Genomic DNA, 576,716 nt, shown 5'->3' with positions numbered 1-576,716 from the left:
TGTCATAGTCATGTGTTCCAAGAACTGTTACACTTTTATCTGTCCATTATGACAGTATTTTGAGAGAAAGAACCGAGCGAGGTATCGCAGTGGCTAACACACTGGACTCGCATTCGGGAGGACGATGGTTCAAACCCGCGTTCGGCCATCCTGATTTAGGTTTTCAGTGATTTCTCTAAATCGTTTCAGGAAAATGCTGCGACACGGCCAACTTCATTCTCCATCCTTCCATAATTCGATGGGAACGATGAACTCGCTGTTTGGTCCTCTCAGGCAAATCAACCATCCAATCAACCAATCGTCGCCAAAAAATTTCATTATCCAGTTATTCCTCAGAGAAATGTCCATAACATTTGTTTATCTCATTTCTATGTTGAAGTAGTTGATATTTCTATTTTATTTCTGGGCTTCCTGAAATGCCTGTATCTGTCTCTCGAGTATTCTGGTCATCCTCTTCCATGACAAAATTTCCTTACTTCTAGATTTATTTCGGATTTGAGAAGGATGGGAAAGGAAATTGGCCACGCCCTTTCAAAGGAACCATCCCGTCATTTACATTCTGCGATTTAGGGAAATCACGGATAGTGCGGAGTACGGAGATTCGAATGCGAGTGCAGTGTCTTACCCACTGCGCCATGTCATTCGCTGGTAGTGCAGGATCGTTATCTTCTGTTCTCGTGGAACTCATGTTTGACTACGGATTTCCGCTTCCTGATTTACGGATTTATTTTTCAATGATTTGCATTGTGCGGCAAACATTTTACATGCCAGATTCGTATTTTCAGCCTTATAGTTGTAGATGTGATGATTTTAGTGATTTCGTCCTCACTCCTACTAGCAACTTTGTTTCAATAGTGGCCATCTTAACTTTCTAATGTATTAGGGCAAGCAGATCTGGTAATGGTTTCTACTGACTCTCATATTCTACTTAAGTAGTGCGAACAACAAATCGTATGCAAAGTACTACTCCAGTGAGGATTCATAGTGGGGAGAAATGGTTACACGACACTAAACTGAGGGATAATTAATATTACTACAGATGTGAAAACATAGTGATGTGCATCTTGTTATTTGAACAGCGGTTCCACTCATTAGTCAAGAATTTTATTCATATAATTAGAGACCACTTGTATTGATGTAAATGTCAATTTGTTTGTATGCAGGTATATATCTGTGCTGTTGATTGAATTGATAAGAAGAATCAGCGTTTAAGTACTTGTGTAACAGTGTACTTGTCAGCTTTTTGTCCATTGTTTGTTTTATAGCTGCGCCTCTCACCTCGTTCTGCTTTACAACTAGACTTCTTTTCAATGTCCTTGTTTAATGTGTCCACAGACCACTGGGGATCTGTACATCATCACTGATCAGGAGTTGCATTTAGAAATAGTAATACATCGCTCCTAAGCTGGACTTCCGTTCACAAGAGTTTGAACAAATATGTTCAAATACATGATTTTAGGCCATGTTAGCTAATGATAAAATAGCTTGTAGTATTTCATGGAGGAAGGATTTTCGAATGCCTTTTTCGTCCTCGTGGAGGAATTTTTGATAACGCTAACACGAAGCTAAAAGACTTAATTCGATGACTTCTGTAATTAAGTGAACCTAAACGATAACAGTTGCAACTTTCGTAAATATAAAGCGATTGAAACTAAAGTTAAGTCTTTACGACGATAGTGCTTCCTAAAACTATCACGTGCAAGAAAGCGGCGTTAAAATCTTGGTTCATGACGAAATATAAAACTGTATATGATGTGTTGAATCGTAATTCAACGAGTAACACTTCTCGTCTAGACTCAAGTAGATTGTCCAATGGGCGGCGAAAGTCGTACCACTCAATATTCTACTACGAATTCAAGCCGTTCATGATACGCTCAAGACACAACTTTTATGATACCAGCTGTTTGTGAGATAAAACCCAGCACAGAATTCTTAGTGAATGACGGAATCATATAACGTGATGACAAGTATAAGTAACATCATTGTTTCTTCGGACCCAGTCAGTACTCAATTGTCCACTGCATTAATCAGTTTTCCTAGTTCCTGCGCACACACATAATGTGCCATCTGTATTGCAGAAATAGCAAACTAGCTGGTTACATAAGTCTTTCTATATGTCCCACTGACGAGCATGTGTCTCTGATATAGAATTTCCGAACCTTAGCAGCCCTCTTAATCATATGATTTCCAGTACCATTCTTTCAAGTTTTTCTATCTATCAACGACAACAGTAGACATCTCCATTTCCTTTTATAACAGGTTACGTAGAGACTTAATTTAGTTTTTCCCTCTCCGTTTTCCTGATCTTACCTATACACTCTATTATTAACTCACTGAATTTAACCTGGCACACTATATATCCATAACATAGCGTTTTTTAAGTTTTACTTTTTATTTTTTTTTAGTTATTTCACTGAGAAATAAAACGACGACGTAGTGACAGAACAGGAAGTGGAACTCTGACGACTCACAATGTATATTCACATACGCCAATGCACCGTTTAACATTATATCTTCCACAAACATTGCTGTTAGTTGATGTCATGGACCGTGCGAGAGCTTTGGAGGAAGGGAAAGATAAGTCTCCCTTGTAAGCTTCAGCCCTTCTGCTCTGCCATACCTTAGCTTCCCAGAGTTTCGGAGCCTCACCTGGCGTTACTCGGGCCACGAAATCCCGGTAAGGGAATCGATGGGCCGCCGCACAAGCCTCGTAAATATTTCCACCCGGCGAACCCACGAGCGCTCGCTGGGGAAATACGCGCCTCGCCGCACTAGCCCGCACTCTGCGGGGCCGCACTGCCTGCGCGTCGGCGCTGCTCGTACCGTATCGCAGCGGCCTGCTGCAGTTCGCAGCGACGGCAAGCCTGCTCCGGGGGTTCGACACCTACAAGTGCCATTGTGTGTGTGTGTGCGTGTGTGTACGCGCGCGTGTCGTTCGATATCTGTCTTCCTCTTTCGCAGTGTAGTGGGATCCGTCTTTTTGGCTCTTTGTCTTCACATGTTGCTATCTTGTGCGTGATCAGGATGGGGACCTAGTATCTAGAGATTCATCTAAAGGGTATCACAAACTAAAGAGCCAAAGAAACTGCTACATCTACCTAGTATCGTGTAGGGCACCCGCGAGCACGCGGATGTGTCGCAACGCGACGTTGCATGGACTCCACTACGTCTGAAGTAGTGCTGGAGGGATCTGATACCGCGAATCCTGCAGGGCTATGTATAAATCGGCAAGAGTATGAGGGGTGGAGATTTCTTCTGAACAGCACGTTGCAAGGCATCCCAGATATGCTCAATAATGTTCATGTCTGGGGAGTTTGGTGGCCAGCGGAAGGGTTTAAGCTCAGAAGAATGTTCCTGGAGCCACTCTGTAGCAATTCTGGACGTATGGCGTGTCACGTTGTCTTGTTGGAATTGACCAAGTTCGTCGGAGTGCACAATGGACATGAATGGACAGGTGATAAGACAGGATGCTTCCGTACATGTCAGCTGTAAGAGTCGCGTCTAGACGTATCAGGGGTCCCATATCACCCCAACTGCACACGCCCCACTCCGTTACAAAGCCTCCACCAGCTTGAACAATCCCGTGCTGACATGCAGGGTCCATGGACTCATGAAGTTGTCTCCATATCCATACACGTCCATCCGCTCGATACAATTTGAAACGAGACTCTTCCGACCAGGCAACATGTTTCCAATCAGTCCAATGTCGGTGTTGATGGGTCCAGGAGAGGCGTAAAGCCTTGTGTCGTGCAATCATCATGGGCACACGAGTGTGCCTTAGGCTTCGAAAGCGCATATCGACGATGTTTCCTTAATGATTCGCACTTGGTCATGGTCCAGCCCTGAAATCTGCAGCAATTTGAGGAAGGGTTGCACTTCTGTCACTTCGAACGATTCTCTTCAGTCGTCGTTGGTCCCGTTCTTGCAGAATCTTTTTCCGGCCGCAGCGATGTCGGAGATTTGATGTTTTACCGTATTCCTGATACTGGAACCGCAAGACCGCTACGGTCGCAGGTTCGAATCCTGCCTTGGGCATGGATGTTTGTGATGTCCTTAGGTTAGTTAGGTTTAACTAGTTCTAAGTTCTAGGGGACTAATGACCTCAGCAGTTGAGTCCCATAGTGCTCAGAGCCATTTGAACCATTTATTCCCGATATTCACTGTACAGTCATGGAATGGTTGTACGGGAAAATCCCCACTTCATCGCTACCTCAGAGATGGTGTGTCATCGGTCGTACGCTGACTATAACTCCACGTTCAAACTCACTTAAATCGTGATAACCTGCCATCGTAGCAGCAGCAAATGATTTAATAACAGCGCCAGACACTTGTCTTGTACGGCGTTGCTGACCACAGTGCCGTCTACGTCTGTTTACGTACGTCTGTATTTGAATAAGCATTCCTATGCCAGTTTCTTTGGCGCTTCATTGTATAAAGTTGACCTTCTACGCAAACAAGCGTTTTTCTATTGTTTCTTGATATGTCGAAGTTCATTATTTATTTGTTACAAATTTAAATACCTGTTACCTGATACTTTAAACAGGTCGTACATATTACTGTTTTCGTATGTCGTCTTTTTTGTAATTTTTTTGTTTTTATCTGCAACATTTGACAAAGAATAACATTTTTTTTAAATAACACTAATTTGAGGTTGAAATATAAAGATTTTGTTGTTTTAAGAAGAATATAAAAATAGGATTGGACAGACGAGACATCTGTTAGGGCCATCACCGATTGTGACTGGTGGTGAGAACCTCTAAATGGTTTCTTCGAGTTGTTGACCGCCAGTCATAACAAAATAGTTTATGATTTGTAGTAGAGAATGGTACTCCTAATCGTATGCGTTAACGTCAGTTACTCATCAGTGCACTACATTGGATGCTTTCTTTGCTAGATTGCCATAATCTTACAATACATTTACGCTAGTATTCGCTATCGTTAACTATTACTTGACCAGTATGTATAATTTGTCAGTTCATTTTGGCATGCTATATCTGAGTCACAATTGTGTCTTATTTGCTGTTATATCTCATCTTCCTCCTCCTTTTCAGTGTCACTTTCTTCGCTGTCAATTTGAGTGTCACTGTTGGTGTTACGTTGCATCTACACATGTCTGTTATGTCAGGTCCGCAGGTACTCATCACGTATTACTTTCAAAACACTGTTTGCTAATACATTAAAATGTGCCTATTGTTCTTCGTCTCTTATTGCTGTGTATATGTTGTTGTTGTTGTGGTCTTCAGTCCTGAGACTGGTTTGATGCAGCTCTCCATGCTACTCTATCCTGTGCAAGCTTTTTCATCTCCCAGTACCTACTGCAACCTACATCCTTCTGAATCTGCTTAGTGTATTCATCTCTTGGTCTCCCTCTACGATTTTTACCCTCCACGCTGCCCTCCAATACCAAATTGGTGATCCCTTGATGCCTCAGTACATGTCCTACCAACCGATCCCTTCTTCTGGTCAAGTTGTGCCACAAACTTCTCTTCTCCCCAATCCTATTCAATACTTCCTCATTAGTTATGTGATCTACCCATCTAATCTTCAGCATTCTTCTGTAGCACCACATTTCAAAAGCTTCTATTCTCTTCTTGTCCAAACTATTTATCGTCAATGTTTCACTTCCATACATGGCTACACTCCATGCGAATACTTTCAGAAATGACTTCCTGACACTCAAATCAATACTGGATGTTAACAAATTCCTCTTCTTCAGAAACGCTTTCCTTGCCATTGCCAGCCTACCTTTTATATCCTCTCTACTTCGACCATCATCAGTTATTTTGCTCCCCAAATAGCAAAACTCCTTTACTACTTTAAGTGCCTCATTTCCTAATCTAATTCCCTCAGCATCACCCGACTTAATTAGACTACATTCCATTATCCTTGTTTTGCTTTTGTTGATGTTCATCTTATATCCTCCTTTCAAGACACTGTCCATTCCATTCAACTGCTCTTCCAAGTCCTTTGCTGTCTCTGACAGAATTACAATGTCATCGGCGAACCTCAAAGTTTTTATTTCTTCTCCATGAATTTTAATACCTACTCCGAATTTTTCTTTTGTTTCCTTTACTGCTTGCTCAATATACAGATTGAACAACATCGGGGAGAGGCTACAACCCTGTCTTACTCCCTTCCCAACCACTGCTTCCCTTTCATGTCCCTCGACTCTTATAACTGCCATCTGGTTTCTGTACAAATTGTAAATAGCCTTTCGCTCCCTGTATTTTACCCCTGCCACCTTTAGAATTTGAAAGAGAGTATTCCAGTCAACATTGTCAAAAGCTTTCTCTAAGTCTACAAATGCTAGAAACGTAGGTTTGCCTTTCCTTAATCTTTCTTCTAAGATAAGTCGTAAGGTCAGTATTGCCTCACGTGTTCCAGTGTTTCTACGGAATCCAAACTGATCTTCCCCGAGGTTGGCTTCTACTAGTTTTTCCATTCGTCTGTAAAGAATTCGTGTTAGTATTTTGCAGCTGTGACTTATTAAGCTGATAGTTCGGTAATTTTCACATCTGTCAACACCTGCTTTCTTTGGGATTGGAATTATTATATTCTTCTTGAAGTCTGAGGGTATTTCGCCTGTTTCATACATCTTGCTCAGCAGATGGTAGAGTTTTGTCAGGACTGGCTCTCCCACTGCCGTCAGTAGTTCCAATGGAATATTGTCTACTCCGGGGGCCTTGTTTCGACTCAGGTCTTTCAGTGCTCTGTCAAACTCTTCACGCAGTATCATATCTCCCATTTCATCTTCATCTACATCCTCTTCCATTTCCATAATATTGTCCTCAAGTACATCGCCCTTGTATAGACCCTCTATATACTCCTTCCACCTTTCTGCTTTCCCTTCTTTGCTTAGAACTGGGTTTCCATCTGAGCTCTTGATATTCATACAAGTCGTTCTCTTATCTCCAAAGGTCTCTTTAATTTTCCTGTAGGCGGTATCTATCTTACCCCTAGTGAGATAGGCCTCTACATCCTTACATTTGTCCTCTAGCCATCCCTGCTTAGCCATTTTGCACTTCATGTCGATCTCATTTTTGAGACGTTTGTATTCCTTTTTGCCTGTTTCATTTACTGCATTTTTATATTTTCTCCTTTCATCAATTAAATTCAATATTTCTTCTGTTACCCAAGGATTTCTACTAGCCCTCATCTTTTTACCTACTTGATCCTCTGCTGCCTTCACTACTTCATCCCTCAAAGCTACCCATTCTTCTTCTACTGTATTTATTTCCCCCATTCCTGTCAATTGCTCCCTTATGCTCTCCCTGAATCTCTGTACAACCTCTGGTTCTTTTAGTTTATCCAGGTCCCATCTCCTTAAATTCCCACCTTTTTGCAGTTTCTTCAGTTTTAATCTACAGGTCATAACCAATAGATTGTGGTCAGAGTCCACATCTGCCCCTGGAAATGTCTTACAATTTAAAACCTGGTTCCTAAATCTCTGTCTTACCATTATATAATCTATCTGATACCTTTTAGTATCTCCAGGGTTCTTCCATGTATACAACCTTCTTTCATGATTCTTAAACCAAGTGTTAGTTATGATTATGTTGTGCTCTGTGCAAAATTCTACCAGGCGGCTTCCTCTTTCATTTCTGTCCCCCAATCCATATTCACCTACTATGTTTCCTTCTCTCCCTTTTCCTACACTCGAATTCCAGTCACCCATGACTATTAAATTTTCATCTCCCTTCACTATCTGAATAATTTCTTTTATTTCATCATACATTTCTTCAATTTCTTCGTCATCTGCAGAGCTAGTTGGCATATAAACTTGAACTACTGTAGTAGGTGTGGGCTTCGTATCTATCTTGGCCACAATAATGCGTTCACTATGCTGTTTGTAGTAGCTTACCCGCATTCCTATTTTCCTATTCATTATTAAACCTACTCCTGCATTACCCCTATTTGATTTTGTGTTTATAACCCTGTAGTCACCTGACCAGAAGTCTTGTTCCTCCTGCCACCGAACTTCACTAATTCCCACTATATCTAACTTCAACCTATCCATTTCCCTTCTTAAATTTTCTAACCTACCTGTCCGATTAAGGGATCTGACATTCCACGCTCCGATCCGTAGAACGCCAGTTTTCTTTCTCCTGATAACGACATCCTCTTGAGTAGTCCCCGCCCGGAGATCCGAATGGGGGACTATTTTACCTCCGGAATATTTTACCCAAGAGGACGCCATCATCATGTAATCATACAGTAAAGCTGCATGCCCTCGGGAAAAATTACTGCTGTAGTTTCCCCTTGCTTTCAGCCGTTCGCAGTACCAGCACAGCAAGGCCGTTTTGGTTATTGTTACAAGGCCACATCAGTCAATCATCCAGACTGTTGCCCTTGCAACTACTGAAAAGGCTGCTGCCCCTCTTCAGGAACCACACGTTTGTCTGGCCTCTCAACAGATACCCCTCCGTTGTGGTTGCACCTACGGTACGGCTATCTGTATCGCTGAGGCACGCAAGCCTCCCCACCAACGGCAAGGTCCATGGTTCATGGGGGGGGGGGCTGTGTATATATGTATGTCTATTTCACTCTAGTCCAAACGCAGGGTATGTCTGTTCTTCGTGTATTGCCCGCAGAAGAAGACAGTGTATTCTGGGGACCTTAGGTGTGTGTCTCAGAGTCACGCGGTTGAAGGGCGTCGGATTAGGTCCATGTCCAGTTAAGAAATGTATCGTAACGCGGCTGGGATCGATATGTTTCATTCTCAGCCGCTTCCTTACGTCGGGGAGGAAGTCTTACGGTCTTCGTGCCTCATCACTAACACCTCACTCACCTTGAAAAGTGTCCAAACGCAAACTTTCAAGGTAATATGTCGTCTGTATCGGTACAGCAGATATTGTGTGTACCTTATCTAGTTTTTCCTATATTTAACCAGCACTTTGCAGCTCTGTATTTCATGGTGACATCTTCGTGGCATATTCCGAGTACCACACCCACTGCAACCACCGAGGTGGTGCCAAGAGCTCCAGATAGTCCAAGTAGGACACTTCTCTGCCTTCATATGACTGATGCTTTGCTGGTGACCAGGTGCAGTCCGTGTGCCAAAATGCTAACTGTGTAGCTGAGTACTGATTCGAAGAGTCCACTGTGGTACACCTATATGGCTGGTAGAGGTAGTCTGTATTGTTTTGAATTTAGCCTCAACAATTTACTTAGTCTTGTTTGTGCTTCGTCTGTTGTTACCGTCGTGTGTTCGTGGAAATTTAATTTCTCTTTTATGCGTACCACAAGTGCCTTCATCTTCTCAACGATGGGTGCCACTCTATGCCGTCTGCTGATTTCATCGTTTGTTACATGATCACGAAGTGTCAGGCCAGATGTCCACCGAAACATTTTGGTTTCCCTTACAGCAAGTCGTTGGTCTTCTCCTTTTGCTGCGGGTCACCATCCTACAGGGCAGGGATGACGAGCGGGAGCCTTCTGCCCGTGATCGGTTTCATTCAGGCTCGCGGAAAGGGTTAGTACGGGAGAGAGCGAGGTGCACGCATTGTATTCCACCCACGAAGCATTTTCCCGTATTTCCGGCCACGCTCGTCTCACCCCGAGTTTGCAGCTCATGCCGCAATGGAAATTTTGGTTACTCCATGTATGTGCAATGCCATTTCCCCGCCGCTAGATTTGAAGAACATTTGAATGAACGGCCTGTGGTGCAAAATTGCCAAGATACTCCTAATTGTTTGTCGACCGGGACTACCCATCTAAGGACCTACTTCGTTTTCCTATTCCTTCACATATTAACGATAGTAAACAACGCTTGTCCGTTGTCGACGTATTAGAACGCTGCAGCTGTTCAAATCTTCGGTAATTTACAATGAGTTATCTGCAACCACATGTTTTTATAAGCGTCCTGTTTTCCATTATAGCATTTCAAGAAGCCTGGTACCCCATCTTCGGATGTTTAAATTTACTTGCATATCGTGAACATTGCTTCTTTAATAACGACGCTGCAGAATTTTGGGATGGATGTTTCTAAGGCTACTGTTGTAGAACGTAGTAAATAAAGAAACAAGATTCACAACCCTTAAATAAATGTAAACACCTGGAGATGTGGCGAACATAAAATGAATGTAATCTTAAAAACGTGCATTTTGAGGCACAATTTGTTGACGTGATGTGTCGGGAAAGGAGTGTCATTGATATTTGTGAGTGATTCCGTCAAAATTAACGTCACGGATGCCATGGTTTTTATTTGATAGGAGTGCTGTTTGCGCGTCACGTTACAAGGGAGCCCCTAGCTTCAGCAAGTATGTGAATCAGGCCCGCGGGTCACCAAAGGTGGCCCATGCCTGCTGTAGCGTATAGGGTCACATGGAGAGATTGCAGTGTCGTCCGTGATCTTATCACAAAGCATACGTATGAAAACAGCCCCACCCACCCTCATCTCGAAGGCAGCTCGCATCTGCCACATGGGGACGCGTCCTCTGGGGATTACAGTTTACCCAGAGGATTCCAGTAAAAGCAAAGGTCGAAATCAAATGTTATAACTGACATAAATACATATTCCTCCCGAACAGGCCATGAAGGCCCAACGGTACCGACCGGCCGCCGTATCATCCTCAGCCCACAGGCGTCACTGAATGCGAATATGGAGGGGCATGCGGTCAGCACACCTCTCTCCCGGCCGTATGTCAGTTTCCGAGACCGGAGCCGCTATTTCTCAATCAAGTAGCTCCTCAGTTTGCCTCACAAGGGCTGAGTGCACTCCGCATGCCAACAGCGCTCGACAGACCGGTGGGTCACCCATCCAAGTGCTTGCCCAGTCCGACGGCGATTAACTTCAGTGATCTGACGGGAACCATGTTACTACTGCGGCAAGGCCGTTGGTTATAACTGACACGAAATGCCAAAAAACGCATTTAGGTATTGAAGCTGCCTCTACGGTCATATTGAAGATTGGCCTAAAAACTTTCCACATTCTAGCTTGGCACCAGTTTGTGTATGTTAAATTTGCAAATATTAGAGAGAAAAATCCACGAAGTTCTTAGGTCAGAAGTAAGATATGACGGAATACCGCTACTCAGTAGCCAGGCGTAGTTCAGGTATGGAACAGGCCCGGCAAAACGGCTCTCCGTTAGAGCGGGCGCTCGCCTTCCTTTGCCCCGTGGGCAGCGGCTCATGGGGCTGATGTGGGAGGAGGAAGATGGAAATTGACGCTGCAGGCAGACACTGCCAGAGCAAAGCAGTCACCTTATCAGACGTCACGCAGTTTCCTGACGATAGCACTTACGTTAAATTAGATTTACGTTCTGCCTTAGGAATACTATGAGTGTCCACGCACTTGTCCAAAAAAGAAAAAGTGGAGGGGCCACATTGTTCATTGTTGAATAGGAACTGCTTTACTTTTCGTATCGCTTGAAGGCAATTCAAAGTGCTTAATACTCGTACGTGGCAGCACTATTGTAAGCTGGAAAAACATTTATTGGAACGTCATTACACCAGCCACAGACACGATTGAGGCACTTGTGTTGTGACGAACACCAGCGAATGCTCTCTGAACTGAAGGCGTCCGCAGCTCGTGGTCGTGCGGTAGCGTGCTCGCTTCCCACGCCCGGGTTCCCGGTTTCGATTCCCGGCGGGGTCGGGGATTTTCTCTGCCTCGTGATGACTGGGTGTTGTGTGATGTCCTTAGGTTAGTTAGGTATAAGTAGTTCTAAGTTCTAGGGGACTGATGACCATAGATGTTAAGTCCCATAGTGCTCAGAGCCATTTGAACCATTTGAACTGAAGGTGGCCATTATGGAAAAAAGTTGAGTTAAGTACAGGTAGAACAGTGACAAAATCTTTTATCGTTGACATTACCAATCACATGAATTCATTAAGTATCTTAATGCAAGAAGGGAATCATTTGGTAACTGTTTGGGCAGACGACATAGTTATTAGCAAACGAAAATGAATCCTGTGTAAAAATAATGGAACATTTCCCATAACTCAGAGCGAAAATTTGTGAACCAGACATGACTGAATACGTTTCAACAAGTGAATCATTTCTGATACGTGTTACAAACCGGACACAATGGGTAGGACCAGGCCCCTTTGCTTTTTTCTTTATGACTCGTTTATTACATCAGAAAAATACACATTTTAAGACAAAATTTATCTACATGAAATATTGCTCCCAGTAAAGGTTAACATAAGCAGTGACAAAACTTAGTTGTCTTAAGGGTTTCTGCTGCAAACAAATTTTAAGGAGACAATGTAAGGTTTATATCAATTTAACTCAAACATGTAGCTAGTGATTGAAACACGACACCGACACTTCAACAATTTCGGTAACAAATAAATAGCGTGAATTTGTACACACAGGAACCAATTAATCGACAGCCCGTTCATTGAATAAGTAGTAGGCCATTTGGATCGAATTAGCAACACCCCGCAACTACGGGAGTTAATACCAACAGTCTTTAAATGTCTTGCTCCCCATTAAATAAACAAACTTACAGTAATTAAATAAATAACAAATCAAATACACTACGCTCCACTCAAACTCTTCAGTGGATGCCAAGCCAAAATGAAGATTCCATTAACTGGCTAGCATTGAAGTCACACTAAAGCTCATCTCTGTGTTCCCAGACACACATGGGGCAAACTCATACAAGACAAAATTTTGAAGGCAGCACATCCGTAAAACCGGTAGTGGAGCTAACTCGTGCCACTGAAAATTAAGGTACTAGACCGGGGCACAAGGTGGTATACAATGAGGTTGCCTTAGTGCTATACTGCGCTCCAAAATATTAATTCAAATGGCCAGTTCAAAATTAAGTACACATAAACCACCATTAATTAACGAGGAGTGCACCAGGTCGCTCGAAGGGATGACAACACTTAATTGAAAAGACAAATGCCGGAAGCGGCAGTAACATCACACACCTTCTCCGAGTTTTAACCAGGAGTCACTTCCCGCTATACAAGTAAACATTTAACCAAGCACAAGGAAGGATCCCCAAAGAGAAAATTTAAATAAAACCCCCAAAAGATTATAAAGGACAGGGAACCCCAACTATTTAAATTTAAAAGAATTAGCTCTCCCCAAAGTCAGTGTAAAAGCGAAGGCCACACTTACGAGGCCACCAAAATTGGTTACAAAAGGTCTTGTACATTTGCTCCTTTTCTTTAAAGAAACACAAGGCTGCTTAACTTCTGCTGGCTTCTGCTGGACGTCCGGTATGGCTCGTGAAGGATACACCAGGCAGCAACCCAAGCTAGGCGGTCGGAAGACACGGCGAGCAAAATCAGGAGAGCAGACAGGCAGGCAGCCAACACATATCCTCCATGCTGAAACGGCAGACCGCGTACAACCAACTCCACATACACGTGGTTGCTTCCACCTCGTACCTCGCGGCGTCTCAGCAGGTAACCCGAGCAAACGTCAACTCCACTCGCCCCGCGAAAACAACAAGGCAAGCAAAGATAAAAAACATCGAAGGATCGATAATGGACATCCAAGAGACTGGCACGCCAGTAACGAGCGCCACGGCTCAATTTCATTGAGAGTTCTGAAAGACATTCCAAGAATTTTGATAATTTGTGGTAAGTTTCTATGGGGCAAAACTGCTGAGGTCATCGGTCCCTAGGCTTACACACTACTTACTCTAACTTAAAGTAACTTACGCTAGGGACAAAACAAACATTCATGCTCTAGGGAGGACTCGAACCTTCGAAGGGGCCGAGCCGCGCGAGCCGAGGCAAGGCGCCCTAAAGCGCGCGGCTACCCCGCGCGGCTGCATTCCAAGACATTGCGCCACTGAAGACTGATTTCGATTTATTTGTCCAACCGTTCTCGCTGTTGACTGCTGATGTACCTCATTACTTCCATCGTGAACTGATAGACGTACGGTGTCGCAACGACCTGTTGTCCCGTCAACGAATTTAGTAGACTTTTATAAAATGTTGCCGCCAGGGCAGTGTACTTGACTGCGCAGACAAGTTTCTAAAGTTACTTCAATTTTTGGTTCAACATATATTTGCAAACGTTTTTTAACTGTTATGAAATGGACAGTCCCGCGAACGTTCGTGTGTAACAAATTTTGAACTGCTTAACTCCATGAGTTTGTACCACGAGGCACAGTCCCAGATAAGACTGAAATACACTGCAAGAAAAAAAAAATAGTACACTTGGAAATGCGATGATTATTTTGACCCAATGACGGCATTGCCACCTGGGGGATAATAGGTGCATTGATAGTTGTCCGCCGACTGATAGCGTAATGACGTATCTACCAGAGCCCCATCTGTATCTACCCTTTAATAGGAAATGCTCACAGCCAAACAGCTCAGTAGGATGCAAACGTGTGAAGCAAGCGCTTCATGCCACGGAGATGCACTTGTGCTTCCTACAGCCAATTGAGAGAGTTTTGAAGGAAAGAGTGACCTTCCGAGTAGCTGGGTGGTCCTTTGGGAGAGTTGGCGCACAAGTTGAACATGCTGCATCAGTTGTGCAACCATGCTGGTATCAGTCGTCACGCGAACATTCACACACCAGAAGACAAGATTCTGGACGTCCACACAGCACAGACGCCCTCCAGGATCGTCGTATTGTAAGGGCAGCGGCGGCAGATCGTACAGCTACCACAGCACAGATCAGAGGGCTTTTGAGTCAACACGTGTCAAAATAAACAGTTGCGAACCGGTTGTTATCCGTGGGACCACGGGCACGCTCACTTCTAGCTTGTCTTCCAGTCACGCCACAGCATCGACGTGCACGCCTCGACTGGTGCCGTCAGAGGATCACCTGCGAGATGGAATGCTGCGCGGGATTAGCCGAGCGGTCCACGGCGCGGCAGTCATGGACTGTGCGGCTGGTCCCGGCGGAGGTGCGAATCCTCCCTCCGGCATGGGTGTGTGTGTTTGTCCTGATGATAATTTAGGTTAAGTAGTGTGTAAGCTTAGGGACTTATGACCTTAGCAGTTAAGTCCCATAAGATTTCACACACATTTGAACATTTTGAAGATGGAATGGCACGCCGTGGGCTTCAGCGATGAAAGCAGATCGTGCCTGCGCGCTAGTGATGGTCGTTTGCGCGTTTGACGTAGACCTAATGAGTACTGCCTCCTAAAGTGCATTCGTCCTAGACACACTGCCCCACCACAGCTCTTATTGGTCGAGAGTGGGATTAGCTGCAACTCTCGTTCACTTTTGGTGTTTCTGGAGGGGACGTTATCCGGCACTCGGTAGGTGCAGAATGTTGTTAGACCCGTTACTGCAACAATGTGTTGTTCCAACAGGATTATGCTCGCCCCACACTTCCCGTGAAACTCAACATCACGTGCAGCAAGTTCCCTGGTCAGGATGATCTCCGGATTTATCTCCAATCGAGCACTTGTGGGGTATGATGGACGAGACGTGACTCGTGCGGATTGTCAGATAACAACTCTCAGAAGTACGTGAAAAGCCTCATCAAGCATGCACCATTGTCTGAATGCCAAAGGCAGCACCTGCATTTCCGACTGTGGAGGTTACAGCACGTATTAATGTGGGTGTTTCAGCATGTGTCGATACCTAATACCTCAGAACCACTTGTGCTGTTGATCTGTAAATGTAATAATTTCATTTACTTCATATGCACTTTTGCAACATCAAATCTGAGTGGATTGGAAAACTCTAAAATGGTGTACTAATTATTTTTCGGACAGCGTATGTACAAATTTATAAAAAGCATAACTTAATATTAAATGCCTATATGTAAAACTTTTTGTTGTTCTCATCACTGTATTAGTACTACATAACGCACTTAGTAAAGTAAGTAATAATAGTTTCCGCTTCGCAGGAAAATAAAAAAAACTGCAAATAAATATATGTAATAAAATCCTGCATGTGCAGTACACGCCCCTTAGAAACGGCCGCACTGTATTGCAAACACGTCTTCCTAAGTTTCGCGAGTGTGTAGCCTTCCGCATATAGCCCTCACATTCTCGCACCTGTTCGGAACTGCAGAAAGGGGTAGGGGGCGGGGGGGGGGGGGGGCGAGCAGGGGCGCTGAGTGCAAGGTACAGTCGATTATGGATTTTGGTATGATGTACAGAGTAATGCGGTGATGATTATAGCGGTAGAAGTTAAAAAAAAAAACTAATCTAGAGAAGATGGCATACTGTGTAGTGACATGAGAGGTCCTAGTGAACGATGCCTGTACTGCAGTAGACTGCAGTCTGTGTTTACAAGTTGAAGTACTAACGTCTATGAGCGTAACAAAATGAAGTTGTACCCTGTGACGGAACTTGCTGACATCATTTCGTATATGGAAACGGTAATGGAACAAGCAGAAAAGTGGAAACATTGCATAGGACCAAATATCTGAGTGGAAGACGTCCGGCTTACACCTTGTTTCCAAGACTGTTTCAACGACTGAGTGGAATGCGACAATTTAGGGCCACATTACAACGACCGAGAGGACAACGAACAAGACGGACATAGAAGACGCAGAGCTTGCTCGAGTGCGTGAGGTGTCTGCAATCAGCATTCGATCAGTTACACGTGAGACGAACGTTTCGCAAGGGTACTGCGTGATGTGTATTAAGGGAAATGGAGCTACAACCCCACCAGCCGCAGAAAGCGCATGCTTTGACTCCTACTGACTTCGAACCTCGTATCGCGTTCAGCCAATACTTCTTGCAGCGCCTTGCAGTCGATCCTTGCTTTCCTGCGTATTTACTTTTCGTGGATGAAGTCTCTTTCACCATTGACAGAATGCTAAATGCTCACAAAAGTCATGTTTGTACCGATGAGAATCTCCAAGCCAAGGCTGTGAAGAGTCATCAACGCTGATTACCAGCCAACGTGTGGGGCAGGAATAGTCAATGATTACTTGCTAGGGCCGTTTCTTCTACCTCCCCGCTTAAATGCACCAGTACACACAATGTTTATGAGACACGCACTACCCAGAATGCTGAAACATGCGCCACTTGTTATTCTACAAAGTATGTGGTTTCAACGTGATCTAGCCTCACCTCGCTTTGGACTGGAAGTTCGTGAACACAGGAGCCCAGATTTCCAGAAATGTGGATGACAGAGGAGGTCTTATTTTTTGGCCAGCACGTTCGCCTGATCTCGCCACTTTTTTTTTCTTATGGGGCCTTGTGAACATGTTTTGTGCACAGGACGCCCGGCGAGACTGAAGAGGATCTCCTGGCAAGTATTTTCGCTGCCTGCGACACTGTTCAAACGATAACTGGGATAATAAGAGGGCGTGGTGAAAAGTACAGCCTCCGGATTTCGTATGTGAAAAAACTCAAATCTTTTTTAATGAAACAACGTTCTACATGTTTATTCTTCATATATAAATATTTACGATCATCTGACGCTAGAGGACTCCGAATTGTTGGGTGTAACATGGCGGTGTGTAACATAATTATATCGGTGTGTAAGAAATGCATGCTATAATCGAGTTTCGTATTTCAAGAGCTCGGCCACACATGCAGCACACATTCCTACAGCATGACAATGGCAGACCACACATGAGCACCGCAACATCTGCAGCAATCCGACGCCTTGGGTTTATTGTCATCGATCATCCTCCATACAGTCCTGACTTGGCCCCATACGATTTTCATCTGTTTACAAATCTGAGAGAACACCTTCCATCACTCCACTTTGATAGTGATGAAGAGGTGCAAGCAGGTTGTGGCTCCACCAAAGTCAAACTTTCTACAGTAACGGTATCAACAAAGTTGTCTCCCGGTGGAAGAAATGTATTCGGTACCAGGATAGGTAGAAATGAAGAATAGACGTGTGTGATGTTAGTAACGTTTATTTAATTTAAAAAGCTTTGAGTCTTCTCATGAAAAATTCTGAGGCATTACTTTTCAGCCCACCCTTATAGAAAGAGTACAACTCAGCTTAATACGAAGATGCCTTGCCGGCACTGACGTTGCTGTACGCCATTTTGAACAACTGTTGTAAATGTAGCAGTCTGTTACTCTTTTACAGGTGCGTGGAATTACACCACTGGCCAATAAAATTGCTACACCACGAAGATGACGTGCTACAGACGTGAAATTTAACCGACAGAAAGAAGATGCTGTGACATGCAAATGATTAGCTTTTCAGAGAATTCACACAAGGTTGGCGCCGGTGGCGACACCTACAACGTGCTGGAATGAGGAAAGTTTCCAACCGATTTCTCATACACAAACAGCACTTGACCGGCGTTGCCAGGTGAAACGTTGTTGTGATGCTTCGTGTGAGGAGGAGAAATGCGTACCATCACGTTTACGACTTTGATAAAGGTCGGATTGTAGCCTATCGCGACTGCGGTTTATCGTATCGCGACATTGCTGCTCGCGTCGGTCGAGATCCAATGACTGTTAGCGGAATATGAAATCGGTGGGTTCAGGAGGGTAATACGGAACGCCGTGCTGGATCCCAACGGCTCGTATCACTAGCAGTCGAGATGACAGGTGTCTTATCCGCATGGCTGTAACGGATCGTGCAGCCACGCCTCGATCCCTGAGTCAACAGATGGGGACGTTTGCAAGACAATAACCATCTGCACGAACAGTTCGACGACGTTTGCAGCAGCATGGACTATCAGCTCGGAGACCATGGCTGCGATTACCCTTGTCGCTGCATCACAGACAGGAGCGCCTACGATGGTGTACTCAACGACGAACGTGGGCGCACGAATGGCAAAACATCATTTTTTCGGATGAATCCAGGTTCTGTTTACAGCATCATGATGGTCGCATCCGTGTTTGGCGACATCGCGGTGAATGCACATTGGAAGCGTGTAATCGTAACCGTCATACTGGCATAACACCCGGCGTGATGGTATGGGGTGCCGTTGGTTACACGTCTCGGTCACCTCTTGTTCCAACTGACGGCACTGTGAAAAGTGGACGTTACATTTCAGATGTGTTACGTCCCAAAGCTCTACGCTTCATTCGATCCCTGCGAAACACTGCTTTTCAGCAAGATAATGCAGGACCACATGTTGCAGGTCCTGTACGGGCCTTTCTGGATACAGAAAATGTTCGACTGCTGCCCTGGCCAGCACATTCTCCAGATCTCTCATCAATTGAAAACGTCTGGCAAATGGTGGCCGAGCAACTTGTTCGTCACAATACGCCAGTCACTACTCTTGATGACCTGTGGTATCGTGTTGAAGCTGCATGGGCAACTGTACCTGTTCACGCCATCCAAGCTCTGTTTGACTCAACGCCCAGGCGTATCAAGGCCGTTATTACGGCCAGAGGTGGTTGTTCTGGGTACTGATTTCTCAGGATCTATGCACCCAAATTGCGTGAAAATGTAATCACATGTCAGTTCTAGTATAATATATTTGTCCAATGAATACCCGTTTATCATCTGCATTTCTTCTTGGTGTAGCAATTTTAATGGCCAGTAGTATACTTTATTACTGTACCATAGTCTTTAGATTTTCGGTTTCCCTGACATCAAATTGCGTGAATGGTTACTATTCGATTAACAGAGAAACTATCCGAGGGTACTGGGGAACATTCAGCGCGAATTGTATACTTCGTGATCAGTATTGGGAAGTCGAGGCTCTTAGTTCGAGCGCCGCGCGAGGGTAAGGCGAATTAGAACAGATTTTCGCTAGTAACCTTCGACTCCGTCGTTCCTATACTTGGGTACTTTACCTGAATTGATACATTTACCCTTCTCCATCTCCTTGAAAGGTAGTAGCATCAGGACGGAATCACACTGTATAATATAAAACATATATTATTTTTATATTCCATAAATTATTAATTGGAAATAAACGAAAACGTCCTCTAATTAAGTGTATGCAACACATTCCTTTCCAAGTTATGTGTTTTTATTATACGAGGGTTGCCCAAAAATTAATGCCCCGCATATTTTCTTCAACAATTCTTTATTAAACATAATGAGAATTACCCGAAGGAATTGTGTTTCATCTACACACCCTATTTTTCCACATAATCTCTATCGTCTTCCTCCAGCGTGAAACAAGGGTATGTATGCCCTCTGGGTACTAGTCCTTGTCCTGGTGGCGGAACCAGGGCTTCACTGTGTGAATCACATCCTCATCGTGCTCAAAATGTCTTCCACGAATGGCATTCTTTAATGGCCTAAGCAAGTTGAAGTCCGAGGGGGCCAGATCAGGTGTGTCAGGTGTGACAGCCGTGGATGGTCTCCCCAATTGCTGCAAATCGTGGAGCTCCGCCGCACAGCCTTCTGATGACATCGCACTCTGTGTCCAGCAACTAACTATACTTCTGTCGACAGTAGTTGCTCCATAGACTTTGTAAAAGCGTTTGTGAATATTCTCCACAGTTTCTTTCTCTGTATTGAGAAATTCACATTGCTTGTATCGTACATCGCCAACAGAAGCCACTTTGAAACTGTCCTTCAGCTACGCTATCTATCGGAAACGACGGAAACTTGGCGCGCTGAATTTGGAGACTTCAATAATAGATACGTAACGTTTTGCACTCGTAGCATTCTTTTCGGCTGGGAAAAGAAATGCGGTACATTACTTTTTGGGCAACTTTCGTAATTGTACTTTCCATTTCCTTGCTGTAAGCAAAACAAACCCATTGACTATATCACTGAAGTCAAACCTAGCAGATACGTCGCATTCAATCGATAAAAGAGCGAAGTTTGACAGTCTGCTTCAGATATACTCGATTTTAAGTGATTTTTATCATCTTTAATTTGCTAAAACTGCGTTGGCAAGGTACTGTAGTCATTGAAATTGTCATGAATATCATTATATCTACATTTGATGTTTGGATAAGCATCTCGTAACCCATAACATGAAATAAAACTTCAAAATATCCAATGCGAAGCTTCGTCAGTCCTCTTCATTAGGAATGTTGGAATTTGAAAGTCACAGTTTAGTTTATTAGCGCAGCCGTATCGACAATTCCGCTGTATTTGACACAAAAATCTACTGTATATTTTTCAAGATAACATACAAGGCTTACATTTCCTGACAGGAAATTGAAGTGAGGAAATGTGTTATGCGTGAGATATGTTTCCCATTTCACTTTCTAGTCTACCAAATACGAGTAGTTTGAAGCATTCTAGTTTAAACAGTTTCACTACGCATCTCAGTTGGCAGAAATCGGCAAAAATCAGAAGCTTTCGGTCAGAGAGTACATTTAGTTCTACACCCTCTCGATCACCGCACTTAGAGAGCAGCTTCCCTGCGTGAGACTGCTACTTCCTGCGCTGTCTTGCTAAGGCTTGCAGCTCGCGGCGGTCCAGCCTGTTGCTCCAGATGTAGGGGGTGGTGGGGGGTGGAGGCTGAGGTTGAGGGCGCTGCCCCTCGACGGGGTGCTTCAGGGCTCGCCGCCAATTAGCATGCGCCGTTACGGAGGCTGCCTGGACGGCTGGCTGGCTGCGCGGGGCAACGGCCTACCAGGCGCCAGTAGCGACCACTAGGAACCGAGCGCACGGTAGGACTCTGCCTAGGAATCGCTGTGGGCTGTTTAGTTTATTACAAATAATGACTTCTAATTCTCCAAAAACTACATGAATATCCTTCTGTGAGCCTAACCCTTGTAGCGGATGTCGCTGATATGTTCGTCAACTGCCAGCCCGTTCTCACTGATTACGACGGATGTATCCGTCGACATCTTTCTGTGGGTTGGAGTTACGCGAATGGCGAGTTTTATGGTGGCAGTGTTGTAAACTGTAGGACCAGAGCCCTGGAATAGCGATATGCACATATACAGATGATGGTAGTATCGTGTACACATGATATTAAAGAGCAGTTCATTGGCGGAGATGTAAGTTGTACTCAGGTGATTGGAGTGGAAAGGTTTCCGACGCGACTATGGCCGGAGGAGGGGAATTAACAGATTTTGCACACGTAATGGTGGTTGGGGCTAAACGCATTGGACATTCTATTTCGGAATCGTCAGGCAACTCAGTATTCCGAGATCCACAGTGTCAAGAGTGTGCTGAGAATACCAGATTTCAGACGTTACCTTTGACCACGGACATTGCAGTGGCCGACGGCTTCACTTAACGACCGAGGGCCGAGGCGTTTGTGTAGATTTGTCAGCGCTAGCAAACAACATTGCGTGACATATCCGCAGAAATCAATGTGAAACGTACGACAAACGCATCCGTTAGGACAGTGAGGTGAAATTGTCGTTAGTGGGATTTGTCAACAAACGACCGACGCGAGCGGCCTTGGTAACAGAACGATATCGCCTGCAGGCCTCTCCTGAGCTCGTGACCGTGTCGTTTGGATGCTAGGCGACTGGAAAGCATGATCTGGTCAGAAGTGTCCCGATTTCAGTTGGTAAGAGCTGATGTTAGGGTTCGAGTGTGCGATGGATCCGAATTGTCTACAAAGCACTGTGCAAGCTGCTAGTAGCTTCATAATGATGTTGCTTTTGTTTACATGGAATGAACTTGATCCTCTGGTTCAGTTGAACCTACCATTGGCTGGAAATGGTTACTATCGGCTTCTTGGAGACCATTTGTCGTCATTCATGGACTTTATGTTCCCAAACTAGGATGCCCTTTGTCACCGGCCTATTACTGTTTGCCAATGCTTTTAAGAAAATTTTGGACAGTTCGATCGAATGATTTGACCACCCAGATCGTGCGACAGAATCCCATCGAAGATTTATGGGGCAAAATCGAGAAGTCAGTTCATGTCCAACATCCTGCATTGGCAACACACTCGCAGTTATGGACGGCTGCAGAGGCAGCATGGTTCAGTATTTCTGCAGGGGACTTGCAAAGACTTGTTGTGTCCATGCTACGTCGAACTGCTGCACTACGCAGGTCAAAAAGAGGTCCGACACGATATGATGAGGTATCCCATAACTTAAGCCGCCTCAGTGTACATCAGAAACGGGGTAATAATGACTCCCAAAGAATTAATGATTCTGTGTGCAGGTTTTACGATTCTGTGCATTCGGTTGTCATCGATTCGAGAGTTCTACATAGTCAATATTCGCAGTTGCGAATCTTTAGCTAATTAAAGAAAACTATATCGTGCCTTTTGAAACTAACATCTGGCACCCCCTACGCCGTTGAGACTTATCTATGTTTCGGTAACTCCAACAACTATCAATAGCTGCCGCCATTATTGCTTTTCTTACAGGAAATGAGACTAATTGCGATGCATGTTCTCTTTGCTTCAAGCTGTAAACAAAATCACTTCTCTTACATTAGCATAGTCAATTATGATGCTCTCCGAAGAGTAACCAGTAGAAAAGAGCGACTCACTCTCTAACAGTTAAGTTAATACTCTTTTGTTACTATTTACAAAACTTTCTGATGCTATTAAAAAGTCATTGCACTTGCGGACGTAAAGTAGGAAAAATGTCTTACGTTTACCTCTTAAAATCACACAATACATGATACATTATAATGTCTCAAAATTTGCGGGTGAAAACGAGTTGCAGCACAGCTAAAAACTACCAAAACGGCCGATTTTGCCACCTCCTTCAACTACTAAGAGTAATTATGAAGTCATAGCCACCGAGTGTCAATTTGATCTTTATTATGTCTCCCTGGGAACAGAGAGAATCCAAATCAGACGACATGTTTCGAAATGTCAGCACTTATTAGGAGCAAAGCTCCTCGTTCTGGTCCACACGGTACAGTCGGGACCGACAGACCACCGTGTCGTCGTCTGCCAATGGTGTCCAATGTAAATGATTTTTTGACTTCGAATCGATTTTTATCAATCAAGCAGCTCCTGAGTAGCTCTCACTAGGCTGAGTACATTCCGTCCCAGTCCTCCCTCAACCGAAAATCACTAATAGTACCAGGAATGCAACCCGTGTTCTTCATACACCAGTCAGACACGCTGATTACTGAGCTGCAGAGGCAGGCGTATTTTCTAAGAAGCTACAGTCGTTGGCAGAACGGATTATCCCTCCACTCTACATCTGCTGTTAGTCTTTAACATTTACTTCTATTAAATTCCTATATTGTCTCAGAAGAAACGTTATTGTTATGCCTGTGTTTTTATTTGGCCTTTGCTACCCCTCCTCCATCATCCTCTACCAACGGTACGACCGTTAGCTGACCTCGCTGCTCATGTAGATCCATCTGGTCCAATATACTGCCCCAGTAGAATGATCATTTGCGGTGTCTTTTATTTGGAACCGCTAGGCCCACACGCAGAGTCCAAGTGGCTAGCTTCCTTAATGTACTCGATAACTGGACGCGAGTATTACATAGCTACACCACGAGAATTTATGGTACCATGAACGGGAATCTATGTGGCTGCATGCGTTGATGTGTTGCTGTTACGAAGGCAACATACATTCATTAGAATAATTGAAGAGAGATGTTCTAGACAGATCTCGTTCCACTGTACGATAGTGCCCGATCACCTATTTGAGAATCACCTCAGTATCGTCTCCAGTGACTCAGCTGTATTTGCCACTAAGTGATTCCCATTTTTCCTGGATAGGAAGTAGATACGCAGACAGCGTTTCACCTCAGATGAGGAATTGCTGAGCCCCATGACAACTGCATCTATAGAATTCTGGTTTTATTATAAGCCCTATCAGAAGAAGGAAAAAATAACACTCTTTCAGATTTACTAATTAAAAAAATTTCCCGAATCCTAGTACGGTGGTCGTGATGGCACGTTTCCTTTGAACATATCGCACCCTGCTTATTGAATAAGAAGCGTTGCCTCACAGCAAATGGCAATATTAATGACTTGAAAAAGAGAATCTTTTGATATCCCAGCCAGGCAGCGGTACGGAACTCGCAGCTGTTGTCGTACCGCGAGAGTGTGGACGCCGCCTTTTAAGTGGCGCTGCCGCCGCACCTCGCGGGCGACGCCACAGCCTGTGGCCTGCTGATAAAGAGGCTGACTCTGCAAATTACATGCCACACAGCGCAGCACACCACGTACACTGCACACGTCGAGTAAATTATATGTATTACTACCGTTACACTCATAAACAGATACCCTAACACGCACTAAACTTTCATGTTTCCTCTTCTTTTTCTTCTTTCCCCAAGTTTTTACGCCATGCGGTGTCTCCCGCATCCATGTTCCCATCTCCTATCTTGGCAGTCTTCTTCTTGCATGGCTCTATCCTGTATCCCACGCCTCACACCATTCTTCCAGTGTAGACGGGGTCCTTCCTTCTTTCTGTGTCTTAGAGGTTCCACATGTTAGACAATCTTTACCCGGGCATTCTTCTGTGCTATCCATATCTTATTTGGCGTTTGTTTCTGTTGTGTACACAATAAATTTTGTAAGTCGTGTATGTTCCAGTAACACTTCATTTCTTATTTTCTCTGTTCTTGTTACTTCACGTCTTCTCAAATTTTCTGGCGTAAAGGGTATTTCAAAATGAATATACGGGTTTTAAGGCTTGGTAGCATTTTATTACATTCAACTTACAGTTATAAATAATACATCAAATGAAAGAGAAATTCAGACAGATTGGTTTGTATACTCCTGCGTAAAGGGAAGAGTGTGGAACGACCAAGGATGAATGAAAAACATCATAAACGAATGAGAGTCTATCACGCGTAGTCCCAAGAAATCAGTTCATTCTCGTCGTTCCCAGTTGTTACAAGCTATAAAGCCTACAGACTACGGTTTACGTGGCAACTTCGCAATCGAAATTTTGCTGCATGAGACGCAGATTTTCTGGATCGTGTCGTTTTCAGTGGTGAATCGACATTTCACCTAAACGGAAATGTGGACATACATAATGTGTGTATCTGGGGGTCAGCAAATCCTCACAAGATGAGTCAGTTGCAACGAGACTCCTCTCGACGTTTTCGGTGAAGCAACTGTAACTGGTGTTTCTCATCTTGATGCTCTAGAACTCTTTCCTCAACTGGAAGAAGCTGAACCGCAGAATTTTATTTGGCAGCAAAATGGTGCGCCATCTCACTGGCATAACTCAGCACGCGACGTTGTACCCGACCGCTGGATAGACCGCAAGACACTGGATGACAGAGCCCGTTTTATATAACCTTCATGTTCATACACGTTCTGACCCTATGCCTTTGGGGGTTCATAAACGATGATGTGTATATGTCTCCATTATCAGCTGATATATCCGACTTCAGAAAGAGCATCGTTGCAACAATTGCTATAGACACAGAGATCAAGGTTTTGGAAGTACTCGCCTATCCACTCGATGTGTGACGATGGTGCTCACATTGAGCGCTTTTAAGAGAAACCGTTATAGTTGCTCTTTCACTTGATTTGTTATTTATAATTGTGAGTTAAATACAATAAATGTTAAAAAGCCTTAAAACTCGTATATTCATTTTGAAACACCCTGTATTTATTCTCCAAATAATGGAGCGTAGCGGCTTAATTGCCACCTTTTCCTTTTCTGTGCTTTAATTCCTCCTTGCCTCCACTCTTGTCGAAAATAACTGTCACTAAATATGTAATTGATTAACTACACTATATTACTAATCCAGCATCCATGACAAGATCCCTTCCTACACCTCCGACAACGAAGTTCTCAATCTTTGGGAAGTTTGTTTTTCATACCACACTACTTACATTCTTCTTTAAACTTTCTTAATATGTAATATAAATCCTATTATTCCGAGGCGAAAGTACTTGATCGCCGGCGAAATTTAGGGAGGAGGTCATCACCTATTCTAATTTCCATGTTTTCCACTTCCCTTTCCGAGTTTTCAGCCCTTCTTTCAAAAACATTTTAAAGAAGGTAGGCATTTGGTAAAATCTTTGTCTCAGTCTTTTGCTAACCTTAAAGTGTTAGCAAGTTCCCAGCTTTAACACACCATGTATTTTCTGAATACAACTTCAGAACGATTTGTACATAATATTTATGTATGTTCCAGTTATTCACTGTTTCTCACATGCTAGAATTTGGCACACTGTCATAGGCCTTATGCAAGCCTGCTTAATCCATGCATGAAACACACTTATAGTTCCTCTGGTTCGAATTGTTGAAGAGATAAAATTATTTCCAATCATCCGCTTCCATGAAAGGGCTTTCCCTTGTTTACAAAACACACGATGTAACTAGACGTTTCCTCAAAAATACTCCCAAACTGGGACTCAGTCTGGTGCATTACCAGCTTGCCTAGTAATGATTGAAAACAACTGCCCTCTTCAGTAGGTCCGCTCGCCTTCGGGATACAGAATGAAAATTACAAAAGAAGAAACTTAGTGTCTTTCTTTGACGGTGTTGGTTTATTGGACCTCCGTTATGCACTACTCCTAGTTTTCACTGGTCAACATTACAGTTGTTCCCTTGTAACTCTAGTGCTGGAGTTTTTCAAGCGTGTCTTTCAACGTTCCTTAACCAGAGCTGTTTTGGTATATGACGACTGAGCTTCTCTAGCTGAAAATTCTAACCGATACTACCCTCTCCTCCAATCTCTATCACGGTACTGGTGTTAGTGCAAAAATGAGACATTTTCGTTGAGATCGGTGATACCTTGCACAAGGATGTAGAGAATTAAAAGATGATTGGAAATGGAATTAATGGAAACGAAAAAGTAAAAGGGAAATAGATGCTCATTATAAATATATTACTGACTGGGTACTCATTCTTGGTGACACTGAATTAAACACTTCCTTGAGGCAATAAAGGTAACATTTATGTTCCCTCCAATTTATACTCAAGATAAAGACAAAGACAAAGATACATTGAGCTACAAATGGATGTCAAACGCTTCAAGTCTGACCCAGTGACATGATTAGACCTATAGCAAAGGCGACGTTAACTGACACTAAAGAACTTGACTGTGAGGAGATAGCGTATTGTTCTCATAGAACATAGGAATGATGTGGACATAATAAAATGATAGTAATTTATACGCCAGGAAGTGGAAGGCACTAGGCCACAAAATATAAAATTATTTCACAATATTTATTCGCTTCAGACAGGCATACATTGTAAACAAATTAGTTAAAACTTAACAACTGGACTTCAAACAATTTAGAGCTAGTCAGTATGAGCTTAAGGAAGAACAAAATCAATGTTTAATATAGAAGAGATTTCATGACAGTAATTTCAAAATTGTTGTTGTTGTTGTTGTGGTCTTCAGTCCTGAGACTGGTTTGATGCAGCTCTCCATGCTACTCTATCCTGTGCAAGCTTCTTCATCTCCCAGTACCTACTGCAACCTACATCCTTCTGAATCTGCTTGGTGTATTCATCTCTTGGTCTCCCTCTACAATTTTTACCCTCCTCGCTGCCCTCCAATACTAAATTGGTGATCCCTTGATGCCTCAGAACATGTCCTACCAATCGATCCCTTCTTCTAGTCAAGTTGTGCCACAAACTTCTCTTCTCCACAATCCTATTCAACACCTCCTCATTAGTTACGTGATCTACCCATCTAATCTTCAGCATTTTTCTGTAGCACCACATTTCGAAAGCTTCTATTCTCTTCTTGTCCAAACAAGTTATCGTCAATGTTTCACTTCCATACATGGCTACACTCCATACAAATACTTTCAGAAACGACTTCCTGACACTTAAATCTATACTCGATGTTAACAAATTTCTCTTCTTCAGAAACGCTTTCCTTCCCATCGCCAGTCTACATTTTATATCCTCTCTACTTCGACCATCATCAGTTATTTTGCTCCCCAAATAGCAAAACTCCTTTACTACTTTAAGTGTCTCATTTCCTAATCTAATACCCTCAGCATCACCCGTCTTAATTCGACTACATTCCATTATCCTCGTTTTGCCTTTGTTGATGTTCATCTTATACCCTCCTTTCAAGACACTATACATTACGTTCAACTGTTCTTCCAAGTCCTTTGCTGTCTCTGACATAATTTCAAAATTATGCTTTTATAATTTTTACAGTTAACAAGCTAAGAAAATTTCAGTCCATTAAAGAATAATCTCCTCTTCTGAAGTAAGCGCGCTGATCCAGTTGCGTGGTACTTAATTTCAAAACGGTTTCTCAAACATTATCAAATGATTCACAAATTACGAAAGCAACCCACACTAGCAGTCCAAATTACTACAATATAAGAAGAAGCATTAAAAACATGCAATATGTATCATTACATAAAACGGAACACACTCAGTTGATGCAGATACTTACCAGCAACGAAAATGAAATCGTTACCGAAACCAGTTGCAACCTCCATCTTACACTCAAGCTCGATTTACAAGCGCTATGCACACTTACAGCATTACTCGGCAAACAATTGGACATGAAACTATTCTGTGCATTAAAAGGTACATAATACAATGATTCAAGTTATTTAATATAACTTCACATACGTCAATTAGCAGTGACACACTTGGCCTACAACCGTTAAAAAACTCATGAGTTAATGAAGTACACCTTAAAAAAGCTTACATAAACTAAGATGATTACCCTCAGCCCACTAGGTACCGAAAACCAATCGGGAACATTTTAATGGTTGCCGTTACTCCCAGAGTTTGAATTTAACTGGCAAAGCTGCACTTGGTGTTACAGAGCACACCTTTTTAAAGCAACAACAATTTTCACTTAATTTTATTTTTAATTCCCTCAGAGCCCAGAAAGGAGCATTACGAGAGAATGGGTCCTTAGCGAGTCACTCACAACTAATTGTATTTTAATAAAATTTAGGCTGATCAGATTCAATAGGATTCCAATGTGCTGGTGAAATTCGTATAATTTCTTCCGTGAAAATAAATGCATGCTGAGCATCCGCGTGTATGTCTTTTCGTAACTCGAGGCCAAGGGTTTGAGGCTAGGTCGGAAGCGAATTTCCGTCGACTGACCACGCACCACCCACAGGGAACGATTACGGCTAAATGCAACACTGCATCACTGTAGCGATGGCCACCACTCATGCGAACTCCAGCTAAAGCAATCGCCTCATCTCGCATGTGGGCTAAACAATCGTTACCGAAAAACAAGTACCAAGAATACGGATCCAGTGATAGCTGGCGCAGGCGTGTCTGGCGTTAAGTTCACCTCTCCGCCTCTTCGAATGTCCCTGTCGGGACGCAACGAAATCCGTCACTATGTCTCTGGCACACTTGCAATGTATTGATACGAGCAGGTACACAACTCACTTACCCTTTAGAGTACAGAAGTAAAATTGAGGATTAAATTAAATTATGACCTAATGATTAATGAAAGACTGCCTTCACCTACAGTTTTTACTCCCTACATGTCCCTCAAGTACCATGTAAGTCATTCTTTGATGTCCTACACATTCCATACCGTCCTGTGTCTTCTATTTGTTAAAGATTTCCACACGTCTCTCCTTTCGCCGATTACAACTTACTTCATTTCTTAATCAGTCGACTTCATTTTCTACATCCTCCGCAGCATCACACCCAAAATGCTTCGATTTTATTTTTTCCGGTTTTTCCACGGTTCACGGTTCAGTTCCACACAATTTATATTTTGAGAAATTTCTTTCTCAACTTAAGATCTATGTATATCCTAGTAGACTTCTTTTTACGTGTGCGTGTCTGACTTTTATGTCCGCCTTAGTCTGTCAGCGAAGGTAGCAGAATTCCTTCACTTCGTCTACTTAGTGATCCTCAGTTCTGAAGTTAAGAGTGTTGTCGTTTCTGCTTCTCCTGAATACTTTCGTCTTTCATCGTTTCACTCACGATCTATAGTAGGTGCTCATTAGCCTGTTCATCCCATTCAACAGCTATGGAAATTCCTCCCCATCTGCGTTGAGGGTAGCAAAGATATCAGCGAATCCGATCATTGATATTGTTTCACAGTAAGTTTTAACCCCGCTCCTGAACCTTTCTTTTATTTGCGTCCTTACTTCGTGGATTTATAGGTTTAAAAGTAGCGGAGAAAGACTACATGCCTGTCTTGCACACAATTTAATTCGAGCCTTCTTTCTTCCATATTTATTTATGCATCTTCGTTCTTGCACATATTGAATATTATCCAACGTTCCCAATTTTTACACCTATTTGCCTGAGAATTCCAACATTTTGCACCACTTTACATTGTCGAACGCTTTTTATAGCTCGACAGATTCTATGAATATGTTCTGATTTTTCTATCTTGCTTCCCTTATCAAGTACAATGTCAGAAATTCCAATCTGGTACCTTTACCTTCCGTAAAGACTGAATAGCCATCATCTGTCTAATCTTCAATTTATTTTATCTTATTTATGTGCATTATTTTTATCAGCAGCTGGGATGCATGGGCTCGGTGGGTTCAGCAGGGCCCTTCTGAACGTCATATCAGGAATTACACAGCCCCTCGCATAGCGGGAGCACGTGTTCTCTCGGAGTGCAGGATCGTGCATTTACGTCACGTACATTGTGTTACGGAATGGGCCTATTTGCAGCTAGACAAATACACACATAAAAAAAAAAAAAGATTTGCGTCACCTCGTTTCCCATACTTCCGGAACCTGTACAGAAAATTGGAATAGAGATCAAGATAAACATCATTTCCCCCCTTTTTATTGCTCATGGAAACCACACATTGCATGTTGTACCACCATACAGCGAGACCTTCAGAGGTGGTGGTCCAGACTGCCGTACACACCGGTAGCTCTAATACGCAGCAGCACGTCATTTTGCATTGATGCATGCCTTTATTAATTGTGGCATATCATCCGCAGGTTCGTCAAGGCATTGTTGGTCCAGATTGTCCCACTACTCAACGGTGATTCGGCGTAGACCCCTCAGAGTGGTTGGTGGGTGAAGTCGTACCGCGCTGCATGGTGTCGTGGTTGCAAAGATGGACTTCGCCATGGAGGCCGGGAGTGAAGTTGCGGATCATGCAACCTGCTGCGCACAGTTTGAGTCGTAATACGAATGCCTGTGGCTGTACGAAAAGCATTATACAACATGGTGGCGTTGTTGACAGGGTTCCTCCGAACCATAATCCGTAGGTAGCGGTCATCCTCTGTAGTCCCTTGGGCGGCCTGAGCGAGGCCTGTCATCGACAGTTCCTGTCTCTCTGTATCTTCTCAATGTCCGAACAACATCACTTTGGTTCACTCTGAGACGCCTGGATGCTTCCCTTGTTGAGAGCCCTTCCTGGCACAAAGTAAGAATGCGGACGCGATCGAACTTCGGTATTGACCGAATTAGAGATAACACGAGTCGTGTACCTCCTTCCTGGTGGAATAACTGGAACTGATCCGCTCACGGACCTCCTCCGTCTAATAGGCGCTGCTCATGCATGGTTGTTTACATCTTTGGGCGGGTTTAGTGACATCTATGAACAGTCAAAGGGACTGTGTCTGTGATGCAGTATCCACAGTCAACGTCTATCTTCAGGAGTTCTGGGATCTGGGGTGATGCAAAATTATCTTTGATGTCTGTATCATACGTACACTGGGCCATCGTCTGAAGAACCATAGTGACCAGTGTTTGGTATTCTCCTCACGCACCAGCAGACAGGAGGGAGAGCTCCTACAGCGGTGAACCCACCGACGTCATTGAACACAACTGTGGCCCCTCGTCGTCTTTTCGTGATTGTCCAGGATCCGCATACTGATGCATATCTGGAGTCTGCGAAAAGAGCCCCGCAAATCACATAAAAGAGTATTCTCTGTTATTCTTTCCATGCTATATATGGGCAACAAGTGAAATTCCATTTAAACTTATTCGAGTTCCAATTTTAATTGGGGCCAGTGTATAGTCCAGAGTATTATGTCAAGAGCTCATCTCTTATTTATTGTTATGAAAAAGGAAAACGAAAGAGAGAACAGTGGGTGTAACATTGTTAGACCACAACTTGTGTAGGTTGTCATTGTGGACAAGCTCTACACAGGCGACCTTCAAATATTGAAGTGTATCGGAGCTGCCTGTTCATTAATATTTATCTAGCGTTGGGAATCAGTTGTTGCTGGAGTGAGCGGCTGTTTGTCCAGCAGACGCTGGCAGGGTGGGCGGCACGTGGAGAGGCGGCCGCGGCCGCTCAGGAAACACGGCGCTGGCGGCACGCGACGCCGCGTCTGCACGCGAGGCCAGCCCATGAGGGGGGCCGGGCAAGGGCTCTGAATAAGGCAGGCCGGGCCGGGCTAGTAGGCTGGGGTAGCGCTGCTATTCTCGTAGCGCGCCCTCACGTGATGCGCTGCAGCCTTCTGCGAATGCGTAAGGAGCTGCCGCGGGTGATCCCTCAAAGGCTGCGAAATAGCATCGCGCGTCAGAGACATTATACAGGGCATTTCAAAAAGAATATACGTATTTCGAATGCATATATTTATTAAACTTTTAAGACATACGAATATGAAGTTTGAAAGACATATTTACGAACCTCTCAAGTTCAGAATACAGATGTTCAATATGTCCTCCATCAGCGACATGAACAATATCACATCGATACTCAAATTCTTCCCATACTCGGGCAAACACGTCCTTCGTCATTGATGTTAAGACAGTACGGATCCGGTTCTTCACCTCTTCCAGGTTCTGTGGGAGTGATGGTACATGAAGGTTGTCTTTAACGAAACCCCACGGGAAGAAGTCAGAGGGTGTCAAATCCGGTGACCGTGGAACCCAGCTGAGACATGCTAGGTCGCCAGCTGCTTGACGACCAACCCACGGTTCGGTAGAGTTTCATTCAGATATTCACGCACTTGGCGACTCCAGTGAGGGGTGCCCTGACTTGTTGAAAAATGAAGTTGTCTTCGGTAGTCTCGGAAACAAACATTTTTGTAACATAGCGAGATACAGCTGACCGTTAACAGTGTTTCCATCAAAGAAGAACGGGCTGTAAACAGATGATCGGGAATCGCACAAAACACATTGACTTTGGGCGAATCTCGTACATGTTCAATGGCTGCATGTGGGCTCTGTAGGCCTCAAATTTGAACATTATTTTTATTTACCTGACCACTAATATGGAAAGTCGCTTCATCACTGAACACGATGCGTTGTACGAAAGTGTTACCATTGTCAATAGCATCAAGAATCTCGTTACAAAATGCCACACTTTTGCGTTTTTCATCAGGACGCACAGCTTGTGACAGCTGTAACTTTTACGGCTTCATAACCAACCAACGTCTCAAGACACGCCAAATTGTTGTTATAGGAGGTTGTAACTCCCGACTGGCACGACGAGTTCATTTTGAAGTACTACATGGAAAGCAGTTTGAATTAGTGCAACATTTTCTTCAGCAACTCAAGGGCGGCCAGGACTCTTTCCTGTATTTAGAAACTGTCGATACCATATGCAAATGTTCCACCCATTCAGAGGATCAATTTGGTACCTCAACCTGAAACGTCTTTGCATGTAATCACGAAATTGCACTTCGCAAACTCGAGAACACAAAATGATTTCTGCTACGGAGTAGCCAATTTAAACATATGACGGTTACCAAGCAAAACAGAAGACAACTGACATCTAGTGGCTATTAGTATAAATTAGACTATGTATTCGTTTCTCCAATAGCCGAGCCGAGGCGCAGCGACCGGTAGTTTGTACAAAATAACACTTTTTAATACGTATATTCTTTTTGAAACACCCTGTATTTCTATGGAATACATGTCTCTCCCAGTATCTGGTTTCCTTTCTATTAAATCCTAGATTACTGAAGTCTCGAAAAATTTACGATTACCGTTGGTACCCCTTTGCAGCACCCGCTAATCTAGCACACATGAGCAACGCGTGTCCTTGAGAACCTCGGCAACTATTGTTGTTAACTATGGCTGAACTATTTATTGTCTGACTCCAGCGATTTATTAACACTGGTGCTCTTGTCATAAATATTACTACTGTTTGGTAATGGTATACGTGTTTTCTGATAGTCGGCATATATGGTTTATCGCTTAGAATTTGTCTTAGTCTGGCATCTTAGCTGAAGTATCAAGGAGTCATAGTTAGAAGAGTGTTAGCTTATATTACAACTGACACTCTGCAGTGGCAATCTCCTCTTTTGCTACAAAAATTAGAACAATATGGATGATGTTGAGCTTTATTTTGACGCTAACGTAATGGGTGATTTGCTTAGAAGCTGATAAAGAGACAGACGATGGAGAACTGAGTGGAGAGAAAGGTTTTCTTGAAGATAGTGTTCTGTGCACAGGTGATAGCGAAGCAAACCCAGACTTTGAAGCAGCAAATGACGAAAACGAGGAACTGGAAGAAGAATCTCTGAGCCACGTGTTACTTGGATTGCATTAAGAGTGTATAAAACAAAAGGCTACTCGTTTTGTCTGTAAAATGCTCTTGGAGTGACTAACTGGATAAAAGACGAACTTTGACGGTTGTCATGGGAAATCCACACCGAAAAAATGCAAAGAGCACAATACAAAATTTGATTTATTTTCTAACAACATTTTGAGCAGTAAAATTGTCATTACACGGTATAGAACAGGACTTTAGTACTTATTTTGCACGGAACCTACGGCTGCAGATCTAATAATTGTAGTTAACTAGTGAATAATCTTTAAATTATGACGTCCTTTGAATAAATTCCGGGTTCCCGGGTTCGATTCCCGGCGGGGTCAGGGATTTTCTCTGCCTCGTTATGGCTGGGTGTTGTGTGATGTCCTTAGGTTAGTTAGGTTTAAGTAGTTCTAAGTTCTAGGGGACTGATGACCATAGATGTTAAGTCCCATAGTGCTCAGAGCCATTTGAACCATTTTTGAATAAATTTTGCAGTGGTAAATTTTACGATGATTTAGTAACAGTATAACATTTTCCCCCATTTAGAGCTCTAGGTTTAAGAGGGAGGCTGTAGAGCGTTAAAGAAACCTCTTCACCAACTTCGTAAAGCGTTATTCAAAGAAAAATTACCGTGAGGACTCGGTTGGAGGTACCTGTTATCGCCATTCCATGCTAACGATTTGTATGTACATCTGTACTCCGCAAACCACCTAGGGAGTGTGGTGGAGAGTACTTCGTGTACCAGTATCACTTCCCGCTTTTCTTGTTCCAATCGCAAATGGTTCGCAGGAAGAACGACTGCTGATATCCTCCAATATGATTAGAAGACTTTCCTATCACTGCGGATACCGATATTGGCATCTTGCTGAAGTGAACTAGCTTTAAACTTTGAAAAAAAAAAACATTTAATCCGTTTCTGTACACTAAAAAATAACCAATCCTTAAGGGCCTAGTGGACTTTGTCGATTTGTTCAAATACTTAGATCTAGTTACTACTGCCATAAAAATGAAAGCTGACTTTAGAGTCCAAGGAAACAGTAAGTTAACGTATTTCGCATATTTTCAATCACTGACGTCGGAAAGGATAAAGATGTGCTTGTATAACACGGCCCAGAATAGAATCGTGGTCTAGGGGGCCGGCGCGGTAGCTCAGCGTGTTCCGTCAGAGGGTTAGCTGCCCTCTGTAATAAAAAACTGAGTAACTGGATAAACGACGAACTTTGACGGTTGTCGTGGGACATCCACACCGAAAAAATGCAAAGAACAATAATGAACAAAAAGAGATTTTTTTTTTAAAAAAAGGGGGATGGCGTCTTTGATTCATAGACAAAACGCCCTCGGCTCCGAGTTCGAAACCCTCGACCGAAGACTTCCAGCATAAGAAGTCACCCTCATTCTGCCAATGCCCTTGTAAAAGACGGCGGAGGAGCGGACAGAGGTTCAGGACACTCTCTTGTCCTTGGAGTCGGAAACTGCCCCTGAAGGTGGAAGAGTCAGCAATGATCAACGGCACGAAGATGCAGAAAGCAATGGAAACCACTGCATTAAAGACACACAACGTGTGTCCACGGGACATGTGACCTCTAATTGAAAAAGTGTCATGATGATCTCTCCATTGGCAAAAGATTCCGGAATAGTCCCCCATTCGGATCTCCGTGGGGGACTGCCAAGGGGGAGATGACCATTGAATATCCACCGAAAGGATAACGTTCTACGAGTTGGGGCGTGGACTGTCAGGAGTTTGAATGTGGCAGGGAAGCTAGAATATGTAAAAAGGGGAATGCAAAGACTCAATCAAGATATAGTAGGGCTCAGTGAAGTGAAATGGAAGGAAGACCAGGATTTCTGGTCAATGAGTATAGTTTAATATCAACAGCAGCAGAAAATGGTATAACGGGAGTAGGATTAGTGACGAGTAGGAAGGTAAGGCAGAGAATGTGTTATTGTGAACAGCTCAGTGATAGGGTTATTATTATCAGAATCAACAGCAAACCAACTACGAGAACGATAGGTCAGGTATATATGCCGACGTCGCAAGCAGAAGATGAAGAGGGAGAGAAAGTATATGAGGACACTGAAAGGGTAATATAATACGCAAAGGGAGATGAAATTCTAATAGTCATAGGGGACTGGAATGCAGTTGTAGGGGAAGAAGTAGAAGAAACGTTTACAGGAAAATATGGGATTGGGATAAGAAATGAGAGAGGAGAAAGACTAATTGAGTTCTGTAATAAATTTCAGCTAGTTATAGCGAATACTCTGTTCGAGAATCACTAGAGGAGGAAGTATACTTGGAAAAGGCCGGGTGACACGGAAAGATTTCAGTTAGATTACATCGTGGTCAGACAGAGATCCCGAAATCAAATTCTGGAATGTAAGGCGTACCCACGGGCAGATACAGACTCGGATCACAATGTAGTAATGATGGAGAGTAGGCAGAGGTTTAAGAGATTAGTCAGGAAGAATCAATACGCAAAGAAGCGGGATACAGTAGTATTAAGAAATGAGGAGATTCTTTCGAAGTAGATACAGCAATGAAAACTAGTCCAGTAGGCAGCACAGTTGACGAGAAATGGACATTTCTAAGAAGGGCAATCAGAGAAGTTGGAAAGAAAAACATAGGTACAAAGAAGGTAACTGAGAAGAAACCATGGGTAGCAGAAGAAATACTTCAGCTGATCGACGAAAGAAGGAAGTAGAAAAATGTTCAGGGAAACTGAGGAACACAAAAATACAAGTCACTGAGGTATGAAACAAATAGGAAGTACAGGGAAGCTAAGACGGAATGCCTCACGAAAAATTGAAGAAATCGAAAATTAAATGATTGTGGGAAGGACTGGCTCAGTATATAGGAAAGTCAATTTAACCTTCGGTGAAATTAAAAGCAAGGGTGGTAACATTAAGAGTACAATATGAATTCCACTGTTAAATGCAGAGGAAATTTAGGTGGACTGATAAGGTGAGGAATAAGGAGGTTCTCGCAGAATCGGAGAAGAAAATATGTGGAAAAGACTGACAGGGAGAAGGGACAGCATGATAAGACCTGTTAAGACATCAGGGAATGAATTTCCATGGTACTAGATGGAGCTATAGAGGGCAAAAACTGTAGAGGAAGACAGAGATTGGAATACATCCAGCAGATAATTGAGGACGTAGGTGGCAAGTGCTACTCTGAGATGATGAGATAGTTACAGGAGAGAAATTCGTGACATGCCGCATCAAACCAGTCAGAAGACTGATGAGTCAAAAAAAGAAAGAAAACACAAACGGCGGTAGCTTCATAAATGCACGTTAGCCAGTCCCGTTTCGAATCCTTGTGGCGGCTTAGCGACCATTGGTCTGGTATACCGACCAGATTAATGTTTTTCCGTCACCGTTTAGGCAAATGCCGGGCTGCAGTCTAGAGTCTCATAAAATACGATGCACAAACAGCTGAAATCACACTATTCACTAATTGTTGGCATGCACGGCTTCCCTCCTTAGGGTTAACTGTGACGCCGGGATGGCGCCAGTTTAAGCAGTTGGTAGTATTAAGTGCCTAACCATGGAACATTTATTCACGAATAAAATTTATTGTTAACATTAAATTTTAATTTCAGACTAACAGAGGTACTTATAAATAGTAAAAATTATCTGCGCTACCTGAATCGACCTCTTGCACAGAAATAGGGTGAAATGCACAGCTAAGAAACTATTTAACAAAATATAACTTGTGTCAAACACTAACTGCACATGGTGTTTCGGACATGTAGCAAAGTTACCGTTTTAGGAAACGGTAAGTTGATCTTTTTAACACAAATAGAATTATCAATCGTACATTGCTCGAAGCTGCTGAAAAATAGAGAAAACGAACTTAATTTCAGAATTTCAAATAGGGACACGGAAAAAATCAGCTGTAGTTGAAAAATTCTCTTAAAGCTGAACATTCAAATTTTTTGCTATTACTGGTGAACATTCAAATTTTTTTCTTGTATTACTCCGACTCGATGATGTCACCAAATTCGCCACGCTGCCTTAATCAACCTCATTCAGTGGGAACTGTTGTCACCTGAGAGATGACATGTATTTCTTCAGTTCTAGTGCCGTTACTCAAGTCCAAAAAGAGGCGTTTTGGCGGAACATAGTTAAATGTTTGGGTGGTGCTCTTCAGACTGTTTGTCATTCGTTCAGTAATAGCAAGATCTATCGAAGAGGCATGTGTGATCGTTACGGTACCAGGAGAATATCCCCAGAGTTACTTACAAACAGAGAGGACTTGCGCAGAGAGACTGCATGACCGTCTTCTCTGGATATACGATTTTACGCGACTGGAGTAAGAGATTCGCAGCAATGGAGAGGTGCAACCAATTCACAGTCGTAGCAAACAAGTCAGAAGACGTGTCAGAAACAAAGAGAAATGCAAATATTGTTGCTTCTGTGCGGTAAACGTAGCATGGGATTGTGGGGTGATCAGAGATACCATCTGTAGAACCACGCATAGTAGTTGTTTTTATATATATATCATATTCATGTTCTTCAGGTATTAGGTACACACATGACTTATAGACTATAATCGCCTTCTAGAGCTGATTTCTGAAATAAAAAAATGTATTCCACTTCGGTCACACAACGCACTCATGAAGTCATTTTTAAACCTGCGACATAGGTATCCACAATGCTCAGTGTTGCTAAGGGAAGAAAAACTCATTGCTTTTGCAACAAGGCAAGCTGCACATCAGGAGCATAAATAAAAGGGGCATTCAAAAAGAAACGAGCCGGAGTTTGGAATGCGCAAACCGATGACAGGAGGATAATATCGTGACGTGTGTAAATAGGTGTGGTTCCGACCAGAACGTGGAAGTTCAGAGCCCGTCACTAGAGAACACGCGTGCACGTCAAGTGACTATACAGAGCTAGCAGCAGCATGCATCAACCGTCTAACGCTGCCAGTCGCATTGCAAACAGTGATATGGATGCGTCGAAAGAAGAGCAAAGAGGTGTTGTTCGTTTTCTGTCAGCGGAAGGAATAGGGGGAACAGACATTCATCGACGAATGTCACAAGTGTACGGCGAACACTGCATGTCCCTTGCAAGGATCAAGGCGTGGCAGAAGCGCTTCAGGGAAGGACGGGTGTCATTAGCCGATGATGCATGGTCTGGAGCACAACACTGCATTACCGATGACATTGTCCAGCTGGTGGATGCACTCATTACCCAGGACCGCCGAGTGACAGTGAAAGCCACAGCCGCCGTGGTCGGATTGAGCGTCGGAAGTGTTCACACCATCATGAAGGAAAGTCTGTGCCCAATGGGTTCCCCAAAGTCTTCAACAACACCAGGAAGCATGTCGAATGGCCCACTGTCTTGCTCATCTGCAGCGCTATGCTTGGGAAGGGAATGCATTCCTGGCACGAGTGGTGGCTGGAGATGAGTCATAGTGACATCACTTCGAACCAGAATCAAAACGACAAAGTCTCCAGTGGAAGCATCCAGGGTCACCACCATCAAAAACAGCCAAGGCCATCCACAAGAGTGCAGGAAATGTTATGCTGACGTTCTTCTTTGATCAAGATGGCCCCCTTCTGATTCACTTCCTACAGCACGGGACAACAGTGAATGCCCAGAGTTACTCGCAAACCTTGACCACTCTTCACCAAGTGATCAAAACGACCAGACAATCTCACCCCTGGGGTCATTCTGCTACACGACAATGCAAAGCCCCTTACGGGCAACACAGTCGCGGTGCTCCTGCAGAAATTCAAAAGGGGAGGTTCTCGGCCACCCTCCACAAAGTCCGGACCTCTCTCCCTGTGATTAAGCCATGTTTGGTCCCATTCAAAAGGCTCTGAGGGGCAAACGATTCACCTCGGACAGCGATGTCCAGCTGTAGGTGCGGAACTGGTTATCACTGTAGCCCCAGGAATTTTCTGAGACAGCCGTTCACCGCCTTGTGTCACAGTCGGACAAGCGTCTCAACAGCCAGGATCAATACTTCTAACATACAGGTACTGGTTTCTGTAATTATGCCTCCAGCTCGTTTCCTTTTGAACGTCCCTCGTAATTCGTGTGGACTCATCAACGATAAATTCATCGGACCTTACTTGTGCTATGAACAATTAAACAGCGAGCTGTAGTCTGAATTTCTCGAACATTCACTGCCAGAGGTTCCAGAAGATAGCCGCTCTGTATGGCCGAGCGGTTCTAGGCGCTTCAGTCCGGAACTGCGCGACTGCTACCGTCGCAGGTTCGAATCCTGCCTCGGGCATGGATATGTGTGATGTCCTTAGGTTAGTTAGGTTTAAGTAGTTCTGAGTCTAGGGGACTGATGACCTCAGATGTTAAATCCCATAGTTCTGAGAGCCATTTTTTCTAGAAGGTACTTCGCAAGCTACACTGTTGTTTATGTCGTTGCAGCATGATCAGTATCGAACACATTTTACCTGATTGATGAAGATTACTTTAAATCAAAATTTTGCTGCGCTATGCATTAGCACAAGAGAGTCAGTGACTGGGTCACCATGGTCTCCATATTATACTCCTAGTCATTAATTCGTCTGGGGGCGTAGGCATTACATTGTGTATCAATAAAGTGCCGGTATAAAAGTCAGAATTCATGATGCATGACTGTCGCTTCCACATTCGAAAATACGTCGGGTGGTAGAGGATGGAATGGGAGGCAAACATGGAATTTTTTATGACTTTTCGAATTGTAACTGATGCAGAAACAAAAGAAAATACTTTTCCCTCATTGCAGCCGGCCGGAGTGGCCGAGCGGTTCTAGGCGCTACAGTCTGGAACCGCGCGACCGCTACGGTGGCAGGTTCGAATCCTGCCTCGGGCATGGATGTGTGTGATGTCCGTAGCTTAGTTAGGTTTAAGTCCCATAGTGTTCAGAGCCATTTGAACAATTTGAACCTCATTGCATTGGAAGACAAAGCAGTTATTCTACTTTTGTTTTTCTTTTCTTAAGTGTAATTTAAATGGCCAGTCACAGAAAGCATTAACGTACTTTTTAGATAATACATGATCACTTTTGAGATCTCTTTTCAAAGGCATTAATTTTTTTTCCAATTTCCGATTTTGAAATTATAAAGTTCAGTTCGTATTCTCCATTATTCAGCAGCTTTCTGGCAATTTAAGTTTCGCCATTCTATTCGCCCTTATTGCTTTGCGTAAAACACATTTACATGAGGGAGATCGGACACAGATCCTGAGAAAAAAGCGCCTATACATAGGTCTGAAGCGCCATATACGGTGTGCTTCAGGTAAGGTGGCGTCCTACAAATTAATAAGCAAAACGACTATTTATGTAGACAAATAAACATAATGAATGTCACTCTCACAGCAGAGTTATGAATATAGTTTATTTCGCTATATGCCAGAGAGTTACAGCAATAAGTTATAATTTTTTGAATAGAATACTTTTTTCCCTCATGTAACTATGGACAATTTAAAGCAAACTTCTATCAGTTTTTGTTAGGGAGTCTAGAAAAGTTAAAAGTTTCAGGTGTGTATGTAACATGCCTCCCTACAGGAACCATGGACGTTGCCGCTAGGAGGGAGGCTTGAGGTACCTCAGCGATACAGATAGCAGTACCGTAGGTGCAACCACAACGGAGGGGTGTCTGTTGAGAGGCCAACCAAATTTGTGGTTCCTGAAGAGGTGAAGAAGGCTTTTCAGTAGTTGCAGGGGCAACAGTCTGGATGATTGACTGTTCCGGCCTTGTAACATTAACCAAACTGCGAAAGCCTGAAAGCAAGGGGAAACTACGGCCGTAATTCTTCCCGAGGGCATGCAGCTTTACCGTATGGTTAAATGACGATGGCGTCCTCTTGGGTAAAATGTTCCGGAGGTAAAACAGTCACCCATTCGGATCTCCGGGAGGGGACTACGCAGGAGGGCGTCATTATCAGGAGAAAGAAAACTGACGTTCTACGGATCGGAAGGTGGAATGTCAGAACCCTTAATCGGGTAGGTAGGTTAGCAAATTTAAAAAGGGAAATCGATAGGTTAAAGTTAGATTCGGTGGGAATTAGTGAAGTTCGGTGGCAGCAGGAACAAGACTTCTGGTCAGGTGGAATAGGGTTATAAACACAAAATCAAATAGGGGTACTGCAGGAGTAGGTTAAGTAATGAATAAAAAATGGGAGAGCGGGTAAGCTACTACGAACAGCGTAGTGAACGTATTATTGTATCTAAGATAGACTCGAAGCCCACGCCTACCACAGTAGTGCAATTTTATATGCCAAATAGCTCCGCAGACGACGAACAGGTTGAAGAAATGAATGATGAGATAAAAGAAATTATTCAGGTAGTAAAGGGTGACGAAAATTTAATAGTCAGGGGGAACTGGAACTCGATAGCAGGAAAAGGGAGAGAAGGAAAAGTTGTAGATGAATATGGAATGAGAGTAAGGAATGAAAGAGGAAGCCGCCTCGTAGAATACTGCACAGAGCTTAACTTAATCATAACTAACACTTGGTTTAAAAATAATAAAAGAAGGTTGTATACGTGGAAGAGGCCTGGAGACACTGGAAGGTTTCAGATAGATTATATAATTGTAATACAGATTTAGGAACCGGGTTTTAAATTGTAAGACATCTACAGGGACAGAAATGGACTCTGACTACAATCTATTGGTTATGAACTGTAGATTAAATCAGGTATGCTGAGTGGATTATATTAGGTTGGGTTGTTTTTGGGAAGGAAACCAGACAGCGAGGTCATCGGTCTGATTAGATTAGGAAATGATAAACTTAGAGTAGTGAAAGAGTTTTGCTATTTGTGAAGTAAAATAACTGATGATGGTCGAAGTAGGGAGGATCTAAAATGTAGACTGGAAATGACAAGAAAAGCGTTTATGAAGAAGAGAAATTTTTTACCGTAGAGTATAGATTTAAGTGTCAAAAAGTCATTTCTGAAAGTATTTGTGTGGAGTGTAGCCATGTATGGAAGTGAAACATGAACGATAACTAGTTTAGACAAGAAGAGAATAGAAGCTTTCGAAATGTGGTGCTACAGAAGAATGCTGAAGATTAGATGGGTAGATCACGTAACTAATGAGGAGGTACTGAACAGAATTGGGGAGAAGAGGAATTTGTGGCACAACTTGGCTAGAAGAAGGGATCGGTTGGTAGGACATATTCTGAGGCATCAAGGAATCACCAGGTTAGTATTGGAGGGCAACGTGGAGTGTGAAAAATATGGAGGGAAACCAAGACATGAATACACTAAGCAGATTCAGAAGGATGTAGCTTGCAGTAGTTACTTGGAGATGAAGAAGCTTGTGCAGGATAGAGTAGCATGGAGGGCCGCATCAAATCAGTCTCTGGACTGAAGACCACAACAACAACACATGTAACATGCTGCACGTAATTGGCTGCTTTCAGAGGGATTTTCTGGTGACGCTATGTTAATTTTTAGAGTGATGTTAAAAGGAGTGCCCATTTTCCTGAATGTGCAACTCAGTCAGCGCGCCTACTAAACGATCTGCGGATGAGATGCGAGGCTGTTGATATCACGGAGCGACAAGCTTCCTCGATGAGCCTTTTTTTTTTTTTATTTTTTTTTTTTTTGAGGTCATTTGTTTTTGTGGATTATGGTATATTGTATGTTGTGGTCCTGGATGTCCTGTGTGTTGTATTCACGGAGTGCACTTGGTGACAAACAAATAAACGTGGCAGGAAGAGAGGACAACGCTGATTAGCAAGAAGTCGGAACGGTTTAACGACAGAAACTTTATAAGACTTAACTGAAGTAATAGCAATGTAGATCATTAATGTAGATCTTTAATCATTAGCATAGTCCTTGATCGAGTGAATGATGGTTGACACCACTAGTACACTGTCCAATTGGGTTCTTCTTAGGTGGGCCCTGAGAGACTCGCTGAGTCACCGTCCTAAGGTACTATTTTGAGGTACCACTAGCTGTTGAGTGGAGCTATGTGTCTGCTTATATCCATCTTGGATGTCCACGTAGAAACGCCTCTGTGATCTGAGGTGGATACGTAACATAGTCCTCGTCAATGCACCCTCTCTGGAGTCTCACCTTGTTTCCGTCTGAACCGAAGGCGCTCTTCTATGTAGGCTGTCCAGTGCCCTTGGGAGGACACACACATAGCACTGTGCCACTGCCTATAGCAGGTGAACAGTACTGTAAGTCTAAATACCTCTTTTGGTCACACGATTCTTATCATTTCGTGTCTGGTGTACATAAATAATAGCATGTGGAGCCTGGATGAGAGGGTGTGGATGTGCGTATGTACTGAGAGGACGTAAAGTTAGTCGCTTATACATCAGTTAGCAGCTGTCTTAAAACTGACATCTGGTAGTACTGCGAATATTAGGTGCCAGTTGTTCAAAATGCTTGATTTATTTAATACAAAATTATTCAGGACTATCTTATCCCATAATCGAGTTCTATAAAATCAGAAAACAAAGCATTACTACATATTCTGGCACACAAGTAAATCTGTATACATTGACGGAAAAAAACGAAACATCGAGAAGGAGTATGACATAACGGAAGTTGGTGGGCGTGTTTATACGTCTGAAAGATGATGTCTAGTCAAACTTCACACCAGTCGCATAGGAGCGGCGCTTGTAGCACCACTGTGAGGATGCGAATCAGGTTTACTTTAACTGAGCGTTAGTTACCTTTGAGATTGGACGTAATAAGTTGATGTTTGTCAAGAATGCCTTTAAGGCGACAAAGACACCATACCATCACGTCACTGAGTTTTATTGGGTTGTGTAATACGGCTACGAGAAGCTGGAAGTTCCTTCTGTGATACTGCAGAAAGATCAGGCAGGAGTGTAGACACTGAACATGATTGCTTGCAGCGGTGGTCACGAGAATGTATGGACGCAAGAAGACTGGGCTACGAAAGTCCATGTTGCACTACCGGGAGAGAACATCATCGCGTTGGGCGTATAGCTCTGGCACATCGTACTGCATCCGTAGCAAAAGTCCGAGCAGCAATTGTCACCACAGTGACACAAAAAACTGTTACAAATCGGTTAGCTCCTAACTAGACGACCTGTTCGTGCATTCCACTAAACCCAAACCACCGCCATTTGCGACTTCAGTGGTATCAAGCGTGAGCTCATTGGAGGGCTGGGTGGAAGTCTATTGTGTTTTCATGAAAACTGGTTCTGCCTCGATGCCATTGCATTGATGATGTTGGTTAGAAGGTCAGTTGACGGCTTGGAACTATCCTGTCTGTGTTCTAGACACACGGGCCCAACACCTGAGTTATAGCCCGGAGTGCGATTTCTCATGACAGCAGGAGAACTCTCGTGGTTATCCCACGCACCCTGACCGAAAATTTGTATCTCAATCTGGCGATTCGACCTGTTGTGCTGTCATCCATGAACAGAATTGCAAGGTGTTTTCCAACAGGATAACACTGGCCCACATATGGCTGTTGTAACCCAACATACTGTACCGAAGGTCGACATGTTGCCTTGGTGTGCTCGGTCACCAGATTTGTCTCCACTAGAGTACATATGGGGTATATATGGGGTATATGAGGTAGAGTACATAGGGGGTATCATCCACAAACAGCATTCACTGTCCCTGCACTGGCCGACGAAGTGGAACAGGCATGGAACTCCCTCTCACAATGCTGACAACCGGCATCTGTACAACACATTCATGCATGTTTGCATGCTTGCATTTCACATTCTGGCAGGTACACCAGTTATTAATGTACAAGCATTTCACATTTGCAATTGCCTCTCTCACACTTACATTAATCTGTGATCTTGCAATGTTAATCACTTAAATATGTTACCTAGACAAATGTATCCCAGAAAGTTCATTAATATACATAAATTATTTTTTGATGTTGCGATTTTTTCCATCACTTCATATTGACTGTAGCATTAACATTGTACTTGGAGACTCAAAATATTGTGTGTTAAATAAGTCACACACTTACGAAAATTGGTGTGTACTGCTCGTGAGATAGTTGTATGATGACTTCACAACAAAATTGTTCAAATGGCTCTGAGCACTACGGGACTTAACTTCTGAGGTCATCGGTGCCCTAGAACTTAGAACTACTTAAAGTTAACTAACCTAAGGACATCACACACATCCATCCCCGAGGCAGGATTCGAACCTGTGACGGTAGCGGTCACGCGGTTCCAGACTGTAGGGCCTTCACAACAGATAATCACATCTGTTAGACGTTTTATCTAAGCAAGGACTGAGTTAAACATAGAAAATGTTTTAAATAATATAAACAACGACATTCTGACAGGGATTGTGGGTTGATCTCTTGGGTTTGTAAATTAGACCGGACAGTTTTATTTATTTATAAACTAATATTGAAACATGTAAAATGTAAATCATTAACAAACAACATTTTTAAATATCAAGAGCGAGGAGGGTATGATATTTTCTCTCTCTCTCACCCTCCCTGTGTGTGTGTGTGTGTGTTTAACATTCACGGTAAAGCCTAACATAAACTGTTCGCTGTTCGTGATCATTTATCAGGTAGAACTTAGTGATACTATACCATGGTCTTCGTGTCACTTTTTTTTTTGACTGTAGCTTTAAGGTAAGTGTGGATCTCCCGCTCGCTATTTCGGGGCGATCCCCTTGAGGCACTGCCGTGTTCTGGGAACCCGTAACGAGCTTACCCAGCTGATCCCACAAAGGTAGTGCCTCATCACAGGGCGCTCCTTCGAGGAGGCAGAGATGCCTATTAGCTTCAAAGACAGCATTTGCTCTTTAAAATGACACGCTGCCGTTTTTACTCTCTTCTCTCGTCAGTGTAGAGGCAAGTTAACCAAGAAGGTCTAACCACATCTTCGTCTGTACACATGGTACACGGTGGAAACTTAAACATGTTAAACATACGGAAGAAGTAGATGCCTCTTACGTGTTTTTGTTAAAATTGTCTTGATCGCAAACACTAGTTACATAGTCGGCCGGTCCCGACTGTTAAGTTGTCATCCTCAAAAATAAAAAACCTTTATGTCTTCAACTGATATAGAAGAGGGTAGATAGAATGCAGACAGGTAGTGTTACATATAAAATGAAAGACTGTTTACCTGTTATTTATTCAGCTTGTCGCAGAGTACCGTGACTCACAAATAGCCACGTAACTGCAACTGCCTTTCGTGCTTCCACGTTAGGCTTGTAATAACAAGATAAACTATATAAGTAGAGGGCGTAGGAATATATAAGTTAGAAGAACCGGATGAATATAAAACAGATGCGGAAATAAAATGGGGGTAGAATTCTGGATCTAGTCACATAAAACTCATTATCTGAAATTAGAGAAAGATGTGGTAAGTAAAAATCTTGGAACAGAAATAGTCGTGTAACATGCTTATCAAAATGCAATTTAGGAACGGTGGGGGCTATTAAGCAAAAAGCATAAGCAAGTACTAGTAAAAACAGTTATTAAAAATGTAAAATATGCGATCGTGAATAGGTCCATCACAATGAAGTACTGGAGTCTGCAGTGGGCTTTGTGTTGCTGATAAGGTTTTCATTTAGGTACATGCTCGGACGAGCTGGTGTGACGCTATCGACCGCCTGCTACAGATTATGTTTTCTTTATCAATAATGTTTTATCTCTGTGATCCGTGTAACTGTACAGACAAGTTATGTAATGGCATCCGGGGTACATTTGTTTGCCATCATGCAATGTCCCATTCCGTTTCAGAGGGCACATTTTTAAAATGATGCACTACGACATGCGTGGATGCAGTAGCTCTGGTGAGGTGGCTGTTTGTCAGTCACGGTGGGTGAGAGTAGCTGGCTAATGGAGTACCCGTAGGGTGCGAATCATGGTTGCACGTAGATCCTTCCTTCATATAACATAAAGCGCTATGGTTATACACAGTATCCCATTTATCCTCGTCACAACAAAAAACTTTTTGCTTAGCAACAAAATTAAAAAATGTATTAAATGATTGTTGCATAGCTACTAGGAGGACATAAACCAGCATGACTGCCATTCTTGTAGCTTTGTTTTTGGCTAAGACATGAAAGGGTTCAGTATCTCAATCGGTAAAACTAGGACGCTTATAAGACCCGTCTGTCTGTCCGACCTTTTTCTTCAGGAACGCGTAGACGTTGCAATTTATGTCACATACTAAGATCTGTGGTCCCTTGGAGGTGTGAACATCTTAAGCTTCTAAGTCCATGCAAGCATAGCATACAAGCATCTGTCACGTAGTTAGATGCAAACTCACTCATCGGAACATACAGACCACTCCCTGTTGATGACTTCCATGGTACTAGAGGGAGCTGTAGAGGGCAAAAACTGTAGGCGAAGACAGATACTGCAATACATTCAGCAAGTAATTGAGGACGTAGGTTGCTAGCTGTTCACAGGGTCCCAGGTTTGATTCCCGACGGGGTCAGGGATTTTTCGTGCCTCGAGATGACTGGGTGTTGTGTCGTCTGCATCATGATCATTCATCCCCATTACGTTCGGAGGAAGGCAATGGCAAACCACCTCCACTAGGACCTTGCCTAGTACGGCGGTGCGGGTCTCCCGCATCGTCCCCTACGCTCCTCGGAGTATGGAACCTCATCATCATCACATATATAAAATTAAGTTCTCTGCTCGTTTCTTTTTCTATTTCCGGGCTAGTCTCAGAATCTACTGTACATTTTCTGATACGGCCTTGGAATGACCAGGCGTTTTGGAATCACCAGGGTCAATACCTTACAGATTTCGCTAAGGCCAGAAACCGTCAAGAATCTCGAATCCCGGAGCTCTGAATCGAGACTGATACTCGCACTTGGCCAATTTTTATAAATAGTACTCTGTATTTTTTATTCGGTAAACAAAAAGAAACAAGGGAAATCCACATCAGTCCATCAGTCAACCTGAGTAGCATTGCGTCTAACTTCAACCACGATGAGAGAAAAGGGATGATGATGCAGTTTTTCATCAAGGACAGCCTTGACTGCACACAGAATATCGTTTAGAAGTACTACTATACTCTACTACACTTACTCGCAGTGTAAATGCGAAAACATTATTGAGATTATTGTCTTGCTAACTGACATTCTTCGTTGGCGTACTCTGTACTCACACAAACCTTTATCTAAGGAGTGTGACTGAATGATCGGTACGCATTTTCCCAGTGTTTCCCTTTGTTTACTTCCAAAAGAAAAAGAAACTTCTTTGGCACTCATTGACCTCACAGTAGTGTATTACAGTGTGACTGGATGGATTAGCGTATAAGCTAAATCAAACCATTGCATGTTCAACGAGAGCAGCACTAATGGAAAACATGCTTAAAACAGCTCTTTTACAGTTAACACCGAGCGAGGTGGCGCAGTGGTTAGACACTGGACTCGCATTCGGAAGGACGACGGTTCAATCCCGCGTCCGGCCATCCTGATTTAGGTTTTCCGTGATTTCCCTAAATCGCTCCAGGCAAATGCCGGAATGGTTCCTTTCAAAGGGCACGGCCGACTTCCTTCCCCGTCCTTCCCTAATCCGGTGAGACCGATGACCTCGCTGTCTGGTCTCCTTCCCCAAAACAACCAACCAACCAGTTAACAGCGGATAAACTACACGTAAATTCTGTACTGTAAAGATATGTTACTCACAGAGTTCGGATCCGGCCCAGCTTTTATTTAACTTGTCCACCAGCGACATAGACACCACCAATTCTGTGAAGTATAGCTACGCCGACGACACTGCGATAGCAACTCAAAGCAATGCTTTCCAAGGAGGGTAGCAAACACTTACTAATGGTCAAGAAAAACTCGACCAGTATTAAGTAAAGTGGAGACTCTGCCAGAAACCTTGTAAATCAGAAGTCAGGTCATTCCACCCGTCCAACAAAATGATAAACAGATGTAACCTTGCACATCCAAAAATTACGGGATGTACGACGCTCCAAATATTTTGCTGTGAGTCTTGACAGATTTAGGAAACACCTAGAACCAGCAGGACAGAAGTTAAAATTGAGAAATAACACATTAAGAAATCTGGTTGTTGCTAACTGAGGATTTAATGCAAACACCTGAAGATCCACAGCATAAGCGGTTGTGTCCCTGTCCCCGAATACAGTTTTTCTGTTTTGAATAGAAGTGACCATGTCAACGGAATCGATATCCATCTAGATGATGGGGTAACGATCGTGATACGAACTCTTCAATTAACACTAGCACAATGGCTGTCAGTACCCTCCAAATCTCCGACGACAGACTTAGCAGCTCATGAAACTAAAGCACATTTTGAAGTTTGTTTCCCCTCAGTTGTTTTTCACAGTTAGTCAATTTATTATGCCTTGCAAGTTCGACCAGTTTCACCCTTACAGGCCATTTTCAAGAGCAGCACATATCGATATGTTGTATAATTAACTTGTTAATAAACGGCGATAAATCTGATCTGAAAGCTAGCACATGACGTGCAAGCGTCAGAATTGAAACCAGAAAGTTTACTGCATGCAACAACAGTCGTCTTTATAATTAATGCCACTTTACAGAACACTATACGTGATCGCTTTCGTCCTCTAACACCACTTTCGTATTCCGCGACTGCGGAACATCGGTACAAACAGTGAAGCACATTTTGCACGACGGCCAAAAAAGAAAATTCATGGGTACCTGGAAAGAAATCTTAGACGCAACATTTTCACCAAGTAACTGGTTGTAGTCTATAGATATCCAACTATGTTGGAAATATGGGTATCTCAACTTCTTTTAGCTACTACCGGTTCTCCAGCTTTGAGTATTATCTATACGTAGATATATACAGGCCGCACTTTAGTAAAACAGACTACAGGGACGGATTCCTAACTGTAAATGGAGGCAGAAAGATCCTACGAACATGTGTCCGGAAATGAACTACGTACGTGCAACGACAACAAATGGTCCCGAAACAGAATATAGAGCTGCATCGCATCCACGTCACGACAGAAGTTCAAAGTGGCCTCCATGGGAAAGCAGGTGATAGGGTAGTAACGGCTGTCATGGAGAGGACACATAATCGTACTTTGGATTACACGATGTTGGCGGAACACTTGTCTGTACTTGCTTGTACTAGTGTTTGTCTCAGTATTTTGTAGAACCCGGTCCTCCAAATCTGACGTACGCAATCCGCCGCCTCCCTGCACATTCGTCTGTCAGAAAGAACCCATGATCATACAAACGCCCTAAAAGGGCTTGAAATGTTGTCTGATGTGGTTGTTGCCTGTGAGGGTACTTGTTTTCGAACAGCTGTGCTGCCTCTCATTGGTTTGCGTCTGCTTGGCCGTTCACAAACACCATCTCGGCTTGTTTCCGACGTGATTAACAGGCCATTCTGCTGCTTTCAGTACTCTGCGTCAATCACACAGCCTGAAACATTCAAGGAACACATGGCACGTGGTCAGAGGAACTGTCGTCATTCGTCAGTGCCATCTACCATGGCAACAACGCATTTCCGGATACATGTTCATAGGACCACTTTTCCTCCATTTCCAGCCAGTAATCAGCCCCTGCAGTTTGTCGGTTTTATTAATGTTCATCCTGCATACAGGATGTCTCTTCTAAGGTGGTAAGACTTTTTTTCTGGTGCTTGAGCAGACATATGCAATTTAATTTTCGCACTGTGTAGCTGGAGACAAACCAAACAAACAGTCAGCTATGGGACAACCAGTGTGGACGGAAAGCGTTGGTTTGTTTTCCTTAACAAACAAAATTAATTTTCAAACGGTACTTTACGTGCCCATTTGATAGTGCTGCCCCAGATTAATATAGGATGATACTTTTTTATCTATTTTTGTTAATAAGGACAGTAGAACTAAGTACAGCCAGCACTCCCACAAGGACAACACTACCCTGGCCCGTGCTGACTGCTACGGCCAAGCATGCTAGATTGCTGTTATATTCCTTCGTGTTTTACTGGCCCCGTTAACACTTATCGCCCGCATCTCGTGGTCGTGCGGTAGCGTTCTCGCTTCCCACGATTTCCGGCGGGGTCAGGGATTTTCTCTGCCTCGTGATGGCTGGGTGTTGTGTGCCGTCCTTAGGTTAGTTAGGTTTAAGTAGTTCTAAGTTCTAGGGGACTGATGACCATAGATGTTAAGTCCCATAGTGCTCAGAGCCATTTTTTAACACATATCCGGCAAACGAATATCTGGCTAGACTGGTTTCGGAGCGCTCTATCGGCTGGACATGTATAAATCCGATTGACAAGTAGTTTTTCTCATGAGAAACAAACTGAAGTTTCCTGTTAACACTGGGCGCCACCTGAAAGACGTGACGATCAGGAATTGTTTGGGCTGACTACAGCAAAAAATGGTTCAAATGGCTCTGACCACTATGGGACTCAACTGCTGAAGTCATTAGTCCCATAGAACTTAGAACTAGTTAAACCTAACTAACCTAAGGACATCACAAACATCCATGCCCGAGGCAGGATTCGAACCTGCGACCGTAGCGGTCTTGCGGTTCCAGACTGCAGTGCCTTTAACCGCACGGCCACTTCGGCCGGCTGACTACAGCTACACAATATAAAAACGAAATTACAAATATCTGCCCAAACACCAAGGAAAGTGCACCTGATAGCACTTAGGAGAGGCACCAGGTTTTTAAAGAAGTATTTGCTTGTACTGATTGATATCATCTTCTCTTCTATCAACTAACTGTGTGTACTTGTGAAATATAAATCTGCACTGTGTGCTAGTACAGGAGATTGAAAGCAAATTTTGTGTTACGCTTTTAATAAAGTCATGTCTACGTGAATTGTAGGCCTACAGTGTGATACGTTTTTGATCAGGTCTCGAGGAGAGGAAGCGGAGTACCGAAAAAAGGTATAGGGTGCTGTGCATTTTCAACTTCTCACGGCTTAATGAACCATTAAATTTCGGGCTTGCAGCAACGCAAATAAAATTTCCTCCACTGTTATTTCAGCCGCATATCGTCCGGCCATCGTCAGAGTGAGTCACAAGACTGACGACAAGACGCCAAGCGCGGTACTGCACATGCGGGTCACAGATGCTGGTCGGCGGCAGATAAATACGCTTTCACATGCGCCGCCTGTGGCGAAGGCGTACAGACATTCGATTCGCTTGTCAATGTACGATTCGGCGGCGGTGACACCATGACGACTTCTCTGTAGTTTAATTACCCCAAGAGCCGGATTCCATGCTTTGTCCAAATTAAAACCATTATCTCTGTTTATTAAATTATTAGCTAATCTAATCTCTATAGCTTCCTTGAAGACAGATTCCCAAAAAGAAGAGGTGGTTGTTAAAATCTTCACATCACTGTAATTCATGGAATGCCCTGTATCAATACAATGTTCGGCCACAGCTTGTAAGGGGTCCGTAGGCCCTTACTATAAGTTTGCGACGGCACAGGTCGACAGGACAAACAATCGATAGTGTGCGTTGGGTTGCGAGAGCGAGTGTTGAGACAGTAGAGTGTGGTACGCGCTGCGGGCCGAGCCGGGTGGAGTTCTGTTGCTGGAATGCAAGACCGTACCGACAAAGGGAGTTGCCATCGCCGTGGTTTAACCCCTTTGTGTTAGAAATATAGGGGAAAGTGAAAAGTATAATTACTAGTGTGATTCAGTGATATTTTTGTGCCGATATTAGTAATTACGCGTCTACCACGCCGGCATTATTTGGATTGCAGTGTTGGATTATAGTGTTGGATTACATTGAGTGAAATTGCGTGTGACGATAATGATTAACGAAAGGGCCTGTGCTGAGATTAGTCATTATTAATTCTGTACGACGAAGGCAGTGGCTGTCTCCTTACTTTTGTGTTTTGGTGATGAATATAGGTCGTTGATTAATGAAGCTGTGTTGTTGTTCTTCTTGCCACCAGACATTTTATTATTACAGCATTCGAGAAGGACAAAATGGAATGTAACAACTCCTTAGCAGTCCAATCCGATTGCCAGCCCCATTAGGTACACGGTCACGTTAGTTATTATCTATTTGGGCTGCTATCAGATCCCGATCGAGCGGGATAAGTCAGTAGATTAAACCGGAGTGTTACAAGCTGACTTGTCTGACTGTAATAAGCGTGTGTATCTTCGATGCTCCACACACCTCTCACAAACTGTGCGCGTTGTTTGACCTACGCACGACTTCTCACAATTTCCGCAAGGAATCTGATACACACCCGCTTTACGAAGCTGTAAATCGTCCTTCACAGAGAAATTTTATTTGCGCGGCTGCATGCCCGAAATTTAATGAACTTTAGAGTTCTGCTTAAAAAGACGTACCGCTTTGTATATCTTTGTATCAATACAATGTTCGGCCACAGCTTGTAAGGGGTCCGTAGGCCCTTACTATAAGTTTGCGACAGCACAGGTCGACAGGACAAACAATCGATAGTGTGCGTCGGGTTGCGAGAGCGAGTGTTGAGACAGTAGAGTGTGGTACGCGCTGTGTTGATTAATGTTCTCCTGGTAGCTAAACAACTTTTGCCTGAGGTATTTATTTTGCTTCTGGGCAAATTGTTATTTCCGGTGGTCAAGATAAATAGAACACCCTGTATACAGGGTGTTCAACAACTCCTGTTATAGGGTTCTAGTAGTTATAGAGGACACTGGGCTCAAGTTCTGACAGGAGCAACTCATGTCCCGAAACGGATCATTTGGATATAAAAGCAAGGCGGAAGCTCTTTTCCTAGCCGCAGAATAAAAACATGCAGCGTTCCTTTGTCAGTTAATTGTTCGAGCTTCAAACACAAGCGAATTATTCTCATCTACCTCTGTGCGTAATAGTTTACTTCGTAAATTTCTTGCGTGTTTTTGGGTGCTTAGTTGGCACAGTTTCTCGTTTTAATAACTGCCTAGTGAAGAGTTCTTTATGGACAGAGACTGTGAGCTCCTTGTCTCACAGCTCCAAGCTTTGCCGAGGCAGCTTGAGGCTGTTCCCCATGGGTATCACGGAGGGACTTTGGATGTGGAATCATAGGAACGTCCAGTACGTGCCACATGTACCCAGAGGTTGCCCCCCCTCCTCCACCCCCCCCCCCCCCCCCGCCGCCCCTCGCACCCAACCATGGTCGAATGGGAGGTCTTTCCAAAGTATAACAAGCAGCGGAATACTCCCTGGGAGGTCAATCGTCAGTCTTCCCTATTTCGTCTGACAAACAGGTTTTAAACCCTATCTTTGGCTAACAAGTATCCCGAGATAGATGCATTCGCTTGCCCTCTTTCCGGGGGAATCTTCTCAGTCATCAAACTCCGGGCAAACACAGAGGGTGGAATTATCGTTTGTCGGGTTCTCCAATGTTGGGCGCGTAGTGGGGCACCTTAGAGATATGGCTGTCAAGGAGACGAAAACATCTAGTATGCAATCTGTTTTCATAATGGAGGGAGTCATCACAGATGGGGAATGGGTTCTTCCAGATGCCATGAAGAACACAGTTTGCAGCCAACTTCCGATGATGGCTAATGTCTGTACTAATGATGTGTATCACTTTGGATCAGAAACGACTCTCTCTGGCGGCTATCTGAAGTGATAGAGACTGCCAGTCTTGTTTGCGAGATGAAAGCAAAGCTCACCATTTGCAGCATAGTCGACATGACCGACTGCGGACCTCGGGTGCAGATCTGAGAGGCGGGTCTGAATCAGAGGGTCAGACGGTTCTACGATCGTGTAGGCTGCAGATTCCTTTACTTGCGCCTTAAGGTGGTGGGGTATCGAGTTCCGCTTAAAAGGTCAGGGTACCGTTGAACGCAGGAGGCGGATACTCGGATAGCGGCGGCTATGTGGAGTGGACGGTGGTTTCTTAATTTAGAGGGTGTTGGAAAACAGCAAAAAGGGCTTTAGTTTCAAAGAGAGCATGTGAAAATTAGGACAACGGTAGTCTAGAAAGCGTGGGTATTATAGTAGTAAATTGTCGTGGCTACATTGGGTAAGAACCAAAGCTCTCAGCATTAATAGAAACCACAGAAACTTAAATTTCCGTAGAGACTGAAAGCTCGCTAAAGCCTACATTCAGTCGAAATTCTTGCAAAGAACATAAGGGTGTGTAGTTAGGATTGATTAAATGCGGTTGGTGGCGGCGTGATTGCTGCTGTTACTTTGTCTTTCGAAACTGAAGTAGATAGTTCCCAGGAGTTAGTATGGTAGAGGTTTTACTTGACAACCGAAACAAATTAATAATTTGTCCATTTCACCGAGCCCCTGACTGATGAAACGTTCGAATAAAACTTGAGCATCACTCAAACAGATACGCCTCCCGTATAGTTATATGTTGATCGTGACTCCAATTTGCCCTCGATGTCTTGGGGAAAATACATGTTCAAAGCCGGTAATAGGTGTAAAACATCGTCCAAAATTGCACTAAATGCATTATCTAATAGTTATTTTGAGCAATTATCTCAGGAGACCATTCGATGCGTAAAAGGTTGAGGAAACTATTCTGACCTCTTAGCAAAAACTCATTGCAAGCAACTGGGAAACATCATGAAAGATACAGGAATTAATGAATACAATGAAACTGAGCACAGTAACATCCAAATCCACCAAAAATAAACGAAAAATATATCCGTCTAAAAAAAGCAGATAAAAGTTCGCTTGACGTCTTTCTAAGACATAGCCTCCATTCCTTCTGGTCTATGTAAGTAGTGACCAGATGTAGCTTGTATCCAAAAAAAAAGTGTCGGCAGAAATTTCGATATATATACTAAATAAATTATTACGAGACGGAACAATGGTACACAATGGTACACGAAACAGATCGGAAGCGGTTAGAGGCTCCATGTCACGGATTGCTCGGGCCCTCCCGGCGGAGGTTCGAGTCCTCCCTCGGGCTTGGGTGTGTGTGTTGTCCTTAGCATAAGTTAGTTTAAGGTAGTTTAAACTAGTGTGTAAGTCTAGGGACCCATGACCTCGGCAGTTTGGCCCCTCAGGAAATCACACAAATTTGAACATTTTCGAACAGATCGGAACGCTGTTGCAGAAGCAGAGACATAAGCAAACCAAATAGAAAACAACGGAAAATCCCTAAGAATGACGCAAGTTTCCAGAATCTCGAAGTTTAGCGCAAATCTCCGTGCTAAATGCTTGTGACAGTTTCCACAGCAAAAAGAGAAAACCCAAAGAGATTATCGTGGAATGTAAAGTACACCTGCGGCAAGATGCAATCAATACCTTCACTGTGCAATAGCGATAGTGATGTTACTGATGACAGTGCGGCTAAAACGAAGTTACTAAATACAGTTTTTTTCGATATTCTTTCACCGAAGAAGATGAAGTAAATATACGATAATTCATACTAAAAACTGCTGCCAACAAGAGTAACTTAAATGTAGAAATCCTTGGTGTAGCGAAGCAGCTCAAATTACTTTACAAACTTAAGTCTCCCGGGCCAGAGTGTGTACGAAATAGATTCCTTTCAGAATACGCTGATTTAATAGCTCCATGCCCAGCAATCATGTACAACCGCTCGCTCGACGAAAGATGCTCGCCTAAAGACTGGAAAGGAAGTAGGAGTAATCAAAAATGGTTCAAATGGCTCTGAGCACTATGGGATTCAACTGCTGAGGTCATTAGTCCCCTAGAACTTAGAACTAGTTAAACCTAAATAACCTAAGGACATCAAACACATCCATGCCCGAGGCAGGATTCGAACCTGCGACCGTAGCGGTCTCGCGGTTCCAGACTACAGCGCCTAGAACCGCACGGCTACTTCGGCCGGCAGGAGTAATCCGCTGACTTACAGACCAATATCACTGACTTCAATCTGCAGTAGGATTTTCGAACATACCGGTTGATTAAAAAGTCAGTATAAATTTGAAAACTGAATAAATCACGGAATAATGTAGATAGAGAGGTAAAAATTGACACACATGCTTGTAATGACATGGGGTTTTATTAGAACAAAAAAAATACAAACGTTCAAAAAATGTCCGACAGATGGCGCGCTTCATCTGATCGGAATAGCAATAATTAGCATAACAAAGTAAGACAAAGCAAAATTGATGTTCTTCATAGGAAATGCTCAATATGTCCACCATCATTCCTCAAAAATAGCTGTAGTCGAGGAAAAATGTTGTGAACAGCACTGTAAGGCATATCCGGAGTTATGGTGAGGCATTGGCGTCGGATGTTGTGTTTCAGCATCCCTAGAGATGTCGGTCGATCACGATATACTTGCGACTTCAGGTAACCCCAAAAGCCAGTAATCGCACGGACTGAGGTCTGGGGACCTGGGAGGCCAAGCATGACGAAAGTGGTGACTGAGCACACGATCATCACCAAACGACGCGCGCAAGAGATCTTTCACGTGTCTAGCAATATGGGGTGGAGCGCCATCCTGCATATACATCGTACGTTCCAGCAGGTGTTTATCAGCCAGGCTGGGGATGATGCGATTCTGTAACATATCGGCGTACCTCTCACCCGTCACGGTAGCAGTTTTGCTGTCCAGCGCCATCAGTCGGACATTTTGTGAACTTTGTTTTTTTTTTGTTCTAATAAAACCCCATGTCATTCCAAGCATGTGTGTCAATTTTTACCTCTCTATCTACATTATTCCGTGGTTTATAAAGTTTTCAAATTTGTACTGACTTTTTGATCACCCTGTATATTGTGTTCTAACGTTATGAATTACCTCTAAGAAAACGATTCAGTGACACACAGTCAGCACGGATTCAGAAAGTAACGTTCTTGCACTATGCAGTTAGCTCTTTATTCTCACGAAGCACTGAGTGCTATCGGCAGGGGATCTCAAATTGACTCCATTTTTCTAGATATCGAGACGATTTTTGACACTGTTGCTAATAAGCGGCTTCTAATCAAATTACATGCCTATGGAGCACCGTCCCAGTGGTGCGACTGGTTCTAGATGTCTAAAAAGTGATACTTGTAACTATGGCTTGACCATTGAACATGTCTTCATTTGAATTTTTTAGGTGAGCGTAAATTTCTGTTTCTTCTCAGAGTCTATAAAGTATCCTTTATTCATTATAAGAGGAATTATTTTATTGGTTCTGATGTCATGCGCCTTTATTAAAATGCTATTTTTAGCCTCTTACATATACAACATGGAAATTGCAATGCGTCGAAACATAAATCTCTATCAACCCAAAGAATACTTACAATGGAATGAATTATATAGACTTGAGACGACAATGTTATCATAGCATAATCAGACAAGCAACATTTTAAGTTTACCAGACTTGTACTTATATGTTTCGTATATTTCTCCTCCATTGTAAGTTTTATAGCCTGCCTGTATATAAACACATGTAAGCGTTGCTTTTTATTTCTCTTCAATAATATACATGCATATGTGTGACAGTTTCGGATTCTCTTGAGAAGGGCTTAACAAATAGAAGGTTGTGGATTTAGTTGAGTTCTGCAGAGCAACTAGAGCGGCCTTTTCATTAATTAAACAAACAGTTGCGGAGCATATTGGGAAACTAATAACTGACGGAGAGTTATCGAGTAAAACGGAAGCGGTATATAGCGTTCCCTGATGTACTATTATAGGCTGTCTGCTGTTCCTCATCTATATAATCGAGCTAGGAGACAGTCTGGGCAGCCTCCTTGGATTGTCTGCAGGTGATGTTTTCATTTACCGTCTAGTAAAATCATCAGAAGATCGAAATCGATTACAGAATTAGTTAGACAAGACTTCTTTACGGTGCGTAGAGTGGCAACTGACCCCAAAAAACGAAAAGTGTAAGGTCATCAACATAAGAACTAAAAGTAACGCGTTAAATTTTGGTTACGAGATAAGTCACATAAATCTAGAGACTATTAATTCAATCAAATATCTTGGGATAACAATTACAGTCAACTCAGATTGTGCCAATCGCATAACGTAATGGGGAAGGTGAACCAAGGATTGCGTTTCATTGCTAGGATACTTAGAAGATACAATAAAAGCCAGTAAAGAGCCCGCCTGCACTTCCCATTGTCCATCTTCTACTAGACTATTGCTGTGCGGTATGGGATTCTTACCAGACGGAACTGACGGAGGATACCGGAAAAGTTCAAAGAAGGGCAGCTCGTTTTGTATTATCGCGAAATAGGGGAGAGTGTACCACGAATATGATAAACGACCTGGAATGGTAATTATAAAAAGAAGGGGGATTTCCGTTGCGACGAGATCTTGTCACGAAATTTCAATGTCCAATATTCTCCTCCGAAATATAAAATATTTTGTTGGCACCCACTCACATAGAGAGGAATGATCATTGTAATAAAAGAACAGAAATTTGAGCTCGCACGAAAGACTTAATTTTTCATTTTTCCCCGACACATGGAATGAATTTGGTTTGATGAACCCTCTGTCAGGCATTTAAGTGTGAATTGCAGGGTACTTACGTAGATGCAGATGTAAGTAAGTTTGGAGATCGGGATCACTTTCAGATCTCCCGCTTCACGTACGCACGCAAACTGAGAAGTGGGCGCCGTTGTCGGTCCCAGTTGCGATTGTTACATCGCATACAGTTTCATACGAGTAAAATAACGGTTATGAGAAAGTCGTAGGTTCGCAACTACAGGTATAAGGGTTGACTGTGGTGCTCCTCGGGCAGGCCATTCTCTCGACTTAGAGGAGGACGTCCTTCGTCACTTAGAAGAGAACCCGACGACGAGTACTCGAAACACCACCACTGCTATGGGATACTATAAAACACAGAGTTTTTTTTATCTCTGCTATGTGCATACCGTGAAGCAGGAATTTGAAAGTGACGCGAACTTCGTTATCCAATCTGCTAAGTACCCTCTACAACCCTTTCACTTTCCTTTTTTCGGAGCGAATGACATTAATGTATGATTGTTTCAATTAAAATCATAGTCAAAAGTAACAGTGTGAAAGCAATATTTCCCACTGTTTCGTTTTCTAACGTGTGAAGGCTACTGCGTATGCCGGAGGTGGGACCTCTATGTCCCAGTGGGAACGAAATAAATGAACATCATTTATTATCATTTGTGACATATGACATCAAAAAAGCACTTGGATCGCATTTATGATAACAGACGTTTGAAATTTGGGTAGATAACTCTGAATGACAAGCTCGTTATCGTTACACGCTAATTACAGTCTCTTGTGTCAGTCATATCAATTCTCTTACTTGTTGTATGGTATGAAACAGTTTTGCACAAAGCAATTTGACACAGGGTGCATAGGAGTAACATGCAGGAAATACGCACTGCTTTTACGATAACCTAATCTTTCATAATGGTAATGAAACAGCTAAATGGATAGATTTAAATAAATGTGAAGAGGAAGTCCAATCGAAATAGTTAGTGGCATGAGTGAAACACTTGTAAGCGGAGTGTGCTCTGTTTGGAAATTTCCAGGCAGAAAATCAGACGAAGATACGTCTCTATTAAATCTCGACTCGAACCCGGAGCATTGCATTCCACGGACAGTGCTGTTGATTACGAACTGTCCGGGTGTGACTCACAGGTTCAGTTCCACATTCCGAAGTCCAGATAACCTCTCATGTTGATCTTGCTGTACAGGTAGTCGTGGAAGAGAGGATACTAAGGAAGGAAATCACATAAGTGGAGAATTGGTAGAACTGAAGCTATGAGAGTGGCTTCTGCGTCATCTACATCTACGTACATAATCCGCGAGGCACCGTGCTGTGCTGTGGAGGGTACACCGTACTACTACTGACCAGTTCCTGTCCTGTTCCAATAGAAAATAGAGCGAGGGAAAAATGATTGTCTATATGCCTCCGTGCGAGCCATAATTTCACTTATCTACGTCGTCATTACGAGAAATGTACCTTGGCGGTAGCAGATTCAATTCGGCAGTTAGCTTCAGAAAATTTTTTCAATAATGTTCCTCGAAAAGAACGTCGCTTTCCCTCCGGTGGTTCCTGTTTGTGTTCCTGAAGCATCTTAATATCTGCATGTTGTTTGAACATACTGGTAAATCAAGCATCCCCCCACTAAACTGCTTAAAAAAAAAAGTTCATATGTGTGTGAAATCTTATGGGACTTAACTGCTAAGGTCATCAGTTCCTAAGCTTACACACTACTTTACCTAAATTATCCTAAGGACAAACACACACAACCACGCCCGAGGGAGGACTCGAACCTCTGCCGGGATCAGCCGCACAGTCCATGACTGCTAGACTGCTTCGATGTCTTCCATTAATCCGACCTGGTGATGATTGCAAATACACGAGCAGTTGTCAAGGACGAGTCAAACTACACTCCTGGAAATGGAAAAAAGAACACATTGATACCGGTGTGTCAGACCCACCATACTTGCTCCGGACACTGCGAGAGGGCTGTACAAGCAATGATCACACGCACGGCACAGCGGACACACCAGGAACCGCGGTGTTGGCCGTCGAATGGCGTTAGCTGCGCAGCATTTGTGCACCGCCGTCGTCAGTGTCAGCCAGTTTGCCGTGGCATACGGAGCTCCATCGCAGTCTTTAACACTGGTAGCATGCCGCGACAGCGTGGACGTGAACCGTATGTGCAGTTGACGGACTTTGAGCGAGGGCGTGTAGTGGGCATGCGGGAGGCCGGGTGGACGTACCGCCGAATTGCTCAACACGTGGGGCTTGAGGTCTCCACAGTACATCGATGTTGTCGCCAGTGGTCGGCGGAAGGTGCACGTGCCCGTCGACCTGGGACCGGACCGCAGCGACGCACGGATGCACGCCAAGACCGTAGGATCCTACGCAGTGCCGTAGGGGACCGCACCGCCACTTCCCAGCACATTAGGGACACTGTTGCTCCTGGGGTATCGGCGAGGACCATTCGCAACCGTCTCCATGAAGCTGGGCTACGGTCCCGCACACCGTTAGGCCGTCTTCCGCTCACGCCCCAACATCGTGCAGCCCGCCTCCAGTGGTGTCGCGACAGGCGTGAATGGGGGGACGAATGGAGACGTGTCGTCTTCAGCGATGAGAGTCGCTTCTGCCTTGGTGCCAATGATGGTCGTATGCGTGTTTGGCGCCATGCAGGTGAGCGCCACAATCAGGACTGCATACGACCGAGGCACACAGGGCCAACACCCGGCATCATGGTGTGGGGAGCGATCTCCTACACTGGCTGTACACCACTGGTGATCGTCGAGGGGACACTGAATAGTGCACGGTACATCCAAACCGTCATCGAACCCATCGTTCTATCATTCCTAGACCGGCAAGGGAACTTGCTGTTCCAACAGGACAATGCACGTCCGCATGTATCCCGTGCCACCCAACGTGCTCTAGAAGGTGTAAGTCAACTACCCTGGCCACCAAGATCTCCGGATCTGTCCCCCATTGAGCATGTTTGGGACTGGATGAAGCGTCGTCTCACGCGGTCTGCACGTCCAGCACGAACGCTGGTCCAACTGAGGCGCCAGGTGGAAATGGCATGGCAAGCCGTTCCACAGGACTACATCCAGCATCTCTACGATCGTCTCCATGGGAGAATAGCAGCCTGCATTGCTGCGAAAGGTGGATATACACTGTACTAGTGCCGACATTGTGCATGCTCTGTTGCCTGTGTCTATGTGCCTGTGGTTCTGTCAGTGTGATCATGTGATGTATCTGACCTCAGGAATGTGTCAATAAAGTTTCCCCTTCCTGGGACAATGAATTCACGGTGTTCTTATTTCAATTTCCAGGAGTGTAGTATACTACAGGTGGTTTTCTTTACAGCGGAACCACACTTTCCTAAAATTCTGGCAACCAGCCCACTATTAATGCTGTATTCTAACGTTACAGGTTTGTTTTTCTGCTCATCTGCCGTAACTTACATTTTACTCATTTGGAGCTAGCTCCCATTCATCACACCAACTAGAAATTTTGTCTAAATCGTCTTGTCTCCTCCTACAGTCACTCAACGACGACACCTTTCCATACTTGGCGGCATCATCACCAAGCACAGCTGCTCACCCTATTCGCCAGATCATTTATGTACATACAAAACAACAGCTATCCTATCACACTCCCCTGTGGCGCTCCTAACGATAACCTTGACACTCACGAACATTCACCGCCGAGGACAGCGTACTGGGTTCTGTTATTTAAGAAGTCTTCGAGTCATTCACGTACCTGGGAACCTATTCCTTATGGGCGCACTTTCGTTAACAGTCTGCAGCGGGGCACTGAGTCAAACGCTTTTTGGAAATATAGAAATGTGGAATCTGCGTGTTCCTCTTCATCCGTAGTTCGCCAGATATCATGTGAGAGAAGCGCAAGCTGAGTTACGTACGAGCGATGCTTTGTAAATCCCTGATAGTCAGTGGGCAGAAACTTTTCCCTCTCAAGGAAATGTATTATATTAGAAATGAGAAAATGTTCAAGAATCCTGCAGCAAACCCATGTTAAGGATACTGATTTGTAATTTTCTTGGTCCTTTCTCTTACCCTTTTCTTACCTGTCGCTTGCGACTACGCACTGGTCGAGAGGTTCGCGACGTAAAGTACGCTTTATAAAACTGAATTGGAATTCCATCGGAGGCTGGTGACTTATTTATTTTCAACAGTTACAGTTGTTTCCCTATACCAGGGCTATTACTACGTCATCCATACTGGAATCTGTGCGATGGTCGAACCATGGTATGTGTGTGCAATTCTTGTACTTGAACGATTTCTTAAACTGAAAACTTAAAACTTCGGGTTTGCTTTTGCTATCTTCTACGGTCACACCGGTCTGGTCAACGAGTGACTCGATAGAAGCCTTATACCCGCTTAGCCATTTCACATATGACCAGAATTTTCTAGAGTGCTCGGCAAGATCTTTTGCTAAGATGTGACAGTGGTAGTTGTTGTACGCTTCGCACATGGATCTTTTTACAGACGAGCGAATCTCTACCCGCTTTTATCTGTCATTTGCGCGTTCTCTTTTGAATCGATAATGCAGCAGTCTTTGCTTCCTTGGCATTTCCCGAACTTCTCTGTTAAACTGCGGTGGTTCTTTTCCGTCCTTAATACACTTACACGACACAGCTTCGCGACAGCACGATTAACAGTGCGTCTAAACTTGTTTCCTCTACGTCCATCATACTGGAACTAAATGAACTAAATTCATTTACTAATAACTCGTTATCTCTCTTTCTAGCGGAAATAATTTTCTAGTCTTCTTGAATGATGTACTAATTTTAGCAACCACAGTCATTATGATGGCATCATGGGCACTAATACCATTCTCTATAGTGACGCCTTCGATAACGTTAGGCCTGTAACTACATCTAAAGTATTTGCATTGTGTACAGGCTAACTAGCTGCTCAAGACAGTTTTCGAAAAACGTGTTCAGAGCACTTCGCAATACTGTCTGTGTATACCCCCTGCAGTGAATCCATAGACATCTCAGTCTTTATTCGTAGGTTAAAATCACCTCCCACTTTTATTGCTCATCTGGATATTTCCGCACTACAGGCCATAAACTTTCATTGAATGACTCTAAAATTTCACAGCGGAATAGGCTCGTAAGTGTAAACATCCAACAAATAACCTGATTTCAGCTAGACTTGTTATATACGACCGGATATCTTGACTGTCACAATCGAATTCCACCTCAATAGTGACAATATTTTTGCCAAGACACAAAAGAATTACAGACAGTGGCTGCGAATGGACATTTATTTAAATCAAGGTGGAAGGTTGAAGATTTGTCCGGACCGGAATTCGAACCCTGGTCTCCTGCTTGCTAGACAGATGCGCTGACCACTGTCCTACCCGGATACGACGGACATCGGAACTGCACGCACTACCCTAGCACGCTTCCCATGTGACCCAAATACTCAACGTATACACTCACTACGAATGTAGTGCCCCTTGCCAGTTATTCTCATTACTAGCGGCATTTCGCAAAATCCCGAAATCATTGGCCGTCTCGCCTTAATTTTATGTGTGTGTGTGTGTGTGTGTGTGTGTGTGTGTGTGTGTGTGGTGTTTGTTCTTTTTCCTTGAGAGGGAAAGGTTTCTGCCCACTCACTAGCAGGGATTTACAAAGCATCGCTCAGCTTGCGCTTCTCTAAAAATGTTCAAATGTGTGTGAAATCTTATGGGACTTAACTGCTAAGGTCATCAGTCCCTAAGCTTACACATTACTTAACCTAAATTATCCTACGGACAAACACACACACCCATGCCCGAGGGAGGACTCGAACCTCCGCCGGGACCAGCCGCACAGTCCATGACTGCAGCGCTGAGACCGCTCGGCTAATCCCGCGCGGCTGCGCTTCTCTCACATGATATCTAGCGATATGTATCGAAAAGAATCATTCGATCTGATAGCAATAAACAAGTAGAATGAATTTTGTTTTTTAATGAACGGGAAATTCAAAAAGTTTTTTCATAACTTTTCATAGGTGTTCAATGTGCCGCGCTTGAGATGAATTTGCAAATGCGATACTCAAATTGTTCCCACACTGCAGCGAGCATGTCTTGAGTTACAGCTTCCGCAGTTTGCTGTTATGCGATGTCTCAGTTCATTCATTGTTGTTTGTAACGGAGGCATATGAAGAGTCTTTTATAAGCTCCCACACAAAACAGATGCCAGAGTGTCGGTGACCCATCCTTTTGGCAAATGAAGTTGTTCGAATCAGTCTTCAGCAGTGGAAAAAGAAGGTTCTCAAGCATATCGAGATATGTGCTTACCGTAACAGCGTTCTTCGCCAAGAAAAATGGACCATACACCTTTTCCCGTGAAACTGCACAAAACACATTAAATTGTGGAGAGTCCATCTCATGTTGTACAATTTCATCTTTTGACACAGTATGACGGTTAACCTTACCATTTAAATGAAATGTTGCCTTGTCACTAAACACTAAGCTTGGAAGAAAACTGTCATCTTACATCTTGCTAAGAACTAAATTACAGAACACACAGAACTTCACGAAGAGCTTGCAGTAGCTTGATTCTGTGTGGTTGCATATGTAAACGTCTTAGCAACACACGCCAGACGGACGTAAGGGGCTCGTCGAGCTGTCGAGATGCACGGCGTACGGATTTCTGCGGACTCCTTGTGAAACTGTGGCGGATGCGTTCTACATCTGTGTCAGACACTCGGGGACAGCCCGGAAATTTGGCTTTTCACAAACAATCTGTTACTCGGAAGTGTTCATGTCATCGTCTAATGTTCTGTGCTGTAGGAGGATCTACACAACCCCTAATACCAAAGCCACGCTGAACAGACACGATTGACCCGCACTGCGCAAAACATGGAACTGAAAACTCTTTCTGTCGTCCCGAAACCATTGGTACTAGAACTGGAGCGGGCGCACACTGCTGCTACCTAGTGGGAACCATGTAAGTCTCTATAGTTTGCTCTTCCCAAGAGTTCGTTGTGCACACACATATCTCAAATAACATAGTAGTTATGATTTTTTTTTTAAATTGGACGATTCTTTCCTGTACACCCTGCATAACATTTATGTCAACTGAAATAAACATTCCCCCTCCTAAGGCGTCAAATCTGTCTTTGCGATACACGTTCCATGACTCGCTATATCATAGGCAAAATATCTCGTTCCTGGAAAGCTTAGCCGCTATCAGCAGTGCCAGCGAAAACAAATGTTCCGGGCCCTAGTCCCGGTCCGGCGTGCAGTCTTAACTGAGACACACGCTCGCCCAGTTCCCGCCGTTGAGGGACGCCCTTCTGCCGCGCCCGGGCTGCCCGCAGCTGCGTCCGCCACCGGCGCCCCTTCAGCAGCGCGGAACATGCGGGAAGCGGCCGGGTGTCGCCGCGCTTTGGCGCGTTCGCCACCCCCTCAGCCTCCGCCGCCGCCGCCGCCGCCAGTATTGAGTTTCCGGGGGCAGCGGGCTAGGCGGGCTCCTATTGATTGTGCGGCTGCGCCCGGCACGCCGCCGCCTCCCGTCGCGGCTTTTCGTTAATTGAGTCCTGCCGCGCTGCGCTGGGCCGCTTCTCCGACGAGGAATCTTTGTCGCCGCCGGCCCGCCGCTACGGTTCGCAGTGTGGTGGCTGACAGCGTAGCGCGCGCTGCCGCTATCAGGCAGGGGCCCTCCTGCACCGCTTAATTGCTTTCGTCGTCAACTCTTATCTGTGCTCACTTTCGAAGACAAAAGCCACACGTAATGTTAACAACAATAATCAAAGATCAAACCATTCCTAATTTGTTACGTACTCATAAATACTAATAATTTTTGTAAAGATGTTAGGAACATTATTTATTGTATATCGTATTTTAATGAAAATAGTCAGTCGTGGTCGCTAATGATGTGACCGGTTTCAGTCTTAATAAACCATCTTCACAATTTGAGAACACAGATGTCCATACAGACAACATTAAAGAGAAAAATGACCTTCGTAACCTAGTCTTAAAATTACAAGTGGCTCATAAAAGAGTTCAGTATGCAGCAACAAAAATTTTTTAATCATTTGCCCAATAACACAAAAGTCTGACAGCTAATAAACGAAGTTTTAAATCTAACTTAAATTAATTTTCCCGAATAACTCCTCCTACACCCTTGACGTATTTCTACTTAAAAACTAGTAACCAGTATATACAGTGAAGTATAGGCATGCATATTAAAATACAGAGATATGTCGGTCGGCAACGCCTATATAAGGCAACAAGTGTCTGGCACAGTTGTCAGATCGGTTACTGCTGCTACAATGGCAGGTTATCGAGATTTAAGTGGGTGTAGACGTGGTGTAACAGTCGGTGCATGAGTGATGGGACAAAGCATCTCCGAGATAGCGATGAAGTGGGGTTTTCCCCTACGAGCATTTCGCGAGTGTACCGTGAATAGCAGGAATCCTGTAAAACGTCAAATTTCCGATATCGCTGCGGCCGGAGAAAGATCTTGCCAGAACGGGACCAACGACGACTAGAGAGAATAGTTCAACGTGACAGAAGTGGAACCCTTCCGTAAATTGGTGCAGATTTCAATGCTGGGTCATCAACAAGTGTCAGCGTGCGAACCATTCAAGGAAACATCGTCGATATGGGCTTTCGGAGTCGAAGGCCCAGTGGTGTTCCCTTGATGACTGCACGACACAAATCTTTACGCCTCGCCTGCGTCCGTCAACACCGACATTGGACTGTTGCTGACTGGAAAAATGTTGGCTGCTCAGACGAGTCTCGTTTCAAATTGTATCTAGCAGATGAACATGTGCGGGTGTGGGGGCAACCTCATGAATCCATGGACCCTGCATGTCAGCAGGGGACTGTGCAAGCTGGCGGAGGCTCTGTACTGGTGTGGTGGTGTGGGGCGTGTGTAGTTGGTGTGATATGGGACCCCCTATACGTTTAGATACGACTCTGACAGGTGGCACGTACGTGAGCATCCTGTCTGGTCACCTGCATCAATTCATGTCCATTGTGCATTCCGATGGACGTGAGCAATTCCAACAGGACAATGCGATATATTACACGTCCAGAATTGCTACACAATGGCTCCAGGAACAATCTTCTGAGTTTAAACACTTCCGCTGGCCACTAAACTCCCAAGACATGAACATTATTGAGCATATCTGGGACGCCCTGCAACATGCTGTTCAGACGAGATCTGCACCCCCTGGTACTCTGACGGGTTTATGGACAGCCCTGCAGAATTCATGGTTTAAGTTCCCTCTAGCATTACTTCAGACATTAGTAGAGTCTATACCAAGTCGTGTTTCGGCACTTCTGCGTGCTCGCGGGGGCAATACATGATATTAAACGGGTGTACCATTTGTTTGGCTCTTCAATGTGTATGTAACTGGTAGCCTACATACAGTAACTACCAGAATATACTTTCGTGTTATTGGGAAAATGATTAAAAACTTTTGTTGCTACATACTGAGTTCCTTTCAGAGCCACTGGCAGCTTTAACAATCAGTTTCAGAGGCCTTTTTTCCCTCTAGTATTGTAGGTATGGACGTCACTGTTCTCAAATTGTGATATATTACTTAGGAGGAATTTCACTAGCGTATATATGTATTGTGAAGGCGCAGTTGAAAAGGGTCTGAGCACTATGGGACTTAACTTCTGAGGTCATCAGTCCCCTAGAACTTAGAACTACTTAAACCTAACTAACTTAAGGACATCACACACATCCATGCCCGAGGCAGGATTCGAACCTGCGACCGTAGTGGTTGCGCTGTTCCAGACCGTAGTGCCGAGAACCGCTCGGCCACCCCGGCCGTCGCAGTTGAACTACCTAAATCCTTGGAGAGGTACGTACAAGACGTATGTGGGTAAATGCCACATGGTTCCCTTACTGCCGGCTTTTTGAGTGTTGGGAGGCACCAGTCGTCAGCTGCGCAAGGCCCTTTTCCCGATTTGGCATTTCAGTTCGACAGTGCCTTTAATATTTTGATGATGACATCTGTTTCGTGTACTAAATTTAAAGGACAAAACACTGAAAACAGCTATGTTGTGTCACTTCGCAGAAATATTCGCTTGTGCAGTTCATGGTTTCCTTTGAGAGAATCTCAGATAAACTGATGTGCAAAACATAAGGACGAAAGTAATATTTACTTGATGATAAGTAACATAGCTCCACGAAAGTTGGACCATAGATAGAACTGCAAGAGTACAGTGCAGAAGATAATTGAAAGAATTACGGTATGAGACGAACAGTAATAACACTTCTTCAGAGATAATAATTACACTTAGGTCACCGCGATCTATTATGGTTCCCTGGACAATAAAGAAAGCGAGACGTCGTTGTTAATGGAGGTGTGATCATCACAGGCAGCAGTGCATGCTCCGAAAGCGCTCCAATGCTGATCACAAGGTTGGTAAGGAGTTTATTTGGTGGGGCGTTGCATTTCCCCACCAGCGGGTTTGGCAACTTCTGGGCAGTCGCTGATGCACGAGGACGAGCTGCAATACATCTCCCCAACGCATCCCACGCGTGGAGGATGGCAACTAAGTCGTGGGAACGTGTACGCCAATCTACTGGCTGAATACTCTCTCGTTCCAAGAACTCCTGCCCCTTAGATGAACTCAAGGCCGAGTGCACCCCTGGAAGTCGCACATGGGGAAGGATTACTGCTTGACAAGAACGTGTACCGTAGTCAAAGGTTTGGAGGCCAGTATGCCCATCCAACATTATGCTTTCCCACACCACAACATCTGAGTCACCAAAATAATCATATTCTACAATGTTCCTATGTGAATTACGTGTTATCGCTTCTCGCCATATGAGGGTGCGTCCAGAATTATCGTACTTCGTTCATTCATATGGATATTAATGCGTGCTTGCATTGAACTTTACAGATGGAGAAGCACTTTCAACGAGAGTATGTGCGGCGCATGCACTGCCCCTCCGTTCCACCGACTTAAATCCCATCGGATGCGTGTGATATGCTTTCACGAGATGTATTTCAGCACGTCCACATGCACCAGTGACCATGCAGTAGTTGCCAATCGCGCTGTTGGAAGAATGGAACGCCGTACCACAAAAACTCCTTACCAACATTGCGACCAGCATGGGAACACATTGTTGATCGTATATTGCCTATCCGAGGTGATCACACACCCGATTAAGAAACATTTCACGCCGTTTGTTGTGTCTACGGGACCATCATAATCAATCGCAGTGACTTCAGTGGAATTATTGTCTTTCAATAGAAGTTCATTTCTTGTCGCCTCATTGTATATTTCTTTCAGTTACCTGCTGTTCTACATTGTAGCGGTTTTTTTTATACCGAAGGTCCAAGTTTCATCGAACTATGTTATTTGGCAGTGACACATAATGTGAATACTACTTTCGTCCAGAAGTTTCTCACATCACTATGTTATTGTATCACAGATCCTGCTGGTAAGTGGAACCCATCCTCTGTAACTGAGAGATTCAGAATTTAGTGTTAAGTAAAAAGAAAAACCAATTTCAAAATGCAGTAAAATCTCTTCAGATGTTCCACAGTGGTCGACAATTGGTCTGCTCTTGTTGTTGTTACACGCAGATGAGTTCCTTTTGTATAGGTAAGAGCGAAAATTAGTTATTTCCTGATGATGGAAATATTATAATTAGTCTTACTAGGCCAAGATTAGATCAGATTGGATTCAGTTTTCGTTCCATAGATCCAAAAATGAGATGCTTCTCGTAGATGTGGAACAAGTCGGTATAACATAAAAATATAAAACATGTGATACAATACTTAGTACCTTGATCATTTGTCAGGAGATGGTCAGAATAGGTGAATACATTACTGTGAACTGAAACTGCTAATATTTACAGAATTCCACAAAATTATGTACTTTTAATGAATTTATGATACACAAAATACCTAATCTTGACTATTGTGACCAAGTGCTGTCAAAAGTGAAATTTAACAGACTTTTTACTTAGTCTGGTCTAACAGTCCCTGTTAAGATGTTCATGTAGAAAGTAGAAGGAGTTGTCTATCAAAAAGTATTTCACTTTATGTCTAAACCGTTCTTTATCTGAAACCAAGTTTTTAATGGTTGCTGGAAATTTATGGAAAATATGTGTTCATGAATGTTGGACCCTTTTTAGACCAACGTAAGTGATTTTAGTTCTTTATGCAGATTGTTCTTATGCCTAGTATTGATGCTATGTATTGAGCTATTGGTTGGAAATGAGCTATATTACTTGCAACAAATATCATTAAGGAATAAATACACTGAAAAGCAGTGGTTAGAATACGAAGTTCCTTGAACAGGTTTCTACATGATGCTCTTGCATTTACACCGCAAATGATTCTTACTACACGCTTTTACACGCTACAAACTTTTGCTCTGTTTGATGAGTTACACTAGAATATGATCCCGTTTGGCATAACAGAATCAAAGTAAGAAAACTACGCAAGTTTTTTTTTATATTTATATCTCCTGCATCCGACATCATTCTCACTGCAAATACGTACTTCTTTAGGCGCATTGAGCAATTTTGTGGTATGCCCTTGCCAACTGAATTTATTATTGAGATGTAATCCCAGAAAATTAATTCTGTCAGCTTCTTCGATCTGCATGTCTTCATATGTTATGCATGTGCTGAAATGAAATCTCTTACAGGTTCTGAACTAGATATAGTGCGTCTTTTCAAAGTTTAATGACAGAGAATCACTTATTAACGTCAGTGAAAATTTGATTAGCAGGTATTTCTAAATCTGTACTTGACTTCTTACTTATTGCAATGTTTGTATCATCTTCAAACCAAACAAACTTAGCATCTGACTATGTAACAGACGAGAGTTCATTAATGTACACAATAAAAAGGAGCAAACTCAAGATGGAACCTTGAGGAACACAACATGGAATCAGTTTCCAATCAGATGAAGACTGACTGATTACTGCATACTGTCGGCCGAAGTGGCCGTGCGGTTAAAGGCGCTGCAGTCTGGAACCGCAACACCGCTACGGTCGCAGGTTCGAATCCTGCCTCGGGCATGGATGTTTGTGATGTCCTTAGGTTGGTTAGGTTTAACTAGTTCTAAGTTCTAGGGGACTAATGACCTCAGCAGTTGAGTTCCATAGTGCTCAGAGCCATTTTTTTCACTGCATACTTATTTTACGACACCCTTTGTTTCCTGTTAGTTAGATAAGACTCAGATCATTTCATAGCATTGCCAGTGACACCATAATATTTTATTTTAATTGAGAGAATGCTGTGGTTCATACAGTCAAAGGCTTTTGACAGGTGACAGAAAATGCCAATATCCTCTGATTTATTATCTAATGAATTAAGAACGTTCTTACTGTAATTGTAAATAGCTTTCTCTATATGAGAACCATAAAGAAACCCACACTGCGACTTCGAAAATATATTATTTGCAGTCAGATGCTTAAGGGGACGCTTGATCACGACCTTTTAAAATATTTTTGAAAAAGTTGGTAAAAGTGAATCTGGGAGATAGTTTGATAGTATCTATTTATCCCCCTTCTTGTAAAGAGGCTTAACTTCAGCATATTTTAGCCAGTCTGGAAGTGTTCCGCTGTTAACAGATTATATACACTAATAACTTAACATAGAACTCAATTCGTATGAGCACTCTTTCATTAACTTCGTTGACATGTTATCATACCCACTAGAATACTTAGATTTTAAGGATTTTATGATGGATGCTACTTGTTCCGGAGACGTTAATGTAGTTTTCAAAAATGGTTCAAATGGCTCTGAGCACTATGGGACTCAACTGCTGTGGTCATCAGTCCCCTAGAACTTAGAACTACTTAAACCTAACTAACCTAAGGACATCACACACAGCCATGCCCGAGGCAGGATTCGAACCTGCGACCGTAGCAGTCGCACGGTTCCGGACTGCGCGCCTAGAACCGCGAGACCACCGCGGCCGGCAGTTTTCATTTTACCCCATTTTTAAATACTAGTCTCAGATATTCCATTGCACTGTTCACCGAAACAGATAAACCCAAGCTGCCAGTAACAGAAATAAAGTAATTGTTTAAGAGGTTTGCAACACTACATGCACTTGTCACCAATATCTCATTTATTTTTAGAGCTATCTGTTCCTCTTCCTTTTTGGCCCAACCTGTCCATGTCATCACTATATCCCACACATTTTTTATTCTGTTGCCTGAGGTAATCATCTTTTTTTTTATAATAACGCTGCTTCAATTTCTGGATTACTTGCCCCAATATTTTGCAGTATTCTAAACCTTAGAAGCTGTATGTAACAATTCCTTAAAAATTGAAATGGACTCTCACTGAGCTTATATAAAGATATTACATGCATTTCTCTATTGCATTCCTGACCACACTATTAGAAATAATGCATGTTCATGAATCAGTGTATGAAATACAGTGGTTTCTTAAAGTCTTGTGTGTTGAAACTAATAATAATCTGGTCTGAAAGTCGTACGTTAAACCTTTAATCTCTGTAGATTTTTGGAGACAAGAGTTTAGCGTCGTGTCTCTTAGCATGAATATAACTTTGCAAGAAGAGTCAACAGCTGAATCTGAACAACGGGTAGTGTCCTATCAGATTTGTTTGAGATGAATAATTCTGAATGCTTACTATTCCAAATATGACAAGAAATATTGAGTTTGGTTGAAGCAGCAGAGCACTTTTTGGCTGACAGGTCTCTCCTGAGTTCTAACACTCAGGTGTACCAACCTTAACGCATGTGTCACATCTCTTCTTAGCGAAAACTGAGTACAGTTAGGTAACTGTTTTGGATCATTGTATATGAATGTCCGAATGTCTAACTAGCATCTCTTTGCGTTGATAACGAAGAACAGTGCAAGAGGGCGAAATTTGTCCCCAATATATAAAGTATCCCTGCAAAATGGCTCCGACAGGCAAGTTGTAAGTACTCATCCTATGGACAGTGACACTCGCTTTTGGTGATATAGTGCAGAATGGTTTATAATTAATCCTACGACTGACTTTGTTCAGCAACTCTCCGTCACCGAAAGTGCACGCTTTCCATTCAGATGCTGTCAGAAGCCAACACACTAGTCGGCGATAGGGATTTGCGCTGCGAACGGTTGCTACTGAAAATGGTTTGGAGTACAGTTTTAGAGACATTCACTCGAGTTTGATCAATACCTTCGACTAAAGATTAAGGATATTTTACTAAAATTTGTAGCTTATACACACATCAAAAAAAGTTTTTCATCACTTCGTTTCCGAGAGTTCCGGAAACTGTACAGAAAATTGGAATAGAGATCGACATAAACATCATTTCTGCCCCTTTTATTGCTCATGAAACGAGACCTTCAGTGGTGGTGATCCAGATTGCTGTACACACCGATACCTCAAATACCCAATGCCACGTGATCTTGCATTGATGTATGCCTGTATTCGTCGAGGCATACTATCGACATGTTCAGCAAGGCACTGTTGGTACAGATTGTTGGACGGTCACGTCGTTCATAAACAGCCCTTTTCAGTGTATCCCAGGCATTTTCGATAGGAATCATGTCTGGAGAACATGTTGACCACTCTAATCGAGCGATGTCGTTATCCTGAAGGAAGTCATTCACAATATGTGCACGATGGGGGTGCGAATTGTCGTCCATGAAGACGAATGCCTCGCTAATATGCTGCCGATGTGGTTGCACTATCAGTCCGAGGATGGAATTTACGTATTGTACAGCCGTTACGGCGCCTTCCATGACCACCAGCGGCGTACGTCGTCCCCACATAAAGCCATCCCAAAACAGCAGAGAACCTCCACCTTGCTGCACTCGCTGGATGGTGTTTCTAAGGCTTTCATCCTGACTGGGTTGCTTTCAAACACGTCTCCGACGATTGTCTGGTTGAAGTCATATGCGACACTCATCGATGAAGAGAACGTGATGTCAATCCTGAGCGATCCATTCGGCATGTTGTTGGATCCATCTGTACCGCACTGCATGGTGTCGTGGTGCAAAGATGGACGTCGCTATGGACGTCGGGAGTGAAGTTGCACATCATGCAGCCTATTGCGCATAGTTTGAGTCATGACACGATGTCTTGTGGCTGCACGAAAAGCATAATTTAACATGGTGGCGCTGTTTTCCTATTTCCTCTGAGCCATAATCCGTAGGTGGCGGTCATCCACTGCAGTAGTATCCGTTGGGTGGCCTGTGCTACGCATGTCATTGACAGTTTCTCTCTCTCTCTCTCTCTCTCTCTCTCTCTCTATCTCCTCCACGTCCGAACAACATCGCTTTGATTCATTACGAGACGCTTGGACACTTCCCTTGTTGAGAGCTTTTCCTGGCACCAAGTAACAACGCGATCGAACCGCGGTATTGACCGTCTAGGCGTAATTGAACTACAGACGACACGACCGTGTACTTATTTCCTGGTGGAATGAATGAAACTGATTCACTGTCGGACCCCTTCCGTCTAATAGGCGCTGTTCATGCATGGTTGTTTACATCTTTGGGCGGGGTTAGTGACATCTCTGAACAGTCAAAGGGACTATGTCTGTGATACAATATCCATAGTCAACGTCTGTCTTCAGGAGTTCTGGGAACCGGGTTGATAAAAAACTTTTTTTGATGTGTAGTGATATGTTGGTTGACTCTTTTAGGAATGTGTGGTCTCAGAATTTTAACAGTGACTATAGCTTTATGCAGAGCGCCTCTGTTGCAGCGTCTGCCACTGGAGTTGAGAAGCACCTCCATGACACTTTCACGCTTATTAAATGAATCTGTAACGAAAAGTGCTGCTCCTCTTTCATTTTTCTTTTGGCTATCAATCCTATCTCGTATGAATCACAAACTGACGAGCAATGTTCATGTACCGGTCGAAAGAGTGTTCTGTGAGCTATCACCTTTGTTGATGGACTACATTTTCTGCAGATTGTTCCAATGAATCTCAGTCTGGCATACGATTCAGTTGCGATTAATATTATCTGGTCGTTCCACTTCAAATCCTTCAGTACGCATACGTCAGGATATGTTCGGAAGTAAGTGCTTCCAGTGATATTGTAATCGTACAATAAAGGGTTGTTCTTTTTATGTCTTCCTAATGCATTACATTTTTTTTCGATTTGTGTTGTCAGTTGCCACTGCCTGCACTAAGAGTCGATCATATGCAGGTCTTTGAGCATTTCGGTACAATTTTCTAGCGTTGCGATTTTTCTGTGTAGAACAACATCATATAACAAAAGCCTCACTGAACTTCCGAAGATATCTGCTAGGTTATTTACATATACTGTGAAAAGTAATGGTTGTATAACACTCACTTGGAGCTAGCCCGAATTTACTTTTAGGTCTGAAGACTTCTCTCCGTTCAGAATGCCATGCTGTGTTTCGGTTGCTAGAAACTCTTCAGTCCAGTCACACAGATGGTCTGACATTCCGTACGCTTGTATTTTGTTCACTAGGTGGCAGTGAGAAACTGCATCGAACGCCTTCTGATACAAGGAACGCGGCATCTACCTAGGCACCTGTATCTACTGCTTTCTTTGTCTCGTGGAAGAAGAGAGCGAGCTGGGTTTCACACGATCGCTGTTTATGGAAACAATGTTGATTCTTACAAAGGAGACTTTCGGGCTCCAAAGATGTCATAATAATCGAGCATAAAAGTGTTGCAAATTCTACAACAGACCGATCTCAGAGACATACGCCTATAGTTCTGTGCGTCTCTTCGACGACCCTTGTGGAAAATCGGGATGACTTCTGCTTTCTTTTCTATCATTAGAAACGCTTCGCTCCCATAGAGGCCTACGGTACTCTGTTGCTAGAAGAGGGACAAGACTTCTTGAGATATTCTGTGAAACCGGTAGGTAGACTTTAACTTTTGAGTTCGTTGAACATTTATCGGAGAGCCCTCCTTTACGCTAGTTTTAGTTTCGTTTAGTTTTATTTGTGCCAAACAACGTGAAACGTAATGGTTCCAGAGACCCTTCCAAATCTTAGAAATCTGTGACGAATATATGGAGACTAAAGCGACGAATGAAGCTTGGTACCAAGGTGGGGATTCGAACCCGGATCTTTTGCTCACTAGGCAGAGGCGTTGCAGCGTGTAATTGTACAAAGGCAGTGTGCTAGGATGACGTAGTGGTTAGCGCATCTGCCTAGTGAGGAAGAGACTCAGAATTCTGGCTTTGGCACAAATTTTCATTCGTCGCTTTAGTCTGTATATTGCACAAATCTGTCTCTTGTCGCTCTTGTTAAACAGACTATGTTCATACCTTACTTCGTGTTGCAATTTACAGTCATATTCAGTGATGTAACGGATTTCCTGTTCCAAGCTGTGTCCAAAAGTTCGTTGTCTTAAGCAGGTCTAAACTGTTATGTTATCTTCACGAGTCGTGTGATTAACCGCTCTGTGTAAATTTCAGATAAGGCACTTACAACAATTTCACTCGATTTTCTGTCCGTACTATCCTCCAAATTACTTGAGTATCCCAGTCTATAACTGGTAAATTAAAATCTCTGCCTAAGACTATAACACGACCAGGAAATTTACGAAATATACTCCAAGCTTCCTCAAATGTTCGGCCTCACTGCTGCTGAGGCAGGCGTTCATGAACGTATCCGATGACCATGTTTGAACTACCTTTAAGTATTATCTACACCCAGATTATTTCACATTCAGAATCTATACTGAACTCACTAGATATTATGGTATTTTTTATTGCTATAAACGCGCCTCCATCATCAGCGTTCAACCTACCTTTGCAATATTCGTTCCAATAGGAGTTTACAATTTCACTGCTTTTTAACATCTGGTTTCAGACAGCTTTATGTCCCGATTACTGCGTGGGAATAGTTACCGTTTATAAGTGAGACTAGTTCTGGAACGTTTCCGTAGACGATATTGCAGTTAACTGATACAATACTTACATTTCCTTTTTTCTATATTTATGACGAATGCTATCCCGTCTGGAATCAAAATGCTTCTCGTCGGACTTGTGCCCGACAAACGTAATCTGCCATCCTGGAAGCCACTTCCTGCGTGTAGTAAGGGTGTGATTTGATAGGGGAGTCCTACCTTTCCACCCGAAAGCAGACATCGAAGAATTTGCATCCAAGATCGTCGCAGAATCATAGGGAATAATCTTGAAATTTTCTATAATGCGGCTAAGTGCCCATTGATGAACATCTTGGAGGAAATGGAAGTTTAAAGTCCCATGAAAAGAAGAGCAGGTAAATTACTTAGTGATCAGACAGAGCGGAGGGAAAAGTAATTCCTAGAACTGTCAACTTCAACATTTGGCTGAACTTGCGTTGTATTATCTGTGTCCACCCCCTTATGCCTGTGACATCCTACTCCCTTTTCCTCCACTCTTCTGTCCCTTCCTTCTTGCGCCACAGCTCCCCCCCCCCCCCCCCCCCACTCGTATATAACCTATACAGTGTGCAAATGTATGATATTTATTAGAAACATGCACCAAAATAGCTGCTTATAATTACTAACCTGTATTCATGAGAGACTGTTTCGGCATTTATCGCATTGTTAAGTACCCGCGAATACAATGTTGGTGAGAACGTGTATAATGTGAATGTCATTTGTATTAAAGTGACTGTATTGTACTCACGTCTAGATTGACGTGACTTCCATATTACACCGTTAGCGAACTGTCTCATAATTGTGACCGTTTTGATAAGATGGTAAATAACGTAAATACACTGAAATTAAACCTTAATTAGGGTATGAAATAGGTTGACAGTTCCACACTTACGACACTATATGTATACAAAGATTATGCAGATGAACCGCGATATATTTTGTTAATCTTTGTAAACATATAGCATCGTGAGAGTGGAACGGTCGTACTGCTGACGTACCGTAATTAACGTTTAATTTCAATATATTTACGTCATTTATCGTCTTATCAAAGCAGTGACTTATAAGACAATTCACTAACGACGTGATGTGGGCGTCGCATAAATCTAGGCGTGGGTACAATACAGTCACTTTAATGTAAATGTCACTCATATTTATACACGTTCTCACTGAAACTGCATTCGCAGGTACTTGACAATGACGATAAATGCCGAATAGTCTCTCGTGAATACAGGTTAGTTATTATAAGCAGCTAGTTTGGTGGATCTTTCTAATAATCATGTTATTATGAGACATGTATTATGCTGCTGGACGTAAAGAAGAAAAACTATATGGCATTTAGTTTAATACACCCCACTAGTTATCATGTTTTAAACAGTTAAACGTAAGAAATGTACCTTAAGTTAGGGGCCTGGAGAAGGCGAGTTGCAGGGCCACCGGAGAGTTCCCACCTACGCGTGGACACTGCTTAGACAAATATGAAACTGGAGATGCGGCCAAAGATCATCAGCTGACGGTTGCAAAGTAATAATTTACCACCGTATTTCAATGTTCCCTCTGGACGCTTGTTTTCTTCTCAATAAAAATTAAGACGTATTTTTATTATTACGGCTATTATTACGACGACATTCCCTTAATTTAAAGACACATGGTGAGATCGATATTTTATAATGATATAAATTGTGTATAACGGTAAAACGTAAATTTGGTTTAACACGCTTGTGATTTTACTTTTAATCTTTTATTACAATGGGGACTATTTTGTTACATAAGTTGTCATTTTCAGATCTTATGCTATTTTTATATCCCTTTTACAGTGTTTATATCCCTTTTTCAAGAGGTAAAAAATTGATAATAATGATAAATAAAATATACATTTGAAGTACTCTTATCACTGCTGACTGCAATGTATATCTGTTTAAAGCTGTTATTTTAGTACGGTACACACTTGCTTCAGAAGCGAGCATGACGACTACGTGGCAGGTGTAAAGGGCTACCTATATATTTTAAGGTTCACTTTATACCATAAGTTTGCTGTCATAGAGGATAACATTTTAGTACATTACCCTTGCTCTACTGTTCTAACTGTGGTTCAAATGGCTCTAAGAACTATGGGACTTAACATCTGAGGTCATCAGTCCCCTAGACTTAGAACGACTAAAACCTAACTAACCTAAGGACATAACACACATCCATGCCCGAGGTAGGATTCGAGCCTGCGAGCGTAGCAGCAGCGCGGTTCCGGACTGCAGCGCCTGAACCACTAGGCCACAAAGGCCGGCTTCTAACTGTGTATTCGAATCATAGGATGGGCTGAGGATGTTACAGTGTATCGAAACCGGCAGCCAGTAGGAAAAATAAATAAACTATGCCTGAAGACACGAACACATACTTTTTCAGGACTGTATTGGTCGCTGTTCCACCGACAATACGTCGGTTATATCTAAAGTGAGTTAATGTTGCATTGTCATCAGTTCCGATTTACGTTTAAAATTTCAAGTCACTAGCTCATCGGGAAGTTAGTTTAAAATCAGTTGCAAAATTTGTGCCGAGCAAGCCTAATAAAAACATGTTAAAAAAGAAAATTCCATGCTTAATACAACGTGAAGACCATAGCCTACCAATGAATCTGTATAGAAATATTATAAATGTTGCTTTGTTAAAGACGCAGTTCGTTCAAGTATTTAGCACTGTATACCCCGTATAACATATCAAAATGAGCATTTTTCTGAGGCAGTCATCACAGATATGAAAGTAATTTTTCTCTCAAACGTTGAAAATACCGAAGCAACACATTTCAGAAACGATAAACTAGCAGGCGGTTGTATTTTGCTTCGTGCTGAATACATGTACTTAACGTTATATTTGTCGAAACATTAAATGGGAACCTATACTTGCTGTTTCTCAGCGTAAAAACAATCGCCTCTCTGCGCACTATTAGGTGACAGAACCGTTTCAATACTTTCAAGGTGTGTCGAAATACTTGCTATCTAAAGTTTACTCGCCTTATACGTGGAGGCTATAATAGCTTGTGAGTACAGAGGTGTTATAAAATTTGAAGAGTAAATATCGATTAGCTCATGAATGGGACATATACTGCTGTCGATCTTTTTAAAGATTAGTTTTATACGTTCTTGCACGGGAATAAATGACAACGGAGCTCACAATACAAGTCGTGTCATATCAGTCTTTCATCCATGCAAAATATTGTGGTACGTTAGCGTGAAATCGTAGTAAGGCAGACAGAAATGCATCGTGTACTGAAATGTAATTTTTAAAAACAACCTCTCAGTTCCTCTTTCCGTCTATGGACCAGAATACGCCGTTAAAAGTGAGACTGAGTCAGATACCTGTATGCAATGGACGGCATGCGAGTTTAATCGTAGCGCGCTGAAATATCCTCGATGAAACACACCGAGCTGAGCTTTCCGTGCGCTCTGCCGAGTCGCCGCTGGTACAGACGGTAAAACACACAATCACACAATGGCGTGCGGTCTCGCGTGGCGTGTCGGCATTTGGAAAGTTCTGCGCAGCGGATACGCCAACTTGGTGTGCCGCGAACGCGACAGAGTCATTTCGTGCTGTCACTGCTGGCTTACGGCGTGTAGCAGGCACTCCGAGCCTGGAGCTGAAACGGAACGTACAGGGCTTCACAAGGCAATGCGAACAAACTGTGAACGAGTCATTTCCCGGGATTCGTTTCCTACTCAACTATAACGTGCTGGCATTGCATTTTTTTCTCTGTAAATGATCTCATCCGCCATTTTGTCTACGAACAATGTCGTGATAATATATCGTCATAACGGATCTTGTGGACTTTCAAGAAAATATTATCGGTATCTGCTTCACACCCTCTTGCTTCTATGATCGTATCCGTGAATATATAATATTACAGGTTGAGTCTTCAGAGTTCTAAACGGAAACTCGTCTGTAGAACACAGTACCTAAAAGAAAGTAAGTACTAGCAGATATAGGCAGCCGTTGAACACGTTTGTTACCACCAACAAGAAGACTGTTACCACGAAAGTAGCAGCTCATCTTAGAATACATGCAGAGAACAGAGTCCTCAATTACTAACCGACGGGAACCATACAAACAAAAACATTCAAGTATTTTTTGATACTTGTCTAGAAATCTCAGTCTGCCAGGGAGTGCGATTAGTGTCCACCGACACATCCATGTTGTTCATCACCTTAAGCATGAACAAAGGAAAGAGAGAGATCAAGAGAGAGAGACAGAGACGAAATCATATACGCTGTAAATCATGCACTGTACGAGGTGTGGCTAGAAAAAAAACCGGACTAGTACTGGTGAAACAATAAAACGAATGCAATAAGGCTGAAAGTCGCGTGGCCTGTCACGTGACTCTCGCTCCGCCTACTGCTCGAGTTTCATCTGCCTCCTGCACTCAGTCTGCCTGTGGCGTCTGTTTTAAGTAGTTGACGTTTTGTCTGTGCGTCGGAAAATGTTGAGTGTACAGAAAGAACAGCGTGTTAACATCAAATTTTGTTTCAAACTAGGAAAATCTGCAAGTGAAACGTTTGTAATGTTACAACAAGTGTACGGCGATGATTGTTTATCGCGAACACAAGTGTTTGAGTGGTTTAAACGATTTAAAGATGGCCGCGAAGACACCAGTGATGACACTCGCACTGGCAGACCATTGTCAGCCAAAACTGATGCAAACATTGAAAAAATCGGTAAACTTGTTCGACAAGATCGCCGTTTAACAATCAGAGCAGTGTCTGAGTTAACAGGAGTTGACAAGGAAACTGTTAGGCAGATTCTTCGTGAAAGTTTCAACATGAACAAAGTGTGTTCAAAAATGGTTCCAAAGTGGCTCACAATTGAACAGAAGGAACGCCGAAGAATGATTTGTTCTGACATCCTGGAAAACATTGAAAGTGATCCCACCTTCTTACAAAATGTTATTACTTGCGATGTATCGTGGTTTTTTACTTACGATCCCGAAACTAAACGCCAATCGATGCATTGGAAAACTCCTGGTTCTCCACGACAAAAAAAAGCACGAATGTCAAAATCGAAATTCAAGGCAATGATGATTGTTTTTTTTTTACATCAAAGGGATTGTGCACATTGATTGGGTACCAGAGGGACAAACAGTGAATCAGCATTACTACATTAGCGTCCTGGCTACCCTACGTGAGCGAGTACGGAGAAAACGGAACGATTTGTGGAGAAAAAAGTCATGGATCCTTCACCAAGACAATGCCCCAGCTCACAGTGCGTTGTCAGTGAAGACGTTTTTGGCAAAACACAACATTCCCATCTTAGATCATCCACCCTACTCACCTGATTTGGCCCCCTGTGACTTTTTTCTTTTCCCTAAAGTCAAGTCAGCTTTGAAAGGAACTAGATTTGAGACTGTTGAAGCAGTAAAAGAAAAAGCGACGGAAGTAATGTATGGACTTACCGAAAATGATCTGCAGCATTGCTATGAACAGTGGAAAAATCGTATGGAGCGGTGTAGAGACCGAGGAGGAGAGTACATTAAAGGAGATAACATGAAATTGTAAATAATTGTAAATAAATGATTTTTTCCAGCATCAGTCCGGTTTTTTTCTAGCCGCACCTCGTATAGCTCTGCAACTCTGTTATGTGGGAAACGAAACTTGACTGTCTTAAGTCACTTTTCGACGTCAATAACAAATTCTGTTTCTGTAGCAGATAGTACAGTTATTTTATGCTCGCGCTACTAATTTGCGCATCATTTTTATAGTGCATGGCCAATCGCGAAAGAAGGTTACCATGTACTGTTTCGTTGACTTGTTAATGTTATTACCTCATAAAGGAATTGTTATTGCCGGCCGGGGTGGCCAAGCGGTTCTAGGCGCTACAGCTACGGTCGCAGGTTCGAATCCTGCCTCGGTCATGGATGTGTGTGATGTCCTTAGGTTAGTTAGGTTTAAGTAGTTCTAAGTTCTAGGGGACTGATGACCATAGATGTTAAGTCCCATAGTGCTCAGAGCCATTTTGTGATGCATTATCAACAGTTTCCTTATCGTGTCATAAGTATTAATACAATTACAAACAAGTTTTTCTCTCACTCTCCTGCCCCATTCACTCGCAGGTACACTGCGTCGCTCCCGTAGCAATTTTTCGTAATTTACTAAAAAAGTTTCCTTTATTTTATTGTATTGTGGCGCTTGACGTCAAATTAATTACTTTTGGCGGGCCAGGCAGCAAGAGCCGGTTACAACAAAAATTGGTGTCAACCTTTAGATAGGATCGGAGATTTGTGATTGCTGGTAGTTAGGGAATATATCGGAAGAGACAGAAAGCATTCAAGCATCGACTGCATAGGGACAAGCTCAAACTTCTGGAATTTTGAATAGACGTAATCAACGGAAACCAGAAAGATAGTTATCGCTATGCCGAGCTTCTACATGTTTCTCTCCAACCGCGCGTGTGGAGACAGTGTTTAACGTCCCGTCGACAACGAGGTCATTAGAGGCGGAGCACAAGCTCGTATTAGGGAAGGACGGAGATCGAAATCAGCCGTGCGCTGTCAAAGGAACCATCTCGGAATTTGGGAGAAACGACTTAGAGAAATCGCGGAAAACCTAAATCAGAACAGTCACACGAGGCTTTCACCCGTCGTTCCCCCGGTGCGAATCCAGTGTGCTAGCCACTGCACCACCCCCCTCGGTCACGCGTGTCTGTACGTGATTTTAATGTCCGTTGTCGTCTGGATATAGTTCTACTCACAGTCCCGCCGAAACGCAGCTTGTGCAACAGATTTGCAGTAATAGACTCAGTTGAAACCAGCTCTGTTTTAACAATATCAACAACGTAGAACGTTTTGTTGAAAGATAATTTCTGTTTTATACGCTTGACCACCGCCGAAAGCCTACAAGATGAGAACAGACTATACAGAGCGCACCACACGATCGTGAAGTACGGTAACCTGTCTGGTCTACTAGAGTCGCTGACGCGTCCCGTGATCGTTACGCTTTGTAGGCATGCCGGTCCACCCTACTTGAGAGACAGTCGGCACTCGGCACTCGACACTTGACTGTCGGTACGAGAGATATTCAAGCGGCGGCGATCAAAGATAGGTCGTAGCGGCTGCTACAAGCGGCGCCTGCGCGCGCCCATTTGTGTGTTTACGGGCACGAGAGCTGGCTGCCGGCGACAGGTATCAGGTATCACGTGGCGGGATGGCACGAGTGGGGCATTCAGGCCTCTCAGCGCGGCTCATCGCAAGCTGGGGCCTACTCCTGTGCGGCCATCCGACACTTCTGTCTTCCGGTCGCGCGGCCTGCTCACTGCTACGCTCGGGCACTAGACTGGAAGCTTCTCGTGGGCAAGTAACCCACTCACGATAAAGACGCTCCTACAGATGGCAGTCGCTGTTGCCAAAGTATTCAAACAGTATCCGTATCGTCAATGCAGCTAATAAAAACTAGCTTAGTGGGAAAAAATGGATGATCGCTTTATACAGGTTTACAATGAAATGAACACCCTTAGCTGCTTACAGGCGTTGACATACGTCAACGGGGACAGATGAAAATGTGTGCCCTGACAGGGACTCGAACCCGGGATCTCCTGCCTACATGGGAGACGCTCTATCCATCTGAGCCACCGAAGACACAGAGGATAGCGCGACTGCCTCCCGCGAAACCCACATTGTCACCGTATTGTCCCGCACTACATTCGTAGTTAAGACTCACCGGCCACTTGACCATCTTCTTCTTCTGTGCGAATGCACAAACAGTGCCCGAACTCTTACGGGAATCGGCAACGCGCCGCGAGTAATGAGTACAATGTATGTCAACGCCTGTAAGCAGCTAAGGGTGTTCATTTCATTGTCATTTCATTGTAACGAGCTACTTGGTCACCGATGGTATCTGTTCTTTCGGACATGTCCGAAAGAACAGATACCACCTTAGTAAATTTATATAGTTTTGTTCATGAAATAGCACAATTTTGGAAGACTGTAACACTAGGTGAAAATAATCGTGATCGTGTTTTTGTGTTCTCGACAGACTCTTTCAAAACAATAACGTTAACACGTGTGTGCAAAGTTCTCAGCCTAGAATTCTTTCCATTTCAAAGGGAATATGCACATATTTTTCGACACACTCAGTTTTAGGTCGAGGTACTTGGTAGTACCTTTTACCAGCGAGTGGTTTCCATTCTAGAGAAGACCGTCTGAGAGGTTTGGGACGTACAACTTGTTGTCACAATCTCTTCATTAGATGCAAAAGATTTTCTGTCACAAATATCTCCAGATATAGTAATGTGTGGAAGATAAAATAGGAGATAACATTAGTACACATGTAACACTACTGTTCCGCTTGTTATACCGGCATGCAGTTTACCTACCGACAACAAGGTTTATTTCTGTCACAAGGCAGCCACGTATAACACTACTGCGGCAGTAAATTTGCCAAGTATGGCCTATACTTGCAGTAAATGTAACCCTCTGAGAGGAGTTTGGAATTTGACCGAGTTTTCCTAACGGAAAATTGGTATCGAACCTTAATTTCGTAATAATAGCTGTTGGTAGTTAGCAGAAAGAAAATATTTTTGCAAAAGATAACAGTAACTGATTACTGTTAAATGAAATTTTTATACGGTCGCCAGCCTAATTAGGCATAATAATGTAAAAGCATTATTTATAAAGAACCTATTTTTACTTATTTCATTAATTACTGTTCAATGAAGTGGAAAATTTACACAGTGAGTAGCAGCAGTCGTCACTTCACCAGTAAAGCAGTCACAAGATTTGCAATTGAGCCCTTTCTCTTGTTTAATTTAATCATTACTTTTGCCTTTAACTAATAAAGTCTAACCTTGCTCCTTACAACCCACACAAGCACATGATAATAGTGAAGCAGAATTAATACACACATTTACTATACAAAAGCAATAAGGGGACACAGTATACAAACATTCTACATTTACTCCTCAGTAATCACTTTAAGATTCATTAACCAGAAACCTACTAATCTGATTTATTCTTTTTATTATGATGAAAAAGAAATGTGGTCCCACAGAGTATCCCTTTCATTGTAACAACAAAACTATACACACTTTCAAAATTAAGGTAAAATAGGATTACTCTCTTATTTGAGACCATTAATTTTGTACTATTTTAACACTCTTTACCCTAAACAAAATCTCTACAAAATCAGAGATAATCTCCAGTAAAATTTTACTTGAAACAACCTCAAGACAAAGTGCTTTATCATACCACTTGTAAAGCAAGTAGTTTTGAAAACAAACCTGAATTCATTCACAGCAACAATTCATGTTGGTTATGGAACCGGTTGTAATTAATAAGGCCTGACACTCGTCTCCGGTCCCTGTTGTTTGGGATATGTTTACGACGCGGTTCTTATGAAGTGTTACGTCGTTGCAACTGATACACCATTCATTGTAGACACGTCCAAACACGACAGCTCGTCTTTGCCATTCTGTCATGTCACCACGTTGAACTATCTGTGATGTGCTGATTCCATACAAGTCACTGTACTTACTCACCACTTTACTGACATGCCCAGTGTCAGTGACGGAGGGCCACATGGTTGGCTGCTGCCAGCTATGCACCAACTACAGCACTGCAAAGCGATTAGTACGCTCTTTCGGGGCGGTGACAAATATTTTGTCCGGTGAGCTTGCAAATACAGTAACAAGTTCCAATGACAAACAGTCATAACAGTGTTCATAGAATACTCTGTCGGTACTTACACGAACACAGACACATCAAAACTTGAATACACACTGTCAATGTGCCACAATAATGTTTTATTTTTAATTAACAAGCAACAGCATTTATTTAACATATACAGGAAAGTAACTTCTGCAGAAACAATAATACCAGTTCCCGACATTCCATAACACAGAAACATACAGCCTTCCACTCCATGGTGCACCGTCCACTATTTATACCACAAAGTGAGCCATATTTCGAATATGAACTGAACATAAAGAAATAGCATACAGTAATGGTTATAGTTCTATCCTAACTGACAACATGTTCCGTAGAAAGAAGAAACTGAGAATAAAAGCACTTTTCTACCCTCGTCAGATAGCACTAAACCACACTAATAACAAAAGGGCCTACTTTCTATACGAGGGTAAAACGTAACAGTTTCTCGGCAGGGTACTAATATCCAGGAAATATACCGCAGCTTTTTACACTAGGAACACTGTCGCTCACATTCCGTTCAGCAGTAAGGATTAGATAACGTTCTTAGAACAGAGTGGAATTTATAGGATTTCCTACAATCCGTGTGGCTGATTATATGTTCGTCTGGCTGACGGGGCTATAACTACTTCACTGATTGGGCATCAGAGGAACTGGAGACTGAAAAAAAAAAAGATTCCACCTTTGCTGAATATGAATGAATGTCGTTCTTATGATACTGTAATATTCTCCATAGAGGAACTAAAGGCAGAAAGTAAACATTACTCAAAATTCTGGCCGTCAACAAACAACAATCAAAGAATTCCGACCTGGTTCTTAGTGGCCAAACACTGTTCCGCAACTCATCCTTACTACAGTAGCAGCATCCGGTTAATATTTCTCTCAGCGTTAGGTAATATGTTTGTTATAATTGTTCCACATCCACATTCCATAGACTTCTTTCTTCAGTCCCATCCCCCACGTGCTCTTTTGTTCAGCCTGTTCATCACATTCACCAGTTTGTCCATGCAACATGATAGTCTGTGCCATTAGTCACTTGTCCGACATGAACATTCCTATATTTTTAATCTCTGAATATACTGTGATATAAGACTTACTTGTTCAGAGATTATATGCATATGACATTATGCCTGTGCTTTTGTATCGATGTAGTCGTCAAATGTCGCACACCTTTGAAAAACATCTATGAACTGTCGACTACCCGCTTGTATTAAGTTAGCTGTCGATGGACTAGAGAGTCAAAAACCGGTTCATAACTATTAAATGAATTTTTTTGTGGAAGATTAATGCGACATATTCAAGTTCTAATAGTATTTATACTGAGTGATAAAAGTTTCTTTGCCACATTTCAGGACTGTGAGAGGAGATAAACATGTATACTTTTATGAAAGTCTGCAGGCTTTCGTGGCCATTGTGAATGAAAACAAATCTTCTGGGTTGTTAGGCCGCGTCATATCTTTTCTATACCATCGACGTTTCGATCCCTCTGCTAGTTTCTGAGGAGTAGTTTGTAGACTGATGTATGCTACTCTTGCGATATCAGAGGAGGTTCTTATTGCACGAATCCAGACTGCGACAGAAAAATACTGAGCGCCCAGCTTCAATACAGCCATCTGCGTAAGTCGCTTCTCTAGTGACTCGATGTTGACGAGACGTTCAACCCTCGCCCCCTTTACATTGATGGTGCACACACTGCAGTGAAGTTGGAGGTCAAAATTTTAAACCTATTTCGTAACTTACTGCACCGCATGACCGCTGTTGTTGGATGTGGAATATCATCCATCACCACATCCATGAGCAAGTCTGTAACGTTGACGCTCCACAGTGCCCAAATCACTAATCTTATCTGTGCAATCTTACCACGAGGAGGGTAGTCAGACGGATATGCGGTGTCAGTTCGTAAACTGTGTGTGGGCTGTTGCTCATGTACCTAAGGATTCTAACACTGCCTTTAATGTTCATACATTCCGTCGCGAGATTTGTTGTTGACGCTATTTATGCATTCATAAGAAACTCCAACATTACTTCCGTGCGATGGAAAAATTATTTCGACCTGATAATGATGTCTTAAGTATTGTACAGGGAGCTATGCCTTATTCAGTATATTTAATTTTCAACAAACATCCTACAAAAGAGAAAAAAATTGAACAACAAATCTTAAAATCCAAGTTGAAAGATTTCTCTGTGATATACTTCTGTTCTGTCCACGGGTTTCCTGCAGCAGTTGTAAATTTTTCTTGTGTTGTTCATTCGTATAGTCGCAACTGTAACGGACTTTTCAAGACAGTATGAATGAAAAACGCTTAAAATACTTGCCACCATGTTTCTGTTTTCGATATAAATCTTTTTTCGGCAGCTGTTCAATAATAAGAACATATTGTTTTTGTTCTTTTTCTCTCATTTAGCAATATGTAACCACTTGGAGAGTAACAGATACAATAACAGACGAAGATTCGGTGCACCGACGTTGGAAACCGCTAAGGACAAGGCCTATATAATAGCGTTTCTGCAAAGAATTAAACTCACGCCACTTAACACAAAATTTATGAGTACGGACATTAATTATAAGAACGTCTTACAAGGCAGCTTATGGCGTACCTTAGTGGTAAGGAATGGAACGTCTTCTACATAAAGGGAAAAAGCCTTCCAGGAGAAAGAGTATTAGAAAAGCGACTGAATGGAGCATATGAAAGGATCGGCTTGTCGATATTGGCCCAGTTCAGATCTGAGGGAAGCGGAACAAAGTGGGAGAAAAATGTTATTGGTGTTCTCCTCAAGCTCTTGGCTCCACAGATTCTCACATAAAACGCAGAGCTGCCTACTTTTCAGCTAGCTGCCTGATATACGGATCCTGACGTTCTTACATTCTTCGAATACATAAGTACTTTTATGACGTGCGCGAAGGTAAAACTGTTTGCAAGCTTTTCACCTGTATGTTTCATACTTCGAAAGACGCTAATGAAAAACTGATTAATTTATAATACTGCGGAAAAGGCATGATACAAACAAATCCTAAGCTCTTACTTTCTGAAATTCTCTTGCTAACGACTAATAGAAAATAGGTCACAACAATTCATAAATCGGAAAGACAATGCCAGCATACCTATCTTGTGCGAGGACGAAGCAGTTAATGATTCATCAGAGTGGCACTGAATTTTTAATAATCACTTCTGATCAGTAGTCGGCAGGTTAAATCAAAATTTTATTGGCACACGTAAATAAACTGAACTCTTTACAGTTGGTGTTCCGAGACACTACAAATGGTTCAAAAGGCTCTGAGTACTATGGGACTTAACATCTGAGGTCATCAGTCCCCTAGAACTTAGATCTACGTAAACCTAACTAACCTAAGGACATCACACACATCCATGCCCGCGGCAGGATTCGAACCTGCGACCATAGCGGTCGCGCGGTTCCAGACTGAAGCGCTTAGAACCGCTCGGCCACTGCGGCCGGAGAGACACAGGTACAGGAAGTAAGCAAAGATGAAACTGAATTATTGTATGATTACAGAGTAAGTCTCTCAAGGGGACAGGTGTTTTCTATGGTTTAACAAAGGAATTTGTGCAGGCCATGTATTTTGCAGATGATAAAACATCATGAGAACAGGGAAAAACCTCAACATTGGTTCACCACATATTTGGAAACGAAGAAGCGGAAGGTTATCTTCAGTGACAGATAGGAAGGAGAGGTGAATCTGCCTTCGGTCATACAGAGCGAAGATTCCCACAGGGTTCTGTTCTGTGTCGATAGTTTTCTTGATGTACAGTCTAAGATACAAAAGAAAGACAGAAAAAAATGACATGCCACGAAGGAATTGTGCGGATGGAACGGAAATCGAGGGATGTGATGTACGTGTACAGACAACCAAACGATTAATATTCCAAAAAATTGAATGATTTATGCAAGAGAAAGAGATTCACAAATTGAACAAGTTAATAACACGTTGATTCACCTCTGGATCCGGCTCTTACGCAAGCAGTTATTCGTCTTGGTATTCATTGACAGAATTGTTAGATGTCCTCCTTAGGGACAGCGTGCCAAAGTCAGTCCGATTGGCACGTTGGCTCGACAAAATCCCGAAGTGGTTGGAGAGCGCTGTCCATGATGCTTCCAAACGCTCTCAGTTTTGGAGGGATCCACCGACCTTGCTGGCCAAGGTAGCGTTTGGCAAGCACGAAGACAAGCAGTAGAAACTCTCGCCGTGTGTGGGTGGGCATTATCTTGTCGAAATGTAAGCCCAGGATGGCTTGCCATGAAGAGCAACAGAACGGAGGGTAGAATATCGTAGACATATCGCTGTGCTGCATGGGTGCCGCACATGAGAACGGGAAGGGTCCTGTTATGAAATGAAATGGTACCTCAGACACTCACTCGCGGCTATCTGGCCGTATGGCGGGCGACAATCAGGTTGGTATCCCACAATTGTCTGTGGCGTTTTCTTACAGGTCTTCACTGGCCATCGGGGCTGAGTTCGAAGTGGGACTCGTCACTGAAGATAATTCTACAGCAGACAGCCAGATTGCAGACTGAAAGTAAAAAATGGTTCAAATGGCTCTGGGCACTATGGGACTTAACATTGAGGTCATCAGTCCCCTAGAACTTAGAACTACTTAAACCTAACTAACCTAAGGACATCACACACATCCATGCCCGAGGCCTAGAACGGCTCGGCCACCGCGGCCGGCGACTGAAAGTACCCGACATCAATACGGACAAGGTTGTTGGTAAACAGAGGTCAATGGTGGTTGGCACAAGAGGCGCCGTGAGCTGTGAATCGCCTGTTAATGATTCTTGTGGTCACTGAAGTATCAGTTTCATGTCGGATCAATGGTAATGATGAATCTGGGGTTCGGAGTGCCTCACGTTCTGTAGTCTCTCTAGGTCGACCGCTTGCTTGTTGACGCTATGTTCGGCTATGGTTCACCCATTCCTGCCAACATCGTCGAATAGTGGAACCTAACGTATTAAAATGTCGAGCGATTGTCTGATTACTCCAACCGGCTTCTTGTAGGCCCACTACGCATCTCTCTCAAATACTGATATTTGCAAATATTGTTAACACACCTGTCTGCGAGGCACAGTTACTGTCCACCTGGGTACACGAAATGAAATTCGCAAAGACTTTATGCTCTGGTATCGACATGCCCCTTGTTTACTATCTTTGTCAGCTGCGAGCTGAAATTGCGCTGCAGTGTCACGCATTCATCCATCACGCGCCAAAGCTTACAGTTTCCCATTTTCCGCCAGTACCTGTATGAATATCAGTTTGTGACCAGTTTGCATAATTACTTCGTGGTGCATGTTTCTTTTGTGTCAGAGCGTATACCAGTGGTCTTCCAGTAAGATGACTCAACATTTTCTCTCTTTCCGTGTGATGTATATGTTACTGAGAAAGAAGTGGAAGGTAATATAAATGATGTAGCTAATGTGAGAGTCAGTATCAGAAGTATGTGGCTTTCTGAGAACAAACTGCAACAAACTGCAATGCATACAGTTTTCGAAGTGGAACGTTTCTAAAAGCAATGTTTTATTATCGAAGTGAGGCTTGGCGTCTTGTATCGCTCCTGTCTAGAGCCTGTGTATCGGGAGAATGACTCATGCGTGCACTGTGACAGATGGTCTGCAGCGGGTTCAGTCGAGTGCGTAGTTCTAATCTTCATCTGACCGAGGACAGAAGATACATTCAACAAATAGGTCAAAATAATGTTTTTGTTAATTGTTCTGTTTATTTCTTGAAGGAATTTTTATGTTTATTTATGTTTGAACAGTTTTGTACATACTTTTAGTAGTGTGAATGATGCGTGAATGTCCGCAGCTCGTGGTCGTGCGGTAGCGTTCTCGCTTCCCACGCCCGGGTTCCCGGGTTCGATTCCCGGCGGGGTCAGGGATTTTCTCTGCCTCGTGATGACTGGGTGTTGTGAGACGTCCTTAGGTTAGTTAGGTTAAAGTAGTTCTAAGTTCTAGGGGACTGATGACCATAGATGTTAATTCCCATAGTGCTCAGAGCCATTTGAACCATTTTGATGCGTGAATGTGGTCTAAAGTAAACATGTAGATCATTGTTCTACTTATGAACATTGTACGACGGGGAATTTTGTATCATAATATGTTGAATAAGTTTATGGTAAAAGGAGAGCTAATTCGAGTGCAAATGAAATAAGTTAATAACGTAAAGTATAAAAAAAATATCAGAATGATGAATTTTTATTCGACAAATAGAACAATTCGAAAGTGTGTTATTTGTTGATTGTTTAGTCATGAAAAGCGCGGACTAGCCTTTCTCTATTGGCCTTAAAGAAAACTGGCCAATCAGAACGGAGTATTCTTCTCGCGGATTCTTTCTTGGAGATATAGAATGCTTACAGCAGTCTGAAGAGTCGGAGCCCAGCCATTCAATGGTACGGTCGCGTGTAGTATGAGCTCCGAAGGAAGTTCTAATTTGCCGGTTTTAGCTGTCCTACATGGCTCGAAAGTGCTTTGAAGTCAAGACATATTTATTCCGGTGTTTTTTTTTAGAAAGTACGGATTAATTTTGTTTATGAGAGAATATAGTAATCCCGCGTGGCATATTGAGCAGATCGGTGACTAAAAGCGTGAGTGCATTAGACAGCGATTAATGTAATAGTGTGGCGAGCATTTTCATTTAAGAACAATTCGTGCTTAGTAGCTATTCAGATTTCGTGAAATATATTAATATTATTTTGCTAACGTGAATGAAAGGCTTTTTGCGTGACTGTGTTAGGATTAGCACGGGCTTGGCAGTTAACGTGTAATTCTCAACTTCAGAATATACCGAAGTTTGGCCAGTATTTCCACCTTTTACTGAAAAGTATGATCTTTTCCAATTCTTAGAATAGTTATGTTGTATGCAGCCTGGTGTGAGTTGCAGTACGGTAGATTTCTGCTCGGCTTTCCTACAGGCGATCTGCTACAACGAGTTCACAGGGAGGTGCAGCTAAAAAGGAGGAAAGGAACCGCGCCGCCACAGAAGGTAGAGAGACAGTAAATTAAAATCTACCATTTAAAATTTTTAAGCCTATGGGCACACTGAAAGCTTTCTTTTGAAGTATGAAATTCAAGGTCCTGTGCAGAAACTAAATGCTGCTATCCTCACTACATGAATGACCCCTACTAACTCTGACACAAAGACGAAGGCTTGTTTGCTTAGTTTCACTCTATTATCTCGCCTGAAGACTCTGAGCACCCACCAAGAATATTCCCAGCCCAGAAAAGAGCGATCGGTCTGATATGCTGTTTCACGTCGCGGATTTCGGGTAGGCTGTTGTTCTGGTGTCCTAGACTTTTAAACCTGCTGTCCCTGGCCATAAATTCCGCCATGAGATAAGTTATTGACAACGTTGCCTCATTCTCAAGAACCTGCAGCATCCACTGAGTGAACAGTAGACGGAAAAACGACACGCACCTGATAACAGTTCGTTAAGCATTGTACAGAATGGTGTGGACTGTTAAAAAAGTTTCACTTTCCATAGGGTCCCACCAGAACTGAAAAAATGGAGTGATAAACCCGAAGTGTTCATCTACATCTACATCTACATCTATACTCCGCGAGCCACCTTACGGTGTGTGGCGGAGGGTACTTATTGTACCACTATCTGATCCCCCCTTCCCTGTTCCATTCACGAATTGTGCGTGGAAAGAACGACTGCTTGTAAGTCTCCGTATTTGCTCTAATTTCTCGGATCTTTTCGTTGTGATCATTACGCGAGATATATTGTTCAGCATCTCCGTAACGCTCTCGCGCTGACTAAATATCCCCATGACGAATCGCGCTGCTTTTCGCTGGATCATGTCTATCTCTTCTATTAATCCAACCTGGTAAGGGTCCCATACTGATGAGCAATACTCAAGAATCGGACGAACAAGCGTTTTGTAAGCTACTTCTTTCGTCGATGAGTCACATTTTCTTAGAATTCTTCCTATGAATCTCAACCTGGCGCCTGCTTTTCCCACTATTTGTTTTATGTGATCATTCCACTTCAGATCGCTCCGGATAGTAACTCCTAAGTATTTTACGGTCGTTACCGCTTCCAATGATTTACCACCTATGGCATAATCGTACTGGAATGGATTTCTGCCCCTAAATCCAAAGTGAAAAGTTTCTTTCTGGCACACTCCTATTCTATACAGGAGTTTATTGCGCTATCTGAGAAAGTTTCTCTGTAACGTGTTATTTATTCTTATAGTCTCTCAAATTTTTGTCTTCTTTTATTAACACTTTTGTTCATAAATTTTCTAATAATCATTTTGCAAACTACGCACTTACTCATTCCGTGACACAGTAGCTTTGTTTCGCATGAATCTACGGAACCTGACAGATAAATAAAGACAAATACAGACGTTGCTAAGGAATAAGTAACTTGCTCGCCTGAAGCTTAATGCTGTATATAGAATTATTGCATTACAGCATCATAACAAACTCTCTGTTAATTGCAGAGAAAACGTTGTCGGAGACCCTCTGCGTTTCATTCTGCGCATGGTGCGGGCGGATACAGAGGCGGTCACACACTGAATGGCGGTGTGCGGCCTGGCCGTTTCTGTTTGTTGCCACTGCACTGCCCCATAAACTCAGTACTCTACGAGTCCGCACCGCGCGGCGGCTCATGCTGCGTGACGAGAACCAGGGAGAACTCCAGGACCGTGAATTGTGGCTAAACTGCGGAGTTAAGCCCGTTACAGCTCCGTTGTGTGTGACCATCCTGCAGCAGATGTCAGCGTGCCTCTGCCGTCCTGCATGTGAATAAACGGAGGGATCGGGCTAGGGTTGACGGTATGTTATGAACATATCTTTAGCGAGGGCAGGTTGTCGGGTCCAGCGAATTAGCAAATACGAGACTGAGGGGCTTACCACGATGCTTGCAGATAGGTCCAAAGATAAAAAAGGTTTGTAAATTAACATATTATAATCGATACAGAAGTTCTGTTCAGAACTCAGGGTATGTAACACATAAATTGCTCTCCATACGTCATGTTTCTCCAGCTTTTGTTACGATTTGGTTGTAAGGAAGACAGAAGAAATGTCCCATCGACAACGAGGTTATTAGGGTCTCAGCATAAGCTCGGATCTGGGAGGCTAGCGAAGAAATCTGCCGTATCCATTTCGAAGGAACCATTCCGGCATTTGCTTTACGCAATTGATGGCAACAATGGGAATCTTAAATATGGACGACGGGACCGTAATCTGAACCGTTGTCCTCCGAATGAGAGCCCGCTGTGGTCTTGAGAGGACTTATCATCCATTGTAAAATTAAGTGCTGTAAAAACAAACTAGAAAACGTGTGATACGTAGCGTATCGTCGTAAGCTCCTATTGGCATGTATATTTTTCGGGTACTTGTTTTTCCTTGTTGTTAGCAATATCTTCCTCGTGTTACATAATGCTTTGAATCCCAGAAGATATGATATTCCTTTCTCTTGCACATTTATCAACGACATCGTCGTAAGCTCCTATTGGCATGTATATTTTTCGGGTACTTGTTTTTCCTTGTTGTTAGCAATATCTTCCTCGTGTTACATAATGCTTTGAATCCCAGAAGATATGATATTCCTTTCTCTTGCACATTTATCAACGACACATTCCTGTTTACTCCATCGAAAGCATGCTCACAGTCCCTAAAGATACTGAGCTAAAAGAGTAATTTCAATAATGAACGACCCAAACTAAAAACCATACACTCTTCTCTCCTATTTTCTTCCATTATTGGTCTAAATCTTGTTATGAACATTCTCATACACTTGTATGCAGCTGTCAACCTTATTGTATATAGTTCTCACCGCTGATGAGAACTTTTAAAAAAAGTAGTCTGTAGCACATGAGTAAAAAATTATTTATTAGTGGTATTACTTTATTTAGAATATGCACCAATAAATCATAGGTTCTTAAACGAACATTAAATGTGTCCTATGGTCCCGGCGGAAGTTCGAGTCCTCCCTCGGGCATGGGTGTGTGTGTTTGTCCTTAAGATAATTTAGGTCAAGTAGTGTGTAAGCTTAGGGACTGATGACCTTAGCAGTTAAGTCCCATAAGATTTCACACACATTTGAACATTTGAATGTGTCTTAAAAGCTCTGGCTTTACACCGCCCAAGCTACTTCATTTACAGTTTATCAGTTTACTAAGTCTCAGTTCGTAAAATGTCATTATGTCAACGAAATAGTTACTGTAATTTTTATTGACATTTTCTTCTAATGTGTGCTATGATCTTGCATCTAATTTTAGTAATGAAACAGATGATTAAATGAGTAAATAGGGAGGTAATCACAAAATTCTTGAACAAAGTATACGTAAGGTACAAGTTACGATATTTCTAGTGGTGGACACAAAAGTTTCATCGATCCAAAAGAAAAAAAAAAAAAAACAGTGAAGGTGGGAATGCGATATGGTGAAAAATTCTCAAATTTTGACACTACTGCAGTTAACGTTAATTAGAGTGATGGTGTCGTAGCGGCCCCTTATTATTAGAGGGGCCCCATAACCGACACGCAAGATGGGTTGCCGATCCCCTTTCAGGAGCGGGCAGAGAAACATCACCAGCGGACAGAAACAATAACAGACTTTCCAAATAAACATGGAACTACTTCACCAGACAACATGTGACAGTGTTCCACCACTCGGAGTTCATATGGCTCATGTAGCACTCCGCCAACCTGGCTTTATAAGCACGTCTAGACTGTCAGACCGGCTGTGTTTAGCAACTGCTAGGAAGAGATCCGCCGAGTACTTACGTTGGCTGTAGCATTGTATTCACTAGCCGTAACATTGTAGTAGTATGTTGTATTATGTAGTCTCGATTTTGGTCAGTATATTCTTCCGTTGTCTTGTTTCCTTATCTGGTTTGCCACCACAAGAGTTGTGAGGTTCTTTTCTGTCTGTTCTTGCGTTTAACACTTACTGTACGCCAAGAAGGCGTTTTTCTTTAATTATAAAAAAGTGCGTTCAAATTGACTGTTAGTTCTATTCTACCGACCGCAGGACACTACATATGGCATGTTCCGCCTTAAGTACCTATGATATGAAGTAGCTGTTGCGGTCTTCAGTCCGACATTTGGTATGGCACAGCTCCCCACTATAACCTTTCTCTGTGTTAATAAAGCAATCTATATCCATGTGACCCTACTAACTGTTGTCAAACCTTCATCTCTCTCTATAGTTTTCTTGAAGATTATTGGAAGGGCATTTGTGATTTTCCATCTGTTCCATCGGATGAGAACTCGGGGATAATATAGGCTTTACCATATTACACAAGTACAACTAAAACACAGGGTGGCAGGAAAGACTGGTTCAACCTTCCCGAGAGAATAAAAAAAATATTTTCGAGTTAACGTCGACGTAGCCTGGGAGGCAAAGATAAACATAGAGATTACCGAGTGAGGTGGCGCAGTGGTTAGTGCACTGTAATCGGATTCGGGTGGAAGATAGTTCAAACACCCGCCTGGCTATCCTGATAAAAGGTTTTCTGTGATTTCCGTAAATCGCTTCAGGAAAATGCATTGAGGGTTCCTTTGAAAGGGCACCGCCGACTTCATTTCCTAGTTGATGGGACTGATGACATCACTGTCTGGTTCCCTCCCCCAAACCAACCAACCAACAAACAGAGCAAACCCTTGTTTAATTTGATAGCGAAAGTGCAGTGAGTCCAGTCCGAGGAGCCTAGTTTAGTACCGGAGAATACTGTTCATTTTTCCGGTCCAGCAGTATAGTAACAGTCTTTTTCGACGTCTATTTAATTCGCTTTCGATGACATTAAGATGAACTTACGGTTTGGTCATGTGGCTGATCAAACTTAGAAGTTTGGTATAAATTATTTCCAAAAATAATTTAAAGCACATTTATCTTCGAGAGGTCACCCATCATTGTGCAAGTGGAGTGATTTCAGTTCCGGGACCCTATATTAGCGTAAAAGTATACTGATCATTTTTTTCAGCCCAGAAGTACATCAAATATAAGTTTAGCAATTTTATGATAAACTGCCAGATATGCTGTTTAATTACCTTTATGGCCAGACCGGCGTTTCCCAACCGCCATGAAGCGACGCACTGGTGTGCCGCGAATACATGTTAGGTTTGTCGCGAGATGTTTATATTCTAACCTCCCGCAGATGAAACATCTAGATCATAAAAATTATCGGCCAATTCCTTCTTGAAGTAGCCCAATTTGTAAGAAATCGTCCAGCATTATACATGATTATAAGTATAACAACAAAAAATGTATTGTATTCCCTACATGTGTTTCCTTTTGTGCATGTGGGGAAAAAATTATATGTAGAAGTGTCGTGAAAGTTTGAAACATAATTTGGTGCTCCCCAAACGAAAAAAAGGTTGAGAAATGCGGATCCAGATGACCAAAAATTAAAAAACAATTAATCTGTCAGGAACTTCTGAGCTGAAATGGCTCAAATGGCTCTGAGCACTATGGGACTTAATATCTGTGGTCATCAGTCCCCTAGAACTTAGAACTACTTAAACCTAACTAACCTAAGGACATCACACACATCCATGCCCGAGGCAGGTTTCGAACCTGCGACCGTAGCAGCCGCGCGGTTCCGGACTGCGCGCCTAGAACCGCTAGACCACCGCGGCCGGCTTCTGAGCTGAGAGACAGCGTCATTCTTCACATCGTATCTGTAGCAACGTTTCTGTCCTCCAGTTAGGAGTCTTCTTCTTGAATGTCCTTCTCGGGAACCTGAACCATTTTTGTAAACAAGACACAATGAGCGAGACACGAACGTTTTCTAGAACAAAATGTGAACAAATATGAGGCATAATCATTGAGCAAATGTTAGATTGTATAAGACGATTGCGGAATTCTACAGGTATAAAAAACATTGTTAATAATTTTAGAGGTAATTGCAGTCACTATTGGCAACGTGTTTCTGAGATGCAGTAACCTTAAAAAATTCTATACGGGTCTTATAGATATCAAACAAGGAGTAGGTTAGATTGACATAAAATCTCAAGTAATAATACAAAACCAGTTTTCCGACTATTAGTAGCAAAATCTGTGGGAAATGTGTGTTGTTGAGGTTTGGTTTGCTCTTATTCGTAATATAAATAGTTGAATACACTTTTAGTCAACCTGATCTCCGTATACAGAGCATTGGGCACGTTATTGTTGCAGGAGCGGCTGCTGCTGTCGGTGCTGCCGGAGCACGTGGCTGTGAAGATGCGGCAGGACCTGGGCTCCGCCAAGGACAGTCAGTTCAAGAAGATCTACATGAGCCGGCACGAGAACGTCAGGTGAGAACTCTTACATTTCTGAAAATTAATATTTCACTTCTCGGTTAGATATAAAGTAATATCTGTTAGGGGTTCAACGTTTTTATGGAAATATTACCACAAGACCACAAAATGCATGATTAACGAAAACCTAGGACCCCGGCTACAAGAATTGCTTTTTGGTGAATTATTCTGAAAAGATTAGGCGTAGACAGTTGTGAACAGCATAAAAAATTGATTAATGGAAGCAGCAGGCTCCAAGCTTGCTCCCAAACTGACAACAGTTTGGGAATGAGGTATATGACTTGTTTTAATTTTTTTGTCGTGAGTCTTCTGACTGGACTGAATTCGTCTCCTGCGTCAGTCTCTTCACCTCATAGTGTCACCTACTTACACACAACGGCCTTAACTATTTGTTGGACGCATTGCAATCTTTCTCCCTCAACAGCTACTTCAAGCATCTTATAAATTATTCCCTGATTTCTTAACACGTCCAGTCACCTCCCCTTTATGTCCGAAAGCATGTTTTCACGGCGACAAATGCCAATAAAAGTTTCTCTAGCTTGGAGCCGCATCTGGTTGTTAAATAACCAAGTGCTTTCGGCCGACCGCTCCTCGGCCATTGTCAAGTGGTGACTGTCGTATGATTGCTGCTGCTGTCCTTACGTACCCTAGCTGCCATCCACCTGTGACGTCACTGCACAGCGCCATATGCGGCAATGTTTTCGTTGCGCAGCCGCCGCACCCGCTTAAACCTTCTGATAGCCGTGTGACCCGCTGTGCTAATCTACAGGCCATAGACTTTATTGAGAGTTGTTGCAAATTATCTTGATTGCTTCTTCTTTAACGTTGTCCAAGACACAATTTATTTATTTAATACTATATGTATCATCGAATGTAAATCGATGTTCGTTTTCCGCAGCATATTCTGCTAACGCTGATTTCCATGACACTTTAGGCGGCGACACCTTTCGTGTTCAATATGGTGCTGTTAAATATCTTGCCCATTTTCTCCACTATAAAAGCCTCCACGCCACCGTGATAATTTATACATCCCTGGCGATCTGAACCATACATAATTTTTCACCGGCCTCTTGTATTCTCGAAGTTGTGCTGAAGACCTGAAGACAGAATGAGTTTTGTGCCTGTTTAGGAGCAAGCTAATCTTTTCTGTTACTGAGCTACGGAACAGCAAAAACGTAAGTTTCTTTGTGTCCTCCCCAGGAGCCTTCACTTTAAGTTATTCGCAAAAATGGCGTGCGAAATTTGTAGATAGCAGGAGACGTTTCTCTTGAATACTTTCCGTAAGTTGGTCACTTCCTTCGGCGGGGTCTCAACCTCTGAAACGGCTTCCGCTCGATGTACCAGTCTTCAGAACAGGACGTTTCTGCGATGGGTGTTGGTAGCTGGTAGCGCGCAGGTACCAGTCCGTTTTGGTGAATTTCCGGTAAACACTGTGTCTGAGACACCCCTTTTGTTTGTTGGCGGACGAAGACGTCAAACAATGACAAGGCACCGTCCGTCTCTACATCTATGGTGAACTAGTCGTCGTTAATGATACTGATGTGGTCCAAGAACTCTCCCAGCTTTCGCATCCCTGAGGCCAGACGTCGACGTAGTGATAAAAGCAACTACACATAACACGAGCCGTGTCAAATTCGATGTCTTTAAAATACTCTATAAACAGACTGGCTAGGACTGGAGCTAAGGGACGTAATTAATGCGTAATTAAATCCACAGAATCGTCATCAAACAACAAATGTATGTATTCTTTGATTGTATCTTGTGCGAATGATGATACGACGTCAAAAATGACAACCGTATCTCTATCTTCAAGGCGCAGACGTTTAATTTGGCTGATGCAGTCGGCCGTGTTCCTAATTTGGTGCAGGCAGTGACTAATGTTCGGAGTAAGGAGGCTGGGCAGGTGTTCTGCAAGGCCGTAAGAGAGCGATCCGTTGATGGTCACGATGGGCGGTAGGCGTGTTTCCTTCTTATGCACTTAAGGCAGACCATAAAACGTAGGTGGTCGAGCTGCCTGAGGGAGGGGATTCTTAATGACACTCTCTTCCAGCTATGAATGCTTGAAGTTTTCCAACGTTTTCCTTATTTCTCTGGATGTTGGGTCCCACGAAAAAACTGTTACGTCTGCTCCTCCAGCTTGAACCGGAACTTAACGCCATGTTCAGTTACGACGGCTATGTTGCCTTCATCGCCTGGCGGTACAGTGATGAGTGCAGGAAGCAACTGCGTCCAGCTGTCATGTTTGACCCTAGCGAATTGGATTTAGAAACAATGAATTTCTTCTGCAGTTTCACTGGGGACTTGTGAACTGATTGCTCTACACCACCTGTTATGTCACTGAAAGGGATGCTTCGTGGCGATGTTGCGAAGTTATGAGCGGCAGGGTACCAGCATCGATGTTTCTCGCCGCCAAGTCGATAACGGTACGTTCTGTCGTTTCATGTTCTGTCCGATTTTGTTGTTGTCAAAGCGGCTGAGTTTAACTTTCTGCTTATCCATGGTTTTCTTCTGTGATGGTATCTGCTGTGCTACTGTGGCTGAGTCGATCCAAAGCAACTCCGTCAGCTAAAGGTGGACTTTCATAATGTCACGGCCTTTTGTATCCAGTTGCTATCGGGTGTAATGTAGTCTTTCAGATAGCAGGGAAAAGTAGACAAGGTGAAATATACTGCTGGCGGCAGCAGTGCCAATATAGTGGCTAACGATGGAAAATCGTGGAATCGTCATTTCATCAATGTAGTATAACAGGAAGGCTAGAGAACTTATTATGCTAGACTTCTAAACGCGCGATTCCCATTGAGTTAAACGCTGCGCCACGTTTCGTCACCGTAGGGTTATGTTATGGGGGAATCCATGGAATCCCGGCAATGTACAATTGTAAAATTTTCTCGCGCTACCAACTGTGTCAATTTTTTAAATACACAAGAGATTTCGACTTTCGGCAAGACATCTGTTATTAAACGAACAAATGGTTTCTGGGATGCTCATATAGACCGAGTCTGCAGCTTATCTAAGCTTGTCACACGGTCATCGGAAGGTTGAAGCGGGTGCGGCGATTGCACAACAAAAACATTACACGTGTACATAAATAATTCGGGTGAAAGGAATGGAGTAGAAACTGTGTGATAACGGATAGAAAGGAAATAATGGCTTCCAGCAGCGCAGGGCAGTGCAGCAATGCAACGAAGAAAGCTGAAAATCTGTGCCGAACCGGGACTCGAAACCCGGATGCTCTGCTTCTCTAGAACGAGATTTCTTTTCCGAAGGGGCAGGAGTCCAGGAGTCGAAATCCAAGGCCTGGCCACTATGCCTCCCGCTTCCCACTCCCGAAGCACTCCCTCCAATAATTTTCTTTTTGGATGGAGCAAGAAAGCGGGTTAAACGAAGCATCCTTATTTGTGCCATGGTGCCCCCCCCCCCCCCCCTATTCTAAGGGTAAAGGAAGTAACTAAACAACAAAAAACAAAATTAAAACAGACATAGAGCGTAACGGCCACCCTTCTGGTGGAACCAACATTAGACACTACACCCACTGGTACCATCGATCAGCATTTCCATTGATCCTTCCAACCCACCATTGGAGCCGGGAACATTGTAACAAAGAAAACATTCAAATGGTTCTTCCACTTTTTCCAGTTCATTTCGTAACACTGACATGCCCATGAGGTTAACTTCCCATACCTGACACACGCAACTGTGGGGAGGGTCCAAGAAGACACTACCCAGATAATTAGCAAAGTATTGGTGGTAGCGCGGATAACGTCGTAGACTTCTGAATCTTTCCAATAGGAGGGAAAGTGTGTGTCACCATGCCGGTAAAGATTCAATATGGCCAGACACTTGATCCATATCACTGCAGTCATCTTAGTACATGGATAAAACGACATATCGGATAAGAAAGGGTATCGGAGTCACTGCTGTAGGAGTCGTTCGTTCCATGAGAGCTAACATGTCTCGTGAACCTCCACATCTCCACATTCCAGACGCTGTTCATCTGCATCAGGTAGATGATTTTCAGAACATAATGGAGAATCTGCCATATGTACGGAATGGAGTCTCTAGCGATTCATACTGTATATTTGTGGTTGACCACCTAATACCTGGTCGTTCTGGCGTCGGAATCGAGGAGAGCGGCTTGTGCTGAACGTCAGACCATTGGGCAAGTAACTGAGAGTAGACGGATTTCAGTTGGATTTCGGGGATGGGCTCGCATCATCTGGCAATAAACATCACAAGCCCTTTGCAGCTGCTCTCTCGGCAGGTCAGCATTGACATAACTGAAGTCCACAAAAAACTCCTTAAGGTAAGGCAGTGTTGGTGAAATATGCGCCACTGCAATTGGTGGTTCATGAGAGGTGGGGGTCAGTTCTTCATTCAAAGTTCCTGTGAAGCTGCGCTGGTGATGATTCCACATCTTCATCATCGTGACGACTTATAAAGCAGCTGATCTAACCCAAACACTGACAATTAGGAGACTGCTGTTTTCGGTAGGGAGGGAGAGCGTATTGTATCCCACTTTGATGATCATCCCATAAATGGCGAAGTGACCAAAGACTGCCTGTAAACTGCGTGCTATCGTCTTTGGCATTTGAAAGACGGTAGCCAGATGTGGTACTCTGGATGCCTGTTAGATGTTTACATAAGCCCACCATTGGACCAAGTTCAAAGATTGCAACAAGTTGACACAGACATCCATACGTATGCCTTGTAGCAGACAAATATAGGTAAAATGTGCCATCTGACGACTGTCATACTTAAAGATAATCCCCAGCCATTTTATTGTATCTTAGAATGAGTATGGGGCAAAGCTTCCTTCTAGGAGGCTGATCCAGACTTTCCCAACTTCAAGTAGCTTCTGGCTGTGGCACCGTATTAGGCAATCCAGTCCAGTGATCTTTGGACTTCATCTGCTGTATGCACTAAAAACACCTGATAGTCCGCATATGCACAGCACACGAAGGATAGGTACCTCAGCGTAAGTCCCTGCAGCCGGTATCGTAGTCCATGTAACAGTGATTCAAAGGCAGCTGTACACATAACCACAAACAGGGGCAACTTTGCCTCACAGAGCAAGCAATAGTGATCTTGCCCGCTCTACGTCCATTGATCATAACTTGTGAAGTATCACACAGAAGGTATGTGACAGTATTTATGAAGGACCAGGGGAAGGCCAACTGCTGTGGCATCTTCTCAAGATAGTCTTGACATACCCTACTGAAAGCGTGGTCAAAGTCAACACACACGGAAAGCCTCCACAGGCTACACACCTCCGTCAGTGCGATGACATCACGATAATAAATGAACACCGTATGGATGTAGCTGTTACCACTGAGGCATTTCTGGTCTGCAGGGACGTCTTGGGGCAGGATACTCCGAATGCAAGTAGCCAGAACTCTCGCAAAGAGTTTGAAATCGCTGTTGAGCAGCGTAAGAGGCTGGTAAAACTACCCTCCTGGCAAATAGCTATGGTACAAATATAAGGATGCTGTCAACAAAGGCAGAGTTCATCAATTCCCGATGCATTGTAACTCATAAGGGTATCATAACATCATGGAACATATAAACAAAAAACCTTATCAGGAGACCACCTGGGCTCAGCTATTTGTTGGGCGCCCCTTTGCGGAGGTCGTTGGTTACGTCTTCCGCCGTTAGCGAGTCAGTGAGGTTCTCTAACTCGTCTCCATCGAGGGTCTGGTGCAGCAAGTGGAGGACTTCATCCATCTCCACAGTATCATGGCCTTCTGTGACGTAGAACCGCCAGTAATGATCCAAGAAGACGTTGGTGATATCCTTTTGCGTCGTCAGGCGCTGGTCACCTGGGATATCCTGTATGGGGACCAATGCTCTTCGACATCTGTGACATCCATGGATAACGTGATGCATGGACCCTCGATACTGTCTTGACTACGCAAGTGCACAAGACGATGTCGTGTAAGCGTAGTGAATTTTGCTTGTAATCACTGAACCTCAGCCTCACATCCTGGTGATGGTGGTTGGGCAGATATCTTCCAGAGTAGCATAAAATGATATTCCATGATGTGCTGCTGTCAACGCATATCCTCTCTACCGGAATTCATCACCACACGCTGCAGTGCAGGTTTTGCGCAATCGAGTCACCACTGGATCGTGAAAGGAAGCGTCGGATGCTACCTCTCACAGTTCTTCCAGATCTCTACTATGCCCCGCCGACACTCCAGATCCTGGAGTAGTGTTACATTCATATTTCATGAGCTTCTGGTCTGTCACACCCTCTGTCGTGGGAGGCAGATCGTTCAGAAGAAGGTATCATGATCCGTAAAGGCTGTCGGCCATGTCTCAGCATCAAGTCTCTCCATCGAAGTCTCCATGAGATGTAGACTCTGTTAACTTGTCGAGGCGACTCGCCAATCGTCCGGTAACTTATGTGTATTCCTGCCAGGTAACGACAGGGCAAAGGTCTTGCACCTCGCGTTACAGTTCTTTGTACATGCTGAAGTATGGCATTGATCCTGTGGTGACAGGGTACAACTGAAGTCGACCTCTAGGATGATATGATTGTAGCGTCCCTCGAATAAGAGCCTGACTTCCTGCGCATAAAATTTCGAACGGTCTCTCCCCTTGTCCTTACTGGAAGCTGGAGGGACCGTACACATTCTCAGTCCTGATGCCCTGATAGCAAGTCCTCATGCTGATAGGAGATATGTTGTCACACCATCAAAAACGATGCCTTCCTTCACAAAAAGGGCCGTACTGCAGCCATTATCAGTTCAAGGCACGTTGTAAACTTCGTACCCATAAGTAGCGGGAACTGGTTCCGGCGCACTTCCTGGAGGAGTGCGTTGTCGAGTTCTGCCGCCCGCAACATGTCACGAGAGATCTGCATGTTAGCCTGGGAACTGAGGGTATCGAAGTTTATAGTGCTAATCTGGTAGGCCTGGCACGGGATGGCGATATTTTTGACGACCGTTGGTAGGGGTGGAGGCAAACTAGCTGAAGGCCATGCCGTCAGCGTGTCCCCTCCTAAGTCCACTGGTGTCACGACCCCAATACGGTCGGTCCACGCACTCAGGCTTGTGCTGTTATCATCCCTCGGAATTAACGGGACGGCTGATGCTTGCAGCCCATCTGTGACAGTGTAAGATACTTAGTCAATCCGCTGTCCATCATCCACAGGCATGGCACTGTGAGAAGTCTCCTTCGATTCCCCTGTGGAACGAATCCCGTCGTGGGAACCGACGGTCATACCTTCCTGCTTTGTGTTCTGTAGACGTCGTCCTGCAGGTGTTGGATGAAGCCAGTAGATGTTTTCCTTTTCTGTCTGTTTCGAGTCCTTTGTTGTCAGGCATGAGTGTCGGTATCCGACAACTTCTGCGGATCGTTTCCATCAGGAACAAAAGCGTCAGTTCTCACCACCAAATCTGCGATGGCCAACTCCTCCTGCGTAGCGGTTCCTCCTTCGAATTGCAAGATTTATGCCAGGCGGCTCTCTGGCAGTGGAGAATGTCCATCTGCAGTGTCCTGCCGCCACATCACAGGCTGCTCGGGGTCGACTGAAGTCGACGCTTCTATCTCCAGTCGATGAACAGATTGAAGAAAATTAAGGGTCTCCAAGTATGTCGACGGGAGCACCGTCAGATCGGGCGTCATCTCCTACTGCTCCGTCGGCAGCTGCTTAGTGTGACATTGCATACAGACTGAGATACCTCTTTTGCCCGCATTCCGAACAGGTCTTTGGCTGACCGTCGTAAATTACGATGACACGGCATCCGCCGATGTTCACGTAGGACGAGACGTATTTAGTAAGGTCCATGCGCACCTGGTGCACCCAGTTCAGAACTGGCTACGTGGTACGGTGTACCAATTTTTGCACCATATGGGTTTCAACGCCGCGACCACCAGCTCTACTGGTACCTCATATGGCAACGATAACTGTCGGAGGAAGTAAGTTGCACGGCTGTAAAGAACAACACCACCACGGCCGCGCGCTAACGCGGTAGGAACGTAAACTGGACGCCCGAGCTGCTGTCATTCCGAAGGCTGACTGTCGACTCGGCTATCCGAGCACACTTTCCGTCAGACCCAAATTTCCAACTTCTCGCTCGCTGCACCACGACGACCCCCGCTCATTAATCCCGTACTCGCATTTTTCTGATTCCAACGGGAGTCCGGACAGAACAGACACCACTCTTACCTGTTACCATATACGGCACTGGAGTGAGCAACAGTGACGTCACAGGTGGCAGGACGGCAGCAGTAGTTACACGGCAGTCGACAGTGGCCAAGGAGCACTCAGCCAGAAGCTCGTGGGTGTTTAGCCACTTTACGGTTTCCAGTTAAATACTGCTGCCACCGGTCTAATTCTACTCTTATGAAGACATTTCCCACACAGGATCTAAATTCCTCGGAATGTGGCTGAAAAATTCTGCGAATAGGCTGATACCAGAATGTCAACCTGTGTTAAAAATGCTTGCATTCACTCGGACATCAAGAGGCGTGTCAGGATTTGCTACGTGGCGTCCGACACAGTAAGCTGATGCAGATTTATCTCCTTTGACAAACCGGATGTGCTGAGTACGAGAACTCATACTTCAACTGTTTCTTACAAGTCGTGAAAAATCCCAACGGAGAAGCTTGCAATATTGATATAATTGGATAATTTTTTATTTCGTTCGACTTACCTGCATTGACACAAATTTTTTCTGCAGTGCTTACCGGTTTCGGGCTGACCCGTCCGTAACAGTTGATAATGAGGTGTGCCGTTTGTGAATGGACGTGTCACCCCGAAACCTATAACCAATGCAGCAAAATTTCGTATCAGTGTAACAGAGATGGACGAAATAAAAAAATTAACTAATTTCTTTAGTAGTGAACACTTGCGGATGTACCATCCCGTGACAAGATACCTCGAATAAGCAAATATTGACGCAAAAGTACGAAAATGAAACGCTGAGCTCAATCTGCGTTTATGAGTCGTCCAAACACATTCGAAACGGAAAGGAATTAATGGTGCACTGCATTGTGGTTTACCATCAACAAACACGACGACAGACAGCATGCAGGGAAGAGGTTAGCGGCGACAGAGCGCGACTTTGAGCTACAGTCTTTCCAATCAAGAAGCCGAGCTTTTATCGAGCATCTTCTCAGTAGCTATAGAAATATTGTCAACAAAATTTAAGTTTCCGAAGCACATCAGAGTTAATTCCAATGGAGCATAGAATAGTGGCTAGAGTTTTAGGTCTATCTCGCTCTCATCCTCTACCTTGAACCTCATCCGCTTCGCATCTATAGGTATTCTTTCACTTTATACCCAGAAGTCACATCAAAATATTGGTTTAGCGGTGTGTCGCGAAGCAGAAGCTCGAATATAGCTCAATTCCTTATACATGAAGCAAAAACGCAGCACATTATGCGATTATAATTTTTTACCGACATTCCACTATCCCATCGAAATTCCTTATAGCCTATTCACAATCACCATTACCGAAATGGTGTCGGAATATGACAATTATTCGAATACCAAAACCGCTTTCGCGAATTTCTTATTCTAATATTCAGAGATTGACCTCTAATTGCATTTGTATTGACTGAATGATTACGAGCTACATTCAGACTTTGACCTCTATTTGCTTGTGGACTGACTGGACGCTGTGCTCTAAGGAAAGCGGAAATCGATGTGAAGGTGTTTTGGCTTGTTCACATGGCTACGGACTTAACGTCTTGATTCTGACAACGATAAACTATCTTACTTTGACAGCACTTTCACCAAACGTCGATGAGTAAGCTATGCTGTAGAAGCGTTGTCGGTCGATATCGCATCAGTTGTGAAATTCAAGGTGACCAAGTGCACACGATGGACACTCGGCAAGGCGTCCACCATCCCCCCCTCTCTCTCTCGCTCGTCTGTGTGTGTGTGTCTGTGTGTGTGTGTGTGTGTGTTTGTGTGTGTGTGTGTGTGTGTGTGTGTGTGTGTGTGTGTGTGTGTGTGTGTGAGAGAGAGAGAGAGAGAGAGAGAGAGAGAGAGAGAGAGAGAGAGAGAGAGAGAGTCTCTGATAACTGTATTTTCAACCAGTGATGGCGGTCACCTTATTCTTCTCATCATACCCTCCTTTGTTATTTGTAATTCGTTGATCCACATGCTAAATAAAATAACTTTTGCCAACTGTATTTCTTGAATTGCTCTGGTTCACAGCGGTCATGTCCCCTAACTGTGATTTACTTCACCAGTCTGAATTATCACTAAAAGATTTGCAGATCTTTCGTCAAGAGATTGCTTTACTTACCTTCCCCGTAAGCATGACAGTCTGTCTCACTGGTACCAATATTGTAAGAGGACACAAAAACGACTTATACTCCATCGAAATAACTAAAATGAGTCATAATAACGTACTCGGTCTTGATCGCAAGATATTTCATTCTTGGTAACCGGTTTCAACCTTTGAAGGTCGTCTTCAGACCATCAGGCGTCTCTTTTAGCGACTTGCGGAGGCGGCGAGCGGAGCCCAATATCTGCCAGAAGGCACATTCGTTGGCTGCTCGATGCAGACACTTACAGGTGTGAAGATGATCTTCAAAGATTGAGACCGATTACCACGAATAAAATATTATCCAATCTAGGTTGATTATTTTATTACAATACAATTTAGATCGCTGATTTCCAAGCCATGTTATCAAAAATCATTAATATGAGTCAATTTACACGCACATTTATTATTAAAAAGAGTATATTCTACGGTTCAGTTACAGAAACCTAATGAGAACTTAGTTCCTCGCGAACGACATTCTTGGATGCAGCTGACGTCCGTGTTCTCACGGTTTTTGCTCCGTCTACCGCCTCCAGCCGCCGTCACGGCGCTTACGGCGTTAAGGATTATAGACCGAAAGCAGTCTCTAACTATAGTAAATATCTGTTGCAATCGAGACTGTTTTACTGAATTGTAATATTTTACACCGATCGCTGTTAAATGTCCAGTGAAAGAATGTTTCCGAAAATTTTAAATTAGTGGATGAACATCTCTCTTGTCTTGGCACATCACGTTTTAGTGAGGGCTCGAGGATTCGATGATTTTTATGTCCAATATTCTGATCTCTAGACGACATCATACAAAACTCAGAGAATATGCGTATATGGTAGCAAAGATTATTTCGATATTTCTGATAGTGGGACGCCACTAGCGCAACAGATTCCGCTGGAAAGCATACGGCGCAAACATTCCTCTGTAGCCTCTCCTCATCGAGCACCTGGCGTCGTGTCCTCGATGGAAGGATATGACAGCGTCAAAACATAGCGCAGTTTAAGGAAGAAGCGTTAAACGTCTACATTTGGCTGTGAAACACAACGTTGTAAACAACAAGCAAAATTATTTAACCTCCTGTTCAATCTACACATAAAGAAGCAATGATGGAAATAAAAGAAAGTTTTAAGAATGGGATTAAAAGTCTGGATGAAAGGAAATCAATAAAAGATTCTATTATGTCGTTGCTGTCCTCAGTAAAAATGGAAAAGCATTACAGGATCTGTTGAAGGGAACGAACAGTCGAAGGAATACAGAACCTGGATTGAGAGTAAACCAGAAAAGACCAAAATAATGAGAATTAACAGAAAGGAGAATAGCAAGACACTAATCATAAAAACTGGGGATCACATAGCAAAGTTAAGCAATGCTGCTACCTTGGAAGTAAAATTACTCATGATGGACGAAGCAAGGACAATGTAAAGAGCAGACCAGTAAAGGAAAAGAGGGCGTTCCTGGACGACAGAAATCTACTGTTATCAAACATAGGCTTTAATTTGAGGAAGATACACACATCAAAAAAAGTTTTGCATCACCCCGGTTCCCACAACTTCTCAAGATAGACGTTGACTGTGTATACTGTATCACAGACACAGTCCCTTTGACAGTTCAGAGATGTCACTAAACCCGCCCAAAGGTGTAAACAACCATGCATGAGCAGCGCCTATTACACGGAGGGGGTCCGACAGCCGATCAGTTCCAGTCATTCCACCAGGAAGGAGGTACACGGCTCCTGTTGTCTGTAGTTCAACCATGCCTAGACGGTCAATACCGCGGTTCGATCGCGTGCGAATTGTTACTTTGTGCCAGGAAGAGCTCTCAACAAGGGAAGTGTCCAGGCTTCTCGGAGTGAACCAAAGCGATGTTGTTCGGACATCGAAGAGATACAGAGAGACGGGAACTATCGATGACATGCCTCGCTCAGGCCGCCTAAGGACTAGTACCGCAGTAGATGACCGCTACCTACAGGTTATTGCTCGGAGGAACCCTGACAGCAATGCCACTACATTATATAATGCTTTTCGTGCATCCACAGGACGTCGTGTTACGACTCAAACTGTGCGCATAGGCTGCATGATGCCCAACTTCACTCCCGACGTCCATCGCGAGGTCCATCTTTGCAGCCACGACACCATGCAGCGCGGTACAGATGGACCGCTCAGGATTGGCATCACGTTCTCTTCACCAATGAGTGTCGCCTATACCTTCAACCAGACAATCATCGGAGACGTGTTTGGAGGCAACCCGGTCAGGCTGAACGCCTTAGACACACTGTCCACAGAGTGCAGCAAGGTGGATGTTCCCTGCTGTTTTGGGGTGGCATTATGTGGGGCCGACGTACGCCGCTGGTGGTCATGGAAGGCGCCGTAACGGCTGTACAATACATGAATGCCATCATTCGACCGATAATGCAACCATATCGGCAACATATTGGAGAGGCATTCGTCTTCATGGACAATTCACGCCCCTATAGTGCACATCTTGTCAATGGCTTCCTTCAGGATAACTACATCGCTCGACCAGAGTGACAAGCATCTTCTCCAGACAAGAACCCTATCGAACATGGCTGGGATAGATTGAAAACGGCTGCTTTTGGACGACGTGACCCACCAACCACTCTGAGGGATATACGCCGAATCGTCGTTGAGGAGTGGGACAATCTGGACCAACAGTGCCTTGATTAACTTTTGGATAGTATGCCTGCATCAGTGCAAGAGGACGCGCTACCGGGTGTCAGAGGTACCGGTGTTTACAGCAGTCTGGACCACCACCTCTGAGAGTCCCGCTGTATGGTGGTACACAATCCAATGTGTGGCTTTCATGAGCAATAAAAAGGGCGGAAATGATGTTTATGTTGATCTCTATTCCAATTTTCTGTACTTGTTTCGGAACTCTCGGATCCGAGGTAATGCAGAACTTTTTCTGCTGTGCGTATTTAAGAGAATACACGTGTGTAGCACGACATTGCATGACAGCGAATAATTTTGAAAACAGGGAAAACCGGAGCAGATGAGAATCAAAGTGTCTGAGATGTGGTGCTACAGAAGACTGTTGGAAATCAGGCGTACTGATGAGGTAAAGAATGAGGAGGTTCCATGCAGAAATGGGGAAGAAAGGAACATGTGGAAAACATTTGCTAGATGAAGGAACTTAATTATAAGACATGGGTTACATCAGGTAGTAACATCCATGGTCCTATTGGGAGCTGTAGAGGGTAAAAACTTTAAGGGAAAACACAGATTTGAATATGTCCAATAAATAATTCAGGCAGGTGGAAAGAGCAATTCTGAGATGAATGGGAGAATAGGAATCCATGACCGTCCGCATCAAATCAGACAAATGACAAAGGAGAACTATCAACATTGCAGCGGGTCAGCAATCGTGAATAATTCAATAACTATAAAGAATCCGCCTCGATTGCAAATAGAAACCGGATGTTGACCTAGGTTTCGGTGCGGATAACCACGCTTTCTTCGGAACACACTAAAACTACAAACTGCCTAAAGAGGCATGGTCCAACATCAATACAGAACGCCCAAAAGGGAAAAAGACTCTCATAAAATGTAAAATAAACGGTACGTGTGTGCCATGTCAATAGCTGTGCTTAGCTCAAACGTCATAAGCGTGCTTCCTCACCCCAGCCGACGTTCGGTGGGCCGCGGGCTCTCACGTAAACTGAGGTGGCGCCGGCAGCTAGGCTGTGAGAATGTCGGAAAGGAACGCACATGCGCAAATTGAGAAATCGTCTTCTTCCATGTGATTGGCATAAAATGTGTTACGAAATTGATCCGATGACCGGGTCGAAGGCGCAGGAAGTTAATACATGTATAATGTCCTAGCTCGAGGACGATTTTATAAAACTATAGAACGTGGATAGGCTGAAACTATATATATGTGGGATAGCAAATTCCACGTATGGTCAAAACGCATGCACGCAGGACAGACAAAATACCATCAGCTAGAAGCAGGCTAAAAATAGGTGGGGGATGAATAACCCATTTTTCAATTATTTGGGGTCGTTGATAGTATTTGATGACTACGCTTGGATACGCGTGTAAAGTTACTATATTAAATTCTAAGCGCTATTGACCAGAAAAGGGTCAAATTAGTGTGACAGGCTTAATGTAATTGCGTGAAAGGACGTGCAATGTCGCCTTCGTTGCCCTTAATATCTAATGACAGAGGTCATTTTCAATAGTGCTATAGGATATGTACCAAAATAGTGTAAAAAGAACATAAAGCTAAACTAGTTTCTTAAAATGAGGTACTTGAGGTACTGAACCATGAAACGTAAACAAGTGAGGACTGTGAACGCATATAGCGTGGAACAGACAAACTACTTTTATGTTCTCGTACGTCTCTTCACGCAAATACACATAACGTTGCATACCATTCTGGTAACACCTGATAGCACTAATCATTTTGGCCTCTGTCGGTCAACAGATAATAAGGGTGATGGAAGCGACGTTGTACGTCCTTTCACGCATGTATATTAAATCCGTTACATTATTTGACCTTTCACGTCAACAGCTATTACAACATAAAGGTAGTTTGTCTTACTGCTAAAATCGCTTAAGATAATCGGCTTCTGAAATAAACGTAAAAATCGAGCAAAGATTTAAGAATTTTGAACTCCTTAGTTTCATGGTACATGCTAAATGAAATAGGCAAATCCACCGCCGCTTTTCTTGAAAAGTGGTAAGTATTGGAATATTATTCAATATCATCAATATTGTTCTATTGACTCTAACTGTTTTTTGAAACTCTGCTCAAAAATCATGTTGTGACCGGGGAGCATACCATTGTTTGGGCATTACGAATAGTAGTGCTAAAGGGTGAAAACTGAGGTTGAAAAACGTTATTTTTCGTGTTAATTTGTCGTTTTCAAGGTCTACAAGCAGGTAAAGTCATCAAATGTGTGAATTGTCATGTTTTTAAATTTCCTCTTTATATGATGTCGCAAGTTTGTTGTGGCTTGTCATGTTTTTAATCTTTTAAAACGGTGATACCGCACTTCGTAAAATACTTCCAGACTAGGGATGGTACCATTCTGTAACACAGCTGATGTCCTACGGTGACAGCGAGAAACTACCATAATTACAGATCAGATGGGAGAAGTCTTGCACACTGCACGTACAAGCATACCACCTCATAAGCCACGCCACATCTTAAAAGGTACACTATTATCCAGCAACGATTCGAGTGCCACGTGTCTGTTGCTCGTTTCTGTCGCCATTGTTATTAGAATAGCACTGATCTCTTTCCCCGTTTTCTATTATAATACAAGATTTAAGAGTAATGGAAATTTTACTAAAAAATTACTCGATTTAAAAAAAAAAAAGATTTGTTTAAAAACGAAAAATTTTAGTACTGCTGCTATGACTAATCGATAATTTGGTTTTTTTACCCGGTTATTAGTAAAGAAAGCAAAACCTGTTATAGCTGAGGCCAAAAACAATACCGAAAAGTACCGGTTACTCAGAACTATTGTAACGGCATCGGTTTTAACCGGTCGGTTTTTACCATCCCTATGTGGTACTGCACCTCCTACAGCTTAAAGCACAATTACCAGCAGTCTCAAGATTTTCGTATTTTTTTTTTTAAGGGGAAATCCGTAAGTGGTGCGCCTTCAGCGAATATTTGTGCATATTCCGCGAAAGTCTACTCGCCGTGCTATCCGAAAATTAACAATTACCTTTGTATGTTTCGAGTGTTGTACCGTTACGTTTATGATTTAAGCGATACATGATAAAATTGCTACAGGCCCTTCATGATGGTAACAAAGGACAACGTGTAGACTTTTTTGAAGTCATTCTACGCATGGAGATGAAACATAAAGATTTTGTTTCATTTTTGGTTTTCAGTGATGAGGCTACGTTCCATTCCAGAGGAAAAAGGAAGCGTCACGAGATAGGGTATGAGGTACAAAGCAGCGACGTGTCACAGTCGAGCACGAGAGACACTCGAAAACTTTGTGTTTTGCGCTGTTTCGCAATAAAAAGTTGACCGCCCGTTTCTCTTTGCTGAAACGATGCGTATCTGAATACGTCGGACATATATTTTCTTTCAACACATGCAGAGCATGCCAATAATTTCATTCTCTAAGAGAGCAGAACACCGCCGAACTGGCACCTGCGTGTAAGAGGGTCTCTTAACGACGAATTGCCTCAAGGCTGAATCAGGTTCCTGTCTTCTTGTCTTCACTCTTGAGAAAGCAGATGTAACTCTTACAAACACCCCTTAGTTAGTACCCCAACTTGGTGTTCACTGCGAACTGTGTGTATGGCATTTGTTGTACTCGTATATGTTGATGCTCCACACGCTGTCACACAACTTTCTTAATAAGAGATGGAGATGAAACTGACCTCCCCCCCCCCCCCCCCCGCCCCGTTCCCCGTCCCCGAATGAGACACACAAAAGACACTGTTGCAGAACGAAAAAAAGATGCCCAATTTAAATGAACGCAAAACCTCCAAGATTGGCGAAGTTTTCCACAATGTTATACTTCAGTGCGAGATGCTTTTAATACTTTCTACAACGAAACTCTGTCTCTAAATCTGGCAGAAAATCCAAAAAGAAACTGGTCGTATGTGAACTACACCAGCGGAAAGACACAACAGCGATCGTAGCGTTACCGATGTGTGCCACTAAAACATAGTTACTATATTCGGTTTTCCAAAATTTCTTCACCAAAGAAGACGGAATAAATATTGTAGAATATGAATCAAGAACTGTTGCCGAGATGGGTAACTTAGAAGCACTGTACATGTCTTTGGAGTAGCGAAGCAACTTAATCAGTAAAAGCAAGTCTTCCGGTGCCGACTGTTTAACAACTCCGTTCCTCTCACAGTATGCTGACAAAATAGTTCCATACTTAACAACCACATACTAACGCTCGCCCGACGAAAGATACGGCCTAAAGATTGTAAGGTTACACAGGCCACACCAAGACTCAGGAGAGGAAATAGGAGCAATCCTAAGAATTACAAACTCATATATCTAACATGTATTTGCAGTATGATTTTGTAAAGCTTATATTGTGTTCGAACATTATGAAGTGCCTCGAAGAAAACCATCTTTTGTCACACAAAAAAGGGTTAAGGAAATACCGTTTTTGTGAAACACAGTTCATCCTTTATTACCACGAAGTAATGAACGCTATCGACAACGGATCTTAAATTGATTCCATATTTCTAGAATTCAAAAAGGCTTTCGATACAGTTCCTCGCAAGTGGCTTCTAATCATATTGCGTACCTATGGAGCTTCGTCTCATTAGACTCACTAGACTCTTAGGAGTTACAAAGAAAAGACCTCAACATATGCCTAGCTGAAGTCTGAACTTTGATAAGAAATCCAGTAGATTTCGAGGATGCATGACGTTTGTCATTATGATCTCGTATTTAGGAAACTCCTCAGTTACCAAGAAGTGCACAATCAGTGCAGTTTTTGGTGAAACATTAACCTGGAATTGAAAAAGAAACGGGTAAGAAGACTGTTTAGCCTTGCAAGATGGAAAGAACAATGCGGAAAATATCAGGAGGCTCTTGCAAATACAACTTTGCGATGAAGCAAGCATCCTGGAAGGGATTATGTGAGGAAGTGTAAGGTACAGCTACTTGCGCCATTTACGAAATCCCTACCAAAATACCAATTAATCCAGGAGTTACTCTAAGAAAGGAGGATGGTGAGTATGTAAGAACAGAAAATGAGGTACTAGATGTGCTCCTCAAGACTCACTTCCCTCAGTGAACTTTGACCGATAACATAGACCAAGATACAATCCTTGAGAGGGACTGGTTTACAGATAATGAAAGGGGAAACTGAGAATCTGCCAGAGAACGGGATGATTTCACAAAAATTCGGTGGGCAGTGGGAACATGTCAACTATTCGTATCACCAAGCCAAGATGGAGTCTCTCCAGCTCAGCTGCAACAGGCAGGAGAGAATTTAGACTCCTATGCAGGCTGTTTGGAATTAGCCTAGCAGCAGGAAATATTCCTTATGCTTGGACAACATTGAGGTTTGTTTTCATTCCGAAACCAGGGATAACTGATAATACCAAGCCAAGGATATGAGACGAATCAGTTTGTCGTCCTTTCTTTTGAAGACATTAGAAAAACTGGTCAATGTTCACCTTAGGGAGAGGAGGCTACATGTAAATCAACACACATACCAACCAGGCAAACCATGCGGAACAGCTCTTCATCAACTAGTTGGGAAGCTTGAAAAAGCATTACTTTCATGAAATTGGTATCTACATTTTCCTGCATATCAAGAGATTTTAAGCAAAACGACCTTCGAATTTATGGTTAGAACTGCAAAAGAGTATGTCATTAAGACCATGTTGAGCAGAAGAAAGGTAGAAGACACCATAATGAATGGAAAAATGGCGATCAACACCCCGCCAAAGGGATGGTCCTAAGGAGGGATTTTGCCTCCACTACTGTGGAACCTAGTGATCAACAACTCATTGAAGATCTAAATATAAGAGGCTACTTATGCCAAGGACATGCAGGACACTTACGCACAATAATACCTGTCAAATTTGCTAGTACTGTTAGTACAAGGACACAACGTGCAACGAGGACTGTGCAAAATGTGCAGGAAATAGGATCTAAGAATAAGCCTAAAGCATCATTTACAAGGAAGCATATCGAGCCAACTTACTGGAATCTTAACCTTCTCTATAAATCTCTACCTGTAGATGGGGTAGTGAACTATCTAGTCGATGCGAATCTATCATAGGCCTAACACATAAGGAATGTATGTACTCTTAAGAGCACTACAATAGACTTTGGAAAAATTTGAGGTCTAAAGACCGAGAGTATCTACTATGTATACACCACTGTAATAAGACCTGTGATAATTTATGGGGCTACAGTATGGCGGTACAAAGCAGAACAGAAGGTGGCTGCTAAGGAACTTGGCAAGGTGCAGAGAGCAGCCTACTTAGTCATAACAGACGGTATTGGCAACACACTCACTTCAGGGGTGGAGAATATGCTGGGCGCGCCACCATTACACGTGTGGCCTAAAATGGAGGCAGCGGCAGCGGCATACAGGTTAATAACTGGTTATAATTGGGTACCTTTACGATATCCTGAATCTCTGTAGGGAATGTGGAAGATAGAGGAATGGTCGGCGAAAGTCCGGCTAACTATAGAATAACTAGCAGCTGCTTCAGTAAACTGCAACAATTGGAAAACGGGAGCAGTGAAAGAACGAGCCACGACCCGTGCAGGAGACATCTTCAGGTTTACTGATGGGTAGGAAACAGGCTATCCCACTGGGGCCGTGGTATGCGGGGTACAGCCTAGAATAGAGACCGAGATTTCCCTGGGGAAGCTGGCCACGGTATTCCAGGCGGACATATCCGTTATCGGTGTGTGCGCGGAGGAGAATTTGCGTAGACGCCTCAAGGATCGTACATCTAGAATTATTTAGACAGCCAAGCATATCTGAAACCACTATTAACCTCTGAACCGAGAAGAAAGATCATTCCAGAAAGCTACAAAGCTATTGTGAGACTAGGGGCGCCTGGTCACTCAGGAATCTGTGACAGTGAATAAGCTGATAGGCTGGCCAGAACAGGTGTAACGACTCCATTTACTGGATGCGAACCGGTTCTAACCGTCACTGAGATGATAGTTAGATCAAAAATACGAAACTAGTTCGGAAGGCAGCATGTAGAGTAATTAACAACGATCCAAAAACAAAATATGGCAAGCTAATCATGCCACAGCCATGGTTTCAGATAAGTTCTGCAATCCTGGGCTTGAACAGCAAACAGACTAGACTCATGGTGGGACTAGTGACAAGTCATGAGATCATTAAGGAACACTTCCACACGATGTGTATAGATAAAGAAGGCTAAACAGTCTTCTTACCCGTTTCCTTTTCGATTCCAGGTTAATGTTTCATCAAACTGCACTGATTGTGCACTTCTTGGTAACTGAGGAGTTTCCTAAATACGAGATCATAATGACAAACGTCATGCATCCTCGAAATCTACTGGATTTCTTATCAAAGTTCTGACTTCAGCTAGACATATGTTGAGGTCTTTTCTTTGTAACTCCTAAGAGTCTAGTGAGTCATGGTCTGTTTAACACCAGTTTTCAACCTCAAACTTAATATACATAGTAAGAATGGTTCCAATGCCACATGCCATTCTTTGACATAGCTGCCCAGCAGAATGGAATCCAAAATAATGTCAGTTCGTGCCCCCATCGAGGATCTCTGATCTCTGGCTTGCTTTCAAGCAAAGTTCGTGGAGGTGTTGACCTCAGCTGCTGGTCTCGCTGCTTCCCCACGCCACATTGTGGCCATTGGCATCACAAACAACCAACAGCTGTTCATTCTGTTGTGAGCAGCCGTCAACCTCTATCCTCACTTCCTGGAAAGAAAAAATTCCTGAAATATTTGGCATAAAATAACTTACCTGTAGTTCCTCCCAGGCCTCAGACGCCCCCTTTATACGACATAGTTTTATATAGCATTTTCTTGGATAAGAACATTTCCACCTCCTGCCTTCCCAGAAGATGACTCAGGGAAGAAGTTGCCCGTTCACAATGTTTCAGTCAACATAGTGGAACCCTCCCCACCTCCACCTATGGAGTGGAAGGTTAATTACTCAGAAGGGTCTCCCAGCATCCTCGAGGCTCCGTTAATGTCACATCTTCCCAGGTGCCATGAATTCTTCAGCACGAATAACATTACCCCTTGGGATCTGTATCTGGGGAAATGGGGTAGGACTAAGAAAGAGATTGGATGTGGTAGAGATATGGAACATTTTTCGTGTGGTTCATGCACTGAGGGCTGTCCGGCGTCAGAGACCCTGCAGTCTTATTTTCCCGTCATGTTCGCTTCCAATATGACAGTCGCTTGTGAGAACTCTAATTACAATCTTAGGTTCTGTTCCCGAATTGCCTTTAGGGAGTTTTTGCTGACTTCCACCACAAAGGTTTGGCCATCTGGTAAAACATTTCAGCTCATTACCCTTCAACCTTCTGTTGGGACATTCTGGTTCTACAACACTGTTTTTTCAAGCAGTGTCCGTGGAGGCGTACCTTCCAGAAAATTTTTCAAATTGTTACGTTTGAGTCTTGAAGACCCCACCTGTTGTCTTGACCTGCAGCTTTTCCTCCTCCCACAGAAATATCTTGAGCACCATCTCCTTAAACCAATCTACTGTTCCCATCAACTCATAGACAAATAAGAGAAAACCTTCTACAAATTGACCCTCCTGAGTTTCGGTCCTGGAACTAAGTCCCCTCACACAGTCTTCCTAAGGAGAGTGATCTGAGCAAGCCTTGTATCCTACTAGGTGATGTTGGGCGATGGATATCACTGTTGGATAACCGCCATCCTGAAAAGCAATATTGCAGTGCTATAGGCCTATTTCCCTACTACCTGCCCCAACTGTTTCCAGATGGGATTATCCAGATAGGGATTATTCGACTCCTCCTTGTTGTCTTGGTTCATACCTTCGAGTTAAATGGGTTCTGTTTAACCACTTCACCCTGAGACAGCCATTTTTTGAGGGTCTTAAGTTGAAGAACTTTTAGATCCCTCCATTTTTGTTTAGGAAGCCTTCCTTTTGTTTCTGTTCTTTGAGAAGGTATCTCCTCTGAACCACAGACAAGGGTTTACTCTTGACCTGATCCAACTTCTCCGTGACGATTTCTGCTTCCTGGACGTGTGTCTCCTGATACAGTTGCGGAAGCGTGTTTCATTGGTTCCAAACCTGATGAATGGATGTTTAAGGTTTTAACATGGTCCTCATGTCCTACTTTTTCTTGTTCTTTGTTCTCTATTTTGATCCCACGAGAACTGGGGATATATTCAGTCGACAACAGGGAACTTCCATACGCGATGCAGGGCCAATTACTCAGACAGGTGAGAAATTGGGTAGGACTATAAGAGTGTAAATGGGATCTTGTGAGGCACGCTTCACGTGGTTCGTCTGCTGAGGCCTGCCCAGCATGGGAGACCCCACCAGTAGCTGCGATACCGCAGGCATAGCCCTTAGCTTCTTTCGAATAAGCAAGCCTCCCCATCCGCACGTACAATGCTATGTCTCGCACTGATTTTAATTTCTCCAAACATAGCTCTGACCATGCTGAACCTGTTTTTCCAGAGACCCTTTCCTTTTCGAGTTCTTCACACTTTCCTTGTGGTTATTTCGTTTTAGTTGCCCAGCACTTCCTATTTATTTCATTCTTAGGTGATTTACATTGTTGTATTTCTGTCTTTGATCGAATATGTTTGGACTTCCTTCTTTCGTAGTTACCTTCTTTGTACCTAGTTTGCGTCTCCAGGTTCTATGATTGGGTTTTTTAAAGATGTGCATTCCTCTTAAATTCAACCGCCTTATTGTTCAAGTATTCGGTACTTCCGTATGTCCTACCATTTTCGTACTGATTTTCGCTTCGAATCGCATAACACACATGAAGTACTACCAGGAGTGCTTCTTTCGCCTCGTCGTAAGAACAGAGATGGCATCCTGCGCTCTCTGTACTTTGCAGACAATGTTTTTTTTCGGAGTATTCAAAGGTCTCTCTTTCTCAAAAGGTTTTTTCTGAGGTAGTCATTTAACTGCATCACGAAACTAGCTTTCACCAATTCGGACCACAGCGCTTTCGCCGAAAATAAGAGATTGACGATGTATTCCTCTATACTCGAATACCTTCTCAGACACTGTTTATATCGAAGTACGTTTCAGTACGTATAAAGGGTAGTTTTGCCGTGAGGAACTGTTGTGCACATTCGCCGTTCGTGTAATATGCATCCGCCTAGGCCGAAATGAAATTTCGCGGCCTCCACAGCGGGTTATTGCAGCTTGTGCGCTGACGCAATTACATTCCCATATCGCACATTTCCCGAATGTCTCGGATTCCAGAAAAACCGATTTAGCGATTAATAAAGCCGAGTAGCAGCAGAAAATTTAACCATCAGGCTCTGTGCTCCGCAAATTCACACAACTGCGTTCCAGATGCAGCGTGACGTGCCGTACAATTGAAGTTACAACGCCTTTGTTTTGCAGCTGTTGCTACATTTGTGCTTTCACTCTGCAGCCTTCGTTTTTCGAAAGTGAGTAGTATGATACGTTAAGTGCCACAGGTTCGATTATTCTGGTATAATACTGCAGTACAAACAATTACACAGGGTGTATCATAAGTGATAATAAAATATGACAGAGTATAAGTATACAACAACAGAGGAAAAAATATTTTAATAAATAGGGGTTGTGGTAATTCGAATGTCTGGTTACAAAATCCTCGGCCAATCAATACTTGAATATTGCTAGTCAGTCTGAGTTCCTTACGAGACAGGTTTGATACAGGAAATAGATAAGATCCAGAGAAGAGCAATGCGTTACATTATAGCTTCACTTAGCAAGTGCGAAAGCGTCACGAAGATGCTCAGTCAACTCAATTAGCAGATGCTACAAGAGAGGGTTTCTGGAGCACAGTGTGGGTTAGCGTTAATATTCCGAGACCGTACGTTCCTATAAGAAGCAACCAATATCTTGCGTCCTCCTGCTTATATGTCACGAATAGACAGTAAAGGTAACATTAGAAAGGACAGAACTTATAATGATGCTTAACATCTGTCGGTCTTCCTGTGTACGATTCGCGACTGGAATAGGTGAGGACGGATGTGACTGTGATACGCAAAGTATCCTCTACCATAAGGTGGCTAGCGGGTATAGATGTACAAAATGTACGAGCCGCCATTGTTTCCTGTATGAAGCAGTTTCCTAGTTATAAGGGTCGATCAAGAAGTTCCCTTTGAGGCGTTGCTGCAGGGAATATGGAAGGAATAGAAGCACCAATATGTTGGCAAGGGATTAATGATGCATGAGTGGCTTCCCAAAGCGCGTGTGGTAGATGCGGAAACGTGAACTATGGCGACGTTATTACCAAATGCGTCCAAACTGGACCAACGTGCTGTTATTCTTTTCGGTAGATATCGGTCGAAAGTTAAGAATGTGTGTGGGGCAGCATGTCTGTCGAAAACCATCATGCTGATTCATGAAAACGCACGTTTCCATACCGCTTATGTCAAAACGCAGAAGCTACGTCATCTCAAGAGGGAGACACTCAGACACTAGCCCCATCGCTTTGATCTCTCGCCATGCGATTATCACGCCTTCGGTATATTAAAAAATGCCTTGAATGGTCGACGATTCCCGTCGGACGACGATGAGAAGTAGGCAGTTACGTGCTTCTTCAAGCTGCAGAACAGTGTTTTACCAAACGAGAATCTTCAGTCTAGTGCGTCGGTGGGACGATTGAGTCATTGCTCACAGCGCATTTGCTTGAATAGCATGCCGAACCGAACGGGAACTTTTTGTTCACTCCTTATAGTATAAATGTACCTTAAATTTAAAATTTCGGTTAAGTCATCTTACTGGATTCAAATTTTACTCAAGGCTAGTGGTAGGCAAATGCAGTCCATCCATGAAGGATCACAGGTACCTTTTGCTGCTGATGTAAGTCCACATCTAACGCACCAATGTCGCTCAAAACGGTCTCAGAGGTAACTTGACCTCATGTTCTACATTCTTCTACTCGGAGTTATTACAAAAGAGAAGTGTGCTGCAATGCAGTTGACATGGCTGAAGAACTGGAGCAGTGAGTAGCACAGCCTCGAGGAGATTTGCGATATGACCGGCGCATCTGAAACTTGACTTTCTTTTGGCGTATAAATAGTTCAACAAAATGTTCGACATCCGTTGGTATTTATTCGGGTGCATGTAACGTCATTTCCAATGCACAGATGCAAGGAGATTGCGCTGTGCTAAGAGATTTAAAATCTCATCATGTGGGGCTGCGACGACCAATAATTGTAATACGGCATATGTATAAAGACAACATATCCGACATAAAGAACAAGCGCTACAACACAACCAAAGTTGACCAACTTCAGAAGTTAGAGATATTGAACATTAATTACCAACGGACGGGTAAGTAGCATTAATTTTGTTTCTCTGTTCTTCTCTCACGCAGAGACGGAACTTAAGCAAAAACCTCCACCTCTACTAGTTAATTTAATCTCAACTGCTTTTTAATAATATCATCCCACTATCTGGAAGTGCATGACAGAATCTTAGTGTTCTTTTTCTCCACAGGGTAGCCGGTGCCTAGGCAATGCTCTGCAGTAGCAGATTTGCTCGGCCTTCATAAGCGCTTGTGCTCTATGCACCCTTTCTCTACCATCCTGATAGTCTGACCATTATGTGACATGCCACAGCGCATGGTATACGGTCAGTAATAGCCTTACGCAAACCATGATTATCCTTTTCAGACCTTAATAGGGCCGTATCGAAGACAATGCTCGAAAAAATTCATCAAGCCATGTTTCCGCAAAATACGAACAATCTTGAAATTCTACTTGTGTGAAACAGAAAGGCCGTAGATTTATGTGCCACCCTGTTATTTTCATTACGCCCTACTCACGGTTGGTCTGTAGTGCAACGCGCGTCTTGTCTGTGTTCACTATAACAGCTGTGGTGAAAGAAACTTTGAGTTGTCCTAACTCATCTGGCATCTTTCATGCCGTTCCAGACGGTAACTACTATCAACCTGAACACAAAGATTATTCAGAAATGATTTCCTACAAACGGCAAGACCCAACGTGCCATCAACCTTCCCTTTTGAACAACAAGAACCAAAAAGAAGAATAGCAAGCTGGTTTCAGTGCCGCAGTCTTCAGGACACGTTCCTCGAAATATTCCATAAGTAAACCGGCAACAACAAGTTGCCGGAAGGTTCCCCATAGCAACTCCATCTTCCTGTTCATAAAATTGGTGATTAATGAAAAGTAAATGGAAGCTAACACATGTCGAAATAGATTAGTTAACTAAACAACTAACTTAACCTCAATTAACCGTAACGAATCGGACAGCGGTACGTGAATGATTAAGGGGACACATCAAAATGTGGTAAAATATCAGTCATTCAAACGCAGTCTCTCTAATCATAGTAAGAAATCCGCCGGGTTACTAATGTGTTGTACATATCGACCTACTTACTAGTGAGCTCATCGGAACAGCATGGTGTTTTGCTGCATGATATATAGGAACATCAATACTATTGACCATAGGCCTAAGAAGAACCCCTTCTTTGTGTACCTTCGGAAGCCCATATTATCTAGGAAGGACAGCACAATAAAAATTAAGACTCTTGACGGTCTCCTGCGGCAAGGAACATATCTACAAAAGATTTTTCTGGTCAAAATTCTTTGTCAGATCAGCACTCGGTCGGGGAAGTATGAAAGAATTCGTAAATTACTGCAGAGACAAGTACAGTATTGGACCTATACGCGAGGACGACACAGGGAACACCGTTAACAGGCAAGAGTGTACAGTAAACTGGAAGATGTAACGTACAGAGTCAGTGTTCTAGTTCTCACTGAGAATGGCTAATGGTGAAATTTGAGCTTCATTACATGAGGCTTTTTAGATTAAATTTACATTTACAATACCTCCCGCCGGAGGTTCGAGTCCTCCCTTGGGCGTGGGCGTGCGTGTTGTTCTTAGCATAATTTAGTTTAAGTTAGTTTAAGTAGTGTGTAAGACTAGGGACCGATGACCTCAGCAGTTTGGTCCCTTAGGATCTCATACATTTTTGCATTTACAATAGAGCTAGCTTGGAGCCTGCTGCTTCCATTAATCGAATTTTTATGTTTTTCAGAATTGTCAACACCTAATCTTTTCACAATAATTAGGGCAGTTGAAGAATGGTCTTTTCAAAAATGTACTTCTCACCAAATAGTAATTCTTGTAGTCGGAGTCCTAGGTTTCGTTAATCATGCATTTTGTGGTCTTGTGATGATATTTCCATAGAAACGTTGAACCCGTTTATCTTTATATCTAACCGAGAAGTGAAAAATTAATTTTCAAAAATTTAACTTTAAAATCTTTTTAATATAATGAAATATTTTCTTAAGAATTTTCATCCCCTTGAGGGCTGAATTTCCAAAACCAGTGAAAGTCGTATTTTTTACTTATAACAGAGAAGCCGAATACAAATTTTCATAGATTTAGCTTTGAAAATGTTTTCATAATGAAATAATTTCATAAAACTTTACGTCTTCTATTTCCTTTCGGGGGTTGAATCTCCGAAACAATGACCACGTACTTTTTTATTTCTAACCAAGAAGTCAAATACCACTTTTCTTAGATGTAGCTTTAAAAATACTTTAGCAGTTTCTCAATAAAGATTTGTTTTCCAAAAATTTCACCATTTTACCCCCATAGAGGCTAAATTTCCAAAAATGCTGAAACTCGAATTTATTTCTGATCGTTAAACCAAATACCATTTTTCGTTGGGCTACCTTCACAATTGCCTTAATAGCGACATATTTTCGAAAAAAACTTTTCATTCTCTATTTCACCTCTTCTTAAACCACGGTTACAGCATAAGATCAATAACCTTTCCTAATTTCAAGTTTCTGTCGTTAGCGGTTTAGTCTGGTGATGATGAGTCATTCACTTTGGACATTACCTTTTATATTTACAGACTGTACTAGCTAGGATAATAGGGCGGCTGGAACCACATATTCGATGTTATTTCATAAACATCTAGTTTGCGAACTCATACTCCTTGTAGATTTTTGTTTATATTTGAATTTTATTTGTGTCAAAAAAAAAAAAATGGTTCAAATGGCTCTGAGCACTATGGGACTTAACATCTATGGTCATCAGTCCCCTAGAACTTAGAACTACTTAAACCTAACTAACCTAAGGACATCACACACATCCATGCCCGAGGCAGGATTCGAACCTGCGACCGTAGCAGTCGCGCGGCTCCGGAATGAGCGCCTAGGACCGCTAGACCATATTTGTGTCAGTTTTCCCTGTTAACGACGACAGTCCTTGTATGTTTGCACAAAATTAAATTAATAATCACATGAAACTGCCCTAGGGGTGATCTTCTGCGTAGACATGGATTTCCAAAGGTAGTGATGGATACATAATTGCTCTTCATTTTTCACGCCTACATCGAGATCAGCGTATCAACATCGAAACAACAATAAAGCGAGGACGATGATCCGAACAACTAATGACAAGCGAAGTATAAAGAATGGTAATAGTGTGCATGTTTTTAACAGAATATTGCAATCAGCAGAGTTGCTCTGTTTTATATTCACAAAGGACTGGAAGCAACTGCCGTAATAGTGAAGGTAACTAAACGACTTCAGAATACCCCATCACTAGTTGACAGGAATATAGCTGTGTTTTACAATTTGCTAAATATAAGGTGGCTATCTCACGGTGGCGCTATTGACTTACGAGGTGTGTTAAAAAAAAGACAGAAATTTGCTTATAGCATCTTTATTGCTCATTGTACTACATTTTAAGCATTTTTCCCCTCTAACTTGTCTCCTCCACTGGTAGCGCACCGTTCTCAATATTTCCTCCACTTCTGGACAGCTTCCTGGAATGCACTTTCTGAGATCGTGCGCAGGTCTTTGTCGCATTGCCATGAATCTCCACTATGCTTCCAACGTGGTTTTAAGTTTAGGAAACAGATCCAGAGAATAGGATCAATGAAGTTCAACGGGAGCCTAATGTTTTGCCAGATAGTTGCGGACAAGGAGGGACTAGTGAGCTGGCGTACTGCTGTGCTTTGTATAATTAGGGATCACAAGGTAGATGAAGCTCAGAATTTCGGCTACCTAGGTAGCAAAATAATTCTTTACAGACGGAGCAAGAAGGACATAAAAAGCAGACTAGCACTGGAAAAAAGGCGTTCCTCGCCTAGAGAAGTCTACTAGTATCAAACATAGGTCTTAATTTGAGAAAGAAAATTCTGAGAATGTACATTTGGAACACAGAATTGTAAGGCGGTGAGTCATGGACTGTGGGAAAATCGGGACAGAAGAGAATTAAAGAATTTGAGATGTGGTTCTACAGAAGAATGTTGAAAATTACATAGACTCATAAAGTAAGGAATGAGGAGGTTCTCCGGAGTATCAGCGAGGAAAGGAATATATGGAAAACACGGATAAGAAGAAGGGACAAGATGATACGGCATCTCTTAAGACATCATGGATTAACTTCCATGGTACTAACGGGAAATGTAAAGCGTAACGCTGTAGAGAAAAATAGACACTGGAATACATCTAGCAAATAATTGTGGATGTAGGTTGGAAGTGCTACTCAGAGATGGAAAGGTTGACACAGGAGAGTAATTCGTGGTGGGCCGCATCCAGTCAGAAACTAATGATTCATAAAAAATTGTCAATGGTGGATACACACGTCAGGCACTCAACAGTAACCACTGAAGTTTGGCTGTTCCAAATAGACAAGGACGTATTACCGCAAGGTTAGGGTTCTTTCATACTCACACTTTCCATTCTTCCCAGTCCTTCTTAGCTGCAAGATGTAGATTATGTGACTATTATAGTAACAGTAATCGTAATACAAATTTCTCCTAGATGATATGTAATTTGGGGTCTTCGAGCATAGCAACTTCTTCACAGATGACGGTAGCATAACGTATAGAACCTCTGCCATTATATATTTATTGATCACTGTGGGCCGTTGAAGAACCGTAAGATCTTATCTGGCGGAAATGCCTGCTAAGCCGTTCTCTGAAACCTTTAGCCTCGAGTGCGCATATATTTCGTGGATATTTAGAATACATAGAATATATTAGTTGGTGTGGCATAAACGTTTCTGTCAATAAGAGCATTCTCATACGATCATTAGACGTGACAAGTTTTTAATTCTGAGTATTACGATCACAAGGTTTGCCATTAAATTCCCAATATTAGTTTAAATATTTTTATCTGATTAAATCCAGTATTAAGTTAAAATGTAGACGATGTGAATCAGCAGAGTGGGTCAGTTAAATATACAATCATATTGCCAACAAATCAAAAATAATTCATGAATTTATTAAAATAAAACCAACAGACTATTTATAGAGTCAGCGCAATGGCATTAGCAGCACTTTCTTGCAGGCAGCATTTCGAAATAGCTATTTGCGCTTGCCAGCCTATTGTGCAGAGACGCGTCATTTCATGAGACCTAAGTTTCTCTACTAAACTGTTCGTTGTTTATGGTACGCGGCTCACTAACTTATAAGCCCTCAATTTACAAGAACTTACGGCTCACTTCTTCTACGCTATTTTGGCGCTATTTTGACTACATTCATGGAACAAAGTAAAATAGTAATATGTGTCTAACAAATGAAATTATTTTGTAATATCTGTTTTAAGAAAGAGGAAAGGTTCGGGCTGAAAGTAAACACTAGTACAAGAAACTCCATTCTTCTGCCAACGCAGAAAAAAAGTATATTGCATTAACGTTCATGCCGTATCGCACAACGGCTATAAAATGCAGTAATGACATTTCTAAAATAGTCAGAATATTTCGTTGTGTTAACGACGTCATAGAGACGAAAGATACTGCTCGTCTGCTCTGGACTTTACTAACTCTTTAAACTGTCCAGCTAGAGCAGCGGAGGGATCGGCGTGGCGGTGAAGTTGCTCACTTGTAGGTTAACGTACTGATTCAAATCCTGTGCGGCAAAGAGTTATAAGTAGAAAGTTCCTTGATACCAAAACATTAATTTAATGCATTATTTGCGAAGATAGAAAAATGACCCCCAAAAATAACATTCAGATTATATCGGATTATGTCTGTTTACAAAGATCGCTGCAGCTCTTCAAAAGAGCTGTTGATACGCAGTCGGTTTTGAAGTACGGTAACTTCTTACTTGTGTCATTCTGCGGAAACTTCACCAAATTGGAGCGCACTTGGGACTGAAGTGCTCAATCGATTGCACGGGGAAAATTTTGTCCTCCATAATTCTGAGCTGTTTACTCGTTGTACGTCCGCACCGCGAAAGACAAACGCCATCTGTAGGGAACAGGTTCACACCGCGATCGAAATTTGAACCATCTTCAGCTGCGGTGAAATAATTAAGACGAAACAGGCGTAGCTGCACGTCACCAAATTACGCAACATATGTTTCAAGTTATCATAGTTATCAAAGGTATATAGATGATGGTGGTTAGGGAGCTTTTGGAGGATTGTGGTACGAAAAATTGGTTCATAAAAGGGCTATAGGTAGTAGCACACTTTCTACGTTTGAAGCCACTAAGCAGTGGCTTCTACAGCAGTAGGACCGGCGAGGCATTGGGCACCCTTTAGCGGGTTGCCTGTCTGTGTGAACGGATTTAATCGCGTATACTGGATGTACTGATACAATGGCTGAGCGCTGACCAGAGTGTCAGACCCAAGGATTGACCACTCATCGTCCCAAGATTTCGCCCCTGACTTCGAACTAGGAATAGCCTTGGTGTTTCAAATCTTTGGCATCAACGTTAGAGAAATTCTAGAGAATCCTAAACCGAGTAGAGACAGGGAAGACCCCTTAGGAATCCTGACAGATCAGAAAGAGAATATCTGCAGAAGAGCAGCGCATTTAGTCACAGGTTCGCTTAGTGAGATGGGGAGCATCACGAGGATGTTCATCTTGTCTCAGACGCAGATACGGTAAGAGGGAAGTTGTGTATCACGATGTACCAGCCTCCGAAAATTGAGAGCATACATCCACGAACTAAACAATATATTTCTTCTTCCTACGTATAACACGAGAGAAGATCATGGAGATAAAAGTACAGAGAGATTCGAGCTCAATAGAAGTCTTACCAACAGTCGTTCTTCCTGCTCCGCATTCGCGGCTGGAACAGAGAAGGGGGATGTGAAAATGTTCAAATGTGTGGGAATGGTCAAGGAACCAAACTGCTGAGGTCATTGGTCCCTAGACTTAAGGATTACTTAAACTAATACTAAGAACAACACCCTCCGGTGGGAGGGGTCACGCAATCCGGGAGGGAGGGGGGGGGGGGCGTGACAGTGATACACTAAGTACCCTCCACACACCCTAGATGTAGTTGCAGACATTAAAGGTCAGAAATTATTATTAAGTTTTTATTGATGTAAAGAAATTACACTTTACAGCAACAACTAAAGCTTTTGGAATCCGTTCTCAACCATTACGCCATTGTTTGAAGATTTTGTTTGTGATACAGGTGTAATTTTTGCTCCATCAGTACCCTCCAAACTGTATTCTCGGAAGCGTGCGTTTCTCAGACAAGCTGACAGTTGGTCAAATTTCTTGAGGGTATTTTATCGCGTAATTGGATAAACGACATTAAAATGTAAACTATTAACCCGATGTTTCGGCCGTATTGCAATCGCCTTCCGTAGAGCAAGACAGGTTTTGCAGTAGGAAAGGTACCCCTATTTATTGCAGGCGATCCTTGTCAGTATGTCATATTTGTGGAACTCCATTCGTCCTCACTTATAATAGGGTACTCAAGGCGGGAGGGAGAGGGTGGGAAGTAGGTTATTTGTGGACTATTCGGCATTTCGATGATTGGTGACCGTCAGCAAATCAACACTTGGATTCAGTAGGGCATGTTTCCTTACTGCTGTGCTGTTCCTCTATAGCTGCTGAAGCTGCCGCGTCTGTGCCCGGTGAGGCTTCTGCTCCGCTAACGCTCGCAGTCTGTCGGACTAGGATAGCCGTCAGCCATGACACCGCCAGTTTGTAGCCACCCCCTCTGTTTTAAGTTGTCAGGCCACGTAACAATTTCAATCGCCTCTCGTATTTTTATTAAACATTAAACTCCTCCAGCTGTACTTCAGCTTTCATATTTATTTGGCTACTAGTTTCGACGCTGCGTCAACGCCATCCTCAGGCCCGTACACTTTGATGATATCAATTGTGTGTGGATGAGTACTTGAAGCCCGTTCACGCGGAGCACGTATTGGCCTCACCGCGTCCTTCTAGTACTCAGCCACACACAACTGATATCATCAAAGTGTACGGGCCTGAGGATGGCGTTGACGCAGCGTCGAAACTTATAGCCAAATAAATATGAAAGCTGAAGTACAGCTGGAAGAGTTTCATTTTTAACAAAAATTTTCCAGCAGATGTCCCACCATCATCCAATTTAAATATGGATGTACGAAGATCTCGTATTTTGCGTTGGCGCCGCAACTCTTCCTCCTGGAATAAGAGTCGTGGACGCACCAACCCAAAACACCAGAGGGTACTGAAGCTATTAAGTAGCCTGACAATATTAATAGAGAGGACGGCTGCAAATTTGCGGGGTCCTGGCTGCCGGCTATCACACTCAGACGGACTGCGAGCCGTCGCTGGTGGTAGCCGCACTGAGCACGGTCGTGGCACCTGAACAAAGAGCTACAGAGAAACTGTCTGTGTGTTTCCGCACACACCAGGAAGAAAAAAAGCCCAATAGAAGCCATTCACTGTTTTGCAGACTGTCACCAGTCATCGACGAGAAGGATAGTCCTCGAATAGCCACCCATCTGTCCCTCCCTCTCGAAGTGACTGGTCTGTAATGTTCTAGGATACATAGAGTTCCACACATATGATGTGTTAACACCGATTGCTTACAATAAATACAGACACCCTTCCTCCTGTAAAACCAGTCTTTCCCCGAGCAAGAACGTTGAAAACGACCGAAACGTCAGTTTAATAGTGTGTATTTTAAAGCATTTTATACGACGACATGGTGAAACACTCTGAAGAATTTTTATCATCTTATCATCTAAGCAGATGCCTACGTAGTTAAGTTGATAGCTGCTAATTGATTTCCTGAAATTGATTGTGATCACGATTATCTTTTGAGATACTTGGCCGATCTTCTGTGGCTTGAACAACCCATTTCCTAAAAAGTTCCTAACTGTGGCGATAAATTTCTTTTAATTATGATGAAAACCGTTCTGAAATTTTTCTCTGTACGTTCTTTGGGTTTTTGTAGTGCTACATCTTCCTGCGACGAACATTAAACGCATGTGTGCAAGTCCCTGAAATGACTAATATTCTGTATTCAGTCATATGCCGTAAACAGTGGTATACTCTGGGCTCCTCACGGTCGACAGGTATTTCTGTAGTGTTCCGTACCTCTATCGTTAAGAATGGAACCTTATAGGATTGCTTTATTATCCTCTATCTGTTTGTCTATCAGAGCGATTGTTGAAAATCAATTTTCTTAGGACGTGTCAAGTTGAAATTTGTGTCACACACTGAGGCCTACGGTCCCTTGGAGGGGTAAAAAATTGTAGCAATCAAACGATACGGTTATTTATGTCACATATTTTGATACTCGCAGACTCACTCAATAAAGCTTATAGGGTAATTCCCGTTGACCTATAATCATGAAATTTGGGAAGAAGTTAGGTTTTACAGTACAAGTAAAGGAAAAAATCTCGAAAGTATGCAAATATGTCGTACAAATTTTTTGCCCGTCTGTCCTTCAGTTAAGACCCCTTTTTCTCAACAACTGTAGACGTATCAAGTTACAATTTATCTTGCGCACTAAGTAATAAATAAAAACTTCTAACTCAAAGGACTCAAAACATACGGTCATTTATCCATACAAAAATGTATAGGGTACTTCCTGCTGCCCTGGAATCAAGAAAATTGGAAAGAAGAAACGTTTCACATTAGAAGAGAAGAGAAAAGTCTGAAAATTGTTAATTTGTAATTATATTAGTCGATAAAAATATTTTTTTGACATTTCTTATCCGACTCCTAAAATTAAAATTGAAATATTCTCGAACGTCTTGAAATTTTTAGGACCCATGTCTTGCCATTATCAGCGTCGATAACAGGCAAAAATCGTCGAATTCCGGGATGGATGAATTGTCTCTATACATAATTTTCTACGGAACACTCAGAACGCGATTCTTGCTCGCATCTGGCTATTTCTATAAGATAGCGTCACCAACATTCACTTGTGTAGCTGACAGTCCTTTGTTATGGGAGGTAAGAGATTTCAAAACACGTGCCCTTCATACATGTCTTGTTCAAGACTACGTTCTGCCTGAAAAATTCGTTTTGGATCGATGTTTGCTTATCTCAAAGCACCCAAGTTAGTAGCCTCTACAGTTTGTATACGTAATTACTGCACGCAAACTTCTGCACACTTCGCTGAGATGGGTTGGTACGTGTATTTTACACATGATAAAGAGCTAATACTCACAGCGTCAGAGACGGGCGGGAACCTTAGCTCCTAATTGTCTCCGAGAACACCTGCACTAACGTTTACTTTTCATCTACTACTATTGTTCGCCTGTACCGTCACCTATCTGCTGACACCCTGGGAATGACCTCCTCCCATTTCATGGCCCCTTTGCCCGGCAGATACCGGCAGCAAAAACATTTCGCGCGGTGTCGCAAAACCTGGTGGAGGATCGCGCCGCGAGCGTCACCGTTCCCAGAATTCCGCGTTTATTGGGGCTGCTGTCCAGCGCGGAATATGACGCGGAATGCGGGCAGCCAGCGCCGGGGGCCGCCGAGCCGCCGTGTCGCAGCAATCGATTTCATTTGCATACAGACGGACTCGTTAGTCAGCTCACGCGTTTGGACAGCAGAGCAAACATCATCCGAGTCCTACAAACTTGCACACTCGGGGGTGCAGTCCGTGCATTGCCCCGTAACGGCTCATTTCTGGTTACTGCCAAACCCAGTATAATTTCTTTCATGTCGGTTGGTAACTAACATTTGAAACTTTCATAGCCATTTTTCATAATATAATCCATTATTTAAGATATGACATCTGCCACATTATATAGAAGTTATAATTTTCTTATTTACGCATTTGTAGACTTAGAGAAAGCTTTTGACAATGTTGACTGGAATACTCTCTTTCAAATTCTAAAGGTGGCAGGGGTAAAATACAGGGAGCGAAAGACTATTTACAATTTGTACAGAAACCTGATGGCAGTTATAAGAGTCGAGGGGCACGAAAGGAAAGCAGTGGTTGAGAAGGGAGTGAGACAAGTGTCAGGAAGTCGTTTCCGAAAGTATTTGTATGGAGTGTAGGCATGTATGGAAGTGAAACATGGACGATAAATAGTCTGGACAAAAAGAGAATAGAAGCTTTCGAAATGTGGTGCTACAGAAGAATGCTGAAGATTAGATGGATAGATCACATAACTAATGAGGAGGTATTGAACAGAATTGGGGAGAAGAGGAGTTTGTGGCACAACTTGACAAGAAGAAGGGACCGGTCGGTAGGACATGTTCTGAGGTATCAAGGGATCACAAATTTAGCATTGGAGGGCAGCGTGGAGGGTAAAAATCGTAGAGGGAGACCAAGAGATGAATAGACAAAGCAGATTCAGAAGGATTTAGGTCGCAGTAAGTACTGGGAGATGAAGAAGCTTGCACAGGATAGAGTAGAATGAGGGAGAGCTGCATCAAACTAGTCTCAGGACTGAAGACCACAACAACAACATATTATAATGACTGTTTGATACAGTTCGCTAATAACAAAAAATATAGATGTGATTGTGACTGAAAAGTGATTTAAAATTTTTCACAGATTTCCAACAGCACTACAAACGTGAAAACGTATGACTGTTGATTCATAGTCTGAGTGTAAATTTATCAAATGCAACCTATTTCGCTCTTTTCCGAGCTTCTTGTAATTTTTGGGAAAACGTTTTCGGTGTAGATATGTCTAATCGGACTATTAATATTCCTTTAAAAAACTTATTCTTTTTCAATAAAGTACGGAGTGTACTGTACTAAGGATAGAAGGGTAATGATATTTTGATTTCCTGATCATTTACTCACATCTTATACATTTTAAGGGAATTCATCATGCTAAAGATGTTGCTCCTAATTCATGCTGTATTATAATGCACCTTTCATTATAAACTATTTATAATCTCTCTCTCTGTTAAAATCTTCTCACGGGGTCAAGTATAACGAGCCTGTTGCTGGATTTTTAATGTGTTTATCTTTTTCTTTTTTTAACTTTTGTTACTTTTTAAGTATTTATCAGCGCAAAGCAGTTTTTATGTCCATTAATATGATATAACCTGACTGCTATGCGATATTCTTGAAAGAATCTGCTACATGTAAGTTTTAATCTGGATCATTAAAATTCACAAGCTCTTATTTGGAAACAGTGTTCAGCTACACATGAATTAATCTTATTTACAGCGCTCCTATATCTTCCTCCATCGTCACTCTTACGTTCACCACTTTCACCTCCCTTTTCTTTTGTGACGCTACTGACTGCTCTGGCGTCCACTCTCCAACGGTTTAGCATCCTGAAGTCACATGCGATTCTTTTCACCGACTTGAATTACAGGCCTTCACATAATTTGCGACGAGTGCAGTATTTTTTCAAACAATTTCCTTTAATTACAAGTGCTTTTTCTGATCAGATTTCTTCATAAAAATAGCACTGGATTCAAGGAGGATTATTTACCCACGCAATTATTTTATATACTCATCAGTTAACCAAAAACATGAAGCGACGTCGATAGGTTCCGAAGACATGGTCATGCTACATCACGTATCATAGGGAATAAAGTGAAATTTGTGGGCTCTAGTAAGATTCCCTAGCAACAGCAAAACAACGCACCTTTAGAAGGGCTCAGGAATGTTTATGATTTCACAGTTCTGCAAAATTTGATTTGCCTCTCGTATTTGTTACAAACTAGAGGAAGAAATAATGCTACGCTTGGTTCATTACTAATAATCTCATGCTTCCTCTTCTGTGTACTCATTATTTTGTGAGAAATATAATACTGACATAACTTAAGGGAGGGCAGTGGTGCTTTTACTACCAACTACATAAAAGGAAAGGAAAATTTTGTTTTAATGTCCATAAATGATGAAGCCACTAGGAGCAGAGCATGAACTGATATTGAGAATGAATCAGCTGGGCGTTTTTAGAGAATCAGTTTTTAAATCATCTTGAGCGATTTAGGAAAATCGTAGGAAGCGTAAATACATGTAAGTGGATTCAGACTTCAACTGCTATCATCCCGAATAATAATTCACTGTCTTTCTCTTGATAGTGTGTGTACAGATGATCTGCTGATGCTGACAAACTGCTACTGCGTGTGTGACGTGGTAGCTTTAGCTTTTCCGGGTGGCAGTTCTCGTATGTGTGAACACAGTGGCGAAACTGAGCCAGGAGTTAATGACTTGATGTTCACCGATAACGGTTCCGCACACTAAAAACCAAAGACTTCAGCGATTTTCCACATAGACTAGCACGTAAATGTCCCACATAATGAATATTGCTGTTTCTCCTCTACTTATGCCGGTCGGGGTGGCCGAGCGGTTCTAGGCGGTACAGTCTGGAACTGAGCGACCGCTACAGTCGCAGGTTCGAATCCTGCCTCGGGCATGGGTGTGTGTGATGTTCTTAGGTTAGTTAGGTTTAAGTAGTTCTAAGTTCTAGGGGACTGATGACCTCAGAAGTAAAGTCCCATAGTGCTCAGAGCCATTTGAACCATTTCCCCTACTTATAATCAACTGACCAACTCAAATTCTTTGTGTTGCCCCCTGAGTTATTTTTGAACCAACATAACATTGATCTAGCACAGTGCTCTTTTCCTCATTGTGCTGGATTGTAAATTTGTTCCCTCTCCTAATATTTGTGGAGCACAACACTTTTTAATAGACTATATTTATGATTCATAGTATCCACTCAATGAAGTTAGATAAATCACTTGCCAAAATCTGCGCAAAAGAAACGAATTATTAACTACGCTATAATGCTGCCAAGTGAAACTCCCTATCGCACCATCCTCAGATTTGGTGGTAAGATGCCCTAATGGAGAGCCCGTCAAAAACTGAAAACACTTTAAGCATGTAAACAGGGAGAAGGTGTACTGAACTGTGAAAAAAAAGCAAAATAAAAATAGTGAACGGTCCAAGCTTAGCAAGTGCAATATCGAGGAAAAGTGAAGACTTGCGGCGTCGTGGTGAAGTGTAAGTGCAATTTCGAGGAAAACTTCAGTTCGGCGGTGGCGTGGTTAAGTGTTCAAGCAGTGGTCAAGGTGCTGGACTGAAAATTAGACGAGCCGTGCTCAGTACTCCCTTGTGACATTTATTTTTATTTCTTTTTTGGAACATCAAGAACTGTCCGTCCGTTCATTGAAATGTTTGTTCTCTTTCTGTAGTCTTGGCAGTTGACATGCTGTACTTTGTTTATACAATACGGGTAATGTGTTAAGAATACTTAACCGTCGCAATAAAACGTGATGAATAGTGAGAGAACGCGAGATACCACATAGACCTCTCACAGAAATGAAACCAACAAATAAATGGGTGTGAACTACGAGGTGGTTGTTGTAGCGGTCTTCAGTCCAGAGACGGGTTTGATGCAGTTCTCCACGCTACTCTATCTTATGCAAGCCACTTCATCTCCGAGTATTCACTCTTGGTCTGCCTCTACGATTTTTAGCCTCCACGCTTCTCTCCAATGTTAAGTAGGTGAAACCTTGGTGCGTCAGTATGTGTCCTACCAACCGATCCCTTCTTCTAGTCAAATTGTGCCACAAATTCCTTTTCTCCCCAATTCTTTTCAGTACCCCCCACCCCCATTAGATACGTGATCTACCCATATAATTTTCATCATTCTTCTGCAGCACCACATTTAGAAAGCGTTTATCCGCTTCTTGTCTAACCTATTTGTCGTCCATGTTTCACTTCCATACATGGCTACATTCCATACAAATACTTTCAGAAAGGACTTCCTTACACTTAAATTTATACTCGATGTTAACAAAATTCTGTTCTTCAGAAACGCTTTCCTTGACCTAGCCAGTCTACATTTTATATTCTCTCGGCCATCATCACTTGTTTTGCTTCCCAAATAGTAAAATTCATCTACTACTTTAAGTGCCTCATTTTGTAATCTAATCCCCTCAGCATCAATTGATCTAATTAGACTACATTCCATTATCCTCGTCTTGCTTTTTTTGATGTTCATCTTATGTCCTCTTTTTCAAGACACCTCCATTTCATTTAACTGATCTTCGAGGTCCTTTTCTGTCTCTGACAGAATTGCAATGTCATCGGCAAGGGTCAAAAAAATTTTTTTTTCTTCTTCATGGATTTTAATTCCTACTCCAAATTTTTCTTTTGTTTCCTTTACTGCTTGCTCCATACATAGATTGAATAACGTCGGGGAGAGGCTACAACCCTGCCTCATATTCTCAATCGCTGCTTTCCTTTCGTGCCCCTCGACTCTTACAACTGCCATCTGGTTTCTGTACAAATTTTAAATAACCTTTCGCTCCCTGTATTTTACCCATGCCGCCTTCAGAATTTGAAAGAGAGAACTATGTTACAAGAAAGAGTTAAACAGTCAAAACTTCTAAAATTGAACACTATTTCAAAAACGTTAAAAACAGATGTTTTGAAAGAGAAGCTGTGTGATTTTGAAACTGGTTCGTTCATTTGTTGCAGCGTATGTGACAAACTATGATGTTTTCGTGGGAGTGATCACAAAATCAACTATGATTATAGGTCCCTACCTTACACCACGCTGTTGCAAACGGACGTTACTGCACAACACAGACACAAATTTGAATACAGCGAACAGCGAGGAAAAAAAATTGGGACCACGGAGGTTTGAAGACTGCTCGCCCACTGGGCTGTTGATCACCGTGACCACTTTCCGACCACTCCGTTCTTCTTTTACACTGCTCTATATTGCACTTTCTGGCTTTGGGCGGTTATCTGTTTCTATTTTTTCCGCAGTTCGGTACACCATCTTCCTGTTTTCATGCTTCATCTGTGCCCAGTTTTTTACGGGCTGTCTACTGGGTGGTCTTACCACTAAGTCTGAGAAGGTACGATGGGGAGTTTCCCTTGTGAGTGTTGTGTGCTAGGGGCCCAAAGGATCCACGTGGTAGGGCAAAGACAAGTGGGTTGCCTGCGTAGCAGACGTATGTGCCGGGACTGCACGATATTTCCTGTCCGGCGTGCAGAAAGTAAAGTAGCGAGTGAGCTGGAATTCAGCCAAAGAGCGAGTGAATCCACTTCCGGGCCGACGTTACGCCAGCTAGTATGACGAACGTATAACACTCCCCGTCTGCTAACTACTGTACCATAACCTCAATGCCAGAAGCAGGTTGTAACATAAAACAATTTTGTAAAAGTAACTATGGCACAAAGCAACAGAGCAGTGTTACCCTCTGAGAGGAATTTTGTTAAGTTGACCGTATTGTTCCTAATGGAAGTGGCTTATCGGAAATGAAAGTCAGAATTACGTTAATATTGGAATAGTGACAAACAAAATTTTGCCTAGCTATACTGTTTATAGAATAAGGGAAACGGTCGCCAGCCTAATTAGGCAAGAGAAAGATTAACATTCTCGTTTATGAAAGTAGGTATAAGTAACTATAATGGACAACACAACAGACACAACCTAGACTTAGCAACACGCGAGTGCAATGAACTCTAACACACATATGTTTTAAGATTGAAGCTAACAGTTAGAACAGCAGGAACTATTTTCAAAATTATAACAGGTACAGAAAAACACTCACTTTCAGGGTTTACACAAACTGAGTGGTCTTTATACTGTTAATATGCACACAAGAGAGACAAACACTTGGCATACATGAGAATGTAACGTTTCACAATTGCAGCTTTCTCACTTTTACTACAACGAAATACAATGTTGACAAAACTGCAAGGAACTGACTCTCCTTTTTAGAATTTACTACAGACAACAACGTGATCATTTACTTTATAAGACTCAGCCTAAAGTTTGAAGTTGGTAACAGCACTTTAAATAACAGCTTCAATAGGAAAATTATTATTGGACAAATAACCTTTGCTTTAACTCACTCTGTTACCACATTAGCTTTAACTATCTTTCTAATAAGTTCAAGAGGCATTATTTAACCAAACTCTAGGCTTCAACGTACTTTCAGTAAGGACACTCGGTAATCACTTTACTTCAAACGGAGAGGACCCTGAGAGGTGTTATGATGAGGAGTAAAATCAAGGTAAGTAAATAAATTCCGATATGGATTACCTTATATTTCAGCACACTAACACATCCATTAGGCTGATCCTTCACTGTACATCAATATAGTATTACGTTACAGTGATTGCGCAATGTGGTGGCAACTGCATGTTGGTAGGTGGAATTACAGGTAGAATTGCCGGACTTTATCGTATCTTCATGGCGATGATTCATACAAATTCCAGAATAGATCCAGCTATTTATCCACCCATCCGAGGCATTGGAAAGAAGCAGTAAAAGCCTCTCTCTGAATCAGCATGATATGCACCTTTACATTGACAGTGCACAGACTGGTAACTCCTTTCCGACTGGTGGCTCGTCTCCGACTGACTATCAGTTCCACCTTTTCCACCTAGGCCAACCACAATTTGCGCGCGCTACGCATTTCCGTTCCAGAGGGGAACCACTACACCATTTACATACAAACTAACTAAGAACCCTAAGTGAGGATCAGCAATTTACATAACAGCAACCAAATACATTAAATAAAACAGAACATTTTCACATATTGACACTTCTACAAAAAATTATTCACACAAAATTACAATTACATACAAAAGTTCTGTTCCCTCCAAATGGGACAAAGAATACAAATTGCAGATACACTACTTTGCATAGAATCAAATCACGACATCAAAGGTTTGACAAAGAAAAGAATACACAATTTTATGCTATCGATTTGAACACATTCACAGGCGATCAACAATGTAACATTAAATAAAGCAAAATGAATCCATACAGCATAAGAGCTGTGGTGTTACAAACGCCACCACCCATCTCCAGTGACTGCTAGCCCTCAACAATCATCGCTTAGCGAATTGACAGACAACTTCTTCAAAGCGTAGCCTAACCAGATTAGGACTTTGATACAAATTGATTGTTGGTTAAATATTGTACCTAATGTCAGTGGTCTTCAGAAGAGAGATAAGTACAGTGTCTTCTTTTCTCGGTAATAAACACTGTGAACTTCCACTCAGAACTATATAATATATTTTAGCACGCTCAGTACAGCACTTGACACATACACTGATAATGTAAAATATTATGACTACTGCTCATTATGTGACTAAATCCCTCTTGGTGGTGTTTTGGACACGTGACATGGTGTGTATGATCTATAACCTCAACCAAGGCGAATGGAGTATCATTCTAGCCACTATACGAGTCACATATGGTTAAATCCGCTGATACAAGAGGCATTGACACAGAGCAAGTTGTAACGGCCTGGCGTCTTAGACCGCACATTTTGGTGCAAGCACTTCTCTCGCGAACATTTGTGGAACGTCGAAAGAGGGAGAAACCACGAGTAAGTGACGAATTGTTGGGCTAGGACACTTCGTCACAGGACGTCAACGCGCGGCCACTCTGTAATGCACTCTGTAAATACTGGTAGTAGTTCCTGCGCTAAAGTGATATATTTTCGTTTGAGTTCCTTCTCGTTATTTAACGAATTGATATTAACAAGCGAGGCTATCAGTTATGATTAAAACAGATTTGGAGATCTCAGTGCCACGATAAACCGATAAAACGCAGCTCTGTCTGCAGTTTCAGAGTCACACTAATGACAACTTTGTGAGCATGTGTGCATAGTAAACACTGGTAAGAGCCAAAAACGTGACTGTCAATAGTAGTGTTTGTTGTGTCGGTATCTGGGCCGACACCGTGAAGTTGAGATGGCTGAAAAGGCAAGCTAGACTAACGCAGACGGGCGTGAAGTACTGGAACAGGATACGTAATTAATGTTAGGAAGAAAAGTACGGAGCAGGTTTAGTACTTAACTTTACTCAATCATGGTGGTACATCGATCTTGACGATACACAGGAGACTTTAAGTACAATCACTGTATGGCTAATGGCGCCTTGCTAGTTCGTAGCCATTAACTTAGCTGATGGCTATTCTGTCTCTCGGCTAATGAGAGAGAAAGGCTTCGTACATCTGGTCGGTAGCTAGGTTCTCGTACAACTGGGGCGAGTGCTCTCTCGTATCACGAGACCTGCCTTGGTGGTGGCGCTAGGTCTGCGATTACACAGTGGCGACACGCGGGTCCGACATGTACTAAATGGACCGCGGCCGATTTAAGCTACCACCTAGCAAGTGTGGTGTCTGGCGGTGACACCACATTCCTCCCCCGCAAATCGGCGAACGGTCGTGTGATAAGGCTTCCGCCCGCCGTGGGGAGGACCACATGTTGACGTATGCGATGAGGTGGGGAGCCTAACAACAGGCGAGGCTGTGCCACCCGCACCCGGCCATTCGGTCCGAGGGGAGCTAGGAAACGCCTGAAAAACTAGTCCAGGGTGCACGTCAACATGCGGTGTATGCGCCCGTAAAGAGACAGGAGGGACCGAAGGATCAACCTCCATTGCGTCGGGGTAGCCGACGCGCGATGACGTCATGTGGTCCGGAGCGGGCGGGAGTTCCATGGCGGAGGACAGCTGGTCACGGGAAGCGATCGGCGGCGCGTGACCCTGGGAGGCGCTTGGCGGCTGCAACGAAGCGTCGAATGCGGGCGGCGCCGGCGGGAGAACAAGCGGCGGCGGCGGCGGCGGCGGCGGCGGCGGCGGTGGCGGCTGCTGCTGCGGCGGCGGCGGCGCGTCGCCATGGGGCAAAATGGAAGGCATCGTCGGTAACACCTGGGGATGAGGCGAGCCAGTAGATGGGTCCCCAGGGCGCTGACCGGACGGCACCGTCGCTGAAAGCAGACGGGGAGCGGCAGAACCCGAGCGACGACAGAGGCGCAGCTGATTGAGATGCCGACGCACCTCACCAGAGGCCCCCAAAACCAAATACATCGCGCGGCCGAGGCAGCGAAGAATGCGCCCTGCGAGCCAACGCCGTGAACCTCGATAGTTGCGATAAAATACAACGTCGCCTGGAGCAAAAGCAGGAGTCTGCCGCTGCACAGGAACCTGATGCGGCGGATGCAGCAAAGACATCAAGGTGCGATGAGGACGACCGTGGAGCAACTCAGCCGGCGAGCGACCATCTCGGGGCTGAGAGCGATACGAAGACAAAAAGAGCAACAATGCGTCCTCCCGAGAATGCGACTCTTTCAATTTCAACATCTGCGACTTGAAAGTCCGGACCAATCGTTCAGCGGCACCGTTGGACTGAGGCGAAAACGGCGCGGATGTCAGATGTTGAATACCATTGGCCTGGCAGAATGACTGAAATTCTGCGGACATGAATTGTGGGCCATTGTCGGAAACAATAGACTGCGGAAGACCTTCAATGCAAAAGATAGCAGACAACGCTTGGATGGTGGCGGAGGACGTCGTGGAAGACATCCGGACAACAAAAGGAAAATTACTGAAGGCGTCGACCAGAACCAACCATCGAGCATTCCAGAATGGACCAGCAAAATCAATGTGCAAGCGTTGCCAAGGGGAAGTGGCTTTTGGCCACGCAAAGACTTTCCGCGGCGGTGCGGACTGTTGTTCGGCACACGCCGGGCACGAAGAACACATATTCGTAATCGCAGCATCGATTCCGAACCAAGTACAGTGCTGACGAGCAAGTTGTTTCGTTCGCACTATACCCCAATGTCCTTGGTGAAGAAGCCGTAAAACAGAGGACTGTAACGAACGTGGGACCACGACTCTGGACTGATCATTATCAGAACGCAACAACAAAACACCACGTCGAACAAAAAGTCTCTCCTTGTGAGCAAAAAATCGGCGAACCAACGGATCCTCGATCGGAGACTTTGACAAAGGCCATTGCGTAGCAACAAAACGTAAAACAGTAGCAAGGACAGGGTCAGCAGCTGTGGCTGTAGCGACACGACGAAAATCAATCGGAAACGATTCGACCACTTCATCGGTTTCCGAATCAATGAACATGCAAGCAAGTTCGGAAGAATCGAATGCTTTATCCTCAGCAACAGGCAAACGGGACAACGCATCGGCGTTTCCGTGCTTAGCAGTGGACCAATACAAGATATCGTAGCGGTACTGCGAGAGGAAAATAGACCAGCGAATGAATTTCTGCGCTGTACGTGGAGGTACAGGCTTGGTCGGATGAAAAAGCGATGTCAAAGGTTTGTGGTCTGTGATGATGGTAAAGTGACGACCATACAAGAAATCATGGAACTTAGTAACACCAAACACGAGAGCCAAAGCTTCTTTTTCTATCTGTGAATAATTTCTTTGCGCAGACGAGAGCAATTTGGACGCAAAGGCAATAGGGCGATCATGCGAGCCAACTTTGTGCGCAAGCACAGCACCGATCCCGAAATCCGATGCATCTACCATCAACAAAAGGGGTTTCTGGGGATCGAATGGCGTAAGGCAAGTATTAGAAAGCAACGCCGATGTCAACTGGCGAAAGGCGCGTTCGCATTCCGTCGTCCAGAGAAACGGAACACCTGTACGGCGTAAGCGATGAAGCGGAGCTGAAATGAAAGAGGCATTGCGCACATTCACTCACACCTTGTGATTCTACATTGTGCAATGTTCTTGCGACCTCCTGACGCAATGCGTGGGGAACATTGCGCGCTCTGAAAAATTTCGGTTGCGCGTTTCCTTCCAGTTCCAAATGTGCTTCATAGTTTTTAGCGCAACCTAAGCCCGGTGCAAAAATGTCTGCAAATTCTTCACATACACTAGAAACACTGTCTGAAGGCACAGTTTGATTCACTGATAGCACCTGATTTACAATAGACATGTTAAACAACTGAAACAATTCTAGACCAAACAAGTTCACTGCAGAAGAAGAACGAAGAACGTAAAATGACACAAGTTTTGTTTGTCCCTTGTATGTTGCAAGAAGGCTGCACTGTCCTAACACAGGAATTGTCTGTCCGGAATATGTAGTTAGCTTAACATTTGCGGAACGCAACGGAGGTTTGCCCAGTTGTTTGTACGTGTCATGATTGAGCAATGAAACTGCAGCTCCGGTATCGAGCTGGAATGGTATCACTTTGCCTTCAAAGTCTAAGTCCACAAAAAGTTTATTGCCCTGCTGACGACAAAAGCGACTGTTTTGTGCAATTTGAATAGACATCGGTACAGAATCACTTGCTAATTGACGTGATTTCCGGCGACGTCGACGCACAGTTTTTGTGGGACGATCACAGTCACTGTTAGAGAAAGTGTCACTGGACGAAGCGGAATTAACGACATGAATGTCCATAGGCGAAGGTCCACGAGCCTGAGTGTCCTTGGTTCGATTCCGGCGCGAAGCAAAGGGCCTGGAATGATTGTCATTGTCTGATCTGAGCCTTTTCTGGCAAACACTTTGAACATGTCCTTTCTTATTGCAGAAAAAGCAAATAGTTTGGCGTGACGGGCAATGTTCACGCGAATGTCTAGTAGCACACCGCGGGCATGATTTCACTACATTTGTGTGCTGGCGCGGCACACGTGGCTTAGCGCGCGGCGGCAGCTGTGCGGACGTGCGCGAGGCCCGGTTACCGGGCCGCGCAGCGCGTCCAGCGGGCCGGTTAATGTTACACACGGCTGGCGAAGTTTCAAAAGATTCCTGAGCACAGTCAAGTGTGTCCTGTCTATCCAATATGTCGATCACTTGTTGAAGGGAGGGATTAACTAGTTTCAAAATTTGCTCCCGTATGCGAACATCAGAAACGTTCTGTGCAATTGCATCACGCACCATTGTATCTGAATAAGAAAGACCACAGTCACATTCAAAGGCACAGTCCCTAGTAAGTCCTTGCAATGTTGCTACCCACTCCCTATTAGTTTGACCGGCCGTACGTTTTGTACGAAAGAACGTATACCGTTTTGCAACCACATTAACTGTTTCTTTGAAATAGGCATCTAATGCAGACAAAATTTCCTCGTAGGACAGAGTTGCTACGTCGCGTCGGGGAAACAATTTCACTATCACACGGTATGTGGACACACCGACACAAGAAAGCAAATACGGCTGCCGCTCTTTACCTTGAATTCTGTAGGCTGCTAGATGAAAGTTGAACTGGCGAGACCACTCGTGCCAGGTCTCATCGGCTGCCACGTATGGTCGAAAGGGAGGTGCAACAGCGTTTAGTGGCAGCGGTAGCGAAGAAGCGGCGGCGGCCGCATCGGTTTGAATGGTACGTTGACCCTGGACGAGCTGTCCAAGGGCATCCAGTAACGCCTGCGTCTGCTGATTCTGCAAGCGATAAAATTCGGACAGTACATCTGGAGAATGTGGCGAAGCCATGACACAATTAAATGTAAGCAATCAGAAAGAACTCTTTTCCCTCGTCGCCAATGTTGTGTCGGTATCTGGGCCGACACCGTGAAGTTGAGATGGCTGAAAAGGCAAGCTAGACTAACGCAGACGGGCGTGAAGTACTGGAACAGGATACGTAATTAATGTTAGGAAGAAAAGTACGGAGCAGGTTTAGTACTTAACTTTACTCAATCATGGTGGTACATCGATCTTGACGATACACAGGAGACTTTAAGTACAATCACTGTATGGCTAATGGCGCCTTGCTAGTTCGTAGCCATTAACTTAGCTGATGGCTATTCTGTCTCTCGGCTAATGAGAGAGAAAGGCTTCGTACATCTGGTCGGTAGCTAGGTTCTCGTACAACTGGGGCGAGTGCTCTCTCGTATCACGAGACCTGCCTTGGTGGTGGCGCTAGGTCTGCGATTACACAGTGGCGACACGCGGGTCCGACATGTACTAAATGGACCGCGGCCGATTTAAGCTACCACCTAGCAAGTGTGGTGTCTGGCGGTGACACCACAGTGTTCATGGCAGGAAAATGCTTTTCACGGACGATTTGCACAAATCCGAGGACGATGTGGATAACTAAGACTCACAAGGAAACAGTTCAACCCGAAACATTGGAACATGCCCGGATTTTTTTTATACCGGAATAACACAACAAATGAAACACTGTCACAACTTTAGCCGCTAAGATATACTGCAAGTTTTTTTAATGATGAAAATTGCAAAAATCATATCTCGTCAAGTGGTTGGTGAAATGTACACCCCTACCCCTGAAGCTGCAGCAGACAGCGAATGTGCAACATAGCTGATGCATAGCATTACTTGACGGCGCAGAGGAAACAGATAACACCGCACAACGCGATCGTAATTTGTAAAGCGAATTCAGTTTCCGTTGATAGTGTCTCTGACACAGTGTTTACAGCTCGAATCTGCAGTTCATTCAACATGTATAATAACTGGCAGTTCCCTTTGCGATTTCACTGATAAGAATCGAGATAAAACGGAATTATTTTCTTCGTCCTCTTTTTCCTACATGCTTTGTGAAACCCCAGTTCGTGTAAGCACCTTTACTTCTCGTACGCTGTCTAAGCTCACAGAACCTTTTTTGAGCGTGGTTAAGCCAGCTAAGATTGCAAACCTCAACTAGAAGAAATATGGTCATCACTAGTATTGCTCTTCCTAGATTTTCTAGAGCGAACTGGAATTCGTCAGCTAAGCTGACTGTTGATTGAATACTTAATACAATTTAGTGAAGTTAATTATTCTTCATTCTCCAAGAAAGATCAATTATTGAACTTAAGAAACATGAAATACAGAATAAATGGGACTGATGATACTTAATAAATAAGCGGGATGATTTATTTCTAAGTTCACACGTAAATGGGGAGTACATACACGGTTTACACGCTGGTGCCTGCTCACTGCTATCGTGAAGGGCGACTAACATTTATTAAAGTCCAATAGGCATAAAGAAACGGAAATTAGGACACGTTCACATACTTTCATACAACAGGACAATTACTACAATTTAATACATAATCATGAGCACAAGTCATGGTGGCTCTTGTCTCAGTAAGTCTGCGCGCCTAGGAAAGTGGCACAAGGACATAAAATTGGGTGCGATCAGTTAATCATGAGGAAAGCACTTTAGTTAAATCAAATCGTCCCCCGAATTAATGAACGGTATCACGCTCTCATACGCTACAGAACACGAGGGAAACACGTAAAGCGTTCCACGGGTGAGGGAAGATAATACCCGTACAAGAATTCATTCACACCACACTCACACCTAATCAAGGTAACTACTAATACATCAATCCCGCCTAAAGCCAACTAATCCTTTCTGCCACTCTGCCTCGTAATGGTAAGTTTCGTTCGGTGGGGTAGCTCTAAAGTAATTCTTCTTGAGGTACGAATCTCTACTATTCGAGGTTTGAATAATAAATCTTAAGTTGATCTGAAGTGACTTAAATATTCCTCTATGGATTTACATTATGCTTAATCGCTCCTAACACAGTAGTCTAAGCAGTATAACATAAGTACCAGCCTCAGGACTGACAACGACGACTGCCCACGTTCCCGTTCTGGCCCAAAACCGACGCTACCCCCACCCAATGCCGGAACCAGTCAGAGGCACAGCTTCCTCCATCAACCTTACAATAACACCTGAAGCTCTATCCAGAACGGAGAGACTGAGAGACTATGCCGCGCGGGATTAGCCGAGCGGTTTTGGGCGCTGCAGTCGTGGACTTTGCGGCTGATCCGGCGGAAGTTCGAGTCCTCCCTCGGGCATGGGTGTGTGCGTTTGTCCTTAGTATAATTTAGGTTAAGTAGTGTGTAAGATTAGGGACTGATGACCTTAGCAGTTAAGTCCTATAAGATTTCATACACATTTGAACATTTTTTTGAGAAACTGTAAGTTGACCATCTTGCACCAGAGCAGAAGACAATGAATTTTCCGTCTGTTCTGGGCAGACGACTCTGTATCCACAACCTCTACTAATTACGACTACCAATAACTTCAAAACACACAATAAACTAATCATTCATTCGCAAGCCGTATATACGCACTAACATTCAAAGAGGAGGGAACATATATATATACAGAATTTAATTATGACATGAAATTTCAACTTGATCATTGGGTAACGTTCACAAACGGCAACATACATTGGCGTTAAACATGTACAATCTCATCTAATGCGTCCTGCTCAGCCTACTCGAGAAAGTGCGAAAACATTCAGTGAAATAAGACATGGCAGGTGTCCGTGACACACTGTCAGTGGCAATAGCTTTTGTCGTTTCAACTTCCTAATAGCATCTGTTTTGTGCGGTTCCAGAGTTGTACAGTAATGTGGAATCCAACTAATGTTTTCAAAATTGCGAAGATGACATATGAAGAACATGGTATACACCCGAAATCAGTTACTTCTCTTGTGCTATTTAGTAGGTAATTTTTTGGACAGTCATTCGAATGTCAATATTTCGCTGGAAATTGTGTAAACGTTACAAGAAACAGGAAATAACTCTTACAATTCCATGCATTTTGGTTGAAATGATGATTACTGTGCTAATTAAAGTCCAGAAAAATACAGTACCTTCCTAGTCCAAAGAAAACATTACAGTATTAGATCTCAGTGACAAAAAAGGCTGTAAATTGTTTGGTTGAATGAGGAGGGAGAAAATGCTTATATTTATGTTTTATGCGAAGCCGGTTTCAATTTGGAAAATCTGTACTTGAATTGTATAAATGAGAGAAAGAATCAGACATTCTACGAAATAAGTGTCAAAATTAAACACACAAAAGTGTGAAAAAACTATTCTAATGATTTATAACTGCTTGTGAGAGTAAATGAACCATTACCGAGAGAGATTTACGAGACCGGGTCCTCTGAAATGCAAGTGAGATGAGCATTTGATTTCCATGCATCCTCGACCTACTTAAACAGATCCAGTGAATTATACGCTAAAGGAAGTCGCAAAGTTACGACATTTACTTCAAGTAAAAAGGACTTGTCATTAATTGGTAGTATAGAGGAATTTGCACCTGATGTTAAAGGAATCTTTTTGTTATCCCTAAAATGCTGTGTATAAATCCAATAAGTCAATTTATAAGCAAAAACTGCGTGCAAAACGCACTATATCATTTAGAGTTAAAAATGACAAAGTAGCTTTGCAGTCGACAAATGCTGTGATACATTCGTATACAACAATGCCACAGATAAGTATCTGTAGATTACTGTTTCCGCAGCTTTATATTTTTCTTCGGGAATCTCAACTCAAATTAAGGCCAAAAATTTAAGAAGCGATTGTTTGGTTGCAAAAATCTTGCAACCGGTATAACAAAATCTGCAAAAACGGGAGAGAATAAGTGTTAATATCACATCCGAACGTTTTCTTACCAATTGGAGAGAATAATTCATTGCTTTTGGAGGACACTTGTCCAGGACAGAACAACATCTCTGTCTGTAGGAGGACGCCGAAAAACCTGTTAATATAATTCGGATACCTTTCCTCCGGGAGCTAAAACTGTGATTTAGCCTCTCGATAATCAACAGTGTGAAGCATTTTCCAGATAATTGTCGGACAGTATAACACATGACATGCCTTCGTCAATTCAGATTTATCAACCGAACAGTAATGTTAAACCTCCGATATTTTTGCATCGTCAGTTTGCATCATCACCTTTTACGAAGTTGATCAAGTATGCATGGTACGCAGCAGAATTTGCAGAACAACAGTCCCGACCATTTCTCCCTCTATCCGTATTTAGTCTGAATATAACTAGAAATTATTGCTAAGTGCCTGATGTATGGAAAATGTTAATTTTCGTTATCCAATAAACACTTCGCATTTTTGTGACGACTACAGAGAATAAACAAGAAACTGTTTCATTGTTAGTAAAATATACATTACTGAAAAATTATCATAAAAACTGTGCTACAGTAATTGTCATAAAATGTTTCATGTCAACAGATTAAAGTACCGATTGACTGAAGTTGTCTGTACTGTAACGTCATACGCTGTCTTGATGTTCGTTCCTCTACGAGACACTTGCCTAACAATTACATCGAAACAGATTTGTTGTAAATATAAACTGCAAGTTATTCCCAAAGTTAATGATCTGATTCATTTCTGGTATAGCTTAAATGCACAAAATTCACATGTGTGTACTTTGGACTTCGCGCTATAGGTCACGGGTGCGTCTGCTTATTCGCCGATTCGCGCGATAGGCAGGAAGGGCTGTACAAACCACTGTTACAAGCTTCTCTTCGTACGGCAAAAATGAGCAATTTTCATATATTTTAAATGACATTTGCAGTGCACCTTAGCAGCTAAAAATTTCCAAGTGAATTTTTTTTCGGTGGATCCTTCCCGCACGACAAATTTCAGGGTAAGTTTCGACGTGTCGGACTGGAGCATTTCCTAGTCACATAGAAAGAGTCTGACTACGTTCCTGAACGCAAATGCTCTTCAAAACTTGTTGCACGTATAGTAAATCGGAATAATTACTTAAGCAAGTAAATACTGTTAAGTTGCGTCCCTTATCATCATTTACGTATATTTTACGCGGCAATATGATGGCAGTTATGTTAAGCATCATCCTTAACACTCTCTACGTCCTGAGAGTGAGGCGACAATGAAATTAGATTTATGTTGTCCATTAATTTTAGCGAAAATTGCTAAAATTGGTAATGGAAATCTTATTATCATAACCTGAAACGATTCGGACCTTCTAAATTTGTGTTTCTGAGAGGTTTCACAGTAATGTTTCATTATCTCACCCTACAATTAAACTGTGATAAGTCAATGCTAGTTCGTGTTAAGTGCACTCAGTCTGAAAGTACACAACTTTAAGTACGTATTGATGTGCTTTTAAAAAAAAAATGTTGAATAAAATTTACGAATTAAAAATATGCCGTTACTTTAGAAATATTTGAAATAATGGCTAACCTGAATAAAAAAATTACAATGGATGTAATTCACAAATGTTATTTATCAAATTTTATTGCCCCTTTACTGCGAATTTTCTCAAAACCAACAACTTTTTTCTTAGCATTTTTTACAGCTGTCTCTATTTCAGGTGTTGTTGTTGTTGTTGTAGTCTTCAGTCTAGAGACTGGTTTGATGCAGCTCTCCATGCTACTCTATCCTGTGCAAGGCTTCTTCATCTCTGAGTAACTACTGCGACCTACATCCTTCTGAAACTGCTTAGTGTATTGATCTCTTGGTCTACCTCTACTATTTTTACCCTCTACGATTCCCTCCAACAATAAATTTGTGAACCCTTGATGCCTCAGAATGTGTCCACCCAACAGGCCCCTTCTTTTAATCGGGTTGCGCCACAATCTCCTCTTCTCCCCAATTCTATTCAGTACCACCTCATTACTTACGTGACTACCCATATAATTTTCAGCATTCTTCTGTAGCACCACATTCGAAAGCTTTTATTCTCTTCTTGTCTAAACTATTTATCGTCCATGTTTCACTCCCCTCCACACAAATATTTTCAGAAAAACCTTCCTGACAAATCTATACTAGATGTTAACAAACTTCTCTTCTTCAGAAGCGCTTTCCTTGCCACAACCAGTCTACATTTTATATCCTCTCTACTTCGACCATCATGAGTTATTTTGCTCCACATATAGAAAAACTCATCTACTACTTTAAGTGTCTCATTTCATAATCTAATTCCCTCAGCAACACCTGACTTAATTCGACAACATTCCATTATCCTCGTTTTGCTTTTGTTGATCATCTTGTAGTCTCCTTTCAAGATGTTGTTCATTCCGTTCAACTGATCTTCCAGGTCCTTTGCTGTCTCTGACAGATTTACAGTGCCATCGGCAAAGCTCCATGGATTTTAATTCCTGCTCCAAATTTTTCTTTTGTTTCCTTTATTGATTGCTCAATATACAGATTGAATAACGTCGGGGATAGGCTACCACCCTGTCTCACTCCCTTCTCAACCACTTCTTCCCTTTCATACCCCTCTGTTCTTACAACTGCCATCTGGCTTCTCTATCAACTGTAAATAACTTCAGAATTATAAAGAGAGTATTCCAGTCAACATTGTCAAAATCTTTCTCCAAGTCTACAAATGCTAGAAACGTAGATTTGCCTTTCCTTAGTTATCTTCTAAGATAAGTCGTAGGGTCAGTATTTCCTGGCTTGTTCCAACATTTCAACGGAATATAAACTGATCTTCCCCGAGTTCGGCTTCTACCAGTTTTTCCATTCGTATGTAAAGTATTCGTGTTAGTATTCTGCAGCCCTGACTTTTTAAACTGATAACTCGGTAACTTTCACACCAGTCGACACATGATTTCTTTGGGAGTGGAATTATTATACTCTTCTTGAAGTCTGAGGGTATTTTGCCTGTCTCATACATCTTGTTCACTAGATGGTAGAGTTTCGTCATGGTTGGCTCTCCCAAGGCTATCAGTAGCTCTAATGGAATGTTGTCTATTCCCAGGGCCTTTTTTAAAAAAAAATACGTCTTTTAGTGCTCTGTCAGATTCTTCGCGCAGTATCATACCTCCCATTTTATCTACATCGGGGGAGCTCTTCCATTTCCATAATATTGCCTTTGTATAGACCCTCTATATACTCCTTTCACCTTTCTGTTTTCCCGTCTTTGCGTAGGGCTGATTTTCCATCTGAGCTTTTGATACTCATGCAGGTGGTTCTCTTTTCTCTCAAGGTCTCTTTAATTTTCCTGTAGGCAGTGTCTAATCTACCACTTGTGATTTGCACCTCTACATCCTTACATTTGTCATCTAGCCATCCGTGCTTAGTCATTTTGCACTTTCTGTCAATCTCATTTTTAAGACGTTTGTATTCCTTTATGCCTGCTTCATTTACTGCATTTTTGTATTTTCTCGTTTCATCAATTATTTCATTACCTCCTCCGTTATCCAAGGATTTCTATTAGCCCTCGTCTTTTTACCTACATGATCCTCTGTGGCCTTCACTATTTCGTCTCTCAAAGCTGTCCATTATTCTTCTATTGTATTTCTCTCCACTGTATTTGTCAACCGTTCCCTAATGCTCTCTATGAAACTATCGACAACATTCTTAGCTAACAATAAGAGTTTAGAATGCAAAACAAAAATACGATCTCTACTTTATAGGAACCGATGGTCTTACAGTACACGATCACTAAAGCCCACAATAAGCAAAGGAATTTAAGCAGACGGCGAGGTGAGTTTCACTTTCTGCTAACTAAACCGTATGTAAGAAGGGCCCAGAAGTTGTATTATAACTCAGATTTACTCAGATATCGTAGTGTAGCTCTAATTTGCCATGTATTTTACGTTTGCTTGACTGTTAACGCTCGCAAGTTACGCTCTGCGCGAAATTCTAGCAGGCGGCTTCCTCTTTTGTTCCTTACCCCCAGTCCATATTCACCAACTACTTTTCCTTCTCTTCCTTTCCCTAATATCGAATTCCAGTTCCTCATGACTATTTAATTTTCATTTCCCTTAACTATCTGAATAATTTCTTTAATCGCATCATACATTTCTTCAATCTCTCCATCATTTGAGAAGCCAGTTGGCATATGAACTTGTACTACTGTGGTAGGCGTGGGCTTCGTGTCTATCTTGGCTACAATAATACGTTCACTATGCTGTTCGTAGTAGCTTATTCCGCTCTTGTAATTTTTAATCCTTATTAAACCTGCTCCTGCATTACCCCTTTTTGATTTTTTATTTATAACCTTGTATTCAGCTGAGCAGAACTCTTGTTCCTCCTGCCACTGAACTTCATTAATTCCCACTATATCTAGCTATCACTTCAGGTATAGAATACTACATTCAACAAAGACGTGTAGATTTAATAATTATGTCGCATTTTGGGCGAAACTGCACAAAGAAGAAGCAAAGGAACATTAGGATGTAATGTGGCATACCTCAGGCAGACGCAGACAATCGGACTAAACAAAGATGGGGAGGTAGATCTCTTGTGTCCAAGAATGCAGCTCAGCATCCGTTCGAACTGACTCAGTGAACCACAGGAAACCGTAACCTGTATGACCCTTCGCACCATGAAACTTCTGTATTCTCGAATACGACTACAGTGTCTCCAAACCGCTCATAGGTAAAGGGGAGATCTGACGAACAATTTACTCCTCGTTAATCTATCAACAAACACACAACACAAACACACACACACGCACAAACGCATAAATTTTATTAGACACAAAATGTAGGCTGAAACTACACCGACATGAAGCGTCATTTACACTTGACTATGCTCCTGAGATTTGGCAGAGCGTAAGGACTCTACAGCGTTTGTATGCAGTGTGTAGGGCCCATAAGCCAGTCATCTGTTTTAGGTGAAAGGGGGTAGACCGAACTTCTAAAATACTCTCCTCTGGCTAGACACAGTCGATATTAAGGTTTTCTCTTCGAAAATCACTCTGTCAATTTGCTGTTGTGGGTAGTACAAAGATACAGCACACCTGGTTAGTAGACCCTGTTAGTTCGGTTAAATCCCTTCGTTCCAGGGCCGGCGAACTCATTAATACCACGCCTAGCGCCGCAAGGAAGCATCAGTTAAAATATTGTCTCTAACTGTTTTGTAGTCTCTTATATTACTGGTACACTGCAAAGAAATGTTATGTAAGGTCAGATACAGGAGCAGACAAAAGTCGAATACTAACAGATTTCGTTTCATTTTGCAGCATCCTGTACGCTGACATCGTCGGCTTCACCGCCATCTCCTCCACCTATTCCGCGACAGAGCTGGTGAAAATACTCAACGAGTTGTTTGCACGCTTCGACCGGCTTTCGGAGGTGAGTAGCAAGCACTAACACCGTCTCTTTAAATGATTTCTGGAAATGTGAATAATAAACATTTTCGGAAACAATTTACAGTATTTTCTCACAGTGAAAAATCCTACAATTGAACTCTGGTTATACGTAGTTGAGCCACATCAATGGAGAACTGCACACCTCATTAATGTGATACATATGACATTGGAGAGTTGGGGGTATAGAAGGACTTATTACTATTCCCACTGCTCCTGCATGTAAAAGACGCAGTTATCTGATTTTCTGGAAGCAATGAGTATTTACCTTTAATTCGAAGACATTACGGAGAGTTGTCGTGCGTGGAGTGTGACGCAGTGGTTAGCTTCGCCACCTGCAGTCCTGCATGTCGCCAGTTCAATTCTGACCACGAACAGATATTTTTTAGTAGTACTTCCCCTTTCTAGTAGGTTCATGAAATAAATTCTCGAATATTCAATATATGTACAAATACTATCTGGAATATTATATATATATATATATATATATATATATATATATATATATATATATATATATATATATAGTTGCACGTTCCGTCAAGGAAGTCAGTTTTGATCTGGCTGTACGTTTCTTTTCGTAATAAACGTGCTTTCTGTGCAAAGTGTTGTATTTCATTGACGACACTGCTTTAGGATTTGGACTCGATCGTGGTCTTGACAAGATAACATCGCAGTCGCTCCAATTAGGCTACATAAAAGCCGGCTGTATAATAGCGTCACCTACACAGGCAGGAACCAGAATACAAGCAGTACATCTTTCCAAAGCTCCATATATTCAGGAGACCAATGGATTCCAAGCTAGCAGTAAGTCAGCTGCACACTAAGCCGCCTCCAGTTTTTCCCCAGGCCGCCGTTCAGGACCCGACGAAGTGGCTGAGGGGGTTCGACAGAGTCACGAAAGACAACAATTGGGATATTATGTATATTTTACTTGGACGGCACACCCCCAGCAATGGTTGAAATACAACGAAGAAAAGCTCAATAGCTGCGACAAATCCAAGGCAACATTGACAAAAACATTTGGTGACGATCAACAAGTGAATCTGAATAAGACAGAATCCGATAAAATATCACATTTGACGAAAGCCGTCGCACAAGGTACGTTTGGTGAAGGGTCTCACAACAACAGAAGAATGCATTAAGTGGTGGAAAGGAGTTGGCTGTACTTGTGGAAGATCACATGACCTCGCCAGTCTCATACACCAGGCTGTAAGACAGCACAATGTCAGTCGTATCTTGTATCTTCGGCATGTAAACATATTCTGAAACATAATTGGTCAATAAGACCATAAACATATATTTCCGATGATGATGTCTCAAAGGCAGGGGAGCTTTGTTTTAACATTTTAGCTTGCACTTGAGAATAGCTATTAAGGCGAAATCATGATTACGTGAAATAAATACAGTCAAACTGGAATTTCTTTTAAAATTCTACATGACTGTGGTCCTCCAAGAAGCAAAAATCAGTAGTAGAGAATGTTAAGGGTTTATGGACCCTCGACACTTGTCTCAACCAGAAGTAATACATGCCATGAAGAATGGACTCGGCCAACTCGGACTTAAATCGCAACCGTCAAGCGACAACCGAGCATCCGACCGACGTAGGTACCACCAACTCTCAATTATGGAGCCCCGCAGAAGAGAATGGAGGACAATATTCTTATCTGTTTTCACTGTGAACACACTGCGAACGTTGTCCGCTACTGCAGAGAAAAAAGAAGAGTATTCGGCGACTATTATGCAGCACGATCTAAGCCATCACAACACCCCTAATCATACCAGTCAAATATAGACGATTTAGTAACTATTGCTCTTTGGTATATGCTAAAATATCTACATGACATTCGATTATTGTTGGGTGCAAATATATTTCTTAAAATTAAAAGCAAAACAATGAAGTAACACAAACTGTACCAGGAAAAATATATAGAGTTTATGAAAAACTTTGCTTTAAGTAAATACAGACATATTCTTGGTCTTGTAATTACTATAACGACACTCCTGGTGAATTTAATCCTGAAACAGGCAATTACGATGTTGGAGATCTATGGTAACGAAAATAAGATGTTATATCTGATACATACAATGATACTGCAGTGCACCATAAGCAGGTCATTCAGATTTACCTTAGATGTTCCATTATGTTTATCCATAATGATAAGCGCAGCTGTCATAACCACCCCCTTGCTAGAGGCAATAGAGGCAGGTGTACATATGACTTCTCGTGCCACTTGCGACACTCTGGGATGAGTTGTTGCTCCTAACCGCCACCACTCTATGGATGACTGTACCACATCTGGATTTCACATCAAAAGATACATGGAACTTTTCTTGACACTTTCCTGCTCCTCTGCCTAAGATGCAAAGACACACTCTTTAAAGGTTTTGAAGTCGTCGATGTTGAGAATGCAGCTTTACTGTATGATTAAATGATGATGGCGTCCTCTCGGGTAAAATATTCCGGAGGTAAAATAGTCCCCCATTTGGATCTCCGGGCGGGGACTACTCAAGAGGATGTCGTTATCAGGAGAAAGAAAACTGGCGTTCTACGGATCGGAGCGTGGAATGTCAGATCCCTTAATCGGGCAGGTAGGTTAGAAAATTTAAAAAGGGAAATGGATAGGTTGAAGTTAGATATAGTGGGAATTAGTGAAGTTCGGTGGCAGGAGGAACAAGACTTCTGGTCAGGTGACTACAGGGTTATAAACACAAAATCAAATAGGGGTAATGCAGGAGTAGGTTTAATAATGAATAGGTAAATAGGAATGCGGGTAAGCTACTACAAACAGCATAGTGAACGCATTATTGTGGCCAAGATAGATACGAAGCCCACACCTACTACAGTAGTACAAGTTTATATGCCAACTGGCTCTGCAGATGACGAAGAAATTGAAGAAATGTATGATGAAATAAAAGAAATTATTCAGATTGTGAAGGGAGACGAAAATTTAATAGTCATGGGTGACTGGAATTCGAGTGTAGGAAAAGGGAGAGAAGGAAACATAGTAGGTGAATATGGATTGGGGCTAAGAAATGAAAGAGGAAGCCGCCTGGTAGAATTTTGCACAGAGCACAACATAATCATAACTAACACTTGGTTTAAGAATCATGAAAGAAGGTTGTATACATGGAAGAACCCTGGAGATACTAAAAGGTATCAGATAGATTATATAATGGTAAGACAGAGATTTAGGAACCAGGTTTTAAATTGTAAGACATTTCCAGGGGCAGATGTGGACTCTGACCACAATCTATTGGTTATGACCTGTAGATTAAAACTGAAGAAACTGCAAAAAGGTGGGAATTTAAGGAGATGGGACCTGGATAAACTGAAAGAACCAAAGGTTGTACAGAGTTTCAGGGAGATCATAAGGGAACAATTGACAGGAATGGGGGAAAGAAATACAGTAGAAGAAGAATGGGTAGCTTTGAGGGATGAAGTAGCGAAGGCAGCACAGGATCAAGTAGGTAAAAAGACGAGGGCTAGTAGAAATCCTTGGGTAACAGAAGAAATATTGAATTTAATTGATGAAAGGAGAAAATATAAAAATGCAGTAAATGAAGCAGGCAAAAAGGAATACAAACGTCTCAAAAATGTGATCGACAGGAAGTGCAAAATGGCTAAGCAGGGATGGCTAGAGGACAAATGTAAGGATGTAGAGGCCTATCTCACTAGGGGTAAGATAGATACTGCCTACAGGAAAATTAAAGAGACCTTTGGAGATAAGAGAACGAATTGTATGAATATCAAGAGCTCAGATGGAAACCCAGTTCTAAGCAAAGAAGGGAAAGCGGAAAGGTGGAAGGAGTATATAGAGCGTCTATACAAGGGCGATGTACTTGAGGACAATATTATGGAAATGGAAGAGCATGTACATGAAGATGAAATGGGAGATGTGATACTGCGTGAAGAGTTTGACAGAGCACTGAAAGACCTGAGTCGAAACAAGGCTCCCGGAGTAGACAACATTCCATTGGAACTACTGACGGCCTTGGGAGAGCCAGTCCTGACAAAACTCTACCATCTGGTGAGCAAGATGTATGAAACAGGCGAAATACCCTCAGACGTCAAGAAGAATATAATAATTCCAATCCCAAAGAAAGCAGGTATTGACAGATGTGAAAATTACCGAACTATCAGTTTAATAAGTCACAGCTGCAAAATACTAACACGAATTCTTTACAGACGAATGGAAAAACTAGTAGAAGCCAACCTCGGGGAAGATCAGTATGGATTCCGTAGAAACACTGGAACACGTGAGGCAATACTGACCTTACGACTTATCTTAGAAGAAAGATTAAGGAAAGGCAAACCTACGTTTCTAGCATTTGTAGACATAGAGAAAGCTTTTGACAATGTTGACTGGAATACTCTCTTTCAAATTCTAAAGGTGGCAGGGGTAAAATACAGGGAGCGAAAAGCTATTTACAATTTTTACAGAAACCAGATGGCAGTTATAAGAGTCGAGGGACATGAAAGGGAAGCAGTGGTTGGGAAGGGAGTAAGACAGGGTTGTAGCCTCTCCCCGATGTTGTTCAATCTGTATATTGAGCAAGCAGTAAAGGAAACAAAAGGAAAATTCGGAGTAGGTATTAAAATTCATGGAGAAGAAATAAAAACTTTGAGGTTCGCCGATGACATTGTAATTCTGTCAGAGACAGCAAAGGACTTGGAAGAGCAGTTGAATGGAATGGACAGTGTCTTGAAAGGAGGATATAAGATAAACATCAACAAAAGCAAAACAAGGATAATGGAATGTAGTCTAATTAAGTCGCGTGATGCTGAGGGAATTAGATTAGGAAATGAGGCACTTAAAGTAGTAAAGGAGTTTTGCTATTTGGGGAGCAAAATAACTGATGATGGTCGAAGTAGAGAAGATATAAAATGTAGGCTGGCAATGGCAAGGAAAGCGTTTCTGAAGAAGAGAAATTTGTTAACATCCAGTATTGATATAAGTGTCAGGAAGTCATTTCTGAAAGTATTCGTATGGAGTGTAGCCATGTATGGAAGTGAAACATGGACGATAAATAGTTTGGACAAGAAGAGAATAGAAGCTTTCGAAATGTGGTGCTACAGATGAATGCTGAAGATTAGATGGGTAGATCACATAACTAATGAGGAAGTATTGAATAGGATTGGGGAGAAAACAAGTTTGTGGCACAACTTGACCAGAAGAAGGAATCGGTTGGTAGGACATGTTCTGTGGCATCAAAAAATGGCTCTGAGAACTATGGGACTCAACTGCTGTGGTCATAAGTCCCCTAGAACTTACAACTACTTAAACCTAACTAACCTAAGGACAGCACACAACACCCAGCCATCACGAGGCAGAGAAAATCCCTGACCCCGCCGGGAATCGAACCCGGGAACCCGGGCGTGGGAAGCGAGAACGCTACCGCACGACCACGAGATGCGGGCTCTGAGGCATCAAGGGATCATCAATTTAGTATTGGAGGGCAGCGTGGAGGGTAAAAATCGTAGAGGGAGACCAAGAGATGAATACACTAAGCAGATTCAGAAGTATGTAGGTTGCAGTAGGTACTGGGAGATGAAAAAGCTTGCACAGGATAGAGTAGCATGGAGAGCTGCATCAAACCAGTCTCAGGACTGAAGACCACAACAACAACAACGATGTTGAGGCTTTGTACGACACTCTGCAGATAGTACAGCATGCCGGTATGGAGAACAAATACATTATATTGCGTGCCTGCCAAAAAATTTGGTACACTGTTCGCACGGATTTGCGTCTTTACATTACTATAGGACTAAACATTGAGGCCGTCAGTACTTGTAATATATTTTCTCAGCAAAGCTGCATAACATCGAGTTTACCTTGAACTGGATCACATCTGGAACGTTTTGCGGCATAAACTTCCTCTATCTGTTATCAAGCGTTGCTTTAGATGAGGCACCTGTCGTACTAGAAATAATACAAGCAAATGCACTGGCTTCATTTCCATTTTCTCGCTTAAGGGATTTCAAGCGCTTGCTTTCAGCAGTTCCTTTAAAATACTGTGCCACACCGTATGCTTTAAATACCATCTCTTATCCAGTTCTAAGTGCTTAAAATAATTAACCAAAATCAGAATTTTATTTTTGTCAGCACAATGTTTCTGTACATGGTACACCAGCGGCACAAGCAACTGCGGCGTCGGACTATTGTCAACTTCCCTAGCCTCAGTAGCGTCTTGGAATACTTCGAGAAACTGAATTAATTTGTCAGATACTTGATAATATCGTTTCATAAACAAGTTTATTTTCCCAAATTCACGAAACCTTCAGAAATTTGTTGATAGGCATGAAGACGAGTCTCACTGTGCTGCTTTACGGTAAACTGCAACCAACAATATTTCACATGGGCACACCTTTTTAAGTAAGTTAAAGCGTTTCTTGTCGATTTCAACGACGCTTTAACCTTAGGACAATATCCCTGCAATTACACACATCAAAAAAAGTTCCGAGCGTTCCAGAACCTGTACAGAAAAATGGAACGGATGCCAACATAATCATCACTTCCACCCTTTTTATTGCCCATGAAAACCACACATTGCATGTTGTACCATCATACAGCGAGACCTTCAGAGGTGGTGGTCGAGATTGCTGTACACACCGGTACCTCTAATACCACGTCCTCTTGCGTTAATGCATGCCTGTTTTCATCGTGGCATACTGTCCACAAGTTTATTAAGGCACTGTTGGTCCAGATTGTCCCACTCCTCAAAGGCGATTCGGCCTGGTTGGTTCAAATGGCTCTGAGCACTATGCGACTTAACTTCCGAGATCGCCTAGCACTTAGAACTACTTAAACCTAACTAACCTAAGGACATCACACACATCCATTCCCGAGGCAGGATTCGAACCTGCGACCGTAGCGGTCACTCGGCTCCAAACTGTAGCGCGTAGAACCGTACGGCCACTCCGGCCGGCGATTCTGCCTGGGTTTAGTGACATCTCTGAAGACTCAAAGGGACTGTGTCTGTGATACAATATCCACAGTCAACGTCTGTCTTCAGGAGTTCTGGGAACCAGGGTGATGCTAAACTTTTTTGCTGTGCTTATTTATCCTCAACAGTGTGGCGAAGTACTGTACTAATGGGAGTGATTGTTGTGCGGAAGGAACACTAGTTCTGTTCTCGAGTGCTTTTTTACATTTGTCGCCTTATCTGTAACGAACGTAACCTGCCGCAAATGGCTTGTAAATATCTCTAACTTGGTCGTGTTATAGTTTCAGTTTTCTGCTACATATTTGTAGCACTTTTATCCACATCAGATGGGAAATCTGCAGAAAACTGGACCCTATTTTTCCACTGGAACTCTCGCCGAGATTTAGTGCATAGGAAAAGTCAAATAAGAGGGGCGCGTCTTTCCACTTGTAAGTTGTACGCGCACGCACCATCTTCCATATCTTGCATCACTTGGGGGACCATAGCCAAAATGCAATCGTCTGCTATTTCATTTTCATTGCGTAAAATTGCTGATGGGTGAAGAAGCACCTTTCTTGAACTTGCAGTGTGGTACTATGCTCCTGTTTCTGGCAGTATTGTGCAAGATGTAGAAAGCGTTCTCCTGCAACTATGTTAAACGGCCGCAGATCTCCTGCACCCATAGTTTCACACTTCTCCATGACTATGGATTCAGCTGAAGCCGGAAGATAGCCACTACTTTGCAGATATTCAAGTGTTCCAACAGCATTCTGGTACTGTCACCCAGGAAATTTAATATCTCACGACAGCCTCTATATTCTGCAAAACTAACAATTTTTTATTCTCTTCAACGTGTGTAAAATGTTACCATACCATGCTATCACCTGTTTCCTTCAGACGAGTGTAGGTTTCCTCTTCCAGTTTCAGGGAAAAGTTCTTTTCTCTCCACCACACGTTCTAATTCTTGGACGTTGGGAGGACCTTTGCCGTTCGATACGTATTTCTGACAATATTATTATTATTATTATTATTATTATTATTATACGATTACCTAAACGGTATCAAGAAAACCAAAACAGTTGCGAGTTGCTTACACTCTTGTCATTTCAGTGTTTTGCACTGAACTGTCTGCATAGGGCTGCATTAGCCGGCTACACACGAGAGGATGTTAGTGACTGGCCTCAGTTAGTTCCGACACCTGCAGTCTACTCCTGTGTATTAATGGAGACACGACCTGGAGGCCGTTAGCTGTAGTTCCCGAAACAACAGATACGTCCTCATTAGTGGGTGCACATAAAGCGGATTTCGCAGTGACGGACCAGGCCACCTTCAGAACGCCCTTGAGTTTTCCTAGGGTGTCCACGTGACACCAAATTCTTGTTGCTTCCAGTACATTGAAGAAGTAGGCAACTAACCACATCGGGTAACTTATTAAATTGTAACGCAAAAGATCATGTTTGTGGGAAATAACGCTGGAAGATTACAAGAAGGAGTATATAAAAAGTAGGTTGTAGGAAGAGATTGTTGAAAAATTTCTAGACAATATTCCTACTGTGGACCAAAGTGTAATAAGAACTCAGCTACAAAATTTGACATCATGTTTCACAAAAGAGCTCAGAAATGTGGATGCTTTAGAAAGAAGTGGAAAAAGAGAAGGATTATACGTGGAAACCAATAAAGAGTTGCTGTACTATGTTCATTATTGCGTTAACCATTACTGTGTTACATCCATTATTATTCAGCGTGATTTATTTTTCTTTGTAAAGGATCAAGAACGCCCTATTCCTAGCGTACCAAACCTTCTCGATTCTCAAAACTGCAGACGATTCAGAAAGCAAGTCCACACGTGTGTGGCCAGTCATTTCCGCCTTTCCAGTGCTGTCTGTTTCCCTGTTGCACCGAGTCCTGTAACATCCGTGCTCGGCCGGATACCCGAACCAGTCGCCGTCTTTGACCGCGCATCGCGGCTGCGCATTTTATCCCAGGTACAGGTGAGCTCGACTGCCCGCGGTGCGTGAGGCAGAGCGGAGCGGCCGGCCGCAGGCGTGCTGGGACAGGTAAATGCGGCGTGATGCACGGCTCTGGTTAATAAGACGTTGACAGATTTGCTCTTGGTGTACGTTGAAGTGTAACAGACAAGTTAGGGTACAATATTGCCCGCCGTTCTGCATGTGACACAGCGTAGCAAAACGGTACATCTGTCTGCTCGTCGGCCACGAGGCCGAAACAACACTGAAGAGGCAAAAAAACCCGATACACCTGCGTAATATCGTGTAGGACCCTCGCAAGCATGTAGAAGTGCCCGAAACACGACGTGGCATAGAGTCGACTAATGTCTGAAGTAATGCTGGATGGAATTAAAACCATGAATCTTGCAGGGCTATCCGTAAATCCGCAAGAGTACGAGGGGGTGGAGGTCTATTCTGAATAACACGTTGCAAGACATCCCAGATATGCTCAATAATGTTCATGTCTGGGGAGTTTGGTGGCCAGCGAAAGCGTTTAAACTCAGAAGAGTGTCCCTTGAGCCACTGTGTAGTAAGTTTGGACGTGTGGGGCGTCGCATTGTCCTCCTGCAATCGCTGACGTCCGTCGGAACCCACAATGGACATGAATGGATGCAGGTGATCAGACAGAATACGTGTCACCTATCAGAGTCGTTGGTCTTGCTCTTGCAGGATCTTTTTCCGGCCGCATCGATGTCAGAGATTTGATGTTTTACCGGATTCCTGATATTCACGGCACACTCTTGAAACGGTCTTACGGGAGAAACCCCATTTAATCGCTACCTCGGAGATGCTGTGTCCCATCGCTGGTGCGCCAACTGTAACACCACGTCCCGACTCACTTAAATCTTGATAACCTGCCATTGTAGCAACAGTAACCGAACTAACAACTGTGCCAGACACTTGTTGTCTTATATAGGTGTTGCCGAGTTCAGCGCCGTTTTCTGCCTGTTTACATATCTCTGCATTTGAATACGCACGCCAATACCAGTTATTTTGGTGCTTTGGTGTGTAACGGATGCACTGCCACCGTTTCATTTGGTCTATACTCAAGATGACTACGTGAAACATATCACCAAGGCAGCTGGCAGGTGACTCCCATACCAACCCTAAATTCCCAGGAGAGAGATCGAGAGCGCTATAATGCCAACCACCGGCCAGTGAGATTCAGCCAGGGAGACTTTGCACGTATTTTTACACTGTACTACGGAAAAGTTTCTACACCTCTACTTTTGGCTGTACCGTATCGTTCTTCGCTTGTCGGACGTCACGTATCAAGTCGATGTTTATGACCACCAACAAGACAAAAGCTCTGTGTCGTCATCCTTGTCCTCTGAATGAAGCCCTGCTATAGACCAGAAGTGCAGATCGACGATATCGACGGCGGGATCATCAGTAAAACTAAAGACGTCCTCGACGAAGCTGAAGATTCGGCGAGAGGGACTACTTCCGATTCTCATCATAGCGAACAGGATCAAACAGACACAACGCGAGAGCCCGCCATGCTGCCATACACAGCACCGCTGACCAGATCTAGATCCTGGGTGCTATAGTCGGCTCCAGTGACTTCTGAAATAGCGAGTTTCTGTTTCTTCAGGATAGACAGAAACGGAGCGAACTGTGGTGCGTGCAGTTACGTGCAGTGATTAGCATCACTGCCTGCCGCGCTTCAGGTCGCAATTTCAGCGACCGCGAACAGTTATTTGTTATTTAGTGTTTATCATTTGTGGAAGGTTCTTGAAATAACGTATGTTAGTAATGTTCGTACATTCTGGAGTATTCAATGTTTGTCTAAAAAGCTGCACTCGCCGTCCATGAGGCCAGTTCCGTTCTGGCTGTACGTTTGTGGTCGTAATGAACGGTCTACCTGAGCCAAATGTATCTCATTGACGATCTTTAAGTCTTGGCTTGATTTTGATTTCGACGCGACAGTACTAATGTCCCATAAACTGTACTGGTTCCTTGCGCTCCGCATAGAAAGCAAGTTGTTTGTGTGCAAGTAAATGAAGAAAATTATCAAACTAACAAATGACAGAATAAGAAGAGATATCCTTCAACTGCCTATTCAAGATGATACATATAACCAGGATATAAGAAGGACTGAAACTACTATGGGGAGGGACAAAGAAACTCAATTAGCGACCTGGTCCGTCTCCCACGTGCACGGCCTACTTCGTCCTGTAGCTTGCTGCTGGCCTTGCCACACAAGCGCACCTTGCCAACGGGTACGAGTTGAGTCGAGCTCTCATCTCACATTATAACCACCCTTTTCAGACACGATTGCTGATGACCAACCAATTTACTCTTCTAAGTACCCGAGCTGAGACACTGCGTAATCGCACGGTTTGCTCCGTCACACCTTATAAAAATTATTCTTCTGTAACAAAGCAAGATTGTCACACCATGCAGTCCAGGGTTGTGCCAGCCTCAGCACTGTGTCAGTTGAGCGCTACTTGCAGTCAGACTGTGGATACGCCATGGCTCCTGCTTTGAAGGTTACTGACCCTGTCACCCAAACTTCACTGTCATTAGCCGGACCTCTTCATCTTCGCATGGTCATTTGCAGTATTATCTACAATTCCCATACTTATTATCAATTCTCCCTGAAATGTTATCGGAATGTAAGCATTTTCATTAAGCATAATATTCTTAAAATTTGATATAAATCTTAAATCAGTTGATCCAGTTATGTTAATTTACATCTACATCATTACCTTCTAATTCACACTTAAGTGCCTGCCAGAGGGTTCATACAATTCCTCTACTGTTCCATTTTCGCACAGTGTGCGGAAGTAACAAACACTTATATTTTTCCGTGCGAGCTCTGATTTCTCTTATTATATACCAATGATAATTTTCCCCGGTGTCGGTGCTTGGCAACAAAAAATTTTTGCAGTCGGAGGAGAACGTCGAAGATGGGAATTTCTTGAAAATTTCTCGCCGCAATGAAAAACACCTTTGTTTCAATGATTTCCACTTGAACTCTCGTATCATATCGGAGACGCTCTCTCCTCTGTTTCGCGACAGTAAAAAACAATCTGCCCTGCATTGGACTTCCTCGATGTCCTCAGTAAATACTATCTGGCAAGGATTCTATTCTGCACAGCAGTACTTCAGCAGAGGCCGGACAAGAGCAGTGTAGGTAACCGCTTTAGCAGACCTGTTGCATCTTCCAAGTTTTCTGGCAATAAAACGCAGTTTTTAATTTGCCTTCCCCACAGCATTATCTATATGATCGTTCCAGTTTAAGTTGTTCGTAATTGCAATTCTCAGGTATTTAGTGGAATTGACGGCCTTTAAATTCGTGTGGTTTATCGTGTAACGGAAATTTAAAGGATTCATATAGTACTCATGTGGATGACCTCACACTTCTCATTATTTAGTCAATTACCACTTTTCGCACCATACACATATCTTGTCTAAATCATCTTGCAATTGACATTCCTAAATGACAGTAAATTCTGCAAACAATGTAAGAGGACTGCTCTGATTGTCTCGTAAATCCTTTATATAGATTAGGAACGGCAGAGGGCCTTTAACACTTCGTTGGCGAACGCCAGATGACACTTCTGTTTTACTCGACGATTTTCCGTCATTTACTACGAACTGTGACCCTTCGCTTACAAAACCAAAATGGCCACATTAATTACACCCAAATTCTAAGTTGCTTGTTTGCTTGTGCTATACTGAGAGTGTACTACTGTAAAACATCATTGTTGTTTTACAACATTCATGTTACTGTTGTCTCATTATAAACTAGACAGATAGCTGGCTCCATTGGATACCATATGGAAACACTAATATGCGACCGATGTGAGAGGCGAACATCATTTTAGAACCTTGATTTGGGCTTCTCGAGAGCATCCTACAGTCTAAATGAATGTTAAACCTACATTACCTGTGATTTATTCAACGTGTCCCATGTCTTGTTTGACAGAATGCTATGGAATTGCGTTACAGAGTACGGAAAGGTGCTCGTCAAATACTCCGGAACAACTGCTGGAAGAACGCGGGCTAGTGACTGCGAATTATACACTCACAGGATCATATTGTATAACTCATCGAAAATAAAGGCCCTCTTAGTCATTTTGTTATGAATCCACTTTTATTGATTATGTTCACGATGAATGGCTTCCCGCAGGCGGCAGTGGCAATGCAGCGCGTCCTATAACCACAAGCAATCAACAGTAGATGAAAATTCCAAGCTCTGTTGAGCCAAATTTATCACTGCACTCCCTCTACCCACATTGCAGTGCGCGCACCCTTTATTGTAATCCATATCACGACTTCAGAGTGCGTTAATTTATCACTGCACTCCCTCTGCCCACATTGCAGTGCACACACCCTTTATTGTAATCCATATCACGGCTTCAGAGTGCGTTAATGAATACTGCCCCAGTAATTATAATTACACTAAGTCAGCTACAAATAAATTATCATACACTGCTTTTATTAGCACTAGATACGGGACATCAAAGGGCTCCATGAACAAATACGCCCACTATATATCTGTGCTGCGTGTGGTACTCCCCGAGGCAACAAAATATAAAAATGAAAAGCCATTCAAGAAGGCAACAAGCATTGTGACTATCACATATACGCTAATGAGCCAAAACGTTACTACCACTGCCCAACAAGGTCTGTGTAGGAGAGGTCAGGTCACGCTCCCATAATCTTTTGCGATGCTGTCTACTTTGGGTCTTCTTACGATTGTAGCAGCCAACGTTTGTTCACAGTTTTCGTCAGTGAGAGTAAATTTCGCTGTAGGAAACTTCCAAATAGGATGCTACGTTGCACCGAGCTGTAGCGATAACTCGGCAAACGGAATCAGGCTATCAGTCGGAGACCGAAATCGTTGCAAAACTGTAGGAGTGACAAATGAAAACTAACTTACATTCCATGTGTGTGGGGTAATTCATTTGATAAAGTAATTATCCCTGCGATATCGTGTTTTTCTATTAAGTGCTTATGTCTTGTTTGAGATATACTTTGAGGACTAGCAATTAGAGATGAATAAAGCTGATAGAAGGAAGCTATAAAAATGGAATGTAGTTCTTCTGAAATTCAACGCTCTATTTCTAATCTGAAATTTCAAAAAGCGAAGACTGACCATAGCAGACAGTAGTGACGATGAGCTTCTCATATATATTTTCGAGTTTTTATGCATCTAAAAATGGTTCAAATGGCTCTGAGCGCTATGGGACTCAACTGCTGAGGTCATTAGTCCCCTATAACTTAGAACTAGTTAAACCTAACTAGCCTAAGGACATCACAAAAATCCATGCCCGAGGCAGGATTCGAACCTGCGACCGTAGCGGTCCTGCGGTTCCAGACTGCAGCGCCTTTAACCGCACGGCCACTTCGGCCGGCATTTTATGCATCTATTTTACGATAAAAATGCTAATGTTAAGTAAAATTTATAATGTTGTGTGTAAACTACTAAACGCCGCGATCTAATATTAGTCTCTTCAGTAGCATAAGGAATGGTAGGTTTGTAACGATACCAAATTAACAATCAGCAAAATGTTCTGATAAAAATTATGGACGCTCAGTAATTTGTATACCGCTGCTGTCTTTCTTTACTTCCTGTCAACAACATAGATAGTAGAGCTCGTTGTGTATAATGTTGTCAGTAAAATATTTTTGTATTGAAAATACTGAAAGGTACAATTAATTCAACCAATATGGCCACTTCTCTGATGTAAGTATTCAAGCTGTAAGTGCAATGAAGTGTTATGGAATGATACACACTGCAACATTAGCTTCATAGTGGTGTGCAAGGCAGAGGTTAAATTTTCATGTTACTGCAAATTGTTTGACAACTTGATACATGTATGTGCTGTAGGCTGTGTAATGTTATTAAAATGGCTGCTGCAAAGTTGCTTCAGATTTAACTTACATCTGAAAATTTTGATTCATTAAATAATAAAGTTCCTTAACTATGTTCATTGTTAATGAAAATTGTGAACTACAAAAGGAGATATGTAATAGAACGGAATACCTTACTGTAAATTTGTAGTCGCAAAACGAAGAGCTAAATGCGGAGGTGAGGGTTTATACTAACGTCACTTTTGTTATTCAGAAAATTCACAAGTCATATCTGTGCTGTAGTGTATGTGTCACCATTTACATGCGACTGAATGGTGTATAAATCATTCTTATCTCTCCAACCATAAAAAGAAAGACAGGCGAGAAAGTTGCCATGAAGGGGAAGCAGAAAATGTTTCTTCAGCGAGAGCAGACAAAGTATTTACAAAGAGTCTCTGCATGAAATCCTCACAAACGACCTATGAAACTGTAAGATTTGCCCTAAAAGTGAAAAGTGCTGCTGGTGGAAAGGGTTAAGACTTTTTGAGACGTACAAATCACCCACTGCCGACAGCAAGAACAGTGAGGAGGAGGGCTGAATCCTGTACATTTGCACCAGGCATCCAGTGTGGCTTTATCGAGAGATTAGGCGTGAACCTTTACTCAAAACATGTGCAAGGATGGCTACGTATACTTTCATTAGATGAAATTGCAATAATATAATTTCCAGAATATGACAAGCTTTTAAAAAGATATCTAGATTTTTCAAATAAAGAATTCAGTAGTTTCCTGAAGCTGCAGATAGCCAGAATCGCTTTCGTGATGGGAGGTACGTCAGTGCATGCTGGAGACAACTGGTAGCGTATTTCTAAATGGGAACTCAACCCACTCTAATAAACTGTGGCAAAGAAGGTAACTGAACGTTTATTCAGGGAGGGATTTATAGCAAACTGGATCTGAAATGATATGACTGTTAGTAATGTTGGCATATGACGAACGCTTGGAGTTATTTCTATTTGTGAGGATTTCATGCAGTGAACCGTAAAATTAATCACACCTACTTGCCTGATGAGATTTTGTACTTTGCTGCATATGTACCTCACATTTTAAAAAATATTCGAAACTGTTTGGTATCGAAAGTGAGTCCACTGCGAAAGAGATCAATTTTGTAGTAACATATTGAACTTTTAGGAAAAATTCGATATATTGAACATTTAGGAAAAATTCAAGGGGAGCGTTGACCTGCTTCTGGTTTTCAGTTTGTCAGTAAGTGAAATGAACCCAGATGCATTTGCAAAAATGAGAGTTGCAATCATTAGGAACTTATTGAACCATACTGTATCTTCGGAAGTGCATTATCAGATATTATTTCAAAATAGAATGTAGGAACTAACTGCTTTGTAAATGGTGTTAGTATGTGGTACGAAAGTCTCTTTGTAGAAACCAGATAAGATAATGCACTGTAGACAGATCCTGAAATGGTCTGAATAAAAATTCTCGGGTTTCCAAAAGTTTTAAGTAATTAAAATTGCACGAGCTTTCAGTCAAACACTTCCTGACCATTTTCAAGTGGTATGACTAGCTGCCGGCTATGGCGTAATTGGTGCCCGCGCCTTCGCCATATACAGACATATGGTAACTCGGCGTTCTATATGCCCACTTCGACCGTGCGACCGTTGGATCACGCCATGCTGAGCTGCAGGCCACCGTCTCTATTTAGGGTGTTATTGGCAATTTTTATGGCACTGGCTTCAATAATTACGCATCGCAGAAGCCGTTAGTGCGAGCCACGACGCATGTTTGGTCAAATTTTATCCGGTGTCCGTTTTCTAAAGCATGCTCAGCTAAAGCAGATTTGTCGGGGTACCGTAGGCATAGAACCTCTCATGCCCCTTCTCGCGTTTTTCCACAGTGCTTACTGTTAGTCCGACATAAGACTGGCCACATCCGCAAGATATCTTGCAGACCCCAGGCGTTCTGAGACGTGCTGCCTCTCTAACTGGTCTCAGTAATTGACGGATTTTCGCCGGAGGCCTGAAGACCGACTTGATTTTGTGTCGTTTCAGAAGGCAGCTTATCCTGCCCGACACTGCACCACAGAATGACAAGAAAGCAAATTTATTTTTCTGGTCCTCGTCGGTGGTCTTTTTGTGAAACTTGATTCAAATCACTTCATTTATTTTACGGAGGTTAGAGCAAATTTCGAGGAAGGATAGAACATCGTTTTTTCTACTTCCATGTTAAACTGGATGTTAGTGTTAATGCTGTTGAGGTATTCCAAGAACTCGTTTGGTTTCTCACATCCGTGGGACCAAACGAAGAACGTGTCGTCAACGTATCGAAAGAAACTTCTAAGCTTTAATGACGTGGTGTCTAATATCCTCAAAATTCAGAAAAAATGGTTCAAATAGCTCCAATCGACTTAACATCTGAGGTCACCAGTCCCCTAGACTTAGAACTACTGAAACCTAATTAACTTAAAGACATCACACACATCCATGCCCGAGGCGGGATTCGAACCTGTGACCATAGCAGCAGCGCGGTTCCGGACTGAAGCGCCTAGAACCGCTCGGTCACATCAGCCGGCTCAAAATTCTCCTTGGAGAGGTTTGTAACAGCTGGAGCTAACGGGCTACCAATTGTAATTCCGTCAGTCTGACAGTAATACTGGCCGTTGTAGAGAAAATAAGAAGACGAAAGAGTGTGCCTAAATAGGTCGACCACTTCATCTACAAAAACTGGGATACTAGGTCCAAACAGCCTTTGACAGGCACATTCGTAAACAGCGCCACCATTTCAAAACTGACGGTTATGTCGTCCTCAATAACTCCAAGACGATTAATTCGGTTGATAAAATCTGCCGAATTATTTAAGACGACGTTCTCGTAGTGTCGCTCATGTGGAGTGTGGAGGTTGTCCAAGCACTTCGCCAGTTTGTATGTTGATGAACAAATGGTGGATACAATGAGGCGAAAAGCCTTCCCGTCCTTGAGGATCTTCGATAAAATATTAGGTGCTATAGATGCACGCCGGTCGGAGTGGCCGTGCGGTTCTAGGCGCTACAGAGCCGAGCGACCGCTACGGTCGCAGGTTCGAATCCTGCCTCGGGCATGGATGTGTGTGATGTCCTTAGGTTGGTTAGGTTTAAGTAGTTTTAAGTTCTAGGGGACTGATGACCTCAGAAGTTAAGTCCCATAGTGCTCAGAGCCATTTGTACCATTTTTTTTGCTATAGGTGCCCGTATATCTGGATGCCGCGGGCACCAGTGACGTCACAGCTGGGAGCTGATGTATATAAGGGGCGTACCAGCAGCCAACTGGCAGTCATGCCATTTTAAACTGACCAAGGGATGCTTGGTCGAAAGCTCGTGTAATTTTGATTACTTAACGCAGTTGGAAACGCGAGAACTTTTTATTCAGTGCTATCGCCGCGAAACTCTGCAAAGTTACACTAATACGGTTTTCAACATTGAGTTTCAATGAGAAGAAACAGTGGAAGCCAGTATAAACTGTACTTCAGCTGCCAACTACAACTGCTCTGAAATTATTTGAGGAACCCTTTTCCAAGCAAATAATTTAGTAGATTGTTATCAGAGTGTGTTGAATCTTTTGTTCCCAAAAGTTCGAGAAACTGGCCATATCTTACGCCCGTCAAATTACGGAATATAATCAATATAATAAATATTGCACTATATTCGATCTTCTTAATATGAAGCTGAATATGATAAGTACTTCTTGGATTTTTATTTCTAAATCCAAACCCTTTGATAATGACACTGAGTTAGAAATTCAAGATTCGGATTCTACAGGTACTAGTATTATGGAAACAGGCAGGACTGCATTATTTATTTGGTTGGGTTGTGTATAAACTTATAAGAATTTGTAACTCAGTCACGCTTGACACATGCACGGAATCAATTCGTTCCCCACAGCTTCCAGGCAGCATTCCTCATGAAACTATTTCAACTGTTAATGAAGGTGCACTGATGCATCCAACAAAGGCTACCTTTAACGTTACACGCATCTGATCATGTTGTGGAACTACTTTTGAAGACTTTTCTTTCCTGGGAAGCTGCGCAGTTTTTCTGGGGATATAAATGTATGATTCAGTTGCCAATAAAATATCTGTCCTAGTAAAAGTTCATATATGAGGATGAATCCTGACGCTCGGAAATAAACAATGTAATGCGGTCAAAGAAATTTGCCACATTTGTGTTAAAGGATGCACTTCAATTTTTTATCTGCAGCCACATGTTCACTACTGTCTGGTTTATATTCTATGTAAATAAACGGTTAATTACAAAACAAGCTTAGTGGAGAAGTAAGATAAAATTCCAAGATATTTTTACAAGTTAAAATAGTTGTTATTTTGTGCCTATATGTACACTAGCTTAGTGCTGTTGTAATTTGTTACAGCTCTGGCAGCCTCTTTTTTGTGCTACACAGATTATCTACCAGGTGATTATAATTAGTGCAGCTACTCACGGAGATCCAACGTGCAGTGCAATTACTTTATGGCAGAAAAACTTGGTAGATATACTAGTACGTTAATGAGGAACCGATTTACGCTGTAAAAAATATTAGTTACAATTTTGGCCACCATGTGCAAATCTAGCGCTGTATACTGACATCCACCGTCATTTGATAAGCCATAAGGTGAATGAACAACACGGCTATCTTGAAGAGAGACTATGTGCTCTTAATGGAACTGTTTTTTGTGAATGGCAGCAATTACATGAGTATCGCCGACTGAAAGGTCTGAGGAGTGGTCCGACGTCATTAAATGGTTTAAGGAAGATAATAATGAAATAAAACACGGGTGATCTTGGTGTGGCACTTACAATTGAAGAGGACGGCATCCTATTCCAGAGCAAGTTATTGACGAAGTTGCTGCATGCTTCCCAGGTAGTGCTAGTGCTTGTACAGTGTCACGGTAACTGTCCATCGTATAGTAAATAGTACGGAAAGTGTCGGTCTATTTTATACTAGTACCGTCACAAGATCCAGACGGTGCAGTAACTGAAACTTCACAAGGGTTGGGTTGGGGGAAAAGACCAAACAGCGAGGTTATCTGTCTCATCGGATTAGGGAAAGAAGTTGGCAGTGCCCTTTTGAAGGAACCATCCCGGCATTTGCCTGGAGCGATTCAGGGAAATCAGGGAAAACCTAAATCAGGATTGCTGGACGCGGGATTGAACCGTCGTCCTCCCGAATGCGAGTCCAGTGTGCTAACCACTGGGCCACGAAGCTCGGTAAACCTCACGATCTGCACCAATGTTCTTTATTTGCTTCTTGGCTTCTGGCACGGATCGAAGTTGATGAAATGTGGCCGGGGAATATTGTACGGAGTGACAGGGCACATTTCACACTGAAGGTTACAGTGAATACATAGAACTGTGTGATTTTGGGTACTGTTAAACTGTGTATTGTTTACGGAGAACCATTGCAATCGCCCTATGTGGCTGTATGGTAAGAATTTACAAGTGTCATTATTCTCCGTACGTTCTTGTTTGAAGAGAATACACCCAGAGGCCTGTCAGGTGTACCTTGACGGCTGTACCTTATAGGGGCCTCCTTGTACAGAATGTGATTCCTGCTTTGGAAGAGCGCTGCTGTGTGGAAAACATTGTTTTCATGCTAGCTGGGATAACACCTCATGTCGCTTGCCCAGGGAAAGATCTCAATTCAAGCTTCCACGAACGTGTTATTTTCAGAGATTTTCCACATGCATGGCCTGCAAGATCACCTGATCGGTATCCATGCGACTTTTGGCTCTGAGGATACCTAAAAGAACGCATTTCCCAGGAACGCGTTACGTCTCTACCTATTGTAAAGGCCAATATACAAGAACACATTGCTCAGATCCCACCGGAACTGCTGCAAACAACTGCCGAGCAGGTACAGCGCTTCTTCGACGCCTCCGGTGCTCATACTGAACAGATTGTGTAAGTGGCAGTTAATAATAAAATCAACATTACACGTTTCTCGCTTGTTTGACCTTTCCTGCCCACGTCCTGTTCCTAATCCATTACATATGGAAACATTTCTATACATCTTTCTTGCATTCACAGCGCCAGGGTTCCACCTGGTGGCCACAATTGATACCAACTTTTTCAGTGTTAATCGACTCCACACTAACGCATTAGGATATCTGCTAAGTTTCGTTGCCATTCGACAATTACAGCCCACAATGGACCTCTGTGAGTAGCCACCTGATATACTCGTATAACGCAGGCTAATTTAAACTCATTTCTGAACTTCAAAGATTTCCTGTGTTTGTAGTAATTCATTCAGAGTCAGTTTGTTTCTTCCGTTTGCATTCTTTCGTCGTTTTTATTGTCATTATGTAACTTTTCAGCATAATCTCATAGTGTCCCGTTTTGGAACCAATAGTACAAATTTTCTTTGTTGTGGCATATTGCTTTAATATCTTAACATGTTGACTTGTGTTTCTTTCTCGTTGTTGGCACTAGTTTTTACGATGAAAACATATTTCTTTACTTCTTACGGAAAATATAATGACATATTCTCATTGACGTTCATCTGCTTGCTATTTTCAATGTTGAGAATATTTAGTCATCATTACTAGGTAAGAAACTGCTGTTTCGTTGTTTTGTGTTGAAAGTGCAAGTTAGCATCATTCATGAATAGGTAATAAATAGCTCTGTAAATGGTATTTACCTCGCTTTTGTAACTTTGGTCTGTAAAGCTGTGCTATATAGTTCTCAAGAAAGAGTACATAGTGCAATTAAAACTGATACCAGTACTTTATCTTTTCGGTGCGAACCTCTTCCTGTCTCTCATGACTGGAAATACTGGTCTGAAATGCAGTAGTTTAAAGAAAAATCACAGCTGAATGGACTACACAAATTATTGTAAACAGATAGTTGCCAACTATTGGATACAATTATGACTTTAGGCATAAAAATCTTTTTAGTATTTCATTGTCGATATTGTTAGTTCTACTTTCCTAAAAAGCCTATAAGTTAGACATTAATTTTTGCCTCTATCCAGCCCTATTAAATAAGTTTAATTTATTTTATTATTCTGTTTTTAAATGATAGCATTCAGATTTTGCTCGTTTCATTCTTTCAGTGAAATTACAAAAAATATTGAGGAAAATAATGGTTTTACGAATATGAAAACATATTCCAAGGTACAACATCGTCATGTACATGGGAACAAATATTCTGCTGAAATTTAAAAGCGTTGCAATCAAGAAAATCTTGTCAGTACTGTATTTAGTCGTCTATCTGTTAGATTCCTCCTTTATTACACAATGTTCAGTAAGGGATATCAGATTAAACAGATTCTGAAATACTGGAAAGTAACACAAATTTCAATTTCCAAAACGTAAAATTGTTTCGAAATTAAAGGCAATTCATTAGCAAATATCATTTGTTAAAAGACCTCCTTCTGTTTCAAGGTACAAGGAGATGCATGTCATACGAAATATGGCTTAACTGTCCACTGGTTATAGAAATATTTCTAAAAATATACAGCATTTTATTGATCACAGTATTCTGTAACTGAAGAACTATTGGTACATTGTACAGCTCCTAAATGAGCAGAATGTGAAATGTTTACATATGCTACACAAAAAGCACCTTCTTGTGTAAGAACAACGAAAACTGTAGAAAATCTCGGGAATTGGCTATGACGACCTCTTGAGACCATTCTTTCATGTGATTCTAGACTCAGTGGCTAGAATGAAGCACCGAACAGAAAACATCAGATGTTCCCAATTACACTATCTTATAGGTACAACCCTCTCCTGTATTGTAATTTCTGCGTTAGTATTAAATAATTCCATGAATTTGGTAAGACCTGATGTACGTGCAGTATAACGATTAAGAAACAAGATAACGTATCACGCAGTGTAAAATTCTATAGAAGAAATCCGAATAAGTACGAGAACGACTTGCGCACCGAGGTTTCCATACAAATTTAAGTATCTATATAGATATCTCTTCAAATCCGGGAATCGATAATTTTGACGAGTTTTGCTTCTTACCGATATCGATACTGATTACATGTCAAAATATGGGACATAAATGGCACTATCTTCTACTGCATGGGTGTAGAAGCTTAAACCTGTTACAGCTCCAAGGGACTATAAACCTTTGTATTTGCCATAAATTTCAGCCTGATACGCCTATGATTTCCTGACAAAAAGGGTTACTAGCAGTCGTACAGAAAGACAGACTGATAGTCAGATAGACGGACGACAAAGTGATCCTCTGTGGGTTCCATTTTTACCTATTTACCGGAACCCTAAAATAAGCTTATATCTGGAATCGAACCCTCAAACTCCAGTATTATAACACAACACTGCACCCACTGCACTAACTATGTTGCATAGCTCCAGAGTATTGAGTGAAGTCACTTTTCCCATACATGACAAGATTTCCATATTGTCTCTCTTGGACGTCCGTTTACCAATTATGGTAGATACAGTTTTGTAGTGTTGCTAAACAAGGAATCGCTCTGTGGTGTCGAACTGCGCTAAATTTGATTCACACTGTATAGACCGCATATGGCGAGATTCGCTGCCATCTGGTCCATTGCGTGCAAGTGACGTGACTAGGGAACTCTGTAAGCCGAACAGAGACGAATGAGAGAAGACAACCGACATAAAGGAATTTCAGAAAGGGTAGATTATTGTGGCCTGAAATCTGGGCATTATTTCTGAAAAGTGGTTGAAGTACGGCGAAACAACGAGTAAACGACAGCGTGTTGGACATCCACGCCTCGTCACAGAACGGGGAAGTGGACAGATCTGATGGCGGAAAGCTGGTGCAGGAGTAAATGTCCTCATGTGCGTCTCTTGCTCGCTACCAATACGGAGAGTATGTAGGTAAAATGTCGTGTGACTAAGGCCTCCCGTCGGATAGACTGTTCGCCGGGTACAAGTCTTTCGATTTGACGCCACTTCGGCGACTTGTGCGTCGATGGGGATGAAATTATGATGATTGGGACAACACAACACCCAGTCCCTGAGCGGAGAAAATCTCCGACCCAGCCGGGAATCTAACCCGGGCCCTTAGGATTGACATGCTGTCGCGCTGACCACTCATCTACCGGGAGCGGACAGTATGTAGGTACAGTGCCTAAATGTCACACCACGAGGAGCAGTTCGCGTTTACAGAGCACACAGGGCAGTGTGTGAAGTGCACGACAGCGTGTGTGCTGTTTGTGTGGCTGTGCAGTCGTGAACGCGGCTACAGCAGCAGGCAGCGCGGCTGCGTGGCCAAGCGCAAACACGAGGGCCGACACCTGGTGGCTACGCACTGCGGATTCTCCACACGCCAGGTGCTGTGTTAGTGAAGCCGCTCTCTAGGGTGAGGCAGCTGACGTTGACGTGGACAGGAAATCCAGTTCCACGAGACGCAGCACCATCGTCATATGGGACGTGATTTGTGACTAAGGTGTTCTCCAGCGAACAATGTCGGCTGTATATGGCTCTCAAACCAAACAATTTGATTTAGAATGGATGATCATAAAATTTCTAAGTTGTCTGTGTTAAAACGCAGATTTCCCCCCTTCTCCATACACTAGTCATATTGTTCTGTCTGCAGTGTACACAAATGAATAATAAACATATAATAAGACGAAAAGGAAATCTCCATGTCCAGTAATTAGGAACAGCAACGCATAAAAGTACACAAAACCGAACAAAGTCACTCCTGAAGAATAGAGCACTTATATTTGCATAACACAGAATACTGCAGAAGAATTGCTCATTACTTTAACACGAAAGTTTCTCAACTTTTTACGAAATGCAAAAGTGAAAAAAATGTTAACACAGCAAGATTCAAACAGATACTCATTTCTTCTCTATAAATATAAGATAGAGCGTAACTAAATGTTTGTATGTCTGGGATCTCTTTTCAAACCCCTTGATGAATTTCTACCAAATTTGGCTCAGAAACAGCAGGCCTCATGAGTACCACCACAATGGGATTTACAACATTACAGTCCAATAGGGGCAGAAATACAAGCAAAAACATGTTTCCCTTATTCCTTTATGTAAGCTGCCTTGCAAGCCAGGCATGTTGTGTGAGAAAGGTATTGACATACCTTACTGATGTGAATTAGAGACTAGCCTACACATCAGGGGTAAGAAGCGGTTTTCCATCCCCTGATGTGACATGAATGGTGTGTTGTGTTGATTCGTGCAGGATTACATTATCGACCCGCTATGTGACAATCGTCTTGTGGTAGTAGTAGACTATTGCCCAGCTTTATGGATGTTTTACAGAAGCTATATGCATGGATGGACAAGACAGGGGAAATTTTGAGATCGACAGAGGAGAAGACGGTCATGCAGACGGAGCAGGACGGGATGGATAGGAACAGGGGGGGGGGGGGGCAGGAGATGATGGACTGTCAGGTGTTCAGGAAGGACGAAGGGATGCACAAAGGAGGAGACAGAAGCGGATGGACAGATACATGGAAGAGGACAGCAAAAACAGAAGGAGAGGCAAGAGGCGGAACGGAAGGTATGAGGGAGAGAAGGATTAGGAGACAGGATGTGAGTGAGGAATCGATGGGAACAGAGGGGATATGGCAATGAATAGGGTAATGTAGGCAGGAGAAGGTGTACAGAGAGGGGGCAGGAGGGGATGTATAGGATGTGGGGTAGAGCGAGAGTGAGAAGGAGGAGGAAGAGATGGACAGAGAGAAATGAGACAGGAAGAGTTGATGGGCAGAGAGGAGAGGGGAGGAGATGTGGACACAGAGAGAAGGGGAGGAATAGATGCCCAGAGAGAGGTGGCAGGAAGGCATGGGCACTCATGTGGGGAGGAAAAGACAGAAAGAGGGGAGAGGAGGAGATTGGCGGGAAGAAAGGGGATGAAGAGTAGATGGATAGAGGCGGTAGGGAAAAAGATATGGACAGTGACAGGGAGACTAAACATATTTTCGAAGAGAGGGAGATAAGAGATGGACAGAGAGAGAGAGAGAGAGAGAGAGAGCAGGACATGGAAGGAAAGATAGGGTATAGAGGAGGAGAAGGAGATGCAGAGTAGAAGTGGGAGGATGAGGCGGACAGAGAAACAGGTTGAGGAACAGTTGGATACAGAAGAGGGGAGGAGGAGGTGTGTGCAGTATGTGTGTCCACTGTTAACGTGAACAATTAAGTATTCTTGTACGAAGCGGAAGTGTTTTAACTATTTTTCTCAGGCACTCAACAGTGGCTACTCATTTTGTGGAATTTTCAAAGCATGAAGATGTCTGTAGTTTCGTGATCAGTGAAGTGTATCTTTGTGTTTATAATGTGTCATGGATCAAGCAGTAGCAAAATCGTTGGCTCTTTTGCGAGTGATTTAGCGAGCTGCGCTTGGTTACTGATTAGGAATGTAAGTTAAGCAGCAGTCTGTAAACAGACATGGTCATTAATGGTTTCGAATGCTCACTCATATACTAAAAAGTTTATCATGATTTAGGACACTGAAAGTTCACGATTGTGACTGCACCAATGCAGAAGTTATACCCATAGAAAGGAAGACTCACTTTTCACTAAAAACTTGAAATTTCCATAGATTTCACACACCACTATTTACAATACTTACGAATTAATCTGATTTTCCACAATCTGAACGGAATGCATTAGCGCTGCCGATTACAGGACTTCGCCTCACAAGAGGTGGTCATAAAGAAACGAAAACATGAAATTATCTCTCGGTACCAAGCTGCTCAAAAAATCTGATTATTCGAGTAAAATGGTATAAAATTGTCAGTAATGCCAACTCATACGACGCGGTTATCTTCCTCTTTCTACTTGCACCAGGTCCGAAGCAAGTTAAAAAAACGAAATGTAATAAATTCTAAAAAGCAAATGAAACAAAAATTAATCTCTCTGTAGACGTCTCAAGGACCAAAGCGGACCTTAATTTACAAAAGTACTGAAAACTCGCGACTTTAGAATTGTAATGTTCCCCAAGTATGTGAATCATATCAAGGTTACTGAAACCTATTTTCCACGCTTTCTCACGGTTATTAACAATTCCAGTGACTCATGCCTCACCCAGAGAACGCAACAAACGCAAATAATGGCATCCAACAAATTAAATAACAGGAGCTATCTGAAACTAAATGCGTAATATAAATTTTAGACTTCTAACCGAAATGCGGCTTACTTAGTTATGTAATGAAAAAGTCTTTCGTCGAATTTCTTCATTGATTTTAACACAAAACACATTAGCGTGTCAAGAAGTTATTTATCATGGAAAGTCAAAAATTCCACATTTTAGACGATTTTGTGTATTTCAGAAGTTACTTTAGATATTAAACTGAAATACATGCTGTCATTAACTGTTATGACAGCAAACGATGACACAAAGTTTCATAGCAGTTACTTTGCTACATATGTCTTTAATAATTGCCAAGGAGGTACGTAATGTTTGCTAGCTGTGAAGTTCAGGCGTGCGACTTGTCTTAACCACTTTGTTGGCTCACAAGCAACGTACAATAGGCCGCTAGGACACAGTGTCGCAGGAAAGATTCTGACAGATTCCCTGTCTGCAGTGCATATTGCTACTTCTCCTCCAACTGGTAGGTTAACATCTTCTGTCGTTCATACATATCAGGGAATTGCATGTCTGAAATTGATGGTCACAAATTGTACTTGAGATAATTCTTTTGCGTGTAGTGTGATACAGAGTTATTTACTACACGAATTCAGAGGAAGGCCACTGCCTTATGGGAGTTCAACGACGATTACTTGTCTGAATATTATTAACATTAAGCTTTCTGTTTCTTAGCAGCAGTTTGTGCCAACGTGTCAATAACCAGACATTCAGTCAACGTCTACATCGGAAGCAGACGTCTTACGTTATGTTCCAAAAGGAAAATATCAGAGGTTCCATTCGACAATGGCTGTACCCACTGAAAGGCTGATATTTTCAAATACGTCACTCAGGAGATTTCATGAAAGTAGTACGATTTCGAGGCGACCAATCAGAAGAGCACCACTCATGACGCGTCACAGAAAGCAGAGGTCGTACTGGGCACATCAGCACACAGAAAGATTTTCATTGATCGATGCAGTTTAATATTAAAAAAGGACCATAGGATTATTGGTGGTTGTTGCGATACAAGCGTCATGATCGAAATGGAACTCATCAAAAGCAAAATTCTCTCTTCAATTATTTTTCAATACAGTTTTTATTACGTGCCGTGTGTTCTATACACTGACTGTACTGCAGCGCGCTCCTCACACAGCTTCACGAATTATTATTTTTTTGAATTTTCTTTATGGAAAACGTTTTGCACTCTTCTTAGTGTTGCTTGCAGTTACGTTTCTTCTTTGATACACCAATGATCCGAAAAGTGAGAGTTATTTGCACATGATGACGTTGCGGGCGCGTGACGTGGTAAGGAAATATTGTAGGCAGAACAGGACGATCCGGGAACCATTACAGCTAAGACACTGGTCGTAATTGAGGAACTCCACTGACTTAAGTGAATTCGACAAACGGGCAGATTGTTGCGGCCTGGAGCCTTGGAACGACCATATTGGAAACGGCGAAGCTAGTCGACCGTCCGCGTGCTGCTTTCGTGGGCGTTATTGGAAGTGACTGGAGGACAGAGAGACCGCATGTGGGCTTCCCCGCTCTGTAAGCAGAACAGACGCCGATATGTGACAGCTCTGACGACAGAGGTCAGCCATTGAAGGTGAAATGAGAGCTGCAGGCGGCGCTAATCATATAAATTTTATACAGTTCATCGCAGCGATGGACCCAGCCTCAGTGAAGTACAGTGGTGATGGAGGCACAGGTGTTTCGGAGCTCACCGTTCAGAGCAAATTGCTGAACATTTGGGATCGCAACAGACCATTCTTACATGTTCTCTTTTTGAACCAATCTATGATTCCGTGAGCATGGGACCATCAAAAGTGAACAATGGAGTAACCAAATGTGTCACCTGGTCGGATGAATAACATTACTTGTTAGAAGAGATGGATGGTCGTGTTCGGATATGCCACTATCCAGGTGAACGGCTTGTAGAAACATGCACTGCTCCATGAATGCAGGCCATTGGGGCTGATATTATGCTATGCGGGCCATTCACCTCAGATTTCGTGGCACGTGTAGTAGTAATCAAAGACAGCATGACAACTGTGGCGTACGTGAAAATGCAACCATTTTTCAATCCTGATAACTTCACCGATGGCGATGGCATTTTCCAGCAGAATAAATTTCAGTCTCAGAAGGCCTGAATCGTGCTGCAGTGATCTGTGATACATCTAGCGAAATTACATTAATAAGAGAAATTGGAGCTCGTATGAAGACATTGACAGTAAAGGTAATGACGAATAGTGGTCAACGTACCCTCCGCCACGCACCATATGGTGTCTTGCAGAGTGCGTATGTAGATGTAGATGTCTAGGACACTAAATGAAGAACAGCTGCGACGCCCATAGACGGCATATCAGCGTCCACAAACCACCGAATTACGTGACCTTAGTGGAGACGTCTGGTGCCAAATTCCTCCGGAGTCTTACCAAGGACTTGTATCCATGCCATGCCATGCTGAATAGCATTCCAAAGCTGGACAACATGATATTGAGAATGAGTTCAAAATGTTTTGGCTCGTCAGTGCACGTCAGGAAGTCTGTAGCATGTAGCTCATTGTTTTCTTATACTACAAAAGTTTTCATGATATGCGACTTACTGATCCCTTTGCCCTGATAGGGGAGTATGGAACAGCGAATACCACTGCCGTTAACAAATTACTTTGTGTCTACACATCAGGGATTGCACCGACAATTGGAGAAATCTGGGGTTACATGGGAATTAGGTCATGGTCGGAGGCTTCTTATGGTGCTTAAAGTTTGATCCCCTAGTGTGGCTGACGTCCTCACAGGCCAAAGACGTGGTTTATGTTCCAAAACTGCCCAACTGTTAATACTGGTAACAGAGCTACATTTGGATAGTGACGCCATCCAAACATAGTCAAAAATGGTGAAAATCAGTGTTCCACGGCAGGAGTGTACAAAATACCTTGTTCATGCGGTTAGATGTTCATGGGAACCACTAGACGAAAGATCAACACCCGGCTGAAGGAACTCAAGGGCAGTGGTCGACTCAGCAACACGGATAAATCAGCATCATATGAACAAGCACCGGAACGCAGGAACACCCAGCTTAGAATCTCAGATGCTAAATTTTTGTTGGTTCCAATCGTTACTAAGATATGATTGAGACATGCGCGGCTCGTGTTCATGCCGTTTATTGCTTGGCGTCTTGTCACTTCTGATTCGATTTACTGGCGTCACTAAGTTGCTGGCTTTCCTGCACGTGAGTGGCAGCAGCAGCGCTTATCGATACGAGTACTGTGGTACTATCTTTGGAGCGATTGCTAGTATTTCCCGGTCGCTTTGCGTGGAGTGGGGAGTTGCGAACGGACATCAGGTCGACTGCACATCGGGAGCACAGCAGCGAGCAGGTCCGAGCAGCGCGTCGGCAAGCCGGGGCCGCTGGGGGCGTGCTGCCACTGCCAGATCGAGGAGGCGCAGCTGCGAGAGCGACGACTTCGTTGCACACCGAACCCTGGACGTTAAAGTTGAGTGAAGAGTTTACTACTAATGCAACCTCGACTATTCTGAGATCTCGCCTTTGGTCGGCGGGTTGTTGCTCCCAGGGCCACTGAGCCTGGCGGCAATGAGTGAATTGTTTTGAAGCAGTTATTCATCATTAAATTTAGAATTATTCTTATTAATGAAGTGCAACCAGCGGTATTTTCTGTCTTGTGGCCGCTAACGCCACAGTTACCTGCCCTGGAGGTTTGCGTACTTTTCTGGCAGCGTACCTTTCCTCATCGTGTTGATGCTGTCAGACACGGCGTGTAGTTCGAAAGCCTCTTGTATTGTACTGTGCATTTTTTTTTCGAGGTCTATCCTTTGGCCTTGGGTGTTTTCTGAAGATGTAGTGCTGTCTGTCTCTTCGCCCTTGCCTAAAAATATTACATCGTTGTACCGATGATCGGACGTTAGGTGGATTGGTTGGTTGGTCGATCGGCGCTTAAGCTGCCTCTAGTTTGAATTGCCATCTTGTTACGTGAGTACAACTCTTGGCTGCCTGTCTCAACTTACCTTATGTTTGAGTTACCTTTCCAGGCCGACCCTTACAAGACTTGCTGGAAACCGCTAGTCCTAATTTCTTAGGTTATGATATTTGTTTTAATGATATTAGTAATTTTCTAATCATTGTTGGTGTGGCCTCCAGCCGAGCAATAATTTCATTTCTTTGGTGATAAGGTCTCCAGCCATGTTACAGTAAGTTTTTTTTTAAGCAAACGTGTTTCAAAGCAAGGTATTTGTTGGGGTGTGTGCTCCTTGGAATTGTTTTCCTGACTTCTAACTCAGGCCTTCAGCCGTTTGTTACTTAGAAATCTTTGTGGCCTTCAGCCGAATGATAATTTCACTTCTTTATAATAAGGCCTTCAGCTGTGTTACAGTTTGTTTTAAAACGAAGTACACATCTTAATATGAGCTATTTGGAATTGTTCGGTCCTAAAAATTGTGGAATTTTTTTGTGATGAGGCCTTCAGCCGCCATGCAGTCAATTGTGTTTTTTTGTTCTAAAATTTTAAATTCTTTAAATAAAGTTTACGTATTTGTTGTGCAACCGAGAGAAACTGATTACGGCCCCATCCACAATCGTAACCTTATCCTGCCTCATCCTGAGAAACCAGCTCTCAATCATATACTGCGAGACTATAGAAATTCAAAAAATGGCTCTCTAACGCACTTCTGCGTGAACGCGCGACCTTGATCAGCGTTCGGATGAAGTCACAGTTCTATTGTTTCCCGGTCACTATTAATAAGTTCGGTCATTTTGGCTAGCTAAACATGTTTACGTTTGAAAGTTACTTATGTCTTATAGCCTCTGACGGTGCCTCCGAAACAGAAGACGAAACTTTAAGTAAAGAAACGTAACTTAGGCCACAGCATAAATCCTATAAAACCAATGTCACCAACGATATAATGGAATATTGTGCCTAGAAATCAGAGGAAATTTTACAATGTACTAGTAACTGTGATGCCAGGGTATGATAACAGTTGTATGATAGCAGTGACGCACTCGTGTGCCTGTGTCAGTGTCTGCCGCAAGTGTCGAGCAGTGGTCCTTTCTTGTCCACAGCGCTACCACCAGCTGCGGATCAAGATCCTGGGCGACTGCTACTACTGCATCAGCGGCGCCCCTCGGGAGCGTCCTGACCACGCCGTGCTGTGTGTCCACATGGGCCTCTCCATGGTAAAGGCCATCAAGTGAGTACCGCTTTGCAATGGGACACAATCGAGAGTCCATATTAACACTGAAATACACATCTAATGGCCGTCACTCTCCGACCCTGTGTGATGTGGTAGCAGATGTATTAGAGTCACTGAAATGAAATGAATGGATCGATGGTATCGAAATCAGTGAAGATGCAGCAACCGGGACTTGAACAGAAAATTTTGGCTTGTCATGAGATATCCTTTGCATTACAGGTTCAGTATTTTAGAACGCTTTTTACTGGTATCACTTTTCGTCATTTTATCTCAACTTGTACCGTCCGCATTGACTCCATGCATTTCATTTCAGTCAACTTAACATGTACCTTCCCTCTGGCTGGGTTAGACACGGTCATCCACCAGATTCCGCCATCCAGTTATTCTGTTCCCACATACCCTGTCACAGAACCTCTGGTTTTAGTGTTCAGATGTCATGTATAGAAGAAACTTCAGCGACAATAAAGTTTGAGTAACGTCTGGTGCCGAACTGATAGCCAATTTAGAAACAAAAGAGTCATTTCCTTGAAATCTCCCTGACTGATAACGCAAACATTGATCAATTCGTGTGGTAGAGTAGCATAGGAAGCCTCATTTTTTTCTCCCATGGTGGTTTTCTACAGAGGACGAAGAGACGCGATACACTATCGGACGTTTACAATCAAAATTGTGAAGACCACAAATACAGTTTGAAAAAGATAGAGGAATGATATAGCTGTGAAACACATTTCCTTAAGTATCGTTAGAAGATCACGTACCACCTGTTATTGTCAGTCATTAGATTTGTGTTATTTCGAAAATTAATGGCGACTTTATTGAGTGCTGTGTGCACAACGACCATATTTGTTAAATTAAAAGGAAGGTCAGCGTTGGCCGTAATATTGATGTTTTATTGATGGCAGAATCGATTTTCAATCACATAGTGATCATCTTCAGTGCTGATATGTACAAATTAAACTCATACACTGGTATCAAGTTATCAATAACCAAAACTGAGAAGCGATCATAATAACTAACAGCAAAATTTCCTCCCTTGGCAAGCACAGATGTCTCATCGTCAGATAACGAACGTTTGGACAAATTGATAACGGTCCGGGAAACGTCTAAATGCCGAACAGTGTGATTGGGTAGCAAATTATCAAACTTCTTCTTCTGTCTACTAGACGTTGTCAACATACGCTTCCCCATGGTATCATACAGTAGTCTATCAATTTTATCCCAGTCACCGCTGCACAGTTTATTACTGATCGTAATATGGAGAGACATTAAATTACAGTTTGTGCTTGCCAAGTCCCGTCGGGTCTGCTGAATGCGCTGTCGTAGTGAGGCCTCCTCAGTCCGTTTGAAAATGCGTTGTGCCTTTCCCGAGTAGAACAGTCACTTTATCTTCAGAAACTTCGGTATAACGCCGACGGCTCTGCAACGAGACAGGAATGTGAGGGAACACAAAAGCTGCACTCTCTTCCTCTGGAGTCCTTCCAGATGTCGCACTTCTGTTGACATCTCCTCCCCGTAGAGGCGCCTGATACTAAAATGTAGACTTTCACGGCCGGAAATATCATGTCCATTATAATTATCCGGGCTGTTATGCCGTGGTCGGATGATGAGAAGGCGGTTGAGAAGTGCGACTTCGGTAAATTGTAGTAAGGAGAAGTTAGGAGAGAGTTGCTTCCGAGACGGCGAGGTGAGCAGAGCTGTGCTGCTCGCCGCCCCCTGATGAACACCGACAAGGTAATGAACGCACGCGATGCCGCATAACAGCGCATAAAGCTTCACTCAGAACTGCAGAAGTCTCATCTGTTACGACCCCTTTTTGCGTAATACTAGTGTCGATCGTCAATTAAAGCTCATGGTGTTCACATTTGCCACTTGAAGTGAAAATCTGAACGCGATGGTTTTTCTGTTATATAGTTATTGAGAAGCCACATCAGCCACTGTAATTTACGATAAGTTAGACAAGTATTTAAAGATAATTGAGGGTCACTGTAGACCATTTTGATAGTTTTCTCTTTGGCGAAACTTAATTTAAACCTAGATTATAGATGTGATATGGCATAGGTCATCCTTCGATCCATTGTAGAACTTGGAAACCCATTCAGGGAATATTCGTTCACATTTTTGTTGATCGCAGTTGGTTTTACCATCCTGTATTAAAACATCTCCTTTTATCAATAGTGCAATTTATAAACAATGTTTTGTGAGTAGGATAAAATTTCCAGTGGTAAAGTTAACTGCTTTTTCGACGTTATTTTACCAGCTAACTAAAAATAGGAAAGCCTTGAACCCCTTCCACTAAATTTAGTTAGTATTAAGATTCTTTTACAGGGAGTGCAGTGGAGCTGACGCTGAAATCATTAAGTATTTGGTTATATCACCGCTAGTCTCACTGAACTCTTCTGAACTCTACATGTCATTTGTGGTCTGACGTCTCCTTACCAGCAACAGGTCCCAGGTTCAAACTAGACAGTTCCCTAAAAAACAAGCTCAGAGCGTCGTTGCGCGAAATTGGTAGGGAGACACGATATAGAACAAACAGACACCACGCAGAATGTTAGAAAACTAACAGTCGAAATTGAAGTTCTTTTTATGCAGGTGGTGGCCGGTATCGATTACAATTTAAACGTCCTCTGCCCAACACTACAATGACAGACAACAATGCAAACTAGCCACAGACTGCACACAGCACAGCCAATGAATTTCATACAGAGCGCTATGTGGCGTTACCAATAAAAAAAAACCTATACAGTCTACTTACACAATGATCATCATCAAACTAAGATACTGAAATACAAAAATACAAAAATTGGCCATAGTAGAGGATGACATACTATTAGCAACATCGACTCTCAAGCATAAAACGTAACATACAGCGGCACATGTGATCTGAGTAAAAATTTTAGGTTTTTTACTAATGTCGTTTTATGCTTATGACTTAATTTTACTAGTAGTATTTCATGCCCCATTTTCGTATTACTTATTTCAGAATCTTCTTCTGATTATGGTTATTATAACAGAACTGATTATCACCAGTAGAAATAAAAAGCACTGCGATTTGAAATATTACTTTTCAGTCTTATGTTAAACAGGTTTGAATACTGAGAATTCTGAGACGACCAGGGATTAATTTCGGAGTAATTCACAAATTCTACAAAAACGACAATCAGTGGACAATATGAAAAGACAATTTCATACAAAGTAAAATATATTGCAAGCTTTGGTTCATTCACTGTCGCTATTAAACACTAGAAATACTATGAAGGTGCTGAAAGAAAAATATCCCGTAGTAACAACTGTGGAGGGGGAATACACATATTGGACTATAAAAAGTTCAAGGAAGACAGGAAAGGTCAAATGCAATAATATGAGGTAAGGAAACCTGGTCCAAAACGATTAAGTCAAAAATATTTAAGCCAAAGGGGTTGTGGGATGATCATGCCAATGGAATCCAAGATTTTGGGACTATTCTGTGTGAAACATAATAAGCTGATTTACTATACACATACTAGGACAGCCAAAACTGGCTAAGAAGTAGGCATATATTGTGACGGTGGAACAGGAGACTCCACTAATACGCTGCAGATGGCGTGACATTTTCACTGTCAAAATCAGTCTTAATGCAAAAATCCGCATTACAACAGTCAGTTATAATTAAATGTTTCCCTGAGACATTTAAGTCTCTTTTTATTATCTACGATATTACAATAGTTTGTGTTTACATATCATGATTTGTCCCATGACGGGCCCCAAATTGCTATGGTCGCTGTACTTCGGGCACCAAAATATGTGTCTAGCACGGAAAGATATTCTGCTTTAATAAAATATACAATGAGGTTTTAAATTACGGAATAGTTAATTTATATGAGGTTGTTTGTGATTAAGGGGCTTTATGACTTCACCGATCGGAGCGCCAGACTGTTAAGTACAAGTATATGCCAAATAAAACATGCTACAATGTTCATAGTATCCTGCAAGAGAAGCGACAAGGATGTGATACAGAAAGAACGGGGTATCAGACTATGAAACGTGACCTTTGGCAAGAGCATCATTAGAACCTTTGCACGTAAGTATAAAAAACACGATACAGTATTACAATAAGCGATTGACTGAAGAAACATTAATACTGACTGGCAGCTCAGAGATCAGGATTGTGCGAAGGCATTGTGCTTGCCTAACACAAGAGGCATTTGTTGCATATGATTCCAAGCTCTCTTCTACAGTGGGGTGAGGCTTAAAAAGAGTAGAGGATTACTGCCTTCAGGCAGTGAAAGACCATCGTGATATCATCTACGCCATGAGCAACAGAGTGTAGAGAGGGTAGCAGTGACGGACATTTGAAACACTACCATCAGAAAGCAGCAGGGCTAGTGAGGCGTGTCTAAAACTACAACAAAACAAAGTGCACAAAGTTTTATTCTCTGAGGCAATCCAGGGATGGGCATCCATTGGTGACCCGCGAGCCTGATTTACTTACTGAAGCTGCCGGGTCACCAGATCACAGGACGCGACAGCAGCGCTCCTGGCGCATAACGTCTGGACTGTAGAGTCCGTGACTTTGGAGTTTATGGGATAGTGCACCGACATAGATAGCACAACCTTCCAGAACCCCCAAGCCACTTGCCAAAAAAGCTTCAAAGCACGCGTTTTTGAGAGTACAGTCATTTTACGTTCACCCCATCTGCAGATGTTTATGTTTATCTAAGCGTTGTGAACGTTGAGGACGTTTTGTAGCTGCTGTCTTAAAACTACCATAGCAAAATTCAGCAACGCCGTTAGTATAGAAACGATATTCATGACACGTAAATAAATGTTAACATTCGAAGACAGGATACCAGGCAACTTCAGATGTGATCATGAGAAAATAAATGTCTGTAAAAGCTACTCGTTGCAGCCAGTCCATTATAAATTACCTCCTGTTTCAACACTTGTAGTGTTCTTATACGTCTGCAACGCACAAGAATTATTTATTAACGTTAATACGAGAAAAAGTAGAAAAACAAAATACGGCAATGAAGTAGGCATTCCCAGTCAACAAACAAAAGGAGTAAGTTTTCGAATTACTTCGGCAGGCCGGATTGAAACCAATAGCGGCCTTAATTGCGCCCGCGGTCCTCCGGCAGCCCGGTCGTGTGCTGATCGAACAGCTCTATCTCGAAAAGCTTCCACTCGTCATTGCTGTTCCTTAAGCGTGGCTTACTCTCAGTGATTCGTCCCTTGCACATACTCCACATAATAGGGTGTGGCGCTACAAACTTGTTGCTTGCACCGCGTCATTTTCGTGAATCTTCATTTGTCCATCGAACGTATTCCACGAAAATAACTTGGGATTAGAATTACTATGGTTAGCTGCCATATCCTTCTGGACACGGGAAACAGACTTTTACGACCGCCAAGTTCCCATCTAGAAGCTATTTTCTTGCGGCGTTGTTGGTACAGTCGTTTCACCCTGCCTCGATGTTTCTATGTGGGTTAGTCTACGGGTGTGCGGGGATTAGTACACCGGTTCTAATAAGATCACTGACGCTAACCACCGTCGGGCGTAGCCAATAGTTGGATGGGTGACCATGGAGGTATGCTGAGAGCGGTTACAATTTTCCACTTCATCTTTACGGTAGCGGGGAATGGATGGGTGGTGTCGAAAGTCTCTGATCGCCACGCTTTGTGCCAAATGTTCTGGATTCAGTTCAAAATTTCTCCACAGTGTCTCATGAAGTGAGGGCTTGCAACACAGATGATGGTGAGCCGTTCGTCGTTTGGGGTCGTTAATCCAGGCGGCGCCTTTCGTGCTCTTCGAGAGGAGTAACCTATGCGTCGGCACCGAGTTTCACCCTCTCCATACTCTCAGTGTATCCAACACGAAGTTGATAATACGCTACACATGCACCCATTACCGTCACTTATACTTAACAGATAAAATTAGGCACTAAGATCTCATACTTAGCAAAAGATAAGGAAAAAATTTCCAACTAGGCGGCTGAACGTGGTTCATGGTGTGGGTTCCTGTAGTCATGTCCTAGTTCATGAACCACGGGCAACGTATGAGTGGCCAAGTAAGTGGTCCCGACAGTCGGGATACCAGTTACTTTGGAATAAGGCTGGGCATCTCGGACATATTCTGAGTTGTGGTTACCTTTGTGCTCATACGGCAAAGACTACCAAATCCACCGGTTAGTCCCTCAACCGTTAGGGGTAAAACTCAATGGGACTCGGGGCAAGTAAGCCTAGAAACCTGCTTCCCTGGTACTTTAAATATGATGCTGGCAACAATCAGAGCAAAATGCCTCGGACCTTTGGAGGTGACGGAGTCCCACCTCTAACTGGCAAACCAGGGACTCCTAAGATACGACTCGGCAAACAAATGGTAATGAGATGGGGAGCTATTAATATCAATGGGGGCTACTCTGGGAAGAAAGTAGAGCTGGCAGAGGCTGCAAGTAAGATAGGGCTGGATGTTTTAGCTGTTAGTGACATTCGGATAAGGGGTGAGAAAGAAGAGGAAGTGGGAGAATACAAGGTCTACCTGTCAGGAGTCAAAGCAGGAATAGCACAATGGGGTGTAGGGCTTTACATCAGGAAAGAAATGGAACCCAGCGTAGTTGCAATAAGGTATGTAAACGAACGACTGATGTGGATAGATTTGACAGTGTCTAGCAAGAAAATTAGGATTGTGTCAGTATATTCACATTGTGAAGGGACAGATCAAGATAAGATGGATAGTTTTTATGATGCACTCAGTGATGTAGTTGTTAGAGTAAAGGACAAGGACAGTGTTCTGCTCATGGGTGATTTTAATGCCAGGATTGGAAATCGAACAGAAGGGTATGAAAAGGTTATGGGTAAATTTGTAGAGGATATGGATACCAACAGGAACGGGAAACAACTCCTGGATTTCTGTGCCAGTATGGGCTTAGTAATCACAAACTCCTTTTTTAAACATAAGAACATTCACCGGTATACTTGGGAAGGTAGGGGAACCAGATCTGTCATTGACTATATAATAACAGATCAGGAATTCAGGAAGGCTGTGAGGGACACACGTGTATTCAGGGGATTCTTTGATGACACTAATCATTATTTAATCTGCAGCGAAATTGGTATTGTAAGGGCGAAAGTGCAGGAGGTCAAGTCCGTATGTAGGAGGATAAGAGTGGAGAAACTTCAGGATAAGGAAATCAGGCACAAGTACATAACAATGATCTCAGAAAGGTACCAGTTAGTTGAATGTAGTCAATTACAGTCATTGGAAAAGGAATGGACAAGGTACAGGGACACAGTACTAGAAGTGGCTAAAGAATGTCTTGGAACAGTAGTGTGTAAAGGTAGGATGAAGCAAACAGCTTGGTGGAATGACACAGTCAAGGCAGCCTGTAAAAGGAAAAAGAAGGCGTATCAAAAATGGCTACATACTAGAACTCAGGTAGACAGAGAAAGTTATGTTGAAGAAAGAAACAAAGCCAAACAGATAATTGCAGCATCCAAGAAGAAATCTTGGGAAGACTTTGGAAACAGGTTGGAGACTTCGGGTCAAGCTGCTGGAAAACCATTCTGGAGTGTAATTATCAGTCTTCGAAAGGGAGGTAAGAAGGAAATGACATATATTTTGAACAGGTCAGGAAAACTGCTTGTGAATCCTGTGGATTCCTTGGGCAGATGGAGGGAATATTTTGAAGAGTTGCTCAATGTAGGCGAAAATACGATCAGTAATGTTTCAGATTTCGATGTACAATGGGATAGGAATGCGGATGGAAATAGGATCACATTTGAGGAAGTGGTGAAAATGGTCAATAGATTGCAGTGCAATAAAGCAGCTGGGGTGGATGAAATTAAGTCGGAACTCATCAAATACAGTGGAATGTCAGGTCTTAAATGGCTACACAGGATAATTAAAATGGCCTGGGAGTCGGGACAGGTTCCATCAGACTGGACAAAAGCAGTAATCACACCAATCTTTAAACATGGGAACAGAAAAGATTGTAACAACTACAGAGGTATCTCTTTAATCAGTGTTGTGGGTAAAATCTTCTCAGGTATTGTTGAAAGGAAAGTGCGAGTATTAGTTGAGGACCAATTGGATGAAAATCAGTGTGGGTTTAGGCCTCTTAGAGGTTGTCAGGACCAGATCTTTAGCTTACGGCAAATAATGGAAAAATGTTATAAATGGAACAGGGAATTGTATCTATGCTTTATAGATCTAGAAAAGGCATATGACCGGGTTCCTAGGAGGACGTTATTGTCTGTTCTACGAGATTATGGAATACGAGGCAAACTTTTGCAAGCAATTAAAGGTCTTTACATGGATAGTCAGGCAGCAGTTAGAGTTGACGGTAAATTGAGTTCATGGTTCAGAGTAGTTTCAGGGGGTAAGACAAGGCTGCAACCTGTCTCCACTGTTGTTCATATTATGTATGGATCATATGTTGAAAACAATAGACTGGCTGGGTGAGATTAAGATGTGTGAACACAAAATAAGCAGTCTTGCATATGCGGATGACTTAGTTGTGATGGCAGATTCGATTGAAAGTTTGCAAAGTAATATTTCAGAGCTAGATCAGAAATGTAAGGACCATGGTATGAAGATTAGCATCTCCAAAACGAAAGTAATGTCAGTGGGAAAGAGATATAAATGGATTGAGTGCCAAATAGGAGGAACAAAGTTAGAACAGGTGGACAGTTTCAAGTACTTAGGATGCATATTCTCACAGGATGGCAACATAGTGAAACAACTGGAAGCGAGGTGTAGCAAAGCTAATGCAGTGAGGTCTCAGCTACGATCTACTCTCTTCTGCAAGAAGGAAGTCAGTACCAAGACTACGTTATCTGTGCACCGTTCAATCTTTCGACCAACTTTGTTGTATGGGAGCGAAAGCTGGGTGGATTCAGGGTACCTTATCAATAAGGTTGAGGTAACGGATATGAAAGTAGCTAGGATGATTGCAGGTACTAGTAGATGGGAACAATGGCAGGAGGGTGTCCACAATGAGAAAATCAAAGAAAAACTGGGAATAAACTCTATAGATGTAGCAGTCAGGGCGAACAGGCTTAGATTGTGGGGTCATTTTACACGCATGGGAGAAGAAAGGTTACCCAAGAGACTCATGGGTTCAGCAGTAGAAGGTAGGAGGAGTCGGGGGAGACCAAGGAGAAGGTACCTGGATTCGGTAAAGAAGGATTTTGAAGTAATAGGCTTAACATCAGAAGAGGCACCAATGTTAGCACGGAATAGGGGATCATGGAGGAATTTTATAAAGGCTGCTATGCTCCAGACTGAACGCTGAAAGGCATAATCAGTCTTAAATGATGATGATGATGATGATGATGATGATGATGATGAGGCGGCTGAACTTGACCTCGGGGTCTCCCAGCCGTTCTTGGCATACAACTTTACGTTTTTTATGGAACTGAATATTACAGGTTGCGGTGCTTAAATCCGGACAAATTTAAATTTGAATTTCCCGCCATATCGTACTTCCGCCGGAGGTCGCGACTGGCGTTCTTGAAAGCCATAGGCATCTATTAAACAGTTGGAACCTCAAAATGGCCGAAATGTTATGGAAAAGTGCGGAGTACAACGGAAGAGCCGCGATAATCTGAAGTCTTCGTGCCGGGCGTCCGCGCACTGAAATAGTTCGATTCTTCGGGTACCCGAGATAAACTGCTTACGATACTGTGCCCAAGTATAATGCTTCGGCGAAGTTTGCGGAAGATACGGTTAACCTCACGAGGAAACCTCATTCGAGGAAACGCGTGTCACGAACTGTGGCAGTCATCAAAAACACTCAGACGCTGATTTCGGAGGACCCAGTACAATCGTTAAGGAAATTGGCGTCAGTATTGCATGTCAACGAGCAAAAAATGCGTGATGGCAGAAGAGGACCTCATATGAGCCATTTAGTTCAAAACTGGCTCTCGGACGACATTGAAATGTTTTGGTCAATGGAGTTCTGGCTTCCGAATTGCCCGGATTTGTACCTCCTCGACTACTATGAATGAAAAGTAAAGCGTCCACCTTCGTTAATTGGATTTCGATGGGAGTCTTTTAATAAATCAAACGCATAAATAATCCCTCGAATAATCTTTAATATACTATATTCACTTTTCCACTTAATCACCAGCCACTTGGATACATTTCTGCTAGCGATAACAAGTGTTCTGAAACCGTCACTGAAGACGTCGACAATCTGTTTCTGCAACCTCAGTCTCAGAGTTCTCTCACCTTCATCAGGAGCATAATGATGTCCCCGCAGTTCGGACCCTTGTTATCCGTCGTTTCAGGGTTCGCAGCGTTGTTCCACGGTCAAGGAAATCAACATGGATAACCATCTGCGTTCCAGAACACTGTAGCCATGATTTTTCCATCTGAGGGCTGTGTCTTGGATTTCTTTTTCTGGGGCGAGTCTTTTTGTCAATATTCCATAGTCTGACGTTTCGTCTCCGGGTCGTAATGGTGTACCCACGTTTCGTCTCCTGTGACAACTGAATGGAGAAAGGCGTCACCCTCATTCTCGTAACGCGGGAGGAGTTCCTGGCAAATTTCAAGTGTGTGCACTTCCATTTCAGGAGCCAGCATCCGGGGTACCTATTGTGCACAGATGTTTAGATAGCCAAGCAAAGCAATAATGCGACACACACATTCTTGTGAAATGCCGATTGTGGTTGCAATTTCTCTCTGAGTGATACGACGATCGTCCTGAATCAATCTGTCAACATTCTGCTTTTGAAACTCGGTGGTTGCTCTCACAGGACGTCCAACTCTTTGTTTGTCACGCAGGTCAGACGTCCCGCCTCAACGTCTTTAAACTTACTCGCCCAACGACGCACAGTACTCACATCAACACATTCAGCATAAACTGCTTGCATTCTCTGATGAATCTCCTTTGGGTTGGCACTTTCTGCTGTCAAGAATTCAGTGACAGCACATTGCTTAAATCACATTGACAGACCATCTGCGCAGGGTTCCATACTCCACACTGTAACAACACAACCGTTCAATACTGAGGCTTCCCGCCAACTAGAGGTGTAGAGAAGAGGCTGTGGAGCAAGTCAGCACCTGCCGCATACCAATGCTGCCAATTGTTGAAGCGTTACAAAGGTCAACCCTCGTACGTTTGGAGCGTAGTCGAAAGAGTTACCTGTAAGACGATGCACTCTAACGTCGCATCTCTATGCACCGCTATCCAAGCAGCATATGGACAACGCAGTTTTAAAGAGTGCGTGCGATAGCTTTAGGACAAGACTGGAGACGGTCATTGCGGCTGAAGGGGGTTACATCGAGTAATGTTGCTCTCGAAAGATACCACTACTTATATGTAAATGGATTTTCATTTTCACTTGTATTTTGTTTTAATCCATTTGCATAAAAATATCAGTTGTCCGGATTTAGGCGCTCCACCCTGTATACAGTTCTTACAGCATATGAAAGTAGAAGGACTTGCAGTTAAATCACTTGCCTGGTACGTTACCACGTTAACGCCGTGATGGAGTCTCCCACCAACAATCGTCTTCATTTAAGAAGATGATGACTTTTATATCTAAATACTACAAGTTTCAGTGATACTACGAGACGCAAGTTCTGGAGCCTCTTTAAGTTCTGTGACATCACAAACGCCTTAAGCAGAGTACATGGGAGATATTTAATTATGTAAAACCTGAAGCAGTAACGTTTTCCTAGTGAAGTACGTTGTTGACAATCACACGTCAGAGGGCAGAAAATATCGCGATTTCGTGTAAATAATCTGTGGTAGCGTAGCGACGATGATCTGCTAAGACAGCAACGCACCCACAAAGATTTGTCTAGAAACTTCGTTTGTTGTGTAGAGAGAGATTGACAGTCAGAACCACCGTCTCCGTCGATTACGTGTACGTCTCTTGAGGGCTGAATCTGCGAAACGAAATGGCGCTGTTCCGTAATTGTTCAATTATCGCCGGGCAAATTGGCGCTGTTTCGTGAGGCAGATAGGGACTACAGGCGCACAAACAGGGGGAGCCCCGCAAATTGCCGCCGGCTGGGCTGCCGGGAGCGACAATTACGGCTGCTGCTGTTGTCCACTGCAGGCCGCTGGCGCTGCCACACTACCGGCCCGCGGAGACAGCTGAATGCCGACCGGCACACCAAACCAGGGGCCCCATTCAGTAACGTTCATACATGTTACCGAACGGTCCTCCCGCGATTTTGGATTTCGGTAAATGTTGCAGTAAAACCTCATTAGCAGTATATGCTCCAAAAATGTGGACTTTATAATCGTGACGCAGTCATACAACTAACAAGCAAAAATGTACACTCAATAAGACTCTGTCGCCTGTTCCCCATAAAAGTGGACTCGTAAAATTATTGTATTAATTGATATTCATGCCCGCTACGTCGTCAGTTTCATAGGTATGTTTTATGGCTACCTGAATTGTAGGTCATTGTCTATTATCTCTTTGTTGTAGCGCGTCTTTACTGGGATTTGGAGGTCTAATTTTTACAATGTCAGCTTGTCGAGAGGGCGCTGCCCTATTTGAATCACACCAGTTCTGATTAAATTCTGGTCTGTTGTCATGACTATAGCTTCTGTCGTCTTGTCGGTAATTTCTGTAATTTCTTTCTTGTCGATCAAGTGATGGAGATTTCTCCCAGAATCGTAATTACCAGATGGGCTCTTGCGTGTGAAGTCATTTTGTCTCCCTTGATAATAATTGTTCTGCTTCCTATATTGTCTGTTTCTACAGCTGTCACTGTCATATTCATTACCACGGAAATGTGATCTTTCTCTGTAACTATTGTTATTCTGCCAATGGTTGTCATATGGGTGACGTCTGTTTTGGTCACGATCTACTATATGAGAGTATCCTTGTCATGTCTAGTTATAATTTCTGTCGTCATGGAATTGTGATGGATGTGACCTGTAATTGTTGTTTTTCTGTTTTTGCATCATGCGGCTCTCAGTGTCGATTTCCAATTCTTATAAAAGTCCCTGAAAAGCTTCGATATCATCTTTGCAACACCCTGCAAAATAATATGTCTTAAATGTTCAAGCAATTTAACTAAGCAAATGCTGATGAGTTCCGATGGGCTGTAGATACAAGTTGTGTAACATAACTTCAAAATATTTTACAATGCTGGAAAATTCAGACTGTTCGAAATGTTTCATCATTGTAAGCTGTGTTTCACTCCATCTTGAGTAGCCTGAGACGAATATGCAGAAAGGAAGGCATGATAAAAATCTCCTTCACTGTGACAGTCGTGAATAGCTGATCGCATTCTTACAGCTGGTTCATTCTCTAAATAACCACACATGAATTCTAATCTATGCTCTAATGACCAATTAGGAGGAAAATAATGATAAATTGATGAAGTAAACTTGTGGATGTATGTCATTACTGGAATTCTCGAATGTTTTAAATTTGCGCTTTGTGATGAAGAGCTTATAGTGAAAGCCATCATGTCGGTGAGTCGCAAATCGGTCATTTTTACGTAGTGTCGGCGGTTGTACCTCAAGGCTCGCTGCACCTTGCCAATCCCTTGAAAACTCTCCAAAAATATCCTGTTTCATTATTTTGTGACTTTTCCGTATTTCTAAATCCTTCTTCCTTTGTAGGAGGGCGAGTATCCTCTGAAATATGTAGTTCTTGTATCACGTGTGCCAATTGGTCTTGTACTTCAAGCATTTCTCTTCAGTGTTGCTTATTGATTGGATTCTGACTTTGTTTAAATTTTCTAATTTCTTTGTACTTCTGTGTGTCAGTAAGGCCTACCGGTCTTGTATGATTGAAAAAATCATCATCTACCTTTATAGGTAGGTTTGTTAACTGATCCGAAAGTTCGGCTACTTTTTACGATAATGAGCTAATTTCCTCCGTGTGTTTTTCTGAATCAATTTTTAGTGTGTACATTTGTGTCGTAATCGTGTCTACTGTGTCCTCTAATCGTGTTCCCGAGTTTTTACAAGTTGCGTGACCGTATCGGTAGATGCGACTGAGTCAGTTTTAGCCTGCAAGGTGTCGTGATTTTCGTAAACAACGATCTGCAGTTCTTTTATGGCTGCTTCATGATTCTGTAATACGTTTTCGTGTCGCGAAAAAATAGGCTGAAAATGCTCACAAATTTGTGTTTTTACATCTTTACAAATTTTCTGACACTTCGATTCGATTTTAAGTAACTCAGGAACTAAACTTTCACGAGTTTGTTTAAGCGTTTGCTCAGTTATGTCTAACTTTTGGTTTTGTTACTGTGTTCACTTTTGATTTTGTTGCGATTGTTGTTGTGTTTGTTTCTGACTTTGTTCCATTTGTTGCTTGTTTGTTTCTGATTTTGTTGCATTTGTTGCTGTGTTTGTTTCTGATTTTGTTACATTTGTTGCTGTGTTTGTTTCTGATTTTGTTCCATTTTTTGCTGTGTTTGTTTCTGATTTTGTTCCATTTGTTGAATTAATTGCAGTAACAATGTGTTAGTAAATGAAACATGTTGCTTTGTGCTTTTCGCCAGTGCATTTGCACCTACAATATTCGGATTTTGAAGAGCAAACAATAATACCGTATTTGACTTAATTGAGACCTGAATCTACAGTTTGCAAGATTTTGTTCTCTTGTTTCATGTTCCTTTGTGCTTTTCGGCAATGCATTCACACCGGTAATACTCATATTTCTAAAAGCAGAAAGTGTGTCGTGACTTATTTGAGGAAAATGTAATGACGCAAAACCTCAATCCACGGTATTTGCAAGATTTTGTTCTGTTATTTCGAATTCCTGAGCCGAACAGTTACCGACCGATCGATCGACAATGGTTCCCCTTTCACTACTTGTTTCACTTTTTACACCGTTATTTGCTGCCTGTTCTATATCCATATGCACAATTACCAAATTACTATCTTGATTGAATATTTCTCACTTCGTTACAAGGTGGTTCTAACAAGCTACGCTCATCGTCACTGTGATTTCCCAATTCGCTTTGCAGCCTAGTTTTATGCTTTTCACACGCCATTATTGCCACACTGTTTCAAACGATAACACATGAAAAAGACACACTAAAATATCACTGAAAATAATCAATATCTAATTAGTGGCGAACGCGACTACGAAATACTCACTACAAATCTACATGCATGCCACAACTGCTTTACTCATTACAAGACAGTACAACAACAAGAAACTGCAACACTAAGGAAATTCTCTATATACAATTACACGCTACCACTAAACAATAATAACTAACCCAAAAGAATGGCCCTGAATTAGAAAAAAAAAATCCTAACAATAACCCTTACATTTCATAAGTCACTTACCTCACAGAAGATCTTCATGACACGAACTGCAGCAAATACACCAAGTATACAGCCAGCTAAATAGAAAGATTCTAACTACTTTAGGTTCTTAGTATAAGAGGCATGTGGTTAGCAGAGGAAAGATTTTGTTGCAGCGCAAACAATATATTGAGCAGATTTTACCTCAGTCATGTGACATCCAGTTCGAAAAAATTATATAATCGTCCGTGACATCCAGTTCCAAAAATTATACGAGTATAATCGTCAATAATTCAGTTACGCACATTTTACATTCCACGTCCATCCAATATTAAATCTCCATGACGGACAAACGTCCACACCGTCCGCTCGCGCTCACACTGCTTCTAATCTCCAACACTGCTAACTATTAACTTGTAACTGCGAGTCCGACCAATCAGAGAGTTTTCTGCAGAGGACGCACAGCGCTGTAGTCTAAAGCGCTGCCAACATACAAAAATATAAACAGGCAGCTTACAAGTAGGCTAAAGGGACGTTAAAAAAATAAAAAGCCTGACATCAGGAATTAAGGGTACAAATTGGACAGGCAACACAGCATAAGTACCGAAAAACATGAAGCAGAAAAGAAGAAGACGTACAGAAAGAGGAAGCAGAAGGAAACATATCGGGAATTATTAACACAAATACAAGTTATGACAGCCGTAAGAGGAAAGTTGCCTGTTTAATAATTACATGAAGTCTGTGGATCCATCTGACATCAAACAATTAGATTTATGAATGGTTGTAGCTAAACCCAGCGCTTAATAAAGTCGGATGAAAAACCACCGTCAAGCGAAACCTGCTCTGTACTGACTTGATCTACACTGGCAGGGTATTTCGTTTTTCCGCATTAAATGTGGGCTGCATGTCACTGTATTCCTATTTCTAAAAGCTCTGGGATACCGTTCGGAATTAAACGAACTTTCGGATCAACGCTTCGTAATAAGTCACATCTCTTAAACTGTCTCATCGAGAGCTACTACGGAAGCAGCATAGGTCTTATGGAAAAAAAGGCTGACGTCTTTAAGAGTGTTGTTAAATAGGCCACGGAAACGTTCAAGTCATTGTTTAGTGGCACCTTCGTGGCTATTCACCTGGTTAACATTCCTCTGAAGCGCCATATTTCAAAAGGTTTTCCCTTCTTGCCTGTAATGTTCATCGTCCACGTTTGACTTATGCACAAGGCTGTACGCCAGAAAAACAATCTCAGAAAAGTCTTCTGAACACTTAAATTTATGCTAAGTATTAAAATATTTATGCACACTTTTTAAAATGTTTTTTTGCTATAGCGAGTCTGAGTTTTGCATCTTGTTTACTTTTGTCGCCACCAGTTATTTTGACTATAAAACAGCAAGACTCCCGTACAACTTTCAGTGTGTCATTCCCTAATCTAATTCCCTCACACGTAGCGAGGTGGCGCAGTCGCTGGCACACTGGACTCGCATTAGGGAGGATGACGGTTCAAATCCGCTTCCAGCCATCCAAATTTAGGTTTTCCATGATTTCCCTAGATGTGTCCAGGAAAATGGCCAGATGGTTCCTTTGAAAGGGCACGGCCGATTCCCTTCCCCATCCTTGACACAATCCGAGCTTGTGCTTCGTCTCTAATTACCTCGATGTCTACGGGACGTTCAATCTAATCTTCATTCCTTTTTTTAAATTCCCTCAGCATGATGTGGTTTAATACCTTTACCATTGTTTCTCTTTTGTTGGTCTTACTTTGCACTTGTTTTCGAGAGACTTAACGCTCCATACAATTGATGCCCCTTTTACTTTGCTGTTTCTGACAACATTTCACTGGAAATCCTCAACCTTTTATTCCAACTTAAACATTAATTCCCCTTCCAAATCTGTATTTGGTTTCTTTTACTGCTTACTCAATATACAGATACAATAACATTGGTGATAGGCAGCATCTTGTCTTCGTCTCTTCTCGAGTAATACCTCCCTTTCATATCCTTCGACTCTTGCAAGTGCAGTTCGGCTGCAGTAGATCTTGTAAATATCCTTCTGTTGCCTGTCTATTATCTCCGATATCTTCAGAATCACAGACAGTGTATATCAATTCACGTTATCGAAAGCTTTCCCTAAATCGCAAATCCCACAAAACTGGGCATGCTTCTCTTCAGTCCATGTGTAGGGTCATTATTACTTAGCGTGTCACTGCATTTTGCTGAAACCAAACTCGAACTTCTCTGTCATCTGCTTATTGCTGGTAATTTTGATTCCTAACGTGCATGAAGGCAATAGGACTTTAATGGAAATTAATTAATGCTTTACCATTCGTCTCGTTGTTCTTCGTAGCAAAAAACATCAGGTTCTTCTCTCTCTTTGCTAACACTAAAAAATTCAAAAAGTAAGTTGATTTATGTTACCTATAAAATATTTTTGACACAAAAACAACTACATTCGCCTTGTAGTGCAGATACACCAGGACCAAATTCTACGGAGATTACGAGGAAGAACTTGCTCCCCTTCCAGCAGCAGCTTATTCCTAGCGACTAGAAAAAAGCGCAGGTCGTTCCCGTTTTCAAGACGTTCGAACAAGAGAAGCACAAAATTATATGGTTATACCGTTGAGATTATCTGTTGCAGAATTATCGAATACGCTTTACAGTCCAGTGAAACTGTCAGAAAAAAAGCCTGTACCTTGCAAAAGGTGGGGTAGAAGATTTAATTTTTTTAACTCGTGCATATTGTTGGAAAGGTTAGAAAACCAAGTTTCGCCAACAAAATTTCTCTTGGGAAAAGTTTCAGCAGTCAAAAAACTTCGTAAATTTCGGACTTTTTTCAGTTTTTCAAAATATCTCAGTTTCATTTGCTCCTATCGCTTTGACGTCTATTTTCTTTTTTAAAGAGCACAAAATTCTCTACAAATTTGATTCTTACCATTTTTTTCTACTCCCAGTATCTAAGGCGCTACAGCGCGTCAAAAAACACCAATTTTTCAATTTTCGAGCAAAGAATAGTTGGTGACAATTTCCACCATGTAAAGTTCCGTAGAAAAGATAAAGTTGTGACTCTCCTTTCTGCGTTCAATTCTGTAAAAGCTGGTAGCACTAAAATTACTCCTGTTGATCCTTTAACTCTTTTCCAAAGGATTTGTTTAATGAAACAAACTGAAGAAGTGTTGAAAGCCTTTCTGAAATATGAACTTGCTCCTTACCCAACGTCCCTATTCTCAGAAAAAGGCATGCGAAAAGGAACAAAATCTTCATTCTACAATGTCTTCGTTCCAGTGGAAGATGTGAAGTCAGGTGGCCCGAGTAAATTTTTTGTCATTGATGGAGGGTGTCGCGGGTTCGAATCCTGCCTCGGGCATGGATGTTTGTGATGTCCTTAGGTTAGTTAGGTTTAACTAGTTCTAAGTTCTAGGGGACTAATGACCTCAGCAGTTGAGTCCCATAGTGCTCAGAGCCATTTGAACCATTTTTTTTTTTTGATGGAGGGTACCTTATCCACAAAGTGACTTGGACTTGAAATGTTTGTTTCAAGTCAATAGCCCAAAGCTATGTTTCTTACCTGCAACGTCATTTTGGATCTCAATTTGCTATTGTATTTGATGGGTATCCATGTGAGGGAGACAAATGTAGCACAAAGAGTGCTGAGAGGATTCGTAGGTCCAAACAACATTCTTCGGTTGACGTTGTGGTTGAATCAGAGATGGTGAACCAAGTCCATGAGGACAAGTTCTTGTACAACGAACGAAACAATATGCGTTTGATCACACTTCTTAAAATGGAATATCTGGAGTGTAGCATTGAAGTGCATCAGGCACAAGAAGATGCTGACGTTATGACTGTAACATCTGCCATTTCAAGAACCAAAGATTTGGGAAGTGTTGTCATTGTAGGAGAAGATGTTGACCTGCTTGTGCTCATGACTGGTTTGGGGCAAGGCATTGAAAACTTATTTTTCTTAAAGCTAGGAAGAGGAAATGCAGAAGACAAGTGGTTTTCCACTGCATCTTACAAGTTTGACAGTGAATATATTCTGTTCACTCACGCCTTTAGTGGATGTGATACAACATCTGCTTTTTTTGGTTAATGAAAAATTAAGTGCTGCAATATTGTTGCGAAAAATGAACACCTAACCTCAGCGCTTTGCACGTTCAATAAACCACATGCTACCCGTGAAGAAATAATAACTGCAGGAGAACAGGTTACTATCGCATTGTATAGTGGAGGTGTCTGCAGTTCCCACACTCTAGACCATTTGCGGTACCAGCTATTCGCCAAGTCTGCCACAAAAAGCAAACTGAATCTTGCACGGTTGCCACCAACACAAGATGCTGCGCAACATCATTCGTTGCGGACTTACCAACAAATCCAAAGCGGGATGGGAAACTGGGAACCTCCTGAGAAATGGGGCTGGAATCACAGTGACCACGGTCCAATACCCGTTATAATGAGCCAAGATCCAGCACCTGAAGCACTTCTTCACATTGTTTCATGCTCATGCAAGCTGAACTGTGGCGGAGCGTGCTCCTACAGAAAAGTGGGTTTGAAATGTTCTTCAATTTGCAAGAAATGTATTGCGGTTAACTGTGAAAACGTGCCAAAATTTTTATATGAAGACAGTGAAGAAGATGTTATGGAGGATGTTGAGGAAACCGCTAACAAAACCAACGAACTTGCTGAGGCTGACTCGCTGTTTAAAGAAGAGGTCAATCTGGGATCAACTCTGTGTACAGACCCTGAATCCGTAATTCAAGGTATTTCTGGTGACACTGAGGAACCTGGCCGATCAAAATGTTGGAAGTGATGCTCATATATGTCTCAAGTGCGCTTAAGTGCAATATTACAAGTATTACACACCCAGAACTGTCAACATTTTTTAGTAACTGACAATGCATTTTAATTGTAATAAAGCTACTTATTTTTAATGTCAACTGTGTGGCTTTTATACACAAGAATAATTACCTACCTAATTAGGTTGCCTATCGCAACTAATAATAGTTCAGTTTCCTGAGACAATTTATTTTGTGTGCGTGCGTGCGTGTGTGTGTGTGTGTGTGTGTGTGTGTGTGTGTGTGTGTGTGTGTGTTTATGTCTCTTAATGATGTATTTTTATATTTATAGCTTTACAAATACGGCTGAGGTGGCCCATAGTGAACTTCAGGTAGTGATGTAAGAATCACAATAGTTGGTTGCCCAGCAATCCTCACGTTGCATACAGAGAAATTGAATACCTGAAAGTGAGGTGGTAAATTCCAACTTATAACATGATGTATAATGTATTTATACTACACAAACAGAAACTGAAAAAATAGTGTTCAAAAATCAGGTATCTTGTCACTATGCTCAAAATTTGAAACATTCGTATTTTTTGAGGCGCTGTAGCGCCTTAGATATTGGGAGTAGAAAAAAATGCCAAGAATCCAATTTGTAGAGAATTTTGTGCTCTTTAAAAAAGAAATTAGACGTTAACGCGATAGGAGCAAATGAAACTGAGATTTTTTGAAAAAACTGAAAAAAGTCCGAATTTTTCGAAGTTTTTTGACTGCAGAAAGTTTTCCCAAGCGAAATTTTGTTGGCAAAACACGGTTTTCTAATCTTTCCAACCATGTGAACGAGTTGAAAAAATAAACTCTTCTACCCCACCTTTTGCAAGGTATATCTACTATTTGACTGGACTATTACACTCATGTATCATAACACTTTTGGAGCACGAATATCTTCTGCATAAAACTCAACGTGGATTGCACGAAAAGAGACCTTGCGAAACTGTTTTCACTCTGTTCTTCCATGAGGTTCATAGCGCTGTAGAGAACGGCGCTCAGATTAATGCCGTACTCTCTGTGTCAGGAAGGCATTTGACTCTGTTCCACACTGTCATTTGGTGAGAGAAAAAGTATGAGCCTACCAGAACTCAACACGTCGCTCTTAACGGAACAATGTGGACAGAAGTAAAGGTAATTTTGGTCGTACCCCAATGTACCGGGTGATCAAAAAGTCAGTATAAATTTGAAAACTTAATAAACTACGGAATAATGTAGACACAGAGGTAAAAATTGACACACATGCTTGCAATGACATGGGGTTTTATTAGAACAAAAAAAAACAAAGTTCACAAAATGTCCGACAGATGGCGCTGGACAGCAAAACGTCAGTGACGGTGAGAGGTACACCGATATGTTGCAGAATCGCATCATCCCCAGCCTGGCTGATAACACCTGCTGGAACGTATGATGTTTATGCAGGATGGCGCTCCACCCCATATTGCTAGACGCGTGAAAGATCTCTTGCACACGTCGTTTGGTGATGAACGTGTGCTCAGCCGCCACTTTCGTCACGCTTGGCTTCCCAGGTCGCCAGACCTCAGTCTGTGCGATTGTTGGCTTTGTGGTTACCTGAAGTCTCAAGTGTATCGTGATCGACCGACATCTCTAGGGATGCTGAAAGACAACATCCGATGCCAGTGCCTCACCATAACTCCGGACATGCTTTACAGTGCTGTTCACAACATTATTCCTCGATTACAGCTATTGTTGAGGAATGATGGTGGACATATTGAGCATTTCCTGTAAATAACATCATCTTTGCTTTGTCTTACTTTGTTATGCTAATTATTGATATTCTGATCAGATGAAGCGCCATCTGTCAGACATTTTTTGAACTTTTGTATTTTTTTGGTTCTAATAAAACCCCATGTCATTCCAAGCATGTGTGTCAATTTGTACCTCTCTATCTACATTATTCCGTGATTTATTCAGTTCTCAAATTTATACCGTCTTTTTGATCACCCGGTATATAAATTATAGTATACATAAATTACCTATCAGAATGCGTCGGAAGCTCTTTAACGCTGTTCGCAGATGATGCGTTTGTCTATAACTAGCTACCAACGCCAGAAGACAGTAACGATTTGCAGAAGATCCTATAGAGGATCGATAAATGGTGCAGTGACTGGCAGTTGACCCTGAAGGTAAATAAATGTAGTATATTGTGCATACATAGCCAAAAATATTCACTACTGTACAACTACATTAGTGGTGACAAATTGCTGGACACAGTAACCACCGCACAATATCTAGCAGTATCTATCCAGAGCAATGTCACGTGGAATGACCATATAAAACAAATAGTAGGAGTATTCATAGGAAGGATCTTAAGGAACTAATTCATCCACTAAAGAAGTGGCATACAAGGCGCTTCTTCGACCGGTTCTCGAGCGAGGTGAAACTATCTGTGATTCCAGAGATCTTTTCATGTCTGAAACATCTGTGATGTATATATCCAGAATGAAGCGACGAATGAAATTTGTACCAAGAACAGAATCCGAACCCTCGTCTCCAGCTCACTAGGCAGACGTGGTTACAACTACGCCAACCTGGCACAGGGGCTTTGCAGAACTGCTCGGTCTAACCTAGCATGCCTCCCTCCTCAACCCAAATTCCGATTCACTCTTCAGCCCACTTGGCATTTGAAGCACCTATGTCTGAGTTTCAGGCAGGATTCCCCTGTCCCTTTTATGCTGAGGTGCTATTCCAAAACACTTAGAGACCCTTTCCAATTCCGAGTGGACGGAGGCGGGAGGCTTAAAGCCACTGTGCCAGGGTGCTGAAGTGTTTAGCACACCTGCTAGCGAGTAGGAGGCCCGAATTCATATCCTGGTATTCGTACAAATTTTCATCCGTCGCTTCATTCTGTGTATATATTCCATCGATTCTTGAGTTCTGATCATCAATCTGGAGTCCGTATTTCTAAATTTCCAGAAGGCCTTTGACATCGTACCTCACAAGCGGCTTGTGGTAAAATTGCGTGCTTATTGGATATCGTCTCCGTTAAGCGACTGGATTCGTGATTACGTGCCAGAGAGGTCACAGTTCGTAATAACTGAAGGAAAGTTATCGAGTAAAACAGAAGTGAGTTCCGGCCTTACCCAAGGTAGTGTTGCATGCGCTCTGCTGCTCCTTATCTATGAAAACGATTTAGTAGACTGTCTGAGCAACCATCTTAGGTTGCAGATGATGCTGTCGTTCATCGTCCAGTAAGGTCATCAGAAGATCAAAACCAACTGAAAACTTTTTAGATAAGATATCTGTATGGTGTGAAAATTGGCAACTGACCCTAAATAATGAAAAATGTAAGATCATGCACGTGAATGCTAAAAGGAATCCGTTAAACTTCGGTTACATGATAAATCAATCAGATGCAAAGATCGTAAATTAAACTAAATACATAAGAATTATAATTGTGAACAACTTAAATTAGAAAGAAATCATAGAAAATGTTCTGAGGAAGGCGAACCAAAGACTGTGGTTTACGCAACAGGAGAAGATGCAACAGATTTTCTAGACTGCCTACACTGCCCTTGTTCGTCCTCTTATGGAGTACTGCTGCGCTGTGTTGGCTCCTTACCAGATAGAATTATTGGGGTTCACCGAGAAAGAAGGGCAGCACGTTTTGTAATATCGTAAAATAGGGGAGAGTGTGTAACAGACATCATATAGGATTTGGGGTGGAAATCATTGAAACTAAGGCGTTTTCCGCTGCTGGGGCATCCTTTCACGAAATTTCAATCACCAACTTTCTCTTCCAAATGCGAAAATATTTTGTTGACACAGATCTACATAGGGAATAACAATCATCATAATAAAATATGGAAATCCGATCTCACACGGAAACATATGGATGTCCGTTTTTTGAGCGGGTATCTCCAGAAGTCCATTGCTCACAGCGGTACATGAAGCTACACGTGAGTGAAATAATAGAGAATTTTTGTGACGGTGGTTCGATGAACTCTCTCCCAGGCAATTAAATGTGATTTGCAGAGTTGCCACGTACATGTAAATGTAGGTCTTGGGTCATAATTACGGCAATTAAAATGACAGCTATGGGCGATAAATCAAATTCTACATAAAAAACAAGAGCCCAAGCGAGCGGTTTGCTTACACAAGAATGCTAGGGCAAGTGGTAGGTTTGTTTACGTAAGGAGAACAATGGGCCTGTTTAGGTAGAACCCAATTGGTCAACTACTTGCCATATCCATACTCACTGGTGAATTAGATCCGCTACAGCTGCTAAACTATAGAGATGTTAATTGCTACGATTCACTTGGTGTTGCAGATAGTCCCTTTCATTTTCTACAGGCATTCCAGCTGGATATTCACTGGGGCCTTTGAACTAAAATAAGATGCCTAAATGTTCGTCAAATCAGAAACGTATGCCTGCAGCAACATGAACATGGCCTGTTGTTGTCTTTGAAGGGAGGAGTGTCCATAAGGTACACAACACGAAGACGCAAAAGAATTGGTGACAGAAAATGTTTAACGTAGTTTAAATGAGTAATTCCACGTACAGCATGAAAGAACTCTTATTAGATTACAGAAACTCCTCTAGCCTGAAATTCACCCTCTACACCCTGCCAGTTAAACGCATCGTTGTCGTGACTGAAAAGAGTAAAAATTGCGAACTGTTTGACGCCACCGGTCTGGTCCACTGGAAACGTGTAGCTTCATGTACCGCTGTGAGCAATGGACTTCTGGAGATACCCGCCTCCATATGTCCCTCGCATGCGGTCAAATGGGTCAAATGGCTCTGAGCACTTGGGACTTAACATCTCAAGTCATCAGTTTCCTAGAACTTAGAACTACTTAAACCTAAGGACATCACACACATCCATGCCAGAAGCAGGATTCGAACCAGACTGAAGCGCCTAGAACCGCTCGACCACAGCGGCCGGACTCGCATGCAGTCCCCACCGCTAGGTTCATAAATGGTTAAAATGGCTCTGAGCACTATGGGACATAACTTCTGAGGTCATCAGTCCCCTAGAAATTAGAACTACTTAAACCTAACTAACCTGCGTACCTCACAAACATCCATGCCCGAGGCAGGATTCGAACCTGCGACCGTAGCGGTCACGCGGCTCCAGACTGTAGCGCCTAGAACCGTTCGGCCACTCCGGCCGGCCCACTAGGTTCGCTTGGAAACTAATTCAGATCACCTTACATCCATTCGCAGCAGGATTGTCTGTCGGTTCTGAAACGGATCGTCAGAGACAAAGCACGACACTCATGTTCAGTTCCGGACAGGTTAGGACATTTTTGCAACTGCTTTTACGCTGTTTTACACTTTTACGTGTGTCACGCCAATTCTTGTAGACACATTGGACTGTCCGCGTCAATACGCCAACAAATGGGGTTCTTCATTTACGGCCTGGTCATGGACACATCCAAACATACAATTCCGTACAACTAAGGACATCACTTCACTGCCATGACTTAACGTTGGCGGTGAAGGGTCACATCACCTCTGCATCACTTACAGCACTCCAGTGCGTCTACTGCGTTCATTTAAGGGGACGACCAATACTTGGTCCTGTGTGGTTATATAGAGCAATGCTAAGACAGCTCTTTGTCGCATACGTGGTAGTGCCCTCAACTTATCGACAGAGGACGGGGCCTGTAAAGACGTCGGCGCGCCGCAGGCGGCCTGCGAGTGCTGTTTCCCGACGGCGTTCTGGAGGCTCGCCTGCTCTGGCGACGTTTCCTGTTCGCCACTCACTCCCCAGTTGTCGCCACCCAGCCGACCGGGCCGTAATCTTATAACGCCTGCGCCACTACTCTTCCGCGGCACCCTGTGCTGAGATTTGCCAGCAAATATTGATTTCCGTTGCGTCTGCCCTTCCTGGAAGAGGGATGGCCGGGGGCAGTCGCTCGCGTAAATCCGGCTGCGACACAGCGAGAACTCAATCAACAACTTCCTTTGCGCGTCAGTGCTTCTCCCCCGTACAGGGCTTCAGCTCAGCTGCCCGCCTAAGATGTCTTCCAAGTAACATTCAGACGCCTTGCTTTGTCTGTAGGCAGTAAAAATATGATTAACTCGGACAGCGGAATGACATTCCGTCAGCACTTCACATATTGGTGTCTTTCCACAAATAGCATTAGTTTCGTAGTTTGACAGTCTTAAAGTCCTTCGTGTTGAGAGAGTATCTGTGTCTGAATCAGACAGACGTTCTCCTCTCAAGCGTAGTGTGAATCTTTGTTCTGTTTCTGCTGTCCACTGTCAGTCGAGGATTATTCATTAATATTACGTTTGTATATGTATGGGCGTTTACAGCAATTACGCCTTCCGTCATGTAATAAATTAAGCGAAAGGTTTCTCAAAAGCCAGTTTGATTATACGGCGATCATTCTGTGGAGTTAGACGGGGTGCAGAAATTCCGTAGCTGTTTGAGGTCGTTATTGCTCTCGGAGACGGATTATTTTTCAACCTGACACTAGAAAACCTGGAAGAGAATTTCAAAACTACCAACCCAGATTTTTCCTAATAAATAAAATGGCAGAAACAATAAGGAAATGAGCCAGAAACAATTTTTATCTGAAAAGCTACAAAAGATTTATAACTGCACAATATAAAAGTAGAAGAAGCAACACAGTCAGATAATTTCAGAAGAAAAGCGATAAATTTAGAAAGATTCCATGCAACTTCCTGGCGGATTAAAACTGTGTTCCACACCCAGACTCGAACTCGGTACCTTTGCCTTTCGCGCGCGATGAAGTTTCGTATGAGTGTAGAACGAAAAATTCATTCTAGATTCCATGCCTGTAATTAAAACCCGTTGTGGTGAGTGAACCCTAGTGACCCTACACAAAAGAAATATTTATACGTTTCATTGCAACGCTAAATAAGAAACAACAGTTTTAATGAAGTTTGAAAGGGAGTGCAATAATTTCAAGCGTAAAAACTGGTTTTTGGAAGCAGATAGTATTTGGAATCAGCCCGGAGCCTCCCAAGACATTTCACTTTCGAATGATCATACCAAAATGAAAGATAACTCTTCATCATACCGTTCCGTTGGAATTTCTTTTACCTCAGCCATCTGTAGAAGCAGTGAGAAATGAGGTATGAAGTGATCTGAAGAGAGAGAATAGAGACGTGGTGAACAGGTGAAAGAAATTAGAGGAAGGGAAGAAAGTAAATGAATAGAAACTGAATTTGTCTCGTGGTCCTCTGTTGACCAGAACAGAAGGAAAAACATCTGAATGATAAGGCTAGCATGCAAAACAACACTGTACAAGAAGTAAGTGTAGTTATAGAAAAGGAAGACCACCGTCTTTCGCCCTGATGGCGGCGACGGCCCGTTGTGGCATGGACTCCAAGAGAACAAAATACGTGGAGGAGCCGACAAGACGTTTATCTGATCTGGGTCCATAGTGCGGCATCTCGCTCGATGATATACTAAATGTTTAGATAGGACTGAGCTCTGGTTGGCTAATGTCTGTAGTGTGCTGCCCAAATTATCCTGAGAGAAAGTTCGTGATCGATGAGTAGTGGACTGTTCGTGAGGTGCTGCACGTGAACAAACAGTTGTGTATAATTGGACTTTAATTTCCTCTATAGTGTGCTGTTGAGGTATGATGGCAGTGGTATTAACAGCCTCATTTCAATCCGTATAAAGACATCCAATCTAGAATACATACTGCATCTGCTTGAGCGGTACCCTGTTGGTAAGCAGAAGCATCACCTGAAAGTCGCATTCGATATACCTTTTCGCAATTATCAACTTGTCCCATTGTGTAATATGATTCATCAGCCCTTGCAATAAGAGACGAAAAAATAAAGACTTGGTGAAAACATTTCTATGATTTTCTCATCTTGTTCGACTCAACTTACCAAAATTTCACTATTAAATACGACACTCCTGATTACTGGAGCTAAACCTGTTATATTGATGGGTTCCGTTGTTATTTTATCAATAGAACACCTCGAAGTCGGAATTCTCATTCAGTCTTTCTTTAGCAGTGGAACGTCCAAAATTGGCGTAACAAACAATCTAAACATCTTGTTCCCACACACGGCAATACTTCCCGTCGTTCAAACAGTGCTGCTACCTGCCTGCAACCGTCATATCGTCGAAGACAGACATTCCACTGAGACGGAGATATGAAGAGTTTCCTGATATTGTCATTGCCATGTGAAATATGTTAGGAGACTCTGGGCATCACCCTAATACAATAGGCTCACATAAAAAAGCTTTTCCTCATGAACCAGTAGCAGACGCTTCCAAACATTATAAAGACTATGGGTTCATTTTTAGAATTGCTGTGAAACATTCAAACAGTTCTTTTTGACAGGGTAGTTTGATTAACGTGTCGCCATTGCTTTTATTTACACACATGGTTTGCGTAAGACCGAAAACGCAGACACAGAGACCTTGTTGATCAATGCAATATTTTGTGCCCACAACATTACGGGACTTTTCCCATGTACTCATGTAGTCGTCTGTAGTGTTGCTTAACAGATATTGCAAAGCGAATCCTACTTATTACACTGTGTATTCCAAATACTTGCATAAACGTGTTAGTATCCACTGAAACCTCGTCGAAAGTGTGCAAAACATATCTCTGACTGTACAGAACAAAGACTGGAGCTGTCACCACATTGGCCCAAGATCACACCAACCCTCACTTTGCGTGGCCACAGCTTGCCTTGGACATTTCTCTCTCGTTTATTTTGGGTACTTTGGCCATCCTCTTCGACAGACAGATTGCAGTGATCTCCCTTCTTCCTTATCCAGTTGACGGGCGGCTAATGTCGCATTAGTTGTACCTGTACAATAATCTATGACTTCTGGCAAGTAGTTCCTTTACAGTCTAGTATATATTACACGACAAACCTCATCTGCTTGATCAAAAGTGTAGTGTTACAGATAAAGACAAATCAAAAATACTCAAGGAACTATTACACAGAATTACTATTTATGTGACATTACCGATGGAAACTTCTTCTATACGACCCCCCTATTACTGAGATACAGAACAACCGATTATAATCGGTGGAATGGAGGGAATCCTCTAATACACTGAGGTGACACAAGTCATAGGATAGCTATATGCACATATACAGATGGCGGTAGTATCGCGTATACAAGGTATAAAAGAACAGTGCACTGAATTAACAGACTTTCAACTCAGAACGGTAGTTCAGACTCAGTATCAAGAGTGTACCAAAAATACCAAATTTCAGGCACTACCTCTCACCACGACAGCGCAGTAGCTGACGCCCTTCACTTAACGACAGAGAGCAACGGCGTCTGAGTACAGTTGTCAATGCCAACAGACAAGCAACACTGCTTGAAATAGCCGCGGATATCAATGTGGGACGTACGACGAACTTTCCTTTAGAAACAGCACGGCAAAATCTGGCGTTAATGGGCTATGGCAGCAGACAACCGTCGCGAGTACCTTTGCTACCGGTACGACATCGCCTGCAGCGCCTCTCTTGGGTTGGAGCTTGACGACTGGAAAACTGTGGCTTCATTAGATGAATCCCGATTTCAGTTGAAAAGGACTGATGGTAGGGTTCGAGTGTGGCGCAGTCTGTACGAAGCCATAGATTCAAGATGTCAACAAGGCACTGTGATAGCTAAATAATGGTGTGGGCTGTGTTTACTTAGGATGGAATGAGTATTCTGGTCCAACCGACCCGACCATTGACGACACCATTTTCAGCCATTCATGTACTTCATGTTCCCCAACAACGATGGGCAATGCGCCATGTCACCAGTCCACAATCGTTCGCGATTGATTTGAAGAATATTCTGGACAATTCGAGCGCTCAACATGAATCCCGTCGAACATTTATGAGACATAGTCGAGACGTCAGTTCGTGCACAAAATCCTGCACCGCAATTATGGACGGCTGTAGAGGCGCGTGGCTCAATATTTCTACAGGGGATTTCCAGCGGACTAGTTGAGTAAACGCCACGTCGAGTTGCTGCACTACGCTGGGCAGGGGTAGGTCCGACACATTAGGAACTATACGATGGCATTTGTCACCTCAGTGAAAAGTATATGCCGAGTGTTAACTCCTGCCTATTCGTCGAATACGAGGTGTCTAGGAAACCTGCTTTCTCGGATCGCTAGACAACATTAAAAAAAACGTATTAATGAGCTTTATTACAAAATTAACAAATACAATCCTTAACTTTGTGTTACACAGATGTGTCGCAAGCAAATAAGCCATTCCAAAGTCTGATACATAGAGGGTTCAAGCGGAATAATGAGCATTGACGCTTCTATGCAAGTCGCTAGTCTTGAGGCTGCAATTTGACTGCCGCGACCAGTCGGGCGTGACGCTTATGACCTCTTCACATAGGGGCCGCTGCTGTCGCGTTGTCGTCCTGAAGACGGGTCGGTCAGCGAGCAATTGGCTGACCTCTTCTCACAACCCTCTCTGCTCTGTTGTTCCCGGCTGGCGTGCCGGCGCTTGACTTTACGGCGAGTGGAGCTCTAGAGCTAACAAGCCTGGAATTCCTTATTTAGAAACTCTCACCTAATTTGAGAGAATGAATAACCAGAGCCGTGCATACAAACGGTGAACAGTTACTTGATCTCTGACCTCTTGACGTATCCCAGTCATCACTATATCATGGACTGTGTGCATCAATTGAGTACTAGCGCTTTTCCATTGTTCGTTGACCCAATCGAGTTGTTCCAACGCCTGACAACGTGGTAAATGAGTATCGCAATGGGCGATCAAATGCACATGTACTGGCGATCTTTTGCTAACTCCCACTGACAACACCCTATGGCGAACAGTGTGGTGAACAAAATCGTGTACCTCCTGCAATGTTAAACTGCACTTCCAATTGTGAGAAGTCCGATCTGCACTTCCAATTGTGGGAAGTCCGCCCCCGGTAGCTGACTGGTCAGCGCGACGGACTGTCAATCCTAAGGGCCCATGTTAGATTCTCGGCTGGGTCGGAGATTTTTTCCGATCAGGGACTGGGTGTTGTGTTGTCCTAATCATCATCATTTCATCCCCATCGACGCACAAGTCGCCGAAGTGGCGTCAAATCGAAAGACTTGCACCCGGTGAACCGTCTACCCGACGGGAGGCCCTAGTCACACGATATTTATTAAGCTGTGAGAACGACTACTACCGACTGATCCAGACAGAAAGAGAGAGCTGCAGACGTCCACAATCTTGAATTAAATGCGTATCTCCAAAATCTTGGCATAAACCAGCACCTTCACAACCATCCATTCATATTTCACAGATAATAATACGAGACCAACATCTGTATAGACAGTGAGCCTTGCCCTTTCGGTGCTTTGCTTCATACTTGTAAAGCCTCGTCCTAACGCAAGGCAGTGGTCCAGATCGTGGCCCGTGCCGAAATTTGTACCCAACTGATTTCAGCGTGCAGTCGTTCGTTCTGACCCTGATATCCGACATCCGTCACTCACATGCGATCTTCCGCCGTTGATGCACAGTACTGCCCGCTGGGTCAGAGACTGCTGTGTTGAATATACACTAAAGTGCCAAAGAAACTGATACACCTGTCTAACATCGTGTTGGGTCCTCGCAAGCTCGCAGAGGTGCCGCAGCTCGATGTGGCATGGACTCGACTGATATCTGAAATAATGCTGGAGGGAACTGAAACCACGAATCTTGCAGGGCCATCCGTAAATCCGGAAGAGTACGAGGGGGTGCAGATCTATTCCGAACAGCACGTTGCAAGACATCCCAGATATTCTCAATAGTGTTCATGTCTGGGGAGTTTGGTGACCTGCGGAAGTGGATAAACTCAGAAGAGTGTTTTTGGAACCCTCTATAGCAATTCTGGAAGTGTGGATGTCGCATTGTCCTGCAGGAATTTCCCACGTCCGTCGGAATGCACAATGGACATGAATGGACGCAAGTGATCAGACAGGATGCTTACGTACGTGTCACCTGTCAGAGTCGTATCTAGACGCATCAGGGTTCCCATATCACTCCAACTGCATCCGCCCCACACCATTACAAAACCTCCACCAGCTTTAACAGTCCCCTGCTGATATGCAGGGTCCATGGATTCATGAGGTTATCTACATACCCGTACACGTCCATCTGATCGATACAATTTGAAACGAGACTCGTCCGACCAGGCAACATGTTTCCAGTCATCAACAGTCTAGTGTCGGTGTTGACGGGTCCAGGCGAGGCGTAAAGCTTTGTGTCGTGCATTCATCAAGGATACACGACTGGGCCTTCAGCTCCAAAAGCCCATATCGATATATTCTGTTGAATGACTTGCACGTTGACACTTTTTGATAGCTCAGCATTGAAATCTGCAGCAATTTGCGAAAGGCTTGCACTTTCATCACGTTGAACGACTCCCTTCAGTCGTCGTTGGTCCCGTTCTTGCAGGGTCTTTTTCCGTCCGCAACGATGTCGGAGATTTGATGTTTTACCAGATTCCTGGTATTCACGTGAAATGGTCGTACGATGAAATCCCCACTTCATCGCTACCTCGCAGATGCTGCGTCCCATCCCTCGTGCACCGAATATAACACCACTTCAAACTCACCTAAATCTTGATAACTTGCCATTGTATCAGCGATAATCGATCTAACAACTGCGCCAGACACTTGTTGCGTTATATAGGCGTTTCCGACCGGAGCGTCGTATTCTGCTTGTTTAAATATCTCTGTATTTGAATACGCTTGCCTTTACCAGTTTCTCTGGCGCTTCGGTGTATTTCAGATGTCATGGTACGTAAACTAGATAGTTATTTGCATACCAGTAAGTTTTTTATTCGACCGACAGTGAATTGTGAAATGTTCTTGCCACGAAAGCTAAATATTGTGTGGCGACATAGCCTTCGAGACCAGAGCGATCCGGGAGGACGACGGTTCAATCCCGCGTCCGGCCATCTTGCTTTAGGTTTTCCGTGATTTTCCTAAATCACTCAAGGCAAATGCCGGGATGGTTCCTCTGAAAGGGCACGGCCGACTTCCTTCCCTAAACCGATGAGACCGATGACCACGCTGTCTGGTCTCCTTCCCCAACCAACCAACCAACCAACCAGAGCGATCACTTAGAGCTGTGATCCACAGTAACTTATCTACACCATGTACTGCTCTGCACGCTGTAGCGAACAATCAGCCAGTATAGATTGTTACCTTGAATTCACGACTGATCTAACAATTCAGCTGCTGCCGGCAGTAATCAGCTGTATTCCGACAATCTCTTTTTCTATCAATACATTACAGACAAAATTCGTTACACATACCTGCTATCAGTTATTTAGCCGAATGAAGTTACTTTACCATATAGTTGTTAAGAATAATCTTCCGCCGCACGTTGTAACCGCGTGGTCTTGGGCGCCTTGCCACGGTTCGTGCGGCTCACCCCGTCGGAGGTTCGAGTCCTCCCTCGGGCATGGGTGTGTGTGTTGTCCTTAGCGTAAGTTAGTATAAGTTAGATTAAGTAGTGTGTAAGCCTAGGGACCGATGACCTCAGCAGTTTGGCTCCATAGGAACTTACCACCAATTTCCAATTTCCAAAATAATCTTCCAACGCATTTTGTACGTGGCGTAGTTCGACTCATGCTTAGCCATCTCCAGCGCTCCCGGTTACGCTATACGCACGCTGTCTGTGCCAGGAATTCTCCCACCAGATTGGCGTGTCAGACTGTTCTACGAAATGCGGCAATAGCAAACCTGGAAAAGTCAGAAATTATGCAGCGTTCTTAGCAACAGGGCCATTACAAATCCCTCTTCCGTCAAAGTGACATAGATCAGCAGACTTCTCCATTCTCTGCCCCGGCAGCAATGTGTGTATTTTCTCTGTAGCTTCGTCTGTTATCTTTTGTACAACATAATGTATTCCCCACGTGACGTAATTGTTTGTACTCCTCCAGCGGGTAGATAGTAACAACGTTCCTTAACCATTCTATTTCAGCCGCAGGTAGCAGCTGGTTTTTAATTTTGCAGAATTATTTAAGGTTTTTATTACAGTCGGTTAAAACCTGTAACAGGTGACACATGTTATTTACAACAGAAGAACCTTCTGGAAAATACATCTTATTACTCATTAAAGCTTCTGTGCAGAAGCAAATCCTTTTCTTCTACTAAACGCGAAAATTACATCAGCACTGTTGCGCTCTACGCTCCCGAGAAGCATAAAAAATTTCCAGTCAGTTGGGAGCATATTTTTGAATGCCATCGGACTTCTTTGTGATGCAGGAGAGAGTAATTCGTGAAGTCGAGAGAGCAGTATATTTTCCCAGTTATTGGAGATTCTATCTACGTATTTTGTTTTAATGAGACTGTTTACGTTCTCTGGCGCGTGAAACATTGGAACGGATGCTTTTTTTTTTTTCTTTTCAAAAATCATTCTGTGAAGGGTACTAAATTGAATACGGGAACTACCTTTCCCGCGGTGAAAAAGCAATTTTTCGACTCGCTCGACCGGGAATTTCGTATATTGTATGCGAATAATAAGAAAATGTAGTGTATAGAAATCGGGATCACACAGAAAGGGCTGTGGGCCTGCCCATCAGCGCAGGAGCAGCTTGTGAAAAGCGCTGCCAGCGAACGCGCAGTCCTCGCAAAAAGCCGTCCACGTGCGCCGTGAATCGATAGCTTGTTGCATATGAGCTACAGCGTCATCTGACAGGCTGTGATGGCTATCGCGGTTATGAATTAACGACATTTCCATTCACTGTTGCCAGCGTTTTGAACCATTAGATTAGTTTGGGATACTGTTATAATACCTTAGTCCATCTTTGAAATGGTGCCGAGTCGCTTCGTAAATGGCTTACAGGTCTATTGAGGCTACTGTGATGTGAGTAAGGCGCAACTGCTGAAGGAACGTAGGTAGATTTGTTTACCAAAACAACGCAGACACGTCTTTTTGTAATTGCCGCAGGAAGCACTCAACAGGTTGCTAGCGTATGGAATGGAACCACTAATGGCAGGCCAAAGCCACACAAATTGGTCATGTTGAGCAGTTTCAAAAAGCTATTAACGTTTCGCCATCTGGAGACAGTCCATATATCTCTGACAGTGTGCTCTGTGTTTGACTGAATGTGTTGTGCAACCGTATTTCGTCAAAGGCTGATTAAGGAATAGTGGCTCCGGTCGCGAAAACTGACAACGGCCGAGTGCCCGTCCAAATCTGCGTCCATTGGCGCCTGGTGGTTGAGGATGACATGACGGTCGATCGACGCCTTTGCATCTTCCGACGCCTGTTCCGATGGAGTTTAGTTCTGTTCACTACTTAAATACTTTCGCTGTGTTGCATAAATGTGCTGCGTTACGCAACATATCGTGAGAGTAGCCTGAAATTATCGTTACTTCATGTGAGGCCGCCATCATAAGGACACTGGGCTAACAGTCAGGAGAAGTGCGGTCTTCATTTCTGCCTGGCTTCTTAGTACTCTTTCATAGTTATTTCCCTCGCCTTAAACATATCTTTTTTTGGATGCTGCCTTATATTTATTACCTACTACATGTCGTTGCCAACTGGTGCACGTAGACTGTGTCCAGCGACCAAGTAAAACAGAAACAAACAAATCGCAGTTTTTCCCATCTCATGCAGAATTGTGTACGTCAATACACGAATCATACGTAAATGACAATTAATTGAAACCCTCAGCTGCCGACAGCTGACTCAGTTTTTTATTAGAGGGAGCACGCAGCCCTCTGACCGAACACGCCTTTTTTGTTCTATATTGTTCGTTGAATTTGTTCGGGGCGGACGTCCGATGACACCCGTTCAGTTTCTTCGTTGATCCGTTCATTCAGTTTTTTTATTACAGACGATAGCTAACTGTCTGACCGAATACTCTGAGCTACCGTGCCCGCATCCATCTGAGCCACCGAGGACACAGATGAATAGCGCGACTGCAGGGACTTATCCCTTGCACGCTTCCCGTGTGACCCACATTTCCTTCTGTCGACAATCTACATACGTAATGTTCCTAATTGGTATTTGCCCATCCACTCAAGGTGACGATTCCCGTAAGAGTTCGGGCAACATGTGTGCATTCTCACAGACGGTCAATGGCCGGGTAGCCTTTAACTTTATATGAAAGTAGTAACTGTTCCCAAAGTACAGATACCAATGATGACCGTGCAGCCTCATGTGAGCAGGAGATCCCGGGTTCGAGTCCCGGTCGGGGCACACATTTTCAGCTGTCCCTACGAGATATATCAACAACACCTGTCCACAGCTGAGGGTTTCAATTAATTATCATTTATTCTAGAGAAGCTGCACGGTCATCAATGGTATCTGTTCTTTGGGAACAGTTACTATCTTCGTTCGAATCATACGTGTTCAAAATTATTCCTCTTCAGTGAACACTAACGATTACGTGTATATTCTGCACGAAGGAACAGGGTGTAGTAATTTGAATTGTCTGTAAGAACGTCAGGGTACAGGTGCGCAGCAGATGAGCGGACAGAACACATGAATCGCCAAATTCTTGGAATACATACGTAAGCCTAATCTTGCTAGACTGTTAACTGACGACCAAGCAGAAAGCAGAGATACAAAGTAACGTGATTGTAGGCAACTGACTAAGAGAACCACGTTCCATTCATGGAAGTGCGATAAATTACGATGCGAGATTAGTCACATCCAAAATCATCGTCATTAATTTTCTTGAGCGTGAAATCAGCGCGGTAAGGAATGTGACTTACAAATTATGTTTGTTATTACGATACCTCTTCGTGTTGCTAACGTTTAAAATCCAGAAAATGTTTGTAAATCGGCGGAAGATAAGCTATATTTTATTTTCATACGAAGGCAACATGTATTCTGCAATAATACTTTCTACGTCATAGCACAATTGATTACAGTATTAAACGTAGCTATTTTCTAACCACATATCTTCATTTATGAGTACTATTCCTTCACTTTGTAACGCGCAGATTATTACGTGTTGACATCTTGTGTTGTGCGGTTAAAGGCGCTGCAGTCTGGAACCGCAAGACCGCTACGGTCGCAGGTTCGAATCCTGCCTCGGGCATGGATGTTTGTGATGTCCTTAGGTTAGTTAGGTTTAACTAGTTCTAAGTTCTAGGGGACTAATGACCTCAGCAGTTGAGTCCCATAGTGCTCAGAGCCATTTTTGAACATCTTGTGTTGAAAGCGTAGCTTGCCATGGGGATGGGAGGAGAGCAGATTTTGGTTCTCACGCTGGCATGGCTGACGTTGGCTGCTGGGTCGAGCGAGCCGTGTACTTACATAACTCTGTGTGCAGTGTGTTACACATTGTTGTTGTTGTGGTCTTCAGTCCTGCGACTGGTTTGATGCAGCTCTCCATGCTACTCTATCCTGTGCAAGCTTTTTCATCTCCCAGTACCTACTGCAACCTACTTCCTTCTGAATCTGCTTAGTGTATTCATCTCTTGGTTTCCCTCTACGATTTTTACCCTCCACGCTGCCCTCCAATACGAAATTGGTGATCCCTTGATGCCTCAGAACATGTCCTACCAACCGATGCCTTCTTCTGGTCAAGTTGTGCCACAAACTTCTCTTCTCCCCAATCCTATTCAATACTTCCTCATTAGTTATGTGATCTACCCATCTAATCTTCAGCATTCTTCTGTAGCACCACATTTCGAAAGCTTCTATTCTCTTCTTGTCCAAACTATTTATCGTCCATGTTTCACTTCCATACATGGCTACACTTCATACGAATACTTTCAGAAATGACTTCATGACACTGAAATCTATACTCGATGTTAACAAATTTCTCTTCTTCAGAAACGCTCTCCTTGCCATTGCCAGCCTACATTTTATATCCTCTCTACTTCGACCATCATCAGTTATTTTGCTCCCCAAATAGCAAAACTCCTTTACTACTTTAAAGGATGTTACACATACTCTCTATGAACTTGAAGATGTACTATTAAATATTAATTGCTCTTTCTCATACTTAGTGTATAAAATTCTACGGACAACACGACCAAACTGTCAAAATTTCAAATAAATTACTGCAATACTTTCAAAGATATAAAATTTTTACCTAAAACACAGAACAACAGTGCTGGCATTGTAAAACTTGAGTTGTTGACTCTAATGTAATCTAATTTTCTGGAATTTTCTTTAGTTTCATTACGATAGATTTGTGACGTAATTAAAACTACGTTAGAAAATTATTATTTCATCATGAATGGAGGCATATATAAAGTGAGAATGTGATATTTTATTAAAACTACGTAAATGTAATGCGCGAGAAACTTGTGCAATAGGGGAACTTGTGACGTATATCCGAGTGAACTTGATTTTGTAAAAGGCAACAAGAAGGGACGTTCAGTATTACATTTATTATTAATTTATTTTGTGGAAAGGAATTATATATTGTTTTCATTACATTTTATTTAGTTTCGGAGTTAAGAGATTTCTAGTCTATATTACTTGTGGTAATCTGACTGGGTGACATTAGAAAAACCGCGAGTGTAGAAGTGCTCGAGATGATCTAACTGGCTGTTTAATCTACTAGCCAATAGGAATTCAACATTTCTCGCGCGTTTGAGTACGACTTTGTGCCTCGGATATTTGAGTCGAGAGAGTCGCTCGGGAGCTCTATCCTGGTAAACACCTATGTTAAACCGTCGTGATCAAATTTGTAGCAAAATGAAATGATTCGTGCGTTTGATCGGTTCTCGTGTCGTCGCCGTAAACCGACTACAGTACTGAGTATTTTATTAAAGCTTGAACTTTGTGAGTGGTTGATTTTAGGAGATAGTCGCGTGTGAACACTTCATGTCATATGTAAACTCCGCGTGGCGTGTTTCATGCAGATTACAAGAAATTATGGAGAGCGCTTCTTTACACGAATCATACTAAACTACTGAATGTGTTAACTTGCAAGTAGTCTTGGCTAGTGTAACATTGCATAATTGAGATCGCTATGAAATGCGTGTTTTAAAGACAATAAACCAAATTAAGGGAAATTTTACACTTTTTTTTTCAAACGATTCTTGCAAGAATACCGAACGCTCGATAGTTTAACTAACGTACAACTACTGCCCATAGACTGGAGTAATGTGACCCTTGCTTTGCCGGCCAAAACAATGTGTATCATCGCAGAGTAAAAGGGCAGACAACACTAAACCCATCAGGTAGGTGGACTGATTCTTTAAAGGATAGTGAGAGCACAGCTCGGCCCCCTGCAACTTCTTTTTTGTTCCTTTGCGATGTATTACAAAATTTACAGAACTCAAAAACTCTACAGCCAATTGCCCGATAACCACTCTAGATTTTTGAACAAGTTATTTTGTTGCACCAAAGGGTCTCTAGGGTCATTCTTGAATGCTGTATTTAGTGTCTTGCGTTGTGCTTTGGGTATTTTACGAGAAAACTAGTGCTGAAACTGGTATTAGACCGTCACAGCTGCCACCGATGCCTCTTCTCTGAGAAATGTAATTTACACCAACAAGAAACATATAACTCAACAGGCTCTTTGGACCAAGTACACATCACAGAACACATCTCTCTTTTAACGTAAAGAGAGAATTTCATCTGTGGTGTCTCACTGACGTTTCGAATATCACACCTGTGGGTTAATCCAAACACTTGAAGTCTTCCTATCCAATTGCAAGATTCATATTCACCTTCAGTCATAAACAAGGGAGTATCACTTAGTAGCCGTTTAATAGAAAGTCACAATGGACTAACAATACAACCCGGGCGGTCATGGGGATTGCATTCCTTCACCATGCAGCATAGCACAGATACACAGCCTTTATCCGATTTACAGTAGTTTCGTCCATGCAGTTCCTTTCTCTCCGTGTCCTTGGATATCATGCACTTCAAATTCCTTTCTTCACCACTTCTCCTCCACTATTAAATGTCTTTCCTGTATTAATAACGTTCTTCCCTCTCCTCATCCAAATGAACGCCTACGGAAGTCTTTCATTTCTCACTTGCTCAATATCAGTCACACATAAGCCAATATATGCAGCTAACATCAGTCATTCTAATACATAAACTTACATCCTTTTTCAACAAACCTCACGATGATATTCGTTCTATCTACCCGTCCTTTTGGACTTCGGAGCATCCTCTCCTTCCTCTCCGAGTCATAGATTCTCACCTCTGCACTGCAACCTCTTGGAGTGGGTTCGGTAAAATACAGGGTGGTCAATTGATCGTGACCGGGCAAAATATCTCACGAAATAAGTGTCAAGCGAAAAAACTACAAAGTCCGAAACATGTCTAGCCTGAAGGGGGAAACCAGATGGCGCTATGGTTGGCCCGCTAGATGACGCTGCCATAGGTCAAACGGATATCAACTACGTTTCTTTTAAAAATAAGAACCCCCATTTTTATTACATATTCGTGTAGTACGTAAATAAATATGAATGTTTTAGTTGAACCACCCTTTTTGTTTTGTGATAGATGGCGCTGTATTAATCACAAACATATGGCTCACAATTTTAGACGAACAATTAAAATATTGAACGTAGGTACGTTTGAACATTTTATTTCGGTTGTTCCAGTGTGATACATGTACCTTTGTCAACTTGTCATTTCTGGGAACGCGTGATGTTACAGCGTGATTACCTGTAAATACCACATTAATGTAATAAATGCTCAAAATGAAGTCCGTGAACCTCAATGCATTTGGCAATACGTGTAACGACATTCCTCTGAACAGTGAGTAGTTCGCCTTCCGTAATGTTCGCACATGCATTGACAATGCGCTGACGCATGTTGTCAGGAGTTGTCGGTGGATCACGATAGCAAATATCCTTCAACTTTCCCCACAGAAAGAAATCCGGGGACATCAGATCCGGTGAACGGGTGCGGGCCATGGTATGGTTCTTCGACGACCAATCCACCTGTCATGAAATATGCTATTCAATACCGCTTCAACCGCACGCGAGCTATGTGCCGGACATCGATCATGTTGGAAGCACATCGTCACCGTGTCATGCAGTGAAACGTCTTTTAGTAACATCGGTAGAACATTACGTGCCGGCCGGAGTGGCAATGCGGTTCTAGGCGCTACAGTCTGGAGCCGAGCGACCGCTACGGTCGCAGGTTCGAATCCTGCCTCGGGCATGGATGTGTGTGATGTCCTTAGGTTAGTTATGTTTAAATAGTTCTAAGTTCTAGGCGACTGATGACCTCAGAAGTTAAGTCGCATAGTGCTCAGGGAGATTTGAACCATTTGAAGAACATTACGTAGGAAATCAGCATACATTGCACCATTTAGATTGCCATCGATAAAATGGGGGCCAATTATCCTTCCTCCCATAATGTCGCACCATACATTAACCGTCTAAGGTCGCTGATGTTCCACTTTTCGCAGCCATCGTGGATTTTCTGTTGCCCAATAGTGCATATTATGCCGGTTTACGTTACCGCTGTTGGTGAATGACGCTTCGTCGCTAAATAAAACGCGTGCAAAAAATCTTTCATCGTCCCGTCCCAGTGGCAGAACTGCACACGACTTTCAAAGTAGTCGCCATGCAATTCCTGGTGCATAGAAATATGGTACGGGTGCAATTGATGCTGACGTAGTATTCTCAAAAGCGACGTTTTTGAGATTCCCGATTCTCGCGCAATTTATCTGCTACTGATGTGCGGATTAGCCGCGACAGCAGCTAAAACACCTACTCGGGCATCATCATTTGTTGCAGGTCGTGGTTGACGTTTCACATGTGGCTGAACACTTCATGTTTCCTTAAATAATGTAACTATCCGGCGAACGGTCCGGACACTTGGATGATGTCGTCCAGGATACCGAGCAGCATACATAGCACACGCCCGTTGGACATTTTGATCACAATAGCATACATCAACTCGATATCGACCTTTTCCGCAATTTGTAAACGGTCATTTTAACACTGGTAATGTTGTTGTTGTTGTGGTATTCAGTCCTGAGACTGGTTTGATGCAGCTCTCCATGCTACTCTATCCTGTGCAAGCTTTTTCATCTCCCAGTACCTACTGCAACCTACGTCCTTCTGAATCTGCTAAGTGTATTCATCTCTTGGTCTCCCTCTACGATTTTTACCCTCCACGCTGCCCTCCAATACGAAATTGGTGATCCCTTGATGCCTCAGAACATGTCCTACCAACCGATCCCTTCTTCTAGTCAAGTTGTGCCACAAACTCCTCCCCAATTCTATTCAATACCTCCTCATTAGTTATGTGATCTACCAATCTAATCTTCAGCATTCTTCTGTAGCACCACATTTCGAAAGCTTCTATTCTGTTCTTGTCTAAACTATTTATCGTCCATGTTTTACTCCCATACATGGCTACACTCCATACAAATACTTTCAGAAACGACTTCCTGACACTTAAATCTATACTCGATGTTAACAAATTTCTCTTCTTCAGAAACGCGTCCCTTGCCATTGCCAGTCTACATTTTATATCCTCTCTACTTCGGCCGTCATCAGTTATTTTGCTCTCCAAATAGCAAAACTCCTTTACTAATTTAAGTGTCTTATTTCCTAATCTAATTCCCTCAGCATCACCCGACTCAATTCGACTACATTCCATTATCCTCGTTTTACTTTTGTTGATGTTCATCTTATATCCTCCTTTCAAGACAATCCTCTACATCCTTACATTTGTCCTCTAGCCATCCCTGCTTAGCCATTTTGCACTTCCTGTCGATCTCATTTTTGAGACGTTTGTATTCCTTTTTGCCTGCTTCATTTACTGCATTTTTATATTTTTTCTTTTCATCAATTAACTTCAATATTTCTTCTGTTACCCAAGGTTTTCTAGCAGCCCTCGTCTTTTTACCTACTTTATCCTCTGCTGCCTTCACTACTTCATCCCTCAAAGCTACCCATTCTTCTTCTACTGTATTTCTTTCCCCCATTCCTGCCAATTGTTCCCTCATGCTCTCCTTGAAACTCTGTACAACCTCTGGTTCTTTCAGTTTATCCAGGTCCCATATCCTTAAATTCCCACCTTTTTGCAGTTTCTTCAGTTTTAATCTACAGTTCATAACCAATAGATTGTGGTCAGAGTCCTCATCTGCCCCTGGTAAAGTCTTACAATTTAAAACCTGGTTCCTGAATCTCTGTCTTACCATTATATAGTCTATCTGAAACCTGTCAGTATCTCTAGGCTTCTTCCATGTATACAACCTTCTTTTATGATTCTTGAACCAAGTGTTAGCTATGATTAAGTTGTGCTCTGTGCAAAATTCTACCAGGCGGCTTCCTCTTTCATTCCTTCCACCCAATCTATATTCACCTACTACGTTTCCTTCTCTCCCTTTTCCTACTACCGAATTCCAGTCACCCATGACCATTAAATTTTCGTCTCCCTTCACTATCTGAATAATTTCTTTTATTTCATCATACATTTCTTCAATTTCTTCATCATCTGCAGAGCTAGTTGGCATATAAACTTGTACTACTGTGGCAGGCGTGGGCTTCGTGTCTATCTTGGCCACAATAATGCGTTCACTATGCTGTTTGTAGTAGCTTACCCGCATTCCTATTTTTTTATTCATTATTAAACCTAGTCTTGCATTACCCCTATTTGATTTTGTATTTATAACTATTCGCCTGACCAAAAGTCTTGTTCCTCCTGCCACCGAACTTCACTAATTCCCACTATATCTAACTTTAACCTATCCATTTCCCTTTTTAAATTTTCTAACCTATCTGCCCGATTAAGGGATTTGACATTCCACGCTCCGATCCGTAGAACGCCAATTTTCTTTCTCCTGATAACGACGTCCTCCTGAGTAGTCCCCGCCCGGAGATCCAAATGGGGGACTATTTTACCTCCGGAACATTTTACCCAAGAGGACGCCATCATCATTTAACCATACAGTAAAGATGCATGCCCTCGGGAAAAATTACGGCGGTAGTTTCCCCTTGCTTTCAGCCGTTCGCAGTACCAGCACAGCAAGGCTGCTTTGGTTAGTGTTACAAGGCCAGATCAGTCAATCATCCAGACTGTTGCCCCTGCAACTACTGAAAAGGCTGCTGCCCCTCTTCAGGAACCACACGTTTGTCTGGCCTCTCAACAGATACCCCTCCGTTGTGGTTGCACCTACGGTACGGCTATCTGCATTGCTGAGGCACGCAAGCCTCCCCACCAACAGCTAGGTGCATTGTTCATGGAGGGGGGGGGGGGGTGTAGGGGGAGACGGGTAATGTATCACGAAGCAAATACCGTCCGCACTGACGGAATGTTAGGTGATACCACGTACTTATACGTTTGTGACTATTACAGCGCCATCTATCACAAAGTGAAAAAAGTGGTCCAAATAAAACATTCATATTTCTTCACTTCACGAATATGTAATAAAAAATGGGGGTTCCTATTTAAAAATCGCAGTTGATATCCGTTTGACCGATGGCAGTGCCATCTAGCTGGCCAAACATACCGCTATCTAGTTTCCCCCTTCAAGCTACACGATTTTCGTTCTTTGTAGTTTTTTCGTTTGATGCTTATTTCGTGAGATATTTGGCCCGGTCACTATCAATGGACCACCCTGTATATAGTCCCATCCTCTTCCAAATTCACAGAAATAAAACCCTCATATAATATTCGTAATACCTCAGCCCATCCACCATGCCACAGTTACTCCTTAACACCTTTCAAATCTGCAAAGAAAGTACCACTTGTTCTAAACTTACTTTCTAAAAATATGACGCAACTTGTTGCCATGAAAACCACAATCAGCTCATTGTCATTTAGAATCAAAATTATTTGTATTATTTGTGTACGTATGGGTATTCAGCTGAGTTTAATACGACAGAAAAGTACCACTTGAATCAATTTGTTTACATTTTATGCTCTGATCCACTTTGATTACATCACATGACCTAGAAGGTTATTCGTCACACCCTGTATGAATAACGTCATCACTGTAAAGTAACAAGCCAAGCCCCGTTTTCGACGATTTCATGAAGATGGAAGGAAATTTATAGTTCTAAGAAACTTGAAAAATTAAAATGAAATTTAAAAAAATAAAAAATACCATCGACTGGCAAATTTAAACGCATACAAACGCACTCATACACACACAGACTTACAAACTGCTCAAAACTATCTGAACGCACATTTTGCATCATATACAAAAGTTCAGAATATTAGAAACCAAGCTGACTTAATGTGAAATAGTTTATTTCATGACCAATTTCGACAATAATAGCTGTCATCCTGATTCACACGTCTCCCAGAAAAATAACTGCACATCAGTTTCGTCGACATATTCAGAATACACCCCATTTATAACCATATGGCATAACTGGAGCATGTTCCCTGTATGTCGATGAAACTGATGTTTAGTTATATTTCAGCGAGATGTGAGAATCTGATGATGACCGATAGTTACTGTCGAAACTGGCCATGAAATAAACTTTTCCATATCAAGCCATCTTGGCTTCTAATCTTATAAATTAAATCATTAAATCGCCCCAACAACATGTGTAAGATATATACAAACATATTCATTTGAAGAATTACGTTATTATACTCGCTCACACACACACACACACACACACACACACACACACACACACATACACACACGCACAGGCACACACACTGCACACTCCAATCAGAGCGCAATATTCTAGCCACCATTAAAATGAAAGAAATTCCGTCATGCTCTTAAACAGTATCTGAATTGCGTAGAATGACGAAGATTTTCAGGTAAACGTCTTATGGAACATGAGAACGAGTAGAAAACTCACCCTCCATGGATAGTAGAAAGGCAGCCTTTGCTTATACAATTTAATATCAGGAGACTGAGTATAAAACATGCCACCCATAAATATTTCAAAACCAATATCTGCTTATGAACTGAAGTTAACAAACTAATAATATGCAATTTTCAAAGATAAGTTCCACCAAACTTAAAAAACGCGAAATAAAATCAACTGCTGGTTTAAGCCATCTTGGCTTCTAATCTTATAAATTAAATCATTAAATCGCCCCAACAACATGTGTAAGATATATACAAACATATTCATTTGAAGAATTACGTTATTATACTCGCTCACACACACACACACACACACACACACACACACACACACATACACACACGCACAGGCACACACACTGCACACTCCAATCAGAGCGCAATATTCTAGCCACCATTAAAATGAAAGAAATTCCGTCATGCTCTTAAACAGTATCTGAATTGCGTAGAATGACGAAGATTTTCAGGTAAACGTCTTATGGAACATGAGAACGAGTAGAAAACTCACCCTCCATGGATAGTAGAAAGGCAGCCTTTGCTTATACAATTTAATATCAGGAGACTGAGTATAAAACATGCCACCCATAAATATTTCAAAACCAATATCTGCTTATGAACTGAAGTTAACAAACTAATAATATGCAATTTTCAAAGATAAGTTCCACCAAACTTAAAAAACGCGAAATAAAATCAACTGCTGGTTTAAGTTTATATTGCTTGTCATAACCACATGTGGTGACGTTTATAGTTCGTTTAAAAATTTTTTCATAATCGGGGCCACAGTCATAACATATTTCTTAAAGTCATTACCGCTATTAGACTGTTGTTTATTTACAGTGTTACATTTAAACTTATACACGATTTCGGCTTTAAAGTGCCATTATCAAGTGTTTTCTGAAAGCAGATTAGACAATAACAGTGAAATACACAACAAGTGATATAACCATATAAGAATCCATATTTATAATACTTACTTACAATTGTTATACATTCCCTAATATCCCATACTGTCCTATTAAAATACACTATTAGACACATTGTCGAAGACAGTGTGTCTAATAGAGTATTGTCTAAGACAGTGTGTCTAATAGTTTATTTTAATACGACAGCCCTCGGTGACTCAGATCGATGCGTCTGCAATGTAAGCAGGAGATCCCGGGTTAGAGTCCCGATCGGGGCACACATTTTCACCTGCCCCGTTGACATATATCAACGCCCATCATCAGCTGAAGGTATTACGATAATTCTAATTTCGTTCTAGACGGCTGCAGGTCATCAATGGTGTCTGTTCTTTCGGTCATGTCTGAAAGAACAGACACCATATCCATATAAGTGTATAATAACACTGTCCTATCACTACTCAGTCTACATATGCGGAGAAAACGGTTCTCAGGGGGTATAGTTCGTGAAATCATATACCGTGTATACATACGAGAATCTGTTAGAAATAACCTAACTGAGTTGATGCCTGATTATTTCCCCCGAGAAGAACTAGTTTCACTTCTAAACCGAGCAGATGTGGAGAATGTAATTAATCCTGGTAACTACATTTTGTAAATTACACAGACCTCTGTAACTGACCCCGTAAACACTGAGAGATTAGCTATACCTGTTCACTTACCTCTCTAATCATCTACAACCAGATAATTACTCGTGAAAATGAGGTAACTTGACTAGGTACGATGTAAACACAGCCTGCGTAGTTTGACAGATGTCACATTCAATTTTTCTCTCACCGCGAACTGTAGACCAATAGCGAGTGAGAAACTTTAATTCCGGTCGTCCAGGAAGTTATGGCGGACACCGCGATTTGCGAACGCAACCATATCAGATATTAACGTATCAAACTCCTTTTGAAATCAACATTGCACACGCATCTGTAGCACTTCCCTCCAAGAGGCAAAAACATGCAACTGTATTGGCATTAATTTAGGAGAAAGAGGGAGTTTAAGTTTAAAAAAAGCCTATAAATAATGGTGCGTCAAAAAAGCTACATTGGAAGTTAGGAAGTCACTTCTAGCAGTTTTATTTACTTAGCGAAAATTAAGAAAAGGAACTGAAAAAATCATAGTTTTATAATGAAACAAACAATTTACAATCTTAACTGCTGAATTCTGTTACTCTTTAACTGGGGAGAGTGCTTAATAATGCAGCTTATCTCTTCGTTGTTGGAAAGGCGTGGTGGCGTGTGGAGATGGAGGCGGCAGCTTGCGATGTTGCAGATAAAGTTATTATAGCAACTCCGATCCTCGTACCTCCACGACGAAGTATGATGGTTAAGACTCTTCTCAGTTATGTCGCAAAGTTATCTGCAGTGGCGTTTAATAGACCACTGTCTGAATATACAAAATTGTTCGTGATAATCCACACTTTTATCAAGTACACGTCTGTTACTCGTTTTACACACCTCGTTCTCGTTTCAGTACACCACACGCTCTTCATAATAATTTCCGACCGCTATATAAATGTTCGTCACGTTTGCATATCACTACCGTAATCGCAAATTCACAGTCAGTAAAATCGTTCGTGCACCTTATCCGCAATTGTAATTATGTTCACCGCGACAGTTACGGCTTAACACACTCGGCTGTTCATTACGAAGACAAATATAATACACCGTTTTATGGAGTCTTGCCTCTCACGATCCGGTTCACGTAAAAACAATTTCAGTCAGACGGTAGATATAATGCCTACCCGCGTAAGCACTGTCACTACCGGTTGAGACATAGCCGATTTAGTAATATTCAAGCCGTACGATCTTTTTGCTTATAACGATCATTCCATTACGCACTGCGACGGTAATCCCAATTGTCAATCACTAACTTCCACAAGACACTGTCGTGGAAAGTTTTTACATCCCAAATCAACGACTCGCATCCTGCCATACTGTCGCACACACACGCTCACTGGCTTACATTAAATGAACTACGAACTGCGAATAAGGCCAACCTTCAGCTGTGGAATGGACTGACGGCAATGAAAATTTGTGCCGGACCGTGACTCGAACTCTAATTTCTCGCTCATCTCGAGCGGTCACCTTACCATTTGGCTCTCCGTGCACGACACACAGACAGATCTAAACTTCCATAGGTCGTCAACATTTGCGTGTACAAAGTAGCTTCACATCGTAATCAGAATAACACAGTCACTGCAATACCATGTTTTTCTGTCGATGCTGGGCAAGAAACTTTCAAGTACATCGTCTGACCTGTACGGGAATATACGTAATGATGTAGGAGTACACGCCGTAGACGCGTGTTTGACGACATATGAAGTTTGTTTCTGGCCGTGAGTCGTGCAAGGATAGCCAAATTGTAAGGCGACCGCTCGAGATGAGCGGAATATTAGAGTTCGATTCATAGTCCGTCACAAATTTTCATTGTCGTCATTCCATTCTACTGCTGGTGGTTCTCCTTATTCACAATTGCGTGTTCATTTAATGCATTTCATAACAGCTGTAGTCGCCGTAGTGCCAGTACCTTTGGACATGCATGCCTGCCCAAAGCGACTTTGCATCGTGATCAGAACAACGCAGGCACTGGAATGTCACACTTACTAACATTCCCTCGCTGTATTTCGCCACTCTGCTGTCATCCTCGATATCTGTCTCAGTGCTTTCATGCCTACAATTGACATAGCAGTTCTTCATATCACACTTAATGTTATAAATGCACATAGAATAAACAACAGAATTTTTAATTCTTTCCATATTCAAGTAATTTTAAGGAAGAATATGTATTCATTAAAGAAAAAGGAATGAGCTGCAGTTACATTTTAGCCTTAATGCCAAATAAAGCTATACTACACCATTCAAGATATGAATACTTAGTCTACGAAAGCGAAAGAAATGACAGAAAAGGAGAAATGATTTACCTGTCTCCACAAAGGACGCTAAGGAGTCTACCAGTGCAGCACAGCGTGCTGCGGTCCACGACACGCCTTCAGGGGAGAGAGAGAGTGAACGTACGTAGTTGCACGTCGTTTTCTTGCGTTTGTGTAGCAAGGATTTTGTGTTCAGTGTCCGCCTACACAGTTTTTATTCGTAGCATCTCTCAAGGCAAATGCCGCGATGGTTCCGTAGAAGAAGCATGGCCTTTGAGACGGTCTTGTCGCTCTTCATTGCGAATATTTCACAAATTTCAAGAGACATTTAACCTACGTTACATCGTTTTTTCAAGGAAAACATGAGAAGATAGTTTCATTTCGTCCCCCGTTAAACTTATTTACAAGACTGCAAATGAGTGTGACATGCACTAAACTACTATTCAGTATTCAAATAAGATCCAATGGTTATGAAATTTCCTTCGTCATTGCAATTTCTGTGTGTTGGTCACGCAAGTCAAAAACGATTTGAAGTTGCCATCAACTTGGAGACTTTTCAAGCCTTTGCAGTAATGTCGCTAGTCTTAATTGCTGATTTCTTCCTTCTTTTCCCACTGAAATTTGAACTTAATAGGTAAAATTGATGACCATGGTACCATGTGTCTCCTAGAAGATTTTTTACTTATGTGCAAATATCTGGATGATCTTTTAATGTTAACATATTTAACTTCCACTGCAGTTCCACATAACTCTTGGCAAGTGCTCGTTATCGACCACTGGTCCAGAAATAGTCGTATAAGTTCTGAAGCTTTTGGCTTTCAGACTTGCTTTCCTGATTAGAGAGCCAACCATCATCCAACATAACCAGGCATACCAGAGTTGAACATATTCTCATATAAGTGTGTATTCTCTCGTTTTCCTAATACGCAGGAAGAAGGCCGCAACATTGAACTTATTTCCACAAACGATGATAGAAACGAAAACGAAAACCACGATCTCTGTTTCAGGAAATAAATTTGTAGGCGACTGGACAAAGGTAATTTCGATGTCCGTCATGAGAGGAGTAAGGTGCCATCCAAGCATGTTGATTTTGATAATTAAATGACAGGCTCAAATATTTTTCGTTTTTAAAATTTTGAACGTAGCTGCTGTTCAGCAACGGTGAATGTAAATGAATGATTCTAGAAAATCAGCCAACCAGTTGGAGGTATAAAGGCATGTTAACAAATCTTGATCATTGTTTCATCAATTGCAAAATTGTCTTCTTTAGAAGTACATGGATCTATTGGGTTAATTTTTACACCGCAATCAAAAGGAATTATCGAGGTATTAAGGATGTGTAAAACCACTGGATAAAAATATAATAAATAATGCATTTGCATAACAAAAGGACTTTACTTACACTTAAAATCACATGTTGGCGTCGACAAATTTCAGAGCAGAGAAGTTAATGTCAAGTAACATGGCAAGCGTGACATCAGTAAAACAAAATAAAATCCATTAAAAAACATTCCCATTGTGACTGGGCTAAGCATAAAAGTCTTCACAGTAACATATACAAGGAATTAAAAGGCAGTGAAACAGCCTGCTTGTGTTTTGCTCCACTTGGCGACTGACGAAGTTGTCGCAGTGCACGAAACAGGAAACATCGTTAGGTGGCGTACCTGCTTGAAAATATACGCTCGTAACAAGTAGACGAAGTGTAACCTGTCAACAGCCCCGTTATATCGGAAACGGATAGAGAAAATTTTTTGTACAAAGATGGGAGAAGATGGGACGTAAGGAGGAAGAGGGTAAACTGCCGAACTGCAAGTTGCAGCTGATCGTTTAACACGTTACCATCTCTACTGATTGAGTGTTTAAAAATTTCCACTTCTTCATATAAGTTTAATTTCCGCCCTTTCACCTCCTTACACCAAATTACGGTTGCAGCCAGATCTTCAGGTGACTGATTAGTAATGACTAAAATATGTTTAGCAAATGTGGAGTAGTGCACCTCATGATCCGTCTTTCCTAGAAAGATTTCTTTCTACCTTACTTATGTCGCCCTGCCTATTTGACACATATATTAGCAGGGGATATTATTATAAAATCGTTTTATAAACCCCTGAATTAGATTATTGTCAGTGGGAAGGGTTACATGACGCTTGTATTTGTTCGCTAAGAAACGTTTTATCCAAGGCATATATTTCCTAGAACAGGAATAGAAATTCATTTACTATTTTCCGCTTTGTTGGCGTCGGTTGCATTTCTCTGTAATATGAACTTTTTTTAGAGTTTTCCTTGTTGATGATGCGTTAACTAAATTATGATCATATCCGTTGTTAACGGCAATAGATTTTATAACAACAGTTTCATTCCCCAAATTTATCGGGGAAAGGGGTCAATAGCAGAATGAAAGAATGCAACCTTGTGCATATGTATGAGCAGAAACAGCTGGAATAACATTAGCCGAATAGGTAGACTTGCAGAAAATTTTAAAGCTGAAGTTATTATCTACTACTGAAATTGTAAGATCAAGAAAATTAAGTTAGGCATTTTCGTTTTGTAGTTCTTTTGTGAAAGAAATGTTACCCTGAAACGTGATGAATGGTCTGAACAACAAATCTATTTCATGGTTGTTTCCATCGAAGACAAAATATATGTCTTCGATACAGTGCGCATAAAATTTTATTTTAGTTAGCAACACTGAATTAGAAAAAAGAAAAAACTTTCAAACTAATTTACGACAACTTCAACAAGGATTCCAGCGAGAGGGCTCCCTATTGCTAAGCCGTACGGCTGTACATATATATATTTTGCCACGGAAGGTGAAAAATTATATTTCAGAAAAACCTATAATAAACTTTTTAGTTCGGTTGTTTGCATTTCAGACAATTTCCTATGTTGCTGTAAGTTTTTCTCGCTAATATTTAATGTCACATCTATGGGGACATGTGTGTAATTACTTACTATGTCTAACGAAATCAACCTTGTGGAGAGCATAAATTTACTGTTTTCATTTTATGTATCAGGTCAGCGCTTCGTTTGGTTCAAAAATTATTTTTGTAAACATAGGAATCTTTGATTTTATAACGGAGACGTCTAGCTAATACGTGATGTGCACCTCTAATGCCATTAACTAAAGGTTGACCCGGATGCCCTGTATGTGTACCTCTAATTGACTTCTAAGAACTGGTGGTTTTGCGTTCATGTTAAAGACCCATCTGATTTGAAATTTACCATCCAAACATCGAGTATTAGCCAAACCCTCACGAATTTCTTGTTGTACGTCCGAAATTGGATCAGTGTTGACCTCCGCGATTTCATTCTTGTCAAAAAACTTTACAGTCTTGTCTTTCTTAACATGAGCAATGTTAACAGTGTTTCCTTTGTAAGACTTTGTTATTAAAGCATGATTGTTATTGTGTAATTCACGATAAATACTGCTGATCACCTTCCATTCGTCAGTACATTGATTAGTCTACAACATGATGTCTTTTTCAATAATATTTTTACTCTCATAGGTGATCTTGATCTATTTAAGCACATCAAATTTAACAGAGTGTAACCCTATTTTTAAATCAATGATAATGACGAATCGTTAAGTTTAGTAACTATGTTGTACTTCAACCCTTTACTTAAAATAGTGTATCCTTCTTCTGTAAATACAATTAGTTTTATTTAATAATCTGTCTAAAACTACTTGTTTGGTACTATTGTGAGCTGCTGTCATGTTACGTTTAGTAAACTGGGCCCTACTTTTAAATTCAGCAAATTTCTTTTCACATCTTTCAAAAATTTGATTTTTAAGAGTGAAAAGCTAAGGGGTAATATTGTTTCACATGAAATATGTTTGGTAATTAAACTGGTCTGTGATCGCTTTTCATATAAATAAAAACTGACTCAGCTTCCTCATTCAAAACGTATTTTTTCCTGTGGAGTTCTACTATACAGTCTATGGTTTTGTACACAGCTTGATAAATCTATTTAACTATGATTTAGTAAATTTACCCATATGTCCATATCCTTCTGAAGAACACAATTTTGCAATTGTTGGGACCATGGTTGTTAAAAAACATTTACACCTACAACTGGTTGGCTGATTTTCTCAAATCATTTATTTTTCGTTTTTTTCTCTGTAGCAAAACATAGCCAGCTTACATCGTGTTTCTTTTCTCCCAAGAATTTGTAAGATTAGTGTAAGTGACTGTGTAATATATTTGTTCGAATTTCTGAAAGGGTCCATCCACATAGAATTGTTCAGAGATTGATAAACATGTTTTTTTTTTTTTTTAATTGACTTTCGAGCCGTGTACATTAAACCATCTCAATAGTAATGTCAATTATGACGATACGAAATTATGGACAACACAACACCCAGTCCTCCAGCGGAGAAAATCTACAACCCGGCCGAGAATCGAACCCGAGTCTCTTCGATTAGTAATCCGCCGCGCTCACTGCCCAGCTATCGTGGCGAACTAGATAAGTAGCATTTTCTATTTTTGCTGGCATACATCAGTATTCCCTGCGAATAAAAATTTGCTGCCACCATCCATCAGTAAATTAGTTTCTTGAGAGAAAATTCCTCCAGAATCGAGCGGATCTTGCGTAGATTCCATGTATATTTGCTCCTAATCCGATGTAGTTACTGTTTTTACCTTATATATGATGGTAACGATATTACTGAGACATAGCCAACGTCTGAAGCCCTCTTTCTTCATCATAAATTGATGAAACTGTAGTTTCTCTTTCTTTTGCACGCTTCTTTTTGCATTAACTAAATATTTTCTCACTTCGTTTGCTGATTCATTTGGAACACAAACATGGCTACCATCATCTAAAATAGTATTTCTTATGGGTAGTCTTAATTTGCCTTTATTCTTTACAATATTTACACAAAGCCAGTAAGTTACATCTTATTTAGTTCATTTGTTGTTTTGTTTGGGGGGAGCGGAGGTAACAGCGACGTCATCGGTCCCATCGGGTTCGGGTAGATGGGGAGTGAAGTTGGCCGTGCTCTTTCAAAGGAACCATTCCGGGATTTGTTTGCAAGCGATTTAGTGAAAGCACAGAAAACCTAGATTAGGATGGCTGGACGCCAGTTTGAACCGTCGTCCTTCCGAATGCGAGTCCAGTGTGCTAACCACTGCCCCACCTCGCTCGGTTCTTGTTTAGTTGTATATATACTGATACTCCTTGTAAATCAATAAAGGCTTCCCTTTAATGGTCTCGGTGAACTCCATCTTCGCGATTCTCACGATACGAAACACTACTTGCCTGTCAGAGATCAACTGAACTCTGGGAGAAAGACATGCACCAGAGTCTTCTGTCAATGAAGTAGTAAGATGACAGACTTCGTAATACATTAAATGACCCCTCCCAGTAGTACTTCGCAAGTAGCGACGGACAGGCTGGTGTATCCTACGATACGATAGTTGCAGTACCTGTGTTATTCTGCAACAGGATGCAAAGTTCCTTCGGACATGCATGCATGTCTAAAGGGACTTTACATCGTAAATCAGAATAACACAGGTAGTGCAAATATCGTGCTTATCCGTCAGCCCCGGGTAAGCAACTTTCAAGAAAACTGTTTCATCTGTGCGGGAATATACATAATGGATGTACGCCAACAGGGTGCAGACGCATGGTTGACGCATGTGGAAGTTTAGGTGTGGCTCTGAGGAGTTGTGATGACCTCAACCCACAGGAAAAATAATTATCAAAATTTGAACTGTGAAGTCATCCAAAATTCTAGTTGGAAAACCACACTCTTTGTCATACTTCTCAATTGGTCACGATCCCACTTTGTTTATGAGCTGAAAACTCTAATATTCACGAGAGACTGCTCTGAAATTAACCTGAACCGACAAAATTGTGTATATATTCTCTGAAACTTCAAAGATATCTATGACAATATCTGAAAGGAATTAGAAAAAGTGACAAAACTTCGTGAATCACACACAATACTGTTAATAATCGCATGAACACTGGGGGGTTCACCATACATCTACCAACTTTTGAGTGTCTCTTATTACTACGACTCGTAGCAATACAATATCAAAAACTTTTATTACTGGGTAAACAGTCCCTACGGTTTTGACAGCTGACACTTATAATTCACGCTCACGTCAGGAAATGCACCAATACGTGAATAGCAGCTTTTACGTTATTGATCAGAACGCAAGCAATTACGGCGGTCGCCGTAATTTTCGCGCGTAGCCATATTTCGCGACAAAATTCTCTTATTAGTCACTGTCATATATGTAGTCTCATAACAGTACATAAAAATACATGAAATAACTACAATAATTTTGACATGCAAGGAGAATTAGTTCTAATGAGAGGAAGAAGTTCATATTTATTAGTGTTTCAACAATGACTACCAGGCAACTTTTAATTCGCTGATTGTAATTTTATTTTCATTAGCAGAAAGCAAATATAAACTAAACAAAGAATTTATTTGAATAGAGTCTGTAATCCTTATACTTTTAATAGAGAAAGAGAGTTTCTAGGTCAGGGGATAGCGTTCGGCGAAATCTCTTAACTTTTTGTTACATACAAAGCGTTGCGTTGGGCAACACGATGTCAGCGGGTTACGATGGTGAGAGCAGGATACAGGCAGTTCCGCTGGTTAATATTCTCTGGCGAAACGCAAGTGAAGTTCCGGCACTGCTGTATCATTAACCTCGTGGTGATTAACAAACCACAAGACGCCATTATACGACCTTTTTTTGACATGTCCTCTCTTTCAAAGTACATGACGTAGACATCGCTCGTGTTTACACTTTATGCACTGTCCGTGACGCTATCGTCCATAATTACAAAGTTCGTCACATTCATATAGTCTTAGCCACAAATACACAGTTCATAGAATTGTTATTGTGTGTGAAGCACACCGTAAACAATGTTCACTTTGTTCTCGTATTTCAAACTTCGACAACGTCACTGAAAGTCATCTATATTGCACAGTTAATTAAAGTCTTCACTTTCACGGCTTGATAGAAAGTGATAGACACCAGTTCGACCACCCAAAACCAATACCAGCAAAGTTCATTCGCATAAAAGCACTGTTCGTGTCGGCCACAACAAAGTATTGTTAGCGGCACTTTCACAGTCCGGTTTAATTGCTCTTAAAGTTCACTGGCGATGGCATTACATACCGCAGTGGTACAGAGAGTTGTAGTTCGGTATCACTGTCCATACAAGTACGTATGGTTTTCATAAAACACAGTACTATTTTCCGCGCACGTGTCACAGACACACCAACCACCATCCCCTGTACTACACAACAACGTTTCGACTATCGATATCACTATCGCTGTCCCCTGTCTATAGATGCTATATCGTTATGGTAAATTACATAAATCTTTATAAATGTTATTGACTGCATTTTTCACAATTAATAATATTCCAAAAGAGAACTTTACAAACTTTACCACAAGTACAAAGCAAGAAACATATTTATCCATTGGCAAACGAAATAATCACAATTTACATCTTTACATTTAAAAACCACAGTAGAATGTTACATAATCACAATTAGAAATTCCCATATGAACAAAAGAAAAAGAATAGGAATCTAAAGGAAATCAGGAAAAAAAATTTATATGCGTAATTAGCAATGCCTTCACAGAGTGCACGGATAGTCAGACGGTAAGGCGACCGCTCGGTATGAGCGGGAAATCCGTGTTTGAGTCCCTTTCCGGCAAAACTTTTCACTGTCGTCATTCTTTTCTACAGCAGATGGTCGTCCATATTCGCAGTTGCGAATACATTTTATGTAATCTGTTCCGAGGTCAACTACCTTAAGTGACCAGAGCTTTTGTAAAACGTCAACATACTCCATCTCCATGTGGATGTCATACCGTGCAAATTTCACAAACTTCAGTCGCTGCAGAAGGTATCCCCAGCCAAAAATCAGTAAGGAAGTGGGAGTTGGCTGCTCAGAAGGAAGTATGAGAAATAAACATGCTACAGTGGTGTCCCCAGGTGAAGGTCGCCAGCTAAGACCAGTACGTGTGGAAAACTGCTGCAAGAGAACAGCCAAAGGCTCGAGTTGTAATCTGAGGACACCTCGAATTTTGTGAAAGAAATGGCTGGTGATGATGCTGACAATGTGATTATCAACTGAAGACGAGCAGCTTTAGTACACGCAACTACGTAGTTGATGCCCAAGAGAGCTGGAGTAGTGGCATCCATCACTCCGCAGTGTGACGTCTAGCTGCCGGTCCCGGGCGGACGTAAGCGGGCGCCGCTGTTTAGCGATCAAGGCGAGCGCCGGCAATCTGCTCCGGGCCGCCGCAGGAAATTGCTGCTGCCCCACCGGGGAACGGCCGCCCCGGACCCGCAGCCTCTGAGAGAGGGCTAGGAGCTGAGAGCAGGATCACCGCGGCGCAGCTGCGCGCTCCGCCACTCACAGCCGCCTCTCACATTCCTCGCTGCTGTAGTGTATGCGCTATACACTGAGGTGACGAAAGCTGTGGGCTAGCGATATGCACATATACAGATAGTGGTAGCATCACGCACACAAGGTGTAAAAACGTAGTACATTGGAGGAGGAGGTGATTAGTGTTTAATGTACCGTCGACAACGAGGTCATTGCACACAAGCTGAGGTTACGGAAGGATGAAGAAAGAAAAAGGCCGTTCTCTCTTGTAGTAACCATCCCAGCACTTGCCTTAAGTGAGTTAGGATGGCTGGACGCGGTTTTGAACATTAATCCTTCCGAATACGAGTCCAGTGTGCTAACTCCTGCGCTGCCCTCCATGATCGCCAATGCATTGTCGGAGCTGTCATTTCTACTCAACTGATTCATGTGAAAAGATATCCCACGTGATCATGGCCGCACGACGGGAATTAACAGACATTGAACGCGAAATGGTAGCTGGAACTAGACCCATGAGACATTCCATTTCAGAAATCATTGGGGTATTCAGTATTCTGAAATTCGCCGAGAATACCAAATTCCAGGCATCACCTTTCACCACGGACAGCGTAGTAGCATACAGCTTTCCCTTTAAGATCGAGAGCAGCGGGATTTGCATAAAGTTGTTAGTGCTAACAGACAAGCAAAACTGCGTGAAATAGCCGTAGAAATCAGCGTGGGGCGTACAAGGGACCTATCCGTTAGGACAGGGCTTCGGAATCTGGCGCTAATGAGCTATGGCAGCAGACGACCGACACGAGTGACTTCCATAACAGCACGACATTGCCTTAAGCGCCTCTCCGGGCTTGTGACCATATTGGTTGGATCCTAGATAACTGAAAAACCGTGGCCTCATCGGATGAGTCTCGATTTAAGTCGGTAATGACTGGCGGGAGGAATCGAATATTGTGCACACCTTACGCAGCCATGGACCTCAGTTGTCAACAGCGCAACGTGCAATGTGGTACTGAGTCCATAATGGTGTGTGCTGTGGAATGGGCCGGATCCTCTTGTCCAACTGGACCGATCATTAACTGTAAATGGATGTGTCCGGCTACTTGGACACCATTTCCAGCAAAGAACTATGGAATGGACCAGATCCTCTTGGTTCAAATGTCTGTGAGCACTATGGGACTTAGCCGGCCGCGGTGGCCGTGCGGTTCTGGCGCTGCAGTCCGGAACCGCGGGACTGCTACGGTCGCAGGTTCGAATCCTGCCTCGGGCATGGGTGTGTGTGATGTCCTTAAGTTAGTTAGGTTTAAGTAGTTTTAAGTTCTAAGGGACTTATGACCTAAGATGTTGAGTCCCATAGTGCTCAGAGCCATTTGAACCACTATGGGACTTAACATCTGAGGTCATCAGTCCCATAGAACTACTTAAACCTAACTAACGTAAGGACTTCACACATATCCATGCAGGATTCGAACCTGCGACTGTAGCCGTCGCGAGGTTCCGGACTGAAGCGCCTAGAACCGCTCGGACACCACGGCCGGCTCCGGATCCTCTTGTCCAGTTGAACCGACCATTGGCTGGAAATGGTTATATTCGGCTACTTGGACACCATTTCCAGGAAAGAACGATGGGATTTTTATAAATAATAATGCGCCATGTCATTGGGCCACAATTGTTCGCGATTGGTTTGAAGAACATTCTGCACAATTTGAGCGAATTATTTGGCCAGCCAGAACGGCAGACATGAATCCACAGAACATATATGGGACATAATCGAGAGTTCAGTTCGTGCACAAAATCCTGCAACTGTAACACTTTAGCAGTTATAGGCGGCTATAGAGACAACATGGCCCAATATTTCTGCAGCGGATTTAGAACGACTTCTTGAGTACATCCCACGTCGAGCTAGTACACTTCGACGGGCCAAAGGAGGATATTAGCAAGTCTCCCATGACTTTTGCACCTCAGTGTGTTATTACGAACAAGGCAACCAGCAACTATGGCCGAAACATCCGCTTATATTATAATATGTTGCTGCCACACACTTATGATTCTTTAATTGGATAGGACTTAGATAGTCGCAAGCTAACGCACATAAACTGCCGAAAAAACGTTTTGCACGACTTGCCCATGTAAGATTCCGTGTAGGATTATATTCGTGAAAAACACAATAAAGCTTACGAAACTAAATAAAACTTCCCATTAAATTGAAACAAAATAATAACCAAAATAAAGGCATGAATCAAAAGCCAAGGAAATGTCCGTGTTCTGGCCCACAAGAGCCAGTCGGGGCCGGCCAGTCCCTGTGCCATCCTCTGGCAATGGCGTCATGTGGATGTGATGTGGAGGGAGATGGGATCACCACTCCACTCTCCCCGCCGTTGTTGGATTTCTTGACTGTGGATCCGCTACTTCTCATTCAAGTAGAGTAATTGCTCAAATGATATCACAATCCTGAATGCACCCCGTTCCAGACGTTCCATCAAGGACCCACCCCCGGCTGTACCACTGAGCTATAAAGGTGGCCAAAATTAAAGCAGTAACAATCTGTATCTGCTTAACAGTCAATATCGTGCGTTTTCGATACCTTCGGTCCTCCCTGGTATGCTGTGAACAAAGTTGCTGCTCATGTCCATCCGACAATTCGACGCCGATCCTTCTGGGGTTATCCGGTGCTCTGGAGGGAATTCTGCGATGACGCATTGCATGTTTCGAGAGGTCTGAGAAATGTGCAGTCGGTTCACACTAACAAATACTGCACGCTGTTCCATTCAGTTGATTACTGTCTGCTGGAGGAAGGTGTATATTTGAATGCAGTGTGCTTCTTCATTAGCGTCTTGAAACAGTAAGTAACCCATCATCCAAATGTAGTAACTTGGTAGCTCCTGTTGCTATGCTGAAAACCCATGAAATAAACCATAACAGCTGTGCGTGCACGCGCGACAACCATGGTGGTCAGCAACAGTTACAATCGTCCTTTGTATGTCTCTTCCTCATCTCTGTGATACCGGGCGACGCCTGCCCGCGTGATAACGTGTAAGCAGCAGTGTACGGCGTTATAGGGGCGTGCCTGGAGAGCGGGAAAATTGTGACTTCATGGCAACACAATGGATAGTTGGAGGTCCAGATTTACCTACGACGTGTGAGCTCTCTTTTGGGCCGAACATTTCTGGAGGCCGGATGCCTAGCCTGTGGAGCGTTATTGGGGCCATCATGTCCACTGGAGTTTATCTGTGAGGTGCTTTACCATTAGAGGAAGTGGGCCTGCTCGGGAAACCACTGTGTGCTTATGTAGTGGATTATACGGCAAGGCTTTTTATAATGGCCAGTAACTTCGTTGTCAACTGAGGTGTGCCCGACTGCATCTGTTTCCTTTCTGGCCTATCTGACAGTTGTGAGTCGAGGGTCATTGTTTATATTTTTCTATCAAACTGTGTTTAGCCGATTTTCTGGACACGTATTAGCGTTTTGTAGCGAACATGGATTACAATTTGGTTTTGTTGTCCACTCGCCACATTACTAGGTAGCTGGATGGGCTATTTCTGTACACAACACAGCAATTTCCGTGAAATCCTTATGGACGTTACGTGTATAGTACATTATCGATCGACCAAGTGCAACAGTTATGGAGCTCCATACCGCAAACTGAAATGCGGCACCTGTACAAATCAATGTAAGCACGTTTGCATGCTTGCATTCAACGGTCTGGCCGTTGCAACGATTATTAATGTACCAGAATTCCACTTTTGAAATGGTTTACCTCGCGCTTAGTTTAACCTGTGATTCTGCAATGTTGTCAATTGCATATGTTTACACTAATTATTTTCTGGTGTTGCGATTGCTTTCCGTCAGTGTATTTGTACATTTCATGTGTACACAATTTTTCAAACGCTACAACAAATTCTGCTCTGCAGCGCTTGAGCACTGAATAGTACTCAGGCCAACGAGACGCCACTGCAGTGATTTTCCTGAAATGTTCGCTATTAGTTCGAGAATGGTTGATGCCTTTGGAGTGGAAAAATTAGCCGGCTGTTATACCGTTACCAGGTGACGCCCGGATGTGCTTTATATCAGATTTTGAGCGAAAACAGTTTAATTTGACGTTTGTTAGTTCGTCTGTCATTAAATGTAATTATGATTGTTTACTCGTGTATAAATACTTATGTACGCTAACTCTAATGCGTGGAAGTGATTTAACAGGTGAAAATGATTTAATTACTGTCATGTTTGTCTGTTTCCCTGTCTAAATGTATTAATGTCTATGGCCCAAGCACACACGTTTATAACTGCTAAGCTATTTCCTACCTCCCTTCTATTTGATGCCTTTGACAAGCATAAAAAAGTTTTAGAATTACTTACGTAAGATAATTACTCTGTGCCGGATAATTCGTGTGAAATCACTGGAGGTTGAGGTATGGCAGCACATATCTCTTCTACAGTAGTTGAAGACGATGGCCCATTAGCGTGTGCCCGATTCAGATAATCATGCGTGCAGTGTAGCCAACAATAGCGAACCACGGCCACCAGATAAAGACAGGATAGCACACTGTTTCTGAATCTGCCTGGTCTACGTTAAATAAAACAAAAATACAATTTAAAATATTAGTGTTCACAGAAAACGATATTACAGTGGCGCTGTGACGGGTGCGTGTGCTGATTGTCCCTGATACACAGTTTGAATAGCTGGAAGACATCGTAAGTAATACAGCCCAGTACATTATCCTCTACGACGAGTATTCATCGAAGATAAGCGTGTCGCCGGGAGTGTCCCAGGGAGTACGACTGGATCGTGGTCATTCTTGTTAACGTTCAAAAACCTCCGAAGTGACATAGACGCCTTCTGCAACAAACAATTTAATACGAGAAACATACGATCGCAAATATCGGGAAATACCTCTAAAGTGGACGACAAATGTTGAACTTGTGACGTTACCAGATGGCGTACGTCGCCACCCAACCAGGCCTATTTTTCTGCTGTAGTCGATCATCTCAACCAAAGTCGAACATTGATGTCGGTATTGGCTGTGGCGCCATGCCTCCGCGCGCTACTTCAGCACGTGCGGGTCAGGGCTCGACCCTTGCGTCTGGCAGGCTGTATTTCTTTTATTGCGTTTTTACACTGAAGTGTCCGGTGGTTCATTGCAAAGTACAGTACAACAAATAACTACCGTATTGCGTCGCAAGTAAATGAGTATAAAATTGCAATGAATTGAATACCCTTAGCTGCATACAGGCGTTGATATAAGTTAACGGGGACAGTTGAAAATGTGTGCCCCGATCGGAACTCGAACCCGGGATCTTCTGCTTACATGGCAGCCGCTCTATCTATCTGAGCCACTGAGGACGCAAAGGATAGTGTGACTGCACTTCAATGAAATGAATACCCTCAGCTGCATACAGGCGTTGATATAAGTCAACGGGGACAGTTAAAAATGTATGCCTCGACCGGGACTCGAACCCGAGGTCTCCTCCTTACATGTCAGACGCTCTATCCATCTATCCATCTTTTTTTTTTTTTTACCAGGAACAGAATAAATGAACAAAATGTCTTTATTGGTACAAGCTTAAATACAATATAAATGCCATCCTTCTGGTGGAAATAACACGAGACATTACACTCGTACAAGGCGAGCAATTTTTTTTATTAACAAGGTGTAGGAAAAAAATAAAAATAATACTTATGTAAGCTAAGAGGTGTGAAGCAATAGAATTGGGGGAAAAACCAGCGTGTTCTGGTATAGTGTATAAAAGAAAGGAGGCGCGTGCTCATGCGCCTACTGCACTGTGGGTTACAATATAGAAAGTAGCGCGGAGAGTCTCAGATGTCTGCAGGGGGGCCGGGAGTGCTGTCGGCCTGTCGCACCAACTAACTGATCGGGGGTGACGTAAAGATCGCGTATAGGTAACTGGCGAAGAAGGCGCGGTAGCGCGGTCGGTGCTCAACTTGACTGTGAGCGGTTTGTAAGTACTGCCAGAAATCAAGGCGTGATTTGTCGCCATCATTATACATGTAGGTGATCGTTCACCACTTGATCCATACAAACGCATGATCTTTGGTGGCGGGGAAATAAGTATCCTCTGGATGGATAAAAGTCCATGGGTCAATCGAGTCAGGTGGAACGCGGAGGTAACAGGCAACGAAATGTCAGCCAAGTTTCCAGACGTCACTGGTGGACAACGTCATCCATGAGGTGGCAAATGGAACAAAGTGAAGAGTCCGTTAGTCCGATGGCGTGAAGACGTTGATTTGCGGCGAATTTTCCACTTGCGACGGGGTACCATGTTGCCCGGACGTTGGAGGGAAGAAAAGGCTGGTGGATATGACGCCATAGCGTGGGTCACCGCTTGAACGAATGTCTGAGTTCGATATTGTTGCTGGGTATGGAACGAAGAAGTGGGGTGTAAAAATCTTTAGGTCGAGGAGAACGCGTGGTCGGTAAGTGTGTGTGAGCATGACTGAAGTCGACGATGAAATCAGAAATGTGCATCAGATGGTGCTTGATGTGTCCGACTGGTACTGGTGCTGTTATGATCGCGAGCATAAGAATTTCCAGCAAGCTGCGCGTAGGGGAGGTGCCCCCGTGCCACTGCTTGTGCTTGGTGGACATGTACAAGGACGCCGCTCGGAGTCACACATTGACAAGGCCGAGGCCCCACGCTCGCCGGGGGAAGGGTGAGCGTGTCGTAGCGGATCTTAAAGAGCGTACGGGCCGTAAGAAAGTATCCGAAAGCAGCCTGGAGGCTGCGTCCAATAGTTGATGGTAGCGGTAGGACCTGTGCGATGAGGAACATTCTGGACACCACGTGTTGATTGAGGTATTGGACACGTTGTAAAGAATCGAGTAGGCGGCGAAGATTTTGTCGCCCCGTCGTACGGAAAATTTGGAGTGCATGCTGAAAATTGATGGCAGCGGAGCAGCGCACATCTGAGCCACTGAGGACACAGAGAATAGTGGGACTGCATGGACTTATCTGTGGCACGCCTCCCGTGAGACCCACATTCGCATCTTATTGTCCCGAACTATATTCATAGTGCCCCTGACCATTATTACTCCCGACTTTACTGCCGATTCCCGTAAGAGTTCTGGCGCTGATTGTGCATCAGCACAGAAGAAGATGGTCAAATGGCCGGTGAGCCTTCACTATACATATGTGAAGATGGTATCTGTTCTTTCGGACCCATTCTTGAGTATTGCTCGATTATTTGCTATCCCGACTAGGTCGAACTACATGGAGACATCGAAGCAATTCAGAGGGGGCAGCTAGATTTGTTACCGGGAGAAGAGATTCGATCAACACGCGTTGTGGGAGATGCTTTTTGCACCCAGATGGGAATCTCTGGAGGAAGACTAAATTCTTTTCGCGAAATACTCCTGATAAAATTAGAGAACCAGCCTTTCCAACAGACTGAAGAACGATTCTGCTGCCACCCACGTACATTTCTTGTAAGTACCACGATGATAAGACACGAGAAATTAGTGCTCGTACGCAGGATTATACAGGAAGACAGTCGTTTTTCATTCGCCCAGGAAAGAAAATGACTACTAGTTGTACAATGTACCCTCCACCAAGCACAATGCAGTGGGTTGCTGAGTATGTATTTCGAGGCAGGTGTAGATGTAACTAATCAGAATGAAATATAATCCTGAAGAAGTTAGAGCAGCATTAATCTAAGAGCTATTCCTAGCGTGTATGTGTTGGTGGGAAGGGAAACGTTGTTGTAGACCTAATTTTACGTCGTATGTTATAAAACAAAATGGTGTGCAGTACTTTCCACTGTTCCTTTCCTGTTAATACAGCACAAAAATCCAAAAGGAGAAGACATACACATGCCTCACGGATGTATTAGCAAATGCAAATAAGCAGCAAGAACATTATCATAGATAATGAAGGCTAAACAGACAAAAACATCGTTTCACGAAAGTTAATCCTACAAGTAGCGAAAGATGGTGCAGATACAAAGAAAGGAAAAGTGAAAAGAAACATCGCAAAATAAACCAGGCAACTATCAATCAGAATACGAGACATTCGCGAATATTGTAATAGTATCATTACACCGTAAGTTGGATCACATAAATCTATTCAGAAATAATTTCGAGAGGATTTGCGAAGATAGAATGAAAATAACAATGTGCTTGAATCCGACATTATAAAGCTATATAGGAGATCTATGTGTCATAGTTATATAGACCGTAGAATTAAATTGTGTCATGAATTATTCATCCCAAGCGACACGTTGCTTCATTACCGCTTAAATCTTTTTGTGTATGATTAGTTACAATTAGTAAGAACTGAGATGAATGTAAGAAGCTGAAAATACAGTTCAATTCTTGCATTTATCTTCAAAAAACTCATTATTCCTGTGGTTAACTGAACATTTGTTTAACTGGAATTGGTACTAAAACGGTAGCGATTCCAAATATATTTGACTGACTACGTAAATAACTTTGGAATACTACGGAAGTACTGCTGCAGTACTACTGGAGCCACTCGACAGAGCTCACTATCAATGAACATAAACGAAATACTACCTCTTCACTAGCTACTGTTTCACCAAAATAATTCAGTACTTGACAAATACTTTCTCCTGACCTACAGATGTCCAGTCTGGCTCCTGCTTTTACCTATGGCACGTGACTTAACTCCATACACACACACACACACACACACACACACACACACACACACGTACACACACACACACACACACACACACATAAAACAAGTACAAAGATAAAAATCACACTAAAATTTATGTAACCATTTAGAAAGATACCTTACTTCTCTGTTCCGATTGTGTTCTTGTGTATAATGTGTTAATATCGTTAGAGCCACTTTTGTGTAGAACTGTGAATGTACAAAGTGATGAGAATTGTTAAAATTTGTTGAGCAATTGGTTATTTAATGACAGTCGCAAATTAACTTGCTACATGAAACGATGGAACGTATCAATCGACTTCATTTTTGTTAATATATGCTGACGTGAAATGACTAAAACGGACCTATTTTTCCAGTCTCTGCACAATAACTGGTTCCACTGTCTCCGTAGTGTAATTCTGTTCTCCACTTCACACTTTCCGACTGTTACTACTAAGAAGACTGCTCCTTTATCGCGAAATCATCACTATTTTCAAAAAAAGAATGGTTCAAATGGCTCTGAGCACTATGGGACTTAACATCTGAGGTCATCAGTCCCTTAGATCTTAGAACTAATTGAACCTAACTGACCTAAGGACATCACACACATGCATGCCCGAGGCAGGATTCGAACCTGCGGCCGTAGCAGTCGCGCGGTTCCAGACTGAAGCGCCAACAACCGTCCGGCCACAACGTCCGACTCACTATTTTCAAATAATAATAATAATAATAATAATAATAATAATAATAACCCCCGTGGAGGCCCGGGAAAAGAATAGGCCTCCGGTATGTTCTGCCAGTCGTAAAAGGCGACGAAAAGAACAAACCACTAATAGGGCTAACCCCCCTTTTAGTGTGATTACTTGGTTCAGGACAGAACTAAAGAAGCCTCGGGCAAGCGCCGTCATGGTCGGGGACGACGCTTGAACCCTATGCCCGCCCACAATGGTAATGACACTGCTAGCCAACTGGAAAATGATTTAAATCCAAATAGAGGTGTTTTGCAGGATATGCTTCCTGCAACCACCCTAGAAGGAAAACAAAGACAGAGGATGAGATGGTCAGATGAAGTCAATCGACACCTCATATTCTGTTATTACCAAGCAACAAACCTAGGAACCAACACAACTGGATACAGATCACAAGTATACACAACATTCATAACCAGATACCCAGAATTAAAATTTTTAACAGAACAACGTCTAGCTGATCAGATTCGTGTAATAATAAAAAATAACAGGATACCCCAGTCAGAATTAGAAAACATCAAACAACAAGTACAACAAATACTGGAACAAAATAATGTGCAATTAGAAGAAGAAGAAAATACAGTAATTGACTCAAACATCCCAGAGCAAACAAACAAAGAACAACACGCATCAATTAAACAATCAGAGGAAAACGAAATCTTAAGACAGTCACCAACACAAGCACAAATAGAACATGAAGTGACACACATGTTAGATATAGAAGAAAAATTTCAGTTGACATATATAGAATACAAAGACACAAATACAGACATTAGACCATTCTTGCATAGACCACCAAATAGCCCACAAGTCGAAACAACAATAAAAACTATCAACACAATCATACACAACAAAATAAATGAATACACAACTATGGAAGAGTTACAATTACTGGTTTATGTAGGAGCACTCACTACACTAAATATACACACTAGGCAGAGATCAAAACCAACCAACACACAGAAGAAACCCACAAAACCAGCATGGCAACACAGGCTACAGATCAGAATAGAAAAACTGAGAAAAGACATCGGACAGCTAACACAATTTATAAGAAATGAAATATCAGACAAAAAACGAAAAAGGTTAGGTAAAATCTCACAACAAGAAGCAATAGAGCAGTTAGACGAAAAGAAGCAGCAATTACAAGCTTTGGCCAAACGACTTAGAAGATACAAAAAAAGTGAAAATAGAAGGAAACAAAACCAAACATTCAACACCAACCAAAAGAAATTTTACCAAACAATAGATAACACACACATAAAAATAGACAATCCACCAAACATAACAGACATGGAACGCTTCTGGAGCAGCATATGGTCAAACCCGGTACAACATAACAGGCATGCACGGTGGATACAAGCAGAAACAGACACATACAAGATGATACCACAAATGCCTGAAGTGATAATTTTGCAACATGAAGTCACCCAAGCAATTAATTCTACTCACAATTGGAAAGCCCCTGGAAAAGATAAAATAGCAAATTTCTGGCTAAAGAAGTTCACCTCAACACATTCACATCTAACTAAATTATTTAACAGTTACATTGCAGACCCATACACATTCCCTGATACACTTACACATGGAATAACATATCTGAAACCTAAAGATCAAGCAGACACAGCAAACCCAGCAAAATATCGCCCCATAACATGCCTACCAACAATATACAAAATATTAACTTCAGTCATTACACAGAAATTAATGACACATACAACACAGAACAAAATTATCAATGAAGAACAAAAAGGCTGTTGCAAAGGAGCACGAGGATGTAAAGAGCAACTGATAATAGATACAGAGGTGACATATCAAGCTAAAACTAAACAAAGGTCACTACACTACGCATACATTGATTACCAAAAAGCTTTTGATAGTGTACCCCACTCATGGCTACTACAAATATTGGAAATATACAAAGTAGATCCTAAATTGATACAGTTCCTAAACATAGTAATGAAAAATTGGAAAACCACACTTAATATCCAAACAAAGTCAAATAATATCACATCACAGCCAATACAGATTAAGCGTGGAATATACCAAGGAGACTCATTAAGTCCTATGTGGTTCTGCCTTGCCCTGAACCCACTATCCAACATGCTAAATAATACAAATTATGGATACAACATTACTGGAACATACCCACACAAAATCACACATTTGCTATACATGGATGATCTAAAACTACTGGCAGCAACAAATCAACAACTCAACCAATTACTAAAGATAACAGAAGTATTCAGCAATGATATAAATATGGCTTTTGGAACAGACAAATGTAAGAAAAATAGCATAGTCAAGGGAAAACACACTAAACAAGAAGATTACATACTAGATAACCACAGCGACTGCATAGAAGCGATGGAAAAAACAGATGCCTATAAATATCTAGGATACAGACAAAAAATAGGAATAGATAATACAAATATTAAAGAAGAACTAAAAGAAAAATATAGACAAAGACTAACAAAAATACTGAAAACAGAATTGACAGCAAGAAACAAGACAAAAGCTGTAAATACTTACGCCATACCAATATTGACCTACTCATTTGGAGTAGTGAAATGGAGTAACACAGACCTAGAAGCACTCAATACACTTACACGATCACAATGCCACAAATATAGAATACATCACATACATTCAGCAACAGAAAGATTCACATTAAGCAGAAAGGAAGGAGGAAGGGGATTTATCGACATAAAAAACCTACATTATGGACAGGTAGACAATTTAAGAAAATTCTTTCTAGAACGAGCAGAAACTAGCAAAATACACAAAGCAATCACCCACATAAATACATCCGCTACACCACTACAATTTCATAACCACCTCTACAACCCTTTAGATCACATAACTTCAACAGATACAAAGAAAGTAAATTGGAAAAAGAAAACACTACATGGCAAGCACCCGTATCATCTAACACAGCCACACATCGATCAAGACGCATCCAACACATGGCTAAGAAAAGGCAATATATACAGTGAGACGGAAGGATTCATGATTGCAATACAGGATCAAACAATAAACACCAGATATTACAGCAAGCATATTATTAAAGATCCCAATACCACAACAGATAAATGCAGACTTTGCAAACAACAAATAGAAACAGTAGATCACATCACAAGCGGATGTACAATACTAGCAAATACAGAATACCCCAGAAGACATGACAATGTAGCAAAAATAATACATCAACAACTTGCGATACAACATAAACTAATAAAACAACACGTTCCCACATACAAGTATGCACCACAAAATGTACTGGAGAATGATGAATACAAATTATACTGGAACAGAACCATTATAACAGATAAAACAACACCACATAACAAACCTGACATCATACTCACCAATAAAAAGAAGAAATTAACACAACTAATTGAAATATCCATACCCAATACAGCAAATATACAGAAGAAAACAGGAGAAAAAATTGAAAAATACATCCAACTGGCTGAGGAAGTCAAGGACATGTGGCATCAGGATAAAGTTGACATTATACCAATTATACTTTCAACTACAGGAGTCATACCACGCAATATCCACCAGTACATCAATGCAATACAGCTACGTCCAAACTTATATATACAACTTCAGAAATCCGTAATTATTGATACATGTTCAATTACCCGAAAGTTCTTAAACGCAATGTAACATATACCGTACAGTTAAAAGGAAGTGACGCTTGATCAAGGTCCACGTCACTTTCATTCCGAACCAGACCTAAGGTCTGAGAAAGGAAAGATAATAATAATAATAATACATGTCCCCTCTTTCCGTCATTACAATGCCAACTCCCACCTGCAACTGCCTTTTTCATTGCCACTTTCTTCTTAATAAGGATTTGCACACCTTACATTTCTCCTATCCGGTCAAAGCATTCTCTCCTACGTGCAAATGATATACCATACTACCGTATTTACAGAATAAGTTAAATTTGTTTACATTTCTGACAAAAAAATGATGTACAAAATTGCCGCGCAGGGTGGCCGCGTGGTTTGAGGCGGCATGTCATGAATTGCGCGGCCTCTCCCGCTGGAGGTTCGAGTCCTCCCTCGAGCATGGTTGGGTGTGTTCTTCTTAGCGAAAGTTAGTTTAAATAGTGTGTAAGTCTAGGGACCGGTGACCTCTGCAGTTTGATCCCTTAGTAATTCACACATATTTGAACATTTTGAACATTTGATGTACAAAATTACATTAAATTATTGTTATATGTCTTCTCTATTATTTAAAATACGCTCGGTTGATTGTGACCGCTTCTGTGCATTCGGTCTTATGTGTAGTGCTCCAATTTTAATGTTAGTCGCATAATATATTCACCCATTTCAGAAAGAAATGAGGTTCAAAATATTATTTTAAGTTAGCATATACTCAGTCCGTAATAGATTTAACACTAAATCCTGTATTTGCTCAGAAAGAATTAATGTGGCTAAAAGCTGGAAACAGTATGACAACAAACTACTCACGGTACTATTTAATAACCACATTTCCGCTGTTATGTACTTATCCGGTTTAATAAGATATGTTTAATTTGCCTATAAACTTTAACCTATGTTTAAGGGGCGATCAGAAAGTGTTAATCCTTCGGCAGCCTAGGAAATAATAATAACCCGTTGGTGCTTTTCGAATGCATTTGGTAATAACGTCACCATAGTTCATGTTTCCACATTTATTGCCCACACTTCGGAAAGGTACAAATGCCACACTAATCACTTGCCAACATTTCGGTTCTTATATACCTGCACAGGGTCGCACTACGTTGCATATACGGTGCAGCAATTCCTTTAAAAGAACAATTTTTGATCGCCCCTTGTATTTTTTCGTAGTGTTGACCTGCGTTACTACAGCAAATTCTTACAGCGTGTAGTTGAGTGTTTCATAACCGAACAAAGACTCTCTGCTAGAAAGTGTTCTCATTTACATTTCATCATTACAATTCTAGGAAAAATTAAGCGGGACTGTAGTTCACGCTTCTGGATATCTAACTTTGCACTAATTTCGTTATCTATTGACATGTTATTCGTTACAAACATTCGTAATATTACATTGTATTTCATTCCAAAGGATTTTCTGTCTTCTTTTTTCTACATTTATTTACTAGAATTCGACACTAAAACTTATTCTGCTCATTCAAATTTCTAGTCTATTTAACAGTCATTGTAAATGAATTCTACTCACGGTCGTGTTGCAATTATTTCAGGTAGAGTCTGCAAAACAATTTCACCTGCCGGCCGCGGTGGTCTCGCGGTTCTAGGCGCGCAGTCCGGAGCCGTGCGACTGCTACGGTCGCAGGTTCGAATCCTGCCTCGGGCATGGATGTGTGTGATGTCCTTACGTTAGTTAGGGTTAAGTAGTTCTAAGTTCTAGGGGACTGATAACCACAGCAGTTGAGTCCCATAGTGCTCAGAGCCAATTTCACCTGACACCTGTTTGTGGCACCAGCCTGCAGAGTGCTTTTGCTAATTTAGCGTTTAAATATCAGATGTCACAGTTATCTTATTTGAGCTCTAATGGCTGCAGAGACCTGCATCATTTAATTCATTAGAAGGGCCGCCCGTACGATAAATATCTATTGCGCAATATTAGCCAATATTATTGACGTCTGAGACCGTTATTGACGGTTTCCATAATATACTTAAGAAAATTGTAGAGCTTTAAAATTATTAATGTTCGCTCAACATACTGTGTAATATATTCCACCGTGTAAAGTTGGTATCTACATTTACACTCCGCAATCCACCCAATGGTGTGTGGCGGAGGGCACTTTACATCCCACTGTCGTTACCTCCCTTTCCTGTTCCAGTCGCGTATGGTTCGCGGGAAGAACGACTACCGGAAAGCCTCCGTCTAAGACTCACCCAATGAATCTCAACCTGGCACCCGCCTTACCAACAATTAGTTTTATATGATCATCCCACTTCAAATCGTTCCGTACGCATACCCCCAGATATTTTACAGAAGTAACTGCTACCAGTGTTTGTTCCGGTATCATATAATCGTACAATAAAGGATCCTTCTTTCTATGTATTCGCAATACATTACATTTGTCTATGTTAAGGGTCAGTGGCCACTCCCTGCACCAAGTGCCCATCCGCAGATCTTCCTGCATTTCGCTGCAATTTTCTGATGCTGCAACTTCTCTGTATACTACAGCATCATCCGCGAAAAGCCGCATGGAACTTCCGACACTATCTACTAGGTCATTTATATATATTGTGAAAATCTATGGTCCCGTAACACTCCCCTGTGGTACGCCAGAGGCTACTTTAACGCCTGTAGACGTCTCTCCATTGAGAACAACATGCTGTGTTCAGCTTGCTAAAAACTCTTCAATCCATCCACACAGCTAGTCTGATGTTCCGTAGGCTCTTACTTTGTTTATCAGGCGACAGTGCGAGGAAAATGGCATGTACCTGGGAGCCTGTATCTAATACTTTCTGGGTCTCATGAACAAATAAAGCGAGTTGGGTCTCACACGATCGCTGTTTCCGGAATCCATGTTGATTCCTACAGCGTAGATTCTGGGTTTCCAGAAATGACATGATACGCGAGCAAAAAACATGTTCTAAAATTCTACAACAGATCGATGTCAGAGGTACAGGCCTATAGTTTTGCGCATCTGCTCGGCGACCCTTCTTGTAAACTGGGACTACCTGTGACTTTTCCAATCACTTGGAATCTTCCGTTCCTCTAGAAACTTGCGGTACGCGGCTTGCGCAGCACACGGAAGTTCCTGTCGAGACCAAGAGAAATTCAATTTTCTCCGAAAGAATTCGCGCTAAGGATTGGAAACGTAAATGACAAAAGATCAAGAAATTGGATGGAAGATATATCTGAAAGCACTATGAGATAATTTCAGAAGTAAAGTACCTGATTAATCAGAAAACGTCAGTTACTCCGTTGTCCACAACATCAGAGGAAACTGAAGACCATGGACCATAGCAGCAAGCACCAATATTTATTTTACTCGTAACAGCCCTCAGAACTGACAGTTAAAGTCAGGTCAGCTGTCCATTAAGCATGCATGTCTCAGAACACGCATAATATCATATAAACTTTCAGTCAACCTAACTGTTTTATTTTGTTTGCAACTGTACTTACAGAAACAGCACATGTACACGATAAATTCCACAGTTTACTTATTTAATTTGTAATTAGTTGTTGTTATGGTTTGCAAATTTATGTTGCCGTGAATGAGCCCCTGCTCCATTGAAAAGTTCGCTATAAGCTTGTCAGACTTATTTCATCCGTTCTGCACAATTTTTCTGGTGTTTTGCAAGACAGGCAACTCAGTTGTAGTAACTCAGTCGTAGTACCTCAGGCGTAGTACCTGCGAATTCCACTTCTTCGAACTTCGACGTCTTTAGTATGAAGATATACTCTCCTGGAAATGGAAAAAAGAACACATTGACACCGGTGTGTCAGACCCACCATACTTGCTCCGGACACTGCGAGAGGGCTGTACAAGCAATGATCACACGCACGGCACAGCGGACACACCAGGAACCGCGGTGTTGGCCGTCGAAGGGCGCTAGCTGCGCAGCATTTGTGCACCGCCGCCGTCAGTGTCAGCCAGTTTGCCGTGGCATACGGAGCTCCATCGCAGTCTTTAACACTGGTAGCATGCCGCGACAGCGTGGACGTGAACCGTATGTGCAGTTGACGGACTTTGAGCGAGGGCGTATAGTGGGCATGCGGGAGGCCGGGTGGACGTACCGCCGAATTGCTCAACACGTGGGGCGTGAGGTCTCCACAGTACATCGATGTTGTCGCCAGTGGTCGGCGGAAGGTGCACGTGCCCGTCGACCTGGGACCGGACCGCAGCGACGCACGGATGCACGCCAAGACCGTTGGATCCTATGCAGTGCCGTAGGGGACCGCACCGCCACTTCCCAGCAAATTAGGGACACTGTTGCTCCTGGGCTATCGGCGAGGACCATTCGCAACCGTCTCCATGAAGCTGGGCTACGGTCCCGCACACCGTTAGGCCGTCTTCCGCTCACGCCCCAACATCGTGTAGCCCGCCTCCAGTGGTGTCGCGACAGGCGTGAATGGAGGGACGAATGGGGACGTGTCGTCTTCAGCGATGAGAGACGCTTCTGCCTTGGTGCCAATGATGGTCGTATGCATCTTTGGCGCCGTGCAGGTGAGCGCCACAATCAGGACTGCATACGACCGAGGCACACAGGGCCAACACCCGGCATCATGGTGTGGGGAGTGATCTCCTACACTGGCCGTACACCACTGGTGATCGTCGAGGGGACACTGAATAGTGCACGGTACATCCAAACCGTCATCGAACCCATCGTTCTACCATTCCTAGACCGGCAACGGAACTTGCTGTTCCAACAGCACAATGCACGTCCGCATGTATCCCGTGCCACCCAACGTGCTGTAGAAGGTATAAGTCAACTACCCTAGCCAGCAAGATCTCCGGATCTGTCCCCCATTGAGCATGTTTGGGACTGGATGAAGCGTCGTCTCACGCGGTCTGTACGTCCAGCACGAACGCTGGCCCAACTGAGGCGCCAGATGGAAATGGCATGGAAAGCCGTTCCACAGGACTACATCCAGCATCTCTACGATCGTCTCCATGGGAGAATAGCAGCCTGCATTGCTGCGAAAGGTGGATATACACTGTACTAGTGCCGACATTGTGCATGCTCTGTTGCCTGTGTCTATGTGCCTGTGGTTCTGTCAGTGTGATCATGTGATGTATCTGACCCCAGGAATGTGTCAATAAAGTTTTCCCTTCCTGGGACAATGAATTCACGGTGTTCTTATTTCAATTTCCAGGAGTGTAGTTCTAACTGGCACTTCCCAGACATAAATATTGCGAAATATTAACGTTTCGTTTTTCGCCTCGTATTTCTACTCAGTATGCTGACAATATTATTGTGTCAGTAATATTGAGATTGTGAGCGCTGTTTGGGTCTTAGGTTGTTTTAAGCTATATAATAAGAGAAGGCTCAGGAAAAGATGTGTTAATAGCAATGGTTATGGCTCGACCTAACTAATACAGATGAAACTTTCGTAATGTTACAGAGGAAGAAGATTTCTCACTGAAATTAATTAAAATTACTAAAATTTATAAGGTTTCCCCATCTCTGACATAATTCTGTAGTTGTTTTGTTTCCTAAATCGAAACTGCAGACCTATCAACTTTATCTCCGCAAAAGAATAAGCTGGTTGTACAAGTGAATACTGCGCAATGGAGCATTTTCAAATCGTGTAAAGACTATCATAGATTTTTGTAAAAGCTTTTGTTTCGGTTTCAACAAAATGTGTACTAACAGCTCTTGATAAACAATGCATATATTCCATCTGTCTAAGTACGCTGGGAAATATGTACGTCTATGTTACAGCTCCCATGAGGCTTCGTAAGTCGCGTGCGAAACTCAGCATAAGAAGGTTCATGCAAGAGAAGTCCGTATCACCAAACTTATTCTTACCAGTTCTAATGAAATTTACGGATCACTAAATTTGGAAAACGATGAAAGAATACGTATTACAAGGACATCTACTAATTACCTTCATTTTTACTGTTGAGATTGTATTGTTTGATCCCAGCGTAGATAAATTTCAACAAGTAGTGGAAGAATTTAAAAGTTAGCGTAAAGATAAATTTAACGTAAATATATGATCAACACTTCGAAAATCAAATAGTGAAAGTCGAAAATGAAGTCACACAACTGACTAGTTAGTGTCAGTATTTAGCACTGATGAAGACAACGACTAAATAGACTGGAAAAGAAATAAAGAGAGGAATGCAAATGATTTGTGAGTGCTTTTTTAAAAGGACGCCCAGAGCTTCTAATTTTTTGAGAAGCTAGTTTACAATTAGTTGCTACTACCAGTTTTAAATTATGGAAGTGTCACGGAAATTATTCTTGTGAAAATAATTAAAAAACTGAGTGTAAGAAGGAAACGTATTACGAATTACGGGGAGAAAGAAAACTAAAGGATCAGGGGACAGAATGGGGTGAAAGAGTTAAAGCCGTTATGGAAATGAAATGAGGATGGTTTGGCCTGAAAAATGAATTACATATGGACCAAGGATGTTCTTTTCTGAATTCCAAGAGATAAGGAACGAAAGACGAGAGAAGTTAATGGAAGTTGGGGAGAAGATATTAGCAGACAAGTCTTGACCTAAATCCGACGATAATTCTGAAAAATATCGTCACTGATTTATTTAAATATTCTCTTTTGCATTGTCTATATTTAATAGCGTGTTTATTCATTTCATTATACGCTACACTTACTATCACGAAACTAGTAGCAGTTGAAAAGGTGTATGTTATGCGCGGACTAATTCATTTCGTGAGACACATTCTAGAAGTTCAATAAGATTCCTACACTGAACGCTGTTCGTTATAGTTCGGTAGCTTTCGTCATCGAAATTCGGTGTGCAGTATCTGATTTCCTGTATTCACCAATAACTATAGATGGGAACTTATTTGATGGGGCTGACCACCAAGTAGTGTTAGGGTTAGTGTTTGTTGACGAAGTTGCAGAGTAACGGTTGACGGATAGTAAACTGCAGGTACATTCCAATTCAAAATCCTATGTACTGGCTGCTTGCATATTATTATCATCAGCGATTGATGTTCTGAAATCGTTGTGAATCATCATTCCACATAGTTCTGGTATGTTCCATACTGTCTACTGTACGTCAGAACTACCGGCTTTCGGCGCGTGACTACAACACTCAGCCTACATTCACAGGTTTGTGCAGTTAGTTAACAACGCTGTAGTTGTAGAAGAGTAAAACAAATAGCGACTTACTTCATTACAGTCTGTGCCTATCGTAGATTAATAAAAGTAATTGTATGTTGTCCTTCACACTGCCTGGCGTTTTCTGAGGAAAGATCACATATGAAAGATGTTGTAGTTACAACTAAACACCAACTACTTAGATTGCTGTGATATATTTTGTATCGTTCTATATAATCTAGTATTTATTTGTGTTTCATCCTACAATTGTGTCTTGAATGCTTGATATTAATCATATATACGAGCCGGCACCATTTCAGTTCTTCGTTATCCGAGTGTATTTTGTTGTAGCTGCTAAAGTTTTTTTGCAGCGATGTTAATAAATCTGTGGTAGAAGTCATATAGTCTTTTCGCGTCTTGTTCCATAGAAGTCGTATGCATAATTAGCCTAGCTATAGCAAACCGTCAGTGCGTGAACGTTTTTGTGGCTGGCTTTTCTGATCGCGGCCACGCGCTCGCGCGGAAGAGTCGATAATTCAGTGCGGCCGGGTGCGCAGGTGAAGCAGCGTTTTGTTGATGCTAATCTGATCACGCGGCGCTGATTGCCCTCGTGACTGCCGGGCCTAACGCTTGTAATGCTGGCGGTTCACTAAGCAAAACAGAGCCATTATCGTAGGAGAGTACACTTTCCACATGACTTGCCGGTTTCGTTTGTATATTTGAGCAATTCACCAGAAGGTTAATTGAACAGTAAGGCAAATTACACTACTGTTTACTACCTTTACACAGCAACCTTCATGAAATATTGGCGCATCTTCTCCCTCCGAGAATAAAGGCATTAATCCTATGTAGACTACTTTTCACTTTGGCGTCTTTCCGTCTGGGTGGATAAATACGAGGAGGTGCTGAAATGTGATACTTCCAAACCTTTCCGTGGAAACTCTGAAAGCTTTTCAAATAAAACAAACGTTATGCACATTCTGCATCTTTACTCTTCATGTCTGCCGGCCGGAGTGGCCGAGAGGTTCTAGGCGCTACAGTCTGGAACCGCGCGACCCCTAAGGTCGGAGGTTCGAATCCTGTCTCGGGCATGGATGTGTGTGATGTCCTAAGGTTAGTAAGGTTTGAGTAATTCTAAGTTCTAGGGGACTGATAACCTCAGAGCCATTTGAAAAATTTTGAACTCTTCATGTGTACATATTTATTTCTCAATATAATCACTCTGGCGACCAACACGTTTGTCCCAATGAGAGATCTGCCTGTTGATACCGTCACTGTGGAATGTTTGACTTTGTTGACAAAACCGACCTCACCTCTGCCTGCGCCATCTCAGCATCATCAAAGTGAAATTCTTGAAGTGTTCTTTAAGTTTTGGAATCAGATGGAAATCGGAGGAGCAGGAGAGGGAGATTAGTGTCTGACGTTCCGTCAGTAACGAGATCATTAGAGACTGAGCACAAGCTCGGATTAGGGAAGGAAAGAGAAGGAAAGCGGCCGTGTCCTTCCAAAGAACCATCCCGGCATTTGCCTTAAGCGATTTAGGGAAATCACCGAAAACCTACATCAGTTTGGCCGGCCGCGGGTTTGAACCGTCGTCCCCTCGAATGTGAGCCCAGTGTGCTAACCACTGACGTTCCCCGCTCGGTAGATGAAAATCTTATAGACCAAACCGGGATATGGCTCTGAGCACTATGGGACTTAACATCTATGGTCATAAGTCCCATAGAACTTAGAACTACTTAAACCTAACTAACCTAAGGACATCACACAACACCCAGCCATCACGTGGCAGAGAAAATCCCTGACCCCGCCGGGAATCGAACCCGGGAGCCCGGGCGTGGGAAGCGAGAACGCTACCGCACGACCACGAGCTGCGGACAAACCGGGGTAGTATGGATGACGATAGATGACAGTGATAGCAAGGCGTCGGATTGTGGCAGATGACGCAGCGCTTGTAGGTCGTCTGGCATGTATATGCTGAAGGATAGGGTTCTCCGTGTGTGGACGTACTCTTCTGCGGCTAGAAAAAATTTCGGAGGCATTATATTTTAGCACGCCCTCGTCCATTCCATGTCAAGCAAGGTTGATACATCACAGCATGCTGTGAGCCAGATTTTCGACCACAGATCTTTTCACATTTCGTATGGAAGTCGGTAAAGAAACCTTTGAGAACGTCTTGGAATCCGACCGAACGTACCTTAGAGTCACAGGAAAACCCAGCTCCCCTCACTGAGGCCTGTTGGGTAAAACTCGATCCAATACATGGGTCACGTTGTTTCAATTGAAAGCAAACCGCACAACAGTTTCAATGTTTTTATTATGAGTCCTGTAGATGGTTTACTGTTTATGTTATATTCTATGATTCATAGATTTGTGTTTTCTTTATCACCTAAAGTGATTGAATTTCTTCTGCCATATCTTTCCTTTTCCTACCTATTCGCTTCCCTCCCTGCCCCTTTCTCCACTTAAGCGGCCTCACTCCCTCTCCATTCGTGTCCCTCCTCACCCAGTCGTTAGATACCCCTGCCTCCACATGCTCCTTTCTCTTCCCAGTCTCGCCCCTGATCCCATAGAGGATACATGTTCGTCGCTGTGATTGTTGAGGAGTTAAAGTGTGATAATCGTGTATTCAAAGAATACAACCAGGACAATTCTTTGTGGCAATTGTCAGTACCATCAAGCAGTGATGTGTCCATTACAGAGGGGGTGAAAAAAGTGTCACTTATTGTTACATGAGGTAGTATCGCTGAGAACTATAAGAAAAGTTCCCATAACGATATGTCCGAGGACAAATACCAGTTGAAATTTTAACTGTTGAAGATGCCCAGTTCACAGCCTGCATTTCGTTTACATGTGAGGCAGGATTCGTAAGAGATAGCGTAGGAAACTGGCACAATACGCACGTGTGGGAGACAGACGCAAATCCTCGACCTGTTATGGAACTGAGGCATCCGGATCACTTCAGTATCAGTGCATGGGAGGGAAATGAGAGTGAAAAACTCAAGTGGTATACACGCTACTAAACAGATCAACACGTACTGTGTTCAACGATGAACTACCAGCGCTGTTGAAGAACGATGTGGTTTACGCACGACAGGCCACCATCCCCTTTTCTATGGACTGTGCGACATTACATCACCGTAACGTTTCATGGATGATCGACTGGTCGAAAAGAGACAATAGTATGGCCTCCACATTCGCTGGATCTAAATCGTTGGATTTCTGGTATGGGGATATTTAAAGGCTTTAGTGTACGCAAAACTCATCAACAACATCCAAATGGTGCAGGAGAGTGTGATCAATGCATATGATGCAATCTGAATAGAGCAGAAGTATGGGTCATGATGCCCGATAACCGGGTGCAGAAGTGCCTACAGTGTCCACGTTGGTCCGTATCTCAACAGGGAACTGTTTCGGGACAAATCTTTACCAAAAGCGGCACGTGCTTCCATCGTTGACATTCCTTCTATACTTACACGTATACTCTGCAAACCACCGTGACTTGCATGGCAGAGGATACGTCCTATTGTACCATTTATTAGGGTTTCTTCCTATTCTATTCATGTATGGAGCGCAGGAAGAATGATTGTCTGAATAGCCTTGTGCGTACGGTAATTATTCTAATTTTATCCTCACGGTCCCTATGTGAGAGTTACTTAGGGGATTGTAGTATATTCCTAGAGCAAACATTTAAAGCCTATTCTTAAAACTTTCTTAATAGACTTTCTCGGAATAATTTAGGTCTATCTTCAAGACTGTTTCAGTTCAGTTCCTTCAGGATCTTTGTGACACTCTCCCACGGATTAAAAAAACCTGTGACCATTCGTGCTGCCCTGTCCTGTTTACATTCAATATCCCCTTGTAAGTCTTATCCAGCACAGGTTCCACACACTTGAGCAATGTTCTAGAACCGGTCCCAGAAATGATATGTAATCAATCTCCTTTGTAGATTGACTGCAGTACCCCAGTACTCTACTAATAAACCGAAGTCTTCCACCTGTTTCACCCACGACTGAACCTATGAGATCATCCCATTTTATATCCCTATAAAGTGTTACACCTAGGTACTTGTCTGCATTGGACGATTCCAAATTCGACTCATTGATATTATGATCATAGGATACTACGTTTTTTCGTTTTGTGAAGTGCAAAATTTTACATTTCAGAATATTTGCAGCAATTGCCAATCTCTGCTCCACTTTGAAATCTTATCAAGATCTGACTGAATATTTCTTTCAGATAGCACTTCGTTGTAGATAACTGCATCGTCTACAAAAAGCCTGATTTTACTATTCATATTGTCTGCAAGGTCTTTAATATACAACATGAACAGCAAGGGTCCCAACACACTTTCCCGGGGCACACTCGAAGCTACTTCCACATCTGATGATGCCTCACCATCCATGCCTCATGCTACGTCCTCCCTACCAAACTGACCCAAGTCCAGTCACAGATTTCACTTGATACTCCATATGATCATACTTTTGACAATAAGCGTAGGAGTGACACTGAGTCAAATGGTTTTCGGAAATCAGGAAATATAGCATCTACCTGGCTGCCTTGATCGAAAGCTTTCAGTATGTCATGTGAGAGAAGAGCGAGTTGGGTTTCACGTGATCGATGTTTTCGGAATACGTGCTGGTTGCCATCGAGGAAATCATTCTGTTCAGGATACCTGATTATGTTCGAGCTCAGAATATGTTCTAAGATTCTATAACAAAACGATGTCAGTGGTACTGGATGGTAGTTTTGTAAATTACTTCTACTACCCTTCTTGTAAACGGGTGTTACCTGTGTCTTTTTCCAAGAACGGAGCATTGTTTTTTGTTCGACGGAAGGAGCCTAACACAGCCGCAAATTCAGTATATAATCTGACAAGGATTCCGTCGGACCCTGAACTTTGTTCAATTTTAATGATTTCAGCTGTTTCTCAACAGCACTGACACTAATATCTACTTCGTTATTCTTTTCAGTGCTACGAGTATTACAGTGACTCACATAGTGTCTAACGGATGGAGGAGACCTGGCCTGTGATACCTGCTTCTGATTCTGTCTAGAGTCTTCAGGTGTCACATGCGAATAGATGTCGGAGCGTCGTGGAAATAGCTGAATAGAATAGTCAGCTGTTGATAAGCTGGGATGGAGAGCAATCATTTCCGCCAGACTGGACCATAGTTCCTCTTACCTAGCTTCGTATATTAATTCTCCTTTGGTCGGATCCTCCCCACTTAGAGGATAGTGTGGTTTTCACAAATGCTCTATCTTTCCCCTGTTCAACAGCAACATCCTTTAATATAGCAATGACTGAGATTTCATTCGCACTTCTGTGTTCCGCCAAAGGATACCTTGCAAGACAGTCAGCTTTCGTGTGTTTGTGTCCGCTTTTATGCACCCCTGTGATAACGTACTCCTGAAATCTCGGTGCCCATTGTGCGAGTCGAGCCGATGGGTTCTTCAGATTGTCAGCGTAGAGAATGGTGGTTTGTCACAAGAGTGAATGGTTTGCCAAATAAATACAGGCCGATACTGTTAATGGTCCAAACATCAAAGCACTCTTTCTCAATTACAGAGTATCTCATGCTTTGAGAGTACTTTGGAAGTAAAAGCTATCATCTTTTCAGAATCTTCCTGAATTTTCACCTGCCCTATAACGGATAGTACCTGTGTGAGGTTCTGTTTAGACATTTTCATCATACACTGCTTGAACTTGAGAAGGTGTAAGCTCTTCCTCAAGGACAAGGAAAGATCTTTCGAGGAAAATTTCGCGTGTGTTCTTACGAAGGACATGCCTTGGTAAAGAAGTCCTGGTCGCACGAACACTTCACACATCACGAATGTCCAAAGGGGTCGGAAAATTATAGGCACTTTCCATACAGTTTTGCCCAATACTCAGTTCTTTAGGAATATGTGACACCATTACCGTCCATAACTCAGCAAAAATTTAAATATATCAATTTTCATGGACAAGATAATATAAAAATTACTGCTGTCAAGCTGCAGTTTTGTTTGGCTGTAAAGTATGGAAGTAACCAGAGAAGAATCAGCACTTAGGTGAAATGTTCCAACTTCTACCAGCTTGGGACCAACGAGCTCAACATATCATTATCATGTTAGTGGACTAGCATCTTGCTCATTTCTTCTGTAGTGACGAAGCTAAATACTGTAATTATTAACATGCTTTTTCTCATAAAGGTGCATACAAAGCATAGAAAATAGCTATATTTTTATACATTAACATCAGGCTGGAAGAAAGAGTTCTGTTCCATCACAGCTCTGTAGTAAGCCGTTCCTTCCACTGAGTCCTATAACTTCCTTATCCTGTATCGCTTGTAGCCATGAAGCCGCATCGTGCTCCCCACGGAAGCACCCATAAAATATATTTCCGGGGTTTATAGTAACATAAAACGTGATTTAATAGCAGGACATCGCAATCTGTCGATATTTATCGCAGGAGCGAGTCAATGATAGCGAGGAATTATGTGAATTTTATATCCTGCTGGGGTGAGGTGATAACTGAAAGACGAGCACCGGCGGCGCTCCCCGAGGCGGGGAATCCCGGGGAATCGTTTCATTCTGGCAGCCTCGAACGGCTCGGGGAGCCACAGGGTGTGCGGCGCCCGCTCGGCAAGTCGACTTACACGGCGACGCATCGATCACATGGCGCGCCTTAAGTAGCCTCCCGATGATTGCTTTTGCGTCTTTCAAACTTGGCGGTTAACGCAGGGTACATAAAAGGGTAAATTAGGTTGTGTGCTCGCCTGCCTATCACTTTACGCAAACAGTCTGACGCGTAGCATTTAGCTTTACACTGCATGGGTGATACTGACAAAGTGTTCGTGTTTGTTTGCTAGTGGAGGTAAATAGAGATAGATCGAAATTTTAAAATGTCACCTGCTAGTAGTAGTGACAGTGCAATTTCGTAATTAAAGCAGAAACACTAATTACGAACAGGAAAACTGAAACTGAAAACATTAACAGGAAGGAAATAAAATATCGTAAGGCAAATTCTAGTCGCAAAAGCTGTAGACCAACAGTACCGACCCACAAGCAAACAGGGAATTAAACAACACATAAATAATAGAAAAATATAGAAAATACAGGTTACGATTATACCGAAACATTAAATGAATAAACTCAAAGAGACTTTAAAAAACGCGAATTGTTTGACAAGATTAAAATCAAGGAAGAATACTGAACAAAATGAGAGGAGAAAGGAAACTCGCAGGAAGAGACTGAAAGAAATATGGGTACAAAGGAAGTAAAATGCCCACTTCTGAGTACTTAGCATAGTCCTAATGGGCATATTCGCAAATAATATTAAAAATAATTTTAGGAAGTGTCTAATATACAGAGTGAGTCAGGAGGAAAGGTACCTGTTTTGACGAGTGATAGCATTAGTGATACCGAACAGAAAACTTGATGTGGACACATGCCCTACTCCGAATGGTTTCCGAGACAGGACACTTTTAATGTATATTTCTATTTATTTTGTGTATTATTCATTGTCATTGTTTACAATGTACCACAGTGGTATAGAGGAAGTTGAGATGGACATTTTGATACAGCACGCTTGTGGTCAATCAAGTCGGAAAACTCAAACAGGCCTACAAAGAGTACCTAAGCTACAGCGCAGGCTTTCAATATTCTCGCGATCTCTTCGGGAAAACTGTTAGTCCCAGACGAAAAATAAATAGAACCTTTTTCTGTAGCAAATTTAATTCAGTTTACTTGTGTACTGGGATACGTTTTCTTTAGACTGTGGAGTTTTCGAGTTATTAAAGAAAAACGTACAAAAGTTATATTAAACGTCTTCTATCTCGGAAATCATTCGCAACAGGGTATATGTCCATACGAAGTTTTTTGTTCAGAATCATTAATACTATCGCGTCTCATAGCATGTAACTTTCCTCCTGACTCGCCCTTTATAAGAGGCGATCAAAAAATTTCCGTTCGAGCGCTGTACGGCTCAGAATCGGTGTGCCAATCGTGCAAAATCGCTGTCAGCATTGAGGCAGTCATCTCACCGACGGGACCAGGTCGAAAACACCAGTTTGGTAAGACACCATATCTTGTTACATGAAGAAGTCCGTAACTGCCTGATGCACATCCTCGTCCGCAACATTAAGTATTTTTTTTAAACAAATGATAAGGAAAGACCAGATATGTTGTATTATCATACCTTCGTTTCAGAAAGCTAGCATGTTTATTACGTAACACGAATGAGCATCATAGTTTTCATGCTGAAACTCATTTGGAAACGATTGCTGAGCATTCAGCGTAAGATGTTCGTCCTTTGCAGTTTCAAATTTATACGACGCGGTAATGATCTCTGTATTAAATAAACAAACGCATTATTCAGTGCAATGTACAGGGCTATTTAAAAATAAGGAGTAGATTTCAACCATTTATTGCTACCAAGCGAGAAAAGATGGAAATACAATTCCAACTTTCATGGAAAGACAAAATTTCAAATTTCAGTGCGTTCAATACGAGTACCATGAGTTACACGGCAAATATCAAAACAGTGGTTCATTTCCTGCCACACACGAAGTAGCTGGACTGTCGTTACCGAATTCACAGCTTTAACATCGCGGTGTGGCAGACTTTCAAGAGTGGTAGGCGTAGCGGGGATAAAAACGCTGTCTTTTGCGTAACACCACAGATAAGTGTCACAAGGTGTGAGGTCTGGAGACCTGGGAGACCACCGGCCATGAAGTTCATCTTCTGCTCCTCCTCTTCCAAACCGACGCCCTGGAATGGTGTCGTTCAGGTAACGTCGGACGTGATTAGAGAAAGAAATCGAGCGGGAGGCACTCGGGCAGCCTCCCTATAGTCCTGATTACTCCCCACGCTATTATCATACCTTATCTCCCTTAAAAAAGGCCTTTAAGGGTCGTCGATTCCTGTCGGACGCGTGCTTCAGGCCGTTAGGGATTTCTTCGTGTAACAGGACACAGTGTTGCACCAAACAGGTATTTCTGACCTGGTGCGTCGGTGGGACGATTGCCTCATTGCTTACGGCGATTTTGCACGATTGGCATACCGATCCTTGGCTGTACGGCCTGCGAACGGAAACTCCTTGAGTGCCCCTTTTGTGTTAGACACTTCATAAAATTATTATTATTATGGTTATTATTATATGCGAATACGCCCATTAGGACAACGCAAAGTACTTAGAAGTGCCATTTGCCTTCCTTACAGAATTTCTCTAAGAACGTCCGACGTTACCCGAATGAGACCATTCCAGGATGGTGAATTAGAAGAGGATGAGAAGAAGATAAACTTCATCGCCGTTAGCCTTCTAGGTCGCCAGACCTCACACTGTGTGGCTTTTATCTGTGGTGTTACGGAAAATACCGAGTTTTTACCCCTCCGTGCCTAACAGTGTTAAAAGTCCGCGACATCTCATTCATAAAGCTGTGAATTCTATAACTAGAGACCAGATGCTTCGTGCGTGGCAGGAAATGAACCACTGTTCTGATATTTGTCTCGTAACACATGGTGCCCGTATTGAAGCCACAAAAAATTGAACATTTCTCTTTCCAGAAACGTTGCACTTGTGTTCATATCTTTTGTGTGATGAGCGGTCAAAAGTGACAGTCAGTTGCCATTATTTAGCGTGGGGAAAGTGCAAACTGTGTGCTGTCTTCAGGGGAATGAGAGTACGTTAGGTTCGCCGTAGTCTAAACGCAATCGTATTTAATTGAAGTGGAGATCAGCTTTTTTAAAACCCATGGAAAGCAGAATAGAACCGGTTAGGAACTTCAGAGTGAAGATGAGACACCCCCGTATCAATTCATAACACGTAAGTGCGGGATGCATAACTGCAGTTGGAACATATAGACCTGCAATGTGACAGGCAGCTGAGTGATGAGTTTCATGCTAAAATAAGTCCTGCAGACTCGTATAAGAATTTAAATGTACATAACTTTTCACAACTTTACAAGTTTGCAGTTACGATTATGTCGATGTTCGGATCTAAAGATTTGCGCTAACAGCTATTTAAAGAAGTAAAAACTGTAAATTTGTGGTAAGATATTATGGGACCAAACTGCTTGGTCATCGGTCCCTAAACTTACACACTACTTAATGTAACTTAAACTAACTTTACGCTATGGACAACACACACACCGATGCCTGAGGGAGGGGTCGAACCTCCGACGGGGGGAGCCGCGCAGGGTAGCCGCGTGGCTTAAGGCGGCTACCCCGCTTGGCAAAGAAAGAAAAGAAAGAAGTCTATCCACAGATGCTTACTGACAGACTTACATTTAAAAGCTTACCTTCGAATTAGCAGCGATCACAAAGCGGTACCAGGCTTTGATGTTGCAGTGAAAAGCAAAATAAGTAGTATTCATGGACATTCAGTGTTTCTATGTTCAACCAGTGAATAAAATTGTTACGAAACACATATTGATATCATTTCAAACTTACCCCAAAAAAGGCATTCATCATAAATCTGTATCGGTCGTAACAAACATCAGATTTAGTATTTAGCTGCCTGATATTCTTTGCCTCATCATTTAAAAATATAAGTTACATTTGATTGTCATTTCTCATCAATTCAACACTTTTAGGAAATAAATTTTTCACGAAGGGCATTAATTAGCCACAGTGAGGAGATCGCTCTAGAACTGTTATGGACTTAGAACAGACTCGCTGACAACAGTTTCTCGTGCCGAGGTCGTGGTAAGTATGCTATATGTCTGGAAGAACAGATACTACATATATGTAATTAAGGCATGGAAGACCAGTGACTACTCCAGGTACACACCAAGCTCAAACTCACGGGAGTCTTCGAAACGCCGTGAGTGATAAGGATTATGGCCAATGTGGCACACCACCGTTGTGAGTGGATAAGCTGAGAATTTTCGTCTGTTTGGATGTGTGCTAGGGTATTTCGCGCAGTTGTGTTGACCACTGTGTCCAAATGGTAGTAGTCAGGGCATCTGCCTAGTAAGCAGAAGACACGGGTTCAAATCCCGGTCTGGCACAAATTTTCAACTGTCCGCATTGATATAAATCAATGCCCACTGCTATTTCTTTTTATGCTGTATTTACCAATCCTCGCCTCTTCACTTACTCAGTCTGGCCAAAAACGAAATGAACAGAACAGAAAAAAATGTCTGTAATACTTTTGGTGGAACTAAACAGGGCTCTTGTAACGAAGTGCCGAAATCGTGTGAAAAGAAAACTTTTTAATTAGTGCGTATTTATAGTTGTGAATTACGGTTTGATATCTTGACCAATAGTGAGAAAACAGTTCGAAAACAGAGTAGGATTGTCAGCGGGCAGTGCAGAAGTGACTCTAGTTACGTACTAGGACACAAAAGAAAACAAACGAATAAGGTAGCAGGATGAGCTTTCAGAAGAAATTGTACTAGAAAATAAACGCGTAGACTGACGAATTGATGGTATATGGAGCAAATAAGTTCTCTGCTGGATTACAAGAGACAATGAAAGCCCAAGGTTGGGCGTGTGAATTACGGCGGCATGTGCAAATCAATACTTAGGGCGAGCGGCTAGTTCCGAAACTGGCCCGTGCTGGAAGGCATTCGCGTGCCGCCCAGCAATGTGGCGCTGCGATGTGAGTGAGCTGTCGAGTTGTGCGGGCAGCGGCAGCGACAGGGGCTGCCACTTTGCGGGCTGCCCGCCCGCCCCTCTCCCACAGCTGGCAGGCCGGGCGGCCGCCCCAGATAGCAGGCGCGGCCTTTCAGGGTCCGGGGCGGCGCGGCGCAGCCAGCCACGAGTGGCCCTCCCTCTTTCCCGGGGCTAACGCACTGGAACGGCCGCGGTCGCAGCCGCTGTAGGCCAGTCTATCGTGCTAATGCACTTCTCCCTGTCGACAGTCTGTGGAGCACGGGAACATTCACGCTGTACTTCCAGAACAAGGAAGTTTGCTTTTTCCAACATATCGTATGGGAGACAGTAGAATTCAAGGAAGGAGTGTAAGATGATCAGGGTTTAACATATAGCTGACCTCGAGGTCATTAGAGACACGGTGCAATTTCGATTTGGGAAAGAGAGGAGCACCGTGTCTTCTCACAAAGACAGCCCTTATCTACGGGAATCACCGTTAACCTAAACTGGAAAGCCGAGAAGGGGTCTGAACGTGCATCCTTTCCAGTGCGAGTCGAGTGTTTTCCACTGTTACTAGATTTCAGGTCCCAGAAGTAAGAGAGGTGAAAGTATTTGGACCATCTCCTGGGTTCCTACATTCTTCTAATTTTCATTGAAGTAGTGTATTTTGCAATCATTCTTTTTTCTCAACTGTTACGCCTTATGCTAAATTTTTAACAGCGGATAGTGAGACTTTCTAGATGCAAAAATCTGTGGTATATTCTTGTCTTGGCAGGATAAGCATCGAGACGATGTTTTGCTGTTAATATTGGTGCTGTACGCTGAGGTGACAAAACGTCATGGAATAGCTATATGCACATATACAGATGACGGAAGTACCGCGACCGCGAGGCATAAAAGGTCATGCATTGGTAGATTTGTCATTTTTACTCATATGATTCGCGTGGAAAAGTTTCCGACGCGATTATGGCTACACGACGTGAATTAACAGATTAAGCGAGTGGGACATTCCATTTCGGAAATCGTTGGGAATTAAATATTCTGAGATCCATGGTGTAAAGAGTTGTGTCGAGAATACCAAATTTCGGCGTTACCTCTCACCACTAACATCGCAGTGGCCGACGACCTTCAATTAACGACAGAGAGCAGTGACGTTTGCGCAGAGTTGTCAGTGCTAATAAGCAAACAACGATGCTTGAAATAACCACAGAAATAAATGAGGGACGTATGACGAACGGGTCCTAAAGGATACTGCGGCGTAATTTGGTGCTATTGGGCTATGGCAGCAGACCACCGACGCTAACAGCACGCACGACATCGCCTTCACTGCCTCTCCTGGGCTCGTAACCATATCAGCTGCGCTTTAGAGACTGGAAACCGTGACCTAATCAGATAAGCCCCGATTTCAGTTGGCAAGCCGGCCGCGGTGGTCTAGCGGTTCAGGCGCTCAGTCCGGAACCGCGCTACTGCTACGGTCGCAGGTTCGAATCCTGCCTCGGGCATGGATGTGTGTGACGTCCTCAGGTTAGTTAGGTTTAAGTAGTTCTAAGTTCTAGGGGACTGATGACCACAGATGTTAAGTCCCATAGTGCTCAGAGCCATTTGAACCATTTGAATCAGTTGGCAAGAGCTGATGGTAGGGTTCACTTGTGACGCAGACCCCACGAAGATATGGAACCAAGTTGTCAGCAACTCCCTGTGCGAGCTGGTGCTGCCTTCATAATGGTGTCGGCTGTGTTTACATGGAATGGACTGTCATCTGATCCAACTGAACAGATCATTGACGGGAAAAGCTTCTGTTCGGCGACTACGAGACCATTTACAGCTAGTATGGACTTCATGTTCTCAAACAGCGATGCATCTTGTCACCGGGCCACAGCCGTTCGCGATTGGTTTGAAGTGCATTCTGGAAAATTCGAGCTAATGATTTGGCCATCCAAATCGCCCGACGTGAATCCCATCGACCATTTATGGGACGTAATGGAGAAGTCAGTTCGTGCACAAAATCCAGCGCTGGCAACTATTTCCCGGTTATGGAACTATTTCGCAGTTACAGACGGCTGTAGAGGTAGCATGGCTCAGTATTTCCATGACTTGTTGAATGCATACTACGTTGAGTTGCTGCACTATGCCGAAAAAAAGGAAGTCTGACACTAATTAGGAGGTATCCTATGACTACACATCTGTGAACTTTATTGCAATTTTGGTGGACTTTTTCTACAACTATATTCTTGACTCTCGTATCACACTCTATCCATTGAGATTTCTCCCCGCATTCCGACTGTCACGACACAAAGTGTCTAAATAAGCAGCGAAAGTAAGAAATATCTCAGTTTCAATTGTTATCAGATAATTGGCCTTGTGTTTATTACATACGCAGAAAGTATTTGTGAGAAGAGTGTCTTCATTGACAGATTTAGCGTATTGCGACGTTCCATATATTTCACAAACTGTGTGCGAGTTCATCTTCAAATGTTTTTGATATTTTGTTTAGATTGGTAGCTTCAGCTGAATACAGGTGATGTTCAGTTAATCAGTTATTCTGTTTCAGATATACTAATGCTTGAAATATTTCTCATGTCTTTTCTGTTGCTCATACTTTCATGAGCCCAATCCACTCAAGACATAGGAGCCAACATGTTCCAGTAGAAAAATTGACCATAAACGAAATACTGCTTTCCTAGGAAAAATTTATTTGAAATGTACTCTAGAGATTAAATAACTAGTTGTACACAAATTTTTAAATTTTCGGTATTGAAAATTATACCACAACTGAACTAAATTAAGGATTACAACGATAATCCTTATTTTAACCTTCCTACGAAACGCGGTGTCGGATGCGACGCGTCCTTTGCATAGGAAACGGCGCCAGTGTACAGTAGTGTGTGCTGTGTACTTAAACCAAATGAATCTGATTACAACAGTCTTTCAGGTAAGTGCTGTTTATGACACGACCTTATCACACAGCAGTTAGCAATGCTGTGTACCCAGAATTGTGTTTCCCAATTCACATACTACAAAGTTCTTGTTTTGTTGTACTATTTACTTAGCAAATACTTTTAAGAGAAATTTCATCTTCCTCTTAGATGTTTCGAGTTGTGGTGTTTCTGTATCATCTTCAATCTACACTCTACATCGCGAGTTAAATCTTTATAGACGTCTTCGAAATTTGTATACCAATAACAAGCGAACAGATCTTCGTACGTACACCAGGATAAACTGAAACTTAGGATTAATAAAACGTTAACATGCTTTTATGTGCTGTGGGAAAAGCTAAAATGCTGAATTATCATGGAAAAAATCGGTAACTGACGACTGTAACTCTGCAAAAACCACAACTCGAAACCCTAACTCGTTCTGGGTATATTTTGGGTCTCCTGTCTTGGCTTTCTAGCCCTGTATATCCATGGTTTCTAATAAAGCCTATGATCTGTTTCAGTACATGAGACAGGCATGATTACTTGCACCAATGGGCAAGCAATTACACGTTTGTGAGGCGATGTGGCCTGAAACACTAAATGTTGGTACGAAACGTAATAAATTGGAAATGTAAGCAATATTACAGTTGTTAACGTTAAGTATTAGGTCCCAGGATGTTTGTAAGGTTATTAAGTATCTCTGCAATAATTGTATTTGCATTATGATGTGCATTACTGGGGTTAGTTTCTTACTGCCGAAACACTTTTCCAGACCAATTTTCTGCTGTATGGGGACAAGCGGCTGTAACGTGAAAGGTGGAAGGAGTATGTAGAGGGTCTATACAAGGGTGATGTACTTCAGGGTAATATTATGGAAATGGAAGAGGATGTAGATGAAGATGAAATGGGAGATACGATACTGAGTGAAGAGTTTGGCAGAGCACTGAAAGACTTGACACGAAACAAGGCCCCGGGAGTAGACAACATTCCATTACAACTACTGACGGCCTTGGGTGAGCCAGTCCTGACAAAACTCTACCATCTGGTGAGCAAGATGAATGAGACAGGCAAAATACCGTCAGATTTCAAGAAGAATATAATAATTCCAATCCCAAAGAAAGTAGGTGTTGACAGATGTAAAAATTAGCGAACTATCAGTTTCATAAGTCACAGCTGCAAAATACTAACGCAAATTCTTAACAGACGAAAGGAAAAACGTAGAAGCCGACCTCGGGGAAGATCAGTTTGGATTCCGTAGAAATATTGGAACACGTGAGGCAATACTGACCTTACGACTTATCTTAGAAGAAAGATTAAGGAAAGCCAAACCTATGTTTCTAGCATTTGTAGACTTAGAGAAAGCTTTTGACAATGTTGACTGGAATACTCTCTTTCAAATTCTAAACGTGGCAGGGGTAAAATACAGGGAGCGAAAGGCTATTTACAATTTGTACAGAAACCAGATGGCAGTTATAAGAGTCGAGGGACATGAAAGGGAAGCAGTGGTTGGGAAGGGAGTGAGACAGGGTTGTAGCCTCGCCCCGTTGCTATTCAATCTGTATATTGAGCAAGCAGTAAAGGAAACGAAAGAAAAGTTCGGAGTAGGTATTAAAATCCATGGAGAAGAAATAAAAACTTTGAGGTTTGCCGGTGACTCTGTAATTTTGTCAAAGACAGCAAAGGACTTGGAAGAGCAGTTGAACGGAATGGACAGTGTCTTGAAAGGAGGATATGAGATGATCATCAACAAAAGCAAAACGAAGATAATGGAATGTAGTCGAATTAAGTCGGGTGTTGCTGAGGGAATCAGATTAGGAAATGAGACACTTAAAGTAGTAAAGGAGTTTTGTTATTTGGGGAGCAAAATAACTGATGATGGACGAAGTAGAGAGGATATAAAATGTAGACTGGGAATGGCAAGGAAAGCGTTTCTAAAGAAGAGAAATTTGTTAACATCGAGTATAGATTTAGGTGTCAGGAAGTCGTTTCTGCAAGTATTTGTATGGAGTGTAGCCATGTATGGAAGTGAAACAAGGACGATCAATAGTTTGGACAAGAAGAGAATAGAAGCTTTCGAAATGTGGTGCAACAAAAGAATACTGAAGATTAGATGGGTAGATCACATAACTAATGAGGAGGTGTTGAATAGAATTGGGGAGAAGAGGAGTCTCTGGCACAACTTGACAAGAAGAAGGGACCGGTTGTTAGGACATGCTCTGAGGCATCAAGGGATCACAAATTTAGCACTGGAGGGCAGTGTGAAGGGTAAAAATCGTAGAGGGAGACCAAGAGATGAATACACTAAGCAGATTCGGAAGGATACAGGCTGCAGTAGGTACTGGGAGATGAAGAAGCTTGCACAGGATAGAGTAGCAAGGAGAGCTGCATCAAACCAGTCTCCGGACTGAAGACCACAACATCAACAAACGTGAAATTACTGACCAAAAATTGTGTAATAATGTCATACTCTAAAAATGAAACCTCTGCGCTGTGACTCAGGAGCGTCATGATATGCAACTGCTGATGTTATCCCGTCCACGTGATGCCATGTCCATTTGATGTTAACGCGAGTGATGCTACAGTATCTGCTGCCACTGGATTTTGCCCTCTCTGTTATCCTTATTTCCACAATCAACCTAAAAAACATATATAATAATAAAATGCACACGGGCACACACAGTTAACCATCTCAAAGTGATGCACAGTTGTTATGCTGAAGAATGGAGAGAGACCGAACTACAGTATTTCAATATGCCCAGGAACGTCCACGTAAGTCATTCATGAAATTGTGACAGTAACTAACTGGACGTATGAAGCTCAGATGTTCACATCCCACTTGCTACCTCAATGGCAGACGTTACAATTTAACCATCTGGGGTATCTTTTAGACCATTATTCCAGAACGAAAATAAAGTTTCTCTGCACCACATCCTTGAATATAGATATCTTAGTCTTCTTCACACACCATATTTGAATAACTCGAGCTTTCGACTACGTCGGCCATTGTGATCATCTAGTGATTCTTTTGTGACCGTTACTTTAACCAATAGTCGATCTTTGATTCAGGTCACCGTGACGCTTTGAATGAATCAACGAAACTGCCTATGTTTAACAGAGATTACATCAACTTCTGAAGTGGAAGTGCTCTAGAAACGCCACCTCTTCTGCTGGAATGCCAAAACATTTCGTCATATTCTTCTGTAGCCTCTTAGCCTCGAGTGCCTGCTTTCAGGCACATTTTGATTCTAGAAGATCACGGATCTGATTACTATGTATTCCAATGAAGTCTCAGAGTTAAATGTGCCTTTGATGTTCTGCAAAATGTTCAGAAACAGTTTGGGAAATATCAAACGTACATCCACCGCACGCACGAGGAACGTAATAATTTCCTCGGTGTCTATACGATCTTTTGCCCAACAGTAACACCTCCTTAGCCATTTCGGACTGTACATAAAGAGATTTAATGTTTCCTTTCGTCAGGATACTCCGAATTTCACGAAGTGTAACTTAGCTAAAAAGAGTATTGCTATCCGCTGACTGTTTGGCAATAACTCAACGCCTCCGCTGTTCTTACACTCTCCCTCTCAAATATTACCCGTATGTTCGATGCGTTGCTGTTTGGGCAGATCATAAACATGTTGTCAGGATAATAAAACATGAGCAACGATGAACTAAATTTTAGACACGAAAGTCCCTATAAAATATATACACAACTGGACATTAAAATTGCTACACTAAGAAGAAATGCAGATGATAAACAGGTATTCATTGGACAAATATATTATACTACAACATATATGTGATTACATTTTCACGAAATTTGGGTGCATAGATCCTGAGAAATCAGTACCCAGAACAACCACCTCTGGCCGTAATAACGGCATTGATACGCCTGGGCATTGAGGCAAACAGAGCTTGGATGGCGTGTACAGGTACAGCTGCCCATGGAGCTTCAACACGATACCACAGTTCATCAAGAGTGGTGAGTGGAGTATTGTGACGAACCAGTTGCGCGGCCACCATTGACCAGACTTTTTTAATTGGTGAGATATCTGGAGAATGTGTTTACCAGGGCAGCAGTCGAACATTTTCTGTATCCAGAAAGGCCCGTACAGGACCTGCAACATGCGGTCGTGCATTATCCTGCTGAAATGTCGGGTTTCGCAGGGATCGAATGAAGGGTAGAGCCATGGGTCGTAACACATCTGAAATGTATCGTCCACTGTTCAAAGTGCGGTCAGTACAAACAAGAGGTGACCGAGTCGTGTAACCAATGGCACCCCATACCATCACGCCGGGTGATACGCCAGTATGGCGATGACGAATACACGCTTCCAATGTGCGTTCACCGCGATGTCACCAAACACGAATGTGACCATAATGATGCTGTAAACAGAACCTGGATTCATCCGAAAAAATGACGTTTTCCCATTCATGCACCAGGTTCGTCGTTGAGTACACCATCGCAGGCGCTCCTGTCTGTCATGCAGCGTCAAGGGTAACCGCAGCGATAGTCTCCGAGCTGATAGTCCATGCTCCTGCGAACGTCGTCGAACTGTTCGTGCAGATGGTTGTTGTCTTGCAAACGTCCCCATCTGTTGACTCAGGGATCGAGACGTGGCTGCACGATCCGTTACTGCCATGCGGATAAGATGCCTGTCATCTCGACTGCTAGTGATACGAGGCCGTTGGGATCCACCAAGGCGTTCCGTATTACCCTCCTGAACCCAACGATTCCATATTCTGCTAACAGTCATTCGGTCTCAACCATCGCGAGCAGCAATGTCCCGATACGATAAACCGCAAATGCGATAGGCTACAATCCGACATTTGTCAAAGTCGGAAACGTGATGGTGCGCATTTCTCCTCCTTACACGAGGCATCACAACAACGTATCACCAGGCAACGCCGGTCAACTGCTGTTTGTGTATGAGAAATTGGTTGGAAACTTTCCTCATGTCAGCACGTTGTAGGTGTCGCCACCGGCGCCAACCTTGTGAGAATGCTCTGAAAAGCTAATCATTTGCATGTCACAGCATCGTCTTCCTGTCGGTTAAATTTCGCGTCTGTAGCACGTCATCTTCGTGGTGTAGCAATTTTAATGGCCAGTAGTGTATGTTTACCATCGCTGAACAGAAAGGACATATAGCCGATCCATTTGTGCCTAACAAAATTTACCTCAAGACAGAAAGCAGGTAGTCGGCACAGATGCCGGAGCCATTGAGTAATCCTTGTACGACTTTGATCTTTCTTCCCAGGCATTATTCCATCACACCTACACCAAGTACACTGGAGTTACAGAGTTTGCGTGTGTTGGCAGGTACGTGCAGCAGACTACCAACTCGCCGGTGGACATGCGCGTCGGCATCCACACGGGTGCGGTGCTGGCCGGCGTGCTGGGGCAGCGCCAGTGGCAGTTCGATGTCTACTCCAAGGATGTGGAGCTGGCCAACAAGATGGAGAGCAGCGGCCTGCCCGGGTACGAACTCACACCCTGCATCTTCACATCGTGCTTGCAGCAGGCCTGTTTTGTGTTTACGTACACCTATCTTTGTATTTGTGTCGTACTAGTATAACGCATGCTTTACGAAGTTGACATGTGAAACAATCACAACTTCAATAAACTGTTCCGTGATACCAGACGTCGAGCCTGATGGTGTTGAATTTCTGATACACAGTATTGAATAGGGCAGCTAGCGACGCCAGAAGCAATGGTGTGGAGAGATACAGCACTCGTTAGCTTCTAAGAGACACTACCAGCACTTCAGCGGAATCCTAATACGAGCTGTAAACAATGATGCACAATGGTTTATACTGAAATGTACTGTGTGCATCAGAAACTATGTAGACATCCATTAAGTATAGGATGTAGAACCAAAAGAGGAATTGAGTCTTAATTTGGGAAAGAACTTCCGCATCATCGTTCAGATTTATTAATTTCTACATGAGGAGAATGTTCAGATCCAAACTCTTTACATGTTGCAAAATATCAGCTCAAGCTGTACTAAACTTGTATTGAAAAACATTATTGTCTTCGGTCTCAAATGAATTTTTATCATTTGACATGAGATGAGCGCCGTTGATATTTCGCACTTTGTTCATTTGACCGTATACGTGCTTGGTGTCGTTTGGTATACAAGTCCTGTTGTCGTTTCGGAGTAAAAATAGTCTTGGCTGCGAAATTATTTAATATCAATGACGCGCTTCGCCCTTTGGAGCAACATCAGAGCGTGTAAAAGTAGCTGGATGTGTAACCCATCCGTCGTAATCCAGATTGTGCTGTGTGCGGCTCACATCGCGTTTATTTTGAAAGCGTGCCCCTATTTTGTACTGTTACGGCGTAGTCAGATAGTGTATTAAAAGTCCACTTTGCAACTTACATGTTTTACCGAGTTACTGCTGTGTCCATTTTCCATTTTATATGGCTTTATGACGAATGTGTTACATATCCAGCTACTTTTATTCATTCTGATGATGCCCCAAAAGGGCTCAATGCGTCACCGATATTAAATAATTTTGCTGCCAAGACTTTTATTCCGGAATAATTCGAAACTGGTTGCTTTAGTACTCTGCCACAATGTAACGGAATACTTTTTTGTGTTTTTCAATTTTAAAAAAAACTGTTACAACTGGAGCTGCCATTTTTAATATCCCTGTGTGTGTTATTGACAGTTACTTCATTCATAACACTAAATGTGCAGCAGCGGAAATATCTAGAAGAAATAACACAGTGGGATGCGCAGAACACTTTATTTAGTTTGTTAGATTAATAACGGTTTCAAATTGTCGGTGTCTCGATCGACATGTCGTTGATCGTGCTGCCTGACCAACAATTATGTGCATTTGTTTTAAGCAAAGATCAAACGTTAAACATAATCGCATGTGAATGAGATGAACAAGATTGAATATTTTTTACTCAGTATATAAGGTAATAAAGACACACGTTTATTGTAATGTGAGCTACACGAGAATCACTCATCATAAGTTCCCATTACGTAAGAATAATAAAATTGTACGCTACGATACAAAAAATAAGACATTAGGCATCTAAGCAAGAAAATTTTATGTCATAAGTCATAAATTAAATGTTAATCAGAGGAAACACAAAATATACTCAGACTACATACGCAACCGTGTTCGCTACTACGATTGTAACAAACGACTACTAGCATAGACATAACTGAACACTGCCACCTCACAACCCACTGTATGCGAGTAAAATGGTTGTTGCAATTCCAGCCGCTGCATTACCAAATTGAGGTAATAACTAAATAATAACTACCAGATTTCATCCCAAGCATGACGTGTGAGGATAATATATACGAGCGTAGCTGAAAAGTAATGCTTCCGAACTTTTTAAATAAAACAAACGTTATTAACTTTCTACATCTTTATTCTTTATGTTTACACATTTACTTCTCAACTTAGTCGCCCTGGCGACGAACACTGTTTGACATTATTAACGGAGCCACAACCTCACCTCTGCTTCCACCGCTTCATCACTATCAAAGTGAAGCACTGAATGGTATTCTTTAAGTTTTGGAAACAGATGAATATTGTATGGTGCCAAGTAGGGAAAGTATCGAGGATGATCGATGTCAGTGTCTCCAAGGCGTTCGATTGTTGCCGACGTTGCAGCGTTTGTGTGTGTGGAAGGGGAAAAATGTGTGTGAAATCTTATGGAACTTAACTGCTAAGGTCATCAGTCCCTAAGCTTACACACTACTTAACCTAAATTATCCTAAGGACAAACACACACACCCATGCCCGAGGGAGGACGCGAACCTCCGCCATGACCAGCCGCACAGTCTATGACTGCAACACCCCAGACCGCTCGGCTGATCCCGCGTGGTGCAGTATCTTGGTAAAATTTTGTCAAGGGGTAATTTCTAAGATTACTTGTGGACAATATACCGTATATCGACCGCATGGCACCTGGTATTGATTTTGATTACAGCGTTGACGACAAAAGATGAACTTCAGTGTAAGAATAAAGCAACTGGCTTCTTTCCGGACACGGATCACCCGTAGCTCGTTGATGATATACAACTGGAGAGGTAACAAATAAAGTACATATCGTAAAAATTTATGTCTCGAAATTCAATAATTTAACTTACGTTACACGTCAACCAGATCTTTATCATCGACAGTTTGGCCTTTTGTGTAGGGAGCAATCCTATTTTGCTGCAGCTGGGATACACTCTTGCAGTATCTCTAAAGAAAACTGCGAGAGTTTCGCAAGGAAGCTCTTTGCCTCCCAACCGGAGACCGTGGAAATACAGGTACTGAAATGTTTCCCGATCTTGCCTCTTAATAGAGGCTTGAAGAGATTTTCACAAGACCTCGAAATTCTGCGTATGAGCCGAGCGATATTTCGAAAACACAAATTTGATTGAATGGTTGACAGATTCGTGTTCGAGTCCTTCTTCTTTCAAACTATTGTAGAACTTTCAAACATCGGTAATTTATTTGGTTCCTGGCTAGATAAAGCGCTTAATAAGAGACACTAAAGCCCTTCCGAGACAGCCTTTCAATGTCTCCAAACACCCCTACTTGTTCAGTTTCGTTTTTCAGAAGTCGTCCTGTCTGTACTTGCGAGCTGTGATGTGCGATTCATTTACTGAAACGACCTTCTTTTTATCGCCTATAGCAAGCCTGTCATTCGTCACAATTGCATAACACACTTCACGACAATAACCATAGTAATAGCAAATAATCCACTTTCCGAAGCAGCGGTTTCTAAAGTATATAACGTATATTCTTTGACTTAACAAGAGACTAAAATAATGCTCAACTGTATCATCATTTATATCTATCGAACCACGCATTTCTCCTGATCGTAGCCTTTTACTGACAGTTCGTACAACATTATTGTAAAGGGAAGTCAACATGAGTCGTTCTTTTTTAACCAGTTTCAGACACTTCTCCCAATGACAGTCCTCGCAGTTCCTAAAATCGTGATTCAACAATGCATGTTATTCCGAGCAGAGCTATAAACCGCATTCCGGAGCACGCGGTCTCGGAATTAACTACCGCCAGCGCAAGTACGCACTGAACTGGCATCGCTGCCTTCATCTCTAGAACATTTCTGACAAGCTTCACCGTTAGAAGACGTCCCACTGTCAACGCTGTAAACAAAATATATTCTTGGCACTTTGACAGTCGCGCGTTCGATTTATATCTCTAGCGATTTATCTTCTAAAGTCAGCCTATTAACGAAATAAAACACACCTCAGACAATAAACAAAAATTCCATGTATGGAAATGACTCCAGCTACCCTTGCACAACGTGAGAGGAGAGATTTCTATGGAGGAGAAGAAGATGCTACTTTCAGTAGGTGCCATTGTGTGAGTAACGGCATCTGTCATGAGGTCTTTTCATCGCTAGTGTCTCATTTACTGCCACAGGCATCCTCAATTATTGTGTCTCATGAGTACACAGGAAAAGAAATCCACTGCAGTACAACTATGCAATTGATGACAAATTTCTAGAGACAGTAACTACCGTAAAATATCTAGCAGTATCTATCCGGAGCGACCGTAAGTGGTATGGCCACTTAAAACAGATGCAGATGCCAGACTGAGATTCACGGGATGAATCTTTAGGAAATGTAATTCATCCACGAAAGAAGTAGCTTACAAGGCGCTTGTTCAGCAGTTTCTTGAGTACTGTTCATCAATGTGGGATCGTTACCAGACAGGACTGATTGAAGAGATAGTGAAGTTCCAATGAAGAGCGCAAATTTCAGTCACTGTATCGTTTGGTCCTCCCGTGAGTGTTATAGAGATACTCAACAAATCCCAATGGCAGACACTACGAAACGGAGAGGTCTAATATTGAAATTTCGAGAGAGTACTTTCCGGGAAGCGTAGGACAACATATTATTTCACTGCTTCCTTCCACATATGTCTCGCGAAATGATCACACCGAGAAAATTTGAAAAATTATTCTTATCAGGCGCCACTCGCGAAAGCAAGAAGGAAGGGGGGATCAGATAGTGGTATCAGGAGTGCGCTTACGAGACTCCATCAGGTGGCTTGCAGAGTCTTTGTGTGGAAATATCTCTGCTACATAGTACACCTGCCAGCAGACGGTTTCAATGGTCACTGGTGACACAGCTGTTGAAGCACGTGGTCGGATTTCGTCGACCACCGCTGCTAACACAATCCGTTGACCCTCGTGACGTGCGCGAAAGTCCAGAATCTCGTCTACGGATGTACGAATATTTAACAGATCGCTGCTGCAAGCAGCGAAACACCACCGACACACTGTGCACAACAAGTGCAGCAATGTACGTCCATCCAGCTTCCCGCCGGCCCACAGTGCGGGCCGGTGCAAATAGCTGAAGTTGTTCGACAGGATTATGTAATCGCCGATGGGGCATGATTGTATCTTAGAATGAATGCTGCAAACACTTTTCACCTCTAAACTAAGTACAGTTACTGCCTGTAGCGTCAAAACATAGGGTGCACAGACAAGCCTTCTGAGCGCCGCGTATGGACGATCTCCGGTCGTTGTGGCCGAGCGGTTCTAGGCGCTTCAGTCCGGCACCGCACTGCTACTACGGTCGCAGGTTCGAATCCTGCCTCGGGCATGGATGTGTGTGATGTCCTCAGGTTAGCTATGTTTATGAAGTTCTAAGTCTAGGGGACTGATGACCTCCGATATTAAGTCCCATAGTGCTAAGAGCCATTTGAACCATTTTTGTAATCTAAGACGACATCCCCTCAGTATGCACATATTATTCCAAGGTGACACTGGACACAATTCTTGTGCGTGTGGCAATTTCTTCCGAATGTGTATTCATATTCCGAGCTATATGTGAGTGCACGTGGCTTTTTTTTTTTTTTTTTTTTTTTTTTTACGCAGTATAAGGATGTTAGTAGTCACAGAGTGACGCTCGCGCCTGTTCTTGCAGGCGGGTGCACATCTCGGAGAAGACGCTGGGCTTCCTGAACGGCGAGTTCGAGGTGGAGCCGGCGTTGGGCGAGAAGCGCGAGGAGATGCTGCGCATGGCGGGCATCCGCACCTTCTTCATCGTCCGCACGCTGAAGCCGGTGGGTGGCCGCGCGCGCACACTGCCCCGCTGCAGCGATCTGTGTAGGAGATCAAGTATAGTGTGTGTGTGTGTGTGTGTATGTCTGTATGTGTGAAAGGGAAGAGCCATCGGGAGGGATAAAGACAACAGTGTGACATTCAGACCCAAAAGAATTACACACACTGACTTCGATCGGGCATTGATTTCAATCAATGGGGGATCGTTTGTGCCGGACCAGGATACGAACCCACGTCTCCTGCTTACTAGGCAGATGTGCTGACCACTGCGCCATCCAGGCACATTGCCCATCGTAACTGCATGAACTGTCCTAGCACGCCTCCCGTCAGACTCAAATTCTGAACTTATCCGCACACCACTGAAATGTGGTAATGGTAGTGACACATCAAAATCACAATAGTAATCCGTTGTAGTTTCTACATATTTTATTACAGTGAAAAGCATTATACAATCACAATAATACAGGAAACTGCCTTACAAGGCCAGATCACTTGGACAAATAACAAATTTCTTTAGCCGGAACAAGACCCATAATTGAAATTTGAATATGACTAGGTAAATATACTCGGGTAAACCTTTACTTAAATAATACAAATGTCCATACAATTCCCATCAAAACTCTCATTACTTCCAATCAGCTGAGGAACAGATTAAGGGTAAGAACACAGATCTTTTAAGGTTTGGCTGGCCAACTTTCCTAAACAAAACTATATACAAATGACTAAAACAATTAAGGTGTTGCATCACGTTTTCTTGGCCGGCCGAAGTGGCCGTGCGGTTCTAGGCGCTGCAGTCTGGAACCACGAGACCGCTACGGTCGCAGGTTCGAATCCTGCCTCGGGCCTTGATGTGTGTGATGTCCTTAGGTTAGTTAGGTTTAACTAGTTCTAAGTTCTAGGGGACTAATGACCTCAGAAGTTGAGTCCCATAGTGCTCAGAGCCATGTTTTCTTACTCAGTTAATTAATCAACAATATTCTTAGAATATGACAATATCCCTAAAATGAGGTCGCTTCAGTATTATGTGTGAATTAACGATAGACGCGAGCAGACCAAGGATTCAGATCAATAAGAGAGATCCACGAGACATGAAATGACATAGAAAGATACTCAACTTTGCACTGCAATTGAACTTCAGATGCTATAATTCTCCACCGGAAAGATGGAATCACGCAACAGTGACAACATAACACATAACCTTAAATATCTCTCTGCCCCTGTGATGCTCTTCTCCCAGTAAGCTCGCGTCGACCACTTCCAATTATCTGTAACACAACACATATCAACGGCAGACAATATTCTGAGACATAAACTACACAATCTTATCTAAAGAACAGGTGATCAATACAACTGAATAGAAACAAATTAGCATCCGTGAGTTACTTGGCCGGTGCCAGCCCTTAAACTTTGATTAAGAACTTCGCTAAAAATCATGCCCTAAAGTTAACATGACCAGAATTATCTCGGCGCACATTTACACGCCAAACGAATGAACTACAAGATAGAACAGAGGACGTATCTCGGCGTGTCTTATAACGCCAGAGCTGGGCTTACTTATTACTCATTGAAATTCTAGCTAGGTCTTTAACCACGGTTCACGTCGGTTGGTTGGGTTTAGCCACAGTTCCTCAACTGCCGTCAAGATAGTTAGTCACGACACCGAGGTAAGTGAGCAACAACTAAACCAATTCCAAAGGATTTTTAGTACACTGGCATATTCAATTAAGCCGCACGCAACCCACCGAAGCAACTCGGCGACTCCAGTTCAATCGGCCGGCGTAGCTTATTACAGACTCGAAGGAGCTTGTCCTTCGGACCTCTAGGACAACCAAATCACCATGGGCGGTGTATTTGCCCTCACGACTCAACACGCCGTAGCCGCTGGCCCCGCTCCTTCGTTGTCCGACTCGTCCTCTTGGCACGCGCTGCCGTTAAATCTGCGCCGCCAAAGATCAGCAGAAGACAAGTAAGCATCGAAGTCGACTCAAAGATCAAAATGACGATCGATGGAAACTGGCGCCAGAAACGCACCAGCTCAACCACTAATGTAGTACCCGTTCCCCATTATTCTCATTACTTGCGGCTTTGAGCCTGTTATCCATTTGCACTGAAGAGACCATTGGCCGTCTTCGCGTTATATATAATGTTAGTGTGTGTTTGTTCTTTCGGACTCCTAGGCACGTCAGTAGGGATGTCTTTCATTTTTTAACAACATACACGAAGTTCTCAGTCTCATTTCTTATGTGTTAGCATCCAGATCGCTCTTTCCTTGAGGTATTTGGACCTTGTACGTGCATAGCTGCTGCCGTGACGCTGTTTGTATTCAAAGGCTGCTTATGGCAATCCCCTTTACTTTGTTTCACTGACTGGACTGGAGGAAATCGATGGTGTTATTTCCTCTTAACAACTGCGTCACCTCGCTTGGTCGTTTAAACATTGTGTGTCTCTAATCCGGATCCTTCCGTTTACCAATCCGTCTAGCTGACTGGGCAGCTACCGAGGTGGATATAAAGAATTTTACTGTTCCGATTAAAACTGTTTTTGATGGTTTAATTTTGAAACGACGTGGAACAAGAATTTCACTGTGCGGTGTTCCTATAAAGCAAGTATTCAACAGAATAAAAATGCAGAAAGTCTGTGACACTTCTGAAACAAATTCTCTTCTCAAACCCCTAACCTAGATAAATTAAGAGGATTATTTGCGGAACGGAATGAAAGCTTTGCTTCGTTTAAACAAAGAAGATTTCTCTAGAAGTAAGACGTATCGTTTTCCTGGTCTGCTTCAGCACGAAACACTTCGCATATCGGTAATGTTACGACAGTTCCAGGACCCCTTGTTTCTCTCCTCTACTTTACGCCTTTAAGGAAATCGTTCAACGACACATTTATATCTATAGCGCGAAAGAACTTCGATTTCATATAGAGACCGGGCATTCACAGAGGAGGTCTCGAACTGTATCTCGGTTACAGTTCCGCAGATAATTCGCTAAATGTACAACGTATACGGTAATGTCTTCGGTTTGTTGATTGCACGTCGTATTCCGGAGAAGCTGTATCCGGATATGGTAGCTCTGTCTGCCGAACACGGGGTGAACATACATTCAGCATAGACAACCAGATACTGCCGTAAACAGTAACATTTCTCAGTTGTGATGCAAACAGGAGTGCAAACTGACAGTGTGCTCGTTCTGTTACAACGCACAACGGATTGTCAGTGAAGGCTTCCAATGGATTTATAAGAATAGTGTAATCATTTAAAACTGCTAGTAACCTTTTTTCTAATTCCATACTTAGTACGTCGAAGCAGTTTCGTGTTTCACGCCATCAGAGCGCTTGGTGTTGCGGGAGATTTTTCGTCAGATTACTACGCATTCCAAGTTTAGAACAGAAATGTTATTTAGAGAGATGTCATAAAAAATACGATATGAGACCATCAGTATAGAAGGATGCTAAATGACAGAATTCAACAATAGTTGACAATTTGGGTGCAACACGGTCCGCATTCAAGTTCAACGTAACGGGGATTACAATTCTGAACATGTCATCGTACGTCGATCGTTTCACTGTCCATCCGCATACAGTAATTGGTCCTATTAGTTTACAGTGACACACTCCTGATTCAGCGAAAACTGATGGTGTTAACCAGTAAACCCTTGATTCGTTAAGGAATCGAACTCCTTTCTATAAAAGATCTTCAAATGTCTGATTACTTTACAAATGAGTTAACTTGTTAAATATTTGACGTCAAGCATGTAAGCGAGAAAAGTTCTTAAAAGGTCTGAAATTATGCTCAAAGTTTGTTGGAAGTCATCAGGTGTTTTCATTATGAGACACTAGATGAATACCGAGCGAGGTGCTGCAGTGGTTAGCGCACTGGAGTCGCATTCTGAAGGTCGACGGTTCAAACCCGTATCCTGCCAACCTTAGGTTTTCCGTGATTTCCCTAAATCGCTTCACGCAAATGCCGGGATAATTCCTGCCGAAGGGCAAAGCCGATTTCCTTGCCCATCTTTCCCTAATCCGAACCTGTGCTCCGTTCCTAATGACCTTGTTGTCGACGGGACGTTAAACACTAATCTCCTCGTCCTCCACTGGATGATTATAGTCCAGGTAATTTGCGCTCCATTTTAAGAGAAAAGCTAGTTTTTAGACACATATCTGTGTTTATAACGCCGTATCTCCAAAAACATGTTTTCTACAATTATATAACTTTGCCGATGCTTTCAGTGATATACGTAGATACTGCCTACAAAGATTGTTGCGAATAAAGTCGGTAGTAAAGAAGTAATAAATTTAAACGTCTTGCCTTATACTGAAGTTTTAATGGATGAATAGCAAGACTGTAGCAGGCGATAAACTTTCCATTTCATCATTTTGTGGGGGTTTCGTCAGCGAAAAAATGTTTCACATAGGTTGACATTATATGTAAGGTTTGTTGGAATTCACTAAGTGTTCTCCTTCTCAAATAGTGGATGAATAAAGTCCGGATATTTGCACGCCGTCAGTTACGATGTCTCAAGACAAACGCACAGTTTGTAACTGTAAAACTTGTATTACTGTGTTAAAAAGGATGTACCTATTAATGGGTATGTCGTAAGAAAGTTTTAGATTTTTCAATTCGGTCAATAATCACGTGAAATATTGAAAATCCAGTTTTTATTGACCTTAGAAGGTGTTAGGTATACAACCTACATCTGGTATCACGTTCCGCGCTAGTCGCTTATGTAGAGTGTATGATAATTATGTATAATGTTTATATGTTATTTATGGTTCTTCAAAGCAGTGTTGTCCCTTGAACGGTTAGGAAAGATGAAAATTGCTATTTCATTTGTATACAGGGCGAGTCACTAATTATTCCCGCCAAGAACAACTCCGAAACTATAATAGGAGCTCAAAAGTTTGTGCGACAAAAGATGCATGGGACAACGGGGGCCATAATATGACGTTGGTTTTTTGTTGCTAGGTGGGGTCGCGTCAGAGATATGAAGGTCAACTTTGTTTTCTTAAATGGGATGCTATAGTTTGGTACCTATTTTCTGATAGCGTCTATCGAGATGAATCCAATTATGTGTAGCAGTAAGGTCTTTGAAGGTCAACGAGGGTCAAAAAGGTGGCATGAATGTCCATTCACAGAAGGTGTTCGAAGTGATGACCATTGGGTAACAATGCAATGCTGCAATCTTCTTGTCGTGGTTTGAGTGGTATTCCTGATCACTTCGGCACTTATCGAAGCACATGCTCTGACAATTCTCTTTCGTATAACGTGCAGATAGTAAATATTCGCCGAATACGGCGTATCCGCCTAACGTACCATTGACATGTGAACACCATTCGACGGTTTCGAAATACAACACTAATAAGAACGGTAAGATTAGTATCTTCGAATCAAGTGGACGTGAATGATGTACTCCTTCGAAGAACAAGTCGATATCCTTCTCATTTACGGAGAATGCCAACGAAATGCAGTGAGAGCTGGAGACGTATACGCTGAAAGATGGTTCAAATGGCTCTGAGCACTATGGGACTCAACTGCTGTGGTCATAAGTCCCCTAGAACTTAGAACTACTTAAACCTAACTAACCTAAGGACATCACACACATCCATGCCCGAGGCAGGATTCGAACCTGCGACCGTCGCGGTCGTGCGGTTCCAGACTGTAGCGCCTTTAACCGCTCGGCCACTTCGGCCGGCCACGCTGAAAGATATGCTCAACATACTCACCCTACACGTTATACATTTAAATATGTGTATGATAAACTGAGAACAAATGGGTCTTTAACGCATCGGAAGAATATCTGGCAAAGGAAAATTACTGACGAGGAAACTGAAATCACTCTTTCCGTTGTGGTTCGAGATCCTTGTGTTATTCGCGTCAAATCGCAAGGGAATCTAGCATGATTCAGAGTAGTGTTGTTCGTGTTCTGCATCGCCATAAATATCATCCTTACCATACAGGCTCCACCAAGAATTAACTGGTACGGATTGTATGCATCGCACTGAATTCTGCCGATGGGTTCAACTTCAGATTCAGAGGGATGACACATTTATTAATTTGATTTTATTTACTGACGACGCGACATCACGAACCATGGTAATGTTAATTTGCATAACATTCATTATTGGGCAACTGAAAATCCATGTTGGCTGCAGCAAGTTGCACACCAGAAACCGTGGTCGGTGCGGAATTCTGGGGGACAGATTTAAGGCCGCAGTGGATACAGCGGTTCCCGTCAGATCACTGAAGTTAAGCACTGTCGGGCATGGCCAGCACTTGGATGGGTGACCATCCGGGTCGCCTTGAGCTATTGCCATTTTTCGGGATGCACTCAGCTTCGTGATGCCACTTTAGGAGATACTCGACCGAATAGTAGCGGCTCCGGTCAATCATCATAACGACCGGAAGAGCGTGTGCTGACCACAGGCCCCTCCTACCTGCATCCTCAGCTGAGGTTGAGACCGGTCAGATGTCCCGATGGGCTACTTGTGGCCTGAAGATGGAGTCCTTTCTTTTTTAAATTTCATCGCAGGAAATCTTAATGGTAGGATGTACATCACATTCCTGCAAGAAACATTAGGTCTGATATTGGAAGAAATACCTTCAGGAACAAGGAACAGAATATGGTATCAACACTATGGGTGTCCGGCACATTTTTTGCTGATGGCTAGAAATGAGTTGCAGAGACAATTCCCAAATCGTTGGACTGGGCGCATAGGATATGTATCGTGGCCGGCTCGTCCGCCATACTTGAGGCGTCTGGATTTTTTCTTGTGGAGATTCGTAAAATACATTGTTTATAAAGGCGTTCCAAATACACCTGAAAATACGCAAGAGAAGTGCCGATGTGATAAGGAATACCACTCAATCCAAGATAGGAAGATTGCAGCACTGCATTGATAGCAGTGGTCATCACTTCGAACACCTTGTGTAAATGGACGTTGATGCCGCCTTTCTGACCTTCGTTGACCTTCAAAGACCTTACTCTTGCACATCATTGGATTCGTCTCGATAGCCGCTATCAGAAAATTATTATAAAAACAAAGTTGACCTTCACATCTCTGACGCGACCGCACCTAACAACAAAAAACGTCATATTATGGCCCACGTTGTCCCATGCAACTTTAGTTCCACAAACATTTCAGCACCTATCACACTTTCGGTGTTATTCTTGGTGGCAGTAGTTAGTGACTCATGGTGTATAAAGACAAATTGTCCTTTAAAGTTGTTACTAAAAATATCTAATTTTTATACGATACTCTAATAAACATCGAGATGGACATAGGCCACACACTTATAATATATGTTGATGCTGCATATCTTAGTATATATGGTATATAAATATATGGAAAACTTATAGGGGAAATGGTGTTAGCAAAAATCTTTAAACTTCTTCACCAGTTCACTTCATATTGTTGTTATATATTACTCTAATATTGTATTTATTTTAAATATAAATAGTTTGCAAATATGTATATAATACATAAAGAGGATATAACAGGCAACATTGTTAGCAAAAATCTCGAAAAGTTCTTGATCGATGATATTCAAATTTATCCACAATCCATACATGTTACATAAATACATACATACCTACATTTTTATATCTTCCGCATCTGCTGCTAAAGCTCTGGACCAATTTCAGATAAACATGGCACACATTTCACTGTCTGGTAAGAATCGCTTTAGGGGTAAGAAAGGGCGACGGTGGGGGTGAATAAGTAGTGGAGCTCATAACGCGCGAATTTCTAGACTTTATTCATTCAGTATTTGAGAGAGAGAGAAAGCACTTAGAGAGCTACAACGAACTTTACGCATAATGTCAAACCTTTACAAAAAAATTTCTCGCTGGAAATCCCCAAAATAAAAAAAGTTTATCGCTTACATCACTTTCGCTGTTCTTGCCGCATCATGTTTAAGTTTATTACTTCTGACTACTAACTCTATTCGCAACAACTTTCCCAGAGAGTAAACGCATATATCGCCGAATGTACTCACAAAAACGTATCATTGTACGATAAATGACTTAAAAAACACTGAGATGCTTCAAAAACCACAGCATCACTCGTGAAATTTAAATTTATTACTTCTCTGCCAACTATATTAGCAACAAATGTCGCAGACAGTACCCATATACACTCCTGGAAATTGAAATAAGAACACCGTGAATTCATTGTCCCAGGAAGGGGAAACTTTATTGACACATTCCTGGGGTCAGATACATCACATGATCACACTGACAGAACCACAGGCACATAGACACAGGCAACAGAGCATGCACAATGTCGGCACTAGTACAGTGTATATCCACCTTTCGCAGCAATGCAGGCTGCTATTCTCCCATGGAGACGATCGTAGAGATGCTGGATGTAGTCCTGTGGAACGGCTTGCCATGCCATTTACACCTGGCGCCTCAGTTGGACCAACGTTCGTGCTGGACGTGCAGACCGCGTGAGACGACGCTTCATCCAGTCCCAAACATGCTCAATGGGGGGGCAGATCCGGAGATCTTGCTGGCCAGGGTAGTTGACTTACACCTTCTGGAGCACGTTGGGTGGCACGGGATACATGCGGACGTGCATTGTCCTGTTGGAACAGCAAGTTCCCTTGCCGGTCTAGGAATGGTAGAACGATGGGTTCGATGACGGTTTGGATGTACCGTGCACTATTCAGTGTCCCCTCGACGATCACCAGTGGTGGACGGCCAGTGAAGGAGATCGCTCCCCACACCATGATGCCGGGTGTTGGCCCTGTGTGCCTCGGTCGTATGCAGTCCTGATTGTGGCGCTCACCTGCACGGCGCCAAACACGCATACGACCATCATTGGCACCAAGGCAGAAGCGACTCTCATCGCTGAAGACGACACGTCTCCATTCGTCCCTCCATTCACGCCTGTCGCGACACCACTGGAGGCGGGCTGCACGATGTTGGGGCGTGAGCCGAAGACGGCCTAACGGTGTGCGGGACCGTAGCCCAGCTTCATGGAGACGGTTGCGAATGGTCCTCGCCGATACCCCAGGAGCAACAGTGTCCCTAATTTGCTGGGAAGAGGCGGTGCGGTCCCCTACGGCACTGCGTAGGATCCTACGGTCTTGGCGTGCATCCGTGCGTCGCTGCGATCCGGTCCCAGGTCGACGGGCACGTGCACCTTCCGCCGACCACTGGCGACAACATCGATGTACTGTGGAGACCTCACGCCCCACGTGTTGAGCAATTCGGCGGTACGTCCACCCGGCCTCCCGCATGCCCACTATACGCCCTCGCTCAAAGTCCGTCAACTGCACATACGGTTCACGTCCACGCTGTCGCGGCATGCTACCAGTGTTAAAGACTGCGATGGAGCTCCGTATGCCACGGCAAACTGGCTGACACTGACGGCGGCGGTGCACAAATGCTGGGCAGCTAGCGCCATTCGACGGCCAACACCGCGGTTCCTGGTGTGTCCGCTGTGCCGTGCGTGTGATCATTGCTTGTACAGCCCTCTCGCAGTGTCCGGAGCAAGTATGGTGGGTCTGACACACCGGTGTCAATGTGTTCTTTTTTCCATTTCCAGGAGTGTATGCAGCTAAACGTACCTACAAGATTATGTCATTGTATGACACATCGATCGGGATATATGACGTCATAGAGACTGTGCTGCGTGAAAATGAAACTTCAGGAGGAATCAGCAACAGATACGTGTAGAAATATCTGTGGAACATGTTGAATATATGTGAAATATAAGTGACGTGTGTGTACTCTGGCAGAGCCGCAGATTAAAAGCTCCTCCTAAACCCCTGGATCGACTGCAACCAAACTTGCTATCTGCAAAGAAATACTCTGGTGGTAATAGCCACCAATCTCCTATTGGGATGATGATGCAGTGTGCGAAAGGGGGGGATGAGGAGAAGGAAGAGGTAGACAGACATAGAAGAGGAGGGTAGACATGGACAAAGGTAGGAAGGAGGAGAAGCTGGACAGAGTGAGGAGGAGGTAGAAATGGACAGAGAAATGGAAGAATAGGCGATCAGCAGGGGGAGGAGGAGATGGACAGGGGAAGAAAAGAAGAGGAGAGGGACAGAGACATGGAGGAGAAAATAAACAGAGAAAAGGAAGAGAGATGGATGGAGAGAGAGGGACAGGGAGAGGGGGAGGAGGAGATTAACAGAGAGAGGGGAGGGAGGGGATAAAGGAGGTGAGGAGGCGGTAGAGGTGCAGGAGGGGTGGACTCAGATGTGTGAGGAGGAGGAGGGGGGGATGGGGAGGAGCAGATGGACAGAATGGGGCAGGGCAAATGGACAGAGAGAGAGAGAGGGAAGTAGTAGATTGCCAGAGAGGGGGTTAGGAGGAGAAAGACAGACAGCAGGGAGGCGAACGAGGTGGACAGAGAGGAGGAGGTGAAGGAGAAGGACAGAGAGGAGGGCAGAGGAAATGGACAAAGAGAGGGAGAAAGAAGAGATGGGGTAATAGAATAATGAAGCAAAGCCATTTATTCCACTAGTCAGATATGTTCACAATGTACTCCCTCTTTACCTTTCTATGTACATGTGTTGGGTACAGTGCTATTCGACACTGTAGTTCTGCACTGAAAAAGCTCTTGTGATCTCCTTGCAACATCGCGTTTAGTTACGTTTCGACCAACGTTGCGAGAGCACCTAGGACATTTTGAAAAGTGAAGTACAATAAATGTGAGGAATAAACTGTTCTTGTTGAAACATGGTGAATTAGCTTTTCAAAACATTGTGTTCACCATACCGAATTTTGCGCTGTTATGTGACATTCAATAACAGTCCTGCAACAACGAGCACAAATTGTTGTTTTGTATATGAAAATAAAATTAGTCCTTTCGATCAGAAGAAGTTCCGGATACTGTCTAGAGCTGGTTCATCAGATGTTAAACCTGTTAAAGAATACTGAAGTGTTTTTTTTCTGGCTACTGTAACTGTCTCAAAACATTTCAGAAACGCAAACTGGAAAACGCTTGAATAAAAGATGGAGGCAAACAAAGAACAGAAGTGCCAGAGAACTTATACACAAACATCAGCGCATTTTAACGTGCCATGATCAACACATGCGTATTACCTTGAAATTTAATCGTATGTCTCAGAACGTGTATTCACTACAGATATTCTGCTTCGTATGGATGCCAATGGTGTCATTCTAGGAAACGGTTGATTTCCATCTATGATTACTTTCTGTCTGATTAGAGCCCTAAGCACGCAAATTCCCGCTGTCAGCTAAAAATGGTAATATCAGTAAGAGTAAAGTAAAGTTTGTTATGCCTAGTTTAGTCGTAAGTCGAAATCAGTCGGCAGTATATTGCTATAACCAAGGCACATGAATGTTATTTGATTGTCACGACATTCAAATGACGTTGTCAAAGTGGTTATTATAGATTTCATGCACGCGCTAACAGAACAACGTGCAGCAACAAAAATCAGGTGGGGTCTTGCATGCAACGTGAGTTCTACCCTACTCACTCATTATTTCATGAGGTGTTGCCATAATATGATCACAAACAGCACACAATAGATAACAGATAAAAACAATACTTTATTAAATGACACTCATACTGAAGACTTCTGTCATGGTATAGTTGATACTGTAACCTTACTAACACTCTTTGTTCCAACATGTGGCTCACAACACTCAAATTAAGTTTTCGGACATGTTCGATTGTCTCAATGTTTAAGATTGATGATAATGGGATAATTGATTCATTGCTCGTTTATTTAAAAACAGTGAATGGAGCAACGTGTCTTGCCATGTTCGACCAATTTTTATGGTAACAAGTAAAAGTCTGGCAGCCTACCATTTTCCTTCACCGAGAAACAATATGTTGTTCGGAAATTCCTGATGTACAAATTTCCCAATCGCTGGAACTCACGCAATGGTTACATTCTCTGGTGACCATGTAATCCTCACTTAAACAATTACTACTTTTTCCATTACGCCAAGAACAAGCGTTTTTAATGGAAGCGAATGCCATTACTACGTTGAGAGCAAGCATTAGATACGCGATTCCTATTGTGAAGTTACTCACTCTGAAAAACGCATGGCAAGATCTTGAAAACACTGATGATATTGATCAAACCATGCATATTTCAGTTTGGAAGTGTGATATAGAGTATGCATTAAATTAGAGGACTCGCTGGGAGGCACTAAGAAGTTAGGAAACTACATTTTAATTAAAGGAGGAAGCAACGTTAGGATTTAGCGCTCCCTCGACGACGAAGTGTTCAGGGACTGTTCACAGACCCGAGTTGGCGAAGGATGGGAAACGAAACTGGTCGTGTCATTTTGAATCATCCCGACATTTGTTTGTGTGGAAACGCTGGAAATCCAAATCTGGGTGGTCGGACGGGAAATTTATGGGTCGCTCTCCCGTAATCCAATGTCGCACCAAGGCGTCACATCTTCCGCTCATTTTGTTGAAGTGAAGTACAATGGAATGAGTTTACGTCAATAAATATTGTTACATTACAATACTAATATTAACTACGAAATAATCTAAAATATTAAGCTTAGGAGTTACTATGAAGATCCTCTTCACAGTAGTAAAAGAAAATGCTCAACAGAAAGTTAACACCACATTGAACTCTGCCACATTATCCACAAGACTCTTAGTATGCTCTGTCAGCTTGTTGAATACACGTGACACCATGTATCTGACTCTTTCTTGTACTGATGTTAAGCCTTGAAGTTCTTTATTGGGTATTTCTTTCACTCCGTGTAATGCTGTTTTAGTACTCTCTCTGAGTTCTCTTTCACTATGCGAGATTTTAAAGGGCCACCCTCGCAACTCACACCGCTGAAGAGTGACAGCCTCAGTTGGCATTTGGAGCTTTATTGCCAGTTTATAACAGATCCGAAACGTAAAGTCTCTCTGTCCACGGTGGAAGGGTTCGCAACAACAGAAATCCCTTCCATCATTAAAAAATATTGGTCAGAGTCAATTAAGTGCTTAGCTTTTAAATAACTGGCTCCTCATTTTATTTGTAAGCGTACTCTCTGCGTCGTTGGATAACACTAAGCTTCCGGTCACACCGTAAAAAAAAACTCATCAACGTTTTAAATATTTTTAGTTTATTGCCCATTAGAGCCCCGTTACCGGGTATCAGTACATGCTAGATGCAATGATTAAAAGTACTTCGCAGTAGTTACCGTTGTCTGGCCCAGACTTTACAGATTTAGTTCAAATTACTCACCACAGCCAGAGACACAAATCCTTCAGAAATTTTGAGTATGTGGAGCGCTTTTAATATTTCATCTACACTATAGCGCTGTGACAATCACAGTCTGGTCTTTTGCGTCTCAGAGAGAGCTGCAGAGAAAAGCTCCACATTGCCAGATAAAGTGGAAGTCGGGAAACCGGATTAGGATATACAGCGATTTGCCTACCTCTGTGTATGCTACGAAATACTCTGTTGATTATGTAGTCTGTCGTACTCCACGTCTCGAGTAGAAACGGACACACGTCGCATCAGTACTTTAACGGGATAGGAAAGGTGGCTGCAAATCGCACCTTTTATTTACGTGAGAACGCTGTTGCACTCGCAAGTGATTCTTTGTTTCCAAGTTGACGGACCTAGCACTGTCTGCTGTGATGCTTTACGGACTTGATCCGTGTTTTAAAATGGTTTCTTAACAAACAGACGGCACCCGAAGTCAAATTTGCTAAAATAGCCGGTGTGGTGATACTCGAATCGGAAGTTGCTTATTCAAGTCTCAAGAGAGGAAGAAATTTTTCTCATCCTAATTTGACCGAAAAGGGAAATAGAGCTGATGGCTTATGGTTTATAATTACCAGCGCGGATCTCATTGTTCTAGAAAAAGCTCCAAATTTTTTTTCTGAATCTTATAATGTGATGCCTTGTGATATGTTGAAGTCAATCTGTGCAATACTTGCGGACATTAAGATGAGCTGCCCTGTTGACTCTATTTGAGAAGACTGGGTTATGTCCAGACACCTACAATTAATTTCCCGTCGGTTAAATCGTGAGCGATGTCACTGAATAAGAGACGACTGTATGTACGTGAAGGTCAGAGGTGAGACCACTCCACTGGATATGGGTCTAGCTAAGCGTTCAGTTCAGTTTCGTGTTAACAAGATCAAAAATAAACTGCTGAAATCATGTTTTTCGTCATAATGAGCCAACGAAGAAATGAGGAAAAGTTCGTTCACTGCCTGATTGTATAGGACCATAGTTGGAGCATCCAAGAGGGAGATTTCGTATAAGTTCTCGGCGACCCCACTCACGTTTATGACTTTATTCTGGAATGTAAATGTCAGGAAAACACTAAACCGAATAACCGTCTTTGTGGTAGAACTAACGCTTGCGTGACTAGTTCCCTTAGAGAAAGACTTACTGCACCAAAAATTAGTTTGTATTCTTCATTCTTGCCAAGCAGAGCGCAGAATTTTTGTGGAAGCTCAGTGACAGAGCGATCCTCCGAGAAGAGGTAAACTAACATTTCACGGTAATACTCAATGGGCTTGATTCATCGTCGCCAAGCCATTCTGGCGAACAGGGAGGTGGCAGCATAACTGCACCCTTAGTCAACACGAGAACACAGCAGGAGAACGGTACACACTACTAGAATTACTTGCAATTAAAATTACGAAACGAGTTGTAGGACATTTAACTTCATGGCAGATAAGATTCAGGTAAAATTAAATAAATCTGGCTCTGCTCTTAGGTGTTCTAGGCCTCCATTTACAGCTTTGGAAGAGGAAATACGGATACCTATACAATACGAACCCGGCCGCAAATATGATACTGTGGCTTGTGCGTATAGTACTAATTCTTACGAAGATGTTTAACTATCCAAAACAACATAAACCAATATTTTGAAGACTGGCACCCAACAGCCATGCGCACGACACAGCTACACTCCTGCCACGCACCCATGGAAATTGATCACAATGCTCGGGCTTGATACCTTCTGGCTTGAGTACACATTGCTCTGAGCTCACATCAGTTGCCCTTTGTTGTGGATATTTCAGTCCGCCTCACTCTCTGGTTCTCAATCGCCTGTCCAAGCGTTGCGTGATTGTGTCTTGATATAAGTGTCAGTATAATGTTTTGTGGACAGAGAATAGAGATTCAGTCATATATGGTAATATTGTTCATTATATAACGACTCAGAAAATTAACCGCAACAATATGCTGTTGTCATGTATGTTACATGTAATCAAAATCCAACTTAAAATATGATATAAATTTTACTTAGGGCAAAACATATTATAATCTGAAGGATTCATCTAATTCTCTATCTTGATTAGATTATCATCTTTTATGTACATAACTTCTGAATCCGCATAATCATGTTACAATTTGACCAGAGAGCGCGTGACACACAAATGCTTTCGTAATTGTATTTATCTTCCATCCCTGAAGAAAACTTTTTTGAACTCACGCAGCAAATTATGTTTCTACTCTTACGGCACGTTGGCATTATTGACTAAGAATTAATATGAGATTATGCTTGTAAGTCCTATCCAGTCGTCAGAGTACGACGCAGCCACATTCTCCTTAATACGTCCTGGTCACACGTCGCCCTCATTTATGTTTTCAAGTAAACGAATTCGATCTGATTTACTGTTTCTTTGTTCCACAGTTCCGCCCTGACGGTGCAGAAATGGGAAACGGCATTGTAGCAGAAGATGGTACAGCTATCATAACTGAGAAGGACGAAGACTCAGCGGTGAGTAGTCTCATAGTTTTTCCTCGGAAATACGTATTATTGCCAGTACACAGCCACTACTTGTAAAAGATGAATCCACAATACCAAGCAAATGACAGAAAACTAGCCGTAGAAGTGTGAAAGAGGCAGAATTGACTGAAAAGAGTTTCGTTGTGATAAAGGGGGAGGGGGAGATTTAAGACCCTCATTGTCTTGTTTTCATATTCCAAATGTGACTGTGAACTATCGGAATTCCTGAGGACATTGATGAGTGTGGATTACCTCCTCCCTCAATTAGCGTTTTGTCTTTTTATTTCTAAGGACTTCCGCCTCTTAAAAGTGATCATCAAGTATAGGGTAAAATCTGTGGGACTCATATTTTCACTTATCAGCATCATTTGTAATTAAATTTAAGATGTTTTGTGAACTGATAACAAAAATATGCCTAATTTACTTATTATTCTGTTTGTTCAGCATTTGTTGTGGAGAGAAATGACGGCTTAAACTTTTAGTTCTGTACATATGAATTTATATATTGTCTGTACAATTTTGTATTCTATGCAAGCATGTGTTCTGATGGCTAAATAGAGTACAAACTCTGGAGATCAAATAAAACAAACAAACAAATTCATCAAAAACGTAGCTTTTTGATGGAATTTCCAGCTGTCGATTAATAAAAAACACCACAGGAAAAATTGTAGTTCTTTTGACAACTGGCTCGAACTATCGATTAACGAGATACCCTCGCAAAGAATGTAGGTCCTTAGGGAGCGTTCTCGAACTGTCATTGAGATGCCCTAGAGGGAAGTGTAGTTTGTTGGAAGCGTTACAAATATCACATTTTTTAGCAGAAGCTAAGGTATATTCCGTATGTTTTCGGTAGAGTTACCGTTATCTTGAATTCTAGCATGGCGATTATCCTTGATGTTCTAAATCCTACGCCAAATTTTGCCGATTTTAAATATATGTAAATGAAGTACTATAAATATATTCAAAACGATAGCTGATGCCACAGTGATGAATATGTAACACACTACACAGCAGTCTACACGTACCACCTTCGGATATGTGGCATCGTTACGAATTTGGCGGCAATTACAATTTCTTGGATAATGTGAGTCTTAATTTCTTATAACGCCCTAATGTATTTAAGTTTTGAGATCTCGTAATAGTGAGTAGTGATTACACTGATAACCCAAACCTTATGATCAGATGTTTAATAGCATATTAATCAACTTTTAAAAAGGGAAAGAGCAGCAATTCTGCGTGGCGTGGATTCGAAAAGTCCTTGATAGGTTTACGGAGGTATGTGGCACCAGATACCTTCCGACTGACCACTGAATTCCCGTAAATTTGGGGCCGATGACTCGTGGGCTCCGCCGCGGTTTGATAACGTATTCATGTGCTACACAGGGTTCAGATAACATGGATTTGGCGATCAAGTCACCTACGCGAGTTCATTATCACGCTGCTCATACCACAGTATCATGATTCTGGTCTTCTGACACTGACAGTTATCCTGCTGGAAGATACCGCTGCCGTCTGGGAAGACATTAAGCATGGAGGAATGTAGGTGGTCGCCAATAGTGTTCATGCAATTGACAGCCGCCTGGTTCCTTTGGTTACTACCAAGAGTCCATGGAAGCCCAGGTGAACGCCCCCAGCTGAACGGAGTAGCCGTGCAGTTCTAGGCGCTACAGTCTGGAACCGAGCGACCGCTAAGGTCCCAGGTTCGAATCCTGCCTTGGGCATGGATGTGTGTGATGTCCTTAGGTTAGTTAGGTTTAATTAGTTCTAGGCGACTAATGACCTCAGAAGTTAAGTCGCATAGTGCTCAGAGCCATTTGAACAATTTTTTGAACGCCCCCAGTAGCATAAAACTACTATACCTGGACACGAACGTCGATCTCGTGTAACAAGAAACGTGGTTCATCCGAACAGGCAATACGTTTCCACTGATCCACGGTGCATTCTCGACGATGCCGTGACCACTGCAACCGTAACTGACTATGCTGTTGAGTCAACACAGAAAAAACTGCTGCGGAACCCCGTTTCAACACATACGTTAAACAATGTGCTCCGAAACACTTGTGCCAGTATTGCATTCCGTCTTCAGGTCTGTCCCAAATCACCACGTATTCTTCTGTACACAGCAGGCAAGACTCTGACTTCCACTTTCTGCGTTGAGGAGTAACTTGTGGTTTCACTGTCCTACAACCACTTTCCATATACGCTGATGACAGTAGCGCGTGAACATCCGATCTGCCTCGATATTTCCTAGATGCCTGTAATCCAGGTGCTGGCAACGTAGTTAAAGGACCTCTTTTTCAAAAACCCCTAATTGTTCTCCATTCCGGCGCGTAAGTTTGACACTGGCTCAAAGGTGCCTCTAACCTTACTCTGTAATGGTGCAAATGCTTGGCGCCCAGCGGAGTCACCCTCGGCCTCGGCGACGAGGGGTGCGACATTGATAAATGTCTGAATGAAACGGCAAGGAGTCCGCCAAACATCTATCAGTTTGGCAAAACCGTCGGTGGCAGCCGCCCATATTTATTATTTTAAAATGTATCTTTACCAAAAAAAAAACTGTGATATATTCTTAGGCGCCGATTGGCAGGGCGAGACTAAGAGGGACTCTTTGTCGTTTTATTTTCAAGTCTGTCGATGTCGCACGCCTCCATGATCGCACCACAGGAGTACATGAAACAGGAGCACTGAAAAAGCATAAGGAGCCTTTGCTATTTGAGATCACGTTCAAATTACATCGAATGGTTTTGAAAGGTCCTAGTGGTCCCACCCTGTACACCGAAGCAAAAGTTTAGGTCACGCTGCACTCCAAAGGGGTGCAATGACGTTCAGTGGGTTTGCTGGCTCATTATGTCTTTAAACTGGGGCCGAATCGTGTCAGCAGTATGCATCACAGGTTGTCCTGTTGCTCATCGCAATGCGAACTGACGTTTTCGGCCGCCAAAGGTGTGAGTATCAAGTTCACAAGAAAACTGGTAGTTCCATTGACGCCCTTTACGCCACCCCCTGGGTTCTTTTCGTTCCGATTCTGGGCGGCGGTGTGTCAGAAATGTTTTCCTTGGCCACTCATAAGAAAATAATGTGATTTCAAAGCTGGGCGGAACGGTTCTGACCCCATCGCAGAGGCGTCAAAGAAGTGGTGAAATGTGGGTAAGGGAGATGTGACGACCTTCCCATGGTGTGACGCATCCACGGTGGCGCTGGGCAGAGCTGCCGTGAATTTGGTGCCAATGTGACATCATGAATCCATTTTACACATTGCGTGAACTTGTGTGCCCCTGCCTTTTCTCCACAAGAGTCAACATTTTTCTATTTAAAGCATCGTGAGTCAGACGGTGACGTCGCAGGGCTTCACACTTTTGCATCATTACACAGAAACGTTGTAGCCACCTTTTAGTGAAACTTAAAACTTCAAACTTAGGCGTCGCAATGAGAGACAGATAGGGGTTGTCGATAAAGTGGTGCTTTAACTTTGTTGCACAGTGCATTTGCCCTTTGTGAGAGTTGCTTATGTCAGTGGTTTTCCTCATTTGTGACCCTTATCGTCAGTACAATGATTCCTTTTCGTTTCTTCTCCGCATATGTGCTTTCCTTACCGCATCAAGAGCTTGCAGCACCATCAGGTGGCATTCAATCTAGCATTGGGCACTGGTCATAACATTTGTATTCACTAGTATACTTCCCTTATGATTCTGTGACTTACTTTGTACCATGAAACTTACAATTCGGTAGCATCATTGTAGGTGAATGACATTTACCCTAATAGTTTTAGAAAGTTGCAGAAAATTCGAAGACTTCTCTAAAACTTGGTGGTATAACTCTGAAAATTGGTGGCTGCAGTTAGGGGAATTGGAGGACGTGAAAGGTACTTCAGAACGGAGTGAGGCAGGGTTGTAGTCTGTCCAACCTGTTTTTCAATCATTGTGTTGTGAAAGCCGCAAAGGAGATGAATGAGCAATTTGAGAAGAGAGTTGAAGTGGAGGGAGAGGAAACAAAAATACTGAAGTCAGCCGAAGACATAATTCTGTTAAATATGTCAAAGAACGTGGAAGAGCAGTTAAACAGAATGCTGTCTTGAAAAGTGGCTATAAGATAAGACGAATACTAACAATAATGAATCTTATCACTGGCATCCTTTCACCTACAATTTTAATCTCACTCTTGTGCCTTGCTTTTATTTTCGCCATTGATTCATCGACGTATCGACTTTTCGAATTAAATCAGGTTAAGCTGAAATAATTAGATTAGATAATTAAATACCATAAGCAGTAGAAGAATTTGGATATTTGTGCAGCAAAGTAAGTGAAGATCGCCGAAATAGGAAGGCCTCAAAATTCATACTGGCAATAGCAAGAAAAGCATTTCTGAAAGAAACATTCGTTAACATCAAATATAAAATTAATTGTTATGAAGTATTTCCTGAAGGTACTTCCCTGGAGCGTCACCTTTCACGGTTGTGAAATGTGGACGCTAAACAGTTGAGGTGAGAAGAGAAGAGAATCGTCATTTTGGAAGTGGATGGAGGGGTGGGAGTAAAAATTGAGAGACCAAGGTTTGGCTACATTGAGCAACATATACCAGTATATGGAAAAGACAACTGAAGATCTATTATATGATCAGTTTGGCTTTCAGAAAGGTAAAGGCGTCAGAGAGGCGGCTCTAACGTTGAGGTTGATAATTGAAGCAAGACACGTTCGTAGGATTTGTAGACCTGAAAATGCGTTAGACAGTCTAAAATGATGCAAGATATTCGAAATTCTGAGAAAGACAGGGGTACTCTATAGAGAAAGACGGGCAATAAATAATATCACATGATCAGGAGGGAACAATGAGACTGGAAGACCAAGAACGAAGTGCTCAGGTTAAAAAGGGTGTAAGGCAGGGATGCAGTCTTTTGCCCCTACTGTTCAATCTATACGTCGATGAAGGAATGACGAAAATAAAATAAAAGCACAAGAGTGGGATTAAAATTCAAGGTGAAATGATATTAATGATAAGATTCGCTGATGTCATTGCTATCCTCAGTTAAACTGAAGAAGAATTAAAGGATCTGTTAAATGGGATGAACAGTCTAATGAGTAGTAATGAGAAACAACAGAAATGAGAGCAGCGAGAAACTTAACATCAGAACTGACGACGAAGCATTCGAAGTTAAATAACCCTTGATGGACGGAGTAAGGAGGACATAAAAAGGCGGACTAACACTAGCGGAAACAGCGTTCCTGGCCAAGAGAAGTCTACTAGGTATTAATCTGAGGAACCAATTTCTGAGAATGTATGTCTGGAGCACAGTATCATATAGTAGTGAAACATGGACTATAGGAAAACTGGAACTGAAGAGAATCGGAACATTTAAGATGTGGTGCTACAGACTATTGTTGAAAATTAGGTGGACTGACAAGCTAAGAATGAGGAGGTTCTCCGGAAAGAAATATATGGAAAACACTGACAAGAAGTAGTGTACTATAGAAAGCTGTAAAGGCTGAAAACTGTAGGGGTGGAGGGAGACATCTAGCTCATAACGTTACAATTGCTACTCTGAAACAGGATGGTTGGCACAGGAAAGGAATTCGTGGCGGACTGCAGAAGACCAGTCCGAAGACTCATGATTGATGACACAAAACAAAAACCAGCAGGATCAACCGGATGTAGGCTGCAGTAGCTACGCCAAGTTGAAAAGGCTCGCACAGGATAGAGTACCACGGAGAGCTGAATCAGACCAGTCTTTAGACTGAAGGTCATACCAACCTGAATCAGATTCCTGGCACTGAATTCAGATACTGATAAGAGATTTGTGTCAACAGAATGAATCTTCAATCTGCAGTGGAGTGTGCTGTGATCTGAAAGCCCCTGGCAGATTATAACTTAGTGCCAGACTGGGAATCCAACCTGGGACTTTTGCCTCTCACGGGTAAATGCCCCACCGGCTGGGCTAATCAAGTATCACTCATGACCCTCCCTGACAGCTTTACTTTCTCCAGCACCTCATCTTTTACCTTCCAAACCGTAAAGCTGTGATCGGTCGCGAGTCGTGTTTGGGTAGCTCAGTCGGTAGAACTTTTGTCCACAAAAGGCAAAGGTCCCGCGTTAGATTCACGGTTCGGCATATAGTTTTAATCTGTCAGAAGTTTCAGTTTGTTTCATCGTCCCTGCTAGCAGCTTGTTTTGTGTTATATTTCCCTTGTTGTCCTTGTACACGAATGTGTGTTCAAATGTGTGTGAATTCCTAAGGGACCAAACTGCTGAGGCCATCGGTCCCTAGACTCACACACTACTTAAATTGACTTATGTTAAGAACAAGACACGCACCCACGCCCGAGGGAGGACTCGAACCTCCGGCGGGAGGGCCAGCGCAAACCGTGACATGGAGCCCTTAGAACTCGCGGCGCTTCTACACGATTCCTTCTGCTTCTTCACCTGTCAGATCGATTTCGAAATTACTACATTATTCGAGTAGAATTTCCTCACCTTGTGAAGTATAATTAAAAGTATGGTGGCTTGGTGTCGTTTTCTTTTTAGTCTGTATATTGTTCAATCCTACTTCTTCAAGAGTGTGTTCGATTCGGAGTCACTACTTTTCGCAAGCGATGAAACAAGGCCGGCCGCGGTGGCCGAGCGGATCTAGGCGCTTCAGTCCGGAACCGCGCGACTGCTACGGTCGCAGGTTCGAATCCTGCCTCGGGCATGGATGTGTGTGATGTTCTTAGGTTAGTTAGGTTTAAGTAGTTCTAAGTTCTATAGGACTGATGACCTCACATATTAAGTCCCATAGTGCTCAGAGCAATTCGAACCATTTTTTATTTTTTATTTTTGATTAAACAAATTTGGACAGGTAATCTTACAGAGACACATCGAATATCTTCTTATTCTTCAATTTTCTCAGCTTAGCCTGCCACACGAACACGCGTAGCTGTCGGTCTCACTCGACTGCGCGCGCTGTAAATCAAACTGCGTTGGAGCCACAGATAAATATATCAACTAACGTTCCACGATACGTTAACAGTTTATCAAACTAAGAAGAAACAGTGCGCCACAGTCCTATCGAAATATTTTATATGCTGTCATTATGAAGCCCGACGTTGAAGTGCTATGAAATCGTAAGGGATTAACCAGTAGAAATCGTTTCATAAGCTCATTGTATCGATAAACGTTTGTGATTGAGCGTCCACACACTGAGCATGAGTATATAGTGGTAAATCTGCCACGCATAATGATGGATATTAATATGGTGTAGTATCAGAAGCTGTTCAGTACCAAATGACGGAACAATGAGATGATTTGCTTTCGTACACAAAGAAAAAGAAATATCTGGTTGCACTATTCATCTACATCTACATCTACATGACTACTCTGCAATTCACATTTAAGTGCTTGGCAGAGGGTTCATCGAACCACAATCATACTATCTCTCTCTACCATTCCACTCCCGAACAGCGCGCGGGAAAAACGAACACCTAAACCTTTCTGTTCGAGCTCTGATTTCTCTTATTTTATTTTGATGATCATTCCTACCAATGTAGGATGGGCTCAACAAAATATTTTCGCATTCGGAAGAGAAAGTTGGTGATTGAAATTTCGTAAATAGATCTCGCCGCGACGAAAAACGTCTTTGCTTTAATGACTTCCATCCGAAATCGCGTTTCATATCTGTCACACTCTCTGCCCTATTACGTGATAATACAAAACGAGCTGCCCTGTTTTGCACCCTTTCGATGTCCTCTGTCAGTCCCACCTGGTAAGGATCCCACACCAAAACAACCTCTTACGCTGTATACAGTCTGTTACCACAATAAGGCTTTCGCGCTTTGGGCAAATGGAAAAAATATACAAGTATTTCATCATAATAAACAATATAACAACGTCTATTTGAGGGTGGGCAACGGCCTTACCGCAGTGGCTGCAGCGGTTCACGTGAGATCACCCAAGTTAAGCGCTGCCGGGCGTAGTCGGCACTTGGATGGGTGACCATGTGCTGTTGACATTTTTCAGGGTGCATTGAGCCTCGTGATGCCAATTGAGGAGCTACTCGACCAAATAGTAGCAGCTTCAGTCAAGAATACTGTTGTGACTTGGCAAGACAGCCAAGCCACTAGGAGATAGCCGAAAGGCACGCGTTTAAGCTCACGCAGGCTGGCGTGAGGTCTGGAACAGTTAAAGGAGTTGAGTCTAGTAAAAAAAAGTACGTAGTTTCTGGAATACTTAACTTTAATCCATAATTGGTGAACATCGGTCTGACGGTACATGCATCACAAGATAAATAGCAAATGATAATGGCGCCTTGCTAGGTCGTAGCAAATGACGTAGCTGAAAGCTATGCTAACTATCGTCTCGGCAAATGAGAGCGTAATTTGTCAGTGAACCATCGCTAGCAAAGTCGGCTGTACAACTGGGGCGAGTGCTAGGAAGTCTCTGTAGACCTGCCGTGTGGCGGCGCTCGGTCTGCAATCACTGACAGTGGCGACACGCGGGTCCGACGTATACTACCGGACCGCGGCCGATTGAAAGGCTACCACATAGCAAGTGTGGTGTCTGGCGGTGACACCACAAATACCATCATCGGGAGAGCGGTGTGCTGACCCCACGCCCCTCTTATCCGCATCCTCAACTGAGGACCACACGGCGGTCGGATGATCCCGATAGGCCGCTCGTGGCCTGAAGACGGAGTGAGTGAGTGCTGTTTGAGGGTGTTGCCAATATAACGTAAATCAATCCAGCACATGGTCGTTCATTTGTAAACTGAAACCATTATTTCAACGATCGATAAAACATCTAAACAAGCATGTATTTTGTTTCGTCGTTGCTAAAATTATATTTATATTTCATCATTTTAAAAACAGAACTTGAATTTTTCGACAGAACATTTTGTTAGGGGCCAGCTGTAGTGCGTTGTCGGCTGCTAGCTAATCCCCTTCAGGGTTCATGTTCTGTGAACCATTGCACGAGTCTGTACGTTTAAATACCTCAGTGAAGCCATCATACTGCAGAATTACTTTCAAGATAGATTAGTGACAGACCTCAATGCACCTTGGTGCGCATATCTGTCGGAAACAACTCTACCGTAAAAACAGAGAACAACAACGCGGTGATGCGTATCGTCGTCGAGATACTTGCATTTATTACGCGGGAAACACAAGCCTGTATTTTTTAAGAGTGAATTGAGAATGTGTTACAATGAGCAGTCATTTAGGTTTGGTTACTATTAACATCAACTGATTGTGTGATAATGTTAATAGGTTGATGATTCAATAAAAATAATTGCGTAAGGTGACAGCTCACGATAAATAAGAAATCCGGATTCGGGTCACAGTATGCCACAAATTTTCGGTTTTAATACTCTTTCGGAAATTGCGTTAATATACATATTTCATAGATTTAGACATGACGTGCCTTCAAAACACGCTGAGAATATGTTTGAAGAAGTTTCTTAAGTTGATTTCACAAAGCACTTATTTCAAAAGGGCAGTTCCCTCAGTATTACAAAATGCAATTGACGGGGGTACACCTCACACGCTAGCTGGAAAATATGAGCGGCGTCGTCATTCGTTACATGTCTCGTGACTAGAGACGCCACTTCTCCTCTCACTGCTGAAATTCCGGAGCTGACGTGTGAAACCGTGACTCCGCGACGTCACGAAAAATGTTCGTCCTTACTTCCATCCATCTTTGTCGCTAATATCGCCATTCGTATCCATCATAAGAGGAGTGGTTCAGTCAGGACTCCTTTATGTGCAAAAAAGGGAGAAGCTGTGTTGTAAATTGCTGAGATCTTTGCATAATAATGCTTCGTAGGATGGTAGGATGTTCTTTATTCGCCATTCCAGACGTTTTTCTAAGTGAGTATATGTCTAACTACAAAATGGGAGGTTTATGTTTCGATCTTCAGTTGATAGTAGAACCATTTCTGCCACTTACCATCATTCTCTCATCAAGCGGTGCTTTTTGTATATGAAAAAATGTCAGCAGGACATGCATCTGAATGTATCTGAGCCGCCAACCTAGCGACGATGAAGCCAGCAATGAGCCGTCCCGGTGCTGATTCAGGTATCTCTGAGACACAATTAATGTTAGAGTTTTTACTATTGTGAAAGACAGCTAATACTTCTATAGTTACCTATGTTTCAAGAGAGTTTCTTCTCTTCGTGACTGCATTTATCTGCTGCAAGAGAGCGGCTGAAAAGATAATCTGGTCATGTTCCATTAGATAATGATAACGTAAATCATCAAGCAGTTCACCAAACTCAGAATGTAAATTTCTGTTTATAGAGATGATTTCTTGCCTTTATAGTAGGTTCTTTCCCTACGTAGTGCAGCTGATGATGTCGAGATGTATATCAACCTAAAATTTATGATACTAATGCGGAAATATGAAAGCGCAAATACAGTTTCAAATTATTACAAATATTAAGAAAAGGCAAACCTACGTTTCTAGCATTTGTAGACTTAGAGAAAGCTTTTGACAACGTTAACTGGAATACTCTCTTTCAAATTCTGAAGGTGGCAGGAGTAAAATACAGGGACCGAAAGGCTATTTACAATTTGTACAGAAACCAGATGGCAGTTATAAGAGTCGAGGAGCATGAAAGGGAAGCAGTGGTTGGGAAAGGAGTGAGACAGGGTTGTAGCCTCTCCCCGATGTTATTCAATCTGTATATTGAGCAAGCAGTAAAGGAAACAAAAGAAAAATTCGGAGTAGGTATTAAAATTCATGGAGAAGAAGTAAAAACTTTGAGGTTTGCCGATAACATTGTAATTCTGTCAGAGACTGCAAAGGACTTGGAAGAGCAGTTGAACGGAATGGACAGTGTCTTGAAAGGAGGATATAAGATGAACATCAACAAAAGCAAAACGACGATAATGGAATGTAGTCAAATTAAATCGGGTGATGCTGAGGGGATTAGATTAGGAAATGAGACACTTAAAGTAGTAAAGGAGTTTTGCTATTTAGGGAGTAAAATAACTGATGATGGTCGAAGTAGAGAGGATATAAAATGTAGACTGGCAATGGCAAGGAAATTATTTCTGAAGAAGAGAAATTTGTTAACATCGAGTATAGATTTAAGTGTCAGGAAGTCGTTTCTGAAAGTATTTGTGTGGAGTGTAGCCATGTATGGAAGTGAAACATGGGCGATAACCAGTTTGGACAAGAAGAGAATAGAAGCTTTCGAAATGTGGTGCTACAGAAGAATGCTGAAGATAAGGTGGGTAGATCACGTAACTAATGAGGAGGTATTGAATAGGATTGGGGAGAAGAGAAGTTTGTGGCACAACTTGACCAGAAGAAGGGATCGGTTGGTAGGACATGTTTTGAGGCATCAAGGGATCACAAATTTAGCATTGGAGGGCAGCGTGGAGGGTAAAAATCGTAGAGGGAGACCAAGAGATGAATACACTAAGCAGATTCAGAAGGATGTAGGTTGCAGTAGGTACTGGGAGATGAAGAAGCTTGCACAGGATAGAGTAGCATGGAGAGCTGCATCAAACCAGTCTCAGGACTGAAGACCACAACAACAACGTAGAAGACATAAAACCACATGGGAACGCATTATTGATACAGGATTTAGAGGAGTGGTCACACATAAAAATTCCGACAGCCTACAGGTTTGCGAATGTGGTGTCCATCAGCCTGTGCCACTAGAGCTGATCTGGAATAGGCGAGTAGTTAGAAAGAGTGTCAGAAAGGTTGCAGAAGTAATTCGATGCTTAGGCTATTACCTTTAATAAGTTGTATATTGATTCTCTCTGCTAGTGCTGATGTTAAATATGGTTGATGTCCGACTTTGGAATATTTTCAGCAATAAAGTTCCAAATAATTGCCTTTTAAGCCTAATTCCTCCGGTGATACTGATTTAAAACTGATATTTAACGGTTTATCTACCCATTATTGATTGTTTTTGGCCAGAGTACTTGGTTACATCGTATAATGAAGAATAGTATAGAACAAAATCATTCCCAATGCCTTAATCATGAAGTTTAAATTAAAGTTTCACGATTAACACGATGTTCAGCAGAAATACAGACGATGGATAAATATTATGAGAAATTAAAAGATCTGGTCCAAGAAGTAAAACCTCTGCTTTACTCAGAAAACAAACTGCAGCCAGCTCTATTTCCACCAATAACGTGAAACTCTGTGATATACGATGTACAATTAGCCAGGAGATCAGCGATCAAGATCGATGATTGTTTGGTTGCCTCGAAGCGACTGTTCATTAGCACCACCCGGGAGATACATGTAGCTTATGGTATGCTACGGACGCGAACAGCCAGTATGTACCAGGATGGGACAAAGAGTGCGAAAATAAGAGATTCCTTGAGAATGGAGACCTGAGATTGCAGAAGTCCTACTGCACAGCCTAGACAACGCACGGCGAGAGGAGTGGATTGGAACCGTTGAGTCGCTCGATTTAAAGACATATAGTATACAGGCCTGGTCTCTCCTCCGAAAACTAGGTGGAGCTAACAAACTATATCATAACTCAACAGATATTTCTGCAAATAATATTTCAGTTCACATACAGGCAACTTCTAGAGCGCCAAAGGACAAGAAACATACAAGAATAATCACCGAGATAAAAAAAAAAAACCAGCACATCTTTGGACCAGTATTCCTCGAAATTTTCACCAGTGAAGTCAGAGAAGCGCTGAAGAGTGTCAAGGCGGGAAAGGCACCTAGTTTGGATGGAATACACCCTGAATTCCTTCTTCACTGTGGGGATTATGCCAAAAGAAGGCTTGCAGAGTTTTACTCAAATATAATGGCAAAAGGGAACATATCACAGAAAATGAAAAACTCAAAGATTATTGTACTGCTTAACCCAGGAAAACCTAGCGATCAGTCGAAGAGCTATAGGCCAATCGCATTGCTCAGCGTCATATACAAGCTGCTCGAGTGTCTCCTGTATGACAGACTGAGCCCAAAAATACTGGGATCAGTTCCAGACGAACAATCAGGATTTCGACCTAATAGAAGCTGCACCGATCAAGTACTTTCCCTGACAACACATATAGAGGCAGGCTACCAGAAAAAGCAAAAAATATCAGTTGCATTCATAGACCTGAGCGCAGCCTATGACACTGTCTGGAGACAAGGCTTTCTGTACAAACTCATACAAATAATCCTATGCAGCAATATCATCAGACTCGTCGATAACATGCTTGCCGGGACAGCTTTTCAAGTGATTACTGGAGAACAAACCAACTCTATCAAAATTCTCAACAATGGGCTACCACAAGGCTCAGTCCTTGTTCGATTGTTCTTCAATCTTTATACTTCTGACAACTCAAACACACATTATGGGAAGTTTGGCTATGTGGACGATTGGGCTATAGCTGCGCAATATGAATCATTCGAGGCTACTGAACACACCTTGTGTGGCCGAACGGTTCTATACGCTTCATTACGGAACCGCGCGCGACTGCTACGGTCGCAGGTTCGAATCCTGCCTCGGACATGGATGTGTGTGATGTCCTTAGGTTAGTTAGGTTTAAGTAGTTCTAAGTCTAGGGGACTGATGGCCTGAGATGTTAACTCCCATAGTGCTTAGAGCCATTTGAAGCCTTAGCTCACACACTATTTTGAACACCTTGTTTTCCGATTTGAAGCTGCTGAGTGGCTATTTCCGCAAATGGAGACTGCAGTCGAATCCAACTAAGACTGAAGTACCATGCTTCTACCTTTGCAACCATCCAGCAAGAAGGGAGCTTAATGTCATCTTTGAAGGGAAACACCTTAGCCATAACAACTACCCCAAATACATAGGAACTATATTTGACAGGACTCTCTCTTACAAGGAGCACCTAACAAAGACTGTAGATAAAATGAGGACAAGAAACAACAACATCTATAAATTGTGCAGTACCACTTGGGGCTCCACAGCAAGCACACTCCGAAAATCAGCAGGTGGTCGTGTCTATTCGTTGGCAGAATACTGCGCTCCTGTGAGGATCAACAACTCGAATACATGCAGGATTCAAGTGGCACTAAATGACACCATGCGCATTATCAGTGGCACAACCAAATCTACTCCCACTATATGGCTGTCAACCCTCCGCCATATACCACCTCCAGAAAAAAGTTCTTCTCAGTGAGTTCAACAAGATAACTAATAACCCACAGCTGCCCATAAAGAGCGATATAGCTGACTTGGAGCGCAGAAGACTTAAATCTAGAAGACCAGCATTACTCTCTGCTAAAGAGATGACGAACTCCAGTTTTGATGTCGACAATCGGTGGAAACAACACTGGCAAGAACAGTGCCCATCAAAATGCCAAAGTTTCATGACAGCTGAGAAATCGCCTGGCTTCAACCAGTCACGCAAAGTGTGGACAACTCTAAACCGCATACGTGCTGGCGATGGAAGATGTGCTGGCGCCCTCTACAAATGGTGAACGATACCAACACGAAACTGCGACTGCGGCACTGAAAAATGAAGTCCGACACATAGCGGAAGAATCCCCAATTCGAGTCTACAAGGGAACCTTCAACCATTTCCTCGCTGCAACATAGGAGGCAATTGATTATATTAAATGTCTTGACGTCAATATGTAACTAACTTATATATGAAACGTATAAGGTTTGTGATGCATGCCATACGATAAATAATGTGAAAATTACCGAACTATCAGTTTAATAAGCCACAGCTGCAAAATACTAACGCGAATTCTTTACAGACGAATGGAAAAACTTGTAGAAGCCGACCTCGGGGAAGATCAGTTTGGATTCCGTAGAAATATTGGAACACGTGAGGCAATACTGACCCTAAGACTTATCTTAGAAGCTAGATTAAGGAAAGGCAAACCTACGTTTCTACCATTTGTAGACTTAGAGAAAGCTTTTGACAATGTTGACTGAAATACTCTCTTTCAAATTTTGAAGGTGGCAGGGGTAAAATACAGGGAGCGAAAGGCTATTTACAATTTGTACAGAAACCAGATGGCAGTTAATGAGAGTCGAGGGACATGAAAGGAAAGCAGTGGCTGGGAATGGTGTGAGACAGGGCTGTAGCCTTTCCCTGATGTTATTCAATCTGTGTATTGAGCAAGCAGTGAAGGAAACAAAAGAAAAATTCAGAGTAGGTATTAAAATCCATGGAGAAGAAATAAAGACTTTGAGGTTTGGCGATGACATTGTAATGCAAGGACTTGGAAGAGCAGTTGAACGGAATGGATAGTGTCTTGAAAGGTGGATATAAGATGAAAATCAACAAAAGCAAAACGAGGATAATGGAATGTAGTCGAATTAAGTCGGGTGATGCTGAGGGAATTAGACGTGTCTGATGTCCTTAGGTTGGTTAGGTTTAAGTAGTTCTAAGTTCTAAGGGACTGATGACCTTAGAAGTTAAGTCCCATAGTGAAAAAAAAGTACTGACACTCATGATGGAAATCCACAAATGACTCTAATTACAGACCGATTTCTTTCCTTTCTGTTATTTTAAACAGAATTTCGGAAACACCTTACAATGGAATGCTGATTCATTATTGACACCATAACTTGTTAACTGCCTTTCTTATTATTTTGAGTTTCGGAGACTCATCTTTATAAAAGCAAGTAACGCTACAAGTGACGAAATGCACCACAGGAATAATTCATGACGAAATAGTTCACGACAGAACGGCCGAATGCGAGTGTCTAGCAGGCCCGCTGGAGAATGATGTCCAGCCGTTCACCCGTGAACCACTTCGAGACCCTAAATGTTCGCTCCTGTTGTAACCTACATACGTTACGTCCCAATAACATAGACGGTTCGGTCAAAAACTGCAATGTTTGTCGACAACACAGAAATAACAATAACGGGTCAAACTTAACAACATCAGACACAACCTTGATGACAGCTAAACAGGCCTTAAGCTGGTTCACAGCAAATATATTACACTATTTCAAACAAGAGAAATAATCTGCTGATATTTTTAATAGACATTACTGATCGCACGCTACATGAAACAAAATGTTATAAACTCCTTGAAGTCCAGCTGGATAACAAGATTTTTAATTGGCTTTACACAGCGTCTTGGCAGCAATGAACGTGATCTGAAAAAGCGTTACTTTCCCTGGGATATGAGCTGTTAGGGATATCGCCTGGTGTGAAGACAGAGCGGTAGATGTAAGTCTAAGAAAAGTGAAGTAGAATACACCGACGAGGTCGGTAAGCTGGGCCGTTAATGTAAAACAAAATTTAACATTGGCCGGAGCCGTAAGTTACGGAATTGTACTCATTATTCATCCAAAAACAAGTAAATTTGTACGTTATTCCAGGGTGAATAGAGAAATGTAAACCGATGGGAGCTGCTAAGGAATAACTGACACTCACTAAAAAACAACCGCCAATTGCTACTGAGCAACCGATAATTGCTACAGAACACCAGACCAATGACGGTTAAAGAAAATGTAGAGAGCGAGACGTGTTAACTGCAGCGAAGCCTGTGAGCGAACGCTCTGTATGCATTCGACAATTCATGTGCTATGGTGTTTGACGGAGGTTTTTGTGGAACCGACTAGCGCGACATTCCGTGTGGTACGGCAACCTCTCTGCAAAAGTCATTTCAGTGCTTACGAACGTGAAGCGTAAGCACTCAATCGGACGGCTGGAAGCCGGTCAAAGGGTCACTAATGTGGCCACAGTAAAGAGTGTGTCCAAAAGTGTTATGTCGCGATTCAAAATGGTCGGTGAAGATGGAAATGCTATGTGAAAGCATGTCGGTAGCCGTTCACGGATCAGAACACCGCGTGGGGATCGATACGTAGCCCTAGCGGCGAAAAGGAGTAGACATCTCCCTCCTGGCAGATCGCTGCAGACATTGTAACCGTTACCGGTGCACTTATCTCTGCCAGAATAATTTCGGGGAGATTAAATCAAGCTGATTTGTATGCTCGGAAGCCCCACTTCAACCACGCCATCGTTGAGAAAGAATTCGTTGGTGTAAGGAGAATGTGTGTTGAGGTCAGCAGCAGCAGTCAAGAGAGATGTTCTCCGACGAATCTTGCTCCAGTGTTCCAGCTGAATCAGGGCACTAGTTAATGTGAAGAGAGAGGGGAACATGTTATACACCACACAATGTTCACGAGCGTCATCGGTATGACCTTCGCATCACGCTGTGGCCTGGTATTATGCGCAATGGCCGAACACCCCTACATATCTGTGCGCGAGGTACCGTTATAGCACAACGATATTGCGGGTAGATTATTCTGAATCATGTTCGTCTGTTCACGGGAACGATGATTCCGACTCTCTGGAAGTGGATGACAATGCCGGCCCCTGCAGAACCGCTGAGGCGTCGGACACACTGGAAAGTGAATTTATTTGAACGTATGGAATGGCCTGCGTACTCCTCGGATATGAAGTCATAAACCATTTAGAGCATGTCTGGGACGATCTTGGTATACGTGTTTCTCAACGTACACCCTCTCCCTGAACTGTGCATGAACTGAAAATCGACATGAGAGAGGAGTTGGGCAATATTCCCCAATAATTCATCAATAGTTTGATAACCAGCATGAATGATAGGTACAAAATGTGCATTAAGTTCCCCAGGAGGGCACATTCCTTACTGAGAGGCGTACACCGGCCTTTATTTTGAGAGTCTGACCTGTGTTAAATACGAACGCTATTTATGTATGTTATATTGCTTTCTCATGTGGTGAAATCTCTATAATTTTTCGTTTCAAATACAGCACTCCATCTCTATTACGTATGCACTGAATTAAGTGTCGTACCTCATTGCCTGTCATTATTTCTGCCCAACAATTTCTCCGTTCCTTAGCAGCTGCCAAGTAATATATGTACCCACTTCAGCGAGTTAGTTGTTTTTTCTCTGCGTCTTACTACCTGATGCTTACTGCACGGAGGTAACTGCGCAGCATAGTTGTCGACGCCTATTAGCATAGGCTTTCCATTTTTCATCCACGTGTCCACTTTTCAATACCTGGCGTGTTATCCAGTGCAAACGAGCATTAATGGCTTGCTTGTGTCTCGTGTACACTGAGGTCTTAACTAACCTGAAAACATGCCACTCGTAATAGCTAAAACTGTTAGTCTGCAAATGAAGTAAATAATGACATAATGATGTCCAGCGCATTGTCCTCTCTCATCAGTAGAAATACCTGAACTTATAGCGATAACATTCTATATAATCCCTGTTCACTTTCCTGAGTATGTTGAATTTAAAATGGTTGTATACTGATATTTTACTGAATTCAGAGACTATCTGTAAAGTGGAATAAAAAACTGTTCATTTTGCCATATCACGTAACGCAGCATATTCTTAAGTTATTATTTTCATCATGGCAACGACAACAGCAACCGTTACGAAATTGTCTCGAATGAAAAACAGCCTACAGTTGCACTAAAGTCTGTTTATTTTGAACCTTGTCCATGGTTTCTGCGATAATAATATAGCCTTCTTCAGAAGTCATTCACACTAATAAATGAAAAATGCCTTAGCCCAGAAGCTGCGTCAAGACAGTAAAATAACTTCAATAGACCTAAGCCTGTTTCGAACAGAAGTAAAATTACATATGGAAACGTATGTCCTGCGCCACTACCTCTGTTATACTGGTCGCACGGTCGTCAAAATTTTGCCCAGTATAACAGAGGTAGTGGCGCAGGACATACGTTTCCATATGTAATTTTACTTCTATTCGAAACAGGCTTAGGTCTATTGAAGTTATTTTACTGGTCTTGACGTAGCTTCTGGGCTAAGGCATTTTTCATTTATTAGTGTGTATGACTTCTGAAGAAGGCTATATTATTATAGCAGAAACCATGGTCAAGGTTTAAAATAAACAGAATTTAGTGCAACTGTGGGCTGTTTTTCATTCGAGACATATTCGTAAGCCCGCAGGAGAAATTATACAGTCAGCATCTCAAAAGAGTGCTGTAGACGGCGTAGAACTGTTAGCAGGTGGACGTGTGATACACCACCGCTGATGTCGTTAATGGCAGTGAACTGATGTGTATGCCAACCGCTTGCATGGAACCAGCGTGAAAAAATAGGTCGACCTGGAAGCCTGACAGAACGGCAGAATGAAGCTATCGTGCTTCCACGTGCCCATGACCACGCATTGAATGTAGCTTCTAGATAAATTGTTCAATCTGTCTAAACTCGGGAACCTCTGCTCACAGAGGCACAAAAAGTTGCATGTCGCTAGAGGTTTAAACAGTAGAGAATCTCGACGGTAGTTGGCTGGAGGCGTGTAGTGTAGTCCAACAAGTCACGACTTTGCTGCTTTTCAAATGACGCAAGGTGTCGAGTCCACCGATCGCCTAATGAGACCTGCAGTGTGTGAACAGCATGGTTAAGGCTCGTGGTGGTTCTGTGATGTTTCTAAGGTGTTTTTCGCAGCATGACTTGGGTACAATCATTCATATTACGGTGAACATGAATCGTGATGTTTATTTCTCTAACTGAAATGAAATGTCGTGTCGCGAGGGCCTCCCGGTGGGGAGATCTGATCGTCTGGCGCAAGTCTTTTGAGGTGACGCCACTTCGGCGACTTGGGCGTTGATGAGGATGAAATGATGATCATGAAGACGACACAAACACCCACTCCCTGAGCGGAGAAAATCAACCCAGCCGGAAATCGAACCCGAGCCCCAAGGCATGACAAGCCGGCGCGCTGTCCACTCTTTTTTTTCTGATATCATTTTGATCGTAATTGTTTGTTGGAAATGTTCGGAGCGGACGTCCCATGATACCTGTTAAAGTTCATCATCGATTCGTTCACTCAGCTTTTTTTTAATTTTAATTGCAGAAGGCAGCTAACTCTCTGGCCGAACACGCTGAGCTACCGTGATTCACTAGTGCGGAGGAAGGATCGGTAGAGGCTGCGGGATTCACGAAAAAGACGGCCTTTGGGGCAGAACCATAGGAATAATTCATGACAAAATAGTTCACGAGTGAAAGGCCGAATGCGAGTGTCCAGCAGGCCCGTTGGAGAACCACTACGAGACCCTAAATGTCCGCTCCAAAAAAAAAAAAAAAGAAAAAAAATGGCTCTGAGCACTATGCGACTTAACTTCTGAGGTCATCAGTCGCGTAGAACTTCGAATTAATTAAACCCCACTAACCTAAGGACATCACACACATCCATGCCCGAGGCAGGATTCGAACCTGCGACCGTAGCGGTCGCTCGGTTCCAGACTGCAGCGCCTAGAACCGCACGGCCACGCCGGCCTGCTGGGTGGTGAGGGTGGATGGCTTTAGTAGAGATGTAGATTCTTCTGTTTGAGGAAAAATCACGTAAGAGTTTTTCCAAGGCACCATCTTATGTCTGCTATTGCTCGGCATATACGTAAACGATCTTCCTTCTAATGTAAAATAAGCAGAATTATTTACTTTTGTGGATTACATTAGAATTGAATCAATATAACCATACATACAACCACAGAAGAAATGTTAAACAAAGCTCTTAATAGTATATTGACTGGTTCTTTGCGAATGGTCTCACACTCAATATTAAAATGACACAACCTACGTAATTCCTTATATCTAGAGGCACTACCGTATTTCTGGGATTATATTTTCTTTGAAAAATTGCCTCCAAAATTGAAGTGCGTCTCAAACTCCAAATTAATATAAAAATGTCCAGTGTTTGATTTAAAATTCCCACCAGTCTTAAAAATGGCCATATATATCTCCGCCTGGCAACATTGGATTCAATTGGCAGCAGCAGTGCTCCGATGCGACGGACATCAGTTGCGAGGATTCACAAGCTTGCCAAAACTGTCTCCCTCTCACCCCGCCGTAACAAACCCAGAACTCTGTCTAGCATATGGTGAGTAATTGCAGTCTACAATGCCAGTGAACGAGAAAGTGATTTGTGTTGTCGGTAACATTACAATATTTTTGCTAGTAGCTAGTTTCGTAATGAAAAGAAAAGGTATTCATATGATGCGAACTATAAATTGAAAGTAATAACATATGCAGAAGAACGTGGAAACAGATGAGTCCAGCAGCATTTCGCCCCCCCCCCCCCCCCCACCAATAGACAAAACCATTCGCAACTGGCGGACTAGTAAAGAAGTACTGAAAGAACAATGAGGAAGACTAAATGTGCAAATAGAGGACTGAAAGCAAAATGGCCAAAACTAGAAGATGATGTACTGAAATGGAGTCAAGGACACCGTAAAAATAACATTGGAATTAATACAAAAATGATTCTGATACATGATGGTAAGCTAGCACTATAGTGGAAGTTAACAGATTCTAAGGGTGGAATTGGTAGGTGCGTCATGGACTTTGCATGCGAACCAAAACCAAAATATCTTAGAAAAGACGGTACTAAACTTAATTCAGTGATCATTTCCAAGAGCAAACCGATGTTAAAACCTTCTGAAATACCGCCAGCTTTTGTTGTTCACGTACATGACAAGGGTTAGATGGACGAGGCTGGCATGAAATTATGAATTAACAGAGGGTAGAGGAGAAGGAGAGGTGCTTTATTCAAAAAGAGTTCTCTTCTTGTGCTTGATCAATTTAGTAGTCACTTGAAAAATTCTGTGAAAGAGAAATTGAGACAGGGAAGTACATAGCTTGCTGTTATTCCGGGAGGATTTACTTCACGATTGCAACATCTTGACGCCTCGATAAATAAACCATTTAAAGTGTATATGAGAGAGGAATGAATAAATGGATGAGTATGAAACCCAACGTGAATTCACGCCGAAGGGAGCTTTAAATCGACCTACAATCAAACAAGTGTGTTAGTGGATACAACAGTCGTGGTCTAGTGTGAGAGAAGACATTATTGTCAAATCTTTCAAGAATTGCGGCGATTTTCAGGGATTTTAAAGGTCAGGTCGGTTTTATAGACTAAGAATTTTTTAGTCTGGCTTTGCAATCCAATAAATATTTTTTTTTAAATTAGTGCTTACAAATTAAGGTGCGTCTTATAGCCCGTAGCCTTTATAGTCACTAAAATACGGCACACCAATGATACACGTAATATATGACGAGGAAATAAAGGGGTGGAAACTTCAAAATATTTAAGTGTACATACTAATTTAATTGATGAAAGCAGAAAATATAAAAATGCAGCAAATAAAGGAGGCGAAAAGGATACAAACGCTTAGAAAGTCAGATTGACAGAAAGTGAAAAATGGCTAAGCAGGAATGACTAGAGGACAAATATAAGGATTTAGAAACATATTTTATTTGGGGAAAGATAGATACCGCCTACAGGAAAATTAAAGAGGACTTTGGTGAAGAGAGAAGCAGCTGTATGAATATCGAGAGCTCAGATGAGTAACCACTCCAAGCAAAGAAGGGGAAGGTGAAAGGTGGAACGAGTATGTAGAGAGACCGTAGAAGGGAGATAAACTTGAAGGCAGCGTTATAGAAAGGGAAGTGGACGTTGATGAAAGTGAGATGGGAAATACGATACTGCGAGAAGAATTTGAAGAGTCCTGAAAGATTTAATTTGAATCAAGGCCCTGGGAGGAGACACTGTTCCGTCAGAACTCCTGCCAGCCATGACAATACTCTCGCATCGGGTGTGCAACATGTATGAGATAGGCTAAATACACTCAGACTTTAAGAAGAATGTAATAATCCCAGTTCTAAGGAAACCAGGTGGTGACAGGTGTGAAAATTACCGAATTATCAGTCTAATAAATCACGTTTCCAAAATACTGACATGAATTCTTTACAGTAGAATGGAAAAACTGATAGAAGCCGATCTCGGGGAAGCTCAGTTTGGATTCCGTAGAAATGTAGGGACATGCGAGGCCATACTGACCTTACGACTTACCTTAGAAGATAGGTTAAACCTATATTTGTAATACTTGTAGAGTTAGAAAAAGCTTTTGACAATGTTGACTGGAATACAGTGAACGAAAGGTCCGTTACAAATTGTACAGAAACCAGATGACAATAGTAAGAGTGGACAGGCATGAAAGGGAAGCAGTGGTTGAGAAGGGAGTGAGACAGGTTTGTAACCTACCCCCGATGTTATTCAATCTTTAACTGAACAAGCACTAAAGGAAACAAATGAAAAATTTGGAGTTGGAATTAAAGTGCTGGTAAAGGAAATAAAAACTATGAGGTTTTTCAGTGACATTGTAGTTCTGTCAGATACAGGCAGTAAAGGACACGGAAAAGGCGTGGAATGAAATGTACAGCGTCTTGAAAGATGGACATAAGATAAACATCAGCTACAGCGAAACAAGAATAATGGTATATATTCGAATTAAATTAAGTGATGCTAAGGGAATCAGATTAGGAAACGAGACACTTGAAGTAGTAGATGAATTCTGTTATCTGGGCAGCAAAGATATAAAACGTAAATTGGCAATGGCAAGAAAAGCATTTCTGAAGAAGAGAAATTTGTTAACATCGAATATAGAATTAAATGTTAGGAAGACTTTTCTGGAAGTATTTGTCTGGACTACAGCCATGTATATAAGTGACATTTACGATAATCAGTTTAGAGCAAAAGAGAACAGAAGCTTTGGAAAAGTGATGCTACAGAAGAATGTTGAATATGACATGGGTAGATCACTTAACTGATCACAAAGTGCTGAACAGAATTGGGGAGACAAGAAATTGGTAGCACAATTTGATCAAAAGTAGTGATCGGTTGATAAGACACATTCTGCGACATCAAAGGATCACCAACACTGTACTGGAGGGAATTGCAGGAGGTAAAAAACATAGAAGAAGACTAAGAGATGAATACTGTAAGCAGATTCAGAGGGCTATAGGATGCAGTAGTTACTCGGAGCTGAAGAGGCTTACACAGGGTAAAGTAGCATGAAGAGCTGCACCAAAAAACTCTTTGGACTGAAGACCACAACAACAACAACATATTGATGAGAACTTAAACTGGAAAAAGTGCATTTTGGAACTCCTAAAACAACTTAGTTCAGCCACATTTGCACCTACAATCCCTGAAAATCTTGGGAAGAGACAAATCAGTAAGTTGACATATATTGCATATTTTCATTCAATAATGTAATATGAAATAATATTGTGCGGTACTTCGTAATTCAGAAAGGGAGTCTTCATTGCTCAAAAATGTGCCGTAAGTGGTGCACACTCGTTTCGTATCATGTGAACATCTGTTTAAGGAGTTGGGCATTTTGGCTGCTGCTTCACAGTATATTTATGCCGTCATGATTTTTGGTAATAATCCACTGCAGTTCAAAAGGAAAAATAACATATACAATTTACAGTACTGGAAGATAAAATTGCATTCATCGCTCCATGTTAAGGTCTTTAGAACTAAAACGTGAATTGCTTTGCCCAGTGATATCAAATGTCTGACAGACAGCAAATTAAAATTTGATAACTAACAAAAATCGTTTCTCCTTGACAATTCCTTATAATGCGTAGAAGAATTTATATTAATGTAATTTTTAAAAGAGGTGGGTAGGAATTACTAACTCATATGTGTACATTAAAAAATTGGTCATCATGTGACTGTATTTACAAATTAATTTGTTACATGGAGGTAAAATGGCTCGTTCCACGTCATTACAATTTATCGAGAAAATTAGGCAAGGAACATGATACTAAGTAACTAACTCACGGTGACCAGGAGTTGCCGTTTCTTCTACTTCTTCGCGGTGAATATGCTGTGGACTCTGCTGTCTTTACAGAGCGCTGCACGCACGCGTCCTGGTATGACCAACACTCAGGCACCCTATGGGTCCTCGACTGTCCCGCTAAATCGCTACTATCTGAATCCCATAGGAAAATATCTGAGGCTATTTGTGATGCCACCTGAAACATAGCACTTAATTGGCCTGCAATTTGGTAGCTCTACGGGATCTAATGACGAATGTGGAGTTTCTTCTGGACGTGTTTTACCTGAAGAAACTTGTGGTTTCTCTCCCTCCCCGAAGTGAGGCCTTTATGAATGCTAGAGGCGTTGTTACTCGATATTAGCGTTTTATCGTGATTAGCGCTTTGTCCGGTGTATTGTTTCACTTGAAATTCTTGCCATTCAGTTGTTATTTTCCTTTTCTACATCTACATCTACATCAGTACCCGGTAATCCACGATGAAGTACTTCACAGAGTATTCACAGAAACAATTTTAGACTATTTCTCGACCATTCCACTCTCGCATAGCTTGTGGGAAAATGGATACCTAAATATTCATATGCAAGCTTTGATTTCTCTTATTTTATTACCATGATCACTTTTCCCTGAATCCTGAGACTCAACAAAATATTTTGGCGTTCGGAAGAAACGAATGGTACTTGAAATTTTGTGAAAAGCTCTCCGCAAACAAAAACACCTATGGTTTAGTGACTGCCACTCCATCTCCGTACTGTAACAGGGGATGTAGAAGCTAGTGTAGTCAGTCTCTGTAGTAGATTTGTTGAACCTTACAAATGTTCTGCCAATAAAATTCAGTCTTTGGTTGGCTTATCCAACAACATTTTCAACGTGATGGTTCCCATTATAAGTTGTGTGTAATTGCAATCCTCAGGTATTTAGTTCAATCGATAGTTTTTAAATTTGTATTATTGATAGCGCAACCGCAATTTTACTCGCATTATTCCCACTGTTACTGAACAGACTTGTATTAAACGTGGCTCTGATATGTATTTTGTCCGCAGTGTGCCAGTCCTGTGGAGGAGAACCACGTGCTGGGAAACGGGCGAGGGAGAGAGGACTCGGAGAGTTTCAAGAAGCGGCTACGCGAGGAGCTGGTGAACAGGGACGGCCAGAGGTAGGCATGGAACCATTTTGTACACTCAGAATGGGAGCCGGAAATACCGACACGTTTCATATCGTGGTTAATTTTCATCTGTATCACTAAATCAGAGAATTTCTTTCATTTTTGTCTAATTATCAATAAACGGGGTGAGTCATGAAAACTATTTCATGTACCATGTAACACATTGTGATATAAATTGTCATTCGTTAGATCCTTCTTCTATATTAAGAAGTAGAATATAATAAAAGCATCAAACATTTAATGTTTCACTCTCGAGTAGCAATACAGTTATCAAAGATAATGTCTAGTTTATGACAACTTTCACAGTTTTCATAAATTATTAGTTTGTTGAAATTAGTTTAGTTTTACTTTATATCATCATCAGTAGTTAATTTGTTGTCTGTTTACATCTATTTCTTACCTTGTCCCAAGCACTGGTGCTGTTTAATAGTGTGCCTTCGCATCTTCAGCCACTGGAGATGGGAAAGCACGCCATCAATTAATGACGCCAGGAAAACTTGAGAGATCACTGGCGCCACTTATCGTCTCACGCAGCATTTTAATTGTCTTATTTACACGAAAAATTCGTTTCACCAAGAAGAATGGCAAAGTCATTGTTCCTTGCAGTGGGGGTTGACTGTTACATCTTCTGTTTCGACGCAGTTGGACTTCTGGCAGGAATAAGACAGCAGAGCTTCTCATAGTAATTTAAAGTGACCTACAAAGCACTTTCTTTGGTTGCAAAATATACTTAACAGGATCGTGCCGAAGAACCAGGGTGCCGCTTATCCTAGTGTATGTTCGAATATAGCCAAATAATTTGTCACTCTGTAGCGGCGTATCCGCTGTTATGAAACATCCAGGCAGATTAAAACCGTGTACTGTATAGAGACTGTGATCCGTACTCTCTGTCTTTTGTTCTTTCTACCCGAGCTGTAAAAGTGGGAATCTCGTTCCTCCTTCATTGTTCAAATCTGTTAGTGCCCCTTTTTTAATTTTCAAACTTCACAGAAACTCTCTTGCACAAAATCAGCATTACGAAAAGAAATGGTTGGGGAATGGAATACTAAAATTTTTTGTGAGAATGCTGAAAAATAACGGAGCGCTTGTAGAAAAAGATAATTAAAAAGTAAAAGACAAAGTTGCATTCGATTCTCAACTTTTATTGCGGTGTTTGGAACTCTTATCAACTAGACACTAGAAATCGAATAAATTTAGTGTCGTGCTGCAACTATCGTAATAGCTCAGCACAGTCCATTCGAAAATTTAACAGAGAAGCTCCGAGAAATTAAATGGGAATTTTTGGGAGAAAGGCAACAAAGTTCTTGCATAAGCCTTTTGGCTAATTTCAGAGAAAGGGAGTTCGAGAAATAGTGTGCAACATTTCTGTTTCCACAGTATATGTCACGTAAGGCTCATGAGAATAGGTTAGCTGAGATTAGAACTTGTATTGATGCCAGTGTTCAGGTTTTTCTCGCGAACATAATATGATAGGATGTGGCTAATATTGGTATGTATTCTCCACCGAACGTGAGACAGTGGTTTGGAGAATATTCATGCAAATGTAGTTATAGCAGAAAAAGGCTTCGCTAAAGTCTATGGGTTGTTTTACAAAGAATCTTCCACTCTGCAGTATGAGAGAGCTACTGGCAGAACACAGAGTGTCGTACCTGAGTAGCTCAGACAATAGGGGGATTGACATTAATCGTAAGGCACCGAATTCAGGCAGACATACTGCGACTTATTTCCGATAACATTTAAGTCATTTATTGATGGAAAATAATCTATTCTAAGCCGGCCGGAGTGGCCGAGCGGTTAAAGGCGCTACACTCTGGAATCGCACGACCGCTACGGTAGCAGGTTCGAATCCTGCCTCTGGCATGGATGTGTGTGATGTCCTTCGGTTAGTTAGGTTTAAGTAGTTCTAAGTTCTAGGGGACTTATGACCACAGCAGTTGAGTCCCATAGTGCTCAGAGCCATTTGAACCATTTTGAACCTATTATAGTGTCCACTAAGATAATGTGCGTAGAATGATGATCTTTTAATTAATACGACGTACAAATTTATACGGAAAACTATTTACTTTATGGATGCTCAGATATATGGAAATGATGTTCAGACTGTACGCCGTAGAATTTGCGTTGTAAGTAGTGTTAGTGTCATGATTTGCTGACGGGCGCTGGTACTGATACGGCGACTTAGGGCTGAAACACAAACATCAGTGTGCATTGCAATTGCAGACAGTCGACATGGTTCTGGAAAGGTGAACAGGACTTTGCTCGTATTGCTGTTTTATCAAAACAACAGCAACAGTGCCGCAGCTCTTCGCTAGTATCGGGGCATTAAAGGAAAAGGGAGAGATTCTATTCTAATCCGGGGTTGAAGAACATTATTCGGAAATTGGAATTAACTGGTGACTTCGAAATTGCTTGTGGGAGAAAAATCCGTGACATGGCGCCTCAAACCGCGCAACCACTTCGCGCGGCGTTTGTGGGAGAGACTGACGACCAACTGTGCAACAAATTGTCGAACAGGCTACTGTTGCCATAGCTGAGGATGTTGGACGCAGTGTGCGATCTTCAAGCAGTGCTCGAGCTGTGTCACGAAAGCTGAACATCCCTTGTTCCACCGCACGAAAAGTGCTGCGAACGGTTTTGAAATGAAATCTCTAGTGCGATTCCAGGCTGTCGTGGATGCAGATGGTCGTCACATTGAGAAACGTTTATAACCTATAGCATAAACATGGTACGCAGATAACTAATGTTACCCTCTCATACGGAAATTAAAACGTGCTTCTTTTTTTTCTCAACGGTTTGCCGCGCGGGGTAGCCGCGCTGTCAAGGGGGTCTTGTCACGGTGCGCGCGGTATCGGGCGTCTTGTCACGGTCCGCGCGGCTCCCCCTACGCGCGGCTCCCCCCCCCCCCCCCCCGCCCCCGTCGGAGGTTCGAGTCCTCTCTCGGGTATGGGTGCGTGTGTTGTCCATAGCGTAAGTTAGTTTAAGTTATATTAAGTACTGTGTAAGCTTAGCAGCCGATGACCTAAGCAATTTCTCCCATAAGAACTTACCACAAATTTACAATTTTTTTACTATGGTTTAGTTACTATGTCCTCACAAAAATTTCCACAAAGTTTCAGTGTTCTAAGGTGACCCGTTTCTCATGGGGACCCCTCTCATGTAGCGGAAGTTTAATTATAATCATCCTATATGATGGCCCAAGCGCAGGAAATCTCTGTTAATAAAATGATAAAAGAAAAGCGTAACATTAAATAACGTCAGTCTTACAACGCAATTATCAATTTAGCTTTCCATGGTTTTTAAAATGCGATTGCCACAAACAAACGACAGGTGCGATACACGATGCAGGCAGCGCTATTTCTTGACATTATCAGTTTTATTTAGTAACCAGTACATGGAAACCACACTTTCTGTCGCCTTTCATTCGTCACAGATGATATAAAATGATCGTTGGCGAGCCTGGTAAAAAATCGCGATTACTGCAGTTTCCATATATTAACAGGATATCTTACACCACTCTCCAGTTCCAGGAGTTATATTACCTGTAACACACACTCACGGAACTGAGTCAATTGTTACGCTTCTGTAAAGAGTACAGTACAAGTTTCTCTACCTATGAGTGACAAATTAGGTTAAAATGCATTTAATTTTCGACATAGTTCCCGTTTGGATGAATTGACTATGCCAAAGTTTATTTGTCTTTTTTCTCCTGTCGAGATCCTATAAGTTGTGGAAAACTGCCACATACGACTGACACAGCCACAACCTCTTCATTCGATCCAAAGTTTTACAAATAAATCACTTTTTATACGTGGTAAAAAAGAAAACCTGATCAATAAAATCTTATTCTTACTGTCCATTGGTTTCATGCCCATACAGCCAACCGTAACTTATACAAATTAGTAACACTTGTCAATTTTGATTTTTACGAATGCACAACATTTAAACCCATTTATTGCAAGAAAGGTATGTATTTTTAAAAAAATTATATGCGTACAATGAGCGTAGAGCTTAAAATTTAAATTGACTTCCGTTTAAAAAATGTATTATTTTCGACTAAAGAAGGATCTACAAGAATGTATGTGTCCTATTTGTCGTCTGACTTATTCAGTAACTGGGTTGCGTCATCCAAGCAACGCGATTCTCCTTCTTGTCTCTGTTTCCTCGCCAGCCGGAGTGGCCGTGCAGTTCTAGGCGCTACAGTCTGGAGCCGAGCGACCGCTACGGTCGCAGGTTCGAATCCTGCCTCGGGCAAGGATGTGTGTGATGTCCTTAGGTTAGTTAGGTTTAATTAGTTCTAAGTTCTAGGCAACTGATGACCTCAGAAGTTAAGTTGCATAGTGCTCAGAGCCATTTGAACCATCTGTTTCCTCCGAGTAGCAGTCCTTGCATATGGTCTCGTGTTGCTGGTCCGTTCTGACCAAATAATGAAAATTTACGGCACTCAAAGGATGCGCAATTTACTGTGCCTGACCATCTGGACACTCCTAATTCCTTAGGAGGTGAGTATATGAGTTTAAAACCCCCAATGTTGTCGTTCCGAGAAGAGTGGTAACGCTGTGGGGGCCTCTGTATCAAATACTATACAATTGATTTAGATTCCGATTCCTCTTGTCCTCTCGGGACGTTACGGTATTATAATGTTCATGTCTTCTTCTTTGCCAGAAGTAAAAAGAGGGTTGTTGATCAGTCCAAGGCGATGTAAGCGGTGACTGAATTTTATTCGTTCAATGGTTGTATAATATTCTCTTGAACCGCTTGCTTTTTTATATCAAAGCGTTGTCGGGATCACAGGATCTGTCGTTTTATATGTTTCCCTTTGTTGTTGATTGTTGCTCTCCCTTCCTCGTCACACTTCATTCTCATCGTGTGTGCGGTAACCTTGAAAGGCATCGCGTTCCTGAAGCTGCACCTTGTTTAGCCAGTTCGTCGACCTGCTCGTCGCCATGGATGCTGTTGTCGTCTTTGACTAGTTTAACATGGCATCTTTTTCTGTGTGTATAGCCGACTGACACGCTGCATAATTTCGTAAACGACTGGGTTGTTATGGAAAGTTATAACCGCCATTTGCCAGTATCATATGTTTATCTACACAAGCCTTTCATCAAGTGTTACAAATGTCAGGAATCATCTACATCTACATCTACATCCATACTCCGAAGCCACCTGACGGTGTGTGGCGGAGGGTACCCTGAGTACCTCTATCGGTTCTCCCTTCTATTTCAGTCTCGTATTGTTCGTGGAAAGAAGGATTGTCGGTATGTCTCTGTGTGGGCTCTAATCTCTCTGATTTTATCCTCATGGTCTCTTCGCGAGATATACGTAGGAGGGAGCAATATACTGCTTGACTCTTCGGTGAAGGTATGTTCTCGAAACTTTAACAAAAGCCCGTACCGAGCTACTGAGCGTCTCACCTGCAGAGTCTTCCACTGGAGTTTATCTATCATCTCCGTAACGCTTTCGCGATTACTAAATGATCCTGTAACGAAGCGCGCTGCTCTCCGTTGGATCTTCTCTATCTCTTCTAGCAACCCTATCTGGTACGGATCATCTGACTTGTATGGAACACAACTCATCGTGTGATCTACAAAAGTAAGACGATTTTTTTTAAATTTGTAAAACTTGAAGAGGCTGAAATCCAGATCGTGTAAAAAAGCATATCATACACTCAAGTGATGGTTAATCTTTCCGTAAGTTTCGTACACTGAAGAACCAAAGAAACTGGTACACCTGCATAGAAACGTGTAAGGCCACAGCGAGCATGCAGAAGTGCCGCAGAATGACGTGGCTTGGACTCGACTAATAGCTGAAGTACTCCTGGAGGAAACCGACACCATGAATCCTGCAGGCTGTCCATAAATCCGTGAGAGTACGAGGGTATGGAGATCTCTTCGGAACAGCACGTTCCAAGGCATCCCAGATATGATCAATAATGTTCATGTCTGGGGAGTTTGGTGGCCAGCGGAAGTGTTTAAACTCACAACAATGTCCCTAGAGCACACTGCAGCAATTTTGGATGTGTGGGGTGTCGCATTGTCCTACTGGAATTGCCAGAGCCCACCGAAATGCACAATAGACATGAATAGATGCAGGTGGACAGACAGGATGCTTACGTTTCACCTGTCAGAGTCTTATCTAGACGTTTCAGCGGTCCAATATCACTCCAACTGCACATACCCCACACCATTACAGACTCTTCACCAGCTTGAACAGTCTCCTGCTGACTTGCAAGTTCCTTGGATTCATGACTCGCCCGACGAGGCAACATGTTCCGAGTCATCAACAGTCCAATGTCGGTGTTGACGGGCTCAGGCGAGGCGTAAAGTTTTGTGTCTTGCAGTCATAAAGGGTACACGAGTGGGCTTTCGGCTCCGAAAGCCCATATCGATGACGTTTCGTTGAATGGTTCGCAGCTGACAATTGGTGATGGCCCTGTATTAAAACCTGCAAAAATTTGCGGAAGAGTTGCACTTCTGTCACGTTGAACGATTCTCTTCAGTCGTCGTTGGTTCCGTTCATGTAGGATCTTTTTCCAGCCGCAGCGATGCCAGAGATCCTATATGTTTTGAAAAGCAAGATAGATCCTTTCGGCAAGCGGCATTCTTCATTGTTTGTACATCATTTCCGATGATGATTTTCCAGCACAATAATACCTGTTGTATATCTGAGCAAATCTTATGGACGCACCCCTAGTTAATCAGCTTATGCGTTAACATCGGTAGTTAACCATTATCGGATGAACTTGTTAAATCCCAAAAATTACCAATAAGTATTTATTTTAGCTTAGGGATTTGTGAGCGACAGTTATTTAAACCTCTAGAATTCAACCAAATTTTTTACCCTTGTCTTGTTTCTTAACTGTCACTGTCCTTGCTAGTTTCATGGATGGAATAACGATGCGTTGATCGGTACTCTATTGAAGATCTTAAGTAGGTTATTTTCCCTATTTTTGGGAGTGCCAAAACATTTAGTTAATATTTTCAAATTCAGTTGCAGTATATGTTTTGCATTTAATAGTTCTTTTTTCATCTCTATTAGACTACACAGTTGCAAAAGATCGTGCGTTGCATCCTCATATCTTTCTTGTGGTCTGTAAGCCGGCGAAAGAGAGGGAGGGGTGGAAGTTCCTGTAGGATTCCCTCTGAGAGGTACTGCTATGGAGAACCTTCTGTAACGTGGTTCTCCCTCTGTTAGCGAAGCGCTTGATTTTCTGCCAAATTTCTACAAGTGATGGTTTTAGTGAAAGCCGAACAGATGTCTTCCAACTTTTTCTTTACTTTCGTTTCAAAGTAATTTTGGCTTTCGCAATCGCACGTTTAAGGGTCTAATGTGGTGAGTTCGCATTAATGTCTTGATTCATATTTCCTTTGTGTTCTGTCTCCCCCATTCCCTTGAGAGCGTCTTGGCATATAACGCGTCCGCTTTTGCTGTATGGCTTCGTAGGCGAATTTGTGATGGCTTCTGCAAGTTGTATACGCCGCTACGGCGACGTATGTATCTTCAATTACTTCCTTGTCTTGCACATCTCCCAATCAGCTTTCCGTGTATCCTATATATACATATGATAACGAATTTTGGTAGACTTTCCTGGTTGAGGTTTGGGGTTGTTTGGGGGGAAGAGGCAAAACAGCGAGGTCAACGGTCTCATTAGATTAGGGAAGGATGGGAAAGGAAGTCGGCCGTCCCTTTTCAAAGGAACCATCCCGGAATTTGCCTGGAGTGATTTAGGGAAATCACGGAAAACCTAAATCAGGATGGCCGGACGCGGGATTGAACCGCGATTCCAGTGTGCTAACCACTGCCCCAACTCGCTTGGTCTCCTGGCTGAGGAATTAGAAGCGACAGGTGACCCGATCCTTGTCGGATATTCTAGTCTGCACCAGTATACGAGTCACTTCGAGTAACACCATAATAAGAAACATCCTGGCAGATTAAAACTGTGTGTCGGACCGAGACTCGAAGTCGGGACCTTTGCATTTCGCGGGCAAGTGCTCTGCCAATTGAGCTACCCAAGCACGACTCGCGCATTGTCTTCACAGCTTTACTTCCGCCAGTAACTCGTCTCCTACTTTCCAAACTTCACAGAAGCTTTCCTGCGAACCTTGCAAAACTAGCACTCCTGGAAGAAAGGATATTGCGGAGACATGGCTTAGCCGTAGCCTGGGAGATGTTTCCAGAATGAAATTTTCACTGCAGCTGAGTGTGCGCTGATATGAAACTTCCAATTAGGTCGGCTGCCAACTTTCCTTGCCTAGGCGTATTGACGCGAGTCGCCGAGTCATCATTCAGCTTTAATAAATTCTCTTCATCGGTTATTTCTGGAAGCATGTTCCTTTTCCTATCTGACCGTCTATAACCCCGTGGTCTGGTGGTGTATGTTCAGACCCTCCAGAATCACTTTAAGGCCGCTACGTGAAACACTATACTGAAAATTTTATCCTTACTTAATTCTTCTGATAGCTGGAATCGACTTTTGTCTGTTCTTTTGCATTGTTATTTCGCAACATTTGTAGAGCGCTATAAGTTAACTTCTGTTTAATATATTTACTTGTTCTCTAATCATTTCTGATCCCGAATCAGATTTTCACTCTGCAGCGGAGTGTGCGCTGATATGAAAGTTCCTGGCAGATTAAAACTGTGTGCCGGACCGAGACTCGAACTCGGAACCTTTGCCTTTCGCGGGCAAGTGCTCTACCGACTGAGGTGCCCAATCACGACTGACGCCCCGTCCTCACAGCTTTACTTCTGCCAGTACCTCGTCTCCTACCTTCCAAACTTTACAGAAGCTCTCCTGCGAAGTTTGGAAGGTAGGAAACGAGGTGCTGGCAGAAGTAAAGTTGTGAGGACGGGTCGTGAGTCGTGCTTGGGTACCTCAGTCGGTAGAGCACTTTCCCGCGAAAGGCAAAGGTCCCGAGTTCGAGCCTCGGTCCGGCACACAGTTTTAATCTGCCAGGAAGTTTCATTTCTGCTCCTGTCTAACTTCCCTACGACAGCTGCTGCACCACCCTGTAGCTCACCTCTTCTTTCCACTGAGTACAAAGCAGTATTATCAACAGTATGTATCAACTCTCATACTTAAAACCCATCGTCAAAGTTCCTTCATACAGTAGGTACAGTGTCGTGATGAAATATACATTTCTTTTATTTCTTTTGCAATTCAGGCATCTCTCACTTTTTTCCCCCATGCAGTTGTCAGAAGTAGCGTAGAATTCAAAAGATGTCATTCTAGCCTACCTGAGGAAATCAGTGAGATGAAATTTTTCCGTCAGATGAAATCATCTTCACGTTTTCTGGGGCAGGTACACCAGGTAAAACCCACTAATTCGATTGCTGTTTAGTTTTCACGCATGTGAAGTGGAGCCCAGTCGCAAAAGCAAAAGTGTGCAAAATCGCTTGTACTAATTCAAAACGGTTCTACGGTTGTTAATTCATGTAAACTGTATGGTGGTCGTTCTTGTGGTATATGTATGGCATCGTATATTTCGTACAAGTTTAAATGCAGACCGATTAAATATTGTCCTGGAAGAATTTCTACTGGTAAAAATGTAAATGTCTTGTGACTAGGACCTCCCGTCGGGTAGACCGTTCGCCGGGTGCAATTCGGCGATTTGCGCGTCGATGGGGATGAAATGATGATTATTAGGACAACACCCAGTCCCTGCGGAGAAAATCTCCGACCCAGCCGGGAATCGAGCCACGGCCCTTAGGATTGACATTCTGTCGCGCTGACCACTCAGCTAGCGGGGGCGGACATTTCTACTGGTGACAAAAATTTTGAAAAGAATTTTATGGTGGTTCTATTTATAGTTCATCCATTTAAATGAAACACAAAAAACAGAATTTAACAGTTGGTTTAAGAACTATTTGACAGATCAGCTACATTTGACTTACCACACTGCAGTGCACTTACAAAAATTAAAAATTAAAAATTTCATCGACACCAGCGCCTTTTCTGTGCTAGAACCATTACTCGTGGCGAGAACAGATTAAGATCGTGTACGAGCGCTGGTGCTGGGCGTTAACACAGCGCCTGTGGTGTGTCGCAGAGACCTGTCGAAGCACACGCACCTGGTGACGCTGGCGTTCAGCGACAAGCAGAAGGAGGTGGAGTACCAGCACCACAAGGAGTCCTTCGGCAGCGTCTCCGTGCTGGGCTGCCCGCTCGCCCTGCTGCTCATCACCGTGGCCCGCGTCGTCGTGCTGCCCAGGTATGCTTGCGCCTCATCTGTGTGTCTCTTATTATTTCCGAAGTGCACTTACCGTACTCGTTGGTTGCCTCACTCCTTAATACAGAGTGTTTCAAAAATGACCGGTATATTTGAAACGGCAATAAAAACTAAACGAGCAGCGATAGAAATACACCGTTTGTTGCAATATGCTTGGGACAACAGTAAATTTTCAGGCAGACAAACTTTCGAAATTACAGTAGTTACAATTTTCAACAACAGATGGCGCTGCGGTCTGGGAAACTCTATAGTACGATATTTTCCACATATCCACCATGTGTAGCAATAATATGGCGTAGTCTCTGAATGAAATTACCCGAAACCTTTGACGACGTGTCTGGCGGAATGGCTTCACATGCAGATGAGATGTACTGCTTCAGCTGTTCAATTGTTTCTGGATTCTGGCGGTACACCTGATATTTCAAGTGTCCCCACAGAAAGAAGTCACAGGAGTTCATGTCTGGCGAATAGGGAGGCCAATCCACGCCGCCTCCTGTATGTTTCGGATAGCCCAAAGCAATCACACGATCATCGAAATATTCATTCGGGAAATTAAAGACGTCGGCCGTGCGATGTGGCCGGGCACCATCTTGCATAAACCACGAGGTGTTCGCAGTGTCGTCTAAGGCAGTTTGTACCGCCACAAATTCACGAAGAATGTCCAGATAGCGTGATTCAGTAATCGTTTCGGATCTGAAAAATGGGCCAATGATTCCTTTGGAAGAAATGGCGGCCCAGACCAGTACTTTTTGAGGATGCAGGGACGATGGGACTGCAACATGGGGCTTTTCGGTTCCCCATATGCGCCAGTTCTGTTTATTGACGAAGCCGTCCAGGTGAAAATAAGCTTCGTCAGTAAACCAAATGCTGCCCACATGCATATCGCCGTCATCAATCCTGTGCACTATATCGTTAGCGAATGTCTCTCGTGCAGCAATGGTAGCGGCGCTGAGGGGTTGCCGCGTTTGAATTTTGTATGGATAGAGGTGTAAACTCTGGCGCATGAGACGATACGTGGACGTTGGCGTCATTTGGACCGCAGCTGCAACACAGCGAACGGAAACCCGAGGCCGTTGTTGGATCACCTGCTGCACTAGCTGCGCGTTGCCCTCTGTGGTTGCCGTACGCGGTCGCCCTACCTTTCCAGCACGTTCATCCGTCACTTTCCCAGTCCGTTGAAATTTTTCAAACAGATCCTTTATTGTATCGCTTTTCGGTCCTTTGGTTACATTAAACCTCCATTGAAAACTTCGTCTTGTTGCAACAACACTGTGTTCTAGGCGGTGGAATTCCAACACCAGAAAAATCCTCTGTTCTAAGGAATAAACCATGTTGTCCACAGCACACGTGCACGTTGTGAACAGCACACGCTTACAGCAGAAAGACGACGTACAGAATGGCGCACCCACAGACTGCGTTGTCTTCTATATCTTTCACATCACTTGCAGCGCCATCTGTTGTTGAAAATTGTAACTACTGTAATTTCGAAAGTTTGTCCGCCTGAAAATGTACTGTTGTCCCAAGCATATTGCAACAAACGGTGTATTTCTATCGCTGCTCGTTTAGTTTTTATTGCCGTTTCAAATATACCGGTCATTTTTGAAACACCCTGTATATGCAAAAAAAAAAAAAAAAATTGTTTTTAGTCACTCAGGAGAACCGTACACTATGCTGTATATCATCTTCCTGATCTTTTTCCAATTTTTTTTCTTTTTTCTTTCAGGACTCCTTAGTAGCCAACTGTGCTGCACACTCTGCTTTATCAATGCAAACCTTGTCCATCTGTTCAAATTCTCTGATGCAGTTTGCTCAGGATTAATTCGCATATGCTGTAGCACTTTCACCCTACCAATGTTTCCATCATCAAAAGCAATAACAGCGTCACTGACCCCTCACTTTATTGTCTTCATTGCAACAAAAACATTTTTTGGTAAACTAGTCCATTTAAGATCACTGAATGGCTCATTGAGATTTTGAGTCTGGCCATGCAGACACTTCTTCAGTAATTCACATTTTGCCAGGTCTCTGTAAGTAGGTTTTATGATATCCATGACTTCTGCTGGAATTGAATGTTTATGGCTGTATGAACTGTTTGAGTACTAGGCATTGCGGTAATTGCACCATGAATCAGGTCCAGGAGGGCAATGGTGACGTACTGGTTTTTCAGCAGTCTGTGGAAGGAGGTAGCCCATAATGCCTTCTTCATTTTCAACATATCCTCAGTATTATTTCTAATGGCCATCCCATAATACTGCTGTAGTTCGTCAATCATTTTGTCTGTCAGCCTGCCTCTTATGGTTTTACCAATAGAAAGTTCCTGGTCTCTCAAACTTTGTTTCAACTTCCTCAACCTAGTGCGCATCCTCTTCTGGACACATTCCAGTTTTGTGATAATCTTCGCACCATAAGGCTGAGCAGCTACTACACTGTTAAATGCTTTTGAGTCTCAATCACCTAAGAACTTAGTGTAACACACTCCCCTTTCGTTCACAGATCGACTAAAAATTTCAATAGCTGCAGAGGCCTCCATACCACCACCTGTTTCTTCATAATTTCTGTCACAGATATGCCCTTCTTCAGTCCCTGATTTACACTTATAACAATCGTTGGTTAAAATCTGGAAATCTATTACCTTTCCGGAATCCACACTGGTCACCATAGCAACAGAATTCTTAGAACTGTAGCCGTGCTTCTGCCAAGTGCCATCAAAAGCTACTGGTATGTCAGTCATACCATCATTTATTTCAACAGCTTCGTTTGCAGCACCGTTCATTGACCACGTGTAATAGATTCCACAGCAGCTCCAATAAATCCTGCATACTTGTCGATTTTACAAGGTGGGTGTGACATATTCATCATGGCACACATTGTTTCCGCTGCAGAGTGTCCTTTGCCAATAGCTCTCAATCCATAAAACTACCTACCATTTACATCAAAATAATTATCTTTACGCTCATCGGAATTCCAAAATGAATGAGTATATTCACAACTGGCACAATTAATGGAAAGTCTCCTGGCTAGTCAATTTGATACTTCACTGTCTTCATGTAAACTAACTGGCTCCCCACATATTTTACAACACACACATTCACCTAACACTCTTGTTAGGATGTGTAAATTTATCAGAATGTAACTTAACAAACCATTTACATCACTTTCGTTTTGAGAAAACTGTGAATGACAACGTTTTATTTTATATCTTCGAAGCGCTAGTGGGTGTTTCTCTAGATACAGACGAGTTTGACTGTATTTCATTGTCTGTAACTTCACACGCCATATGTTGAACACAATTTTTCCCTTCATTCGAAAATCTATTACCGTGAAACCCACGTTTCTTAAAAACACTTCGTTTCGGCGTCATACTTCACTTTTGAGAGATTTACCAATCTATTCGTCACTTTTCCTCAGAATAACGTTAGCACTTCGACATACAACGCGTGTTTACACTATGAAACGATACGATGCTGTTTTTGTCAGTGCTACCAATACAAACACGTAATTCAACCATTATAACACAACAATCTACAGTCTTCTATATAAAAAATTACCAATTTTATTAGATCTTGACGTAATGCACGTAGTGGGGCCGAAAAAATCTCCAGTGTGCCAGTTATCCGATTTTAATATGCAAACTGAATGCCACAGTTCTCTGACTGTCGTCAATGCTCCTAGTTTTCAGTTGCGTAGGTGCCCTTTGGAACATACATTTAATAGGAGTCATATGCGAGTCTGAAGGAAATAAAAGGACAGAAAATGATGCCAATATAATTAAGAAGAGGATATTTATTATAAAGCATCGAAATAACAACTTTCGTTTGAGTGAAACAGATTATTAGGGAAAACGCACCGTCGCCAGATACAACTGCACTGGCCAATGACGTGTGGGTTACGCAGGATGAAGTAGCTGCGGCAGGCCACCCCAAGTATACGCAGGATGACTAAATATACCGAGGTACGGTCTTCCTCAAGTTATAGCGGGCGATATGGCTATATTCCAGACGTTCGCAAGTAATTTCTTTCGTTTATAATTTCTTTTTAATGGCACTGTATACCTTTTTCTGTGGCATTTGCAAGAAGCATCCACGGAAAATTCAGCGACGTTACATGTATGGGACTTGATCAAGTAATATTAAGTTAACAGCTTTACAAACCACTGTCCCGCCGTCAGGAGAAGACGTTTCGCAACGTCTGTCCTGTTATACCAAATGCAAGCAAACACGTTACTCAGGTACGGTTCGTGTATTTACTATAACGGCTGTCATATCAGGTGCTCAAAATGTTGATCTTGAGGTACGCGCTATACAGTCATCCTGGAGAAACAATACGGCACGTTGAATGACATCTGGAGTTAACGGAAGCATTGGTCCGTGTAATAAGGCATTTCCTCAAAGACCTCCAGTTTTAATTTTCGCCACAGATAAAAGTATAGAAGTGCAAAATTTTGCTAGTGTGCAGACTGTTTTGAGAGACAACTACATTGATTATTCCGCAATCCACCTTACGGCGCGGTGAAGGGCACCCTGTACTACTACTAACCATTTCCTTTCCTGTTCCTCACGCAAACAGAACAACGGAAAACGACTGTCTCTATGGCTCCGCACGAGCCCTAATTTCGCTTATCTCATCTTCGTGGTCCTTACGCGCGGTGTATGTTACAGGCAACAGAATAATTCGGCAGTCAGCTTCAGATGCCGGTTCCCTAAATTTTCTCAATAGTGCTCGTCGGAGAGTACGTCGCCTTCCCTCCAGGTACTCCCATTTGGGTTCCCGAATCATCTCCGTAACACTTCCTGTTGTTCGGACCTACCGGTAACAAATTTAGCAGTCTGCCCATTAATTGTTTCGATGTCTTCCTTTAATCTGACGTGTTACAGGTCCCAAACACTCGAGCAGTGCTCACGAATAGGTTGCACTAGCGTTCTATAGACGGTGTCCTTTACAGATTGTTGTGTCTAGACAAGACAGCCTAGACACAATGAGAGGAAGCCGAAAGGCACGCGCTATAAGTTCACGCAGGATGGCGTGAGGTCTGAAACAGGATACGTAATGAATGCTATAAAGAAAAGTACGTAGCTTCTGGAATACTTTAATCCATCCTTGGTACATTGCTATTGACGATACAAGTGAGACTCTATAGTTTCAGACAATATACTGTTAATGGCGCCTTGCTAGGTCGTAGCCATTGACTTAGCTGAAGGCTATTCTAACTATCTGCTCTGCAAATGAGCGAGGCTTCGTCAGTGTGCATCGCTAGCTACGTCGTCCGTACAACTGGGACGAGTGCTAGTCCGTCTCTCGAGACCTGCCTTGTGGTGGCGCTCGGTCTGCGATCCCTAACAGTGGCGACACGCGGGTCCGACATGTACTAATGGACCGCGGCCGATTTAAAGCTACCACCTAGCAAGTGTGGTGTCTGGCGGTGACACCACACAGATGAACCACAGTTTGCTAGAAGCATCGCAATAAACCGAAGTCTGCCGTTAGCCTTTCCTACCATAATCCTCAAATGCTCGTTCCATTTGAAATCGCTGTGCAATGTAGCGCCCAAATATTTAAAAGAAATGACTCTGTCAAGCAAGACACTATTAATGCTATTTCTGAACTTTATGGGTTTGCATTTCCTAATTATCCGCATTAACTTACATTTTTCTATATTTTCCTGAACGCTCTAAATGCGTCTGTCTCTACATGTGGCCGGCCGCGGTGGTCTAGCGGTTCTAGGCGCTCAGTCCGGAACCACGAGACTGCTACGGTCGCAGGTTCGAATCCTGCCTCGGGCATGGATGTGTGTGATGTCCTTAGGTTAGTTAGGTTTAAGTAGTTCTAAGTTCTAGGGGACTGATGACCACAGATGTAAGTCCCATAGTGCTCAGAGCCATTTGAACCTCTACATGTGCTGAACAGAAGGGACATCCACCATGTTGGTACCACACTGGCTGCCTTATGCCCAGTGAGATATCTGCCAATAACTGCGGCAGCAGCATATCTTATGAACTCGAGATACTTGAATGTATTTAGAACCCATTAATAAAACAGGGATCCATGATCCAATGCTGGGGCCTTCAAAAACATGTACGGAATGTTGGTAGACCAACAAAGTTATTTTTATCCTCTTCTTTGACTCAGCTTGGATTTCCAACCGATACTTACTCCACATTGCCAAGATTAACTTTCTTAATACAGATGTCCCTGGAGGTCACAAATTTTTAGCTATGGTGCCCATTTTTCAACAGAAGAAAGGTGATAAATCTCAATTGCAGAAATCCACGTACATATCTGGAACAGTTGCACGGTCATATAACTTCTCACACTTGTACCTTTTCTTTTCTTTCTTATTGTGCTTCATTAACGTATGTCCAATTATACCATAGACAAGAATCAAGTGACGGAGTTACGGATTTCTAAACGACATTCGACATACCATTTGGTTTGATAACGATTTGATTTCGGACTGAATATCTGCCATCCAATGTAAACAAAGATAAAAATAATTTGAAGTTAAAATCTTGAGGAACCTCCTTATCACTCCGTTAGGTTACCGTTCGTTTATAGGGTGACTGGTTGCATAAGAAGAATTCATAAAGAAAAATGGTATTCAGACATGTTTTTTAGTCAAAACAAAATAAAAGATTTTTCCGACGGAAAATGGATGCACCTGGTTGCCTCCACAATGCAGGCGTCTATCAGGTGACATGTAGCTGCGGTGAAGTGTATATAGGTGAAACGGGAAGAGCTGTCAAGGAATGCATAAAGGAACACGAACGGCACATGTGGCTGAAACAAAGCGCAAAATCGGCAATAGCGGAACATCATGAGATCTATGACTCTGACATCGATTTTAATAACGTACGTGCACTGGCTACGGAAACAAACATTTATAGAAGCAAAGTCCGAGAAGCGGTAGGAATTTCCAAGAATGCATGAACGTTCAATAGAGAGGACGGCTACAGGCTTCCGGCATCGTGGCTCCTCGCCATCAGCGAAGTGAATACTCGGCCGTGGTGTGCGAGCGACGTAAACAACGCGCTGTAAGTCACTTCAGCGGACAATAATATTTTGGGTAAACAGTCCCCCTCTCTTGCTCTGTCCGTTTCGAATCCAGCCAATGATGACGACCAACCCATAGTAGCAGCTGGAATTTCAACCAATACCACTTTTCCAGTGTAAGTGTGGAATAGCGCCTTTCTATCCAATGACGATGGGCCGCCAATGGCATATACAGGGGATCAGCCAACAACGCCCCTTATTCTGCATCAGAGCGGGAATATTAGCCTATGAATATGGCCCACCAATGGTAGCCATAAGAATTTTAACCAATACTATCACTTCTCCAGCACGAACGCGAGAAAACTCCCCTTTATAAGAGGACGCGACACTCGTCTCTGACAGTGTTCTAGCGGTAATGGACACCATAAGATCCTGAGGATGATCCCAGCAGAGAGGTCGGAACGTCGGTCATTTTAGTAGAAATATGACGCGGCCTAATAACACAGATTTTAACTTCAATGACAACGGTCACGATAGCCTGCAAAATTACATATAAAAGTAATTTGCTTTCAACTGATGTAATATACACCTATTTTGTGAGTTATTTGCCCAAATTTCGCTATTACTCTATTGTGGTGATTTCTTGTTCAAATAGCCTGCATAAAAGAGGTCAGCGCATATTGTCACTATGTAAGCACGTTTCGCACTCACGGACGGTGGCATTTTCAGGGACGTGTTGAGCGTGTCTCTCGCCGGCGTCGCCGTGCTGCTGCTGCTGGCATTGGCGCTCGTGTCCGTCGCGGAGTTCTTCCCCTCGGTAAGTACGCAGTTCTGCGCCTGCAGATATCAGAATCGAATGGCTGTCAACACGTTGGTGCCCTCACCTGCGCTCAGCAGCCCCTACACCGCATTCACACTAACATTTACTCTTTTCAGAGACGTCACGTGTGAAATGCTCAACTGTGGTGTCGTTTTCTTTCCTATCCATACTCAAATGGTTCAAATGGCTCTGAGCACTATGGGACTTAACAGCTATGGTCATTAGTCCTCTAGAACTTAGAACTACTTAAACCTAACTAACCTAAGGACATCACACAACACCCAGTCATCACGAGGCAGAGAAAATCCCTGACCCCGCCGGGAATCGAACCCGGGAATATCCATACTCACATACCAATATTATACACGGAAGCGCCAAACAAACTAGTATAGGAATGCGTATTCAAATACACAGACAGAATACGACACTACGGTCGGCAACGCCTACATAAGACAACATGTGTCTGGAGCAGTTGTTACATCGGTTACTGTTGCTTCAATGGCAGGTTGTCAAGATTTAAGTCTGTCTGAACCTGTTGTTATAGTCAGTGCACAAGCGATGGGACACAGCATCTCAGAGGCAGCGATTAAGTGGGGATTTTTTCATACGACCGTTTCACGAGTGTAGCGTGAGTATCAGGAATCCGATAAAACATCAAATCTCCGACATTGCTGTGACCGGAAAAAGATCCTGCAAGAACGGGATCAACGACGACTGAAGAGAATCGTTCAACGTGACAGAAGTGCAACCCATCCTCAAATTGCTGCAGGTTTCAATACTGAGCCATCACCAATTGTCAGCCTGCAAACCATTCAACGAAGCATCATCGATATGGGCTTTCGGAGCCGAAAGCCCACTCGTGTACCCTTGATGACTGCACGACACAAAGCTTTACGCCTCGCCTGAGCCGGTCAACACCGACATTGGACTGTTGGTGACAGCAAACATGTTTCCTGGTCGGGAGAGTCTCTTTTCAAATTATATCTAGCGGATGAACATGTGCAGATATGGAGACAACCTCATGAATCCATGGATCTTGCAAGTCAGCAGGGGAATGATCAAGCTGGTGGAGACTCTGTAATGGTGTGGGGCATGTGTAGTTGGAGTGATATGGGACCCCTGATACGTCTAGCTACGACTCTGACGGGTGACACTTCCGTAAGCCTTCTGTCTGATCACCTGCATCCATTCACCTCCATTGTGCATTCCGACGGACTTCGCCAATTCCAGAGGACAATGCGACATCCACACGTCCAGATTTGCTACAGAGTGGCTCCAGGATCACTCTTCTGAGTTTTAACTCTTCCGCTGGCCAGCAAACTTACCAGACATGAACATTATAGAGCATATCTGGGATGCCTTGCAACGAGCTGTTCGGCAGGGACCTCAGCCCCCTCGTACTCTTACGAATTTATGGACAGCCTGCAGGATTCATGGTGTCAGTTCCCTCCAGGACTACTTCAGACATTAGTCGACTCCATGCCACGTCTTTTTGCGGCACTTCTGCGTAGTCACGGGGGCACTACACGATGTTAGGCAGGTGTGCCAGTTTCTTTGGCGTTTCAGTGTAAATGCGAAAGTAACTCTGTCTGTTAAGTTTTCACGACTACACCGTTGAAACGATCTTAATGAAATTTGACATGGAGATAACTTGAACTCTGAGTACGAACACAGGCTACTTTATATGTGTGTAGTACAATGCATATATTGACTTAAAGACTGCAACACGAATTAGGCAAAAGCATTTACTTTTTGAAAGAGATATTTACTCTTTGACTTTTGAACTTAATCTTTACTCTTCAAGGTGACTTCAAAAAGTAATTTGCACATTATTGTGGCAGGTGAAATAACTTTTATTGAATGCTGCAACACACTGAAAAGTGTCGCAAATACATGACACTATTTCTCAACACAATCACAATGTCTCTGTAAACAATGGTCTGAACGTTCTACTTATCAATAGAGAAAAATCTGCTTCTTGGTCACGGCGCCATTCGCGAAGTTATCTAACTATCTCTGATCAATTAAATATTTTAGCTAAAAACATTCTAAAGCCAAGATGGCATAAATGTCTCTTTATTTAAAACACCCAGTTTCGACAGACTTAGCTGTCATCTTCAGATTGTAAAAAATGGATAGTAACTGAAGAAAACGACATTACACTCTAAACCTCCGAAACGCAACGTCGGCAAGACAGTTAGTAGTATACTGTCAGACAGGATCGTTGCAAATGCTTTGAAATGGAAGATTCTTATGTAATCAGGGGCGAATTATACAGTTTCACCTGAGTGCTTCGGTAGCTAGGTTTTTGAATCTCTGCATATTAATCTAATTTATATAGTTTCTCGGGTCAGCTCCTGCGTTTTCGTCGGCATCTGCAGTTGAATTCTGCAGCACGTGCCGATAGTCCGATTACATGGGTAGTTTAGTTTTCCACGGTCTTCAGTATGGATAGGAACTGTGATGGTCGTGTGTGGATGCCGACAGTTATAGGTTTGAAGCGCGCGTCAACGTAGCAATCAGAGGATGAAAAGAGGATACTGAAAGGGTAATTCAGTATGTAAAGGGAGATTAAAGTCTAGCAATCATGGGGTTGTGGCAGAAGTAGTAGAAGCAAAGGTTATGGGAGACTATGGTCTTGGTAATAGGAATAAGAGAGGTGAAAGACTAAATGCGTTCTTATCAAATTTCAGTTAGTAATAGCAAATACTCAATTCCAGAATCACAAGAGAAGGAGTATATGTGGAGACATGGTTATACAAAGACACCGAAATCAGATATTTTAATGCTAGGTCAACCCAGAACCTGATACGGTACATAGTCAGATCATAATTTAGTGCCGGCCGGAGGGCCGTGCGGTTCTAGGCGCTACAGTGTGGAACCGAGCGACCGCTACGGTCGCAGGCTCGAATCCTGCCTCGGGCATGGATGTGTGTGATGTCCTTAGGTTAGTTAATTAGTTCTAAGTTCTGGGCGACTGATGACCTCAGAAGTTAAGTCGCATAGTGCTCAGAGCCATTTGAACCATTTGAATCATAATTTAGTAATGATGAAAAGCAGGCTGAAGTTTAAGAGAATCGTACAGAAGAATCAGTTCAGATGGAAGTAGTATATTGATGTACTGAGAAAAGATGAGACACGTTTGAACATAACCAAAGACGTGAATGATGCGGTAAGGAATATCGCAGTAAACAGTTTAACTGAAGAGGGGTGGCGGTCACAGATTTTGGACAATCAGACATAGGTACAAGGAATGTAACTTGGAAGGAACGTTAGGTAACACAAGAAATATTTCAATTGATTGACGAAAAGGAGGAAGTAAAAAAATTTTCAGGGAAAGACAGAAAAACAGCAACATGAATCACTTAGGAATTAAATAAATAGCTAGGCGCTTGAGTCCGGAACAGCGCGACTGCTACGGTCGCAGGTTCGAATCCTGCCTCGGGCATGGATGTGTGTGATGTCCTTAGGTTAGTTAGGTTTAAGTAGTTCTACGTTCTAGGGTACTGATGACCTCACATGCTCAGATGCTCAGAGCCATTTGAACCAATTGAATAAATAAGAAGTTCATGGCAGCCAAGGCGAAAAGACTGTGGAAAAAGTTGAAGAAATCGAAAAAGAAATGATTGTCCGGATGACTGACTCAGAATACAGAAATGTCAAAACAAGTTTCGGAGAAATTAAAAGCAAGGCCGGTGACACTAACAGTGCAATGGGCACTCCACTGTTAAACACAAAAGAAAGAGCGTCTTCGTGGAAAGATCACATCGAAGGCCTCTATGAGGGGAAGACTTCCCCAATCACAGGATAGAAGGAGAAACTGGAGTCAATAAGGAAGATGTATAGGATCCAGTATTACAGTCAGAACTTGAAACAGCTCTGGAACACTTGACATCAAATAAAGCAGAAGTGATAAATAATATTCCATTGGAATTTCTAAAATCAACCAATGAACTACTCAAGTTGGTGTGTAGAATGTATGAGACTGGCGACAAATCGTCAGACTTTCGGGAAAACATCGTCCACGCAATTCCGAAGACAGCATGAGCCGACGAGTGCGAGAATTATCGCACAATAGGCTTAAGAACTGGTGCATCTAAGTTGCTGACAAGAATAATATACAGAAGAATGGAAAAGAAAGTTGAAGATCTGTTAGGTGACGATCAGTTTGACTTCAGATTAGGTAAAGGCACCAAAGAGACAGTTCTGATGTTGCGGTTGATAATGGAAGCAAGACTGAAAAAAATGGAGACACCTGCATTGGATCTGTCGACTTCGCAAAAGCGTTCAACGAAGTAAAAAGATGCAAGATATTCGAAATTCTGAGAAAAAAAGGGGTAATCTACAGGAGAAGGCAGGCAATATACAATACGTAGATAAGAGGGAACAATAATACTGGATGACCAAGATCGAAAGGCTCGGATTAAAAAGGATGTAGGACAGGGACCCTATTGTTACGTCTACATGGAAGAAGCAATGAGGGACACAAAAAACAAAGAGGGATTAAAATTAAGGGTGAAAAGATATCGCCTGCCTCTGTGGCCGAGCGGTTCTAGGCTCTTCAGTCCGGAACCGCGCTGCTGCTACAGTCGCAGGTTCGAATCCTGCCTCGGGCATGGATGTGTGTGATGTCCTTAGGTTAGTTAGGTTTAAGTAGTTCCAAGCTCAAAGCCATTTGAAAAGATAACAATGCTAAAATTCGCTGATGGCATTGCTATCCCCAGTGAAAGCGAAGAACAATTACAGGATCAGTCGAATGGAATGAACAGTCTAATAAGTACGAAAACATGGATAGAGAACAAACTAGAAAAAGACTAAAATAATGAGAATAGCGAGAAAGTTAGCAACAGAATTGGTGGTCACGAAGTAAACGTAGTTATGAATTTCTCTTAGCACAGAGGCAAACTAACCCATGTCGCACGATGCAAGGACACATGAAAAGAAGTCTAGCACTGCCAAAGAGGGCATTCCTGCCGAGAGAAGGCCACTGGTACCAAACATAAGCCATAACCAGAGGAAGAAATTTGTGATAATGTGCATTTGGAGCACAGAATACTACTGTAGTGAATCATGTACGGTAGGAAAACCAGGACAAAAGAGAATCGAGGGTTTGAGATGTGGTACTACTGAAGAATGTTGAGAACAATGTGGACTCGTTAAGTAAGAAGTGAGAAGTATGGCTGCATAATTGAGGAAGAAAGGAAAACATGGAACACAGTGACAAGAAGAAGAGACAGGAACATAGGACGTGTGTTAAATATCAGTGAATAACCGTCTTGGTCCTAGAGGAAACTGTACAGGACAAAAACTATGGGTGATGACCGAGATTGGAATACGTGCAGTAAGTAACTGAGGATGCAAGTTCAACTCTGAAATGAAGATATCAAATGAATTCACAATTGCGGATAAGGACTACCATCAGCTGTAGAATGGAATGACAACAATGAAAATTTGTGCTGGACCGGGACTCAAACCCTGATTTCCCGCTTATCGCGAGCGATCGCCTTACGATTTGGCTATCAGTGCACGACTCACGGCTCTAACCAAACTTCCACATACCACAAATCATGCGTCTACGACCTGTACTCGTACGTGCATCATGTGTATTCCCCTACAGGTCAGTCGTTGTACTTGAAAGTCGATACTGCATGCATGTCCAAAGGAACTCTGGATCGTTATCAGAATAACATAGGTACTGCAATATAGTGCTGCAATGAAAAGGTTGGCGCATGCAAGGAATTCATGATGGGCAGCATCAAATCAGTCATAAGAGTAATGACTGAAAAAAATAACCAAGCCACATGATAGTCGCTTTAAGATCAGTGTTACTCGCTTCATTTCAAGAATTTTTTTACAAATCAAGGGGTCATTTGTTACTTGTCCTTGACTGTGTGCCTGTATCAACCATCATGTCTAAATCCCGGTTTTCTATCATATTCATAATACTCTAGAGAGCTTCACTGTCAAATACAATGGCAAATTTTGTACATCATCAGAGTTCTGTTTAATGCCAGGTATTGATAGCATTCCCAAATCGATATTCCCAGACTAAGTTTGACCGACTAGCACCTTTCTTCATTGCCACTGTGAATGGCACAACAGCACTATCAGTCAGAAGCGAAGGTTCAGACGTCAACAGCAACAATGACGGTTGGCAGGGAGGGTTAAACTTTTGAACTGGTTAACGCAGCTCCAGTGGAAGTTCTACATGGGACGCGCGTAAGTTTTAATCTACCTACTGATACGCCTTCGATTATCCTATTTTTGTTGAGTGGTACTCAACTAATCGATTATATATGTTTAAACAGGGAATAGCATAGTTGTTGAGACACTAAAGTTGCATTCAAGATGAGTGGGGTTCAGATACCACACACATCTGTCAGGCTTAGGATTCTCCAAAACAGGTCACGCGAATTCCATGGTTCCTTTAAAAAACGGTTGATTCTCTGCCCCATGATTGTCCATTCAGGGCTTCAGCTCCGTCTCTACTGATCTCAGTCTCAAAGGGACATTTCAGGTGTTTTCATGATCCAACTGCGCTACAGTTGCGCTCCCCTCTCCGACTGGAAAGAAGGACCGTGTGTGGTTCGGAAATACAGCATACCGCAACTGGGGGGACATATTTCATTCTCAACAGCTCTTCGACGTCATTGAGAAGCTAATACTCATTACGGTCCTTATCGTACAGCAACAACCCACCGCCCCCCCCTCTCTCCACCCCCAATCACCACATCATCAGTTTCTCATCTTCGCGATTTTCAGCCAATACGGTACGCTTAAAGCAGTAGAGGTCTATAAGGTGTATCAGATGTATTCCATGTAGCAGGCAACGTCCGACGACTGACGTTATTCAGAGCACATCTCTCTGTCCGAAAGCCTGTTAGTCGGGAGACAACTTGGTGTTACTAGCATAGTACCGTATGCGTGCTCATCACATGTAGTGAGTCTGTGCACTGGTAGGCATCAGTTCGTGAACGATCTTGGTGGTCTGCGTATTTACACAAGGATGTCTTTCTTGACACTTATCCTTCCATTCACATAATTTCTACATGCTAGAGGCCTAGTGGTTAGTTTATTGCCTATGATTTATTAGCAGGTCACAGCTGCTCGTAAGAGATGGTCATCGTATGTAATTATTCCGCAAGCGTACTCAATGTTCCCCGTGAAACCGAGGAGCAGCTCCATAGTTGTAATTCATGGGAATATTTTATTGCTTGGTGAAGCTGTTGAATACTTTCCAATTTCCCGCCTACAGTTGTAATAGTGACAGCTTGTGGTACAGTGCCTTCGACTCAGGAACATCGCAGGTCACCGAAGCTTATCAAAAGTGCCAAGTATATACACTACTGGCCATTAAAATTGATACACCACGAAGATGACGTGCTACAGACGCGAAATTCAACCGACAGGAAGAAGATGCTGTGATATGCAAATCATTAGCTTTCGAGAGCATTCACACAAGGTTGGCGCCGGTGGCGACACCTACAACATGCTGACATGAGGAGAGTTTCCAAGCGATTTCTCATAGACAAACAGCAGTTACCGCCGTTGGCTGGTGAAACGTGGTTGTGATGCCTCGTGTAAGGAGAAGAAATGCGTACCATCACGTTTCCGACTTTGATAAAGGTCGGATTGAAGCCTACAGCGATTGCGGTTTATAGTATCACGACATTGCTGCTCGCGTTGGTCGAGATTCAATGACTGTTAGCAGAATATGGAATCGGTGGGTTGAGGAGGGTAATACGGAACAACGTGCTGGATACCAACGGCCTCGTATCACTAGCAGTAGAGATGACAGGCATCTTATCCGCATGGCTGTAACAGATCGTGCAGCCACGTCTCGATCCCTGAGTCAACAGATGGGAACGTTTGCAAGACAACAACCATCTGCACGAACAGTTCGACGACGTTTGCAGCAGCATGGACTATCAGCTCGGAGACCACGGCTGCGGTTACCCTTGACGCTGCATCACAGACAGGGGCGCCTGCGATGGTGTACTCAACGACGAACCTGGGTGCACGAATGGCAAAACGTCATTTTTTCGGATGAATCCAGGTTCTGTTTATAGCATCATGATGGTCACATTCGTGTTTGGCGACATCACAGTGAACGCACATTGGAAGAGTGAATTCGTCATCGCCATACTGGCGTATCACCCGGCGTGATGGTATGGGGTGCCATTGGTTACACGTCTCGGTCACCTCTTGTTCGCATTGACGGCACTTTGAACAGTGGACGTTACATTTCAGATGTATTACGGCCCGTGGCTCTACCCTGCATTCGATCCCTGTGAAACCCGACATTTCAGCAGGATAATGCACGACCGCATGTTGGAGGTCCTGTACAGGCCTTTCTGGATACAGAAAATGTTAGGCTGCTGCCCTGGCCAGCACATTCTCCAGATCTCTCACCAATTGAAAACATCTGGTCAGTGGTGGCTGAGCAACTGGCTCGTCACAATACACCAGTCACTACTCTTGATTAACTGTGGTATTGTGTTGAAGCTGCATGGGCAGCTGTACCTGTACACGCCATCCACGCTCTGTTTGACCCAATGCCCAGGCGTATTAAGGCCGTTATTACGGCCAGAGGTGGTTGTTCTGTGTACTGATTTCTCGGGATCTATGCACCCAAATTGTGTGAAAATATAACAGTTCTAGTATAATATATTTCTCCAATGAATACCCGTTTAATATCATCTGCATTTCTTCTTGGTGTTGCAATTCTAATGGCCAGTAGTGCACTTTCCAGTTCGCTGTTTTTACGCAGGCGAAATTACTTTCCTGCCTATAGACTGTTAACGAATTTTTTAGCACATTGCTTCTCAACTTCATGCTATATTAGATTGTCATTTTATGATATTGCTATCCGCTGGCTTCCTATATTTATGGGTCGCAATATGTGTAGTCGATACTGCCCAGTATGCCACACAGTGGGGAAGTGCTGTACAACTTGTTTTACATTAAGCGAGTCTGCTTTATCGGTTTTAAATGTTTAGTTTCCACTTCTTATTTTCGAAGCACGCAATAAATGCCAGTTTAATAGCTGGGCGTTCTATCTACAAGCCATACTTTCACACATCACAGTTCGAACGGCAGGGCTGATGCATGAACTATTACTGTTTACACGCTACTGTGCGGTTCAGCTGCACGGCTCTGCGCAGTAAATAAAGCCTGTAGTCGGCAGCGTGGGTTTGGGTCTGTTTTTTACAATGCAAACGTTCTGCCTGCCGTCTGATTTGAATGATGAACTCGAGGAGCTAGAGGGGCGTAATCTGATACGAAACTTCATATTGAATAAGTTAAAAAAGAAATTTCTCGTGTAACCTGACGACTGCAGAATGTCTATGTAGAAAATATGTTGAGAAAGTAACAGATATATTCAATAACGCTGAAAAAGCCTTACAGAGGAAGAATGAATATTTCAATGACTCGTCTGACTATGGTTATGATTTCAAACCAGTAACTACTTGTACATAAGTTACTTCAAGGAACTGCCCATCAATTTCTATAGTTCAAACGTGAATATGTACTTCATTTGGTAATTTTGTGGAATGCTGTAAAAAGGTAATTAATATTCATATGAGACTGAACACCAAAACGTTCTTCCTTTACTGGTTTAGAAGGCAAAAAATATAAGACCATAGACAGCTAAGATTTGCAAAATGTACTTGTGTAAAACAATAAACATTTCCTTCTTGTGGGTCGATTATATACCGAACCCACAGCAGGAATAACTTTGAAAACAGGTGAAGTATATAATGCTTACGAATTAAATTATTTAAAGATTCTGTCACATTATAAACACCTCCCGAATGACCTAGTCCGACATCGTAGATAAAAATGCTAGCTTGGCTGCGATTTGAAGGGAAGGCCCGATCTTGAACAGCTCGCCCTACTCTACTGTATAGAGAGAGAAATGTATCTAAAAAAGCGTATGTAGTGACACTGCAGGAAGCATTTGCGATTGCACATCACGATGACAATACGGCTACAATTACTGCAGTGTGCGTCAATCCGAAGGCCGCCCAGTTTTAAACATTTCTACGCATACAGCTCTGCCAACCCTCAGCAGACCCTGAGATTTAGTCTTCCTCGGAACGCCTGACCGTGAAAAGTGCTGTACGTCTCGTCTCCATATTGCTACATGGCTGCAAATCAGTGGCAATACAATATCTTTCATCGTTTCCCGCAGCAACACCTTGTAAAGCTTGGTAACAGCGAAGGTATTGCTACTCTTTGCCGGCATCCGTAGGCAGACGTAATACATTCCACACTTCACTATCGCTAACGCCGACTCTGCGCGCGCAGGCGCGCGCTCATGTGTGTGTGTGTGTGTGTGTGTGTGTGTGTGTGTGTGTGTATGTGTATGTGTATGTGTATGTGGAGCGGTTCTAGGCGCCTCAGTCTGAAACCGCGCGACCGCTACGGTCGCAAGTTCGAATCCTGCCTCGGGCATGGATGTGTGTGATGTCCTTAGGTTAGTTAGGTTTAAGGGGCTCCGGAAAGGCTCAAAATCATGAAAAGATCAATTTTTACTTTTTTGCGTTTTCTGAATCTGCAGACTATTACCTTTTAATAGATATATAATTTATTCAATTCCGAAGACTACAACTATTTTTAAATTTTTTTTGAAATGTGTTCTACATGGGCGTGACCCACTGTGGCGCTGTTAAACTGCTGTCAAATGGTGTTATTATTAATGTCCGTGTTCATCAGGCACATTTTAGTGATGTGAGATAAAGTATGTGTTGTGGCTAACCTGTGATGGTTCAATATATATCGCTGGTGTGATTGTCGATTGTTTCATGTTTATTTACTCTGTCGTTATCTCGAAAATATTCGTAATTAATTCTGTTTCTTGAGTCTCTGTTTTGTTGAAGTATAATAATGAGTAAAAGTAAAGTTATTAGAAATCCTCTGAAGGCTTTTAAGAAAAGGAGAAATGTTGGAAAGCCAAAGGTATGTGTTATTACTGTAAACAATAAAGACGATAACCAAGTGAGTGAACCTAACCTCTCAAGTACACCTGCCCATAGCAGTCAAAGTGGGAAAGAAAATACTTCACAGAAGAAGCTTGGTTCAATGAGTGAAAACTATGAATGTTTTATGGGCGAATCGGATGTGAATGAAATATTTGATATGTCGGTTCTCAAAGGAATTTTTTCAAACTGTGTAAGATGTATTCATTGTAGTGAAGTTGGTCTGGAACTCTGCATAATAAAGCACGTAGGACTTGCTAGTGAAATACAACTGAAACGTGATAAGTGTTCATACATGACCACCTTTTGGAACAGTGTTGCAGTAACTGCAACTGAAGAAAATGGTAGCAAAATCTACGAACACAACAACGAGCGATGCTTGCTTTAGACAAGGAACGCCTTCGGGCTGCAGACAGGGCTGTAAAGAGTCTAGAAATACAAGCAAGAGTAAACAGGAGGAGGAACAAGAGGAAGCTGGAGGAGGAGTTTGCAGAGGATGAAGATAATCCATCCTATGGACCTGGAATGCACTAAAAAGTTAATCCAATCTTTGTCGCTCGATTCCCAAAACTTTTATTTTCTCATACTAATTACATGTTTTCTAAGGATCTTCCAAACATATTTGTTTCAAACTTTCAGTATATGTTACACAGTACCTTCTGCATAATTTAACACAGCCTTTCTCCAAAAAACTGTGTATTTTTTAATATATAAATAAAAAATTGCAAAAAAATGTTGTGAATTTTCATTACAATTGAAAAAAATCATCTTTAATAACTGAACCAAAATTTTGTGAAATCCCTGTGTTAAGTTGTAGCCCATATTCCAATAAATAATCTGTAAAAAGTTGAACTTCCTACCTCAAATACTTTGTGAGGAAAGATGTAATTTATATGCGTTATTTTAACATTGCAAGTATAGGGCGTTCCGGAGCCCCTTAAGTAATTCTAAGTTCTGGGGGACTAATGACCTCAGATGTAAAGTCCCATAGTGCCCAGGGCCATTTAAACCATTTTGTGTGTGCTTGTGTGAGTGTGTGTGTGTGTGTGTGTGTGTGTGTGTGTGTGTGTGTGTGTGAATTCCTAAGGGACCAAATTGCTGATGTCATCGGTCCCTAGATTTACACACTACTTAAACGAACTTAAATTAATTTATGCTAAGAACAATACACACACACCTGCCGAGGGAGGACTCGAACCTCCGCGCGGCTAACTGCGTGTACAGACACTTCTTCCGACATGGCGCGCTCTATAGTGAATTATCACTAGCCTCTTCTACTATAGATCTATCGTAACTAATTTCTAACGTTACGGGGCACACAAACAAGCATACGAATTCTTGGCAACTAGAGTGTTACCTGTTATATCGGCTTGCAAGTGGGTTAGGGAAATTCTACATGTTAATATCCCTTTAATGTGTAATGTTTTCACGAGTAAAACGGTTGTTTTTCAAGTTCAGAAGACAACTCCTGCTAGAAAATCTGGTTTTTCTGCTTTTTCTGCTGCGAGTCAACTACTGCTCATGAGGAGAACACGGCAACTGCCGTAACTCGATTTCCCAGAAACTTTGCTCAGTGAAAGTGGGGTCAACACGTGTCTCGGCTTATCCGTAGGTACTTGTTTCTGAGAAGTCGATAGCCAACATTTTTGATGTAATGTAGATGTCTTTTAGAGCGCCTTAATGTCAGCCGAAATGGTGACAGAAAGGATAGAGTCGTGGCGTTCCAAATTTGAGACTCATGTTCGAAACCCTATTATTCTTTTTATTTTATTTTGTTTTTCATTTATCTACCCATGTCCATAGAAGATGACTACAGGAATGTTTCTTATCAAACAAGAGGATACAATGGTGCTATATTAACTGTAAAATTACAACTGTGTTTCGCAACAAGTGTCATATATTTTATATAATATATGTGTGCATGGTATTTTCAGGGATTACAAACTTTTAAAAATGTCATTTTCTTATATCAGTTCTTATATTAATTCTTATATTTTATTCTTATGTTCATTCTTCAGGAAGATTTGGAGCCTTCCCTTCGATGATATGGAAAATTTGTGAGCTAGCCACAAAATTGTGAAGTAGCCACTGCGTCACCACCTCGAATGAACGACTTATCCGCTAAAATGTACATGAAGTACCTTGAAAACTTCTCAGAAACGACTGAGTATCCACGGATAAACCGGGAAACTTCCTCTTCCAATGATCGAAGATTCTGGAAAATCGGTTTATTCCTCTTGATGTGTTGTCCTCGTCAGATGTGCTGCGAGAAACGTGTAGAAATTCCTACCTCCTCCTAGTGATATTTGGTCGTTCTTGCGGTGCGTATATCTCCGTCGCCTGTGGCCGATAAACAAGCCGCTCCACGACTTACAGACAACTTGCGGGCTGGAACGGTGCTTTGCTGTTATTTACGAGGGGCGTCACCGTCTTGTTTGCCTGTCTGAACCCGAGCCCGAGGCGTCACCTCGCTGACGGGTCCCAATAAAAGCCGAAGAAAGATAACTGGGCTACGATTTCCTGCCGCCCCACAGGGAGACTGCGGCCGTCTGACACAAATCCAAGAAACAAGCCGAGGGGGCGTAGTGGAAATCCTGAGGGCGCAGACAAACGACGCGCCAACACAGCTGAGCTTCAGGAAGTTTCAAAATTCTTTCTGTATTGTTGCAGTGGTTCAGTATTTGTAATCAAACCTTATATTTTGGCGGACTAACTAAATAATTCTAAATTAATGAACTATTTGACTTATAATGTAGCAGTTAAGAGACTGTTAGTATGTGAGGTACACGCGTAAAATTTCATCTTAGTTCTTGATTTGATTCTACAGTACATTACTCACTTAAATGACGTAGTTTAAAGAGTCTCTGCACTCATATTATAAGATGTTACTAAATTACTCCTTAATGCAATGGAAGTAGATTCACTCTTGTGGCCACACTTATGAGTTAAACACTACTAAGCTGCTCTTGTTGCAATGCTCGTAAACTATAACTATCACATATTAGTCACCTATCGCATTTAATATTTTTAAGAGCTTTATCAGCAAGTTCTTGCATAGTGTATTTTTAACTTACTAAATCTAATGAAAATCTGTCGGAAATTTTCTTTCAGATAGAACTATCACATACTCTGTTGAGTCTTTCCTAAGCGTATCTTGGGGAATTTCAAAATAGTGACTAAAATTAATTGCATTTTCATTGGCGTATAGCTATTTTTTCAGCTTATAAAATATGAAGTGATAAGACAAATGGCTCTGAGCACTATGGGACTTAACAGCTATGGTCATCAGTCCCCGAGAACTTAGAACTACTTAAACCTAACTAACCTAAGGACATCACACAACACCCAGTCATCACGAGGCAGAGAAAATCTCTGACCCGCCGGGAATCGAACCCGGGAACCCGGGCGTGGGAAGCGAGAACGCTACCGCACGACCACGAGCTGCGGACGTGATAAGACACCGCGACTTTATGTGGGTACGGTTAAGACTAAGAATGATCGTCCAATTTTCCTATTCTCCCCGCTCTTCTTCTTTCCCATCCTTTATTTGTTGTTAGCCGCCTTCAGTTACTTCCTTTTTGAACCACAACATTTCATAAATTTTCGAAGGAAAGTATGTGCTGCTTTATTACAATTGAGAAATCATGGAAGGTTCTTGCCAATATTGTCGAGTCTTGTAGATTTATAGATTTAATTTTGATTGGTGGTTTTTCCATTCCATTATGAATTAGAAAAACGTTTGTGAACGAAAGCACGTAAAAAATAATTTTGCATTACGTAAACGCCAAACATATTCGATAAGCTCTTCCTGATCTCTGGAATGCTATTGTTGTTCGTTGCAACCTTTCATATTTCTACTCTTGTTCTTTGCCTGCTCCTGAAAGCAAGTCATTTTCCTGCATGAGACTGTGTTTTTGTTATTTTATTTGAAATATACGGTATTTCACTGTCAGTGACCAGGTAACTACCATGTTACTTAACACACAAAAGTTCATCACGCACGTATCACATCACGATCTGCAGTGCAGTATGAAAATCATAACATGTAAAGATATCCCTAGTATTAATTCACCACAGCTACCACAGATGTGAAATTCGATACGCAGAATGAAATAAAAATAACATGTAAGGGGGTTTTATCCATGAACAAGCACGCATAACCCATTGAAAAGGTCAGCATAAGTAAGGAGCGAGTTTCTCCGGATGAATGTTGACTTTGCAGGTGTGGGACATTAGCGATGTATTCATACAAATCTATCTCTGTAGCTTTCCCGCCATTATTTTTACAAGTCCAGCCATTATTTTTACAAGAGGTACCTAATAGTGACGTCATACACAAATAGTACCGGGGTAAGATCATTTCAGTGAAACGTAGTCCCGGTGCGTATTTTTTGTTAAACAAGAATTGTTTAACGCTGAAGATCCGTGTAATTTTTTTAAATTATCTCACTGTGGTGTTTGTTTGGCTGGTATTTTGACGCATCTCATCTTGAAAAAGGTGGCTATTTTGCTTACAGAATGTACAAATGAGTATTGTATTGGTTGCTAAACAACGCATTTCTGTAATTTTTAAGCCTTCACATTTCAGTATTTACGTCCACGTTCTCACTATTCAGCCGTCATCTGGGATATAAATCATGGTAATTATAATGACAGTTATGGCCATTAATTACGTCCTAAATAAACAAAACAAGGATCCAAGTAAAGTTTTTTGTTCACATAAGGCAGCTAGGGCAAACGTCCATTTTGTTTACGTAAAGAGAACAAATGGGCCATTGTCACCGTATTAGCCTAGCCCCAGCACTATCATAAAGCGTGATTTACGCGCAGACGTGTCGCTGACATCTCCAGTTGCTTCCATTCGCATTGCTTTTTTTGTGGCACGAATCGGTAAGAGTGCTTCAACGAATACGATCTTTTGGGTGGGGGGGGGGGGGGGGCATTAATGTACGTGCAAATTTGCGATTCCAATAACAAACAGTCGTTTTCTTCTATCGTTTTAGTTCTAAGGTGTTTCTCATTATAATCGGGACGGTAGCCCAGCTCATCGATCATCAACACCATTTTCCTTGCATTCTAAAAGCGTCTGCACCAGTCGTAAATTCATTTCCTGATCATGGTTTGGTTTCCATACACTGGAGCCGACACTTCGAGTCACTACGCTAAACCATAGGGAGCAATCTTCATGCTCATCTTCTGATTGTAGCAGTCAAATTTGCTTCAAGATAGACCATTCGATGTCACATAGTATTTCTCGACATGGCACTACACACGTACATCCATGGATTTTACGGCATGTTTTAATTTAGACAAGTGTTCAATAGACATTTTAGGGGACTTTGCATTCCACTAGACCAAGCGGCCATTTACAGTGTTTACAAAACTGAACTCGGCTTCAAGAGGATCGCACATCATTGTCAAGGCGTGGTGATTTAAATTACCCTACATCGCTCAAGACGAGGCCTTGTGCGATTTCTTTGAGAACGCCGTGGCTGATTTGCTTCCCTGTCCTTTTCTCTCCAGTGAGCCAATCGGTGAAAGTATGCTAAACCTTGAGTTTTCCTTCCCTACATATCTCACATGGCATTATCTAACAAGCTCTCTTAGAGCTGTTGGCTTTGTTTTCTGGAGCTACTACAATTATCGGTAATTTCCCGTAGCCCTGTGATAACGTATCACTGAAATTTACATAGTTCAGTGCGTGGTTGACACGCTAATGAACTCCGGTAGCTGTTTCCTCACATCCATGAGAGGAGTTTTGGGAATATCAGCAAATATATTCATAGTTTCAACTAAATTTTTGGCAGTAAAAACAGTATGTATTCTCTAGATCTAACACATTTACTGTATAATTATAACTACCTGAGAGAAAATAACATTAGCTGTTTCTTGCTAATGGAATTTTACATCGCAGAATACGCAAAGTAGCGGGAATCATCGTGTTATAAGAGTAAACTCAGCAGTGCGGGAGAATATCAGGCACACGTTAAGCTTTTACAGTTACCTGTAATATCGTAGAACATCGAGAATAACAGTGAAGCTCTCCTACTTATAGACTGTGCGAAACTATACTGTAAATTTAATTGTGAAAAAATGTCATCAGTCTAGAGAAAATTATGCAAATTTCACATATGTTAAAAGACCTTACAATAAAAGTTTGTGTCGAATACTTTTTATTTTTGGTACATAAGTCGTGTAATGGTAACGAATATAGAACATTAAGAACTGCGGACACAATATGCCTAATAGTAAACACAAAACTCTTAATTTCTGATGAGCAGGTAATGCAGGCGTTGAGAAACCTTTACAGAGATTCGCGTGCGAACTCTCCCGAAAGATACAAAGTACAGTCTTGTAATTCGGCCAAAAGCCTTGAAGCCATGGTTCTTGGAGTACCAGAATATATTGCGCGCAAAATCATACCTAAAGTAAATAAATAGAAAGAGTTCATACGTTCAACTTCCTAAACTCACCATTCTCCATATTTTTACACGAAGGCAATGAAGAATGAAGTTTCATCTACTCCACTGTCGTGTCTTTCAATAATTTTCAGAATAAAGTAACGTACATGCAATACTCAATATTTAGAGACACATCACTATTCTCCAGGGAGAAAGAATATCAACTGTAAGATTTCCTGATGACATTCCTACCCTCAGTGAAAGGGAATTACAGAGCCTGCTGACTAGAATTAACCTTTTAATGAATACAGAAAATGGAGTGACAGAAAATTGCAGAAAGATGAAAGTAACGAGGAGTAACAGACATGAAAATAGCGAGAAAGTTGAAATTAGAACTGGTGATCACGAAATAGGCGAAATTAAGGAATTCTGCTACCTTGGAAGCAAAATAGTTCACGATGGGGAGCAAGGAGGACATAAAAACCAGGATATTCCTGGTACTAGTACGAGATCTATTCGGAAAGTAGGGTCTGATTGGTCACGAAATGGAAACCCTGGGAAAATCAAAAATGTTTTATTTGCAATAGTCAGCTATTCTTTCCAGCTACTTCTCTACACAGTCGCCGCTGCTACTTAGACATCTGTCGCAGCATTATACTTACTTCCTAATATTCTCATCGTACAAGGCAGGCTCCTGCGTTTTCCGCCAAATCTTTACGGCGGACTGCAGCTCGTTATCTGTGCCAGAATGATGTCTTCAAAGCCAGCGGTTCATGCGAGCAGAGAAGAAACTCAGGGGGAGCCAATTACGAGCTGTATTGTGGGTGATCAAACACTTCCAATCGAAAACACTGCAATAGCATCTTTACTGCCCCTGCATAGCGCGTCCGGGAATTGTACTGAAGAAGGAAACGTATGATAGTTATGTTATGTGGGCTGCATGATATCAGGCGAAATCTCTCACCAGGCCCTCATACTTGGCAGGAGACACTATTTTCCAGGCGTCTTTACGTGCTCACTGTGAACTCAGAACTGAAAAGAGCGACGTGACGCAATCGATGGGCATACTACAGACATTGTCCAGCCCACCCGTGAAAAGCTATGAATTTACACTGTGGTTTCCATTTCGCGTCCGGTTGGACCTTACTTTCCAAATGGCCCTTAATCTGAGCAAGGAATTTCTGAGAATATACGTCTGAACCACAACACTGTATGGTAGTGAAACATGGACTGTGGAAAAACGAGTAAGACGAAAATCGAAACGTTTGAGATGTAGTGCTACAGAAGAATGTTGAAAATCAAGTGGACTAGTAAAGTGAGGTATAAGGAGATTTCCCGCAGAATCGGCGAAGAATGGAAGTTATAGAAAGCACTGACACACAAATGGGACAGGATGATAGGGGTTGTTTTAAGACTTCAGGGAACAACCTCCATGCTACTAGAAGGAGCACCAGAGCCAAAAACTGTAGGGGGAGACAGAGCCTGGAATACATCCAAAAATAATTGTGGACGTTGAGTGCAAATCCTACTCTGAGATGAAGCGTATAGCGTAGCTGAGGAATTCGTGGCGGACCGCATTAACCAAGTCACAAGACTGACGACCGAAAAACAAACTCTTATTATTCTAATATATGGAATTGAGGCATGGTAGGTGCGGCTTTTGAGAGCTCATGAAACGACAGGAAGGAAATTTGCAAATGAGTACAGAATAAGATAGAGGAATTATAACTGTTGTTATACGAAACCATGCAACAAATGATTCAAAGAGATAGATCCAAAAATATATCTGCGTATCAGTATGGACACCAAGGCCAATATGATGACCGAGGAAAAGATGAGAAAAAGCTGGTGGAAGACTTCCTCTCCACTTACACAGAAGGATGCTGTACGACGGGATGGTGTTCCGCCTCATTGCGCTGTGACTGTGAGACGACACTTGGCTGAAGTATTCTGATGCAGGTGGATAGGATGTTGTATTCCTCCAGATTACTCACCCAGATTGCCTGATTTAAGACAACTCAACGGTTAGGTGTCGGTTTATGTGAAATACACTACTGGCCATTAAAATTGCTACACTAAGAAGAAATGCAGGTGATAAACGGGTATTCATTGGACAAACATATTATACTAGAACTGACATGTGATTACATTTTCACGCAATTTGGGTGCATAGATCCTGAGAAATTAGTACCCAGAACAACCAACTCTGGCCGTAATAACGGCTTTGAGTAAAACAGAGCTTGGATGGCGTGTACAGGTACAGCTGCCCATGCAGCTTCAACACGATATCACAGACCATCAAGAGCAGTGACTGGAGTATTGTGACGAGCCAGTTGTCGGCCACCATTGATCAGACGTTTTCAGTTGGTGAGAGATCTGGAGAATGTGCTGGCCAGGGCAGCAGTCTATTTTCTGTATCCAGAAAGGCCCGTACAGGACCTGCAACATGCGGTCGTGCATTATCCTGCTGAAATGTAGGGTTTCGCAGGGATCGAATAAAGGGTAGAGCCACGGGTAGTTGTTGTTGTTGTGGTCTTCAATCCCAAGACTGGTTTGATGCAGCTCTCCATGCTACTCTATCCTGTGCAAGCTTCTTCATCTCCCAGTACCTACTACAACCTACATCCTTTTGAATCTGCTTAGTGTATTCATCTCTTGGTCTCCCTCTACGATTTTTACCCTCCACGCAGCCCTCCAATTGATGCCTTGATGCCTTCGAACATGTCCTACCAACAGGTCGTAACACATCTGAAATGTAACGTACACCGTTCAAAGTGCCGTCAATGCGAACAAGAGGTGACCGAGACGTGCAACCAGTGGCACCTCATACCATCACGCCGGGTGATACGCCAGTATGGCGATGACGAATACACGCTTCCAATGTGCGTTCACCGCGATGTCGCCAAACGCGGATGCGACCATCATGATGCTGTAAACAGAACCTGGATTCATCCGAAAAAATGATGTTTTGCCATTCGTGCACTCAGGTGCGTCGTTGAGTACACCATCGCAGGCGCTCCTGTCTGTGATGCAGCGTCAAGGGTAACCGCAGCCATGGTCTCCGAGCTGATAGTCCATGCTGCTGCAAACGGCGTCGAACTGTTCGTGCAGATGGTTGTTGTCTTGCAAACGTCCCCATCTGTTGACTCAGGGATCGAGACGTGGCTGCACGATCCGTTACAGCCATGCGGATAAGATGCCTGTCATCTCGACTGCTAGTGATACGAGGCCGTTGGCATCCAGTACGGCGTTCCGTATTACCCTCCTGAACCCAACGATTCCATATTCTGCTAACAGTCATTGGATCTCGACCAACCCGAGCAGCAATGTCGCGATACGATAAACCACAGTCGCGATAGGCTACAATCCGATCTTTATCAAAGTCAGAAACGGGATGGTACGCATTTCTCCCCCTTACACGAGGCATCACAACAACGTTTCACCAGGCAACGCCGGTCAACTGCTGTTTGTGTATGAGAAATCGTTTGGAAACTTTCCTCATGTCAGCACGTTGTAGGTGTCGCCACCGGCGCCAACCTTGTGTGAGTGCTCTGAAAAGCTAATGATTTGCATATCACAGCATCTTCTTCCTGTCGGTTAAATTTCGCGTCTGTAGCACGTCATCTTCGTGGTGTAGCAATTTTAATGGCCATTAGTGTACTTCAGTAACTAAATACAACTGAAAAGCTAGACGCAAGAACTTTTTGTAGAGCATGTGTCCCTCAATGGAGACAAGTTTACCTCAGCAGTGCAAGCTGCATTTGCAGCAAAATTCACAGGAGTGAGGATACCTAACCGGAATACTGTACTGAACCTCATCACCAAGTTTCGAAGGATTGGAAGCGTTCAGGATACTCCAAAATCAGGCAGGCCATCAATAACAGGTAATAGGCATTATAAGCTGCTAAGTGATGGTAGAAGATAATGTAGAAAAATTTTCAAGTGGGCCAGAAATTGGTTCAGATTGTTTCGTCCCATTTACCTACCACCGTCGTACTTACGTTTTAACCTTAACATAGTACGTAAAATTCTCTTCATTGTGTTTTCGTTAGAGTTCAATGAGTAACTTTATTCAATGGGTAAATTACCATAATAGATTCCACTGTTGCTCAAAATATGAGATGGTGTGACTAAATGTTCTGAAGCGCTACCACCCTTGTTAAGGCAAGGTAGCTAAGCCAACTTTCAACTAACATCGTGCCACTGAGCCTAAACTGTCTGGCTGCTTCCAGTTATCTTGTTAGCGAGCTAACGCGCCAGCTAAAGCCTCCGCAGTCCCTTCGTTAAACCTTCTGTGGGCGGGAGAGGGTCCCACACTTGCCGCCTCAAGCGCCACCGCCTCCACCACTTATCTGTCCTCGTTTCTCATCTGCAGGCATAAATCTCAGCAGCAGACTGATATTACTCTCGCCGTAAATCTTTTTGCCTTTCAGCTTTTTCCATTCTTCAGACACCCTTTCGCTTTAGATATTTGAGATACCGTTAAGTGTTTGTATCACTGGTGTGGATCTAACTAAATGATAGCTATTTTTGGAGCCACTGAGCCTATTTTGAATCCTGGTATTTCGAATTTTCTTTTTAAATATGGTAACATGGGCAGCACTCGTATTTAACGTATGCAACTCTTGAATGAGAAAAGACTTATTTCATAGAATATTTCAGTTTCATTGTTCATCTCGGTTTTAGTTTAGAGTTGCATAATCGGTGGACACGCGACAAAAGGGTCAATATTAGTAAGTAGTTTTTTTACAATTAACACTCTCAATCTCCACTAACAATTTTCCCCATATTCGTAAATGCAAAGATTTCTAACTAGTTTGGTAGACATTCCTTAATAGACAAATTCTCCACCTTTCGGAGGACATTACTCTTTTATTCGTACACCGTATTGAATTTCCTGAACACTCTCTCTAACAACTTTCTCAATCCTTGAGTACGTGTTACAAATATTTCGATCACATGTGAAAATCCAAGCGACCATTCAATCAATTTTTCTTGTAATGTATTAAGAAATATATTAGTTAGTTCTTACATAACAGAACAGCAATAATAAACACGTCAATCAATTTTTGCCAGTGTATTCACCAGATTTGTTTTTCTCTCTTTTTCTCTCATCCTGCATAGCCTGGTTAACAATTAAATTGCATATTAGTGTACTACTCCCAATCCGTACCAACGACCCTTAAATAACCACTCTGAAGTGGTGCTCCATTAGAAGGCATCAGGTTGGGATCCAGGGGATGGAGAAATTATCGTCTCAGGTACTTGGCCGGCAAGGACTGCTCTCAGTTATAAAACCCCCCAGCAGACCGGCAGCAAATTGAATAAATACACTTTAGCGCTCAAGTCATAACAGAAATCATCTTATAAATGTCTTCCAAACTAGTGCCTTACTTGCCCAATTATTCCTTCTAGTTCCTGATTTAGCTGTATCTCTCATTCCGTGTGACGAGCTTTTCGCATCTTTAGTTTTCGATTGGCCACTTCATTTGTCCATAGCACTGGCTCACTTGCTGAGTAATAATTACACAACTCTGTTTCTACACGTATTTATATGTAATAAGAAAATTTCTGAACGTCAAGACCGCATAATCCATGAGCTGGTAAGTACGTAATCTCCTTATCGCTACCGTTCAGACCTTACTACGAGGTTCATGCTCTTTCATTTCCAGCCGCTGTGGCCGAGCGGTTCTTGGCGTTTCAGTCCGGAACAGCGCTGCTGCTACTGTCGCAGGTTCAAATCCTGCCTCGGGCATGGATGTGTGTGATGTTCTTAGGTTAGTTTGGTTTAAATAGTTCTAAGTCTAGGAGACTGATGACCTCAGATGTTAAGTCCCTTAGTGCTTAGAGCGATTTGAACCATTTTGAGCTCTTTCATTAACTTAGTAGAACGCAGTTACCTGTTATCCCCATCCAGAAACCTACAGATGTCGACGTTTATATGTCTTAAAAATTTCCCTTTTTTATGTAGTTAACGAGTAAGGCCATTTATGGCCGTCATACACGGTCCAGTCACATTAATGTGACACCACCTTTGTTAGACATCAACGTGCAATAACCCCTATTAGACGGCAGGTGGCGGCACTAGCAGGCCGGCCGATGTGGCCGAGCGGTTCTAGGAGGACGTCAAAAAGGGCGCATTCATTAGCTTTCAGGCCAAGGGCAGAAGCTTAGTTTGTAAACTGTTTGCGGGGCTCCATAGTTAAAGTATATCGTGCATGGCAAAATGGCGCTATCCACATCTGGCGCCGAAGCAACTGTGGTGCAGCACGGGCCACATATGACAGAGAGGAACGACGACTGCAGAGATGTGTAGTGGTGAACAGACCTGCAACCAAGGGGCTACCAACAGTGTCTCCTCAAGGATCGTTCAGCGAAAGTTTCTGTGTATGGACTTCCGCAGCAGGTGCCAGGTTCATGCACCCGTGCTGACTGCTGTTCATCGGCGACGAAGACTGGAATTTTCACTCCCGTATCGCAACTGGATGTCCACTGAGTGGTGTCATGTGGCGTTTCCAGGCGAGTCACGTTTTATGCTCCATCGTACTGGTCGTTTTTGCCGTATGCGGCCCTTCAACAATCGTCGGAATTGTCCAGGCCAGAGAAGGGTGCGGTATGGTCTTGGGAATGATTCTGGAAGACACAGTGCATCAGCAGAAATATGCATCTATCCTTTAGATCATATCTACCCCTACATGCAGTTTGTTTCTTCCTCAGCACGATGGCATTTACCAGCAGCATAATGCAACGTGTCACACAGCTCACAGTGTACATGCGTGGTTTGAAGAGCACCAGGATGAGTTTACCATTTTCTCCTGGCCACCAAATTCTACGGATTTAAACCAAATCCAGAATATGTGGGACGATTTCGGGCGCGCTGTTCCCGTCATGGATCCCCAACCGAGAAACCTAGCGCAGCTGGCCACGGCACTTGTGTCGGCATGTCTCCACATCCCTATCGGTACCTTGCAGAACCTCGCTGACTCATCCTGCACATCCGCGCCGGAAAATATTCAGGCTTTTGACAGGTGGTGACATTAATGTGACTGGACGGTGTATCTGCGGGCTTCTCGCCTATGTGAAAAACGAGTGTCGTTAGTCACCTTATTCCAGTTTCATTTAATGGTGTCAGCTTCAATTTCCTTGGGTAGGATGTGACTGATGGACCGAGGACTTGATATCGGAAAGTTTACTGGGTCTTAATCCCCTCATGGACAGTAGAGTTGGGACAAAAAATAAACCAGTTGATTGGATTTATGGGTTTTGTAACATTTGCTGTGATACATAATCAGCGCTGATTTGACGTACCGCTAACACTGTCCGCGAACGAAGTTTGAGGGGTGTATGGGATGGTGGTGGTATGCCATACGGCACTACAAAAACTAACTTCCCTAAATTCTCTACTAGCAAAGGCAGGTGCATTATCATTGACTGTTGTTCGGAAAGAATAAAATAATAAAATATTTCATCAAGTTGCTAAACTGTCAAACCTACAGTCATACACCTACTTCATGAAAGCCACATTAAATAGGTGAAACGTTCACCACAACAACAATGTACTTACTGACTCTCATATTGCGAAGAAGAAGCGTCCTAAATAATCCACAGTCATATTGTCCATCGGCCACTCTTTCCGACCAGAGTGCAACAATCATCAACGAGAACTGGAAATGGGCTTAGCAGACTGATATTCCTTGATAACTTCCTAGTGTCGGAATTAAGAAATGGCCACGTAAGATACTCTTTAATCTTCGCTAAGGTCTTAAAAGTACACAAATGATGACCACACAAAGAATGGTGAAAATGTTTAAATATAGCCGGGAGACAAATCTTTAACTTCCCATTGTAGGGTAAGAGGCCTTTGTTAATACCAAGCTACCTGTTTCCCAATAAGGAACAGATCCTTAAACTTGATGCCGCTGCTGCTGCTCCTCCAAATTTCGGAAAAGTGATGGAATCTCAGTTGGCATAGCTGCACTTCATTCATGATAATCACCTGATTACATGGTCTCAGTGCATTGGCCAGCAGATTGTTATAAACCTCTATATGCTTTGCGACAGAACGGAAAGCTGAAATGCGAACTGCCCATTGGGCTATTCTGACAGTTCTACGGAGTCAAGCCAGTACCCAAGTTAACGACTGACAGTTTCTAATAAGAACTGTCTATGCTTCAAATAAAACTTAAATATTCCCGGGGAAAATAAGATTAAAAATGTTTCTAATTTGTATAGCGTTTAACCTCTGCTACTGAGAAAGATCTCGACACATACGCGAGGGACTAACAAACTCTGTCAAGTTCTTGTAATAAGATGGCAGCGACTCCCGAAACTGAGGTATCGGTTTGAAGAATAAAGTGCCACGGAAAATTCAGAATGGCTAGCAAAGCAGAGTTACTGAGAGACTGCTTCAACGGATAGAATACTGAACAGTGGGTGTCCGAACACTTAAATGGCTCTCCCGTTCGACAAAATTCCTTCAAGGGGACAGCTAGTTGACCGAAATTAGTAATGAACTTTGTGAACTAGTTCACCATTCATACAAAACGTGCCAATCCCGTCCTAAAACTACAAATAGCCTTGGTGTATTCGTTATCAATCTTAATGCCACTGACAGACACTAGATGACGCAGGAAAGAAATCTCGGCGTGGGCGAAATGAACTTTAGTGGGTTTGACTGTCAAACTCACCTCCGTAAAAGAGTACAACACCTGTATGAGGTGCTGAAGGTACTCACTGACGGACTTACAATAAACAGCCACATCGTTTGCATAATGCATAATGGAAGTTCAGTTTGCCCAAAACGGTGTGTAGCAAACATGGGAAGACTGTTTCACTAGTTGGCAACCTGAAGATTTTGAACTGAAACAAGTTCCAGTCCATGCAGAATGCAGTCAGAGTTTTGGATTCTGCGGTCAGAAGTATCTGGTGGTAGGCTTGATTAATAACCAAAACCGTGAAATAGCGCACTTCCGCAGGCCAAGTAAAGAACTTATAAAGGTCAGGCAATGGCAAAAACTCTAAAGCTACCTTGTGATTAAGCGCTCGGTATTCCGCAATGGGTGAGTAATCTTCCACATTGTCTTTGGAAACCAAAAACATTGGCGAGGCATAAAGGAAGGAATGAAGATCTACCAATCTGCTCTGCAAGCACTTTATCAATATTCTTCCTTAATTCATGCATTTTTGGCGGCGATAACCGGTAAGAAGAGTGACGCATCAAAATTTTGTTAGTGAGTTGTTTCTGATACTCGATTTGTCGGTTACACCCAACTGTTCAGTGAGAACGTCCAGAAATTTCATACTAAACTTAGTAACTGTTCAGTTTCGTCTTTCCACAGATACCGGACATCAAACTCAAAATCAGTCAAGTCAAAACTATTAACTAATGGAAGTGAATCGTTACTACATAACGGTTGGCCCTTGCTAGGATGAAATTGAAATACCAGACTATTTCCAGAGTTATCCTACACAAAACCCATTTTGCCTGTAATATTACACCCCAAATAGTAAATCAGTAGACGGATGTTCAGCATCAAAAATTTTAATATGCCATGAGAATTGCTGAATCCTTAAATTACCCTATAATTTCCCATAAAAGATAATGACTGACCATTAACAGTTTAAACACGTTCATCGAGTGGTCTTATATTACTATTCTTGAGATGCAAAGTGTAATTAAGCAACGAAATATTGCTGTCAGAATCCTGCGGTCTACAGTCCAGTTCGTGATTAATGGGGGTGCACTTAAAAGACAGAGAGGACTTACTGAAGACTCACGGCTTCCACTTAACTGGTCACACCCCTCTGGTAGCAAAGTATATGGATCCCCCAACCTCATTTCTACAAACATCATCTGATAATATCTTTTTCACGTCCCATGGGACACTTCAGAGCAAAATGTTCCAGTTTATTATACCTAAAACAACATCCGCTATCTCATTCATGTTAGCTACTCCCATGACAGCGAGGGGAATAAATTCAAAACAAGATACTCTTTTGCTTCGCAAGCTTCCTTTCCTGACTAGCGAAACTAATGCTTTCTATATCTCATGCTACTTTTTCCGATACAAATAAATAGCTGCATCTCTTCATTTATATTAACGACAGCGTGAGTTTCACTGATCTCAACACACAATGCTAATTGAGCACATCTAATTTTCTCAATATAATTCACAAAGATTTCTTGTTGACCTCGTGCCATTAAATATTGTTTCTTAACTAATTAACTTCTCAACGTCTCTGATAGGCCTTGTTTAGCAATCCTATCACGCAAACCACTCGAGGAACTTCCTTATCGAATTAGTTGATCAACCATACCAGCAATCATTCTGTACCCTTAACTGCTCATAAGAAATTTCTTTCCACTGCAGCAGATTAGTGCAGTGTCGGGGTCCACTAAAGTTTCACTGCAACCCTTTGATTTCTGCCCCTTGCTTTACATCAATGTCAATTTTAAGCAAACCCCACAACCAGTTACTTAAATTAGATTAGATTAGATTAGATTTACTTTCATTCCAGTTGATCCGTAGTGAGGAGGTCCTCCAGGATGTGGAACATGTCAGAAAAACAACAATACATGACAAATATTTAAACTAAAACAAATAAGCTAATGTACCATTCCACAGGTCCCAAGTGGAATGATCGTCATTTTTTAATGAACACTAAGAGTCATTTTACAAATACTATTGCACTGAATTTAAAATAAAAAAGTTTTATATTTATTTATAAGGTAAGAAACATGTAATACAACTACTGTAATACTGTAATACTGTAATACTGTAATAATGATTGAGATGAGTTTACCCGAAGCAAATAATGAAATTACAATTAAATCCAGACCACTAGCTGGTTACAGGAGTTGATAAATATCAGCGGGGACAGTTGAAAACGTGTGTCCCGACCGGGACTCGAAACCGGGATGTCCTGCTTACATAGCAGATGCTCTATCAGACTGAGCCACCGAGGACACAGAAGATAATGCGACTGGAGGGACTTATCTCTGGAAAGCTCACCGTGAGACCCACACTTCCAACTTAGCGTCCACACACTACATTTTTAGTGCCCCTGCCCTCTATACTCATTACTTGCGGCAGTCAATCTACCGATTCCCGTCAGAGTTCGGGCAATGGGAGTGCAACTGCAATGAAGATCATTGGCCGGTAAGCCTTATACATATGAAGACGGTATGTGTTCTTTCGGACATGTCCGAAAGAACAGATACAATTTTCATATATTCACGAAGTAAATACGGCTGTGAGGGATAGCTATCCAGAAGCAATTGATGTTTTGCACACTGGCGAGAGACTCTAGATAAACGGAAATGGCTTGACCTACCTCGCTGAGGGCTTTGGGACTCAACTGTACAGGGCAGTCAACCACACTACGGAGACACTAACACTGTCTTGTTCCGAATTTGTAGTTTGCATATGAGTTGATCCTTCTTGAGATTCCCGATGCTGAATACTTCCCTAACAGCTACGATTAAGAACAGAATTACCTGTGAACAAGAAACACTCTACCAGTACACAATACTCAAAATAATTTAACAAACTAAATTTTACTTTTTACGCCTCTTCAAATATGAGAGTTCATGCACCCCTGCAACCACGCTTTGCTATCATTGAAATATTGTGGCAAGCAAGGACTTGGGAATGGTAAGGCATCAGGCCACAAAAACGTAACATGTTGTCCATAAGAGAATTAGTAAAGTTTATATTTCCATTGTTCCTTTTAAACACATGACCTTTAACAGTTGCAATCAAATGTAAGAAAATAATCAAAAAATTTAATAACTGAAAATTTAGAAACTTTCAGTTGATGTTTGGAAGCACTAGGATATGTGGACCTTTTATAAAAAGAATTTCATAACATGGCATCACATGAAATCTAGGCCTTATCAGAAGGCACCAAGAAGGCTCCAGCTAACACAAGTCTCAAAGGGAAAAAAATACATCAGCAGTATATCAGTTTAGAACTTTATGTGTAGCAAACGAAAGGAGGGATGGGGCAGTCGTAAAATATAAGCTTGGCTAAATCAAGAAAATATTACTTAAGCTCTTTAGGTAAAATGGTAATGGATCAGGCTGATTGCATAAAAGAATGTATAAATATAATGTAAACGACAACGCACACAAGGCTTCCACTAAAACAACAAGCAGTTAACTTAATCCTGAGTACAAAATTAAATCACACACAGGCGTCAAGAATATTTATAAATTAAAAACTTAAACCCAATAAATAAGAATGACTCTGGAACAAATAGTCGGAAACTTTTGACAGTATAGGTTAGCTACCTGGTGAACATTTACAATAAAATCAAATTAACTCAAACCTGAAACGCCTAATATAGTTATCCACATGATCCAGAAGATAGGTCGAAATGTTTTCACAGTCTACACACTACCGTGCTAACCAAGCAAGTTTAGTGGGCAACAGCGCCACGATTCACTAATTCCACTTTGCCTGTTGTGAATTTTGTAGTAGGTAATGTTGTTGTTGTTGTGGTCTTCAGTCCTGAGACTGGTTTGATGCAGCTCTCCATGCTACTCTATCCTGTGCAAGCTGCTTCATCTCCCAGTACCTACTGCAACCTACATCCTTCTGAATCTGCTTAGTGTATTGATCTCTTGGTCTCCCTCTACGATTTTTACCCTCCACGCTGCCCTCTAATGCTAAATTTGTGATCCCTTGATGCCTCAAAACATGTCCTACCAACCGATCCCTTCTTCTAGTCAAGTTGTGCCACAAACTTCTCTTCTCCCCAATCCTATTCAATACCTCCTCATTAGTTACGTGATCTACCCACCTTATCTTCAGCATTCTTCTGTAGCACCACATTTCGAAAGCTTCTATTCTCTTCTTGTCCAAACTGGTTATCGTCCATGTTTCACTTCCATACATGGCTACACTCCATACAAATACTTGCAGAAACGACTTCCTGACACTTAAATCTATACTCGATGTTAACAAATTTCTCTTCTTCAGAAACGATTTCCTTGCCATTGCCAGTCTACATTTTATATCCTCTCTACTTCGACCATCATCAGTTATTTTACTCCCTAAATAACAAAACTCCTTTACTACTTCAATTGTCTCATTTCCTAATCTAATCCCCTCAGCATCACCCGATTTAATTTGACTACATTCCATTATCCTCGTTTTGCTTTTGTTGATGTTCATCTTATATCCTCCTTTCAAGACACTGTCCATTCCATTCAACTGCTCTTCCAAGTCCTTTGCTGTCTCTGATAGAATTACAATGTCATCGGCGAAGCTCAAAGTTTTTATTTCTTCTCCATGGATTTCAATACCTACTCCGAATTTTTCTTTTGTTTCCTTTACTGCTTGCTCAATATACAGATTGAATAACATCGGGGAGAGGCTACAACCCTGTTTCACTCCTTTCCCAACCACTGGTTCCCTTTCATGCCCCTCGACTCTTATAACTGCCATCTGGTTTCTGTACAAATTGTAAATAGCCTTTCGCTCCCTGTATTTTACCCCTGCCACCTTCAGAATTTGAAAGAGAGTATTCCAGTTAACGCTGTCAAAAGCTTTCTCTAAGTCTACAAATGGTAGAAACGTAGGTTTGCCTGTTCTTAATCTTTCTTCTAAGATAAGTCGTATGGTTAGTATTGCCTCACGTGTTCCAACATTTTTACTAGGTAATATCAGATTAAATTACAGTGCCGTCACCCGTTAAATCTGAGCGATGTGCTTCTTAGGTGTATAAGCTAGTAGAGTGGTGCCACTCACCAGTTCGGAATAATAATGAATTTCAGCAACTGCTCGTAGCATCCATGTCCCACATAACTGTCTGCACTTGTCTTTGGCTGAAGATCACCGGCGATTGGTGGAAAACGACAAAGAGCGAGATGATGTGGACTGCTGTTAAAGCAGCCCAACACAGTCGCGGGTGAGCCCTGGCGAGTCGTGAACCAGGCCCCTGCTTAGCGGCCGGCCGAAGTGGCCGTGCGGTTAAAGGCGCTGCAGTCTGGAACCGCAAGACCGCTACGGTCGCAGATTCGAATCCTGCCTCGGGCATGGATGTTTGTGATGTCCTTAGGTTAGTTAGGTTTAACTAGTTCTAAGTTCTAGGGGACTAATGACCTCAGCAGTTGAGTCTCATAGTGCTCAGAGTCATTTGAACCACCCCTGCTTAGCAACAAGCGAAGAGGTTACATCGCGCTTTCGGTTACATATCTAAACAGCACACCAGTCACGAACCCGTCTCTCAAGATCATTCCGGAAAGGACAATCTTTCACAGAATGACCCGATAAACTAATGAATAACTGGAGATGTCGATGAGCCTCCTTCTACCAGTTCGCCAAATGACGTCAATAGAGCAGTTAGCAATGTTAATTGTAATCTTAAATTTAATGTAACAGTGTTAATTGCCCATAAAAGATTTCATAGCCTCAGAGGATAATAAACCCAAAGACTTGTAAGTAAAACTTTCGTTGAGGGACATGGCGTGATTGGACACAGACTTGACAGACCAGTGAATCATTTCACCCAAGTTACTGCGCAACTACACCTCCTCCACTGAAGGAAATACAGATGACTAGGTTTTCTTGAAGGAAGATGCTGGTGTTGGCAGAAACTTGACACAGAAGAAGAACACCAGAATCAGAGTTATTACGTCACACCACTTCAGTCTCAACTGAAGATGAAAGAAATCAAAATATACACACATCAAAAAAAGTTTTGGATCACCTCGGTTCCGAGAGTTCCGGAACCTGTACAAAAAATTGGAATAGAGATCAACATAAACATCATTTCCGCCCTTTTTATTGCTTAAGAAAACCATACATTGCGTGTTGTACCACCATACAGCGAGACCTACAGAGGTGCTGGTTCAGATGGCTGTACACCTCTAATACCCAGTAGCAACTCCTCTTGCGTTGATACATGCCTGTATTCGTCGTGACTTACTATTCACAAGTTCATCAAGGCACCGTTTGTCCAGATTGTCCCACTCCTCAACACCGAATCGGCGTAGGTCTCTCAGAGTGGTTGGTGGGTCACGTCATCGATAAACAGCCCTTTTCAATCTATCCCAGGCATGTTCGATAGGGTTCATGTCTGGAGAACATACTGGCCTCTCTAGTCAAACAGTGTAGTTATCCTGAAGCTAGTCATTCACAAGATGTGCACGGTGGGGGCGCGAATTGTCGTCCATTAAGACGAATGCCTTGCTAATATGCTGCCGATATGGTTTCACTGTCGGTCGGAGGCTGGCATTCACGTATCGTACACCTGTTACGGCGCCTTCCATGACCACCAGCGGCGTACGTCGGCCCTACATAATGCCACCCCAAAGAAGCAGGGAACCTCCACGTTACTGCACCCGCTGGACATTGTGTTTCAGGCGTTCAGCCTGACCAGGTTTCCTCCAAACACGTCTCCGACGATTATCTGGTTGAAGGGATATGGGACACTCATCAGTGAAGAGAGCGTGATGCCAATCCTGAGCTGTTCATTCGGCATGTTATTGGGCCCATCTGCACCGCGCTGCATGGTGTCGTGGTTGAAAAGTTCGACCTCGTCATTGACGTCGGGAGTGAAGCTGCACATCATGCAGCCTATTGCGCACAGTTTGAGTCGTAACACGACGTCTTGTGCCTCCACGAAAAGCATAATCCAACATGGTGGTGTTGCTGCCAGGGTTCCTCTGGGCCTAGCCGGCCGGTGTGCCCGTGCGGTTCTAGGCGCTTCAGTCTGGAATCACGCGACCGCTACGGTCGCAGGTTCGAATCCTGCCTTGGACATGGATGTGTGTGACGTCGTTAGGTTAGTTAGGTTTAATTAGTTCTAAGTTCTAGGCGACTGATAACCTCGGAAGTTAAGTCGCATAGTGCTCAGAGCCATTTGAACCATTTTTTTTTCTCATTTTGTTCCTCCGAGCCATAATCCGTAGGTAGCGGTGACCGACTGCAGTAGTAGCCTTTGGGCGGGCTGAGCGAGCCATGTCATCGACAGGTTCCTATCTCTCTGTATCTCCTCCATGTCCGAACAACATCGCTTTGGTTCATTCCGAGACGCCTGGACACTTCTCTGGTTGATAGCCCTTCCTGGCACAAAGTAACAATGCAGACGCGTTCGAACCGCGACACCGAACGTCTAGGCATGGTTGAACTACAGACAACACGAGCCGTGTACGTCCTTCCTGGTGGAATGACTGGAACTGATCGGCTGTCGGACCCCCTCCGTCTAATAGGTGCTGCTCATGTATGGTTGTTTACATCTTTGTGTGGGTTTAGTGACATCTCTGAACAGTCAAAGTGACTGTGTGTGTGATACAATATCCACGGTCAACGTTTATCTTCAGGGGTAATGCAAAACATTTTTTGATGTGTGTAGGTTCTCCATCGAGAAAACGAAAAGAATTGAGTTGACTCTGTAAATTAAATATTTTTGTATACTTCAACAGTGACGTGAACCATGATGTAAAGTACATCAAAATTCTAGGGTTAGGAATTGATGGGAGGCACTCTCGAAAGCCTCATAACCATAATTTCAAATAGAAACTCGACGACGGTAGCCTTGTGATCAACAACGGTGAGACACTTCAGCTGCTTCACTTTGACTGCTGTCATTCTCTGATGTGCCGTGGTGCAACTCAGTTGAGTCAAAAATGAAGATTTTTACCCAATAGCTTGCCTGTATGACGTTAATTGATGAACCCTGTGTATGTAGCTGTTCAGTAATGTGGGAGTCTTACACAGATTTAGAAGTACAATTATTTTGTCAAGAAACTTGGCATTGATATTGTGTACCCATGTTAAAAGAACAGATGTATACATTCACTAAATACAAGATAGAGAAGCAATCTGTAAGTAAAAAGTTTGTTGTTGTTTATCATTACGAAATATGTATATTACTCTGAAGAAGACATGATGTAAATTTAGTGACAGACCGCTTATTTCTAAGCCTAAACGATCCTTCTGCTCTCTGACGTGTAAGGCCCATTCAACTTTAGCAGTCGTAATTAATGGAATTTACTTTATTGTGTGTGTGTGTGTGTGTGTGTGTGTGTGTGTGTGTGTGTGTGTGTGTGTGTGTAATTACAGATCTGGATTACTGTCTAGCCCAGCCACCTCGATTTAGTTTTTCCAACCTTTTCGTAAATCTTTCCAGATAAATGACAATGAAATTTGTTGACTAACAAGCCGCGGCGCATGTTTCCTATTCATTCTCTATTAAAATTGTTTTTGTTTTATATAGTCACTTTGTTTTTCTTTCTGTTTTAGTTAATCAGGAAAATGTAACAATTTCAGTATTTCCTGATGTGTTCTGTTCTTCCATCCAATTACTTTTTTTCATTTTTTCGACGTATCCCTTAATTCTTTCTTCAGGTAACTTGACACATGTTCTCTCACTGCTTGTGCCTTGGAATGCTACATGCAGCTTTATGCTGCTCCTTCTGCTTTTAAGACGTATACTCCTAAATCTTTTTTTGATTTCTCTGATGAACTGTTGTTTATTTATTTTCCCAGAGATACTGAACATCTGTTTTGTCAGTCTAGTATCACGCATCGAGTGTGAATGTCCAGAAAGATCTATCTTCTTTCCCTTATTGTTTCTGTTATTTTTTTTGTGTTTTGCTACATTTCATCACTACTTCTTGATTCCAATACTTCTTTTCTTTTAATTGTGCCTAATATTTTTCTCATAATTTTTCCGTCTAAGACTTCTCGCTTGTATAATACATAGACTTGTGCTAGGTATTCACTTACATTGAAACGTTCTGATTTCATTATCACTTGTAAAGCATTTATTGATAACATTTTTACTGTAAATATTTTTTGCTATTTAATATTCTCTTTTTATTTTCTGTATTGTTTCAATTGTGAAGCATTTGTCTAAACTATTTTCTTGAATTATTTCTCTTATTATTTGCTATTTTTACCTACGGTATTAGACAAACTTCTGTCTGCAAAAATTTGGCGCATATTTTATTTCTGTGATAAATTTGATTTTCTCTGAAGAAAGTCTTAAGCCTACCCTATCGATTATCCTTCCAACAGAGTAACTTGTATTCTTGAGTCTTCCAGATTTTCAGATACTACAGCAAAATCGTTTGTGATTCACTTCCATAATCTGTGACTTTCGTAATATTTCACGGATTAGATATGCCAATCTAGTTTTGACACTAGATTCTCGGATTACTTTGTCTAGAGCTTTTCTTTCCAACAGAGTCAAAAGCCTTCTTGGAATCTGAAAAAGTTTCATCAATGTCTTTCTGATTTAGTGGTGTCTGAAAGATTATAGACTCCAAATAGAATATATTTTTGTATTATCATATTCTTTTGTTACAAGCTAGTTGAGGACAACGTTCACACTGAGGTGACAAAAGTCATGGGATACCTAGTAATATCGTGTCGGACCTCCATTTGCCCGGCGTATTGCAGCTGCTCGACGTGACAAGTCATTGCAAGTCCCCTGCAGAAATATTGAGCCGAGCTGTCTTTGTAGGCGTCCATAATTGCGAAAATGTTGCCGGTCCAATTTTGTGCACGAACTGACCACCCTACTATGTCCCATAAATGTTCGATGTGTTTCAGATCGGGCGATCTGGGTGGCCAGATCATTCGCTCGAATTGTCCTTAATAATCTTAAAATCAATCTCGAACAATGTAGCCCGTTGACATGACGCACTGTCATCCAAAAAAATTACATAGTTGTTTGAGAACATGGAATCTGTGAGTGGATGAAGATGGTGTACAAGTATCCGAACATAACCATTTCCAGTCAATGACTGGTTCAGTTGGACCAGAGGACGCAGTCGATTCCATGTAAACACAGCCCACACCATTATGGAGCCACCAATGGCTTGTTGAACACTTGGGTCCATGGCTTCTTGAGGTCTGCACCACACTCGAACCATAAATCAGCTCTTACCAACTGATATCGGGACTCATCTGACCAGACGACGGTTTTCCAGACGCACTGTTGCTTGTTCTTAGCACTGACAACTCTACACAAACGCTACTGCTCTCGGTTATTAACTTGTCCGTGGTAAGAGGTAATGCTTGAAATTTGGTATTGTCGATACAAGCTTGACAATGTAGATCTCAAAATACTGAATTCCCTGACGGTTTACGAAATGGAATGTCTCATACTTCTAGCTCCAACTACAATTCCGTGTTCAAAGACTGATACTATCCATCATGCGGCCATAATCACGTCGGAAACTGTTTCACATGAAACACCTAAGTAGAAGTGATAACTCCGTCAATACATTGTATACGCAATACTGCCGCCATCTGTATTTGTGCGTATCGCTATGTCATGACTTTTGTCACTCTAGTGTAACCCGTTGAGCTATCCTTATACCTTTTCATCTGTTCATTTCCTTTTTTTATATTTCCTCCCTTCTGCAGTCCATTTTCTTCACTGTCTTTCAGAACTGTTTTGCCTTGCAGACCTTCCAATCTCCTAATTTAGTTTGTATATTTTGTTCTGTCAATTTCTTGCTCATTTCTGCCGATTTCTTCTAGATCTTCAGGCGCTTTTCTAAGGCAGTTGGGTTCCCGTTGTAATTTTTAAAATGCTGTGCAATTTTTTCTTGTCAGTCTACTAGAAATCGGGCTTGGGATGTGCCTTCCTTTCCTAATTTTTCCATAATTTGTTCTACGTGATCGCATATTATTTGCTATCTCTTAATTCAAGTGTTTCCAGTGTAGTTCTGTTCCCTGATATCTTCCTCACAATCTCTCTTTTCTTTTTCCTGATTTCTTCATTTTCTTTCATTGATCGTGAAATTATCGTTTCTGGTGCAAATGTGCATTCTGGTTCAAACTGTCTTGTGATGATCAATTTTTGCATATCTAGATAATGATTTGTTATACAGTCTAATACTAGACTGTTAGTATGTGCTCAGTCACACGTAGCACGGTATTATCGCGCACTCTGTCCGCAGGTGTTCCCGCGGCCCCTCGTGCGCTGCAGCGAGGCCACCAACAACGCGCTCTGGTCCAGGAGGCTGCTCGTGGTCGCCATCATCTTCCTGCTGGGCGCCGCCAACACTGTCGCTGTGGTCAGTACTTCCCTTACGTCTCTCGTCTTTCTGAATGTTTTAGTTCGTGTTATTTTATGTGACAGCTAATTCACGCGTGACAATGTTCTTACTGTTATACAAGTATGACATATCCACCCGGAAAGCCGCCGGTGATAAACAACCGCTTCCGGAATGGCAAGGCGCGACAGCCCAGATCGAATCCGCCTGGCGCACAAACGACGAGGGTCGGTCTGCGGGATACATTGTATGTGGTCTTTAGGCGGTGTCTCACAGCCCACGAGATGAATACCTCACTGATTCAAGTCTCACCTCAGGTACGCGGTTCTCTAACATTTAGAAACTTTTCGCTCACTGTCACGTAAATAACACTACACACAGAGCATTGTGGTACACATATTCCGTCACAGGGGGTTACTGAGTGACGACAGAAAGGGCTTCCGGCCACCTTTTAAACTAACAATGCCAGATTTGTTCGTAATCATGCCAACACTGCGCCTGTGCCGGACAAAGATACAAGAAAAAGAAGACGTCATACAGATATGACATCTGCGTCAGGTTCACTGGAAATAAGTAGCTCCGTATGGCTTACGTGCAGATGTTTTCAGAGAGCCAGAATTGAGTTCTATACTAAAATTTCTTAAATGGCTGTAGAAATGTTGGAAGCAAATGGCAACCGTTCTTCCTACAAAAATAGTAACTGTTATATGCACGTTTTTGTAGTTATTCTTGAACACCATAACTCTGAAAGTGAGTCGAGTGCCGAATTTATTAAATAAATATGAATAAATATATCTCTCTACAGCAAAGAGTTCGATGTTATGAAACATCTTAAGGGGTTTAAGCTTTGTGCTAGGCCAGGACTCAGACCCATACCCTTGCCTTTCGTGCACCCTGTTCCCAGGAATGTAGGAAATAGGTATTTGCAGTACGAAGTAATAAGAAGGGACACGGTGTCAGCCACGTTTGAGAGAATTTTCCAGAAAGGCAAGGATTTTGATTCAGTTCCCGGATCAGGACACTGTTTTAATCGGACAGGAAGTTAAATAAATTTGGCTTCCTTCTCAATTTGCCCCTGTCTTACACTAATATTTCTGCCACTGCATTCCTACTATATGCTATTTCCACGTAAATCTGTTTTACATGCTGAAATATTTGTAGCGTCGCACAATAATTCTCCTCAATTTCCCATTTCATCCTAGTGATTTTTCTTTTTTTTCTTTTTTTATGGTAAGATACTCGTCTCGCAATCGGAGTGGGGTTCAAATTCCTGTCTGGATACCCAGATTTAGGTTTTCCTTGGTTTCCCCAAATTCCGGGATGGTGTACCTGCTTTTCTCTTGATTTCAAACATTTTTACCACTTTGTATTTCCGAACTTTTATTTTCTAAATCGATGTATCCGACGTAAGTGTCTTTCATGTTGTAAAGTCCTGCTCTATAATCAAACAAAACGTTATAACTGCCTTTATATGAGTAATCCTTTTCTAAAGCCAAACTGATCTCATCTAATAAATCCTAAATTTTGGTTTGCATTATTTTGTGTGTTATTGTGAACACCAAACTTGATGCATGTTCTGTCATGCCGATTGCACGATTGTTCTTGGATTTACCTGACGTCACTCCATTCTCGATTACGTTGATGATGTTCTTAAAAACATACGAATGCATGTCTTCAGTCTGACATATTCCGCACACTGATTCCAATAACCGTTTGGTCAGCAATTCTCGCACTGGTTTCGGAAATTCAGAAGAACTGTTAGCTGTTCCTACTGCGTTGTTTGGTTGCAAGTCTTCCAAATCTCATCAAGCTCTGCCCCTAATATTGGAGTTCCTAAGTCTTCCAGATCGACATTCATTCCTTCTTTTGTCTGAGCAGATACTTCGTTCCCTCGTAGAGATCCTCGATGCACTCTTTCCATCCGTTCCCCTTCTCCTCTGCGTTTAAAATCGAAATTTCTTTTGCTCGATCATGATATTTACACTTTTACTTTTACATTCTTCATAAGTCAAGTTTGATTCTTCTGTATCATGAATCTGCCTTTCAGACGATCATTTCTTTCCAGTTCCTTCACATTTTCCCTGGAGCCATTTTGCTTTAACTTACCTGAATTTCCTGTTCATTACATTTCAGTATTCCTTCTTTATGTTCAACACGTTTTATTTCCTTCCTTCGTCGACCAACTGAAGGATTTCTTCTGTTTCTCACAGTTACTTCTCGTTCAGCTTTCTTGTATCCATATCTGTCCGTCAAAATTCTGTCATTTCCATTTTTAGATGTGTTCAGTGCTCCTCAACTGAACTACGTCGTTTGGTGCCCAATATCTATAGTCACAGGGAACTTCTAACGCACATCATCATTCCTCAAAACTCTCCCACTTTCTCGTATGTTTATTCTTCGTGAGGAGTCTTCCTCCTCTCTCATTCCTATTATTACTGAGTCTATATTCTGCCATAACACCTGCCTTCTCTTCTGTCGCTTGGATAGCGTTTCAACCCCCCCCCCCCCCCTACAATTGATAGATTTTCATCTCTCTTTTCATATTGAATTATCCGTTCAATTCCATCATTAACTCCATTCCATCAACTTCTGCTTGTGATCTCGGCACAGGTAGTTGTTCACAGTAACTCCTCCTACCTTTGAAGTCTTAAAGAATTCTTTCCCTTTATAACATTTCCTGATACTGTTCATGTTCGTCTGACCAGGTATCTCCATCATCTTTCTCATTCACTTCAGTGGCCCCTTACTACATGTGGTTTCTGTGACTGTATTTCTCTTCTAAGCTTTTATAGCGTCTTATTACATTCAGACTTCTTACATCTCACGTTCCGACCCGTAAAATATTGAAGATTCGTTGGTTTTTCAATTTTTTTCTAATGGTCACCTGCCACTTGTCAGTCTCCTTCTCGAGACGCGAATCCAGAATCATTTGTCAGTTTTGTGATCAGTATGTACTTTTTGTTCTCTTATAAGCTACATTTCCTGTGGTTACTCTTTATATGACCGTAGAGCGGTAGTTTCTTTCTGCATACCACTGATGTGATTCTTCTGCATTTTAAGTAGAGTTTTCGACCTCAAGAGCGAAATGATCTATTTCGGTTGCTCTTCCATCCGTTTATTAGCAGACCACTTTTAACTTAAGTTTTACTTCTTAAACTCTTTTCCAGCCAAGCTGAACAGCTCTCAGATAAGATGTCCTATCCGTTTCTCCGTCGCTGGCAGGCGTGTCTTCTTGGTCTCCACACTCACAGTGAGGCGACGGCATAACATCCACTCTTTTGTAGATTTGTTCAAAACGTCCACTACTGATTTTTTTTTTTTTTTGCGTGCCGTCGTTACATAGTCTCCTTGGTGTGTTTTTAAATATACCAGAAGGATACTGGCACAAATGAGTAGGATTCACTGTGTAATGACAGCACCTGGTGACCCTATATCTTTTCGACTCACAGTCCACGTGCTTCTTAGCGTTTCCTTCAAACTGACTACGACATCTTCTTGTGCTGTTAGTTGCCAGTAACAGCTTACTGCGCTAACTTACTTAGCAATTCATGCGTAAAGGTTACAGTGGCCCTGATCCGAATGAACATTTGTTCGTCATCTGTAGGTCATCCATGTGATGAATTGTTTTATGCAGGTCTCAAGAAAACTTTTCAGTCTGACAGTGAAGGATGGTACTGCTTAATTAAAAGGTATTATTTTTCCTAGTAATCCTTCTTTAGTTCAGTTTAGTTCGATTAATGTAATTGCGGTTATAAGATGCCAACAATTAAGTGTTATTAATATCAAACTATGGGTGTCACAAGATGTTCAATGACGTCATAAACTTAGCATCTATTAATTTTTTTTTCATGCAGGCATAACTACAAATAAGTGGGTGCCAAACGCAGAGGGGGGTGCGGATGCACCAAGAATTCTGTTGTCGAAGCTGCTGCATTGTCCTGGTGAACGTTTTTTTTTTTTTGTTTTGTTTTACACACAAGTCCTCTTCACGCTACTTTTTCGGTCAAGTCATTCCAGAAAATTGTGTAATATACTCACCGCCGGCCGCGGTGGTCTAGCGGTTCTGGCGCTGTAGTCTGGAACCGCGGGACTGCTACGGTCGCAGGTTCGAATCCTGCCTCGGGCATCGGTGTGTGTGATGTCCTTAGGTTAGTTAGGTTTAAGTAGTTCTAAGTTCTAGGGGACTTGTGACCCAAGATGTTGAGTCCCATAGTGCTCAGAGCCATTTGAACCATTTTGTAATATACTCACCACTTAATGTTTTAGCTGATTTAACGTTCCCAATAAAAGAACGCTTTTGCCTCCAACAGCACATTGAGGATAATCATTACGGCATTGAAACCCATTTTGTCTTACATAATTTAGTGCGCAGCCACTGGCTTGTCCCATTAATTTGAATGATACGAGGGGGCGTTCAAAAAGTAATGAACACATTCTTTTCTGAAGGCAGATTGTTTTTATTCAGGACATCAATATGCAGTATTATTCTCCACTCTTTTGGCTACAAAACCCTAATTTTCAATATAATCTCCGTTCTCTGCGACGGCCTTACATCACCTTGCTGGGAGGGCCTGTATGCCCGCGGGGTACCACTCTACTGGTCGACGTCGAAGCCGACGTCTTGCAGCATCAAAACCTCCCCATCATCCACCTACTGCTTCCTGCGGAGTGCATTTTGCATTGGGCGAAACAGATGGAAGTCGGAAGGTACGAGATTAGGGATATAGAGAGAATGAGAAAGAACAGTCCAATAAAGTTTTGTGAGTTTCGCTCGGGTGCGCGGGCTTGTTTGACGTCTTGCGTTGCTATGCAGGAGGAGAAGTTCTTTTTTAATTTTGTGGCGACCAACATGCTGAAGTCGTTTCTTCAATTTCCTGAGGGTAGGACAATACACTGCGCAGTTGATCTTTGCACCGTTAGTGAGGATATCAAACAGAATAGCCCCTTCACAGTCACAGAAGACCGTCGCCATGAGTTCAGCGGCTGAACATTTTCTTCGCAGGAGCTATGGTGAGGCGCTACTGTATGCAGTGCCGTTTTTTTCCATTTCGAAGTGATGAATCCACGTTTCATCGTGTGTGATAATGTTCAACAAAAATATTGTCACTATTAGCCTCGTTACGAGCAGGCAATTCCGCACAGATGGTCCTTCATTTCTCGTTACGGTTTTCTGTTAAGCGGCGAGGAACCCAGAGGGCACATTCCTTTGAGCACCCCAACTGGCGGGCAAATGTGTCAGCACTACCAGCAGAGACGTCCAGTTGTGCAGAGAGGTGTTTCATTGTGATCCGTCGATCATATCAAATGAGGGTGTGCGTATTTTCCAACGTTGCAGGGGTCACTGGTGTGTGTGGCCGGCCGCTACGCGGGAGATCGGGCAGGTTTGCTCGAGCTTGTTGTGATGATGGTTGACGCGTCGTTCAATGACTCGCGTGCTTTGTTTTCACTGTCACGTTTCCGTACACACTCTAAAACCGCCTATGAACATCTGCGATGCTCTGGTTTTCTGCCAAAAGAAACTCAGTGACAGCTTTCTGCTTAGAATGCACCTCCGTTACAGACGCCATTTTGAAGACTAGATATAGCGCCGTCACGTACCGGAACTTCACGAAACTATAGGGGTTAAAATAGGAACATTACACAATACCTCCCAACAAATTCCACCTTTTTTCAACCGAAACTGGTCGAAGAAAAAATGTGTTCCATTACTTATTCAATACCTCTCGTATTTAAACTTTTGCGTGGTGTGAGGAACACATATATTCATAGCGACAAACAGGCGCACAAGAACAGTTAGACTTTTTAAATGATCCAAATATTACCGCAAAATTCGTTTCCGCGATTACTTTCATCAGCATCAAGAAATTCAGAATTTATTTCGCACAAAACTTTCTCAGAGTAGAACCTCCCTGTAACATTCGTGCCTCTATTATATGTGTGGCGTCCAAATGTTTTCATATGCGGATGCAGTCTTAGGCTGTCGTTCGCGTGGAACATACACTGGCGAGCCAAAATATAACGAATAAATGCTTAACAGCGTTCTGGTCCTCATTCGGAGCGCAATGGAGCAGATATTCTGCTTTGCATGGATTCGACAAGTCCATCGCAGATTTCCGGAGGTATGTGACACTAGGTTTCTTCGCACGCATGAGTTATTACCTTACATTAGGGGCCGGTGTTTGTTGGCACGGAAATGGCGCAAAATAGCGTTCTAGATGTGCTCCACTGGGTTCGGATCTGGCGGATTTCGTTGAGAAGACATCCATGTCACTATCATGCTCATAAAACCACTTTAGCACAATTTTGGCCTTGTGACAGGTATTTTTCTTGCTGGAAGCTGCTATCGGCGTCGGTAAAGACATCAATCATTAAGTGATTCAGGTGGTCCGCAACAGCTGTCTTTTTGGCTTTGATTACTACCAGAGGTCCCTTGGAAGCCTAGATGAGTGTCTTCCTTAGTGTGAAGCTGTCCCTTCAGCCTGGGTCTGTGGTGCGATGTTTGCTTTGGGGGACCGTTCTCCTGGATGAACTCGAGCTGAGCGTGAGTTTTCCTATCAGGCGACGCGTTTCCATTCATCTATGATCCAATCTATCCTATATTCCTGCAGTCAAAATTAATGATGTCGTTGGGTAAATATGGGAACACGTAGGGGTCGTCGGCTGTGGAGCAGTGTTCGACAGTGTCTTCTAAACGGTGTGCCCCGAAGTACTTGAACTTGCAGTAGTATTGCACTCTGTTGCCAGATGTGCCACAGATAACCATCTGTTCTGCTTCACAGAGCAGGCAGCCTCCAGCTCCCACGTTATATGATGAGAGACGACATCTGAACACCTTGTTGCCTAGTGCTGATTTCACCATACTTCAACCATTTTCCATAGATGCTGACTACAGTAGCAAGTGAAAAGCCGCCTATCTTCGCCGCTTCAGAAATATTCCTTGCCAGATACTGGGCCATAAGAGTCTGTCTTTCGTCAAATGAATTTCCACATTTCCGGCAAGTGTCGTGCCTAGAACGACTCCCCATTCGTGTCTGTTCCGCTTACATTCCTTTCTAGCCGTGCCACGTGCTTGCAACGTCACAAGGTGGCATCCAGTCTCCTAGTGAGCAGCGTTCATAAAGTTTTGGCTCATTAGTGTACTCGCGAGTATGTGATGTTACGTGTTGTCTGGGTGTGCATGATCGGTGTACCTGGAGACGTCAGTCCGCCATGTAGCGGCGCCTGACTATCAGCGGCTGGAGTTTTACAGGTATCTGGCTGTACTGCAGCCACGACAAGGTAAGTCGTAGCCCAAGGTATACAGATAGGCCTAGCCCAGCCGTTACCTACGCTCTTGTAATGCATAACTACTTCCCCTGTGTAGAAAAACACCTTTTACCTTTTTCTTCACAAATTATTTATTTTTATCACATAGGTTTTCAATTATTATTTGACTGTGCAGTTAGATTGCCAAAGATGTTGTTGTGCGTACACCAAACTGCGGTGCAGAGTCTGAGACACTGCGTTGACGATCAACAACCGCGTTCAATTAAAAATGAACTCGCAAACCGCAGTTGTGGTTCCACCTCAGCTGCATAATATCAGAAAAATAAAAATTTGTGCCGGACCAGGACTCGAACCGAATTACCCGCTTGTCACGAGCGGTCGCTTTAACCACTTAAGCATCCTGATCAGGCTAATTGGAGCGGTCCAACTCTCCATTTTTCCTGCTATCTACTCTCCTAGAGCTCGCAATATACAGGGTGCGGCAGCGTTCATAGTAGGATATTAAAAACACACCATCAGACAGTAACTGTAATTTATTTATTACCTCTTATGTCAATTAATAGTTAAATTTATGAAATTTACTAATTTTTAACTCATTGTCCATTGCGTGGATTACTTTTTGAATATGACTCCTGTCAAATGACGCCCCCTCTGCACAACGCATTCATCTAGGGTGGCGTTGGAAACTTTCCATAGCTCGGCGTAATGTATTCCCTGGGACATTGCCGACGGCAGTTCTGATGCGATCCTTCAACCCAGGAATGATGATAAGACGTGTTCGGAACCCTTATTGCTTCAGGTAGCCACAAAGGAAAAATTCTGCACATGAAGGGTCAGGTGAGTGAGGCGGTCAGGAAATGTCACCAAAACGGGAAGTTATTCTACCGGGGAATGTCTGTCGAAAGAAATCCATGCAAATTCTGGCTACCATTCCTGAGTTGAAGGATCGCACCAGAATTGCCGTCGGCTGTGTCCCAGGGAATACATTACGCCGAGCTATGGAAAGTTTCCAACGCCACCCTAGATGAATGTGTTGTGCAGAGGGGGCATCATTTGACAGGAGTCATATTCAAAACGTAATCCACGTAATGGACAATGACTTACACATTAGTAAATGGAATACCTTTAACTATTAATTGACATAAGAGGTAATACATAAATTACAGTTGCTGCCTGCTATGAACGCTGCCGCACCCTATATTACCATGATTCCTGTACGGGGTGAGACACTCTCGTCATTGCCTTGCAATGCACTATGGAAAGTAGACGCCAGGACAAAAAGAGAGTTGGGGCGCTCCTAAAAGCCTGCTCAGACAGCGAAAGTGGTTAAGATGACCATTTGCAACAAGCGGGAAATCTGTCTTCGAGTCCTGTTCAGGCATAAATTTTTATTTTTTCTGAAATATTCTACAGCTGATGGCATCATAATTGCAATTTGTGAGTTCATTCTTAAATAAATAGTAAAGATTTTACAGCCATCAAAGAAATTAATCTTTATTAATAAATTTACGGTTACAGGACCCTAAAATAAAATAAATAAGTAACTGGAAAATAGATTTAAAAGTATTGGACTGTCAGATTTGACAGCAGTTAGAAATAATAAGTAAATAAAGTCTGTCGGCTCAGTTAGTAGCTATTCAGGATGGTTCTTTAGGTACTTCCCGATCTCCAGCATGTCAGACAGTTATAGTTTTGAGTTCATTATGCTCCGACTACAGTATTCTACATCTACTACAGCATTATGTCTGGTTTCCAGACAATGTTGTGCAAAAGTAGAGTCTGGTTTATGCAGTCTCTAGCTCTCATGCTGTTCTTTAATCCTGGCGCACATAGATCTGTTTTTTGCTCTGAAATATGGGCCACACTCTTTGAATCTAATACGATATATTCCGCTTTTGTTCATAGGGAACTGCTTATCTCCGTAGCTAAGTAAATTTTTGCATCTTGTCTCTGTGATAAAGTAGATGGCTAAATATCTATTTTTCCAGATTGTTGTATATTTTGGTACTCAGTCTAGTCCGTCTACCAACAACAAATACTAATATACCTGTTTTTTGGGTATCTGTCGGGGGACAGATGGTTCATATTCTAGTATTTATCTTATTTTAATATTTTCTTAAAAGTGCTGTCGACAGGATTGGGCTGGTGAGTATTGTTTAAGGTTGTACGAGGACTACTAGTTAAGTAAGGAACGATCGGCCACGAAATGGAAATAGCAGTGAAAATCAAAACTGTTCTATTTGCAGCGCTTAGCTACAACTTCCAGCAACTTCTCTATATAGTCACCGCTCCGACTTAAATGTCTGTCATAGTGTTGTACTATTTCCCCACTACCCTCGTCATAGAAAACAGCCTCCTGTGCTTTCCGCCAATTTTCTAACTGGACTGTATGTTTTTGTCTGTGCTAGAATATTGTCATCATAGTTAGCTGTTCATTTAAGCAGAGAAGAAAATCAAAGGGTGCCAATTACGGGCTGTTTGGTGGATGATTAAACACTCCACACTCATTTTCCCTGTAGTTGCGACAGAGAACAGTCAGGAAGAAGGAAATGGATGATGGTTACGTGATGTGGGATTGCACGAAATCAGGCGAAATCTCACGGCAGGCACCCATACTTCGCGGAGGCCACTATTTTCCAGTCAACTTTACGCGCTCACTGCGCGCTCAGAACTAAGAAGCAGAACGTGACGTTATCAACTGTCTTACTAGACAGACTGCACAGCACGTCTGTGCAAAGCTTCCCCGGATTTTCATTGTGGTTTCCATTTCGCAACCGATCGTTCCTTACTTTCCAACTAGCCCTCTTAGAAAAACTGCACTCTGGGCAAATGGACAGAAACTGTCACTGCTTGACGTCAAGAGGCTCTGCAAGAACCATCCTGAACAGCGTATAAATCAGCAAACAGACTTCAGTTATTTACCGCTGCTAAACACTGCCAAGCATGACTTAATGCCTAGTTCAATATTTTTTAATCGATTTTCCAATTATTTGTTTTAATGTTCTCTGATTGTGGATGCATTACGCTATATATGTAGTGTTGCGGATTACTCTTTTAATGAGTGTAAATTCGTAGCTACTTATGTTTGTACTATAAAACACTACATCATACATGTCAGCAATGCTAGGCGACGGCTTAATAACCAGAAACATGGGTAGAAAAAATAAATATTTAATGAAAATCTTACCACAGTAAGAAGCGATTGCTGCAATTGTTGAAGCTCGTCCTCAGTTTTTTGAAAATAAAAGTTATAGTCATAAACAATCTCCCCATCTCGAGAATTCCACAGCATGCAGTCTAGTTTCGGACATCAAGAATTGCTTTTCCAGCCAGCGCTCGAAGCAGAGCAGGTGGAAAGAACAGCCGAGGTCAGGAAATGGGATTTCTGATAGCGCGCATCGCGCAGCGTTTCGTTGCGAAAGCCCCGTGACATCTTCGGCAGCTGCCGGCGGCGTCTAGAGTGGCAGTCCAATTACTCGCACCGGGCCGGCGCCTCGTCCCGGGACGGCCTTCGTCTCCACCGCACCTCCATCTGTCAGCGACCCTCTAACACGTTCTTTCGTTTAAGTCTACAAGATTCACACGTATCTCAGTGTACAGTGCAATAAACAATCTATACTATGTCAATAAGTGTGATAAATGAATGGAAACGTCCGAGACATACAGTATAAAACTGGGGTATAAAGAGTCGTCCTATTTGTTGGGTGAGCTTGTGCAGTATACATGGTTGACAGATTTATCCCGAAAGTATCACTTCATAATCAAACTTGTAAGATCCAAGATAGTGGGAGATCGGTGGGTTAGCAAAATGGCTGCTATTGTGAATTATTGCGTGAGTCAGCTTCTATGCTGTTCCAATGTAAAAACGCTTCCATTAAAAAAATATCCATGTTTTAGGGATGTTTCTGATATGCTTACACCAGTATCTTGTTAAAAAAATCATGCTTTGATTTGTCCTAGATTCTGCTAACTATAAAATACATGACAGATCCCTTATTAAAACAACAGCTGTTGTGGTGTATTACTGTAATAGTGTGCATAACTCACTGTAAAAACGGTGAGAAATTCAAAAACTGCCAGATAGTGTGCTTGTAAAAACAATTACAGTTATTTTGTATTTTATAATATTAATACATCAAAACTTTGAGCTTTGCTTCCAAATACACATGAAGATTATCATAAATACAAGACAGCAGTTACTGCTTTATGTAGGAGAATAGGTTGGTTACAACTGCATCTTTATTTTAAATGAAGGCCACATTACCTCCACTGCCCCACTCTGCACTCACCACTCCTGTCGCCATTGCTGCCACCACCACCACCATCGCCACCATCACTGCCTTTGCAACAATTGCTGCCATCACTGCCGCTATGACTGCCACCACCACCACCATCGATAGCAGGCCATGTGCTCAAACAACTTCCATAATGCCAGGGTCTGTAGTGTTCTGGCCACCGAGGTCAACGCCACACAACTGCCATGTACTGAGGGCTCTGCAGCCACCCTCTCATGAGATGCTCCTTGCCAGACATGACTGAGTTGTTTCAATCAGCTGCGCCCTCCACAGACAGCTCCCGACTGCCACCCATCCTCAGCCCATACCGCGCTGACATTTTTTTTCCTTAAAAGAAAGGGTGTCTCAGAGGCTACAGGACTAGCAGCATGGTCCAGTGTCATCGAATATTATTCCACGAATTTGTCTTTGAAAAATTCAGTAGCAGGGTAGCAGTGTTCTGTAAATAATAAAGTGGGGAATGATTTTCAAGGAAAAGATATTCTACAGTATACATGTTTGGGTTGCTAGGCTTTCCTTCGTGTAAGTTCCATAGTGTTATCGCTGTTATAATGATCAGAGATACAGAGTGTCGCTCTTAAGAATCATCAGGCATATTTTCTCTGATGAGTCAGTACATACTTATAATTTCGTTCTTGCAATGCATAGCCGGACTCAACCAAACAAATACTACTTACCACATCATGCAACGCCCAGTGTCCATAGAAGGCTTGTGTTTTTGTCCCGATTCCAAAGACCACTCTTTTATCCCTGTGTTTTCCAAGTTTTTAGATTTGGGCTACCCTTTTATACCTTCTACAATGTGTGTTTTAACTTCGTCATTTTGTAGTTTGACTCCTCTGACTGGATCCGTGCACTTTTAGCGGGCACATGTTCAAATGGTTCAAATGGCTCTGAGCACTATGGGACTCAACTGCTGTGGTCATCAGTCCCCTAGAACTTAGAACTTCTTAAACCTAACTAACCTAAGGACATCACACACATCCATGCCCGAGGGAGGATTCTAACCTGCGACCGTAGCAGTCGCACGGTTCCGGACTGCGCACCTAGAACCGCGAGACCACCGCGGCCGGCAAGCGGACACATGTAACTTTCGAATTGCAGGACTAATGACCTAACTGTTAAGTGCCATACCCCCCCCCCCCCCCAGTTAGTCAACCAAACCATGACTGAGGTGGGCATGTTACATGAGGCGTTTACACGATGTAGCAACCACTTGTCTGCAATGTTCACTCTCATTCGACTGATCCTTTTCCTCGGCCTTTCAAGGACATCTGGTTGACAGTTTGTCCTGGACGAACAAATTCATTATGCACAGTACCCCCAGTGTCAAAAAAGAAAATCAGCGGTCTAGCGGTTCTAGGCGCTCAGTCCGGAGCCACGCGACTGCTACGGTCGCAGGTTCGAATCCTGCCTCGGGCATGGATGTGTGTGATGTCCTTAGGTTAGTTAGGTTTAAGTAGTTCTAAGTTCTAGGGGACTGATGACCATAGATGTTAAGTCCCATAGTGCTCGGAGCCATTGGAAAATCAGCATTGTAACGATCTTCGATTTGTTCATTCAAGACTTTTTCAGGTGACGATATGTCTCTTAATGTGGCACTCGCAACTTTACCACTTTGTCATAGGATGGTACTCAAACATCCTTGATTGACCACCTGTGATCACACGAATGAACGATTCGTGGTCATTGGTAATACTCTGAAGAAGATGAACGCATGCATTTCATCGACTGTCCTGCCCAGTTATGTGGTTTTTTGGCACCAGTTTGGCACATCCCTTCGCATGTGCAAAACTTTGGTCAAAATTTGATGCAAGGTTTGAAAGTGTTAACTGGTAACCCATCACCCTTAATGTTAAACGTGGGTCTTTTCTCACAAGAGCATGCACACGTTTGATGTTTTCATCGGTTTTTGAAGTTGAAGGTCTCCCTAAGGGAGGTTCATCTTCAACGTTTTCTCTGTCTTCTAGAAATGATTGTGTGTGTGTGAAATGTTATAGGACTTAACTGCTAAGGTCATCAGTCCCAAAGCTTACACATTACTTAACATAAATTATCCTAAGGACAAACACACACACCCATGCCCGAGGGAGGACTCGAACCTCCGCTGGGACGAGTCGCACAGTCCATGACTGCAGTGCCTCAAACCGCCGTGCTAATCCCACGCGCCCCAGAAATGATTAGTGCAACCGAAAAACGTGTGCTCTTGATAAAGAATGTTTCCCACAGACCTGTTTCAACTTTTCAAAAGTCACAGTCGCAGACTCCTCAAGTTTAACACAAAACTTGAGGGCATAAAGTTGGGCTAAATTCCGCTGTTCTGTTTCCATAATACACAACAAAAACACAGCTTCACTGATGGCGCTCTCAGAAATCACGTGATTGCTATACGGAGCTGAAAATCAGACTGAGCATTTCGAAACGATGAGCAGATCAGTCTACACAAGTAGAACAACGCAGCGTTGCCAGATCGCTCGCGGCGTTATCAGCGTCAGTTGTCAATATCATTATTTTTCTCACACACCTCGTACACCCGCCTTCTTACTCGGACACTAGTTTAGCAACTGCCTTCTTATTTGCTCGCCAGTATTAAACGGCTTGTCGTCGGCAGGTGCCGTGCGTGTCGCCGGAGGAAGGCACGTGGTCGGCGGTGGCGAGCAACTGCACGGGCATGCTGCGGCACGGGCCGTGGGACGCGTGCCTGCTGCCCAGCTACGTGTCGTCGTTCTGCGTGCTGGCGCTGGTGGCGGCGTCGCTGCCGGTGCAGCTGGCGCACGGCTACAAGGCGCTGCTGCTGGCGCTGCTGGCCGCCGCGCACGTCGCGCTCAACTGCACGCTGCTGGCGCCCGCGCTGCGCTGCGAGGAGGCCATCGCCAGGAGCAACTGGCCCAAGTAAGCCGCCTGCCCCCCCTGCCTGTCCCGCCAACTTACAAAGCGGCCCGCGCCAGATGTCCCTCACACGTTACACAAACTGCGCTAATATACTTTTGAGACGAAAAGAAAACGACGCCTACAAAGGAATTCGCCACATGGAACGGAAGTAATAGATCTGATGTACATTTACAGACAAACAAATGAGTACTTTTTTTTTCTTTATTGAATTTCGATTCCCCCCGAAGGGGGCGGGCTGGCAGCAGCTTAGTATGCCGTTCTTCAGCCTACAGACTTTGTTTTAGAAAGGTGAAGAGAATATATAATAAAAAGAGGCCATAAAATCGGAGACATAAATGGTAACATGGCGAAAAAATCGTGGAACTTAAAACATAAACAAAGGGACGATGATGCTAATAAAATACATATGAAGCAGACAGGTAAAATAATAGACAGACAATTAAAAAACACGGCGACAGTCTGGTTTCTGTTCGCAAAAGATATAAAATTCACACCCAGCGACAGCATGGTTTCTGTTCGCAACACTTGGAAAGACGAAACAACACTGAACATTCAGTGGAACACTGCACTGAAAGGTTGGCAAATATGTCATACCACGGCCGAGAGCAGGTGGAAGGGAAACTGGAAAGATGATGGGAAAATGAAAAAGAGGGGAAGGAGAGGAAAAGCGAAGGGGGGGAGGGGGGAAAGGAGCCAATGGAGGATGAGGACCTATAAGAGGGGTGGGAGGTGCTGGGCAGACGCGACAGGGAGTGGGGAAGGCAGAGGAGGGGAAATACAAAAGGACTTGGGGGGCAGAAGGGGGGTAGGGAGAGGTTAGGTGGGGAGAAAACACAAGATGGAAGGGGGGGGGGGAGAGGGAGCCCAGGGAAAGGACACAGGAAACGAGGGGGGGCTGAGGATCAGAGTTGATAGGAGGGATAAAGGGAGGGAGAGAGGGCATCATCTGGGATGGGGAATTGATGGAAGCCACCTTTGGAAAGGAGAGGAAGGGTGTAGAGATGGAGGGTAGGGGGGACACAACAGCGAAGGCGTGGCAGGGGGCGGGGATGGGAGAGGAGAGGAGCAACCAGGGGGTGAGGGGGATCAGAGCATGTCTGCGGATGTACGATATTATTGTCTGCCCAAATGTTCCGTGTGTTTGTTCCAACACAGGAGAACATGGGAGGTGGAAGATCAGTCGAGGACGGAGTCTTTAAAAGTGAAGTCTAAGGCCTGACTGCAAAAGGATAGGAAAGTAAATTTAGGAAAGCCATGGAAAAACTAAAACCTGGATGGTCACTCGGTGATTTGATCCCCTCTTGCCCCGAATGCAAACTGCATTGTAGGCTGCTGATGTCCTTCCCTTTGCGCAGAATACTTTTGACGCTAACTGAAGCCGCCTAAGATAAAAAGCCACCTTCTCATAAGCGAGTCACAACAGAGCGGATATCGGGATTTCAATATACCCAAGCACGCGAAGGGCGTTACAGACAACCAAGCAATATCCGAGAGAGCATTATGCAGGCATATATCGAATGGTTACTTAAATCGACTGTTTTGTGTGCCGTTTTGTATTATGGGAGATCTCTGCCGCTTTCAGCTGCGTCTGTTTTTAACAGCTACCATGACATAAAGAAAATTATAGAAGCCGAGATGTTATACGTCCTTCCAGAAATCAATGAAGATGTATTCTCATACACAAGTGCAGGTGAACATGTTGAAAGGAAAGTTTACAACCTTCTGTTTTACTCCACAGTCCGCATTTCTTTTATCCGTTGCTTTCGCTTTAACCTAACATGTCGTACATTGAAAACATTTAGGATTACACCACTTAGCTAATGCTATGTAACACTTCTCCAGTAGACTACGCACCAGATATTGGACTCTGTTCGAAGATGTCTATAATTCGATTACTTAGCGACACATCCACACTGCTTAATATTGCGTTCCGACGATAAGGGTGTTTATCGCTGCCCGTGGTGCCTGAACCAGATAGTCTCCATGCAGACAGCACCGTTTTACTTCTCTTTACATTTGCTCGTTCTTTTGTTCCATCTTAGGCCAAATACGTATGTTTACTAAACGTTCATTGATTCCTGGCTAAGAATGCTTAAAACTGTAGCAGTTTTCTTAAACATTAGTAAACTGCGAGACGCAGATTTTTCTTGTATGAGCGATAGTGATGACAGTTCAACAGAAAAGTCGAAGCAAAAGCCAAAATTTTGGAATTAGTGCTCTGTCGTCAGACGTATATTTCAATGCTCATAAGCTGATATAACACCACTTTGTTATTACTAATCAGCTGCTGTCCCATTGGGCAATACAACACCGTCCATATCTTAAATAGCTCCGATGACTTCAACATGATTGGAGATATGAGATTAGCGGTGTATTTTCACTATTGCAACGAAGTGGTCAAGCAGTCACAGAATGTCCGGTAATTACTTGGTGAATCGTATTGAATTTATTTTAGATGTTGGACTAGTAAATAAGGCGTGACCAGCATTTTTATAGTATTTTTAACGAGTTGCAGAAACTGACGAAAGATTTTCTTACGTCACACGGCGCTCTGTGTCATGTGCTACCTTTGCTTCCATGAACACATCTTTCTCCTGTTCGTGACAAAAGTGCCCTGTTTCATTTTTCTTAAAGTGTACCACGCTCAACAACGTAGGAAAAATTTACGTAGTTGTTAAGACATCTCATCATTGTACTATGTCACAAAAACGCGTGTGTGATGTATCCTCGTCTCATGAAATATTTGAATTTCTGATACGAATCAGCTACAGTATTTTATCTTCATCAGATAAAAACGAGCTGTATAGGGAAGAAATCCAACCGTCCATCGAAAATCCATAACAAAATTACATACTTTCTGTTTCAATTAAAATGTATCTCTAGTTACGGCATACCTCTCCGAAGAAAAATTCAATTGATTTCTTGTTAATTTCCCTCTTCGTCTCTCCAAGCCTTTTCCTTTTCAGTGACTCATTGGTCCTATTTTATCGATCCATGTTTCTCTTCAAGTTGTGGTTCTTTCACGGATGTCTCCAGCATCCACCTCACTCTGTTGCTACATCAATACTACTTTTGAGCCACAACGTCTCCCGTTCTTCACCGGCCCCGCGAGACAAAAATTACATAATTTATCGTACATCAATCACACGCTTAAGCACGACTGAACTGTTCCTTATTTCAATAGTAGACGGCCGGCTGGTATGGCAGAGCGGTTCTAGGCGCTTCAGTCTACGGTCGCAGGTTCGAATCCTGCCTCAGCCGTGGATGTGTGTGATGTCCTTAGGTTAGTTAGGTTTAAGTAGTTCTAAGTTCTAGGGGACTGATGACCATAGCAGTAAGTCCCATAGTGCTCAGAGCCATTTGAACCATTTGAACTAGTAGACGGTGAAGCCTACTCCTTTTTGCAAACCCACACAAAGTGGTAAAAAACGCTTGTTTTCTATCACAAGAATCCAGGCCGCATTCCACAGTCTAAAGCTGCAGTAAAAGGCCGTCCTTTAAGAAATCTGGAGTCGGAGGCTAAATTTATTTATTAACAGAGCTGCTCTTTGTAATCTCGCATCTAAGTACTAAAATAGACAAAGCGTTTATACAACTTTCGGGAATGCAGCTAGAAGACGTCTCCAACAATCACCAGTATTTCGACTAGTACACAACCTATCATTTTCAAGTCACAAATTCACCTCGAAAGAACTGCGCAAGGAAATTCAAAATCTCGGTACCTGAGGCATATGTAAAAAGACAACAAACACACCTTTACAGCTGCCGCCAAAACACAACCAACGACGACCAACGTCAGGAGTTACTGGTAGTGAATATTAATCACCAGGAGGTGAGCAAGAAGCCTTACATCTGTCCCTCTGTTGTTTAACCAGGAATAGAGCAGAACTGCATGCAGAATTTAAGAAAAAAAACCTCCATCTTTATCTATGACGTCACTTGTTAATTTAGACTCCCACGTTTACTGAATAAAACTATGCCAACAGTTGAAAGTGCACGCGAAAATCCTTATGTTACTACGAGGGCTTTCAATAAGCAATGCAAAACACTTCTTTCTCTGTCAGTTTCTGTTGAAATATACACAATTTGCTGTGGGACAATATGGAATATTCCCGCTTCAGCCCCTAAAATTTCATGGAGTTCCGGTCGGTGGCGGCGCTGTATGTAGTGGAGGTGTAATCCAAGCCGAAAGATGTCATTGAGTTTCTATCTGCAGAAAACCAGAACATCACAAATAAATATTCACAGACGCTTGCAGAATGTCTCCGGACGCCTCTCAGTGAAGCACGGTGAGTCTTTGGACGAGGTGGCAGTCATCACCTCAGCAAGTTCGCGCAAACCTGTCCGATCTCGCGCGTGCCGGCCACCTGCACACAGCTGTCGCTCCTGCAATGTTGGAACATGCGGACACTCCATTCGAGGTGATCGACGGATCACAATCAAACAGCTCGCTGCTCACTGAACGTCTTTGTCAGTAGTGCTGACACACTCGTCTATCAGTGGAGGTACTCAAAGTTGCTCGCCCGCTGGGTTCTTCGCTGACTACCAGATGAGCATAGACAGCAACGAAGGACCATCTGTGCAAAACTGCTTGCGCATTACGAGGCTGATCGCGAGAATTTTTTGTCGAGCATCGACACGTGCGATGAAATATAGGTTCATCACTTCGAACCGAAAACAAAATGGTAATCCATAGAGCGATATCCCACCCGTCCTCCGAATAAAAGGTTCAAAACAGCACCCTTAGACGGACGTCATGGCAAAGGTCTTCTGGAACTCTGAAGGGGTTATTGAGTTCGTTGTCCTCCCTCTGAAGTGTATTGCGCTACCTTCAGGAAACTGGAGAAACGACCTCAGCGTGTTCGTCGCCACAAAAATACAAACGAACTTCTCCTTCACCGAGATGAGTGGCCGCGCGGTTTGAGACGTTATGTCACGGACTGCGCGGCCCCTCCTGCCGGAGGTTCGAGTCCTTCCTCGTGCATGCGCGTGGGTGTTGTTCTTAGCATAAGTTAGTTTAAGTAGTGTGTAGGCCTAGGGACCGATGACTTTAGCAGTTTGGTCCCTTAGGAATTCACACACATTTGAACATTTGAACTTCTCCTTCTCTGTGACAACGGAAGGCCTCACACAAGTCTGCGCACCCGAAATGAGCTCACAGAACTTCATTTGACTGTTCTTTGTCATCCACCCTACAGCCCGGATATCGCACCTCCCGACTGCCATCTGTTCGCCTCCATGAAAGATGCATTCCACGGAATGCAGTACATGGTTGATGGGGAGCTTATTGATGCAGCAAGACGTTGGCCCGCAACAGAGAGCTCCGCCACTCTCCTTGTAGTTTGACCAGTGTATGACGTGTCATATCTGTGAGGGATACGGCGGACACCAGCCTTACGCAAAGCAAAATCATCTTATAGAGACCCTAAGCCGGTCTTTGTGACCGAGCGGTTCTGGCGCTTCAGTCCGGAACCGCGCGCCTACTACGGTCACAGTTTCGAATCCTGCCTCGGGCATGGATGTGTGTGATGTCCTTAGGTCAGTTAGGTTTTAGTAGTCGTAAGTCTAGGGGACTGATGACCTCAGATGTTAAGTCCCATAGTGCTTAGAGCCATTTGAACCATTTTGAAGAGACCCTAAAACGGTGCTAATCTTATATGGCGGTCGGAAAACATACTTTACATCGTGTTTCTGCAGAATATGAACATTCCTGTTGGAAATATCACCTGGCAAGGCGAGAAGGTCGTAGACTTGGGTGCCACATCGTCATTTTCGTCGCTCAGGCATTTCACTGTTGGTCAAGTGCGCAATACCCTTTTGATCTTTGTTTCACTATAACCATTCTGGCGAAAATGACTTCGAGGTAGGGTACCTGAGCTGGCAGATTTTCATGGTCTGATGTGGCGTGGTCCTATGAAGTACCCCTTCTTGTTGAACGTCTGAGTGAGGCAGCGCAGTAGTCAGAACACTGGTCTCGCTTTCAGGAGGAGGACGTTTCAAATCCGCGTCCTGATTTAGTTTTTTCGTGATTTCCCTAGACCGCTAAAGGGGGTAGCCTTCTTTGAACGCAAAAAGGAGACTTTAGTGATTCAGTTTTTTTTTCAAGTAAAATGAAAAAGTAATGCTAAATCTGATGATATGGTTACATTCCATACACTTTTGTGTTTACGAAATCATTTTTGAGTCCACATCGGACTGTCCTTGTAACCATTGCGTCAGGTTGAAGGACCTCTTGCAGCCGTAACATTCGTCATCGGCGGGAATCACCGAAGCTGTCCTATTAGACCAGTAACAATATAATTTTGTATAAGAATTTTCAAAATATTTCCTATCAGCCTATATAGGATAACTGAATAATATTGAGTTCTAACAGAATGGTGATGTGTTGAATCAAATGCATTTTTCTTATACCACAATGCCCGCATCTCGTGGTCGTGCGGTAGCGTTCTCGCTTCCCACGCCCGGGTTCCCGGGTTCGATTCCCGGCGGGGTCAGGGATTTTCTCTGCCTCGTGATGGCTGGGTGTTGTGTGCTGTCCTTAGGTTAGTTAGGTTTAAGTAGTTCTAAGTTCTAGGGGACTGATGACCATAGCTGTTAAGTCCCATAGTGCTCAGAGCCATTACACCACAAAATCGAGACAAAAAGACGCACCGAAAACTTTTGAAGATGTCACAAAACGGCTAAGTACACTGATAGCGAAATAAATTCAGAATTCCGGCATCAAATTCAGATCCAAATGCTTTTAAGTTGAAATCCGTCAGTGAGCTTCTGAGAGTAGATTTCTTGCTCTTCACTGCGGAAAAAGTTACTCGCAACAAGTGTGTAGGTCCAAACGATGAAATAATCGCAGCTGAAAACCTGGGAAGTCGTGAAAATTTATTTTGAAGATAATTTTTACACTAGTATACAATTTTCAAATTGTGAAACTTATCACGCAACTGCCTGTCACACGGTAGCTCTATGCAGCTAGTCGTCCCGCCCGTAATGTTGCTTTTCACGAATTTTAAAATTCACTTTAAGCAATGTCCAGTTTAAGTAGTCCGCCTAGTGCTTAAGACTATGGCCAGTTTAACACACGGTCATTCCTTTGAAAACAACGCACAGTTTGCACTTTCCCTGCGCTACATAATGACGTCTGGTTATCCCATTTTACCGCGCTCGAGCTCGCCCAGCCGCCTACTGAACAGGCCTACTACGCTACAATTTACCCAAACAAGTGTTCATCCGAAACACCCCTCAAAATTATGAAACTAATCGACACTTTAGGTAATAAATGTTTTAATTAGACTTATAATGCTTTAACACGGCAGATGAAAATGACTCCTAGTGGCTGCATGTCGAGACACGTGTTGTGGTTTCTGTTGCAGCTCTGCGCCGGCCGAGCTGTCCCTGGGAGTGCTGCTGCTGGCTGTCACCTTGGCTCTCGCGTTCGTCGCCAGGCACGTGAGTCTCTGCCATGAACCTCCTCGGCATCAACTAAAAATTCTGTCAGTTATCAGTAAAGATATTCCGTATGCCTACTGCGACAGGTGAGGATCTAGCGTTCGGTTCAAAATGTTTCACCGTCACTCCCCAACCCTCACAAAATATAATTTGCCGTCATCCCCATATTTAACGTGCCAGAGGAGCCTAGGATTGTAATAATAACAACAATAAAATATATAAAATGTTTATTAGAATAATAACAATTGTGCTCTTAACAGACCATTGAAAAGTGTCCTGTGTTAAATACAGCTTTGATATATACAGGGTGAAGAAAAAATTGCCCACTCGAATTTTGCAGCGCGATTTCTCACATACTAGCAACACAAAAATGTCTCTACGAAATTTCGTTCTGCCCATCTTTCCGGCAGTAAATGGACGTTACAGCTTGGCAGTCTGTCAACATTGTAATCACATGTACAGTAACTACCTCTGTCAGCTTATAGGAGAAGGGCTGTGCAGTTGGTGCAGCGGATAGCGTTTTGGGTTAGCATGCATGAGGTCGAAGGTTCGATTGTGGATTGACGCGTATTTGTTTTTATTTGCCAGTTTCAATCTGTCATATAATAGCGTAGTATATACCGTTTCTTAAGCCGTACGTATCCGACATTTACATAGTACAGTGTTTTGTAACGGTGACAGTAACAAAACCGTGGTCAGACAAGTCAGAAATAGACAGTTGAAACAAATGGCCTGTCGGAGGACAAATTAACTTCAAAAATACATCTACATCTACATGGATACCCTGCAAGTCACCTTTAAGTGCCTGGCAGAGGGTTGATCGAACCACCTTCACAATTCTCTATTATTCCAATCTCGTATAGAGCGCGGAAAGAATGAACACCTAAATCTTTCCGTAAGAGCTCTGATTTCCCTTATTTTATCATGGTGATCATTCCTCCCTATATAGATCAGTGTCAACAAAATATTTTCGCAATCGGAGGAGAAAGTTGGTGGTTGTAATTTCGTGATAACATTCCGTCAGACCGAGAAACGCCTTTCTTTTAATGATGTCCAGCCCAAATCCTGTATCATTTCTGTGACACTCTCTGCCATATTTTACGATAATACAAAACGTGCTGCCTTTCTTTGAACCTTTTCGATGTACTCCGTTAGTCCTATCTGGTAAGAATCCCACACCGCGCAGCAGTATTCTAAAAGAAGACGGACAAGCGTAGTACTGGTCGTTTATACAACGTGCAGTACGTGCTCTCAGATGTAACACATTAGCAACCAGTGATAATAATAATAATTTTCATACTTACGACCGCATGACGTTTACAAAAGGACAGATGCTCAAAGAGACTCTCCGGTACGTCTAAATAATGCGCGACGCGCTGAATCACACAGCTCTGGACTCTTCCCAACATGGCTGCATCCACAGATATAAGAGCAGCTGAAAACGCTCTATCAGTTCTTCCACATATGTAGGCGGAGAAGAATACACATGCTCCTTCAAGTGTCCCCACAGGAAGAAATCCAGGGGATTTAGGTCATGTGAACGCGGAGGCCATGCAGCTGAACGTCACCGTCCGATCCGTTTCCCTGGAAATGTCCTGTCTGAATATCGTCGCATATTAATTCCAAGATGTGGACATGCATCATCATATTGGGACCACAACCTCTGCTGAAGTGGAACTTCATCCAGTGCTTCAGGAACATCGTCTGAAAGAAATGCATGATACCTTGTGCCGTCAACCGGTTAGGCAACATGTAGGGGACCCCAAGTCCTGTCTCCCAGTACTCTGTCCCAGATGTTGATGCAAAGCGAATTTGATATTCATAGTCGCGGGTGGCGTGCGGGTTGACGTCACACCAACGGTGGGCATTGTGCATGTTGAAGACACTCTCACGAGTGAAGACTGCTTCATCCGACCGTATTACAGTGTCCATGAAGTATTCGTTTGCTCCCTATTGTTTTTGGAACCATTCGCTGAATTGCACCAGCAGTGCCCGCATCTCGTGGTCGTGCGGTAGCGTTCTCGATTCCCACGCCCGGGTTCCCGGGTTCGATTCCCGGCGGGGTCAGGGATTTTCTCTGCCTCGTGATGGCTGGGTGTTGTGTGCTGTCCTTAGGTTAGTTAGGTTTAAGTAGTTCTAAGTTCTAGGGGACTTATGGCCACAGCAGTTGAGTCCCATAGTGCTCAGAGCCATTTGAATCATTTGCACCAGCAGACAACGGTCTGCAGGATGCAGGTGTCGCATAAACAGGAGTGCAACCCATGCTCGTGCAACACGTCAACGACCGTGCGTTGTGACACACACAGCTGACTTGCTACGCTAATTGTACTTCGCTGAGGTTCTTGATGTGTGACCTCCAGAATAGCTTCCCCTGCAGCTGGAGTACGGCGAGTCTGTGCATGACCTCCGTGACGCGATGCTGGAAGGAGAGAAAAAAAATGGTTCAAATGGCTCTGAGCACTATGGGACTCAACTGCTGTGGTCATAAGTCCCCTAGAACTTAGAACTACTTAAACCTAACTAACCTAAGGACAGCACACAACACCCAGCCATCACGAGGCAGAGAAAATCCCTGACCCCGCCGGGAATCGAACCCGGGAACCCGGGCGTGGGAAGCGAGAACGCTACCGCACGACCACGAGATGCGGGCGAAGGAGAGAATATGTCCCCCGAAGACAAAGCATGTTTTTATGTGGATGACGTCGATCAGGATATCTAGCTGCATATTCACCAGAGGCAACACCAGCCCGGTTATCATGTCCACGAAAGACAAGAAACATATCCACATACTCGTCGTTTGTGTATGCTATACGTTTGCCTCACTGTTTTAGAATACCGCTAGAAAATAATATGATATGTGTACTGATGTACATGGAGTGCGTCACGGGCGCGTTACTCTGCTAGCAACTAGTCCCTTTCTGGTGAACAGCGCTAATTAGTCACGGCGGATTGTTCCACCTAACGCGCATCATCTCACTTACAGTTCTTCTTGTGCATGATTCGCCGCGACACTGTTAATTGCGAAATTTTCGTTTCCGAATCAAACTGTTTCCTTAACCGTAACTGGCGTGATGTTTCCACATTTCCATCGGTCGTAATAGTGGTCGTTGTAGTAGCAGTAGTAGTAGTAGTAGTAACGCATGGAATACTAAACAGCAAGCGCTTATCAGATTCAGTGTTGAAAGGCATAATTACTGGTTCTATGGTGATAATATATACGAATGGTAACCGAGTTTGGAAATTATTTGTTAAGCACTGGTTACGGAAGGTCCTAACGAAGTGTAATGAACCTGAACGTCACAAGAATAATAGTAGGTACTAATCGATGGGATCATTGGGGGAGGGCACATAGAAAACTAGTTTGGAAACTAATAGTTGCAGAGGTGCAAAACAATTCGCGTCCATGACGTGCAAAAGGTTTCTTTAAAAGATGACCAGTGAAAACGATTGTACTTCAATTTCTGTGTTCGTAGTACCTAAGTATAAATGTTTTGTAGAAGACCCACTGTAATGACTGTATGACAATTAAGACGCCAGATAACGTACCACGCAGATTACATTCAGCAAATAAAAACAAATAATCTCATCCAGAATTGAACCCTAGCCCCCTGTATACTAGTCCACAACCCTATCCACTGCACAATCTGCACAGCATTACTACCATATGCTGACAGAAGTAGTTTCCATATGAGTGACTACAGTGTTGCCAGACTGCCAATCCTTAACGTCCATTTACTGCTGGAAGTATGAGCAGGGCGAAATTTTGTGACATTTCTATACTGCTAGAATGTGTATGCTTCGCGCACGGCAAAGTCCGAGTGTGCGAACCTTTCTTCACCCTGTATGATTCCTTGTTATATTCGAGACCCCTTCCCTCCCCTTCCTTCCATCCAGTGGATCTGCACCTGATGGCAAGAACACGAGGATATTTAGTTCCGATTTCGTGTAGCACAATTTCCCATTTGCTTGTCTGAAAAACTGAGTCAGCAACCTTCCGTTATTAGTGACATATTGAGCAGAGAAAGAGGACAAGACTTTAATAATAGCCATTGCAAAGTTTTGCAGTAAAGTTTTTCAAAAAAGAAACATTATAGTGCGGAACTTTGATATGAAATATCGGAGATGTTTTATTACTATAACTACTTGTGTTACAGTTTTTAGAAAGCGCCTAAACAGATTTATTTAAGATTTAAGTAGCATATTTACAGAATTCATTGCTTAACAGGTACCTTACAACTGCCTTTTTAAATAAGTTCGCTTTAATAACCTCTTGGGCAATTTAGTGTACAATTAATACTTGTTAGAAAATGCTATTTTGAATTTTATTTCTATTTTTTCTTGTTACACATAAGTTCGTTCTAAGTCCTTTTCCAAGGACACGAACAGAGTTGCTTGTCCAGTAGTAATCAAAATTATTTTCCAAGTGCATAAATAATTCGTATATGTACTCACATGGTGTAGTTGAAATCCTAGATGTTTTAAACATACCTTCACGATAAGCCTGATTACTGTTTTTGGTTATTATTTATAGCTATTTTCTGTAGCGTGAAAACTGTGTTAAAATTTCTTTGGGAGATTAATTTCCTTAGCCCAAAGACTGTACTCAAACGGCTGTCAGAAATCTTCACGATATTTAGGACCCCTCATATTCGTAGAAAGTCCGAGTTTGGATTCCAGATTAATGAAATACGCAGTTCCACATTCATTATGTACAGGAAATGATACAGCTATGGCCAAGAACTAATGCTGGATGCAGCTAATATAGACTAAACATTCAGTTTGGGTTTGGATACTTTGATTTATTCACTACATCTAGCATCACCTTATCACTCCATTGACTTCTCGAGAAGTTTATAAACTGGCAGTTAGCATTTTGCACCCGTTAAAGGCTACGCAGTTTGAAGTCAAAACAATTATTTATCGCAGTGTCAGAGGCTACAATTAGTGTCATCCTGTGTATAGATTCAACAAACTGAAACTAGTAAAACATTATTCATGTTATGTTCATTCAGGGCCACTAGCGCTTGTATCCCGAAGACTGCACATGGCAGTTATTTAACGTTATTTTACATCCTGTTCGCGAATATAAGGTGTTATTAGTACGGGACAACGGTTGATGTAATTTCACTGATTTACGGTAACCGTCACATGCAACTAAATCTTGACCAGCACGGTAAAGGCTGAATCCTTGCAGTTGTCGTTGAGAAGATCTCGTGCTTGCAAAATACACTGTTTTAACAGAGACTAGAATTTATTCTGCAAAAATGGTTCAAATGGCTCTGAGCGCTATGGGAGTTAATATCTGAGGTCATCAGTCCCCTGTAACTTAGAACTACTTAAACCTAACTAACCTAAGGACATCACACACATCCATGCCCTTGGGCGGCCTGAGTGAGGCATGTCATCGACAGTTCGTGTGTCTCTGTATCTCCTCCATGTCCGGACAACATCGCTTTGGTTCACTTCGAGACGCCTGGGCACTTCCCTTATCGGGAGCCCTTCCTCGAAGAAAGTAACAATGCAGACCCGATCTAATGGCGATATTGACCGTCTCGGCATGGTTGAACTACAGACATCACGAGCCGTGTACGTCCTTCCTGGTGGAATGACTGGAACTGATCGGCTGTCGGTCCCACTCCGTCTAATAGGCGTTGCTCATGCATGGTTGTTTACATCTTTGGGCGGGTTTAGTGACATCTCTGAACAAAGGGACTATGTAATTACAATGTAGTGAACACCCTTAGCTGCTTACAGGCGTTGACATACGTCAACTGGGACAGATGAAAATGTGAGCCCCGACCGGAACTCGAACCCGGGATCTCCTGCTTACATGGCAGACGCTCTATCCATCTGAGTCACCGAGGACACAGAGGAGCGCGACTGCAGGGATTTATCTCTGGCACGCCTCCCGCGAAACCCACATTCTCAACGTATTGTCCCGCACTACACTCGTAGTGCCCCCACCCAATGTACTCATTACTCGCGGCGCGTTGCCGATTCCCGTTAGAGTTCGGGCACTGTTTGTGCATTCACACAGAAGAAGGATGGTCAAGTGGCCGGTGAGCCTTAACTATATATATATACTAAGATGGTACCTGTTCTTTTGGACATGTCCAAAAGAACAGATACCATCTTAGTATATATAAAGGGACTATGTCTGTGATACAGTATCCACAGTCAACTTCTATCTTGAGGAGTTCTGGGAACCGGGCTGATACAAAACTTTTCTTGATGTGCGCATATTCGTAGGGTATAACGTATAACATGACAATCAACGAATATGGGCTTCTAGTGAATGCGACAGATACAGTATGGCTTTCCATTCATGACGCAGGGAGCCTTCTTCCTTTCTACTGCTCTACTTTACGTGGCACGTTGCCAAAATATCCTAGAGCTTTTGTGTCTCACGTGACGAAACGGCTCCTCAACGTGAAATAGCAGGCAATGATGTCACAAAACTCGTAGAGCACCACATCACCGTTAGCTATCGCGTCCCGTGTGCCGACGACTTTAGGGCGCGAAAGTAGCCAGAGTGGGCCCTGGAACCATTTCAAATCATTTCCTACATTCAATACTAGAAACGCAAAATCAAAAGTCATAAAATACGCCACTGAGTATCTCAATATTTCTCTCCTGCTGGGTGATTGTGCCTGCTGTGTGACCTGTACCCACTGCCTGCGGTACCGTCTGTGTATCGGCGTCTTTGCAGACGGAGAAGGCGATGCGCGTGCTGTTCGTGTGGCGCGCCGAGGTGGAGGAGCAGCGCGAGCGCGCTGCCGACATGCGGCGCCGCAACGAGGCGCTCGTGTACAACATCCTGCCGCCGCACGTCGCCGCGCACTTCATGGGCAGCCGCAAGCGCCAGCACGAGGAGCTGTACAGCCAGAGCTACGCCGAGGTCGGCGTGCTCTTCGCCTCCATGCCCAACTTCTCAGGTGCGCCGTCCGGCCCTCACAGACGCCAGCACTAATAATTATCCTCGCGACTCACTGAGTCCTCATGCTCTTGAAATCGAAGCTCTGGTAATGCAAGTGTTCCATTTCGCTTCAATATTTGAAAATTTCAGTACTAAAGGGAATATCTGTCACATTAAAATACCTTGGGATCCCCTCGATCGTCAACTAAAACCGAAACCCTGCCTTCTGAAACCTGAACAGGCAAGGCATATTAGAATAAAATCCTACACACCCACAAGCCCTTGATCCAATGTATCCTCTCCTATGCCCTCATTACCAAGATCCTCTTCCACGTCGTCTTCATCCACTTATTGACTCTTCTCAAATTCTATTAGTCCCTCCTAGAGTTGCAAGGCTACCAGTAGGCTACCTAGTAGCTTTGATTAGTTATGGCCGTGCCTGCATTACCTGTATGTTATGTTTGTAACATACCTATCAGGCATTATCTCGGTCACAACGATCACTTTCTTTCCATATGCGATCAGTGTCTTACTAGAAGCAGTGAATAGTCTAGAAACTGAGTGAGGATGCCTAAAGGGCCACATAACCTATGGAACTTTTTTGTTATAGATAGTTATCCTTCATAATATAAATTAGTATTTATAGCAAACTTGAAATTGTCTCTGTCGACATAAAGGCACAGAGGTTATATGATCAACTAATTTTCATTGCTTACAAAATTCAGTTTAAATTCTACAAGGATATGAAATAAACAATGAACTAATACTGATTGATGTGCACTTCTAATTACGTGCAAATCAAACAAACAATTGTCTCCCAGGTTCTGTCTTACACATTTACGTATGTTTCTTCCACTACCATGCTACAACACTACCAATAATCCTAGTATTTACTACATCATTTATGTAGGTCTAGAGTACCAAAACTACCAAACCACTCCCTTGATAGAGTGCAACTCTTGTTCCTCCTAATTCATGAAGACATACACTTTGTCTTGCTTTCCACACCCATTCAGTCGTTGACTACGTGAATCCTCTACCAAAGTGTCAAAATCCCATCATTCCTTGCTGATATTAAACATCTCCACATACGCTACAAATCCCACAATTTGGACTCCAAGACCACCATTTCTCCTTAATTTCCAATCCAAATATGTTGCCTGGCTGCACAAACACATCTAATGAACTGCACATCTCAGTTCTCTATGTCTTCCCCCACTTCAACTTTAGCTGACTACCACTCACAGAAAACAAAATTATTCCTGACAGTTCTCTCTTCTAATGTGTCCAATCAAGTACTCCCAATCCCTACCCCAAATCAGAGCCCCCCCCCCCCCCTTCTTCTCCATACTTCCCTTTGCTCTCCTCTTCACAACTACCATTTTGTTCTCTGTCCCAAGGTACCCATACAATAGTTTGTAGGGGGGGGGGGGGGGGGGGGGGGGGGGGGGAATCTGTACCTGTGGGTATGGAGTATTTTTAATATTTTGGAAGCTGAATGGTAACGTTTAAGTAGCCATAAAACAGTTCCAGTTCCAACCCAGTTAATAACCTATGTAATACTGAGTTTTAAATCATTTTCTTGAAAGACAATCCTGACTGCACCATACATATTTTTTCCTTTCCCTATGAGTTTTGGATGGTGTGGGGGTGTTAGTCCCCCTTTACCCTGGGTTTTGGGTGCTCTTGCACCATCCTAGTCATTCCAACTTCCGATCACATGTGTTTGTATCAGCCATCCTCCAATACTACATTCATTCCTACTTTCCATTCTAAATCTATAACTCCACAAAATCAATCTTCCTGCCTCTAATTTTATCCTTTCCCAGTGCAAGTCCTTCCAATTCCACACACTTTAACTCTCCTCAGTGTCAACAAGTGTTATGATGCACCTGTGTACTTATATTGTGCATTAGCCTACATATCAATTGATGGGAATATATTACTCACCAATGTGAACAGTGTTCTAGTTGTCATGGAAGGTAAGCTGATGTTATGCTGACATTAACTCAAAGGACTGCACCTTATACTCTTGCAGCATGAATGTGGGAAGTCTGATTGGAAAATACACTTGTGCAGATGTGTGAAACCACATTATTAATCATTAAACTTATTGACAATGAGGTTGAGTGCCAACACAAAAAGTGAAAAAACAGGTGTGCAAATTGCTAAACTCTGATTCAAGCTACCTGTTTTTCAGCATTTGTCATGTGGCAGTAGGGTATTGCCATGCTGACTATCATGGCTGTTCTGCTAAGGGTGACAGGTATAGCAAGTCATTTCAAAATTGCTTTTGCTTATCTGTTTCTCAGAGAAAACTACACCCCCTTTAGATGTATTGGGAAAGTTATATTCTGTATCAGCAGCTGCTTTTGAGTATCCAGTGGAAGAACAGCAGGCAAAATATACATTCTGTAGCAATTAATTTAAGCAAAACTACTATTTGAACTAAACAATAATCTTGTGATGTGTAATTATGTGCGAAAACTGCAGTCAGCAGATTGTGGCAGTTAAATAAGAATTGTTAATCATAGTCACCATGTGGGCATAAAATTAAGCTAGCCTCACATTTCCCAACTTGACCACAATCTCATGAAGTTGTATGTCTTAGAGAAAATCCAGATGTTGTCCTCAGACTTAGTCTCTATCATGTCTAGTAAATATCTTCTCTGTCATTTGGCTGCCTACTCGCCTACTCACTATGTCAACATTTTATGGCCTGAATTAGTTCTGTATTTGAAACTGAGGCACTAGAGAAAAAGTTGCAAAGAGAATTTACTTCCTTCAGTTCATAAACACATTGTGGTAAGAAGCTTGTCTGAAGTAGGATGCTTTCTATAATAGTAATAACTGTAAATGGGAAACCACAGTGATTTTAGTTTCTAATTTATTTCAAAAATATCAGTAGGAGTTCAGTTGTATGATAATGATTTGTTCTCACTGTACTTCAGTAATGCATTATTCAGTGTACTGAATACCTTCCATAACACTCATTTACTGAGTGAGAGGAGGTAAAGGGAAGTGACCATAAGAGATTCTACTCCAGTGCTCCCAAAATTCCAAGTGCCAATTTACAATGCATACTAATATTAGTAGTGATATCATAAAGAGTATTCTTTCAAATATAGTATAAAGAAATAATGCATTAGAATGTATTTATATAGGTGTTCATAAGTCTTACATGTATAACTCAGCTTGGAAGGGAAGGATAATTTTTCTGCCAATTATACAGCTCAAATATTTATGTCTCCCTATAACAACAAATGAAGACCTTGGCTAGCATGGATTCAGTGTAATTCACTGTAGCTGACCATCTGAAGTCTCCTGGAACAAGAATAAGCAAAGACCACTGCAAAGAACATCACTTGCAATCTACATGCTATTCCTGTGGGGCAGTGAAAATGTAATTGTGGTCTCTAATTGCAGCAACCTGTGAACAAGAATGCCCTGATAGATAAAAGTCCTTATGCTATTCCCAAGTCAGTTTACCCAGGCTGTATTACAAACTGGGACATGTAAATTACTTTTGCTACCCCACACTGTGTCAGACAAGTTACTGTTCTGCCAGATGCTCAGCATACCACACATTTTAATTGTTTTTGTTTTAATTTGTTTTTGTTTTAATGTCACAATGAACAGTGGTGATGATCATTTCAATTCATGAAGCTTTGATAGGCCTATTTGGGCAATCTGTTCTCTTACCAGCCAAGTGTCTAGGTAGCAGAACAGCCCTTTTCATATCCCAGTGTCCCATAAAGTTGGGTACTGCAGTTTTTTTCCCAGTATAACAGCTTTCTTACAATTTTAGTCAATTAAATTTAGATGGCATAGTGGTGAATAGCATTAAGCAGTATAATGACAGTTTACTGTTAATACAGTATACTGATTAAGATTCTCTGATTTACTTGTCTTTTGTTAATTTATACCTTAACTTTTCCACATCCGTGAATGTTATTCTTGATGGGATCTAAGTAACATGATGAATGAATAAATGAATCAGTGATGAATGAACTCCTGTTCTTAGTTTACATACATGAATTTCCAGATAATTTAAAGGACTGTTTGAACTGTGACACTAGATTGATGGCACAAGCACACTTACCAACAGCCCAAAATCATGTCAGATACTGCCCACTTCATAGGTGAACAAGCCAATAGCTGCCAGACAGAAAACTACTAAAAGCTCAGCTCAGAGTGATTCATATTATGGATTTCGTATAAACAGAAATGACCTACTGGTACTAGAAGTAGTCATTAATAGCCATACTCTATTGTAATTGTTTAGTGGATAGCAAGCTAAAATGGAGTTAACACTTAATCAAGAAGCTAAGGTAAGTATTTTCTCACTGTGAGATATCTTCTGTATGAAAATGAAGACAAGGTAAATATTTGTTCAGCAAAACCAAGTATATTTCCTTCCCAGTGGTGTTTGTTGTTAGCAATACAAATCAGAATCAGCTGACTTGTGATTTACACAACCACAGTACAAGATGTTAAAACAGATTTTATCTCTTTGTCTACGATTTACAGGTAGGTTCTATATTCTGGTACAAAGGTCAACAGCAAGCTACAGATTTAGTTTCTAATGACTGCTTTTCTGTTATTAATACCACAGCACATTGCACAATTCTGTACAGAAGATGATAAATGAGTGTCTGAACTGTGATGGTACTAAGGGCTGTAGTCCAAGCTCTTGTAGACACAACATTGTTCACAAATTGTACCAAAGAATCTTGGTCTCATAAAAGCTTTGATCAACAGATAGAAGGATTCACCTACTTATCATCTGTTAATAAATTTACTTTGCAGAGAAACATGTGCTAACTGTTTTTGCGGGAACTATTGTTACTAAAATAGCAGTTGTCACATTTGCATCTGGAAGCTATTTTTCTTTCTGCTACTGGATGTGATCTTTTACAATATGTAATATTCTCTTACACACACAAGAACTATATACTGTCTAAAATATGTAAATCTCTATATTTAAGATGAAAAGGCTAATGTCAAATTATGTTATTAATCTGAGACAGTGACAGGACTCTACATCTCTCCTCAGAGAAAAATATCATCTCAATAAAATTCACAAATAAATATTTGGACTGGAGAAAAGAGGTATCAACAACTCAGTGATAAAATTTCAGATTACAAGTCCAAAGATTTAGGGTTCAATGACCAGTCAGTCCTAGGATTTTATTCTGACTCTTATCAGTTCTTTCAACTCTGACAAAGTTTGTTGATGTGAGAAACACTGAGTTTCACAATGGTTCAGAGTCCACATTGAATTGTAGATCCCCCTATAACAGACCGATAAGTCAGTTCAAAGGTAAGAGGAAAGCAACAGCACACCACCTTCTTTAGGACCATGCCTAGTAAAACACTGTGACATCCAAAACAGTCTTTGGATTGGTGATTGGCTTGCTGTACTTTATTTACTTAAGTCACTTTTCATAAATCTTAACAGAACTTCTGGTTGGCCCAGTTGTACATAACCATTTTTTTGCTATTCTGATCAAAAAAGCTTATTTTTATGAATTTCCCCTTTTTTTCTTTGCTTAATGCAACATTTTATATGAAATAATTTATTCAGACATGAAGATTTCATAATAACCAGAATTAGTAATTTGAACTTAATGACTGTTACAGAAATTAACTGAATGAGGATAACACACTTATTGTTACAGATTTTTACTCAGAGGAAACTGTCAACAACCAAGGACTGGAATGCCTAAGATTCCTGAATGAAGTTATTTCGGATTTTGATGCAGTAAGTTGTTCTCATGGAAAACTTAAAAATTTTATACAACAGTATAATAGTATCTAAACACACACACACACACACACACACACACACACACACACACACACACACACACACACACACACACACACAAGAGAGAGAGACAGAAACAGAGGAAGAGATAACATAAGTATTTATATAAATAGTATTCTATTATGTGTAGTGTTACACTGCAAAATAATGTACTTGCTCCCTAATCTGGGGCACTGATCCACCTGTGCCAGTGCAGTAAAATGGTGCCATACAGGGGGAGGTTCCACCATTTTGGTGACCATAAACTATAAAATAAGAAGATGCATTCAGAGTGCAAGAACACTCATTCAGGAAGTCTACAAAGCATAAGAAGATAGTTAGCATCAACTGAATGAAGTTGGGGAATCCTGCAGCTCTAGCTCAGAAGAGCGGAGCAAATGAAGCCATCACCACCCAAAGTGACATCTGGATGGTATGACCTGCTGCCTCTTCTGTAGGGGCCAGGAGTGAGAGATTGCTATGGTGCATTGGTTGAGGTGACACATGGGATGGGAAGGGTGGTACTAGCTGATGGTGGCTAGGAAAACACAGCTGGAAGGTAAAACACTGTTATTCAACTTCTGCTACAACAGCCATGGTGCAGTAATGCTGCAATCAGTCCCACATTGGCATGCAGCAAACGGGCCATGTTGAGCATTATATTTCCCGGCTGCCGGCAGTGTGTCTGGCTGTGATGTTCATGCCCAGCGTTTCTGACACTCTTTTTGTCCATTTAACAATGTATTCCCCAGTTTGCATGGTGTAATGGCTTGTTGGAACTGTCAATGGCATGTCCATCTACCACAATTCTCACGGAGATATTAGGTCTGAAAAAAGAGCTTGCCCCTGTGAGCAATGATGGTGGATGCAGGAACAGTCATCCAGGTGGTGTAGTGTGGAGGTCTACATCAACCAGGGCACAAACTGCTGCCCTCCAAGGCATATGTTTGGCAGCTGCTGTAGAGAGCCTCAGAGTGGCTCATCTGTCATTGCTTGTTGACCCATAACCTGATGGTCACTGGCATGACACCCAAATAGTGGTGGCTACTACCAGACTGCAGCTATCTCTGTTCAAATCCTGTGCTCCTTAATGACATGTTTGTTATGTTAATGCACAGCTTCCAACCACATATGAATTAACACCCCTGTGGCTCAATGATGTAGAAACCTTCTGGCCTGTTCTGCAGTTGTACTGAACTTCTGCTACATTACCAGGATTGTGAGGCAGAGGTCAGCCCACCTCACAGGAGTTAACAGGCCTCTTGATGAACTTGTTATCTGTTGACTGCCCCTCATTTGCAACACAGCCGTAGCAGAGCTGCTGTTCCTGTGGTTGTGCCCAAAAGTTAACAGTGGCATTACACACCTTCCTCCTTAGGACAGACCCAGTCCCTGGGTCTCTGCACATGGCAGGTTTGTAACAAAAGACTCCACATATTTAAAAGCAACATATACTCTTATTATTCAAGTTTCCTTATTAAAATTATGTGACTTGAATCACAAGTTTCAGAGGTCGTACATTCACCCTGCAGTTCTAGCTCACTGGGTGTTGCACATCCATCCTCGTTCCTCATTTCATACATCATTAAGTTGAACTTCCCCTCTTATTGCTAACTACTCTTATAACAACATATAACATCATTTCTCACTCATTTTGCCATAATGACTCTTCTCCATTTGAGCACCCAAAATTCTCATACAGTAATTTATTCAGGGCACCATGCCCTCTGAGATTCACACATTCTTAATTCTAGAATACACATACCTTAGCACTACCTTTACACTTGTCTGAAAATTCCTGTATTCTACTCCTCTATTTTATGTATAACTGGTCAACAAGTCTAGTGGTACTTGATACACTGGGGGTCCCACTAATGAGTACCTCTCTGCCTAAGGTAGGCAAAAGTTGCACAAAACAGAGTCAAAACTACCTCTGCACCCATTATTGTGACACTTACAGTCACAACCCTATGTCATTGCTCCTACCGAACTAGCAGAACATGTTAAAGCATCCCCCCTGTCAAAATCTGTTCCCCTTGCATGTCTGTTAGCTGGCTCAAAGTAAGGATTAGGTTAGTATCTAATGTTTCATTCAGATAAGTCAAATAGTGCATTGGGAGCACCGCTAGTAGTCTATATGGCCAGTACAACTGTGACTGAGTAATGTTTAACTTGGTCTCTCCTATACAAGCAGTTGACAGGTGAAATGTCAGCAATCTGTTCCCTTAATTAATAATCCATAGCCAGGCAGTTCCAATCTCATAACCCATGCAAGCCTTCCCTGCTTGTAGCAGTTAGCTCCCAAAATTACAGTACTATTTCTGAAATGGTGGAGGTAGGGTCATGGCTCTATGATGTCATACCATCCGGCCATCTGTCTTACCTATGTACAACTGAATTTTTGATGTGCCCATGCCAATATGAATTATTCTGGCTGGGTAGATTGTAACCCTTCTCCTCTGACAGTGCTGAGTTTCTTCCAACATAATTTCAGACTTAGCCCCATCTTCTGAGATCAGCAATACTTCTCTTGTTTTAACCTGTATGAAAAAAGGTCTCCTACCTTAACAGTAATGGTGAAACACTTAAACTGTGTAACTACTGGTAACTTGAAATTGAATCGAAACACAAAGGTGTGTCTGGTCCATCTTAGCCTTGACTATTACTCTATTGCTATGTGATAGTGCAACAGCAGATTCTTTGTGTGTGGATGTGCAATAAGTTCTGATTCTGGTAGCATGTCTCATCAATTTAAAGTTAGTTTCAGCCTCCATTAATGACTGATGAGGACCACATCCTCTTGTCTAATGAAAACACTCTGCTCTCAATTGGTTGTATTTGCACTGTCATAATTCCACTCCTGGTGATGTGGTGAAGCACTACCATGACTAGGGTTCTCCTCGTCTCTATCCCTGGCATGCAGCAAACTGGGAACAGGAAGTTGCAGTCATTCTCCTCCTCCCTTTGGAAAGGTCCGCTGCCCAGCAAACACAGAAAGAAAGACTTATTATATAACTGAATGTGAAACAGCTTTACTGTCACAACCAAATTTTGCTAACCAGCCACACATCAGCTTCCTGATACTTACCCCAATTGCCATTATGATTCATCTTAACCCCTTAAATGTACACAACACTAAATGTCATCTCCTACTTCCTAGACCTCAGTTCATATGGAGTTCCACGTGCACGTCACACAAGGTTCTTGCATTCACCTTTCTTCATACTACTTCTCACTTTCCCATAATGGATGGTGATACCTTTGGCAGTGCATACAGAGCACCTCAAAATGTTCACAGGTGTCCAAAATGAACTATTGTTGTGTGAGTCAGTAACTGAGGTTTGATGTTAACTGGTGATGTTGTCCCAATTTCCTGATAAGATCCTTGGTACCTGGTAACAAATTTGTTGGTCTTGCCCTTTGGGATGTAAGAGCTTGATAAGATTATCCATTATCTTGTCCCATGCTATTACCTACCTTCCCTTTCCATACTAGGGCTTCAGTGTTTGCCCCCCGAAAAAACCTTCGTACCTATCTCAATGTCTTGGCAAACTGCTTAACAGACTCTCTGTCCTTGCCAGTTTTGAAGCTGATCTTGTCAAATGGTAAAGGCATCCTCCCTCCATAAACCAACTCACGCAGATATAGCCCAGTACTAAAATGTACCTTTGAATTAAATGTTGCCTCAACAAATGATAAATATGTGCCCCAGTCATTATGGTGTGAGTTAACATAGTGACTCAGTGTCTGACAGATGATGCACATGTTCTATGCTGCCATTAGTTTAGAGATGTGGTGTAATAGTTCTTCATTTCCAAACCCATAGTAAATTACTTGGCTGTTTTATTTTTATCAGACATAAATTTTGTCACTCGGTCCATCACTTTGATTTCTGGTGAACCACTTTTGAGCAACCAGCTGTTGACCAATGCTTGCACCACTGTTGCTGCTCTCAGGCTAGGAATGGCGATCATTTCCAGGTATCATGAAAAATAATCAATAATTTTTAATATAAATACAGTTTTCTGCAGGAGTCCAGTTAATTGGTCATAAGATATCCATTTCAGGAATTTAAGGCCCATATCTGCTCATTATGCGCATTCTATACAATTTCTTATATACCGGTCAACATCTCTCCTTCTCATCTTCACAGTTTGTGTTCTGGCAATCTGTTATTCATTTTTCTTCACCCTCCGTGGTCCATGCTCAGGCACCATGTAATTGTGTGCCTGCTCCAGAACTTCCTCCTTTGGCTTAGCTGGCACTACCACATACAGCCCCAACATTGTTGTTTTACAAACAGGCCAGCATATACAATCAAATGCAGCTGTGCTGCATGTAGCTTGCAGTTGGTGTCAGCACATTGTACCACTTGCTACTGTGCTAGATCATGACCCCTGTCTATTACTGCTACCTTTCTGTTAAAGCCAAATGTGTTCCCATGTTTCTTACCACATTTGTGTATAACATCATATTCAACCTTGCTCACTCAGTCTTGGCACCTGTGACCTTACAAGAAGGGTTCTTTACATCTAATAACAATGTCAGAGCTGCATGGTTGATTAGCACCATAAATTTCTTCCCTTATAAATCACACTGAAAATATGCAGGACCATATATCACACTGTGGATATCCTTTCCTGTAATGGACTAGTTCCTCTCAGGTCTATTCAACTGTCAAAAAGTGTAGGCTACAGGATGTTCTATACCTGACTCAAAACACACCCTAACACATTCTTTCTTGTACTCCAGAAAAACTATGAGTAGACTCAATTCCTCAATTGCATCCCGGAATTCCCTTTCCCACTCAAACTTTAGATATTTCTTCACAACTGCATACATAAGCTGTCTTGCCACCCCTGCCAACCCGTTAATGAGATTTCTATGATAATTTGATAAATCCAAAAATGATTGTAATTCCTTGTTTTTCCTGGGAACTGGGAAATCTTTAACATCCTGCATCAATCTTAGTGATTAATGGAAAATCTCATATAAAGATGTGAAACAAATACTAACAAAGAGATAGAGGAGTTGGCCAGTACTTACCTCAGCTCAGTACAGCCGATAGATACACATAAATCAGAATCGAAAATTTACGTTCCTAGCTTTCGGAACAAATGTTCCTTCATCGGGGAGGAGGGAGGGGAAAGAAAGGGAAGAAGGGAAAGGAGATTCAGTTACTCACAACCCAGGTTATGAAGCAACAGGGAAACGAAATTAGGGAGGGTAGCAAGGATGGAGGCATGGTTGTCAGAGGGAAGCCAAAGATATTCTACTGTAAGTACTGTGCCAGCTTCAAACCAAAGACGATGCATACAGAAGTAAAGAGGTATATAGTATAAAGATAAACACAACTATGTAGGATGAAAAGTTGTGTGAATGGCTAAAGAGTAGAGGGAAAGTGGAGAAGACTGAAGAGTAAATGGGAGTGAGGTTGTTTAACGTAGGTTCAGTCCAGGGGGATGGCGGGATGAAAGGATGTGTTGGAGTGCAAGTTCCCATCTCCGCAGTTCAGAGGGACTGGTGTTGGGTGGGAGGAGCCAAATGGCACATACGGTGTAGCAGGTTCCTAGGTCCCTAGAATTATGCTGGAGGGCATGCTCCGCTACTGGGTATTGGGCATGTCCTAGGCGGACAGTTTGTCCGTGCCCGTTCATGTGCTCAGCCAGTTTAGTTGTTGTCATGCCAATGTAAAAGGCTGTGCAGTGCAGGCATTTCAGTTGATAAATCACATGTGTAGTTTCACACGTGGCCCTGCCTTGAATTGTGTATGTTTTACCAGTAGCGGGGCTGGAGTAGGTGGTTGTGGGGGGATGCATGGGGCAGGTTTTGCAGCGGGGTCGGTTACAGGAGTAGGAACCGCTGGGTAGAGAAGGTAGTCTGGGAATATTGTAGGGTTTAACAAGGCTTCAAAGCCCCAACCGAACGTATCTCAGCTCTGGTAGACCAGCACCTCCAACCTATCACCCGCAGACTCCCATCCTACATCAAAGACACAAACCACTTCCTAGAACGCCTCAAATCCATTCCCACTCCTCTCCCACCTGAAACCTTTCTTGTCACCATAGATGCTACATCTCTTTACACAAACATCCCACATACCCATGGTCTCTCTGCCCTTGAGCACTACCTCTCCCAACGCCCGCCTGAAGATCTTCCAAAAAACCTCGTTCCTTATCACACTTACCAACTTCATCCTCACCCATAATTACTTCACTTTTGAAGGCCAGACCTACAAACAAATCAGGGGAACAGCCATGGGAACCAGGATGGCTCCGTCCTATGCCAACCTCTTCATGGGCCGCATGGAGGAGGCTTTCCTGAAGACCCAACAGCTGCTTCCCCTGGCCTGGTATAGGTTTATAGATGACATCATTGTGCCCCCCCCCCCCCCCCCCCCCCATGAACCATGGACCTTGCCGTTGATGGGGAGGCTTGCGTGCCTCAGCGATACAGATAGCCATACCGTAGGTGCAACCACAACGGAGGGGTATCTGTTGAGAGGCCAGACAAATGTGTGGTTCCTGAAGAGGGGCAGCAGCCTTTTCAGTAGTTGCAAGGGCAACAGTCTGGATGATTGACTGATCTGGCCTTGTAACAATAACCAAAACGGCCTTGCTGTGCTGGTACTGCGAACGGCTGAAAGCAAGAGGAAACTACAGCCGTAATTTTTCCCGAGGGCATGCAGCTTTACTGTATGATTACATGATGATGGCGTCCTCTTGGGTAAAATATTCCGGAGGTAAAATAGTCCCCCATTCGGATCTCCGGGCGGGGACTACTCAAGAGGATGTCGTTATCAGGAGAAAGAAAACTGGCATTCTACGGATCGGAGCGTGGAATGTCAGATCCCTTAATCGGGCAGGTAGGTTAGAAAATTTAAAAAGGGAAATGGATAGGTTGAAGTTAGATATAGTGGGAAATAGTGAAGTTCGGTGGCAGAAGGAACAAGACTTCTGGTCAGGTGACTACTGGGTTATAAACACAAAATCAAATAGGGGTAATGCAGGAGTAGGTTTAATAATGAATAGGAAAATAGGAATGCGGGTAAGCTACTACAAACAGCATAGTGAACGCATTATTGTGGCCAAGATAGATACGAAGCCCATGCCTACTACAGTAGTACAGGTTTATATGCCAACGAGCTCTGCAGATGACGAAGAAATTGAAGAAATGTATGATGAAATAAAAGAAATTATTATGATTGTGAAGTGAGACGAAAATTTAATAGTCATGGGTGACTGGAATTCGAGTGTTGGAAAAGGGAGAGAAGGAAACATAGTAGGTGAATATGGATTGGGGGACAGAAATGAAAGAGGAAGCCGCCTGGTCGAATTTTGCACAGAGCACAACATAATCATAACTAACACTTGGTTTAAGAATCATGAAAGAAGGTTGTATACATGGAAGAACCTGGAGATACTAAAAGATATCAGATAGATTATATAATGGTAAGACAGAGATTTAGGAACCAGGTTTTAAATTGTAAGACATTTACAGGGGCAGATGTGGACTCTGACCACAATCTATTGGTTATGACCTGTAGATTAAAACTGAAGAGACTGCAAAAAGGTGGGAATTTAAGGAGATGGGAACTGGATAAACTAAAAGAACCAGAGGTTGTACAGAGATTCAGGGAGAGCATAAGGGAGCAATTGACAGGAATGGGGGAAATAAATACAGTAGAAGAAGAATGGGTAGCTTTGAGGGATGAAGCAGTGAAGGCAGCAGAGGATCAAGTAGGTAAAAAGACGAGGGCTAGTAGAAATCCTTGGGTAACAGAAGAAATATTGAATTTAATTGATGAAAGGAGAAAATATAAAAATGCAGTAAGAGAAACAGGCAAAAAAGGAATACAAACGTCTCAAAAATGAGATCGACAGGAAGTGCAAAATGGCTAAGCAGGGATGGCTAGAGGACAAATGTAAGGATGTAGAGGCCTATCTCAGTAGGGGTAAGATAGATACCGCCTACAGGAAAATTAAAGAGACCTTTGTAGATAAGAGAACGACTTGTATGAATATCAAGAGCTCAGATGGAAACCCAGTGCTAAGCAAAGAAGGGAAAGCAGAAAGGTGGAAGGAGTATATAGAGGGTCTATACAAGGGTGATGTACTTGAGGACAATATTATGGAAATGGAAGAGGATGTAGATGAAGATGAAATGGGAGATATGATACTGCGTGAAGAGTTTGACAGAGCACTGAAAGACCTGAGTCGAAACAAGGCCCCCGGAGTAGACAATATTCCATTGGAACTACTGACGGCCGTGGGAGAGCCAGTCCTGACAAAACTCTACCATCTGGTGAGCAAGATGTATGAAACAGTCGAAATACCCTCAGACTTCAAGAAGAATATAATAATTCCAATCCCAAAGAAAGCAGGTGTTGACAGATGTGAAAATTACCGAACTATCAGCTTAATAAGTCACAGCTGCAAAATACTAACACGAATTCTTTACAGACGAATGGAAAAACTAGTAGAAGCCAACCTCGGGGAAGATCAGTTTGGATTCCGTAGAAACACTGGAACACGTGAGGCAATACTGACCTTACGACTTATCTTAGAAGAAAGATTAAGGAAAGGCAAACCTACGTTTCTAGCATTTGTAGACATAGAGAAAGCTTTTGACAATGTTGACTGGAATACTCTCTTTCAAATTCTAAAGGTGGCGGGGGTAAAATACAGGGAGCGAAAGGCTATGTACAATTTGTACAGAAACCAGATGGCAGTTATAAGAGTCGAGGGACATGAAAGGGAAGCAGTGGTTGGGAAGGGAGTAAGACAGGGTTGTAGCCTCTCCCCGATGTTGTTCAATCTGTATATTGAGCAAGCAGTAAAGGAAACAAAAGAAAAATTCGGGGTAGGTATTAAAATTCATGGAGAAGAATAAAAACTTTGAGGTAATTCTGTCAGAGACAGCAAAGGACTTGGAAGAGCAGTTGAATGGAATGGACAGTGTCTTGAAAGGAGGATATAAGATGAACATCAACAAAAGCAAAACAAGGATAATGGAATGTAGTCTAATTAAGTCGGGTGATGCTGAGGGAATTAGATTAGGAAATGAGGCACTTAAAGTAGTAAAGGAGTTTTGCTATTTGGGGAGCAAAATAACTGATGATGGTTGAAGTAGAGAGGATATAAAATGTAGACTGGCAATGGCAAGGAAAGCGTTTCTGAAGAAGAGAAATTTGTTAACATTGAGTATAGATTTAAGTGTCAGGAAGTCATTTCTGAATGTATTCGTATGGAGTGTAGCCATGTATGGAAGTGAAACATGGACGATAAATAGTTTGGACAAGAAGAGAATAGAAGCTTTCGAAATGTGGTGCTACAGAAGAATGCTGAAGATTAGATGGGTAGATCACATAACTAATGAGGAAGTATTGAATAGGATTGGGGAGAAGAGAAGTTTGTGGCACAACTTGACCAGAAGAAGGGATCGGTTGGTAGGACATGTTCTGAGGCATCAAGGGATCACCAATTTAGTATTGGAGGGCAGCGTGGAGGGTAAAAATCATAGAGGGAGACCAAGTGATGAATACACTAAGCAGATTCAGAAGGATGTAAGTTGCAGTAGGTACTGGGAGATGAAAAAGCTTGCACAGGATAGAGTAGCATGGAGAGCTGCATCAAACCAGTCTCGGGACTGAAGACCACAACAACAACAACAACACATTGTGATCTGGACTCATGGTGAAGAAACACTCCTTAATTTCCTCCACAACCTCAACTCCTTTTCGAATCTGAATTTCACCTGGTCCTTCTCCAAAACCCAAGTCACCTTCCTGGATGTTGACCTTCATCTTGTTGAAGCTCACATCCACACCTCTGTCCATATCAAACCCACAAACAAACAACAGTACCTTCACTTTGATAGCTGCCATCCTTTCCACATCAAACGCTCCCTTCCCTACAGCCTAGGTATTTGTGGCAAACGTATCTGCTCCAGTGATGAATCCCTCAACAATTACACCTATAACCTGACCAGTGCTTTCCTCTTCCGCAACTATCCTGCAGACCTTGTCCACAAACAGATTTCCCGAGCAATACATTCCTCCCCGTCCAACAACAATGTTCCTACCCCCAGACCACACAGAAGCATCCCCCTTGTCACCCAATATTATCCTGGCCTCGAAAACATCAACAAATTACTCCACCAGGGATATGACTTTCTCAAGTCAACCCCTGAAATGAGATCATCCCTTGACAAAATTCTCCCCACACCACCCAGAGTTGCCTTTTGTCGCCCCCCTAACCTCCGTAACATCCTTGTTAAACGCTACAATATTCCCAGACTACCTTCTCTACCCATCGGTTCCTACCCCTGTAACCGACCCCGCTGCAAAACCTGCCCCATGCATCCCCCCACAACCATCTACTCCAGCACCGCTACTGGCAAAACATACACAATTCAAGGCAGGGCCACGTGTGAAACTACACATGTGATTTATCAACTGAAATGCCTGCACTGCACAGCCTTTTACATCGGCATGACAACAACTAAACTGGCTGAGCACATGAACGGGCACGGACAAACTGTCCGCCTAGGACATGCCCAATACCCAGTAGCGGAGCATGCCCTCCAGCATAATTCTAGGGACCTAGGAACCTGCTACACCGTATGTGCCATTTGGCTCCTCCCACCCAACACCAGTCCCTCTGAACTGCAGACGTGGGAACTTGCGCTCCAACACATCCTTTCATCCCGCCATCCCCCTGGACTGAACCTACATTAAACAACCTCACTCCCATTTACTCTTCAGTCTTCTCCTCTTTCTCTTTCCTCTTTAGCCATTCACGCATCTTTTCATCCTACATAGTTGTGTTTATCTTTATACTATATACCTCTTTACTTCTGTATGCATCGTCTTTGGTTTGAAGCTGGCACAGTACTTACAGTAGAATATCTTTGGCTTCCCTCTGACAACCATGCCTCCATCCTTGCTACCCTCCCTAATTTCCTTTCCCTGTTGCTTCATAACCTGGGTTGTGAGTAACTGAATCTCCTTTCCCTTCTTCCCTTTCTTTCCCCTCTCTCCTCCCCGATGAAGGAACATTTGTTCCGAAAGCTAGGAACGTAAATTTTTGGTTGTGTTTTATGTGTATCTACAAGCTGTACTGAGCTGAGGTAAATACTGGCCAGCCCCTCAATCTCTTTGTTAGTATTTGTTTCACATCTTTATATGAGATTTTCCATTAATCATTTAAATCACCTATATGGCCCACATCCTTCATTGTTTTGTCCCTTTTGTTATCTATCACTTACGTTTGTCATCTTAACACTTTCTCTTCTTCAGTGTTTTATATATACATATATAAATATTTTCGTCACCAACTGTGCTAGTTTCATCTTCCTCCTATTATCTTGTTCCGTTTATAGTCCTCTTCTCTTTTTTATTTATTGATTTATTTATTCAACATTCCATAGTTTTAACGTTCGTTATTTGCTGTTTTCCAGCCAACAATCACTGCCACCAATCTCTTCTACACCTACCAGTATCATCCATTTCCGTCGATTTCTTGTTCCTGGCGATATTTTTGTGCCATTGGCTATCTTTCTCTGCCACAAGAAAATTTTTTTGGGACATTTCTGCGCCACCCGCAAACTTTTTTGTGGCACGCGTGATCTTTTTTGCGGCACGCGCAATGTTTTTTGCTGCACGCGCGATCTCTTTTGCGGCACGCGCGATCTTTTTTTCGCCACTCGCTATCTCTATTTTTGAGCAACGTGTGTTCTTTTCCCCTGATCTGGACATACTTGCTTGGTCTGGTCAACTTTTTGTGTACTTTTCTTATTTAGTGCTCTTCCTTTGGTATTGAACATTACCAACACAATTTCTTTCTTTATCGTCCTTCCCTCCGCATTTTATTCCCTATTATGTTTACTATTTCAACTTTAGTTATTTAATTTCCCTACCCACCAGTACCCACTATGCACCATAATCCTATACCACATTATTTACATTCATTCCGGAAACATGCATTCACCGTAACCAAACTGCAATCCCACATACTTTTCTTCCAGTCCTGCTTAACCTTTGGAATTACCCCTAAAAGACTTACCCTAAAAGTTCCCATCTCCAGGTGCAATTCCTCCTTCCACCAGTCTCTCCTGGACTTCCAGAACCTTCAATCCTTAGCCCAGACCCAACTTGTCCTGAATCTCTACACTACTTCATGTAACCACCACTCCCAACAGCTCCTATCTCTCTTCAAAGTCCTCCAACTCTCAAACCCTTGCTTGGAGAACACACTCAGGAACATCATCCTAGAGGCCAGCTGCAAACTTGGGTTCCATGCCACACACCACCTGAAAAAACTATCCACAGTGCTAGTGCAACACCTAAGAAGTGGGGTCCCTCTCCCTATCCTTCACAAACACCACCCACAACAGAACCTTCAACAATCCCCCCTCATAGCCAACAAACCTAGCCTAGCCACCCTACTCAATCTCCCCATCCCAGCACATACCCCACACAGACCAAATCTCAACTATAACCACAGTCAAATGCCACACATCACCAGTCCCAATTCAGTCCTAAACCTCTCATCCAGATCCCTCTCTCCTCCAGAGACATCTGTTCTATCAAAAGGCTTAACCTTTAGCCTCACGCCTAAATTCAACCACACTGCCCTGGTTAAAGATCTCCACTCATTCACCCAGAACCTCAACTGGAAATATCACTTCACTACCCAAACACAGCCCCTAAATACTAGACCCAGTGTTGAACCCTGTCTAGAACAGTTCTGACTGCCTTCTCAAAGGGATCCTCCTCCCCTCCCCCAAAACCATCCCTTGCAGACATTTCAGGAATTCCTCACATCCAGTGTTGCCTCCCAGTCCTTCTTGAAGAACATCCCGACAACCCCCAACATCACCCCAGCTGAATCCCGTGCCATTAAGGAGCTGAAAATAGACCACTCTATTGTCATCCTCCCGGCGGACAAAGGCTCCACAACTGTCATACTTGACCGTGTGGAGTATGTGGCAGAGGACTGCGTCAACTCTCCGACACCTCAACCTACAAAGCTGTTACCCATGATCCCATTCCCTTCATCCAGACTGAGCTACAAAAAATCCTAAAAATCCAAGGTCCCTCACAAGGCCTCACAACGGCTTCCATAGACTTACTCCCTCCACCTGAGCCACGTACCCCTACCTTCTACCTATTACCCAAAATCCACAAAGAGAACCATCCTGGCCGTCCCATTGTAGCAGGCTTCAAAGCCCCAACCGAACGTATCTCAGCTCTGGTAGACCAGCACCTCCAACCTATCACCCGCAGACTCCCATCCTACATCAAAGACACAAACCACTTCCTAGAACGCCTCAAATCCATTCCCACTCCTCTCCCACCTGAAACCTATCTTGTCACCATAGATGCTACAACTCTTTACACAAACATCCCACATACCCATGGTCTCTCTGCCCTTGAGCACTACCTCTCCCAACGCCCACCTGAAGATCTTCCAAAAACCTCGTTCCTTATCACACTTACCAAATTCATCCTCACCCATAATTACTTCACTTTTGAAGGCCAGACCTACAAACAAATCAGGGGAACAGCCATGGGAACCAGGATGGCTCCATCCTATGCCAACCTCTTCATGGGCCGCATGGAGGAGGCTTTCCTGAAGACCCAACAGCTGCTTCCCCTGGCCTGGTATAGGTTTATAGATGACATCTTTGTGATCTGGACTCATGGTGAAGAAACTCTCCTTAATTTCCTCTATAACCTCAACTCCTTTTCGAATCTGAATTTCACCTGGTCCTTCTCCAAAACCCAAGTCACCTTCCTGGATGTTGACCTTCATCTTGTTGAAGCTCACATCCACACCTCTGCCCATATCAAACCCACAAACAAACAACAGTACCTTCACTTTGATAGCTGCCATCCTTTCCACATCAAACGCTCCCTTCCCTACAGCCTAGGTATTTGTGGCAAACGTATCTGCTCCAGTGATGAATCCCTCAACAATTACACCAATAACCTGACCAGTGCTTTCCTCTCCCGCAACTATCCTGCAGACCTTGTCCACAAACAGATTTCCCGAGCAATACATTCCTCCCCGTCCAACAACAATGTTCCTACCCCCAGACCACACAGAAGCATCCCCCTTGTCACCCAATATTATCCTGGCCTCGAAAACATCAACAAATTACTCCACCAGGGATATGACTTTCTCAAGTCAACCCCTGAAATGAGATCATCCCTTGACAAAACTCTCCCCACACCACCCAGAGTTGCCTTTTGTCGCCCCCCTAACCTCCGTAACATCCTTGTTAAACCCTACAATATTCCCAGACTACCTTCTCTACCCAGCGGTTCCTACTCCTGCAACTGACCCCGCTGCAAAACCTGCCCCATGCATCCCCCCACAACCACCTACTCCAGCCCCGCTACTGCTAAAACATACACAATTCAAGGCAGGGCCACGTGTGAAACTACATATGTTACTTATCAACTGACATGCCTGCACTGCACAGCCTTTTACATCGGCATGACAACTAAACTGGCTGAGCGCATGAACGGACACAGATGAACTGTCCGCCTAGGAGATGCCCAATACCCAGTAGCGGAGCATGCCCTCCAGCATAATTCTAGGGACCTAGGAACCTGCTACACCATATGTGCCATTTGGCTCCTCCCACCCAACACCAGTCCCTCTGAACTTACGAAGATGGGAACTTGCACTCCAACACATCCTTTCATCCCGCCATCCCCCTGGACTGAACCTACGTTAAACAACCTCACTCCCATTTACTCTTCAGTCTTCTCCTCTTTCCCTTTCCTCTTTAGCCATTCACGCATCTTTTCATCCTACATAGTTGTGTTTATCTTTATACTATATACCTCTTTACTTCTGTATGCATCGTCTTTGGTTTGAAGCTGGCACAGTACTTACAGTAGAATATCTTTGGCTTCCCTCTGACAACCATGCCTCCATCCTTGCTACCCTCCCTATTTTCCTTTCCCTGTTGCTTCATAACCTGGGTTGTGAGTAATTGAATCTCCTTTCCCTTCTTCCCTTTCTTTCCCCTCTCTCCTCCCCGATGAAGGAACATTTGTTCCGAAAGCTAGGAACGTAAATTTTCGGTTCTGTTTTATGTGTATCTATCGGCTGTACTGAGCTGAGGTAAGTACTGGCCAGCCCCTCTATCTCTTTGTTAGTATTGTTTTGCATCAATCTTAGGTCTGTCTTAGCCTCTTCAGTATTAATTACATGCACAATTTTGAAACTTTCTCCAACACAGACACTTCTAAGTACTCAGCACTCTAACCTTTTAAAACCCCTCTTAACGGTCCTATACTTTCTGTAATATCTGTTATGGAAACAATTATATCATCTAGGTATATCATACATTGCGGATTTTTCAGACCTCTTAAAACCCAGTCCAACAACTGCTGAAAAATTGCTTGTGCATTCATTAGTCCAAATGATGTTGTCAATATTGATAATGATCAAAGGGACCAAGAATGCTTTCTTCCATTGGTTCTCATGCAGTACCTCCAGCTGATGGAACCCACGCCTTAGATCTATGGTGGGAGAATACTTGCATTGTCCCAAGCTTTTTGAAAGTCTCAGTGATATAAGGTATTGGTTACACATCTGATACTACCTTGCTGTTAAGAAGTATGTAGTCACAGAAGAACCAATATTTCTTAGGTCCATCTCATGATGTCTTCAGCCCTCCATGGTCTAGTGCTGCCTCTACTATTCCATCTGCTAGGATACGGTTTATGATGTACTGGTGCTTCATTCCCTGTAGGAATTCAGTGCTGGGTCATACGTGTTGCTGGAAATGGGCCTCAAAGAAAAAAACAAATCCTAAAACTCTAAGAACAACTTTTCTGTTTCCACTCTTTCCATTCCTTTTAGATGGTCTACCTTCTTAAACATTGCAATTTTTGCAGTGGCTTGCATGTAATCATGATGCACATCTGAATTTTCCCAGTCATCCTCATCTAGGATATCCAGATTAGCTATCAGGAATTCCTTGGTTAGCTTTAAATCACTGGCACTAAAATTACTTATATTTACAGATACCACTTTCTTGTCACCTTTCTCTTGTATGCATACAATGTTCTTCTCAGAGAACAATGTGATTTCCCCAGAACATCATTTTCTGCTAGTGTTCTACCACACACAACATATCAACAGGCCACTCTGGTTTCACACTCACCCATGGTTACTTCCCAATGCCTTGCAGTGCAATATCATGCAAATTAAACCTTAGAGTTGCTGTTCACTGTTCAGCTGGCTTACACCTTAAGATAGATGAACCCTCTAAGTTCAAATTACCTAAGGTCAATTTTTGGATGCTGTGTTACCAGAAATTCTAACCATAGTATCATACAGTAACCCTCGTTTGCATGAGGTAAGACTTCTCTAAATTGCTTAAATGTTCTGCCCCAATTCACTATTGCTGAACCAAAAGACTTAACAGTACTGTCCCCAACTCCACAAAAATTATAGTGTGATGGGTTCAATTGCCTCTGGACTACCCTGTGTCTAACAAAAACTTGTGCTTCATGCCTCTCACAATTCTCATTATACCTCATTTGCCTTTGCATATGTACTTAGCATTAAAATTATCATGAATGCAGTGTGGCAGATTTTGGGTTCCCTCTTCTGTTTAACACTTGTCTCTTTCCCCTTTCCTTAGTCTTAGTGCCCCTAAAATCATGACTGTGTCCAACCACGCTATACCTAACCAGCTGAGGTGCCCCTGGACATGCACTGCCTGTTCACATCTATAGCACTTAAAAAAAAAATGGTTTTGAGGACCCAACAGTATCAACCAGCCTCAGTCCTGAGTTATCACCAGATGCGGACATGGAGGGGCACATGGTCACACACCACTCTCCTGGCCATTGTCAGTTTTCATGACCGTTTTCAATCAAGTAGCTTCTCAACTCGCCTCACAAGAGCTGAGTGCAACCCCCCCCCCCCCCCCCCCCCCCCCCCAATCCAAGTGCTAGCCAAGCCCAACAGCACTTAAGCACTTAACTTCAGTGATTTGATATAGCACTTTACACTGGCAGAAAAAAACCCTTGTCCATCATGTATTCCCATTGCTACATAAGTTTCTCAAATTCTGTAATCAACCTGACTGCAGAGTATAAGTCCTTTGAGGCACCTGTGCTAATTCTTCTGGGCCTTATGGGTGGTAAGCCCCTTCAAAGGCATCCAGTGCCCTGTGTTCAGGTTCCAGGAGTATGATGCTATTTGCTTCACCATTATCCTACAACTCATTTGTTCCACTTTTGACACCGAACTGAGTGAAGACTGTAGAGGTCGTGGCCACCAGTGGGGTGGTTGAGACTGTGGTGCTAGCTAGAAAAATACAGCTGGAATGTTAAACACTTTCATTTCAACTTGTGCTACAATATTCTTTGTCCACTGCTGCCCAGTGATTGCCCCCTTGGGCATGTGGTATGGTGACCCTGCTGTCCGCTGCAGAAGCCGGCTGCTGGCTATGTGTCTGGCCATGATGTCCACACTCAGCTTTTTTGACACTTGTTTTGCTTACTCAGTGATGTATGGCCCAGACTGCACAATGACGCAGCATGCAGCAGATGCCAGTGGCACATCTGTCTACCACAATTCTCATGGAGGTCTCAGTTGAGAGGAGAGCTCACCCTTACAGGCAACAATGATATGTGCTAGAATGCTCGCACATGTGGTGGATTGCAGAGGACTGTACCACTTGGGATACAAACCATTGCCCTCCAAGGCAGAGGTTTGGCTACTGATGTAGAAACCTGGGAGCAGCTCATGTTGCAAGGCACCAAGTCTACAAATGGTGGACTTATCAGCCGAGAGTGATCTGATGGAAGAGGCTGGCCTGTCTGTTGTCAGCTGCTGGCTGATCCATAAGATGGGGATGGCTGGCACAGACCTTGTATTAGGATAGGTGCTGCCAGACTGCATATCTTTGCTAAAATCAACGAATATTTATATTGGATAATGACATGTTTGTTATGTCAATGCACAGCTTCCAGTCATGTACGAAACAACACTTCTGTGGATCAATGATGTTGAAACCTCCTGGCCTGTCCCACAGCTGTCTTGCACTTTTGCTATGGTGCCAGGAATGCAAGGCATGGTTTGGCCAGCCTCATGGTAAATAAATTAAGTGTTGATGAAATTGACACACCATTACCTCGGCACTGGTTGGCTACCCATGTTTTTAATGCAGCTCTAGCAGAGCTACGATTTCTATGGTAGTGCCAAAAATTTAATGGTGGCACACTTGTGAGGCGGGAGTGCTGCTGCGGGAGACATATCAGTTTCTTATTCTTAGTTTGTTCAGATGTTCCCAGACAGTGTGTTGGTATGTAAGTGATGCCAAGTGATGCCATCAGCATCAGTCTGTAACTCAGAGTCAAAGTCCATTTGTGGTACATGTAGCCAGTCACCTAACCTGGACTTAGGCTCCAGGAGCTGAAGACATCTACCTGAACAGAAGATCACATGCATACTACCTGGCATCGTCACACTGCCATGTCACCTACTGGATGACTACCTCCAGTTGGTGTCCAACTCCCAGGTGGGAAGTGTGTTTGGGCCCAGATCATTAGCTATGTGGCCACCTTGTTGTTGCTCTCCAGTCCTTGTGGACCACCTTGTTGCTGATCATTGCAGAGGGCAGGCACATACCATCATCAAGCATGCTGGGGTTACAGAGTACATGTCCTTCATGTCCTGTATTCCCTGGTTTCAGGTGAGTCAACAGCCTAGACTGGACTGGTATTCATCAGCACATGTTGCTGCCAGTGTTGGCAACCACTCCTCTGTACCTAACATTAATAAAAGCCTAATTCTACCAGTTGTATCTAACTAGCTGGTAGCCACTCATTTCCAGTCACCATCTCTCACAACCCATGACCTAGCATTACTTACTAATCTTAGCACAGCCGTTTCATCCACTATGGTAGAAGTTACATCCTCAGCCTTTACAATATTCTCATGACATGCACGTTTTAACATTAATATTATTTATCATGTGCTGAGCGTACATAGCATAGTACGAATTTGTAAACATAACTTGCAACTATACTTTTCTTCTTTACTATTGTCTTTTTGTTAATCACATTATTGCTGGCTACTTAGGTATGAGGTGTGTGAGAAAAATGATGAGATTGATTTTTCATCTACTGAAGTTTTCTTTTTTTATTTTTGTCAAACAACAACCTTCAAAGTAGTTTCTTTCAACAGCTATACACCAGTGGAGCCCTTGTTTCTGGCCATGGTGGCAGAACTGGAAAGCTTCAATTGGTAGGGCCTCTAACATGTCAGCCACATTCTTTTGAATGTTCTCCAGAGTCCCAAAATGGCATCCTTTTAAGGCATTTTTCCATTTCAGGAAAAGAAAAAAGTCATAAGGACTTTAGTTCAGGTGAATAGGAAGTGGTGAGGGGCGTTGGGGGGGGGGGGGGGAGGGAGGGGCGGGGGGGGGGGGGGGCAGGGGTAACAACAGGAATGCCTTTTGAGGTCAGAAATTCCATGACTGAAGTGACCATGTGACATGGGCATCTTCATGATGCAGCATCCACTTGTCTGCAGAGTGAACTCTCTCTCGATTTACCCTTTTCCTGAGCTGTTAAGATATATTTTTGTAAAACATTTAGTTGACAGTTTGTCCTAGATGAACAAATTCCTTACACATGATACCTCTACCATCAAAAAAGCAAATCAGCTTTGTTTTGATCTTTGATTTGCTCATTTGAGCTTTTTTCAGCTGAGGAGATGTCTTAGTTTTGCTGTTTTGTCTCAGGATCATACTCAAAAATTCAGTATTAAGCAGCTGTGATCACACAATTGAACCATTTGTGGTCACTGGCAATCCTCTCAAGAATATCATCACTCAATTGTTTTTTATTGTCATTCTGCTCAGTTGTGAGATTTTTTGACACCATTTTGGAACAGATTTTTCACATGTGCAAAACTACAGACAAAATTTGATTTACAGTGTAAGTGCTTAAGTTTAACAGGTCACTCATCAATCTTATTGTTAAATGTTGGTGTGATCTCAAAAGAGCAACCACACATTCAAAGTTTATATTGTTTTTTGAAATTGAAGGTGTCCCAGAGCAAGGATCATTTTTGACATGTTCTCAGCCTTACAAAAAATGATTTGTGCCAACAACAAACTTGTGCTCTTGATAAAGAATGTTCCCCACAGGCCTGTTTCAACTTTTCAAAGGTTACAGTCATGGAGTCCCTAAGTCCCACAAAAAACTTGGTGGCATAACTTTGCTCTAAGTGCTTCTGTTACATTTTTGTAACACAACAAAAGCACAACTTCATAATGGCAGTCTCAAAAATCACATGATGGCTGTACAGAGCTGAAATTCTGACAGAGCTTCTGAAAGGGATGAACAAACTAGTCTGCACAAGTAGAACACTACAGCACTACCAAATTCCTTGTAGTGTTGTCTGCCTCTTTACTTTTTGCACGTACCTTGCATTCTCATTAATGTACTAGAAGTTATTAGGTCCTGTAATGTTTTTGGATTGAAACCCTTTAAACACATTTGCTCCAGAAGACCAAATAAATATAAGAAATGTTTACATAATTTTGCCACCAAAAATGCTTTTAAGTAAGTAGCTTGTTTCATAATATTAAAAAAGTCTTTAAACTGTACATCTGTTCAAACTATAATTGCTTGCTACTCTGTGAATTGATGCATGTCACAGTTTATTTCATTTATGACTATGTTTACTGTTAATATTTTTTGGTTAATAAAGAGTAGTCATTCTATTACACAAGTTGGAAATTGTGTCTTGAGCTTTCCTACTGCATCACATTGGTCAATAGCTTAATGTCTGTGGAGAATCTTCTCATTTTTCCTTGTCTGTTTGCTTAGTTTTCAGCATATTTCAGTAATCCATATGTCAAATGGTTCAGTTCCCCTTTTTACTAATTTTCCTACAGTCCATGACTCACTTCCTCACAAAGTCTAGCTGCAGATGTACATTCACAGAAATTTTTTCCTAAAATTAAGGCCTATATTTGACACTAGTAGACTTCTTTTACCAAGGACTGCCCTTCTTGCTTTAAATTTCGCCAGAAATGTTTTTGACTCTTCTATACACTGAACAGTCCCTGCAACACAAATTTTGTTTTTGATTTTATTGCAGTTTTCCTGTAGTCATTTTGCTCTTTAACTTTAGTAGAGAGTGGAAGTAAAGCACACAGATGTTCAGTTTCTCTCAGGAGATTTGTTAAATTTTTATGTCAGTTTGATTATAAAAATTTTGAAACTGTACAGTGATTTTCAAATTTTTAAATACACTCCTGGAAATGGAAAAAAGAACACATTGACACCGGTGTGTCAGACCCACCATACTTGCTCCGGACACTGCGAGAGGGCTGTACAAGCAATGATCACACGCACGGCACAGCGGACACACCAGGAACCGCGGTGTTGGCCGTCGAATGGCGCTAGCTGCACAGCATTTGTGCACCGCCGCCGTCAGTGTCAGCCAGTTTGCCGTGGCATACGGAGCTCCATTGCAGTCTTTAGCACTGGTAGCATGCCGCGACAGCGTGGACGTGAACTGTATGTGCAGTTGACGGACTTTGAGCGAGGGCATATAGTGGCCGGGTGGACGTACCGCCGAATTGCTCAACACGTGGGGCGTGAGGTCTCCACAGTACATCAATGTTGTCGCCAGTGGTCGGCGGAAGGTGCACGCGCCCGTCGACCTGGGACCGCTGGGACCGGACCGCAGCGTCGCACGGATGCACGCCAAGACCGTAGGATCCTACGCAGTGCCGTAGGCGACCGCACCGCCACTTCCCAGCAAATTAGGGACACTGTTGCTCCTGGGGTATCGGCGAGGACCATTCACAACCGTCTCCATGAAGCTGGGCTACGGTCCCGCACACCGTTGGGCCGTCTTCCGCTCACGCCCCAACATCGTGCAGCCCGCCTCCAGTGGTGTCGCGACAGGCGTGAATGGAGGGACGAATGGAGACGTGTCGTCTTCAGCGATGAGAGTCGCTTCTGCCTTGGTGCCAATGATGGTCGTACGTGTGTTTGGCGCCGTGCAGGTGAGCGCCACAATCAGGACTGCATACGACCGAGGCACACAGGGCCAACACCCGGCATCATGGTGTGGGGAGCAATCTCCTACACTGGCCGTACACCACTGGTGATCGTCGAGGGGACACTGAATAGTGCACGGTACATCCAAACCGTCATTGAACCCATCGTTCTACGATTCCTAGACCGGCAAGGGAACTTGCTGTTCCAACAGGACAATGCACGTCCGCATGTATCCCGTGCCACCCAACGTGCTCTAGAAGGTGTAAGTCAACTACCCTGGCCAGCAGGATCTCCGGATCTGTCCCCCATTGAGCATGTTTGGGACTGGATGAAGCGTCGTCTCACGCGGTCTGCACGTCCAGCACGAACACTGGTCCAACTGAGGTGCCAGGTGGAAATGGCATGGCAAGCCGTTCCACAGGACTACATCCAGCATCTCTACGATCGTCTCCATGGGAGAATAGCAGCCTGCATTGTTGCGAAAGGTGGATATACACTGTACTAGTGCCGACATTGTGCATGCTCTGTTGCCTGTGTCTATGTGCCTGTGGTTCTGTCAGTGTGATCATGTGATGTATCTGACCCCAGGAATGTGTCAATAAAGTTTCCCCTTCCTGGGACAATGAATTCACGGTGTTCTTATTTCAATTTCCAGGAGTGTATGTTTAATAATGACAAGATGAAAACAAATGTTGACATGAAATCCATTGACAATGGCAAATATTAAACAACCTGCATCTGCATAATGGAATGACGACAATGGAAATTTGTGACAGACTGGGACTCAAACACAGACTTCCCACCTAACACGAGTGGTTACCTTAACACTTTGGCTATTCAGGCACCACTCACAGCCAGACTCAAACTTTCATATGTTATTGTCCATGAGTCTACAGGCTGCACTTGTACACATCATGTAATTCTCGTAAAGGGGAGACATTTTAACTGAAAGTCACTGGCCTGGTATTGGCCAGTAAATATGATACTGCAATGCCTGTGTTGGTTAAGAAGTAAGATGTAATGTTCCTTCAGGTATGATGTGGACGAGTGAAGTTTGTAGACACATAGACAATGACTTATGAAAGTTTCAGTCTGGCCTTCAGTTGTACTCAGATAGTGATGAAAGTGATTAAAGCGACTGCTCACGTAAAGTAGAAAATCGGGATTCAAGTTCTAGTAAGAAACAGATTTTCACTTTTATTATTCCTTTATCCAGCTGTAGGGTGTTCATATTCACGTATTTAAATACATCTGTAGTCACCACAGTGCCTGTTCCTTCAGACATGCATGCATGTCCAAGGGAACATTGCATAATATTTCTTACCAACACAGGCACTGCAGTACTGTACAAATATTTTTTTTTCTTTTTATTTTATTTTTTTTTATTTTTTTCACTGGATCTGCAAGAGGACAACAAGGAAGAATCTCTAAAGCAATTGTTGGTACAACATTACATTTATTTACAATTATGTTTAATTTTGTTATAATTTCTGCATATACTCACACTTTCTATTTCTTGTATTCATTTCAGTTGCTGGAGCAGCCACACTACCAGGATATTATCAAGATCAAAACAATTGGTTCAACATACATGGCAGCAAGTGGTCTCAACCCATCACGCACAGTAAAGGTACTTTAGAAAGTCACACAGCTTGGTTCATTTTATTTTGTTTTGGAAGAAGGCAATTATTATATTTTGAAACACTGACAGACAATCAGCACCTCTTTAATGGCATGATATAGAAATGCATTAAACCATCACACAAAGCAAGTTAACCATATAAGTAATTAGCAGTAGGAGTGAATAACTGGCAGCACTAAAATGTGAGAGTGAATTGATTTTATGACTTCCATAACAGCTGTCAGTAATGCAGTTTAGTTTTGTAAGCAGCTAATCATCTTAAGACCTATTGATGTATTACTTTAACATAATGCAAATGGTAGATGAAAAAACAATTTTTTTCAACATGCCTCATTAATTATTTATTTTTGCAATTTACATTTTGCATTATTAGCACACTTTACAGCATAACCCACAACCTAGGCCACAAAACTGAATGTTTATTAAAACAAGTGGCAAAAAATGCCTTTTTTCATTTAATTATGTTTCACCAAGTATCCATAGTCAAATCTACAGATATTACCAAAAGATGGATGTTTATTCAAATGATTTTCATTTCTTTTATTTTGAGGACAAGGTATGATAGACTTTTCTGATTTGTTTTTATGGTGTACTCTGCTTGGGTACAACATTTCATCAGTGGAAACTACTGCAGTGACCTTACGTATTTTCCGTTTTGTCATGTAATGCTCAAGATTTTCTCACAAAATGGAAATCTCTTGAAACCAGTGTTTCAGACCCAAACTGGAAGAACACATATCAAATGTTTTAATTCTCTTCTTTTCATATTTTCTCTAAGTTCACAGTTGACAGTGTAGTGGAGTGCTCCAGATGTACATTCTCAGAAATTTCTTTCTCAAATTAAGTCCCATTTTTGATACTAGGAGACTTTTGTTGGTAAAGAATACTTTCTTTGCTTGTGCTATTTGGTTTATTGGGCTTCCAAGGTAATAGAATACTTTCAGTCTCGTAGATTCTACTCACTAATTTTAATAGCCATGTGGTGTTCACACTCTCGCAAATGATTTTACAAATTCCACAGAGTAACTTCCTGGTTCTTGAAATGAATATAGTTTGATGTTATAAAATACACATGATAGTAGTAATTTATTCTAAAATGTCTGGTAATACAATATTTTCCCAGAACTTTGTCATTTATGTAGTATAACTGAAATCCAGTTTCAAAACATAACTGTCTATGCCTTGCCAATACATAACTATAATCATATTATAATTTGTGATGGTTGTTATTGCTAAATGAAGCCAATTATTACTTATTTTTATGTCTAATTTCATGATGCATGTTCTGGTAATAAATTAGATAAATTTCCTTCATGAAATATAAAATACTGTCCGCAGCTGAGAAGAATGCATGAAGCAGGAGTGTGGCTGCAAGTAGGGTGACGTGGTCTAGAAAGAAAGTGTGTGCTGTTCATAAGACATTTAATACAACAATGTGAAAATTGTATATGTGACTGACTTGAAGAGATTTGGACAATGCAACTATAATAACTTATTTTCATTGCACTCATACTTCAAAAATAATACCAGTCAAATTCTTCATGTGCATCCATGGTATCTCTAATTGCTGTATCAGTACTTTATTAACACTGTACTGTGCATGCAACTACTGAGATGTGGTTTTTTGTTTTGTTCAGTTAAAACATCACTACGGGCAGGAAAATCTCACAAAAATGATAACATAAAAAATAACACAAAATCAGTTGCTTTTAGCAAAATAATGCATAATCAGCAATTTTTATGATATGTCAGGGAAATTTCCTTTTTTCTTATAGAAAAATGTTATAAATCAGAAGATGGCAGTATTTTAATATTTGTAGCTGATAGTCATCACCCAGGATTTTAACAGGGTTGGAAATGGAACTATTTTTGTGGCTGTTTACAAGTTAGCATTCATCTTCCAAAATATTAGAAATACATACCCCCCCAGGTCTACACTCCCCCCCCCCCCCCCCCCTTCCACAAACTATCATATGGGCACACTTACATGAAGCTGTAAATAAAAATAAAGAAAGGAACTAAAAGACCATAACTGGTGAACAGTGACGACAATTAAGTCTACTGGTAACACAATATTTTTCAGACAGCACAGGGCAGGTAGGACCGGGGCATGGGAAAGGACTGTGCCCTGCTCCCCATCTCATCCCTCACAGTCATTCTTCTCAGATGACTACTGTACGTAATTTACAATGTGTATTTTATTTTAGAATTAATTTACACAGTTATGTGTTTGAAGTTCATTTCACCAGCAACAAGAATTAACAGGCAAAAATCTCCTCATCACAATTTTGATTGTGCATGTAGCTTTGCAACTGAAGGAAGTTCTACAACATATAAACATTGTTACGGATCAATGAAAAATAATGTATTTGATTGACTTTATGTAATTAAATAGTGAATTAGGAGAGTTACACAACAGCAGGAATGTTTCTGTTTCTTATTGCTTGTTCTCTAGCAAGTCTTTCAAAGCTCTGTCAAGCAAAGACTCTAAAATGGATCCCCTTTTCATTTTCTGTTATGTTAGCAGACAGTTGCTCCCTCTCACTGAGGCTCTCAATGTACTATTTCTACACTTACCCACTCTCTCATCTGCATTCAACCATGGATTAATTTTTAGGCTGTCATGTGTGTTGGAATTATGTAACACATTTATATCGGATATGAGGAAGTTCCAGAACATCGTTCTAGAATAAGTTATATCGAGTATGTTCTAGAAGTATCGATTGTGGTGACAGCTATGTTTGTGTATATATGCGTGAGTGATGAGGCGCAATTGATAGTCTTCGTGTGTCTTTTGTAAAGTGAACATATGTATATTTTAATAAAGTATTTTATAAGTAAAAGAGTGAACGTGATTCAAAATATGGTAGCAGAGTGTGGTTATTGAAAAGAAAAGTCGAAGTTAAATATTATATTGTGGCCGTCGCGTGTTATTCAGAAAGTTCGACATGGCTGATATAACTATTCCTGTATTTGATGGCGAGGACTATGGGAACTGGCAGCAGCAGATAATCATGTACATAAAAATGAAGAAATGCCATACAGTGACTACGAGGGCAAAAGTGAGTTCAGACAACGAAACGTGGGATGAAGAGGACTTGAAGGCTATCAACTATATTTATGGTGCAATCACAAATAAGCAACTAGAATTCGTGAGTGACAGAGAAAGTGCTTTCGAGATCATGAAGAAATTTGATGAATTATATTCGAAAGAGTCTACAGCCCTTCAAATATTATGCAGAAACAAGTTGGACAAATTGAGGTTAAGTGATTACAGTGATATGGGAACATTTTTCAGTGCACTTGAAAAAACTGTAAATGAGCTGAAATCTGCAGGCGCTAAAGTAACAGAAAAGGAGAAGTTAAATTATATGCTGTGAATGTTACCAGAGTCAATGAGCTATATTGGGGATTTAGTGGACGTCTTGAAGGAAGAGGACCAGACAGTTGAATACGTTAAACGTAAGATTCAATTATTGAATACAAAAACTGGAAATGAAGAGGTAAAATCAAATGCATTTCACACAGAAAGAAAATTGGATTCAAGAAATCAGGAGCAAGTATGTTATCGATGCGGCAAAGCAGGTCACTTCAAACGTGATTGTAACCAGGGAAGAACAAGTAACAGAGGCACATGGCATCGTGGAGTACATTTTCAAAGTAGCGACAGAGATAATAGAAATATGCAGCGTGGAGGCTATAGCAATGTACAGCGTGGAAATTACGGCAACATGCAGCGTGGAGGTTATGGCAGCAGGCAACGTGGTCGAAGAGAGCAGCATGGTTTTAGCAGCGGTCGGCATCACAGCAAGCAAGGTTACCATCAGAGTGATCATGGTATGAGTAGTTTTATAACAGAGGTTAATTCTATGATAGGTCAAAATAGAACAGTAGAGTCAAGTAACAACAATCAAATTCAAATCAATTGGTTATTAGACAGTGGCTGTACTGATCATGTTATTAATAATGAGGAATATTTTTCTAAGAGTATAACTTTAAAACAACCTATAAATGTAAAAATTGCTGACGGAAAAATTTTGCAAGCTACTAAAGTTGGTAATGTAATTAGTAATTTTCCTGTCTATGATCAAATGATTCCAATTAATATGTGAGATGTTTTCTTTGTAAAAGACATAGACAAAAACTTCATCAGTTATGCCAAAATTACAGATAATCACAAAATTGTATCGGTAGGGAATAATGCTAAAATTTTTGATAAAGCTAATGGATTGATTGCGATTGCATGGAAAGAGAGTCGGTTGTATAAAATGAGTAGTACTATTAATAAAGGAGAAGTTAATGTTAATGTTATGAGTAAAGACAATAATATGACAACAAAGGAAAAATGGCACCGCATTTTGGGACATGTTAATTTCAATTATCTAAATACTTTATGTAAACATCAATTGTTAGATGGGGTTCCTTCAGAACTAGAATCAGAATTTATGAAATGTAAAATCTGTATCGAAAACAAAATGCATAATGTTCCTTTTAAAAATAATAGAACAAAAGCAAAAGAAATCTTAGGAATTGTTCACACAGATCTAAATGGGCCTCACTCAACTACTGGAATGCATGGGGAAAGATATTTTCTTTCTTTCATTGATGATTACAGTAAGGCAGTTCGTGTTTACACCATAAAATCTAAAGATCAAATATACAAGTGTTTTGTAGAGTATATTAATGAAGTTGAGAATCTCACTGGGAACACTGTTAAAAAGATAAGATGTGACAATGGGAAGGAATATTTAAATGAAAATGTCTATGAATTTGTGAGACAGAAAGGAATTGTATTGAATGCTTGTCCACCTTATGTGCATGAGCTTAATGGTACTGCTGAAAGGTATAACAGATCCATCATGGACATGTCTCGGTGTCTGCTAGCCGAAGCGCGAGTAGACACGAGATTTTGGCCTGAAGTGGTTTGTGCAGCAGCGTACCTAAAAAACAGAACTTTAGCTAACACCATTGAAAAGAAAACTCCTTATGAGATATTACTGGGGAAAAGACCTAATGTTAATCATTTGAAGTTGTATGGGAGTAGAGTTTTTGTAAGAGTACCTGAGCAACTGAGGAAGTCGAAATGGGATAGGAAAGCCGATTTGGGGGTTTTAATGGGTTATTGTGAAGTAGGCTACAGAGTGCTAATAAATAATAAGATAGTTGTTGCTCGACATGTGGACATTGTTGAAAGTGGTGTTAAATGTATTGGGTTTAAAGATTATGATTCAGTAAGTGAATATTCTAGTGATTCTGAACACGAAAGTATAGAAAATGAAACTGAACTAATAGAAAAACAGAAGGAAATTGTGAAAAATGAAAAGCTTTCTGATAATCATGAACCAGAGAAAGTACTTGAGTTGAGGAGATCATCTAGAGAAAGAAAACCAAAAATATTAAATGATTATGTTTACAGCAATTTTATTTATGTAAACTTTTGCAGTGCAAATAGTCCGGAAAGCTTTGAGGAGGCGATTAACAGCGCCAAATCAAATTATTGGGAAAAAGCGATGAATAAGGAAATTGATTGTTTGAACAAAAACAAAACATGGGAATTAGTAGATAAACCAGTTGATAAAGAAGCCATTGATGTAAAGTGGGTTTTCACAAAGAAATCAGAAAGTGTTTACAAAGCAAGATTAGTTGTCAGGGGGTTTCAACAAAAAGAAGTCGTTGAGGATATTTATTCTCCAGTAACCAATATGCAAACATTAAAGATTTTGTTGTCATACTGTTGTCAAGAAGGTTTGGTTATAGAACAAATGGACGTGGAGACTGCGTTTCTAAATTGTAAAGTTTTATCTGAAGTTTATGTAAAGCAGCCAAGAGGATATGATGATGGTACGGATAGAGTCTGTAAATTGTATAAAGCATTGTATGGTTTGCGAGAAAGCTCGCGAACTTGGTACAATTGTCTTGACGAGTTTTTAAGAAGTTTAGGTTTTAAAAGGAGTAAATATGATTATTGTCTTTATGTATTGCGAGATGGAGATGTCTTGATTTATTTGATTATTTTTGTCGACGATTTGCTCATTTGCTGTGTGAGAAAAGAAAAAATTGTTAAGATTAAGAACTTACTGTCAAAACGATTTAATATGAAAGATTTAGGTGAGGTAAAAAGATATCTTGGCATCGATATTAATTATGATTGTGAAACAAGAGTTATGAGTTTGAGTCAAGAAAAATATATTGATTCGTTAGCTGCGAAATATAAAATTGAAGATTCGATCTTGTACAAAACTCCAATGGAAGTAAATTTAAAGTTAGAACCAGCGTATGAAGATTGTAATGACGTTAGATATAGAAACTTGATAGGTGCACTCTTGTACGTAAGTTCGGGTACAAGACCAGATATTAGCTATAGTGTGAATTACTTGAGCAGATTCCAAAGTTGTTACAGTAGTACTCATTTTAAATATGCTTTGAGAATTTTGAAACATTTATATTTAACTAAAGATTTGAAATTAAACTATTGTAGGAATGAAAGTGCTGAGATATTAGATTGTTTTGTGGATTCAGATTGGGCAGGTGATAGTGTGGATAGAAAGTCAACTTCTGGTTATGTAATTAGATTATTTGGTAATGTTGTATTTTGGAAGTCAAGAAAACAAGCGAGTGTTACAAAGGCTTCAACTTTCGCAGAATATGTAGCACTGTCTGAAGATGTAAGCGAGGTGAAACTTGTACATGATATTTTAGACATTTTTAATGTTAAATTTGAAAAACCTATTGTCATATATGAAGATAATTCAGGAGCATTAAATATAGCGAAGTTTGGTAATTTTACAAAGATTTTAAAATACATAGAAGTTCATTACCATTTTGTGAATGAGTATTATTTACAGGGACTCATTGATATTGTTAAAGTAGATTCAAATGAAAATGTTGCAGATATATTCACAAAGTCGTTATGTAAAGAAAAATTCATTAAAATTAGGAATATGTTAAACATCGCGATATAAATGTAAGGAGGTGTGTTGGAATTATGTAATACATTTATATCGGATATGAGAAAGTTCCAGAACATCGTTCTAGAATAAGTTATATCGAGTATGTTCGAGAAGTATCGATTGTGGTGACAGCTATGTTTGTGTATATATGCGTGAGTGATGAGGCGCAATTGATAGTCTTCGTGTGTCTTTTGTAAAGTGAACATATGTATATTTTAATAAAGTATTTTATAAGTAAAAGTGTGAACGTGATTCAAAACAATGTGTATGCTTTTAAATTCTCTGAAAGTTATTTTGACTTTTTTGTAAGGTGAAGCCCCCCTTTCCAATGACCACTTCCTTTTCGGTTTATTAATTTTTCCTAGAACCAATTCACTTTCTACTATTTCATATCTAAGTGACTTATTGCTGCAATCCTTCCTTTTTCTGAACATTTGTTTTTTTTTTTTTCCTTTATCAGTCAACTGAAGCACTTCATCCCTTACCCATAGTCTCTTCATTTAACTTTATTGACCCAATTTCTGTTATTACCTTCTTCAAGGATGTTGAATCCACCTCAGCTGAGCTACTTGCTGTGGTTTTCACTATCACAATGGTTCCAGCCTCAGAGAACTTTGAATGCACATAATCATTCTTCAACAGATCTGTACCTTGTATCCTTATACATTTCTTCCTCCTGATGATAGTCTTAACCTTCAGCTTACTCTTCATGATCTGAGCTATATCTCCTCCCAGGTACACTTTATGATCCAGTATCTGGTTTATGATCTCTCTCAAGAACTTCATGACACTTGGTTGCATCAGAACAATTTATTAACTTCCTGAAATGTATAGGGTGTTTCACAATACATGTTACACACTTCTAGAGGTTGTAGAGGGGCCTTAGTAGTTCAAGTTTTACACAAGAACCCATGTCCAGAAACGTCATCCAACAACACTATACAGTGTCAAAATTATCAGTCCCAGTGCCTGTAAATTGATGTATATAAAGGATGATTCAGTGGTGGCATTAAAATTTTCTAGGATGATGGAGAAGGATGTATGTATCAATTTGAGGTAAGGCACCCAGAAACAAAAGGGCTGAAAATTGTAGGTAAACCTTTCTGATACCTCTGACAGTGGAATACATGTAATGAAACTGTTGTTGCTAAGACTCTAGGGTAGGCAACTTTCAGAGGTGGTTGGTAATATGAACCAAAATAAGAGAAAAGATTCTGCAAACATGGGCTGTAAAATGCATACCTAAAGAGCATGAGCACTTGCTCAATAGAGGAGATGTGTTTCACACTAGCAAAGATGAACATGTATAACCTAAACTGATGATCAGTAAGCCATCTCTCATCACAGTCCTACATCACTTCTTCCAATTTTTCCATAAGTTTTTGAGAAAGTGGTCTATTACAGAATAATATCTTATTTAACTGAGGAGAAATTGTTAACCATTTCTGTTTGGTTTTCATAAAGAATTCTCCACAGAGAAAGCAATACAAAATCTCACAAATTAAGTGTTATCAGACTTAAACAAGAAATATTATCCATCTGGTACATTCTATGACCCTGCTAAAGTGTATGACTGTATGGATGGCCAAATTCTAGGTAGCTACCTAAAATGTTATAGGAAGACCAGCATTCCTCTTGCTTGTGTGGAATTTTACCTTCATAACGTAGAGTAGAGGGTTTCATTAACAGATTGTCTCATGATACTGACTTCAGAATGAGAGAATACAACCTGTGGAGTGCCATATTTAGGGCATATGATAAATGATCATGACTTTGAAAGGTGACTCAAAAACTCTAATGTTTGCTGATTACATGAGCATACTAATCAAGGATCCAGTCTCATCCTTAGCACAGCTCAGACGATAGATGGAGATGCCTACAAGCAGTTCACAGTTAACAATTTAAGTCTTAACACCATCACAAAGACTCCTATTATGCAATTTTAAACCTGCAACACTGGCATGTTAGTACAAAAAGTAGACATCAATGGCCTTACAGTGAATGAAACACACTTTGTAATGCTGATGCCTACTTGAATCAAGCAGATAAGAGAGATAGCTGTTACTCTGAAAAAAGCTGTTGTGTTCTCAGTTTTACTATATTCTTGCTGTTCATTTGCTGTTAGTAGCTTATTATTTACCTTTTTATTGCTAATCTCCAATAATTTCTGAACAAATAGCAATTGAGAAATAAATGTTATGAAGTTTATATTGTATTCTGAGGCTGGAAAACTCTATCGAACTCCACAACAACCAGTGGTTTAACTGAATTCTACATAAACAGCTGTGTCTGCAAGTTTATTACTATGATCATGGACTTGCAGTGTATCCTATTGTCTATGAAAGTGATGATATTAACTGAAAATCATAAAAGTGATGATACCAACAGAAAATGGCACCTCTCAGAAAACCCTCTGCCAGGCACTTAAATGTGATTTGCAGAGTATCCATGTAGATGTAGATGTAGAACCTTTTCAACTGGCAAGAGAGATGCAAAGTTAGGATTATAGTACCAACTGCAGAGATATTCTCTTGTTCATCAAAAGAAAAAGGATGTGAAAATGCCAAAGAAAGAATCATTAAATCATACATCATTAGCACTTTTGGATGAGACTTAAGTTGATCAGCTCATGGATGATGTATAATTTGACATCTGCTTGGGGGAAGTAGTGAGTCTCCCAACTAATCTTTTTTTGTCATTGATGTGTCGACAGAAGTGCCGACACAGTGTTATTTTGAGGGGGCCGATAGGCATGCTATCTAACGCAGACGGGCGTGAATTCTGGAACAGGATAACTATTGAATGGTAGCAAGAAAAGTACGTAGCTGCTTTATACTTAACTTTATTCTTTGATGAATACAGCGTTCTTCTTGAGACATTTATACTATAACTTTCAAAGTAGGTAAGGCTAATGGCGCCTTGCTAGGTCGTAGCCATGGACTTAGCAGAAGGCTATTCTAACTGTCTCTCGGCAAATGAGAGGAAGGCTTCGTCTGTATTGTCGCTAGCAATGTCGTCCGTACAACTGGGGCGAGTGCTCTATCGTATATCGAGACCTGCCTTGTGGTGGCGCTAGGTCTGCGATCACACAGTGGCGACACGCGGGTCCGACATGTACTAAATGGACCGCGGCCGATTTAAGCTACCACCTAGCAAGTGTGGTGTCTGGCGGTGACACCACATTCCTCCCCCGCAAATCGGCGAACGGTCGTGTGATAAGGCTTCCGCCCGCCGTGGGGAGGACCCCATGTTGACGTATGCGATGAGGTGGGGAGCCTAACAACAGGCGAGGCTGTGCCACCCGCACCCGGCCATTTGGTCCGAGGGGATCTAGGAAACGCCTGAAAACCTAGTCCAGGGTGCGCGTCAACATGCGGTGTATGCGCCCGTAATGAGACAGGAGGGGCCGAAGGGTCGACCTCCATTGCGTCGGGGTACTCGACGCGCGATGATGTCATGTGGTCCGGAGCGGGCAAGAGGTCCATGGCGGAGGACGGCTGGTCACGGGAAGCGATAGGCGGCGCGTGACCCAGGCAGGCGCTTGGCGGCTGCAGCGAAGCGTCGAATGCAGGCGGCGCCGGCGGGAGAACAGGCGGCAGCGGCTGCTACGGCAGCGCGTCGCCATGGGGCAAAGTGGAAGGCATCGTCGGTAACACCTGGGGATGAGGCGAGCCAGTAGATGGGTACCCAGGGCGCTGACCGGACGGCACCGTCGCTGAAAGCAGACGGGGAGCGGCAGAACCCGTGCGACGACAGAGGCGCAGCTGATTGAGATGCCGACGCACCTCACCAGAGGCCCCCAAAACCAAATACATCGCGCGGCCGAGGCAGCGAAGAATGCGCCCTGCGAGCCAACGCCGTGAACCTTGATAGTTGCGATAAAATACAACGTCGCCTGGAGCAAAAGCAGGAGTCTGCCGCTGCACAGGAACCTGATGCGGCGGATGCAGCAAAGACATCAAGGTGCGATGAGGACGACCGTGGAGCAACTCAGCCGGCGAGCGACCATCTCGGGGCTGAGAGCGATACGAAGACAAAAAGATCAACAATGCGTCCTCCCGAGAATGCTGGTTGGTTGGTTGGTTGGTTTTGGGGAAGGAGACCAGACAGCGTGGTCATCGGTCTCATCGGATTAGGGAAGGATGGGGAAGGAAGTCGGCCGTGCCCTTTTCAGAGGAACCATCCCGGCATTTGCCTGGAGTGATTGAGGGAAATCACGGAAAACCTAAATCAGGATGGCCGGACGCGGGATTGAACCGTCGTCCTCCCGAATGCGAGGCCAGTGTCTAACCACTGCGCCACCTCGCTCGGTACCCGAGAATGCGACTCTTTCAATTGCAACATCTGTGCCTTGAAAGTCCGGACCAATCGTTCAGCGGCACCGTTTGACTGAGGCGAAAACGGCGCGGATGTCAGATGTTGAATACCATTGGCCTGGCAGAATGACTGAAATTCTGCGGACATGAACTGTGGGCCATTGTCGGAAACAATAGTCTGCGGAAGACCTTCAATGCAAAAGATAGCAGACAACGCTTGGATGGTGGCGGAGGACGTCGTGGAAGACATCCGGACAACAAAAGGAAAATTACTGAAGGCATCGACCAGAACCAACCATCGAGCATTCCAGAATGGACCAGCAAAATCAATGTGCAAGCGTTGCCAAGGGGAAGTGGCTTTTGGCCATGCAAAGACTTTCCGCGGCGGTGCGGATTGTTGTTCGGCACACGCCATGCAAGAAGAACACATATTCGGAATCGCAGCATCTATTCCGAACCAAGTACAGTGCTGACGAGCAAGTTGTTTCGTTCGCACTATACTCCAATGTCCTTGGTGAAGAAGCCGTAAAATAGAGGACTGTAACGAACGTGGGACCACGACTCTGGACTGATCATTATCAGAACGCAACAACAAAACACCACGTCGAACAAAAAGTCTCTCCCTGTGAGCAAAAAATCGGCGAACCAACGGATCCTCGATCCGTGACTTTGACAAAGGCCACTGCGTAGCAACAAAACGCAAAACGGTAGCAAGGACAGAGTCAGCAGCTGTGGCTGTAGCTACACGACGAAAATCCATCGGAAACGATTCGACCACTTCATCGGTTTCCGAATCAATGAACAGGCAAGCAAGTTCGGAAGAATCGAATGCTTTATCCTCAGCAACAGGCAAACGGGACAACGCATCGGCGTTTCCGTGCGTAGCAGTGGACCGATACAAGATATCGTAGCGGTACTGCGAGAGGAAAATAGACCAGCGAATGAATTTCTGCGCTGTACGCGGAGGTACAGGCTTGTGCGGATGAAAAAGCGATGTCAGAGGTTTGTGGTCTGTGATGATGGTGAAGTGACGAACATACAAGAAATCATGGAACTTAGTAACACCAAACACGAGAGCCAAAGCTTCTCTCTCTATCTGTGAATAATTTCTTTGCGCAGACGAGAGCAATTTGGACGCAAAGGCAATAGGGCTATCATGGGAGCCAACTTTGTGCGCAAGCACAGCACCGATCCCGAAATCCGATGCATCTACCATCAACAAAAGGGGTTTCTGGGGATCGAATGGCGTAAGGCAAGTATTAGAAAGCAACGCCGATTTCAACTGGCGAAAGGCGCGTTCGCATTCCGTCGTCCAGACGAACGGAACACCTGTACGGCGTAAGCGATGAAGCAGAGCTGAAAGGGAAGAGGCATTGCGCACATTCACTCACACCTTGTGATTCTAACTCGTGTAATGTGCTTGCGACCTCATCATGCAATGCATGGGGAACATTGCGCGCTCTGAAAATTTTCGGTTGCGCATTTACTTTCAGTTCCAAATGTGCTTCATAGTTTTTAGCGCAACCTAAGCCCAGTGCAAAAATGTCTGCAAATTCGTCACACAGACGAGAAACACTGTCTGAAGGCACAGTTTGATTCACTGATAGGACCTGATTTACAATAGACATGTTAAACAACTGAAATAAATCTAAACCAAACTAGTTCACTGCAGAAGAAGAACGAAGAACGTAAAATGACGCAAGTTTTGTTTGTCCCTTGTATGTTGCAAGAAGGCTGCACTGTCCTAACACAGGAATTTTCTGTCCTGAATATGTGGTTAGCCTAACATTTGCAGAACGCAACGGAGGTTTGCCCAGTTGTTTGTACGTGTCGTGATTGAGCAATGAAACAGCAGCTCCGGTATCGAGCTGGAATGGTATGACCTCGCCATGAAAGTCCAAATCTACAAAAAGTTTATTGTCCTGCTGATGACAAGAGCGACTGTCTCGTGCAATTTGAACAGATACTGGTACAGAATCACTTGCTAATTGACGTGATTTCCGGCGACGTCGACGCACAGTTTTTGTGGGACGAACACAGTCACTGTTAGAGAAAGAGGCACTGGACGGGGTGGAAGTAACGACATGAATGTCCATGGGCGAAGGTCCACGAGCCTGAGTGTCCTTGGTTCGATTCCGGCATGAAGCAAAGGGCCTGGAATGATTGTGATTGTCTGATCAGAGCTTTTTCTGGCAAACACTTTGAACATGTCCTTTCGTATTACAGAAAAAGCAAATAGCTTGGTGTGACGGGCGATGTTCACGCGAATGCTGAGTAGCACACCGCGGGCATGATTTCACTAGATTTGTGTGCTGGCGTGGCACACGTGGCTTAGAGCGCGGCGGTAGCTGCTTCGACGTGCGCGAGGGCAATTTACCGGGCCGCGCAGCTCGCCCGGCGGGCCGGTTAATGTGACACACGGCTGGCGAAGTTTCAAAAGATTCCTGAGCACAGTCAAGTGTGTCTTGTCTATCCAATATGTCTATCACTTGTTGAAGGGAGGGATTTACTAGTTTCAAAATTTGCTCCCGTATGCGAACATCAGAAACGTTCTGTGCAATTGCATCACGCACCATTGTATCTGAATAAGAAAGGCCACAGTCACAGTCAAAGGCACAGTCCCTAGTAAGTCCTTGCAATGTTGCTACCCACTCCCTATTAGTTTGACCAGCCATACGTTTTGTACGAAAGAACTTATACCTTTTTGCAACTACATTAACTGTTTCTTTGAAATAGGCATCTAAAGCAGACAAAATTTCCTCGTAGGACAGAGTTGCTACGTCACGTCGGGGAAACAATTTCACTATCACTCGGTAGGTGGACCCACCGACACAAGAAAGCAAAAACGGCTGCTGCTCATTACCTTGAATTCTGTAGGCGGCTAGGTGAAAGCCGAACTGTCGGGACCATTCTGGCCACGATTCGTGCGCCGGGTCATAGTGCCTAAAAGGTGGTGCAACTGCGAGTTGTGGCTGCGGTAGCGGTGAAGCGGCGGCTGCCGCATCGTTTTGCAGTGCACGTTGACCCTGGACAAGCTGTCCAAGGGCATCCAATAACGCCTGCGTCTGCTGATTCTGCAAGCGAAAAAATTCGGACAGTACATCTGGAGATTGTCGCGAAGCCATGACACAAATAAATGTAAGCAATCAGAAAAAACACTTTTCCTTTAAGCCTCGTCGCCAAATGATGTGTCGACAGAAGTGCTGACACAGTGTTATTTTGAGGGGGCCGATAGGCACGCTATCTAACGCAGACGGGCGTGAATTCTGGAACAGGATAACTATTGAATGGTAGCAAGAAAAGTACGTAGCTGCTTTATACTTAACTTTATTCTTTGATGAATACAGCGTTCTTCTTGAGACATTTATACTATAACTTTCAAAGTAGGTAAGGCTAATGGCGCCTTGCTAGGTCGTAGCCATGGACTTAGCAGAAGGCTATTCTAACTGTCTCTCAGCAAATGAGAGGAAGGCTTCGTCCGTATTGTCGCTAGCAATGTCATCCGTACAACTGGGGCGAGTGCTCTATCGTATATCGAGACCTGCCTTGTGGTGGCGCTAGGTCTGCGATCACACAGTGGCGACACGCGGGTCCGACATGTACTAAATGGACCGCGGCCGATTTAAGCTACCACCTAGCAAGTGTGGTGTCTGGCGGTGACACCACAGTCATAGTGTCCCCAACTGAACAGAAACACATGAAAAGAAAAAGAGCAACATTAACTTTAAAATGGCTCATTGATCCACTGGAACATAAATGTGCCAGTGACTGGTAGAGACAGTCTGATATTCCTGTACTTCAATACTGTAGTGTCCATGGGGAAGACAACTTTAAAGCGGAGAGAACTAAGGGAGAAGTGAACATATTTATCATTGATTCCCCTTAGCTTTCTGGGTTGCAAGGGTAAAATTTTGTTGACTTGTGACAGCACTCATAAAGATATGGTGGGAACAGTGGAATATTTATTGTGTATTGTAACTAAGAGTCAGAATTTATGTGAGACAATGAGAAGAATTTCTGACAGAGTTTAGAGGTGCCCAGTTGCATCTTTGGTATATAAGCTGCTTCTCATTTGGTCTCATCAGACTATGTGACATTTGTGTCCCAGAAAAATAACTCACATCTAATAGTTAGCATTGCTGGATAATTGCAGAAGCTCTAAGTTCATTTCTTAGTGGTCACTTCAGTTTTTGTACATGGTGAACAGATCTAGAGCAAAGATTACTACAATCTTGAGGTCAAAAAATGGCTGTTCAAATTAATGCAATAAACACAACTACTTCACCTGCTGTCTGTGTGGTGAGTGGCATTAATGCATGCTTGTGCACTGTCACTTACTTTGAAGATAGCTGGTTCAAATATGTTGTTGTATTAACTTTAACAAATACCAAAAGTATTATAAAACATAAGAGCATAGGCCAGACTCAAAGCTGTGACAAATACATGCATGGAACATTGTGCTACAATGAATGAAGAGCTTATGATAGTGCTCCAACTGGCAGGATCATGTCATGTGAATACTGTGTTGATATTATCATAATTAAGACATCTTTCTTTTGATTGTACTGCAACTTACATTGACTGAAAATGGGTCACTAAAATAAAAGTAGTATATTTAACTTCCTAGATCTTAACGTTAGTAACAATATAGCACCTATGATATTAGTATTTGGCCCATTCTGCATCAACTATTGCAATTATAAATCATCCCCACTGTATAATCTCAGCTTCTGTTCATCTTTAGTATCAAGATACCTATACCTGTTAATGGTTGAGGAAGAGACCAAACTACGAGGTCATTGGTCTCATTGGATTAGGGCAGGATGCGGAAGGAAGTTGGCCGTGCCCTTTCACAGGAACCATTTGCCCGAAGCGATTTAGGGAAATCACGGAAAACCTAAATCAGGATGGCCGGACGCAGGATTGAACCATCGTCCTCCTGAATGCGAGTCCAGTGTCATGTTATTGGTAATTCCACAAATTCTTATCTTTCAGTGTGCAATTAATGTCCTTCAGAAGCACCTAAAAGGCTCACCATAAAAATTTTAAGACAAGGATGTAAAAGTTTTAGTCATTTTTAGATGATTTCTTTCATTGACTAGTTAAGCAACTATCCTGAGAGTTGTTAGACAAAATCAAACAATGGAAACTCCAGGTTGGAGCATCTACAGTATTAGGAAAAGGATAGATTGCTGCTCACTATGAAGATGACCCACTATATTGCAGATAGGGTCAATGAAAAGACTGTTACACAACTCTCAGCCAAAGCCTTCTTCAGCAAAGAAAACACTCACACACACATTCACACAAGTAAGCACATTTCATGCACAGATAACCACTATTACCAGCAGCTCCAACCTAATTCATTTGAGTAGAACAAGGTATACAAGTTTTAAATTTTAATATAGTATTCTTTAAATTTTAATATAGTATTGACTGTTCCAGTTTTCCTGTACATTAACACGAACCAACTGTGCAACATCTAGCAGTACATTTGGAGAATGGACAGGGAGTTTACTTTACAAAAGACACCACCAGAAAACTGCAAGTGAACCACCTCAAACACAACATTAACAGCTCTTTTCCAACTGAGCCAAATTGACCCATTTCTGAAAACATTACTATATGACAACTTCCCTACCTATTACAGGTGGAACACAACAAGGAAAAACCTTTCAATGATGAAAACAAGGAATTCCAGTAGAAGATCATCCAGGAAGCATGAAAACTGGTGCACTAGGCTAAGTATACACCATACATCTGAACAATATTAAATGTTTCTCTCTCTGGATGTTGCTACACAAAACACGGAGACCAAGAATTTTCATGGATATTAAGATTATTGATGGTTACCTATGCCAGATATGTGGAGAACCATATCAATGCCTAGGACTACTGGAAACCAAGAACCTCTGGCAATTAACACAACAAGAAATCTCACTCACAGACTCAGCTGAACAAATGAGAGACTTATTCGTCATAACTCTAACAACATGTAACCCCTCAAATCCAACACAGCTATGGGACTCCATTAAAGAGAGTATGGGTGATGACATACGGTACCAAATCCAACAAGCTTATCCTGAACTGACTGTTAAATTCAACAACAACATTTTCAACGAAACATTTATTCTCCCAGAAGATGAATGTTTAGCAGTAAACAACCATATGTTAATACAACTTGGGATGTAAGTACCATGAAAAGATGCTATCAGTGTGATAAACTTCAAAATTACACAGGAAAAGAGCTACAATACCAATGAACTACTTCAGTATGTTGCTCACAATGAACCACTCCTCAAAAGAAAACTTGCATTGTTATCTTGGACTGGATTCACAACAACACTGACAGAATTTTTTACTTGGAAGCACCATGTGGCACCAGGAAAATGTTTCTAATAAATATATTGCTGCTGAAGATACACAGTGAACAACATGTCGAACTTGCACTGGCATCATCATCTGGTATTGCAGCCACACTTGAGGAAAGAGGATGTTCCCAATTTCACCTTACAACAACCACTGAATATAGCCGAAGAACAATTCACAGTATGTAAAATCTCAAGAGAATCTGGACAGGGTGAACTTCTAAAGCAAGACAAAATTATCTTCTAGGATTAATACACAATGACACACCAAAAATCGCTTGAAGCCATGGACACAACATTACAAGACTTGTGAGGAAACTCTGAAGTGATGGGAGGAGCTTTACTCACATTTTCAAAACATTTTTGACAAAGGCTTCCAGTTATAGAACAATTGCATCTCTGGCCACACAAATAAATACTGCAACTAACAAAAAAATGAGAGTTGAACTATCAAAAGATGAAACATCAGCACATTTTACTCAACAATTTTTACAAATAGGCAAAGACACATACCCTAGTGACCAGCAACTGGCCTTGTTCAACTCAACAGTGATTTCTACAACATAGCCACTACTGAAAACGAACTCATTGACCAAATTTATCCAAACATCGTTCAAAAATATACTGATCTGGACTGGATTTTTGATAGGGCAATTTTGGTAACTAAAAATAATATTATCAATGATAAAAATAAAATCCCTGGCAAAGAGAGACTATACAAATTGACTGATACGATGGTAAAGATTGAAGAAAGTGTGAACTACCCTACAGAATTTCTAAACTCTTTGCAAGTACCAGGAATGTCATTATGCTGCCTTTGACTTAAAATTGAATTTCTGATCACATACCCAGAAATCTCAACTCACAAAACCTATATTATGGAACAAGGATGATTGCCAAACAGTTATTGAATAACATCATCAGTGCGAAACTTATGACAGGAAAGTACAAAGGACACACACTATTTATCCCCAGAATACCACTAATCTCTTATGAACTGCCATTCCAAGTTAAAAAACTGAAATTTCCAATCATATTAGCCTACAGTTTTACAATTAAGAAAGTGTAAGGACAAATTTTAAAATATTGTGGTTTCAACCTCAAAGACTCCCACTTTTCTCACGGTCAACTACATGTAGCTTGCTCTCGAGTGAGAAATTTGAAAAAATTGTACATATATACCTTAGATAACAAAATTTTGTTTATAAACAAGTGTTGTAAATAGAATTTTGTTGTTGTGATCTTCACCCCAAAGACTGGTATGATGCAGCTTTCCATGCTACTCTATCCTGTGCAAGCTCTTCATCTCTGAGTAATTACAGCAACCTACATGCTTCTGAATCTGCTTACTGTATTCATCTCTTGGTCTCCCTCTATAATTTTTACACCCCATGCTTCCCTCTAATACTAAATTTGTGATCCCTTGATGCCTCATAGCGTTTCCTACCAATCGATCCCTTCTTCTAGTCAGGTTGTACCACAAATCACTCTTCTCTCCGATTCTATTCAGTACCTCCTCATTAGTTACATGATCCACCCATTTAATCTTCAGCATTCTTCTGTAGCACCACACTGCAAAAGCTTCTATTCTCTTCTTGTCTTGGTGCAGTGGTTAGACACTGGACTCGCATTCGGGAGGACGACGGTTCAATCCCGCGTCCGGCCATCCTGATTTAGGTTTTCCGTGATTTCCCTAAATCACTCCAGGTAAATGCCGGGATGGTTCCTCTGAAAGGGCACGGCTGACTTCCTTCCCCATCCTTCCCTAATCCGATGAGACCGATGACCTCGCTGTCTGGTCTGCTTCCCCAAAACAACCAACCAAATCTTCTTGTCTAAAGTGTTTATCACCCATAGTTCAAATGGTTCAAATGGCTCTGAGCACTATGGGACTTAACATCTGTGGTCATCAGTCCCCTAGAACTTAGAACTACTTAAACCTAACTAACGTAACACATCAATGCCCGAGGCAGGATTCGAATCTGCGACCGTAGCAGTCACGCGGTTCCGGACTGAGCGCCTAGAACCGCACGACCACCACGGCCGGCATTTATCACCCATGTTTCACTTCCATATATGGCTACACTCCGTACAAATACTTTCAGAAAGGACTTCCTGAGATCTAAATCTATACTTGACGTTAACAAATTTCTCTTCTTCAGAAAAGCTTTTCTTGCCATTGCCAGTCTATATTTTATATCCTCCCTACTTTGATCATCATCAGTTATTTTACTTCCCAAAGAACAAAACTCATCTACTAATTTAAGTGTATCATTTCCTAATCTAATTCCCTCAGTATCACCTGATTTAATTCGACTACATTCCATTATTCTCATATTGCTTTTGTTGACATTCATCTTAAATCCTACCTCCAAGACACTGTCCATTCTGTCCAACTGTTCTTCCAAGTCCTTTGCTGTCTCTGACAGAATTACAATGTCATCAGCAAACATCAAAGTTTTTATTTCTTCACCCTGGACTTTAATTACTACTCCAAATCTTTTTCTTGTTTCTTTTACTACTTGCTCAATATACAGATTGAATAATATAGGGGATAGGCTACAACCTTGTTTCATTCCTTTCTCAACAATTGCTTCCCTTTTGTGCCCCTTGACTGCCACCTTTAGAATCTGAAAGAAAGTATTCCAGTCAACTTTGTCAAAAGCTTTCTCTAAGTCTACAAATGCTATAAATGTAGGTATGCCTTTCTTAACCTATCTTCTATGAGAAGTCATGGGGTCAGTATCGCTTTGCGTGTTCTTACATTTCTCCAGAACCCAACCTGATCTTCCCTGAGGTCGGCTTCTACCAGTTTTCCCATTCTTCTGTAAAGGATTTGTGTTAGTATTTTGCATCCATGACTTATTAAACTGATAGGCCAGTAATTTTCACACCTGGCAGCACCTGCTTTCTTAGGGAGTTTTTATAGTCTTATTGATGTCTGAGGGAATTTTGCCTGTCTCATGCATCTTGTTCACCAGGTGGAAGTGTTTTGTCATGGGTGGCTCTCCTGAGGCTATCAGTAGCTTTGATGGATTGTTATCTACTCCCAGGGCCTTTTTTTGGCTGAAGTCTTTCAGTCAAATTCTTCATGCATCATATCTCTCTTCTCATCTTCATCTACATCCTCTTCCATTTTCATAATATTGCCCTCAAGCATATATCCCTTGTGCTTACATTTGCTTCTACATCCTTACATTTGTCCTCTAGCTATTCCTGCTTAGCCATTTTGCACTTCCTGTTGATCTCATTTTTTAGACATTTGTATTCCCTTTCTCCTTCATTTATTTCATCTTTATATTTCCAATTAAATTCAATGTGTCTTGTGTTACTCAAGAATTTCTACTAGCCCTCTTCTTTTTACCTACTTGATCCTCTGCTCCCTTCACTATTTCATCTCTCCCATTCCTCTTGTATTGTACTCCTTTCCCCTGTTCTTGTCAGCCATTCTCTAATGCTCCATCTGAAACCCTCTACAACCACTGGTTCTTTCAGTTTATCCAGGTCCCATCTCCTTAAATTCTTGCCTTTTTCCAATTTCTTCAGTTTTAATTTGCAGTTCATAACCAATAAATCATGGTCAGAGTCCACATCTGCCCATGGAAATGTCTTACAATTTAAAACCTGGTACCAAAATCTCTGTCTTACCATTAATAACCAATCTAAAACCTTCTAGTGTCTCCAGGTCTCTTCCATGTATACAACCTTCTTTCGTGATTCTTAAAACAACTGTTAGCCATGATTAAATTATGCTCTGTGCAAAATTCTACCAAGCAGCTTTCTTTTTCATTCATCTCTCCCACTCCATATTCACCTACTACTTTTCCTTCACTTCCTTTTCCTACTACCAAGTTCTAGTCCCCCATGACTATCAAATTTTTATTTTCCTTAATTATCTGAGTAATTTCTTTTATCTCATCATAAATTTCCTAATCTCCTCCTCATCTACAGAACTAGTTAGCATAAAAACTTGTACTACTGCAATGGGTGTGAGTTTCTTGTCTATCTTGACTACAGTAATGCATCCACTGTACTATTCATAATAGCTGACCCCTGTTCCTACTTTTTTATTCATTATTGAACCTATTCCTGCATTACCCCTATTTTATTTTTTATTTATAATTCCGTATTCACCTGACCAGAAGTCTTGTTCCTCCTGCCACCGAACTTCACTAATTCCCCCTGTATCTAGCTTTAACCTATCCATTTCTATTTTTAAATTTTCCAACCTACCTGCCCAATTAAGGGACCTGACATTCCATGCTCCAACCATAGAATAACAGTTTTGTTTCTCCTGATAACGATGCCCTCCCGAGTAGTCCTCAACTGGAGACCTAAATGGGGGACTATTTTACCTCCAGAGTAACCATACAGTAGGGGTGCATGCCCTTGGGAAAATTACAGCTCTAGTTTCCACTTGCTTTCAGCTGTTTGCAGTATCAGCACACCAAGGCAAAATCAGTCAATTATCTAGACTGTAGCCCTGCAACTATTGAAAAGGCTGCTGCCTCTCTTCAGGAACCATGTTTGTCTGGCCTCTCAAGAGATACACCTCTGTTGTGGTTGTACCTACGGTACAACAATCTGTATTGCGGATGCATGCAACCCCCGCAACCAATGACTAGGTCCATGGTTCGTGGAGGGGGTGGGATAGTGAGAATACATTTTCAAAAAAAAATTTTTTTACCTTTTACATTTTAAAGTTTATCCATTTATTCCAACTATGACACAACCTCATCTCAAGTCCCTGAGTGAAGCTGGATACACAGCTAGTGATTTATAAATGGCATATCCTTTGTTTAGGTCTTGATCAGATGATCCCAGCAAAACTCTGGTCACTTGTAAGCATTGTTAGCTTTCGTTTCAAGGGATAGTTACTATTCCAATTTACAACTTACTCAACTTTGAAACTAGTCCATACGCCTGATTATAACATTCTACCTTTTGATTTATTCTATTAGATACGTTATCCAAAACCTGCTTGTTGTGGGAAAACCACATAAAAATTCTTTTGTAGCATCTGCTTGGGCTGACCACCTAGTGTCCAACAACCCCTTAAAAATTGAAATTTTTGAACCAGTTTCTATCATCGCTTTCAAAAGAAGACCCCATCTATAGGTAGAAGCAGAAAAAATGTATAGAGGCTTTCAAAGAAATCAAAGAAAAAGAATGTTAAACAGTAGTATTGGATCTCATTAGTTCACAGGAACCACAAAAGAAACTATGACACAAAAAAGCAGGAACCATGAAACTACAGTGTATTATACAATAATAATAGTCGACTAACAAGAAAGCAGCCTTCACTCTAGATGGCTCAAATCAGAAGTACTGGAAGAAAAGTGGAAGGAATGACCGACTGTAATAGTAGACTTGCAAAAGTAAATACATTGTCCATCAGTTACTTTCTTATTTGTAATCAACAGAACCCTATTCTAACTGATTGGCTCATTATGAATAGCTTGGTCAACATTAGGTAACTTCTCAATATGTTTAAATTTTGTGGTGTTGTCAACTTATGACACATAATTATGGTATGACCAGCACAAACTTTTAGAAATGAAGTAAAACTGTTGCTACTCATTGTATATTTGGCCACTAGTCTTTCCATTGGATGGTAGGTACAATATCATCCATATCTAACTTGATAGATTGTTTTACACCCGGGCATGGGAATCTCTAATGTGCAGGGTATTTGCTAACTCCTGCTGCATGGCTAATCCACCACTATTGATGTCCTTTTTAAGTTCCTAGAATATTTTGCCTGAGTGGCCTGTATGAAAAGGTGAAATGCTGTCTAAAGATTTATGTATAGGGTATGAGGAATTTTTAACACCAGTTAATATATTGGTGTGATTGTGCAGTGTTCAAGCATACTGGATGGCAGTCCATCATCTTGGGTTCAATTCTTGTTGCTACCATCATTACTTTTTTCATCAGAATGTCAAATGATTAATTATAAAATTTAAATATATTTAAACAGTTCTATTCATATACATTACATTAATATACTCAGTTTAGGTATGCTTGCTACCCTTCTCTTCAGCCAGAAAGCTACCACATTGTAAGATCTAAATTTTTGCATGAGCCACCACTGCATTGGTATCTGAGCAGTTTTCTAACAGAAATGCATGAAAGTGAATGTCAAGTTCATTTTTCCTAAAAAAAACTCGCAACCAAGAAAGACCAAATAAATGAGGGGGCATGGATCTATCATAAAACTCTACAGGTGTAGCTCCACACTATTATGTTTTCTTTCTTGTAGGTTTGAAGTTTTGCCACATTTCATTTTCAATGGTGCCAACAGCTGACTGAAGCTCTTGCACTTTTGGCAACTTGGAAAATTTCAGTTGCCACCTGCTGACTTTTAAGTCAAGTCAATCCCAGTTTAATTATCGATGTATGGTTTGACTTCTTTTTTAAAAATGTTAGCTCTGCTGAGTTGTGAGGTAATTATGCAAGTCACCAGGAACAGCCCTATTCTCACATGTATAATGATGCAAGCCTCAGCACATTGTGAGTGCTACCTACAACTCCTGAGAAGAGAAAGCAAAGTATCCACATTTAGGCAAGAAGACAAGACACCTGTTACAAAATTTACTTCCTCTGCACAAATCCTCTCCCTAGTGACATTTGCTTCACACACACCCTGCAGCCACATTTCAAATCAGCCAACTTAAAATGTCTGCACTGTAATCAGGCCTGCTCATTTTAAATCACTTGATTGCTGGACTCCTTACTTCTGAGTTGCCAGAAATTGTAAATCTTCAGGCTGGCAGTGCTTTGTGTCTGACCACTGTCACTAATAACAATAACAGCAACAAAAATAATGACAAAACTGTGTAGGGTCTGCAGCAGTATAATAGCCATTATGTAGTTAATGTTCTGTTGTGCTGTTGATTTATTGTTGCAAAATGGATAATGAAGCAATTTCTGATCTACTGCAGGAACTGCCTAGAACTCAGAGAAGCAATTTTGTGAAATACTTAAGCATACATGACAAGTATGTCTCAGTTTTACTGTCATAGATGCATGGCAAAAAGCTATAAATATGTGTGCAGTGGGTGAAGTATGTGAAGAAAATGTTATTCATACATTCATTTTACTAGCTGTAACTTCCATTACATTGGGTCACACATTAACAATGGTATTTGAAAAAAATATAGTTATTGGTAACTTACATACTTCTGCCTTACAAATTAATCGTAATAGTAATAACCTTTTAAAAATAATTTTGTTTCACAGCCAAAATACGTTTACCCATCAGAAAATTACATTTTATCCCTTAGGCATAATTACCACCAGGTTGGGAACCCCTGCCTCTAAGACAAAAAACAAGGCACCACAAAGGAATTATCCAAATGGGACAGAAGTCAGTAGCTGTCATGTATATGCACAAACAAATGATTACAGCTTCAGAAAAACTGGATGATTTATGCAAAACAGAGAGTTTCACAAATTGAGCTAGTCAATAATGAATTAGTCCACCTGGGCCCTTATGCAAGCAGTTCTTTAGCTTGGTATTGATTGATAAAGACGTTGTATGTCCTCCGGAAGGATACCATGCCAAATTATTTCAAACTGCTCATTAGATCATCAGAATCCTGAGATGGTGGAGAGCCCTGCCCATAATGCTACAAATTTTCTCAACTGGAAGAGCTATGACAACCTGACTGGCTAATGTAGGGTTTAACAAGCATGAAGATAAGCAGTAGAAACTCTCACCATGTGTGACAGGCATTACCTTGCTGAAATGTAAGCCCAGGATGTCCTACCATGAAGGAAAACAAAGTGAGGCATAGAACATAATTGACATACCACTTTGCTGTAAGGGTGCAAAATATACCAACCAAATGAGTGCTGAATTGAAAAGAAATACCAACCCTGATCATCACTTCTGGGTTTCAGCCTGTATGGTGTGTGACAATCATGTTGGTATTCCACTGCTGCTCAGGGTGTACCCAGACATATCTTTGCTGGTAATCGAAACATGGTTCAAAGTGGACTCTTTAATGAAGATCAACTCTAGTCAGTGAGATTCCAAGCCAAAGACCTGTCTGGAGACAACCCAGAGAACAGTGGGATATCATCCTGACTGTCTTCCACCATACAGCCTGAAAACCTGATGTGATGGTGTGGGGTGCCATTTCTTTTCATAGCAGCACCCCTTTGGATGTCATCCACAACACCATAACAGAAAAGTGGTATGCCATAAATATTCTATGCCCTGTTTTGTTGTCCTTCATTGCAAGACATTCTGGGCTTACATTTCAGCAAGATAACATCCACCAGCACACAGAAAAAGGTCCTACTGCTTGTCTTCATGTTTGCCAAATCCTACCTTTGCCATTGAAGTTGTGAGATCTCTCCCCAGTTGAGGATGTTTGGACCATTATGAGTATCTTGGGGTTTTGACAATCTAATGTGCCAATTGGACAGAAATTGGCACAATATAACACAGGAGGACACCCAACGACTCTATCAATCAATGCCAAGCCAAATAACTGCTCACATAAGAGCCAGAAGTGGACCAACATCTTACGACTTACTCAATTTGTGAAGTTCTTTCTCTTGAATAAATCATCCATTTTTTCTGAAATTGCAATTATTTGTTTGTCTGTACATATACATCACATCTCCTTCATGGTGTATCTTTTATCTTTTTGTCTTAGAATGTATGTCCATCTCACCTCATCTAGCACTTTTCTTTCATGCATCTCAACACTAACACCATCACCCTCTTTTCAGATCTTTGCTAAATCCATTGCATGTTACTTTCCCATTCTCTGCTCAGCACTCTCTTCATATATTACACATTCTCCACCACTACAATGAAGGGAGATCTCTTTTTCCTCCAATATTAATAATTTCATGGGACTTATTTACTGAAAAAAATTTCCTTACAGAAAGAGAAGTGTCAGTTTCCTTGCTTTGATATAGCAGTTTTATTGGTTTAGATGTTTGAAAGTATTTGCCCATTTATGTACATTGTTTTTGTTATGACTGCTACTTTCAGGATGGCTGTTATGGATTTAACTGTATTTTAGTGAGATACATTGAATGATGAATGAAAGTAGTAATAGATTCCACATAATTGCTGGACTTGCAGTTCAGATATAGCATTGCTGAATTAAACTGTTTTTCTTTTTTCTTTTCCTTCAGCCTGATGATCCTATTACAGTAAGGTGGGCACATCTGTCTCTCCTTGTTCAGTTTGCACTTGAACTCAAGAAAGCGCTACAGAGTATTAACGAACAGAGTTTCAACCACTTCGTGCTAAAAATGGGTGAGTTTAATACTTTCCTTGCTGAATTGATGATCAAATTAGGATATTATTGTATCAAAAGGAGAATTAACTTAAGAAAACTGTAAAATGACAGAGACAGAATGGCTGACCTCTGCTTACCTTCATGAGTTAAAATTTCAGTACACTTATACATGTATTTATATGTACAAAAAAACTATTACTAGCCTTCAAAACTATTAGCCTCCCCTCATTCTCAAAAAAGAAGGGTCCCTTTCAATCTCATGCCTAAGTGGTTGCCTTTTTTCAGTTTTCCCAAATCTATACCTCTTTCCTACCTGATGAAGCAACAATACATTTCTAAGGCTAAGAGTTTTTTAGTTTAAAATGTGTGTATCAGCAGTGCTTGAGTATTGCCTACTAAAATTCAGTATTAGACAGACATTCTGTCTACTTATAGCCTTGCACTGTCACATCGACACACTTATCAGGAAGACATTATTGACTGCTGGTGAAAAAAAAAACATACTGAACTTAATGTACATATTAGGTACAATTTACCTTCATAGCAATTAAAAAATTAATATACTACTTTGTATCATTTGTTGCATAACACAGTAGGCATGATCTATAAATTAACTCTTACAGACTTTTGTACTGTAACTGAGGCTGGATGGCAACAATATGTTTCTGCATTTAGCTTTAAATCTTCCACCTTTTTTTTATGCCACACTTAATGTACTTTGATGGTCCACTAAAGTCACTGCCAGGTCTGTGGTTGACAACAGTGGTATTTATAGATTTTTGTGTATGACAATACAAATTTACAAAATGCCTCAGTTCCATGTTAAACTGTAAGATGCTCACCATTTGTTAGATATGCTACTGTATGAGTAAGAATTAAATAAAGTGGCGAATTGTTTTCTTTCATGCATAACACATGAGAATTCTGAAATCGAAAGAGAACTGTGTCTACTATTGCTTTCCTATTAAGCTGTCACCATTGATTCTATGTCATCCAGGACTTAACAGTTCTGTAGCATGTCTCCGAATTCACTCTGCTGGATCAATCCACTGGGACTAATGAAGTCCCAACCAATAACAAAAACTTAAAAAAAGCTTTAGACAATTTTTACCCTTATAAAATCCAGTTTTTGTTTATATACCGGTTGACTGCTCAGTGCCTGAAATATACAGCTTTACACATTGTGTTATTCATATCATATTACTTACTTTAACTGATGCCATCATTATTGAAAGTCTCTTCCTCTTTCTCTCTCTCCCTTATTAGCATATACTGACTGTGGAAACAACACTGAAAGCATGATTATATTCCATATTACATTAATTTATTTTGGTAAATAGGTGTGCTAGGTGCCTCTGGTCACTGCATTAATGACAAAGACTGGGTCACCTATGTTGCAACTGACTGCAATGCATAATAATCATGATTTTGTGAAAATGCTGTATTCATTGGAAAAATTTTCAAGCCCTTCCACTGACTTATTGATAGCAAGCTTCACTGGAGGTCTTCCAAGATACAAAATATATGATCTTTGCAAATGTGAAACTGGGACTAAAAGATGGTGACAGTAGCATCCCATTGACATGGTTATTGGATTCTTGTCCAGCCTGCTACCTGGATCTCCAATTAATATAAAATTACATATAATTTCACATAAAATTAGTGCTCAATCATATGAATGCATAAAGTCTCACTGTAGCTGACATCGTAAGTTCCTTCCCTTTTCCTTCCTTTCCTTTCTTCCCCTTCCACCTTCAATTTAGATAAAACTAGAATATTCTCTCTCATTCTCATTCACTCAGTCATTTTCACTCACCCAATCATTTCCAGTCACCAAGGTGATATTTCGTACCAATGTTCCAAGTCATCTTTTGGCTGTTTACTATGCTGCTGAACTTCATTGATTAAAACTTAGCTTAGAAGAACTGGCAGCACTAAAGTCATTCCAGGAGCTTTGTGCCAGTTCTGGCTTTGTCCATAGCATTTAGTGCCCAACATCTTAAGTTACTTTTTGCAGTTCCTCCTGAATTTTAATATCTTTAGTGCCAAACCTTTGGTAGTCATTACTCAAACAGAACCATGGAAGCTGTAACGCATAATATAACATGTTATAAAGATTGATCACACTTACAAGTCAAGTAACATATATATATGTTATACATATTAGGATACTCTGTAAGGACATTGTGTTTTTGTTTGATACCACAATAATATGTTGCTTAGAAATTGTATACTTTCTTAAGTTTTCTTTTGTCATCTGGAAAGTTGCACATACAAATGCAAAATCACAAGATTATGCATCTGTGTTTTTTCACCATAAGTCAGCTCAAAACAGCATTACTTCAAGGCTCTGGGTTAAGGTTGTGATTTAGTGCAGATTTCTCACACTACTGCAAGAGAAAATTCCCTTCTGGAGCACTATCCATTCCTATATAACCAATATCTAATTAACACAAAAAAAGAGTGCTGAAACTTAAAAACAAAGTAAAATTGACCTCACAAATATTTACGTAGATAGAAAACAGCAAGCTTTAGAAACAAAAACATTATTATCTTCATATATGATAGACTTCACATACATATCTTTTCATGAGTTTGCTTGACATTCATGTTAAAAAATTTGGCACTAACAGAATGACTTTCATGTGAGAACTGTTCAACAAATCTTTGTATGAACTGTGTGGCAAAGGGATTGTTTTCAGTGTAGACAGGGACATAAATCTCATTATTTCATTGTACAGTTCACCTCTGCAGTTGGATGGTCAGTGGAGGATTGAGGTTCAATTGCCAGAACTGCCAAGGGTTTTTATTTGGTGGGAGGAGTGTAGTAGACCTCACTCAGCCTCATTATGCCAGCTGAGTTGCTATTTCAATGGGAAATAGTGGCTCCACACTCTGGGAAGTTGACAACAGCTGGGAGAGTGGTATGCAGACTCCGCACCCCTGTCTCCCATATCTGATGACGCTATTAGCAGCTGGTTGGCAGCAACTGGTGTCAGGGTCAGATTGCAGAGCAAAAATGTCTCTGTAAACTTGACAATTCTGTTTATGTTTTGTATAGTGGCTCCAAGCTCTGAGAAGCTGACAACAGCTGGGAGAGTGGTATGCAGACTCTGTACCCCACTCTACCACACCTGAATGACACCACATGTCAGCTGGATGGCACCAAGTGGTCTGTCACGGTCAGAATGCAGAGCAAGAATGTCACTGTAGATGTGACAGTTCTGTTCATGTTTTGTATCTGTTCCATCTAGCATCACTGGCTGTATCAGTAGTTGTAACACAGAGGACTACAACACATATAATAATACACAGATACCAGAAACACAAAAATGATTTAGAAGATCAGAGTGAGGACCACTGACAGGTTGATACAATGCATCAAATGATCATATGCTACTCTGTTTGTTATATCTGAGTCTTCAGTTAATGAAGGTGACCTTTGAAAGAAGTGACTGAAACTGTATAGTGGTCCACACCAAATTGTACAGTTAGAGACCAGTGTCACTCAGGAAACTCAAGTCTCTGAACTCCCTACTAAATGAGAGTGATATATAGACATTCCTCTGTGACAGCAATAAATTTTTGAATCTTATCTGAATGCTAAATATTAAAAGAAGAAACAATTCATTCCCTTTTAAGGTAGTTCCTGAGACCTTCAAAACTTTAGTGAAAGCATAATGAACTAGAACTACTATACTGTTCCAGCTTCAATAAAAATATGCTACCTATTAAACCAAGCAGAAAGAATGAAAATACAGAATATTTGTTTTTTTATAAATAATTAACTTTTTAATCCTACAATCTACAAACAGGCAAAAATAGGCATACAAAAATGTCACCTAATTTTAAACTAATGTGTCAAACATAATTAAAGTGCATAAGTTGTGCATTACACATGATGAAAACTGGTCATTAAGCAATCAAATTTCAGAAAATTTACCATGAAAATAATTGAAAATAGATAAATATACTAAACATTTTTATATATTTAAATGAAAAGGAACACACAAGTTTGTGTGTGATATACAAAAGAAGGGTATTCAATTAATAAAGTCATAAATAACTTCCACAGTTCTTCATTATATGCGCTGACAGTTATTCCCATGGATAAAAGCATTATGTTGACTGTGTCAAGCTTTTACTTCGCAAAATATTTCAAATTAAAATCTGAATCTGTCGTCCTGTGACATTGCTTTAATTGACTAAAGCTGACAGTTGACACAACTATTCTTGAGAAATGTGTTAGCTTGAAGTACGGTACCCCTAGAGTTTTTAAAAAAAACTTGTTCCACCACTAGGTGCAAAATATTGGTAAAGTCAAGAAGATTTGGAAACTTTCAAAAAGTGCTGAGAAATATGTCAGTATAAGATAATGGAGCTTAGCAGAGAATTTACAGTACAAAAAATGAGTGTTAAGATCAAAATTTCATCATTTGGTGATATTTCATCCCTACCGAAAACTTAACTATTCAAATACATTTAAATGAAATAGGGCAGTATTTGATACTGAAGTCAGTGGTGACCTGTAACCAAACATTTGCAATTATCTAGCAAATAACTTGTTTGCAGACTCATGTTTACTGAAACATTTTTGCTTCTAGCATCATATACCTTAACTAATATCAGTTTTACTAATAATTATGATGCACACTGTAAACAAATTTTCCACTATAGCACCACTGGCACCTCTCTATTCAGTGTCTAAAATGACTGCCTAGGTCACTAGGGCCTGCAACTGGCCCTGATGACTGGGTCACTTATAAACCCTAGACATCAAAAGAAGAGAGCTGAAGATTATTGCTCTGATAAGCAAACCTGTAAATACAGTGCAATAGCTATGACTTCATTGGTTCAATAAAAACTTTCAAAAAGTAAAATAAACACTTAACCAAAGCTACTTATATCAAATGCTTTGCATGATCATGTCATTAATTTGAGTTCTCTAACCATAATAAAGTGCTTAGCACAAAACAAATCTAATTAATAAAATTTTCAGTACTTTTACATCAGTACAAACATAGTGAGGTAAAACTGGCCAAATTCAGTTTCCTCAGTAGCTTATATAACTTTAGATTATATAGCAATATCTAATGTATGTGGACATTAAGGAATTTTACCCACACTGTTGTTCAGCATCAGTCTCTAAATATCCAATTAAGAACTCTGAAAATGTTTAAAATTAGTTATCATATTATTATTCATTAAACAACTGGCTATGAATGACATCTACAATACACTTCTTAGTACATCGGAAACCATTATTGAAATGCAATGAATAATGGAAAAATCTTATATTATCCACATCAAACTTTTCTCTTTATTTGGCAGGAATTAATCATGGCCCAATTACTGCTGGTGTCATTGGTGCAAGAAAACCTCATTATGATATTTGGGGCAATTCAGTCAATGTAGCCTCACGGATGGAGAGCACAGGGAAAGCAGGATGTATTCAGGTTAGTTCAGCAGATAACTACATAAACAACCTTTACACTGAAGTCGTTAAAGTGCAACAGATGCAGTACTTGTTAATTATGTTACTGTTACATGCCACATGTGAAAAGCAAAATGATCCCTTGTTGTTGCAGCTAGAAATACATCAGAGCCAACCACTTTAATAACCATATGCTTATAAGTTAACAGTCATACAGACCTGGAGTGTTTTGCTTGCAGACAATCTAACTATGTAAAGACTGTCATTATTGATTGCTGCATATAGATGACTCTGCCACAAACATAATAGGACTGACAGCCATCAAAAAGTCATTATTTCTAGATTTGTTATTTGTTATTCAAAATAAAACCCATAAATGAAGACTAATAATATTTACTTACCAGTGAACAGTTTAGAAGCAATTGTGTCAGTTCTAAATGACACAAAATTAAACACACATGTTACACTGTGCCTTTTTTTGAATATTTAATACTTGTCTCATGAGGAAGAAATGAGACATAGAAGGTCACAAAATAGTTCCGATACTCCTGTTATAACCGAGTAAACCGCCTCATTTCACTGTTTCCCACAAATATATAAGAGTTCAATGATTGATTTTTATGTTGTTATCTTTCTGTAACATTCAAAAAGAATTATTATCAGTGTTTTAATAATTATACTGAATCAGCTGTGCATATCATACGTTTTAATGTGGTCCATCTCTGAGGGTGAAAGTCAAGTGAATTCATGCCACCCCAGAATGTTTGCACTTATTGCCAAACTTAGTTACATAACAGTGTTGTGTACTGTAGCAATAAGCAACCACTGTGAATATTGTGTTTATTTGTGTGTAGTGTTATGCTAAGTGATTGTTAATACTGCTAATAAAAATGAGCTAAGAGACTGTACCTGGTGCTGCTAATAACTCTCCACCAACTTTTGTGTCACTACTGTGATGCATTAATCCATTACATATGTGTTTCTTTTATAAGCTGTAAGCTGATTGATCTGGAAGAAGAAGGTGGGGCTTGTCCTGGCAGCCAATATGCTGAGTTGACTGCAAGCTTTTGCTCTTAGCACCCTCCACTCAGGGGCCTAGTAAAAGTGTGTGATCTGTAGTTCATTATGTCTTATCACAATAAAGAAACAAAATCTTGCTTACTGAAATCATTCCAGAGTCAGATCAAAATATTTTCACTGTATTCACACTTCTGTGTACTTACATGATCATTTACAATGATTTGCAGCCAACCATAATAACATAACAGTTCCCATACACGGCCACACTTTTTAAAAATACATAAAAATCATTGTTTCATGGACACACACACACACAAAGTCTTTGAGAAAGCTGCTGATCCATCCTATCTACCATAAATATACTCTGCAAAGCACGTACCTTTTGTTGTGTGGCACAGGGTACTTTGTGTATCAATGTGATTCCCCCTCCCCTGTTCCAGTTGTGAATGGCTCTTGGAAAAACGTACTGTTAGGAAACGTCCACATGAGCTGGAATCACTATAATTTTATCATTATGTGATTTTCATGAGAAATATTTGTAAAAGGAAGCAATATATTTTTGACTCTTCTGGGAATATACACTCTTTGAATTCTGACAGTATACTGCTCTATGACATGCAATGCCACTAGTGTTGGATGAGAATCTCCGTGATGCTCTGTTTTGCTCTACAAAATGAACCCATGATGAAATGCATTGCTCTTCTTTAGATATTCTCCACTTTCCCTTTTAATCTAATTCTAGAGTGAGAAGCAATACTCACATAATGGTCCAACAAGGGTTTTGTAAGCCACCTCGATAACTGTTTACAGTGGATGACATCAACTATTATGGTAAAGCTCAATATTCTCTCAAACCTTCCAGGCAAGACAATCATAGTAATAATATTAATAATAAATATAATCATAATAATAATAATAGCAGACACCAGGGACACTTTCGACACTTACTTGCAGCAGATCAACTGGACCTAGTGTATAAGGACAGTCATGTTAATGACTGATTTAATGCGTTCTTTAATATGTTTTGTCATTGTTTGAGTGAGAGAGAGTGAGAAATAATCCTATCCTAAAAAATAAATTTATACGAATCATTAAGGATACCTGATGATCCCATAAAAAGAAGAACTATAGATTTCACTGTAATATTTTTAAAAGAATCATTCAAATATCCAAAACTATGTACATTGCATCTTAAACTGACAAATTCAACAACAATGGCAAAACCATACACATAAAGTTATAAAAAGGAAGAGTGGGAGACAAGTATAGTGCTTGTCCAATATATAAATAAGTCAATATTAGAGAATATCACCATATAGTGGAGATGCTGAGTCGCAATAGGCACAACAAAAAGATTCACACAATTATAGCTTTCGGCCATTAAGGCCTTTGTCAACAATAGATGCACGTGCACGTGCAAGCACACGTGCACGCGCAAGCGCAAGCGCACACGCATATCTGCAGTTTCAGGCAACTGAAACCACACTGTGAGAAGCAGCACCAGTACATGACAGGAGTAGCAACTGGGTGGGGGTAAGGAGGAGGCTGGGGCAAGGAGGGGAAGAGATAGTATGGTGGGGATGGCAAACAGTGAAGTGCTGCAGTTTAGATGGAGAGTGAGAAGTTGGGGAGGGGGGGAAGGAAGTAATGGAAAGCAGAGAAATAAAAATAAATTAAAAGACTGGGTGTGGCAGTGAAATGATGGCTGTGTAGTGCTGGAATGGGAACAGGGAGGGTGCTGGATGGGTGAGGACAGTGACTAATGAAGGTTGAGGCCAGGAGAGTTACGAGAACATAGGATGTATTGCAGGGAAAGTTCCCATCTGCACAGTTCAGAAAAGCTGGTGTTGGTGGAAAGAATCCATATGGCACAGGCTGTGAAGCGGTCATGGAAATGAGGGAAATAATGTTTGGCAGAGTGTTCAGCAACAGGGTGGACCACTTGCTTCTTGGCCACAGTTTGTCAGTGGCCATTCGTGCGGACAGACAGTTTGTTGGTTGCCATGTCTACGTAGAATCCAGCACAGTGGTTGCAGCTTAGCTTCTAAATCACATGATTGGTTTCACAGGTAGCCCTGCCTTTGATGGGATAGGTGATGTTAGTGACCAGACTGGAGTAGGTGGTGGTAGAAGGATGTATGAGATAGGTTTTGCATCTAGGTCTATTACAGGGGTTTGAGCCATGAGGTAAGAGAATGGGAGCAGGGGTTGTGTAAGGATGAATGAGTATATTGTGTAGGTTCAGTGGACAGCGGGATACCATTGTAGGAGGGTTGAGGAGGTAGTGGGCAGTACATTTCTCATTTCAGGGTACGACGAGAGGTAATTGAAACGATGGCAGGAGAATGTAATTCAGTTGCTCCAGTCCTGGATGGTACTGAGTTACTAGTGAGTGCTCCTCTGTGGCTGGACTGTGGGGCTTTGGAAGGTGGTGGGAGACTGGAAAGGTAGGGTATGACAGATTTGTTACTGTACAAGGTTGGGAGGATAATTATGGTTAGAGAAGGCTTCAGTGAGGCCGTTGTTATATTCCAAGAGAGACTGCTCATTACTGCCGATGCGATGACCACGGGTGGCTAGGCTGTACAGAAGGAACTTCTTGGTATGGAATGGGTGGCAGCTGTCAAAGTGGAGGTATTGGTGGTGGTTAGTAGGTCTGATATGGACAGGGTACTGATGTAGCTATCTCTGGGGTGGAGGTCAACATCTGGGAAAGTGGCTTGTTGTGTTGAGTAGGACCAGGTGAGGCAAATGGGGGAGAAGTTGTTGAGGTTCTGGAGGAATGTGGATAGGGTGTCCTCACCTTCTATCCAAATATCAAAGATGTCATCAATGAATCTGAAGCAGGTGAGGGGTTTAGGATTCTGTGTTTTTAGGAAGGATTCCACCAAATGGCCCATGAGTAGGTTGGCATTGATGGTGCTATGCGGGTACCTATAGCCATACCCCAGATTTGTTTATAAGTAATGCCTTCAAAGGAGAAGTAGTTGTGGGTGACAATGGCAACTAGGAAGGAGGTTGTTGGTTTCGAATCCATAGGGCATTTGGAAAGGTAGTGTTCAATAGCAGTAAGGCTTGTATACAAGGAGGTGGCATCAATAGTGACGAGCAGGGCACTGTGTGATAAAGGGACAGGAACTGTGGAGAGTGGTGGAGGAAATGGCTGGTATCTTTTATATAGGCAGGAGGGTAGGTCCTGGGTAATAGGCTGAAGGTGTTGCTCTACAAGAGAAGAGGCTCTCTCAGTGGGAGCACAGTAACTGGCCACAATGGAGCGTCCAGGGTGGTTGGGTTTATGGACTTTTGGAAGCATGTAGAAGATGGATTGCATGGAATGGTAGGAGTAAGTATAGAGATGAATTCTGGGGAGAGGTTCTCAGATGGGCCTAAGGATTTGAGTAATGACTGGAGATCTGCTGGATTACTGGGGAATGGGGTCACTGTGGCACAGTTTGCAAGTGGAAGTATCTGACAGCTGATGGAGTCTTTCTGCCAGGTAATCCATTTGGTTCAAAACAATGGTGGTAGAGCCTTTGTCCACAGGTAGGATTATAAGGTTGGGATCAGTTTTTAGATGGTGAACTGCAGCTCTTTCTGCAGATGTAAGGTTAGTTTGCATGTTGAGGGATTTGGGGGATGATAGTGAGGCAAGGTTTGAGGTTAAGAAATTCTGGAAAGTTAACAGGAGGTGGTTTGGGGGCAGTGGGGGTGGATTATGGTTGGATAGAGTAGTGAACTGAGTTAGACGAGGTTCAATATTGGTCTCTGGTTCAGTCTGGTTGGGTTGGTGGCGAGCAAGTGTTTCCACTGGAGGGACCAGGAGAAGGAGAGGAGGTCTTTAACAAGTCTTGCATAACTGAATTTGGGAGTGGGGCAAAATGTGAAAATGTGAGGCCTTTGGAAAGGACAGATATTACTGTAAGACTAAGGCTTCTGGTGGAAAGGTTCATCACTATGTTGCGGGTCTGTTTAGGTTCTGGGTTCTGTGTGTTGGTGGGAGGGAGTTTTGGAGGGTGGGGTAAGTGTAGTAGGTCTGCAAGACCAGGCTTGTAAGCTATGAGTGTAAATAGGGGAGGTTGGAAGGTTGTTGTAGAGGTGGTGGACAGTGGTACTACAAGGCAGGAGTAGGAAGTGAGCAGGATGGAGAGCTTTTTGAGGTGGCATTGTGCATGTTGCTCAAGTTCCTGCAGGGCAAGAGTTTCAATGTGTGTTACAGGTTCCAGGAGTTTGGGATTATATAGCAGGAGAATTTTGCAGATGGAGAGGAGGTACTGCAAGGAGGTTTGGGCTTGGTTGATATGGTTTTGCAGGACTGTGTGGTGAGGGCTAAGGAGTAGCGACATCTGAGTAGGTGGAGGTCATTGTGGATGGAGGGTGGCAACCAGAGATAGGTAATTTGATGGTAAGGCCACTAGGGGGTATTTCATGAGCCAAGCAACAACGCAGGAATAGAATATGTGATTGGGATCTGGCTAGGGATAAGGAAACTTTTCTGTATTGATGCAGGTGGAAGGAGCAAAGATCCATGGTGGTGCAAAAAATGCTAAAAATTACATTAAAAAGTAGAATTACCTCCAAAAAATACAGCCCATATATGTGTGAAAAATCACGAAAGGATGAAATGTATGAAAAAGGAAAAAACGAGATGAAATCTGAGGAAGACGATGATAGCAGAAGGCAAAAACTCACTAAAATTGGTGGGAACTCCCAAGGATCATCTACACAATATACTCATCCATCCCTACGCAATCCCTACCCCCAGTTCCTTACGTCATAGCTCGTACCCCTGTAATAGACCTAGAAGCAAGACCTGTTCCATACATCCTCCCACCACCACCTACTCCAGTCCAGTCACTAAAATCACTTATCCCATCAAAGGCAGGGCTACCTGTGAAACCGATTATACGGTCTACAAACTAAGCTGCAACCACTGTGCTGCATTCTATTAGGCATGACAACCCACAAGCTGTCTGTCCACATGAATGGCCACCGACAAACTGTGCCCAAGAAACAAGTGGACCACCCTGTTACTGAACATTTTGCCAAACATGGTATCCCTCATTTCCATGACTGCTTCACAGCCTGTGCCATATGGATCCTTTCAGCTTTTCTGAATTGTGCAGATGGGAACTTTCCCTGCAATACATCCTATGTTCTCGTAACCCTCCTGGCCTCAACCTTTATTAGTCACTGTCCTCACCGATCCAGCACCCTCCCTGTTCTCATTCCAGCACTACACAGCCATCATTTCACCACCACACCCAGTCTTTTAATTTACTTTTATTCCTCTGCTTTCCATTACTTCCTTCTTCTCCTCCCCCTCCCCACCTTGTCTCCTTCCATCTAAACTGCAGCACTTCACTGTCCACCACCCCTACCATACTATCCCTCCCCCTCCTTGCCACAGCCTCGTCCTTACCCCCACCCAGTTGCCACTCCCATCATACACTGGTGCTGATGCTTGCAGTGAGGTTTCAGTTGCCTGAGACTGCAGACATGTGTGCAAGTTGCATTTTTATGTGTGTGTGTGTGTGTGTGTGTGTGTGTATGTGTGTGTGTGTGTTTATTGTTGACAAAGGCCTTAGTGGCCAAAAGCTGTAATTGTGTGAATCTTTTTGTTGTGCCTATCACGACTCAGCATCTCTGTTATATGGTGAGTGGCAACTTTCTTTCTCGAATACTGTTACATTCCATCCGAGATTTTCCATTGTTTGATATAAATAAGTCACTTCAAAAATGTAGTAAAACAGCACTGTGGAAGTTTTCTACATGTTAAAATCAAAACTGTGTTGATCACAATATACAATTTATTACAAATGACAGCTGGTTTCAGTCAGACAGTGACCAGTTTCAGGCCATATGCACCACAATGGCAGGTGGTGGTGATGAATGGAACAGATATTGTTGATGCTGAGCAGCTGACTTTTATGTGTCTACAATACATGTTCCATTCACTACCACCACCTGTCATCATGGTTTTCCATCAAGATGCATATGGTCTGAAGATAGTTACTAAATGGCTGAAACTGATTGTCATTTCTGATAAATGTTCTATTGCAATCAAGACTGTTTTTATTTATAATATTCCTTTGGGACTGCTGTTCTACTTCCATAAAACTGCCTTCAAAAATTAGTGAGTAAGCAGCTAATATATTTAATAAACATTTTTAACAGCTACAGAGGAAACAAGCTGTAAAGGTTCAGTGAGTGATGAAAGAGCCCTTCTGCTTAAAGCTAACAATGCCTGCATCAGTCAGATGCAAATAACTCCCATCACATTTAGTGAGATCAAGAAGCCAGTCAAAGAGATGAAAATAAAAAGTTGTTCTGGAGTTGATAATATTTCTGTCAGGATACTCAGGCACTGTCATGATTACGTAAGTGCAGTCCTGTGTCACATATTCAATAAATCCCTACATAAATGTATTGTTACCCTGCAATTAAATTATGTATGTGAAACCATTTTGTCAAGAAGAGTTAGACAACTGATGGAACAAACTTCTATCCAGTCTCCATACTAAAAAGTTTTTTTCAAGTCCTAGAGAAGCTGATGTTCAGGAGACTGGTTGATCTACTGAACAGCCAGAGCATACTCAATCAATGTGGTCTCCGGCAAGGCCTATCTATAGATTATGATATTTTCGCCTTCCTGATCAAAATCTCCCATCTTTAACGGCAAATTGGCACTAGTCTGAATGCTATGTGACCTATCTAAAACTTCTGACCATGTCAAACATGAAATTTTGCTAAGTAAAACAGAATTCTGTGTGTTAAGCTGAGTAGTGGAGACAGGGATCATTAAGTCTTATCTAATAGGTAGGATTTATAAATGATCTCACACTCTGTGCATTACAGAGAACACAATCACCCTCTATGCAGAAGATACTTCTCTCATAGTGGTAAAATAGCAGCAAAAAAATCATGGAAACTTCTGAAAATAGTGTATTTGCTGATATCCTCAGTGGATATGACACAGAAGAAACATGTGAATATGATTAATAATGTAGCAGGAAACAAATACAGCAAGTGAACTACGCTAAGTTTTTGAGTACCAATATATACATGGAAAGCAAAAAAAATGACTTTATTCTAGAATTTTTTCTTACACGTTATTGTATCCTTTACATACAAGGATGCTGTCAGAGCTGCTTACTTCGGATATTTACAAGCTTTGTTGGCTTATTTTACTAATCTTTTTGGATAATCAGCTCCAGGCAGAAAGAGAGAACAAGTTGTATATTTTTTACTAAGCAACAGTCTGAAACTGTATCAAATGCCTTCTGGAAGACAAATAACATAGCATCATCTAAGCTGACAGTATCTATCACTGTTTGTGAAGTCCTTGTTGACTTTTACAGTGGATACTATTGGTCTGCAGAAATTTTATATATACCAGCATAAAATGAGTTCCAGAATTCTTCAATAGATTGATGTCAGTAACATAAGCCTACAACCGTGTGCAAGTGTTTGATGACCCACCTTCAAAATAGGAAGGATCTTCACATTTTTTATGTCATTTAGAGCAGTTCCTTCCTCTAGTCTATGACAGACAGGTGCTAGAGGAGGAGCAACCTTTTTCTCATACTCTGTATTGAATTGTTCTGTATATGTATATTATCAGATCAAGTAGCCATTCCTATGTCATTGATTTTATTGTCTGTTATTTCAGTTTCTGATGTTTTTTATGACTGAAAAGAGGAACCATATATCATTTTCCTCAGTGAAACAATTTTTGAAACTGAATTTAATATTTTGACATTCTCTATTGTCATCCTCCATTGTGGTGCCGATATGGTCACCGAATGACTGGACAGACAGCTTTGATCCATTTACAGACTTGTCTCAGAACAAAATTTCTTAGGATTTTCTGTCAAATCAAAGATAGGATTTTATTTTTAGATTTATTTAACATTTCACACATGACTATCTTGTCGCTCATTCTAGTTCAGACAGTCCTTGTTTGTCTGCTAATCTTTGGCTGTATCTAAATCTGTGTTGCAGCTCTCTTTGTTTTTGGAACTGCTTTCTAATGTGCAGTTGTACAACAGCAGGCCTTTCTTAGGCCTCACAATTTTGCTTGTCACAAATACCTATCTCTTTAAGGTGTATTGTACAATGCTCATGAAATCTGTCTATTTCCATCAAAGAAGGGAATGTTTGATGTTGATTGTTCAGGTAATCTGAAATCTGTTTCTTGTCTTACTTACTAGGTAAGAATATCTTCCACCCTTTCTTTACATCCCAATTGACACACATAGTCTGTGATATCATAATGGGCTTATAACATTGATTCCCTGGTCTTTGTTAAAGAAACCAAAAAGTTTAGCCTGTTTGTAACCAGGAGGTCTAACATATTATTCTCATAAATTGGTTCTCTGACTAACTGCTTAAGGTAAGTTTTGGGTAAGTAATTTAGAAAAATATCACCCAAGTCCTTATCCCTACCACTCATCCTTATTACTTGAATACCCCAGTCAGCAGCTGGGTATTTGAGATCATCCCCCCCAATACTATAATGTGATCAAGGAATTAATGTGTTACCTTCTGCGAGTTTACCTTGAAATTTCATGCCTTTACAGCTCTTGAGGATATTGTCACATTTGGTCAACATTTAATACTTTATCCTCATAAAAATTATTTCAGATTTGGAACCTGTGCTATTCTCACTAGATATTATCATACTGTTTATAGCTATAAACACACATCTCCCCCACGGCCAGTCAGAATACCTTTGTGGTAAATATTCCAATCAAAATTTGAAATTTTGTTGCTATTTACTTCTGGTTGACTAGTACTATGTGGGCTTTATTATGCCACCCCAGCTTATTTTTCATCTGGATACCTAAGAGGTTAAGACATGTAGGCTCATCCACTGTGTGACCATTGATCTCTACTCTGGTACCAGTAAATTAACATTGTCAGCTTCTTCTGTTCTGCTTGCCAGAGTAATGATAAAAATCCTTAGGTACAGTAACACTGACACACCACTGGCAAGCATAAACAGCTGACTAAAGCTTTTGACACATTCAATATGTAGTGTTCATAGGAAACAAGCTTCAAGCCTGACAGTCACTTTGACATGGAAAACAACAGGACATATATGGTAAGAGTGGCTCAGCCTCAAGGATTAAGGGAAATCTAACAGTACTTGGGAAAGCCTTTTTGGCACAATTAGATATTATAAATTCAGTACTTGATATTAACTGTATTAACATGATTCACGTTGTCCATTGCACTTCACATAGTGTAGACCGGGAACTGTCTGCTAGGCATGCCCGATGTAAAACTGACTGGGCACGGCCCGTGCTGCCTGAGTTGTTGTTCCACCGGCAGAGGGCGTGGCTGAATTCTTGCATGCCCTCTGGTGGACAGGACTTTACTTGCGGCAACCACTGTCCGTGACGCGCCGTGCTGATGTGCGCCTCCCGCGATACTGCATTAACTCTCCATCTGGAAAACTCTTCATAATTACAGTGAAATCTAGCACAAAAGTGCATGCACTGATCAGCCCTCAAGCTCCCATAAACATCGATAATAAGGGATTCCCACAGAAAGAAGAACCCTTACATAGTGCCGTCAACAAAATCCCAAAATATAATTTGAAAGTCTTATTGGATGATTTTAATACAGAGGCATGTAGAAAGAAGAAACTCACATGCATAGTAAGCCATCACTTAGTGCATTGGAGGACACACAAAACAAAGCACTTTCTATACAAATTGACTAGACAATCATGTCTGCACAATTTCCCAGGTCTCCTTTTAAAAAGGAAGCTCTTAAAAATGTTAACAATTTACTATGAGAGTTGACACCCATAGCTAAGTGGTCAATATAACTGACTGCTAAGTGGAAGACCTAGGTTCAACTCCCAGTACTGCCAGGGACTTTTCCTTGGTGGAAGGACTGGGGCAGGGTGCATTCAGCCTCATGATACCAAATGAGGAGCTACTTGAGTGACAAATAGCAGCTCCAAGGTCTGGGAAACCGACAGTGACCCACTTCCTCTCCATACTGCATCTGAATGATGCCACTGGCAGACAATGATAGAGCAGCCAGTCGGTACCTAATGGCCTGACAGGCAAAGTTCAAACTGGTCATGTTGCAGTCTTCACACAAAATATGTTTTAACCCTAAATGGCAGAGTGTGGAAAGGTGTTTTTGGCTTTGACCCTTATCTAATATAAATCAAAGTGAAATTACAGTCCCAAGCATAAAATAAACCAAAGTGAGATTCCAGTTCCAAATACATGGACCTGTAAGCTGGTCCATTTATTTGGTTTCCTGTCTCATTTAGGAAATCTCAATATGCATCTTTCCATCGATTGCTGAGAAATGCTCAGTTTTTAGTGGTTTCCACATCAGTAATCAACCTCAAGTTGCTATATACAGGGTGATTCAAAAAGAATACCACAACTTTAGGAATTTAAAACTCTGCAACGACAAAAGGAGAGCTAAGCACTATCTGTCGGCGAATTAAGGGAGCTATAAAGTTTCATTTAGTTGTACATTTGTTCGCTTGAGGTGCTGTTGACTAGGCGTCAGCGTCAGTTGATGCTAAGATGGCGACCGCTCAACAGAAAGCTTTTTGTGTTATTGAGCACGGCAGAAGTGAATCGACGACAGTTGTTCAGCGTGCATTTCGAATGAAGTATGGTGTTAAACCTCCTGATAGGTGGCCACATTGGCACTGATCTGTCCGCAACTACCTGAACGTCAACTACCCGAGGCGATGGATCGGCCGCCAGGCAGCCCGTGACAGAGCACTTCATCACTGGCCTCCAAGAAGCCCTGAACTTACCCCTGCGATTTTTTCTTATGGGGGTATGTTAAGGATATGGTGTTTCGGCCACCTCTCCCAGCCACCATTGATGATTTGAAACGAGAAATAACAGCAGCTATCCAAACTGTTACGCCTGATATGCTACAGAGAGTGTGGAACGAGTTGGAGTATCGGGTTGATATTGCTCGTGTGTCTGGAGGGGGCCATATTGAACATCTCTGAACTTGTTTTTGAGCGAAAAAAAACCTTTTTAAATACTCTTTGTAATGATGTATAACATAAGGTTATATTATGTTTCTTTCATTAAATACACATTTTTAAAGTTGTGGTATTATTTTTGAATCACCCTGTATAAGAATTGGTAATATACACTATAATTCTGTACCAGTTACTGTTTGTGACAGTTTTGTTTATAAGTTTGTGATGAAAATTTTCATTTCAGTTCTTTATACCCACATAAACTTGTAATAAATAAAACATAACATTGAAATAAGCACATTCTGAATTCATGAAGTGATCATGAGTGGATAAGAAAGTAAAAACTATCAGACCAATCACCAAGCTTTAACGCACTCATTAATTAGGCAAAATGAAGACAGGAAAACAAGAAAACACTATCAGTTACCAACATTATCTTTTGCATAAGGTCCTCCTCTCGACTTTTTCATGTGTTGTGGTTTTCATAGAAATGCATCCATGTTGTTTCTGCATATTTTATGAAGTCATCAATCTACATTCAATTACAAAGTCATTTGAGTCCTCTCTTTTCTCTTGAAATTCAGCAATGACCTTCCTTAGGCCAGTTATGATCCATTTGCTTAGCTAAATGTTGCACTTCCTCTTCCAAAATGTCTAATCTTTTGTCATTCTCCAATAAAGATATCCAAATTGAAACTATAATCAAATAAAGACAGAAGGAAGTTCTACTTCTGCCCAAATTACTAACATAAAAATTCAATGATGCTCAAAAACTAATTTCAACATCATCATTAGTAAGTTAATGTCCACTATTGGATAAAGGCCACCTACAGATTTCTACAGCACTTAATAGTCTTCAGCTATCCTACACACAATTCTTTTTCATTTTATCTAATATTATCCACCCACCTTCCATTAGGTGACACTCAGTGTTTTCTTACATTCTGGAATACTTCCACGAACCATCTGTCATCCATTCATCTGACTATATGTGATGCCTGCCTGTCTTTTCACATCGTATGTCATGCCTTCATGGAATATAAATAATTAAAGGTAAAAACTCAATAAATAGGTGAGGTACTAGTCATTGTTAGTCACACAGATGAGATAGAGAGTTCCGATAGCTTTCACATGAATCTTTCTTTAGAGCTACAAATATGTATGAAAAAGTTTCGTGGCCAGCTCTGTTTACAAGAAAGTACTTTATTTCCATATCTAAGCTTACACACAGTACAATTTGCTATTGACTGCTAGCCTCTGTGGGTGAATTCATAACACACAATGCTTCAATCACAAAAAAAGCTGATGAGCATGCACTCAGTCATGCTGCAGACTTGCCTTGCCTATTTTGGTCATGGAGATCATGAGCTCTTCCACTGAAAAGACTGTTGCTTTGTCTCAGGGTCATAACCATATGACCAATTTAATCATCCATGTGATGGCACACTAATGGAGATCTTGGTAGACTCTGATGTGGAGTTAGTTCTGTTCCTGGGTCAGCAGCCTGGGCACAAACTAGGCAGCAGTATATTCTAAAAAATGGTGGGTGAGAATTGCCTTCATTGTTCAGTATAACACAATAGCACAAATGTAGAATGAGCTAGTATCAAACCTTATTTATATCCCCTTGTACAGAGCGCACCCCCCCCCCCCCCCCACACACACACACAAACACACACATCTATATGGCTACTACATTGTCCTGACTAACGTATCCCAGTGCTGTAGCTCAACTTGGATGACAATTCTGTCTGATAGAGTGGGAAAGAGGAGAAAGGAGACAGTGGGCAGTCACATCGAAAAGTAGATTGGGAAGGGGAGGTAAAACAGAGAAAGATGGATTAAAGGATTGGTGGAGGGACCAATCCCATCAACGTAATTCAAAGACGTTGGTATTGGGATTAAAGGGGTGAAGGATTCAGATGGAACAGGTTATGAAGCAGCCACTGAAATAAAGTATGTTGTCCTCAGTACCATATTTTGCCATTCTATGGTTAGCTCTGCTCTTGGGCACAGTTTACTGGTGGCCATTCATTCTGGTGGACAACTGGTTGGTGCTCATACTCACATAAAATGCTGTGTAGGAATTACTGCATTACTGCTATATGATTTAACAGCTCCCACTGGTGGCCTTGCTTCTAATAGGATAAAATAAGCCTGAGATGTCAGGACTGGAGTAGGATGTGCTGGATAGATGTATTGGACATGAAGATCTTTCACAGAAGTATGAGCCATGGAGCAAGGAGTTAGGACTACCTTTATTTTATTTTCATTACAGTCACACATGTAGTAGTACTAGCAGTAGTAGCAGTATAATAGTAGTAGTTGTTGCTACTGTACTATTACGTATCCATGGATTACTTTTATAAGGATATTGGATGTGTCATGGTATTACAGGTTGAGAACAGGAGAAAACATAATTCATATGTGCAAGCATTCACTACCTTTACAGTATAGTTTGACAATGATGGGACAGATGGTCAGTAATGCCAAAGTACTTTAGGGGAACCATGAAAATCTTAAACCAGATTCAAATTCAGATTCTTTATTCACCATTGACCACCTGAGGTGGAGTAGGCAATTTACATAGTTATCATATAACATTTTCCTTGAATAGTACCTTAAAGCTAAATGAGCATTGCAAATAGTGTCCACAGATGATAACATACACCATAACATAAGTTAAATACATTCAGTGACATCACATAATGAAATCCTTAAAAATTAATGTCAATTGATTTTATATTCATAAATTCTGTTACATTGTAAAAAGGATTGATTAGTAACCAGTTTAGTACCTTGCTCCTGAAGCTACTTATGTGAGCTGATTGACAAGAAAATGGAAGTTCATTAAACATTTTTAGACTATTGATTAGATGGGTATTCAAAGTTCTTGTCAGCCTGTGCCTAGGTATGTCTAATTTTGTTTTGCCTCTGGTATTATGGTGGTGTATGTTTTCCCTCATTTCAAAATCTGCTATATTGTTTTTTGCATACAGTGCTGAGGCATATGTATAAAGATTAATAATGGTCAATATATCCAGCTGAATGAACACTGGCCAGCAGTGCTCTGCTCTACCAGAATTTCTCATTGCCTGTATCACTTTCTTCTGAATTTTTGGAACTTCAGTGATGTGAAGAGAGTGTCCCCATATCAGTAGTCCATACTCTATATGTGACTGAAAGAGTCCAAAATAAATAACTCTTAAATATCCTTTTATCACCAGGCTTCTCAGTTTCCACATTAAATATGTAACTCGAGACAATTTTGTGCAGGTATGGTTGATGTGCGTTTCCCACATTAACTTAAAGTCTACATGAATTCCTAGAATTTTAACTGCTTTCACCTCTACCTCTTTTGACAATCCTAGTATAAGCTGTTGGTTTTTATCAGGATTACAAAGTAGTGTATTTGATGGGAACCAATTTAGTGCTGCTTCCAGGCCATCTTGCATCATATCTTGCACACTGAGCAAGCAAAGTTGTGTCATCAGCATAACAAATAACAGTATTGGGGATACAATGGGGTAAATCATTGACTGCAATTATAAAAAAGAATGGCCCAAGGACAGATCTTTGTGGGACTCCTGTCTTAACTTCTAGCAATTGTGAGTCTTTGTTTCTGACAGAGGCAAAATGCTTCCTATTGTTTAGGTATGATTCAATTACTGCCAATGCAGAGCTTTCTACACCATAGAATTTGAGTTTAGCAAGTAATATATCATGAGAAATGCAGTCAAATGCCTTACTTAAATCACATGAAAGGAGTGAGGCTTTATTTTTATTCTCGAAGGCTGTTATGACTTCATTTACAATTGAAAGAAGAGCAATGGTGGTATTTCTGCCCTTGCGGAAGCCAAATTGACTATTAGAGAGTAAGTTATGCGACTCAAAGTAGTGGTTTAGTTGGTTATAAATAAGAGATTCAAATATTTTCGAGAAAATGGGAACTATTGAAACTGGTTGGTAATTTTTGAGATCATGTTTGTCCCCTTTTTTATACACTGGGATAGCTTTCAATATTTTTAGAGTTGTAGGATAGACTCCAAACTCTAGACATCTATTAAACAGGAAAGCCAATGATTCACTAATTATGTGCATTGTTTTTTAATTATGTAATTGGACAACCAATAGTAGTCCATGCTCTTGGAGTTTGAGCACTTTGCCACTACCTTTGTAATCTCAGTGGGTGTGATTGTCCTCCATTTAAAGGCATTGTTTGCAGGTTGTTGTTGCTTAAGTAGATCACTTGCATTAGTGTTTGTTGTTTCAATTTTGTTCCTAATATCACTTACAGAGTTCATGAAAAAATGGGGGGGATTGGGTATATGGGGATACAGCATAAGAAATCTATTTGCAGACTATGTCTGGGTGATAGTGCCTGTCTTTGGAGGCCTTTGCCAGACCTTCAACATACTGGGAAAGGTAGCTGCCATCATTGCAGATACACTTTCCACAGGTGGCTAGATTGTATGGAAGGGACGGATTCCTCTAGATGGCCCACAAACAAGGAAGGTGTCATGCAGGTGCTCATGGTTGTGCCATTGATTTGTTTGTATATCTTCCCTTCATTGTTGTTGTTTTGGTCTTCAGTCCTGAGACTGGTTTGATGCAGCTCTCCATGCTACTCTATCCTGTGCAAGCTTTTTCATCTCCCAGTACCTACTGCAACCTACATCCTTCTGAATCTGCTTAGTGTATTCATCTCGTGGTCTCCCTCTACGATTTTTACCCTCCACGGTGCCCACCAATACTAAATTGGTGATCCCTTGATGCCTCACAACATGCCCTACCAACCGATCCCTTCTTCTGGTCAAGTTGTGCCACAAACTTCTCTTCTCCCCAATCCTATTCAATACTACCTCATTAGTTACATGATCTACCCATCTAATCTTCAGCATTCTTCTGTAGTACCACATTTCGAAAGCTTCTATTCTCTTCTTGTCTAAACTATTTATCGTCCATGTTTCACTTCCATACATGGCTACACTCCATACGAATACTTTCAGAAATGACTTTCTGACACTTAAATCAATACTGGATGTTAACAAATTTCTCTTCTTCAGAAACGCTTTCCTTGCCATTGCCAGTCTACATTTTATATCCTCTCTACTTCGACCATCATCAGTTATTTTGCTCCCCAAATAGCAAAACTCCTTTACTACTTTAAGTGCCTCATTTCCTAATCTAATTCCCTCAGCATCACCCGATTTAATTTGACTACATTCCATTATCCTTGTTTTGCTTTTGTTGATGTTCATCTTATATCCTCCTTTCAAGACACTGTCCATTCCATTCAACTGCTCTTCCAAGTCCTTTGCTGTCTCTGACAGAATTACAATGTCATCGGCGAACCTCAAAGTTTTTATTTCTTCTCCATGAATTTTAATACCTACTCCGAATTTTTCTTTTGTTTCCTTTACTGCTTGCTCAATATACAGATTGAACAACATCGGGGAGAGGCTACAACCCTGTCTTACTCCCTTCCCAACCACTGCTTCCCTTTCATGTCCCTCGACTCTTATAACTGCCATCTGGTTTCTGTACAAATTGTAAATAGCCTTTCGCTCCCTGTATTTTACCCCTGCCACCTTTAGAATTTGAAAGAGAGTATTCCAGTCAACATTGTCAAAAGCTTTCTCTAAGTCTACAAATGCTAGAAACGTAGGTTTGCCTTTCCTTAATCTTTCTTCTAAGATAAGTCGTAAGGTCAGTATTGCCTCACGTGTTCCAGTGTTTCTACGGAATCCAAACTGATCTTCCCCGAGGTTGGCTTCTACTAGTTTTTCCATTCGTCTGTATAGAATTCGTGTTAGTATTTTGCAGCTGTGACTTATTAAGCTGATATTTCGGTAATTTTCACATCTGTCAACACCTACTTTCTTTGGGATTGGAATTATTATATTCTTCTTGAAGTCTGAGGGTATTTCGCCTGTTTCATACATCTTGCTCACCAGATGGTAGAGTTTTGTCAGGACTGGCTCTCCCACGGCCGTCAGTAGTTCCAATGGAATATTGTCTACTCCGGGGGCCTTGTTTCGACTCAAGTCTTTCAGTGCTCTGTCAAACTCTTCACGCAGTATCGTATCTCCCATTTCATCTTCATCTACATCCTCTTCCATTTCCATAATATTGGCCTCAAGTACATCGCCCTTGTATAGACCCTCTATATACTCCTTCCACCTTTCTGCTTTCCCTTCTTTGCTTAGCACTGGGTTTCCATCTGAGCTCTTGATATTCATACAAGTCGTTCTCTTGTCTCCAAAGGTCTCTTTAATTTTCCTGTAGGCGGTATCTATCTTACCCCTAGTGAGATAGGCCTCTACATCCTTACATTTGTCCTCTAGCCATCCCTGCTTAGCCATTTTGCACTTCCTGTCGATCTCATTTTTGAGACGTTTGTATTCCTTTTTGCCTGTTTCACTTACTGCATTTTTATATTTTCTCCTTTCATCAATTAAATTCAATATTTCTTCTGTTACCCAAGGATTTCTACTAGCCCTCGTCTTTTTACCTACTTGATCCTCTGCTGCCTTCACTACTTCATCCCTCAAAGCTACCCATTCTTCTTCTACTGTATTTATTTCCCCCATTCCTGTCAATTGCTCCCTTATGCTCTCCCTGAATCTCTGTACAACCTCTGGTTCTTTTAGTTTATCCAGGTCCCATCTCCTTAAATTCCCACCTTTTTGCAGTTTCTTCAGTTTTAATCTACAGGTCATAACCAATAGATTGTGGTCAGACTCCACATCTGCCCCTGGAAATGTCTTACAATTTAAAACCTGGTTCCTAAATCTCTGTCTTACCATTATATAATCTATCTGATACCTTTTAGTATCTCCAGGGTTCTTCCATGTATACAACCTTCTTTCATGATTCTTAAACCAAGTGTTAGTTATGATTATGTTGTGCTCTGTGCAAAATTCTACCAGGCGGCTTCCTCTTTCATTTCTGTCCCCCAATCCATATTCACCTACTATGTTTCCTTCTCTCCCTTTTCCTACACTCGAATTCCAGTCACCCATGACTATTAAATTTTCGTCTCCCTTCACAATCTGAATAATATCTTTTATTTCATCATACATTTCTTCAATTTCTTCGTCATCTGCAGAGCTAGTTGGCATATAAACTTGTACTACTGTAGTAGGTGTGGGCTTCGTATCTATCTTGGCCACAATAATGCGTTCACTATGCTGTTTGTAGTAGCTTACCCGCATTCCTATTTTCCTATTCATTATTAAACCTACTCCTGCATTCCCCCTATTTGATTTTGTGTTTATAACCCTGTAGTCACCTGACCAGAAGTCTTGTGTGTTAGAATATAGTTAGTAAGCTGTATGAATAGCTGGTTATTGTGCTCCCACTGATAAAATTTTGGCCCTCATTGACCAAAATCTAGTCTCTCACATCAAAGATACCAACCACATCCTTCAATGACTCTCCACTGTTCGCAACCCTTTACCTCCTGGATACCTAATTGTGAGTGGTGATGCCACTTTCCTACATACCAACATCACTCATGCCCATGGTCTTGCCACTGTTGAACACTACTTTTACCACCATCCTTCAAACTCCAAACCCACTACTCATTCCTCATACAACTTAATAACTAATTCTAACACACAAATACTTCTCCTTTGAAGGGAAGGTACACAAACAAAACTGTAGCACAGCCATGGGCACCTGCAAGGCCTCCTCCTATGTCAATCTGTTTATGGCTCATCTAGAGGAAACCTTCCTAGACTCCCAAAACTACAAACCCTGGATCTGGTTCAGGTCCACTGAGCAATATCTTCATGATTTGAGCCAGGACAACCTTCATTCCTTCACAACCTAAACACTTTCTCTCTTATCCAATTCATTTGGTCCTTCTCAATCCAATGTGCCTCCTTCCTGGATGTTGATCTCCTCTTCTCTGAGGGCTTCATCCAACCCTCTGCCTACATGTTGTTATGACTAACAGCCAGCTATCCACCAGGATGAATTGCCATCGCCAAACTGTGGCCAAGAGCAAAGTGGATAACCATGTTGCACAACATGCAGCTGAACATAACATTCTTCATTTCAATGGATGCTTCATAACTTGGGCCGTCTGCGTCCTCCCCTCGGCCACCATCTTTGGTGAATTGCGCAGATGTGAGTTATCCTTACAACACATTCTCTGCACCCAGAATCATCCCAGCCTCAACCTACAGTAATCTTCTGTCTCTACACTCTCCACCCATTTTTTCCATCCCATCTGTCCTATCACCTCCTCTCAACTCATGTCCCCTCACTCTCACTGTACACTGGTCTCTGCCAATGCACCCAGCAACCTTTTCCCCTTCTCTATTCCCTTTTTTTCTGTTCCCTCCCTCTCTCACAGCCTCCCAATGCAGCATCAGATAGCCTTGTCTGTCACCTCTAGTCCCTGCGTGCTCTGCGAGGCAGCACTGTTTCCTCTTTCCCTATATGTACCTTGCTATCCCTTCCCTTCCCTGCTCCACAATGGGTTGTTGCTCCTGTATGACACATTCCAGCTTCAGTTTATCCTGAGCAGTCAGAGGTAGCGGTCATTTGCTTTGAGATCTGCTTGCTTGTGTGAATGTGTATGTTTTATGTTGTCTAAGGAATGCTTTGCTCAAAAGCTCAATATATAACAGTCTTTTCATTGTTCCTCTCTGTAACTCACCATTTCTTCTCTACAGTGACAGCAATCTATCCTTTCCATGATTGTTGATATTCCAACCTGGACTTTCCATTGTTTGTTTAAGGCTATTTTTTATGTACATAAGTGAATGTGCAATGTTGCTTATTCACTTGCTTTGGTTAAAATCCAGTGTTTTAAACAGATCTTTACAATGAGTGCAACTACTAATTTTGGTTGTTATTCTTATTGCCTCCTTCTGTAGTTTGAAAGCTGTGTTCATATTTTATGTTGTTGTCCCCCAGAAAATAAGAACTGAGTGTACATATGAATAGTATGTAACTAAAAGACACCTCAAGTTATATGCAGATGACGGGATTCTTAGGAGTATAAGATGCTGATGACACTCTGTTTACAAGTATATTTGTGTATTTGTGCCACTTAAATTGAAAATCAATATTCATTCCAGAAATTTTGTGTTGTTGTGCAATCTACAATGATACATTTTATATAAGAGTGTCATTTTTCCAGTTAAAACTTAAATTTATGGCATTTGCTTCCTTTATTTTGATTATTGTCAAGTGATAAACCTCCTTGCCCAGGGTTCATTTGCATTCTCTGCATGGAGTACTCTTGATTGCTCGATAACTATAATATTACTCTCATCAGCAAAGATAATACTTTCCCCTTGTTTAAGACCACTGGGAAAGTCACTAATGTATATTAGGAACAGCACTGGACCTGGTATGCTACCCTGATGAACTCCTATCTTAATGTATTTTCGTTCTGAAAATGAAAGTTTAGCTTTGTTTGAGGTTTGTGCTATCTCTTTGTACTCTATCTGTTAGATGTAATTGGAACCAGTTATTAAGCTGCACCTATTATTTCTCATGATTCTAGCTTATTTAGTAGAATCTTCATGGCTGTAGAATCAAAAACAGAACTATACCTAGATGATCCTGCACCCCTTGCAGAACTCCAAAAGCTGTGCTTTAGAGAAAATCTATCTCCATTAGTACATAAATGCCTCAATCATACTGTCATCACTGGAGGAGACTAGTCATCCAACAATCAATTGGAATAATTATAGTTTTGTATGTGGTGGGAGAACCAAGACTTCTGCTAAACATTATTAGATGTGTTCTCAGGAACTACTTAGGACAAGCTGTCCAGAACTCTACTCATGATGGAAATATATTGGATCTAGTAATAACAAACAGACCTGAACTTTTTCAGGATGTTCACTTAGAAACTGGCATCAGTGGCCATATGGGGCAGCTATAGCAACAATGATTACCAAAGTACACAGAGCAACTAAAACAAGTAGAAGAATTTATATTTACAGCAAACTAGATGAAGAGGGAATAGCGTCATATCCCATTAAGGAACTAAAAATATATAGCTCTGGAGAAGAGGATTTAGAAGAACTGTTGCTTAAGTTTAAAAGAATAGTTGACCAAGCACTTGATAGATATGAACCTTCTGGAACAGGCCATGATAGAAGCAAGACTCCACCATATACAGTCAGTGTTATGAAACGTCTAAAGAAACAGAGACTACTTCATAAAAGGTGTAAAACAAAGCACACGGCCATTGATAAAATGCTAAATGAAAAATGTCTGGCTGTCAAGAGGGCATGATGAATTTAATAACTACCATCACAAAATACTATTGAATAATCACTCACAAAACACAAGGAATTCTTATTCTTGAAGAAAAAAACTGTTTCACAAAGCACCTAGCATCCTGTGCATGTTGGTCCATTGAATATCCATATGGTTTTTAAATGCATACTAGTTGGTTTTTGAACATGTTTGAACACATTATAAGTTGATTTCCTGAATCACAAGTTGATTTTTGAATGCATGCATAGTGTACATGATGTCTTTGCAAGGGAAAGCCCTGTTGCATCTAGAAATAAAAAACTTTCTTGCAGACAAAAGGGGACATGGCTGTACGAGCTGAGCCGAATAAATTTCAATGATTGAATGCCTACTACTGTTTGTCTATGTGGTTGACTGGGTGTGCAAATTAGTGAAATCCATAGATTCTATCAGAGTGGAAATAAATGACTAACATGAATAACAGGGAATAAAAAGTACATATTATCTTCTCAGTATATCCAAGAAAATTAAATTATGACAGAAAATTTTTGACAGATCGCTACACTACTATGGTCCCCGCTGTGTTCAGCTGTGTTCAGTTCTGTTCTCAGAATAGCATGGAAAATGTGTTGTACAAACACGTAATAATGCCTAACTGGAGAATAAATGCGGGATAGCTAAACCAGTGATTCTGGCAGAGTTAGTGAAGTTAACTGGAGAATAAGTTTTTATAATTGCAGGAATAGTTACGGGATTAGTGATGACAAGATTGTTTGTTAGAGCAAGGAAGGGGAAGAAACATGGACACAAATTATATGGAGGGCTATGACAAGTCCAAATTTACATAAAAATTTTGTACTGCTACTTTTTGATCTCATGCTTGAGTAACTGGAGCATATGAATGAAATGTGAAAATATTTCCTAACATAAAACTTTTTGCTAGTAGTGGGCCTAACAGGCATTTGATATTGGCACTTGTGAATTATATTCTGTCATGCTGTTTACGTACATGAGGTACATAAAAATGACCATTTGTACCAAAAGAATCTCGCATATTTGGCATGTGTTGCAATTGCTGCTATATTAGAAAGGCCTATTTCATTTTATCTAGCAGACAGTGTCAAAACAGACATAATCAAATTGAGAAACCACATCAGTCTTCCATACTATTTGTATTAACAGCTTTTTTAGTATTAGATAATGACATTTTGATTTTTCATGCAGCAAAACGTTTAATGAACATTGATGAGGTAATAGATTCTTTCACAGAAAGGAAAGCACACTGCATAAAGCTGTAGCAATATTAGAGAGAAAAAAATGCTGGGACCTAAGGATTGAAGAAATGTGTACTGTCTTGCTTATCTCTTGTTTTATGTTTTCCATATTTAATTTTATGTCATACAAAAGAGAAAGTTGTTAGCTAATAGATAATAAAGAGTGCATGTTTCCTGAAGAGTTCTTATTCTCCTGGTCACAAATAATCCCACCCAATATTAATTGTGAGATTGTGAGGGGGGGGGGGGGGGGGGAGAGATAGGAAGCCAAACCAGGACCAGGCAGACTGGGAACAGGAGAGGCACCACAGGAAATTTTAATTTCCACTGTCCTGGACACAAGTTTGGTCGTTTCCATTACAAAATGTACATGTTTGAATTCCACAGAGTGAAACACAGTGACGTGCAATAGAAGATTGCAATGTGAAGAGGTGTGGCACTGCACTTTGGCACACATGTCTCACATTTCCTTGAACACGTATGTTTTATGTATCAAACACTTCAGAAAGATGTGCACTACAAAATGAACATATTTTTGAAAAATAGAGTTTTTTCAATTTTTGTCATTAGGGTTGGAGAAGTGTGTTTGTTCCAAATGTAAGATGTTTTCATTGTGGTTATTCATGGCATGTGCAAAGTCAGTGGTACCAGCCACAGAGGGGTAATAGAGATGGCATGGACTCCAAACAGTTTAGTGGAAATAATTGTATGGATGGTATGAACCAATGGCAGGGATATAGGGGTAATGGGAGAGGTGGTCTGGGTGATAAGAATTACCTGTCAAACTCAAGAGGGAACTTCGGAGCCACCAGAATGAGTTCCCAGTAAAGGTGAATGCAGTAAAAACAAATGCAGAGGCAGAATGAGCCATAGTGGGTGTGACTGATGATAGAGAATATAAACTGTTATTAGAAACGGTGGTACCTGGTGGATTCCTCCATGTTACAATGGGCAGTCATTGGACTCAGCAGTGATGAATTGTTCATTGGAAGCAATCAAGTTTAAGCTGTGTGTGGAGGTGGTTGTTTCATATAAACAAAGGCTACAGCAAGATCCTATGATCAGACTTTCTGCATCAACATCATGCCATGATTGACCTATGATGACATTTAGTGGAAATTAGTGGAAAGGCACTTCAGTTAGGAGAAACTGTAGTCAATGCTGATCCATCGTGAGGAATGTCTAGTATTTGAGACAGTCCAGTTAAACCGCAAACAACAAAATGAAGCTTCAATTTACATGACTGTGTGTTGGGAGGAACCGGGAAATAACTGCAGGTGAATGTGGAGCCTGACTTAAGAGTTAATGTGTTACATGTAGTATAATTGCTGGAAGGTAATGAAGCAGTGGATATAATGTGATATCTGGTGAAACACGAAGTTGTACATGTATGAGTGAGGGATGGAGTCAAAGTCATAACCATCTATGGGGATAATTTTGGGACCAAGAACATTAAGTTGTTGACGGGAACATTATTAGTTACACTAGAGATTCTGGACAAGGGAAACTGCCACTCAGACAGTGTAGGCTACAAGAGTGCACAGGATGCTGCTAGGACTGCATTTCATGAAAAGCTGAAGCATTGGCTTTGCCTGCTATGCCAGTAATGCAAGTTAGGATTCCAACAGGGAACAAAGCACCGGTGTATCAAAGATCATACAGAATACATTGATTGCTGCAACCAGTTTTGGAAGACTTTTTAATTCAACAGTTGGCTGTTGGGATAGTAGAGGAGTGCAGTAATTCCAGGGAATGGGAGTATTGCTTTTGTCACGATTACTTCCACTTGAATAGTAAGACTGCAACAGGTGCTTATCAAATTTCAAACATCGCAGAGACAATAGACACCCTAGGGTAAAACCAGTATTCCTGACAATGGCCTTAAGAAGCGGGTACCATCAGTTGCAAGTGACTACAGAGGATAGGCTGAAATAACATTCTGCAAACATATAAGGATGCCTGTTGGGTGATGACACAATTGCCTTTTCAACACATATACAAGAACATAGACAAGTCTGAAGGAGGTCTTCAAGAGATTCTGAGCATCCTGTTTGATGCTCAGATTGGAAAAATGTCACTTTGGATTGATGCTACATTAGTGAAAGCAGAGCAAGATTTTCTGGTACCAGGAACAATAAAGGAGTTACAATCATTTCTGGGCCCATGAATTATGATGGGAAGTTCATGAAGGGGGGGGGGGTTGCAGATATTGCAAAACCGCTTATCCAATTTTTGGAAATTGATGTTAAATTTTTATTGTTGGAGGAATGTCAGGCAGCATCTGTTGAATTAAAAATGTGTTAACATTGTGTCTGCTGTTGTTTGTTTCCGGACTTTCTAAAGGAGTTCATACTATCATTTGATGCATTGAATCATGCTCTTGGGTGTCTTTTAAATCAGGAAGTGGGGGGTAGGGACATCCTATTGCCTTTGCATAAAGACAGTTGAATGCAACAAAAAGGAACTACTCAACAATGGAGAGAGAGAGAGATGCTTAGCTTGGTGTACAGAAAAACATACATCCAGTGTTACCTGTATGTAGGAAGCTCGTGGTAATGACAGACAGTGCTGCTGTGAAGAGGTTACTAGGTTTGAAGGATCCATCAAGTAGACTGACAAGGTGGGCAATGAAACTCAACGAATTTGAATGTGAAGTAATTCACAAAAGCTACAAATCTGGGAAGAAATATAGAAATGTAGACCGGTGGTGCAGAAAGATAGCCACAGTACTTAGTGTCAATGAAAAGTGTAGGCAGTATGGCAAGCAACAGTGGTTTAGCATGGATGATGGATTATTATGCAGATAAATGAAATTAGGACCGCAAGTTGAAGCTAGACGTATTACATGAAATTCATGATTAGATCTTACCAGACAATGATTTGGATGGTGGCAGAAAAATGTTAGTGGAAGGGAAAGAAGAATGATGATGATCATTACATTAGAAATTGTGTGGATTGTGCACAGTGGGTGGATTTATACTGGAAGCAGATATTGTTACAGAGATTTCCAGAAGCAACACAATGTTCAGTGTCACATGTTGGGGCTATTACACCATACATCAGCATGTAACTCTTTTGTGCAGGTCATAATAGACCATTTTTCTTGTTACCCAGAGAGGGTGTCAACACTGGACCAGAGGCAATCACACCTGCACAGGCATTGGTTAATGGGTGGATATTGAAGTTCGGGGTGCCAGAGGAACAAGGGATGAACCTCATGCCAGACCTGATGAAAGAGTTGTGTCAATTGCTAACAGTAAAGAAATTGAGAACCAGTCCACTTTATCCACATGCTAACACAAAGATGGAACAGGTTCACTGGGCAATAAGCTATTTTCCCATGTTAAAAATATGTTTAATATTAGATTATTGTTATTCTGTGTGGTTATAACATTCAATTTGCATTTACAGTCAATATTCTCATAAATTATCCATTAATTTCATGTAATTAAAGTTTAAAAATCATTAAATATCGAGATCGGTCACATTATCATAAATGATCTGTTACTGGCTGAAACTCTGGTGATGTCACAGACTAGGAGTAAGACAAAGCTACCTGTGTGTTACATGAGTGTTAGCTGAAGTTACTAGGTTTTTACACATGCTTTTTCTGCAAATAGTTTAGCTATTCAGTGATGAAAAATGTATTTACAACTTTTAAGTAATGATATAAAGGAATGCTGATAGTGCAAACGTTTCGTTCACTGCTCCCTGCATCATCAGACTCACTTAAAACTAAGGAATTATAGAACTTTTGAAAATGGTCCATCTCTTATATCTAAGTTGTTGACTATCAGTCATGAACTATGACCCAAAGCACAATAAAATATTCTTGGCAAATCTTAGTGCTAATTTCCATTATAAAAGACAATCAACAGTTGTGCCACCTGTAGCATATGATATGTAGCACAACATATAGTGCACATGACTGTGGGTGGCAAGGACACAGGTTCCAATCCTGGAAGGCTCATACATTTTTAAAACTTTTACATGAAATATGAAAATAGCATTAGCAAGATCTCATTGTGACAGTTGTTTCGAAGCAGGATGTATTATATATAGCTTAACAATAATCTTAGTCTGGAAAATATGCAACAGAATATAAGTGGATTTACTTTGCTCACAAACAATTACCTTTTTTTTGGAAAGCTTTGCTGTTAGTGAATACTCCAACAGTACACTGAGGTGTAGGACGATGAAGTTTTGTATACGGAGATGATGACAATGAAATTTCATTTTGGGGGCGCTCAACTGCTCGGTCATTAGTGCCCATACAAAGTCCCAATTTTTCACACAATCCAATCAACAAATGATGATGATGATGATGAAATGATGAGGACAGCACCAACACCCAGTCCCTAGGCAGAGAAAATCCCCAACCCGGCCAGGAATCAAACCCTGGACGCCATGATCCAGAGGCAGCAATGCTAGTCACTAGACCATGAGCTACGGACTGTATGCAGAGAGATGTAAAGCAAGTCCACATGCAGGTAATGCAAACGTAAGGGCTGTGCTGTTTGTGAGTGTAAACTAACATCAATGTCTAAAGCAGACTTAACTTCATCTTATGTAAGATGATTAAATTTCAAAAGCTTAAATAATAAGAAACCTAGCTAGACAGTATGAAGATAAAAAAACACTGTTTCTAATCAAAGCAAAAAGTGTGTGGTTACATAAACTAGAAAATATCTTTTTTAACATTACATGTGTGGACAGCTATTGCAAATGTAAGCACATGCAAATGCTGAGAAAGATCCAGAGGCAACAACACTAGCCACTAGACCATGAGCTGTGGACATACAGTGTGGCACTACACACCATTTGTAATCTGTTTTCCAAGGTGTAAATTCCAAAACAGGGCATCACTGTGAATTAGCTTTATGATAGTAGGAGCAGTGAGCTAGCCAGCGACATCACAGGCATTGCATGACTCGAATGGAGCGTTTTAGCGGACTTTCAAATTATTTGAATTTCATTTCAATTTTTATAAAAGATCTTGAAATTCAAGAGGGAAAAGAGCACGTTATGAGCATACCATGTGGCAATTGATCATTTAGTATGATTTCCAGAAACCAAACAAATACCCTATTGGAAATATGCTTTGTTATTGTGTGAGTGCACGCCATTCACATTGGACATGCATCTATTCTTCATAGTGAGAGGATATGACTCCAAAGTACACATTAGCACAAGATTGTCACCATCCAATGTGACATACAGGAAAAAATGCCGTAGCCGTTGAACACAATCGAGAAGAAAGGAGGCAGGAAAGGACAGACGGTCAATGAACCTGGTATGGGAAGTGTGGAAAAAGGTCTGAAAAGCACATAATAAGGTGCTGGAGAAGCAGGAGGAGGTGTGAAGTGAGAGGAATCATTACCTCGGTAGGCCAGTAGGAGATGTTGTCAAGTACATATACTTCAAAGGGAGAGGTGAAGAAGTTAACACACTACCGGGGCCTGTACCATGTAATAGAAACTACATCCCAGTAATTATGAAACTGCAGCTGCTGAGAAGGACAACACACTGGGTGTCTACACCATTCAAGGATGTGCCAGAGGCAATCCCATCAGAGGGATTAGTGAAGATGGAAAAACAGGCCAGGAGGAGGAAGTGGAAGGATGAGAGAAAGCAGAAAGAGATCCAGATATCCTGTATTCAGTATTCACTGACACCAAGCAAGTAATTGATGTGCATTTCAACTGTATGATTTCAGAATATTTTCTTTTATGTATAATACATGGCATTATACTTGGAAATCACCAGGAAATAAATACAGAAACCAAATTGATTTTATACTGGTAGAAAAAAGATACAGAAACGGAATCAAGAAGGTGTACACATTACCTGGTACACATATTAATAGCGACTACAACTTACTTAAGGCATAAATAGAAATAAGAATGAAAAAACTGAAGAAGGCAACCATGGTGAAGAAGTGAGATCTAGAGAAGATAAGATCTAATGAAGAACAAATTACAGAAATGTTGTCTTAGGAGTTTTTAAATACATTAAAAGACAAAGAACCACATGATAATGCCAACAAGTACTGCAATATGCTGTAAGAAGGATTCATTAAAGCAGGACAGGAAAAAAAAAAAAAAAAAACCATGGGTCACACGAGAAATGATATCCAATATGGAGGAGAGAAGAAAATTCAAAAACAAGAACACTGAAGATGCAAGAAAGATGTACTGAAGTTTAACTAATGAACTGCGAAGAGAAACAGAGCAGGTTAGGAAAACATGGCTAAAAGAGGAATGGGATGCAATTGAAGAGCTGGACAGGAAGGGAAGATATGGCTTACTATACAACAGAGTAAAGACTATGACATGCGATCAAAACAGAGCAGAAAGTGCTACTATGTAAATTTTGAGTAAAGGTGAAGAGATAGTGCAAAGATCATGACGGTGTCCTACAGAGATGGGAATAATATCTAAAAGAGCTATATGACACAGATCGCAAACCAGAAACTCTGGAACTTGAATCACTCAACAATGTAAGTGATGACGAGAAAGTACCAACCATCATAATGGAAGAAATAAAGTCTGCCATAGCTGTAATGAAAAATGGCAAAGCGGTAGGAACAGATACAATATCGGGAGAAATAATAAAATGCTTGAACCAAGATGGAATAAGAGAAATATTGGGGTTATGTAATAAAATATATGACAGTGGTGAATGGCCTGAGGACTTTCTGACAACAGTTGTGATTCCATTACCAAAAAAACAATGAAGTAAGAAATGCAGTGAGCACAGGACAGTCAGCCTCATTTCACATGCAGCCAAAGTGATGTTAAGAACAATTAATAAGAGACCTGAAAATGTAATGGAGGAGAATATTGGTGAGGAGCAGTTTGGTTTTAGATGGAATACAGGCACCAGAGATGCAATAGGGCTCCTACGAATCTTGGGAGAAAGGTTTATTGAAAAAGGAAGAGACCTATTTATGTGTTTCATTGATCTACAAAAGGCATTTGACAATGTGGTTTGGGACAAGCTGGCGACTATAATGAGGGAAAAGAGAGTGGACTGGGAAAGCAGAAGACTTGTAAACTCATTAGATCTTAATCTAAAAGCCTCAGTTAAAGTGAGAGGAGAAAGTAAAAACTGGATTGGGCTGGGAAAAGGTGTAAGACAAGGGTGCTGTCTATCACCTACCCTTTTCAACCTCTACTTGGAAAATATGATTGACCAATGCTCATTAGATGACAAAGGAGCAGAAATTGGAGGAAGAAGAGTAGGGTGTTTGAGGTTTGCTGATGACATGGTCCTTCTAGCCACAGGGGAAAAAGAATTACAGGATTTGGTGGACACCATTGAAGCGAAAAGAAAAAATTATGGAGTGAAAATTAACACAAAGAAAACAAAAGTATTGGCACTAGGAGGAAATAAGGAAATAAACATTATTCTGAATGGAGAAATATTATAACTGGTGCAAAATTGTAAGTATCTTGGAAGCAGGATAGACACCGACTGGAAGTGCACCACAGAAGTTAAAACAAGGATAGCAATGGCAAAAGAGGCATTTTATAAGAAAAGGAGAATTTTCTGCAGCGGTCTGGACAGAGAACTCAGGAAGAGACTCATAAAATCTCTTGTATGGAATGTTCTTCTGTATGGCGCTGAAACATGGACTTTGAGGGAGAAAGACAGAGAAAGGCTATTGAGATGTGGACATGGTGGATGATGGAAAGAATAAGTTGGATTGACAGAGTAAAAAATGAAGAGGTACTGATAATAGTGGGAGAGAAAAGACATTTACTAGATGTAATAAAAAGAAAAAAAGAAATTGGATTGGGCATATTTCAAAAAAGAATGATGGACTGATAAAAACAGTTTTAGAAGGTTATGTAGAAGTGAAAAGGAAGCAGGAAGGAAGAGATTACAGATACTGGATGATGTGATGGACGGTACAACATACAGCAGCCTTAAGAAGGAAGCAATGGATTGCAGAAAATGGAGAAGCAAAGGACCTGCTGATATAGCAGAAAACTGATGATGATGATGAATATGGTTTTAGATAAAATTATATATTTGTTTTAGGGTAGGTTTCATCGTTGTGTGTTAAAGTGTGCTGTTCAGTGACAGCAGGCTTCTGAGGTGAGTGGCAGATGATACCAATCCCTGGCCTCAGACTACTGCATGAGATGATGGAGGGGTTTTGTGTTCTAGCAGTTTTGTTTTCCAGGCAACTAGATGTGTTGTTATCCAGTCATAGATAGGTCACTAGGTTTAGAGTTTAATGTGTGGAAGTTGTGGAACAAAATTAGGAGACTGAAGGAGGTGTTTTCAGTGATCTAACAGTCAGTAGTTAGTAGTGAGAGGCTGAGAGAAGTCTCAAAGGATTGCAAGAAATTCATTGGAGCATACGTATGATCAAAGGAGCAGATGCAGATGGTGATCAGAGTGGTGCTGCATGAATCAAGGAAAGTGAAGAGGGGGGGGTGGGTAGCCACTAAGGTAGATTACTGAAAGCTATATTCTGGACAGCAGATGCAAGCAACATAAGCCAACTCAACAAAACTGTAGATGCTTCAAGCTGGTTAGTGAAGACAAATAAAGTAACTGTAGAGTGGCAATCCACACAGATTGCATTTGGTATGTTAAAAAACACATACATGCTTCCACAGCTGCCTAAGGAAATCATGGATTAGGGCAGGGCCTTAGCTAACACTCTGAACCAGGATTTGGACATGGCACAAAGACAGGGAAACATGAGTGGAATCAACAGATTTGCAGGGAGACTTTCCTCAAGTGCTACATGCTCAGTTAATTCCCATTTTGCTGTTGGCAGAGTAGTATCTGGAAAAATTAAGGATGGTGCAAGGAGATTTATCACCAGAACTACATCTAGTAATAGAGCCAAGCAGCCATAGCTTGCTGTTCTGTTACCGTGGTGTTAAAATTGGTGTAACAAAGGATAGTGCAAAGTTGTTACTCGTGGCTGACAAGCATGCTAAGAATACTGTATTTCAAACTAATCCATTGCATGTTGGTACATTGGTGAGTGGATCTGAATCTAAAGCAGATGATGCTATTCAAGAAGAAGTTAAATATTTTTCATGTATGGTTAAAAATATTGTACATCTAATGTTCTGCAAGCATAAAGGAAAAATAAAATTCTGAATAAAAGTTTTGTGTTACAGCTGATGTCTGCATTGGCACTTTTTAAGCAAATTGTGACCATATCAGATACTATCCTAATGCCCTGAGGCTTCCAATTCTGCTTCCTGATTCAGAAGAGAGATTTGAAAAACTGGAATTAACATTGTACAGCAACAAAATTCGGAAAATATGGCATATACACATCCTGTCGATGGCTTATAATCTTTTCAGTTACTGTAGATTTACCAATACTGATATCTCCAATCAAATACAACTGAGGTTTCCTTACCTGGTTCGAGTAACTATGTGTTACACAGTGCACTCTTATCCAGTGAACTCAGCATCAGTTGAGAAATCTGTGCAAGTGAGAGAGGAAGGGGTGCTACTATTAGCAGAAAACAGGGATCAGCATGTCATGATGACTGAGGGTGAGCTCCAGCAATGTCAGAGCAGGGTAGTCACCATATACCTAACTCCCGATTGCAACAAGTGGGGGCATGTGCTTCATGCAACTCTTTAAGGATAAAAGGTTTGTGGAGGAATGACCTTGCTTAGAAGGAGGTGACCAAATCAGTACCACGCTTTCAGTGCGCTGGTTTACATTGGATATACTCAGTGCACAGTGACATGGGGTTGGTTGCTAGTTGCTATGAGCAAGGAAATTCATGGTGACAAGACGTTTAGAATTGGGAGGTAGTGGACTATTAATCACTGGGATTATGTGTGAAATTACAGGACCCACATTTCATTTACCAGCTACTATGATTGGAGTTACTCTGTACTCATATTGCCCAGAGATGTAATTGTGCAACAGAGAACCAGGCCCGGGCGAGACCCAAAGGACTGGAAATTCTCTGTGGACGGGGGCAGTATAGTGCTGCTACCTAATTTTTGAGTAAAAATGATGTCTTCAGCAAAAATAATGAGTAGTAGTGTGGAAGCCACTGTGAAGCATTGAGTTAAAGGCCACAAACCAGTAGCTGTTAGTGTGGCGACATATGGGTCACAGTAATAGACATGCAAGAGAATTTCAAAGCCACGATAGCTAAGCACAGCATTAAACTGTAGCACACAAAGGTAATCATGTAGCCAACAGTGCAATGTCACCACACCAGGCAGGTCTTTTGCAAGAAGACTAGATGTCAGGTCCCAGTAAAACAAACATTTGCTAGAGGCATATAAATAACTCTGGATTTTGAGGCACAGATTATTCCCTCTCACTGGAAACCAGCAGGACCACCTCCATGCCAGAGCTACACCAGGCAATGAGACAACTGAGTACTGCCAGCAGTAGCCATGGGATCCACTGTCTGACTCCTACCTGAGGGCAGCGGATTGAGCCCTGTACATTGCAGACACCACACACTGCCACCGCAGCTGCTTGCAGAGCCATTCCCTGAGCAGAACACCATCACAGCACATCATATTGTGCTACTGGCATCAACAGCTGTGGCATCCAAAGGCTGCTGGCCTCAGAAATGCAGGGTGCAGTTCAGCAGCTATGGGCAGAAGCCGATGCTTGTTCACAAACACCAGCCAGGAGCAACAGGCAGAGAGAAGTCTGGCTCTCTATGTCTCTATGTCATGTGTTGAAGTCAATAAAAGTCATGCTTAATGATTAACAGTATTTCATCTGTGGACTTTGACCCCCCCTCACCCACTCCACACCCTTCAGAGTGGGGTCAGTCACTCTTTAGAGGTAACTGTTTGTAGGGAAGTGAAGTGGAACAGCCACAGATGCTCTGTTGTAGGTAAAGCAGGTGGTAGACAGGAGTTCATTGGTAGAATACTAAGGAAATTCAATGTCTGCGAAGGTATCTACACATCTCTTGTGTGACCCATCCTAGAGTATTGCTCAAATGTGTGGGAACTGCACCAAGTAGGACTGAGGAGGGGGGGAGGGGGGTATTAAGTGTATACAGAGAAGGGCAGCATGAATGGTCACAGGTTAGTTTGACCTGTGGGAGAGTTTCATGTATTGCTCCTGTGGGACTCATGAGGGCAAGATTAAATTAATTGTAGCACACACACTGAGGATTTAATGGTCATTTTTCTCATGCTCCATATGGGAATGGAACGAAAAGATGCCCAAGTAACTGGGTCAATGAGGAGTACCCTCTGTCAAACACTTTACAATGGTGTGCAGAATATAGATGTAGATGTAGAATCTTATAAATAGAATTAACAAAAATTATGCTTTATTGCAAAATATGTCCTAAATGATCTATATTGATGATCTGTCCGATACGCAATTATGAACAACACAAATGGCAGGCACAGTGAAACTGACTTGAGATTTGGTACATGGCTTAAACGTTTAACACAGCAATGAGCTTACAACTTTCAGTGCTTTAGCATGTGTCAGAGTTTCATTCACTCTAGAATAACAACAAAATACTTAACAGTAACAAAGGTCTACTTCCAGTGGTCTTCAACACTAAGTGCTGATTGGAGGGACAAGTAAATTACCCCACCTTTCCTGCATGCTTTCTCCACTGTTGCATTCTACCCTACCCTTCAGTGAGCAAAAGTTGGAAGCCTTCAGTCAAATAACATATTTGCTTCAACACCCGCTCGTTGACCTACATTACTGTAGCAAGGTAACAGCTAGAGCTCCATGTGAGTGAGCTGCGTAGGTGACAACTGTCTGTAATGAGCACACTGTTGCCACATAAACCTGTTAGTGGAAGACACCTGTTCAGTGTTAGTCTTTTCTTTATGTCACTTCTTGGACAAAATGTCACTCAGACAAGAGCAAGCATTTACAGTCACAGGGTGATGGGAAGGCTTTTTCTCAAATACAGAACACAGGAACACAAAGGGTAGAAGAATTCATGTTGCTCTCCCACTTAATTCTTAAAGTATTTCTTTTTTATTTCTTTTTTTTCCACAAAGTTTTTGCAGCCCTTTTATGTCTGTGTCCTTGACAGTGATCCATCCCCCATCCCATTGGTATAGCCCCAATCAAAAGCTTAGAAATTTTTAAGAGTTTGTTGCTCACATGCTCATCCTTGTCAAGAGCATTATGTTCCAACTTTATGAATTCTTCTATGGCTGATTTTATACTTCTACCACTTTATAACCAAAATTGGGATTCACTTAAAGGTGCTATTTATTCATGTAATTCATTAATCCATCTTACATGATTCATTTTATTATTATTATTATTATTATTATTATTATTGAGAAAGATGCCAGCAGGAAAATGGGCTTATAGCTTCTAAGTCTTCTGCACTACTTTTCTTTAGCAGAGGCAAAATTAATGTCTGTTTTAAGATATCCTGGAAAGTTCTCCGATGTGAATGACTCATGTACTATGTTTGTTAAGAGAGCTTATATGCTGTGTGTGCACTGTTTCAGAGCACAGATTGCCACTTCATCCAAGCCAGCTGATTGGACTACTTATTACCTTATCCATCTCCCTTTTCTGCTTTTTATTATACATTTGTCTGTTTCTCTCTGTTTTCTGTTTCATACCATCAGAGTGCTTTTATTTATTCTCTGCACTGTATATTATTTTGTCATTAAATAACTTATTTTACAGCTTCAGCACCCTCCTATAAATAAGTTTGCACCTATCAAAGAAACTTAAGAACTATGGCTCATTATGACTCTTTATTGTATGGGCATGAGGTATGTGAGGGTCTGGGAAGACTTCATAGCAACTACTATTATCCATTTGTTTTTGTGAAACATTGTTACTATAGGTGGTACTTTTACAAATCTCTTTTGTAAAGTTGAATTTAAATAACGTTGAGAACAAAGAAAATTTTGTATTTTTGTTGGTTTCTCTACACACATCACCCCAACTCTGTTTTGACTTATGACGAAGGTCTTTTATAGATGTGCAATTCAGTTTTTTACCAGTACTTTCATTGTAAGGATTATATGATGCAGTTGTTCACAGTGGGGAACTTTGTGTCACTGAAGTAACAAGTGATTAATGAAATCAATAAGATGACATCCCACTATCATCATGTATGCAGGGACTTCAGAAAGTATGTTAGACATGTCTTACCATTGCATAACAAGAGTGGCACATTGTCAGAAGACAGTACATGTCCCTTGTTCTCTGCAGACACAGTTTTGTTGTGGTATGGATAACAGGCACACCACAGTGTGCTGCAACTATAAACGTACTACAAATCTGAGGCAAGCAGGTCAGTTCAGTACTGTGAAATTCTGGAGGTAGACAGTACACAATGTTGTGTCCAGCCATAATAGATTGGTGTCAACAAGTTTACCAAGGTCACACAGACAGGGGTGATGCTGATCTGGAAGACCATATGTCACACCAAGCAATTTCCATCTTCTCTGAAAGCTGAAAGAACATCTTACTGAAAGAGATTTTTCAACAATGAGAATATTCACACAGTTGTTCTTAAGTGGCTCCTTGATCAAGGTGCAGATTTCTATTGTCGAGGAACTGAATGACTGGTAGAAAGTTCTGACCACTTTTGACAGAGACTTAGTGAATTTTGTGGAAACTAGAATCATGTATCTGTGTCACATTTAAGTGTAATGCAACATTCAAAAATGCCATAGTAATCTGTAAGACCCTCGTATAATCTTAGATGAAAATTAAAACAGAATGTTAGATAAAAACATTATTTCTCTGATGGCCAGTATAATATTGTCTATAATATACTGTTATATTGATAACTAATTATTGCATTTTTTTGCAGGTAACAGATGAAACAATGGAAATCTTGAGGCACTTTGGCTATGTGTTTGAACAACGTGGCCTTGTTTCTGTGAAAGGTAAAGGTCAGTTGATGACATACTACCTGATTGGAAAAGAGGGACAAGATGGTGTGACAGCATCAAATACAGTTCAAAATGAAGGGGAACAGCCTCAGAATGAAGAGGCACAGCCACCACTTGAAGACAGTCAACAGCCACAAGAGCAGACTGACCTGCACAATAGAGCATCGCCAGCTGATGTATCTCCTCTTGTTACTGATGATTGTAGGTAAGGCCACTCTACACTGGCAAACTGAAGCATAGACAATCTACAGGGACCACATAGAGAAATGGCTGACATCTTTTACTATGTTGAACACTCATGTGTGATATTTAATGTGAAATGAATGTACTTATGAATGACTGAGATGAATCAGCATTATATGAGTAAAATCAGTATTTCTTATATTAGGTATTGATCAACAATCAGCCACAAATGAGGATAAGTGGTGCTAAATATTGTGAATCAGGCTGTACTGGTCATATGAGAGTTCCATGAAATTGCAAGACATGGAACGAAATTCATAAAACTCCACACTATGTTTGCAATTCAGTAATCAACTTTGATAGTATTAGAGGATTTTGTTGTACTCTGTTTGTAATTATAGAACAAAAATGCTGTTCTAAGCATGGGCCTAATGTGTTTTTGTACAAGGCAGTTTTACAGTACCTTCAAATTCTTTGTAAATAGATGATTCTTAGAAATTTAACTTTTAGTCTTTCTTTAACAAAGGCACATTAAAACATGCTCATTTTTACTTATTGTATGCCATAGTGACTTATAATAAGTAAAATTTTACATTTCTTTTAAATATGTGCTGTTTATTTATGAATACATGAACTGTTAAAAATAAAAATAAGAGTTAAGCATACTTGATGAACAACATGTGTATTCAATAATTGGCAGTTATTGAAAGCACTGAATCAGTACTATTTTATGCTATGTCTGAAATATGTAATCAAAAGACATTACCTGTTACTAATATCTAAAACAGTGCTTAGCATCTTTTGTGAAAATCTGTTGTAGATTATGTATTTGTCATTATAAAGACATTTCTGAACAGTACTGGTACTGGTAATTAATTAGATATGTGTTTTGTTTGAGACTGATAAATTGTGTGTCGAAAATGTATTTACACATAGATCGGATTACATACAGTTAATACATTTACTGTGTAACATGGGATGTTCTGTCTACAGCAGATTTTTCATCTATCATGCTTAGCTTACTTTCTTTAGAATAAGAGCAGATCTTACATCACGCTTACCACAGAGTGGAAATTAAATATAAGTTTACGTCATTTATGGTTCGTTATCGTGATGTTACACTACTCAATCAAGAACCAAAAGACAATTTTACTTTTAGTATATATGTTAAAATAAGCCCCCATATACATAAGAATGTTGATTAGGAATTGGATCACAATGTAACACAAAACAGTTCTGATTGCTGCAGTACCCACAGTGGTGTATAAGTTTTTAGTTTCATTTTTATTACGTGAATATTTCGATGGTGATGGTGATGTTGGTTAGTGGAGCACTCAACATCATGGTCATCAGTGACAACAAACGGGGAAAGTCACTTGCTGAGAGCAATAGATTTAATGTGTGTCTACTGCAGGGCTCATTCTGGCACACTATAATTACTACAGAATAATTATTTGCTGCACATCTTAAGTTTATAAATAGTATTCATTCAGGGTTACATGTGAGAAATGCATTGATGCTAGCAAGTTACCAACATGAAATATACAGTAGTGGGATTTCAGTACGTGTTAACAGTATTTTAAAATAGTGATTACCAGCAGCCCCTCAGTGGTTGTCAACAGGCACCAGGTCACTCACTCCTCAACTGTCAAGTTTTATCACTATTCATTCTACACACACCAACTTCAGCATAGCTTTTAAAGGATCTGCATGTAGTACCTTAAAGAAATAAATCTGATGTATTGAAGGAATAAACAAAGATGAGAACTACTGATGTCATCAGTAGTTTTTGAATGAAAAATCCGTGAAAATAAATTAAAAAAGTACTGAAGTGGAATGAAAAATGGTTAGCCTTTGGGTATCAGAGCTTCCATATTAGGAATTTTAACATATAAAAAATTTTGCAGGTTAACAATGAACATAAACAAAATCCTTGCAACTGATCCACGTTGTTCACTGGAACACAATACCTGTCAAAAGCTGTGGCAGTCCATGCTACAGTATACAATTACCAGAAACTTCCCACAGTGAGAGTGTGAGTTGCTAACTGCATAGTATTTTAATGAGTTTGATAGATTATTTATGCAATGCAGTTAAACAAGGGAATCCACAAGATGACCAAACAGATTTAAACTAAAACAATATATCACTAGAATGATGAGTGGAGCTTAATCAAGATGTTTAACAAGGAGCATGTTTATTTTTACCCAGCAAACGTTCACTGATTGCAAAGAACTGAAAAATGGTCTGTTTTATGATGGTAATCCTAATGATTTAATTGATTTTGTTGTAATGACTGAGAAATAATCAAAACAATCCAATCAGATTTGAATAAAAGTGATATGTCTAACAAGAAAAATTGCCCATTAAAAATACAACAATACATGTACTGCAAGATGGCCTAAACTACAAGTAATTCAGGTGGAAGAGCATTTGATATTCACTTCTATTTATTAATGTTGCCTGAAATACTACTCTTAACAACATGCAGAAAAGATGTATAAGAAAATAAAAACAATATTCTACATCTGAAAGGAGAAGCAGCTTAATCAAGGCTATGGATAGTTTCCAAAAATAACATAAACATTTATGAGGACTGGTCCATGTAGCTCTGCATTTTTCTGTACTGAACTATCTTTATTCAACTTTTTGCAGCTGATCACTTAGAATAGTGAATGACAAGCAAGCAACAGCAAACATCTGTTAAGTATTGGCTGTATGAATCTAAAGAATATGGTGAATGTATAACTAAAGTAGATAGCAGATAAATGTGTCGCAGCTGAAGTACAACAATTTAAATGACGGAGAGTTCTTGGATGAGGAGACATGTCATTCATTAATGAAGAATGAAAGGCTGCATAAGAAAGAGTGAGCTACGAACTGTAATAATAATAAAACCAGAACAGAAGGATCACAGAAAAATGCATCTTTCAAAACTGAAATTGTACTACATAGGCATCATGTGTTGAATTGTATTAACACTCTTTCCACTTTCTCCATTGGCCCTTCCCCACACTCTTTTCCAATTTATATACTTCCATTTATCTCATTTTTAATTGTATGCGTTACCATATATGTGCTATAAATATGAACACTCTCTTATTATGTCATGTGTGCCATCAGTTTGTTCAGCAGAAATTCCAGAGAGAATTTAACTGTGAAAATTACTGAGAAAGTGAGCATTCACTGAAAGTGATAAGGTTGCTTCACAAGGCTCAATGTTTGCAGTCAAGTATGCCAAATTTGTTTTGTGATTGTTGACTCTCTGGAGCTAAATGAGTTATTATGTCAAAAGGATTTTTTATTTTATTTCATTAAAGTATCCTTGTCTCACTTACAGAAATACTGATGAGAAGATACAAAAAGCTGTTACATGTTTAGAGGATGGAATTTCTCAGTATTTCCCATTTTAATGGCCACTATGAAATATTCTTGTTAACAGCCTGAATAACCTGTATGAGGCTGTGTGAGAGTATTGCACAAAAGAGGATAACATAAAAGTTACTGAAATAGCATTCTAGATTATGAAAGAGGTAAAACTATTTTTGTACTTAAAATATAACATTTTCCATACTATTTATTGATTGGTAAGATAAAACAGTACTGGAGCTGCTTAAGTTTCAGTTTCAGTGAATGACAAAGTACTTGGAGGATTGTACTTATTACATTCTTTTTACACATGAAAACAGATTCTTGACTGTGTTTGACAGCTTTTTATTTACTTTGGAACTCACAGTCAGTCCTTACTCTGTGTTTCAATATTTGATAGCAGTTAACAAGTTTGCTTGTGTGGCGATCATCTCCAGCAAGCACAAAAATAATCATTAGCTCAGTTTTGTCCAACTGAGAAATAAATCTTGTAAACAGACCACAGTCTGAATATTAATTAAACATTTCCAGATCTTAATATGAGCTTTGCATTTGTTGTGCCAACTTGATCGTAAATTATTGTAGCCTTGCAAGAGTGAACTCTGTCTCATTTAGAAAGCAGCATCAAAATCAGTGTAAAATTCAGAGGAAGTCCAACATTGTAATTTAAGTTATTGGACTCTCACTGTTGATTGAATACTACAAAATGTACAAAAGTTACAATTTAATGGTTTTATAGTTATCATTTTATGAATATTTGCATAGTGACCATCTTAAATATCTCACTGTATATATATGAATATAATAGAGGGAAACATTCCACGTGGGAAAAATATATCTAAAAACAAAGATGATGAGACTTGCCAAACAAAAGCGCTGGCAGGTCGATAGACACACAAACAAACACAAACATACACACAAAATTCAAGCTTTCACAACAAACGGTTGCTTCATCAGGAAAGAGGGAAGGAGAGGGAAAGACTAAAGGACGTGGGTTTTAAGGGAGAGGGTAAGGAGTCATTCCAATCCCGGGAGCGGAAAGACTTACCTTAGGGGGAAAAAAGGACAGGTATACACTCGCACACACACACATATCCATCCGCACATACACAGACACAAGCAGACATTTGTAAAGGCCCTTAAAACCCACATCCTTTCTTCTTTCCCTCTCCTTCCCTCTTTCCTGATGAAGCAACCGTTTGTTGTGAAAGCTTGAATTTTGTGTGTATGTTTGTGTTTGTTTGTGTGTCTATCGACCTGCCAGCACTTTTGTTTGGTAAGTCTCACTATATATATATAACAATTTTGTGTTAAGTACTGCAATTTACATACCAGTAGTAGTTCCTTGTTCATTTGTCACAGTCAATCATATATGTTGAAATTTTGAGATGTCATATTTAACAAACATTTAGGTAAATGGATTTCCAGTATGCTGGAAATTACTTATGTAGGAACACCTAGTATGAGAAATATCACAAATATCTGTTAACAATTACACAACAATTTAGGGATGTGGAAGCATCTAAAACTGGACAATATCCTACTTCCCAGGTTTATGCAGGCTAAACGTGAGACATTTCTGTACTTGTTCACTATTCTACATTTCCAGCAATTCTTTCCCATCACTATTGTACTTAAGAACACATCTTTTACAGGCAGTGGGAGTTCTATGTTGGTACTAACTCTTCCTCAGTCTCTCATTCATGTTATCTGTTCTATTGTTATTGTTGTTGTTATTATTATTATTCTTTGTCTTCTTAAAATCACTTCTTCACTGGATGTTCAATGTATGGGTTGTTATGATGCTACAGGTTACTTACGATATTAATTTTCACTGGTGGTTTGTAAGTAAATCTTAAAATGCTCAAATATTGAATCAGAAACCTCACAATGTTATCTGTGGCATGCCCTGCAGAGAGGAAATCCACCTCAGTATTAGTTTTTTCATCTTGGGAAGCATGAATCATGGTGGTGTTTTATCAAAGGTCTACATGTATGACTACATGATTACTCTGCAATTCACGCTTAATGGTTTGGCAGAAAGTTCACACAACCATTTTCAGACTATTGCTGAATGGTTCCACTGGCAAATAACACATGGGAAAGATAAACAACCAAACCTTTTAGTGTCAGCTCTGATTTATTTGATTTTATTTCAATGGTAATTTTTCCTGTGTACGCAGGAGTCAACAAAGTATTTTGACACACAGAGGAGAAAGTTGGTGATTGAAATTTCAGCAAAAGCTCTTGCTGCAATGAAAAATGGCTTTGTTTTAATTGTTACCATACCAGCTCACTAACTAGATCAATGACACTCTCTTCCCTACTTCATGATAATAGAAAATGTGCTGTCCTTCTTTGATGTACCATCTCCATTCTGCATAGTAGGAGACATCAGCACAGAAATTTACATTTCACCTATAACCTCCAGAAACTATATTTAAACATCCTTCTCACTTGCAGTCTAATGGTTTCTGATCCAGAAATATTGTGTATATGGGAACTGGTGACACTAAAATATCAATTAGTACTTCAGTTTCTAGCTCTCTGAGCAGAAAATAACAGGAAGTCTCTAAGTTTACTAAGCTAATCATTTTTACTTTAGTAATGATGGGAACACAGTGACTCAGTAAGTTAATCTATAGTATCTTGTGCAGACAGATCAGTCCACACTGAACTTTATAAAACAGCGCTAAAGCACCCTCAGTGCACTTGAAGTTTCAGCTATGACAGCTATTTAGGTAATTCCATATCATGTAATCCTAAAGCAACACAATCACATTTTAAACCATGAATATTTCTTGCCATATTAGTTTAATTATAAACCTACTGTTTGTCACTGTTCTCAATCTCATACTAATCACTTGAGGATAGCAGAACATACCATGATAAGTTGTTTACTAATGTAGTGTGATCTTGTGATGGTCAGATCCCTTTGTTGTTCTTAAAAAACGCCCTGTTCACATCATAGCATCAGTCAATGAGATGTTGATTGTGTTAAGTCTATAATAAATAATGTATCAGTAGTGCAAGGCAGATTTTCTAACTGCCTTATCAAGAATTTGTAGGCAGTCGGAGTCCTTGTTTTATTTCTCACTTTTATTGCCGTCAGCAGTGTTACTAGCCACATATTCTGTTACTGGTTGTGTGCTTCATTATTGGCTAAGATTTGTTTAAGATTGACAAATCACAATGTAATCAAATAATGGAAGTTTTGGACCTTTGTAAGCAGGTGAAAATCAGTTATTGACTCCTTTTACATTGGATTCCTCCAGTTATGAAATCTTTTCCATTTGGGTTATTGGATTTATTTAATCAAATTGACAATGGCCTATCACTTAACACATTCCATGATCATATGACTTTTTTCAAATATTTATTGTGTATGTTGGACCAGTATCACAACTTTTTTTCATAATAATGAGACGTTCATATCTGATAATTACAAGATAGTCCGCCCCCAGTAGCTGAGTGGTCAGCGCGACAGACTGTCAATCCTAAGGACCCAAGTCTGATTCCTGGCTGGGCTGGAGACTCTCTCCACTCAGGGACTGGGTGTTGTGTTGTCCTAATCATCATCATTTCAGCCCCATCAAAGCGCAAGTCGCCGAAGTGGTGTCAAATCAAAAGACTTGCACCATGCGAGTGGTCTACCCGATGGGAGGCCCTCATCACACGACATATTATAAGGTAAATTTCAGAAGCGTCCACAGCTCCAGAAAATGGGAAACAGAACCTCTGCTTTTTTATTTCACCAATGTTCACACTGAATGAAACAATTTGGCCACATTTTTTCAGTATACTCATTGCATTAATGAGCTTTTCAAACAAAATACTTCAAATCTGCACGTTATTGGAAGTGCGTGAGACATACCCACTGATTTTCTCCTGCTTTATCCAGACACACAAATTATATATGAACTACTGGTTCTTCACAGAAGGAGTAAACAAGAAAACTGTATCACCCCAATAGCTAAATGATTTTAAAATATCAATGTAATTCTTTCAACTTGTCTTGAATTCTGAGTTAAAATCTTTAGTATTCAATAGATCTGTAGCAATGTGCAGTTACATATGTTCAAGTTTACTGAGAAATGTGTATTTACTCAGAAAGGAACACTGTCATTTGCGTAGTGCATTTCATACCTCTATACAATGTTTGAAAGGTCAATGGCAGCTGCTTCTAGTTCTGAACTAACAATACTATTATAACATAAGAATGACACAAGAAGACAATATAAGGAATCCAGAATCTGAATATAATGTAGCAGACAATGTGGATCAAATACCAAAACAGCTATAAAATGTTAATAACAAGTGCAAATGACTTGAAGCAGTACCAGTACATAATCACAACTGAAGAAGACTGGAAAAGTCAAATAGTAATGGTGAAACCTACAGACATTATATGAAGCCACAATGTTCCCAAAAATAGCACCAACAAAATATCATGAGACATTTTAATCAGCATTATCATTATTTAGCTATTATATCATTACTACACATCTTTATGAATACTTTGATACAGTTATGAGCAATACTCCTTGCAATTAACTTTTTACTGACTTGTTTACTGCAAAGAGGTGAATAAAGTAATGATCAAATAGAATATGAGGAGAATATGAGAGTCATCTATGATGATATAAATAAAACATTTTAAACATCCCGGACATAAATAAAGTTACTTTGAGCTATTAAATCTTTCTTTGTCTCCAGTGTGAAATTTACTGAGGATAACCTAAAAACTTTTAACACTGTGATCATATTTCCTAAAATTATTTTATGACAAAAATGTAAAAAGTAAATATGTTTTTAAAACTTTTGTACAGTGTGAGAATATATTCTATAGACCTGTAGGTAGCTCAGTTAGAAGAGTAGTATGATGAAGTGTACAATGATCTATAATAATTTATAAGAAACTTTATACTGTGTAAATGAGATTGGTATATTAGTTCTGGTGTTCCTGTAACTCTAGATTTTCATTGCAGTCACAGTGTATAGTTTTCCTGTAAGTTGTAAGTAAAATAACAACAGTTTCTCTAAGAAAAGATAGAAAAAGCACTGTAGTAAACTGATGTTAATGAATTGAAATATCTCTCTGTGAGCATAAATATTAATTTTTAACAGTAAATGTTAAATTCAGTGCTACTGTTGTGGTAGATCACCTAGACTGCAAAAGATTTTTATATAAAATTTAAAACATTCAGATGTGTTCAGTGTCAGTCTTGCTGTAGCAGAAGGTTTAAATGCTTGAGACAACATTCAAGATATTTGTTCAAATGGTTGTGATGGTATTTAGTTGCTTGTCAGAACAATATGTGATTTTCTAATATAAATTCTTCTTCTAAATTATTCTATTGATATTGTTTCCTGAATACATTCACTTCAGTTAGTTTGACATTGTGTCAGTGTATTCTATTCAAAATATAAATAGCATAGAAAATGATTTGCAGGACTGTAAAAATTTGTTTGGAGAATCAATATTTCTAGAATAATCGATCTTTTTGTTGCATATTTAAGTTACTTGTGGTATAATACACTTAGTCATCACAAATGATTGTATGATCTTTTCTTGGTGGTGCCATTCCCAATGTATTGATGTCATAAATGGTTAGACATTTCAAGAAATAAATTAAATATACAAGTGAGCAAATTTTGTATGTAATACAGAAGCAAAGTGGCATTAGAGTGGTGATTGTGTACAGGTATACTTTATCTTCTCGGTTGATATTTACTGAAGTTTTACATTGGTTAAGCTAAAAGAGAAAACCTAATAAATAGAATATGTATTATTTGTTATGTTTGCAAGGCTAGTGAGATGTCAATAAATGCATGTGTCAATCATTTGTGTGTGCAAAGCGTCATTTAATTTGTTAATAAATTACAGTACAAGAGTTTAATAAAATTGTTGCTGACATGAATGTGTTTCTGTGATTTGTCACTACCCTTAAAGCATTTTGTGGTACTGCGCGCCATGGAATTTGAATCCCCACCAGACGTCATGTACATCGAAGACCCATAGAGAGCCAGCCGGAGTGGCCATGCGGTTATAGGTGCTACAGTCTGGAACTGTGTGACCGCAACGGTCGCAGGTTCGAATCCTGCCTCGGGCATGGATGTGTGTGATGTCCTTAGGTTAGTTAGGTTTAAGTAGTTCTAAGTTCTAGGGGACTGATGACCACAGTAGTTAAGTCCCATAGTGCTCAGAGTCATTTTTGACCCATAGAGGCCTCTGCACCATTGCGCCGTGAGCTGTGGTGGTGCGCACCTCCTGGCCCGCATTTAGAGTGAGGGCACCATGGTGGAACACATGGTTGCAGCAGCCAATAGTGGCATCCCTGATCGAGTACTTAAGTGCCTGCCTGTCGCTCAGCCTGCCAGTCTAACCTTGCGTACGTCGCAGGACATATCACCTAGTATTAGACAGCATATTTACTTTTGTGTTTTCTTTTTGAGTGGACGTGGTTGTCTTGTTTAGTTTTCTTGACTCTGTTGTCCATTCTTGTTGTTTTTGTATGGTCCTTCATTGGTCGTGTCCATCCTCTTCCGTTGTGTTGTTGTTCGCGGACCGCTCCACGGGTCCCACCGTGTTTCTGTCATTTCAACCCCGCGACTGTTCCAGTTGCCGTTACAACACATTGTGCTGATGAAACCCAGATTGTTTTTACTTATGTGATATGATAACTATCAGCCCATTATCATTTGATGTTAAAAGCATGTGAATGACTGGAGTTGTATTTCACAGAAATTTGATAGTGAGTAAAGAATTTAGGAATAATGGAGACCACTGTGTAGTTTCATGGCATGGGTGTGACAATGCAATGGAGAAGTCACTGTTAGCATGAATGTAACTACACTAGCCAATGGTGTGTTAACTACACACCACTGAGCTGAACCCCAGTAAAGGGAATGAATCTTGATGTGTGAGTCAATCTATTGGGAAGCAGAGAGTCTGAACACCATGAAGAGAATGAGCATGGAGAAAAACACAACACGCAACCAGTGTGAGTGAATATGTGAACAGAGAATTGTGCAAGATGAAGGCTTGGTTTGCAGGTGTTGAAATCAGCATTATAACTGCCAGACCTGGCTTATTGTCACCAGCAGGTAAAAATCAGGGCCAGTTGCACTGCCTGTGCCACACTTTACATGCACCCACCATGTCAGAATTTTGTACTACAAGGGCAATTCAGAAAGTAAGATCTGATAGGTTGCGACATGAAAACCACAGTGAAAATTAAAATTGTTTTATTTGCAACAGTTTGCTGCACCTTTCAGCTACTCCTCTACATAAGCACCACTCTGACTTAAGTATCTGTCATACCATTGCATCAACTTTCCAAATCCTTGTCATAGAAGGCAGTTGCCTGTAGTTGCTGCCATTTCTCTACACTGGTCTGCAGTTTGTTATCTGTTCCAATATGTTGTCTTCATAGCCAGCAGTTCATGTGAGCAGAGATGAATTTCAAGGGGAGCCAAGTCTGGACTGTATGGTGGGTGATCAAACACTCACCATCAAAAATGTTGCAGCAGCATCCTCATTGTCCTTGTGACTGAGAATTATCATGAAGAAGGAAATGCATGACAGGTAAAGTAAGTGGGATTGCATCAAATCAGGCAAAAACCTTGTAGTGGGCACCCATATTCTTTGGGAGAAACAATTATTCTTGGCATTCCTAAGTGTTCACTGTGTGCTCAGAATCGAAAAGTGATGTGATTGACATGCATACTAGAGACCCTGGCCAATACACCTGTGCAAAGCATCATAGGATTTCCACTGTTGTTTCCATTTCATTACTTATTGGACTATTTTTTTTCAAACAGAGTTTGTATTTGCTCTGATAATCATGCCAACTCCTCTGCATACTTCTCAATGTCCACTGATGGTGATACTAATTCCTTCACTTCCGAAAGGTGATATAGGCCAGAAATGGGCTAGTTTGTGCCACGATCTCTATCACAAGACCGGAGAGGGCACTGAAGGCCCTGAAGCAGATGCCGCCAATACAACTTGCTCCACCAGTTTGGCAATCTCTATGGCATCCAACTCGGGGTCAACAAATCCAAAACACCCCACTGCTGGTGCCCATGCAAAATTTCTGCCTGACTACATCCATTAACTGGGATCATCTGGTATGTAGCTAGAAAAATTGAAAGTGGATTGTGCAGACACAGACTTCTTCATTTGAGTTTTGAATGCTTGTACAAAGCACTCCACATCAAAATTAGACACAAGGTGAAATGAGGTGGCAGTCAGATGCTGGATTCTATTATAAGCACAAGAGTCTTCAAATTCTTACAACAAAAATTGCCAATCAGTTTTGGATATAAAGGTCCAGGGAGAGCCCTCGATAACAAATATGACCAACAATGCATGAACAATTGCTGTCAATACCATGAAAGACAGCTTGGTGGTGTATGAGAAACATGACAAAGCATCAATCATCAACAACTGCAAGCTTCCCCAAAGTCAACAAGCATACTGTCCCAGTGGTGCTCTGGCTTGACCAAACAGAAAACTGACACACTGTAGCAGCCTGGTTTTGTGCACAGGCTGTGCAAGCCCACACGAGATGCTCAATACTACAATTGCTCACCAGCCAGTAGACATGAAAACTTGCTAAAGCATTCATACAAGTCATAGCTCAGTGTGATGCATGCAGCACCTGGAGTATGCAAGGACATAATGCTGGAGGGATGAATAGTTGACAGCTTTGTTCCTCACTTGCAAGCATGAGGACCTACTGGACAACTCAGATTCAATTGCTTAGGAGAAAAATAATATGCCGCACCCAACCCATTACCTGGACAGCCAAATTAATTTTCCAGATAAGTGGGTGATTGGCTATGGCAACCATGACCTGCTGTGCTGTCAAAGGGAAACCCAGCAGAGTTTACTGCAAGGCATCATACAAGGCAGAAACGGGAGCCTCCTGTCTGTCGAACTCTGGATCCGGTCCTGTCGGCAATTACGATAGAGCATCCGCATTTGTATGCTGAGTGTTGAACTGGTATAAAAGTCATAACAGTAATTACTTAGAAAGAGTGCCTACCTCTACAATTGGTGAGCAGTCCTAGATGGTACCTCAGAACAATAGCCAAATAAGGAAAGTAGCAACTTGTGATCAGTGATGAGTAGGAACATCACCCCATACAAGAAAATGAAAAATGTTTTAATTCTGAAAATCATAGACAGTGTCTCCTTTTTCACCTGTGAATAATAACATTGCACTGCACAAATCGTCTTAAGGGTGTAAGAGATGGGGTGCTCAGTGCCATCCAGATTTGAGTGTGAGGGGACTGCACCAATCACATATCCACACCATGTCGCATGCTAGGTTTAAAGGTATACATGGTGTAAAAGAAGCCAGCCAGGCAGGGAGTGGAGCACACACACCATTTCAGAGACTAAAAAGCCCATTGAAATCTTGCAGCTGACACATATTTGATGCCCATTGGAAAGTAAGAAGATGACACATGTGCATGGCCTGGGAAATGAACTTAGCATAATACGAAATCTTGCCTAAAAAGGACTGGAGCCCCCTCAGATTGCTTGTAGGAATGAGGCCATCATTGTTGAGCACATGGCCCAAAAATGCACTATGGTACAGGGGGAAAGAACCATATTTTTCTATTTTCTTTAATGAAGGCCATTCTCCTGCAGGCATTGGAAAACTGCCTGCAGATTTCATAAAATCTCCTCTAGCATGCAGCCCATGACACAGATGTCATGACACTAGTTTATGCAATGAGGAATGTCCTAAAGCAACTGCTCTACAGATTTTTGATAAATTCCAGGCAGAGACACAGTTCCGAAAGGCAAGTGACTAATAATTCACAGACGAGGTGTTGAGCACAAAGAAACTCAGAGAAGTTTCATCCAGTGGCAACTGCAATTATGCATTGCACAAGCTGATGCATGAGAAATACTGTTTCTCTGACAACTTCAACAGTAGCTCTTCCAGCCATTGAACTGAATATGTATATGTGACACACTGTGCACTGACTGTTTAAAATCCTTGCAATGGCACATGCTGCCATCTGACTGCTGAATCATCATCGAAAGGGAGGCCCACTGACTCAACGAAATAGGAGAAAAGATGCTGAGATCCTGCCAACACTACAGGTTGGCTTTGACCTCACTGTGCATCATGAGGGGGATGGAGCGGGGGTAACAAAATTTAGGTATCGTCAATGGCACATGGGAGATGTGTGTCTCAAAAGTATTCTCAAATAGCTGACTGTACAATCATAATAAGGAGTCAAAATCTTGAAAGGTGATGACTGATACAGTAAATGTAATTTGTCAAGTATTTGGAAGCCAAAAACAGAAAAGGTATCTAACCTAAAAATATTTCATTCCAGCTGTGAAATTACCACTAACAACGTAAGTGCCACTCCACATTCTTTTAAAGTATTGAGACTAAGTATTGCCACCTCAAAGGAATGCATCGTTTACTATATGGCACAACTTAACATAGTGACCATTGCAACACAGGGCAGCCAAACAGTCTGTGTGTACCTAAGTTAATTAGGATGACTGTCACTCCTGTGTCTACCTGAAACTCCATCAGTCACCCATTCATTACAAATTACAGCAAAATATGCTGGGGTGATGCTTGTGGGGTTTTGGAGACAGGTAAAAACTGGGGCCCCTGATGACCATCCCGCGGCTGCCTGACTCACAAATTGTTGCCAAATGGCAAATTTTGTGGTGGACTCCACACATGGCCTCCACATAAGGGCAATCATGTCAAACATGCACCAAATGACAGTTGGGGCAGCAGAACTGCTGGCTTACCCATTGAGTGAAAACAGTTGCAGAAGGAGAGTGACCAAAGAATGTGAAAATCATCATGAGCTGAGATTACGAAGCCTCAATTTATGCATCAAGCTTGATTAGTGCAAATATGGGTAGTGTTGTGATGTTGCTGCACTCAAGTCATCAATAATATCAACACACACTGGGGCAGCACAAAACAAGGCCATCTGGCTCACCTCACAGGGCACCAGGAGTTGCATGTCTAACTTTGCCACCTGCCAACTGCCACTGATGTAAGTTCATTGCATTCATAAATCTTTGGGATTTTGGCTAAAAAAGGATTGGACATAGCCAATGATCTAGTTGGGACCTTGGCATTGATTTTTTAACCAGATGATCACATCCCTAATTAGCATGTCCTCATATAAGGTAGTGTATTGGGAAAACTCAAAACCACATTTGTGCAGGAGGAATGGCCTGTGAACTTGTGGTGCTGGCTAAACTGTAACCATGCCATCATCACATGGGTTTGGAGATCAAATTACTGTGTGAGCAACTGAAAAATATTCTCCAAATTTAAGTTTCTCAGTGTTGGTAGAGAGGTGCAAATTCTGTACTATATCATATAATCTCAATAGAGAGGTGCAAATTCTGTACTACCTCGTATAATCCCATACTGCTGTAGAATAACAAGGCATCCTTATCAAGAGGACCAATGATGTGCCTTACTTTGCAGTGCAGCAAGAGCTGGCATGCATAATTCTCCCCCCTTTCTGTCAACTGATCGAAGCCAGCGGACAAGCATCAGGGGAGACACCTTCTCTACTTACAACTGGCTAGCTATCAGTGTCGCATGAGTAAAGAGCAATTCCCACATTCTGTTTGAGCAGTTCCTGCACCTGCTCCTGCTGAAGCTTTTGTTGCTGCTCCAGGAGGCACCACTGCTCCTCCCAGAACTGCAAAAATTCTGGGTCCATGGTGGCCATGGTTTAAAACCATGAAAAAGGCAAGAGCATCACATGTTTAAGAATGACTGATGTTGCTGCTTTAGTATTGGTGTAGGTGTGACATCACCTCTGATCAGTCACTGTCAGCACAAATGTAACTACACTAGCTGACATTGAGTCATTTACATGGTAGGTAGCTGAGCCACTGAAGAGGGAACAAATCTCAATGTGTGAGTCGGTCTGCAGAGGAGCACTGAGTCTGAACATTATGTAGAGAATGAGCATGGAGGACAAAACAACTCTTGACCAGAATGAGCAACTGACAACCAAGCTCATGGGAACAGAACACTACGTGAGGTGAAGGCCTGATCTGCAGGTGTAGAGATCACCTCTATGACCGCCAGACCTGGTGTACTGCCACCAGCAGGTAAGTGCCTTGGTCAGAGGCTCAGCCAGTGTCACATTTCATACATACCCTCCATGACAGTGTTCTGTACTAGTCTGCTGCAATAACCATGGCAGCTCCTCTGCATCCGTTTCACTGTCCACTGGCAGGGTTCTGGATTATCAATAGATTTCTTCCAAAACCTAGCAATGTTTTCATTGTTTCGTGTGTGTGCCTCTTGATGGCTCAACACCTTTGCTGCTCAGTGAACAGTCTCATTTACTCCTAATTGTATTTACATTCTGCTGGAATTTTCCTATTATATAATTTTTAGTGATATTTATTCCACTTCCAATTTCTTCTCATTTCTTTCTTGAAACGAGTGAGGTGGCACAGCAGTTAGCACACTGGACTCACATTCAGGAGTATGATGGCTCAAACCTGTATCCAGCCATCCTGATTTAGGTTTTCCATGATTTCCCTAAATAGCTTCAGGCGAATGCCGGGATGGTTCTTTTAAAGGGCATGCCCGATTTCCTTCCTCATCCTTCTCTAGTCCAATGGGACCAATGGTCTCACTGTTTGGTCCCATTCCCTAAATCCCCCAACCAACCAATCCTTTTTGAACAGCTTACAGCATAGCAAACAATATTGCTGTGTTTGCATTCGTGTAGCTTGTGTTCCTAAATTAAACAGTAAAGACAATATGTAAAAAGGTCTTTTCAGGTAGTAGTTTTTCATGGTAATAAAGGATAATTATGGGCTGCTTTCCCATTATTGTTCCAGAAATAAGATTCACAAACAGTTAAAATATGAATACGCACAGGAAAAATGGTTCACGCCTTCAGACACATATAGACTACATTCTTAGCTGTTCCAGGTACAGGACATGTTTTTTCGGTGCTGTACATTTTCACAATTTTGCCTGAGATAAATGGTTGCTGCATAAGTACCTTTGGTAAACCAACATAGAAGTTATAACAGAATCACTAAATACAAAAACCATGCAATTTGCATGTTTATTTATATGCAAAACCTGACATCGGAATATTAGTTTGTGTGCCAGATTCATGTGCTGATTTGAAATTCTGGATTCATATTCTACATAATATTTCTTTGACTGAGTAAATATTCATTTATATTGTGATATTTTGTGAAATTTTGAACATTTGCGAGTACCATAGTAAACTTGTATGGTTATCGTCAGTTGTAGGCTTAGCCTAAAACTATTTATGCTCCCTTAAAATTTTTGTGAGCAGTTGGCACATGCTCATTCAAAAAATCATTCTCTAATTTCACTGTCTGATTACATGAGAAACAGGCTACTTTTGAGAATTCTTGGATACTTGCAAAAATATATTTTTGGAAATTTTTGTAAGTTACAACAGTTGTGGATAACTTATTGGGTATGAAATCAGCATTTTTTACCCACAGTTACTACAACAGAATAGATCAACCTGTATACCAATGCAAATACATGTACGTTTTTGAGAATTTTGAGAAGCTTTCATTGTCCTGTGCATAAACTAATTTATAGTGTTAAAAGAGTGTTTGTGATTTAATGGCTGCAGCAGCTATTATAACTAACAAATTGTGTTACATTTAGTTTTCCCTTTCAAGAGGAGTACATATTATTTATATTTATCATAAATTAATTCTATTTTCGAGCTTGTTAGTGACTATAATTAAACTCAAAAAGCTTTGGGAAACTAGTAATTTTTATCAAGTTTTTATGTTACTTTAATAGAAATGTCATTTTGTGTGTTTGCTTCAGTTCTTGTAAGGAATCAGTAATTTTTTTAGCTCAACAGATTAAAAGATAGTCAACAGGCTTAGTTTCAAGTTATTTGTTCAGTACCCTGTAAAACACTGCACCAGCCACAATGCAGCCCCACTGTCAATACTATTCTTGAACACAAGATGAGTTAGCTGACATTCATAATCAGCTGAAAAGTGCCCTGACTACTGTCAAAGAATCAGCAGCTACTGTGAACCAGTGTAGTGGAAGAGCTCCCAAAAGTCACCTACCTGTGTACTGAAGATATCTGAAGTGCTGCCCTCCCCTGTGGATCCTGTTTCCTCTCCAGGAAGTATAGGATCTGTCACTATTCATCCTCTTGACTGTGAGCGGCATATCAATGGTAGATCTAAGCATCCTGTACGGGGTATATAGGGACAGGAAAGGACTAACCAACAATAATCATCAAGTTTGAGGTGGTGCTGTTCACTGAAACTAAAACTGAGCCATTGGGACTTACTTCACCTGTTTTTGGGAAACCTGTTTTGCTGGTGTCAAGAGGAGGCAAACACAGATAGGATATATGAATCATCAGCTGTTCAAACATGTGGTGAATAATGGTACTCCTTACAGAAATGGCAGCTAGGGACAGGAAGAAACATCAGCTCTACTCAGTGTGTATGCCCGGGCACCTCATTCAACATGTTGGAGAGCATATTCCAGCAGCCATTGAGGGAACAGGGTGCAATCAACTGCAGATTGTGGCACATATTGGAACAAATGAAACCTGTCATCTGGGCTCTGAGGTCATACTTGGATCATTCCAGTGACTGGCAGAGAATGCCGTGAAGACCAGCCTTGTACATAGAGTTTTTTCAAAGCTCATAATTTGCAACATGGTTCCCAGAACAGATCGTGGCCCATGGTTCCAAGTCAAGTGAAAGGACTGAACCACAGACATCAAAGGTTCCATGACAAAGTAGGCTGCAACTTCCCACACTTGTTTCACAGCACTGTGAACTGTGGAGTCCCTGTAACTGGGTCAGGTGTGCATAGCACATCAGATGCTCCTACCCAGGTAGATGACTGTGTGTGTGGTGCACATAATGGTGTTTTAGATTAGGTGACTCTCCATTCATTGCAGACAATGACAGATGTTGGGGAAGTATAAGAGCAAGGTTCAAAAGAATACCCACTACATGTGAGAGTATCAAAATCCTAGTAGTTAACTGTTAAAGCATTCACAACAAAGTGCCAGGGTTTGAAGCACTCCTGGAAAGCAGTGAAGCTCAAGTAATACAAGGTACAGAAAGCTAGTTGAAAACTGAAATTGATAGCAGTGAGATTTTTGGAGGAAATTTATGCATTTTTGAAAGGCTAGGCTAATGGGAAATGGAGGTGGTGTATTTGTCTCATTGTTGTTGTTGTTGTTGTTGTTGTTGTTGTCTTCAGTCCTGAGACTGGTTTGATGCAGCTCTTGATGCTACTCTGTCCTGTGCACGCTTCTTCATCTCCCAGTACTTAATGCAACCTACATCCTTCTGAATCTGCTTAATGTATTCATCTCTTGGTCTCCCTCCACGATTTTTACCCTCCATGCTGCCATCCAATGCTAAATTTGTGATCCCTTGATGCCTCAGAACATGCCCTACCAACCAGTCCCTTCTTCTTGTCAAGTTGTGCCACAAACTCCTCTTCTCCCCTATTCTATTCAATACCTCCTCATTAGTTACGTGATCTACCCATCTAATCTTCAGCATTCTTCTGTAGCACCATATTTTGAAAGCTTCTATTCTCTTCTTGTCCAAACTATTTATCATCCATGGCTACACTCCATACAAATACTTTCAGAAACGACTTCCTGACACTTAAATCTGTACTCGATGTTAACAAATTTCTCTTCTTCAGAAACGCTTTCCTTGCCATTGCCAGTCTACATATTATATCCTCTCTACTTCAACCATCATCAGTTATTTTGCTCCCCAAATAGCATAACTCCTTTACTACTTTAAGTGTCTCATTTCCTAATCTAATTCCCTCAGCATCACCTGATTTAATTCGACTACATTCCATTATCCTCATTTTGCTTTTGTTGATATTCATCTTATATCCTCCTTTCAAGACACTGGCCATTCCGTTCAACTGCTCTTCTAAGTCCTTTGCTATCTCTGACAGAATTACAATATCATTGGCAAACCTCAAATTTTTAATTTCTTCTCCATGGATTTTAATACCTACTCTGAATTTTTCTTTTGTTTCCTTTACTGCTTGCTCAATATACAGATTGAACAACATCGGGGAGAGGCTACAACCCTGTTTCACTCCCTTCCCAACCACTGCTTCCCTTTCACGCCCCTCGACTCTTATAACTGCCATCTGGTTTCTGTACAAATTGTAAATAGCCTTTCGTTCCCTGTATTTTACCCCTGCCACCTTTAGAATTTGAGAGTATTCCAGTCAACATTGACAAAAGCTTTCTCTAAGTCTACAAATGCTAGAAACATAGGCTTGCCTTTGCTTAATCTTTCTTCTAAGATGAGGCATAAGGTCAGTATTGCCTCACGTGTTCCAACATTTCTACAGAATCCAAAGTGATCTTCCCCGAGGTCAGCTTCTACCAGTTTTTCCATTCATCTGTAAAGAATTCACGTTAGTATTTTGCAGCTGTGACTTATTAAACTGATAGTTTGGTAATTTTCACATCTGTCAACACCTGTCTCAGTAGACAAGAAACTCAGATCCATTGAGACACAAACTGAAGCTGCATGTGAGATTGAGCAAGCAAGACACAGTATCAGGGATGGGCAAACAACTATAAAAATTTTTGTGGTGGTCATATCAAGACATATTGTGAAACATTACTAAAGGCCTTCTCTGAAAACTACCTAGAACGGACAGTTCAGAGCCCTGCTCATGATGGGAATACATTAGATTTAATTGCAACAAACAAACCTGATGTTTTTGAGGATGTCCAGATGAAAGTGGTCTGAGTGGCCATAATGCAGATGTGGCAACAATGATTACCAAATTACAAAGTACAACCAAAGCAAATAGAAAACTATGTATGTTCAGCAACTAGATGAAATGCAGTAGCGTCATCTGTCACTGAGGAGCTTGAAACTTTCAGCACAGGACAGAAGCATTTAAAGGAATCATAGCTCAAGTTTAAAAGAATAGTTGACTGTACATTGGAGAGATATGTATCAAGAAGAGCAGTTCATAATGGAAGGGACCCTCCATATGTACTGTCACTGTAAAGAAATTCTAAAGAAACAGAGACCATTGCATAGTAGAGGTAAATCAAAGCATAGGACTAAACATAGAGAAATGGTGAATGAAATGTGTTTGGGCTGTCAAGAGAGTGGTGTGTAAGGTCTTCAATATAAAGATCATAGCGGAGTATTGTCAAATGATCTTTGACAAAACCCAATGAAATTCTGGTTATATGAAAAGTGTGTTAGTGGCACCAAAGCTAGGGTCCAGTCACTTACAGAGAGGAACTGAAACTGAGGGTAGTGAAACAAAAGCTGAAATACTTAATTCCATTTTCAAATGTTCCTTTACAAGGGGAACCCAGGAGAACTGCCTCAATTTAATCCTCATGCCACTGAAAATGTGAGTGAAGCAAGTCTTCGCATTAGTGGTGATGAGAAAGAGCTGAAATTGTTAAAACTGGACAAAGCTCCAGGACACAATGGAATCCCTATGAGATTCTATTTTGAACATACAGCTGAGTTAGCCCTTCTTCTAACTACAGTCTGTCATATATCCCTCAAGCAAAAAAAAAAAAAAAACTGTGCCTAGTAACTGGAAGAAAGCACACCCATTTCCATAAGGGTAGTAGAAGTAATCCACAAAACTACCTTCCAATATCCTTAACATTGATTTGTTGTAGAATCTTAGAACATATTATCGGCTCAAATACAATGAGGTATCTCAAACAGAATAACCTCCATCATACCAATCAGCATTAATTCCATAAACGGTAATCATGCACAACTCAACTCGTACTGTCCTCGCATGATATACTGAAATCTTTGGACCAAGGCAGTCCAGTAGATGAAGTATTTCTTGATTTCTGAAAAGCATTTGACTCAGTAGGCCAATACCTTCCCACAGTGGTAGCACCAGTTTGGTGACCGTCTGGTCTGCCGAGCGCTGATGGAAAGCAGGATGCACTCAGCCCTCATGAGGCCAATCAAGGAGCTACTTGATGGGGAAGCACCAGCTCTGGTCAAGAAAACCAACAATGGCTAGGAGAGTGGTGTACTGACCACAAGCCCTCCATATGCATTCACTGATACACGTGGGCTGAGAATGACACGGCAGCCAGTCGGTAGTGTTGGGCATTCGAGGTCTGTTCGGATGGAGATTAGTTTAGCTTATTTGACTCAGTACCATGTCTACTCTTATTATCAAAACAACTATCATAAGGGGGTATGAAGTGATATTTGTTATTGGATAGAGGATTTTTTTGTAGGGAGGATGCAGAATGTTATCTTGAATGGAGAGTCATTGTCAGATGTAGAAGTAATTTCAGGTGTGCTCCAGGGAAGTGTGTTGGGACCCTTACTGTTCATGCTGTATCTTAATGACCTTGCAGACAATATTAATAGTAATATCAGACTTTTGCAGATGATGTAGTTATCTATAATGAAGTACTGTCTGAAAGATGCTGCATAAATATTCAGTCAGATCTTGATAAAATTTAAAAATGGTGCAAAAATTGCAAACTTGCTTTAAATGTTCATAAATGTAAACTTGTGCAGTTTATAAAACAGAATAAAGAAACATAGTGTCCTATGACTATAATATCAATGAGTCACAGTTGGAATTTTGCAGCTCCTACAAATACTTGGGTATAGCACCTTGTAGGGATACAAAATGGAATGGCCAGATTGGCTCAGTCATGGGTAAAACAGGTGGTTGACTTTCGTTTATTGGTAGAATACTGGGAAATGCAATCAGGCATGGAAGAACAGAGATGTTAAAGAAACTGAATTGGAAAACTCTTGAAGATAGACATAAACTATCCAAAGAAAGCTACGTTCAGTGTTCCAAGAACTGGCGTTATATGATGATTCTACGAATATACTACAACCTCCTACTTATCACTCACACAGGGATTGCAAGGACAAGATTAAATTATTTATGCCACACATAGAGAGATTTAAACAATCATCCTTCCTGCACTTATGGAGTGAATGGAGCTGGAAGAAAACCTAATAATTGGTAGAATGCACTTCATAGTGGTTCACAGAGTATAGATGTACATATTTATGATTTCCATCCATTTAGAAAGACTAATAATTGTGGCAACAGGTAGGGAATCTGGTCACAAAATAGTTGTCACACTGTGCATGGGCAACTGCCCATAATTAGTAGAAGAATTTAATTAAAACAGGGAAGAGAAGAACCAAACTCTACACAAACCCCAAGGAAGGAATAGAAACAGAAAATGTAGATAGCAGGGTAAAGGCAAAAACAAGTTGCAGGAAGAATTTGGGCAGAAATGTTATTAAATTATGTATAGATACTCTGACTAAATGTACCAATAATCTCGAAAATCGTTTTGCATCCAAAATGCCCATCAAAGGCAACATTAAAGTAGATACCTTGGCACACTATTGTTAAACATAGCTGAATAATTCCCCTCTAAAGAAAAAATAAAAATTTTCTTCAGCTCACAATACCATGCATAACTGGAATCTGTTAATAATAGGACTTGCCAGGAATTTGACTTGAAAAGGCAAGAAAGAAAGAAAGGGTCATATGGCATGTGTATATAGTGTGATGGTTTATTTGCATGATGAATGGAGAAAAGCAAACATGGAACCTGGCACCTATTCTTCACAAATATTACCAAACACCACAACAGTGTTACATGCTCTCATTATGAGAAATTGTGGAAAGGTTTGGAATTTAGTTCAGGATACTGGCATAAAATCTGGTGATCAGAAAATTAATTCTATCATCCCTTCTCCCCTTGCCAGCCAAACTGTGGTGATGAAAATTTGTTCTACCACAAGGATTTGAGTGAACAGTCTCCAAGTCTACTGTCATCACATAAGTGTGCATTAATGACCTTGGCTACAAAATTGGATACCATTATATAAGATTAATATAAAGCCTTCTTATTTTTATCAACATAATGTTCCACCACACATCCTACACTACTGACAAACACTGATGATCAAAAGCATTATCACCACCTGATTAACAGTATGCTGCTCTACCTACAGCATTGGTTTTGCTTAGCATGCATTTACCAAGCCCTTAGTAGGTTTACAAATGTATGTGGCAAAAGATATCAATGTAGAAATCGTGTTGTTTGCATAAATTATGAACAGTTGTTTTATGGATGTGGAACTCTTACCCAATAACATCCTAGATGTGTTCTGTCTGGCTCAGATTGGGTAAATTTGGTGTCCAATATGTCAACATTAGTTTACTATCAGGCTCTTCAAATCACTGTGGTATGATCCTGACCTGGCAACATGGACTTTATTGTTCTGTTGAAAGATGCCATCAACCTCAGCAACGAAATCAAGCATGAACAAATGTAGGCCATCACCAACAGTGTTTATGAAATGCATGGCTGTCATGGTGCCTCTGATTACTAACACAGATCCCATGGAAGCCAAGGTGAATGCACCCCATAGCATAATACTGTCCCCATTGTGTGGCATCTGTGTCTTGGTTCATGTTCTGAGCATCAATTTTCCAGGATGATGGTGTATCAGGACACAACCATCAGCCTGCTTTACAGAGCAGTAAAGCCTCTGACTTCTACATTCTCTGACGAGAAGTGGATGTCTAACAACTTGTCACCTACTTGTGGTCTCCCCATCCTTCAACCGCTTTCCTCAGGTACTCATGACAGTAGTGGGTGAACAGCCAACCAGATTTGTTGTCTATGAGATGCTCATTCCCAGCATCAGTCTATAACAATATGACCATTGTCAAAGTCACTCATATCAGTGGATTTCTCCATTTGTGACTCACATTGTAGCTAGAATGATTTGCCATTCATCTCTGCTCCAATTAGATATTTTTCTTACCATGTCACATGCCTGGAACTCCACCAGGAGCATGCAGTCTTACAGTCAGCAGTGCTCACCAATAATCAGATTAATGAATTGTCATGTATTTTTAGTCTTGTGTTCCCATCCAAACAAGCAACACAATAGTACAAACTGCACTTTGCACCCTCTTAGCATGTGAATATATAACTCAAGGAAAATAAAAACCATGCAGTGTGGCCTCATGTGGTGCTTCATCTGACCTACAAATGTTATCTATTTTTTTATATGCACACAATCACTACAAAGCTGGTAGCTCTGACCACAAATTGTCCATACCAGTGACCCAATATTCTACAGAACACAAGGGTCCTTGGGTGCTGCTAACAAGAACACCGAGTACTCAAAACTTCTATCAATATTATTATGAGGAACCTAGATGTTTGTCTCATCACATTGGTCATTTGAATCCTTTCACCCAGCCCTTCAAAAAACAGGATGTGGGAAGTAGTTTTCCCAAAATGTAGTTGGCCTTTTGCAATCAGTCTATTTTAAGTTACAGTAAATTCTCCCTGATTTTGTTCTCCATACATGAATAAAGTTCTATCTTCCATTTTTTTAAGTTTTAATCTTTATACACATTTTGGCTTACTTTGTAACTTGCATCACTTTCCTAGTAGAACTGTATCATCAATTAATTTCATCTCTACCATCTACCACTCACTTTCAGTTTTCTGGATTTTGAAATTTAGCTGTTGGATCATTGTTGCATTTGAACACTTTTTGAATCAGGCTGAAGCACTTTCTCTGACATCGTAACATATGATGAGTCTTATTTTATTTTATAGCAGTTCACGAAAATAGAAATTCCTCAGGAATACAACAAACTTTATAGCAGTATGCCACAGACCAATGTGCAAATTCTATCATTCTGAGAGTTAGGATGCCTCAAGGAAGTGTAGCAGAATGCATGCACCTGTGATTCAACTGGAGTCTTATACACCAAGCTTTTCACATGAACCTCCTAGAAAATTCTATTGCATTACAATGCTACATTGGCTGTTTTACACACATATCTGTCATATGTCCAAAGTTCTTTAAATTCCAGCAGTATCTAAAATGTGTGAAGACCGTACTTGTTGCTTTTGTTGGAAATCTACACAGATACAGTAAGTTTATTATGTTGGAATAATATTTCTCATGTAGAAGCTAACTGTTCCCACCACTTAAATAGTTGAGTATTTGAAATGTGCATGAAACTCTTTGTAAGGATAGCTACTTAATTTTTAAGGAGAATGTGGGCAGCACATCAACTCTTGTGAGTTACGTGGTTTAAGTACTATACATGCTTCAGTTGGGCTTTCAGTTTGTGCTTACATAATTTAACTCTGGATGAGAGAGGATGAAGCACCCAGAATGAAATTCTCCCTCTGCAGTGAAGTGTACACTGATTTGAAATTTCCTGGCAGGTTAGATCAGCAAGCTAGACCAAGAGTACAACTCAGGGCCTTTTCCTTTCACAGGCAAGTGCTCTACTGACTGAGCTACTCAAGCACGAAGTCCCAAGTTAGAGTCTCAGCCAACTACACGGTTTTAATCTGTCAGAAAACTTCATATCAGGGTACATTCTGTTGCAGAGTAAAAATTTCATTCTGGAAGCATTCTCCAGTCTGTGGCTAAGCCATGTCTGCAAAATCCTTTCTTCCTGGAGTGCTAGTCCTGCAAGTTTCAAGGGAGAGCTTCTGTGGAGAGACATCATGCAAATTCACCCAAGAAAAAAAAAATTCAAAACTACACCTTCTGCTGGAAAAGTTATGGCTACAGTGTTTTTCGATTCCGAAGGACTCTTGCTTGTGGACATCATGCCAAGTGAAACCACCATAAATTATGATGCATATATGACGACACCGAAGAAACTTCAAGCTCGACTGAGTTGTGTTTGACCACATCGGAAAAAGCAGGATGTTTTTTTGTTGCACAACAATACAGGACCACATGTCAGTCAAAAAACCATGGAAGTGATCACAAAACTCGGATGGACACCACTGAAACACCCGCCTTACAGTCCTGACCTGGCTCCATGTGACTATCGTCTCTTTGGGAAACTGAAAGACTCTCTTCATGGAATAAGATTTGAAGATGATGACTCCCTTGTGCAAGCTGCCAAACAATGGCTTCAACAGGTTGGTCCAGAATTTTACATTGCGGGTATACAGGCGCTGGTTCCAAGATAGCATAAGGCAGTTGAGAGGGATGGAAATTATGTGGAGAAATGAAAATATTGTTCTTAAAGGATGTATCTACACACTGTACAACTTTCAAACATGCAGACTAAAAGATGGATTTAAAAAGAAGTAGTGTCAATTTCTTTTGGAGTGACCCTCATAGTTACAACTGCATCGGAAAATAGAGAATTATTTAGGAGATCTCTTTTTTTCGTAAAATTTCTATTGTAGTTGTGGCCTTCAGGCAGAAGACTGGTTTGATGTAGCTCTACATTTTAGTCTGCCCTGTGCAAGTCTCTGCATCAATTTCCAAGACAATATTGTCATGTAGAAGAAGGTGTAATTAGATGAATGACGAACACTAACTTCACTTAAGGAAGGTTTATTCACCACTTGCACATACAAGAGCCTCTGGCTAAAACACATACGAAACATCTACAGTTACAGAATAGTCCACTACCATGATTCTTGACATTTGTGGATACTTCCAGAATGTACTCGAACCAAATACAGAAATTAAAATGCTACAGTGCAGGTGAGTTTTGAACTCACGATCCTCCATGCAACAGTGTAGTATCATAACCACTACACCACAGTGACTGGGCTACTCATCTTCCTCTGTGACATTGCTCCCTCCTTAAGAGAACACCATCTCGGTGTTACGTCCTCCTAGTCCGGAAACAAACCATTGGTCCTGCATACTCCGACTCCCTATGACTGATGTTCGCCTTGGCGGTGATCTTCTTAGAACTTCCTTTGCCGCTACACTCTTCGTCACCTTTCCGCTTGTTGCCTGTCACTGGAGCTTGGAATTTACCCTGGGTTGCAGGATCCTTATAGGGCTTCATTTGAAGGACGTGGGTTGTATCTCTGATCTTTCGTTGTCTTGTATCGAGGTCGAAACCTTCAACTTCATAAGTAACATAAGACAACTGTTTTACAACCTTACAAGGTCCAAAGTAGCGCCTGAGGAGCCTCTTACAGAGACCATTCTTCCGAATAGGAGTGAGGACCCAGACGAGGTCACCAGGCTGGTAGACAACAGGGCGATCGTTTTCTTGAGCCTGTAGCCTGCGGAGTCGAGCCAACTGCCGAGCTTCCTCAGCTCTGGTTAACACCTGGCCAATGTAGTCGTCGTCCACGTCATCAGGATGTAACGGAAGCACAGTGTCCATCGTCGTAGTCACCTCATTCCCACGCACCAGGAAAAATGGCTTAAATCTTGTGGTGTCTTGTTTGGCGGTGATGTAGGCAAACGTCACGAAAGGTAGCACACAAGAAGTAGCATTGACGAACACTGATAGCATGTCGGCCAAGGTCTTATTAAGGCGTTCAGTAAACCCGTTAGTTGTCAGATGGTAGGCAGTCGTCATGCGACGAGTAATGTTGCACCAACGGTTTATCTCTGTCACAAGATTCGATTGAAAAACTTTCCCTCGATCCGTAATTAACGACCTTGGGGCACAGTGTTTTAACACAACGTCTTCCACGATGAATTTGACTACCTTGAATGCTTCGGCTGTTTTCACGGCTTTTGTAATGGCGTAGCGTGTCAGATAATCAGTGCAAACAATAATCCATCTATTGCCACTAGCAGACGTTGGAAATCGTCCTGGGAGGTCAATCCCAACACGCTAGAAAGGCGTTTCGGCTGGTGAAATTGATATGAGTCGGCCAGGTGGTTTCTGAGGAACTGTCTTTCTCCACTGGTACACTCGACAGTGCGACACATAGTGACAGACACTCCTAAATAAACCTGGCCAGAAAAATCTCTTGCGGATCCTGCTGTATGTCTTAATAAATCCTAAATGTCCAGCCTCAGGTGTGTCATGGAATTTCTGTAGAACATCTAAGTGCATGTGTTTAGGAATCAACTGGCGACGGTACATATCCGAAATGACTGAATGTGATGCTCCAGAGTCCACAAGAGCTTGGGCTGGTCAGCCATCCATGGGGATATCGGTTTCCTATCGTTTTTTTAGTGATCGACGGAGGAGGATTTTTCTCTTCAGCAGCCTCACCTCCAAGGAAGATCGCACCCTTTAGTTTTCCAGGTCGCGGTGGCAAGGTGATCGGCTGGAGTTTCTAAGCAGCGATGGAGACATTGATTGGCGTGTTGGGGAGCGTCCTCTCCAGTGGCTAGCTTGCGGCGATGGTGTCCTACATCGTCCTGCACCCACACCTTCTTGTACGTCTTCGCCGTCCCGGAGTTGGCATCGGCTAAGATCGGTCTCCAGTCTTCTGGCGCAGGCGTCATCAAATATCCGCTGCCTTTCTCGACAATAGCACACCACATGTCCTGGTCATCCACAGTGGAAACATACTGGTTGGTTATCCTGGGTCCTCCATATGTCAGTCTTCCTTGGTGCCCAAACAGGTTCCTCATGCGGCATTATAGGAATGTAACTTCACCTGGGTCTCGAATTTTTCACCGTTTTAAAGGGAAATTAAGGACGAGAGATTGGGTTCAATGTCCGTTCCATTTCCTCCCTTATGACCTCTTGAAGCGTCTCGGATTTTTGCTCGCCGTGCAATCCAAGTGCTTTCTGAATCTCCTCTCTCACTATCTGATGAAGAACACTTGTAAAATAAGTTCCTTCCTCCATCAAAGACATCGATTCGACATTTGGAAGCCGTTCAAACTTCTTGTGTGTAAATCTTTTTTGATGCATTGTCTCGATATACTGGCACCATTTTATGAAGTTGTCTGCTGTCGAAACCTCCTTCAGGAGTAGGGCTTGATACATGTTCTCAGCAACACCCTTCGTGAGATGTGCAACCTTATCTTCCTCCTTCATTCTAGGATCCACTATTTTACACAGCTCCAAGACGTCTTAAATGTAGGATGCTGTAGTTTCTCCTGGACGCTGTGCCCTGCACTTTAATTTACCTTCAGCCTTACACTTCTGTCGTTGTGTGTCGCCGAAATACTTGCGCAGTTCTGCCTGGAATACTTCCCAGCCTGTGAACATCTCCTCGTTGTTCTCACATCATTGCTTAGCAGTGCCCTCCAAGTAGAAAAATACGTTATCCAAACACGCGGTGTCATCCCATTTGTTAAATTTGGCTGTACGCTCATATACCTTCAGCCACTTGTTTGGATCTTGGCCATCGATCGTCATCAGAGAACCCTGAAGGGTGTCTCATGTGGTGGCACACAGTTGCTGTCCTCGTAACATCCTCTTCTTCTGTCTCCGTTAGATTGCGGTCTGTTGAATATGGCTCGAACTCGGGTTTCTCGCCACGTAAACGGCGGCTCTGATGGGAGCGAGCCACTGTGTCTGCGATAATGTGCACTATCACAAGTTCCAATACCCAGCGTCTTCGCCATAATAATGTCACGTAGAAGAAGGTGTAATTAGATGAATGATGAACACTAACTTCACTTAACGAAGGTTTATTCCTCACTTGAACATAAAAGAGTGCGGAGCGAACAGCCTCCGGCTAGAATACATATGGTATAAATACAGTTATAGAATATTCCAGAACAATGATTCTTGACATTTGTGGATACTTCCAGAATGTACTCGAACCGAATTTAGAAATTAAAATTTTACACTTCAGGTTAGCTTTGAACTCACGACCCTTCAAGTAACAGCCTAATATCATAACCACTGCAACAAAGTAGCTGTGCTACTCAGATTTTTCTGCGACAATATTTATGCATTTATCAACTCTTTCAAGTCCGTTTGCCATCTCTGACAGAAATAAAATGCCATCAGGAAATTACAGTTCTAATTTCGTCTCCCTGAACTCTATTTCCCCTTCCATATTTTTCAATGGTTTCCTTCACTGCTAGGTCAATGTAAAGACTGAGAAGCTACAAACCCATCACACCCCCTTCTCAGTTACTTATGTTCTTTCATGTGGTTCACTCTTATAATTGCAATCTGTTTTCTGTACAAGCTGTGCCTAACTTTTTGTTCCAGGTATTTTACCCCTGGTATCTACAGAATTTCCAACAGTGCATTCCAGTCAATATAATCAAAAGCTTTCTCTGAGTCAACAAATGCTATAAACATTTGGTAGGTTTGTCTTTCTTTGACACATCTTATACGATACATTGTAGTGTCATAAGGCCTAGTGTGTTCCTAGATTTCTTTGGAACCCAAACTGATCTTCCCTGATTAGCCTCTAGCAATTTTTCCATTCTTCTGTAAATAATTTGTGTCATCATTCACAGCCATGACTTATTAATCTGATGGTTCTGTAATATTCACACTAATATTCGTTGGACAGCTTACAAAAATACATTTATTCACAAAAAAGTAGTTTCGGTCTCATAAAATGAAAGGTTACAAATCACAGTTAGAAATGTAAAACAACTGTTTTCCTGCTAAGAGCTGATGAAGAAAAGAATAACTATAAAAGATCATATGTGCTACGGAACTACACTCCGCCACACACCGTTGGGTGGCTTGCGGAGTATGAATGTAGAATGTAATATCACAACTGACCTTGTTTTAAGATGAATAACAACCGCTGAGGCACTTGCCCAAATTTGTAATTGACTAAGCTAGTCCAATCAGTCTTTTCAGTAACTTTCCCTCCGAGACTAGTTAGCATGAAAAACTCACATAACATGTTTTTCCTTTATTGTAGGACTGTTCAAAGAATACTTATGGGAAATTCAGCTGTGCATGTAGTTGCAGACAAAGCAAGAGCAACTAACAGAGTCTTTTTAATAGCAGGAAAACAACTTTGTATGTTTATCAGAACCAGTGATTGTTAGATTTATAGGTATTTATACTCTTATTCATCAAATATCGTACCAGTGTTGCTTCAGATAAAAATTTATCATATTCTTGAGTTGTTTTGGTCCCAGGAACACCAACTCTGCGGAAATGCCATTTATGAATGTCATAGCATACGAAATTTCTTGTGCATAGCTTCAAGCAAAAGGCTTGAGCAATTCAAGTCTGTACTCACATGGTTAGAAATAATGGCAGTCTTCAGCCAGTACGTGTTTTTATGTCTCATCAGTACAAATGAAAACCGAGGGATTCTCAGCGTGAGGCAAGACTTATATAATCGTGACACCCGCATCAAAGATATGTGTCAAAAATGGATGGTACGCAGCCCCTAAACATTCCTGTAATTGGGAGCCTACACCTCGCCCATGGCTAGTGCCTAGCGGCAGCGCATTCTTGTTCCTAACACTTTGTACACACTAGGCTTCTTGGCCTCGGTTGAAGTGTGCCGCACATTTCCTGCTCCTCGCTCTACCTGAGGCTCTTCTCCACTTTACTCTGGTGGTGGTAGATACCTATGTTTGGTATTGGTGATAAAACTGTTCTCTTTCTTCCTATCCCCCTACCAGCTGCCAGTTCCCAACCACCCTCCTCCCCCTATCTCCCTTGATCCTTATGAGTTCCTTCCTTGCCTCCTCCAACTGTGCCTGAAGGGCACAGATTTTCCTTTCCTGTTCCCCAGTCCCCAATCAAAATGTTTCTACTGCATACTCTACAGTTCCAGGAGAGAGCCACTTCTGTTCTTCAAACATTCTCCCCACTGCGTCTCCCCCCCCCCCCCCCCCCCTTCTGAAAATATTTTCTACAACATTGGCGACAAATCCTCTACTCACTATCCTACAACATCTCCCACATTTCTCACTCATGGTCAGTTTCGAAAGAATAATAAAGTTTAAAGAATGTTTTAAATTTGTCAAGGTCGTGAGACTGGCTGTGTGTAAACATAAAACGACACAAAGGTCTTATGTGCGGTGGTTGTTGTTTTTGTACAGATGTAGAGATACAATGACAGAAGAATGAATTTATAATTACTTTGATTTTAGAGGATTTACATTATCAGGCATGTTTGGTCAGGTTTTTAAACGTTTATAACTCCGAAAATTTAGGCTTAGATCGCGTCTATCTAACTAGTAAACAGTACGAAATGTGTCAGTTAAACACGATTTAGAAACGTATAATTACACTTTTATTGCGACAGTAGACACTGATGAAACTAGTAGCTGTCTTTTTTAAACGACTTTTACACTATCAAGAAAACTTGAATAGAATTTTTTGTGTTTGTGTCACGCAAAATTTCGGATTATGTCGCCATTATCGGGACTTCACCTAAAGAAAAAGTTGTTCCAAGAACAAGCTTTGATGGGACGCTAATATTCAGTTGTGTGACAAGAACGGACACTACAGTAAGTATACAAAACAGAGAAAATATAAATTTGACACTATTTCCTCTTAAATAACTTCTTTTAGCGGACGAAGAAAATACCTGTGATCTTACTCGGCGGCCATATTTAGTGTTTCAGATTATATTGAAGGCATACACCAAAAAAGCAACAGCTGCTGCACAGGTTAACTATTCTGGCGTGAGGCTGAGGTTGGGGAGCTATTTACATTTGCCAATGTATGACATGTGAATATATATTGAATGAAGCAACATGAAAAAGAAAAATTGAAAATTGATGTTTACTTGTTGCTGCCTCCTTCCTTTCCCAAAATTTTTGCCTTTAAATTGTTAACCTATAAAGTGATTTATAATAACATTAAAGATTTTTCCCCTGTTGGCAGATGAAATTAGCAAGAAAACAATAGTTTAGCAGTTTTGTTGCCTATTAATGTGTACATAACTTTTCTCGTTAGCGGTTCAAATGTGTTATTGTGTGAAAGTTCGGCACATACATGATGAGGTAACTATAATAAGAATTTTTTCATGTTAATGTTTTGGTCATTTTATATCGCTGCATTGTTTCGTCAGTCAGGAAATAAAGTGCGGAAAGTGAAAGCAAAAAATCTGTTGCATAGAGGTAATATTTTTTGAGAAGCATAATTTGTCATCAGCGTTAGCAGCTGTAAGGAAATTTCGTATGTAAACACAGCAGAGTAATTGCGAAATTTATCTTGAAGGGAAGGGTTAGAAGGTACAAGGCGACAGCTAACAGTGAAGTATAAACAAAACACACACAGCGTCGTATTTTATTGCATTTTTTTCTAGGTAGCAGAACAATTTTACACCTTGCGCCGGTTTAACATGGCGACTATGACGTCACGCGTCACGGCTTTGCTTCGTGTAGTCGTCCCTCCAGTTTAGTATGGAGCTCACTGGTTCACACACACAATAAAAGTGTTGCCACAGCTAGCAGTTGCATCTGTGAACTCCCACTTTTTAATGACGCAACTTCAGAGACGCAACTTTTGTCATGTAACATAAAGTTCGAATTGGTTTTACTATGTTACGCCACTTTCCTTCAACCACTACTCCCTTGTGGCAGCACTTCGAAACACGAGCATTCTCCCGCAGTTCTCGTGGAGTAATTGTTGCTGTACTCCATTTGACTTCAGGGTTATTGAAAAAAGTGAAAACAGTGGCCGGCAGGTACAGTTTTCCAGCTTCTGGAACTACAAGAACAGCAACTTATGTTTGATTTTCTGCAGCAGTGTGTGTGTGTGTGTGTGTGTGTGTGTGTGTGTGTGTGTGTGAGAGAGAGAGAGAGAGAGAGAGAGAGAGAGAGAGGAGGGGCAATATTTGCAAACCAATGACGTATACCATAATCTTAAAAAGATTTTTGGTTTAATAAATAAATAAACTTATTACAAAAATGCGAATCGTACAAACATAGTGATTTATGAGACCTAGCATTGTGTAAATTGTGGATTATATGCAGGTAGTAGATCCCGAGTGTGATGTGGCAGCTGTTAAAATAAAATTTAGTTATTAAAAATGCCAATAGCAACGAATATAATAAGATTCTAAAATCCTGGACATTTATATGCCAGCTGTTGGTTAGTTTGCCATGGCAAACAGCATTTTCATTTCAAGTGTTACTTCTTTTGTAAATGTGTTTGTGACCACTGTGTGAAATCTATTTTCGTATCCAACATTTGCGTTTCGTCTTCTTTGTATTTAACTCTTGTCACAACTCTGATGCCATAACCTGCACTACGGTAAGACGTTCATAATCGCACTTATGATCTCATTTGACGCCACACTGAAAGCTGCGCAACTACGACGAATTTGTGGTATCCTGTGTGAAAGGTGGCTCTTGATGCCACTACAGAAAGCCACTAGCCGTGGCGCCACATTAGTTGCGTATGTGAACCCGGCTTTACACTGCTGGCGCTCATGCAGGCATCTCTATAGGCACATTGAAGTCTGAGGTGAATTTCTGCCTCACACAAGCAATTCAGTGGAATCATGCTGTCAAGACAGAACACTGATGTCGGCCGTTTCGAAAGTACTCGGCTTGGTTTCCTCATAAACGCTATTGGAATCACAATATGACAACATGTGGTAAAAAAAAAAAAAAATTACGATCCTGCTGCTATTACAGTGTTGGAGTTGGAATTTTAACAAAGAGCTGCTCACTACTTTCAGCATGGCCGTCATACAGGTATCTGAGTTCGACTTACCCTTTTTCTTGAGATATTTCATCGCGAGCATTCTTGGTTTCCATTCACTCTATTCAGAATGCCTTTAGATCTCAAACTGGACAAAATTATAAGTAAAACATTCATGCGCCACTGTTCACTTGCAACTCTTTGTTGACTATGGGAAAATTGAGAGTACTTCGTTCACTGCCGACAACATTCTCGCACCATGCCGATCAGCTGAGTTGTGTGATAGCACAATATAGACACGTTCACGCTGACGTGTGGTGCTTATTTGCAGCAGTGATTACGCAGTTAACCAAACGGAGGTTATTGTACAACAGTTATTCAAAGGGCGCTACCCGTATTAAATCGCATGGGTTGGTAGTAGATGTAATGACAGCGACTTCTAACTTCTGCCGATAAGTACTGGTCAGCGGCCAAATCGTACAAATGCACATCCTCTTGGCAATGAAAAGAAATAGAACATAATTTGCTACTTTAAATTAGCGCCTGGCGGTTGTTTTGCAGTTTGAAGGAGAAAGCTTTTGTCGAGCGTGTTTTGTCATTCAACTGTTTTGTTACACCAATACAACAACCATTTGAAATTTATTTAGATGTGTGCACCTAGTGACATGGAACGGAGAGGGTGACTTTCTTTCGCTAGTACGCCAACATTTCCGACACGCAGTTCTCACCATGGATATTCTTCTCAACGGGACAGCGACGCATGTAATATATTCGTCACTCAGTCGATCGCCAGCTTCATTTCTTTTTATTATAGTTTATTAATAATTCCCAGAATTTGTTGGCGTGTAGTCTTTCTATCCTTGTTTACAGGCATTCAGCTCCGGAATATTCTGGCTACGGAAATTTAAATTTAATTTTGCAAAAGTAGATCTAATTTTGCGTTTTTCATCTAGGTGCCGCACAGTATTTAATTTTTAAAGGATGTCTTTTTTTTTTCAAGATATGACTTAATTTCTTACATGTTTGTTTTAGCATCCATTTATGACACAAAAATTCATTCTTATAATACTGGCACGAACGGGTATGCACGTGCCTCTAGGGAAAACGCCACAGTGTTGCTCAAGAATGCATTCGTACTTGCTGAAAATAAATTTATGATTTGTCTACAACTTGTAGCAGGTGTGGGTACGGAAACAGGAACATCGATATTTTGTATGCCCATTTGTGAAGTGTCGATGTTCCTGTGTCAATTTTTTAGAGTCGTATTTGAAACTAAAGGAAAATACCAGTTTTACGCAGGGCATACCCTATTGGCTTGTCAAGCAGACTGCTGGCGAAACAGCTTGTTCTCAGCAATACGGAAAGCGAGAAGCGGGAGTCGAGAATGCTACACGTGCACTGTTAATTCAGGCAAATTCTCAAATCCCTGAGCTGAAATAAATGGACCGCAGTTGCTTATTAGCTGTTCTTCTTAATGGTCGATTTGTAGAACTACGAGCAAAACTAGAAATTACTGTGCTATTGCTGAATGCAAAAATGCTTCATATTGAACTGTGGATGTCGCTTACCGTCGATTTCCTAAGGATAAGAGAATTGCAGCGCGTATCAGTGTCACGCTGTAAAAGAAATGATCCTGTTAATTCTGATAATGCAAGGGTTTATTGAGATAATTTCCTTTCCGAGGATTCTGAACGGGAATTTAAAAATGAGCTTTTACGATTTTCTTTGAAAAGATAATTAGAGGGTGACTTTTTGCCATCACAAAAAATTCCATGTTGTCGCAAGCACCAACAAGAACAACGTACATATTTTTTATAGAGACCGCCGATGTGAAAAGAGAAGAGCACGCTGTCCGCCATAGAGGATTTATCTCTGTAGAAAATTGAATTAGATCAGTCGACCGGCACAGATGTAGTTCTTGACGTAGTGGTTACTGCTAAACACGAAACAGACAAGTTAAAAATTAAGACAATTGCTGAGGAGAGAAAACGACGCGTTGAAAAGAAGTAACAGGCTCCTGCAAGCCAAGTATTCGAAATACGTTGTAGAAGTACATAGATGTGCTTCTGCATCCACACGACTGCTCTACATTTCACAATAAACTGCCCAGCAGAGGGTTCGTCGAACAACCTGCAGACTATTTCTCTACCGTTCCAATCTCAAACAGCGCGCGGGAATAACGAACATTTATTTTACATCTTTCCATTCCATCTCTGTTTTCTCTTATATCGTTACGATGATCATCTCTCTCTATGCAGATGGGTGCCAGAAAAATATTTTTACATTCGGAGAAAAAAGATAGTGACTGAAGTTTCATGAGAAGATCCTATCGCAACGAAAAACGCCTTAACGTTAATGATTACCACCCTAATTCGCGTGTCAAGCTCGTGGCACTCTCTCCCCTATTTCGCGATAGTACAAAACGAGCTGCCCTTCTTTGAACTTTTTCGAGACCTTCCGTCAATCCTATCTGATGCAGATCCCACACCACACAGCAGTACTCCAGAAGAGGACGTGCAAGCGCAGTGTATGCAGTCTCTGTTGTAGACCTGTTGCATTTGCTAAGTGTTCTGCCGATAAATCGCAGTTTGTTTTCCCTACGATATAATTATGTGGTCGTTGAAATTGTTCGTAACTGTAATCCCTAAGTGCTTCGTTGAACTTACAGCCTTTAGATTTGTGGGATTCATCGTGCAACCGAAGTTTAGCGGATTTCTATTAGTATTCATGTGGAATGACTTCGCATTTCCATTATTAATGGTAAATTGCCAGTTTTCTTCTGCAATAAAACGATAAATTAGATAGTGTTTCACATCAGATAAGATTCTATCTTACACTGACAGTTCCTAGGGTTCAGTCTAAATTCAGGTTACATCACCGGTAATGAGTGCATCTCCATAACCTCCAGACGTGTGGTGACTTTTCATTCAATTGCTACGTGTGACAAAGTGATGCTAAAGATAATTTCTACAATAACGTCAAAGTTTCCCGAAATGCATCAAAAAGTGGTTTCGCTCTACGTCAGTCCAAGAACCTTCATTAAATACGGTATCTGAACATAGAACATAAAACAGGAAACAAGGCCGGCCCGAATGGCCGAGCGGTTCTAGGCGCTACAGTATGGAACCGCGCGACCGCTACGGTCGCAGGTTCGAATCCTGCCTCGGGCATGGATGTGTGTGATGTCCTTAGGCTAGTTAGGTTTAAGTAGTTCTAAGCTCTTGGGGGCTGATGACCTTCGAAGTTAAGTCCCATAGTGCTCAGAGTCATTTGAACAGGAAACATGAAAACACTTGCCGTGGAGAAATATTTTCAGTGGGATCCTTCGTAATTTTTCTGAGCTATAATGAATATTTATGAATCAAGGTGTAATCTTCGAAAGTGGCTGTTATTATAACATACAAGTGTTTATTTAATAATTTTAGATCTAAGCGATACTTGTTAACGTGCATCAGCACTTTACAACATACAGTTCACGAAACTGGTGTTGAAAATCTCGCGGTCTGCACAGACGGTATTACGAGTCCCAAGAGCAGAAGCCACGAACGGTATTCCCGCTGACATCATACGCATTAGCCAACATCAGCGCAACCCCCGGAATGGCCTATCAGATTGTTTCTATAGGTGCCTTGAGTTGTATATGTTGTCCGACAACAGATGTTTCCTCGCTTTCGGAAATCTAGAAATGCTGATTGGCATACTCTGCAATAGCTCTAAGATGGTTAAAAAGAAATAGAAAGAAAAACAGAGATCTGACATCAATTATACAAAGTTTTTCATTGCTCTAGTTCATTTTATAACAGAGGTTATATATGTTTTGTATTAGTTTTACATTTTATCGACATTTTCAGCACATTTTAGTGATAAATTTCCAAGTATTTTAAATCCAAGCTGTGCTGTTACAAATTCTTTTTTTTTTTTTTTTTTTTTTTTACATTATTAAGCTAAATGAATACTCCCTAGGTCTGAGAATTTTCCCTAGAGCAGGGGTTCACATACTTTTCCTCTGACGGAACACTGTTTATTTTGAAAGTTAATAAAATTTTATAAAAAGAGGAAAGTGTTTCAGAGATTTTAAACCATAACTGAGTAGCCAGATGCAAAAGCCGCTAAATGCATTTTTTGTCGATTTTGATATGAACACACTGGTGTATGGATTTTTTCAGCGACTACCCGATGAAATAGGTTTCTGGATGCAAAACCCACTATAAATCGTTGAAAATGACTGTAGAAAATCGTGTCTGGATGCAAAAGCCGTTAACGGCTCATTCTCTTCGGGTGTAAAGCTCGTTATATGTCCACCGTTTGCAAAACCTGCCAAGTTCAACAAGCATGTCGGTCGCCGTGTCATGTCCGGAGGCAACCCACGGCAACTACATCAAGCTTACCATTCTAAAAATTCAAAGCTACATTTCCATTTATTAGGATTGGAAGGGTTATTTTTCTTATTCACAGTTAGGGTGGCTGCACTGTAGCGAACGCGTACTCAACAGTGAAACTCTCATTGCCGATGCGTTGTCGAAATACACGCTGGCAAGTAAAGTTCAGCTGATCAACAGCATGTGTGTTGAAATATTTGCGTGATTATTTTGAAGAAACTGAGTGATTTTGTGGACGGTTTAAATGACAAGATGGTACAAAAGCAGTCGGAGTAATTGAAATTATTCTGCAAGAAATAGAACCCGTAGTAGTAGTTTGAAAATGTCCAGAACGAGAACGAGTGCGACGGTCCCTCCCGGAAAAGGAAGCGGCGCCTTGCTCAGTGGGAAAGAAATGTTCCCAAAACATAAAGATAAGAACAAAAAAAGTATTATTAAAGCAATTTTATGGAATGAAAATTGTGTATACCCTGTAGTCTGATCCACGAACGATGGCGGTTCGGGCTTGTCGAGACACGGAGGGAATGTCATTGTTGACGATTCCAGCCGACAGTTGCGGCATGCGCATGCGCGTGTTTCCGCTTCAAGGAAGCGTATATCCTGCAAATTATGTCTATCGCTAGGTTATGTAGAATTTATCACTTACCACCACCAACAGCGATGACAACTCGCAACAAATTAAATAGAAATTCACTAAACAACTCTCTACGATCATGTTTAATACTCTCATTAGCTACGTCATTCAGAGCAGAGCGGTCAGAACACTACTGAAAGCTCATTGGCTGTCGGAGTATGCGTGACATACACTCATGCTCATAAACTAAGGATAACTGCAGAATGTGGTGCCACACAACGTGGCACTACACAAAACTGGCGCTAACAGCACAGGCGCATAGTGAACAAACACGACACAGATATGTAAGTCCACGGTATTGGTGATAAGTTGAGAAAACCGTTCCAAAACACATGTGCTACAAAACGCCACTGTTTCCTGCGCATGTACCCCGACATCCATATGGGATATGGTCACCATGCACACGTACACAGGCCGTACAATGGGTTGGCATACTCTGGATCAGGTGGTCAAGTAGCTGATGGGGTATAGCCTCCCATTCTTGCACCAGTGCCTGTGGGAGTTCCTGAAGTGTCCTATGGGTTTGAAGACGTGCAGTGACACGTCTACCGAGAGCATCTCAGACGTGCTCAATAGGGTTTAGGTCCGGAGAACAGGCAGGCCACTCCATTCACCTGATATCTTCTGTTTCCAGGTACTCCTCCACGATGGTGGGGCCGTGCGTTATCATCCATCAGGAGGAAGGTGGGACCCACTGCACCCCTGAAAAGGCGGACATACTGGCGCAAAATGACGTCCCCATACACATGATGCAGGAGTGTACGTGCATCAATCATAGTTCCACCCCACACCATCGAACCACGACCTCTACACATGTCCCTTTCAATGATATTAAGGGGTTGGTATCTGGTTCCTGGTTCACGCCAAATGAAACCCTGGCGACAATCACTGTTCAGACTATACCTGGACACGTCCGTGAACATAACCTGGGACCACTGTCCCAATGACCATGTACTGTGTTCTTGACACCAGGTTTTTACGGGCTCTACTAAGACCAGGGGTCAGTGGAATGCACCTTGCAGGTCTCTGGGCGAATAAAGCATGACTGTTCAGTCGTCTGTAGACTGTGTGTTTGGAGACAACTGTTCCAGTGGCTGCGGATAGGACCCGAGCAACGCTACCTGCAGTACTGCGTGGCCGTCTGCCGGCTCTGATGGTGAGATATCGATCTTCTTGTGGTGTTGTACACTGTGAACGTCCCGTACTGTAGCGGCTAGACACGTTTCCTGTCTGCTCCAATCGTTGGCATAATCTTGAGATCACACTTTGTGGCACACGGTGGGCCCATGCTACGACCTGCTGTGTTTGACCAGCCTCCAGTCGCCCTAGTACTCTACCCCTCATAACGTCATCAATATGTGTTCTTTGAGCCATTTTCAACACACAGTCACCATTACCCCCTCTGAAGACGTCTCCACACTAACTCGCTGCACCGCACTCTGACATGCTCCAACACACCTCTACGTATGTGGACTGCTGCCAGCGCCACCGTGCGACGACCGCAGGTCAAATGCACCGCATGGTCATACCTCGAGGTGATTTAAACCCGCAAACCGCCCACCAGAGCGTTGTTTCAGCATGTATCATCATTATCCGTAATTAATGAGCATGAGTGTAGGTGCGCAGGACAAGCCTAAACTCGACCGCCATCGTTCGCGACTCCAACTATAATTGTTATGGCCTACGCGGAAGGTTCTTTGAAAGTGACTGGTAACTGGCATTTCCAGATCAAAAAGGAAAAAAAAATCATTTTCACGAAAAGCAAGAACAAAAAGGTTTGCCCAGCTCGTGGAGAGCCCTTCTATAATTTTGAAGCTGAAGAAGGGAACAGCATCCTGAAGGGCGGGAAAAGTTTCAGCGTAGGAAACGGCCCAACAGCAGTCACAGGAGGTGTAGGACTTTCAGAAGTCAAACTCGGAGACGTCAAAAAGCTTTTGGAGCTCCACTTTGGTGAAGACTGGGCGACCAACGACAAACTCAAATTCTACACCAATGTGGCAGACGAGCAGGAAGGCACTGTTAGAGTCGCTCCTGCCGCCGCCAACCCTCAGAACGAGGAAGGAGACGGAAGCGACTTTGAGTTGATCGGCGTCACTTTAAATCAATTTTCAGGCAATTTCATTTTCTAGTATTTTTTGTCGCTGTTTTATCTAAGATATAACTTTCCGCCAATTTTATCGGCTTTCTAAGATGCAATTTGGAGCTTATTTTATTTTCTACACTATCTTGTGATGTCAAAAGTATGATGGCATAATTTAAAAAAAAAGCCTGATGATGACCATTCATTTCTCTTCTCTTTTTGACGTTAAACATGTCAGTTTATCTGTTAAAATAATGTCGCCTTCGTATTTCTATACGACAGTTTTGTAGGATTTTCAGACTTATCTTTGAAATAAAATGTATTTTGCGTACATTCGCAATAATTACATTCCATCCTTCCGTCATTCGTAACGTGTCACCGAATAGCGGGTTTTGCAGTCGAATGTTTGTTTCGTAATTTGATCGGCAAGTTTACAAAACATGCCAACTGCATAAATTGGGTGCAAAAACCGCTAAGTCAGTATTTCACTTAAGATTTTCAGGTATAAAACTTAATCGCAGGTATCAGCCATTAATACCGAGTAATTAACTACCTTTAGCTTATTTTTTTAAAAAATAAATGATGTCCTTTACTTTAATAGGTTTGGATGGAACGAGTTTTGCGATTATCTCAGATTCGCTTATCATGCAATTAGCGGCTTTTGCACCTGAGATAGTCAACTAATAACACAAATAAAAAAATAAAAAACAATGATTAGTATCGTGAAAGTGTCCTAAAACGCCATGTTAGTAATTGTTTCTCGTGGAGCACTCATTTATTTCCCACGGAACACAAATGTTCCACGGAACACAGTTTGCCCTCCCTTCCCCCCCTCAGGCGCCCGCAACAGATCCTTCAAGTAGATCTGCCATCTCTTAAACTGCCGAGCCCAGACAAAGACGCCGAAAACTCCCCGATAGCAAATAATACCACCAGTTAAAAACTCTTAACGAATATAAATGATACAAACCCAAGTAAGTCGATGAACTTCAGCATAGTCATTATAGTTGCGCCATGGACGCGTGGAGTGTAACGTTTACTTGCACAATTGGCTTGCCTGCGCATAGGATAACTGACTGGCAGCGTGGAAGGGGGGGGGGGGGGGGGGAGGGGGGCCCGGAGGAGGCGGCGGCGAAAGCCGCAGTGCTTGCGATCGTCTATTGTGGGCGACTTTCTTTTGTTCTCAATAAAGAGGTATGGAATAGAAAATAACGGGACATGTAGAAGAGCATCTAAGCGTGCTTTCCGCTTGTTATTTAATATAAAACGACAGAAACTAATTATACCCAGTCCTCATTTACTGACTTTGAACCAAGTTTTACTAACATTCTTTCTAATCAATCGACTTTCTCCAGACACAAAAAAGGCCCGGGTTGATCGCGGACAGTTGTATAAAAAAAAGAAAAATAAATCCAGGACTTTCCCGGACGCCCTCAAAACTAGCACAAATCCGGAAAAACCAGAACGTATGACAGCCGTATGTCTAACGGAAGGGAACTGAGCGATTAATACCTATTGGGCGATCCTGCAAGAGAATAATTTAAATTTATCTCATAATAATGGCCTGACTACTGTTATAATTTAGTTCGTAGTTATGATTTTGATTCATAATACAGGCGATGCCCTGAAATAGAAAAATCCCCAACGATTAATACATATTAGGCAATCTTTTAAGAGAATAATTTAAATTTCTCCCATTGTGGCCTGACTAATGTTATTTTTTAGCTCATAGTTATGATTTTGGTTTATAATACAGGCGATGCTCTGAATTCGAAAAATCTCTCCTGTTGTCCTTTAAACTTACGTCGTCTATGGTATTCGGATTTACTTGCCATATTCTTCTTATACACACTTACCCGCTATCGATCCATCTGACTCCCGTATATTTTTGCCGCCATACTTCATCCATACCAATGACATCCTGTATTATTCATATAGAATACTTCTTGATGGAGGAGACCTGGCATGTTTTCGGAATGAAATGAGAAGGCAATTGATATGTAACAGATGTTGCGCGTCTGAGGCACCTGCCCCGCAAGCGTAAAGCGAAAAGCACTCCAATTTGCTCCGCCGTCGAAGAAACTCACGTTGCGGTCAAAATCAAATTTTGCGCGTTCACTGATCGTGGCATAAAGACGTTAAAATTGATCAAGTCGTATAAAATGGAAGCTGCATTGTACATTAATGACTACTGATCTGGTTTGTTTAGCTGTGCGTGTGAGATGTTTACAATCTTTTTTCTTACGACATTCTTTCGCTGTCATGTACCTATTTCTATATTTTAATTTCCCACGATTATTTCCCAAAGTGATGCATTTAAAACTGAAGCATACAGGGGAACGCCGCACAAACCAGAATTAGTATAAAACTTTTTATTCTTGATTTGAAATAAGATATAACAGCATGAAACTTTTTTTGAACATTTGTTTTGGTGTAAATAGTAAAAAGGAGATTTCTAACCAAAATGACACACAGCAAGAAAAGATTTTATAAGACTTACACTTCGAGATGTTACGGTAAAGGTCGGGTAGTGTAGACCATACAACAGTCAAAACGACGAGATAATAAAGGAAATAGTTGATTAAAAAACTTTTCAACTTGTGGTCGATTGATCCTAACGCATCGCTTTAAACTTGTAGTCTGAGGTTTCCTGTAAGACACTTCTGGTTGCTTTTTGCAAAGTTTGATGCGTATCTTTACCTGACAATTTCTTTTGTCTGTTAAATCTATGAGGCTGTTTTAAATTTTCTGCCAAATCGTAAGTCAGTTCGTGAATCTCAATGTTTGCTAGCGACATTAACCTGGAATCTAAATCTGACGTGTGCCTTACAAGTACTTCTTCGTAATTTTCTTCAAACGTCTGTTTGAAAATCCCCATCTGAGGTGTCACAGATGTCAGGTGATTCCTTACAATGATTTTAATGCCATAAGGAAAGGGCACAACTTCCAGATCAGGGATTTACGTCAGACTTTGTACATTTTTAGTAGTCCATTAGGACAACATAATGAACATGTGGTACGGTGTACTACTTAGGGGAATTGGAGAAAATCGCAAGATACGTAATTGATATAACGGTGCATTGCGCCTCTAACCAAGAAATGACAGCGGTCATGTGATTAGCGTTCAAGCTGTGTAATAGCTGGATCGCTGAATGGAATCATATTCATTTTTTTAAATGTATGTTTTTTCAACACTAGTCATATTATTTCATACATATTACATTTGAAAGGTAATACGATGAAAAGACACAACATGTATTTTCATGAACTTTCAATGAATTTCCAGTGTTATGTGGTTGTTTACTGTTTTTTACTGTCACTACAAACATTATATTTACTAATTATCAACAAGTAAGCGAACAGACGTATAAAGTTTTCCTGAAAATGTATGGCTGTCGTGTTTTCCGAAATCCCTTATACCAACTGCAATCGGGAACGTAGCGAGAGCTTTGTAGCTGCACGTTTCGATATACAGATCGATAATCAAATATTTAAATTATTTTATTTAATATTACAATAAGTTACAATATGTCAGAATGTGAGGGTAATGTACGATTGTCAGATGTGCTTTCGACATTGCAAGTTGCAGGATGGTACTTTTCATACGGGCAGGGGAACATACTTTAAACTGGCATCTGCTACATCGAATGAATCTAGTTTTCCCACATGCGCAAGGGATCTTCAGAGTTTATAAGGAAAAACAAAACTCGTTGACATTTTGAAAAATTGCTCTTTTTTCCGACAATTTGGTTTCAAACCATGCACAACGCAATATTTTCGTAAACATCCGTGCCGAAAATTGGCGATATATTTTAGTTGCATCTTCTCGAGATGCAATTTCTCGTTCGTTGTCAACCAAATATGAGTGGGTTTGGAGGAGCTTGGTGAAGTTTTTAACTTGTCTATTGAAACAGAAGTCGCACAATATCTGTTGTAATACAAAAATTAGTAAAAAGTCAAATAACATTGAGAATTCAATAAATGTTCATACAAATACACGTTCCTATTGATCATACTACCTTTCAAATGTAATACGTACGAAATAATACGATTAGTGTAGGAACAAATACATTTAAAAAACGAAGGAGCCCCTTCCAGCGATCCACCGATTATGGAGCTTGAACGCTAACCTCGTGACCCCACCATCTCGGGGTGAGGGTTGTAATGCACCGTTACATTACTGACGTGTAAATCTTCTCTTGCGATTTTCTCGAAATTGCCTAAATAGTACGCCTTACTACTTGCAGATTGTGTTGTCCTAACGGGCAATAAAATGTGTACAAAGTCTGAAGTAAATCCGTGATCCGAACGTAGTGACCTCACCTTGTCAGTCCAAATCTAGGGCGTCTTGTCACGGTCAGTGCGCCTCCCCACGTCGGAGGTTCGAGTGTGTGTGTTATCCATAGTGTAAGTTAAAGTTAGATTAAGTAGTGTGTAAGCTTTGGGGACCGATGACCTCAGCAGTTTGGTCCCATAAGACCTTACCACAAATTTCAATTTTTTGTAAATCTAGGAACAATAAAACCATCTGCTGCAGCCCTTCCGGTCATTTCTCCTTCAAAACACTTGACACAACTTGCCTCATCACAGTCTCGGACTACTCCCCTCGACTCTCACCGGCATTATTCCCTAGAAACAAACCAAAAACTTGTATACATGGCCTACAACAACCGACTTTCAAATGGCCCATACACGACTGGCATTACACAATAAAAAGTGGCGGAAATAGAGAACCTGTTTGAGCGAGTATAATTTCATCATTACGATATGGTCTACATTAGACTACTGACATACTAATACTGATACAATAACATCAATTCTTGCCTTTAGAGGTATAAACTGTTGATGAAAATTACAATGCTCACCAGCTTCGCCATTCAAAAACAAATGAAGTTAACTTGTGACAAAAACTCCACAACTGCATCGCTTAAGTTCTAGCACATGAGAGAGTCATGTCTGCGCTGTACTCCAAGCACAACGTACGTCCTCTGTTGTGCGGCAAACTCGAGAAACACTAAGTAGCCCATTCTATCTGCCGGTCCATACTAACTAGCTATCGTCTATAGCGGTGGACGTCAAACGCTGTTTGCTGAAGTGCCAAAACAGACATTTTGCAGAGCATCACCTCTGGCCACACTTTTAATTATATTAATTCGCAACCTACATACACTAGTATATTACATTCAACCGGGGGAACTTTGTACCACTTTTTTCCCATTTTTTGAAAATACTGGACACAGAGTAGGAATTACGCATCATAACGGAAATTGTAACATTTTACATCTACAATTACTGAGTGCTAAGGAAAGTGAAAATGTACGCCAATTATTTCCTACTAAATTAAAATTTCATTTCTAACACTGGTACAAAGTTGCACCGTCATTCAGGTTAATTTTAGACTAGTCTCAAAAGTATAGTATTTGTGTCTCCATCTAATGTTCTGAGCAAATTTAGACCTGTCAAAAGGAAATAAGGCGTTAATAAGAAGGTTTACTTTGAAATATTAAGATATTCGTATCTACCAGGCCCTGTTAAATTTCAGTCACTATCGGCAGAGGCTCTTTTCACAGCCACCGCAATTAGAGGGTAGTCATGAGCCTAAGAGTCTGTAGAAGTCGGAAGGACAATTAAAATACAATCTAGAATTCAGAGAGATAATAAAATAATGCAAATACAAAATAATGGAGTTAGATGGAACAACAGCCATTTGAAATACGAGTAGCAAGCGGTGCAAACATACCCTTACCAGTGAAAAGTTACGTGCAATGAGAGTCACGATCAAAAACGCTTACTAAATATTTTGAATATAATTTTTCCCTTGGTACAAATAAGTATCGTGTTTGAAGACGACCATCTCTATTCCCGAATTATGTTACTTCCGTGTAATTTATACCATAGCAGCCAGGGACGGATATATAATATTTTTCTGGGGGAGCGGAGCAGCACAAGCTTTCACGTCAATGATTATCCATGTCACAGCAGAGCATACTGTGTCGGTGATAGGGTATCTACATGTTAAATCAAGGTGGTCTTCACAAGGACTTTGTAATAAATTTAAATCAACTGAACTGTTTTACTCAAATTTTACTGGTTTAATTGCAGTAAAGCAAGTTAAAATAAACATTTTATATAGGTATAATATAAGATACAGTCTGGGAAATACTGCACTCTCAAAAATTCTGCAAGTTAAGTCTTCTCTTAAATTTTCGACAGAAGACTCTAACATTTCTTATTGCTTCATCTCAGTGCCAAATTTTTTCAGCAAGTCCTATTGCTACCTTAAAGACAGAATGGAAATGTAAAAAATTCTTTAAATTCTTTCAAGCTGTCGCAGGCTGCTTCCACGAATTGCATTGCTTGCAATAGAACGATTTCCTTGTCTTGCATTTGTGGTGCAAGTGGCAATGTTATCCCAGGCACTTTGGCAAATACATATAAACGTCTAATAAATTCTGATCACTGCACAGCATGAAGTAAAGAAAATGCAGTCGTTACAGTACTGCTTCCATAACGAATGTTACATAATGTCTGCAGCACAGTAGTTAGGATAGGAACGATGTCTCGAAAATGCAGGACAGCATCATGACTCTCTTCTCATCGTGTTTCACACGGTTTCTTATTGTGTGAATCTTCTCTGCTGGTAGAGGTTACTGTATTTCTTCCTCTAGTAAGTGTCGTCGTTGAGCAGATTTGCTGATGAAATTCGCTACGGAACTAATTATATACACAGGATTTTGCACGCTGCTTACAGTAAAGGTTTTGCTTAAGGCAAGATTGAGTCTGTGACTAGCACAGTGACTGTAAGTTGCTAATGGCTGTTCCTGTGATATAATTGCTTGAACTACTTTTACGACTCACATTCGTTGGAGGGCATGGGACTGTCCTCGGCACTAAGCTGCATCAGTGCCACTTGCTTTACTCTCCTGGAGCATGGTGTTTGCCAAGTTTTCATCCGTCACGTCAGTAACAGGAATGAATTTTAGAAATTTTTCTCTTATAACACTACTCTTAAAATCAAAGGAACGTATGCATAGCGATAATTTTTCAGAGATGTTTGTATCAGCTGTCTCATCTGTTATTATGCCAAAAATTTAGATTCCTTTACAGAATCAACCGCTTTCCAGTAATAACACTAATACAGAAATCTATTAAATAATTTTGTGTTGCCTTATTGATACAAATCACGTTTTTGGAGACTGGCTGTATGTGTTGTATTAAAATTTCATTGTTCTATTAATATTTCATTGCCTACGTCCATTCGAAATTTCGGTAAATCGCGAAAGTTTCCCTTTGAAGTAAATTCCAACGATCCACTGTCCATTTCCTGACGGCCTTCAGCAAGCAATAATTCATGATCTCTATGCCCCTCAAAGGTATATATTGGGCTTCAAATAGAAGTATTTGTATAACTGGGATTATTTTTTTTTTGTTTTCGTCCGCTCTTCTCTCTCTAACTTCATCCACTCTTGTTAAAACATCCATTGACTTCCCTTCAATCACATGCAGAAAATTTTGCCAGGCAACCATATATCTCTTATGAGACGCTACGCTTTCTCTCGGTGACTGTGTACAATATCAGTTGCTTTCTTATACATTTTCAATTGGTTTATTCACTAGTATTCCTTGTTTTATATCACTGTTGCCTACTGTTGCCTCCTTCCGCCCTACCGGAGAGAACGCAAGCTTTACAAAATCCGCCACTTAATTTGTTGCCGCAGGCCAGCCAAAGATTTTCTTTTTTCCATTTTCTCTGGAACGATTGAATTTTATTATCTTCTGCAATATGCGGAAAAAATTTGGTTAGAGGTACCCACATGCACTTTAACCATTGAAATATTTATTTCCTCGTCCGTCAGATGTCGACCTCTGGTTCACCAAATGACCGATATCGTGTTCATCCACAACAGTCTCGTCATCACATAAATCACTCAAGTTACTTATAGAGGAATTACTGGTAGAAGCTGAATTCACAATCGCTGGAAGTGTTGCACCTTCTCCAACGTTAATTTCACTTTCGCTTTTAAAGTATTTACAAAAAAAAAACTAGCGAAGTGTCTTTTGTCATTTAGACCCTCTCATATCGTCTCCATTAAACGCACGCGGGAAGCAAACACAATAATGCATACTTACAAACAATTGCTGACGTGATCACGTTCGTCATGTTCAATCCACAAGTAACAGATTGCTAACCATGCTTGTTTAAATTATACCGAATAGGAGTAGCAGTTCCTCTACTACAACCATCTGTCGATCATATATACGTGTAAAATACGTAGATCATGAATATAAAGTTCTAAAGCGACGTGCCCCTGTGCCCTCCTCTAAATCCGCCACTGATAGGAGCTGATCCGTACGAGTCGCGCACACCCGTGAGCAGGTTTACAATAAAAGATCACCTTTCCTATATCCTCCAACCCTGCTATGGCCGCCCTACTTACCTCTCTATTCCTGGGATAAGCAGCCCACTTTATTTAGCTCACTGCCCAATTTATCAAAGTGAATCAAAATTAAGCACACCATAAAGTATTTCTTTGTCTGTCAATATTTTTGTTTGTTACTGAGCAGGGAAACTACAATCTTTAAGAGGTTCTTAACGTTTCTTGACAGTTCTAGGTTCGGCTGTCAGTTGCTAGGAACTATTATAAAATACGGCTGAGAACTGCGGGCCTCACGAATGCTTGGTTCGGTCCCCAGTTTGACGACCACTGCAATACAGATACGCCAAAGCTGACCGTTTGCTCCTTTAAGCGAAGGTTTAGTTACATCATACAAATCATTCACGACCTTCAGCATTTCATGAAACCGGCCATCAGTTCATTGGGTGAATAACTAATATGGTAATAATCCACAAAATAAATTAAACTGCGGCCTTTGAGGATTTTGGAAATCCCGTATTTTATTCACAAACGTTAAAAAAGTTTTGCATCAGCCCGGTTCCCAGGACTCCTGAAAATAGACGTTGACTGTGGATACTGTACCACAGACACGGTCTCTTTGACTGTTCAGAGATGTCACAAAGCCCGCCTAAAGACCTAAACAACTATGCATGAGCAGCGCCTATTAGACGGAGGGGATCCGACAGACGATCAGTTCCAGTCATTCCACCAGGAAGGAGGTACACGCCCTCGTATTGTCTGTAGTTCAACCATGCCTAGAAGGTCAATACAGCGGTTCGATGGAGTCCGCATTGTTACTTTGTGCCAGGAAGGGCTCTCAACAAGGGAAGTGTCCAGGCGTCTCGAAGCGAACCACAGCGATTTTGTTCGAACATGGAAGGGATACAGAGACACAGGAACTGTCGATGACATGCCTCGCTCAGGCCGCCCAAGGGCTACTACTGCAGTGGATGATCGCTACCTACGGATTATGGCTCTGAGGAACTCTGACAGCAACGCCACCATGTTGAATAATGCTTTTCGTGCAGCCACAGGACGTCGTGTTACGACTCTGTGCGAAATAAGCTGCATGATGCGCAACTTTGCTCCCGACGTCCATGGCGAGGTCCACCTTTGCAATCACGACACCATGCAGCGCGGTACAGATGGGCCCAACAACATGCCGAATGGACCGCTCAGGGTTGGCATCACGTTCTCTTTACCAATGAGTGTCGCATATGCCCTCAACCAGACAATCGTCGTAGACTTGTTTGGAGGCAACCCATTCAGGCTGAACGCCTTAGACACACTGTCCAGCGAGTGCAGCAAGGTGGAGGTTCACTGATGTTTTGGGGTGGCATTATGTGGGGCCGACGACGCCCCTGGTGGTCATGGAAGGCGCCGAAACTCCTGTACGTGAATGCCATCCTCCGGCCGATAGTGCAACCATATCGGCAGCATATTGGCGAGGCATTCGTCTTCATTGGCGACATTTTGCGCTCCCATAGAGCCCATCTTGTGAAGTACTTCCTTCAGGATAACGTCATCGCTCGACTAGAGTGTCCAGCATGTTCTCCAGACATGAACCCTATCGAGCATGCCTGGGACAGATTGAAGAGGGCTGTTTATGGACGACGTGGTCCACCAACGACGCTGAGGGATCTACGCCGAGTCGCCTTTGAGGAGTGGGACAATCTGGACCAAGAGTCCCTTGATGTACTTGTGGATAGTATGCCACCACGAATACAGGCATGCATCAATGCACGGGGACGTGCTGCTGGGTATTAGAGGCACCGGTGGAAGACCGCCTCTGAAGGTCTCGCTGTATGGTGGTACAACATGCAAAGTGTGGTTTTCATGAGCAATAAAAAGGATGGAAATGATGTTTATGTTGATCTCTATTCCAATTTTCTGTACAGGTTCCGGAACGCTCGGAACCGAGGTGATGCAAAACTTTGTTTGATGTGTGTACTTATTTTCTAGGAAGTCAAAGTCGATTGTATGTCTGTTCATTAATGAGAGATAAGAACAACGCAGGAATACTACACTGGTTTCTTTGGTGAGGTTCTAGTAAATACTATTTCTTAAAGCTTTCCTTTGGCCTATTATGAAGTGTTAATTATAGGGAGGGGATACTGAATATATACAAACGATAGCACGAATGGTCGTTTGATTATCTGACCGACGGGAGAGCACCAAGGAAAGGCTGAAAAACCGAAGTAGAAGATGCATGCTGATAGACATCAACTATTCTGCGGAAACCTACTTATAGCGTTTCAAGAAGCAGTATTAAGTGGGGAATCTGTTAACATACGTGATCTCCCATAGGGATCGTAAATACTAGAACTGTTGCAGCGCACACAGTCGTTTTAAGCAATCGTTCTTCACGCTCCCCATACGTGAATGGAACGGGAAGACACCCTAATACATGGATCACTGTGAAGAGTGCTGTGCCATGCTCTTCACAGTGGTTTACAAAGAATGGAAGTAGATACAAAATTGTGTATTTGTAGCGTTTGCTTGTATGGTGCAATGTTGTGTTTGCATTGTTCCGCGTGTATCGTGATTATTCACCACGATCGACGATACAGAATCGCACCAGCTTTCATCAGTGCTACTTAATTGCATTATTGCGTCCGCTTCCTTCTCGCTGCTTTTATTACAGTATATTGTTACTAGTTTGTTGCGCACTGCGCTATTCGATGTCTCAACTTGTCCTGTATTGCTTGCGTCTGCTGTGAGTCCTCTTGCGTTTATACTGTGTCTTCTTCTTTCGCTGACTGCGCACAAGAATGTAACGATCCTTTACTTGTCACCAAACGAATTTGAGAGTGTCATGCCCTCAAAATGGTTTAACACTCAGCCTACTGATACCATAAAGCCAACCCCCAATGCAAAGGCTTTACCGCCAAGACTTGAGAGACATAAAATTAAATTAAGAGTTTGTGTGAAATAGTTACTAGTAGCTAAATAAACTTGATATTTTTTCAAAGTTAACATATTGTAAATGAAGCCTTGTCCAGTTGATAGTAGCTAAATAAATTTAACATATCCAAAATGCCGCCAAGACTTGAGAGACATAAAATTAAATTAAGAGTTTGTGTGAAATAGTTACTAGTAGCTAAATAAACTTGATATTTTTTCAAAGTTAACATATTGTAAATGAAGCCTTGTACAGTTGATAGTAGCTAAATAAATTTAACATATCCAAAATGGATCTTGTCCATTCCCCATGGCTAAACTATACTAATCTATAGTAGTTATCAAATAAAGCACACGCGTCAGCAACTGCGAGAGCCACTTTTATACTGATCGGAATAATAACAGAATCTATTCTTGAATTCCAACCTCTTTCACCTGTATTTATATAACAGCAACTGAGTCTCATGATTCACCTTTATGCCTACTCGAAACGTTCATTAAACCTTTGGATCGTTAATGACAATTCATTTTGGCAGTCCCGCGCCTCTGTTGGTTTGTCGTCAATCTATGAGTGTGACAGTTTTGTTTAGAAAACAACGACGTTACAAAACAACGACCTTACCTCCCCTGATGAAGACCTCTTTCGCTGTACTGGTATGCTTGTGGTTCTCTTTGCGGTGTTGATATTATTTGGCATCATAATTCCAGTACGTGAAAAATTCTTGTTGGTATTCAGTATGTCTTCTGTGCACACACCTTCTCCAGACAATTAATTCCTCTGCTCTGAAAACTGATGGAGATTCTGTCAAAGTTACCTATCTTTATATGAACCGGGAATTTTCATTATACAGTAGAATAGAAAGACACACGAATTTAAGTTTCAGGTACGTGCCCTGGAATTTGATAACTTACATCTGTGCATTAATTTGAAACATAATTATAAGCTGCAAAGCTACTCCCTGAAAGATATTTTACAGAAACTGGTACACCATTTCCATCCCGCAGCCAAAAATTAATTACTCATATGTTTTTGGTACGTATCCTTTGGTTTACAGTGTTCCACGGTGCATGAATTTTTAACTGGGTATTTCTACTTACACAGTGTAAAATATGCTGTCCAGTACATCTCTGAGCCACTACTCGATTTAACAAATGTTTTTCACTTCCAAATGTTATTTTAAGATCTAAAAAAGTACAGAGAACATCAGTATGGCTGTTGTTTCCTTCTCACACTTGTCTCTGGGAGACAATACTTCCGTCTCGGCTTAGTTGCAGTCTACGAAAACAGCTGCGAAGCGCTATAGGAGAAAAATAATGGAGGTAAAAAAAGAGGGAGTTGGTACTATGGAGGTATAAAAAGGAGGAAGGTGGCACTATAGACTTACGCTGTACGTTGTTTTGAAGCCAGAGTGAGCGGGACCTGCCGCCGTCTTAAGTAGGCCAAAACATTAGTAGACTAATGTTTACGATTCATACTTGTTCATTATTAGGTAACTTATTATCGAAGATGGACATCTGTCGTTTGCAAGAAACTGAGATAAAATTCATTTTTAATTACGAAGTGTGGAGCTAATATATCTCCATGCTGCTTTAGGCATAATTAACTTTAATACTGTAGGAATAGTTCTGAAAAGTACCCAATATCAATTTCATTAGATAAACAAGTTAAAATTGTCTTTTGAAAGCTTCAGTAATATGAGTGCTACATACAAAATAAGATGAACGTTTTAATGATGTTTAACATGTTTTGTTCATTTATAGGATTTTGAGTAGTAATCAGACTTGTTTGTATTTTAAAGTTATCACATTATGAGAAAATTTCCAGAGGAAATTAAAATTTTAATTTGCATTTTAAAATGTAAATGCAAGTAGATCTGAACCTGGTCTCAAATGGACATTAAAACTAGACCATTGCCAAAATCGTTCTGCTGTGTTTCACATTCACATCGGTTATCAGGCAAATCTGAGTCACGAGAGGGTCTCTGTAGTACATTTTTGTTACCACTCAAGAGTGGGAGATTCGTCCGGTTTTCTCGAAAATGTCGATACACCAGTCTCTTCCAGTCAGTTTCAAATGGCAGATGGTGTCATATCCTGAGAGATCAACAGCTTTCAACTCATTGAATACGATGGAAGCCATCTCCTTCAAGGATTTATTGCCTTTATCTTCTGTATACTGATACATTAGGAGCGTTTAGACAATCACTTGACATGTCTAGAACAACTGAAAGGTTGTAGCAATAAAGCTGTCTGAAGTAGTAGGCAATTTGGTCTGTTACTTTAGGGAGAACAAGTTTCTTTTGACAGTTGAAGCCCACGAGAAAACGGTCTGTTGGCTTTAAAAAATGGTTCAAATGGCTCTGAGCACTATGGGACTTAACATCTATGGTTATCAGTCGCCTAGAACTTAGAACTACTTAAACCTAACTAACCTAAGGACATCACA

At 41.9% G+C, this 576,716-nt stretch overlaps 1 protein-coding gene across 1 annotated transcript; it reads left to right on the top strand.

The window, feature by feature from the left end:
• The first annotated feature begins 102,704 nt into the window (after window positions 1-102,704).
• Window positions 102,705-521,158, top strand: LOC126456037 (adenylate cyclase type 3). The gene is made up of 19 exons (XM_050091793.1): window positions 102,705-102,719; window positions 102,815-102,933; window positions 160,427-160,538; window positions 192,440-192,567; window positions 290,370-290,528; window positions 295,969-296,107; window positions 311,702-311,788; window positions 337,357-337,469; window positions 347,522-347,683; window positions 355,418-355,505; window positions 392,817-392,933; window positions 407,085-407,365; window positions 414,733-414,808; window positions 421,518-421,743; window positions 427,406-427,488; window positions 451,128-451,226; window positions 478,032-478,155; window positions 483,470-483,594; window positions 520,868-521,158. The coding sequence occupies exons 1-19, from the start codon at window positions 102,705-102,707 to the stop codon at window positions 521,156-521,158; spliced, it is 2,544 nt and encodes an 847-aa protein (XP_049947750.1).
• Window positions 521,159-576,716: the final 55,558 nt, after the last annotated feature.

Source organism: Schistocerca serialis, chromosome 2, assembly GCF_023864345.2.
Source record: "Schistocerca serialis cubense isolate TAMUIC-IGC-003099 chromosome 2, iqSchSeri2.2, whole genome shotgun sequence".
NCBI lineage: Eukaryota > Metazoa > Arthropoda > Insecta > Orthoptera > Acrididae > Schistocerca > Schistocerca serialis.
This window is presented reverse-complemented; position numbering and strand designations above follow the sequence as displayed.

What these genes read in the sequence shown, in the direction of transcription:
- LOC126456037 (XM_050091793.1), top strand. An exon ending in CGCGTCGTCGTGCTGCCCAG is followed by an intron (nt 347,684 to 355,417) that starts GTATGCTTGCGC and finishes TGGCATTTTCAG; the next exon opens with GGACGTGTTGAGCGTGTCTC. An exon ending in TCGCGGAGTTCTTCCCCTCG is followed by an intron (nt 355,506 to 392,816) that starts GTAAGTACGCAG and finishes CTCTGTCCGCAG; the next exon opens with GTGTTCCCGCGGCCCCTCGT.